The following is a 576716-nucleotide window of genomic DNA, read 5'->3' as shown; positions in this document are numbered from 1 at the left end:
GGGAGTCAACGGTGGGGGAGGAAGTTCAGTGAAGTTTGGATTAAAAGGGTTCAAGAGGTCTAATCTACCTAATTCATTCTCAATTTTATCATCTAGGGTCTGGCTCCTCCTCCCCAAATCTGGGTAGAAGTTTCCTTTGTACCACTAATTTTGTCTCGAGGCTTTTAGCCTCTTTGTTATGCAATCGCATGAAAGATCGTATATATGGGATCTCATCCCATTTACCTGACCTTAGACAAAATGATTCCAGTTGTAAGACAGCACAATAATTTAAGGTTATATTCAACGGCCACTTCTCCTCACACCTCATCACGTATGTAGGCTAAGTGGTATCATGATAACATACCATTCTTTCTTTAGTCATAGGCTTGTAGCTATAAATTGACCATTCAGCCAAAATTCTTCCCAAGGGGCTTTTGGATGGAACACAAATGGAGGCTCCCATGTTAGGACAAAACTCACAAACAATCAAACACAAACAATACAGAGAATTCCCAACACAAGCGATCTAAAATGCCAGGACCTGTCAATCAAGTAGGAATCCAAAAGGGACAAATGCCACCTCAAAGGGTGCCTTGAATGGTACCTCAAATGCCCTGCCACAGGGCTAGAAGGTTCAAAAACCTCCCTAAATGGTGGCCCAGTGCCCCCATTTCCTGGGAACCGCAAATGAGCTCCGAATTCAAACCAGGTTCCCTAGTTCCACTCAACCTTGTGACTTCCACCCCCAAACAGCGCCTCCAAACAAATTACCAACAGGAGGGTCTGAGAACCTCCCACATGGGTGGAATCAGGGTCTCAGCATGTACACTGGAGAGCTCACTGAAATGGCCGAGGCTGTTACTACACTTCCCAAATCTGTTAATCTATTTCTTTCTCCTCAGCAAGTCTCAGGTTGGCCAGAGCTGTGTCCAATTCAGGAAAGGAGAGATGGGAGCTCCCCAGAGTAATACAGGCTCTAGCAGCTGCTGGGAGAATCCCTTTCTCTTACCCAAAAAAGTCAATGCTCATACCCACAGCTTGTCCTGGGGCTGCTCCCTGCTCCCTCCAGCAGTTGCGGGGTGCTGTTCCACCAGGGAGCTGATAAGCCCACCCAGGGATGCCAAATTCTGTTACCAGAAGCTCAGCACTTGTCCCTGAGGCCACATTAGAAGAATGAGGACAAGTGGTTGAGGGAATGGAAAGAGAGATTTATTAATTTGCCAGCAAATAAGGGAAATAGCAGACTTTTGTTTTTAAAGTACCAATTCCTAATCATAAGCAGAAATCCAGAGCTTTTAAAGGGAGGGTTTTCAGCTTCAGGCTATTGCTGAACTACGGTCCACGATTCAGGTCCATCCCATCTCCCGTGCAGACAATCTTGTGACCTCCACCCAGACCTCTGCCCGCTCAGTCTGGGCCTCCAGCTGCACGGTTCTGCCCAGCCATCTCCTCCACCTGCACAGTTCTGCCCAGCCATCTCCTCCACCTGCACAGTTCTGCCCAGCCATCTCCTGCGACACAAAGAACAGAGGTCGTGCCCCTGGCCCTCCCGACCACTGGCCTGAGGCAGGGATCCAGGTTTTAGTTCTCCAAGGGGCGGGGGGACAGTGAGAAAAGTATTAAAGAGACAGAAAATGTTTTTGCCATTTTTTCAGGCCATTCGCTCTGTTACACATTCCCCACTCTCGATTTTACCCTGCCATGTCTATGGGAGGAGGGCGACTAGTCTGTTACAATCATGTAATACCTGAAGTCTTGTTCATACTCTTGGGACTCTGTATTCGCTTTTCCCTATGTCTAGACATTCTTTTCTTCCACCCAACCACCTACTTGGGAGCCTTTTTTTTTTTTCTTTTTTTTTTTAACCATTTGACAAAGCTTCAGCTGTGTGCCAGCCTCTGGGGATATGGTTAACAAGCCAGACGATTCCTGCCTTGCCAAGATTTAGCTGTCACAATATGATCAGACACTTTCCTCTCTGCACCTATTCTACCCTATTGTAATTGCAGGTTTACTCATCTGCCTCTTCCTGGAGATTGAGACTCCTCAAGGAGTTTCTGTATGTTCTACACCTACCACATCTGTTAAAAGAATGAATTTAGTAGGTTAATATTTTTCTTTACTTATCCAAATTTAAAGTTTTGAAGGTGACAATAATAGTCATCCTAAAAGCCACTAGGGAGACAACAGCAGAGAAATATAATGAATATCCAACTACAAAAAGAACACTAAAATATATTTTATAATACATTGTAAGGACAGCAAAACAACAGTAGGTATTAGGTTGGAGAAATGAGTAATCAACTAATTTCAGTTGTACTGGCTTTCAGATTGCTGGAGAAAAATAACCCTGGTTGAAGCTAATTTTGAGCCTTCTCTTCAAAAGCTTGGTGCCAGCCAGAAGCTATGTATTAGGCTAAATCTCTGCTGGCTTCTCTAAATTTGTGTCCAGACAAATTGCAAACATCACACCATCCAGTGGTCACTGGGAGTCTGCTCTTAACAGGCTGATTGATTTTTATAATGTTCCAGGCAATTTCAAGTTGTCAGTAAGAACTAATTCCGCCTCGTTACTGCCTTCACTCTTGGCAGCTCCGTGACCACTTATTGGTTTTTGTCTTCGTGTTCATTTTCTTCTGCTAATTCTGAAGACTTTTTTCCTCTCCCTAGCCCCATTCAAAGGTCTAAAGCTATAATCATAGGGAGCCCCCCAGCACAATTACAGGTAAAAGTATTAGCTCTTTTTATGCGCTCCAAAGTTGAACCCTAAAGCCCCATACCCCATGAAACCTTCTGCCAAACCACAACCCATTAGAGCCTGCGATACTGTATTACTTAATCAATCCAGCAGCTCCATAGTTGAAGTCCTCTCTTGAGTTGATATTAAACCAACTTGTCAATCTGTAATTGTGGAGTTCCAACCTCTTCTCATCTCATGCAGCCTGGGAACAAAAGCTGACTGGTCCTGACTCAACCTCTCCACAAATATCTCCATACAATCTAAAATAAGAATAGTTTATGAGCTACTTTACTCAGAAGCCATATGGCGGGTGAGGCCTCATAGTCATATGAGATCTCAACAAGTGCATTATATAGTGGCAGGATTATTGATTATATTCCTAGCAGGGCTTACAGACTCGGAATCAAATTCTTGCCATTAAGCAGAAACATAAGCAGTTACTCCCATTTATGCCACTCATACTTGTTCAGCAGTGGAAACTTCTGAACTCTTTACTCAATATAAACACTAGTGCACAGCACGCAAGATATGATAAATAAAATACTCTATGGCTTTTCCCTAGTTGATGAGATCTATGTTTTAAGAGGAAACAGCCATGGATCTTTTGAATTACCAACATTGCGTACATGATACTTTACCCCACTTAATTACTGAGAGCCAAGCATTATTCTTTACATAGAATCACTAAGATGAATAAAACATGCTTTTTCCCTTGAGAAACTCAAACATCAACTGAGCCCTAAAATCTGAGACAGTGCCATAGAAGAGGTGTGGACTCTAGGGGCCCTGAGAGGAGGCAGCCATCGATTCTGCCCGAGGTGAATGTCAAGCAGAGTCCCACAGAGAAGGTGAGAAGTGAGCTGCGTCCCTCTGGGGGAAGAGTCTGGAAGGTAATCGGAGAGGAAGGAGCTGCTGAGGAAGGGTAAGGCGGCACCACGCTTTACAGAACTGTTGCGGCACAGCCAAAAGTGGGCCTGAGGGAGTGGAAGGAGGAAAGAGTCGTGGTTATCTTGTACACATCAGAAATTTTAAATAGAAACATGGTATGACTCTCTTTTGGAAATAATCAAGATGGCCTCAACACCCCCTCAGTCTGACTAAACTTTACGCAAGCTTCTTCCTGACCCCAGGCTCCTGACTTTCCTTTTCCTAGAGCATTTTCTGTAGAACACTGGTAACCAGAAATTCTCTCTCTACCTCTCTGAAGTGTATGTAAACAAAGCTATATAAATCTTTTCAGAAGCCTCTTGCTGGTTTTAACAACACGGGGATGTCGCCAGCTCTTTGAAATGCAGTCCTCAAAGGAGGCAGCACCCCTTATCTCCCAGTTCCTGTGGGAGAGTGGGAGCCTCCATTGATTGGGTACCTTGCTTCAAGTCATACAATCACTTCCTGCCATAAAGAGATGAGAAGCTCTCTTTTCCTTTGGGGAAAGCCAATTAGCAAACCCAGATGGTCTATGAATTCCTGCTCACCATAGCCCTTAAAACCCTACCACCTCCTGCTTCAGCAGAGCTGAGTTCAGACTTAGCTCTGACACCTCTTTCATATTGCAATAGCCTTCAATAAAACCTTCCTTCCATATTTAACTTTGTCCAGTAAAACTTTTTTGCTTTGACAAAATATTCTCCCTTCTTGGACCCCACATTTCCCTTCAACAAAATTCCTTCCAAGATTTATAGCAAAATTCCTTCCAAGACTTGTCCTCTCTGCTGCACTCCAACTACTGCCCTCACCTCCAACTAAAACTGCTCTGTCAATCCCATCAGTGATGTCCCCTTGCCAAATGGTCAACCTTTGTCTCCATCCTACTTGGCCGATCAGCAGCATGTGACCCAGGAGATTGCTCCATCCTCCTGGAAACACCTTCTTCAACGTCCAGCGTCACACTTGTCTTACCTCCAGCTGCTCCTTCTCAGGCTCCTACTCATCCCCCAACCTGTGGCTTTGGGGACATCCCAGGACTCAGTCCTCACACCTCTGTCCTCCACCTATACTCACCCCTAGGTGTTCCCACCCAGTCTCACTACATTAAGTGCAACATATCTGCTGACTACCTCCAAATACATATGTATTTAGCCTGTACCTTGTTCCTGAACTGTAGACATACGTTATAACAGATTATATACAACTGATTATGAAACATTTGCACTTCTGTGTCTAACAGGCACCTCAAACTTAATGTGCCCAAGACTGAGCTCCCCACACCCCCTCAGACCTGCTCTTCCCACATTCTTCTCCATCTTAGAAAACGGCAACTCCATCCTTCTTACTGCTTAGTTAGAAACAAAAGCCTGGAGTCATCCTTCATTCTACTCTTCCTCATGTACCTACATCCAATTTGTCATGACATCGGCTCTACTTTCAAAATACACCTGAATCCAATCAGTTCTCACTCCTCCCCTTGTGACCACCCTGGCCCAGGCCCTCACCCCTCGCCCGGATTATGGTGGCAGCCTGCTAAGGGGTCTCCCCTCTCCCCTGCCTGCCCCACCCCACAGTCTATTCCCACCACAGCAAGCAGATGGAGCCTTTTAAAATATGTGTCTGTTACATTAATGGCCTGCTCAAAACCTCCCTCAGGTATCCTGTCTCATTCAAGGCACAGTGACATCCCTGCAGTGGTCTAGGAAGTGTCACATGACTGACCCCCACAACTCTGTGTGAGTGACTCTCATTCAGCCATCCTCACCTCCCTGCGCTTCCTCAAACACGCCGGGCCCTCTCCCATCTCAGAATCGTTATATGTGCTGTCTCTCCTCTCAAAATACTTTCCCCCAAATATCTTCACCCCTCCTCAGGCCTCTACCTAAACATCACCTTTGCAGCAAGGCCTTGCCTGACAACTCTAGTCAAAATTGCACCTCAGCCGAGTACGGTGGCTCAGGCCTGCAATCCTAGCACTTTGAGAGGCCAAGATGGGAGGATTGCTTGAGCTCAGGGGTTCAAGACCAGCCTGAGCAAGAGCAAGACTCCATCTCTACTAAAAATAGAAAAATTAGCCAGGCATCATGGCACATGCCTGTAGTCCCAGCTACTCAGAAGACTGAGGCAAGAGGATGGCTTGAGCCCAGGAGTTTGAGGTTGCAGTGAGTTAGGCTGATACCACTACACTCTAGCCCAGGGTGACAGAGTGAGACTCTGTCTCAAAAACAAAAAAAATTTCACCTCCTCTCCGTTTCTTGATTTTTCACCAAAGCTCTTATTCTGTAATATATTACATATTTTTCTTTGTACAGCTTTACTATATAGCTCTCTTGACTAGAATGTAAGCTTCACAGGGCAGGGGTCTTCTGTTTTGTCTGCTGTCATTTCACCAGCAACTGGAACAGTGCGTGGCTCCTACCATGTGCTCAGTGATGAGTGAATGGAGTGATGAGAAGGATGAATCAAAGAGGACAGGGATAATGGGATGCAGGGACACCTGGAGCAAGGCTATCCACACCAGCAAGAAAGGGGTCCCAAACACAGGCAGTGACAGGCAAAACAGACAGAACTCCAGACACAGAACCTGTTCTTCTGAGAGGGGGACATGGTAGGAGGTCTTAACCTAACTGAACATGGAACCCTTTTGAGTAGAAGTATCTTATAGGCCTGTAATTCAACAGAGCCTACTTTGGGAAACCCAGCGTTAGATATTCTCTAATGGTTCCCACCCCCCACCACCACCACTAAAGCTTGATGAGCCCAAGTCAAAGTCATAGTGATTCAGGACATCTAGGCCATGTGCCCTCTTGGTGGTACAATAGTCCCGATTATATTATAGAAACCCTAGGCCAGGCACGGTGGCTCACACCTGTAATCCTAGCACTCTAAGAGGCCAAGGCAGGCAGATTGTTTGAGCTCAGGAGCTTGAGACCACCCTGAGTAAGAGCGAGACCCCGTCTCTACTAAAAAATAGAAAGGAATTATATGGACAACTAAAAATGTATAGAAAAAATTAGCCGGGCATGGTGGTGCATGCCTGTAGTCCCAGCTATTCAGGAGGCTGAGGCAGGAGGATTGCTTGAGCCCAGGAGTTTGAGGTTGCTGTGAGCTAAGCTGATGCCACGGCACTCTAGCCTGGGCAACAGAGTGAGACTCTGTCTCAAAAAAAACATATATATATATATATAATAGAAATCCATATACCATATGGGCATCCAACCTCAAAGACAAGGGCTAAAGCTGCTCTGTCAGTTAGAATCCATCCAGTCTCCAGTAGCAGAGGGCCAGACTGGTGTGATAAAGACATTTCATTGTCTCATAACAGGAAATACAGGAGCAGGCAGCCTAGTTTTGGTGACAACCAACCAATATCAGGGATCCAAATGGCTCCTAATTTTATTTTCTTTTTCTTAAACTCAGTATTGTAAACAGTACTGCTCTAGACATCGTATCATCACGACAGTGTCCCACACTAGGAGGAAGGGGTGGGCAGAGAAGCTCCTTTTCATAAAGCTCTATCTTTTTATCTGGGAAATATTATTAAAGAAAATCTTCCCTCGAAACTGCCAACAGATTCATCAGCCAGTGTCATGCGGCCACTTAGAACTGCAAGAAAGGCTGGAAAAAGGAAATGGGGCTATTACAACCAGCCTAGACCTTCCTAAGCCATCCCCTAGGGCTGCAGGAGGGACCTCCATTCCCTTGGGTCAAGGGATCTCCACCCCCAGAACAGGGGTCTCCTATTGGGAAGGCAGTGGGGATAACAACAGGCTGCCAGTGATTGTGTTGACAACCCACAATAAATGCCTGAGGCAAAGATCTCAATCAATGGAGGTTTATTAAAGCTAAAGTTTGAGTCTGTGCCCAGGGAAAACACAAACCACAAAAAAATCTGTGTTTTTTCAAAGAGGAATTTGAGAACATCAGTATTTAAGGAAAGGCTTACAAAAAGAGAAAAAGAAAAAGGAAGGCACGGTGAGGTAAAGGGTTGCATTCTTGTGAGGCCCAGGAAATGTACATTCTGCATGCGATAAAGTGAATGTTGGCAGAGAACAAGGGAGTGGAGGAAGCATCACTCGTGTAGGTGTCCCTGGGTAGGTGGAAGAATGTTTGATCTTGTCTCTGTTCTGCATCTGGGAAGAGAAACTTGTAGTCAACACTGATTAGTGTGGTATCAAACAGACTTCAGTTTTAGGAGCTAGACTTGGCCTGCAGACCCAAAGTCACAATTTGCACGTCCTTGTTTATGGGAAGCCAGCAAGGAATTTCCTTTTGAATGATCTGGGGGGACAGTCCTTGTAGATGCCTGAGGCCTTTTGCCTTTCTGTGGGGTGCAGTTGATCACGTTAGTAACAGCTACTCATTTGGAAGGGAGTGTGGCATGACTCAGCCTCTAGTCTTGACCTTCCCTTTTGTATAAGGAGTTAGTGGGGTGGTCCTGAGATTTTTCTTTTCCTTTGAAGTGTTTAGTGGCTTTAACAGCCACCGCAGTGCTTAATGGTCCATGGGATGCATATCACCCACCAACCATGACTGACTGGCAGTGGCATCTGGAAGTGTCATATTGGGAAGTACCTCCAAATGAAGCATTTGTAGGATCCGAGGAAAGAAGTGCGATGGTTTATAGCAATGACGGCAATGCACGTGGCATAGGGGACTGGCAAGCAGCTTGAGTGCCTTGTATGGCCAATCTTTTTTTCCTAGTCTAATGGCAATTCCTATTTTCTTCCTCAACAAAACTAGTCCCCACACCACTGTCTGCTTCTGTTTCCTTGATATCTGAATGTCATCTGCTCATATTGAGGAGGAAAGGATGAAGCCCTGGAGAGGCAGAGGCAGGTGGAATCCCACATTCCTCCTGACATCTGATTGAAGCACAAGGAAAATAAGCCTTATGCTGTCCTCACCAAGTTCTAAATATGATGAACTGTACTATACACACAACCCCTTGAATAAGAACTTGACATAAATCGATTTGGAAACTTTGTATCTGAAAAATTGTCTCAACCTGAGAGCACCAGTATTTCTGCACCATTTTTAGTATCTATTTTTACAAACCATTTTTCAAAGGCACTACTAGCAATAAGTTGAAAGCATTTCATTTCCAAATCTGAGCATTTTTATGCAAACTTTTCATCTTCCCGGGGTACATGAGTACAAGAAAAACATTCCATTTATTAAAAGGTCTGTATTGCAAAGGTTTGCCCTGCTAGAACACAAGCTCCGTGACAGCAGGGACTTTTGCCTGGTTTGTTCATTCAGCATCCCTGTGGTCAAAACTGTAAGGGGTTTTCAGCCTAGGTCCAGTTGCTCGTCACACAAAGATCCAATTATTGAGACGAGGATTGTCAAGGAAGAAAGGAATTTTTAATATGAAAGACGTCTGTCTGGAGAATGGGAGAAGCTGCCTCAAATCCTCCGACTAGACTGATGGAGATCATGGGCCTTTAAAGGCAGGGCCGTGTGCCTGGGGGCAGTCGTGGTGTAACTTACAAGGGACTACCTACACTAGGGAGAGGTTGCCGGGCAAGGTGAATCTCCGTGTCAGGAAGTCTGCCCAGGGGCTTTCAGAATTTCAGCTCCTTTGTCTTGCTGCAGACAATCCACCATTTCTGGGAAATAACTCAAAAGGTCAAGTAGTTAGTTAAGGGAGAGGATTATTTAAAAAAAAAAAAATTATAGGGGTCACTGAAATTTGTTCATAGAGCTGGTTATATCCCCAGTACTTAAACCAGTGCCTCCTCATTAAAATCATTCCATAAATATTTGTTGAATTAATGTCATAGTATGTCCATCCTTCTTGTGTTATATATCCTGCATCACTTTCTCCTCAAAGATTAAGGTCTTGATGGGGCATCCTTTGAAAGCTATATATCCTGCATCACTTTCTCCTCAAGGATTAAGGTCTTGATGGGGCATCCTTTGAGATGAATGGTGGGCCCCAGATGAGAAATAGTGACGTGTAGGAGGAGGGCAGGTTGAGTCAAAGCCATCTATTCAGTGTTAGGAGAAACTCTCAAGACACAGTGGCAAGGGAGCTGGCTGTGGGCTGTAGGAACAGCTCTCCCTGTGAGGAGCTGTGTCATGGTAGGAAGCCACGTGGTCATAGCAAACACTTGCAGAAGTGTCAGGCCCTATTCCAAGCACTTAATTAACATTACCTCACTTACTCCTCACAACCAGCGGTCCCCAACCCTTTTGGCACCAGGGCCTGATTTCATGGAAGACAACTTTTCCATGAACTGGGGGGTGGGAGAGGTGGGGGATGGTTTGGGGATGATTCAAGCGTGTTACATTTATTGTGCAATCAAAGCTCTCTGCTGATGATAATCTGCATTTGCAGCCGCTCCCCAGCACTAGCATTGTTAGGTAGACAGTGAGAGATTCCAGGTCTCCTAGAGACAAAAGTGGGTGCTGTTGCTTTGGTGAAATTGCTCCACCTGGGAAGAAGGCCTCCATCTTGGTCCCGGCCCACCCTAATCTCCTGAGTAACTGCCATCCCTGGAGAGGAGGAAATACCCTATGAATTGGCCAATCATAACTTCATGTGCCAGCTGCAAAAGAATGCAGAGGACTCTAGCCCACAAGCCAAAGAGCATAGGTACCATAGAGTCTAGAAATTGACCTATAACCACCCACATGTGTAGTAATGTAATTCCCAACTGTCCAGTCAAAGTGGTTCCACAGTGACATCTGGGCCACTAGGGAGGTCCCAATCCAGGCACTATAAAACAAGATGCAAGACCATAACCAACCTCTTCTGTGCCCTTCCTTTTGGTCTCCATTTGCTGCGACAATGGTGCTGGTTGTCATCCGTGGTGTATATATCATGCTCTGTAAACCTATATCTTGCTCTTGCCCTATGATCCTATCTTTCTCTCCTTAATAAATCTCAGTTTCATACTTGCCTTGCTTTGCTGTGTCTGGTCATTCTTTGGCCATGAGCGCACTGAGAACATTTCAGACTGAAACCTGCCAGTATCACCACCTCAGCTCCATCTCAGATCATCAGGCCTTAGATTCTCATAAGGAGCACACAATCCAGATCCCTCGAGTGCACAGTTTGCAGTAGGGTTCACACTCCCGTGAGAATCTAATGCTGCCACTGATGTGACGGGAGGCGGAGCTTATACAGTGATGTGAGGATGAGGAGCAGCTGTGAGTATAGATGAAGCTTCCCCTGCTCACCCACTGTTAATCTCCTGCTGTGCAGCCTGGTTCCTAACAGGCCACAAACCAGTACCGGTCCACAGCCAGGAGGTTGGGGACCACGGTTCACAACAAAGCTATAAGGCAGAGACTATTACTATCATGTCCCTACAACAGATAAAACTGAGGCACCAAGTTAAATCAACTGTTCAATGTCTCACACAGCTAGCAGCAGAACCAGAATTTGAACATGGCAGTCGGGGTTAAGTATCTGTGCACATGACATCTCTGCCTGTGGCTTCCCAGAACCTCAGTCTCCTCACATCAGAGCACGGGATGGTGGAGAGGAGAGGATGGTGGAGGGGACGGGATGATGGATCAGTGGCTTTCCAAACCTTCTCAGCTACAGGATTGTTTTGTTCAAAATAAGTCTTACTTGGCTAATCAAATTCATAAGAACAAAGTAGAAAGGTAGTTCCCAGGGGTGGGGGTGGGTCCGAGGCAGAGTTGTTATTCAAAAGGTATAGAGTTTGTTTTGTTAGATGAAGAAGTTCTGGAGACCTGTCTCACAAAATGTGAACATGCTTCACTGAACTGTACGATTAAAAGTGCTTAAGATGGTAATTTTAGGATGTATGTTTTTTTACTACAAGGAAAAAAAAAAAAGAAATTTTACCTGGCAGCTCACTAAGACAGGGGTGGACCTCTCTGATTTAGTGGAATCAGGGACCCAAGATCGCAGCCTCTCCACTTCTTGTCCCAGACCCTACCACCACCTCCACCAGAGCAGCCCCCAAGTGTGTTCCTTGGAGTACACATTAAAACCACTACACGGAACCACTTTTAAATTCTCTTTAGGATGATCCCAAAAGCCTCAGGTCAAATCACACTCTCAAAAACATCTCAATCTCCAAAATCCTCATGGCCTCTCCAAGCACAGACAATCAATCAATTCAAGCTCCCCACTGTGGTCCTTGAGATCTTCCAGGATGTGGCCCCAGTTTAACTGTCCCCCCCACTCCAGCCTCATCTGACTCCTCCTTTCCTTATCAGGTCAGGCACTGGCTCGCCGATGTCATGATGTCCCATTTCCTGCTCCCTCTGCCTGGCAAATCCTACTTCCCTCTGCTGTTCCCCTGTATTCAGAATTAACCACAACTGTCTCTGGAGATTCTATTTGTTGCCTCTCTCATCCTTGTTTGCGAAACAAAGGTAGTGTGCTCAACCAGTACCCCAGCTCGGACGGCTGTTCCTATTTCCACCTTAGTCACAATGAGGCTCTATCTTCATACTCCTACAGGCTGTTCCGAGGGTTCACAAGTATCCGGGACTCTCAGAAGGAAGAGTTGGCGGGGTGCAGTCGGGAAAAGACTCAGGCATGGAGCAGCGTTGATGACACCTCCAGCCGTGGCTCTGACCCTAAGGAAGAGGGCAGGGGTGGGTGCTGGGGAAGACAGCCTCAGCCAGCATCAGCTTGCAGTGGGGAGCCCCGCAGAACCACAAGAAGAAAGTAAATGGGTGTGTTGGCACACACTTTTAACTTTAAAATATAATCCTGACTGAAGGACAGAACAATTGTTATCCTTGCCTAGGAAGCTCTTCGCATCTCTCTTGGGTCCTAAAGAGGCCAACTTGCACCACATGTACATCCCACCAGCACTCACAGCTGCCCCCACTCACCGCAGCACCCCCATCAAACTCTGACCCAGTTCACGTGGAGTTGACGGAGAGGAGGTGCAGAATAGGAAAATAAGGTGTTTGAAAGGAAAATCCAGGCTTCCTGGTTCAGATCTGCATCAACTCCTTTGCCCATTACAGGAAATTACTCGGTGACCCAAACAGAGCAACCCGTCTCTGTTTGGGAACATGGTGATTACACACAGGAGACGGAGCAAATAAGATAAAGGACATAATGCACGCTAGGTTTTTCATTTAGTGAGCAGAATGAAAATCATTTGAACAGATCCCCGTGGAAAAAATAATCAATTTTTCATAGACTTGTTATAGGTTTCATAGAATATATTGCACACGCTTTTAAAAGTGAGAAAATGGCTTTTTAATGATACTTTAAATATATGGCATGGCAAGAATTATTTAAAATGTGTTGGAGGCTTGAAGTTCGGTACTGCCTGCTAAAATAGTTGATTGGGATAAGCTTGTCTTCTTGGGATAAATGTGAGACCTCGCTGATCTTATTATGAAGCTAATATGAAGGAACTTGGTATTCAGGCAGCTCAGTAATCAGTATAAATCCTCAAAGATATTAGATCCCCTAAACTAGCATTTACAAGTTGCCCATTGGTCTGTGTGCATTAAATAACTTCTCCCAACCCACAGGCCTGCAAAACATCGCTTGTAGAAAAAGTCACCCCAGACCAGAGCAAGCGCAGTCATCACCAACAGGAATGTGAACACCACTCATTCAACTGATGCTTTCTGAGCAGTGCAAAAGGGCCAGGAATGTAGAGGTATATGATCAAGGTGGTCTGGCTTCTCAATCCCTCATCCAGGCAGACTAGCGCAGTTTTTATGAGCAACTGGCTCAATTTTCCACAGTGGCTGGCAGGCTTTTCACAGGACCACATCTCCATGGTGAGTGAAAGGCTCTACCCTGTATCCTTCTCCAGCCTCGAATAATCGTTTAGTGTGGGTCTACAGGGCATAGATCAGAACACAGAGGAAAAATTCTGGGGACAAGAATGTAGAGGACAAACACAATGGGGGAAACAGGCTGGTGACTCATACGGGTCCTGTCCACGGAGCACGGGCTGCCCATTTGTCACAGTTCTAGAAAACCAAGGTTTTTTTCTCTCCACTCTCTGCCAAATAGGGACGTGCCTGGCATATAACCAGCACTTCATATATATGAATGAAGGGATAAAAGTGAGTGAGAGACACAATAAAGATTTTTTTTTAAATCTGCCTGAAGCAGATCCAATATATAAAGATCCAGATTTACCAGAAAAATCATTAGGCTTTAATGTTTTTCATTATGCAGCAAGTTAAATACTATTACACTGTTTTGTCTAGCATCTTGCTTTAAGGAGCTATGAAGACATTGAACATCACCGAAATCAGAGAATTTACAGTCTAGCTGCAAAGACAAGTAACAAGCCCAGAACAGAGAACATGTCAAATGTATGACAGCAAAGGTCAAAGGACGAGGAGCTTGCAGAAGGGAAGTTCATTTCAGGCCCAAGTTGGCTGCAAGTACTTCTGGGAGCTTTAAGAAGGGCTTTAAAAAGGATATTGAAATACGGGAGGCTACGGCTTACAAAAGGGGCAGAGGTGGCACTGCAGAGAGGTAGAAAAACAGAAACTGAGATTTAGAAGCAGAAATAAGCATAGTGTTTGCTGATAGCAATGACAGCGCCTGTCCTAATCCAGTGCCGTAGGAAATAGGGCCCCTGCTAGGTTGGGGCCTGGGGATGGAAGAAAGGGTAACAAGCTGCCCGAGAAGCTGGTTCGTTACATGCGGGAGTCATTCTGGGATCCTGAGTAGGAGAGAAGGGAGTCCCTTCAGCATGGTGAGAATTCACCTCAGGATTCCTGTAAAGAGCGTGCTCCCCCTGGCACTGAGTTAATGAGTTCATTTGCACTCAGCTTTTCAATATCCCATCTCAGTGGTTCCCAATTTATGGACCACAGAGTTATGGCAGAGGTCCCTGAAGTCGTATAAGCACTGCCTAGAGAGCAAGGAAGAACTTGCTCCCATACAGTGCCACTGTGTTGTTCTAATATATGCAGATACCGTGTGAGACATAAAATGCAAATTCATTCAAAAGCAACAATAACCTGAGTTGCCCCAGGCACCAGCCTGTGGCTACACATGAAGTCACTTTAACAATAACCCAAATGTCACTGGCTCCAATCTCCCCTGCTGCTCATGCGGGGCTTCAGCCTGCAGTAAAATGCTCCCTGGGGCACATCTGGGAGTTTCCAGAGATGTTGCACGCGTGCCTGCAAACAAGCCCGTCCCCTTCAGTCAGCCACCGGGTGGCGCTGCAACTGCACGGCTCCATCACGCGCTGCCGCCCTCAGAGCCCAGAGCCCGGCAGATCAAAGCAGCAGGATGGTTTACACGGTGTAGCAGGGGGAAACTTCTCCCTCCTCTTCTGAGCTTCTACTCCCCAAACAGTAATATCTGTGCTACAATATATTACCGAGGGTTTTTTTTTTTTTTTTTAGAAAAATAGCTCTTCCAGTTTTTACTTACAGCCCTTTAGCTATAAATGAAAACTGTATGCGAACAGGAAGCCAATGGAGGTTGATCAGGGAAAAAAAACACCAGGCACAGATCCCATTCTATACTTCCAATCGTCCCTCCCTTAATTTGTAGTCAAAATGTGCATCCTCTTTACCCAGCCAACTAAAGTAGGTGTGCAAGGAAACAAAAAGCGTAGAAGGATTTTCCTTGTAGATTATTTGCAAGAGTGAAAAAGGAGAAACAATATAAACATCTACTAGTACAGAAATAGTTAATTATAGAATATAGGCAGATATTAACAACAATGAAGTTGGCTTGTAAGTATTGCTACAGAAGATCTCTAAGATATTAAGTGAAACAAGCTAATAAGAAGACATTAGGTATACAGTGCAGTCCCATGTAAAAAATTGATGAGGGAAATATACACGTCCATACCCAAAACAAAATCTGTTGAAGTACTGGCAACTTCTTTCTTCCCCATCCCTAAAAAGGAGTGGTTTCTTACCACTCAGATCCTTTATGGAACTGATCTGGGAGACAGAAAGAGACAAGTGTTAGAATCCTTGATTGGCCAAATTGTTTTACACAAGATAGGTGAAAGTAAGTAGTAGGTGAAGGACGGCGGCTAGCCAGGAGGTGAAAGAAGAGAGGTCCCTGGCACTTTTAGAAAGAGAGGACAGAAGGAGATACTGGGTAGTTGCCACAAGACAGCCCAGAGGAGAGAAAGCTGGGGAAAGTAGGGTTTCACTATGTTTTGCTGCGTTATGTGCCGTGTGACCCTTCCACAGATCCTGCTCGCAAACCCTTAATGATCTAGAACACCAGTGAAGTTTTTGGGATCAGATTTGTGTTTCTTTTGAGTGTTTCTGGCTGTCCATGAGGTGAGAGCAAGAGGCCTAGTTTAAAGTTGCAAATGCATGAAAAATGCAAGGAAGGAAGCCTAAGAAATTGTCCCAGTGGTTACCTCTGCAAATTAGATTAGGTGCTGGTGAACTTGGTTGTGATGAACATATATTGTATTTTTTATTTTAATAGATATATATTTTACACTGAAGCCCAGCAGTAGGTAGGGTGGGTGAGATAAACTTAAGGAGACACACACTCTCAGGGGCTTGCTCCCTGTGAGGATGCCACCCTGCCTGCTTCACCCTACCTTCTTCTAGTTCCCGACCATAGTTCTGAACCTCATTCAGATTCAATCTGGGATGCTATCTGCCACATACGCTATGTAGAGTACTTGGTCATTTCAAAAGCACTTTCATATACATATTTCCTTAGCTCTTCACAACAGTCTCTGAGAAAGACAAGTATTGCAATTCCCATTCTACAGACAAAAGACCAAGTAAGTGAAGAGACTTGTTTCCAAGGTCACACTTGGGGCAAGTGGCATCAATTCAACCCAGTTCAGTTGACTCCCACGACTCCCTCCCTTACTGTTTCCCTGACATGAGGCACCAAAAAAAATGGTCATTCTCTTGTATCTCCGAAGTGAAACTAACCCAAATATTTATAACTCCCTTCAAATAAGAGCCTGCAACTTCCCTTGCCTCCTCCAAAACTCCAGGAAACAGATGCCCACGGACGACGGAGAGATTCTAGCCATGACGGCTGCCTCGCCAAGGAGAAGCCCCTCTGATTGCTTTGTCAGCCGCAGCTTTTCTCCAGGGCTTACAAGCAGGTCCTTGGCAGCTGGTTGGCAGCAGGTGTGAACCTAGAACTGTGGGAGCTAGGATGGGACATCTGCTCGGGACACATTCGTCCAGGAGAATCTGAGTCAGACAATCCCAGCAGGAATTCATGCAGCTACCAGTGGTCAGAACCTCGGCTTTTCCCCTGTGGTGAGAGGAAAGAAACACTATCGCACTAGTAGTCACTAGCCTGGAGTTCGACCGAGTGGCCTGGGGGGCCGGAAGTTTGCTTAGGGCGTTAGTTCTGTCAGAACCGGAAGTGCCCTGTTCATCCAGCCATGTTTACAGGTAATAGCAAGATCCCAACAGTGCATTTCACAAAAATGAATATCCCTCTCCCTTGCCCTCTGCAGATTTGCTTTTTTCAGTTCTCAGTTGGTGCTTTCGTAAAAAACTGAAAGTAAACAACTAAATTGGCAAAAAGTACTCAATTTCCAAGAGTTTTGTTTTTTTGCAAATCTAAATCCTACCTGGCAGAACTCATCCTGATCTTGTTTACCTGATCCTCTAAAAGGAGTGTGGCTCCCTTTGCCTCTGGGCTGGGGCTCAGGTACGCTATTTAGCCAGGGCTTTGCCTCCCTCTTCTGTTGAGAAGAGGAATAACCTGCCGAAAATACAAATTCTAATTTGAGAAAACGCTAAAAGGGAACTTTATCCCAGGATGTTTACATAAGCTGTGTAAAGTGGCTTTAAAGAGGATCTGGTATTTCAGTACTGTCTGTAGAACACTCAAATTAATACTTCCCAGAAAAAGTAAACTTTAAATCAGATAAGATCGGATCAGGATAAATTGCACACCCACCTGAATAGCTGAAAAAAATCAATGGAGTGATTCTTTGGTCATTGGACTAAGAGATTCAAGATTGATTTTCCCCCCTTTTAGTAAAATATGAAACTCCCTGGTAACTTGAAGTATTATTGGAGTCCTGTATCTTATAAGGATTTATGTGGCAAAGGCATAGCAATTTATCTAAAAAACTTTCTTTCAGCAGCTATACAGATGGCTGAATTTTCATGATCTCATCAGGCAATGATTTTTAAAAGCATTAACCTTAGAAATGGGGGGGAGGAAAGTTTCCTGCTAAGTACCAGGGTTCTCAATCATAAAATTAAATATTCCTTTGCAAACTCAGTTATATCCTAATCAATTATGACCTCTTGCAATATTCAGTGATCTTCAGGGAATTTTGAATTTCTAAAGGTCTTTATGCTGTCCTGAATGTACTCTGTAATGAGATTGCTTTACTGGGAGTTTTTCTTTCTGAAGAAGATATCTGTGCACTATTGTTGTAAAGCCCTGCTGGGCTCGACTGGTCTACGAGTTGCTGCCATAGTCGGGCCATCTGATGTGTATACCGTGCTGCTCCTCTTAACGAGGGTCACCGCTATTGAGCACTCACATGGCATCAGGCACCTTACACATATGTACAGGTTAACAATGAGTTATCATTGTCCCCATTTCTCAAATAAAGAAACTGAGAGTTAGAGGTAACTTACCTGAGATGGTGAGGTCTTGAGAGGCAGAGCTGAGACACAGACCTAGACGGTAGAAACTCAAAAATCTGTGCTCGGGATGGCTACACCTCTTCTAAAGGCTCTTCCCCCAGCTGGAAGGAAGACACACCTGAGACCAGTATCTGCGTGGTACTGAGAATCACCTGGGAAGCTTATTCGACACAGCTTTCCAAACCCCCTACCCTGGAGATTCTGATAGTGGGTCTGGGCTGGACCCAGAAATCATCTTTTTAAAATATGATCCCGGTGATTCTTATCATCAGGGAACTGTGGGAATGGGCTTAGCCCAGGGGCAGCAGGTTAGAGGGCCAGATAGTGTTTTCAGCTTTGTGGGCCACGAGGTCTCCATCCCAATGACTCCATTCTGCCTGTAGTTAGCACAAAAGCAGCCAGAGATGATTTGCAAATAAACGGGCATGGCTGTGGTCCAATACATTATTTACAAAATCAGGAGGCTAGCTGTAGTCTGCTGACCCCCATCTTAGACCATTCATAAGACCCTTAAAAAAAGAGACATTAATGCTTGCTATTTGTCACCTCACTAAGTCGCATCTCAGTCAGTCAATTGATCTACATGAGCATCTTCCAAACACCATGAAACAGCACTCCTGTCAAGGAATAAAGTCAAAGTTGGATGTTCCCTCCCTCTTCAGGGAGCAGCAATTTTAATGTCAGATCAAGGTTTGTGACCTCCTCTGTCTACACAACTGCAGGACGTAGGGGGAGGACATTGGTGGGTCGGGCACAGACAGATAAGCAAAGCTTGCAACTCGTCACATTGGCAAACGTGGTAGGCAGACTTCTACAATGGCTTCCAAGATTGGCATCACCTGGAGTATACACACCTTCTTCCAGTTATCCAATCACGCCGATTTAAGTGCTACTCAGAAGGGATTTTGCAGATGTAATTAAGGACCCAAATCAGTTGACCTTGGAGTAGGGAAATTATCCTCATGGGCCTGATATAATCAATTGAGTGCTTTAAACTTGAGCTAGAGGCAGAGACAGGCAAGTCAGAGAGAATCCCAGTGGAAGGAAGATTCGATGTATGGTTGAGTCTCCATTCCAGGCTTAGGGATGAAAGGGACCGTGAGAGTGCCCCAGCTGACAGCCAGCAAGAAGAAGGGTTCTAGTCCTACAACAGTAAGGAAATGAGTTCTGCCAACAACTAGTGAGTTTGGAAGAGGCCCCGAGCCCCAGATGAGAACCAGAGCTCTGGCCAATACCTTGACATCAGCCCAGTGAGCCCCTGAGCAGAGCAGAGAATCCAGCCTCACCATGCCTGGCCTTCTGACCTCTAGAAACTGTGAGATTATACGCTTTTGTTATGGTAAGCTGCTACGTTTATGGTAATTTTGTATGCAGCAATGGAAAGCTAATACGCAGAGGCCCAGGGCTTTGATGTCTGAATTACTACTGGGGATGATTCAATCCAACAATTTCCGGGTTTAAATGGAGATGGATGTGTCCGCCCCTTAAAGCCATATTCTTTCATTCCACCTGGATTCTCACGTAACTCCAACCAGTGTGCAAGCTGGGAATGTGGATCATCAAGGTGCCTGCTGCCATGAGGTTTATCCAAGACCAACTTGTGAGCTTATTGCAACACACCTGTCACATGCAAAGCCTCCAACCAGATATTGGGGATGAATGGATGAGAGGGGATGAAAAGATAAATAAGGAGTTTACATCTTGGATGAGAGACATATTTGAAAAATTAACTCCTAGGCAAGCATTACAATTGAAGTGGAGGAAGACCATACCCAAGATCAGAAAACAGGGCAGTTAATTCTGAACAACACTTCTGTTATGAGATAATGTTCTAATCAATGTGTCTTTGCCTTTGTATATTTTCTGAGGGCTTTCTCTGCTCCCTTTATTCTAAGGAAAGGTGTATCCCAGTGCTGGATGCACATCATCAAGGAAAATATTCCACCCAACTCCATCCACGGTTTCCCAGTCACACTTATGGACTGGTGGTCAGTCATATGCCATCCGTGGAAGAACTCTGGGGCAGTATTCCAGGGATTCATTGACTTCTTGCCTCCTTTTCTCCATCTCCTTTGGAGAATGGGAAAATTGACCTTTCTAATATGTATATCATCAAGGGGCAGCTCCATCCCCATGGCCATTTAAACATAAGGCATTCTGGAGTCAGAAGGCTAGGACAGATCACTTTGAGCAAGCCCCCATGGTGGTTCTTAGTCCTGCTTCTCTGTGGGTACATGCCTCTTTGTTTAAAAATAAAGTGAATATGGATGTTTTAAAAAAAAAAAAATAACAGTTAATTCTGAACAACAACAAAAGTTGGAGCTGACATGAGAGGACACAGTATAAACAGAGGAATAGAAGCTCACAGTGTTTTAAAGGACTAGAATGAGGTTTCAAGTGAAAAACGTTGGTGGAGATGGTAGAGGGCTTTGACCAGTGCTTTCTATGCAATGAACCGCCAGGGCCCCTGAAACTCTTCCTGCATCCTAGGAATTAGTAGCTGTGACCACCAAGCAATTTGGGGCAACCGATTACTGTACGCTTCTTTCCTCCCTCATGAAGATGGCTGGTGCTCTGTTGAATCCGGAGCCACGTTTGATTTGCCTGGTGGCCTCTGGGGGGGGGCCCTGCTGAACGCATGAAAAGTCACTCAACATCAAAGATCATTCAGCCATGGATGTGAGAGCCACTGTCACCTGACAGTGCTTACAATAGCCAGTGGCCTCTTAAAATTTTTCCCAGAGCAAAATGCAGAGGTGGGGAGGGCTGGAGGGAATGAGTGAACACGGGCTTGATACGGTGGAATTTCTATTGGCACCGGCTCCCAAGCAGCCTTTTAACAGAGATGTTTAATTGATCTTTATTGAGCAGAACCTTCCCTTCTGCTTATAAAAGAAATGTTCACTCTTCCCCCCAGTTCTATCTGAAGAAGTTAATAGCCTCAGTTTTCTCTTACAGCAGCGATAATTAATGACCGGGAGACTACTATAAATAGAGTTTATTGTCCAAAATACAAGCCACGTTCTAATCAGCCTTCACCACTGAGACTGGCGTGTTTGCATCTGTTGCTCTTCGGAGGGGCTTTTCCCAGCTGCCGAGCGCAGTGCATCTGCCACTCAGGGTCTGCCGTCCAATTAACAAGTGCCTTCAGCAGGGTAATCTATAGGCTTTTGCCAAAGACCCTTGAGGATGCTGCAATGTGTATCGATTTGATCCTCTCGTGCAGGGGCTCCCAGACCGGGCCTGAGAGCTGGGCCATAATCGTTTGCACACATTGTGCACAAATATTTTGCAGGTATAAAAAGGGTCATTTCATACTTCCAGGATTCAGTATAAATAGAGCCACTGCTCAGTAGCTATGAAGAGCAGCTGAGAAGAAAAGTAATATTTTCCAAGTTACTTTAGTTCCCTTTTAAAGGGCTCCATTGATATTAGCATTACTTCTTGAAATAATCTTTGAACGCAACAAGCAGATCTTAAAATTTCCATTTTACAGCTAGGGAATTTTGGATTGAATGTTTCTACTAGTCTGTTCTTTGAGGAATAGGTTTGTCAGTAAACTAGAGGCTAATACTTGCTGCTACAGTAGACTATTGTTATCTGGGAACTTGTTCTAGAGCTCTGGATTTTCTCCTGGCTTCTGGCTTTGCCTCCAGTCGCCTGCCACTCTCTAACCCTCCAAGTTGCCATCTGTTTTTTGTTTGTTTGTTTGTTTGTTTGAGACAGAGAATTGTTCTGGCTAGAGTGCAGCAGTATCATCATAGCTCACTGCACCCTCTAGCTCCTGGGCTCAAGCAATCCTCCTGCCTCAGCCTCCTGAGTAGCTGGGACTGTAGGTGCTCACCACCACACCTGGCTAATTTTCTCTATTTTTAGTAGAGATGGGGTCTCGCTCTTGCTCAGGCTGGTCTTGAACTCCTGCCTCAAACAAGTCTCCTGCCTCGGCCTCCCAGAGTGCTAGGATTACAGGGGTGAGCCACCATGCCCGGCCCAAGTTGCCATCTTAAGTGTGGTTGGCACAGTGGCCATAATTTCTAAACCAAATTTGGAAACCTGTTGTATGAAAATTATAAGTCTTCTTAGGCGGACAGCCAGACAAAAACATTTGAAACCATGACTGTCTGGAAAAATCTAAGCTAGATGATCACTCTAATAGTGTGGCTCCAACATTCCCCAAATGGCTAGCAAAGAAGGTGAGGGAAGGGAAGCACCTACTGTTTACTGACACTGGAATTTTAAAGCAGGTGTCAGACCTAGGCCTTGAGGTCTCGCCTTAAACCTTAGGGTGAAGGAGAAGGGAGGAGGTTTTATACCCGAGATTTTGGCTTTCATTTCACTTGGTATCACAGTTAAACACTTAGGACTATGTTGGTATTGTTACCAAGTCCTTGCCAGGTGTTATGGACTAAATTGTGTCCTCCAAAAAAATACATATGTTGAAGCCTTAACCCCTAGTACCTCAGAATAAGACTGTATTTGGAGATAGAACCTTTAAAGAGCTACTTAAATTAAAATGAGGCCTTTAGGGTGGACTCTAACCCGATGTGACTGGTGTCCTTATAAAAGGAGGAAGACACCCCAGGGATGCACAGGGAAAAGGCCACACGAAGACACAGCGCGAAGGTGGCTGTCTGCAAGCCAAGGAGAGAGGCCTTAGGAGAAACCAAATCTGCCAGCACCTTGACCTTGCACTTCCAGCCTCCATAACTGTGAGAAGGCAAATTTCTCTTGGATAAGCCACCCAGCCCCAGGAAACTAATACACCAGGTAAGCGGCCAGAGATTCCAGAGTAGTTAGGAGCGGACAAGAAGGTATTTTTAAAATGGCAAAGGCAGCTTCTCAAGGACCTGCTGGCATCTTCTCTCTGATCAGGCAGTGTCATCCCCACTTGGACGTCTCCATAAGACTTGAAACCCTTTCCGACGGGGACTTGGCTGAGGCTCCTGCACTTGCAAATCTGTCAATATGTGTCAGTTCCTTCCTCTGCCTACTTTAAAGCAATCTGGGTCTCCTGCCTGCTGGCCTCTGTCCATCTACCCAGCCCATTAGGACGGCCCTGCAGTCAGGTTCATACCTGGAGCCAGGCTCTGTGCTAAGTGATTTATGTGTGTTATCTTTTTTAAATTGTCCACAACCCTTCGAGGCAGGGACTATTATCCTAATTACACACAGGAAGAGAGGTTCAGTGTAAGTGTCCAAGCTAATAGAGCAAGCCAGGGTGAAAGTTGTCAGAATTAAAATGGAATCACTTGTGTTTAAAAAAAAAAATGACTAATAGAGCCAGGGAAGGCCTTAAAGGCAGGGTTCTTATGCACAAATGCCTGATAATAAGAACTATCACAAGACTCTGCAAATACCACAACCTAACCCTCATCTTCTTTTACCTCTCTGAATACTCACCTAGTTTACTATGACACATAGATTCCCACTGCAATGCCCTATTCCCAAATAGACACCATTTTATTTAAGGGAGCCTCTCTCTATTATTTAGGTTGACACCAGGAAACAGCAGGGATTCTAACTCCAGTCTCTCTGGCTTGGGATAGGTGTCTACAATAGTCTGACTCCCAAGCCCATGTGCCCATCCCTTTCCTGGCAGACTAGGTCTGACCCATTCTTATATCCTGCCCAGCAATGATTCTCAAACTTCAGCAAGCACCAGAATGGCCTAGACTGCTTCTTAGAACATGATAGGACCCTTCCCCAGTTCTATAGTTTTAGATTCAGGAGGTCAGGGATCTGGCCCGAGAATGTGCATTTCCAATAAGTTTCCAGGTGTTGCAGCTGCTGCTGGTCCAAGGACCACACTTTGAGAACCACAGACACCAGACGGTGTGTTACTCATAGAAGTGTTAATATAGAATTACTCATTTATTTGTGTCTTGCCCTCCCCCAGACTCTACCATCTTTTAAATCAGGCTTGTGTTGTCCCACACTTTCCTACTGTGTGATCCAGGGACTGGAGCATAGTCGAAAGTGCTGTAGGGGTTTGTTATGGGCTGAATTGTGTTTCCCCCAACTCCCCGGCCCCCTGCCAAAATTCATATGTCGAAGACCTAACTCCCAGGACCTCAAAATGTGACTGTATTTGAAGATAAAGTCTTTAAAGAGGTGATGAAGTTAAAATGAGGCCATTAGGGTGGGCCCTAATCGAATTTGACTGCTGTCCTTATATGAAGAGGGAATTTGGACACACAAAGAGACAACAATGTCTTCACACAGCAAGCAGGCAGCCATCTGCAAGCCAAGGAGAGAGTCCTCAGGAGAAACCAACCCTGCCAGCATCTTGCTCTTGGACTTCCAACCTCCAGAACTGTGAAAAGATAAATTTCTCTTGTTTAAGCCACTCTGTCTCCGGTATTCTGTTACGGCAGCCCTAGCTAACTAATAACAGTACCCAAAAAACAAATGTGGAAAGAGGACTGGAATGGCTGATACCTATGTGGTGTGTGCTATATGCTAGAAGCTGCTACGAACACATCACTGTATTAACTCAACCCTCACTGTAACCCTAGGAAGTGGTCATTATTATTATCATCCCCATTTTACAGATGAGACAACTGAGGCACACAGAGATTCGGTGACTTGCCCAAGGCCATGCATCTGGCAGATGGGAAAGCTGGGGTTGGAAGCCAGTCACCAGCCTGAGAATTCTCTGTTCTGTCTCAAAATTACTACCTGTAGTCCCCAGTGGATCTTCCACAAAACCTTCCAAAACTGGTCTTGGAGACAGCGTGGAAGACAAAATGAGGACACTGTATCCCCCTCTTGAGAGTCAAGGAATCACAAGTTGGGAAGCTTAGGAGAGACAAGGAAAGTTAGTGCATCTTGGAGGCTGTGGGGTGAAAGGAAGAGACACCTAATCTTGGTACACTGAGGTCCCAGAGGCAGGAAGTTTTCTCCAGGGTGGCTGCTACCCTGATCCCCAGCCCTGCCAGGAACATGGGTCTGCTGTCAGGTGCCCTCGTGTTCCTCTGGGCATTCTGGGCCCCATGGGCACTTAGGGTATGCTATGGGCTACGGGGGCACAATGTCAGAAATGGCTCACTCCCTCTCCAGCAGTCATTTCTCCAGGACAAACAGAGAAAACATGCCAGACTGAGAGGCTCGCCTTCATTCTCCAGACCAAGCACTAGTGTCATTTTGAGCTGGATAATTCCAGCTCAAATAATTCAGGGGTTACCAAGTACACTGTGAGGTATTTAGTAGCATCCTTGGCCTCTACCCACTAGATGCCAGAAGCACAGCGCCCACTTGTGACAGCCAAAAATGTCTCCAGACATTGCCAAATATCCCCTAGGGGACAAAATTACTCCTGTTGAGAAGCACTTTTCTATCTTATAAGAGAAATAGAAAAAAATACTACTTTAAGATCCTTACTTCCATCTGTCAGGAAGTTGTTATAATATGCTATGCAAATGTTCTGTATCTATCATATGCATTGAGCTGCCTTAGGGCAGGCCACCCTTGTACAGTGCACAACCTATCCAACTGCACATGGTAGTCCTCCTCCACTCCTCTCTCTTCTCAAAGCCTGATGGGAGACTGAGGCTAATCTGCCCTACCTTTGATCATTCCTTTCTATTTCACAAACTTCTACGATGCTAAATGGAACCCAAGAGCTGAGAACACCACAAAATTCAAGTTTCCTGACCTAAGCGTGGGGTTGGGTTTGGGATTGACTTTTCTCCACCCTGAGTTGAAGATTAAGAAAATAAAACCTATGCTGATCCTTCTGATTTTCTAGTCCAGCCATACATGGGTGACAGGCATGAAATGCTAATGACATTTTTTTCTCCCTCATTGCTGAAGCAATAGATAAAACAATTTTATAGCTGTGTTCTGCTATCCCTAAAGCAGGCAGTATTAATTAGGGAATAAAGCAGTGACAGGGTGTGCGTTAATGGGCTATTAATGCCTGCCGCGGGTGCCCAGCACGGCCTGAAGCTAAAGGCCGAGCGATTTCCACCACCCAGCAAGTGCTCTAATAGCCAATTAAAGCCCATCCTGAATTGACTCCTTTCTCCTGGTCAGGAGTTTTTTCAATTTAAAAAGTCATGAAGTTTCCAAGGAAGCCTAGATTTAGTTTTAAAGCACGTTCCTTCTCTCTTCTTGCAATAAAAGGGAAATCCACCCACAGAGGAAAAGAGGGTGAAATCTAAGGAAAGGCCCGGTGTGACAGGGCCTGGCATACCAGCCCTGGAAGCAATCCTTTGACCCTTGCTGGAGACTAGGGGCCCCTGGTGTGGAGCTATTTACTCCTCCCATTTCCTTCCTGTTTGCCCAGCTGCAGGAGGAAAGGAGACTGACACGTTGGTAGGAGTTTTTGTTTTAGAGTATATTTAGTCCTGTTTATACCTTATCTTCTAACAATACCTGTCTCCTAATAAAAATAAGAACTAAGGTAGCTGAGTCCTTCCTTTGTTCTGGTGCTGCTATGGGCACACATCTATTATCTCATTAAATCCCCGTGACAACCTCTTGAGAGAATGACTATTATTATCCCCATGTTGTTGATGGACAAACAGGCACACAGAGGTCAAATAATGTACTCAAGATAATGCAGCTAGAGAGTGGCAGAACCAGTTTATAAACCCAGGCCATCTGTCTACCTCCAATCCCAGCAGCCTGGGGCTGAAGTCAAGGCCAACGGGTCTCTTCTGCTCACCTTGACTTGGCATCACAGGCCACTGCCCCTGAGGGAAGTAGGTTATAGTATTCACATTTTCTCCTCCTGGAGGTAGATGTCTTGCTCTACCAGGAGGCAGTGAGAAAGGGAGGAGCCAGAGATTATGATTCAAAGTATGGTCCCTGATCCAGCAGCATCACCATCACCTGGGAGCTTGTTAGAAATGCAGAATCTCCTGCCCCAGAACTACAGTCTCAGAACCTGCATGTTAACAAGATCTGCAGGGGAGATTCATATGCATGTTAAAGTTTGAGAAGCACCAAGCTGGAGTCCAAAAATTCCATCCCTAGGGTGGTGGTCTTTTCTGCAACTAATTAAAAGGAGGCAAAGACTTGGCACCTACTCTGCCTCAGTCACTTTGATATCACACTAGCTCATTTAATTCTCCCTAGAATCTTCAATAATGCTGAGGCTCAGAAGCACCAGAGTTTCTATAAAAGAACATGACACCAGGGTTTCATTCCAGACCAGAGCCCCTGTCAGGAAGGCCCTTTAGCACACACCCCAGCAGCCCACACTGTAGATCAGATGGCCAGGGTCTCCAAGTAGAGTTCATACCCAATACAGATAGCCCCAGGAGCCACAATATCAAAAAAAAAAAAAAAATCTTTTTTTAAAATTTATTTTTTAATTTCAGAATGTTACAGGAATACAAACACTTTGGTTACATAGTGAAAAACTGACAGCTTTTTCTCTGAAACCAGGAATAAGGTAACCATGCTTTTCTAACTGACATAGTACTGAAAGTCCAAGCCAGAGCAATTAAGCAAGAAAAAAAAATAAAAAGGATCAAAACCAAAAGGAAAAGGTTAAATTGTCTCTGTTCTCAGATGACATGATCTTATAAGACTCTTTATAAGAGTCTAAAGACTCTTTAAGAAAAAAGTTAGAATAGACAAATTCAGCAAAGTTGCAGGATTCAAAATCAACACACAAAAATTAGTTGCATTTCTATACAGTAACAATGAACAATCTGAAAAGGGAAATTAAGAAAACAAACACATTTATAATTACATCAAAAAGAACAAAATACTTATAATTACCCAAGGAGGCAAAAAACTTGTACAATGAAACTATAAAATAATGCTGAAAGAAATTAAAGAAGCCACAAATGGAAAGACATCCCATGTTCATGGATGGGAAGACTTAATATTATTAAATTGTCTATACTACCCAAAGCAATCTATAGATTCAACACAACCCCTATCAAAACCTCAGTGACATTTTTTTTTGCAGAAATAGGAAAAAAAATCCTAAAATTCATATGGAATCCCAAAGGACCTCAAATAACCAAAATCTTAAGAAAGAAAATGACCTAGAGGCCTCACATTTCATAATTTAAAAACTTGTAACAAAGCTATAGTCACTATGGTATTGGCATAAAGATAAACATACAAACCAGTGGAGCAGAATAAAGAGCCCAGAAATAAACCCTTATATATATGGTCAAATGATCTCCAACAAGGGTGCCAAGCTACACAATGGGGAAAGGATAGTTTCTTTAACAAACAGTGTTAGGAAAACTGAATATCCACATGCAAAAAAATAAAGTTGTAACTTTACCTATACCATATACAAAGATTAACCTCAAATCAGTTAAAGACCTAAACATAAGACCTGAAACTATAAAACTTCTAGGAAAAAAAAATAGGGAAAAAGCTTCATGACATTGGATTTGGTTTGGCATGATTTTTTTGGATATAACACTAAAAGCACAGGCAACAAAAGCAAAAATAGATAAATGAGATTCCATCAAAATTAAAAACTTCTCCCCATCAAAGGAAATAATCAACAGAGTGAAAAGAAAACCTACAGAATGCGAGAAAATATTACAAACTATATAATATGAAAAATATCTGGGTTAACACCCAGAACATTTAAAGAACTGCAACTCAACAACTGAAAAACAAATAAACCGATTGTAAAATGGGCAAAAAACTTAAATAGACATTTCTCCAAATAAGATACACCAATGAGCAACAAGCATATGAGGAAAACTTAAATAGACATTTCTCCAAAGAAGATACACCAATGAGCAACAAGCATATGAGAAAATGCTCAACATCACTAATCATCAGAAAATGCAAATCTAAACTACAATGAAATATCACTTCATACAGATTAGGATAACCACTACCGAAAAGAACAGAAAACAACAAGTGTTGGAGAGGATGTGGTAAATATTGGAACCCTTATACACTGGGAATATAAAATGGTGCAGCTGCTGTGGAAAACAGTATGGTAATTCCTCAAAAAACTAATAACAGATTACCATATGATCCACCAATCTCACTGCTGGGTAATATCCAAAAGAATTGAAAGGAGGGTTCTGAAGAGCTATTTGTACACCCATATTCATAGCAGCAAGAAGTGGAAACAACTCAAATGTCCATCTATGGACAAACAGATCAATAAAATGTGGTCTATACATATGATGGAATATTATACAGCCTTAAAAGGGAAGGAAATTCTGTCACATGCTAAAATATGGATGAACCTTGAGGACATCATGCTAAACCAGTCACAGAAAGACAAATACTGCCTGATTCCCCTCACATGAGGCATCTAAAGCAGTCAAACTCTTATTATAGAAACAGAAAGTAGAATGGTGGTTGGCAGGGGCTGCGGGTCAAGGGGGAAAGGGCAGTAGTTTTTCAGTGGGTACAGAGTTTCAATTTAGCAAGATGAAAATGTTCTATAGATCTGTTGTACAACAATGTGCATACAAGCAATACTATTCTACTTGACACTTAAAAATAGTTAAAATGGTAAGTTTTGTTGTGCTTTTTTACCGTGGTTTAAAAATTGACATTAAAAAAAGAGCACAAGGCAAAGGTGAAAAGTTAATTAATAATTGTAGAGTCTCTGAATTTGGAGATTAAAGAAAAAAAAATCCGTTTTTCTGGGCTGGTTAAAACACGGTCCTACCAGAAATAGTAAGGAGTGAACAGAGGGCGTCTCAGGGTCCCTTCTGGACTTAGAATTTAATGCCTATTTATTGAGAACTTCTTGGTGCATTTGCTCAGTACTACATCAAGATGGGGTTGTTCTGTGTGCCCTAAAAGCTTATGATCTAAAAAGGCCAGAGAAATGGGTGAGACATAAAAAATGCCAAGAACAATGCAACAGCCTTCATCAGACTGTCTTTGCTTTTCTTTGCTTATAAGTCACTGGCTTTAAATTTAATATAGTGTCATGTCTTTATTTTTCTTGAAGTTTTCTTAAAAGATCATATAAAGATTTTCTTCCATGGTAAGACTTTTATATTGTATTTTTCTTAAAATGGAGTACAGTACATTTACCTTCATCAGACGATTGCTTATAACTCACCTTGCTTTATTAAGAACGCTGCTAGAGGCTTCTATGCCCCTAGTAATAAAAATGTATTTTCAGGCCCATTCAAACCAATGAAAGTCTGAGTTTTCAGAGCACAAGATAATGAAAATTCTCTAGCTCGGTGTCTTTTAGTACTTTTAATCTGTTAACAGACCCTGAGTGTCTCAGATGAAAGGTACTCTAGCGTGAATTGCTATCGTAATAGCATTCCATCCAGGTAACTCCTGATTATTCCAATTTCTCACAAATTTGGACATTTTTACTACCTCTGTAACATCTCTAGGGGGTGAGGAAGAAAAGAGACCTGTGCAATTTATTACTCAAAATATACACAGAAATATAATTGCACATACATACAGGAAACCTTGTAAATAATGGATAAGTAGAAATGGAATAATAGAACTACTTATATAGAAAGCCAACACTCATCACAAAATGCCCCCTCACCAAAATGGACTGGGAATTTTTAGGTACTGCCAAACCAGGGATGGAGATTTATAGAAACCCGGATGTCTGAAAAGTGACAGTTTTTGACGACCTCCTTGAGTAAGGTAGCAATTGTCTTCCAAAAATGCAAAAATGTCTCCAAGTAGTCTCCTCCTGTATCCTCCCGCTTTGCAAGATGACTTTACAGCTTCTCCCATCAGGAGGTGATGTCTGTTTCCCCACCCAGTGAATCTGGGCCGACTCTGTGACTTGCTCTGGCCAATAAAATGTAGCAGAAATATGGTGGACCATTTGGGAGCCCCAGCCTAGAGAAGCCTTGCAGCTTCTGCAGTCCCACTTGGAGTCCTGCCACGGCCACAAGCACAAGCCACAGATACCTGCTGGAGGATGAGAGACATGGGGAGCAGTCAGCCCCACGAGCAGTGCTGACAGCCAGCACCCAGCTGACCCCACAGATGCAATAGCAATTCCAGCCAGAATCAGCTTGGTGTTGAGAAAGAATTAAGAATATATGACTATGCTGTATAAATGGCTTGGCAATCATAATATATTATTATTTTATTACTTTTTTTAAGAGATGGGATCTTGCTCTATCACCCAGGCTAGAGTGCAGTGGCATGAACATAGCTCACTGCAATCTCAAATGTCTGGACTCAGGTGATCCTCCCGCCTCAGCCTCTCATGTAGCTGGGACTACAGGTGTGCGCCACCGCACCCAGCTAATTTTTTTATATTTTGTAGAGATGGAGTCTTGTTATGTTGCCAGGCTGGTCTCCAACTCCTGGCCTCAAGTGATCTTGCTGCCTCAGCCTCCCAAAGTGCTGGGTTTACAGGCATGAGCCACCATGCCCAGCCAAGATATTATTTTTCAAAAGAATTTTTGTTACTGTGAATCCCTGAGTGAGCATATTGAAAATACCACTCCAATGAATACCACAGACTAAATGATGCAAATTGAAATTGAGAGTAAAATATATCACTAACCCAAACTCACATAATATTGTGTATTTTAGTAGATGATCACCTAAAGAAAAACAGGCTTGGATTTAAAAAAAAAAAAAAAAAAAAGCAGTCCAAGGAATGAGAACAGTGAAGAAACAATTTAACACCAACTAGTACCTCTAGGGTCTAATGGAAAGTATATGTTTGCTTCTTTGTGTGATTTTGATCACAAATGCGTTTATAACGGTTGTACATACGTGGAAGAAAACAAATCATTGGGATTTATTGATAAGGAGGGATGCCAGGAAAGTAGCCCAAGGCTGGAAATGACTGACAGGGCAACCCAAGGAGGTGGCTCTGAAGCCTAAACAGGGCTTGGCAGTAGGAAGTATTTGGGGACTCCCCCTGGGCTGGGACTGATTTCCCCAAGGGACAAAGAGGGAAGAAACCTGAGTGGAGTCAAAAGGGAGAGCAACGCGAGGGAAGGCTGGGCGTATAACGACATGTGGATTCAGGCACGTGTGTCACAGAACCGCTGGGACACGGCAGAGCTGCTATTTCTCCCGTTCTCCTCGATGCCCGTTGATATAAATATCTCGGCGTCGGCTCACTCGGGTTGCCTCGTCGCTTCCACCTGGTCATGGAGGCCACAGGTGCTGGCTCAAAGTGAACGCATCTCCCTGGGCCTTCCAGCCACTGTGGAGGGCTGAGATCACCAGGAGTTGGGGAAAATCGCAATTTGTCAACAACACCCAGATGAGGAGGAGGAAGACTTGCTGGGTGTGACGGGCACATGGGCTGATGACATGGAGCTGAGCTCTGAAGACCCAGAGAGGGCAGAGGTAGGAAAGGAGAAAGGGAAGGGCGACCATGAGCATACAGTTGAGCCCCATCATATGAACATTTAACTTATATGTTTTATAGAAACTCAAGTTTGCTTTCAATAAGAAAGTGATTTAAAAAGTGATCATTGAAGCCGTGTCGGTGATTTTACCTACCATTCCACTCAGAGAGCCCAGAGCCCAGAGTTGGAGGGAGACAGGAGGTGTAATCTCTCGTTGTCTCTGCAAGTCTCTGTCCTCCGGTGCCTCTCGCTGCAGAAGCATCTCACCTGTATCACTTTCCAAGGGAAGGGTGGCAGGACATGCATCCCAAAATCTGCCACTTTGTATAAGAATTATTTTGAGCCAAAGGCACTTTAAAAACAGCAGATGCAAGAAGGACATTCTAATCTCCCCCTTTTCTTCCTGAAAACAGGAGATAAAAACGCCCAGGTGAAAGATGAACCGGAAGAAAAGAAACACTCTTTGCTGGGGAGTCACAGCCAAGAGAATTCTGAACAAACAGACTGTGTTAAAATAATTCGTATCTTCCTTTAGCCTCCCTACATAATCTAGTTACTTTGCCACAATTGCCTCTCTTTGTTTAACCTAATATAAAAGGATTTGGGTTTTGCCACTTCTCTGGGTTTTCACTTCTTTGTGAGGGTTCCTGTGTCACATGAAACTGAAATGCCTTTCTCCTGTTAATCTAGCTTATGTCAATTTAGTCCTCAGCTCCAGCCAAGACCCTACGAGGGCAGAGGTGAAGTTCTGCCTGCTCTACACCAGCTACGTTATTCCTAAGAGCAAGCGACCCCTTCAACTGGTTCTCAAGGAAACAGCAATCTCTCCCAATGCTACGGAAAATACCAGCTTTTTTGGCTTTTTGAGAAATAGTATATAGGTCTCCAACAGGGTATAAACCTAGGGGATTTAAAAAAAATCATTAATGGGATTTTGGTCTGATGTACTGATTCAAGAACCTAACCTTCCCATAGGAGAAAGCGAGAGATAGGGAGAGATTTGTTAAAGGAGACAAAATTACAGCTAGACAGAAGGAATAAGTTCTAGTGTCCTATACCGCAGTAGGATGACTATAGTTAACAATAATATAGAGTGTCAAATAGCTAGAACGTTTCCCACACAAAGAAATGATAAATGTTTGAGATGGTGGATATGCTAATTACCCTGATCTGATCACTATACATACTCCATGAACATGTATGATTATTATTTGACAAGGTAAAAAAAAAACATTTAGAAAAAGAACACAAGTTTCCTATAACATATGACCCAGATGTCCTGAGAGAGAGGAGGGTGCCAACCCCAGGGGTCAAGGGCAACCTCACCCAGTTGTCGCCCCTGCCTTCTCCCCGCCGGCCTGCTGCGGGCTGGCCTCTGCCCCACCACGCTGGAGGAACTGCTCTCCTTGAAGCCCCTGATGATTTCTTTGTTGACAAATCCAAAGGAAAACTTCTCAGGACTTCTCAGTCCTATGTGACCTCCAGGCAGAGTTGACCATCTTAGAAGATGCCGCTAGCTTGAAAGTATCTCTCCTTGGTCTCTGTGCCACAGCCCTCCTGGTGGTTCTCTCCCTCTCACCGTGCCGGCTCAGCCCCCCTGGGCTTCTCCTTCCTTTTGGTGTCCCTTGGGCTCTGGGTTAGGTCCTCTGCTCTTCTTCCTCTCTGCCAGCTCCCGGGAGGATCTCATCCACGCCCCGCTTCGATTACCATCTACATCTGTCTCCATCCACAGCTGCTCCCTGCAGCTTCAGACCTCTATCTGCGACTTCCTGTGAAACATCTCCTTTAAATGTGTCACACAGGCACCTCAAACGCCACTGCCCTGCACTAGTCAATGTCCAGAGAGAACAGCCCACGGTAGGACATTCAATAAAGCACATTTCATCTGGTGATGGAAAAGCCAAAAGGCCAAACGGGAGGGTGAGGCAGCCCAGACAGTTGTAACAGCTGGAAGCCACAGCTACTGCATGGCTGGAGGGGCAGAGGAGGTGGTGTGACCACGCGCCAAGCACCAGGGCGGGGGAGGGAGCTGCCTGGCGAGGGCGGGGACTGCACAGCTGTCCTGTCGCAGCTGCCCAGAGCAGCCTGAGCAGAGAGGGAGGAACAGCCAGGCTCCTCTCTTGCTCCTGCCCTCCAGCCTCCTGCCAATGCTTTCCACTGGCCGAACTTGCCTGGAGAAGAGTTGGCAAGGAGCTCTGGAGGTAGAGTTTGCAGGGTCAGCCCCCGTGACACCGAGCAGAGCAGTGGAAAGCCAGAGAGTGCATCTGAATCAAACAGGCAAATCGTGCACGACGCCCACTTCTTCCTGTGTCCCTTACCGCAATGAGCGAACCATCCTCCACTCATTGTGTAATTCACACTTGACCTTTCTCTCTCCAGCATCTCCTACATCTCATCATCTACCAGCTGAGTAGCTCATCCCTTTCTCTCTCTCCCTCCCAGCCTCCACCACCAAGCACCATTATTACTGCAACAGGCATCATCCTCTGTTCTCCTGTCTCCAGGTGCCCCTCTAATCAGCCACTACACTCCAACCAGGAGCTGTCTCAAATGATTAGCTTCCAGCATTCTGCTGCTTACAATCCCACAATGGCTCCCCGTTGCACTCAGGGCCAAGTCCAGATGCCACGGCAGGACTTTGTAGCCTTTCCATCCTCCCCTCTCAGACACGCTCCTTCATGCTCCATGCTTCAGCCTCCCTCTCTTGCATCTGGGCCTTCACAACTGCTCTTCTCTTCTTGCGTGGGACACTCTCCTATTCCCCTATCCTCCTCCTTCTTGTGACTCACCCCTATTCATGCTGACCTGGATGTCAATTCTTCCAGGAAGCCATCCCCAGTCCTGCTCAGATATATTCCCTTGCACCTGATACTTCCCTGGTGGAGGGTTACCAGATTTAACAATTCAACCACGCAAGTTGAACTGGGCATCCTGTATTTTATCTGGCAATCCTATCGGGGGCGCATTTGTCCCAAAGTATTGCAATTGCAGGTTCCCATTTTAGTTTCGCACTAGGTTCCAAATCCCTTGAGGATAATGATCTTGTCAGTATCATTCCCCAGTTTGCTAAATGAATAAGTATGTGTGTAAGTGATGTGAGTGGCCGGGGATTGATTGTTGATGGGAGTTTTTACTTGAAATCCTACAGGACTGAACTTCAGGGCTAAACAGGAGAGATGCTTCAGAAACTAAAAGGAGAGTCAAGACAGTTAGTCACCCAAGCCGGACAGGGTTAGTTCTGCACCGGGCTTTCGGGCTATGAGAGAGGAATATAATGGAGGAGACTGTAGACTAAGGGGAAATGACAAGAGAGTGTAACTGGAAATGATTATGTAATGCTTTAAACCTGCACGAAGCTATCGTCCTTCACACAGCTGAATGTTTGTTTGCAGAGGTTAAAATGCTGGAAAAGGCCAGAAGGCTGGTCCCAGGGATGATAAAATGTCTTACTCTTTACCTTGGGATGATTTTCTATAGAAAGCGTAAATCTTGCTATTTGCAGACCCAGTACCTAAGGCTCAGGTCGGTAACAAATAGGAGAGAAGTGGGCAGAATAAAGGAAAGACAAATTAGAGCACACTCTGTCTAAAGAGGCAGCCTCTACTGGTTTCAGACAATTGTCGGTCGCTACACTGCAATCCAGGCCCAAATTACCTGCCCCTTCAAGGAAAAACAGGAATCCAGATGTCGATGCTTTACCTCATGATTTTTTAATGGGGCCAATAGTTTCATAATAATAACAAGCATTAGATGGTTCAAACAAAACGCAGCTATGAGTTCATTTGACAATAGAATCAATGTTTATCTCCAAGCTGAGATCCCCCCACCCTGAAAACCTCAAGCAAATGTTGATTCATCTTTTAGAAGCCTCTAGTAGAGCATCAACATCTAACCTTGGAGGGGGATCGAGGAAAGCATTTGCTAATTTGCTCTGGGACAAAATGTTATCAATATCAATCAAGCATGAATATAAGTTATTTTTCCATAGCCATCAATATTCTCACCTATATGTTTAGTCCACATTTATTGACCATCACATACATTAGGCTTGGTGGTCTGTAGACACTGGGAAGAGGTGGAGAAGAACATGGTGCACATAGCTGAAATCCAGCAAGTACAGTCATATGCTGCATTATGATGTTTTTGTCAATGACTGGTGGCATATACCATGGCGGTCCCATAAAATGATAATGGAGCTGAAAAATTCCTATTGCCTAGTGACGTAGCAGTTGGTGACATGGTAGCACAATGCATTATCTTTTCTATGGTTAGATACACAAATACCATTGTGTTACAACTGCCCACAGTATTCAGTACTGTAACATGCTGTACAGTTTTGTAGCCTAGGAACAATAGGCTACACCATATGACCTGGGTATGCAGTAGGCTATACCGTCTAGGTTTGTGCTCATACATTCTATGATGTTCGCCTAAGAACAAGTTTCTCAGAATGTATCCCCCATCATTAAGCATCCATGACTGTACACATCTGTGCTGTACCAGTGGTTTATATATTTGTACGTTTCTATTTTTATTTACACTCCCGCAGGTTGTGACCACCTGCTGCCAGCTAGTGCTTTTCTGCAGGTGCCCTCCTGTGGCCACTTGTAAGAACTACAGCCTCTGCAGGGCACCAATCCTGGTTTTTCAATATTGAGTATCACACACACCAACTCTCCAAAGAGAAAGTCAAATGAAAAGTGTCCCCTCAAAGATGCCCAAATTGCTTTTATTTCTCCTTAATCCCTTTTTAAAACAATTAACTCTTGCTCTACCATTAAGCTCTTAGCTCAAATGTCACCCGACACCTCCCACTCTGAACTGTGCCCCTCTGACATAGGAGTCTCACGGCTGTGTGCCTTAACTTCATATATTGCATTTGTTTATTTGTTTATTGTCTGCTTCCCCAGACAGATGGCCGGGCTGTAGGCTCCATGAGAGCAACAGAAGGCAGAACTTGTTTAGCAAACTACCCAGGCCTCCCTGTGGTTTAGGTGGGCTTTACCCTTGCCAATTAGCACAGCCCTTCCTCATTGGTTCAGGGATGAGAACCTGACCTAAGATGGCCCAATCAGAGCGAGCCTTGACACCCTTGCTGGGAAATCTGAGATAGGGACCAATTTTTGGTCACCTGTGCAACCTAGCATAGAGAGGCAATGTGAGGACCTGTGGCTGCCCTGTGTGAAGTGAAGGAGGGCACAGTTGCAGAGCCCTAGAGAGGTGGACCCTCTGGAGCAAACCAGACCTGGGGCTGGCCTGTGCTGTAGTTTGGATGTGGTCGTCACTGCCAAAACTCATGTTGAAATGTAATTACCAATTTAAGGATATCGAGCCGCGGTGGGACCTCTACAAGGGCAGAAGGGCTTCACGCAGTCTCTCAAGAGTGAGTTCTTGTTCTTGTGCAACTGGATTATTTACTATAAGAGCAGGTTATAGCAACCAATAAATTTCTTTTCTTCTTTTTTTTTTTTTTTGTTTGTTTGTTTGTTTGTTTTTGCTTTAACCAGTTTGGATCGAGTTTTCTATCGATTATGACCACCAAAATCCTAGTTAATACAAAACCTTGGTTGGTTTGCTTGCCCCTGTATTCACAAGAGCCGTGCTCATAGAAGATACTAAACAACTATGTCTGCCGAATAATGTGTTGCTGGGAGACTTAGGGATGGCTTAATGGAGGAGGTGACAGCCAGAGCCTTAATTTGAACCTATTTCCTTAGAAAATGTGTAATATTGCCCTAGATTTAAGTGCATCAGAACTCCAGAAGTATTTCCCCCAGTGTATTTTATAGCAGGATGTTTGCTACCTGACGTTATTAACCTGCTCACCTGTCATTTCCCAGTAACTCCTGAAGATTTCTGCTTCAACCCTGGACTTTCAACCTCAAGAAACTATGGTTTTAAACTGGGGGAAGGGAGCAAAAGGAATGATTCAGCCTCTAGCTGCCTTTTACTTGCTGGATAAGATAATCTCCCCCCACCCCCCAATGACCTGTAACTTCTTACGTTTCAACTTCAAGTTTCATTTCTCAGGCATTTAAGATGCCTTTGGCTTTTTACCTGGCTAGATGGAAGCCAAGATTTTATTATTCTCTTGGGGACCATTCTGCTGAGCTACAGTCATCAGAGGCAACTTTTACTTTAGGTTGTTATATGGCTTCTTTCAAAGTATAATCATGCTGTGTGGTTCACGATCTGGCTATTCGATTAAAGGTATGTGTTGCCAAAGGACTGGACCTTTGTAAATATTGAGAAATGAACAAACTTGACTGGACAGGGAAGGAAAACTCTGTAAGTTGAATTTCCTATATTTTGATCAGGGAATTCTTTCCTTCCTTTCCTTGTTCACCAAAAAGTCCATTTGCCCAGACTATTTTTATTCTCAAAATATGTTTGTTACTTTCAGGGCTCCTAGAATATATATCCCCCAGCTACTGGTTTTTTGCTTCCCCATGTACTTTTTTGCACACCTTTGCTTATATTAATATATTTTAAAGATTTGTATTTTTTTTTGAGGGGAAGGAGGATGGGTTGTAAAAGTACTGGTGGAAAATAAGCAATAAGTCACTTCACCTTCCCCATCAAATAATTCCACTTGTATTATCCTTTTTATGGAACTGATAGACAATTCGTTTGATGAAGACCAGGATATTTACAGTCTCAAAATACCTCTCCATGCTTATTAATTGCAAAGAGACAAGTAATAACTTGGCAATGGAGAAACTTCATAGACACCACTTTAACCAAGACACCAGAGGCAAATCACCAGTAAGGCAAACTGACATCAGGTGCCTCCTGGCAGGATGCATGGAGAAAAATACAGTCTTGCTCCTCTGGTACCCCTGCCAGAAACGCATAACCCAAAATGATCATGAGGAAACAAATTTGGACAAACCTAAATTGAGGGACATTCTACACCACAACTGGCCTGTACTTTTCATCAAACTGTCAATAACATGAAGAATAAAGAAGCTGAAAAACTAATTCATATTTAGACCAAGAGACATGACAGCTAGGTGCAATCAATGCATGACTGTGGACTGGATGCTGGGAAAATATAGCTGCAAAAGGTGTTACTGGGATAAATGGCAAATTTTGAATATGGACTATAGATTAGTTAAATGTATCAATGTTAAATTCCTGATTTAGAAAATTGTGCATTGGTTATATAAGAGAATGTCCTTATTCCTAGGAAATAAACACTATATAGAGATAAAGGGGCACAATACCTCCAACTTATCCTAAACAGTTCAGAAAAAAAAAATGCATATAAAGAGTAAATGCCAAAGCCAATAAAGCTAAATGTTAATAATTGGTGAATCTGGGTGAAGCATATACCAGAGTTCTTTGTACTCACCTTGCACATTTTCTGTAAGTTTGAAATTACACCTATCTTTACATATATTATAATATATAGATATTATAGGCTTTAATAGATACAAATATATAAAATACACACAATTCAAAATAGGTTTATAACCTAGTATGTCAACCTAAAATCCAACCTATTCCTCCGGTATTCTTAGGCAATATGCAAAGAAAAAAAGGTTAGGAAACCCATAGAGATGGGGCCAGTGGATTCATTAGTCAGAGCCCTGTGTATATTCCTATTATTTCTTCACTTAAATAAAACATTTTACACTTCCTTAAACTTAGTGCAGATTACTTACACGTTTAAACACTCAATGTACAAATTCCAGACTTTTCCCCAAGTGGAGTCCAAGGTTGTCAATATTTTTGTGCATACTATCAGGTAAGCAGGGCTTTGTGTATAACCTAACTTCTGCGAATATACCCAGGTCCCTATTTTCTTAGAACATTCAATTTACATCTTCAAATAACACAAGCTCTTATTTCTGTCACGTCAAATGAACAATTTTATTCTTTAACTTCTTAAAATAAATTCAATAAACCTTTGCTCGATGCTAGCTTTTCTCTCTCTCCCCCAATATCTCTTTGATCAAGATTTTCCATCCACTCCGGAATAATCCAGGGGTAATTAGAACTTCTTACCTTCTTTAGCCCAAAAGGAGCCAATTTATCACAAACTGTCATGGATTTGGATTTTAAATTACCAGGAGCCCAATTACTGACAGAGGTGAGGAATCTTCATTCCAATTAAAGTGATTGATTTCTTAGCAGACTCAGTAGCTGAGTCTTTTTAATTATGCTCATTCCCATCAAATATGAGAAAATTCTTTCTCATTTTATTTTCCTTCCAAAGAACATGGTGCAACAAACATTAATCACAGAGTGATACAAGGCCAGACCTGGTAATGCCTTTGGCAGAATTGGACAACATCTAATATATCAATGAGTCTTGTTCATTTTTACGAGTCTTAGTGGCTCCTTCAGCTCTGAAGGAGGGAGGAGGGACTAATCATTTGTTACCTAACATAGTTCACCTAAGAGCATGCCCAGCCTTCCAGCATTGGCTAAACTGTGATGAGACGGCATTAGGTACTTCAATAAACAGAGACTAGCAAGGGATTGAGGAGTTAGGGACAGAACACTGTTTTGTTTCTTGTGCAAAGAACAGAATTGTATTGCTGGAGACAAAGCAGTGTGGAGAGGTAAACAAAAGGGAATCCGGGAACAAATTTGTTTTTTCTCAGTTGGATGGCATTAGAATGATTATCTGTGTTAAAGAATTTTAGAAGAGAAAAATAAAGTTTCAAATTTAGTTTGGGGAGGAAGTACAATTTAGAGGGCCCAAAGGAACATGAGGCAGCCCCTCACACAGCCATGCAAGGCCCCAAAGCCACCTGTGTATCTACCTTGCCTTTCATCTTCAGGGAAGACCAGCCAGTTCTAGACCCCGCAGCCCGCTGCCCCCAAAGCCCACATCCTTATCTCCCCTCCTCCCCTCTCCACACTGTCAGCAGATTGGCATAAGCTCGTTCTCTCGAAGCATACAAAGGTCAAGTTTTTCGCTCTGATAAATACTTTCCAGCAATCTGTGCTCCGGAACCTCCCCATGTGGCCAGACAACAGTGATTACCCCTTGTCTCTAGGCAGCTGTTGACTATTTTCCAAAAGCTTTCAGGTTTATGAAGATGGTTCTGGGGGAACTTCCAAGATTTTAAATTTCCCCATTCAGCGATGGAATTGTAGCTGGCTATTAGTAGAAAGTGAAATCACATTGTTTAATAAGCTTTTGAAAATATTAAAAAGAAAAATCCATGTATGTGAGAGATGATACCTCTCCCCCTTGAGTCCAGGCTCAGTTTGCAATACTCAGGAAGACCCACACGGCCCACGTTAAGAATGTGAATTCAGTCAGCAGACAATTATCGAGCACCTCGTATGGGCAAGGCAGGGTGCGGGTGCCGGAGATGGAGAACCAGGCTCCTTCCACACTGCTTTATAGGGAACGCAGCCATGCAGCCGCCCCAGCACAGCTGAGCCAAAGGGAGATGCTGTGATGGGCTAAAACAAAGAAAAAGAACACTTCCCAATGCAAGAGACACAAACAAGGTCATGCAAAGGCTGGCAGGCGTCATGATGGCCGGTCGTACTGAGAGGGGCAGAACTCCAGGCTCACGATGTAGCGTGGACAAATGTATGCCACACTCCAAAAACCATAAACACGGGAGAGGAGCAAGAGGCCAGGCCAGATGCTATTAATACAAGCTCTGGCTTCAGGGCTCAAAGGACTGGGCTTTTTTATGCATCAACAAGGAGCATGAGGCAAAGTCGTTGTCCAACCAGTTATGGTGGGAAGGAGGGAGGGGCAGAGATGAGGCTGCTGAAATAATCCCTGGAGGACACAGCAGAGCTTATTTCCTGGCAGTGGGAATGGAAATAAGCAGAGGTTCCAGAAGCACGGGGCTGGGTCAGACGACGGGGATGTGCAGCCACACGTGAAGGGTGAGGAAGGAGGGAGGCTGACTGAGCACTATGATAGTGTCAGTTTAAGGGTTGTGGTTATTATTCACATCCTGCATCAAGCCCCTGATTTAAACTCTTTTTTTTTTTTTTTTTTGAGACAGAGTCTCACTCTGTTGCCCGGGCTAGAGTGTCGTGGCGTCAGCCTAGCTCAGAGCAACCTCAAACTCCTGGGCTCAAGCGATCCTCCTGCCTCAGCCTCCCAAGTAGATGGGACTCCAAGCATGCACCACCATGCCTGGCTAATTTTTTCTATATATTTTTAGTTATCCAGATAATTTCTTTCTATTTTTTTAGTAGAGATGGGGGTCTCGCTCCTGCTCAGGATGGTCTCGAACTCCTGACCTCGAGTGATCCACCCACCTCGGCCTCCCAGAGTGCTAGGATTACAGCCATGAGCCACCACGCCAGGCCTGTTTTAAACTCTTGAACATCTTTTTCTGATGACATGGGCTTGAATTTTAAAAAATAAATAAAAATTAAAAAAAAAAAAAAACCTCTTAAGCATCCCTAAGTAAGGGAATTATTTCAATCTTCCTTTTACAGATGAGAGAACAAAGCCTGGGAGGCTGAGACCCAACCAGGGCACCCAACCTATCAGTGCAGAGACGGGATGAGAAAACAGTGGAGTCCTCATTATGCAATCAAGCAAAACAGGAAGATAGCTCAGAACTGTCCTAGTGGCGTGTTTCTGGGGTAAGCGGGACAAAGTCCATAGAACTTTACACCTTGAGCTGGGATGGAAGGTGGTTTGCTGATAATGTGCATTCCAAAAGCAAATGGAAATCTACCATACTGTGCTGAATCATCTTTAAAAAATAAATGCGCAAGACTCCAGTCTTACAGCTTTGGTTGAACCAAATTACCCCAATTAAGCACTATTTTTAGAATCAAGTTTTCCCATCATAAAGTTTAAAAGAGAACCATTTGTCTAAAAAGCAGGTAGAGAAATTCATTAAGAAGGACTGAGATGTTTTAGGACTTTAATGTTCTTCACATATTCAACATAAAATACTGACAACAGATAGACAATAGGGGAAAATACTTTGCAGCAGAGATCTAGAACTCAAAGTATCACTGTTGTCAAACACTACAAAGGAAACAGTTGAGTGAACAAAAGATAAGGCAGTTTAACAGAGATTTTCAGTTTAATAGCATAATTTTTTTTTAAAAAAAGAAGAACAAACCATCCAACCAACCTTCTCTTCTACCTAGGGAAAGAAGAGTAAAAATTAATCAAGAATCTCTAGATCTTACCCATGAAACAGCTTAAATAGGATAGGAGGACCAAGGAGGGGCACATCTGTTGCTAATGCAATGCTACAATGCACAAGGATTTAACAAATTCTAAAAATCTCTACAGGTATTACTGAGAACCATATTATTAGAAATATAAATGCATAGAAATATAAAGTATATGGTATTAAAAAGACCTATATGATCTCATATATAGTCATTTTTATTTCTTTATGAGAAAAATCTGCAGTTTGCCCTTTTACCTGGTACTCCTAAACGCTCACCAAATTATCCATGTCGATCTTAAGCAACAGCTGCCGAAACCAGGAGGCCCCCCACGGCCGCTGTCTAGATTCAGCACCTAGAGGGCCCCACCTACCCTCCATGCTGTGTGTTCCCACAGTTCCCGAAATAATTAATTGCAACTTGCATTATTAAGTCCACAGGTGCATTTGAATACTGAGCTCTAGCTAGAAAAAGCAATAGCAAAGACAAAATAAGCTGGAATTCATTAGAAAAGCAATAGGAAAATTTTAAAAATGCTTCCAGTTCAAGTCAGAATTAAGATGATTAGGTCTCCCTAGCTTTGCAGAGCTGTGGATGTTTTGCTGTTGTTCTCTGAAAAAATAATCTAGAATAAGCATGTTCATTTGAGAAAAATAACCGTATTTGTTAACTTTTGGTAGCTATTCCCAAGATGACTTCAATTTTGCAAGTCATTCAAGGGCAGAGTATATACTGATTAGGATGTTTTCATAGCTGATGCATCTCCAAGAAATTTTTCATGAAGGCGGCCAGCTTCTGAACGTCTTCAGTTGTGACGGCGTTATACAGAGAAGCCCGGATGCCTCCCACGGACCTAGAGTGACCAGAGATCCAACCATTAAGAACAAAAGCATCTAATTTAGTACCAAAACAATTCTTTTTGTAGTCAACAGCTCCTAAGAGTTGCAGTGCTTAAGACCATCGTGTCCAATTTCCCACCTGAAAACCCTCAACACGTGGTAAAGAGCTTCCCACACTTCAGTCATAGGAAAATCCTCCGTTATGCAATGAAGGTTCACCATGGTGACATTAAACTTAGATTCATTCAAACTATTTGCTTTTTCTTTTTTTTTTTGCCAAACTGCCAGCTTATCTTTATTGTGTCAAGACACTTAACAGTATAAAAAAGTTCCTATTTCTTCATTTCAGCTTTTCAAATTAATTCAATAGTAGAAATAGCCAAATGCTGCTACAGCACAGAATAAACTGTCATTTGTGAAAACAGCATGAGTGTGGTTGTCTGTGTCAGCATCCCAGAAACACTGAGCAGCCATGCTTCAGACTGTGGTCTCTTTGCACCATTTCCCAGTAAAAGGAATCACAGCTCCTTAGAGAAATGGCCAATTCCAATGGTCTGATGTGTTTTGAGAAGAAAAATAAAGCTTCTATTTTATATAAAAGAAGAAGAAGAAAAAGGAAAAAGGAAGAAGGAAGGAGGAGGAAAAGGGAAGAAGGAGGAAGAAGGCAAACTATTCACTCTTGACAAAGAAAAGAAACAAGATGGGGGAAGAAAAGACAAGTTGGATGAAGACGGCAGTTCTGCTCACCGAGCCATCACAAGCCTGCCACGCATGACGTGCTGGCAAGATGAGCATCTCGATGCTGCCATTCTCACGTGTGAGGACGTTTATTTTTCATAGAGCATGCAAGATTGACTACTCTATCGGATGTTCAGCTGGAGTGACAGTGATGTTCTAACACCAGAACGGAGTGGTACCAGCCTCATCTGAGATGGGCTGGCCACCTCTGTGCCATACGAGCAGTTTAAGAGGTTTTCAAAGGTAATTGTGACAAAACTCCCATGGAAGATGTAGCTCCACTATACTCCCAGTTGGGGAATTGTGTGAAGCATTCCATAAACAACTGGAGGGAGGCATACCTGTGACAGCTGGCCTTGCCCAACAAGTTACATAACTGCTACTCCAAGCTAAGCAGGCACCTAGATTTGTTTCATCTCACATTTGAAAAATTAAGCCAATGCTCTGATGAGTTTGTGGACTGGAGGTATACTCACCTATGTCCTTTCAAGGAGATCATACTGAGTTCAAGAGCTTTATCAAGAAATCTTTTCTCTAAAGCATCATCTCCTTTGGCACTGCCAATGCGGAATGTAATATTCATCCTGCTTCTATTTGGGGGCTCCACTGGACATCTGAAAAATGTGTTTATTATTTTAGCTACTTTTCTGAAATGTATAGGCTGTCATTAACAAATCAACAGATTATTTTAAACATTTTCTATATGCAAGCAGGAGATTCAAAAACATTCGCCCTAGAACATTCACAATTTATTAGGGAGACCAGACTCTTGCATATGGAACAGTGGGTTAGCATCCTCTTATATGACTTGTACTTAATTTCATAAGCCTCAGTTTCCTCATCTGAATATTGGATGCAATAATACCTTCATCTCAGACTTGCTGTGATAGCTCAGTGGTACAACATACATGAAGTTTCCAACACATGGCAACCACACAGCAAATGTGAATGACGCTTTCTCTGCAAAGCTGCAGAGAAATAATAGGTTGGTCCCGAAAGCGGCTATAAGACAAAAATAATGAGCAGCAACTTTGAAAGGACTTATTACACCCTGTAATGTCCCAAGCTGTGTGACCTTGAGCAAGTTACTTAACCTCTCTGCTGTGCCTCACCTTCCTCATCTAAACAGTGGGAATAATAATGGAACATACCTCAACCTACCTCAAGGTGTTGTGAGAATTAAATAAGTCAGTATTTATAAAGGATTTTTCTGGTCCATTTACAAATTTTAAAAAAGAGGTAGAATCTAGTTCTCCACTTTTCAAATCTAGGCTGGTCTTATGACTTGCTTTGGCCAAGAGATTGGAACAGAAGTGACTCTGTAACTTCCAAGTCTAGCCCTTACAGATTCTCTTTTTGTTCTCTTAAAATACTGCTGCCACTTAAGCAAGCCTGAGCTAGCGTGCTGGAGATAAGTGTCCCAGCCAATGCCAGCACCAACTGCCAGACATGTGAAACCATTTTAGACTATCTGGCTCCAGATGAATAACCAGATGACTTCAGCTAAATGAGGGATTCTGAGACCAGCAGAAGAACCACCTAGCTGAGCTCAGCCCAACCGCCCACCTAAAGATTTATGAGCAAAGAAAATGGTGGTTAAGTCATTAAGTTTTGGGATGTTCTATGATACAATTTAAAACTGACACAATTTAAAACAGTGTGTGGAACATATTAAATGCCACATAAATACCTGTTCAATACAACAAATTTGGTTTTTTTATTCCTAGCACCTGGCATAAGGCACATATAGACTCTCAAAAATGAATGATGAGTGAATTTTTGTCTAGGAAAGGTTAGTATTTGATTTCAGCCTCTGATTTGGAAAATAAGCAGCCAAAATTATTTTCCACTGGCAACCAAAGGAGACAAATCGAAGAAGAGCTGACAGGATACTCCAGAATTTTAAAAAAGTACAACATGTGGTAACCCTCTCTCTTTCCCTTTTCTCAAGTACATCCTATTTTACTCTTACACTTTACAAATGGGATCCATTAAAGTTAAACAGCAAATAAAAGCAGTGTGAGAAGGCCCTTGAAGGCACATCCATAATTCCTGTTCAAGTTAATAGGAGTCAAGTTCATAACTTCAGGCAGAAGAAAGGCAAAAAACGGGACCAACCATCTGGAATAAACTTGGACTCTGAATTCCAGCCCCCCCCTTAGCCACCAGGTGGTAGGTTTCGTGGTGACACTTAAATTAAACATTTTGGCTATCCTCTTTTATATTCTGCTACCTCACGCTCCCAATGTGAGGGTCCAACCACAGACATAGAGCAACAAAAAGCACATTTAATTTAAGAAAAAAATTACAAGAAGGAAGAATTAAGAATCTGTATTTACAATTCACTCCCCCCAAATTTACCCATCCTATCATGGAAGAAGAAGATACCACAAAGCAATAATGTCACAAAAGCTAGAAATGGAAGATTAAATCGCCATGCCACCAGTATGTGCACAGTACCTACAGCAATATGTCTCTGTCGGGGGGCTGAGGGGAAAAAAAAATTAACAGGAATTAACTGCTATTACTCTAGTGAGAGAGGGCTCTGTAGGGAATCGTGGTTTCATCGGAGAACCGCTGTAACAGCAAAGGGCTGCGGAGGCAGAGAGCCGGGAAAGTAATTCTGTGGGAGAAGGTTGACAGGTTTCAGAGGAGGGGACACAGGAAGTTAGGATGGATGAGAAGAAGGAGGGCCATCTGGCAGAGAGCTGTAGCTGCAAAGGCGCAGGGGCCCCCAGCTGACTTAACAGGGGTGTTGGCTTCCCTGGCCAAGGAGGCTGAGCAGAGGGACAGGCCTGGGCGGTGGACGTGCTCTGCTGTGAACTGGAACCTTGAGAGAGGAGCCGTAGGGTTTGCACCACCAAATGAGGTCTGTGTTTTAGAAACATAACTATGGCACGCAGAGGAGAGACTGCAGGGTGAAGAAACTGGGAGGCTAAGAGAACTGCTAGAAAGCTCTTATAAAGAACTTTCTAGGTGAGAAGGAACAGGTCCCTTCACCACTCACATAAAGGAGCAGAACAAGAAGGCTCCACACCAGCTCCCTTTGTTACATTTTCAATATGGAGGACTGTTCTTGACTTCCACAGGGAAAGAGGTCCTCTCTTTTTCTGGAATCACATGGCCCTCCCTGTCAAAGTTTCTTTTACCCATGTTCAGAGACCCATGGATTATGAAGTAAGTAACCTAGATTTTTAAATATCTTCCAGTATCTCAATATTGGCTCAGATTGTGTTGGTAAACACGAGGTGAGCCACATCGAGTGTCACTGTGGACCAGATCTGGCCACGCTCCTCCATTTGCAACCCCTGAAGTTAACACTAAGCCTCAGAGGCAGCAGGATCTCTGCCTGAAGGGTTGAGGTAGGAGAAGGGGCCAAGGCTGACGGCGAGGCTAACTGCGGGCCCCAGTGGGCGCAGAACCTGTTGGGTAACCCCAGGGCTGCAACGATCTAGGAGACAGTGCGGATGGGAGCCAGGGCAAGGGCGGCGCTTCCCAGGTGGAGCCCGGACGTGGAAGGTGGCAACAGGTATCACTGGAAAAGCAGTTTCATGGCCAGAGAAAAAATTAGGAAATGCTACATTAACAGGGCTGAGCAGGTGTCTTTACTCCTGACTTCCTGCAGCCTCTCATGTGCTGGTGTGAATAATGAACCCCTGGTGCACATACAGGAACACAATTTTCCCTGAACGTAAGTGACTGAAAATCTCTTCCCATTGCCGGGAAATGGTGTTCCAGAGAGCCGCCTCTGAGAAACCCCGGGACCTTCCAAGGTATCAGGAGAGGAATGTGAGGGAAGGTACAGCTTCAGCCAGAGACATGCATCTCAGGAAGGCGGCGAGGGTCGGAAGGGCACGTAAGGAAGTCACAGGAAGCAGGCGGGTGATAAGGAGACGTTCATGTCACATCTGTCCCTCTGAAAGGGCATGTCAAGAAACAAAAGGAATGAAAGATAAAAGTGCAGGAGGAAAGAGCCCACCAGATACAAATGCAGGTCTCTTACTGCCTGGTTTTGCTAATAAAAAATTAAATTTGTATACAATTATGAAAATTTAGAGTAAAAATATGCAACTGTACCATCCCCTTCCCACAGAGATGGCTACCATTAACAGTCTGGTATGCATTCTTCAGGATCTTTTTACATATACAAGCATACATGTATGTGTATACATGTGTATATAAGTATGCATACGTAAGTGTTGTGGTTTTTATAAAGATTAATAGGTCTCTTTCTACACTTGCTCTTTTTCCTTTTGGCCTCATGACGTAACATGACACATGACCATCTTCCTACATCTGCTCACAGACCTGTTTCATCCTTCTCAGGGCATATATAACTCCATGCTACCAACAATCCTAATTTCTTTTGTCAGACCCCTACTGACAGGCACGTGGGCTGTCTCCAGATCTTCAGCATCACGTCCTACACCAGACTCGCCAGTGCCTGGTTCTGGGCACACCACCACGCCCAGGCAGAGCACCGGGGGAGGGCACATGCCTAGACATAAAAATCCTTGGTCAAACAGCACGTTGAGTTTTAAATTTTGATAAGTGCTGCAAACTTTGCTCCAAGTTTGTCCAGATTTATACTCCTACCAAAACTGCATTTCCTTGCCAGCACCAGATGTTATCCATCTTTTTGATTTCTAAAGATCAAAGGTAAAAAATACCTTATGGTTTCAATATACATTTCCTAAAGAGCGAATGAAGTTGAGCATCTTTTCATTTGCCTATTAGGCAGGAGTAATTCTTCTGCGTTGTTTGCTCATACCCTCGGCAACCACCCCTGCCCCATTTTTATTCGGTCATCCTTCTCCATGCATTTGTGGGTTCTTGCCTATTATTAAGGATAGTAACCTTTATATATGTTATACACTACAAAATCATTCTCATGTCTGTCATGTGTTTTAGTTTTAATTCTGTTTAAGATATCTTAAACTGTATAAAAACTTCACATTTTCATGTGATTAAATATGTCATCTTTTACTTTATGGCTTCTGGGTTTTACCGCCTCTTTAGGAAGGCCTCCTGCTCTCCTAGACTTGAATGGCACAAGCTCTGGAATGAGCCTCCCACGATGCCCCCCAACACCCCACGTTCACATCCTGGCTGATGCCACTTCCCAGTTGCAACCTAGCCCTGCCTGTGCCTGCCACAGAGGCTCAGTGTCTACTGCACAGCACTGTGATGACAATATGCACACATACGTGGAAAGGCCTAGGGCCCTGCCTGCTTCATTTCATTTCAGGGCCTTCATTAGACCCGTGACATGCCTCCTTCTCTTTCCTAAGGCCTGGGTGATAAAGGTGACCTCAGATCCAGAGATGCAATCTGTCACTTGGACATCGTTATAATAATCAAATTAATATCTACTACATATTAAGCCCTGTGTATCAGGAACATCCTAATTGCTTCACATAATAACCACAAATAATAATATTAAGAGCTAACACACAAAGAATGCCCCCTACGTGCCAAGCACTGTTTCTAGCACTTTATACAAATTAACCAGCATAAGAGCCCATGCTCTCAATGCCTATAATACAAAATTTTTATTCACATGCATTTCCATCTAATCCTCATGACAGTCATAAGAAGCATGTGCCATAATTACATCCATTGTACAGATGAGGAAACTGAGGCTTAGAGCAGTTAGGTCATTTGCCCAAGGTCACATGCTAATAAATGGCATCTGTCCATGGGGGCTCAACTTGGGGTCAGCCAGCGCCATGTGAGTGGTCAGGCTATGGAATAAACTCGGGGGCTTCAGTGGTTGTCTTATCTAGTCTCAGAATTCCCCCCCAAGGTCACTGGCAGGGCTGGTGCAATCCCCAGCAAACTACCCGGACTGTGCTCAGTCAGTCGAGGAGCTGCCTTACGAGTCGGGGGCACGGAAGGCGGGAAGGGGTGCATCTGCTCAGAGACAGAGTGAGGAGCAAACGCAGGGGTGAGCTGCAAATTGTAATTCTAGGTCACTTAGTATTCCTCTTTAAACTGTCCGCTTCCCCTCTGGGGCCATGTTGCTGAACTATTTCCATAGTTCAAAAGAAAAGTGAAGAATTTACTGAAAACCCAAGTACATTCAGGAACTGCTAGTGAGTCTCCAGCTGTAAACAGAAGGAAGAGTCATGAGGTCCCACAGGATGTCGTCAGCCCTGGATGACATTTTCTAGGCAGGCGGCTGAGGGGGTGATGGAAGTTCTCAGAGAGAGGTTTAGGGTCCTGGGTCAAGGCCACTCACAAGACAGGGAGGAGTTCTGGATGCAAAGGGTGACCGGGTTCCCCAGGAGATGACCTGGCTGCCTGCAGGGAAAGGCCAACTGGGTTGGGTGCTTGGAGCTAAAGGACCAGGGGTGGGGCGTGGGGGACCTCAGGAGATTCCCAGGGTTCCTTCTGTTCTTTCTCATTTTGTTTCTATTATAATTCCCTGGATTTTTCCCTGGGAGTATCACCATTCCTTCTGTCCTCCGGTTTCATGCCTAGACATCTCCTGAGAAATCCAGAGAGCCAGGACTTACTCTTCTGGATGCCCCAGGAGCCTGCCCACTCACCCGTCAGGTCCAGGGTGGAAGCCTCCCCGGGACCAGGCCCCCCGCCTGCACTTGCTTCTCTGTTGCCCAGAAGCACAGAGCAGGCAGCAAGGCAGCCCGTGTGCCCCTCCCCCCAGATGGCACCAAGAGAGCAGCCCAAAGGCCGAGGAACCCGGCCAAGCCTCACTCCCCCAGGGCTTGTGGCTGCAGGGCCACCACACGCCAAGGACTCACGGAGCAGGCAGCAAGCGTTTTCAGGGCAGAGGTGGCAGCAGCGTGCTGTCCAAAGAGTACACTCCCACACCCCGGCCCTGGGTGGTTATGGAGCTGTGTTAGCAAGCCCGGGCTAAAAACTGCAATTCTAAGTCAGGACTGAGGCATCTCTCTGTGTGTCTCACGTGGCCACTGAATTCTCAAAGACAGTACAAATTCCCAGGTTACTATCAGGCAGATATTTTTGTTACAACAGACCGAACCCCCAAAAGCAATGACCACTAGGAAGGCGGAGGGGTGTCCCAGCTTTATAAGTGGGTATAAGTGTTTACGTATGTGTATATAAATACACACACATACACATATGCACACATACACGCACAAAGCATGAAGTTGTAGCCACCTTGAGGGAAAGGGCAAAGCAAATGAAGATAATATCTGATTCGCTTCTCCGCGTCCCAGGCACTGCACCGGCTGCTTCCCATCTGGCATTTTGGTGACAGGCCCATGGTAGTGGGCTGAATAGTGGCCCTTGAAAAGCAATGCCCAGGTCCTAACCCCCAGAATCTGTGGCTATGACCTCTATAAAAAAAAAAAAAAAAAAAAGGTCTTTTAAGGATTCCGAGATGCAATCATTCTGGATTACCTGGGCAGGCCCTACATCCAAAGACCTGTCCTTCTGAGAGACAGAAGGGAGGACACACACAGACAGGCAAAGGCCACGTGAAGACAGAGGCAGAGACTAGGGCGATGTAGCCACAGCCAAGGACCACGTGAAGCTGCCAGAAGCCGGAAGAGACAGGAAGGGATTCCTGAGTCTCTGGAAGGAGCCAAACCCTGCTGACACCTTGATTTCAAACTTCTGGCTTCCAGAACTGTGAGAATAAACTTCTATTGTTTTAAGCCCCCGAGTCTGTAGTATTTCATAACGGCAGCCCTGGGGGACTAATACAAGACCCACATGTTTTCTGCAGCCCTCCCAGGTGCTGGTCCAGTGGTCAAGACATGTTCATTAATCATTTGGTCATGAAAATATTTAATTAGGAGTCAACCCATGCCATGGCCAACTCCATTCACAGACTGCAGGCTTGGGACGGGAGCACGTGTCCTGTAAGGGGGGAAGCAGTAAACTCTCCTAACAAGGGAAGTAACCTGGAGGAGGGGCCCGGAGTGGGTCTCTAACAGCAGCCCTTCAGTTGAGACCTTCCAGAAAGTACAAAAGTTTTTTTTTTCCCAAGAGACACACAAGAAGCAAGGAGTAGGAGAAGGGATCTACCCCAGGGAGTGAACTGAGAATCTTCCCCAGGGCGATGTCTTTGGTGGGATAAACTCCACCCCCCACTGGGACACAGGTCCCAAAGCCAGGGAGTCCCAGGGTGGGGTACAGGAAAGAGGAATCCGGCCCCTGCTCATGGGGCCGAGGACCACCCACAGTCACCAGCACTTCAACGTCAGAGAAAGGTGAATGCGTCCATTTTTAAAAGGTACGGAGTATACATACAGTTTTAAACTCACAAGAAGCTAAATGTGAAATAAAACCCATCGACTTACACGTAGAATCCTTGAGAATTATCAATAATCTCGTAAATCATCTGAGATTTGATGGAACTAAGCTTCTCCATGGCTGTGGCACCACCGTTGTTCTTAATCCACTCCAGGACCAAGCCCATGACATAGATGCTAAAATGAAGATTGGAAAAAAAAAAAAAAAGCCATTTAATTCAGCTTTGCAAAAACGCAAAGACATGCAAGCAAATTGTTTAAGTTGCATTAAAACACACTTAAAGACAGCATTAGAAACAGACGAGATGAAAGCAGGGCAAATGTGAACAAGGGCATGTCTTGGAGCAAGAAGGAGGCTCCACCCAATTCTAGACCCCTGAGGGCCACTCAGCAAAAGAGGCTTAATTAGACTCCTCACCAGGCATCACATCCCGTCCCTCCTTGTCCAGGCCAAGCCCCTTGGCAAACTCTTGGTGACACCTGGAATGCACTTCCCTCTCCCCACCACGGGGCGCCATCCCATCCTACCCAGAGTGAGCGCTTCACATCCTGAACTCCAGAGCCCCTCACCCACATTACCTGTGCAGATTTTTACCATTCGCCCCTTTATTTTAGACTTCTGTGTGCCTGTGTTTTGGACTCTGGGGTCTTGGAAGCCTAGAAGTGCACACTGTTCACCTTTCCTACCCACAGCCCCAGCTCGGAGCCTTCCAGCAGCGGAGAGGCAGTGTGGCACCGGGTTAGGATATGGGCTCCTAATTCCAATGCAGCCACTTACTGACCACCCGGGATTAGTCGCCTCGGGAATATTACATCCACAGCCTGTTAGGATGCACAGCAGGTAATTAACAGTGAATTCTTCACTAAGAGTTTATGTTACTTTTATAAATTTTTTAACACCTTGACTGCCACACTAGAAAAAAAAAATTTTTCCCTGGGGTCACAGTGTTTTATTAAAACAAAACGATCTTCTCTAATTGTTATTTTTTGTTTTCTCTGCATGAGTCACGTACAACGCAATCCACATTTTTAGAATTAAATTGTCAATATTAATTGCAACAAGAAGAACATCAACAAGTAAGACTTTTATGAACCAATTGCATGGTTTTGCTTCACAAGGCCCCGGGCTCAAAACTAGTGTGAGTTACATTCCACTCACACAGCAGTCAGTGTATCAAAGCAGTGCAAAATATTCCCTGTGTGGCAGCAGGGCTTAGAAAAGCACACCAGAAACTGCCCCGGAAGACTCTCTGGCTATTCTAAAGATTCTGGCTCTGCAGAGGAGCTTCTGGAGTTGATGTTCTGGCACAACTTTCTCAGGAATAGGTGAGAGTAACCATCACGTTGAGCACTCTTCCCGGAGAAGAGCTTCCAAAGCTGATTCTACTACACACACACACACACACACACACACGTGCGCACACGCACACACACACACGCACACACATGCACAATTCAAGGGCCTCAGGCTTCCCCGACCCCAACCAGGGGAAGGTAGTCCGGGTCCCAGAGAAGACCCTGGGACAGGCCCCCAGGCTTATTCTGTGCCCTCCCATCCTTAACAAAGGTGGCCTGGGTTAACGTTTGTTTGTTTTGTATTTATATTTGTTACATTATGTCATACTGCAGCTAAAACAAATGTAGGTTCAGTTAGTCGTGCTACATAAAAACTACTTTGCGGGGTCAGAAGGAAAATTTAAGCATCTCTTTCTTTATCCACTAACCGGGGTTGGTATGTTCTCCGGAAGGGTTAAAGAGAAGGACAGTGGGTCTTTCATTCCACCCCAGCGCATTGCTCAGGGCTACGGAGCAACTATTTGAGGGCCATTTATCCAGCACAGTTAAATCAAAGTTCCCAGGCCCATGGTCATTAGGCACTGACAAAAACAGAAACAAAAACAAAAAAACATGGCATCTTTTCAAACCTGGGACTCTACCCTACAATGCAAAGTTCTGGGTGCCCACAAGCCTCACGTTCAAGGACTAGGGAGGGTATTTTGTCCCAATCTTTGTGTGTCCCTTTAGAGACTGTTCTCACTGGGTGACCTATAATTTTCTAACCTTGCATGTTTAGGTACTCCAAGTGAACTCTATTTAAAGTCACATTTAAGGTTATTCTTCAATCAATCGTACAGAATTATATAAAACTTTTTTTTTCCTCTTCTTTTGGGGTAAAAGAAAGCAAAGCAACTTCCTGGGGGTATCCTGGAGTCAGAATACATTTAATCCGGTATCTGCCGTCTTTCTCCATTTACAGGATTCTAATCTTGTTATTGTCAATCCTGACTGGCCCCGAGCTGGTCTCAATTACTGCTGTTCTGATTCATCTGGCAAAGGAACTTTGCCCCTTTTCTGCCCTTGTTTGTGGCTCAGCCTCCTCCTCGGGCAGGAAAGATCTGGGAAGAGAGTTCCTGCCCTCTCCCTAGCCCGCGTCCACACCCCCCGTGGACCAGCTCAGCCCACAGTCAAGGCCAGGTCAAGGCCGGCACAGGCGCTGGTGGCGGAGCCCCCGTATGAGAAAGTCACGCTTCTAGGATGACTTTCTTTCCCGTCTCCAGGCCTGATTCCAGCCCTTTTCATCTCCCGATAGACCAACTGGCCTGCTTTCTCACCCTTCTCTTTAAGGGGTTTTCACCCTAACATTAACAAGCAGGTGTTCATTACATTTTTAAAAACGTGCTTCAAGGTAACTCTTGGAGAAGGTGCCCGGGGGTGTGCCACCTGCCCTGCCCGGGCTGTGCCCCACCACTTGCTGGCCTGCAGGCTGGGGGACAGTTCTCCCAAGACACCATTTTTCCCCTCTCGGCTCCCATTTCCTCTCTGCTGAAGCCGGTGACGGCCTCGGCCTCCCTGGAAGCCTCACCTCACTGCGAGGCAGGCCCGGGCTCCGGCCCCCCCTTCTAGCAGGTAAGGATGCGCCTCTCCCTCCTGCTGCCAGCCTGGATCCCCGGCCCCTTCTCCAGCAGCCCGGCCGTTGAGGTCTGCACCTGCACCCTCACCACCGAGCCTGCCCGGTTCTCACGGCGGGCCAGGTCAGCTGGCCCGTGACCACAGGTGTTCACCCGCTGCCTAGAGCCCCAGGGGTAGGACAGGTGAGTGGGAGACCCGATTCAGCCCCGCCCCCACCCCCACATGCATTTCAGGAACACTTTCACTCTGGGTGAAAGAGAGTGGGGTTTGGAAACCAGGGGCGCTCGCCCTGGACCGCCTACTCCCTGAGGAAAGCGGGGAACACAACGCGAGGAGCTGCTCTGTATCCCGTGGCCACACAGAAGCCCAGTGGATAATCTTTCCTATGGTAAATTACATGGAGACTTCTCCCACAGTTGGAACCATCGCCCGCGCTGGCCCGAGCCCTCCTTTTATCCGCTCCTTTAATAGAACTTCCACCCGTCACAGAAGAATCCTGTTGAGTGAAGAGCTGGACTCCAACTGCGATCCATCCTCCTAAGGCAGAACCCCTCACACACACAGATCCGCGCTCACCCTCCTGCTTGTGCGGAGAGAGCACTGAGGTGCAGGGCGCCCGTGCCCAGGACCCAGAGTCAGACTGCCTGGGTTCACATCCCAGCCGTGCCCCTTCCTGACATACGGCCCCGGCTTCCTCACTCGCAAAATGGGAAGAAGAAGAAGAATAGTACCCACTCCTAGAGTGGTTGGGAGGATTAAAGGGGTTATACACATAAAGTATCACTGTTTTACATCATATCCGCCCTGGAAAGATAAATCCAGAAATTCTGGTTCTTCCCCCATGTTTACCCCTTCTGTGACCCTGGGAACTAACAAACACAACAACAATAATAATACAGCAGCCAATATTTATAAATCACCAAGTGCCAGGTACTAAGGGCAAAAATAGCCTGGGCGTGGTGGCTCGTGCCTATAATCCCAGCAATTTTGGGTGGCTGAGGCAGGAGGATTGCCTAAGGCCAGGAGTTCAAGACCAGACTGGGCAATATAGTGAGACCCCATCTCTACAAAAAATAAAGATAAAAATAGAAGAATTAGCCAGGCACAGTGGTGCACATCTGTAGCTCCAGGCACTCAGGAAGCTGAGGCAGGAGGGTTGCTTGAACCCAGGAGTTTGAGGTTGCAGTGAGCTATGACTGTGCCACTGCACTCCAGCCTGGGGGACAGAGGGAGACACTGTCTCTAAAAATCATAGTAATAAAAATAAATTAAAAAATAAAAAAATAAGTCCAAATATAAAAAAAAGTCTGTCTCTACCCATCTATCTATAATCAACTCACTTAAGCCCCGCAGCAACCCAGTGAAGAGGGTCCTATTATTGCTCCAAGACCCTGAGGCAGGGCCACCTTGCTGTCCCTGAAGTGCTGCAATGCAGGCCCCACTCAGCTGACAGGAAGCCAGGCTGACAGGACCCCTGAAGACCGCGTTAAAAAACAGAAAGGTGTTTCCAAGCCAGCAGGCGCGCTGTCAGGCAGGCGGCTTTGTGCAGGCCCAGCAGGGAAAGGACAGCACCCGACCCTTGAAAGTTCTTCTCCAAAGCTGCCCCGGTTGTTTGAGACGCAGGCCACAGCACCTCATGTACAGAGAGAGCTTCTGGGTTAATGGTGAACCACCAGGGCCTGGGCTACCAGGATCAAACAAAAAACACCACCATCCCCCAAAAAGGGCAGGAAGAAAAATTGATCAGACAGTGGACAGACGGTCAAGAGAGAGGGGTGAGCTGGGAGAGAACCCCGGCAGGACCTCTGGGGCTGTCTGGTCCCCGTCCCACGGAAGCACGCTGTGCTTTGACAGGAGATAGCGAGACACGGCAACGCTGCATCCCAGTTACCTGAAACACGGAGGTGTGTTGTACAAGGAGCTGTTTCCGGCCTGCACCTTGTATTCCAGAATCGAGGGGCACTCTTTGAGGGCAAAGCCCAACAGGTCATCGCGGATGATCACCACGGTGACCCCAGCAGAGCCAACATTCTTCTGGGCACCAGCAAAAATCACACCAAACTTAAAAAGAGAAAGACGTGCTGTTTTAGAAGCGTTTGGTCATTTTTTCACACACGTATGCAAACTTCCCAACCTCTACCCAGAGCAGGATTTTCACGAGGCAGTGACTCTATTCCTGTTTAGGGAGCAATCCATGCTCTGAAGGCTTCTCTATCTGGGACAGCAAATCCGTACCCAGAGTTCCAAGGCCTAAAGAAGGTCTGGCCTGGTCCTCGCCTGGAATGGGCCACCCAAGCCCATCACTGCCCAGGCCTCACACGTACTCACGTCCACTCTCCACACCTCCCTTCTCCATCCAAGCCAGCCTTCCACATGCGGCCTCTGACTCTCCTTGGCAACCAAGAGATGAAACGGAATTTTTTATCTTTTTTTATTTGTATAAAGGGGCAGTCAGAAGGTGCTGAGAAAGGGACTGCTGTGACACAGAGAATGGAGGGGACAAGCTGCCTGAGGGAGAAGAAGCTTTAGAAAACAACAGACGTTTAAAGGTACTCCAGGAAATTTGTTGAGCAAGATATAAAACCCCCTCCCATGCCTCTCCATGAAAACTTTAGGAAAATCGAGTGGCAGCAATGGACGCTAAGTATTTTACAGTGACATTAGTTAGACTCGCCAGTGCCTGGTGATAATAAAAAGTGGACTATAAACAAAATGTGGCGTATCCACACAATGGAATGGTACTCAGCCTTCAAAAGGAAGGAAGTTCTGACACACGCTACAGCATAGATGAACCTTGAAGTCATTCTGCTAAGTGAAATAAGCTAGTCACAAAAAAACAAATATTGTACGGCTCCACTTACAAAGGCACCTAGAGTAGTCAAATGCATAGGGACAAGAAGAAGAATGGTGGTTGCCACGGGCTGGGGGGAGTGCAGGCACAGGCAGTTATTGTTTAATTGATAAAGCTTCAGTTTGGGAAGATGAAAACTTTCTGGAGATGGATGGTGGTGATGGTTGCATAATAATGTGAATATACTTAATGCCACTGACCTGTACATTTAAAAATGGCTTAAAATGGCCAGACATGGAGGCCCACACCTGTAATCTCAGCACTTTGAGAGGCTGAGACAGGGGGATCGCTTGAAGCCAGGAGTTTGAAACCAGCCTGAGCAACATAGAGAGACCCTGCCTCTACAAAAAATAGAAAAGTTAGCTGGGCATGATACCACAAGCCTGTAGTCCCAGCTACTTGGGAGGCTGAAGCAGGAGGATCACTTGAGCCCAGGAGTTTGAGGTTGCTGTGAGCTGTGATGACACTACTGCACTCTAATCTAGAGAACAGAGTGAGACCCTGTCTCAAAAACAACAAAAAACCCCCAAAAATATTGGTTTGAATTGGTAAATTTCATATTAAGTATTTTTTTATCACAATTAAAAGGGCAGACTACCACTCAGATGCTTCAACTGTTGTTTATACATTCTTTATAAACATTACTGCCCTTGCTGCATGCACTTGTTGTACTGGCCCCACTGCCCCGCCTTGGTGAGCCACTTGTAAAGTCTATGTGTCCCACTGATGCTTTTAGATTTGAGGTGGTTCCAACACAAAAGTCCCTTGAACTCGATTATGCCCTTGAAGACAACAGGTGACTCCCAATGTGTTGATCAAAAAAGTTCCTATGAGCCACTCTCAAAGGCAGGTACTCCCCAAGGACTTGAGTGTGACCCTGGGAGGCATCATTACCATGAGGCTGAGAATATAGGATGTAAAGCATTTCGACAGCCAGTAATAAGCAACTGTCACCCTGCTCACTGGCAGCTGCCCTGGCTCAGGGCTCTGCTGGCCCAAGACGCCCATGGTTCTTACTGTTCTTGGATATATTAAAATGCCCCTAAAGAAACTGAGTCACTGGGTTCCCCCAACCCAGCCTCTTTTATACTCTACCTTGGAAACATCCACTGGCTTGGACAGGAAGTTTGAGGACATGTCACAAACCAGTACTGCTCCCTTGACATCAGGTATAAAGTCAAACTCCACGCCGTGCACGGTCTCATTTGCACAATAATATACATAGGAGGCATCCGGGTTGAGGTTCCAGGTGCTTGGATCTGGAATTTCTATAACAGAAGACAAGTTTCATACTTCACAATTTTACTCTTCTCTTTTTTTTTATGTAGGTAGGTGGCAGTTGACTGGAAGACTGACACATCTCCGGCAGCGAAAGACTAATTCCAAAGCACTTTGCAAGTGAAAGCGCCCTACCAATCCTCCGTTATCATCACCACCAATATCCTGGAAGGAACTGATCAATCCCACCCTTCGACTGTTGCTGGGTACAAATAATCTTCAAAAATGGCATGGGAAGCCGGGCATGGTGGCACGCGCCTGTAGTCCCAGCTACTCAGGAGGCTGAAGCAGGGGCATCACTTGAGCCTAAGAGTTGGAGGCTGGAGTGGGCTATAATCACGCCTGCAAATGGCCACTGCACTCCAGCCTGAGCAACAGCGAAACCTTGTCTCAAAATAAAATAATTTTTTTAAAAAGGCATGGGGGGATATTGGGGCCTTTTTTCTTGTCACCCAGCATCCATCTATCCTATACCCACTGATGGGTTAGTACTTTGTTCGTGGGAGCCCAGCCCTCACCCATTCTCAGCTCATGTGGTTCCAGTGGAGCCAAGGAAACCCGCAGCCCAGAGGCAGCATGTGACCCAGGCGTGGCCACAGTGACCGACTGAGAACACCGCACAGGAGACAGGACACTGCTCCTGGGAATGCTCCACAAAGGCAATGAGACTTGGGAGAACATAAGGCCGGGAGCAACTGCAGCCACCTTCCAAGAAGGAGGGGACAGCTTCCCCTGACTGTGGAGCCACCATGGAGAGACAGAGAGACACCAGGACCTGAAGACATTGTTGGGGCCCCCAATCAAGCCAAACCAGCCCCTGGGCTTTTCAGCTAAGTGGGCCTATGGATAACTCTTTTTGCAGAAGCTAGTTAGTAGTCTTAACTAGTACAGCCACCAAATGTAAATGGTACGAAATTAACTACTGACAAGGGGAGTTAAGCATTGAAAACTGCAGACGGCCCCGGCAGGGGTCACCCAGCACCAGCATTTCACCATCCAGCTCAGCTTCCAGAACTTACTCGTATAACTCCCAAGTTTAGGGTGGACGACATTCACAGTCCCAAACTTCTTGGCTTCTTCTGCGGCCTTGGCCGACCAAGCTCCTGTCACCACATAGTCGGCACACCTTCCTGCTTTCAGGCCAATCAGGTTTAAGGGGACAGCACTGAACTGGCCACACCCGCCTCCTTGCAGAAAAATCACCTTGTAGTTGTCTGGAACGTCTCTGGGCAGAAGCACAGGTGACAGTAAATATAGTCTCAAGTGGTCAAAGATTGGGGCGAGTCATACTCTACCAAGTACTTTACCTTGGGGAGATTTACAACAAGAAATATGGTCAAGTTCCACTGCTACTTTGGCTTCTCTAATTCAGTCCTTTATCTATTCATTCCCTGGACAACTATTCACTGGGGACTCGCAGAAGCCTGTGGTTACTGTTTGACCAGAAGTTCTTCCTCCTTTGCCTAGTGACAATATCCTGACGTTCCTTTAGGACATCACGCCTCTGCCACTCTCAGTCCACATGGTTCGACTGTGACCAACCCCAGCTGGAGGGAGTGAGCACCTGCCCCAATCTGGCCAATGGAATTTGGTGTGGGGACCTTTGTCCAAACTTCTGGGTAGGAGGAGCTCTTTCTATTGAGGAAAAGAATAAACCTGTAGGAGCTAATCCTGCAACCCCTGGTGGCCATCCGGTGAAGCAAACACAGAAGAAAGCAGAGCCAGGAGACGGGGAAAAAGACTTCCTGGTGTCATCTGAGCTCCTAAATCCTCCAGAACTTTCTGTTAGGTGAGGTAATACATTCCCTTTGAGCCAGTGAGTTGGGATCCAGTCACTTGAAACCAAAAATCCTGGAAGTATTTATGTGTTAAACACCACGCTATGGACCAGATGGACACTGGGGAGGGATTTTTGATGATGCTTTAGGCCTAGTCACATAATCACATACCCAATGTACATCCAGGTAAAGAGCAAAATTCGTTGGCTCCAGGTTGCAAAATGAAGACGATGATTAGAGCGGCCACTGGCAGCAGAATAAAGCCAGCTCCGGAGGGATGAGGCCACGGAAACCGGACCCAACCCTTTGAGTAAGGTCAGGCTTAGGGAACAGGTATGCACAAGGCAGATTACTGACCAGGGGAACAGAGCTCTCAGACACAAAGGCAAAATAATTAAGAGCAGGACAAGGTGGCAAGGTCTTGGGGAACAAGTGGTAGGTATTTAAATATCTTGTTCTGAAAGATGCCTGGTCTCCATTCAATGCTCAGTAGGACAGTGAAGCAGCCAGCCAGGCCTTAGGGACTCTAACCTCAATGTTCTTCCCAGCTGGGAAGACTGGTACCCCGGGGGTCCACATTTATGGTACTCAGAGGCAGGGCAGTTAACAAGGCCAAGAACTGGATGAAAGGAAACCAGACAGAGGCCTAGGTGCAGGGGTACAAGGTAGGAGCCTGGTTAGAAGAGAGGATAGGCCCATAAATTGAACTGGGACGCCGATCAGGAGAGGCTCACAGGCATGTGGTCAAATGCTGCCTCTCCCCAGGCTGAGATCCCAAACATCCCTCCATGAAGGACAGGGGTGTGAAGCCAAGCACATGACTACCGGTTCTGAACATTCACACAGCAACGGGCCTCTACCGCTCCTCCCAGAAATAGCACCAAGCCTGCCCCGCCTGAATCACTTTATCAAGGCAATTTGAAAAGGAAAGTTATGGAAAAACCAGTACAACTCAAACTCTGTTAATGAAATAATGTCCGAGTGGACACTGACATGTTAATGATTATCCCTGACTGGTGGGGCTATAGATAATTCCAGTTTGTGAGTTCTAGTTTTTTTCTAAACTTTCTACCATGAATGTGCATTACTTTTGTGAGCAGAAAAAAAGTACTATATGCATAGTATACAGTATAAGCTTACTATATGCATAGGTGTATATGAGTACCTTTATAGAATATATAAAACCTCTCCTTTAAACAGCAATCTATTTAAGAATAAGGTATCCTCTGGGCAGGAAAGGCAATGAAGATAACCCATGAGGCTTCATTTAAGCAGCAGTTCCTGGAGTTTAGAATACATAAAATCACCCAAAGAGCCCGTTAAAAATAAAGTTTCTCCAGAGATTCTGATTCAGCAGGTCTGGGTGGGGCTCAGCACTTGAATTTTTAAATATCGCCCCTGCCAGGTGACTCTGACAGGTGATCTGACACCCATACTTTAAGAACCCCTGAACTAGTTTATATTCAATTATGCTGACAAAGATGACTATTTCTTTGTCATTTAAATCCCTCCCAAGCCAGTTCAACTGCCACAGGGCAGAAAAGTCTTTCCCAGATACAATGATTCAAATCTTTGGGAAAATCTGCATAAAATAAAAACAAAAGCACTAGCACAGGGTGAGCAACAAATAAAAAGCATTATGTACTCATAGTGAATTGGGGAGAAGCTTAAAAGATTTAGATAGAAAATAATGTAACAGACACCCAAGTTTAGAGAGTATCAAACAAAAGTAATATAATTTGGTCTTTTTTAAACTTACAACAATTCCCGCACAAGATTCTCTGTGTTGTTAATAATCTTGGCGAAATCTGATGATCTGTGACTCATTTCTGTGGAAGGAGACATAAACAACAACAACAAAAAGTTTCAATTCAAAACCAAATGACCAGAAATAATTATAAAATTTGCAAGTATATAATATAGGGAAAGTTCAGTTATTCTGCATTCAAATTGTGGGCCAAGGCTCACTAGTTTAGGGGACAATCTAAATTGATTTTCAAATTGCAAACATTTAAGCCTTATAGTCATGGCATGATGACTTTTCAAGTGGCTTGCTCACTGAACAAGCTATTTATTAACTCAACACTCTGTGATGTTCTCTGTGACTCTTCTTACCATCTGCTTCCCCCAAACAGGAATCCATGTACAATGGCTGCTCTCTCAGACAAAAGCACAAAATTCCCTGCTGTGATCTCACTTCACAGAAATCAAAGTGTATGTCCCAAACCCACAGGAACAAAACTTAATGGAAATAAGCAATACAATTTACCCTATGGACTCTTAACACCATGCAGTCTTTGGAACTACCACCAAAAAAAACTAAATAAAAGAAAGTAAATTTTAAAACACAAAAGCCCTCTTCCCTAACAATGTACAAGCCCTTCATAAAAAGTTTGTGTACTTTTAAACTTTAATGAGGTTATATTTAAGTGTAACAAAAATGTAAATTGAAAGTAAAGCAATACTATAAATATTTGGGGGCACTGTTATGCAAATGCACAAAATCTTCTCATCCCAGATCCTGTGATTAGCAAAAACCAATTATGATAGGGTAAGTAGAGATGTCTGAACCTCTCACTGGCATTTATGCTGTTTTCAAAATTGTTTCTATCAAACATGCAACCCACGTTATGAAAAGTTAAAAATTTATCTACAAAGGCTTGTAGGAAGACCCTGTAGAAATTCTAAGATTGATGCATTTAAATTAGTTCCCTTTGAAACCTGGACATTCACAGTATTCAAAAGTAAATCTTACCAAGAACACTAATGCCAACTCCTTTGTAGTCTAATAATTCTTTTTGTACCTCTAACAACACCTAAAAAAAAAAAGAAAAGAAGCTGATTTCAATATGCTGTGCACAGCTTTCCCTCTGCACATATAAACCTGAGGAGGAGAGGTCTACTCACAGGCCAGTAAGGTCCCCAGGCTTCTGTCCCCACCCACAGCCAGTCCCCTTCCTCCCCATCTGTCTACAAAGCCTGTGATGATGCAACTTACACACAAGTTGAGCATAAGATTAGAGAACATGATTGATGCTAAGATACACTTTTGCCAAAGGTGTGAATTTACCAGTTCCCTAGAAAATGTCCCCTTCACAAATTTCATTCACCACTTTCCTAAACCTAAAAAAAGTACAGAATGCATGAAGTTCTGGGTTCTGGGAACAACAACAAAACAGAAAAACAATTATATCCAAATTATACAGAGAACTCAGTTTTCCGATCTCTTTTGTTCTAAGGTGCTAGGCTGAGACGGGTGGGGTAGGCAGGAAGAAGGAAGAGCCACTGTGAATTAAGATCCGTCCCAGGGTGCTGCAACAAGATTGGCAAAATGTTGATAGAGATGGGTCCTTGGAGGTTCACTGTATTTTGTCTTTGTGTATGTGAGGATTTCCATGATAAAAAATAAAGAGAAAAAAAAAAGCTCTAAAAATGAACACAAAATAAGTGCAAAAGACCCTCAGTAAAAGCAGCCCACAAGAGAAGGTCTACAAATGGGAGATCATTTCTTTAAAAGAGACCATGTAAGGAGAACACCATTAAAACATAGGACTAACCTAACCCGGATTGCACCTTGTCTGAAAAAACAGTACTTTAACAATGAAGAATTAGACAAAAAAAAACAGGTTCAAGAACATATCACTGTTTTTGAAATGTTGGATGCTTGTTAGCACTGGCTGATGAAATAAACTTTAGTGAATCCTTTCCTTTAGGCAACAGAAACATTCACCTGCGAGAGAATCATCCTTGAACTTGTTCTAAGACTGTATTTTTCTTATGGACAGTATTCCTTGAAAAGACATCTATAAAAGTTTATAACCAAAATCATTATAAAGAGTTTTAAAGACTTCTACGTAAAAAGCACACCCCCCTAATTCAGTGGGGTATTTCCCAAACTGCAGAATGCACTTTTGTGAATCACAACTAACTTTTTTAATGAAATAGAACAGATGAGAGCAGAATAGAATAAAAAATAATGTATGTCACAGATAATTAGGCTAAACATCATTTCATAACGCTTTTATTTTTATAACTGTATGTAGGCATTTTGTCATTTTGTTAAAATACATTTTTCATTGTAGGTTACAGTCAAAAAAGTTTGAAAGATTCTCTAATTTTTACAATTCAAGTAAATCAAGAAGACACATAAAAAGCAACATCTGCCCCTCTCCCTGTCCCCCCACCCCAGGTTACAGAGCATCAGAGGGCAAAAATTCTCCCAGGAAAACAATGAAGAAATAATTGCATTACTGATGACAATTGCCATTATGATAAATTCATAAAAAATACACAGGGAACAAATATTTGGAAGACTCCAAAACATTGGGAGCAGGAGGAGACTACAAGAAACATATCCTCAATTGGAGCAAGGAATCTTACCTAAAATGAACTGTAATAGCTAAGGAAAAATAAGCCCCGTTCTCTCAGCTACTGTGAGCGCTGCCCCTAGAAAAGCAAGATGTCCTTTCCCTCTAAAATTGTAAGATTCTCTGTTCTTACCACAACACAGAGGAGGCTCTGTCCCAGGGAGATTTCTACTCTTTTCAACAATTGATAATTGTACAATACTTGGCTATGCCTCTTGCTGTTGCAACATTACTATCACCTTTATCCTGGTTAGAAAAATAAAACTATCAGTGGCGGCAGCTGCCTGTCAATGGGTTCAAGTTACATCAGAGGCTTTGCCTTCTTCACAGCGGGTGGGGCTGGGGAGAGTAAGGGGCTGGGAAGGCAGAGAATGAGTTCCACTTGCACTTGCAAAGTCTAGTCGTAGCCTGGTGGAGAATTCAATCATTCTATTTGCTCCAGAACAAACTGAACAGAACTGAGTTAAGCAGCCCAATGCCTACCAGAGTGTGAATACTCGAATGCTTTTAGGGGATAAGCAGGTTAAAAAATAGAGGGGAGAAAGGCTTTAAGGAAGAGTAGGTTCTCTGGGGGACAAGGAGGGAAAAGCTCTGAAGGATTTCAAATTTACATTTCTGAAAAGCAGTGCTCCCAAGTGCTGAGTAAAGCCAACACTGGGGGGCGGGGTGGGGGAGGGACACGCGGGCCTTCAGTTTGCAATCTCCTTCAGTTAACGTGATCCACTGCCGTGTGCAAAACCTACCATCCATTCATTCATTTATTCCGTGCCATTCAAGCATCCGTTCCCCACTGCCCGTGCTCTCCGCACAGCTGTGCGAGGCGAGCGCAGAGATGCGAGCTTTCTTTTCTGCTGCGCCCCCGCCCCCGGCACAGCCCGGCCCTGGAGAAGGCACTGCTCAGAGTCTACAGGTGCCAGCATCGGCGGGCCAGCATGCACCGGCGGGCCAGCACGCACCCGCGGGACAGCATGCACCGGCAGGCCGAGTCGCGCACGCCTCGCACCGGCAACCGGCAACCGGCGCCAGGTGCGGCTGCACAGGCACGCCTCGCCGAGCTCCCTTCCCCAGCTGCATTCTTCCAGAAGCCGGCTCGCGAGCGCTCGCAAGTGCAAAGCGTCTAGGAGCCTCGCGGCGCGGAGCGGGGATCCCAGTGCAGGGGGCTTGGATGCGAACCCAGCGCGCGTGCTCCCGCCCGGACCGCACTCCCGGAGCGCGCTCGCGGGGACTCACCGAGCGCGGCAGCTTGGCGGGCCCGGGCCCAAAGTTGACAACCTGGCTCGGGGCGTCCATGGTGCGGCGGCAAGGGCAGCGAGTCAGCCAAGTGGGACCGAATGGGCGGACAGCGAGCGTTTCTGGGCCGCGGTGGTGCAAGTCTGCAGCGCGCTGCGAACTCCTGCCTTGCTCCAGCGCCGAGCCGGCGCCCCATTGGTCGGCGCTGTTGCAGGCCCTTCGCTGATTGGCTAGTGCGAAGGAGCGCGCATCCTCATTGGTCGCCCTCTCGGGCTGAGTCCGGGAGCTGTCGCTCCTCCTCGCGTTTATTGTCTCAACCCCCCTTTCGCTCAATGCAAGGCGTGCGGAGATTGCAACAGCCAGCGGCTCGGCTGAGCGCCAGCCCGAGCATCGTGGGCGGCGGGAAGAGGCTGCCCCTGCCAACATACGTTCGCGCCTTTGAGCCTCCATCAGGCCGGTTCCGTTCCTTCCACACTGACCCCAGCTCCTGTCTTTTGCCCGGACGGGGACGTCCACCCACCCGTCCTCCACCAGCCCTGGAGATGGGCTCTGATGCATTTGTTCCAGAACCAGCAGCCATTAATTCCCCAAACTTCTAAGCACCCCCACGGGCGCCAGATACCCCCGTGGAGAGGCAGGACCCTCAAGGATGGAAGGGCAGGGTGAAGGATAGAGTTGGGGGGAGGGGGTGGACAAGCTTCTTTGTACTTGCACATTGGTCCCTAGGTCCTGCAGTATGAAAGAATGGATGCAGCCAAGGACACGGGGAGAGCACTGGCCTGGGATGCCCGGATGCCCCCTAGGAAGTCCCCTAAAGTCGCGAATTCTCCATTTCCTCCTTTGTGAGCTGGAACCTGGCCACGGTGCTCAGGTTGCGCCCACACTGACAAGCTGTGCGTTTAGAAACGTGAGGCGATATTAACTGGACGCGATACCATCGGGAGCTGCAGCCTAAGCCAGAGGAAGGTGGCCCTGAGCCAGGCCAGGCGCAGCGCCAGAGCTGCTGAAAATTTTCCACAGAATTGTTCTCAAAAGAACTCCAGTGGAGACCCACATGGGGTTCTGAAACAGGCAGGCCCCCTTCTCTGCAAGAAAAAAGTTCCTTTGCGGTCTGGAATTTCATCATTTTTTTAAAATGTGCAGTTTGCATTCAACTCAATAATTTAACCTCGTTTCTTTTAATGCAAAAACATTTTCCATGTCTCAGTAAAACCGAATATACACAGTGCAACTACCCCAATTTGAGAAGGTTTGTGATCTCACAGGGTTGGGGCTTTTGTTTGCCTTTGGTCTTGAGTATGTGGGCAGATGCGACTGGGAACAGAGGTCCAGCTCTGGGTCTGGGAGTTGGAGGGCAAAGTTTCTAGAAAAAGCACAAATAAACAAGGACACTTACTTCCTCAGTACCTTCATTAAGAAAATTGCAAGGCCGGGCGTGGTGGCTCACGCCTGTAATCCTAGCACTCTGGGAGGCCGAGGTGGGTGGATCGCTCGAGGTCAGGAGTTCAAGACCAGCCTGACCAAGAGTGAGACCCCGTCTCTACTAAAAACAGAAAGAAATTATCTGCCCAACTAAAAATATATACAGAAAAAATTAGCCGGGCATGGTGGCACATGCCTGTAGTCCCAGCTACTTGGGAGGCTGAGGCAGGAGGATTGCTTAAGCCCAGGAGTTTGAGGTTGCTGTGAGCTAGGCTGATGCCATGGCACTCACTCTAGCCCGGGCAATAGAGCGAGACTCTGTCTCAAAAAAAAAAAAAAAAGAAAAAGAAAATTGCAAAATTGACTAGAGAGTATGACTCAGCCCATAAACTCAGGTATGCAAGAAGTGTCACAAATCCATTATTTTATATAACTCAGTTTAGACCACTAGCAGCTGATCTGTGGGGGAGTAAGAGAATTAGCCTTAATTCTTCCTAGAGTTCCTAACCCCAGGGATTTACACAACCCAATAGAGTGGGTTGGGAGGAGGGATCACACATCCATTTGGTCCTCTGTCCCCAGAAAATATGTCTGAATTGTTTCCACTGTTCAGGTTGACCTGGCTGCTTCAGCTGATCAGCTCTACTACTTCTATGTACTACAAGTGGGGATTTGGAGTAGGCTGAAAGTAGATATTGCCTCCTCTGCTAAGACATGCCATGCAGCCATTCCTCACTTGGCTCTGCGGTTTCCAAGACCATATTTCAATGAGACGGGTCACATGTACCCTTGGCCTCAGGACCCGTTGACCTCTGTCTCTCTCTTTCTGACAGCCCAGCAGAATCTCTTTTTCAGCCTAAGGAAAAATCCATCTCTTTTCATGTTTTTTCCATTCTCTGTCCGTGAACACATTAAACCAGAGCCACAAACTCAAATGGCTCCAGGGGCCACTGAAGGATATGAAACAAGTAGTGGGGACTGTGGCGAGCTGAGTGCACACACCTATTTGTGGCAGAGGTGCATGTGTCCACCACGCATTTGTGGTCCCCCATCCATGGGTTAGAGTTGTCGGCAGGAAGTGGCTTCCCCAGCAGGCTCCCCATTTCCCAGCTCCCTTTGCGTCTACGTGGGCCACATGACTGCGTCCCCCAGGGGAATGTGAGCCAAATGAGTGTGTGTCACTTTCAGGTCAAGGCAGTTGAGAAATGGGTGTGCTTCTCCACTTTCTTTTTCCCATTCCGCAGGCTAAAAACAGAAGACTTGGCCCTCACGGATGGTGGAGACACGCAAGGAAGGAGCCCTGGGTCTCTAAATCACCTGCACTGGACTTGTCATATATAAGTGAGAAATGGACTTCTCTTGTGTTATGCTACTGCTGTCTGAGGGGCTGTTTGTTACAGAGGCTCCCATTGTCCTAATCCTAAATGCGACAGATGAAGTTCAGCTCCAGCTAGTTGTTGTCAAGTGGTTAAACACGGTTGCTGGGGCTGTCTTCACATTTTGAAAGAAAAGCCTGAAACTCAGATTTTTATGTGAAGTTTCCCAACTTTTAAATGTTTAGAAATTTACATTTCAGCAAAACATGGTACAGAGCAATATTGTAAGGGGCAAAGCCCAGGTTATCTGAGGCCTAATGGAGCCTGCAGGTCACAAGCTCTCCTCCCACCTGTTCCATAGTGTTCTGCCCCGAATTGCCCCCAGTTCAACAAGGAACATGCTCAGCTACTGCGTAAATGAAGAAACCGGAAAAGGGAAAATGCTGGGGGAAATATAATCTAATCTCAAAATATTACTCTGTTCACCTTGCCTGTTGTGCAGTGCTGATGTACAAAGACAGCCCAGGGAGCCCCTGCGTTTCGGGAGATCCCCCTCCCCTCTTTAGTAGATTCTCATTTAGCAAGTTAAAAAAGAGCTTCTTTATGAAATATAAATTTTGTAAAAGGGCAAATTCTCAATTTTCACAGGTTGATTTGTTTGTTTTATTAGAGACAAGGTCTCGCTCTGTTGTCCAGGCTAGATTGCAGTGGCACCATCATAGCTCATTGCAACCTTGAACTCCTGGCCTCAAGCAATCCTGCTGCCTCACCCTCCCAAAGCGCTGGGATTACTGTGTGAGCCACTGCGCCTATTTATTGGGTCCTTACTGTATGTGAAAGATGCTGGGCTCTGTTGTGATTTGCTGTCAGATCTGGCTGTCCCGTGTAGAGGGGAGTAGGAAGAAGAGAAGGCCATACAAGCAAGGAAGAAAACCTACTTGGAATGAGACAAGATTATTTCTGCTGCCCTTTTTGTAGTTGGAACTAAAGACCCTTTTCCCTCATCATGATTTCCAGAGACAGTGAGGAAGGAGGAGAAAGAATAATCATAATTTATATAGCAAAAAGAAACAAAAAGTCAAAATCCTATTATATTCTTTATTCTGACCCCAACAGACAGGAAAAGGTATCCATCCTACTCACTTTACTACCTCAGTGTACTTCCTTACCCTACTTTGCTTCACTTTTTTTACTGTGATCAAATATACATAACATAAAATTTACCAGTTTCAAATGTACAGTTAAGTGGCATTAAGTTAGATTCACCTTTCTGTGCAAACTTCACCACTATCCATGTCCAGAATTTTCATCTTCCCACAGTGAAACTTTGTACCCATTAAACAATAACTTCCCCCTTCCCCCAGCCCCAGAATGGTGACCACCATTCTACTTTCTGTCTCTATGAATTTGACTACTCTAAGTATCTCCTGTAAGTGGAATCCCACAGAATGTGTTCTTTTGTGACTGGCTTATTTCACTTAGAGTAATGTCTTCAGGGTTTAACCACTTTGCTTCATTGTTAAATGATGGCTATAGAGAGCTTTCCCCTGCAAGCTTTGCACAAAAAAGTCCCTAAAAGGGTCTTTTAAGAGACATGCTGTCGACGGACTAATGGGCAAAATTAAATAAAATTACACACTGCTCCTATCTCTTAACATCCCCAAAAGATTCCAATATGGGGCTGGGCGTGGTGGCTCACACCTGTAATCCTAGCAGTCTGGGAAGCCGAGGCGGGAGGATCACTCGAGGTCAGGAGTTTGAGACCAGCCTGAGCAAGAGCAAGACCCCATCTCTACTAAAAACAGAAAGAAATGATCTGGACAGCTAAAAATATATATAGAAAAAAAATTAGCCGGGCATGGTGGCACATGCCTGTAGTCCCAGCTACTCAGGAGACTGAGGCAGGAGGATTGCTTGAGCCCGGGAGTTTGAGGTTGCTGTGAGCTAGGCTGATGCCACGGCACTCTAGCCTGGGCAATAGAGCAAGACTCTGTCTCAAAAAAAAAAAAAAAAAGATTCCAATATGGAAAGACCATCAGGACTTTTTAAGTGTGAAAATATACTTATTTTACTTTTTTGTTTTTTAAAGGAAAGGAGCACCGTCTCTGTGACTTGTTTACCCGCTGGTTTTCTCTTTCCCAGCCCTGCCGGCCCTGCTCACGTGCGTGTGCTTTGCTGCAGCAGCACTGCTCACCAGGGCTGCCTCACGGGAGGGCTCCACGTGGAAGCATGAAAATCACCCACAGAGCACTTTTTTAATTACCTGTACAAAGTCTGCATGCATCTGTTATAGACAACCATCCAGTCTCAGTTTTAGAATGACTTTTATAGAGCCAATAATCTGTGAATTGTTTTTTTCTTTCTTTTCTTTATGGAGCCAGAGAAAATACTAAGGCAAAGGAAGGAGACAGAGCAAATCCAGGGATAATGGGGGCAGAAGCTAGTTCAGGGCTTGAAAATTCCTGTTTCTTCCTCCTCTTTTTTCTTATACCCCAAACTAAGTCCCAACTCCAAAGAACCACATACACTGCCTTAGAGGTAAACACGGATTGTTGTTTGACTTTATTGTTTGGCTTATGTTTGGTACAGAAAGGCAGTAAAGACTAATTTAAAAAGAAATAAAAACAAGAACTCAACCCTGCCCGTGGTGAGAGGAATGTTTCTGTCACCATAGAAACAGACTGCGGAAGGGGAGGGGAGCAGAGTCGCTAGAGGGGAGGGGAGGCTGGCTTGCCCTGTGGTGTGTGCAAATGGGGCACTAGCACACTACTGAGCATGGTGTGTGACACAGGAATATGCTCCAGGAGAAGGATCAGAATGAAAATAAAAGCTGCTTCCCATCACCACAGCAGTTAACCCACCTCTGCTTGCACACAGACAGAAATAACAATGGTTCCCCCACTAAAAAAATTTTTTAAGCCCACTTCCTTGGAGTCACAATTCCTACTGAAACTTAGACAACAATTCATAGTCCCAAACCAGAACATTAACAAACGCATTTAGATTCATTCATTGAACATTCATTCATTCAACAAAGACAGGCATGCATTGCTCAACAACGGGGTTACCTTCTAAGAAATGTGTCCTTAGGCAATTTCGTCTTTGTGCAAACATCACAGACTACTTACGAAAATCTAGATGTATAGCCTACTGCACACCTAGGCTATATGATGTGGCTTATTGCTACTGTACTGTAGACAACTGGAACACAATGTATTGTGTAATCTAAATACATTTAAACATAGAAAAGGCACAGTACCAATATGGTATTATAATCTTATGGGACCATCGTAGTATATGAAGTCTGTTGTTGACCAAGACGTCAATATGCGGCAGGTGACTGTACTGCATTCCTACCTTGTATGATGAAGAAAGCAGCCATGGCCCCTGCCCTCCTGGAGCTGGTATTTGGTATGTTTATATAGAATTGTTTCCTATTTACAAATGTCATCCACTCGATGAGGCCTGCCCCGATCCCCTATTTAATACCGCAACCTCCCCCTCCACACCTGGTCCTCTGGATTCCTCTAACCCTGCTAACATTTCTCTTTTTTCCAAAGCGTGAATCACCTTCTAACATGTTATATAATAAGTTCATTTATTACATGTATTGTCCGGTAGAATGCAAGCTCTGTGGTTTTTCCTACTTGGTTTGCTAATATACCAAGAACATTGCCTAGCCCGGGGTAAGCTCACAATGAAGACTTGTTGGATGAAAGAATGAAGTTATACATACTGTACTAATTGTGATAATTTTCCCAAAACAAAGAGTCTGTCCCAAACTTGAAGTCTTTACCTCTAGAGGCAGGAAACTTCTTCCCATTATTAATTAATTCTCCCCTACCCCTTTCAGCAAAGTTTCAAAGGGGCTTTCATCTTTCCTTATTCTCATATCCTGTCTGCTCTACCCCAGAACCTTTCTCTAATCCATCCGTCCTCTCTCCACACCACCTGCATAGTCCAAGGTCCTAAGACCCTTTTCAGACTCCTGGGCCTGGTCTTCTTGCATTGACCACTTGCCCTCCCCCACTTAGAACCCACTTTCCCAACAGCAACCACAGTCATCTTTTTGAAACATGTAAAGTAGTTCTTGGAAGTCCCCTTCTTAAACCCCTCTAATGGCTTCCTGTTGCATTCAGAACAACGACCAAACTCCTAATGGTCCCACAGACCATTCTTGACCTGGTTCTTGGTCCCCTCCTGGCTCAGCCCTTAACTATTTCTCTCGTAAGTTGCCAGTCTCTGCAATACAGCGTATTTATTGTCCATTTCCTCACTAGCACGTAAGTTCTCCACGAAGCTGAGACTGAGTCTGCCTTGGTCACTGCTACTTCCCAACATCAAGCTTATTAGGCGCTTGGTGAATATTTCTGAGTGAAAGTACAGGGCAAGAAGAAGGAAATCAACGAAAATGCTAACAGTCAGTTGCTGGGCTGGTCATTTTAAAAGAGTGGGGTGGAACCCTGAAGATCCTGGGACACTGCTTTGCAGCCTCTGTGAGCCTATGTCTGCTGAGGCCCTCCTCCCACAGGACATTTCTGCAGAGGCTGACGGCCTCATCGAGTACTAACATGTCACCATGCGTTAGAATTCTAGGTTAGTGTTTTCACTGACAAGTGATGCTACACGTGGGAGCTTACCCAATAATCACTTCTTTTCAGCTTGCACTGGATCCAGTCACATTCCTCTGAATTTGCACAACCACTCAAAGTTCATGGTAGACCTTGATGTTTATAGATGGGACATGTTTTGTGGAGGGAGAAGAGGCGGTTGGAGGGCCTGGGCAAGAGGGCAGTGTACATTTATTTCCCAAACTCACAGAGCTGGAAGCAATCTTGGGATGTCATCTAGAATCATCTACCCACACATTCTGAGAGCCAGCCTCTCCCAGCATTGTCCTAAGGCAGTGAGGAGGAAAAGTTATGTTACCTTCTAAGTCAGCACAAAGCTGTTCTGGATGACTGCCCAAGGATTTGGGTGGAGTCTTGCAGAACTAACGAGTGGGATGAAAGAACTTTAAAAATAATAATAATATTTATACTGATTGTATATCTTATCATCCTTTAACTTGCATCACCAAAATGGAACTCTTAGGTAATATAGAATGACTCAATGTCCTCAGAGTAGCCCCATGTGTCTCGAATCTCTAAGTGTGAATAAACTTCCTTGGACAGCTAAAGATGATTAATGAATTCTGGTTAAATATTCTGACCCTGTGGCATTTAGGAGCCCAAAGAAACTCTGCACGCATTTTGAATTCTAAGGTTACAGATAGAAGAAAATCACTAAATGTATTTAATTAAGAATAAAGTCAAAAGCACCCACTCTCTTTCAAACAATATAGGATCATTTTCATGTATCAAAACATAAAGTATTTTCAATGTGTCTTACATATATTTTTTGGTGTTTGTTATTGAATTATTGAATTCAAATCACAAATCTCAGGAATTTGGGGCAACTCCTTTACTTTCTGATGGAGAAAGCAGCCCAAGAGGATAAAAATGATGCTGGAAGGCTGGGCTACTCCTTCCGTCTGGGGCTTCAGAGGTGTATCTCCTGTCCCCTTTTGGTAACATATTTTCCCATTCCATAGATGGACAAGCTGAAACCCACATCAAGGATTTATCCAGGGTCACCAACAGTCTGGTCATTGAACCAAGGAGAAGACACCAAATCACTGCATTTCTATTCTAAAAGATATAACCCTCTGTGTTATGCATGCTTCCCTGTTTTCTTAAAATGATTTAAAGATGTCAGTAAAGTCATTTAAATTCTTCCAGAAGAGAGCAAGCTCAGAATAGTTCTAGCTGAACCTGAGCAATCAGATAAGATCTCAAAGGAAGGGCGTGCAGAGGGAGCCTTTGCACAAGCCGGTGACGTGCCCTGCCTTGCCCCGCTTGCTGCCTTGGAGGGATGCTGCCGTTTCCTACACAAAATGTTGCAGCCCTTCCAAATAGGCGACAAGGGCCTCAAACTGCATTCCTGTGGCTTTTTGCTGGCAATGCCCTCCTATCCTGCCAGCCCCGGATTTGATCCATGGTATCTTAAGCAGCCCTGGTTAAGGTCTTCCACTTTTCTCTGTAGATCTGTGGCTTCTTTTCATCTCAAGCTAATGCTCACCTTTTTTCATCTGTTTAATCATCAAGTTAGCTGTTGCCACTGTTCTACTCTTAAATCTCTCTGCGATTGCTGAGTGCCATAGGGAAATATTTAATTATCCTAAGGGCAGGGCTCAGAGGAGAAGCTATCAGTGTACAATAAAAATTTTGAGATGTGTTTATGTAGAAGACCCAGTGATTCGGAAATTCTCTTTCCTTCCCTACTTTTTGGACTTGACACCTTTACACACTGTTTTAGTCCCTGAAGAAATGTCTGATGCTTGGCCTTTGTTTTCCTAGATCTCCTTACATAGGAAAAATGTTAGTAGCATTTGTTATTCCATAACGGTTTTCTCCCTAAGTTTTCTTGGGGCAAAGGTAACTCATGATCACTTTTAAAAGTTCAAACATTCCAGAAATTCGGATTGTAGACAGAGAGTATCCAACCCTCAAGGACAATTTTGGTTTAAGTATTGAGTTTATTTTCTGAACTGGTAATACGTTCACACGATTGCAAAATCAAACATGTAACAGATGTACACTGAAAAGTCCTTGTCCTCCACCCACCTAGGCCCACCCCACCTCCACTGGTAGCCACTTTTATCATTTCCTTTTGTATCTTTCCACAGTTTTTTCAGCAAACATAAGCAAATACAAATATACAGTATACTGATTCCCTGCCTCCCTTTTACACAAAAGTAGCATAGTAACTTTGCACTACCTTGCACTTCGCTTTTTTTTTACATAGCAGATATCAGATATTAAGCATGTTTTGACTCAGAATGTAAAGAAACCAGAAATAACTGGCCATATGCACATCATGCATGCCCACATGCCCACACATTTTCCTTTTTTGGTATTACTGAGTAGGATAAAGTATTTGAACCAATAATTTTTCAGGCCACGTCTCTGCATGGGCCTTAGGAAAAAATAAACCAGGAGAAGTCCCCATTTCTGACATAACACAGTAGTTTAGATGAGAAGATCCTGTTTGATAGATAGTAGCAGAAGGTGGGGGCAGGTGAGCCCAACTAAGAGCCATACCAGCTCAGGTATGTGTCTTGCTTGTTCAGAAGACACCAGGAGACCCAGTTTCTTTCAGGGACAACCATGATTTGGGGTGCCTCTCCTCTTTGGGCAATTCCATCCTTTAACTTTTTCATCACAAGGAAACAGAAATCACAGCATAACAAACGACAGAAATTTTACTCTCTGTTAAATACAGCGTCTATACAAATAAAAAGAACTCACCATCTGAGAATAAAACTTTTCAACAGTCCAAACCATCCCAGGCTACAGAGATGATGAAGTTTATTCCCCAGCACATGGCCAACCATGAGTTTTGCTGAAAAGTTCAGCTGAGCCTCTGAAAGCACACTTGTCCTGAGAAATCTGACCCATTTTTTTATTTCCCCCAACACAAAAATTAAAAGTTCATGATGTCAACCAATCAAAATCTTCTTTAGCTTATTTTGGACACACACACACACACACACACACACACACACACACACACACACCTTTCCAAGGAACAAGCAAGCATATTTTTCAGAGGGACTCAGTCCTTTCAAAAGACACCACATTATTCTCCTTCCTCACAACATAGACATTTTCTGAAAGGAACACAGAAATCCTGGTATATTTTGCTTATGAGCAATAGTCCCAGTCTGTTGAAAAGATCTTATTTAATACCTGGTTGCATTGGAGGAACTCAGACTTACACAGGGAATTTTTCCAAGGGTCTTCCATAATAGCAGCTCAAATCCCTCTTCAAACAGTAGAACTCGGCTCCTGGCTATATCTCCCTTCTATCTTTGGCCATTCCCCTCTTGTGATAAAATATCAGCCAGTGACAGTATCCAACCTGGGGACCAGAATATGCTGAGGACCATTTGATAGCTCTTTATATTGTCTTCTTTATGCCCTATTGTACCAATAAACAGATATATTTTCCCTATTAAATAGCTGAGTGCTCAATTTAACTGAGGAGATATAGAGTAGGCTATTTTTTCCCTGTCTTTGCTCCTCTAGCCAACTCAGGAAGGACAAAAGTTAAACCCTGTTAAAGGAAGTAGGCCAGGTGCAGTGGCTTACATCTGTAATACTAGCACTTTGGGAGGCTGAGGCAGGAAGATTTCTTGAGACCAGGAGTTGGAGACCAGTCTGAGCAACACAATGAGATCCCGTCTACACACACACACACACACACACCACACACCAAAAAATAGCATGCCTGTAGTCCCAGTCCCAGCTACTCAGAAGGCTGAGGCAGAAGGATCGCTTGAGCCCAGGAGTTTGTGGTTGCTGTGAGCTATGATGATGCCACAGCACTTTAGCCCAGGCAACAGAGCAAGACTCTGTTTCAAACAAAAAAAAAAGAGAGAGAGAGAAAAGAAAAAAAAAAAGTGAGGTAAGCAAGACTTGAGTGAAGAACTGAAAGCAGAGTTGAAGTAAAAACTAAGAGAAGACTCAATAGCATAAATCAAATTGACATGTAAGTATTTGAAAGAATATCAGAACTGAATCTACTCCTCGGATGTTGTTGTCTAACCCCTCATTTTACAAAGGAGTAGAAAGTAACTCACTCAAGATCAACCACACGTTAACGGTGGGAGAGGAAACCAGATCTCTCTCCTTTGCTCTTAGTCTAGCGTTCAAGATGCCTTTTCCCGCTACTCTTTGTTTTCTCATGAAGGGAAGGCAGTAGCCTAATCCTGTCACGACTCCATCTTCAGAGGGACGTCTCCTCCACCCTGTTGGAATGCTGGGTGGCCTGTGCTTAATGTCCTGAGCTGCACCCCTGCATGCTTTTAATTGAAAGTAGAAGAAATCCAGCTCCAACCAGCTTAGAGAGAAATGATTCCATTCGTGGAATCTGGAACCAAACCTCAGGGTAAGTGGACAAGGGTAAGGCTGTACTTTGGGGCCAACCTGAACAAAAACCCCAAATGCTGTGAGGTGTGCATCCGTGTATATCTTTCTTTTCTATCTTTGCTTCTCTAGTCACATTTCATTCATACAAACTGGCTTTCTCCTCAGCCTATAACCTCAGCCAGTGACTGTACCATCTTTGCCGGGAGGGAAGAGATTCTCTTCCCGTGTTCAAAGGTTGAAAATCATCTTGGAAGGACTCCAGTGCCTTTGGGTCATGTGCCTACCCCTGCACCCAGGGGTGCAGAGCAGGAGGATTGGCAGCACCCACTGAACCACAAAGTGAGGTGGAAAAAGCTCAACCCCAAGGGGAATGCTCTTGGAGAAGAAAGGCAGAGGACTGGGAAGGCAAACACGATCCATCCACCTCACCTTCCCTTCTCTTTTACACTGCTCTGTCCAGTGACCTCATCTCGACTTTTGTCAACAGTCAGAATCCCGAGATGTTTGGCTGATATATACCATCTCCTAGACATTCCAGTTCATTGACCACACAGGTAGACTATTTAGAATGAGTTACTAACTAGCACAGCAGAAATCCAAGTTTCAACACAAAATCAGTGATTAATGTTTTATCCCGAACCAAATTGCCAGGTGATATTACAAAAGCAAGAAGTTTTTATTTTAAAATTATTGAATCCTTATTGCTCTGAATTGCACATGACCTTAAATGGCAGAACCCAGAAGACCATACATCACTGAAAAATATTTACCATGCCAGAACATTTTCTCCTAGAGCTGCAGCAAAAAATCTGTCCATCCTGCATTCCTGTCCTGTCATCTCAGATTGAACCTCTGAGATTTATTTGTTTTATTTTTCTGACTCGGTCAGCTCAAAAATAATAGATAGTTCATCCCTTCCTTTTTGTAAGAAGAAAACTACAGAATTGTTTCTTATGCAAAAATCACAATGACTCTTCAGTTCCATTTATGAATTTCATGGTCACAGGTACTTTTTTAGCCACAGGATTCCAGAACTTTCCAACATCTCACTAGCTTCAAATTCCATGAAGGCCAGGAGTAGTGGTCATTCAGTGCTCTTTTCTCCATAAGAGTGGAGGCTTCTATGTTCTGAGCCGACTCTGTCCGTTGGCCACAATTGATTGTTTCAAGATCGATGCCCTGATCCACAGGGTGTTCATCAAAAATCTTCCCCAGGATTTTTTTTAAATTATGGTAATAAACACTTAAAATTTGCCTTCTTAACCATTTTTAAGTGTATTGTTCAGTAGTGTTAAGCACATTTACATTATGGTGCAATCTCTAGAACTTTTTCATCTTGCAAAGCCGAAACTCTATACCCTTTAAACAACTCCCCTTTTCCGCCTTCCCCCGGCTCCTGACTACCACCATTCTACTTTCTGTCTCTATGAATTTGACTACTCTAGGTATCTCCTATAAGTGGAATTATATAATATGCATCTTTTTGTGACTGGCTTATTTCACTTGGCATAAGGTCCTCCAGGTTCATCCATGTTGTAGTATGTATCAGAACATCCTTCCTTTTAAAGGCTGAATAATATCCCATTGTATGTATATATCACATATTGTTTATCCATTCGTGCATCAATGGACACTTGAGTTGCTTCCATATTTTGTCTACTGTGAATAATGATGCTATCAACAAGGGTGTACAAATATCTCTTGGATACCCTGCTTTCAATTCTTTTGGATATATACCCAGAAGTGGTATTGCTAAATCATATGTTAATTCTGTTTTTAAATTTTGAGGAACTCCCATACTGTTTTCCATAGTGGCTGCACCATTTTACATTCTCACCAACAGTACACAAGGATTCCAATTTCTTCATATCTTTGCCCACACCTGTTATTTTCTGTTTTGTTTCATTTTTTTTTATACCCAATATGTGTAAGCTTGTTTCCCCAGGACTTTTAACTGGAACTGAGGAAGTCAGTCTTTCCTGTGACAGAAACTATGCTATGGAGGTGGAACTCTAGAGTTGTTTCTTGACATGTGAAGGACGACAGCTGAGCTTTTAGGGTATTAATTAACCCTACCCTTCTCCTGTCCAAAGTTCTGAACCCAACTGAAACCTATTTACAGAAGCTCAGTAGACTCCAATAGGGAAGGAAATAGCAGCTTCAGTACTTTTCAAAGTGGATTGGACTCTATGACTGGAAGACAATCCAGGCAAATCTTTCCATTCCCTTCCCCAACAAATGGCATTGACTCATGAGGCAATGGCAGGCGTGCTATGCCTCATCTTGCAACAGAGGCAGAAAAGGCCCTGGTGAATTTACTGCAGAAAAAGGATAAGACCAGAGGGAAGACTGCATGCTACCTTGGGACAGGCAAGATCCAAGAGAGAACCAGATAGGGCAGGCCAGCATGTATAATGAACCTTTTGCCAATCTCACCAGCCTGAATGAGCCACTCCTTCAACCTGGGAGGACGAAGGCAGTCTGGAAAGAGGAATGAAAGCTTAGTCCCCTAAACCTTTGAGAAAACAGACACCCCTCTTAATGGACCTTAGGCTGACACCTGAAAGGAGGGGGAGACGTCCCTCTCCCTGCTCCTCAATATCTCTAACGCTTGGCTTTCTTAGCTCAACGGGTGCAGCACGGCCCACGTGGGAAGGGAAGCTGAGGGTAGTGAACAATTCCCCTCAGCCCTGTGAGGCTGCACCCTGACATCATCACGATTCCTTCTGGAACCCCCGAGGTCAGTGACTGGACCCTGAGGGTTCTGAAATGGGCCTGAATAGAACATTGGTTGAATTTACTGGAGACTATATGTGCTCTAGCCTGAAAATTCACTCCCCGGTAGCATTGGTCAAATTTACTGAAGGCTACGTGCCCTAGGCTGAAAATTCACTCCTCGGTCTGTTTTCCAAATTACATTTTCTCAGGTAGGACATTCAATAGAGCTCTGGAGATTATGCAGTGAACTCAAATGAAGGCATAAAATGACTCCAAATAATAAATGCAGCAATATTAAAATGCCCTGGTTTGAACTATATGAAATACTTCACATTATTAAATTCTCAGTGAGGCATTAAAGTCTAAAAAAAAAAAAAATGACCTTTTTCTTGAAAGTTGAGGTCTAAAGAAATTAAAAGTCCAAATTTATTTCCCCTCCAATTTTTTGCGGTTCAGGGTCAGTCAAAGGGGTCTCATGTCCTCTGCAGAAAAATCTTGGCTTCAGGCTCTCCAGGATGTCACTCTCTTGGGCAGTTGCCTGGAGTCCATGACCTGTGAACCTAACTGGAAGAAATCCAGTCTTGTAAGGTCAGTCCTGCCGCCTGTGCAGCCCTCCCCAAACCTGGCAGAAGTCCAAGACTGGCTGAGGCCCCAAGTTGCTGCAGGCGTAGCTCTCCTCTGACGCTGCTTTTTCTCAAAACCATTTAAAGCAAACCCACCTTGAAGAAGCAGCTCTGCCCACTTTGAGGTAAGACTGTCCCAGCTCTAGCAAGCGCCTTGCCTCCTCCACGTGGGACTCTGAAGTCCCTGATGAGATGAAGCTGTTTCACATTTCCCTGCAGTCTCTCCTGATGGAGCCCCAGGGAGAAGCACGGCCAGTGCTTTCCAACCAAAGGCCAAAGGCATGAGGCCTCCCTTCTAGAGACAATGTGTGAGACGCACGAGTCAGATGGAGAAGAATCTTTTTATCGTAGAGAAGAATCATGGGTCTCTAGCAGTTGACCAAACACGAGGAGCCCCTAAATGATTATAATCTTTGTAAATTGTGGAAAGTTTGATTGTGGTCCTCTTTTAAAATGTAATCACTTGGGCCGGGCATGGTGGCTCACGCCTGTAATCCTAGCACTCTGGGAGGCCAAGGCGGGCAGATCGCTTGAGCTCAGGAGTTCGAGACCAGCCTGAGCAAGAATGAGACCCCCCATCTCTACTAAAAATAGAAAGAAATTATACATAAACAGCTAAAAATATATATAGAAAAAATTAGCTGAGCATGGTGGCGCATGCCTGTAGTCCCAGCTACTGGGGAGGTTGAGGCAGGAGGATCACTTGAGCCCAGGAGTTTGAGGTTGCTGTGAGCTAGGCTCATGCCACGGCACTCACTCTAGCCTGGGCAACAGAGTGAGACTCTGTCTTAAAAAAAAAAAAAAAAAAAACGCAATCACTTGAAAGGCTTGGAAAAATCACTGGCAATTGAGGGTCTTAGACCTCAGGATCTATTTTAACTTAAAGCAAAAGGTCTAAAATGTTAACCTCCACTATAAGATTCAGTGTAAATCTACTCCTATTAGTGAGAGAAAACACCAAACTGTATCTTGTCTACTGTATTCAAAATCTACACCCTTCAGACAGATGGGCTGTCTCTACCAAAATTATAACAGACAAAAAAAAATTGTTTTAAAAAATCTAGCCCTTAAAGACTATGGACTTTTCTCTATTTAAGATGAATGATTTCAGCAAAAATTTATTTAAAATATTTAACTTTTTCAAAACAAAAATGAATGGAATGGAAGATTATTCCAAAATGTTTGGAGGCATTAGCCAATTTAAACTTACAGTTATTATATCATCTAAGTTGGGAAAGAGACTAACTTTCCCAACTTAAAGAAAGTGATATAAGCCTCAGTTTCCGTAAAGAACAGAAAGTCAGGAAAAATATGTTTCATAGCCTCACTTGCCATTCTAGCCACACATCACAAAAACAGCCTACAGTTTACTTACCTGTGAGCACCAACACGGACCATGGTATGATTCCCGGCTGCAGCCTCTCTAATGCACAGCTCCATTCTTTTGTTACGGTCAGTGACAATAAATATTTGTGGAATAAATATTTGTGCAGGACAGAATGCAGAAAGCCACACAGTGTGGGAAGAGGACAGGTTTAGAAGTCAACAAATTCTGCTCCTACCTTGTGCTACTTGAAGCCCCCTAACCAAGTTAATCAATACTTCTTGGGCCTCATTTCTTCTTCTCTCAAATAATGATAACACCTTTTACCCCTTATAGGTGTGCAGGACTTGGAATAACCTGTGAAAGTGTCTCCTGTCTGATGTGTAATAAGGCACTCAACTCTCAGGAAAGGTTTAGGTAAAGTTTGGCTTTGGTATAAAGAAATTAGAGCTAGTTAGCAAATTGATTTCAGTGTTTTCAAACCCTACTCAAATTTCATCATTTAAGATATTGAACTAGGATTATCTAGCTTTAAGATGTTGTGGAGTTTTCTTGATTTTTTTAAAGAGATAAAAGACTCCTCCACATTTCAAGGACTTTAAGGACTATCTTTCTAAGACATTAAATAAACCAACTAATCCTCACTGGTCTCTCAGGAACAAAGCTAATGATTCTTTAATCTATAGGCAATGTCCTTCCCTATTCCTAAACTATCTGGTTTTTGGTTTTTGTTGTTTTTAAATGCCCGCTGGTTTAAAATGGACGAACTGTACGGAGAGAACGTGGGCACTCTCTGTGCCTCTGGGAGCAGCCAACCACACCAAGTGAGAACCTTTAGCCACAGGGCAACGTCTTCTTGTCTTTTAACTTTTTGACCAAATTATATTTGGTCAAATATAATTGACCAAATTATAGATGTGTCAATTTGAAAACCCAGGCTTTCAGTGTCACTAAAGGGTTTTGAAAAGGGGAAAATCTAACAACAATTACCGTGAGACCGTTGAGAGTTAGAGAGAGCTCAGGAAAGCTCAGCTTCGGAAGTAACACAAATGTAGGAATGACTTTCAGCCATAAAATAAAGCAAATGTGGGAGTAGCAGCTTTGTCGGGGTACATGAAACGAATGTTTGAAATAAGTGTTTGCAAACAGTAGGGCATGACCCATTAGTGGACTGTGAAACATACTTAGTGGGCTGCAAACTGAATTTTCTTTAAAGGAATGGAATAGAACAGAACATGAGTGAGTCACTAGAATACAGTAAGAGTCTTTTGGTGAAATTTTCCATTCATTGTATGTGCACAAAAGGAAGGTGGGGCCAGAACGATTACCTTTTACTTTGCAGAAAATGTAATTTTTACTGCAGGTTGTGATTAAAAAAATCTGAGTATGCTAGTCGGCTACCCCAACACTTCAGGAGCACAAATCTCCGAGAGGAGGTTCTGTAGTGAAGCACAGTTTCATTCACGTAGATAAGGAAATAGGACAGACACATTTTGAAGGAAAAAAATGGACACAGGGCATAAGGGGTAACAGATTATACATTTTCATTTTCTAAGTTTTCTATGACAAAGAGGAATTTAGAAAATTGCTTGTCACACATAAAACCATACTTATTTTTAAAAAATCAAACAACCTAGAAGTAAATGGAGTAAAATGTGAAAATCCCCCTTTCATTGCTCCTCTTTCAACACTACTGCCTTTGGCAAATGAAACCATGTCAACAGCTTGACACGTATGATTACAGATGATTTTCTAGGGCACACACCAACACACATATATGCTGCATATATATAAACAGGTTTTAACTATACAAAAGTAAACAGGAGTGAGCAATTATGGTGCAGCTTGTTTTTCCCATCACTATGTCTGGGAAGTGTTTTCATGTCCACACTATAGAGCTGCTGTCTTTATCTGCTGCAGAGTATTACACGGTAGGAATCGGGATGTACTCATTCAATTTCTGCATCATGTACAATTATGTTGTTTCTAACTTTTTAGCATTTCAAAAAATGCTTCATCACACAGTCTTGTACCTGACTCTTCAGACACTTGGGTGAATATTTCTTTAGGCTGGATGCCTACAATTAGAGTTGTTAGAACAAAGGCTAGACTAACACTTTACATATTGATATACACTGCCAAATTGTCCACCCAAAAAGCTGTATCAATTTCTTCTTCCTTCAACAATGACTCATATGGAAATAACATTTATTGGAAAGCGAGCAGGTGGCAGGGGAGGGGAGGGGTAAATTCACACCTAACGGGTATAACGCATGCTCTCTGGGGGATGGGCACAATTACAACTTTGACTCAAATGGTACAAAAGCAATTGATGTAACCAAGACATTTGTCCCCCGTGATATTCTGAAATTTAAAAAAGTATGACTGAGAGTACTCATTTTCTCGTATTATCTCCAGTACTATTACCAGTCCTTTAATATTTGCCATTTCAGTGTATTGAAAAACAGTACTTCATTTTAGCTTTAATTTTCCTGATTGCTTATAAAGTTCAATGTTATGTGTTTGCTGTCTCTATTTCTCCTTCTTTACAAAATCTTTTTATATCCTTTGTCAACTTTTGTTTGTAGGTGCTCTTTATATTATTTTAAACCTTTTGTTATATTACACATATTTTCCTAACGTTTTGACTTTTATTTATGATATCTAATTTTGTGTATAGAAGTTTTCTTTTTTTAAAATGTAGTCAAACAATCGTTTTTGTTTTTTTTTTTTTTCCTTCATGGCTACTTGGTTTTGTGTCTTGGTTAGGAATGCCTTTCTCACCCCACATTTACTAAAAATTTTTTCCAATATTTTCTTCTAGTTCTTTTTACATTTGCATGTTTAATTCATCTCAATTTTCCTATCTATGATATGAAATAAGAAAATGTTCTCCAAGTAATCAATCTCTACATCATTTACTGTTCAAACCCTTCCCTACTTATTAGGCCAGTAAATATGAAATGTTCAATTTCAAATCAAAAGTTTAGTTTATTATATCTCAAACCAGAAGCAGTACAATTAATCAAAGTATGTGCCTAAACTATTGACACAATTTTACCATCTTAACGATAGCTTTGTTTATTCCAGCAGCGAAGAAGACTGTAGAGTGAGTGGTGATGAGATCGTGACAGGCCTTTTCCACAGCTTGTTGAGAACTGAATATTTTTCCTTGCAAGAAGTGGTAGTCAGCTGGTGCAAGGTCTGGTGCATAAGGTGGATGACAGAGAGTTTCCAAGTCCAGCTTCTATAGTTTGAGCAGCATTGTTTTTTGTGACATGTGGTCTTGCAAGAGGATCGTCCTGTCTCTATTGACCCATCTTGGCCCTTAATCGCAAGCATCCTCATCATCTCATCCAGTTGGTTGCAGCAGACATCCTCTATAATCGATTGACCAGGTTTCATGAAGCTGTAGTGGATAATACTAACAAACAGACACCATTAGCATTTTTTGATGAATATTCGGTTTTGGACTGCGTTTAGGCACTTCATCTTTATCCAACCATTGTGCCAAATGCTTGCGATTGTCAAAAAGAATCAAGTTTTCATCCATGTAACAATACAGTGTAGAAATGGCTCCCCTTTATGTCATGACAGCAAAGAAAGGCAAGCTTCAAGATGATTTCTCTTCTGATGTTCATTTAATTCACACAGAACCCATCTATCCCTCTTCTTTACCTTGCCCATTTGTTTCAAATGGTCCAATATTGTCAGAATGGTAACATCAAATCTTGCTGCTAATTCACACATACGTTGGGATGGATTTGCTTCCACTACGGCTTTCAGATCATCTTTATCCACCTTGGTCTCAGATCACCCACATGGCTCATTTTCAAGATTAAAATCGGCAGAATGGAATTTCTCAAACCATCGATGTACTGTGTGTTCATTAGCCACATACTTCCCAAATACTTCGTTGATATTTTGAGCTATCTGCACTGCATTGGTTCCACAAAGGAACTCATATTCAAAAATAACATGAATTTTTTATTTATCCATGGTTCACATTGCTCTAAAAAAATCTGAAAGATAATCACAAGCCAAAAACGTTCATTTGAAAGAATGAGGATGTACCTTCAAAAAAAAAAAAGAGTGCCAAAGTGAAATGTCAGAAATATCAACTGTCAGACTTAGTACTTAAGGAAATCGGACATCCCATACTTAGTAACCTAATATTTGTGATGCCATTTTTCAAATATCAAGTTCCCACACACACACTGCTCTGTGCCTGGATTCTGTTTTGTGCTTTTAACTGATTTGATTATTCATATGCCAACAGCACATTTACCCTAGCTCCATGGATTGCTTTGACATCTAATCAGAATTGTTTTGTGCTTTATGTCTTTCAGATAAATGTTATAATCAGGTTGTTACATCCATGTAAAAATTTTTGCTGTGACTGTATGAAATTGCTTGGAATTTATTTAATATAAAGCAATTTGGTAGAATGGACATATTTATTATATTGAGTCTTCTTACACAGAAACATGGCATGCCTATTTTGGGGGTCTTCTTTTTATACGCTTCAGCATAGATTTATTATTTTATTCATATAGGCCTTACATTTCTCTTGTGAATCTTATTTCTAGATAATATTTAGTTCTTGCTGGTATTATGAATGGTGCATAAGGATCTAGTTCCCCATATATATATATATATATATATACACACACACATATATATTTTATATATATATATTTAGAGATGGGATCTTGCTATGTTGCCCAGGCTTCCCACAAACTCCTGGACCCAAGAGATCTTCCTGCCTCAGCCTCCCGAGAAGCTGGGACTACAGGCATACACCACTGTGCCTGGCTCAATCTTTTTTCCCCCCCAGTACATTTCTAATTGCTTATTTCTGGTGTATACAAAAGTTGCACCTGTGCAGGTGTTGTGCACAGCCTGCTTACTAAGCTTTCTCATTAGTTATAATATTAATAGCGTGCCAACAGATCACCATGGGTTTCTTCTTGGTCCAAAAAAAAAAAAAAAAGAAACCACCCCTTATTTATAAACAACGACAGCCTTGTCTCATTTCCCATCATGTATACTTTTTAACACTATATTTTGTCTCAGCAAGAACTTTTCACCAAGTCTGTTTGCTGCAGATTTCTGATAGGTACATTTAATCAAGCCAAGAAGCTAAGCTAAGGAAGTTTCTTTCTATTAATATTTCTAGAGTAAGAGTATCAGAGGATGTTGAATTTACCAGATGCTTTTACAGCTTGTGAAGATGTTTATATAATTCTTTAATCTGTTAATTTAGTGAGTTACACTTACTGTTGACTCAATCTTACATATTTTGGTATAAATCCTACTCAAAAATGATATATCTTTTACTACAATGCTGAATTCAAATTGCTAGGTTTTTTTTTTTTTAATTTTGAACCTACATTAATTGGGTTTGGTTTACAGTTTTCCTTGTGTTTTATTTGTGCAATTTTGGTATAAGAATCATGCCAACCATATGGAATGAATTAGGAAGCTTTACATCTCTTCTATCCTCTGAAATGGTTTACAAATAAATGTGTTCTTTGAAGGCTTTTTAAAAAATAGTATTTGTCTTTTTAAAAGAAGTTCGTGTCCTGTTTTTTCAATTTCTCCTAAGATGTTTGGTTTATTTGCATTTTCAACCTCTTATCACTTTTTAGGGCCGGGCACAGTGGCTCACATATGTAATCCCAGCACTTTGGGAGGCCAAGGTGGGAGGATCACTTGAGACCAGGAGAATGAAGTATGATGTCTTTTTAAAGAATGCAGATTGTAAAAATTTATTTTTAATTCATCTTTTTTTCCTCTTGATTTGTCATCCAGACTGGAGTGCAGTGGCGGTCACTGCAACCTCGAATTCCTGGACGTAAGCCATCCTCCCACCTCAGTCTCCCAAGTAGATAGGACTATAGGCGTGTGCTACTGCATCCAGCTAATGTTTTACTTTTTTTGTAGAGTCAGGGTCTTGCCATGTTGCCCAGGCTGGTCTTGAACTCCTGGCCCTCAAGCGATGCTCTGGTTTCAGCCTCCCAAAGTGTTAGGATTACAGGTGTGAGCAGAGTAGTATTTCACCATATGGATGTAACACTATTTATCCATTCACTTGTTGAAAGATATTTTGGTAATTACGAATAGAGTTACTATGAACATCCATATACAGATTTTGTATGAACATAAATTTTCATCTCTTTAAATACCCAGGAGTGGGATTACTGGGTCATATGGTATGTGTATGTTTAGCATTTAAAGAAACTGCCAAACTGTTTTGAGTGACTGAAGCTTTTTGCATTCTCACCAGCTATGAGAATTCCAGTTGCTCTGCATACTCACCAGCATGGTATTCCATTTTCTTATTTTAGCCATTCTAATGAGTGCATAGTGGTAGATCCACTGATTTTGAAGAGATGTGTTAAAGCTTCTCGTTATAATTGGTGGGTCCATTTTTCCTTGTATTTCTAAATTTTCACTCTATAATTTTGAAATGAAGTTTTTAAATTGCAGATAAATTTTTACAAAATCTCCTGCAACACTGTATTTATCAACCAAAAAGAAATTTTTCTTTGTCCCATTTAATGATTTTCATCTTGGGTTCTTTTATATAGTCTGAAGCTATCACAGCCACTTCTACTTTTGTTAGCATCTGCCTGGTATATTTTTGTCCATCTCTTTATAATCTATGACAAGTGTTCTAGATTTGTCTCTTGCAAATAGCACATAGTGGGATTTTGTGTTTTTACTCAAGCTTAAGGATTCCAGAATTTAACCTATTCACACTTATTATGAGAAAAGTCTTGCTACATTGCGGGTTTTTTTCCCTTTATGTAGCTTGGTTCTTTTTTCTCTTCTGCCTTTTGTTGGATTTTAAAATTCCATTCCCTCTTTCCTGGAGGTTTTGGGAGCTATTACAGTTGTCAACATATTTGGTTCTCTCTCTCCTTCTCATGACATGTGACAAGTTTGCACTTCCCTGCTCTGTGGAACTCAGACATGGCCACGTGATTTCCTTTCATCAAAAAAATATGAGAAGTGACATGTGTTACATCTAGATAGAAGCTTTAAGTCACAGTATACACAGCATTAGACTTTTTCTTTGGGCACTTCAACCAGACTGAGTTTGATATTGAGTAAGGCCTCTAGCCAATCTGCCAAAGGCATATAGCATGGGTATGAATAAACCTATTTAAGTCATTAAAATTTGGGGGCTGTTACTACAGCATCACCAAACCTACCTTACTGATATACCCTTAACTTTGAATATATTTTAATATATTTTTCTATCAACACATAGAATTAAACACTATCTATAGCCTTCCCTTGACTAAGACAAGATCCTGAATGTGCTTTTTTCACTTTCTATATCCTGCCCTGCCTCTATTCATGCTAAAATCCAGAATTTTAGTTGGATTTCATTTCCACATGTGCATTAATATTTAGACTTCTTCTGATTATAGGCACCTCTGGGGATTTGTAGTCCATAAAACCAGGGAAATTTTTCTTGTATCTTCGTTCATCAGTTTCTTTAAAAATCTTCTCTCATGGTTTATTGTTCAGTTTGCTTAGTAACTCTCAGAGAAACATTTCTTCTAAGTAATCTATTGCTGATGAAAAGTTTAATACCAATCTATGTGTCCTCATTAATTCAATATTTGTGCATCTACTGTCAATTAGTGTGTTCTCCTACAATTCTCGTAACTTTCATATTTTGTCCCCTTTGCAGTACATATTAAAGGGATCCCTCAATGAAATTTTCCATTTCATAAACTTAAGCTTCAACTGAATCCATTCTGCTATCTAGTCCATCTTCTGTTTTATCCCTATAATCAAAATTTTAATTTCCAGAAACTCCAAATATTTTTCATAGCCTCCTATTCTTTATGGACACCATATCCTTATGAATTGCTGAAGATCTTCATTGTATTAATTTTAAAATTTCTTCTGTTTCTCCTAGTAACTATTTTCTTAAACAGGTTATTGTTAATAACTTGTTTTAATTTCACGCCTCCTTTTATGTTACTGGTTTTCTTCAAACCTGATGGTTCTTAGCTGTCCATATTTATAGATGAGGCCTAAGAGTAAAGTTTGGAGTTCTTTTCTTCAACCAAATGACAATTCTGGTGCATTTTCCATGATCACAAGTTGTGATTATAGGCACCTTTGGTGATTATAAAGGGGAGTGGCAGGTCAACACAGCCAAAGAGATACAATGTGGGCAGCTTAACTTCAGTTCTTCCTTGTAGTCATTTTGGATAATGCCCTTATTCTCCAATCCCAGTGTTTCCTGAGTCAGTTCTCCCCCTTCAGATAGCCACTTTCTTAGCCTGGTGGCAAATTCCAGAACCAGATGCTCCAAGGATAAGTGGAATGGCTTAGCTCTTCCACTCTTTAACTAATCGGTCCTTCCATAATCTGCTTTTTATCTTCTAGAAATTCCACATTGTTCAATTTCTGGTTTTCCAACTCTGCTATTAATTTATATTTAGTATTTCTCCAGCCATTTCAATGGAATTCTGGAAGAGTAAAAGAATGTGTTCAGTCATCCATGTTAAATCAGAACTTGTAGCATTGTAGTTCATAATCAGAATTTGTCAAAAAAATCATCTCCTATCTTGCTGATCCTCTGAAAATCATTACTATTTTGAGATTAAGAATTTTGTAAATACCCATTTGAAATTAGACTGATTGTTGGATATAATACTGGATAGGCAAGCAAGAGTAATTTCTGACCACTAGTAATTATGTGTGGATTTAAGGAAGGATGACAAGCTCTTTGCCATAGTATCACATCTGACACTGTTTTTTTGTTTGTTTTGTTTTTAAAAGCCTTGTTTGCATATAGATTGTATACGTTCTGGTAAACACTCAGTAAGGGTACATAGTAATTTCTCAGTAAAGGAACTTCCTTGTAACCTTCGTTAGCCCAGAAGAAAATACTGTATTTCAGTTAAGTGATATTACTTCAGGTATACCATTGAAAGTTTAACAATCATTTGAAGGTCTAAAATTGTACATATTAAACAGCAAAATATCCATATTTATAATTCTTAATGGAATAGTCTTAAATGATTGATAAAAACATATGTAAAATATGGAAGAATTTTAAAACTATAATTATGTATAACTTTGAAAAATCTATGGGCAAAGGAAACTGAGCCTATCAGGAATAAACTCATTTAACTTCCAACTCTTCCCACCTTTGTCTCCCTCCACATTTACCAGCATCCTCTAAGATTATATAATAATTTTTATATATTTTGCAGTGTGACCCCATCCCTGATTTTTTTCTTATCCATATTTCTGTTTCCCAGATTCTCTAAGTTACTTTTCTAACCATTTTGCACTGCATGTATGTAGGTAAGCCACCTCAAGTTCATTGAGAAATCTAATAATCTACATTCCCATCTGTTCAGATCTTCCTTCAGTCTTAAGAACATTAATATTCTCATGCTCCCTCCTCATTTGAGATCCTGCGGCATAAATGAACCTCTCCTTCTTTAACTGGTTCCTTCTTTTCACCTTATAAACATTAAGTCTCCCTATTCTAAAAATAAATTTCCCTTTAGCTGTTTCCTCTTCTCATCCAAACTGCTTCAAAGAGTAGCCTATACCCACTACTTTCACTGTCCCCTCAGCTGACTGCAATCTGGCTTTCTCAGCAACCAATTCAGTGAATTGTTCTAAGGTTACCCAGGACCTAACTGTCAAAATCCAACGGACACATTCTCTGCAGCATGACACTGTATTCTGCTTCTTCCTTTTTGAAATGCTATCACTTGTCTCTTTCTCAGAATCCTTCTTTTGCATATCACTTAAACTTTAACAGTCCCCACAATTCTGTGATCTCATCCACTTTCATGATTTTTAACTAGTGCTTATATGTGCTAATGACTTTAAAATTACTTCTTTCCAAGTCTTCACATGATATCCAATCATCTACCACCAGTCATCTCTTCCTGAATTCCACAAGTGCTTTACAATTCAACACGTGCTAAACTCTTCTTTCCAAAGCAGTTCTTTTTTTTTTTTTTTGAGACAGAGTCTCACTTTGTTGCCCGGGCTAGAGTGAGTGCCGTGGCATCAGCCTAGCTCACAGCAACCTCAGATTCCTGGGCTTAAGCGATCCTACTGCCTTAGCCTCCCGAGTAGCTGGGACTACAGGCATGTGCCACTATGCCCGGCTAATTTTTTCTATATATATTTTTAGTTGTCCAGATAATTTATTTCTATTTTTAGTAGAGACGGGTCTCGCTCAGGCTGGTCTCGAACTCCTGACCTCGAGCGATCTACCCGCCTCGGCCTCCCAGAGGGCTAGAATTACAGGCGTGAGCCACCGCGCCCGGCATCCAAAGCAGTTCTTTATCCCGTATTTCCAGCCTCAGTGACACCATAACACAGCCCCAGACTCACTCACACAAATGGGAGTCCACTCTCTGCCTCCTACTTCTTCCTTACTTCTCATAACCAATTACTAAGTCTTGCTTATTTTATTACTTAAATAAAATTCAAACTTTTGTCCTCCCTTCATCTGTACCTTACTTAAGATCCCTTCTCCTCTTGCTATTGCCTAAGTCATAAGTTACCAAATTGGTGTTTAATGGAACCAGTTGGTAGGTACTCCTATTAAAAAAGGATTCACTCAAATATATTTGAGAAGGGCTGCATTTCACATGCCTGTCTTGAGAATTCAGAATTAACATTAGCCTACAGTGGCCCTGAGAAGTCCTACTGTAAAGAAAAATGCTTTATTTTATTTAAGCCAGGGTTTCCCTTATGTTTTTCCACAAAACTCTCTCAGTAAGATAGCAGAAGTATAAGTCCCAATTAAAAATCCCAAACAGGCCAGGCTGGTGGTTCATGCCTGTAATCCCAGCACTTTGGGAGGCCAAGGCGCGAGGATCACTTGAGGCCAGGAGTTTGAGACCAGCCTGGGCAACATAGTGAGACCTCATCTCTTTAAAAAAAAAAAATCAAAAACAAATGTTCCTCAAAGAGTGTGGAAAACTGATTGCAATGCTTCTTTAATCTACCTTCCACACTGAAGCTAATGATCTAAAATTAAAATGCAAACCTGAACATGTCATGTCCATTCTTCATTAGCTCACTATTTCCTGAGGAAGAACCAGCTCCACACAACATAGATTATAAGACCTACTGTCAACTCCTGGCTGCCTACTTGAGCATTGCCCCATGACATTTCAGTAACTCTAAACTACTCATGCTTGTGGTTCCCAAACACACCACACTCACGGCTCTGTACTTCTGCAGATGCTCTTCCTTCTACCCCAAGTATCCTTTCCTTTCATCTCCTCATTTACCAGCTTCTAACTAGTTCTTTATGACTTGGCTTAGGTAGGAAAATGACTTCTCTTCAGATAACCTTTAGAAGACCTTTAGTCTCTTTAGATGACCTTTCTTAGCCTCACAGCTCTCCTTCTCCTTCCCCAAACACTCACTAAACTCCTTCAGTATTCCCATCACAGAACGTAACATATTGTATTAAGACATCTGCTTGTGTGTTGTCCCCTTCTCTCTACTGATTACATCTTGTTCGTTGTTTTATTCCCATAATACTCAATCCATGATTAATGAACTCAATAGTATTATAGTAGCCCTTCTGATAACAATCAGACAGGAAGAAACCTGACACTCCAGCTTTTCTCTGATCTCATCTCTCAAGTCCTAGTCTGGTTGTAGGAAAGGACTTATCCTATGCACGTGTTACCAGGGACGGGTATTTATTCCAGAGATGTGTGTGTATACTCTTATACTCTGCCTTTTAAAAACTCTAGCTGGATAGGGTAGGGGTATGCTTTCTGACAGCCCCTCTCCTTTGTACTTCTAGTGTTCTGGCTTTTCTCTCAGCATCTTCCTTAAGCAGTTCCTCTCTTAACAGTGAAACAGGCAACGGATCAAAAGCATGGGATCTGGTTCAAATCCCTGCCCTACTAGTTATTTACAGCTGTCCAACTTTGGGCAAGTCACATAATCTGTCTCCTCACACTTCTCCCCTATAAAATGGGCATAATCATAGTTCCGCATCTTAAAGGGTTGTTGTAATCCACGAACACCGTTAAGCATCTGGGTCCATGTTTGCTGCTCTGGTTAGGAATTAGGATGCCAATGGTTTCTGGCCATGAGATATATATGTATTCCCACATTTAACCAAATGGCAAAACTATTCCATTTATTCACTCCTATCCCTTCCTATTCACCTTACCCTGCTTTGTTGTTTTCTTTTTTCTCCCTCCACAGAATACTTGTTCCATGAGGGTAAAAGCTTTGTTTTGTTCATTGCTGAAGGCCACAGTACCCACAGTAGTACTGTTCATATTAGGCCCTCAGGAAACACTTGTTGAATGAATTGTGCAAAGTGTCAAAGGAAAAATACACCAAAAGTTTCATTATAATAAAAAGTATAGATAAATCTTCCTTTAATGGCTTCCAATCCTATATTTAAAGACACCATATGCCATAATAAAAACATAGAAAAATTTATTAAAATTTAAAGGCAAAAACATAATTTCAAAAGATTTAGACCTATGTCAGGTGTGATAATGGATGCTTTCTTGAAATTCAAAATCAGATCCAAGAGTATCACTTTCAGAATGTTCTAGTGGATTGGATTTACTTGTATTTGTCTTGGATGAAACAGTCACTATTGTACTTTCTTTCTTGACAGAAATGTATTTTTTCAAAGACTCACTTTTAATTGATTCACTAACCAAAGAACTAGTTTCCCTGATTCCTTTGCTTTTCCGGTTTATAGAAGAGTCAGAGTAGGAATGCGGATCTTTTCCAAGTTGTTTCTTAGCAGAGTGTTTTTTGGTATATTCACCTGTTTTGGTCATTTTCTCTGAAGAAGATTTGCTCTTTCTGGAGAACTCCTCTTCTTTTCTTTGACTTCCAGTTCCAGAAATCACATCTGCTAAAGGAGAACACGTTCTAGCAACGAATCCTTCGAAAGGCTCCTGCTGCTGCTCGGTGGCTGGGACTCCCAGGCTGTCTTTGGACGTTACTAAGGCCTCCTGAGTAGAAACTGGTACAGGCAATGAGTCGACAGACAAGGGAATTCTAGCATCACCTGTAATTTTCTGAAACTAGAGGGAAAACAAAACAAAAATTCAGTGATGAACAAAGCCAATCATTAAAAAGTAGAGTTCAAAACTTTAGTGTTACTCTGTAATCTGACTGAGAAGATTTTAGGGTCATTTTTTTTTTCCCTAATTATATCTTGCCAAGTGATTCCCAACTTAGCTATATCCAAGGCTAGGTCCACCACATTTTCAGATTTTTGTGTTTTGTGTAATTATTGCCCATTTCCCTCTCCCTTATTTAAAAAAAAAAAAAACCCTATTCCCTAAGAAAATTAATTTATTTTCTATCCTTCATGAACATGTAAGCAGTATCCAATTTGTAACTAGCCTGAGTTCTCAACTTGTCAGTTGCTGAGACCAGTCTGAGACCGGCTGAGATGGGAGACGGGGGATCCCAGTAAGGCCCGGGGAAAAGCAGCAGGGATCCTGCAGCAGACAAGTTTTCCCCTCCCATTCCCATAACCAGGTGACTGCCTGTCATATGTGCTGCCTGTTAATTATGTCTGGAATACTTATTTTAAAACATTATCTGTATCAGTACTTGTACCTTCATTAGTGTTCCTTCACTGTAAGCTGACTGCATACAAATAGAAACCTAGATGAAATATGAATAGAATAGACATTTATAAAATTTAAAATATTTTTTCTAATCTTTCATTCTTTCACTGAGGATAGTCTGCTTTAAATTATAAATTTTCAAAAGAACTTCTGGTTTTCTTATGCACAACAATACAGTACCATGAAATAGGCACAAACTTACTAATTCCAGACTTGGAAAGGACCCCAGCGAGGCTTCTGGCCACCAGGCATGTGAAGAGATCATTATTATTTCCCTGACTTAATAATTCCCTTTTTGCTAATCATTCGTAGAATCATTTAGTTCTATGCTGTTCACTTACTTCGATATTTTCAATTTTTCCTAGGGCATTCTGCTTTGGTTCTGGTTTTTCTTCTTCAAGGGCCTTCTTTTCTTCTCTAGGTACACTGCTAACAGTAGAATTCATCTGGGGATGACCTAGTAAGTGAAAGTCTGACTGATCTATACCAGCCATTGTGGCAAGCTGCCCCAGTCTGGTCAAGAGAAGAAAAGGGGGAAAAGGCAAGAGTTACTATAATCACATAAGAACAGCTTAGATTTTCCCAAACCTACAATCATAAACTACTTCTAAAATCTTAAAAGCCAATATCCTACTCTAGACCACAACCTTCATCCCTCTCAGTTTCTCAGATCTTCCCGTATTCTTGCTCTGGGACCACATCAGATCATCTAATCCTTTAAGCATTCTTTCTTCCTCCCAACAATGGATTAAACCACTTGACTTTATTTCCTTACATATTACCTCTCCATTTTGAACTGTCTCACTAGAAGCTTCAACTTTTACCACACACCTAGTGCCTCTCACCTCCATCACACACATCTTTACTACCTCTCCTAGAGTTTCCCAGAATATGTTTGCCCCTTCCTTCCCACACCAACCCATTCACCTAAAAAACATCACTCCATCAATTATCTATTTCAATTCTCTCTTTTGGCATCTTCTTTCAGCAAAATCATTCTCAGTTGACTACCATCGACTACTGATCTATAACTATATCTACCCTGCACATTAATAATAATTTTAATGCCTAGGACAAAAATAATTTTAATTCCAACCTATTTAATAAGAAAAATGAATCAAAGGTAGAAAAATTCTTATATGTTCCTGAATATTTTCAATTAAAACTACATTCACTTTAGTCCTTACCAAAAATTATACCTACCAATTACTCTACCTACAGATTACTTTTTTTTTTTTTTAGAGCTGGGGTCTCCCTATATTGCCCAGACCAGCCTTGAATTCCTCAAGCAGTTCCCCGACCCCAGCCTCCCGAGTAGCTGGGACTACAGGTGCTAGTCACCACGCCTGGCTACAGGTTAACTCTTTTATAATGAGCTCTCTAGCAAGGCAGGTTTGCCATTTTGTTTTCCTTTTAAAAATTAATTCCCCACTGAAAAAAATCAAATGTATTACTTACAATCACACATTAAGTATGACTGAAGGAAGTTGTAAAAATTGTTCAAATTCCTCAACAAACTATCATTAAAGTCACAGAGGGAAGAATGCCAAAAAGAGAAATAAACTAACCCAGCATCTTTAAGGAGATCCAAGAAAGCATGGAACTTCTGAAAAGAATTCTCAATGCTGCCCAAAACACCTTCATCATCCAGGATCATGTTTGTCAATGACTGTGCATGAAGGGCTTCAGACAAAGAGAAATTTATATTTCTTAACTGGGCATTTTCATGTTCCAGCTATAAAAGAAGATTGAAAATGTTTGACATGATCTTCTCTCCTTATCTTCAAAAGAAAATAGTTTTTATGTAACAAAACTGAAACATCCAAAAACACAATAAATTTGTAATTAATCTAACTCTCTACCAGTAAAGTCAGTGACCATATCACATAACAATCAAAACCCAGAGACATTTGACAAAATTTCCTAGGTAACACTCAGGTAGTATATAAATGTTATTTCATTAATGATCTTTCAAAAAGATCACATTTCTAACTGGTTAAATTCATACTGGATCATTCTATGTCACAAAATTAGCTATTTAAGGCTTCTCTTAAATTAGTAAATGAAATATAGAGTCTGATTTGAGCAAAGTATATTACACTTTTGCTAACTGTTAAGGATTAATTTTCATCAGCAAAATATTTAATGTATAGGTTTAAAAGTCCTAAATCATACACAATTTATTACAGTAAAATTAGCAATATTCCTCCCTTGGCTACTTGAAAATATTTACTCTCCTGCACGCTCCTCCCCTTTATCATCTATTTATCTAATACCACACAGAAGCCCAAGTCTAATATTTTTCGGAAAGGTCATTTTGTTCATGATGTACCTTTTGCCTTATATAATCAGGTGCTCAACATTTATCAAATGAGTAAATGTCTTCTAATCCAATACATACACTTTGAAAAATTCCTCCTTAAACTCACTTCGTAATGATAAATTACATTTATATAGAACTTTCTAGCTTATGTCCTGCATTTATGCACATTAGCCTAATTTAATCCTCATGGTATAGATTTTTATCTTTCATTGCGTTCTTAGCAGTTTTCCATTACTCTACACTTATTTAAATTATTCACTTTCCTACTTCACTGTCAGTAGTCTCATCACCATATTTTATGTAATTGGATATATAGTATAAACCTAATGAATGCATTCTTGAATTGAAGCATCATGAACAGAAAATAAGCTCCAGTCAGATAAAAGAACAAAAAAACCCAACAAACTACAATTTTTACATTTTTAAAAACATGCTTTTTGGAATACAGATCACATGATCACTAAATGTAAGTACATACAAAGGTTAACATAGTGCAACCAATTTGCAATACACTATATTTTCTCGCTTTAAAGTTTATAAGAAATATGTATATGTATGGCTTAAAATCAAACCAAAAACCAATACTCTCAAAACATAACAAAACGTTTACTTACCTCACTGACTCGTTTATCTGCCTTAAGCCTTATCACTCTTTCCTCCTTTAACTGCTTTAGGCACTCCTCCAGTTTTTCCTAGTGTGAAATAATAAAGTAAATACTATAACTAATTCACAGTATGATCCCCAAAGCTCTTCAGCTATAGATCTAGGGGTAGAGCTGGAAGTGAACTCAGATATCAGGATTATAGTCTACTATTTGCATAATATATCATACCATGCTAGTGAAATTCATTATTAAAAACATACCAAATTAGCATATTATAGATTTATTTTCAATCCCACTCTTTCAAAAATAGGTTTGTGACAGCTCACCTTAAAAGGCATATACATGTAATTACTGAGCCAGAAATTAAAAATTAAGGCTGTGAAAAGAAAATTCTATTCTTATTTGTGGGTCCCTTATAATAGGAAGCTCTAGTAATATATCTAACACACCTGAATTATGTAATTGCAAGTTAAAATGCAGTTTTAAAAAAGCAAACACTTTTAAAGCACTTTATTATGTCCCAAGGCATTTGTAGGTATTAACTAATTTAGTCATCAAAACCCTACAAGGAAAATATGATTATTAACTCCATGTTATTTTACAGATGAGAAAACTAAGGCAGAGAGAGGTAGAGTAGCAGACCAAGATCACATCATTAGTTAAGTAGTAGAGCCAAGCTTTGAACTCAAGAAGCTGGGTACCATTCCTGGTCATAGAGGTGGTAATCTTCCCATTCACCAAGGTCAGTAAAATGGAATGGGCAGAGTGGAGTGGCCTGCAGTAATAGGAGTATGGACAACGGGACCAGGAGAAATATCAGACATGGGATGGAGAGAGGACAGAGGATCGGAAACACTGAGGGAAGAAACAAGAGCCAGAAAGAATTGTCACCAGCTTCCCCCACACACTGATCATGATCAAGAAGCAGGGTGGAGACATCATGCAGGACCGGCCACACCTTTTCCAAGGTCACCAGACTCCCTGGGCATCTTGTGGTGAAGGAGGATAATCATGAGGAGTTCCAGGGGCTACCTAAGCACACAGAAGCTATGAAGGAAAAACACGAAAGAGGCTGGGGCATTTGGCATCCTCTCACTGGACAACTGGAGCTCCAAAGTTTCCTTGCTCATTCTAGGAAAGGCTCTAAGACTCTGAGGTCCCAAGAGCAATTACAGTTCTAACCCTTCCTTAGGAGGTTAAGAATGCTAACCCCCAGTGGAATGTCAGGGTCTGTGTCTGTCTGGTTTATCACCTGATCTCTGCACTGGCATAAACCGCCTTGATCACGGCCAGGGCTCAACAATTTACTGAATTCACAAATGGCCTCTTTTTCAAAGATCTTTAAAAATGAATTCTATTTCCAACCAGGACGAAGGCCTGGGACAACACATCTATCGAATTAGGATGCCTAAGCAAGGGAAGGAGAGTGAAAACGTTCCTTCTTTTCCCCTTTTTTGAAAGCGAAGTAAACTGTTTTGAAATCCTTTACTGTAAAATCCAGGCAACTAGCCATAAGCAATCTTCCAGTTTTAATAAAACCAGGAATGGACTAAGACTGGGCCATCACCCACTCTGCCTAATTTGCTTGGGGAGCCAGAACCACCATGCAACTTTTCTCACACTCTCCTGGGACCAGCAGATGCTTTTGCCCTGCTCCCAGCTCCTACCCAACGCTCAAGCACTAGCCATCAAAATGAAGGAATCAGGAACATAGGCCTTGCTCTCAGCCACAGTTCAAGGTCTGTGTTAGATCAACTGCCAAAGGCACTGCCCCAGCAGATTAGTGGTGCCCATTAGCCCTGCTGGTCCCCACAATGCTCCCAAAAGGCAGCTGGGGCCCTGGAGACCAGACTCATACCCTCAGCAGACAATGAAGCAGGACTGTGAACTCTGCCCCATGTCCCTTCTGGTTCTTAGAGCTGAGAGTCATCTAATGGAGAATTTATTCATTCAGTAAATACTTTTGAGCATACATATGACCAAAACTGTGCTTAGGCACAGTGGGGGTTAGAGAAGAATTAAAGTGTGGTCTCTGCCCTTCATCCAGGCCTAGGGCCAGGGCTGTGGCAAGCAGAGGATGCCCACAATGGCAACATTCCTGTCCTTTTCCTCCCTCTGCTCCCGGGAGAGAGCAGTTCCACAGCCAACTGGCTGGTTTTTACATTCTGGGTTTGAGCGAAAGTCTTTTATCTCTGAATGTTTTCCCTCAAAATGGTCAAGGGGGATGTCTTGGAGTCAAGGATCATGACGACTAGTTCACAGGAAAAAAAATGGAGGACAGGGGTAAACTCTCATATGATTTTCAAGAACTAAGACTCTAAGGTCCTTCAAAGCAGGGTACACTCCTTGTGGTAAGCAGAAGCCTAAAATGACACCCGAGATTCCCTTCTGCTGGGGCACACCCCTTCCATTAATCAATCAAACACTAATCTAGTACTACTGTGAAGGAATTGTGAAGATGTAACTAAGGTCCCCAAATCAAATGACCTTAAGATAGGGAGATTATCCTGGGAAGACATGGCCTAATCAAGCAGCTATAATAATTAAAAGGGACAGTGCTCTTCCTGAAAAAGACTTAAAGTAAAAAAGAATTAGACACGAGGGAGATTCTGCGTTGCTGGCTTTGAAGAAGTAAAGCACAATGTTGTGGTAAGAAATGCAAGAAGGGAGGCCTCTAGGAGATAAGAGAGTCCCTTGACTGACAGCCAGCAAGGAAATGGGGACCTCAACCCTACAACTGTAGGAACTGAATTATGCCAAACTGAATTAGCTTGGGAGCAGATTCTTTCCCAGACCCTCCAGATAATAATGCAGCCTGGCTGACACTTTGATTTTAGCTTTATGAGACTCTGAGCAGAGAAGCCAGTTATGTCCTGCCCGTATTTCTGACCTACAGAACTGTGAGCTATAAAACGGGTATTGTTTTAAGCCACTAAGTTTGTAGTATAGATGATTAATATATTATTCAACCTCCAGGTTCATGAACAAAATAAATCATTGTTATTGTTTTAAGCTACTGTTTGGAGGTAGTTTCTTATGTAGCAGTAAATAGAACACCTACACTTACTAAAACAGGAAGATATACTCATGTATTTCAAAGGCTTTTCAACACTCACTTAAAGAGTTTCAACTTAGAGTTCAGTTTAACCCTGGTGTGTATATACATGTATTGAGGGGAGGAACTCTATAATATACAGACATCAGGAAATGCAATTGGTACTACTTTCTGGAGTAATCTTTAGTAAACACCACCAATTTTATATCTGGGAATTTAGCCTAAGGTAATCATCAAAGATGTGGGCAAAGATTTATTATCACATGTTGTCGTTTATAACTAAACCCTAGAAGTAAGCTAAAAGCCTCCAAATTGTGATTGCTTTAAATAAAAATAGCATATCCATATGATGGAATGCTCTATGAAGCCACTAAAAAATGGTGTCTCAGGAGTTGTATATTCAAATTTTTTTCTGTACATGTTTCTTGGGAGATGGTCCATAGCTAAAGAAGATTTTCTGATGTGGAAAAGTATTCAGTAACATGACAAAATATTTTTTATACCTTTCTGAGACAAAAAGGCAGATTATAAAACATCCAGGTATTTTTTTTCACTGTTTATTTCACTCAATATATTTTTCACTGTTTTCAAAAAGTTCCTCAATGGGCATGCATTTTTATACTGTTTGAAAAATTAGTAAATGCACTAGTAACTTCAAATTCTTTAATGTTTCATTATTAAAACCAAGCAAGTTTTTATGGGAAAAAAGAAAAAGAAATTGCAGAATTCCTTTATTTATTATTTATATGGTTTTACTATTTGAAACTGATATCTGAGAAATTCTAAACAAACATGCAAACAAACAAAAAAAACCTCATCACAATTGGAGAAAGGAGACTAAAATACCTCATTCTTGACTGGTTCTAAACAGCACATCAAAGTACAATTACATGAAATAGTTTCTCCCTCTAGTGGAGGGAGTTGGAACATAATGTTCCATTTTTATAAAAAAGTATCCTCTCCCCCATTATTCCTTTAAGGAGCATGAATTACTCCTTAAAGGAAACAAGGAACCAAACAAGCAGTAAGTAAAAGCACTCAATATTCCACTACTTAAATAAAACTAACAATAACATTTTAGAGTAATTTTCCTTCCTGACATCTGTTCCGCCTCCTCCTTCTATACACTGGCAAGTTGATTTTTTCTAGAACATAGCTATATATATTCCTATCTATACTGATTCTCTATGTATCAAATTTTATCCTGCACAGTTGGCCCTTGAACAACACAAGCTTGAACTGCAAAGGCCCACTTATATGTGGATTTTTTCAACCAAATGCAGACCAAAAATACAATATTCATGGGGTGCAAAACCTGCATTTATGGAGGGCTGATTTTTCATATAAGTGGGTTCCACAGGGCCAACTGTGGGACTTGAGTACTCGTGGATTTTGGTATGCATGAGAATCCTGGAACCAATCCCCCGTGTGTACTGAGGCATGACTGTGTATGAAATTTTATGTTCAACTTTTTTCCATTTAACATTGAATCAATCATTTTTCAAATGATGAGAGGATTAATAACTTTCACTTTTTCAGTGGGTTACAAAATATTCCACTAAACCTGTTTATTGGTTCACTTAATCATCCCTTTATGGCTAAACATTTAGTTTCAAACTTTTCCATATTATAAGGTAAAATAACCAGATAAAATAACCACTTTTGGCAGGGCATGGTGGCTCATGCTTATAATCCTAGCACTCTGGGAGACTGACACGGGAGGATAGTTTGAGCTCAGGAGTTCGAGACCAGCCTGAGCAAGAGTGAGACCCCGTCTCTACTCAAAATAGAAAGAAATTAGCTAGACAACTAAAAATATATATAGAAAAAATTAGCCGGGCATGGTGGCACATGCCTGTAGTCCTAGCTACTTTGGGAGGCTGAGGCAGTAGGATTGCTTGAACCCAGGAGTTTGAGGTTTCTGTGAGCTAGGATGACGCCACAGCACTCTAGCCTGGGCAACAGAGTGAAACACTGTCTCAAAAAAAAAAAAATAATAATAACCACTTTTATGTATGAAGGTTTTCTTCATCTGTATTTAGAATAATTTTCTTGCAAGAAGTTAATAAAAAAGGAATTTTTAATGTTCTGTGATACCTACATCCAAATGACTTTCTAAAAGATTTCTAAGATTTCTACTGCTATCAGCAATGGAGGAGTCTATCATTTGGATATATCACCTCTACTATAACTGTCGGATTACTTTCCCACTTAAAACACAGATATTGAGGGAAGAGAGTGTATTTTATCCAACCATTAGCTGTAAAACCTTGGCAAGTTCAATGACTTTAGGCCTCAATTTCCTCAGCTGCAAAATGAAGATAAATTCACATATCAGATTTCTTGCGAGGAATAAATGAATTAATACACATAAAACTAAGAAGAGTGCTTGGTATATAGAATACGTTCATTTAATGCAAAATGAATGAACATATAAATGCAATCAGTAGAGAAGAACTTATAATGAAAGTTAATAGTCTCCTCCTTACACAACCAACTCCCTAGAGGCAATCATTTCTTTAAGCAGGTGTTTAAGTGTAAAATATGATATACGTATTGAAAAGCTCATAGAACACAACTGTCAGGGAATACTCATGTAGCCACCGCCCAAGTCTGCAAGTAAAATACCATCTATTGTCTCTGAAATCCCCTATATCCTCTCCCCACGACCAGCTCCTCTCCTCCTCCGAGTTAGACACCATCCTCAATTTCCCGATGATCATTCTTTTATATGCACATATCCCTAACAATATAGTTTAGTTTTGCCTACTTCTAACTTTATGTAAAAGGAATCATAGTGCATACAGTCTTCTGTATCTTATTTCTTTCATTCACCATTGTTCTCAAAATTCATCTGTTGTTGCCTGTAGCTCTAGTTCATTCGATTTTATTGCTTTTATAGTTTTCCCACTGTACAAATACCCACAATTTAATTTTTAATGGACATCTGGGTTATCTTCAGGTTGGGCTATTACAAATAGTGCACATGGAGCCTGCTGCACCAGTTTTTCTAGTGCATGTGCCCTGGGGCACTTGTTGGGCCACCAGGTTTTTATTACTATGTACCTTCAATTGATACAATACTCAATGCTTTCTAACATAGTTATGCTGACTTATACTCCAGTGTAAGCGGGTGAGAGATTCCTATTACACTCCAGGTCTGCAATACCTATTACTATTAGACTTTATTTTTGCCAATCTGATGGGAGTGTAGTGGCATCCTATATTGGCTTTAATTAATTTTTCTCTGATTATCTATACAATTGAAAACTCTCCCATATTTATTGGCAACTTGGACTTCTGTTTTGGTGAGGTTTAAGTTAGCCATTCTTATTTAATTCTTCTCTGTTTCTAAATAACATGGTTATGTGACTACTACATGACTGAATTTTAGACATTATTAACTGACTGCTTTACTAAATAATAGTTCATTCACATACTTTCTTATGCCGACTTCTCTCAATACAGTTGTACTACTATTAGTTTTTCCATTGGTCATGATCCCTTCAACCTCTAACGATATACAACACTTTAAAGATCTAAATTGTTTATGAACTGTACCTCTCTCAGCATCCTGCTTTATAAAATGACAACATACATGCTTTTGTTTTGTTCCTCTTTCCAGCTACTTGTCCACCTTCCAAACTGAGCTTTTACACTGTCAAAGTTAATATTTATATTCTATTCAATGTGCAGAGTTAAGCTGTCTGTTTTTTGAGAGATAGTATTGAGTTCAAGAGAACAGGCAGAAAGCCTGAGCTCAAATCCTGATCCAATCCTAAATGAGGTACAGTTTGGGCAAATTTCTTCCCTGTCTTAACTTTCTTTTCTGAAAAGTAGGAATGATATTAACACCAACCACCTTTGTTCTACTGATTTGGTTTCATATTCTTCCACTTGTCTTCTGTATTTCAAAATATATTGAAACCTCTTCTGTTTTCTTGATTGTTATGGGTTTACATATTTAAAATTTTTTGATATCATCCTTTTATGGGGTTCTCAAAATGGAGAAGAACTGAGAATGTTCTCAGAGTATCATGAATCAGAAATTTCTTAGTTACATTTCCTAACCTTCTTGGTCTTCCCCAGTGGCTATCACCACTTTTAGAAATATGATCTCCTAGTCCCCTGGTGAAAGAAATGAATACAACACATTTAAAATGACAATGAATGCAGATCAAATGATCTAGCATTTTGTTTTTACTCTGCAACTTAGTAATAAACCACTTAGGTGCTATAAACTGTAAACGCTCATTTAGAAGATAAAAAGAGTAATTCTACATGATCTACAGATTCCTGCCTAACATTTTATAATATTGTAAATACTTATCTTAAAATTTCACCATATAAATATCATTAACTTTAATTAAAAAATGAGAATCTGGCTTTCTTTTTTGAAAATCAAATAGTGATATCCACAGTCATATAAAAATAAGCTAACTGCCCTTCCACCATGTGAGGATACAGCAAGAAGGTGCCATCTATGAACCAGAAAGCAGGCCCACACCACACTCCAAATCTGCCAGAAACTTGACCTTAGATTCTCCTGTCTCAGAAACTTTTCAAAAGAAGATAGACTAATGGCTAACAAACATATGAAAAAATGCTCAACATCTCTAATAATCATCAGGGAAATGCAAATCAAAACCACAATGAGATATCACTTATCTCCAGTGAGAATGGCCTTTATCAAAAAGTCCCAAAACAATAAATGTTGGTATGGTTGTGGAGAGACAGGAACACTCATTCACTGCTGGTGGAAGTGCAAACTAGTACAACCTCTGTGGAAAGCAATATGGAGATACCTCAAAGAAATACAAGTAGAACTACCATTTGATCCAGCAATCCCATTACTGGGCATCTACCCAAAAGAACAAAAGACATTCTATAAAAAAGACATCTGCACTAGAATGTTTATAGCAGCACAATTCACAATTGCAAAGATGTGGAAACAACCCAAGTGCCCATCAATACAAGAGTAGATTAATAAAACGTGGTATATGTATACCATGGAGTTCTAGTCAGCCACTAAAAACAATGGTGATCTAGCACCTCTTGTATGATCCTGGATAGAGCTGGAACCCATTCTACTAAGTGAAGTATCCCAAGAAAGGAAAAATAAGCACCACATGTACTCACCATCAAATTGGTTTTAACTGATCAACACTTCAGTGCACATATAACAGTAACATTCATCAGGTGTTAGGCAGATAGGAGGGGGGAGGAGGGGATGGGTATATAGACACCTAATGGGTGTGGTGCGCACCATCTGGGGGATAGACACACTTCAAGCTCTGACTTGGGTGAGGCAAGGGCAATATATGTAACTAAACCTTTGTACCCCCGTAATATGCTGAAATAAAAAAGAAAAAAAAAAAGACTCTCCTGTCTCCAGAACTATGAGAAATAAATTTATGTTCTTTACAAGCCCCCTCACTTAAAAAAAAGAAAGGGGATAACTATTGCTGTATTTGTAAGTTTCACACTAAAAGAAAAATGTATTTTTAAAAATTAAATGTGGATTTTGTAGTACATACAAAAAAGACAAGGCCTCCCAAAATGGTGTTTCCCTTACTACAATTTATCATCTATGCATTAAATTTGAAATAAAATACAGTATTTTTGAGGTACAAAAATTGTTATAAAAATAGATTTTTCTTTTCTGTGCATACATAGAAGGATGGAATGACTTTAGACGTCAGGTTCACAAAGCAATATAATGAAGCTTCTTAAAATTTTTTCTTTTATGAAAGGAGAATATCAATATCAAAACTTTTTTCAACTTTATTTTGATTAAAAATGAAGTTATATCTTCCTCTCATAAAAAGGAATTTAAGCTAGGTGTGATGGTGAGCACCTGAAGTCACAGCTACTTGGGAGGCAGAGGTGGGAGGATTATTAAGCCCAGGAGTTCTAGGCCAGCCTGGGCAACAGCATGACCTCAGACTCGTGTGTGTGTGTGTGTGTGTGTGTGTGTGTGTGTGTGTGTGTGTGTGTGTGAGTGAATGAATATGTGTATATAAAAATAAAAAAAGAGAGTTCAGCTAGAACCATCAATTTCCTGGTCTATAATATAAGAGCCCTCAATGAGATGACTACATTCATTTAGTACTCAATTTCTTTTGAGTGTATCTTACGACAATTAAGGCTTTCCCTAAATCTAATATTTTATGATTCTAAAAATTTGAAAATATACTACTGTTGATATGTTTTGATTTTTATTTCTTAGGATTTAAATGTCCTCCTTTCACCTTGTTCTAAGACAAGGAACCATTCAAGGGGATACACGATAGAAGGGAGGGGAAAACAGAATCCTCACGCAAGCTGTCCAGAGTTGATTCATAATCAAGCCACTGTCAAATACTAAATACAGTTTGAAATAATCCTCTCCATATCTTTACAGTGACAACTTTGTACCTGTAATGCTTCTTGTTTTAAACTGGTTTTCTCAGGCACTTCATGAACACTTTCTGAAGAATCATCAACCTCTTCAATTTCCGAGGATGAAGGACTCTCAACTGTCACAGTCACAGGAAAACCTGGTTGCTTAAAGAGGACAAGATTGTATAAGTAATAATATAAACAAAATACCAAATATTAAAGAAATCTAATTGAAGTGATCTTTCTGAAGTATTAAGTCACTGTCTATAAATGTCTTTCGCTACTCCTTAGCCTAAAACAATCAATAACAAAGTAAAAAGACACTTATTCTTGCTACGTTAATATATAGAATTCTGTCATACATGGTTATGATTAATATTTGTAATTGCTCATGTTATTTTATTAAATTTCTTTCACATAAACCAAGTAAGGAGTGAGGGTAAACAGTTTTTCTCAGATCACCTTTATAATGCAGATGAGAAATTTATTCTCCACCATCAGTATAATTTTTAGGAGGAAAATAAGAATTAGAAGAATAATTAAAAAGTCAATATAGCTAAACTGTGAACAATAAAAACTAGAATTTTTTTAATAAATCGTATGCATATACACACATATAACTAATATTTACACATCAAAAACCTCATCTTTTCTTCACCCTTAAGCCAAAACTAGCGTAATAACAATACAATTCTCCTGTCAAGTTTCACTGCCAATGAAATGTTGTTCAATATGATGTTTCCAAACATTTAAAAATTGATTTGCTCATAATCCCATAAAACGTCTACTGATCAAAAAGAAGAGTGCTGGAATTACATAATTGTACAGAAGATAGTCACTAGGATATAATTTCTACCACAAGCAGCAGGGCATGCAAGGGTCCGCATGGACACACAGGTGCTCCTCTCTAATCTCAGTAGTGCCATCCTTCACAGAGAAATCACAGAGTCTCCCAGGACAACTGGGAAGGAGAACCTGATACTCTGACAGAATCAGCTTGCTCCAACACCGTGAGGCAGTATGACAAGAAATGTGTGTAATCCTGGTGAGGGAGGAAGAAAAGCTCTGAAAAAGCAGAGGCTTTGGGATTGGTTGCTTTGTTTTGGCTTTAGGATCTGGAGTATATACATATATATATATTTTTGTGTGTGTGTGTGTGTATCTCCCCCAAAAAACATTTCTTGAAAATTTTTAAGAACATTCTTGACTATGATAGGTCCATGTGTTGGGTCAGAAATAGCAAATTTGTTTCACTGGGCAACAGCTGATTTGTGGAAGAAATGGCTTCCCTGTCTACAGATGAAACCACAAGGCCCCCATTGTGTGACATACCCACAAAACTAGCATGGTAATGGGAGAGCAACCTGGAAATTTTTAAATGGATTTACTTCAGGGAGGAAAATGTTTTTTATAAGGCTCTATGTAGTTTTAAAAGCACTGAGAATGATCTTCAGCTCTTTCCCATCCCAACCCCCTACATATACATATGATAACTACATACCTGCAACTGATTATGTATATCACGAGTTTTGATTAATGGAAAGCCCCTAAAGAGATATCAACAAATTAAGTTATATTTTGATGTAAACACAACACCAATTAACACTAGGTAATAATGCTTATTAGTATACTATCCATATAGAACTGTGTATGGAAATAAATAACATCAAAATAAGGATCTGGAAGGCTCTGCTATAGAGAAAATTGAACAGAATTTAGCAGAATATCTTTGTGATAACTCTCTGATCTTCCAAGAGACACATTCAGTTCCTACGTTCAGGATGGTTGTGATTTCCAGTCTAACTTCTTTAACTGGTGATATGAATTGTTCTCTAATTTACAACTCCTTGTAACCAGGATAAACTTGAGATTAGTAAGTGTCTCAAGAAGAAGATATGAAACCACAAAGTTATAAAAGAAAAGTGTAAAGATTGGGGCCTCAGCATTACAGTTTATGCAATAATAGTTCACATCACCATTTATGAAAAGTTCAGTGGTCAGCTGCCTAATGAAGATTATATACATTGATTTAATGTGAGCAATTGAACAGATATTTCATATAGTACCTATTTCCCAGTCCTATTTAAAATCAATTCTCTTTGTTTTCATAAGCAATTGTTAATCCCCAATTTCTTAAATACTACCAAGTCATTCATTTGAAAATAATCTACAGTAATCTAATACACTTAAGAAGCCTAAAATTATAATATAACAATTTTAAAAGACTTTTTTGACAAAAATAACTAGGAACAGCCACTCCCTGGGCAAGTAATTGGCTAAAACTAGTAAAATCTAGTTTGATTTCCTAAATATGATTCACTAAAATGAGAATTAGGCCAGCTGACTGAGTTAGATTAAGTCTAATCCATACTTCTCATCCATTTTGCACTAAATTATTTCCTGTGTTTAAAATGCCCCTTTCCCCATTCCTACATTCCAAATTCCTACTTCTATACTGCAGGCTTGGTTTAACTATATATGCTTTAAATGAAACCTTTTCTCACCTGCACAACTGGAGATAATTTCAGTTTCCTCTGGATTCCCACAGGGCTACAACTTGCTATGACACTTAAGAAATAATTTGAAATCCCTAATTATAATTATTTTTTGCTTTTCTTCCTTAAAGGACTCATGAGGCAGAAGCCATGTGTGAGTCATTTTTATTCCCACATTACAGAAGCTCCAAAATAAAGAATTCTGAATGACTAAAAAATACCTGTTCCTTTTTGCACGTTCTGCAGTACGCCACGGCAAGAAACCAGACACACCAGGTGGTAGAGGTGTAGGAGCATAGTGTTCTTTACCAAGGGAGTGTTTGCTTCCACTACATACAGGTTTCTTTGTCGCAAATCCTATGTTTGAGAAAGTGTTAAAAAGAAAGAATAACGATGCACTTAAAGTCCACGGATTAATTATCAGGTGTGCATACTCTTAAAAGAATACAAATGGGCACCTGACAATAATACCAAGGCCATTAAAAACAGGATCAATTTATAAAAATCTTTTAAAATAGGCCAGTAATGTTTTAAAAATATAAGTTCTCTAGAGTTACAAGTTATCATAACTAAAATATAGGTTGAATATATGAGACACGTAGAGCACACAAAAGTAAAAAAAAGACATATCGCAAATTATGAAAGATTAAACATGATACATTTCATTATGAATCATGCAGAAATATTCACTTTATTGAATCTCAGAACATCTTGGCATTTCTGAATCTCAAATACAGATAAACATAGATACACCCATGACCCCTGCCAAACAGAACTTTCTGAATTAGACTAAAATTTCAATTTTAGATTAATTTTACCATATAAAAACTACCAAAGTTATAGGACTGAAGGTTGCTGAGTGATAGGTGAGTCAGTATTACCCTCCCATAAGGCTGTTGACCTTCAGTGCTCATTTAGTTTTATAGAAAACACAAAGGAAACAAATAAAACCTAGTGGTTAAAAGAATGAAATGTAGAGATTTATCCTGTATTTCAATATTAAAAAGTCAAGTATCTTTATAGAAAATATTTGGTAGCAAAAGCTACACATAAATATTAATACTTTATTCAGAACAAATCATATATTAAAATTCATATTTAAATATTTGTCTATAATATTACTGAGGAAAAAATATGGGTTTAGCCCTGGCGCAGTGGCTCACACCTATAATCCTAGCACTCTGGGAGGCCGAGGCGAGCAGATTGTTTGAGCTCAGGAGTTCGAGACCAGTCTGAGCAAGAGCAGGACCCCATCTCTACTAAAAAAATAGAAAGAAATTAGCTGGACAACTAAAAATATATATACAAAAAATTAGCTGGGCATGGTGGCGCATGCCTGTAGCCCCAGCTACTTGGAAGGCTGTGGCAGTAGGATTGCTTGAGCCCAGGAAGAATTTGAGGTTGCTGTGAGCTAGGCTGATGCCACGGCACTCTAGCCTGGGCAACAGAGTGAGACCCTGTCTAAAAAACAAAAAAAATATGAGTTTATTAAAATGGTTATATTTATGCTTCTAACCTATTTTACTATACAAGATCTACTTTAGCACTAGTAGGATGGCATTTAAAATAAAGTGCACATGTTAATACAGGACAAATATTTCATGTAGTATAACTTATTGACAATCATCACATAGTTCTATGCAATTTCTCTGGACAAATGCCTCTTATAATATATACGAGCTCTGTCCATCTTGTGTTATTTCATTTTTGTTTTTCAATTTAATTACCCTCAAAGAATGTTCCTGTGTATTGTTTGTGTGTGTATACCTTCTCCTTCACTTTCGGAAATTAATGCAAATATATTTTTAATTAAAACCCAAAGAATTTATACTTATAGTGTTAGGAGACAAAAAGAAATTCTAATAAAACTTCCTATCTTCTTTCTGCATACATAATTGCAATATGAATGTGACACAATTTACATAAATTATTTAAGTCCTATCTATGTTCACTGAAATCTATACAGCCAGACACTGATTTAGCTTACCTCTATGTCTCCAAATAACTGAGGCAAAAAAAAAAAAACCCCAAGAAATAAAATTATTCTTAAAATAGCTCAGTGAGCTTATAAACTTCAGTCATATTTCCGTTTTCTTTAATCATGCTAAGTATGAAAAAAGTTTTGGTTTTTATTCTTATTGCATGCTGTCTTGTTATATGCCACCAGCTACCAAAATTATATAATTTCTAAGATGTCTTATATATTATGTTATATTACTAAGTTTTATAGCTTAACCATTGTTAATTGTACAGGTCAGTGACACTAAGTCAAACAATAACATTTTCAGGTAGCATCCAAATAAAAGATTATTTGCTGTTAACTGTTTGATGATCTTAATGTATTTGGTACACAAGTTACCACAAACCTTTTGCTTGGAAACTGGCAGATTATAAACTTGAAAAATTTATTTTGTTTCCTCTATATTAATTCTTATGGTTTTACTGTTTCAAAATTCAAAGTTACTTACAAGAAAACGTCAGTTTCACAATAGCTATGGCTTAATTTATTATACTCTGTCATTCATTCTCATCATATAAAAAAGGCTTTTGTGACTAAAGATAATACGTTATAGAAAATAAAAGTTAAGGACTCTTTGGAAACAATACAAAAATATCAGAACTAGATTATACCAAATTTACATATTCAGAGAATGTAAAATTTATGTCATCAGTTGTTAAAGAGTTTTATAATGAAGAATTTTCATTATACTTGGTCATGAAACCATAGACTTAACTTTAACATTCTAGACTATTACTTAGAAGATTAAATATACATTACAGCAAACATTTAGAAAATGCTTTTCTAAAATGTTCCATCTCAGATCAATAAACTTGTCTGCAGTACTGTTTTATAAGCATTATGTATATTCTAAGATTTTTTCATCATTAAAAGAAGGTGTTACCTGATAAAATAACTTTGGATAAGAATTTGCAAGGGAGAAGGAAGGAACAAGGGAAAAAAATGGAACTAGGAAGAAATTTTGTTTCCTATAGCATGAAATGATAATTCTTCATTAAAAAGAAAAAAACACTTGGCCATGTGCAGTGGCTCATACCTGTAATCTTAGCACTTTGGGAGGCTGAGGTAGGAGGATTGCTTGAGGCTAGGAGTTCAAGATTAGCCTGGGCAATATAGAGACCCATATCTATAAAAAATTTTTCAAAAAAATTAGCCAGGAGCAGTGGTATGCACCTGTAGTCCCAGCCACATGGGAGGCTGAGGCAGCAGGATGGCTTGAGCCCGGGAGTTTGAGGTTGCAGTGAGCTATGATGATGCCACTGCACTCTAGCCTGGGCAACAGAGTGAGACCCTGTTTCAAAAAAAAAAAAAAGAAGAAGAAGAAACCACCCAAAGCACTACTAAAACTGTCATTAAAGTGCATCCCAAATTTCAACTGCAAAGTATCAAAAGTAATCATCAACCAGGAAACATATCCAAAATGATGAATATTTTATGAAAAACAAATAATAAAGACAGTTAATTAAAAAAAATGGAAGTACTGGCATCCCTTTCCTAATGATTCATTAATATTTCTACATTCCATAAATTCTCATAATCACTATCAAAACAATTTTAGTCCTCATAATATGCATGTAGTCAATATTGGTTGCTATTATTGATACTACAGAAGGAGAAGAGATTTTAATTTTAGCACACCGGAACACATAAAAAGCCAAGACAGAAAGGGTTACCAATTCTAATAGTAGCTTTTCCTTTTCGACCACTTCCTAGAATTATAGTTTTCTTTTTCTGTCTAGCAGTTTTCAGTGGTTCCTTCACTGATGGAGAAGTTATCCATTGGTACTAGAAGAGAGATAGTAAATATTCCATTTCAGTTACAGGTAATTTATGAGAGTTTGGTCTTAACTAGAAATTATTAACATATCCTGAGTTAATAACAGGTTTGCAATCAGCAGCTCTGGGACCCCAAATTAAAAAATCATACAATATTTTCAAAAACAGAAAAGTCATTTTATTTGCCTGAAAACTTTAAGATGGCAGAAATTAATTTTACTTTATTAAAAACAGAAGAGGAGTCAGGCACAGTGGCATGTGCTTGTAATCCCAGCTACTCTGGAGGCGGAGATAGGAAGATTGCTTGAGCCTAGGAGTTCAAGGCTAGCCTGGGCAATATAGCGAGACCCCCATTTCTTTAAAAAACAAAAAACAAACAAAAACAGAAGAAAAACAAGCAATTAAAAAATTCTTTCTAGAGGAATAAAACATGTTATACCTCTGACTTAGCACTCCTTCCATTCTGGAGAACTTTTTTGATAACTGCTTTCATCATAGAATGATCTAAAGTAAAACGAAAATTGAAATTATAGTAACTGTTTCCCAATGAGTGGCTATTCCCATCTAAAACAAAAAGCCAAGTAATTATTGCTTTTCCCATAAAATTAAATATGAAATATATAATTATATACCTATTTCCCTCTCTGAGTATTCTAACTTTTTCCTCAAAAACATAAGATCAAAGTATGCCACTTCGCATATTGCCCCCAGTGGCTACTACTTTGGCAGCAGCAAAGATCAAATCTAAACACTTTGGAACTAAAGTGACTTTGGATAGAAAAGCAATAGTCTGGACACTTCAGACATTTAGCTACCGAAAAAGCACCTAATGTAACCAAATTAAAGTCATGATACATGTTCAAAGCTGTTCTTTTCCACAGCCTCCTTTTCTTAGTAAATGGTGTTAACCAGGTGTACTACCCTAAATAATCATTTAGGACTTAAAAAATTATTATTTCCTTTATACTCCACATCTAATCTGTCTGCAAGTCTTGTTAGCTATACCTTGCTTCCACCACTTTTCACTGCCTCCAACCTTCCACCCTAAGATAAGCCATAACCACCTCCCTCTTGGACCATTTCATGAAGGTCTCATAACTGGTCTCCTCATTTTCCCTTTTATCTGTTTCCTCGCTCCACAAGTCTATTCTTTACACCAGAGTTATCTAATTGAAACACTACTTGGATCATGCCTTTTTTTACTTCAAAACCCTCCCATCACTTTCAGCTCATTTAGAAAACCTTACAAGATCAGGCCACTGGCTAGCTATCTGACCTCACAGCATACCATGCGCTCCCTCATTCAGTGCTCCAACCATGTTGGCCTCCTTGCTTTTCCTTAAATAATCTACCCACCCTGCCACCTTTTCTACACACTCATTGCCTCCTTGTCCTAGGAGGTACTTTCCCTCTATCTTCCAGGGCTTGTTCCTCTCTTAAATCTCTACTCAAATGTCACTGCTGCAGTGAAGCTGTTCCCAGACAAACCTATCTAATATAGTCCCACCTGCCCCCATGTGTCTTCTTACCTTAAGGTATTTTTGCACTTCCTACTACCTAAATCACATTATCTATTTGTTTACTTGTTTTTATCAGAACTCCCCCACTAGAATGTAAGCTTCATGAGGGCAAGACTTTGCCTAGCTAGTTCACTACTATATGCTTAGTGCCTAAACCCGTGTCTGGCACACGGAAGTCTTTGAAAATTACTTGTCAAGTTAACAAATGAATGAAATAGTCTTTCCAAGAATTCACAGGTTCCACAAGAAGAAAATAATGCTCTTGGTGGAAGCAGATCTATTTTCTAGGTCCACTTCTATATAGAGTAGCAGCCAAAAGCAAGTTACAAGTATAACTCATTTCAATCAGTAAATTTCCTGCTAATAACATAAGGAAGTGCAAGATTAGAAAAGTATAAGATTATGAAAGCAAACACATTAAGTTTTAAAAATTGTCAATACATGAACAAATTCTTTTTTTCTTGCTATTTGTTAAGTCAATAAAAAAAACTGTGGTGACATACCAATGAGTGGATTTTTTCTTATATCCAGAACAACAAGGGTTCTGTTGGTTTCAAGGGCCTCCAGTAAAGCCTTTGCTCCTTCATTGGTGAGGCCGCACTGTTGCAGGTCAAGTGCTTTTGATAAAAGACAAAGGATCACTTGCCAACTCTATACACATTTAACACACAAACACTTCACTTCCTGGTAGGCTTTTAGCATATAATCTCTATTCACACATTCTTTGGATTCATTATTTGTATCCCCTTAGAATTCTTTCTTTGTCATTTTTATTCTGAAACTAACAGTTCTTACATTTCTTCTATTTTCTTTTCCCTTTTTAATGTAAGTTTTTAGTCATTTGAAGTTCAAGATTTTGATCATGAATGCAGTGCACTTCACTTACTCATGTCTGGAAGATTCCTGCCCAAGACTAGTCATGGCAGGTTTTTAATCTTGGGTATTGAAAAAGTAAAAATAGAAAAACATATAGAAAAGCATATGCACACACACAATCCAAATTAAAAAAAAAAAAGCCCTCTTTTTGGATGTGCCATGATTATCCTCCCTTTAGTACCAATAATTTTTTTAATTTCATTTCAGAATACTACGGGGGGGTGCAAACACTTAGGTTACATATATCACCTTTGCACTGCCCAAGTCAGAGATACACGTGTGCCCATCCCCCAGAAAGTGCACACCGCACCCATTAGGTGTGAATTAGTGCCATTAAATTATCCAACATATTTTACTATTACAGAGTTAAAGAGTAACTCTACATAATTTGTGAGAGAAAAACATCACAGAATGAATATCAGTTCATAATTAGCAAGAATGCTAGTGGCAGGATAAATCTCACAGGCAAAAACTAGGTGGAGCTCAGAAATTGCACTGCATTCATGATCAAAATCTTGAACTTCAAATGACTAAAAACTTACATTAAAAAGGGAAAAGAAAATACAAGAAATGTAAACACTGTTAGTTTCAGGATAAAAATGACAAAGAAAGAATTCTAAGGGGATACAAATAATGAATCCAAAGAATGTGTGAATAGAGATTATATGCTAAAAGCCTACCAGGAAAAAATGATGGTCACGAAGAACTCTCTCTCAGTAAAAGCTCAAAGAACTGAACAAATGCTTATGAATAATAGCAGCACTGAGGATGAACGATCTACTCATTTAAATCCAAAAGGATCATCATAAAAGCACAGCTATAAAAAAGATTACATCAGAGGAGAGTATCGTATGAGCCTTTCTTTTAAAGCATCATGGACTATTACATTACAGATTACAAATCTTTCAAAACCCCATGTTATGGATTATAAGTTTGTGTCCCCCCAGTATTAATGTTGAAACCCTAACCCCCAACTGGATGGTATTAGGAAGTGGGGCCTTTGGGAGGTAATCAGGTTTAGATGAGGCCTTGAGAGTGGAGCCCTCACAATGGGATTAGTGCCCTTATTAGAAGAAAAAGATTAGAGTGCTCTCTCCACCATTTGAGGATACAGGAAGACAGCTGTCTACAAGCCAGAACACCCTCACCAGATACTGGATCTAGTGGTGCCGTGATCTTAGATTGGCCACCCTCCAGAACTATGGGAAATACATGTCTTCTGCTTACACCACTCAGTCTATGGCATTCTGTGGTAGAAGACTAAACTGACTTAGGATACTCTACAACACACAGAAATAATAAGTCAGATATATAAATCCTTACAAACTCTTACCACAGAAGAATGAGCATAGGATGTAATTATCCAGCTAGCCAAATTAATAAAAACAGCCAGTAAATCTCACTAGTACTTAATACAAATTAAAACAATGAAATATAATTGTTCTCCTATCAGATTAGGCCAAGATCATATAACAAAAGCCTTTAAAATATGCATACTCTGTTAATACGGTAACTGTTCTTCTAAGGATTTACCAAAAGGAAATAATTAGAGGTATGGACAAGGATGTGTATCAATGTACTATTTGTAACAGTGAAAAATGTATCTAACAAGAATGAATAAGCTATGGTATGTTAACATAATGGAACTCTTAACAGTCACTAAAAATGATGTGATAGATATAAATTTATTGATTTGTTAAGATGCTCATGCTATATTGAGCAAAAAAAGGTATGAAACTTAGAGAACAATTCCACCTGCATTAAAAGAATTGGGGCTGGGGGAAGGGATATTTCTTATTTCTGTAAAGTTTTAAGTTTTAAAACTGACACAATCCAGTGTTTATGAAAGTGCAGGCTTCACATACACTGTTAGTGTAGACTACAAAATGACTAGAATTTTCAGAAGGCAATTTAGCAACATGTATCAAAAATCTTTATAGGTAATATTGGTTTCTTGTTACTCTTTATTTTCTATAAAAAAATATATATAACTTTTATAAAAGCTTAAAAGCAAAATAAAAGTTATTAGAAAAAAAAGCTTTCAAAAAATCTTATAACATTATTATACCAAGAACTGAGCATAATTAATATAAAAAAAATTCAGTATTTTCCATTTTAGAGGTTAACTTACCTCTCAGCCACAAATCCTCACTGAGAGAGTTTGCAAAAGCACTTGCACCTATGTCACCAATGAGCGTGTTGCAATTCAACGTGATACGCCTTAAGCCAGCCATACAGTCAAGATCAGGTCTCCTATAGCGCAGACTCTCAGCCCAGGTTTCTTCATGCCTTCTCATGGTCTGATACTTCAAAGATTTAATAAGATGAAATTAAAACACTTGAATAAGGAAACAGAAACACTAAAAGGAACTAAGTATGGCTGATTACGTCAGAGCTTTATACATACACATCAGGTATGTATGACAGGAAAGTCAACCTGACAGATTGAATAGACAGCAGATTCCAGTTTAGGAGTCTAGTGACCCAGATTCTACTTTGCCGCTGATTAGCTGTGTGACTCCAACCACTGGTGACCTGCTGATTATTTATGTAAACCACCAACTTAACTTCTAAGAATTTTATTTTCCTTATCTGCCAAATCAAGGAATTGGTTCTAATCCTATCATTGCTGATCCTCTAAATTCCATCATGCCAAACACTTGATTGGGCATCCTACAAGTAGACATAGTTTTAACATGTGTCTTATTTATCAATAAATTATACACATGAAGTTCTGTATACCTATTTTATATACATTATAAACTATACAGTAACGACAGATATTTTTTGCTACAAAAAATAAATACATCAGTTCTAATATTTTCTTCTCCTAACCTAAGGGTTCTCACATATATCTTTGGGTAGGTACACCAACTTTAGAGACCTGGAATATGCAAAGCCAGGTTGATAGGCCTTAGGAAATTGGTGGCTTGAATTTTAACCACAGATATTACCTTAAAGACATATAATCAGTTTAGTTTCTCTGTTCATAAAGTAAATTTCAGTAACAGGGAACACTGACTTTAAAAGAGAAAAAAATCTTATTACATTCTTAAACAACAAAAGACTCAAAGCTCCTATGATACTCTCAAAGGAAAATTGTTAGTGTCATTTTTCTATTAATAATAACCGTATAAAAGCAACAAGAGGAAATAACAGCAAACACTTACATAGTGTTTATTATGTGCCAGGCACTATTTTATACACATTAGTTCATTTAATTCTCAAAATGATTGACAAAGGTTTTCTTATTATACATATTTTACAGATGAGGAAACTGAGACACAGAGAGGTTAAGTAATTTGCCCGTGGTCACAAGGCAGGGAGATCTGGGATTTTAACCAAGGCTGTCTGGCTTCAGAATCCACACTCTTGACCATTATCTATCCCAGGGGTCAGTGGGTTTGCTCGGTAAAGGCCCAAAAGCAAGCATTTTCAGCTTTGTAAGTCATACAGTTTCTTTTGCAATTGTTAAACTCTCCAGGAGTAGTGTGAAAGTAGCCACAGTTACTATGAAAACAAATGGGCATAGGTATGTTCCAAAAACTTTATTTACAAAAATAAGCAATGGGCTGGATTTGGTCCACAGGCCATAGCCTGCCTATCCCTGATCTACACCATCAAACTACTAAAAAGGCTTCAGATCAAATTATTAAGTAATTTTAGACCTAAATATAGTAGTTTTAACCAATATAAAGTTGTTAAATCACCTTTAAAATTGTTGTTTTAAAAATCTGTATTTATGTTCCTGGTGGGCCTTATCAGGAAAGGAAAAAATAAATAAATAAATAAATAAAATCAAAAAACCTGTATTTACAAAATGTTAATGTAGTGATTTTATTAGTTTATAAACTACAGTAGTTAACAAATATTTGAGTCATTTAAAGGCTGTAACAGCATAAACTTTCAGTGCCACAATAAACATTTTCAATAACTAAAAGTACGCAAAAGTATTGCTCATAATGTATGGTATTTTAAATCTCTTATTTCTAGGATTAAGTACATGATCTTTACTAAATGGTAGAACCTCAAACTGAAAACTGGTCATGTTCATTCAACAAAACTGTAACCACCACATGCATCAAAAGACAAAAATAATTGCCATCTTGTATCAAAACATTTGTGTGCCTCAATCACATAATATGTTTTCACAAAATTTTGAACATAAAGTCACCTTTAAGATCTTGGCCATGTGATCTGCTCCCTGCCATGTCAGATTACACCCCGTGAAGTTGACTGTCTGAAGAGTGATAGAGCTCTTTATACCTTGACAAATAACTAAAAGGAAAAAAAGATCACATACACAGTAAGATGAAGAGCCTATACAACCTTGATTTATTTGCTTTTCTTGTGTCTATTCTAGTTTATAGCTGTATTCTTAAAATCACCATCTACAATCTTCCCAAGCAACTGATGGATTGGGACATTCTAAAATATGTCAGTTATAAAGTGTTGCTCCAGTTTACACAATAGTTTAACTCTATTTAGATGCTAAAATTGAGTAACCTGAATATTGCAAACTTATTCCAGACCACACAGTAAAGTATTATATACCTTTTGAGATATATGAAATAAAAAGAAAAATCTAAAAAGCCTAAGTCTCTTCCTATTTTCATTTCCAACATCAGAACTCAATCTTGATTATCAATCAACAATTTAGTGTCAACTATAAACCCGGAATTTTATTAGGTGCTATACCAGAGCACCTAATCTACTAGAACAAAAGAACATAGAGGACCTCAAACTCTGTTCCCTCAAATGGACGCAGACTTCTTTACCCCTCCAGACCACTATTCCACACAACAAACACTCACTAATTCTTCAGGACCCCAGTCAACCGTCACCTTCTGTGATGACTTCCATGACTCCCCAACTCCACTGAGTTTTCCAGTCTTTTATATGCTCCCACAGCACTTTGTAAATATTTTCTATTTTGGCACATACCACAATGCATTAAAATTGACAGTATATGGATGCTTTAACTACCTAAAATAATGATGATTTTTCTCTTTACATTTTGCTTCTGTCCTTCCCATAAATATTTCTTAAAGAAAAACTTTAAAAGATGAACAAATGTAAAAAACAGAGAATATCAAACAGTACATATTTGTGTGGTCTGTGGCTTATCACAACCTTAAGTAAAAAGTAGTTCAGAGAGTATTCAGCATGACAAGCTTTCATGGCAGACATGAGACTGCAAGGTTTGAACAGGCACAGGAGGCAGTCCAGACAGAAGCAGCAGTAAGAAAAAGGTACAGACAAGAATTAACATGGCATGTAGGGAACCAGTCTGAGGGGAAGAGAGTTAATTAAGATTTAAACTCACTTTCTAAACCTCCATCTCCAATTGGACAATTTGCAAGAGACAGGTGCACCAAAGAAGCCGATTTATTCAATCCCTTTAATGAGGGGAAAAAGTTAAAAATTTATTGAGTTGTTTTCCTCCAAAAGTAACTATCAAATGTTTTCAGGCCATGTTGCAGAAAGCTTACCTTTGTTAAAACAGTTAAATCTCTCTCTCTCAGAACTAGTCCATTTAGCTCCAGGTTCCTTAGCACACTTGATATACTTAAGCAGCCTTTAAGAGCTTTACATAACTGGAAGGTCACATCTTTGAATCTTATTGCAGGAACACGACTTCTGTAAACTTTATTTATGTCAGAACCTAAAGCAAAGTTATGGTAAAATTAGTGATTTCAACCATAGAGTTTATCATTAAAAAGCTTCTGCTCTGTGTTAAGACACAGTCCTCTTAAGGAGGGATACATGTAAACTCAACCCCCATGAGATATGCACAAACTATATATAGAGAGGTTCTTCTGGAAGCAAAGAAGTTGCACCTAAGGGATGGCTTCAAGATACCCTGAAGTTCAATCTAGAAAGATGAGAATGACTACATGGGAGCAGAGTGGGTGATGCATTAACCATAGAGGGAGCAGCATGTACAACGGTAGCCAAGCCTGACACCTGCAGTGCACTGTAAATACTGCAGGTGGAGATGACTAAAGCCCAGAGGAGTAGCAGGAAAAGAGTCAGAAATTAAAATTGGGAGGGTGAAGCAAGCCTGGGAGAGAGTTGGCTTTTATGCCACAGGTGATGAGGACCAGGGCTACCACTGACACATTAAGGATGCCCCTGGCAGTTTAGAAAACTGTGCCTCACTGCTGCAGGGCCAAATAAAGGGAATGATTAGAAAACACACCCCTTCCTCAGGGCCAACTAACCCATGAGGCTTGACAGTGCACAGCTCGGATATCAGCGGCTCTGTGCAGAGCACAAGTTGTGCAACCAACACACACTGGTCCCAGGTGGGCATGTCACTTTAAGCATATCTTTTCATTTCAGAAAGATCATTTGAACCAAAGTAGGCAAATGAATTGAGAAAAACCTAGTTCAGGGGCAGCAAAACCAGCTAGGAGCTTCTGCAACGGTCCAGGCAAAACAATATCTAAGAGGTTAAACCTACAACCTAGACCTACTGGATGCAAGAGATAAAGAAGGTTCAGTGAAGAGTATCTGAAGAGAAATGGTCTGTAATACATTTTTCTTACATTCAGTGCAAAATACTAGGCAAGATCAAGTACCCTAGCCTTGACTCCAAGGTTCCTCCCATCTTTATTTTGGTTTTTGTCGTGACTTTGGTTAAGTAAAGGCCCTTCAGAAGTACAGAACGGCTCCTACACCTCAATAAGATGCAGAGAATAATCTGACTTCTCTTCAGCAGGGGATGTGCTGAACTGTCCTCACAAAAGAGATAGATGCTGCTAACCCCAGAGCCTAGAAAAGGGCCAGGCACATGACAAGTGGTCAGGTTTTTTTTTTTCCTTCCTTAAATAAATCAACAATTATTTCCTCTCCTAGATCTTCACACCCTCTCTCTCAGATGGCTACTTTCCCTCAGCTTATAAATACATTCAAGACTATCCATTTAAAAAACATCTTTAAGACTTAACAATTTCCTGGATCTTCTTTGTGGGCAACCTAGGTCTCTTCCATGCCTTGAAACACCTGTCCTCCCACAAAGCCCAGATCTGTACATCTTGGGCCCATACCTGCCTAGCAGACACATGTGGATGCCCCATAGGCACCACTTAAAACAATAATCATGAACTATGATCCTCTTCCCACCCCCAATCCTTTCCAGCTCTGTTGGGTCTCATGGAAAGATGCTGCCTTCCCTGGTCTAACTGGGAGAATGGATGGGGTCACCAGGCCTCATCCATTTTCTTAGATGTCTGAAATCCAGCCCTTCCTTTCCATATCTTATTCTGGAGCATTAGATTACAACAATTCATCCTTCTCATTTTAATTTGCTCTCCACATGGAGGTCAGAGTGAGCTCCTGTGGAAAGTCCGTCTCACCATCCTTCAGTGGTTTCCAACCTTCAGGATAAACATCAAACTCCTTGACAAGACAAACAAGGACCTTTCCTATTTGTCCCCCATCAGGTTTCCAGCCTCAACTCTCTCTGCTCTTTCTCAAACCCTAAATTCCAGTCCTGTGCCTCAGCTTGCCATACTCTCTCCTATTCCCAAGACTTTTGCACAAACTGCTCCCTCTGATTATCTGGCTAGCTTCTACAGGGAGGTGTCTCTCTTATGCACAAAATGCTACGCCAAGTGCTAGAAGGAATACCATTATTCTGTCATGTCATGATTTACCTAATATGTTTTCCGAATAATCAGAGGGTTTGGATCCCTAATTATACCACCTTACATCTGTAAATGGCTTATATTTGTGAAGCACCCTACAAAATTCTTACAGACACATGTAAAAAACGAAGACAAAGGCTAGGATGTATTAATTTCCTAACTGCTTAATTCTCTATTAGAAAAAAAAGTTATTCAATAAAATAGGTGACATCTGTCGAATGTTTAATGACGTCCCAAACTGTGCTAAGGGCACCACAAGCATCAGTAACTCGGAGAACCTTTGCAATCACCGTGTAACGCGGGTCCTGTTAGGAAGCCCATGTTAGGGTTGAGAACACTGAGGCCCAGCGACCGTGAGTGACTCACCCAGGGTCCCCCAGCTGGTAAGTGTCCCAAGCCGCATGGCCGGTCTACCACACACATGCCCCGGCACTGGACACCAGTTAGGGCCCCGGCTCCCCCTTGGACCTGTCTAAACACCCACTTGGTCGCGCCGACCGAGAGGCACCGGTAGCGGGAACCACAAACCTGTTTCCCCAAGCCACGGCTGGAAGAAGCTCTTGATAGAGATCAAGGGCAGGTCTTTATTCATCTTGAGGGTGCTGAGCAGGGGCGCCCAGTCCACGGCGCGGAGGCGGTCGGCGTTGAAGTCCAGCACGCCCTCCCGCAGGCAGGCGCGCACGGCGGGCAGCGGCACCGCGTCCTGCAGCGCGCACAGGTACTCGTAGTGCGAGAAGAAGTCCCCCGCGCTGTCGCGGCGCAGCTTCACCGAGTCGATCATGGCCAGAGGGCGGCCTCGGGGGATGCCCGCCGCGGAGACGTCGCCCGCACCAGAGCCCCGGGTCGCCGCCCGGCCGCTCCAGCACCCACAGCCAGGCGGCGGCGGCGGCGGCGGCCCCACACGGTGTGCAGGAGCGGCGGCTCGGCCAGAAGACGCAAGCCACGGGCCCCAGACTAGGCCGCCCCTCAACGTCGCGCTCCCGCGCTGCCTCCCGCCCCGCGGCTCCGGCCGTTGGCGCCCGCCTCACAGTTCTCTGCAGGAGCCGCCGCGGTTCAAGTCGGCGGGCGGGAGCCGGCGGGGCGGTGCGCGCAGACGCCAGCACGCTCGCTGTGCGCCGGCACGCAGGCCCCGCCTCCGGGGGCGGGGCGTGGGCCGGGAGTGTGGGCGGGGCGTGGGCCGGGAGTGTGGGCGGGGCCCAAAGATGGTGGTACGACAGATTTCAGGGTTTGTGAAAGGGTTTACTGATCGATCCGAATAAAAGTGAGATGTGGATGTGACCACGCATTTCTTAAAAAATAGTCTAAATTTCTAAGGAACGTGTCTGTGCTTATAGTGCCCAGGACAGAGACTACACTCAATAAGGGATGTATGAACGACTGAGTGAACTTCCTCTGTCCATGAAATCTTTTATGTCTGTGTTAATTTCTACAAATAACTCTTAGTTTCTGTAGTTTCTACATACCTCGCACAGTTGTTGGCAAATTGTAGAGTGTTGTATAAATTCAGGACTTTATTGTGTTTGCTATGAATCACTTTGTATTGTACTGATGATGATGTTTGCTAACTCCCTGATAACTAGTACTTTGTGTCCTAGGCCTTATTTTCAGCACTGTGAGTATGTATTCATTTCATTTTCTTAACATCTCCACAAGGAATATGCTATTGTATTCCACTTTACAAAAGGGGAAACTGAGGAACAGAGAAGTTAAGTAACATACAGCTAAGTGGAAGAACTCAGAATTGGCCTCAGAACCTGTATTGTATCCAGTGTCTAGAACAATGATAATCCTCTGGTGAAACCTTAGACATTGTCTTTACAGCATTCCTCTTACACCCACTACATTCTGGAATCCTTAACTTGCTACCAACACACACGCTCGCTGTAGCTCCACTAAAATTCCCTAGTTATGGTCAACAATGACTTTTACGTGCAACGTGTGCAAATTATGATAAGCACTCGTACATCCACAAACTAGCTAAAGAAATGAAATCACACCATTTCTGTTGAGGAACCCTGTGTAACCACCCTCCCAATCACACCTGACCTGGAGATAAACTGCTCTTCTGAACTTAGTATTCATCATTGCAATGTATGTCTTTATATTTCTGCTACATATGTAAGTAAACAGCACATAATTCTATTACGTTTTCTTCTTCTGCTACTTTAATTTGTTACCTTTGCTAGGTTCATTCATGTTGACATGCAGAGTTCTAGTTCATTTGTTTTCCCTGTTGTGTAGGATTTCCATGTAGGAATATACAACAATTTGTCTATTTTTCTGTTAATGGAGATTTAAATTGTTTCTAATTTTCAGTACGATTTATTTGTTGCTATATTCATTGTTTTAGTCTCCAGCATCATTTAATGTAGTTGTCCATTACCTTCTTAAAGTTCCTTCCTCCCTGTTTTCCATGAAGCCACCTGATTTTTTTTTTTTTTAACCTCTCTAATTCCTTCTTCTCAGCCTCACTCTTGGCTTCTTTTGCTTACCTATTCCAAATGCTGCATCCTTCAGGTTTCCATCCCCAGCTTCCACCCTTTCAGACATTTCATAATGTCTCTGGGCGATCTTATTTTCTGCTCAGGCTAAACTTCCCCCTCCAGGCAGATGATTCCTAACAAAGATAATTTTCTCCATACATCAAATTGGCTCCTGGAAAGCCAAAGACTTCTTGTTGCCCTCAGGATCAGTTCTGTATTCCTTAGCTTAAAATACAGGCTGCATCATAATTTGACTACCTCTCTTGTCTTATTTCTTGCTACATTCCTCCTTGTATGTCTTCTCTAGGCACATGGAACTGCTTGAAGTTCCTGATGTTCTGTTGTTCCTGCCTGGGCTTTTACACATGCTTTGGAGTACCTTTACTTCATGGGCCAACTTCAATTTTTTTCCCAGCCTTGGTTTGTGAGCACCTTCCCTGGGAGGCCTTTTCCCCCTAATCTTCATCTCTCCTCCACTACTTGTTTAGTGCCTTACTGCTCTATGCTCTGACATCCCTTAGTGCATCCAATTGTAAGCATCTTTTTAGATGGTTTTCCTTCCATAATCTGTAAGCCCTTTGAAGGCAAGGATTATGTCTCATTCATTTATATTCTCTATACCTAGCACAGTATTGGTACAGAGGAAGTGCTGAATAATGGCTACTGGAACATTCTATTCTCCCTACAAATATCACCAGCACCTTGTGGCCACTGTCTATGAATGCAGCTCAGGAAAGACTTCATCATATTAAGTAATAATTTAACAAATTAACTTAACATTTATTTTTCCTGAGCTTACTTATTTTCAGTGTGGCAAGATTTCTTTTAAGCCTTCCCTGATAATCTCTTCTTTGCTTCAGTTAAATTATGGCTTAATAATGGCTTCGGTTCTCCTTTCAGCATCTGGTGGGTTCACCAACATGCTTCTGTGAACACTGTGAATGAAAATTGCCTCTGTAGCACCTCTGGGGTCCTCTGACAAGCCAGGCTCACCCTTGGCCAAGACAAAATGCCTTGGCTTCCTGCAAGTACATGACTTAGGAGGGACATGCTACTGAATAGTATAACAGATGGGACTCCTTCTTCAGGGTGTCCAGTGAGTGACTGTTTGACTAGAATACAGTTAAATAGTATGATTTAACCTCTTATTCACTGTACTTTACTCCCAGTCAATCCAAATAACATTATACCCAGATTTCCTAGCCAACTTACCTTGCCGCTGAACCACAATGCTAATGTTATCTGCTCATCCCTAACATTCATCCTCTCTGTACTTGCTTCCAGAGCAGTGTGTTTCATTGGGTCCAGTCACTGAGCAATGTCAACCTGGTCAACAATATAAGCTATCTTATTTTAACTGAAATTCCCATTCCCCTCCCTATGGCTATTCTTATTGGCTGTTCCAAATCTCCTCCACTCTTCATGTTGCCACTGCACTCTGTTTTATGCCCCTTTCTCTCACCTGAAAAGGACACCTAATTTCACCAGGAAAACAACATTTGGAACACACACATCCTTGTCTTCTTTCTTCTAATTCTAGTTGCCTTCCGATCTGTGCTCCATAATGCAGCCACCACCACCTCTTCTTCAAATCCTTCTGTAACTTCTCATTGCTTTCAGGATAAAGACAAAAGTCACAATGGTGCTCTATTCAGTGTGGAGTCCACAGACTGGCTGCTGGTTGAGAACTTACTGTTCTCATAAGATAAGGAGTTCACTTCAGAATGGCAATCACATCTGCACTAAATGTACTATTTAGATCAGCAGGCATTTTTTTCTGAACAGACTTTTTTTTTTTTTTTAGACAAAGTCTTGCTGTGTCACCCTAGCTAGAGTGCAGTGGCATCATCATAGCTCACTGCAAACTCAAGCTCCTGGGCTCAAGTGATCTTCCTGCCTCAGCCTCCCAAGTAGCTGGGACTACAGGCACACACCACCATGCCTGGCTAATTTTTTCTATTTTTAGTAGATACAGGGTCTTGCTGTTGCTCAGGCTGGTCTTGAACTCCTGAGCTCAAGCGATCCTCCCACCTCAGCCTCCCTGAGTGCTGATTACAGGTGTGAGCCACCACGTCCAGCCTAAACAAGACTTTCTTGATGAAAGAAGCAATGTGGGCCGGGTGCCATGGCTCACACCTATAATCCCAGCTCTTTGGAAGGCTGAGGCACGAAGATTGTTTGAGACCAGGAGTTCAAGACCAGCCTGGGCAACATAGGAAGATCCTGTCTCTACAAAAAAAATTTAAAAAATCAGCCAGATGTGGTGGCACACATCTGTAGTCCCAGCTACTTGGGAGGCTGAGGTGGGAGGATTGATCAAGCCCAGGAATTTGAGGTTGTAGTGAGCTGTGATCAGGCCACTGTACTCCAGCCTGGGAGACAGAGTAAGACCCCATCCCTAAAATAAATAAAGAAAAAAAGAAAGAAGCAATGTGTTGAGTTACATTCTAGCATATGATCCTTCTCTCATTGTGCACTGGCACTTTGAGTTGCACTAGTCTACAGGGTGCTGCATCCCCTGGACAGAGTATGGTCTCTGCAGCCATGTCTTATGCTCCAGCCCCTTTCATTCTTAGCAGTCCAGCCCACAATGGCCTCCTTTCAGGCATGTAGACTTACAGTGGATCACTGTCAATGCTGTCCTGCCTGCATGAAATGTCCTTCCCTTTAATCTGCACCTAATTAACACCTAATCATCCTTCTCATCTCAGTTTATGTGTCACTTTGTCCAGGAAGCATTCCCTTCCTCCCTGACTCATCAAATTTCCCACTGTGAGCTCTCATATAACACCATGTAACTATCGTTCATAGCCTTCATCATAGTTCACATTCATTTTAAGATAAACGTTTACCATGTGGTCTATGAGGAAGGGATCATGTCTGTTTTGCTTACTTATGCATTCCCACCAACCAGTATAATTCCTTAAAATGTTTATTAAATAAATGAATAAATGTATCCAACCAGTTTCCAAGACCTGACAATTTAGCCTTTATAGCAGCAGTCCCCAACGTTTTTGGCAGCAGGGACCAATTTCATGGGAAACAGTTTTTCCATGGACCAGGGAAAGATGCAGCTTTACAATTGAAGTAAGATGTTCACTTGCCACTATAAAGCCTGCCACTAAATAGAGCTTAATTGTCACTTGCCACTCACTGATACGGTTTTGATATGAGTCTGCAAGCAATCAATAATTGATTTATTACGGTCTCTGTGCAATCAAACCTCTCGGCTAATGATAATCTGTATTTGCAGCCTCAGCGCTAGCATCACCACCTCAGCTCCACCTCAGATCATCAGGCATTAGATTTTCATAAGGAGAACGCAACCTAGATCCCTCACATGAGCATGCGCAATTTACAGTAGGGGTCACGCTCCTATGAGAATCTAACGCCCCAGCTGATCTGATAGGAAGCGGAGCTTATTCGATGATGTGATCGATTGGGAGCAGCTGTAAATACAGATGAAGCTTTGCTTGCTCACCCGCTGCTCACCTCCTGCCGTGCGGCCCAGTTCCTCACAGGCCACTGACTGGTACTGCTCTCTGAGGCCCAGGGTTGGGGACCACAGCTTTATAGCATCTCTCATATTCTTTTTCTCCTTCTATTTGCATTGCCATTACTTCAATTTCACCATTTATTCTTTTACACCTGGATTATACTTATTGCTCCAGAAAATAGCATGTCTTCCTATATTCAGATTCTCCCTACAATCCTTATTACCTCACCCAAGGTTCTTTGATTATGCCATTGCTCTGTTCCCAAACTTCCCATGATACCCATTGCCAACAGAATATATCCCAAACTGTTAATATTAACACCAAAAACCCTCCATAATCTGACTTTCCAGCCTTTGTATCTCATAGGTCTAATTGTCTCTACATCTTTGCCCTTCCAACTCTCCCTATTAAAATACTATAAATTCTTCTGGTCACTACCATATGCAGCCTTCTTCGGGAAAACTTCACTGTGAATCCAAGCAAGATGTGGTTCCCTTTTCTTCTCTGAACTTGCTACTGGTTTAATAGGACACATTTGAAACTACCATGAAATGTCTGTATCTTATCTCCTCCTCTGGAATCTACACTCCCTGAGAACTGAGACCTCTATGTTCTGTGCAGCAAGTATTTTATACAGGGTCAATCTAATCAGCAAATATTTGGTGAATGAATGAATGTCTGTGAGAAGGTGTTCTCTGGTTTTCTTTTTCTACTTTCAAGGTTCTGTAGTTTAGAGCTATGTTTAGACAATGTGCTGCTTCATAGCAACACAATGCCCGAGCTCACAGAGAGTTGCAAGTAGCTGTTAGGAGCATCCCTTCCTCATTTTAGGACAGCTTGTTCTCCCTTTCAAGTGGAGAGAGCAAGATCCAATATTTATTGAGTGGCTTTGTTCATTTGGCATTTGGAGGCCCTGGGTGCACCAGGGCTGTACACAGAGTGAAATGCCCATTTTGATTGTAATTTCCGCTTGTGAATAACTGTTATCCACAAAGATGTTCCTTTACAATTTTTCGTTCTCTTAGATTCATAAAAAGCATTTTATACCAGGAGAAATTCAACAGAAATAACTTTGCATGATATTTAATAAAAGTTTAGGAAGATGTTTTAATAGTGCATTACCAAATTTATTTGGGGCAACTTTAACCATTTGAAATGTGTTGGGGAGCTACCAAGAGTTCAAGAATTCTCAAATTTCTGAGTACACAGTTGCTTCACATGTAGGCACAGTGGTAATACCTGTATAATGATTTGGAGGATGTTGTATTTGTTAGTTCTTGCAGCAATAATGCTGTGGAACAAACCACTTCAAAACTCAATGACATAAATGACAAGAATTTTTTTTTTTTTTTATATCTATGGGTTAGATGTAGTGACTCTGTTTTAGACCTCCAGATGGCTGGTTTTGCTCCATACTTTGGGTCCATTTGAGGTCTGTTCTGCACATCTCACTCAGAGTTCAATGTGGGGCATCAGTTCCCAGAGCCCATGGTAGCTGAATCACGTTCATGAAACGCAAGAGGTGAGCCCAACCACACAAGCCCAATTTGCACTCCCTTTACAGAATTTACTGACTCAATTATATAGGGTGTGGTGGATTTTCAACCACAAGTATCACCTACTGCCTCAGAGATTAAACTGGGCATGACATTACAAGTCACACTGTTAAGAAGACTACAGGGCTGGGGAAAGAGAAAGGATTTCAAAGACCTTCTTCCTCCCTCATCAAAGAGAGGTAGGGAATCTGCCCACTGACATAGCTTATCATTCCTACAGTCTACAAACAACTAGCAACTGAGAAAACCACCACACCAAGGATATCTATAAGCAAGGCATCCATCCAGAACCTAGACTCCTTCAAAGTACCCACAAGCAAAGCCAAAGGTTCTCACCCAACATATGCTACAAATACACCCATATGAATGAGGTGAGAGGAAAAAACTCTATTTAAACAAAATAAATCAAAAAATAAGAAGCAACAGCTGCTGCAGATGAGAAGGAATCAGTGAAATAACTCCAGAAGTATGAAGAATCAGAGCAAAAATTCACCCCCAAAAGGGAACACCAGCTCTCTAACAATGGAAACCAACCAAAATTTTGCAAGTGGTGAGAGATATGGATCCTGTTTCAGTCTTCTGCTATCCAATTTTCTCAGCACCATTTATTGAATAGGGATTGTTTTCTCCAGTGTATATTGCTGTCTAATTCTCAAAGATCAGATGGCAATATGTGGATGGTTTTATATCTGGGTTCTCTGTTCTGTTGCATTGGTCTATGTCTCTATTTTTGTGCCACTACCATGCTGATTTGGTTACTATAGCTTTTTAGTGTAGTTTAAAGTCTGGTAAAGTGACGCCTCCAGATTTATTCTTTTGCTTAAGATTGCTTTGGATATTCAGGCTCACAAAAATTAATTCAAGACGGATATTAAACTTAAATCTAAGACATTAAACCATAAGAATTCCAGAAGAAAATGTTGAAAAAAACTCTTCTAGATATTGGCCTAGGCAAAAAATTTATGAAGAAGACCCCAATGGCAATCAAAGTATCAATGAAAATAAATAAATGGGACTAGATTAAATTAAAAAGCTTCTGCACAGCCAAGGAAACAATCAATAGAGCAAATAGACAACCTACAGAATGGGAGAAAATATTTGCATGCTATACATCTAATAAAGGGGTGATAACCAGAATCCGCAAAAAAAAAAAAAAAAAAAACTCGAGCAATTTAGCAAGAAAAAATCATCATACAACCCCATTAAAAAGCAGACAAAGACATGAACAGAAGCTTTTCAAAAGAAGGTAGACTAATGCCCAATAAACATGAAAAAATGCTCAGTGTCAACTAATCATCAGACAAATGCAAATCAAAACCACAATGAGTTATCACCTAACCCAGGTGAGAATGTCTTTTATCAAAAAGACTCAAAACAATAGATACTGGCATGGATGCAGAGATAAAGGAACACTTATACACTGTTGGTGGGAGTGCAAACTAGTGCAACCTCTATGGGATATAGTATGGAGATTCCTCAAAGAACTAAAGGTAGACCTACCTTTTGATCTAGCCATTCCACTACTGCGTATTTACCCAAAGGAAAAAAAAGACATTCTATAAAAAAGACATCTGCACTTGAATGTTTGTAGCAACACAATTCACAATTGCAAAGATGTGGAAACAACAACCCAAGTACCCATCAATATATGAGTAGATTGATAAAATGTGGTATACATATATCATGGAGTACTATTCAGCCATAAAAAATGGTGAACTACCTCTTGTATTATCCTGGATAAAGCTGGACCCCATTCTTCTAAGTGAATTATCACAAGAATGGGGGAAAAAGCACCACATGTACGCATCATTAAATTGGTACTGATTGATCAACACTTAAGCACACCTATGGAAATAACATTCATCAGGTGTCGGGCAGGTGGGAGGGGGAAGGAAGAGATGGCTAAATGTACACCTAATGGGTGCGGTGCATGCTGTCTGGGGGATGGGCATGCTTGTAGCTCTGACTCAGGTGGTGCAAAGGCAGTTTATGTAACCAAAGTGTTTGTACCCCTGTAATATTCTGAAATAAATAAATAGTTCTAAAAATGCAAACAAAATTGCAAAGATGTGGAATCAACTCAAGTGCCCATCAATTCATGAATGGATTCATAAAATGTGGTATATTACACCATGGAGTACTACTCAGCCATAAAAAATGAATTAATACCTTTTGCAATAATCTGGATGCAACTCCAGACCATCCTCCTAAGAGAAGTATCACAAGAATGGAAAAACAAACACTATTAAACTGGAACTAATCAATCAGCACTCATATGCACAGAAAAAAGTAAAACTCAATGGAAATCATGCAGATGGGATAGAGAAGGTGGGGATGGGTGAAATCATACCTAACAGGTACAATATACACTATCTGGGTGATGGGCATGCTTGTAACTTTGGCTCAAGCAGTACAAAAGTAATCCATGTAACCAATACATTTGTGCCCCCATTATATTCTGAAATAAAAAAATAAAATAAAATGAACAATATGAACTAAAACAAATTTGTCAATGAAATATTATTCAATCATAATAGGAAATAAAATATTGATACATGGTACAACATGGATGAACCATGAAAGCATTGTGCAAAATAAAAGAAGCCACTCACAAAAGATCACAAACTGTATGATTCCATTTATACTACATGCCCAGAATAGGCAAGTATGTAGAGACAAAGTAGATTGGTGGTTGCTTATGCTGAGAAGGTTGGGGAGAATGGAGAATGACTACTAATATGTAATGCGTTTCTTTGGTGGGGGATAAAAATCTTCTTAATTTGGATTGTGGTGATGCTTGCACATCTTTGTGAATATACTAAAAACAACTGAATGGCATATATATTAAATAGGTAAAATTATGGTATGTGAATTATAATAAAGCTGTTAAAATTATGATAAATTTTATCAATTTGAAAATCCATCCAAAATTACAAATTCTTAACAAAAATGTAACCTGACCCAAGGAATAAAGGAATATCTAATAATCCTATATTTATTCAAAAAAATTTTTTGAATAATTAAAAACTTTTCCAAAAAATGATATCCAGGGATAACTGCTTTCCTGGTAGATTCTTCCAAATAGTTAGGGAAGAATTTATAGCAATGTTATGTAAAAATCTTCCAAGAAACAGAAATGAAAAAATAATACTGTTCAAATCTTTTTATGAAGCCAGCCTAAGCTTCACCCCAACGCTGAAAAGACTATCTCAAGAATAGGATCACAAGCCAGTCTCTATTCTGAACAGGCATGCAAAAATTCTAAAGTACGAACTATGTCTATGGTATGTGAAAAAATAATACATCACAAACACATTGCTTTTATTTTAGTAATGCAAAGTTGATTTCATGTTCAAACATAAAACAGATCTCAGGGATGAATTAGAATGAGCAAAAAAATCATTTAGAAAAGAAGTCTAAACCAGGAGAAACATATGAGTAAATAAACACAACAGATGATGACTTACAAAAAATAGATAAAGATTATGGAATATTCTAAAATTTTTAAACTAACAAAAAGAGATAGTTAAAAATGATTCAAGAGAAAGTTACAAATATTGGATATTTTTTAAAAATAAAATATGCAAATGATAGGAGTCCCTAAAGAACAAAATCAAAACCAAAAAACAGAATACTGACAGTATAATTCAAGAAACTTTTCCAAAATAACAATAGTAATAATAATAGAAACTGCATATTGAAAGAGTATATCACATAGCTGAGAATATCAAGCCAGAGGAACATCACCAAGATGAAGTCTAGAGAAATTTTTGAACATCATAAAAATGTGAACTGGTAATTTTAATCCCCCTAAACTGGCTTTTAACTGTAAAAGGGACAAGACAGCTGTCATCAACATGCAAGAACTCAGGATATATTGGCCCCATGAACCCTTCTGAAGGAATCTATTGAGGAATAAGCATCACACAACCAAAATTACTAGAGACAATCAAGATAAGCCCTGGTTTGGGGCATTAAATGTATAGTTACTTATAGAATTAGAACCAATGAACATTCAGTTTATTGAATATAATATTAGAATTGCTATTCTGAGTCTGTTTTGTGAATAATGTGGTGTAAGATACACAAGCAATTATGCAATATTCTACTTACAATATCCCCTGTGAATTTGAAGACTAGGTTTATCAGGATGGAAGAAAAGGAACAGAGAGTTATATGGAAAAGGTTACCTAAAAACTCCATAGTTCTGAATTGGAATTGGAATTATAAATCATATGAATTAATAAGGTATTTTAACTGTATATATTTTCTATCTCTGCCTATTGAATAGACCTAGAAATAACCACTAATCCAGGAGCAAAAAGCATCCATAGGGCCAGATCATGGTCTTGAAATGGTTGATTTCAGGTCTGTGGAGCAGCTGTGTGAGACAAACTTGGAAAATCTTGTGAGACCAAAGAGAAAGGAAGTTATCAAAGACTACTAGGATCATTTATTTCAAAAGGACTCAGTACCCAGATGTGGAGAGGCTGTCAGTGGACAATGGGACAGGCTGAGCTTCAATAAGGATACATGCAATGAATTGAACCCCATCAGATACGTTTAAATCCATAGGTTTTCTATGGATACCCAAAAGAGGTCAATTTATGAGGATAATTAGGAACAAATTCATTATAATGAAAACTGGTTTAAAAGGTGAGGGGTGGGGACATGCAAGAACCAAGCTTCTGCCTTGTCTTCCCACTGCAAACTGCAGCACTGTGCAACCAAACTGCAGGTGAGCTGATGGCTGTCTTCATAGAAGTATTGCAGTCAATAAATAAAAAAGAAATGATCAAATTAGAATGTCACAATTTTGCAATCCTTAATAAGTTAATGGATCAATGGTTGTTAACATCACAAAAAGAGAGATAAGCAGACATTGAATGCTTCTTGATGAAATAATATGCCACCGTTCATAGTACTTCCCAAGGATTAATCAAGCCTCTGGATCTAGTTTCTATTTTTCAGGAAATACAGAGGAAAGTGGAACATGTTGAATCACACCATGAATACGTATTTAGCACAATCCCTATTGTGGAAAACCTACAGGCCAAATGGCCTGCATTCTTTGACAGACAAATTAAAGGGCAATAAAGGGATGAAGGCTGATTTATAGAATATGAGAGACTCGAAAGTCATTATTAAAACTGGGCAAAACTAAACCATGCTGTCTATGGAGGCAAACTCAAGTTATAAATTTATAAAGAAATTTAAGGGGTAGTAAATTATATTATAAAAGTCAGGAAAATTACTACTAAGTGAAGGATAGAGGAAGTTATGACTGGATCAGGACACATGAAGGGACTTAAGGCAAAGTTTTACTTCTTAACCTTGGCAGCAACTACAAAGGTGTTTGTCTCATAGTACCATTAAGCTATAAATTTGTCTTTTGTCTGAATCTGTGTTTTATTTTACAATAAAATATTTTTAAGCATGAAATACCTAGGAATAAATACAATGAAAAGTTTATAAAAACTCTACACAGAAAACTCAAAAACTTTATTGAGAGAAATTAAATCCAACTTAAGTAAATGGACAGATGTATCATGGTCATGATTGAATAATTCAATATTGTAAGTTAATCATCTCCAAACTGTTCTATAGATCCAATGCAATAGCAATCAGAATTCCTTTTGTGTGTGTGTGTGTGTGTGTGTGTGTGTGTATGTGTGTGCGTGTCTATAAACTGACAAGCTTCTAGTTTGGAGCTTCTGAGAAATTCATATGGAGATGCTGAGGAAATAGTAAGACATTATGAAAAAGTAGAACAGATCTGGAAGACTTACACTATCAAACAACAAAACTCATTAAAGCTACAATTAAAAGAATGTGATATTGGCACAAGTAAATAGAGCAATGGAACAGAATAGAAGGTTCAGACACAGATCCACACATACACAGTCACTTCATTTATGAAAAAGGTGAAACTACAGTGGAGAAAGGATAGCTTTTTCCATAAATGGTGATGTGTCAATGTTCACATGGAAAAAATTAATGTTGATCCTTATGTCACCCTGTGCACAAAAACAAATTCCAGGTGGGTTGTTGATCAAAATGTGAAAGGTAAAATAATGAAGCTTCTAGAAGAACACACATGAGACTATCTTAATGATATGGGGGTAAGCAAAGGTTTCCCAAACAGAAAATAAGTCCTAACTATAATGGAAAATATACACATATTGAGTGTATGAAAAAGAAGAAATTTTAAAGTGCCACAAAGAGTGAAAAGGCAAACCAAATAATGACAAATTATCTTTTTAATACCTATTTTTGACAAGAACTTGATTCCAGTTTATCTAACAACACAATAGAAAAAAAGACAATCATCTCAACAGAAAAATTGGCTAAGCTTGAATAGGTACTTCACAAAAGACAATATCCAAAATAATCAAAAGATATGAAAAGGTGCTAATTTGCATTTCCATAATGAAAGAAATGGAAATTAAGTTTTTAATGAAAATTAATTAATTAATCAGGGAAATGCAGATTAAAACCATAATATGATATCACTACACACCCACCAAAACAGCTCCAGTGAAGAAGCCAGAGCTGATGGGGATGTGGAACAGCTGGAACTCTCATGTACTGCTGGTGGGAGAGTAAATTAGTATCAGCACTGTGGAAACTGCTGGCAGTAGCACAGCTCATGACCTGGCAATTGTACTTCTAGTAGATAGTCAGGAGCTGTGTGAACATGTGCATCCCCAAAGGCATGCAGAAAAATGTTGAAAGCAGCCCATTCATATAGCCCCAAACTGGGAAAAACCCAAATGTCTGTCAAGAGCAGAATAAATAAATAAATTGTGGCTAATTCATAAAATTGAATACAACGAAAGTGAATGAAACCTTGCTATATTCAAAAACATGGATGAATTTCACAAATTTAATGTTGAATGAAAGAAGTCAAACACAAATGAGTACATATTACAAATTAGTTGTCTATTGCTTTAAAACAAATTACCATAGAACATAGTATCTTAAAACAACAAACATTTATTAACTCAAAGTTTCTGTGGGTCAGAACCACAAGTATAGTGTAGCTGGGTGCCTCTGGCTCAAGATCTTTCACAAGGCTGTAATTAAAGTGTTGGCCAGGGTTGCGGTCTCCTCTGAAGACTCAAAAGAGGAAGGGTCTGCTTCCAAGTATGCACATATGGTTTTTGGTCAGCGATGGACTGCATATACAATGTGGTCCCATAAGATTATAATGGGAATGAAAAATTTCTATTCCCTAGTGACATAGCTGTAACATCACCGTTCAATGCATTCATTACTCATGTGTTTGTGATGATGCTGGTGTGAACAAACCTGTGCTGTCATTTATATAAAAGTCTAGCACCTGTAATTACGTACAGTGCATAATACTCGATGTTGATGATAAATGACTATGTTACAGGTTTATGTATTTACTATACTATGCTTTTTATCATTATTTTAGAGTATACTTCTTCTGTTTATAAAAAAAAGAATTTAACTGTAAAACAGCCTCAGGCAGATGGTTCAGGAGGTATTCCAGAAGGATGTGTTGTTATCACAGGAGATGATAGCTCCACGTGTGTTGTTGCCCCTGAAGACCCTCCAGTGGAACAAGATGTGGAGATGGAAGACAGCGATATTGATGGTCCTGACCCTGTGTAGGCCTTGGCTAATGTGTGTGTTTGTTTTCAACAAAACTTTATCAAAAAGACAAAATTTTAAATAGAAAAAAGCTTGTAAGATAAGGATTCAAAGAAATAAAAACATCTGTACAATTTTTTTGTGTTTTAAGGCAAGTGTTATAAAAAAGAGTCAAAAACGTTAAAAAATTTATAAAGTAAAAAAGTTACAGCAAGCTAAAGTTAACCTGTTATCAAAGAAAGAAAAATTTTTTATCATTCAGTGTAGCCTAAGTGTACAGTGTTTATGAAGTCTACAATAGTGTACAGTAATGCCCTAGGCCTTCACATTCACTCACCACTAACTCTCTGACTCACCCACAGAAACTTCCAGTCCTTCAAGCTTCGTTCATAAGTGTCCTATACAGGTGTGCCATTTTTTAGTTTTTGTACCGTCTTTTTACTGTACCTTTTCTGTTTAGATATAGTTAGATACACAAATATTTACCATTGTGTTCCAATGCCTACAGTATTCAGTACAGGTGCATGCTGTGCAGATTTGTAGCCTAGGTGCAGGTACCGTTTAGATTTGTGTAAGTACACTGTATGATGTTCGCACAGTGATGCAATCGCCTAATGATGAATTTCTCAGAACATATTCCTGCTGGTGAGCATGTATACATGTATACAGTCATATGACTGTATGTACCAGGATGTAGGATTTAGCAAAACAGCTGCCCAAAGGTGTTCAGATGTTATAGATTGGGATTTGTTGCTTGTAGAAGGTTGTATTTTCCAAAAATGACCATAGCCATATTTCTAGTCCTACATTCTCTTCCAGAGCTTTGCCACACTGCACCAAAAGTTGAAGTCTATTTGCCTTTCCCTTAAAGTTGGGTATCTCAAGAATAGAATATAGCAGACCTAACTGTATTAAATTTCCTAGAGCTCCTGTAACAAAGTGCCACAATGTGGGTGGCTTTAAAAAAAAAAAAAAACCAAAAATTCGTTTTCTTACAGTTCTGGAGGCTAGACATCTGAAATCAAAATGTTAGCATGGCTGGTTCCTTCTGGAGGTGCTTAGAACAATTTACTCTCCGGAGTCCAGGAGGCCAGCAGTAGAAATTCAAGGTGTTGGCAGGGCTGGTTCCCTCCCGAGCCTCTGAGGGAGAGTCTTTCCCATGACTCTTTCCCAGCTTCTGCCCGTTGCCAGCAATTCTTGGCATTCCTTGACTTGTAGATCATCATTCCAATCTCTGCCTCTATTGTCACAGGACATTATTCCTTGTGTGTATCCTGTGTCCAAATTTTCCTCTTCTTATAAGGACATCAGCCATTGGATTAAGGCCCACTCTAATCCAGTATGACCTCATCTTAACTTGATTACATCTGCAAAGACTTGATTTCCAAATAAGGTCACCTTCACAGGTACCAGGGGTTAGGACTTGAACATATCTTTTGTAGGACACAGTACAACTCACAACAGTAACAATGGGTGATTTCTGAGGTTAGGTCATAGAAAGCAATCCAACTTCTGCCTGAATCTCTCTCTCTCAAAGGATGCTCACCTTTGGAACCCAGACACCATTTGTGAGGAAGCCTAGGACACAGGGAGAGGCCACATATAAAAGTTCCAGCTGACAGCTTCAGCTAAGGTCCCAGCCTGTGGCTAATCACGTAAGGAAACGGGCTTCCAGGAGATTGCAACCCCAGCCTTTGTGCTGTGCCAGCAGCTGATGTCAAGGAGAGCAGAGGTGAACTGTCCCCACTGATCCCTGCCCAGATGCAGATTCATGAGCAAAATAAATGCAGTTGCTCTTTTAATCTACTAAATTCTAGGGTGGTTTTTTATATGGCATTCAATTACTGGAACACTACCCACTGTCCACTGCCTGACCAGAGACATCTAGAATCTTCCGTGCTAGGATCATCTTTTGCTATGAGAACATGACCCAGGAATCTTGCTGTGGCTTTCTTCTGGGTTCCACCATCCTTCTCTTTGGACACAGTAGGAAGTAGATTGTCTAGATTTGCAGGTGTTACCTGTTTCAGCCTGGCTTAAGTAAAGATGTAGCCAAGTATTGAAAAAATGCAAGTACTTCCTTTGCTAGTGAGGTATCTCTCCCACTCTCTGGAGGGCCAACTAGTGACACAGAAGTATCCCCTGACACTAGTTGTGTGATCTGAGCCAAATTCCTTAAACTCTCTAAGCTTTAGTTTCCATCTGTAAAATGGGCCTAATGATCGTCATCTCAGTTATGTAAGCTCATAGCTCAATGTCTGGCCCTTTATAGGTGCTCAGAAAGTAATAGATGACTGTTTTGATTGAAAGTCAAAATGTTCAAAGATTTTTTTTCTATAAAAGCCATATCATTGATGCAGGCTGTATATATTTGCAAAACATATCCATACTTAGTGACCAACTGTAAGACTATTGCTACTCTGGAATCTCAATTCTTTTGCATCAAATAAGGGACAGTAAATATTTATAACCGCAACATAATCCTTGTTGCCACAGCTCACAAGGGCCTATTTATTAAAATAAGTGGCACTAAGCCAAGAGTGACTATTAAGTTGACAAGTTGAAAAGAATTTTCTTTTTTAAACTAGATGCAGCCCTCTTACAAAGCAACAGAAGACCAAAAAAGAAAAAAGGGCTACATCAAATGCTTGGGAATTTCTAACTGAATAGTCCTATATTAGAAACACACATGTGAGACCATGAGACTTTGAGAATTTTGCTGGGGTGAGTTTGAAGACAAAGAATTAGCTGGACTTACAGAGCACTTAGTTGATCCTGGGATCTCAAGTGGGAGCCAAGTTACATGCTTCTGAATAATACTAGTTTTATATATGAGCTTCTATGCATTATTTACCAGTAAATTTTGTTCTGCCTTGTGCATGCATCAGACACTGAGACATTTTACGAATCGCAAAATAAATACAAATTTCATCCATGCAGCTTTCGGCAGAAAGAAGTTTCATTCAACAAAGTCTATTTAATTTTGCTTGTTTTATTCTCATACTTACCAATGTATACTAAAAGAGAAACCATTCATATTTATATTACTGGCCTTTTGAAAAAATCCTTCCCACTTGCCTCTTACAAACCCAGGCTCTACTGGCAAATGGCTTTTTCTCTCTGCCCTCCAAGAAAAGCTTACAAACTCTGAATGTTAAGTGAAAGGCAACCAAAACCCAAATTTGTAAATCTATGCACTTGAAAACGTGTAGCTCCTTTGTCTGGAGCCTGGGGAAAATACTCGATTCTGTTGCTAGGTGGCAATGTTCCTTTACCAAAAGGATGGTTATGGGCGTTTGCAGGTCCCTTTCTTTGTAAACCAGAAGGGAAAACATTGCCTTCCTGCCTCTTCATTAGCAACTTTTTCAACCAAACTTTTTGGTTTCAGCCCACAAAGAGATACCAGCAATGTCGGAAATTGCAAGACTGGGGTACACAAAACAAAAATTTCTTCCAGGTGGCCACTGTATGCTGCAAAAATGGCTAGTCTACAGTACAAAGCACATGGCTGCTTCCAGTAACTGTAAAAGTCCTCTCTAGTCAGGGTCTAGATTCTCTCCCAGGCCCTCGTAAACTAGTAATATGCTTGTCCAGTGATCGTTGGTGTAGTATTAATTTTATTTATGACAAATAGCTCTAGCATTGAGGTTGTTTTTTTAAAAATGAGTTTCTTCCACCCATTATCAAATACAGTTGCCAGATTTAGCAAATAAAAATACAGGACACCAGTTAAATTTGCATTTCAGATAAACAATGAATAAATTTTTTTAGTATAAATATGACCCATGCATATTACTGAAATTCAGGATTGACTAAAGCCCACTTGGTCCCTGCACCCCAAGTTAAGAGCTAGCTTTAGTAATCTCATGTAGTTTACTGAAAAGCTCAGGGATTCCATGGAAGTGAGAGGAAAACTTCACCTTGAATTCTCTCACCCCTCTGCCTCTTGTTCTTCCCTGCACCACTCTGCTTTGTTGTCTTCCCCTAAATTGATCCCTTGCAACTGTGTGAAATCCCTGTTTAAGTGACGTGCTTTTTCTTTAGCGTCTCCCAGTTAGCTCTGTAAAAGGGTTATTTTAAAATAGGATCTGCCTGAGCAAAGCCTAGATGCTCTAAACCAAATCCATCCTTATCAATGATGCAAGTAACTGATTTTGAGCCAAGCTGAAGAGCAAAGAAGTCACCTTAAATGCCCACCAAACCAGAAAAGGTAGAAAGGCATTGCAATTAGACATTTGTATAAGACAGGGAAGAAATAGTGTATGTAGAATAAAGAATGCAATAGCAGAATCATACACTTGAAGACAGTTATTAAGTGAGAGGCTCTCACCTTAGATCAGTGATTCTCAACCAAGGGCAATTTTTCCCCTTAGCTAGGGGACATGGGGCAATGTCTGGAGACATTTTTGGTTGAGACAAGTGTGTGCACATGCATGTGTGTGTGTATGTGTGTGTGTGTGTTTGTGCTACTGGAATCTAGTGGGTAGAAGTAAGGAGTGCTGTAAACATCTTACCCTACACAGAAGAGTTCCCCTTTCCTCCCTCTGCAACAGCAAATACAAGTGTCCAAAGAGTCCAAAATGTCAGTAGTGCTGCTGTTGACAAGCACTGCCATAGAAAGTAGGAACATATATGTGGAAGCAACCCAAGTGCCCATCAATCCATGAGTGGATTAATAAAATGTGGTGTATGTATACTATGGAGTACTACTCAGCCACAAAAAATGGCAGACATGAACTAATACCTCTTGTATTAACCTGGTTGGGACTGGAGACCATTCTTCTAAGTGAAGTATCCCAAGAATGGAAAAAGAAACACCACATGTACTCACCATCAAATTGGAACTAATCAACCAACACTCATGTGCATATATGGAAATGACATTCTTCAGAAATCAAACAGGTGGGAGGGAAGGAGGAGGGGATGGGTAAATTCACACCTAACAGGTACAACACACACTATCTGGGGGATAGGCACACTTATAACTTTGGCTCAAACAGTACAAAAGCACTTTATGTAACCAAAACGTTTGTACCCCTGTAATATTCTGAAATTTAAAAAAAGAAAATAAGAACATATTAAAGGCCAGCATTTCTCAGTCCTCTGGAGAGTAGCTGGCCCAATTTGTTTTCAGAGAGAAATGCCAGAGCCCCCAAGTCCCAGTCACGGCAGCAGTCAGGAGTCCCAGCACCTCTCCCTCCAAATATCCAAGCCCGTCCTCTTCATGAAGCTGGTGATATCAAGTTTCGCAGATGCCTTGAGAGGGAGGGGTTCCGATGTGGGGCTCTGAGGGCCTGGGCATGCTCACCCTGTGGCATGCACGGCATTGCTCGCTAGCGACTAGCTTTGGGTGGGAAGTGCAGAAGCTGTGGTGAAGCCCTGCACTCCCGGGGCAGCCATGGTGCTGAGGAAGTGTCTTAGAAAGTGTGTTTCCCACTCTGTAAGTTGTGTTCAGGGACAAGGCACCCACCATGCTGGTCCGAGGGCACTTCCAACGTCATCTGGCCACTCCTAAAGCATCTAATGCACCCGGACCCTGAGTAGGGGGATGAGACCTTAGTAATGCTGAGGTATTATTGTCCCTTGGAGCTGAAATAAGGTTTGCAGGGTGAGATGGCACTGGAATTTGGTTGAATCCCTAAGGCAGAAATCCTGAGGCTCTGCAATAAGCATCTTCACCTGAAAGGCTGGGCTCATGAAGGTAAAAACTGCTACCCAGGTAAGGTATCTCTGAAGCTCCTGGATCTCCCTGCTGGTCTGGAGGCTTCCATCACCCCCGCAATTGTTACAAGGGAAGGTGATCCCACTGTATTACACTCTCATGGGCTGGAACAGGCCTGAGCCCAGGGCTTTAGCATTTGCTGACCAGCACTGTGGGTTTACAGCAATAACCAGTTCTCATGATGTACCATGGGTGATTTATTCCAGTCACTCTAGTGGCCAACCTGCTACCGACCCTCAGTCCACCCTCGCAGACCTCTTTAATTCATAAGGGTCAGCTGGCATGGGGAGAGTATTGGTCCATTTTCCTTCTGGAGATAAAAGTCTTAGTCACAAGAGAATGGAGTCATCCTTCCTTCCTTAGCTTTGCTTAATCAAGAAAGCCTCAGAATCATTCTCAAAGCAAGGATGAACATCTCCTATCCCACAAATAAAATGAAACAAATGGGCTGGGCGCAGTGGCTCACGCCTGTAATCCTAACACTCTGGGAGGCCAAGGTGGGTGGATTGCTCGAGGTCAGGAGTTTGAGACCAGCTTCAGCAAGAGCGAGACCTCATCTCTACTAAAAATAGAAAGAAATTATCTGGCCAACTAAAAATATATATATATAGAAAAAAAATTAGCCAGGCATGGTGGCGCATGCCTGTAGTCCCAGCTACTCAGGAGGCTGAGGCAGTAGGATCGCTTAAGCCCAGGAGTTTGAGGTTGCTGTGAGCTAGGCTGATGCCACGGCACTCACTCTAGCCCGGGCAACACAGCGAGACTCTGTCTCAAAAAAAAAAAAAAAGAAAGAAACAAATGAACAAACAAACAAAACTGCACTTGACTACAAAGCTACGGCAGGATATTTTCTCTGTGGTGAAATGCTTGAGTCAAAGAATATGGGCATTTGACAAGCCCTCTTTTGTGTAACCAGTATGTTGAATAAACACAACCCACGTGATCTTATTGCGAAAAGAAAAAATTCTTGTTTCCCAGTGTCCTCTTCACTCTTTTGTCTTCCTCTTTCCTGATTGAAAACTTCCATTGTACCAGGCAATTATCAAAACTTTAATGTTCATTCAAAGATAAGTCTTCTTGCCTTTCCCAACATGGTACTGTTCCAGGACATGGTCAACTTCTCTGTTCTGTACATGGCACTTTCCTGTCATCTCCCCAACAAGGCTGTCTTGGGCACCTCAGGGCTGGGACTAGGAGGTGGGAGAGGAAGTGAAGAGGGCAAGAAAGTTCTTATTGTCAGTGGCTGGCTTGTGCCCGCTGGGGTGTAAAGATGACTTTTTCTCTTACATGAATTTTTTGTGGGTTCTCATGGGAGCTGTCATTATTGGGGATCTTTCTCTTTCCATTTCTTTGATGTGAGCCAATGGCTGTCTCCTCTAGCTGGTCACTTGCAACTTCTCCTGCAACCCCTAAACATCCTGTCATCCACGCTAGCTTCCTTCTGCTGGGGTTCCATTAGTTTTCCCGATAGCCTTTGGGAAGATTCTTGGTGCTGGCAGGCTGGCTGTCTGTCATAAGTGGTACAGATCTGGTCCTCAGGAGACACACTTCCTTTGCCCCCAGCCACCTCGCCTAGGTCATCAATCAGCTTCCAAACACATTGGTTTCTGTGTTTAAATTTTTTCATAGGAACCAGACACTAGTATAGTCAAACTGAATGTGGCACATCTTCAATTCTCTGTGTGGGCTCCTTAAAACCATTACTTCACTTGAGACTGAGGGAGAAACATCTATTCCTCAACCTTGTTCAGGTACTCAGCTCTCCAACATCTCCAAAATCTGTCCCCCAGTTTCTCTTCCAACCTCCATTTGCTTCATTCCTTTTATATTTTCAGCGTGTGTGAGGAGTGAGTTCTGTCATTGGTCTTCAGATATTTCTTTTGAAAATGTGTGTTTTGTTCTGGCACCCCACTTTGAAATGCAATATATGTTGTATCTTGATTCCCCAGTCAAAACTTTCAAGGAGCAGCCAATTACATAAGAAATATTTGCTCTTGTCATGTAATCATAATCCCACATCAGTTACAAACCTGAAGGATTCACCCGTGACACCACTGCAGCTGCCATTCACTAGCCAGCTGCAGTATTCATTTACTCTTTAGCTATTTTTCATGGGTGGCCCCAGGAAAACCATATGCTCATTTTATTACACATTGGGGTGCTCATTGCTAAATCTTTGAAGGTAGCGGCCAGTTCTTCTACCTCTTCAAGTTTCTTGGGCTCATCCACAGAGGTATAAAAATACTGGAAAAACTGGTTGATACGGTCACTGGTTTGCTTACACCCCAAAAAATTAATTAAATACAGCTTATTTATTAAAGTAAAGGTGGATTGATTGTTTATATATCATAAAAGTCATACATAGTTATCATTAAAAGCTCAAATTGCAAAGAAAATTGGGAAGTGGAAAAAAGTAATGCATATTCCCACTACCTAAAGAGGTATAATCATTTTACCTATGTAAATTGTCTTCATTTTTCTTCATAGCTCTGATAATAATGTAATGATTCCTGGATCCCATCCCAAATATTCTGATTTATTTGGTATGGGGTGCATTCTGGACTCAGCATTTTTCCAAAGCTCCTTAGGCGATTGTAATATGTGGCTGACTTTGAGAGCTACTGCTCTAGGTACCTGAAAGTGGTTTATTCTCTGCGCTCTTTCTGTATTCGTGGTTGGTTGGGCCATGTAGAATAGGTCACAGAACCCATCGGGAATCAATCGTAGTCGTTAATGTGCATCAACCTGAGAGAGAAAGTCTTCTAATGACTAGTTCATACTGGAGGGATGTCTACAACTGGCCCTTCATGATGAAGGATAATGATGGATGGGAACCAGTTGATTCCCTTACCCCCATGAGAAGAGCCTCACTGGTCCCACAGTCCCCAACTTACCCAAGACTGGAATAAAAGACTAGTTTGCTTCCCATGGGGGAAGATTTACCACAAGTGAAATCCTACCGTGGTAGTCTGGGTACCAACCCCTCTACTAGTCACAAGTCATAGTTGCAAGAGTTTGTAAATTCAGTGGCAGCTTTTAGGTCGCACTGAACTGTGGGAAAGGGATTGGAAGAGTCTTGGGCTTACCTAATGAGAGGTTTCAAGGAAGCCTTCATGGTTGTACTCATGAAGAACTCCATAATCACAATGACTTGCCCGTCATAGGCTCAGAGACCCTGAAGGCAAGAACTGAAATGGTCAGGGCCCTTCTCAATGCTGCCCTTCTCAGGAGGCCACATGTCAGAAATAGACGTGTTAGTCCTCACACCAATGGTGGGAAAAACATATCAGAAGACTCAGGGTAGAGATTCATGTGTTCTCATCACATACAGGTACTGCAGATAATTTGTAATATAATTTACTATCAAATTATGGTAGTTAGTAGACCAACTGCTAGATCTTGTTATATATTAATAAAACAGCACACGTTATAAACATATTGTTTTAATATTTTGACAATTATATTTCAATATTAGTTGTATCCTTTATAATCCTAAGTATTTTTTATGTACTTGCAAACATGAACAGGATTTTGTTTCATATTATTTTGATTTGTGATGCTTGTCACTTCCATTTGTAGTTTAGAGGTAATTTTGGAATCAGGAGGAGAAAACTAGCAGAGGGAAATAGGAAAATTCATATTGCTATAGCTTACTTTTTAAATTTACACCTTATTTCCTTTGTTTCCAGGATATTTTTTATCTGATATTATGGCCTACTTATGCTAATTTGTTTTCTACGAGACCCACATTTGAATTACCTTTCCCAGTGAGTAATTATTTGCTTCCAGATAGTCGCCTAGGACGATTCCTGCTGGTTCTATTTTGAAATCAATGATAGGGTACCTTAATCAGTCCCAGAATGGCTCCCACAAGACTGTTTTCTTTTCTGTGCTCTATCCCATTGATGTGGCCTCTCCTTTTCACAGTATTAGGAACTGTAATTCAGGCACAATGTTTATTCGCTTATTATCTATGTCTCCGGATCACAGGTGGGGATGTGACTTTTTAAAACATCTCGTGTTCAAAGTTCCAGAATCAATAAATAGTAGGAACAGCCCAGAGAAGGTTGATGTACCACCACCCTCAGATTGATATCTTAGGAGTAAATGTCAAGAATAGAAATGGAAATTATCTATTCCAGGAGGCCTAATCATAAACATTCTCAGGGCTATTTTTATTGGGGAATGTGCTTCTGGACTCTTCTGAGAACGACACAAGCCTGTACAGCATCTCAGAGCCTCCTTCTACCAGCCATAACAGGAAAGGACACTAGTGAAAGTTAATGTTCAAAACAAATAACGGAATGTGTTTGTTTTTGTGCATTTTAGCAATTCCCTATATAATGGAGAAAATTGCATTCTCATCATATGCTTTTGTGAGTCCTATGTAATCCTGGTATGATATAAAGTCAGTCCATTTCATGTCAAACACCTTTGATGAAATATCTAGAGACCAAAGAAGGTGTGCAGGGGTAGCTTCATATATAAGACCAAATAGCTCTTTACCTTACTATTCCCTTCATCTTTTGTTGAGTCTAGGATCTAAGAGGAGACTACAAGGATATCCCTTCCACCATTGGCATTAACCATGAGAAGAGAATTGAGGATGGCTACATGGCCAAGGTGTGGAAGTTCTTACAGAGAGTGCTTCCCTGCTTACTTTTTGAGAGATTATAGTTCTCCTGTTATGTATTTTTCACCCTCCTTTATGGCTATCATAGGTTATTTATTTTCATTGTAGTGATGCATTAGGTTTATATATCCTTAAATTTAAACAATTCCAATTTTAATGGAAAGCGAGTGCTTTCTACAATTTTTTTAAACAAAAAGCATGAAATTTCATTTTCAAACATTTATTAAAATAACTCTTCGCCCAGAGTTCTGCTTCAGCAAATCAATTTCTCTTGGACTTTGACAGGTAATAATGTGAAGAAACATAAACACAATTGCATATGTCAGTGCATATCTCTGCAAAAAGCAATATACTATGAACTGCAGAGTATTCAAGGACGGTCTCTGCCTTCATGACCTTCAAATGTTATAGTGGAGAGGAGATACATGCATAAACAAACACAAAGCAGAAGGAGGTAAATGACATAAGAGAGATACATGTAAAGAACTTTGGGAGTTACAAGGAAGATGAACCTCAAATTCTGAGCCTCGCTCAGAGAAACTCACTTAGAAAGTTTACAATGTGGCCTCAAATCTGTAATAGGCATTTCAGAGTGTCTGATGCAGGTGATCCTCAGACCACACTTTGAGAAACACTGATCTAGTAGTCTTTCAAAAAGGATCGTTTTTTGGGGGGGGTAAGTTTTATTATTCAGTTTCTGAACTCTATATTGCAAGCAAAATTTAACGTATCTAGAACATAGCACTTAGATATTATAAGAGAAAAAGCTCTTTGGCACACCTTCAAAAATTGCTTCTAAGTCCATAATCCCTTACCTGAAATCTTTTTTGGCTAGACATGTGTCAGAATTTGGAATTTTTCTTAGAAAGGTGCCAAACCATCCATCTCTAATTAAAAATGTTAGCTTAAATTCTCAAATCAGCATCAAAACTCTTCAGAATCCATAACGTCTCTCTAATCTTCCCAGTACAGCCCCACCCACTGCACTCAAAATCTTCTAGCACTGCTTCTGGGACCATCCATGGTTTCTGATATAATCTACAAATTTAGATCTAGGTTATCAAATTTTATTTATGTTATGCTTCTTTTTTATTGACATCAAGGCTTAACATTCATGTTACACTTCACAGACTTAGTATCAACACTTTTTTAGGTATAGTGATAGATTTTTGCTTACTATTGCTTCTTTTCATCCGTATATTCCTCCTCCTTGGATTGGTGCTTTATTCTTTCTGGAGCACATTCTTGTTTAATTAACTTCTTTATAAAAGGTTTTTGGATGATAAGTTTTATAGAAAACATTTCTTCTGCCCTGTAATCCTTAAAGACTGCTTTAGACTAATGAAGAACTCTAGGCCAGAATTTCCCACAGAAACTTAAAGACATATTCCTTTCCCCTTTTGTGTCCTGTATTTCAAATGAGTTGGAAGTCAATTTAATTCTTTTTCCATTGTACATTTTTGTTCTGTCTGGGTAGCATAAGATATTCATTTTATACTGGAAATTTTCCTAGGACTTTTGTATATATTTTAGTTATTTTTGTAGCTATTTAAAATTATTTTTCTTGCTCACTATTTGGTAGACAGACCCTTCTAATATGAATGCTCAAGGCTTTTCCTAATGCAGAGAAATTTTTCTCTTCTTTGAGTCTTTCTTCCCTCTGTTCTCCTAAAACTGAGACATGAGAATACAGGGATCTGTCCTCTGAGTGTCTTGTCTTTTCTCTAACACCTTTCTGTTTTTCTATTTTGCATCTTCTGCATGAATAAGGTGAGTTGATACTCCACTTCACTAATTCTATCTTCAGCAGGGTCCATTCTGCTATTCAGCTTCTCTCGGACTATAGTTTTATGATTTAGGAATTATGTTTTTAATTTCCAAAATTCCTAGGTGCCTATTTTATACATCAGCTTTTATTTTCCTTGATAAAATATCCTGTCAAATCTATCTAAAGTTACCAACTATATTATTCTTTTATTTTCTGTATTGACTCTGTTTCTATGAGGATTAGTTCTGTTTGTTGAGTTTAGAGCCTCTTTCATGCAATCAATTTTTTTCCTTGAACGACTCTTCATCTTAACTCCAACTACTTCTGAATTTGGGTGTATTCCAGGGCTCTTCTGACCATATTCACTTTTTTCTTGTGTGAAGTTGAGAGTTGCTCAGCTCTGCTGAGTTTTGCTATCAATCTATTATTCCCTGTGTTTTATATCTTTCAGAAATCCCTGAAGGTTTTCAAAGTATGGTGGTATATCTTCAGGCCTCCACAATAGGTGTAGGTTTATGGTTGTATGTGGTTCTTGCTATTAATAAAGAATTATTTTGTTTTCCATTTGGTTATTGCTTTTTGTGTATGTTTGGTTTGAAATCCCAGAAGGTGAGGTGAGTATAAAGGCAGGAGTTTTTGATACTTGGTGGTAATGCCATCATAATAGTGCATAAAATCCCTCTTTCCAAAAGCCTGTGCATAGTGACTACTGGTGTGGGCTCATGTGGAAATCTACACAAGAACTGGTATTTGGGGCAAAGTACCATGTAGGGAAGACCGAGGTTCTTGGTGCACCTGTGACAGCTGATACTGTAACTTTAGTTAATGTTAGTTTTTAGGAAAAGAGATACTTTTAGGGTCAGGAAATGCTCATCTGAAAACAGATAGAGCTTCTGTATACAAGCATTTTAGGTGTGGTAGGTGGAGTAATGCCTTCTTCTTTTTCACCAGAGCTTGTTTTTCCCTTCATTGTATTACTCAGCCATAACTGTGGGCTGATATTTTAATCTGTAGATGTCATTTGATTCCTGAGGACTAGAGAACACTCATTTGTGTGTGAAACATTTGGAATTTAAATTCTTAGTGCTTGGTATGGGGAGGTGGTACTAGAATGGTAGCTCCAAATCTAGTTTCTCTTTATGCTATTTTGAAGAGGAAAAGAAAATCACTATGTAATTCAGCTTTGGATTCATATGGCTTACTCCTATGTCCTAGAATTCACTCCCTGGACCCTCCGCCAGCACATGGCCTTGTGCTGTTTCCGACTTGTTCATTTCCTGAGCTCCAGTCACAGAGGCGAGTCTTGCCTGTGGGTTCAACTGAGGTGGGATGGGGTTGGGGGTTGGCATGGAGGGTGATCTCATTTTAAACAATGAACATTTAAAGAGAAATGGAAACCCTTACATTAGTGGAGTTGATAGAGAGAAAAAACTCAATTATTAAAATTATTAAAAACTAATTATTAAAATTCCCGGAACTGAAAAGGAAATGTACAAGCCTGTGCCCAAACACTGTGCCTCTAGGATTCAGATTTGTTTCAAACTCTGAAATGGAACGTGGTCATTTCACAAAACAGGTGTTGTTGGTCCTACAGTCAGGACAGGCAGAATATGAAACATGTCTTCTATTTTCTCTCTCTTGTTTTCTTTGTCTAGCCACCTTTCCCAAGAAAACATTGAGTCTCCGCTATGTTCTTTGACTGCCAACAGCAAGGTGGTCTGGATTATACCATCTGCTGAGATCTAGAGAAATAACTTTGCTTGAAAGTAAACTACTGTCACAACTCATTGTCCACTTGTATTTTGTGGGAGTAGACTGATCCCCTGAGGTTCTTACATGTTCTGCTGACCCTTATGAACTTCAAAAACCCAGAGCAGTGAGACAAATGGGTTTAGATTAATCCTATTGTAGAGGTGTTTGAGGGGGCTCCACCCATTGCAGTGGAAGAGGTTCCAGGCCACAGCTTTGGAAAAAGGAATTGAAATGCCCTCTGAGTGAAGCAACTTCAGCTGAGAATGAACAAAATAAGAAATGAGGATGATGAGAATAATGAACTATAATTTCTTTCAGATTTTAAATTCAACCAAGGGAGAAAAATTTTGATTCCAGGCTTTAATTTCTTTTTAATGAATAGATGGGAGAAAATTCATATTTTTTCAAGTTTGGGGCATTCTTTATTGCATTATTGAGGCTGTGGTATAAACTCTGATGAGACAGTCTGAACATCCTAATTATGCACAGGGGACAGAAAATAAAATAGAAGTGAATTCTTACTTTAAGGAACCTGTGGCCTTTAAGTTAACTTAATATACCATTGTGACTCATTTCAGAGACTTTTGGGGGACAATAGCTAAACTAACAGGTTCTAGGAGGATCGTAAGGGATAGAAGACAAAGTGATTATTACTGGGGGAACTTCTCCAAGTCTAATGGAATCCAGCTACTTTAAAACACTGTTGGTCTCTGACAGGTTGGCCAACTTATCCTGATTTGCCTGGGTCCTTTTTGGTTTTAGTGTCCCAGGACCCTCACCCTCTCCCTGTGTGAGCAGAGGGAAGCCCACTGTCATCGGTGGACGCTGATCCCTGCTCGCCATCTCAGGGGGACAAGAGGCGATCAGAATGAAAATGCAGGTGGAGGGGATACTTCGGTTGCCTCTGTCCACCTGCTTCTGTTTCCCTGAGAAGGATAGAGCTGTTAGTCAGCATGGTACGAGCCCCGGACATTCAAGGGGTGTTTTTTTACTTGTGGGTGGGGAGTGCTGCATTTTAAAAGTCTACACCCACAAAGGGTCTACTCTCTTGCCTTCCTGCCTGAGAACAAAGCTGAGTCTACTTCTCACAGACAGGGCAGCTGTTCTGTTCTCCAGCAGCTCCCACCCCGGGGGGATTTTGCTCCCCAGGGGACATTTGTCAATGTCTGGAGATAATTTGGGTCATCACAACCGGGAGGGTGGGTGTGCTACGTCCTAGTGGGTAGAGGCCAGGAGATGCTACTGAACATCTACCACGCACAGGTCAGCACCTCCCGGCCCCTCCTCTCCCCTCAAAGACTTATCCAGTCTAAAATTTCAATAGTGCCAAGACTGTGGAACCCTGCACTTCACTTTCCTCTATTCCAGAAATTACACAGGTAAGTGGACCAGGGCAGGGGCCATCCTCTCTTTCCACTGGTACATCTGAGTGTGTTGCTTACATGTGGAGGAGCAGAGGCCTTACTTAGGTCTCCAGGTCTTAGTCATGTTCTTGAACATAGATTTTTAAGAGAGAGTCTTGCAATGTCTATATTGTCTAATGATTTAAAAAGTAATAATGTGATTTCCTTTTGCTATTAGTCCTCATATTTAATTCCTTCCATTGGGAATTCTATAGGGAATGGTGATCAATATCAAGTCATGGTTTAGGTATGCCTTGATTCTGGACTGTAATGCCATCATAATATCATGACAACTTTACCTCCTTCCATCTGTTGTCCTCTGTCAATGTGTCATCAACTTTTCACTCTATATACACTCTCCTATCAGTGGGAAACATGCTCACATTTCCTCCTATTATTTAACAAATAAATTTTTAAAAAACAATTTAAAAAGCCCTTTTGCTTTATCCTTCATCCTTGTTATCTTTTTCATGTAATAGCGAAGCTTTTTTGAAAGAGTTGAGAAATGGCAAAATTAATGTAGCCACTAAGTGTTCCACTCGTAGGTGATGGTTGCTGAGCTAAGCCCAAGCTCAGACATGGACCAGATACGTGCCTGTAATCAAAGCGTGGGTTATTGCTCTCATGCAGCCTGCCCTTAGGAAATATTGCTAAGGATGAATAAAAAAATTAGACAGTTGACTCACCTTCAAAACTCTTGCTGAAATCTGAACATGAGAACATTAAGAAAGTCAAGAAAATTAGGAAATTTGGGATCTTCCAGGTTAGGAACAGATCACTTCCAACTATGGAAGCCAGATTCTCACTTTCCCTATCTCACTACAGCTGGGACACAAGCCTAGGACCCACAGTTCAGCAATCAGGTGCCCCTGTGTCAGAGTCTGACTCAGTAACTGGTGACACAGGGAATCAGGGACTGTGCATCACCAATCATGAGGATAGTGACATCCTGGGAGAGCTCCCCACACTTTCCAGAGGCAGTAGTGATGTTTCCTTTAGCCAGGTCTGAGGTCCAGAAGGGGTGATGAAAATAGTACAAGAGTTTCTTATCCAGTGGCGAAGGCAGTGTGCACTTTGTGGAATCAGTTTTGTGGACTTTGGATGTTGTTCCTTGTAATGTAGCCTCTAAACCTGGTTCTTCAGCTTTCTTGGATGTGAAGTGAGTGATCCAATATCATTTAATACATTATCGTCTGATTAAATTGTACAGAATTTGTCCCTATTGTTTGTCACCAAGAACCCTGATTGGTACCCAGCTGAGCTTCCTTGGCAAAGTGGCAGTTGAATGTGGTATAAATATGACACTGTCAAGCCCTGTCACAAGAAGGGCAGTCAAACTAATTGCTTGATGGTAATACCATATTTGGTTAATTCTATCCCATTCCTGCTCCAGCCTTCCCTGTTCATTCCCTCCCCATTTGTGGTAGCTGTATTTGTTAAAATAGGAGTGGTACCAAAATTCTTTTTTGAATCTTAGGGTCAAATCCCTTCTCTTCCCTTAAACTATACCTAAGCCTTGGGTACACAAAGATAGATGAATAAAGATAAAAGAAAGAAAAGGTAAAAGTATCACAATTATTATACATCAATAAAATATCAATTGATTTTTAGAAGTAAAGGAGAACTGATAAGAAGTATGGATGTAGACAGTTCAGATTTCAATATTCTATGTCAGAGGTCTGCAAACATTTTCTGTAAAGTGTTAGTAAATATTGTTGGCTTTATAGTCCGTGAGTTTCTGTCACAATGATTCAACTCCACCAGTTGAATAAAAGCATAAAAGCATAAATAATAAACAAATAGGTACAACTGGGTTCCAATAAAACTTTGTTTACAAAAACAGGTGACAGTCTGGATTTGGCTCATTGGTCATAGTTTGCTGACCCCTGCTCAATGACATGCTAGGTGCTAGGGTTTTTTTCTATTTACATTTAAGGTAAATTCTCTTATATGAATTAATTCATTCATTCATTTTGGAATCACTTCCTGAACACCTATCTAGTCCCACAGTCAAAGATTCCTATAATAGAAGCTCACAGTCTAGGGTGGATCTGGTAGGAATAGTGCCATGTGAGTGCCCGGTCCATCTCCCCTCAACCTTAACCCTTCAGTACACACAGACCCAACTTCCTACTGCCAGCACCTGCACTTCTTTGCCTGAGGAATTTATCTGGCCATGAATTTCATAGACTTGAATTCCTCAAAATATCCCAATGCACTCTTTCCCTTGAAACGGGGTGGGCTCTGTGACTGCTTTGACCAATAGAATACACAGAAGCAAGTCTGTCTAATTTCTGGGGTCAGGTCTGAAGAAATTGGTAGCTCATACTTCCCATCCCTTGGAACAATTATTCTTAGAATCTAGCCACCATGGTGTAAGGAAGGGCAAGCAGGCTCACACCTGTAATCCCAGCAGTTTAGGATGCTGGGGTTGGAGGATTACTTGAGCCTAGGAGTTTGAGACCAGCCTGGGCAACATTTCAAGGCTCTGTCTCTACAAGAAATTTTTAAAAATTAGCCAGGCATGATGGTGCATGCCTGTAGTCCCAAGAACTCAGGAGGTTGAGGCAGGAGAGTTGCTTTAGCCCAGAGTTAGAGGATACAGTGAGCTATGATTATGTCACTGCACTCTAGTTTGGGTGACAGAGTGAGGCCCTGTCTCAAAAAATAAAATAAAATAAATTTTTAAAAAAGAAGAAAGCCCAAGCAATCACATGGAGAGACCCATGTGAAAGACCCAAATATCAACATGCTATCTTTGAGAGTGAACCATTTAGGAAGTAGATCCTCAAGCTCTAGTCAAGCTGTACCAACTAATGCTGTGTGGATCAGGGGTGAACTATCCTCACTGAGCCCAGACCGACCTGCAGATTCATGAGCAAAATGCATGCATATAATGTAGTTGTTTTAAGCCTCCAAATTTGGGGAGGCTTTTAATACAGTATTAGATACCCAGGACACTCACCCTACCCTAAAAGTAGTTATTATCATCATCCTTGAACATAAGAAGGATCTGAGGTTTAGAGGAATCAAGCATACCTTACTCAAGGGCTTCACAACAAGTAAATTATACATTAGGATTTCAAATTTAGGTCTGTCAGATTCCAAAGCCCAGACTCTTTAATCTACTTTGCTACTTCTCTAAGTCAGAAGCTAAACCAAAATGAAATTAAATAAAAGAAAAGAAAAGGAGGTAATATTAGTCAAGTCAAGATCACAGGGGACTGCCACGCTAAGGCTGTCCAGTGCACTTTTTTTTGGAAACACTCCAGGATTTGCCACCCAACACTTGGGTTTTGCCTGTGATAACTGTACCCTCTCCCCTGCTCTTTTTGTTTAAACTGCTGTGCTAGCACTTATCACATAGTCTACTTGTCTGTCTCCACACTTGGGTGAAGCTCCTCCAGATATCTGTAATCCATCCCACTGCCTGGCTTAGTGCTTGCCTCACGGCAGATATTCAATAAGTGTTTTTTGGATGGATGAATGAAGTCTGGAATGTATTGTGGATGTACAAAGAACCTAATCAGTTAGACTAGAGATACAACTACTAGACATGTGCTATCTATACCCTGGAGAGCAAAGCAAAGATGTTTAAAAAAGAGTTGATGAATCCTCCCACTCCATCCATCCCCACCCACGGTAATCCACGCTAATAATCTGGTTGCCTCCCTCCACCCCTTTCTTCATAGTCACACAAATTTATACAATCATATTGTGTGGTTTTTCAGATAGTTTGCTATTATTCAAATGTTCTTTTACTGTCTATTTCTCTGCAATTTGTAAGCTGGCACAGGTTTTGGAGTCAAACTGATTAGGCTTAAATCCTGGCTCCTTGCTTACTAACTCTGGTATCTTTGACAATTACTTAACCATCTTTGTATTGAATTTGTTTATCTATAAAGTAAAATGAGAATAGTGGTTCTCATAAGACTGTGAAGTGCACACCACTGCCATCAGTAGAGATCTAACTCATTTAAAAATAGCTGTATAATATTCCCTGGAATATTCCTAAGGATGGCCATTAGTTGTTTCCAGTCTTGTTACCATTATAAACATTGTTTCGGTAAACATTTCTGTACTTCAATCTTAGTGCTTTTGTTTCCATAGAATAGATTACTCAAAGCGGGATTGCTATATCAATTTAATTGAATAAATCTATATCTGGCACAGGAAAAAGTATATCATCCTCCTTGCAACTGAGTCTCAGGGATGACTACAGTCTCAGCCTGTTTGATGGGTGTGGTCAAAGACTGGGCAGCCATTGTCCATGGAAATCATATGACTTGCCACGAGTCACATGCCCAGCTGACTTTTGGTTAGAAGTTCAGATAGGTTCTTTTGGTCTGGAGTTCAAACACGTAGCGGCCGAGAACTTGGTCTTCTTAAAGTAGATTTATCTTAATCCCCATGTAGGTGAGAGTGTTGAAAAATGTTCAGAAATGAAATCACACTGGAGCTACCAGTTTCTTCAACTTAGTAGAGTGCCTGTATAAAACTAAAAACTCAGAAAGAAATAATAGGCCAATCTTCTACGAATGGTGTATACCACATTCTTTTAGGTCTGATGTCCTACGTGACTCAATTCTTAACTGATCTTCCACTTGAGAGCTTATTGGTAATTCAAACTACCACGCATAAAAATGTACACTGCCTAGTACAAGATCTGTGTCCAGCATTTCTCTAGAATAGGCTCTTTTTTTTCTGAATTGAGTTCTTCTCTTTCTCTATTTTTCATTTCCCGTTTCCTTTGTACTTAAATCTCAGCCCCTTGGATGGGCTCACAGTACCACCACTGAGATTTAGAAACAGATCACTTTCAAATTGCCATTTCTTTACAACAAAAGAAGCTTTCCTGATTTCTTGGGCACTGAGCACTTCCAAAGTTCCTAAGACAGAACATGCAATATTTCTTGATATATTCCTGCTTATCACTGATCTTCCCTAAATATTTTTTTAAAAATATTTATTGCTCCTCTTCTGTGGGAAAAAAATGATCTGCTACTTTCTAGTTGGAAATGAATCCCAATAAGCCTCCCAAAACAAACAGGCCTCAGGCACCCATGGACACAAAAAAGCACTCAACCATATAGAGGTATTTGAATCTGTACTCGGCAGCAATTTTTTTGTCAGTGTATAAACAAAACAAAGCGAAGAGGCCAAGTCCATAGACTTACTTCCAGCAGCCCTTTGGCAATCTGAAACTGAAGAACACGGGGCAACAGATATAAGCAGCATGAGGGAAAATAAGTGATTCTAACAAACTGGTTTACTTTGGTATCTTCTATGAGAGGCTTGAAAAGCAACACTATGCAGTTAAATGCTCAACCACTGAGCTATTCCCCCTTGAGCAACAATATGGCTTTTGGAAGCTTTGCACAGCCCTATAATGGACTTTATAGGTATGCAGTTGTCATCTCAAAATTTCTTTTTTTTTTTTTTTGGACTAAACCTCTTCTTCCCTTGACCTCTTTTCTGCTCTTACTCTGACTTTGTCACATTCTACATACATATATTTTTAAAACCTGCTTATTTTCCCATGTGGTTTCTGGCCTCAGAGGCAGAAGGGAGAGTCGTAGGGAGGCTGCTCAGGCCTCTCCCCCCCAGCCTGATGAGCCCCCTCTGAGGACGGCTGTCAAGAAGCTCCTTAGATTAGGTCTCTTTTCAGGATGTCTTTGTCCCAGCCAAATTGTGCCAGCTGTGAATTGACTTAGCAGCCTTTTAGAAATATGGACAAATGAGCCACTCAAAACTTTTCTAATTTCTTGTGAAAAGACAAATTCTTACGTATGGTAAATTATCTCTTCTCATCTTTTTCTAATTTCCCTGCTTTCCCAAGCCAGTTTGTATGGATCTAAAAAGGATGCAGCATTCCACAGACAGGGGGAGTAAAATGTCCATATTAGAAGACAGTGCTTTTCACAAAGGTTTAGAAATACCCCATTAAAAACAAAACAGAGTGTTAAAATAAAAGGAAGAGCAAGTATATTTTAGGTAAAGGCTAACAAAAAAAGAAAGCATGATTATTTAGTTAAACATATCAGAATTAAAAAGTAAAGAATTAAATTAAACTAAGAAGGATCTACTGAGAAAAGGTAGGATCCTCCAGGAAGATAAAAGAGTTATAAATCTTTATGCCCCGAGTAACATAGAATCAAAATACATAAAGGAATAGTGTTAGGAATGCTAACAGAAAATGAAAAAGGCATAACAATTGGGGAAAACTGCAACATAACTATCAGAATTGATGTATCAAGTACTCAAATTTTCAATTAGAGTATAAAACATTACAAATTTTACTATCTAATTGGTAAGAATGATTTAATATGTATATTGTCAACTATATTCCCAATGGACAGAAAATTATGTTTTTTCTAATAGCCTTGAAAAATATACAGCTCTGGACCAAGAATTGGGGCATAAAAAAAAAACCTCAGTAAGTTCTAGAGAAATATACTAGGTTACATTCTTGGACCATAATTAAATAAAATTTAAGAATCAATATTATGAAAGGTAGCTATATGTGTGTGTTTAAGTCACACGTACAACTGGAATTAAGACAGTTTTCTAAGTGAATCTTAGGTTAGAAATTTTAAAAGGCTAAAATTACAAATGAATTAAAAATAAATGATCATGAGAGGCCCATATACTGTCACTAGGATATGGCCAATGATACATAGAAAAATATATTTATTAATAAATAACAATGATTAAAAAATAAAAGCAAAATAAACCAAAGAAAGGAAGTAATCAATAAAGACATAAGAAGAAATCAATGAAATAGAAGGGAAATTAATAGTTCTTATAGAGAAACCAAATGCTGACTCTTTGATTAGTATAATAAAATAAAATAGACAGACTCTGTCAAGATTGATCAAGATAAAAAAAGGGGGAGAGGACACACAAAAAATATTAGGAAGAGAAAGAGAATATAACTATAAATAAGAAGTACATTTAAAAATTAAATGAACAATATGTTAAACTTTATCAAAATTCAGATGAAACAGACATTTATCTAGTAAAATTTTAATCACCAAAACAAAACAAAAGAATAACTACAAATAAAATTTCAAGGTAATCAAAGTTCTACCCTTCTCCTAATAGAAGGCCAGACATAAATAGTATGTTTTCTTTATTTTGTTTTGTTTTGCTTTGTTTTGAGATATGTGTCCTGCCATGTTGCCCAGGTTAGTCTTGAACTCCTGGCCTCAAGCAATCCTCCTGTCTCAGCCTCCCTAGTAGCTAGGATTACAGGCAGGAGCCACTGCACCCAGCCATAAATGGTTTTTATAGCTGAGTACAAACAAACTTTCAGGGACCAGATAATCTCTGTGTATATAAACTCTCTGAGAACATTATTAAAAATGCAAAGTTCCCCCAAATTATTCTGCAAGGCTTGCATAACTCTGCTACGGAAACTGGCAACGACAGGAGAAAGAATTAAAATAAACAAAGAGAAACTGCAGACCAGTATCACTTACGAACATAGAGGCAACAATTCTAAATACATTTCAAGCAAATAGAATACAGCAGAATATTTTTTAAAATAATTCTGATTGAATAAATAAGTTTTACACCACGAATTTAAGAATAGATATCTAGTAATAAAATTCATTACATGTTAGACCAATGGAAGCAAAATTTATGACTATCTCACTAGATACTAAGAAAGCATTTGATACAATTCAGTGCGATTCTTTTTTGTTTGTTTTATAAGCTCTAAACAACATGGAAGAAAAGAAAACTTCGTGCTGGGTTCTCTGAAAGCAGATGCTGAGACAGAGTTCAATGTGCAGGATATTAATATTTATTAGGGATCAGTCCCTGTGGAAGGGAGGAGGCGGCAGGATTTGGCGGAGAGGGAGAAGCTCATCAGTGGTGTCCTGCGTTGGATCGTGACGTCTGGGGTTTATACCCTACTTCCATCAATCAACGGCCCTGGAAGGGTGTGCTCCTGCCTGAGGCAGCTCTGTAGCTGAGACAAACCCTGAAGGAACTGGGAGCTACAACAGCAAGATCTTCCTTGAAAGGGGATTTGGGCGGTGCATCTCCACGCCCATCACAATTTGATTTAAAAAAAATAAAAATAGCGACTTAGAATTATCTCTAGTAAAGTTAGGCATGGTGATTGCTAACAACACTACTATTCATCATAGCAAATCATAGACAATATAATAAAACAGAAAGAAGATACCCGGTATGAAGTACACGTGTTGGAAAGTAAGAGACAAAACTGTTATATGCGGGCAATAGGACTGCAAATAGAGAACATTAATCCCCCCTCAACATATAGAAATGATATTTGTTGGACAAGATACAAAACCACAGACAAAACTTTTTATAGGTGGCCTTTCTAAATATCCACACTCTTAATTATCATCAGAAAAATAAATATTAAGTGGATTAAAATGTGAAGTAAAAAATAAAGTTTTAAAACATTTTGGTAACATGGTAAACTGAACTAGTATAGACCCCTCTCCCTCAACCACCAGTACACTGAACTGCTGGATAAAATGTGAATAAAAAACATTGCTTAACAGAGCTCAACACAAAGAAAGGAAATTCCCCAGAGAGCTCGATGAAATACAGTCTCCAGGTTCTAAAAGCTGGGAATTGAGCACCTACCAGTATAGAGGAGACAAAGTACAATGTGAGCAGCAACCATGAGAACAACTCCCGTGGGAACGGTATTCCCTGGAGATTTGCAACAAAACAGCCTCATTGAGAAGGAAAAGTCCCAGATAAAACCAGGGTTCTGGAAGCGCTGCCACTTCTGGAAGAGAAGAACTGAAAAAAAACTTCCCTGGTCCTGGGAAGTCAACAGACAGCTTGACTTTACTGAGCCTCAGGCAGAAATCAAACATGTCTTCTGTAACAAATTAAAGTCCCACATCTGGACCATGCATAGGGTAGAATAAAAATTTTTCTGTGCATTTAGTATAGCATTCCCCACACTGAAATATTAATATAAAAACAGGTCTCAAGATTAGCAAAAACCCTGAGAATCCTAGCTGGAGTAGACATTTAAACAAACAAACAATAAAACCATAGACCACTTTTACAATTCTGTGTTTATAAAATTCCCACTAGGGAAAACAATTGCTAATAAAGATTTGGTCATTATAGGAAAATTACAAGCCTCATAAGGAAGTGTTCAACTCTGAGACAGTCAACAGATAATGCAGGAGGATTATAACCCTAAGAATGTAAGTAATAAAATAATCTGAACAAATTCTTTAAAGTATTTATGTATTAATATTTACATAGATTTTTCTAAAAGAATAGATACAATGATAGATACTGTTGATTATTTACAAGATAACTATTTCTTCCAATTTCTTGCTTATCACAGATGTTGCTTTTGTATAGATTGTAAGTAGCCATATGCTTCAGGGAAGACTGGGTTCCCGCCCAGCCTGAGGAAGCAAATCATGATTGGTCTAAGTCAGCCATGGTAATTCCATCCCCTGGTACTTTATGCAGGGTGTGGCTCAATTCCAATTAACAAGACGTGGGAAAAGCTTCTGTGAGGTTTTTGGCAAAGTCTTCTTTGTTCACATAAAGGGACATTTGAAGTAACATCCTCCTTTCTGCCACTGGACAACCTATGTGAGGATGAGGTTCTTTGAGCTGCTGCAGCCATTTTGTGACCATGAGGGGAAACGTCTGAGGACAGAAGCCAAATACCAAGTTTGGACAGCAGAAAGATGGAAAGCCCCTGGGTCCTTGAGGACATTATTGATCCACTGAATTTAACTACTCTGGAGCTGTCTTATCTTTGAGTTTTCCATGACATGAGATAAACTTCTTATAGTTTAAATAATTAGTACTTGGTCTTTTGTTACTTACAGCCCAGATCAAACCAACTGATAGATTGTACCAGGAAAAAGAGTATACTATGAAAAAAGAAAAAAGAAAAAGAACAGACATGTTTGAAAAAAAAACGAACAATTTATCTAGAGGTGAAAAATGTATTGAAGTTATAAACTTATTGGATGGGTTAAACAGCAGATTAGAAAGACACAGCTGAACTCACAATTAGTGAAATAGAGGGTAGAACTGAGAAATCATGCAAAATGCAGCCTGAAATAAGAGAACTATGAAATAGAGTAATAGACTGAAAGATAGAATGAAAAGGTCTAATTGACATCTAAATTCTCCAAAAGAAGAAAATAAAGAGAATGATGGGCAAGAGGCAACAGTTACTTATTTAATAAGGGAGAATTTTCACTAATTAATGAAATTTAATGAAACACATCAATTCTCTGACGAGTAAAATAATGAATCCTCAGCAGGGTAAAAATACTTCCTCAATGGATACACCATAGTGAAAGGGATAAAAAAGGCAAAAACCTTAAAAGTAATCAGGGAACAAAATAGGATTATCTATGATGAAAAATGCAATGGCCTCTCACCAACAAATATCTCCCTAACTCCACATACCCCACAGTCCTTCTTGTGAAAGTCTTATTAGAATCTTGGTTTTGTTCGGGTATTGGATGAAGATTTCTTGGCCTCAGGAAAGGGACATCTAATGCGGGAGAGGGATTTTCACCAATAAAATGTCAGTCATTTCCAGCCTTGATGAGGTCATTGGTACCTGACTAATACTCCTGTGGCAAAAAAAATATACACACGTATATATATAAATGTTTTTAGACACTTTCAGTAGATAACCACGAAGAAGACCACATCAAAGCATGTGACAGTCAAATGGCTGAGGACCAATGATAAATTGAAAATCTTAAAGTAAGCATAGAAAATATTTTACTTTTTACTCTTTTTAAAAACATTTTAGTTGGTTTACTTAACAAATAGTAATTTATATATATATTTATGGGTTACAATATGATGTCTTGACATTGGAGTACACTGTGGAATGAGACCATCAAGCTCATTAATACATCCATCATCTCACCTACATATCTTTTTTTTGTGGTGAGAACATTTAAAATTACTCTTTTAGTAGTTTTGAAATATACAGTACGTTATTATTATATGTTCACTGTGCTGTGTAATACATCACTAAAAGTTACTTCCCCTAACTGAAACTTTGTCCTTTTCCACCAACATCTCCACTTTCCCCATCCCCTTCTCCCTCCATCCCCCCAGCCTCTGGTGACCACAATCCTACTTTGTGCTCTTGTGAGTTCAACTTTTTTAGATTCCACGTACAAATGAGAACATGCAGTATTTGTCTTTCTGTGCCTGGCTTATTTCACTTATCATAATGTCCTCTAGGTTCATCCATGTTGGCAAATGACAGAATTTCTTCTTCTTTTTTTTTTTTTTTTTTGGAGACAGAGTCTCGCTTTGTTGCCCGGGCTAGAGTGAGTGCCATGGCATCAGCCTAGCTCACAGCAACCTCAAACTCCTGGGCTTAAGCAATCCTCCTGCCTCAGCCTCCCAGGTAGCTGGGACTACAGGCATGTGCCACCATGCCCGGCTAATTTTTTCTATATAGATTTTTAGTTGGCCAGATAATTTCTTTCTATTTTTAGTAGAGACGGGGTCTCGCTCCTGCTCAGGCTGGTCTCGAATTCCTGACCTCGAGCGATCCACCCGCCTCGGCCTCCCGGAGTGCTAGGATTACAGGCGTGAGCCACCGCGCCCGGCCTAGAATTTCTTCTTTTTAAAGGCTGTATGGTATTCTGTTGTGTCTGTATACCACATTTTCTTTATTCATTCATCTGTGAGGAACACTCAGATTGCTTCCATGACTTGGCTGTTGTGAATAGTGCTGCAAGGAACAAGGAACTGCAGTTCTCTCTTCAACATACTCATTCCAATTCCTTTGAATATGTACTCAGAAGTGGTATTGCTGGATCATATGGTAATTCTATTTTTTAGTTTTTTTGAGAAAGCTCCAAACTGTTTTCCAAACTGGCTGTACTAATTTACATTCTCACCAACAGTGTACCAGGATTCCCTTTTTCCTAAATCCTTGCTGACATATGTTATCTTCTGTCTTTTTTAGAATAGCCATTCGAACAGGTGTGAGGTCTTATCTCATTGCTGTTTTAATTTGCATTTCTGTAATGATTAGTGATGTTCAGGATTTTTTCATATATCTGTTGGCCATTTGTATGTCTTCTTTTGAGAAATGTCTATTCAGGTCTTTTGCCCATTTTTTAAAATTAGGTTATTTGTTTTCTTGCTATTGAATTGCATTCCTTATGTATTTTGTATATTAGTTACTTTTTACTGTTAATAGTGCTTTTGGATAAGCAGAACTCTTAATGTTAATATGATTCAATAATCAATTTTTTTCATTTGTAAATTGTAATCTTTGCCTACCTCAAGCTCATGAGTCTATGTTTTCTTTTAGAAATGTTATTATTAATACTTTATATGATATAGTTCCTGAGTGCTTGATTTTCATTCTCAATATTCCTCACATTCCAAAGACGCTTGCTGGAACTCCAACAATAATGTCCGCATGCCAGATAATTGGAAGAAATGCAATGGAGGGATAAAAGGGTGTACCAAGGCATCTGTCCTTATTTGAAGGATCTGTCCCAGCAGTTTCACCCATCAACATCTACATATAGTCACATGACCATAGCAAGCGGCAAGGAAGTTTTTGTTTTAGTTGAAGCTATTGCTCTCCTAAATAAAATTTGCTTTTATTATTAAAGAAGATGGGAGCAATGGATGTTGGTGGAGACTTCTGGCTTTATTTAAATCCAGTCTTATCTTTTCCTTGGCACATGGCTGCTTAGCTAGCTTTCCTAGCATCTTTTATGGCTATATGGTTTTGTCATTAAGTCAGGGCCATTGGAATGTGAGTAGAAGTGGTGAGTGCAACGTTGGCTTCACTTAGTTAAATGAAAATCTCCTGTCCTGGTTATTTCCTTTTCTCCTTCCTGCGTGAGAGCTCTAATAATGGACAAGCCTGCAATCTAGCTACAAAGATGCAGTGCAGGAAAATCCCTCAGGGCTGGAAAAGAAACAAGATGGAAGAAGGAAAATTGATTTTCTGCATAGAATAAAATAATACCAGGTCCCTACCTCATACCACCTAAAAATATAAATGCCACATAGATCACATCCATAAATGTGATAAAAAAGTTTCAAAGACTGTTAGGAAAGATGTCTTTATGGTCTCTGGATCAGAAGAGATTTTTAAATAAAACACAGAAACAAAAAACATAAAAGATTGAAAATTCTGACAAGGTTAAACTTCAAAACTACTTGATGATGAAAGAAAATATAAACAAATTTAAAAGACAAGATGAGCTTGTGGCTAATCTCTAATATACAAACTCTTTCTACCCATTGATAAGAAAAATTAAACAATGCAATAGAAATATATACAAACATTTGCACAATAAATTTAGAGAAGAGAAAATTCTAAATGGCCAAGGAATAGAAGAAATTAGTTCAGCCTTAAGCAACAAAATATTTTTCCTCATAATGACAAAGATTGTAAAGATTGTAAATATCTAATGCTGTCATAGAATAAGAAAACACAACCTCACTATCAAAAGGGAAATCATTGAGTAGATTGGCAAAGACTTGTGCTATCAAAAATTATGCAGTTATTAAAAGAATGAGGCAACTTTCTGTGTACTTAGAAATATGTTTCAGATATTTTTAAATGCAAAAAGCCGGTTTCAGAATAATTAGCATAGTATGATCTCATCTTTGTAAAAATCAACGTTACCCCTGTAAGCAAGCAGACAAACCCCTATAAATGCATGTAAAAGAAAAACATGGGTTGATATTAAGTGGGTCCATTTGCCAAGGAGATTCCTGCATTACAGTACAGGAGCTTTCAGGATGCTGTGAGCAACACACTTTCTGCTATTATCACTGCTGTGTCATTTACTTGTTTTCCATTATTTATAAAACCTAATACACAAGTTTTGGCTTTTATGGTAATACCATTCCCCAGGGCACACTGAAAAAGTAGATGAGGCCTTAGCAAAGAGATATGCACAGGCTTGGATGTTGTTAGTGCTTCTCCAATATCTATACAAATGTTTCTGAAATCTTGCAGTGGAGTCAGTGGGCAAAAATGTGCTGCCTGGGCACATTCATATCCAAATCTTCACAAGTCGACTCTGCTGAGAATTTTGTTCTCAAAGTCATTTATATCGTATTCTGAGGTTGCAATAAACCATTTCTCAGGAAATTTTTTAAAGGCTATTAATTCTTGAGGCAGAACCTGCCATGTGGCTAAGTCACTTTCAGTTGGTATGTTTGACTCTTGGGTAGAAACATTAACTTGCTCATGCCATCAGGATGCTATTATTTAGTGCACAAGTAATGGGCTAAATGATTTTCTATGTAATGCTTGTTCCCAAGGAGATTCTTAAAGGGAACAGAGTTCATTATGTTCACTGATGCTGTGATATTAAGCATCAAAGAACAGAGCAATCGCAGGGAAATACACAAGTTGTGGAAGGACAAGGACATGGACCATATAAAGCAATAGAAAATACGCTCTGCTGGGTGTGGCTAGAGATCCGTACTGTATACCCAGTTGTGCCACTGGTTGTCTAACTCTCTATGATGTTGTCTCTCCATCCAAGAATGAGGGACTTGTCTTAGATTGTGGCTTTTTTAGCCAATGTTTCTCAAGTTCATGGGCTTCAGGAGGGGTCATAGTGGGAGGGGTAGCACAGAGGACTAACCAAGGTGAGGCTCTTGTCTTCTCAGGCCTGGTGAAACTAGAACGGCTCTGCCCCTCTCTGTTTTATACTCTAGGGTTCTATGTAATATTGGGTTTGAAATACAGTTTAAAAACCTCTACACCATATTATTTCCTTGTTCCCAAGCAGTCCTCAAAATTCTGTGGTTACAAGTAGAGATGGAAGATATTACAATGGACTTTCTTCTTTTCTGAAGCTAAATTTAAACAAAAATTATTGATACATAATAGATGTAGATATTTTGGGGGTACATGTGGTAATTTAATACAGTCATATAATTTTTAAAGATCAGATCAGTGTAATTGGTATATCCACAATCTTAAATATTTCTTTTTCTCATGCTAGAAACATTTGAATTATTCTCTTCTAGCTATTTGGAAATATACAATAGATTATGGTGAACTACAGTCACCCTACTTGTTTCCTCTATCAAACTGTATATTTGTATCAATTAATCAACCTCTCATCAACCCCCTCCCCTCTTCCCTTTCCAGTCCCTGGTGACAAACAGTCTATTCTCTATCTTCATGAAATCCACTTTTTTAGCTCCCACACGTGAGTGAGAACATGCAATGTTTGTCGTTCTGTGCTTGGCTTATTTCACTTAACATAATATCCTCCACTTCTAGCCATGCTGCTGCAAATGACAGGATTTCACTCTTTTTTATGGCTGAATAATATTCCATTGTATATATGTACCACCTTTTCTTTATCCATTCACCCAGTGATGGGTGCTTAGGCCGATTCCATATTTTGGTTATTGTGCATAGTGCTGCAGTAAATGTGAGAGTGCAGATATCTCTTTGATATATTGATTTCCTTTCTTTGGGACATATACCCAGTAGTGGAATTGCTGGGTCATATGTTAGTTCTATTTTTAGGTTTTTGAGGAGCCTCCATACTATTCTCCATAGTGGTTGTACTAATTTATATTCCCACCAACAGTGTACAAGGGAATGGCAGATGCAGGCAAGGGTGAGAAAAAAGGGGAGCAATGGTCTTTCTTTAATTTACAGTCTTTACTTTGACAACAGGAATGTTTCCCAAAGTACATTCTTTGGAACTCTATTTGATATTAATAGAAAAAGCGGATGGGAGTATGATGTGGACAAATATGTTTCATAAAATCTTCACTGCAGGACTTCTCAGAGCCTTTTATATGTTTATGCACAATGTGATAGGATCCAATAAGCATTTTTCCCAGTATTTCTTTGCACTTTATCTTGTGTGACCTGATTCCCACTAAATGCCACCTTCCCACATCTTTCCACTATGTTCCCAGGAAGCTGGGGTTTAGGACCTCAACATATAAATTGGGGGGCAGGGAGACACAATTCAGTACATACCAGGGGTCATTTGTTACTGGGGCATAATCTACTATATCCTAATGCATCATCTGCTTACTTACAGATGCCAGTATTTGCAAAGGCAACTACGTTTAACGATTTCTCTATCACCCTTCACACAGATGTAAATCCTTTTATATTTATCTTTTAAAGCTGTCTATAGAGTAATCATCACCTTCAGTCTTGCTGCCACTAAATTAGCTCAAGCATCCCCAAGGAGCTGCCCTGTGCACTCAATGCGGCTTCCCACAGCTCCAGTCCAATCAGACTCTCCCAGGACATAGCACAGGGTAACAAGGCTGCTAGGTAGTCTCCAGTGAGCACGTGAGGTTGGACGTGATGTGATGGTAAGGAAGCTGTGAGCTGTGTGCATGTGGAACAGAGAAACAGCATCTAGGGAAAGAGAGAGAAAAAGCAGCCACAGTGACAAGGGGAACTGTGTGACCATGAGCGAGTGGGGAGGAGGGGAAGCAGCTGTCTCTGTGACTGGCGGCTTTCCCGTTCTGGATCTCAGTGCCTGGCTGTGTTCCTTTCCTTGCCTCAATGTTTCCGCCCTGAGTTCACTGGGTGACAGTCCTTTTCCTCCTTTCCACTCCTGTCCTGTCAAGCAGTGTCCCGGTGCTGACGGCAGAGGGACTCTTCCTTGAAAATCCTTCAGAATCAGAATTCAGGCCCACCAGAGACATTTCTGGGGCCCATCAAAGAGTACGTACTATCAAGGAATTTTATGAAAATTTTGCAGAGCCATATTCCATTAAAAAAATAGGGATCTCCAAAACTTGCAACCAGCATTTCTTTCTTGCCACTTGTCAAGGATTGCACTGTGCACCTCCCCCCTCCAAAAAAAGATATGTTGAAGTCCTAACCCCCAGGATGTCAGAATGTGACCTTATTTGCCAATAGGGTGGTTGCGGATGTAATTAGTTAAGACGAGGCCATGCTGGAGTGGTGTGGGCCTCTAATCCAATATGACTGGTGTCTTTCTGGCAGTGTGAACACTACCAGACACACAGGGAGAAGACAGTCAAGTGAGGATGGAGGCAAAGATTGGAGCGATGCATCTAAAAGCCAAGGGATGCCAAACACTGATGGCAAACAGCAGAAGCCGGGAGAGGCAAGAAGGTTTCTCCCTTAGTGCTTGCAGAGAGAACACAGCCCTGCCAGCACCTTGAACTCAGACTTGTAGCCTGCAGAGCTGTGAATTAATAAATTTCTGTTGTGTGCAGCCCCCCGGCCCTTGGCACTGTGCTACGGCAGCGCTAGCACACTGACACACCATTATTCTGGAGGTCCGGGTCTGGGGTATGCCAGCCTCTCCTCACTGAGGCCTCCCGGGCCCATCCCCTCTCCGTGTAGAGGCCAAAGCCAGAGAGGGAGGAGCGCGGGCAGGTAGGTGGGGAGAGCAGGCAGCCCCGCACAGGTCCCTCCCACTTGTCAGAAGGAGGTGAGGGGCTTTGGGGTTCCATCCCCACCTCCAGCTCCACCTCACTTCCTCCTCTCCCCTCCCTGGCCCCCCTGGCCCCACTCACTGCCCCAGTCTCCCATGTCTAAGTTTTTGAGAAGGTATCAGCAAGCCAAGGAGAGAGGCCCCAGAAGAAATTAAACCTGCCAACACCTTGATCTTGGACTTCTAGCGTCCAAATTATGAAAAATAAATTTTCATTGTTTAAGCCATTCGGTCTGTGATACTTTGTTATGGCAGCCCTAGCAAACTAATATAATAGATAACTGGAACACCTGCCAAACTCAGAAAAGTCTTTCTGCCCCCATTTCTCCCTGACTCTGCCAAATATACTGAGTAAAACTGCAGTATAACTAAGTGACCTTCATCCTTAGCAGTCACTTTTAAGTGCTTAAAATCTAGGCTCGTGCTCCTGATGAAGGAATGAGATCTTCTCAGACAGAAATTGGTTTTGGGGATGCAGAGAGAACCAGGGAATCTCCCCAATGTGGGCTCAAGGGTAGAAAGACCCAGTCTACGGAGGCAAATTCAGGAAGCAGACACCCAGAAACAAGTAGGTAAAAGAAACTGTGAAAGTTCTCAAAGATTTCCTTTTTTCAATCTAATAGAACATTCTTGAGGGCCAGCTATATTCCATCTATTCTGAGAGATGGCCTAGTGTTCTTATTGTAAACTCTCAGTTTTGGTTGTTAGCTCAAGTTGGTTTCTGACTTGCCACCAAAGGGTTCAAAATAACCCAAGTGCTAGTTTGGGTCCAATAACTGGACCTCCATGGGATGGGGGCCTAGACAGGAGAATGTGGGAGGACCCCTATTCCCGGCTCTCTGAACACACTCAGAGGTAATAGGGAAGACCTTCGGGGAGGCCAGGAGAACTGACCCGAGCAAGTGGGCAAGGTGAGTCAGGAAAATTTGAGTTATTACTGTAAACATGACCTCTCTTATATTCACAGCCTTGAGAGGCCGGGGGAAACTCGAGTTACAGAGAGAGAAATCAACAAGAATTACAGAAACCTGTGACAATAGCGCCACGTGGCCCAAAACCCAGAATGAACTGGGGTTTTAAAAAAGTGCTGAAGAATAAAAAGTCACTTCAGGAAGAGACACAAGACAAATTGAATCGTCTGGCAGTGTACCATGAACTGGCTGGCCAGGAGGAAAAAAATCAATCAGTCAGTCAAAAACAGTTTCTCAAGAAGAAGCTTTGTGGGCCAAAAAGGAAGCTCAGGGAAGGCCTCTGACCCAGATGCTAATAGGAGGGAAACATTCTTAGTTTGGCAAGCTGGACCTAAGCCTAGTGCTATGGCAGGCCCAGAACCCCAATGCATTGGTTCTGTGACGGAAGGAGGAGGAGGAGATTTGCTGAAAAGCCTGGCCTGGGGAGGCACCAGGGGGCCAATGCACTAGCCCACACCTCAGTCCTAGCCAAGGACTCCGAAGCTTCTTGTCCCTGTGCAACGGCACATGCATCCTGCCAGGCAAGCAGGTATATCCTGCTAGGCACTTGTACCCTCACAGTGAGCTACGTATATCCTGAGAGCAACAGCACCTACAGTAAACTTAATTATCATACCTGAAAACTCACACTCTAGGGAAGGTGACACTGGCCATTAGTGTGAGGCCAGTCCATGAGATTTCCTCCAGCCCATGAAGCATAAGCAGAAGTGGCATGTGTCACTTCCAGATGGCTGCTTTCAGACCCAGTGTGTGGTGTGCCATGTCTCCTTTTTCTCAACCGTGAGACTGGTAATGTTCCAGACAGAGGCTGATCCATCCGCTTGTGTCCCAGGGTGAATGGAATATGAGCAGAAATGCGATGACTCGTGATGAACATGAAGTGTAGTGAGAAATAAACCTCTGTTGCGAGTCGTGGTGATTTGGGGGGGCATTTGTTACTGAAGCATAACCTAGCCTCTCCCGACTCTTAGAGCCTGCAAGGTCAAGAACATTAGAGATGAGAATAGGAGCATTTCTGGTCACCAGGAGTGATCTACCGGCTTCAGGGAACGGCAGTGAAAGGATATCATAGGAAGAACTGAGGAAACCCATCAGAAGCTCAGGAGCAAGATGAATGTGAGAATTTGTTCATGAGAGGACAACATAAGACATCTCCTGCAATAGCAGGTATATTATTCATTTTTACCCCAACTGAGAAAACAATGGGCTGATGAGGTCTGATAAAAGAGTGGTGATATTAATGAAAAGAATTTGAGGGGTGTTGAGATTTTTTGTTTGTTTTGTTTTGTTTTTCAGCTAGTTTCTGAGCAAAAAGGAAATAAAGTGAGAGTTAACCTGACTTAATTGAGGAAGAAGATCAAATGGTGATTAATGCACACACACTCCCTGAAGCCACTGTTGGTTTTGCATATAGTTTTTTGGATGTGAAACTCAGGCTATAGCACTCTGAGGGGGTCTAAGCCATATCCCCTTGGAGGTGGCTCCTTTTCACATACTGTTACTGTCTCCATTGTAAAAAACCCAATTCTAACACCCTCTTTATTTCCCTATTCTTCACAGCAGCCCTACTTTGCTTCATGTAGCTCCCTTTCTGAGGACAGGAAATTGCTCCTGAGCCTTTGCTTGGGGGCCCGGGTCCTGTTTCCCCAGGCACACATTGTCCTCCGCTGTCTGCCTGCCTCCTGGATTCTGAATGTCCCACAGCTGACTCCCTTCCAGGTTCACTGCCCACTTGCGAAGACATCAGTACAGTCTTGAAATCTTCTGCCTCCCACCCCTTGCTGGCCCTTTGCCTGGAGTAAAACAGAAATTGTTGGGACCCTCGGTCACCATTCCTCACTTGCCAACCTCAGACTCTGAACTTGCCTCAACATTTAGTGAGTCTCCCTTGTGTTGGTTCTGCCCAGGAGTCACCCCTGTGCCAGCTCTTCTCTCCTGCTACAAAGCTGTGTTCATCACAAATCAGAGTGACTCCTGGTGTAAATTGAAGGGAGACTCAACCTTCAAAATGATCTCAACTAGTTTTCATTAGTAATCTAAACCAACAGGAAAGAATCAACTAGGAAAGTTTTTTTCTTTTCTTTTCTTTTTCCTTTTCCTTTTTCTTTCTTTTTTTTTTCCTTTGAGATGGGATCTCACTATGTTGTCCAGGCTGGCCTTGAACTCCTGGACTCAAAGGATCCTCCCACCTCAGCTTCTTGAGCAGCTGGGACTACAGGAGCATGCCACTGTGCACAGCAACCAGGAAGGTTTTATAGGCACGCTTAAAAGTGGAATGACATGACCCCAAAATGGGGAAGATTCAGCCTGTCCGCTGTTTGTAAGAAATGGGCCTGGGGTATGGTCTGGATAACCACAGGAACCCATTGTGTATTGTAGCTGCTAAAAAACTTTCAAAAGAAAGCAGATGTTCAACTCCCTTTAAATTGCTTTTGCCCATCTATGTCTGGAGGAGGCTGTAGGCTCTTGCTTGTTAAATTGAGGTTGGTCAGGATGGCTGGATTAAAACATTAGCTTGAGCAGTATCATAAAACTCACATGAAGTTGGAAGGACTCATCTAGGTTAAAGAAGACTAAAGAATCAGAAAAGCCAAATGCAATGTGAGATCCTTTATTCAATCCTTAGTTGATTGAAAAAAACAACTAAGAGGCCAGGCGCAGTGGTTCACGCCTGTAATCCTAACACTCTGGGAGGCCAAGGCTGGAGGAGCGCTCGAGGTCAGGAGTTCGAGACCAGCCTGAGCAAGAGTGAGACCCTGTCTCTACTAAAAATAGAAGCAAATTAGCTGGACAACTAAAAATATATACAAAAAATTAGCCGGGCATGGTGGTGCATGTCTGTAGTCCCAGCTACTCGGGAGGCTGAGGCAGAAGGATCGCTTGAGCCCAGGAGTTTGAGGTTGATGTGAGCTAGGCTGACACCACAGCATTCTAGCCTGGGCAACAGAGGGAGACTGTCTCAAAAAAAAAAAAAAAATCTAGGCGATGGGCACTTAAGTGCTCATTGGATTAGTATTCCAAAGTTTAGTAGGTTTGAAATTTTGAAGAAAAAATTTTGTTTTGAGAAACCATTGCAAAAAGAGGTAATTTTGGCTTAAAGAACTGAAGAATGGAGGAGGCCAAGATTGCCATGTTCAGTTATGTGCGGGACTGTCTCGGAGAAAAGGATTTAGCTTGTCTCCAGAGAGCTGAGATAGAATCTAGCATGGGAGAGGCCAGAAAGTAGATTTTGGCTTAAAAGAAAGAAAACTGTGTAATAAGACTCTCATTTCTCAGCTACAGCCAGCTCTAGTAGCAGAAAGGAGACATCATGTTAAAGATGAGACTGTGTTTGTCACTAAATATGATCTTTGGATTTTTATTACCCAGGAATGAACAGAAAAATCATGAGAGCTGCCTGGGATTTAAGGGAAGAATTTCCCCACTGAAGAAAAGTTAAAGAAGTAGTGAAGATTAAAAAAAAAATTCTTGAGTAGATTTTGTTCAAAATACTGAAAGCAACTAAAAGCAACCTACTTAACCTACACAGCACCTGATAATACAACTGTTGGTGTAAAAGATGATTCTACCTGAAGTATAGATGTTGTGTTAAGTAACAACTCTCCTAAGTAAGAAAACTATGCCCCTTTGATTTTCTTTTAACTCTTATCAATAGACAGGATGCAAGCCTCAGTCTTGTGGCTTTATATTTTCAACACTTCCCCCAGAACCTTCAGCAAGGATGTATTGTAATAACTAAGGATGTATTAAAAATGCTTTTGATTTAATGTATATTTATCTTATTTATTTATTTTAATTGTTGCCTTCTTTTAGAGCAACTGTCCAGGATTTCCATCTGTAGTAGTTATATTTATTTTTCCATTTGAAATAGATGTATTAAAGTTTGAAAAATTGAATCAATTAAAAAATTATACTAAGAAGTATATCATAGCAAAAAAATGTACAGAGGATATTTAGATGTTTGCAGTTTGGGTAAACCCCGGAAGAGATTTTCTTTACCTCTTACATAATTGAAGTGCTAGAGGCCATTCACTTCCAAACAAGACTCATCTCTAAGGAGTTCTGTATCCTTTAAGGATGAGCTCCTGAAGTTCTCCAGAGTTGACAGGGGCAGATGGCATCTCTTCATATGGGATAAGTCTATGACACTAATCTGTCTTCATGGTTACCCTTATTCACCCTCGACTCAGACTCTTACGCAACTTCCCTTGAATTCCAGTCCGGACCCCAGCCCTTCAGTTACTTTCTCTTTGATGGTTTCAAAGTCAGCCTTATGCTAAGAACTGAGAAGGCTCAGGGACTCCTAGGGATTGAGGCCCTCTGTTCAATATGCCCAATGCCTTGAGCAATGGCTGAGAAACATCACATATTATGGTAACATCTACTTTAGACTCAGTAGCTTTTATGATGTTCTCCTTAGTATTAAAAATTATTTGCACTGTTGAAATAAAACAATGTGAAACATATATGTTACTTTCTTTGACCTGCTTCAGTTTGTCCTATCATGTATTATTTTATACTTCAGGCAAGGGTTTTCTCTCTTATTTAGTATTCGTAACTTCATGTTGTACAGTTTTCTCCTTTTTATCTGGTTTAAAGCCCATAATGTCATAATTAGTAGTACTAATGGGAATGAAAACAGACCTAAGTAAACCCCTGAAACATCCTGCTTGAGATTCTAGTGCTCTTGGTCACAACAGGATGAAATAATCTGTCCTGTGCAAGCTGATCCCTCCCCACTCCGTGGCTCCCACCACTGATTCAATAATAGGAGTGATTGATTATTCATTTCTCTTGGCATCACAATATAGAGAATATGTGGATTTTCTTTTTAAATCAGAGGATGTTCATAAGTAGAGAAACAGTATTAGTAATATGATTTTCTTAATTTTAAAATTATAAATTGAACGTTTGTATACCTGCAAATGAAAGTATTACCTAACAATGAAAAAGCTTGCCTGGTGTAGCATTAAGCTTTCTCTCATTGGGCAGGACCTTTACAGCTGGCGACTCGCTGACCTAATGTCAGAGTTACATTAGTGAAGTGGGATGGTGTCACCATTTAACTCTTTACCAATGCAATATTATAGGAAGTTTCCGTGGCATAAAAGGATCATTTAAAAACAGTATGTGTGTGGCCGGGTGCGGTGGCTCACGCCTGTAATCCTAGCACTCCAGGAGGCCGAGGCGGGAGGATCGCTTGAGGCCAGAAGTTGGAGACCAGCCTGAGCAAGAGCGAGACCCCGTATCTACTAAAAATAGAAAGAAATGATCTGGCAGCTAAAATATATATATATTTCATAAATATATATAAAATTAGCCAGGCGTGGTGGCACATGCCTATAGTCCCAGCAACTTGGGAGGCTGAGGCAGAAGGATTGCTTAAGCCCAGGAATTTGAGATTGCTGTGAGCTTGACGCCACGGCACTGTAGCCTGGGCAACAGAGCGAGACTCTGTCACAAAAAAAAAAAAAAAAAAAAAAAAAAAAACCACCAGTATGTGTGCTTTACTAGGTCAAACAGCACAGCCAAAGGAAAAAAAAAATATATAAAGATGCTAGTCCTGCTGAAATTTGAATCAGTCAATACATATTCTGAATTGTTATCAGTTTGTATTAGTAAAAGCAAGTTATTAAAATATTATTCTGATGAAATCTATTTCTCACACAGATGTTCTCTGAAACTTCTCTGTAACATAAAGCTAGTGATGCCTCAGAAAAATATGCCCTGTAGCCAAGTAAGTACAATTTCTCAGGTGTGGAGAACCCTCTAAATAAATCAGGATGTACTGCAATTATTATGCCTAGGCATGTCAAATTCAAACTTTGATATGTATTAATAATCCATTTTTTACTTATGGTCACTGTATGAAATTTTATTTTCAAATTTTAAAAAGCATATACAAAACTCAGAGGAGAAATCAGGACACCAGAAATGGAAAGGAACATAAAAATTTCCCTTTAACAATTTGTTTCGCAATTTTCTATGAAAGGTTTGCAATGATATTGTATACAGCATTCCATCATTAGGAAATTTTCACCCAAATGAGTGAATAAAGCAGGAGTGTAAGAGTAAAAAATATTTTTTTCTACTTTTACATTGTCCTGTACTGTCTCCAAACCCAATTTTCCAGGGCTGGGGTTTCAAGGACTCCAGAGTTGCTTCCTACAGGTCATCTCTCCATAGCTTTTCTATAGTCAGGCTGGTCTCTCTGTCACACACTCAACATAATCAATTACAGCTCTTGGATATTTCTCCCTCGCCTGCAGTTATGTTTCCTTTCCCTTCCATCTGGTCACATTTTGGAGGAAAGATCTGTATGGCCCCTCTAATACAATTTCCTCCTTTTTAAATTGAGAACCTGCAGCCTAACAGAACCATTAGAAGACTTGCCCAAATAAAAAAATGTAAGCCACATCTCCACGATGCTTCCTTGCTCACACAGCATTTATCTTCTTACGTGAATTCCCGCAAAAGCAACATCCTTCCAACATCTTTCCCAGAACTTGGTATTGTTAGCCTTTCTGATTTTAGCTTTTCTAGTGTGTGTATAATACTATCTCATTATGGATTTAATTTGCATTTCCTTAGTGATGAATAATATTGAACATCTTTTCATGCGCTTATTTGCTAGTTGTATATCTTTGGTGAAGTGTCTATTCAAATACTTTGTCCTATTTTCTATTGCACTATTTGTCTTATTAGTGAGTTTGCAAAAGTTTTTTACATGTATTTTGGACAAAAGTCCTTCACTAGGTGTGTGTTTTGCATATATTTTTTCCCAGTCTGTGGCTTGTCAGCTCATCTTCTTAATGTTGTCCTTTGAAGAACAAAAGTTTCCAATTTTGATTAACTTCATTTGTCAACTTTTTATTTTTATGAAGTGTGTTTTTGGTATCACATTGAAGCAATTATTGCCTAACCCAAGATCACAAAAATGTTCATCTTCTTCTAGACAGTTTATAGTTTTAGCACGTACATTTAGGTCTATAACCTGTCTTAAGTAAGTTTTGCATAGAGTATGAGGAAAGGAGCTAGGTTTATTCTTTTCACATTTAGATATGCAGTTTTTCCAGCACCATTTGCTAAAAAGATAATTCTTATCCTATTGGATTAACTTGGAATCTATTTAAATATATATAAACCATATATGTATAAGCTTATTTTTGGACTCTGTTGTGTTCCACTGATCTATTTCCTATCATTATGCCAATACCACATTGTCTCGGTTACTAAAGCTTTATAGTAAGTCTTTTTTTTTTTTTTTTTTGTGAGACAGAGTCTCGCTGTGTTGCCCAGGCTAGAGTGAGTGCCATGGCATCAGCCTAGCTCACAGCAACCTCAAACTCCTGGGCTCAAGCGATCCTCCTACCTCAGCCTCCCGAGTAGCTGGGACTACAGGCATGCGCCACCATGCCCGGCTAATGTTTTCTATATATTTTTAGTTGTCTAGATAATTTATTTCTATTTTTAGTAGAGACGAGGTCTCGCTCTTGCTCAGGCTGGTCTCAAACTCCTGAACTCAAACGATGGTCCTGCCTCGGCCTCCCAGACTGCTAGGATTACAGGCATGAGCCATCGCCCCCCGACCTATAGTAAGTCTTAATCAGGTAATGTAAGTCCTCTGACTTTGTTCTTTTTCAAATTGGCTTTGGCTATTCTAGGCCCTTTGCATTTCTCTGTAAATTTTAGGATCTGCTTGCCAATTTCTATTAAAAAGCCTGCTGAGGTTTTTATAAGGATTATTAAATACATTGAATCTATAGGTTAACTTTGAGGGAATTGCCAATTTAACAATATTAAGCCTTTCTGATCACAAACATGAAATACATGTCTATTTATTTAAGTCTTCTTTGTTTTCTCAACAATATTTTATAGTTTTCAGTATACAAGTCCTGAACTTCTTTTGGTACATATATGCCTAAGTATTTTGAACTTTTGATAGTATTGTGAATCGAATTGTTTCCTTAATTTCATTTTTTGGTTGTTCATTGCTAGTTTATAGAAATAAAATTGATTTTTGTATATTGACCTTGTATACTCTGACCTTGCAAACCTAGATTATTATTGTTCTAGTAGGGCTTTTTGAATATTCCTTAGGATCTTCTATATATAAGATCATGTCATCTGCAAATAAAGTTTACTTCTTCCTTTCCAATCTATATGCCTCTATAATTTTTTTATTCCTTTATTGCACTGGGTAGAATCTCCAGTACACTCTTGAATAGAAATAATGAGAATGACAGCCTTTGTCTTGTTCCTGGTATCAGGGGGTGGGAGGTGGGGGTGGGGGGTAGTATTCTAGTCTTTCACCATCAAGTATAATGTTAATTGTGGGATTTTCAGAGATTCTCTTTATCGGGTTGAGAAAGTTTGTTGAGAAGTTTTTATCATGAATAGATGTTGATTTTTTTTCAAATGCTTTTTCTACATCTATTGAGATGGTAATATGGGTTTTTTCATCATTTTATTAATATAGTATTTACATTAACTGATTTTCAAATGTTAAACCAACTTTACATTTTTGAAATAAATGTACTTGATCATAGTGTATAATCACTTTTATATGTTGGTGAGACCCATTTTCTAATATTTTGTTAAGAATTTTTCCACCTATATTTATGAGACATTATCTGTTGTTTTGTTTTCTTGTCTTTATATATGTGTCACTTGTTGAGTTGGAAACAATATTGTATATGTGCACCTTGAAGTCCGGAATACAACAGTGAATAATGTAGACATGGTCCCTACCCTCCAGATATTTACAGTCTCGTTTGGAAAGTCAGAAATAATAAAAGAAAATAAGTGTACGTATTTTTACATATACAATTTCAAGTGTGATAACACTGTAAAAGAAACAAATGACATTATATGATTTTTTAAATAATGGAACCAAGTAGAGAGGGGTAGCGGGACATACTTAAGGGGGTGATAAGGAAGACCTCTCTAAAGGGATGACATTTAAGCTGAAGCCTAAAGAATGAGCCAGCTGGAAAAGAGAGGAGTGTGGTAGTGTTTCAGACACAGGTAACAACAGGTGCAAAGGCCCCAGGCAGAAAAAGCCTTGCTGAATTAGAGCGACTGCAAAAGAGATGTTTAGGGCATATTAAGGGACCATAAGAGTGATAGAGTAGAAAGGAAAGGCAGTTCAGCAAGAACATTCTAGGCCACAAAAAGGACTTTCTACTTTATTCTAAGTGTTACGGGAAGCCATTGGTGGGTTCAGTACAGGAGTGTGGCCGAAAAGTAGGTTTAATTATTTTTGTTTTACAGATTATGTTACTGAGAAAGGTTGATTCATTCAAGATTACTCAGTAAGTGACAGAAAACAAAGATAATTCAACTCCTAATGTAATACTCCTTGGACTCTATTACGTTTTGATTATTGGTCTTAAAGATGACCTCTACCCGATGCTGGGAGCTCAAGCTTGAATTTGTCATATCTGCTCCTTGTGAGTCGTTTCCATAAAAGGCCCAGATAAAAGGGAGGCTGAAATCTGTCACAGTAGGGATTGGCACCATCTGTAGATTTCACTTATCCATTCTGTCCCAATAATAGAGCGCTAAGTATTTTTCAGGAAAAGACATCAATGGGCAAGAGAGACAACATTTATAAAAATTAATACTAAAATACAATTTTCCCTTCAATGGCGAAACCAATTTTGGTATACAACTTACAATTTCATTCTCCAAAATGATGCTCCAGCATCAACGTATGACGACAGACTTTTGTGTGTTGCAGGGGTAACGACATTAAAGACTATGTGAGTTTCTGGGAACTGGTGGGGACAAGACTTTGAAAGATGAGCTATTTTTCAGAACTAAACATAAAAAAGCTCTTTACTCAAGGCACAAGAAGAGAAAATTAGATTTTATACCTAGGAAATTTGGACCTTGTCAAATACCACAAAGGAGCCGCAAGGGACCTGGAAGGCAGGCACTGTTGGTGCCTAAAACAGTGATGACTTGCTTCTCAGGAAGCTGCAGGGGAACTGGACCAAAGGTCAGAAAACCTGGTGTCTAAGGAATGCTTCTACCAACAAAATGTGTCACCTTGGGGGATTTTTCTGGTCTGAGCTTTCTCATTTGTAAGCTAGAGTTTCAAAATAGTTGGTCTCTAAAGTCCATTATTAAAGTCTAATATACTACAATCTAGAGCTTTGAGTTCAGTAATGGTCTATATATTCAAACTATACAGTCAAGTCTAATTCTTCAAACAATAGGAGGAGTTTAGCAATTATCTAGTGATTTCGAGTATAACTAGCTAACCCAAATAAACGGTGGCCAAAATAATTTATTGAATGTTTCAGATTGTCACTAACGCTCAGGTTCTTGCATTATTTTGGCTAAATATTAAGTTTCAGTTAAACTCAACCTCAAACCTTCAATGTACTTTTTCCTTTTCTTGCAGGGTTATCCCAACCTCTGTAACTATTCTATTTGTAGAGAATACAAATAGAACTGTAAACATTTGTGGGAATTAGAAAGTAGAAGTGGTATCTTGGTTTCCTTTATTTCCACATTCTTCAAGACACCTAACATGTATTGCAACCTTTTTCAACACACACACACACACACACACACACACACACACACACACACACACCCCCCAATACCTAGATCTCTTCACACTCAGTAAAGCTTAGCCTATCCAGTGGTCACCACCAAGAAAGAGTATTTAAGAGATTTCAGAGCCAAAAAACATGAACGACTAATGGTTAGCCAGGAGGGGATATTTGACTGAAAGGTTAAAATGCCCTATTTCATATTCTAAATGGTATTGAATTTGGCCCTGAGCAAAATGAAAGTGCTAATTTAAGAAGTCAAAAGGTTGCTTGGATGGAAAGATAATTTCTGATCCCGTCTTCTGGGTCACTTTGACAAACCTTACGGCAACCAACCTGGTCAAATGTGACTTAAGGGATTTTCAAACATCTTATACACCTAAACCCAAGTAAGGGAAGCCTACTCACTACTATTTGCTGGAAGTTCTTGTATAAATAGTTCAGTGTGGCTTTTATTCTTTGATGTTTATAAGGATTTTTCTGGCATTTAAGGAGTTACATACCCACTCATCTGTCAAAACTGAAAGGAAACATTACTCAAGAGAGTGTGCACACGCACATGTCTGAATTAATGCAGTGAAATAAGACAAGTGAAAAACGGCTCAGTCCTAAATATTCTAAGCATTCTGGAAAGCATGTGTACATTTTAAAACTGATTGCTTTTTTAATTCCCTATGTATCGTATTCATGGCTTTTTAAAAAAAAATTTCACTGATTTTCTTGATGAAGAGTTTAGCAAATGCAGAAATTGAATCTTAATTCCCAAATGCTTTGATTGCTTCTAATTGCCTTTAGTTTTTTAGTGTGCCTCAGTTTAATACCACAGAAAGCTTTAGAATCATTAGCTCTGGAAACATGAGCCTGTCACTTAATCGTACAATAAATGAATCACAGGCATCCGGGCCAGCCAGGGAACCTGACCTGGAAGTGTCTTTTCTAAGGCTCAGCTGGGAGATCCATCTGTCTTCAGCTGCTCAAATTACTTCTCAACTTAGTGGAAATTTTCAGAATGGCCTCACAGCAATAAATTTCCAGCCTGGTATGGAAATTCATTGGCCCACCACAACTGAGCATTCTGGGAAGTGGAAGTAGCTTTTAGTGATATTCATTTTATGAACCAAAAGGGACTCCTAAGACTTCATACTGCCTGCCTCCTGTCCTCCCTTCCCCGCAGCCAACAGCTGTAATGGTATAATGCAAAGGCAGCCTGTAAAATGACATGTACCAAAGGTTATGATTCGATCTTAGGTTATGGTTTGGTCTTTGGTTCAGAATTAGACCTGGGTTCAAATCCAGCCTCCCCACTTTTAGTTGTAGACCCTAGGGAAAGTTATTTACTCTCTCTGAACTTCTGTTTCTCCATCTGCATAATGGAGGAAATAATCTCTACCTCCAGTGGTTGTTACAATCAAGCAAAATAATGTATAAAAAGCAGACAGCCAAGTTCTTGGCACACAGTAAGCATTTATTAAATGGTAGCTGTTAATGTTGTTGATGTTGCTGTTGTTGTTTCTAAGTTGTCTACAAGTTGTTCTACACTCCCAACAATCAATGGAAGTCTTTGAATTTTAGTGGGAAGGAGTTTAAAAATCTTGCCACTCAATCCACTTAATTTGCAAATAAATAAGCTCAAATATTTGTGAAATATCTAAAATGCCACACACCTGTCCATGGTCCAATGGAATGACTGGTACAGGATGGCAAAGTCTCTTGATTTACGCTCTAGAGTTTATTCTGCATGCGATGTTCACGTACTTTGTTTATTCTTCAGTGTATGCAGAATTATTTCTCCTGCTTTCATATTTTTCTGATCACTTACAGTTTTAAGTCTAGCTTGCTATCATATGAGCCTTAGGCAAATCAGCATACTTATCTGCAAATATTGAAATCTGCAAAATAATTAAAAGCCAAAAAACCTAATTGGAAGAGAAATATTTTGAAAAAAGTATAAAACAGTGCAAAATAATTGGAATACACATGTAGAAGAATAATGACTTTGTTATGAACGATGATAAATAGTTTTCTTTTTCTTTTTTCTTTTCTTTTTTTTGTTTTTTTTTTTTTGAGACAGGGTCTCCTGTTGCCCGGGCTAGAGTGCAGTGGCATCATCGTAGCTCACTGCTGCAACCTCAAACTCCCAGGCTCAAGCAATCCTCTTGCCTTGGCCTCCCAAAGTGCCAGGATTACAGGTGTGAACCACTGTTCCCAGCCTTCTTTTTCATTTTCTGAAGGAATTTTTCCAGGAAAAATGATGTAGGATACAAAGTCTAATATATACCCTCCATATACGTATGTATGTATATATTACAAAAAAAAAAACTTTTAAGTTTTGTTTTTCTCCCCTTAATCTTTCAGCTAAACAAGAATGAAGGCTTTGGAGAGGGGAAGGAAGAGAGAAAGATATGATGTTGTTTTTCCCCTGTGTCAGGAGGGAGTTCACCAAGAAATAGCAAATAAATGCCTCATTACTGGGTGGTGGTAGCATAGTTTCCATTGCTGGAAGAACTTCCACTGAAGCCCAAAGCAGAAGAGGGAATTAAGTAAGTGATTCTTGCTTAAGCTGAATCTCAATTATCTTTCTGATAACTAGAACATTAAAGTGGGAGTTGAGGAGAAGCTACAACTCCACCTTTTCCTCTCTTGTGCTAGATCAGCACTGGCTGAAATTTGTTCCCTTTGGCCTGCAGCCTCTTGCCCTCAGAGCCACCAACCCACCCCTGCCCTGGGAGGGCATCACAAGGATCTATTTTAGCCTATGGCCTCAGGGAAACTTACTGGACACATGACAACAGTAACAACACTGCTAGGGTTACTTGGATCATACTACATATTCCTTTTGTTTGTATTTATACAGCAAAACATCCTTGTTATAAATAATACAAATAACACGCAACATGTTATATAGAGTAAAAACCAAGTCCCCATTGCCCATAGTTCCTGATTTCTTGCCTTTTTTCACTGGACCATATGTCTTGGAATTCTTTTACATAGTCAACAGAAATCTGGCAAAGGGGTGGAGCAAGATGGCTTAGTAGAAACCTCCACTGATCATCCCTCCCCACGAACACCTAATTCAACAACTGTCCACACAAGGAAGCACCTTCAGAAGAACCAAATATCAGGTGAGCTATCACAGTACCTGGTTTTAACATTATATCAAGGAAAGAGGCACCAAATAAGGCAGAAAAGACAATCTTGCACTGCCTACACCACCACTCCCCCTGCCCCCCACCCCCATCCCAGCAGTGCATTGAAACTCAGGGCCACCCTGGCACAAGGGGACACAGCACAGGGCAGAATTCTGCCAGTGCCCATGAAGGGAACATTTAGACCAACCTGGCCAGAGGCAAATCTTCTACCCTGAAACCTGAGTGTCAGCTAGCCCCACCACCAGCTGACAAAAAGCAGCCTGGGGCCTGGATTAAATTCATAAGGCAGTTGGGCCACAAAGGCTGCAGTCCTTGGGCAATTCCTGCAGCTGTACTGGCTTGGAGCCAGTGGACTTGGGGTACATGTGACCTAGTGAGACACCAACTGTGGCCAAGCCAGTGCCTGTGTCACCTTCCCCAAACTACAGGCAGTGCAGCTCAAGGAGAGTCTTCTTCCACTTAAGGAAAGGGAAGAGCTCAGAGGACTTTGTTTTACAATTTGGGTACCAGCTCGGCCACAGTAAAATAAAGTACCAAGCAGACTCCTGAAGCCCGTGAGTCCAAGACTTAGTTTCTGGATGGCATTTCTGGATCGACTTTGGGACAGAAGGAAACATGCTGCCCTGAAGGGAAGGGCCCAGTCCCGGCAGCATTCACAACCTCTGACTAAAGAGCCCTAGGACTTTGAATAAACATCAGAGGTAAGCCAGGCAACGGTCACCACAGGCTTTGGGTGAGACTGGGCTGGCTTCAGGTGTGATCTGGTACAGTCCTAGCTATGGTGGCCACAAGGGAGTGCCCACATCACTCCTCCCACAACGCCATCAGGCCAAGAAAGAGAGTGAAAGACTGTGCCTGGTACTCCAGGGAATTCTCTTATATCTTATGCAAGTCCACCAAGGTGGTACCATCAGGAGTCTGCAAGAGTCACAGCATTCTTGGGCATTGGGCACCCCCAGTGCTGGTATGGCTGTAGTGACCAAAGACTTAGATCACAACACTCAACTCTCTTTGAATATCTGGAAAGCCTTCTGAAGAAGAACAGGTTTAAACAAGCCTAGATCGTGATGATTAAAATAAATACCTAACTCTTCAATGCTCACACATTGACAAACATCCATAAGCATTAAGAACATCCAGGAAAACATGATCACACCAAACAAACTAAATAAAGTACCAGTGACCAATTCCAGAGTGATAGAGATAGGTTACCTTTTGGACAAAGAATTCAAAATAAATAGCTGTCCTGAAGAAGCTCAATGAACTTTAAGACAATGCAGAGAAAGAATTCATAAGCTTATCAGAGAAATTTAACAAAGAGATTGACATAATAATAATAATTTAAAAAACCAAGCAGAAATTATGGAGCTAAAAAATTTAATTGACAAGCTGAGAAATACATCAGGGTCTCTCACAGCAGAATTGATCAAGCAGAAGAAAAAAATTAGTGAGCTTGAAGACAGGCTATTTGAAAATCCATAATCAGAAGAGAAAAAATGATTAAAAAGAATGAAGCATGCCTACAAGATGTAGAAAACAGCCTCAAAAGAGCTAATCTAAAAGTTATTGGCCTTAAAGAGGAGTTAGAGAGAGAGACTGGGGTAGAAAACTTATTCAAAGAAACAGTAACAAAGAACTTTTCAAACTTAGAGAAAGATATCGATATTCAGGTATAGGAAGGTCACAGAACACCAACCAGATTTAGCACAAACAAGACTACCTCAAGGAATTTAATAATCAAGCTCCCAAAGGGCACAGATAAAGAAAAGGCCCTAAGGGAAACAAAAACAAACAAACAAAAAACATATAAAGGAGCTCCAATGCCCAATACATCTGGTGGCAGACTTCTCAGTGGAAACCTACAGGCCATGAGAGAGTGGCATGACATATTCAAAGTGCTGAAGGAAAAAAACCTTAACCCTAGAATACTATATCCTGTAAAAATACCCTTCAAACATGAAGAAGAAATAAATAATTTTCCAGACAAAAAAAAAGCTGAGGGATTTCATCAACACCAGACCTGTCCTATAAGAAATACTAAAAGGAGTTCTTCAATATAAAAGAATGTTAATGAATAATAAATAATCATCTGAAGGTATACAACTCACTGGTAACAGTAAGTATACAAATACAGAATGCTCTATTTGCTGTAATTGTGGTATATAAACCACTAATATCTTGAGTAGGAAGACTAAAAGACAAATCTATCAAAATAACTGCAACAACTTTTTCAGAGATAGTATAAAAAGATATAGATGAAAACAATAAAAAGTTAAAAAGCTTGGGGGTGGAATAAAGGGTAGAATTTCTGTTAGATTTCTCTTTGCTTGTTTGTTTGTAAGCAGAGTTGTCATATCTTTAAAATAATTGGTTACAAAATGTTTTTTGCAAACCTCATGGTAAACTCAAATCAAAAAAATCTACAACAGATACACAAGAAAATGAAAAACAAGAAATTAAAACACACCACCAGAGAAAAATCACTTAACAAAGGAAGACAGGAAGGAAGGAAAAATCAAAGAGAGTACCACAAGACAACCAGAAATCAAATAACAACACGGGAGTAATCAGTCCTTACCTATCAATAATAACATTGAATGTGAATGGACTAAATTGTCCAATCAAAAAACATAGAGTGGCTGAATAGATTTAAAAAAAAAAAAAAGACCTAACCATATGCTGTCTACAAGAAATCCACTTCTCTATAAAGACACACATAAACTGAAAACAAAGGGCTGAAAAAGATATTCCATGCAAATGGAAACCAAAAAAGAGCAAGGGTAGCTATATTTCTATCAGACAAAATAGATTTCAAGACAAAATCTGTAAAAAGAGACAAAGATGGTCATTATATAATGATAAAAGGGTCGATTAAGCAAGCAGATATAACAATTCTAAATATATATGCACCCAACACTGGAGTACCATATATATGAAGCAAATATTATCAGAGCTAAAGACAGAGATAAACTCCAATACAATAATCATTGGAAACTTCAACACTCCACTTACAGCATTGGCCAGATCATCCAGACAGAAAATCAACAAAGATACATTGGACTTAATCTGCACTATAGACCAAATGGACCTAATAGATATTTACGGAACATTTCATCCAACAGCTGTAGCATACCTGTTCTCCTCAGCTCATGAATCATTCTCAAGGATAGACCATATTTTAGGGCACAAAACAAATCTTAAAAACTTCAGCAAAATTGAAATCACATCAAGTATCTTCTCTGACCACAATGGAATAAAACTAGAAATCAATAACAAGAGGAACATTGGAAACTACACAAACACATGGAAATTAAACAATATCTTCCTGCATGACTAGTGAGTCAATGAAGAGATTAATAAGGAATTAAAAATTTTCTCAAGACAAATAAAAATGAAAACAGAACATATCAAAATCGAAGGGATACAGCAAAAGCAATAATAAGAGGAAAGTTTATAGCAACAAGTGCCTATATCAAAAAAAGTAGAAAATCTTCAAATAAAGAACCTAACAATGCATCTCAAAGAACTAGAAAAACAAGAGCAAAGCAAACCCAAAATTAATAGGAGAAAAGAAATAATAAAAATCAAAGCAGAAATGAATGAAATTGATACCCAAACAATAAAAAAAAATCAACAAAATGAAAAATTGATTTTTTTCTAAAGATAAACAATTTTTTTTGAGACAGAGTCTTATTCTGGCACCCTGGGTAGAATGCAGTGGCATCATCATAGCTCACTGCAGCCTCAAACTCCTGGGCTCAAGTAATCCTCCTGCCTTAGCCTCCTGAGTAGCTGGGACTATAGGTGCATGCCACCACGCCCAGCTAATTTATCTGTTTTTTGTAGAGACTGGGTTTTGCTCTTGCTCAGGCTGGTCTTGAACTCCTGACCTCAAGCAATCCTTTCGCCTCTACCTCCCAGAGTGCTAGGATTACAGGTGTGAGCCGCTGCACCCAGCCAAGTTAAACAAAATTGACACACCTTTAGCCAAACTAAGAAAAAAAGAGAGAAGACCCAAATAAATCAAATCAGAGATAAAAGGGGGACATTAAAACTGATATTGCAGAAATCCAAAGGTTCATTAGAGACTGCTATGAGCAACTATATGTCAACAAATTGGAAAGCCTGCAAGAAATGGATAAATTCCTAGACACATACAACCTACCAAGATTGAACCAGGAAGAAATCCAAGACCTGAATAAACCAATAACAAGTAGTGAGATAAAAGCAGTCATAAAAAGTCTCCCATCTAAGAGAAGCCCAGGATCCTGTGGCTTCACTGCTGAATTCTACCGCATTCAAAGAAGAACTAATACCAATCCTACCTAAACTATTCCAAAAAATTGAGGGGGAGGAATACTCCCAAACTCATTCTACAAGGCCTATATCACACTGACATGAAAACCAGGCAAAAACACAACAAAAAAGTAAACTATAGGCTAATAGCTCTGATGAACATAGATTCAAAAATCCTCAAAAAAAATACTATCAAACCAAATTCAACAACACATTAAAAAGATTATTCATCATGATCAAGCGGGATTCATCTTACGTGAGATGATCTCACTCAGGGATGCAAGATTGGCTCAACATATGCAAATCAATCAATATGGTACATCCTATCAACAGAGCAAAGGACAAACACCATATGATCATTTCAATAGATGTTGAAAAGCATTTGATAAAATTCAGTATCCCTTCATGATAAAAATGCTCATAAAACTGGATATAGAAGGAATTTATCTTAACACGATAAAAGCCATATATGACAGACCCCCAGCTAGTATCATACTGAATGAGGAAAAACTGAGCATCCATATTGGAAAGGAAGAAGTCAAATTATCCTTGTTTGTGAATGATATGATCTTATATCTAAAGAAATGTAAACACTCCACAGAAAAATTATTAGAACTGATGAACAAATTCAGTAAAGTTGCAGGATACAAAATCGACATACAAAGATTGACGACAACAGTAAACAATCTGAAAAAGAAACCAAGAAAGTAATCCCATTTACAATAGCTACAAATAAAATAAAATATCTAGGAATAAACTTAACCAAAGAAGTGAAAGATCTCTATAATGGAAACTGTAAAGCATTGATGAAAGAAATTGAAAAGGACACAACAAAATGGAAAGATATTCCATGCTCATGGACTGGAAGAATCAATGTTCTTAAAATGTCCATACTACTCAAAGCAATCTACAGATTCAATGCAATCCCCATCAAAATACCAATCACATTCTTCACAGAAATAGAAAAAATAATCCTAAAATTTATATGGAACCACAAAAAAACCAGAATAGCCAAAGCAACCCTGAGCAAAAAGATCAAAACCAGAAGAATCACATTATCTGACTTCAGCTTATACTATAGAGCCATAGTAACCAAATCAGCATGATACTGGCATAAAAACAAACACATAGATCAGAGAAATAGAACAGAGAACCCAGAAATAAATCCACACATCTATAGTTAACTTACCTTTGATAAAGTTACCAAGAACATACAGTGAGATAAGGACAGTCTCTTCAATAAATGGTGCTGGGAAAACTGGATATCCATATGCAGAGGAATGAAATTAGACCCATATCTCTTGCTATATACAAAAATCAAATAAAAATGGATTAAAAATTAAATTTAAGACCTAAAACTATGAAATTACTAAAATGAAACATTGGGGAAATGCTCAGGACATTGGTCTGGGCAAAAAATTCTTGAGTAGTATCCCCAAAGCACAAGCAACCAAAGCCAAATTGGACAAATGGGATCACTTCAAGCTAAATACCTTCTGCATAGCAAAGGAAACAATAAAAAAGTGGGGGAAAAAAAGTGAACTGTCTCTACATTTCTTTTGCCTAGTTTTATATTTTATGTCTTGTCATAATAATTTTAGGTGCCTTTAATATATTTTGTATATTATACTTGGTTTTATACATATTACAAAGACTTTCACGGGACCCTTCATTTTGGCGTCTTTCATCAGACAGATCTTTTAACTTTTTTGAATTGAGATCTGTCAGTCTTTTACTAATGGCTCCTGGAATTTGTGTCTTTCTTAGGACAGCTTTCATCAGCCCCCAAAATTATAAAATTTTACTCTAGTTCCTCTCTGATTTGGGATTTTTTAAATCTGATGTTTAGAATTTAATCCATTTGGATTTTGTGCATATGATGTGATACAGGGATCTAAATTAATTGTTTTCAGGATCTACAACTGCCTCAATATCATTTTTGAACAGTCTGTTCTTTTTGTACTGATTTGAAATGCTATTTTTTATATTCTAAATGTCCCTTTATACATAGCTTTGTTCCTGAATTGTCCTTTTAGTACAATAAAGACATTTGTCCATGTCTTTATTCTGAATCGGTATAACATTGTTTAATTAATGTAGACTTAGTATATTTTGATAACTGAAAAGTCAGGTTCTTCCTCATAGTTCTTTTTTTTTTAATTTTGTTGTTTATTCTGCTGCATTTTTTCTTCCATATGAACTCTAAAATCAGCTTTTCAAGTAATATAAATCTCGTGTTAGGATTTTTGTTAGTATTGCATTGAATTTATGGACTAATTTGAAAAGTTGACATCTTTAGAATATTGAGTCTTTCATCCAGAAGCATATATAGCTTTCTATCTCTTGAAGTCTTCTTTTATATCTTCAATAAAATTTTATAGTTTTCTTCATGTGGAACTTGCACAGTTCTTGTTGGTTTACTCATAGGGTTTTTTTTTTTAAGTCTATGTTGCCATTGGGAATAGGATTTTTAGATTTTATTTTTCTATAGAGAAAAAAGTAAGAGAAGAGAAAGAAAGCAAGAGCTGAAAAAATAAGATAAAGAGAAAGAAAATCAAAAAGGGAAGATAAAATGATACAAAAGGAAGAAAATGAGGAAAAATTTTAAAATTTGATTTTTATTGAGTACCTGTGATGTGACATGCCATGTGAGAGGCACTCACAAGCACCATCTCGTGTGTACTTTCAGCCAGGTGGCTCATTTGACAAAACCGAAGTTTAGAAAGATCAGCAAGGGAGTATGGAACAGGAAATGGAAAGAGAACAGGTTTGGAATGAGACCTGGGCACTGATCCCAGATTCTACTCTCACCAGCTGTATAATCTTGCTCCAGTTATCTAACTACACTCCTCATTTGTAAAACTTGGATAACAACCACTCAGGTGATTGGGAGGCTCAATTGAAATAACGTATCTAAAGTGCCTGCGGCATAAGGAGCCCTCTCTCAGTAAATGCCAGTTTCCACTCATCAGTCGTCTCTTCCGACCCCATCACCTTTCTGCCCCTTGCACCAGGCTACCCTGGAAATCCCAGGTGCTGAGGACAACACAAGGCCGTAATATTAATGTGCTATGAGAGCATAACACCCAGGAACACATACCAAAAATTGGGAGTTGGGATTTGAGTCTGAAAAAGTCAAATAAGCCTGAAAAAAATAAATCATTCATTACAAAAGGAGGCATTGTTGAAATGTGGATCCTTATTTGAGCCTAAATCCCCAGTAAGAAACACCGTCTATTTCTACCCAAACAATAGTTTCTTGTCCGGGAGACAATGCTGGCTACATAGCCACAGAAAGCATCGAGTCCCCACGGCAATGGCAATGGCAATGGTCTCTCCTGTGCCACACTGAGACAGTGTCTGGAGGAGCAGCTGAACTACCTGGTCAGGGCCTCACCCTTGAACGGAGCCTCCATTCCAGTCTGAGCTGCAGAAAAACAGAACTGGCCCGACCGTCCCGACTACACCTGGTATTGGCAGCTGGGCTCTCGCCCTCCAGGGAAGTTGTGATTATGAGATGTGAGCATGAAGTAGAGAGAAAGATAAAAATAAGATATAACCGGAATGCCCTAAATGAGTGTTCTCTTCTTGGAAACATGTACGTTTGTTCCTGACACCTCTTGTTCATGAAGAAAATGCGTGAGCCAGCCTGGCTTTAAATCCTCCCCCTCCACAGCTGGGAGCTCTTGAGGAAATTTGTTCACCTCTCTGAACCTCATTTTCTTCATCTGAAAAATGGGGTTCATAACACAAACCTCAGAGAACTGCTGTGAGGATCAAATCACACGAATATAAAAATGTGCTCAATAGAAACCAGAATTATGCTTTCATCATACAGAGAATTGCATTCAGAACCTAGGAATGTCCTCAGTGGTTCTGAGTTTCACTTTTCAAGGGGAAATTTGATTTCTGCAATAGCCAAATGTCATATGATTCTGGAACTAGTAAATAATGTGTGTGATAAAATGCTTTTTATTTTTTTAAAGGGCTGGTCTCTCTTAAATACTGAAACTGGTTTCCAGATGTGACGTGTAAGCTGACCTTGACCCATTGGATCTATATTCAAATTGTAGCCAGAATCCAATCACTTCCCACCACCTCCTTTGCTACCACCTGGTTGAATCCAAGCTGTCATCATCTTTTTCCTGGATTATTGCAAATAACCGCCTAACTGGTTTCCCTACTTCTACTCTTGCCCTAAAAATATTTCAAGCAATGGCAATATCATTGGAATAAATGTATTATCTACCCGGAGGAATGCCTTGGTCATCATTTATAGGACATTCATTCATTTTAACAAATACTTATAAAGCCCCTACCAGATGCCAGCACTGCTCAGGCTCTGAATATAGCAATAAGCACAACAGGCACAATGTGGAGCCTCGTGGAGCGTGTATTCTTGAGGGGTGCAAGAACCAATAAACAGACAAACGAGCAAAGTATAGCCTATGCCAGACGATGACTGGTGACGGGGATGAAAATAGTGCAGAGTTAGTGGGGACAGGGGGACAGGCCCCCAGGGACACAGGCCCACAGGGACTGGGGCAGGAAATGAAGGTTGTTATTTTAAACATCGTGGCTGGAAGAATCCCCCTCTAAAACGCTGTCATTTGAGTAGAGACCAGAAGGGGGGAGGGAGGGAGCCACGTGGTAAGTGGGAAGAGGGAGAGGGGAGGGGGGGTCCAGAAAGGAGGAACAGCAGGTACAGAGGCCCTGAGGCAAAGTGAAGGGGCCAGAGTAGGTCAGGCACAGTGAGTGGAGGGAGAATGGGGAGAGAGGTGCTTACAGACAGGTGGGAACAGGAAAGGGATCGTGGAGGGACCTGTGGGCCATCTCACACTCAGGCTCTTACTGAAATGAGCTGGAAAGCCACTGGAGGGTTTGGAGGGGAGAGATGACTATGATCTGATTTACCTTTTCGAAGGATTATTCTGGCTACTCTGGAGAAAAGCAATTCTCAACCCTGAGCATGCCTCAGAGTCCCCTTGGAGGGCTCATTACAGCACGGATTTCTGGGCCCCATCCCCAGAGTTCCAGTGCAGTACAGGAGAATTTGCATTTCTAGCAAGTTCCCAGATGATGCCGACGCCGCGGCTGTGGCTCTGGTTCCACCCCGTAAAGCCCACTGGCACAGAGAAGAGTTTGCAGGGGTAGCAATCGCAGAAGCAGGGAAACCAGTTAGGGGGCTATTTGCAGTCATCCAGGTGAGAAGTGATTGGAGTCTAGATATAATTTGAATACAGATCCAATGGGATTTGTTGAAGGGTCAAATGTGAGGTACTATGAAAGAAAGATGTGAATTAAGAATTTTAGATTAGGCCAGGCACGGTGGCTCACGCCTGTAATCCTAGCACTCTGGGAGGCCAAGGCGGGTGGATCGCTCGAGGTCAGGAGTTCGAGACCAGCCTGACCAAGAGTGAGACCCCGTCTCTACCAAAAATAGAAAGAAATGATTTGGACAGCTAAAAATCTATATAGAAATAAATTAGCCGGGCATGGTGGCGCATGCCTGTAGTCCCAGCTACTCCGGAGGCTGAGGCAGTAGGATCGCTTAAGCCCAGGAGTTTGAGGTTGCTGTGAGCTAGGCTGACGCCACGGCACTCACTCTAGCCCGGGCAACAAAGCGAGACTCTGTCTCAAAAAAAAAAAAAAAAGAATTTAGATTAAGCAACTACGTGAATGGAGTTGTCATTTGCTGAGATAGGGAAGGAAGATGTGCTGGGCAGGGGTTCGGGAGGAATTCAGGAGCTTGGTTTGGGAAATGTCAACTTTGTTGTGCCTGTTAAAGATGTCCAAATGGCAATGTCAAGTAAGTCTTTCTTTTAGAGGAGTCTGGAATTCAGAGGAGAGTTCTGGACTGGAGATAGAAAGGCAGGCATCTTCAGCATGCTGATGGTGTTGGAAAAACTGGCTGAGTCCATCACTGGAGGAAAGGAAGGTAGAGAAGAGACTCAAGTCTGTGGCCCTCCAGTGGCTGGAATCAGGGTGATAACAGGGACCAGTAATGATGCTGAGAAGTGGCCAGAGGGGTGAGAGGAAAGCTTGGACAGTGTGGTGCCCCGGGTATCAAGGGAAGCAAATAATTCAACAAGTTCATTTGCTACAAACCTACTTTGTCATAACAATTACCACTAAGCATCCACTGTGAAGGAGGAGCTACTGGCTGCCATGGAATATGCCAAATGTTGAAGTGGTTCCTTATGAATAAATAATTCCAACAGAAAAAGGTGGTCACTATGATTGAGGCTTATTTACTTTTTTTTAATGTACTTTTTAGCTGATTTTATTTTTGCAACCAAAAAATACCAGTGTTGACACCATTTAATCACTGACATCAACTAGAATCCTTTTTTTGCCTTCAAGCATTCCATCTAGTTGACGCTTTTCCTTGAAGCAAACTGTCCAACTTTGAAGGATCAAGCTATAAATCTAAGTAGCTGTATGTGTGGTCAGACGGCTGAGCATTTGTAAGGGTAAATTTGATAAATGCCTCAGGCGGTGCAGCTTTTTCCGGCCCCTCTCCTTTTATTTTCTGACAGTGGTTCTTGGAATTCTCTGCTTTTTCAATGGCCAAACCCAGCTCTGAGCAATCTGGTTCTCAGTCTCTTACTTTTTCTGAGTGCAGCAGGTTGGGAGCAGCCCTGGTTGTGATGCCGGAAGGGCTGGGGAACACTAGAGGTGGGGCCAGGGCAGGATTTAGGGTTGGTGACATTGGGGTGGGACAGCAGCATCTGGATTTCCTTCAGAAGCCTGAAGCTTTGGGCAGTAGTCTACCGTCAAGGTTAGGAGATAGGTTCTGCCATGGATGAACTTGGGTGGTCTAACCAAGTAGAGGACATGAAGAACTCATGGCTCAGAGTCCCACACTGCTCATCCGGCTGGGGTACAACTGCACGCATGTCAGCTTTATCCTCCAGACCGAGTCCCCAGTGTTCTCGCTGCAGAGAGCCATCAAGCTTGCATCTCTGTGAGAAATACAACAGCTGGCAACTCAGGATGCAGAGCTATTTACTACGTCTCTTACCAAGGTATGTCTGATGACAAGTCAGCTTTACTCAGCAAAACCCCATTACGGAAAATTCATTTCACATCATTTTATGTGGCTTCTTTTTGTGAGTTAAAACTTCCGGGGACTCACCGTTAAACCCAAAGTTTATGCAAAAATGTACACCACAGAGCAGTGGTGTATGTTTTTAATCACTGACATAGACTAGATGTCAGTGATTTGCTTCTCACTGTAAGGAAAAATACTTCTTGTAATTCAGCATTATTTCCCCCAAGTAAATTAGGCAAAAGAGGCAACACCCAAATCTGTGAGTTGAAATTCTGTGTGTTGCAATTCTGTGGATGGTATTTACGACTTGTAGGGACTCAACGTCACTCCAGAAGAGGTGAGGGAGAACAGACAGCACATCGCTGTGTGCAGTTTCTTTAGGGAGCTCTAGATGCTGGTACTCAGCACTGCTCCTCATAGAGGCTGCCCAAGCACAGACTGTGTGGATCTGCGGTCTGCTTCTCTGCAAGGAGAAAGTAATTGTTTATTACTCAGGTTTACTTCTCAAGTGGGTTATTGAAATACTTAGGGCCAGGTATGTAATCTCTCCATGCCTTGTTCATTCAACAAACATTTCTATTATATATCAGACACTGATCTATGTGTTTGGGATATGTTATAAAAACATATAAAAATACAAACATCCTTGCCTTCTGGAGCTCATATTCTAGTGGGAGGGAGGAAAAATAACTAAAAACATAATAAATTGTTAAATTATATAATATGTTGGAAAGCCATAAAGTGCTGTGGAAAACGTACAGCGTGTTAAAGTTTTCGGGGTGCAGAGACAGGGACAAGCTGCAATTTAAATGGGGGGGCAGAGCAGGCCTCATTGAGAGGGTGAAGTTTGAGTAAAGATTTGCAGGAGATGAAGTCATTGCTTAGTGGATTTTCAGGGAAAAATGCTCCAGGCAGATGCAAGAGCCAGGGCAAAAGCCTTCAGGCAGAAGCAAGCCAGGCGTGTGTTAGGAGTAGCATGGAGACCAGTGTGGCTGGAGTAGGGGCAATGAGGGGAGAATAACAAGAGCTGCCATCAGAGAAGTGATGGGGCCCAGCTCATGGACCGCCTCATTGGCTATTTGAAGGACTTTGGCATTTAGTCGAGGGAAAAGGGAAGACTTGGGAGTATTTTAGGCAAAGGAGTGATATGATCTGAGTTACATTTTAAGAAGATCATTCTGCTTTCTGTGTTGGGAATAGTCTCTTGGAAGACAAGCGTGACAGCAAGGAGACCAAGAAGGAAGCTGTAGGAGAACACTCCAGGCAAGCCATGATGACTCCACCCAGGGTGGGAACTGTGGGGGTGGAGGGAAGTGATGTGAGTGAGAGAATCGACAATGATACCAAGGATTTTGGTATAAGCAATGGAAAGGACGCAGTTTCCATCAGCTGCAGTGGGAAAAACCTCTGACAGGGCAGGTTAGTGGGAGATGAGAACTTCCCTTTTAGACATGTTAAGATTGAGGGGTCTCTGAGGTATCCAAGTGGACGTGTCAAGTAGGCAGCTGCACACAAAAGTCTAGATTCAGGAGAGATGTTGCTTACAAGATAGACATTTGGGATTCATCAGCATATTGATAAAATTGATAAAAGAGTTTATTAAGAAAGCAAGTACAGGGGAAAAAGAAAACCGAGGACTGATTTCCAGGGCACTCCAAAATGAATAGATCTGGGAGAAGAAGGGGGCTAAAATGAAGACCAAGAAGGAATGGCCAAGGAGATACGAGGCAAAAACAAAGAATGTCCTGGAAGCCAAGTAAAGAAAATGTATTGAGGAAAAGGGTGATCAACCACGCCATTGGATTTGCAGGTGAATTTCCTCCTCTGTAAAATGCAGGCAATAATAGTGCCTTCTGGATACCTTAAATCAGATAATTTATGTGAATCTCCTATCCCAATGCCATATGCCAGTAAGGGCTCAAAAACACTGCTTATTTGTATTTCTGTTTGTAACATCCCTGAAAAATCACTGTCCCTTATAAAGCTGCTCACGGGCCAGGCTAACCCCTAGGGGGCGCTCAAGGCCCTCCAGATTCCTTTTTCTTACAAAAAGAGAGAGCCACGGTCCACGTAGGACAAAACGGACTCCAATGGCAACTGAGCCCTTCATAGCAAAGGTTTGAAAACCCAGTGCAGTGGGTGTCAAACCAGTGTGGGTAAGAATTACTTGCGGAGCTTGTGAAAATGCAGGTCCTTAGCAAACCCAACCACCAGAGATTCTAATGAAGTAAATGAGAAGGGACCTGGGGATCTGCACTTTTCTATTCTCAGAGATTCTAATGCGTGTCTTCCCATTATGCTCTAGTGTAGGAGGAATGAAAAATAAGAATAATTGGCCTGGAGCAAATATCCTCTTCCTATTTTCTTCTCGGGACCTTGGAATGATTTTTGCTTCTGTTTTTTGCCTCTCTCCCACGTGGCCGGTGAGGTGCGCCAGCCCTGGGGCTGTCTCAGGACTGGGAGGTCTCAGCAGGACCAGAGCGGTTCTACAGAGAGCTCGCGTGGAAGGGGTGGCCTGGAGCTTTCAGTCCGTCCACATCGGAGGATACAGAGTGGTGCCCCCTGGTCCACATCTGGCCCCCAGATCTGTTTTATTTGGCCTGAACAGAATTGGCCTGTCCAGTGTTTTAATAAAATCTGAATTTGTTTCCTACATTAAAACTCAGGAGATTTCACATGCAAACCCAGATTTCCTGCTTTTTCTGGAACAGTAAGAAGATATGAAACCTGGCCCCATATTCTCACCTAGCAAAGTTGCTTCCTTTAGATGGGCGTGTAATCTGTAATTTGCCACTATCTTCTTCGTTCCTTATTTTTCCCCCAAAAATCAATGTGTCAGTTCCCATTTATCATCATACTTACACTTATGTTTTTCTTAAAGTTGAAGCAAATGAAATGATTCTTTGGAAAATAAAAATATAACAAGAGGGTCTAATGTTTTCAAAAATAAATTTTCTTACATCAGATCCTTTCTTTCATTTATATTACTTGCCTAGCTTCCTAGGCATCGACGTTTGCTATCTCTGGTCTAGCTTTTCATCCAGAATCAAAAGTTACCTTTATATAAAAAAATAATGTAGGCCGGGCATGGTGGCCCTAGCCTATAGTTTCAGCTACTCAGGAGGCTGAGGCAGGAGGATCATTTGAGCCCAGGAGTTCAAGACCGGCCTGGGCCATGTAGCACAACCTCATCTTGAAAAAATGAAAAATGTGGAATACTGCTCAGCAATAAACAAGGAGTGAACTGCTAATGTACAATAAAATGAATGAATTTCAAAAATTAGATTGAGCAAAGGAAGTTAGAACCAAATGTGTAATACGGTATAATTCCATTTATATGAGATTCTAGAAAAGGCAAAAGTAATCTATAGTAACAGAAAGCAGAGTTGCGGTTTCCAGGGGCAGAGATTGGCTGCAAAGGGCATGAGAAAACATTTCTGGAATGATGGAAATGCTATATACTTTAATTGTAGTGGAGCTTATATTACATATAGGGATACACATTTGTTAAAACTCATCAAGCTTGTACATCTTAAATGAGTATATATGCCAATTACACCTAATAAAGTGGATGTTTTTAAGTTACCTAATGGAGTTGCCCAAAGAAAGAGATGCAATAAAGTGGGCCCTTGCCTAGGGTTCTTTTTTGTATATCACTGTCATGAATCTACCATGGTAGGTGGCAAGACAGGATTCAGGATTTCAAGATTCATGAGCATCGTGACCAATATTTCAATCTCCTAGAGATGTAAATAACATTTGGCAGCAGGCGGCAGATCCAGTTGACAGCTGAATTGGTGGAGGAGGTGCAGATGGGGGGCACGAGTTCCCAGGGAACTTTAAACTGCATGGGGACCTGCTCTTCAGGGCCTGGTTCCATATGGAGAGAGCCTCAAGGCTGCCCTGGGAGAGGAGCTAGTAAGCTGCATTGGCAGAAATGTCTAGGCTTTTCTTCTTTTTTCTTCTTGCTCCTTCTCCTCCTTCTCTTGTCCGTCCCCCTCTTCCTACTCTTTCTTCACTAGACTCACTCAGGAACCAAAACCTGCAAATGCATTTTTCCTACTTTGGTAGTCAACCTTCCTTGTGGAGGGTTTGGGCAGCCCCGGGGCCTTCCCCTGCAGAGCCAGAGCAGGCTGTTCTGCAAATGCACGGGGCTTTGGTGTGTAGGCTTCTGGCTTGGTTGTATCTACCATTGATGGCAAACACTCCATTTTCCTTTCTTGTGTCACCTAGTCAGGCTTAAGAAACCCTGACTTCATTGTTGGAAATGTTAGACAATGAAATTTTGTGGTTGGATTGGCTGATTCACAAGAACTTTACAGAACCCCCAATAAATTCTGAACTGAAGTACAGTTACATGGGAGTGGTAACAGATGCTGTGGGAACCCCACCCATGTTCTCTTCCTTTACCACTTCCTCATAAGATGCCTGATTTCAACTGCAGCACTTAACGTTTCTTTGCCTAAGGGTTTTCCAAAGTGGCTGTACCATTGTGCAGTATCTGAGCGTTCCAGGTTCTTTTTATTTTTAAGCTATTCCGATGGGGTATTGTGGTTTTAATATGCATTTTTCTAATGTCTAATGATGTTGAGCACCTTTCGTGTGCTTACTGGCCATCAGTATATCTCCTTTGGTGAAGTATCTGTTCAAACCTTAGCTATTTTTTTTTAATTTGGTCATTCATTTTCTGATTGTTGAGTTTTGATACTTCACATATTCTGCATACAAGTTTGTTGTCAGATAAGTGATTTAAAAATACTTTCTTTCAATCTGTGGCTTGTCTTTTCATGCTTTTAATAGTGTCTTTCACAGAGTAAACATTTTGTATTTTGCTGAGGTCCAATTTATCGATGTTTTTTTCTTTTATGTCTGTGCTTTAGATATCATATCTAGGACTATTTGCCTGACTCAAGCTCACAAATTAGAATGGACACCTAAGTGTTTATGATTCATTTTGAGTTAATTTTTCTCTATGATATGAGAAATGAGTCAAAACTGATTTATTTGCATATGGATGCCTCTTCCAGTTATTTTTTGATTATGTATTTCACATAGTCTTTTCAACCATTACTTCACTTGTTTTTTTCTTTCTTTGCTCCCCAGATGTAGACAATATCAGGATTTTTGTGCATATCCCTCTGATCCAGTTTATACACATTTGGATATAAATGTGTCTTTAAATACATATAATATTATATTTATTTTTATAGTTTTTAAGCATCTTGATACATGTAGATGTAGTTTATTACTTTTGAGTGCCATATAATATTGTATCGTTTGAATATATGACCTCTATCGCTTTATTGAAGGACATTAAGGTAGAATCCATTTTTTTCACTAGTGCAAACATCACTACGGTAACCATCCTTGTGTCCACGTAAGAGTTTCTCCAGGACACATACAGAAATTCAGTTGCTAGGTACTAGGATGTGTCTTTTTACTAAAATGGCTGAACCAATTGACAATCCCACAGCACAGAATGATTTACAATCCCACAACTTCACCAGATTACAAGACTCTGAAATTACTGTCAATATGGTATAAAATAGATTTATAAAAATTTATATTCATCTGATTACTAGTGAGATCAAGAATCCTTTTAAATGTTTATTGTTCATTTCTGAATCGACGTTTTCTGTTTCTTCATATAAGTTTTTAATTTTGATAAAGATATTTATCAATATTTTCTATAGAGCACTTTGTATATCTTGTTTAAGAAATACTTTTCCAGGCCAGGCATGGTGGCTCCTGCCTGTAATCCTAGCTCTTTGGGAGGCTGAGGCAGGCGATTGCTTGAGGTCAGGAGTTCGAGACCAGCCTGAGCAAGAATGAGATGCTGTCTCTATAAAAATGGAAAAATTAGCTGTGTGGTAGCTTGTGCCTATAGTCCCAGCTACTCAGGAGGCTGAGGCAGGAGGATCACTTGACCCCAGGATTTTGAATTTGCAGTGAGCTATGATTATGCCACTGCACTCTAGCCTGGGTGACAGAGTGAGACCCTGTCACAAAAAAACAAACAACAACAAAAAAAACTACTCTGAGTTCATAAAGTTATTTTTCTGTATGTTCTTATAATTTTTCATGTATGATTTTTCAACTGAGTAATTCCCCCAAAAGTTAAGTCTACTGAGATAAATCTTCTCACAGGGAAATGCTCTAATCTTGAATATATAATTGCATGAGTTTTGACAAACATATACTCACGCAATCCATATGTCAGTCAAAATATAGAATGTTTCCATCACCCTAAAATTTCCCTTGTGCCCCTTCCCAGTCAACCCCGTTCCCTGAAGCCATCACTGTTTTGATTTTTTTCCTACCATAGATTATATTTGCCTATCCTAGAAATTCATATGAGTGGAATTATACACTATGTACTATGTATGTGCACAAAATCATACACTTTTTTGTGTGGTCCAGCTTTTTTAACTCAGTGCAACAATTTTGAGATTTGTTCATATTGTTACATGTGTCTGTATTTCATTGATTTTTATTGCTGGGTAGTTCCATTGGATGGATGTATTAGTTTGTCCTACTGAAGGACATCTGAGCGGATGATTCCAGTTTGTGGTTATTATGAATAAATTTGCTATGAACATTCCAATAGAAGGCTTTTTGTGGGCTTGGTTTTTCTCTCCTTCAGATAAATATCTAGGAGTGGAATTCTTTGGTAGCCACCTGAGTTTTAAGATCACAGATGATGGTCACCAGCATAGATTGATTGGTTGCGGATTGATTGATTGCACTTGGTGAATAAAATCCATGAGGCTTTCCTTTTTTTCTCTCTTTAGTTTTCTCTGCCTATTCCTTCCCAGCCTCCCTTTCCTCCAAGGTCAACAGCTGTAATAGCAATGTGATTCTAGATACGAGACATTTATTGGAGTCTTGGAGCACTATTTCAACTTGGAAAACATTCTTTAATAAGGCAACACTTTTCAAAATTTTGCAGAGAAAGTGGAGCCTATTTTTCAAATGAAATCTTCTGAGGAATCACGATATAAAAAAATACCTTTTAAAAATGGGGCTGCTTGACCGGGTGTGGTGGCTCATGCCTGTAATCCTAGCAATTTGGGAGGCTGAGGCAGGAGGATCACTTGAGGCTAGGAGTTCCAGACCAGCCTGAGTAACACAGCAAGACATTCCCCCCTTCACCGTCTCTACAAAAAATGAAAAAATTTAGCCAGGCCAGTGGTTCATGCCTATAGTTCCAGCTAGTTGGAGGCTGAGGCAGGACGATATTAAATAGCTTGAGCCCAGGAGTTTGAGGTTGCAGTGAGCTATTAACATGATGATGCCACTGCACTCTAGCCCAGGCAACAGAATGAGATCTTGTCTTAAAACAACAACAAAAAAAATGGTGCTGCTTCAGTTTGTGGGGACGCCACCCAGCTTGTATCCACTATACTATCTTTGCTAAGCAATTCCTTAATTTCTATAGAACATGTTTTGAAACACTTTGATCTAAGGAAATTGGTACTTAGATTGTGGTCAATCTTGTTGCGTTGTCTAAATTTTATGGGTGTGGGTATAGATATGGGTTGCTAAGGTATTTTATCCATTCAGTTGATACTATGAAATTTTGGAAAAGTGATATACACATGAGAGACTCTACATTGGAATTTTCTAACTCTGGAGATTCTGAAAGATCTACTTGATTCTAATGGAAGCATCCCTGGCTACAGCCGCTAAAAATGAGAATTTGTTGTCTAAATGGGACCCTTCTGGCTCTTTTAGGACTTTGATTTCTCTTTAATAAAAAGATTTAATTGATAACAAGGTCCTGTGTGTGTGTTTTACTGAGCTGTCTTAATACTGTAACATCATATTTATGTATACAGCATATTGTTATTATCTGAGTTTTGCTATAAAATCTAATCAGGTAAGTTTTTTGGGTAACACTTAGTAGACAGGAAAAGACTAGGGGAGCCTTCTTTGTCTAGTGCATAGTGTGGCTTGAAGTGAGGTTCTGCCACATTTTAAAGGATTCTGCAGATACATTAGAGCATCATTTACATATAGACTTGAGGGCTTGAGTTGTCCAAGTCACTGGTCCCAGATAAATAAGAGGAATGATGGCACAGATTAGAAAAGCTGTTTTCCTCTGACATTCTGCTTATATTCCTTTGTGGGAGGGTAGCAACCATGTCAACTCTGGTTGGTCTACAGTGTAGCTGGATTAATCCAGGAAAGACCAACATGGAGGGGAATGTTAGCCTCACATGCAAACCCCTAGGAAGCACTGAAAGCTTTATACCTTCCCTCACCACCTCACTATCCTCCCTAAGGAGGAGACCTCAGATACAGGCCAAGGAGAAAATGGACACCAAGGGTCAATTTAAGTGACTGTCCTAGGGAGCAGAGTTCTGATGAGAGGAAGAAAGGGATTATAAATAAAACAGAAATAAGACCAATATACTCGCACACTCCTTCAGGAATGCTTCATAACCAAACACATAAAGATAGATAGTCCCTGATCTCCTGCTTCTGCTTGACAGGAGGAGCCCCCACCTTTTGAAGACAAAACAGCCATCAGAGTTGGGCCTACAAGCAACTTAAGACTGCTTGTAGGCCAGGAAAAAAGTCTATGATTCATGCAAAGTCCAGCCTGGCCTGCCTAAGAGTCCATACGGACAGAGATGCTGGGAGCTCACTCATGGAGCTGTCACAACAGGCAGCTGGCTTTCCAAGTTCCGCCCATGTTCCCACCTGGTTCCAGCTCAGCCCATCTTTTCGCCCTCGACTTCCCTCTCTCTCTCTTTTTTTATCTTGTTTTTCAATTCTAGTTTGTTCCCCTCTCCCAGACCTCAAATGCTGGCGTGAATGTACCTGGATGGATGCCTCACCTTGGCTGACTCTTCTTGATTTGGACACCAGTGGGGACTTCTAATTCCAGCTGAAGCACATTTTGAAAAATAAGCACTGTCCTTTTCCTTAAAGGATTGTAATAAAATAGAGGAAAAAATAGTTTGAGTATGACATCAGTGAAATGTAAAGCACTCTTATTCTGGGTAAGTCTAAACTGATTCACTAATCCTATGTTATCTGAATTCACTTATTGCCTTGGACTCATAAGATATCTAAAATCACTTAAATATGTAAGTAATAATACGTACATAAATCGGCATTGTGGTAGCATTTGTTAGAAAAAATCTGATATGTAATTCAAACACATTGAAAAGCGTTAAATTAGAGTTGTAGCAGAAAGGATTATTTGAAAACATCTTTCAGAAAAAGGTAATTCTCAAGTTTAGCTTTAAATCAGAAAAGAATGTGTATCGGCATTCAGTTACTTCAATGAAGAGATGAAGATATTATTTGTGATTATCATTATGGAATTGGAAAATTTATCAAATTCATCTAGCCCTTAGATGAATCCCACAGTCCTTACAACCGAACTTGGTGATTACATGACAGACTTTCAAAGTGAGGCTTGACCACGGGTTCCTCTCCTCTCCCCAAGAAGATTAGAGTTACTAATGTGGTCTGTGATGATTATTTACCCAGTTGGGTACAATAAGATGAGAAAAAATATTTGAAACTAAATTTGCTGATTATTTTTAAAACACCATCTAGCAAGTTATAGACATTCCTCCCCTAGCCTTGAGTTTCCTTTAAATTAACATGCATTCTGAATTTTTGATACAGTGCCATCTAATGGTTTTCTGTGGGCCCAACTAAATAATGGCAACTAACTCCTAATATGTTATTTAAGATGCTAGACATTTGCTTCCAGGACTCTACCAGAAGATTGTAGAGTTGAATCACAGCCTTGTATTTAGCTCCTGAAGTTTTTCAGGTAAAAAGAATTCTAGTAATCCATCAACCAAGTTTCAACTGGTTTGTACCAGATTATCTCTGAAAATCCGTCCTCTATTCCATTCTTGCTCAAAAAAGACTCCTAAATAATGGTTCAAGCTCAGTTTGAGGAAGAACATCATGACCATCTGGACCGGTTTTCAGTTCAAATCCTCATTTGATTTCATCTTCTCCATTGGATGCTATAGGGCCTTTATTAGCTCACCAAATAGACCTTAAACTGTAGAGCAAACACAAGGTTTCAAGTGTCATAAGAGATAAATCAAGTGCTTGAAACTAGAGCAATCAATAATTTTTTGCAAACACAGAATAGAAAAAACAATGAACTTGCTTGTTTCTCTTTCCCATGCATTTTTTTCACAAATCAGCTCTTCGGTCTGTTTCACTATTCATAGAAACTTGCTTATCAACTCTAATTCTAGTTAGAACAATTCATCTAATCTTTTTAGATCTGCAGTGTCAACCACCCCTATTTTTCTTACAGTTCAAATAGAACATATAAAAGATACTAGCATGTGTTATCTAATTTCCTGATCTTTCTCATCATGACATCCTGTAATAATTGCAAAATCATAGTTAAATACCAATATGATGATACCATTCATTGCTTTCACTATATTGACTTGGTAGCACAAAAAGCATTTCAAAAAATGTATTTATGTACTGAGTTTAAACAGTCCCAGGATTGCGGAATTTTAAAGTAAGACAAAGCTTTTCAAAGAGCACTGTGTCCAACATCTGCATTTTATAGAGGAGGAAAATGAAGGACGGAAAGTGTGAACAACTAGTGCAAGATCTTTCAACATTCTTCAAAATGTTTTTTATTGTGTCCCAAAAAAAGTTATAGCAGTGTCTAAACCTAGCCCAGCTCACGCCTAAGTTTCAGCTTTCTTCCCTCTCCCCATGTCTAACATTCAATCAACAGGCCTTCCCGATTCCACCTATTGACATCTCCCAAATTTGTCTCTCCTCTCCACGTCCAAGGTCACTGCTGCATTTTAGGTCATCATTGCCTAAGTCCACACTGCTTAGCTGGGTAAGAGCTCTTTACAGGCTTAACCCTGTCCATCTTTCAACCTTGCTGTCTTCTCTTGCCTCTTTCATCCTATACTCCAACAAATGATGAACTACTTGCAGTTCTTTGAATAGGCCATGATCTTTCTCACTTTTAGTTCCTTGTACTTGTTCTTCAACGTACAATTTCTTCTTCTTCTCCCCATGTCCATTTATCTGACTAGGGTCTATTCACCCATTGGATCTTAGCTAAGCTATCCTTACCCCTCCAACCATTCTGATTTGGGACCCCTTTTATGTATTCTTATGGTACCCATATTCCTCAGAGTAACTTTTACCTTCTCACAGTATTCAGGACGCTGTATTGTAATGGGCAGGTAGCTTATCAGGATCCATGTTTAGAATGCAAGTGCCTTGAGGACAGATTGTATCTTGTGAGTTGTTATGTCTTCAGAACCTAACCTAGTGCTCAGCAAAAAAAAGTAAGTATTTAAAAAGAATAACAACACCACCACCAATAATAATAGCTAATGCTTATTATTTATTTCCTGTGTCAGACACTGTGGTCAACTGGCCACCTGCATTATCCATGCCACTTGCATGATGGTTAATTTTATGTGTTGACTTAGCTAAGCCACAGTACCCAAATACTTGATCAAACACATCTGAATGTTGTTGTGAGGATATCCTTTAGATGAGACTAACATTTAAATCAGCAGACTTTGAATAAAGGAGATTACCTTCTACAACGTGGGTGGGCCTCATCTACTGTTGAAGGCCTTAGGAACGGGACTGACCTGTTCCTAGGAGGAAGGAATTCTGCCAACAGACGTCCTTCAGACTCAAGCAGCAACATCAGTTCTCCCACAAGTCTCCAGCCTGCTGTCCTAGCCTTCAGAGCTTGGACTTTCCCAGCCTCCATGATCATGTGAGTCAATTCCTTCATATAAATATCTCTCCATCTCTCTGTCTCTTTCTCTCCCCCCTCCCCATGTGTATGCACTCACATAGACATCCATTAGGATGTATTGGTTCTCTGGAAAAATCTGATTAGTGTGTCTTCCAATAGCCCTATGATGAAAGCAATATTATGATTTTATTATTTTGATTTAGAAATGAGGAATCAGGGCCATAAACAGGTCAATAAGTTAACTGGCCAAGGTCATTTATCTAGTAAGTGGAGAAACCAAGACCTGAATCAAAGTCTATTTGACCATAAAATTAATGATTTTTAACTACAATATGGTAGGAATGAAGGAATGATTAAACAAATGAATCAATGGATAAATGATACTGGCTCATTCTTTATGTAGACATCATAAGTAGTTAAGGGTAATATTTCTGAAAGCTGTAATGATTCACAATTTTCTATCTGAAATACACCTAAAAATCATCCACTCAATCTGTTATTTTACTGATGAGAAGACTGAGGCTCACTGTTGTTATCCAGTTAGTGAATGACTTATGAGCTCTAAAATCCAGGAGTCGTCAGGGTCCATACTGGAATCTTTCTCTTAGGCCAACACAACGTCTTCTACAATAGCATTTGGTTATTGACTCCAATTTTCTATAGAAAATACATTACGTAAGCAAATATCCCTGGAGTTGAATCCTGGGGCCACCACGCTGTCCAACTCTAGGGAGTAACATTCCATCTCTTCTCTCCAAGAACTACAGAGCCAAAGCTCCATTACACGTGAATTCTGAGCCTAGCTAATGCATCCCCCAAACCACAGGATGGTTTAACCATCTGTAGTTACCCCGTTAAAAAAGAGGAAAGAATTTGACAACACAAAGTTAGGCTCACTGAATTCTTCAGCCAGAGTTAGTAGCTTCCTTTGTTCATTTCCCATGGACCTTAGAACAGAACTCCAAAATGTCATCCATCACAAAGGCCTTTAATCTTTTGTTGACCATTACATTAAGGGTGCTTAATGGTGCCTGTGACATTTCCAGTTTTCCCAAAATGTGCACTCAGTGAATATTTGTTGAATGAATGCCTATTCCCGAATGGTGACTAAGCCTATTTGGCTGATGGAGATTTCAAGATGAAATGTAATCTCACCTTAAATTCCCAAGCATATCATTTGTCTCATGGCCACCAACACAAGTGCCTTAAAGCTGCAAGAATATTAACAAGAGCACATGAAGATACGCCAGGAGAGGCATATTCCCGACCTTTTAGGAAAACTCAGTGGGATATTTGCTTTCATTTCTATGGTAGAATAAAATCTCTGGCCTTTGTATTTAAAAGACAATGTAAGTGTGGCAGGAACAACAACAAGATGAAATTAAGAAAAGAGAAAAATTGATAGCAGTTTAAACTCTCTGGGGAGAAAAACAGGAACTAGTTCAGGGAAAACATTTATCTTCTTTTAGAAAGATGCTTCCATGTGTTGGCCAGATGTGGTGACTCACACCTGTAATCCTAGCACTTTGGGAGGCCAGGGTGGGAGGATCACTTGAGGCCATGAGTTTAAGACCAGCCTGGGCAACATAGCAAAATCCCACCTCTACAAAAAATACAAAAATTAGCCAAGCATGGTGATGCATGCCTGTATTCATAGCTACTTGGGAGGCTGAGGCAGGAAGATCACTTAAGTCCAAGAGCTTGAGGCTGCAGTGAGCTATGTATGATGACACCACTGCACTCTAGCCTGGGTGACAGAGTGAAACCTTGTTTCAATAAAAGAAAAAAAAAGATGGTTCCATATGTCTATTGGCTATGAAAGAGAGAACTTAGGCTAGCAGAGATGGAAGATATTGCATAAAAAGGAGGCTCAATTCTTCTGCATGATAAGGTACCAGTGATTTTCAAGTTAGTCCCTGGTACACTGAGGGAAATAATGGGCATAAAAGTCTATGACAGGAATGATAAGTACGACCACATAGCCAACGTAGCAGTTGACAGAGATAATAAAGGGTGGCAGCCTGAAAAACATTATCTGTGACAGAGCAGGGCAAGGATTTTAAGACCAGTGATGTCCACTGTCCATGGTTGGTTGTTTCTTATCCTGAGGTATAATTCGTCTTCCTTATCCCTACCCTTAAGTAAAATCTAAAGCACACGGAGTATTGCAATAGAGGTGCCTTAGGGCATGAACGAGAGAGAGTGAAAGAGCATGGGAAGATATGAGCTGCTCTGATATGGCCAGAACAACAGTTCAGAAGGAAATGTGGGCACATTGCCCTGGGAATCACTCTCCAGAATCATAAAGGTTATTGCATTTTTGTCATTGTTAAGAAGACCTCTGATATAACCAAGTGTTACTTGAGATGCCTGGAGACCTTGAGGACATTCTGTTTAGATGACACAAAGGATCGGTTAAGATGACTATTGTAATTTGAGGCAGATTTCTGGGTAGTTATATGCTTGTCTCATTCCACAGTAAAAAAAAAAAAAAAAAAAGCCTCCCGTGGAGAGAGAGAGGGACAGAGAAGCAGACACACAGAAAGAGACAGGTAGGGAGAGAGAACATTCCCACTTGAGGAGCTAGAGCACATCTCCTGTCACAGGCAAAAGAGGGAGTCTTTTCTATCCATGACCCTTACTCTCTACTTCGTAACCAGAAAACTCTTCTAACCTTGCTCTCCTATAATAAAGGAATAATAATACATACAGTACAAGATTGTTGAAAGATATAGCACTAAAATACCTCTAATAATGTTTGGCACAAATAAGCACTCAATGAATGCCACCTATTGTATTATATAATATCATTTCTAAACAAAATAATAAAAATAGCAATGTAGCCTCCTAAGGGCAAAGAGGCTGAAGGAATAAGAAAAATCTTTCTTTGCTTCTTTCTGGAGGCTCTTTTTGCCCTTTGGGACAGTTAACTAAAATAATAAAAAAAGAAAGAAAGAAAGAAAGAAAGCACTTTTGAGTATCAGGGATAGGGTGTTTAGATTCAGGTTTTCATGAGTCTCTGTGAAATGCTTCTGCCCTGGGTTAGCACTGCCAGCCTCACATTGGCTAGGCCAGATCCTCTTGGTTTACACATGCATTATTCTTTTGTATTTCTGCTCTGCTTCTCTCCTTGTTGGGGGTGTAATGCTGGCCAACATTTTCAATTAGCTTGAACAGCTATTAAGACTCATCCATTAAAATTCACTTCCCCACAGAGCTAAAGAGTAATTTTCTGCATAAACCTCTTAGGGTTGTTATAAGGATCGAATTAAAGAAAGTGTGAAGTCTTGTGCAAGGCTGCTTTGCTGAGAGGGCAGAGAAGTAGATTGGAACATGGCATTTAGAATCAAAACTCTTCTTTATTCAAAGCCTTCTGGTTGCTTTCTTGGTACTCAATGCTTTGCTTTTCTCACTTAAAAATAATAATGGTAACTACCATTGATTGGTTGGCTTCCATCTCGTCAATTAAATTCTGACCATGATACTCTGGTTTCTCTTCAGATCGTATAAATCTTTCGCCTTTTACCGAATTCTGACCATGATGTATTGTTTGTATATGTCATTTGGTGCTCACAATCTCATGGATGATCCTATTTTTTTTATTTCAGCATATTATGGGCGTACAAATGTTTAGGCTACATATATTGCCCTTGCCCCCCTCCTCCCTGAGTCAGAGCTTCAAGTGTGTCCATTCCCCAGACAATGCGCATCGCACTCATTATGTGTGTATATACTCATCCCCTCCTCCCCCCTCCCATCTGCCTGACGCCTGATAAATGTTATCCCTATATGTGCACTTAGGTGTTGATCAGTGAAACCAATTTGATGGTGAGTACATGTGGTGCTTATATCCTATTATTTTTTTGAGCTTCCATGGGAGGAACTGATAGAGAGGTTAAGTAACTCACTTAAAATCACACAGCTATTAAGTGATACAACCAAGAGCCCAACCTAATTCAGCTGGACTTCAAAAATCATGCTACCTACTACATTGTAAAAACCAAGTGAAATAATGTATGTGAAAAATCATTCTAACTATATAGTCTCATGGTATTGTTAGCAATTATTATTCTAGTTTAAAAGGCTTATTGTCAAGTGAAACAAAGAATTCAGAATCAGTCCTACAGAAGAAAGAAAACTTAAAATAAAATGCCTTAAATTAGTTTACGTAGAGCAACATAGGAAAAAGAAGACTCTGATTTGCTCCAACTAGGTAATTTTTTTAAGTCGGAGAATCACTAATATCCCATTTAATGAATATGCACTGTGTTACACACTGTACTAAGCATTGTAGGAAATGGGATCTAATTAGGAGAGAGACCAAGCAAATATGAAAAAATACACAGGAATATGCAAAGTAAAGGAACTTTTTATAGCACAATGCTAAGGCACACACAGTGAAGCCAACTTTGGAGGACTAATCATCAAAGATGTCTTATGGACGATTCCGGAAGATTTTGAATGAAGAAATCTCAGCATGAGTAATGGCGGACAAAGCATCAGGCACACTAAATGTCTGTGTCTCAACACCAGTAAGATGAAGGGAGGGAGGAAGAGAACTCATATATGATGAGCTAAGTATTGTCACATTCACTTCATTTATATTGTCTCATATTCTTCATGACAGCCCATGAGGTAGACATGTATTCATTAATTCATCCATTTTTTCCTAGCAATTATTTGTTAATACCTAGTAAATGTCAGAATTTGTGTGAAGCATCAAAATATATAAGATGAATAAGAAACAAATTCAAGAAACAGAGAACCTAACCTCAGGAGGTTTCTTTTGATGTCTCCATTTTGACAATAAGGAGACTGAGACTCAGAGAGGTAACATAATTTGCCCAGGTTCACCCAATACAGTAAATTATTACCTGAACTGCGTTTGAACTGATGCTCACATCTTTACTTTTTCTGTAGTCATGCACTTACTGTGAGAAAGAATTTACGCTATGGTAAAAGGTAAGATGAATTCTACTTGCTTAATGTGGCAAAATGGGAGGATTAGGTAACAGTTGGTGGTAGTGAAACAAGTATTCCTTCCTTATTCTCAGTAATTGTGCTCTGAAAGTTTTCATAATAATGAATATATTTTTAAAATTCCACTTGCTTTGGCTTGGGTGAGGCAAAGTCATAACATGTAACCAAAATATTTGTACCCCCATAATATCCTGAAATTAAAAAAAAATCCACTTGCTACATTTGGTGTATATTGTTGGTAACCTCAACTACTGCCTGGAATTATTGCCTTAATATCATGGGTCAAGTGAGTTAATAACAACAGAGATCTGGTGTTTAAAATAATGAAAGCTTTCAATTCTCTTCCTGAGCAATGTGATAGGGAACTATATGGCTTTAGATCAACTAGACTCAGTAGTTTCCTGAGGGGAATGAAAAACTTGCAGTCATGGATCCTGTGGTAAAAAGAGTTCCTTTCAATACAAGTGACAGAAACTCATTTCAATCTACATTAAGCAAAGAATAAAAAATTATTTGCACATATACTAGGAGATTAGAGGTAAATCCAAGGATTCAAGTAATGTCCTTGGGGATATTTTTCTCCACTTACTCTAGTTGGCTTTAATTTCTCAATATAATTTTACACGGCAGGATTTCCCTAGATTGGGGAAAATGGCTGACAACATTCCCAGGCTTTCATCATCACGGCTCTGTATCCACATATCAAATCTTATGGAAGAACTGATTGGCCCTGCTAGGATCACATGCTTTCCCTTGGACCAATCATTATCATCCAGGCATTATGATACCATGATTAGTCAGGGCCGGATACATGCCCACCACTGTGGTGATTAGCAGCCTCACCAAAACTTCACAGAGACCTTGTCCCAAAAAGGAAATGGTGGGAAGGATAATGAACCAAAATAATACAAAAACCTATGATAGAACCTCGCTCCAAAATACCATGGCTTTTGAAAGTCTGATTTAGCTAAAAGTGAGGGAAAGACTTTAGTGACTTGAGATTTATTTGTACACATTTTTCATTTTGTAATATTTATAAACTGCAGCAGCAAAACTACTGTACAACTCAGAGGGCACCGTTCACATGACCTACAATGAGTTATGTATTGAATCAAATGTGAATGGTGCCCCTGAAAGTGTGCAATGTGGTGGCCCTGAACTAGAACAAAGTGATTAGAAATGGGTACAGTTGAGGCACAACATTTTATTTAGCTGATTACATAGGCACATAAAGTAAACATACTATTTGTAACTTTCATGCATTTGGTTGCTTTTTGGCAACAGTGTTTACATCTTGAGAGCACATAACAAATTGCTGCGCAAGTTGCTGTGGTGCCTGAGTTTTTCTATTAGTAGAATTTTTTTATTGAGTTTTTTTATTTAAAAAAACCCTACTATTTCCATCCAGTTGTTTGCATGATGAAACATACTTCCAAATAAAAAACAAGCAGAGGAGAATCCCTTTTATTCCACCTAGAAAACACATTGCTCTGCTCATATGTAAACCTGCCCCAAGTGATTTATCCCCAAAGATGATTGCTTAATAATTTTAGAAGAACAATTAGGGTTGCCCTTAGTTTTCAATATTTCAAGTACAATCTTTTAAATAACATCACATTCAAAGCCAATGTAGAAGCCGTCCATTATCTTGAACTTTTTTCTCAATCAATGCTGTTTAAAATGGTTAAAAGAAAAATAAACTTCATTGCACATCAATTAATCCTTAAATCAAATGATGTGCAGGGCACAAAAGACATAGGGCTTTTGTGTATTTAATGATTTCCTGAGATGGGACTATGACTTACTTAGGTAAAAAAGAAATCATAGCCCACAAAGCACTGGGTTTCCATTTATAAGTAAATATTGAATATGTGATGATAGTATCTCACATAAGGAGAATACCATGATTTTGACAGTAAATATTACAATATGAATGACAATTTGTTCAGGAAACTAGTAGTGGAATTGAAAAGGACCTCTGGGGCAATTGAGATTCTCTCCAAAGTTATTGACTGAACAGTTGTCATAATTCTTTAGGGCTTTCTCAGGTAGCTGTCAGATCCAGGTTTGCATATTACTGGTGATGGCTTTTCTTCAACAACAGTGAGCATCAGGCTCCGTTATTTGTAAACCTTTATAAATTTTCTTCCCTTTGGCTTGAAGATGTCTCGCCTTAATTCATAATCTTTCTTGCCTTTGTAGGAAAATTTTAGTCCTCTCTTTTTACACATCAAATTTAATCTGTTCATACCATCTCGTATATCATGTGCTTATTTAGAATGTCATTTTCCCCTTGCAAGTTTTTTGTAAATATTTCAGGGCCAGAGTTTGCCCACAGTTACTTTTATCTGTATCTGATTGATTTAGATAGAGATGCACTATGAATACCTGATCCTGAATGTTGAATCTTTTAAAAATATATTTGCCTTAATTGTTTCCCAATGCACTCACCCTTGTATTCCCTCACACACACTCAGAAATGGGCATACAGTACTTTTTCTATAGACTTGGATAAAGTACCAGTTATAGTCTGCTCCCTGGGGCTGCCTTACTTTGTGAGATAGATGCACATAAAGTTTACAAACAAGAATATTGGAGCTGAAAGTAACCAATGGAAAACTGAGGTCCAGAACTATTACCGCGATGTGCCCCAACTAAGGCTACATCAAATTAAATGTGATGCATCCCATTTTCTAAGTTAGTGCTCTTTTTTCTGCTTCCCTTTGTTTTCTATGTGAATTCGCCCTTGAAAATTAGATATGTAAAGGAAGTTTAAATCAACTCTCCTCTCTAAAATACTCAGAGGTGAATTCAAGGTCACTATGGCTCAGCTCTTATATTCTATCATTTAATGGTCAACATTTCTGTAGGGTAAAAAATTAGGCCTTAATTTATCTTCTTTTTTAAAAAATAAAATTTAGGTTTAGAATAGTTTTAGATTTATGGAATTATTGCATATAATACAGAGGGTTCTCATATATCTCACACCCAATTTTTCCTACTACTAACATCATACAATAGTGTGGTACATTTGTCACTATTAATAAACCAATATTAATACGTTATTATTAATTTTGTCTTCTTTTGTAACATCATAATTTGGATTTGCACTAAGGAAGGTGCTTTATCATTGTTGAAGGGAATACATAAATTTATCAGAGATATTAAATGAAAATTATCCATAAATCATTATTGTTTAAAGTTATTCTTATTTCTGACCTCACATCCTTTTTTCCAATGGGCTAAGCTCTCATCTATTTGTTTAACAAATACTTAATATTGTGTTTACTGTGTGCCAGACACTGTTCTAGGTCCTTTAAAAATGGTAAGTATTTGGCCAGGCGAGGTGGCTCACGCCTGTAATCCTAGCACTCTGGGAGGCCGAGGCAGGAGGATTGTTTGAGCTCAGGAGTTCGAGACCAGCCTGAGCAAGAGCAAGACCCCGTCTCTACTAAAAATAGAAAGAAATTATATGGACAGCTAAAAATATATATAGAAAAAATTAGCTGGGCATGGTGGCACATGCCTATAGTCCCAGCTACTTGGGAGGCTGAGGCAGAAGGATCACTTGAGTCCAGGAGTTTGAGGTTGCTGTGAGCTAGGATGATTAGGATGATGCCACGGCACTCACTCTAGCCTGGGCAACAGAGTGAGACTCTGTCTCAAAAAAAAAAAAAAAATGGTAAGCATTTAATCCTCATAATATCCCTGCATACTAGTATCGTCCTCATTGAAAACTCATACTGAGAGAAGTTAAATAACTTGCTCAAGGTCACACAAGTGCAGTCTATCTCGAGTCATGCTCTTCACAGATATGCTTTTCCTCTAGGGGTAGAATCCTTACCTTGTTTATTTCTATAACCCTCCCCCTGACTTTTGCAGGACAACTTGTAGATGGTATGGTGGGTGGGTCTGCTCAGGCTACCATAAAAGATTACCAGGCACTGGGTAGCTTACACAACAGAAATTTATTTTCTCATAGTTTTGGAGGCTGAAAGCCCAAGATCAAGGTGCCAGCTGGGTTGGTTTCTGGTGAGGCCTCTCTTCCTGGCTTGCAGAGAGCTGTCTTCTCTCTGTGTTCTCATGTGGCTGTTCCTCTGTGTACAATGACTCCTGGTGTCTCTTTCTCTCCTTGTAAAGACACCAATCCTATTAGATTAGGGGTCTACCCTTATGCCCTCATTCATCCCAAATGACCTCTTCAAAAGCTGTCTCCAACACAGTCACCCTGTGGGTTAGGGTTTCCATACATGGATTTGGTATGGGGGTGAAGGAAGGGGAGGAGATACAATTCAGTCCATAACGGTAGGTAATCATGAAATGTCTGCCAAATTGAATTTACATTTTAAAGCAGTGTACCCAATATACAGTCAAGCATGTGGTTTTTGTTGTCGTTTTGGTTTTAATCACCTCAGATGCACATTTATAAGTACAGTTATATAATTATAATATAATTATAATTACAGTTCAATCTCAGGTCTTTTGATCTGTAGCACCATCATCTTCATAGTTTATCTTTTATTCTCCCCAAGTTATTTCCAGGAAACAAGATATTTGCCATTGAAGTTATTGTTACAACCAAGCACTTTTGTCATTTTTTCCCCATAAGCTTTTATAACCACATCATAGAGAGATCAAAGCAGTTAATTTATCATAGCTAAAAAAAATCATGATGCTGTCCATTTAAGCAACTGACTTTTGTATTTTAGACCCCAGCTGATGATTTGTTTACTTATTATCTTTTCTTTATGAATCATCTTTCAATTTCAAAGACAACTAATTGCAAACAATTCAGACAATACAGAAATATGTAAACTATGTCATCCTTCCTCATTGTCTCCACCCTACCCCTACCAAATTCTCTCCCTAAATTAACCACTATCAGCAATTAGGTGGGCATTCTTCCCGATTTTTTTCTATGCATGCTAGATAGATGGATGATAGGTACATACATACATACATACACACATATAGTTTTGTTTTTAATCTTTTTTTAATGATCATACTATACTTGTTGCTCTATAATTTTCTTTTATTGATCAACAATACATCAAAGTGATCACATAAAGATCTGCAGAGCAGATTATCTGAACCAGCCCTAAGCAAATGGCTATAGATTCTACCAACCTACGTATTTCTTTTCCAGACTATGAGACTGTGTGAACAGAACCTGTAAGAAAGAAAAAACTCTCAGAGATTAAACTTCCTGCAAACTTAAAATCAAATTAGTTGCTTTATCTTGTTCCCCAACACCTCTTCCAAATTTGTTTTTTTAATTTGAGACAGGGTTGCTCTGTCACCAGGCTAGAGTACAGTAGTGTCATCATAGCTCACTGCAACCTCAAACTCCTGGGCTTGAGCAAGCCTCCTTTCTCAGCCTCTCATGTAGCTGGGACTACAGGTGCATACCACCACACCCGGCTAACTTTTCTATTTTTTGTATAGACAGACTCTTGCTATTTTGCTCAGGCTGGTCTTGAACTCTTGGCCTGCCAAAGAGCTCATCCAGATTTTTCACGTATTAAAAGCTTTGCTTGCTTCAAAAATAATTTCTGTGACACTTCTCACCTATCACTGGGAGTGAGGTAATGCCACCTTCCAGAGCAATTCCACCTCCTGCATTGTGTACTACCATGAAAGGAAGTGGAATGCAGAGCAATAAGAACCAAAAAGCTTTTAATTATCACAACAATATCCCCCCTAATTTGAATGAAGCAAAGCTGTCAATGAAACTGCCTAGAAAACAGGAAATGAATGTAGATCGAAAGCTGAAAGGCATCAACAGATCACAGCATCTCTTCTCTGCTTAACAACAAGACAATGAGTCGTTAGTAGGAATAACCAATCGGTTTCCTCTCTCCTTCCTCTGCCTGCTTGCTCACAAAAGCTCCTCATCTTGTGGAAATGCAGATGTACAGCAAGTTCACTGAAGAGGAACTGATGAGTAGAAATGAAAGGGCAGCCTCGAAAAAGCAGAATACTGCCAGTCAACTTTGGAGTAGATGTTTATGGATTATTAAACTTTATAAATTATCAGATTATATGAATCTATTCCAAAGTGGTGATATCAGCACACTTGTGAATGGTTCTTCTGCTCTGCCAGGGATGTATTGCCCTCGTAGACATTGTTTTTTCTTTACTTCTACTGCAGCTCCTCTTTCCACATGTGTAAATTTCTGCAAAATTCAACTTTATGCTGAAGTTCATCTACTTCAAGTCCACTCCATCTCATGGAGATCTCTCTCTCTCTCTCTTTTTAAGACAAGGTCTCACTCTTTCACCCAGTCTAGAATGCAGCAGCATGATCATAGCTCACTGCAGCCTCAAACTCTTATTGTCAAGCAATCCTCCTGTCTCAGCCTCCTGAGTAGCTGGGACTACAAGTGTGCACCACCATGCCCAGCGAATTTTTTTTTGGAGAGATGAGATCTTGTATTACACAGGCTGGTCTGAACTCCTGGTTTCAAATAGTCCTCCTGCCTTGGCCTTCCAAAGTGCTAGGATTACAGGTATGAACCACCATGCCCGGCTGACATCTCTCTTTTCTAAACTCATAGCATAAGTTACATACACCAAGCACTTGCCAAATGTTGAAGCACTTTTTGACATATATTGTAACAGGATTTAATTTTCACCAGTTTTACTTCTTGATTTTCTAACTATGATATAATCTCTCTTAAGGCTTTGCACTGTGTGTGTTTTAGAAACTTCTGGCAGTTTTCCAGCAGGCTGCCTCAATGACCAGCTCAAAAAGTATATTTTCTATGAAGTTTTGCCCAAGTAGTGGGGTAAGATTTGTTGCTTCCCATTTCTTCAGTGTGAATTTGTACAGTCCCACTATGATAAAAAAAAAAAAAAAAAATCATAGTGTTTTTCTTAAATGCTTAAAGAAGAAGTGAAAGTTTGAAGTTGACAAAGTAGGATGATTCTTGGGCACGGTCTAAGGCTAACAGCTAGTGAAAGCATGCATTAATAATTAATGACAGATCCTGATTTAATGGGCAGCTAGTCAATGAAACACACAGACCTGCAGAGTTGAAAGTGAAGAGTAAAGACAGAAGGAGTATGTTCCATAGGCACATAGGTGGTGTCCATTAAAAGGACATCCTGCTGTTTATCTCAGGGCGATTTCCATGAACAGCAGCACATTAACAATTAGAGCCGGGCGCGGTGGCTCACGCCTGTAATCCTAGCACTCTGGGAGGCCAAGGCGGGTGGATCGCTCGAGGTCAGGAGTTCGAGACCAGCCTGAGCAAGAGTGAGACCCCGTCTCTACTAAAAATAGAAATAAATTAGCTGGCCAACTAAAATATATATAGAAAAAAATTAGCCGGGCATGGTGGCGCATGCCTATAGTCCCAGCTACTCGGGAGGCTGAGGCAGTGGGATCGCTTAAGCCCAGGAGTTTGAGGTTGCTGTGAGCTAGGCTGACACCACGGCACTCATTCTAGCCCAGGCAACAAAGTGACACTCTGTCTCACAAAAAAAAAAAAAAAAAAAAACCAAAAACAATTAGAAACCGTGATCTAGTTAGGCATGTCTTAGCTAATGCAGTATAGTTTTCTCCAGTTTTGATCCCACTTCCTATTTCTTTATGCTACATAAAATATATGAGCTTAGAAATGCACACACACATGCACACCTATATTCTAAATGGTTATTGTGTTATTTAATCCAATTGAGATGGGGTTTCTATATACATTAGTACCACCTTTCTCCCCTCAAAGCATGTTTGTTCAACTACTAAGACCAGTGAATCATTTTCTTCCACTGTTTGACAATTGACCTGATTTGATTACATAATTTCAATGTTTTTCTTTCATCACTGGAAACAAGAACAATTTTATAGCTTTTCTTTTCTTTTCTTTCTTTCTTTTTTTTTTTTTTTTTGAGACAGAGTGTCGCTCTGTCACCCTGCCTAGAGTGCAATGACATCTTCATAGCTCACCTCAAACTCCTGGGCTCACTCGATCCTCCTACCTCAGCCTCCTGAGAAGCTGGGACTACAGGCACGTGCCACAGTGCCCAGCTAATTTTTTCTATTTTCAGTAGAGAAGGGGGTCTCATACTTTCTCAGGCTGGTCTCAAACTCCTGAACTCAAGCGATTCTCCCACCTCAACCTCTAAGAATGCTAAGATTACAGGTGTGAGCCACTATGCCCGACTTTATAGCTTTTTAATATGTAGCTTTTATGTGGAGTAATTCTGTGTATATGTAGGCACTCTGTTTATATCTTTATTGCATTATAGTTCACAGGATTTAGTAGACCTTTAATATTCAAGAATTTTAATTTTTGTGGTTCTAAATACTTACAAGTGACCCTGAAGATCACAAATCATCAAGAATTGATTTGATCATTGCCAGGTATGATCGTTCGCATTGCTCAGCATGTTGGTATCGGGCAGTGGTGCTCAAACATGGCAGTATGTTAGAACCACTTAGGAAGTTTTATAAAAATCCTGATGCCTAGGCTGTATCCCAGACCAACTAGTCATCATCTCTGGACCCAGGACCCACACATTAGTATTTTTAATGCTTCCCAAGTGATTCCAATATGTTGCCAACATTGATCACTGCTACAGTAGAGATTCTCTCATAACAAGTGGAAAGAAACATAAACACCCTAGATAAAAAGGCAACATCTGGTGTGGTGGAAGAATGCTGAAGTAAGACTCAGAGAGCTTGGATCTAAGCTCCAACTCTACTTATAAGCTGCGCCACATTGGGCAGTGGTCCATCTGCCTGTAATAGCGTAAAAACCACCCCCAAAACTCAGTAGAGTAAAATAACAGCTATTTCACTGCACTCAGAAATCCCACGGCTAGGAAATCAAACAGTGTACAGTGGAATGGCTTGTCTCTGCTCCAGAATATTTGGAGTCTTGCTTGGAAAAACTTGAATGGCTGGGGTTGAAATCATCTGGAGGCTTCTTCACTTACCTGTTTGCTGCCTGGGCTGGGGTGAGTAGGCTCGGCTGGAGCTGTGGACTGATGTGCTTACATGAGGCTCCCTCAAGTGGTTTGGGCTTCCTCACAGCATGGCAGCCTTGGGATAGCTGAACTTTCTACACAGCAGCTCAGGGCTTCAAAAGTGAGTATTTCAAGCAAGGTAGAAGCTGCCTGGCCTTTTACAACTGAGCCTTGGAAGCCTCATTTCCAGGGTACCCCATTGATGAAAGCAATAAAATCCCTGCCCAGATGCAAGTAAAGGGGATGTAGAACTCACCTCTGGATGGCAGGAGTGTCAAAGAATTTGTGGCATGTTTTAAAATTTCCATAGACGTCCTACACTCAGTCTGTTTCCCCTGGTATTAGTCATCTATTGCTGCATAACAAATTGCCACAAACTTACACATTTATTATCTCATAATTTCTGTGGGTCAGGAATCTAGACCTGACTCAGCTGACTTCTGTACTTCAGCCTCTCTCACAAGCTGTAATCAAGGATGTGTCTGTGCTGTGGTCATCTCAAGGTTTCACTGGAGAAGGTGCCACTTGTAAGCTCACATGGTTGTTGGTAGGATTCAGTCCCTTGTCACGTGGGCCTCTCCCAAGTGGCAGCTTGCTTCCCCCAAGAATGCAAGCCGAGAAGCGATACAATAAAAAGGCCAGTATTTTCTAATCTAATCATAAAATCTAATCATTCCATCACCTTTGCTGTATTAGGAGCAAGTCACTAGGTCTAGCCACCATGGAAGGGGAGGGGATTACACAAAGGCACAACCGCCAAGGGGTAGGGATCACTGGCGGAATCTTAGAAGTCAACTTACCAAACTCCTCTATAAAATCCAATATTAACCCTGATCTGCCCAACTCACAGGGTTTTTATAAGAATCCAGTAAGCTGGATGTTTGATCATATGTTTCAAGATGTAAATCACTGTACAAAAGTGAGTAATTTTCAACAGAGAATACACTGTGACCGTCTCAGAACAGCCTTTCGTCAAAGAGGGAGGGGTCTCTCAGTGTGAACTGGGACATTCAAATAGTGGGAAGGGAAGTTAAGTTCTTTTTAATCAGTGACTTTTCTCTGTTTTCCTTTTTACTTAGAGCTACCTCACATTGTTCAAATAGAGAATATGACCTCTTACCCCCAGGAGAAATGGAATTTATTTTTTATTAAAAGCATTTACTAATGCTTAGATCCGTCATATCTTGTACATTTCCAAAGCAAACTGAGCAAAAGGTCAACGTAAATGTTCTTATGAATCAAATTCTAACATGTTCACATCCCAGAAAAGCCAGTCTTTAGATAAAACTGCTGAGAAAATCTTGTTTTAAAAAATGGTGCTTTCTGGTTCTTAAGCCAGAGAGAATTTTTGATGGCCAGAAAATATTGACTAGTTTATATGTATATACCTATTTTTAAAAGGTAAATGAATGTTTCGCTTTTTTTAACCTATAGCTTTACTCGCAAATGTCAAATAATGTTAATAAAATGTTAAATAGTACATAAACTGAAATCTTTAAAAACTAATGATTAAATGAAAAACTTTATACCTAATAAAGTATAAAAACAAAGCTGTAGATTAAGACATATAATATGATTCTAAGTTTTTATAAAAAGCATATATAATTTCTATATACACATCGGCAAGGTAGATGCCGAGATGTTGAAAGTGATTATCTCTAAATAATAAGGTATTAGAATATTTTTATTTTATTCTCTTTGCCTTTTTTGAGTTTTCCACAATAAACATTTTTTACTTTTATAGACACAGAAAAGCTGTAAAAATTAAAATTGAAAAGAACGTAAATGTTTCCATTTTTAAAATAATAAAGGGCCGGCTGTGGAACCCAGCCATTCCTGCCCTCCAGAAGGCCTGAGGACCCCGGCTGTAGCCTTGGGATGCTTCTCAGCACAGTTCAGATCCCTGTCTGAGCAAAAGAGAACTAATAAGAGCAAAAAATACCACCATCACCCCTCTTTTGGTTCTGATTTTGGAAGTAGAATTCTGAAAGCTCTATCATTGAAAGAACTACCCCTTGAGCCATTTCTGGTTAATACTTAAAATTTTGAGTTGCATTCATTTAAAATATCTCTAAAGTTGAAGACAGGTAATGTAAATTTACTCCAGGTATTTGCTGTTTGCTCTCTGGTGCCTATTGGGATAATGTGGTTTGTTTCACATCTGCTCCCAAATCAGCTCACAGCAAAGCCTGGCCTTCTCTTAAGATCACTCCTGGCTACTGTAGCAGAAACTGCCCTGCTGCCTTTGTTTCCCCAAAGCACACTATAGATTTGAGGAGTGGGGTAGCAGAATGTATTTGCACCATAGAGCAACTGTCTCCCAGCACAGATGGGCTTTTCTCTGCCACAGATATTTCTCCCTCGCCACATCTCTCTGCAATGTTAGTCATTCTCCTCTTTCTTCCCAGCCATTCCAACACAACCCCAAACTTTCTACATATTTTGTCACATAAAGCAGTTGGCACCCCAACATCCTACCCCACTAGCAGCACTTCATCCAAATTTGTTTGCAGGCCAGTATTTGCACATTCAAAAACATTTTAGGTTAGGCGCAGTGGCTCATGCCTGTAATCCTAGCACTCTGGGAGGCCAAGGTGGGAGGATCGCTTGAGGTCAGGAGTTCCAGACCAGCCTGAGCAAGAGCGAGACCCCGTCTCTACTAAAAATAGAAAGAAATCAGCTAGACAACTAAAAATACATAGAAAAAATTAGCCAGGCATGGTGGCACATGCCTGTAGTCCCAGCTACTCGGGAGGCTGAGGCAGGAGGATCACTTGAGCCCAGGAGTTTGAGGTTGCTGTGAGCTAGGCTGACGCCACGGCACTCACTCTCTCCTGGGCAACAAAGCGAGACACTGTCTCAAAAAAACAAACAAAAACATTTAAAATAGTAAGAATCTCTTACTCCCTGTCCCCATCCCTAGTCATACAAAGAACCAGCAAGAGCTCTAAAATTAGCAGCATCCTTTTATTTGATTCATTATGGGGTTTTTTGATTTGTTTTAATTTTTGTTTAAGGTTTTTTTTCCCCCTCTAATAATGTATACCTGGGTCAAATTTGCACACAGAGCTCCCATCCTGTCCTGACCAAGAATAAGTCCCAGTAGTGAACATTTTGTACCCTTTCTTGCCACTGCCTGAGGTCTCTCTGAGATATGGCTAATAAGTCAAAATATCTAAATAATCATAATAAAAACTATGTATTGAAAGGTTGCAATATGCTAGAGACTGTGCTCATCCTCAAAACAACCCTACAAGGTAGATATTACTACTTTTGGTTTACAAATGGGAAAAATGAGGACAGAGAAGTCAACAGACTTTCTAAACTGCAGAGATTCAATAAGAGGACTTGAATCCCAAATTGGCTGACTTCAAAGCCATCACTCTTTCTATGACATCAAATTTAATTAAAAAGCAACTATGGGATTGAGAGTCCAAATCAATTCCTTTCTTCCTCCTAGCACCATCTTACTGAGAGCATGTGAACAATGTCCCTAGACCTTTCTATTGCTCAATTAAACCAGTGGAACTCCACTCTTAGTGCATAAAAATCATCCTGTGGGTTCAGCCACTACCAGATACAGCAGGAACTCTATCATATCATCTAATCTCAGTAGGATCATGCTCCACACAACACTGTGGAGTCCTGGAATAAACTCTAAAGCTAGATTCAAGGTATAACACCTTGTGATACTCATTCAACCCCCTTGCACCTTGAGTTCTTCATCTGTAAAGCCAGGTTTCTGCATAATCTCTAAGAATTTTAGTTGTTTTTGATTTTGTGCATATCATTTGCATATAGGTAGTTGTTCATTCTGTTTCCCAAGATTATCATGATGAGAGTTCTAGGTAGGTACCCTTCAGTACATCACAAGGAAAAAAGTATTTTTTAATTTAAAGCCCAATAGGATTATATTGAGTGGGCACAAGAAGATCCCTTCCCATGGGACGGGACAATAAAGAAAACAAGCAGTTCAGGGCACTGTTCACAACAGTGAAAATACTAAATGTATTATGTTGAACCACATGATATTGCTGATATTCAGCCATTTCTTATTCATAAAAATAGCAGTTTCATATAGTTCAATCTGATAGTGAGCTAATAATATCAATAATGATAATCATGATAATAGCTAATATTTGCTAAAGGCTTACCCTGTACTAGGTTTTTTTGCTGTGAGAGTGAATTATAGCAAGCCTAGAATTGACCCAACTTGTTTTACTGAAATAAGAAATGTAGGCTGGGTGCGGTGGCTCACGCCTGTAATCCTAGCACTCTGAGAGGCTGAGGTGGGTGGATTGTTTGAGCTCAGGAGTTCGAGACCAGCCTGAGCAAGAGCAAGACCCTGTCTCTACTAAAAATAGAAGGAAATTATATGGACAACTAAAAATATATACATAAAAAATTAGCCGGCCATGGTGGCGCATGCCTGTAGTCTCAGCTACTTGGGAGGCTGAGGCAGAAGGATCACTTGAGTCCAGGAGTTTGAGGTTGCTGTGAGCTAGGCTGATGCTACAGCACTCGCTCTAGCCCAGGCAAAAGAGTGAGACTCTGTCTCAAAAAAAAAAAAAAAAAAAAATACAGACAAAACTTTTATGGGGAAAAAAGACTATAATATAAAGAGTACAATAAGATGAATGGAGAAGGAAGAAAATTGATTGAAATGAAGAGGATAAAAGAAAAATAATACACAGATGTTTGCTATATATAATAGCTAGAAAGAAAGCAAGAAATAATAATAATATGCTTCAAGTATAGCAACCATCTCCCCCTTTGGCAACTGTGAACTGTGTTCATTCCTGCTGCTGTAACAAAATACCACAGGCTGAGTAATTTATAGACAATATACATTTATTTCTCACAGGTATGGAGGCTGGGAAGTCCACTATCAAGGCACTGGCAGTTCAATGTCCACTGAGCCCTGTTCCATTGACGGCATCTTCTTGAGGCGCCCTCCCCGCGTGGTAGAAGGAGTGGAAGGGCAAAAGGGCCTAGCTAACTCCCTAGAGCCCTTGCATAAGGGCACTAACTTCTGCATGAGGCCAAACCCCTCATGACCTAACACCGCCTAAAGACCCCACCTCCTAATACCATCACCTTGAGGTTTAAGTTCCAATGTATGAATATTGGAAGGACACATACATTCAAACCATAGCAGGAACTGTCATAGACACGTAACACAGAGCCCATATTTATTAACACTTCTCAGCTTCATGCATGTGAACTCATGTCTTCTCATTACAAGCTCCTGTGACTCTTCGCCTGAGGACTTCCTCTGGCTTCAGGAACTTGCTCAGCTCCTTTCTCACCTGCAGGGTAGGCCAAAGTGCCAGGAGTTGATGTCCCCAGAAGCACCCCTCAACCAACAGCAGATAGTGAGCAGGGGAATGAATACCCCCACTCCCTCACCTCTACAGTAGGTATTATACTGTTTCCCAGATTTCCCAGTGGATGGGGGTGGAGAGATTGGAGAGATGTTAGCTGAAGGATACAAAATTTCAATGAGACAGAAGGAATAAATTTAAGAAATCTATTGTACATCATGGTGACTATAGTTAATAACAATGTATTGTATACTTTAAAATTGCTAAGAGAATAGATTTTAAGTGTTCTTACCATAAAAATAATGACAACTATGTGAGATAATGCATATGTTAATTAGCCTGATTTAGCCATTCCACAATACACACATATTTCAAAACATCACATTGTATACCATAAATATATACAATTTTAATTTGTCAATTAAAAAAAAGGAATAGGAATTCCCCTGAAGTGGGCTTATGTAACCAACCTGTTCAATAGTACACTCCTTTTTTTTCTTTCTTTTTCTTTTCTTTTTTTCTTTTTCTTTTTTTTTTTTTTCCTGGCTTCTTTCTCTCTCATTTTCTCATTCTCCTCCTGGTGGGTTCTAGGATCACCTCTCAAAACAGACTACCTGAACTCACATCCTGTGACAGTACTTTTTGGGGGAGACAAAATCTAAAACAAAAAACAAAGAAAATAAAGCACCCCAGCCAAGTGGATGTGGCAAGATATTTCTAAGGAAACTGGAGAAGAGAAGGGTGACTTAGCAAAACTTTGCTTGCAGGGTTGGAAAGTAAACTCAGCACTACACAGATGCTTCCAGAACCAACGTGGCTGCCTATTGCTTGGCCATTGCTGTATGGTTAAATGTTTCTTTTTTAATCAAAAATTGTTACAAAAGACTAACATAGAGACCAGCAAAAGGAAATAAGAAACCGTTATGTGGGGTTTTTTGCAAGAGGAAGAGGGCAAAAGACAAGTCTTTGAAAAGAAGATGCAAAGCATGATTCATATCTCTAACCTAAGTAGATTATGCAGCTCCTGGCAAAAGCCTTCCATTCAGTACATACAACTCAGCAAATGTCTGCTGAGGGAGTGAGTGGATGAGGGGATGCCTGAATTCATAAATAAATGAGTGAAGGTTTGCTCTGCCAAAGAAACCCTCTTGTTGTCCATTCCTGAAGACAAAGAGAGAAGGAAAGAGCATGGTCACCTTCATAATCAAATTACTGTAGGTGGCTTTATGATATAACTCAAGGCAGGGGAGAGTCAGAAGCACTTATCATAAGGCCAGGGTGTATGTTCACAGTGAATCAAGGTTCTAAGACAGACGAACTCATAAACCTGACTGGCATGGGAACAAGTTGGAAGAAACCCTTGAAGAATGAGCTGTGTATGATTTTAGATGTTCTAGAGGAAATTTTATGGACTCCTGAACAGTAAGGAGCTATAGCTGGAGAAATGATCTTTTTGATTCTCTGACACTATCTATTTTAGAGAAGTCTGCCTCACTGGCATTTGCAACAGTCTTTATCCCCCAACCTAAACTATCTCCCTCCTCCATCTCTGTCTCCTTCCCTTCTCCCTTCCTCCCTCCCTCTTTCCTTCCGTCTCCCCTTCCTCATGCCTTCTGTCCCAGTTCTCCTCTTACCATTCTTCCTCCTTTTTATCTTCCTTCCTCCCTTCCTTTTTTCCTTTCTTCCTGTAAATAATTAAATTACAGTTGAGAAAAGTGACAGTTGATTTAAATGAGATGGCAAAAGAGGAAGAAATTGTGTTTTAGAAAGGGGCAGTGAAGCAGGAAAGAGTAACTCGTAGAGATATTATTTGAGGGGGTCATCAAAGAAGAGTTCTAGAAGGCAGGACCGAGGAAAGGAACTGGAGACAGAACGTGCTGAACTGTAAAGGAATGGAGGTGCTGTCTAGGGCACACGCTGCTGCCTGTAGTGATAATAAATGATGTGCATGGGGAGGGGCAGAGGATGGCGTGGGATGGTTGAGAGGGGCCAGATTTCAAAACGGCTGGTGCCTGACACCATCAATAGCTTTTCCCATATGTGAACACACCCCCCCTTCCCACTTCCTTTGTAAGTGTACAAACACGTGGACCAGCACACCCTTGTTTTCAATGTGACTGACACAAATTCATGTACTATTTTGATGTATGAGTGTCCCTGGATTATGCCATCAGTGGTGATTGAGGCTGCAGCCATCAGGGGACCCTGCCCACGTGGCTTAACAAAACCAATGTAATGGTGATCCAAATCAGGCTAACAACAAACCCCAGACTACGACTGGTGCCCCCCGCCCCAGGTCACATGTTTGTATGTGGGGAAGGATGGGCCATGAAATGTCTCTCCACTGGGGATGGGGGTGGCCTTTTGACCCATCTATTGTCTCCTGTAATAATTGACAATGAAATCAAAGATCAGAAGCTCAATCTATGACAGGATTTTATATAAGAATTTGATGTGATTAGATTTGCATTCTAGAAAAAAAAATTAAGACAGTTGGGACAACAGTAACATTAGTTTAATTTACGCTCAGACTTTAGAACTGAATCCCCTTGTAAGATATGACTCCTTCAATCCTTACAGTCACAACAGGGAAGGAAAATTGTTTAGCATGCATAAAGCTATAGAGGCTTAATATTCATGACACTGAGCCAACACTTTGGAATTCCCTACCCATTCACCATTAACACTAGAGAATTGAAAGTCATCTTAAAGATGGCCTGATTTGACCACTCAGACAAACAGACTTTCTTTTTCTTCCTTCTTTTATGTTAGCTCCGTGATTCTCAAGGTTTCATGTTTAGTTAGATTGTATACACAAAACCATACATGCTGCACTGTGTCGGAAATGTTGAAGAATCATTTTGAGTCCATGAGACTGTTTCTCTATGTGCTGTCTCTAGCCTCTAACCTAGGTTTAAGATTCTCATTTGCAGTCTTGTGCAATAGTCCAGGAGAGAGATAAGAACGGCCGGACCCAAGGCAATGGCTGCAGAAGTGTGAACAACATCTATCTAGGGAACAGAAGTTTGCTTCCTAATTCAGCCTCCTGCTCATAATTCTCATTATTCCCACCTCTTGCTTTCCACCCACATTCTCTGTGCCTTCACTCTGCCCATCATTTGCTAGCTGTTGGGTTAGGTGATGAGCCCCCAGAATACTCAGGTGTCTGGGATGGTTACACATTCTCTTTTCTCCCCCTTCTCTGTGTGGAAGCCCGGAGCTCACGGCAAGTTCTTGACCTCAGGAAGTTGACTCATCTCCACCCATATTACACTAAACTGGTATGGATTTCCCACAGTGAGTATAATCTTTGCTAAAAAATCTTTTTCAGTTTTCTTACCAATGAGCTGGGCATAATAAGAATGCTGACCTCATGTTTGTCAGAGGATTAAACTGGACGATGAAGGTGAAGTCTTCGGCGTAGTAACCAGACAGTAAATTATCAATACATGTTAGCTGCTTCTTTCCTAATGTCTAGGACTTTTTACAAAGTAATCCACTGATTATTTTTTTATTTTTAATTTTTATGGAAACATAAAATACTTATACATAATACTTATACCGCATTTATTTTTAAGTTTATGCAGAAGAATAATGTTTTCAGACAACAATTAGGGATGCACTTATGTTGGCTTCTGCCCTGATATTCTGCCAAAGTTTACTTTTTAGCTCTGGTTTCAATCTTTGACTTTAGAAGTCTGAAAAGCGGATTACCCTTTTCACTCTCATTTCTCATATTCTTGAACTTGTCCATAACCAATGATCATATATTCAGGTAGGTCATTATCATACACAATCAGCATAACAACTTTAGTTATGCCAATAAAATCTATCACTCAATTTTTTTGTGACTACCTAAATATTTTCTTTTATTCTACACGTAACTTAAAGCAAAAAGTACCCTATGTACCTTATATACTGAAATTCTATTAGTCAGTTGAAATAAATGCATTATTATTATAGTAAGTTAACATGCTATCAGAATTAAAAGTAATAGTTAAAGCTACTGAAATTCTGTACACAAGCACAAGAGAATTTTAAAGTAATTAGATGAACAGAAAAATAGATTAATACTTAGAAATATTAAGAAAGAGCAGCAGCTTGAGTCATTCAGGAAGAATATTATATACTTTTTGAGCCAACAAATCTTATAAAATCTTAAATAATAAAAGGCAGAATATTCAAGATTCATAATTTTAATATCTGAAAAATTGTTTGATATACTTTCATTTCTAACTTCATACAAAATAACCTTAACTTATTATATTCTTAAATTCTTTTGAAGAATTGTATGTAATCTTATTCATCTCTATCTGGGCCATGAGTACATAAAGAAAGATTCTTATTTATGAATTCGTCTCATCTTAGAGGGGAAACTAAAAGCACAATACTGACTTTACATTTCAACGCTTCACAAAGAAGAATACTTTTAAATTATACACAATAACATCCATGATTAATCAACTGTAATCCAGACATAATAAATAATATAAACAGAAGAAGAAAGCAACGGAGAAAAATGCCTATTTACAGACCCCACATAGTGAATGGCACTACCTAGTGTTGTACAGTGTATAACCTGTGTAACTGTGTACAGTGGCCTTATCTACTCAATATCAGCAATGTGCAGAATAGTGTGACCTTAGTAACAATCTAGGAGCTGGCAGTGCTGATAAATTTTTATTCTTATACTATAATACTAAAAATCTTAATTTGATTACTAATATTTTTTAAAATAAAATTTTTGTAATAATTACTTCTTTTTTTGTTTGTTTGTTTGAGACAGAGTCTTACTGTGTTACTCAGGCTAGAGTGCTGTGGCGTCAGCCTAGCTCACAGCAACCTTAAACTCCTGGGCTCAAGCGATTCTACTGCTTCAACCTCCCGAGTAGCTGGGACTACAGGCATGTGCCACCATGCCTGGCTAATTTTTTCTATATATATTTTTAGTTGTCCAGCTAATTTCTTTCTATTTTTTTTTTTTTAGTAGAGACGGGGTCTCGCTCTTGCTCAGGCTGGTCTCAAACTCCTGAGCTCAAACGATCCGCCTGCTTTGGCCTCCCAGAGAGCTAGGATTACAGGCATGAGCCACCACACCCAGCCCGTAATAATTACTTCTGCGTAAATATTTTCAGATTTATTCTTTTTTTTTCTTTTGTTTTTCTTTCTTTCTTTTTTTTTGAAACAAAGTCTTGCTGTGTTGCCCAAGCTGGAATGCAGTGCCCTTATCATAGTTCACTACAACCTTGAATTCCTGGGCTCAAGCAATCTTCCTGCTTCAGTCTCCTGTGTAGCTAGGACTATAGCAACATGCCATCGTGCCCAGCTAATTTTTCTATTTTTTGTAGAGATGGGGTCTCACTTTTGCTCAGGCTGGTCTTGAGCTCCTGACCTCAAGTGATTCTCCTGCCTCAGCCTCTCAAAGTGCTAGAATTACAGTCAGATTTATTCTTGAAGGCCAAAAGTTATCCTGAAATAAGATTACTGTCCTCAGCAAAACATCCATTTAGTACTGGCCATTTGGTGTTTAGCCAAAGTGTATATTCAGCACAACTCTAAATATGTGAGGATTTGTTTTCTGTATTCTTTTTCTTGTTACCATAATGATAATCACACTTCATATTAATGCAATACTCATGTGGAAAAATTTTTATTCTTTATTCTTCTCTAATCCTATGAACTTCTATTTCTTCTAATACCAGAAAAGATAATCTTGCCAATGCAAAGCAAACTCAACCCCTCCTGAATTAAAATCTCAGTTTGTTTTAGATAAGTAAATCAGTCCAGTTCCAGACTTCTCTCCTCTCTCCTCTCCTTTTCTTCCTAGGAATGATCTGAGATCCAGAGTACCATTCCTATGTCTTGACATAGGGCAGTCACCACTCAGCACTACTCAATGGTCAACATTAGGACTCGGGACTGCCCAGTCATCTCTATGATGAGAGAGGCTGGAGATCCAGAACTTTATATAAAAATCTTGTAATTTGTGAATGCTGACAATTGTTTGCCCCTCCAGATCCACTCTCTATCCTTCTTGGCCCAACTCTGCGCAGGGAAGATGGCTTTTAGGGATGGCATCAATGAACTTCTTTGCCCTCTGGTTTCCTCTTGGGCTCCTAGAGTGGGAGTCACCAGCCAGGTTACTGGGGGAGAGAGAACATTGAGGAAGGAGGGTTACTTTTCCACCTCCCTCTCCGCAAGGATTGGGGTGGGCTGGGCTGGGCTGGCCATAGCTATGATCTTCTACCAGAGACTTCTGTCCAGAAGCCTTTCCAGGCATGGGATTGTACCGGCTCCCTGCAGTTACAAGCACCAGAGTGTTTGCCATGTTGTGCGATCTTCCCTTAACTCTGTTCATACCTTCAAAAAGAGTTTGATTGAGAGTGAGTGCCATCTACTTCCTGCCAAAACCCAGATTGATTCAGAAATGAATTTGAAATTTTCTTTTTTTAACTCTATGAGCTAAACAAAACAAAACAAAACAAAAAATAAGCCAAATAAAACCATGTCTACAGATCAGATATGGCCCATGGGATATAAATATTTTATTTATAGCACCTCCTATGACATATTTTTGCCTTAAAAAGTAATCTAAATTCAATCAAGTATTTCTACATTGCAGTTTAGAGGAAATAAGAGTGATGGAGGAATGAGTTAAGTGACATGATCCAGAATATGGGACATTGCTTCAGAGTAAATGACCCAGTTTCCTTAACAAATCAAAGGCATGGAAAAAGGGGAGCTGGGCGGGGTGAAAACTATAGAGTAAAAGAAACTCAAGTGACAAAATAGCCAGCATCAACATGTGAATCTTGTTTGGGTCCTGATCCAAACCAATGCCTTTGAGGCAACCGTGGAGTTTTAATATAAACTTGGTATGACATAACATTAAACATGATTTTTAAATTTTTAATCTGTCTACTTAAGTCAATTACAAATGCTTCATGAAGTACCCATTAGAGATGCATGATGAAGAATACGCAATGCCTGATGTTTGATGTGGGCTTTAAAATACTCCAGCAAGAGTAACAGATGAAGAAATGGGGAAGGGGTAAATAAATGAAAAGCAGCAAACTTGTGGCAATTGTTGAAGTGAAATGATGGTACATGGGGCTTTATCATTCTCTTCTCTCTGCTATTCGGAGTGTTTGAAATTTTCCAAAATAAAATGTTGTTGGAAATAGGAAGCAAAGATTTGCTTGTTTGTATTCAAGCAAAATTCCAATATAGAACAATGTCATAATCCACCCTGTACCAGCTCTTCCTAAGAAAGGCCCCTGTGGGCTCTGTGTCTCAGGGAAGCTTCCCTCCTTCCATGCAGCTTTCATCCAATGTGGTCACCCAGTTCTGGTGTCCCGGATCCTGCTCTTCTGTCTCCTACCTTGCTTTCACTTCTCTGCCCTGTTCATTAGATCAACCTTGCTCTCTGCCCAGCCTGATTCCTGATTTAGCCCTGAGTGTTGGGTCTCCCCATACCTTGGCCTTTACTGTTTGGGACAGGAGTTGGAAAATAACCTCAGAATTGTAATCTAAGAGACTGCCAAGTTAGCAGGTGGTCACCTTTCTGGGATGATGGAATTCCCATGTAAGACTACCACAGTGACTACTGTGGCAAATTTAATTTCTCCTATGAATGTGCAAAAATCAGTATCATTTCACAATTTGGAAAAGGAAAAACATACAAAAAGTAATAATTAAAAAACTTGACTGAAGGCCAGGCGCGGTGGCTCATGCCTGTAATCCTAGCCCTCTGGGAGGCTGAGGTGGGAGGATTGCTCAAGGTCAGGAGTTCGAGACCAGCCTGAGCGAGACCCCGTCTCTATTAAAAATATAAATAAATTATCTGGACAACTAAAAGTATATATAGAAAAAAAAATTAGCCAGGCATGGTGGCACATGCCTGTAGTCCCAGCTATTGGGGAGGCTGAGGCAGGAGGATCACTTAAGCCCAGGAGTTTGAGGTTGCTGTGAGCTAGGCTGACGCCACAGCACTCACTCTAGCCCAGGCAACAGAGCGAGACTCTGTCTCAAAAAAAAAAAAAAAAAAAAAAAAACTTGATTGAAGAGAGCAAATAATTCTTTGAAAATGTTGGTACTATAATTCAAATTGCTTTAACCACAAGGCATTATTTATAATCTTATAAAAAATCACTAAAAATTCAGATCTCCTTAAGGGCACTTATGAATCAGTAAAGCTACACATTTTTATACACACACACACACACACACACTTACACACACATACCTTTCAGCCTCACTTCTGGTCCAATTACCCTTTTTAAGAATGTATTTCAGCCCGGCACGGTGGCTCATGCCTGTAATCCTAGCACTCTGGGAGGCCGAGGTAGGCAGATTGTTTGAGCTTAGTAGTTCGAGACCAGCCTGAGCAAGAGCGAGACCCCATCTCTACTAAAAATAGAAAGAAATTATATGGATAGCTAAAAAATATATGTAGAAAAAAATTAGCCGGGCATGGCAGCACATGCCTGTAGTCCCAGCTACTTGGGAGGCTGAGGCAGGAGGTTTGCTTGAGCCCAGGAGTTTGAGGTTGCTCTGAGCTAGGCTGACGCCATGGCACTCACTCTAGCCTGAGCAACAGAGTGAGACTCTGTCTCAAATAAAAAAAAATATATATATATTTCTAGTCTTTGAAATATACCATTTTTAAAATTATCTATACATGTCATGTTATCCATGAAATATTATTTCCACAAAGGCAAGCTTAATGATAATTTTAAATACCAAATCACTTAAAATTAAAGATATTATGATTGGGGAATACAATATGTTAATTAACTTTTAAAAATGGAAAGTAAAAAGAGCTAGGTATTCCATCTGAAAGTTCTAAAATATTTCAATCATATGTACTATTCTGGAAACGATTTTGGTTACAGCTAGTTAAAATAGTGAAATTTTTAACCAAAATAAATAAATCCTTATGCACCATGGTTGGAGTGCTAAGAAGAAATAATACTTTCAGATTCTAGTTTGATGATCTTCCCGAGTGGTCAAGGATCATTCTTATTTCTAATTGTTGGGTTTTGCCACATTGCTGTATTTAATAATACTGTACAAAAGTCATGTGACTTTGTTTTGCCAATTAACACACATAGAATAGCACATGCCTATGACATGACCTTGGGCATACCATTTGATATTTTTGTCTCCGTCTCTACATCTATAAAATACCAATGTAATATAATATGTCCAATATTCGGTTAAAAAATGAAAGGTGTTTGGCACATTGGAAACACTATCCTATGTAGCTCTCAGCTGTTATTGTGGATCCGTGAGTGAGTCCCTTAACTTCTTTGAATCTCATTTTTCTTTTTTTTTTTGAGACAGAGTCTGGCTCTGTTGCGCGGTCTAGACTGCCATGGCTTCAGCCTAGCTCACAGCAACCTCAAACTCCTGGGCTCAAGTGATCCTTCTGCCTCAGCCTCCTGAGTAGCTGGGACTGCAGGCATCCACCATCATGTCCAGCTGATTTTTTTTTTTTTTTTTTTGAGACAAAGTCTTGCTTTGTTGCCCAGACTAGAGTGAGTGCCATGGCGTCAGCCTTGCTCACAGCAACCTCAAACTCCTGGGCTTAAGCAATTCTACTGCCTCAGCCTCCCAAGTATCTGGGATGACAGGCATGTGCCACCATGCCCAGCTAATTTTTTCTATATGTATTTTAGTTGGCCAGATAATTTCTTTCTATTTTTAGTAGAGACGGGGTCTTGCTCTTGCTCAGGCTAGTCTCGAACTCCTGACCTCGGGCGATCCACCCACCTCGGCCTCCCAGAATGCTAGGATTACAGGCGTGAGCCACCATGCCCAGCCTAGGCTAATCTTTTCTATATATATTTTTAGTTGTCCAGATAATTTCTTTCTATTTTTAGTAGAGACGGGGTCTTGCTCTTGCTCAGGCTGGTCTCAAACTCCTGACCTTGAGTGATCCTCCCACCTCAGCCTCCCAGAGTGCTAGGATTACAGGCGTGAGCCACCTTGCCAGGCCTGAATCTCATTTTTCATCATAGCAATGAGGACAACACCTCCTTCACTTGTTAAAGACGAAATGAAATAACACACAGGAAAGTACACCATAAACTATATTTGCTCTGAAAATGTGGGGTATCATCTTGATCACATGCCAAGATTCATGCTCAGACTTATCTTTGACAGAGAGATACAGAAATTGAGAAGAAGGATTTTTAACAAGCACTGAAAACACCTTTTGTTAGCCAAGCTTTAAAACTGACCAGACTTAATGTTTCTTAAATGATGTATGCTTTTAAACCAATGGCCTGCTGGAAGATACACACACACACACACACACACACACACACACACGTGAGATAGGAGGCTGGTTTTAGGTAGGCAAGGGGAGAATGGGGAAATAAGGGAAGCCTCAGAGCTTAGTCAAAGAGTTTACAGAGGAAATAAGTGAGCCCATAGATAACATTAACATGTGTTTTTACTAAGTACATTAAACAGGACTCTTTCAATTGCAAGTGGCAAGAACCTAGCTCAAACTGGTTCAGCAAAGGAATTTTTACTGGCTCATGTAACTGAACAAGTCTGGAGTTAGATCATCCTTACGCATGACTAACCAGGCAGAATCAGTTCCCCAAGGAAAATCAGGGATTTGGATACCAGAAGATCAATGAAAGGACACTGTAGAGCCAAAACAATGTATGTCTTTGACAGTAAATATACCAGAAATCGTTTAGAATGAGAAAGGTAGAACTCGTACTCTATCCACATATTTGATGGACAGACACTCTGATACTTAAGTCTTGAAGCTGTATCAAGGTTCTGATGATGACATAGATCCCCTGATGATCTTATTGGGCCAAATTTTATTTTAGAAGACACAAATATTCTCAGGATAATATTAATAAGTACAAATTGCCCAGCATAAAACTTGGCACATCATTATATTATCTTCCTTTCTCACTCCCTTTCATACTCACTTTAAACAGATTTGGTCTACATCAATGAGAATAGTTTTGGCTACAAGCATCAGGAAACCAACATGGCCAAAGATAACTGTGCCACAGCTCCCAAGAGTTCTCATCAGCTCAACTCAAGAGGGGAATTCAGTACTGAGATGGAAATCTCAGCCCCAATTCTCAAGGCTCAGGAAAGGATACTGACTGGCCCACTCTGCCCAGAAGCTACCACCAATCCACCCAATCAGTGATGGCCAGAGAGACACGGTCACATATTGTGAAAATGACACATGTGCCCACTTTTAGGCCCAGTGAATGGAAAAGAAGAAATATTATAATATATATTCAGAGAAGTGCAAATCATCATGGGAGGGGAACACACCTGAGTGTCTATAAGAGAATATTCTTTAGAAACAAATGCAAGACTCCTCTAATGAGGCCCTTTCCCTTTAATATTTTGGAATATCAGTGGGACTCAACACAGGGACTGGCAAGGATACCATCAGCATTTCTCCTCCATTTAGCTAAGGAAATCTTCAGGCTGTGAATTGGCCTGGGAGAGTCAGCAATCTGCCATATGGAGGAAGGCAGCCAATTCACTGGTCAAAGGCAACCGAATGCCAAAGAGCTAGAGAAGCATCGGCAGCACTGGATCCAGGGGACCTGTAAATATTCCATCTGGCTGGGCGTAGGCAGCCTTTTACTGCAGTGACCAATCTTATAAACTAGAAATAGGCAACAAATTAGTATTCTCACCTAGTGGAGGGCAAAAATAATATAAAAACAAATAGGAAACAAAGCTAATCGCCTCTGTTCCTTTCTAAGTCCTTGATTTTTTTTAAATAAACTTTTTGTTTTAGAATAGTTTTAGACTTACAAAAAAGTTGAAAAATAGGTTCAGAATTACTAAAGCATTATTAGGATGAACTGGGATGGTCCTAACAAGGGTAGGTGTAAGGAAGGGCTAAAAGCCTCCTTATACAAGAGATCGTTATAAGGATAGAAACAGATGGGATAGGTGGGAGCTAATTCTATGCACACATTTGGCTATTGCTAGAACACTTCCTAACTTCCTAAACATCTTGGGGGGAATGAGTCTTTCTATGAGTATGAAGTATCCCTGAAGGGGCTTTTAATATCAGGAACCCCAGCCCATCACTGCATACCAGCACCTACAGAGGACCAGCCAAGGCTAGAGGGATTAATGGGGACTTGGGCATTGTGTTCCCACAGTGACACCGTTGAGCAATGAAAAGACCCATTGGTGATCTGGCCAGTTTTCCCTTTCTGCTTTTTGAGGCAATACTAAGCAAGATTGACCGGTTAGACATAGTAAGCACCACACCCCTGGGGTCCTTGGCCTTAGCAGGAGGGACTTTGGGGAGCAAAGACATGCTTGCAATAAACAACAGAGTTTCCTTCTCAGAGATATTATAATGTAAATAATCTAAATTATTTTGCATGCCAAGTACAAAGAAGTAGGTCATATTGATCACATGGAAATAAATGAAACATATTCTTTGCCCTCTAAGATTTTATAGTTTTTATAGGAATACATGTAGAATTAGAGTGCAAGTTTAGGTATTTAGCATCTTTCCCAGATGTACGATTCTACAGTTTTAAGATACAATGGATCTTCTCTTTGTGTAATACTTGTTCAGCAGGACGCATGTGTGATGTAGAGTGCCAAATTTAACAAGCTGTTTCCTGCCAATGTCAGCACTCCGTATAGGATAAAGATGTGAGTTATCTACTGATCTGAAACACCAACCACCTGATTGCAACATCAAACAGCAAGCTGGAAGACTTGCCAACTTATGTGAAAAAGCACCTGACATTTCAAACCGTATAGCTCCAGGCAAGGCTGAATCCTAAAGACTGACATCTAATGGGAATAATTGCTCTCATGACAGTACACAAGTCATTGTTTTACTCTATGGACTAAATATTTTAACATCAGACAAAGAGAGATGTGTAAAAATAAAAGTAGCATTACTGTTAGTGCGCCCCACTTCTTGGAGTTGTTAAGGCCCAGACACCCAAGCCCCATGCAGTCCCTAAGTCATTTGGGAGTGCAACAGTGAGCTCACTACAACTGTTATCCTATCAGCAGTGGGCCCATGAGCTACTGTGTTTGCTTTGCAGAAAGGACTGATTTTTTACTTTGATTACCTAATTCCACGCCAGGTTCTCTGAGGGGACTGGGACCTTCAGCTCAATTCATGCCATTTACCTTGGATCCTTCCAAGGTGTCCAGCTCTGTCCAGCTTCCTTTCCTCAAAAGTTAACACCAACTGTCATACTTCCAGGTGATGAATAACGTTTTGTGGAAACTCAAAAGCCTCATGAGCTTGTGTATCATGGAGTAATAGTACCGCCAGGAGGCCCCTTCTGCTGTGTTCTTCTACCCACCTGAGCAGATCCCTTGGAGAAAGCAAGTCTGAATCAAGACTGATTGGCCATATCACTCTTGACACTGCTGTTCATACCGTTTGGCTCTGTTATTGTGTAGAAGGGTCCACTTCATTCCCAGGGCCACTACTGAAGTTCCAACATGCTTCCAAGCTGACCTATCCAAGTTGGGAAAACTACACCTGCATGTGTATTCACAGAGAATAGTAAATATATTTATGTTAAATGAATACAGCTGGCATCTTATTTTTCCTTTTTCCCAGTGCTGTATTATCATCAGAAATGACAGAACCCTTAAGGTTCTGAGTGTGGGTGTTTTGCCCTCGGTTTCTATTGAAACATTTATTAGAATCTTAAGAAATTAGATCCCCAAATTGCAAATGGATTATTTATTAAGATGGTGAAATTATTTAATCAAAATGTAAAAATGATGGGACATGGAATTCTTACTGAATCAGTGATCAAATTACTGTTACATAATATGAAAATTTTCTGCTTGAAAATTTGTAGAGGTTGCTGTCAGGCACCATAAATGATTATACCATGCAGCATTAAGTAACCAAAGGGTAATTATGGAAATGAATATTTTAAAAGAAGAATTGTGACTGCAAACAATGACCTTTATTTTGGTTAATAAGTATATTTTTCTAGATAAACAATATTTTAATGTAATTTTTTCTTTTTTTTAAGTGAACCAATATAGACACTTACTGATTATTATTAACTAAAGTCCATAGCTTACATTAGGGTTCATTCCTTGTGTTGCACATTCTGTGGGTTTTGACAAATGTATAATGACATATTTCTACCAGTGCAATATCATACAGAATAATTTCATAGCCCTAAAAATCCCCTGTTCTCCACATATTCATCCCTTCCCTCCTCCCCTCCTCCCCCGGAACCCCTGGCAGCCCTGATCTTTTTACTATCTTCATGGTATTGTCTTTTCCAGAATGTCGTATAGTGGGACTTATATAGTATGTAGCTTTTTCAGATTGGCTTCTTTCACCTAACGATATGCATTTAAATTTCCTCCATGTCTTTCATGGCTTGATAGGTCGTTTCTTCTTAGCCCTGAATAATATTCCATTGCCTGGATGTACCACAGTTTGTTTTATCCAGTCACCTACTGAAGGATGTCTTGATTGCTTCTAAGTTCTGGCAATAATGAATAAAGCTGCTATAAACATTCATGTGCAGGTTTTTGTGTGGATGCAACTTTCAACTCATTTGGATAAATATCAAGGAGAGTAATTGCTGGATCATAGAGCAAGACTATTTTTAGTTTTGTAAGAAACTGTCAAACTGCCTTCCAAAGGGGCTGGACCATTTTTCACTCCCACCAGCAATGAATGAGAGTTTCTGTTGCTCCACATCCTTGCCAGCATTTGGTGTTGTCCATGTTTTGGATTTGGGCCATTCTAATAGGTGTATATCATCTATCTCATTGTTGCTTTAATTTGCATGACATATAATGTGGAGCATCTTTTTATATGCTTCATTTGCCATCTATATATCTTCCTTAGTAAGGAAGATCTGTCTGTTCAGATCTTTTGCTCATTTTTTAAATTGAGTTCTCTATTTAGTTATGTTAAATGAATACCATTGGCATCTTATTTTTCCTTTTTCCTAATGCTTAAAAACTCTTAAATCTTAAGAGTTCTTTGGCTGATCCAAAGGTAGTGAGTTATCTCACTTAGATTGTTCACAGTCAGTTACAGATTGAACTCCTTGTTCTACTGCTTTCCCTCCTTCTCACTACTGCACTTGACTAGTCAAAAAAAAAAAAAAGAGTTTTTTATATTTTTTGGATACTAGTCCTTTATTAGACATGTGTTTTGTAAACATTCTCCCAGTCTGTGTTTTGTCTTTTCATTCTCTCAGCAATGTCTTTCTCAGGGAAGAAGTTTTTAATTTTAATGAAGTCCAAATGTTTCTTTTCTGGACTATGCTTTTGGCATTGTATCTAAAAAGTCATTGCCAAACCCAAGGACATCTACATTTTCTAATAGATGTATCTTTTTATTGTGATAAAAATAGACATAACATTGACCATTTTAACCATTTTTAGGTGTACAGTTTAATGGCATTAAGTGCATTCACATTGTTTTACATTGAATAAATGTACTTTAAAAAATTTATTGGTGTATTTTTCAAATTTCAAAAGTAAAATAGGTTCATTTTGAAACTCTACAAATACAAAAGAGCAGAAAATATAAAGTAAAAATCACCCACAATCCCCCTTTCAAAAGATAGAGCTGTTGATATTTTGGTGTACAGCCTTCTAAACACATGCACATACTCTCATTATATAGATATAAAATTATAAAAAGCATAATTAGGATCATTCTCTTCACATTGTTTGATACCTGCTTTTTTATTTAACAAAGTATTTTGTTTGACATTACATTTTCTGCTATAATTAGGTATTTTTATATAGCATGATTATTCATGGTTACTTCAAATTCTATCATATGAATATAGTATAATAAATTTAGCCAATTCTCTAATATTTGACTCGGATTATTTCCATATTATGTGTAATCTATTTTAACTGTGACAAATACCCCATAAATAAATATTTGTTCACATCCTGATCAAATCCTTCAGATAAATTTCTAGAAATGTCATTACTAGGTCAAAGGATAGGTATGTTTTTCAGGCTTTTTTTCCTGTTGCCAAATTTCTCTTCAGAAAAGTGATGTCAATTTATGAGATAAGAGCATGCCCATTTCTTCCCAGTATTGTTAATGCTTGACAATTCATTAAAAAAGAAAAATAAATCTCCACCAAAGAAAATGCACTGATACAGTTTGCAAGATGAGAAAATAAGAGGGGAAGAGTTATATCCAGCAATTTGGAGATCAAAATTAAAATAGTCACCTTTTAAAAGCACCCAAAATGGAAGAAATTAAAAACCTCAGCTGAGAATACAAGAAACAAGAATCATCCCCTTTAAATAATAATATTTTTAAGGAAGGTCTTTATTGCCTTATTCTGGTAAATGTACTGAATTTTGAATGTCTCGGCTACAATTAGCCTGTATTTTAAAATCTCTAATGTTTTAAGCTGTATCTTTTTCAACAAGCTGCTGAGCCATTGAAGTAGAGAGCCTGTGTGAAATGTTATTTTCTGCCTTTTGAACTTATTTTTTTTTTTTTTTAAGACTAGTCAAGTGCAGTAGTGACGATGGGGGAAAGTAGTAGAACAAGGAGTTCAATCTGTAACTGACTGTGAAAAATCAAGTGAGATAACTCACTACCTTCAGACCAGCCTGCCTTTTGAACTTATTGAGGCTCCTAAGTATTATTACATTCTCAATGAATTGGGCATAGAGACATAAAGATATATAAAACAAGATTTTATTGTCTTCAGTTTGCAACAGGTATTATGGGATGGCAGTATCATCATTTTCAATCCCTGCTTGAGTCTGAAATGATAAGAGGGGGCTGGGCATGGTGTCTCACGCCTGTAATCTCAGCACTTCAGGAGGCCGAGGCAGGAGGATCACTTGAGGCCAGGAGTTTGGGAGCAGCCTTGGCAACATAGCGAGACCCCGTCTCTACAAAAAACTTTTTAAAAAATTTTCTTGGCATGGTGGCACATGCCTGTAGTCCCTGCTACTTGGGAGGCTGAGGCAGGAGGATCGCCTGAGCCCAGGTGTTAGAAATTGCAGTGAGCTATGATCGGGCCAGTGCACTCCAGGCTGGGTGACAGAGAGACCATGTCTATAAAAAAAAGAAAGAAAAAAGGAAAAAGAAAAAAATGACAAAAGGCTTATTAATATGAACAATATTTGTCACATGAAGATTGAATAAGTAACCAAAGTAAATTATAAATTATAAGACCTTCCACTTTGGGTCAAATTAATTGAATTGACCATCAACAAGTAGAAGACTGTCTTTAAGGGCATTTTTTTTCCTCTTTCAAAGACTTTCTAAGATTTGCAAGAAATTAACCACAAAAATTTTTCTGGAAATACATTTTTTATTGTTTTAAATTTTCTATAAATGTCAAATATTTTATTTATAATATATACATTTTCTTCTGAAAGGAGAAAATTTATAATGGTTCTTTTCATTGAACAAGAAAGGGAATAAAACATTGTAAAGGTTCGAAGCACATGTCTAGGGATCTTCATTTTCCCACACTTTGTTAAAATATGCAAGCATTTATTCCTTGACTCACAGCCATTTCAATGCTGCCACACAAGGCCGGGCGCGGTGGCTCACGCCTGTAATCCTAACACTCTGGGAGGCCGAGGCGGGTGGATCACTTGAGCTCAGGAGTTCAAGACCAGCATGAGCAAGAGTGAGACCCTGTCTCTACTAAAAATAGAAAGAAATTAGCTGGACAACTAAAAATACATAGAAAAAATTAGCCAGGCATGGTGGCGCATGCCTGTAGTCCCAGCTACTCGGGAGGCTGAGGCAGAAGGATTGCTGGAGCCCAGGAGTTTGAGGTTGCTGTGAGCTAGGCTGACACCATGGCACTCTAACTTAGGCAACAGAGTGAGACTCTGTTTCAAAAAAAAAAAAAAAATGATGCCACACAGACAGAAATTGAACCACATACTAAAGCGAAGCAGTTCTTCAGAAACCGTACAAGAAATAAGCATGCTGTTGACTATAAACCTGTTTTGATAACCTTAACCTTTTGCAAATCAATTAAGAAGCTTGACTTGTAGACTGTATACTGTTAATTAGCAAAAAAAAATATATTCCATGTTGGAGAATGTTTATGGCTCACACTTTCTGTTTGCATTGACATGACATTTGCATGGTGCCGTAGTAAAATGGATGATTTCCACAGAATCTACTTGATTGGTCCCCTGCCCCCTCTTTAGATGGGTTGAACTACATCTAAGTTAGAAATCTCATCATTTAGAAAAGCTTATTATGGAGAGAAAAGCCACACGCTTCTTCCTTGTTAACCTGAATGTGTAATTAGCATTTTTCTGAAGCTTCATAAGATCCTTCAAAATTTGAACTATGTTTGAAATACATGCCTTGGTAAGCGAACACCTACTTTCTCCTGTCATCTTGCTGGCAATGAGGGCACACATGCTGGTCCAGAGCTGCACCATGCACAGTCCCAAGAGCACAGCAGGTGTTCCACAAATGCTTGGAGATTGTAAAAAGCCTGGGAAGCTCCTCCAGAAACTAAGAATAGTCATTTTGTCATTGTCATCAGGATGAGATGATAGGGTGGTATTTTACTTATCTTACCCCAAACAAAATTTCCCAAATGTATCTGAGATAAATGTACCTCATGATGTCAATTCGCTGTTTGACATTTACTACTACATAATTTGAATGCACACAAATGCTTTTTCCCCCAGGAGAGCTAAACTCCCCTCTGCTGGGGGAGTATCAATTTTCTGACAAGTATCTAAAAGTACAAATTTGGAGAACAGGTCAAGTGGCCACTGTGACAGTCTGGCCATTAATGGAATTCGTTCTATTCCGTCATGAGCTCAAGGTGCAGCTACTGTGGAGCTTCTCTAACTAAACCATCACACAGAATCAGCCTCACATGTCTGTGTTTCTCCTTCCCAATCTCTCAGTTGGAACAGGACTCCCAGTCTGCTGAAATCTAAGCCCCATCGCAGTTTTCAGATAAAAGAAGTGTGGACTCCAAACTACAGGTAAGTTAAATGTCTTGAATGTTCTCCCCTTTATAGTATCTCCTCTTTAGAACTTAGCGTTGGTCATCATCTGGTAGCCACTGCCAATGCTCATGGAAAGGTCCAGCTTTCCCCTCCTTCTAGTCACATGGTCCCTTGAAGTTAGACATGGCCACATGACTTGCTTTGGCCAATGAAATGCGAGCAGAGTGAATGCATTCCTTTCAGCCGGAAGCATTTAAGTGCTGATGCCCGACTATTCAGTCCTCTCTTTCCCCACTGCCCCAACTGTAGCTGTTACAGACCATTAACCTGGGATTCCAGAGTGAGGACAGGTTGGAGTCCTCCTGCTGACTTGCAGTGAACATGTAACATGAGGAAGAAATACAATTTTATCTTAAACCAAACCATTTAGATTTAGGGGTTGTTTATTACTGCAGCATAACCTACCCCAATTTAACTGATATATCTTCCCCTAAGTGGGATTTGTGTTCCAGCTCATTTCTTCTTTTATGCGAGCTTCAAGTCAGAACTTTTTCTCATTCCCTAAGTATGGTCCCAGGCCTGGACCTGTTTCCCTGCTTCCTTGTGTAACTCTTGCCACTTCCTGTTCTTTTAGACTGGATCCCTGCTTCTGAATTCTAGCCTCAGCTAACCCAATGGACAGATCATATATACCTCCTGTTTACCTAATCCCTCATTAGCACTCATTCTGGATTCCACATAGCTGGCTCTTTCCATTTGCTAGAGCAATGTTACCTTTATTTGGACTCCAGTTCCCTCCTATGGCCCTCCTGGTCACAGCTGCTGCCATGCTTTGTGAATGCTGAATCTGATGCACAGTTGTGCATTCATGCTCAGTCCTACAGCTGGACCAGCTCTGGCAATGCACACCCAGTGTCCGACAGTGGTCCTAGGTCTGGGCCTTGGCTTCCTGCTCTGTTTGCCTTGTGCTACGAGGTAGCATTCCTTCCCGAGTAAACACCGTGCAAGCAGTAGTGGCCAGGTGGAAGGAAGGAGACATGAAGACTAACACAGCAGGGTCTGGCAGATGGTAAGAACTGGGCTGTTTGTTTAAGATGAAGAAATAGATCCTCTCTTCTCTACGTTTTGGTAAATGTCCAGTTTTGTGACATGTCCATAAATATATTCCATTATGCTTTGAATCCTTGTCCCATTCATTACATTTCTGATTAGAATGTCAATTCAGGGATGCTCAGGAAGACTTAAGCCAAGGATGTTCATGATAGTGCTATTTATAATAATGAGAGAAAAAAGTCAATACCTAAATGTGCACCAATGGGAGAAAGGTGAATATAAATTATTAAATGTTCATACAATGAAATATCATGTTATAAAACATGCACAGATAAGAAAAGCGTAGTAGATTAAATAAAAAGAGGAGGAATTTAAAATTGTATGTACTATCTAATCCTATGTTTAAAAAAATTCATGTTTACTTTGAGTAGAAAAAGACAAGTAATATATAGGAAAATACCACACTGGGCTTCAGTATACTTTATTTTCCTTTTTTTATACTTTTTATATTTCCAAAATTTTCCATAATAGGCATGTGCTATTTTCTAATCAGAAAATAATGTTATGCCATCTGATAAAAAACATGGTATTTACTTTGGATATGGTCTCTATTATTATAGTGAGACTCCTTCTTATCTGTCCTTTCTTTACTATTGAGTATCCTCAGGTTTCATAACAGGCTTGTTCCCTATCTTTCTTTCTTTCTTTTTTTCTGGAGGGGGTCTTGTTCCATTTTTCACAAGAAAATTTAACAAAATTATGACATACTAACAATTACTATACAGAACAAAATATGAAGAGTTCCAAAAATGTTTTTCTGAGAATGCATATTATGTAATCCTGGAAGCAATATTAATACTTTTGAAATGTCATGGTTTTCTAAAAACTAAATAAATAAATAAACAAACTCACTTGTGAGTAAAGCCTTGGAACATTATATTCCTTTGGGTTTGTTTTTTTAAGCCCAGAAAAGTCTGTCTTTTAGGAATAGACAAAAAAATTATAAATGGTTAACTTTGAAGAAATCTAAGGTTTTTTTGGAAACTGGTTTTAAGTTAGTCCAAAACCAGAAATCACTAAACTGACCTTTTTTGGAAAAGGAAGAAAAGAATTGTCAAGTGCAGGCTTCTTTTGCCAGCTTCCTCCACACAGCACATGGGGCCAGTTGGTGCCAAGTGCAGGTATGGCCCTTCTCCAGTTCCCAAAATCAATCCAGGACTTCCCGGCTCTGGCCCTACTTTCTGGGGATCCACATCAGGTCACTCAGTGACAAATCTGCCTCTGAGGCAGTGTGCCGGCTTTGGTCCCTACCCCTGAGTCCTGTTCTGCTAACCTCCTGGAACCTAACCTCCCAGGGGGCTTGGCCTGTCCCAGGAGAAACAAAGCCAGGCTCCAACCTTCTTGTCTTGTGCCCAACTTCCCTGATGCAAGTTTCAGTCTTTCCAGTCATAGTTTCTTTCTCTTTCTGTGTTCTGTCCTCTTATAAACTGGGAGTTGGTGAATAACATGCATGAATAAAAATGACCAAATTAATGAATAGAGTTATTTGAATTATGAGCACACGCATTGTAATCCCTGGACACTGTATAATACTGAACTGCCTTGGACAGAAGCAGGATCTATCTTGTCAGCCCTCAGTGAACAAACAAGCATGATCCTCCTCCCCACTCAACTCTCCCCCTATGACTTTCATACTGTGCCAACCGAGTCCAATCCCAAGACACGTCAAGGGTGGTCCCCATAGTTAGGTGAAAAAGGTGACATAACAAGAGCCTTTGCAAAAATGTCTATTTTACTAAATTGACAAATGTGGCCTGAGAATAAATAACATTAAAACCATTTGAATATGATACTTTTGAGAAGACACAAATTATTTTCCTGCCATTTTACCAATATTCTGCCTTTTAGTTGGGACACCAATACCCCATGGATCAACCTGACATTGACATATTCTTCCTGGAGAAGAGAAGAAAAGAGAAGAGAAGAGAATGATTCTGGAATCCTCAGATAACCTTTCTTTTTCTACTCCTGCCTTGAAGAGGTTTAAAATCTGTAGTCCTGGAATTTCAGTTAGTGGAATTGGCAGCCTTGCACCAATCCCTGCAGAAAGATGTACACTGAAATAAATACCTTTGGCACAATGACATGGCTTAGATGGCATTTCAGAGCTAACAACAGGCATCTGAGCAATCTGCCATCTCATTGACATTCCACCACATGCCTTAAAATTTTTCAGACAGGCCCTTCTAAAAAATCTTACAAGGCATGTACTTCAGGTAAATTCTAACCACAATTTATGTGCATTTAAGTGATTCCAGACCTTTAGATATTAATCACTTGGCAGGACATAGAGTCCAAAAGAAATGATGTGTGATGACTTTAAAAAGATTTAAGCAGTGAATGGTCAGGAAGGGTTCCTGGGAAATTGCTTTACCCTTAATTGATCTGGCTCTTAATTTTTAAAATCAATTCAAATGTACTGTATTTGGAGATTTTGCCTACAAATACTGTAGCAAAAGTGCAGCATGTAACCTGTCGCATGACAAGGTAGATATTAAGTAGGACCCCATATCTTCCTAGGAAGCATTTTTTCCCCTGAGTAATTGGTTACATCTTTCCTTTGATCCTTGCAAAATATCACCATTGAGATCTAATCCTCATGTAGCTGAATGAACTTTCCTTGGATTCCTTGTGAACGAAAGGGAAGGTTTAGCCAGTAGAATTTTTATTTTTATTTTTATTTTAGGGCAAAATAAATACTTTGGGCAAGCTACACCCCTATATACAAAGAGTTAAAACGGTATTTGACATCTGCAGAGTTAAGTTTTGGAAATACATCTAGAACAAGCTCAAGATATACCTAAACTATGGAGTCTAGTGGATTCGTGTTGAAAGAAAGCCTGGGATATTTTGGATTGTGCTATCAAGACTTTTCATTGAATTTATGGGTTTTGTTAGAACTCCCTAAAATAAAATGACTTTCAACTTAAAACCCAGCTTTAGACATATGATTTACTATTCAATTGAAATGGTATTTACAATGATTTTTGCAGATAGACACATAGGTTTATAACAAGTCTCTGAAACTATTAAGGCTTCTAAGTAGTTTACAAAGATGAAGAAAAACTCAAAATTTTAAAAATCACCTGTATTTGTGACCTAAATCAATCCATAATTTTAAAATCATTACTTGTGGTTTTGCAAAGATAGGAGAATGAGTCTCTTTATACATTGCTGGTTGGTATAAATTGCTACCAACTTTCTGGGTAAAAATTTGACACTATATATCAAAAGCCTTAAAAAGTACATGTTCTTTGACCCAATAATTCTACTCCGTGGAATTTATTCTAGGAATATGGAGATGCTCATGCAGATTTATACACAAGGATTGTTTGTTGCAGCATGATTCATAATGAAAAAGGAATTGAAAACAACATAAATGTCTAACAATACAGTATTGTTTGAACAGATTATTATAAATTCAAACAATGGAACAACAAGCAGGCACTAAAATAATTTTTGAAGCATATTTAATAAATGAAAAAAATTCATGGGAAGAGCAAAGAACTAGATACATAAATATTTATTATAAAAGTAGCACAATACTTGAAACAAACATCCATCAATAATGAACTGGTTAAGAAACTGGGGGAAATCTGTAACAGAATACTATGCAGTGTCAAAAAGACTGAGTACCTGATATGGACCCATCTCTGATACGTTGTGAGTAGGAAAAGCACATTACAGAATAGGTAGTATAGTATGCAATCATTTGTGTAACTAAAAGATATATTTATGTCTGTATGTGCACAGAAATTTCTGGAAGTCTGTCAAAGCCTCTAGGGAGGTGAAAGGAGGGTAGGGAATGGAAGCAAGACTTCCTGTGTAAAACTGAAAAAAAAAATTAAGAAAATAATGAAGGGAAAAAGAAAATAAAAGATGTCCAAAGGTCTAACAAGATAGCAGGTGGGGAAAAGGAGCTCGCTTGGTTCTGGTGGGCACTGAGCCTAGTGTCGCCCGGTCCTGACCAGGACGCCCTTACCTCCCTATTGGAGTTGGTGATGATGGCTACATTATTCACCTATTGGCTGAGGCCTGCACATGTAATTAGTTTTATTACTGTAACTCAGTTGGTCTCAATTTTGCTTGCACATTGGAATGCCTGGGGGCATTAAAAAAATACTAAAAATATGCCAAGCCGTACCCCAGACCAATTAAATCCAAAAATCTGGGGTGGAATCCAGCATCCAGTATTGTTTAAAGTCTCCCCACGTGATTCTAACATGCAGCCAGGGGTCAGAACCACTGTTTTAACCTGGGGCTTTGATTTGATTAAAAATGCAAATATTCCTGCAAGGACACTGTGCTTTATTACCAGTAGGTTATGGGTTTCCTGAGAATAGGTAGAAGATTAAGTGAACATTGATCCTTTCAAAAAAGATGAGTACAGATTTTGAGGCCAGGAAAGCTGGAGACCAAATATAACTTCTCCCAGGACTAGTTCAGTTTAAAGCAAGGGGCATTAGGAAAACAAAATTCAGAGTGAGAAAACCCAAGTTCTAGTCCTGCCTCTGCCACTTCTTGGCTGCATAACCTGGATCTTCTAGTAGTGACCCTCTGTAAAACGTGGCAATCGGATTAGCTAAAGGGTTTTGAAAATGGCTTGAGGGAAGAGGAAAAAGTAAGAGGTGTGCCTCTACTCTTTTCTAGACTGGCTTTCTAATAAGCTTTATTTTTAAGAAATGAAATTTTGAATTAAAGAAATTCCTTGGATCACATAGCTTCTTAGGTCCCTTAAGTCTAAGATTTTTGCTTCTTAATGTAAACCAAATAGTGAGTCTAAAAATGTAATGTTTTATGTATTTTTCTCACCATTTTCTTTTGTTTAATTTTTGGGGAGGCTATAGAAGCTTCTACTACTTTCGTTTGTACAATCAATGGCTTTTCAACCCAGTTCTTTTGTTCCAGTTTCACAGGCAGCAATAATATATATTTTTAAGCTGTAAAGAATAGATAACCTCCCTACCCCTGGCTCATTCCTTCCCTAGAGTGACAAGTTCTCCATCTGTATGCCAATTCATGTACAATTTATATGTCACAGTTGGGATAGGGCACTTGCCTTGGGTGAAAAATTTAAAAAAGCATCAAAAAATCTCAACAATCAAGATAAATAATATTTTAATCAATACTTTAAAATTAATGCAAAAATCCATGATGAGCAAATAATGAAAATTTTAAAAATAGTGGCACAATCGCTAAGAGTTCTGTGTCATAATAGAGCCTAAGCCAAAAAAAAAATTTTCTCATGCACCTCAACTTATTCTAGCTCCCATTCCATATTGTCCAAAGTACTCACTCCAGGCCAGGTGTGGTGGCTCACACCTGTAATCCTAGCACTCTGGGAGGCTGAGACAGGAAGGATTGCCTGAGGTCAGGAGTTCAAGACCAGCCTGAACAAGAGTGAGACCCCATTTCAACTAAAACTAGAAAAAAAAAAATTAGCCAAGCAACTAAAAATGGAAGAAATTGGCCAGGTGTGGTGGTGTGCTCCTGTAGTCTCAGCTACTCGGGAGGCTGAGGCAGAAGGATTGCTTAAGCCCAGAAGTTTGAGGTTTCTGTGAGCTAGGCTGATGCCACGGCACTCTAGCCTGGGCTCTGTCTCAAAAAAAAAAAAAAAAAAAAAAAAAGTTCAAAGTACTCACTTCTGAGTACTTCTCAGTACTTCTGAGTCAAATCTGACTCTTAGGAATTTGTATAAGAATGGAAAGATGGAAGTACATTAACAGGTTTTAGAAGAGGACTTTGGAAATTTTGTGGCTCAAATAGATTTTGGTAGGCCTAAGAGATAGGAAAGGACAACAGAGACTACAAAATAAGAGAGAATACTTTTTTATCTAATTTTTTGGTCAAGAGGGGATATTTTATATTTATCTAAAATTGAAAAGCAATTAGCTGTTTTTTATATCTTGATAAAATTCAGAATGCAGGTTGAAAAATTCGCAAGGATAGTAACAAATTGAAAGGTTAATATTAAGACCATTTCAATTATTGAGAAAGCAGAACCATAGGCACTTTAATTACTTACGTGTTTTCCATCAACAGGTGCTGTGTTTCATTAATTTATCACACATTGAGCAATAGAGCAATTAACAACTTTGACTATATATCTTGTTGTGATCTCCAATGTATAATACATGTGTGGCTTGAAATGAACTTGTGACAGGAATATAAACTTTCCTGTAAAGTTGATGTAGGTGGATTTAATATATGTTTCCATCTGAGTTTTGAACAAAGATGTTGCATCCCAGCTTTCTTGACACCCTAGTGATGCCTAATTTTCCTTGGTGAACTCATCTGAGGCAAGATTTTGACGGATAGGGCTGAAGAACATTTTCCAGAGGGAGCCAACTTTGGTGGTTACCATCTTGCTAAGAAAAGAAAAAGAGACAGACTGCTATGTGGCCGAGATGTGTCTTCTTTTATTGGAAGATCTAATTTTCATTCATTCAACAAATGTTTATTAAGCATCTATTATACCCCAGGCACTGTTCTAGGTGCTGGATTCAGGAGTCAAAAAAACAGACAAAGATTTTAGCCTTATTGAGTTTTTATCATAAGAAATTATCAAAGGGAGATGAGTGTGATGGGATAAATAATTATTTGATTTAGAAACATGAAAACAAGCAATGGGAAATAAATCAATTGCCTCAATCAACTTGACATGAGCAATTTTAAAATCCAGTCTTCTTCCTGCTGTTTTAGGTCGGAGGCCCACCTCCAGTGCCCATGGGTGGCATGTTACTAAAAGGGGAGTATAAGTTGGCCCCGGTGATGCAGAAATGGGGAGGAAATCGGGCTGGTCGGAATTGTTACCATCTGTGAATAGAAGAAAAATCCTATACTAGCTAAGTCATCCTTAATCCTTCGGGTTCCAGAAGGATTTGAATCATGGTTTGGGGTGACCTGATATATTACTATCTGATTTTAGTATATATTCCTTCATCCACTCATTCATTCATCAAACATTAGCTTCTCTGGCTGAAACACCAGTATAGTCAGCTTAAAAATAGCTCCCATCTGGCCAGCTTTTTAGGGCCTTCCAATCTAGTGGGACTTAGATGGACTTCAAACTATGAAGTACAATGCTTCCCTTGATGTTGATAACCTTGGATAAGCATAAAATAGATACATTTGATTAGAGTCAGCATCACCTGGGTGAATTTTCTGAGTGTGGTAAAGATGTCACTGAAGTATTCTGCTTCATCTAGAATATCTGTTAGGTGAGTTTGTAATGTGGGTATTTTTTCTTTTAAGAGAAGGTATTGGGTTTCACACCTACTTTTTCATCTTCAACGTGTTGGCCCGGAAACCCCTTCTTTCAATTGGACAGCTCTGCTTAAGTATCATCTTTCTGCTATTATAAAAACCTTCCTCTAGGTGGCGCCATTTGCAGCGCTCAGAGTCTCCGTGGGCCTGCTTCTCTTCCTTCTTCGCAGAGCAAGTCCGCTTTATTCCTTGGCCAGACATCTGCGCCAGCAATGTCTGCACTGAGCACCTCTTTCCTAGGTCTTGTAGGATCTGCAATGCTTCAGGCTTATTTCTAACTGGTCTTTTGGTGACCATCGTGTGCCTACCATACTCCTTCAGCTTGATTTGAATGGTAGCTTGGATAGCTGCTCCTCCTTCCTCAATCCATTGTCTATACTGCAGTTTAGCAGCCAGTGCTTCTCATTTTTTATTGTTTATTCTTTTATGCATGTGGGCTGTCTCCCCAAATAGATTATAAAGGCTTTAAGGCCTTTGCATGCCTCAGGCATCTGGCATAATATGCTGCCTGAGACAGGCAGTCTGCAAGTGTGTTTGTCCATGGTGTAGACGGTGGTATTCTTTTATTTATTCATCACTTACTGAGTGAGTGTCTTAGGCTATCACTCTTTCTGAAAACAGCTATGAAATACAAGGTCCCTGCTCTCAAGCAGCTTCTAATCGAGAGGTGGGGGTCCGGGAGGAGAGAGAAACTAGACAATTACCGTGGTATGGTGCACACTACGAAGTGGCCATGCTAAGTGACTCTGGGAACAAGAGAGGTGCCCTGTATTGTCTGTGTGTCATTTGTTCCTACAAGTTTTTCCAGGAGGTCGTTTTAGAAGAGCACTGCCTTTCCACTCTTTGACTGCAGAATCATTCCTTGAGATTCAACTATGTCTTTCACGGTTTTTCTTTTGTAGCGCCCAAAGGACAGGGTGGTATGATTGTGGGGGTAGGTATCTGTCTCACAATACCACAGAAGAGATGACAGTCTTCCCACTTTTCTCTGGAGTTCAATGCTCCTAGAGTTTTGTGGTTTGCTTTTCAGTTATCTAGTAATTGCCCTTGAATTCTCAAAATGGTTTATTACCTCCTTGTCAGTCTGGGGTGATTTGGAATTACTGATTTACTTTCACATGGCATAGATACATATTTATTGAAAACCTTTTCATTCTTTAACATGCATCCAAATCTCCCTTTCCTGCAAAGTCTTTCTTAGTTCTCACAAACAGAATGAATTATTCCTTCCTCTTTATACCTTTATACTGTTACTTCTACTCCAACTTTAATACAAATTGTTTTCATTTTGTCTTTTATTATAGCTGTTAGGGGCCTCATTATGTCATAAGACTATAAGCCTATTGAGGGCAAGAACTATATTTTATTCATTTTAGTATCTTCCTCTTTCTGTACCTTCACTTCTGTTATTTACACATAGTAGACAATGAATAAATGTTTGTTGATTTAATGAACGGGATTTTGTAACATGATCCATGTTTAGTTGCATATTTTAGAGTATATGATTCTAGAACAAGGTCAACAACATCAGTAGTTTCTGCATGGGTTTTATTTGTTTGAATTAGGTTACAGGAGTATTTGCTTGGCAAATGCTGCCCAGATAATATGAAAAGGTTTTTGGATAGATCTGGGCTTAGACTTGGAATTTTCTTTTCCTGTTTCCTTCTTGACACCCATATATGGCTTTATCACTATAAAGTGTTGATTTTTTTTTTTTTTTTACTTCTTGCTTTCTTCCCAATATTTGAAACATCTTTTTATTGATTTGCTGTATCCATTCAAATGTCTGCTAAGTGCCAGGAGCATCCCTGATGCTGGGGATACAGGGCAGACAAAACAGACTCTGGATCTACAATCTGCTAAAACAGTCTAATTCCTTTCATCAAACAATAGATAAATTCAGTCAAAACATTTTACCTGATAGCTTGATGGCATATTTGAAACACATTTTCAAAAGTCTCAGAAGATCCTTGGCTAGGAAACCAGAGACTTGAGGCTTCCTGAGTGTCATTTGGTTTTCTAGTGATTTATGTCTCTTCCAAAACTCATATATATATGTATGTATATATATATATATATATATATGGATGCAAACTGATAATTTTTTCCCTTAAGCCATTTTAGACTTCTGCATATTGAACTTCAAACTTGAATTTCTTTAGTCACTTAATTTTAAATTTTAATTTCACAGCAAGTCTAGTCGCGCTTTGTATGTATTCACGTAAAAGCGGTGAGGTTTGCCCTCTATGCTGTCCTGGCCATGGTGAAATTTAATCATTTTCTAAGCTGAATATCCTTTTCTTTCTTTCTTTCTTTTCTTTTTTGAGACAGGGTTTTCTGTCACCTGGGCTACAGTGCAGTGGCCTCATCATAGCTCACAGCAGCCTCAAACTCCTGGGCTCAAGAAATCCTCCTGCCTCAGTCTCCCAAGTAGCTGGGACTACAGGCACACCAAGCCCAGGTAATTTTTTCTATTTTTAGTAGAGACAGGTTCTCACTCTTGCTCAGGCTGGTCTCAAACTCCAGAGCTCAAGTCATCCTCCCGCCTCGGCCTCCCAGAGTGCTAGGATTACAGGTGTGAGCCACTGTGCCCAGCCCTGAATATATTTTTAAAAAGAGAACCTAAAATACAGATTTTATGTCTTGATGTAAGTCCTGGCTGAGATGGAGAGAGACAGGGGAAGAGGAGGGGGTAAAAGGGAACTCCTGCCAAATGCAAGAAGGAAGTCACACACCTGTTGTTCAAGGGAACCCTATGTGAATTCTTGATCTGTAGCAATAGCACAGTCACGACCTTACTTTTACACTCTGCATCAGCAGGTTGCCCCAGGGACATCTCAGAGAAAACATAAAATATGGAAAAGCAATTCTCTTCATAAAAGACAATTTTCTTTGAAGATCTCAGGTTCCATTAAGGCAGGAAGCAATATTGAGTTTCTCTTCTTGTAACTATTGGACCAAATAAAACCTGAATGAACAAGATTTTTTTCTTTTTGCTATTTATCAGTAGTATATCACAATGAAATATGCAAACAACATTTTTAAGTAAACTATGGCAATCAGAAATGGAAAACCAAAAAACTAGAATATAATTTTGTTGGGGCGATCTTAGTTTCCCGTTTTTCTATTTTATTCTTTCCTGTCCTTTTATCGCACACTATTTTGCATTTTCCCGGAAGTCATCCATAATTCAGTCTCGTCTAGAGGGGTCAATTCGATTACTTGGCTGTTAAACACCGTGGGCTTCGTTAAAAACAAAAGAACTTGTAAAAAACAAAACCAAAGACAACCTCAATGGCATGAAAAGTTGGAACCTATCAGGAGGCTCTAGGAAACTTGGGCAGCTTCATTTTTCTGCTCAGGATTCAGATTTCTATTTCAAGTTACTCTGCGGATAGTGTCGCCTATTAAACTCCCCTTACTCCCTTCAGGAACCCGAGGCGAACCCTTCTCTTCCCCAGTCGCACCCCACAGTAGACGTATCTTATTTTCTAACGCTGAACTGGGGTCAGAGGTGACGCGAGAGAGTTTCTAACCGAATGGCGTTGCAGAAATAGGAAGGGGAAATACAGAAGTGGCTTAAGGGCGGCCGGGGAGCAGGGGACGCGGGCGCCGGCGCCGCCCACGGAGAGCCGGGCTCGTGGATTCGCGAGGCTGACTCCGGCGACCTCCAGGAGGGGCCGCGGCCGCACCGCGGGGCCGGCGGACGGAGAGGCAGGCGGAGGCCGCCATATTCCCGCCGTACCACGCCCGGGCGGCCGGCCGGCAGCCGCAGGTTGGCGGCGGCCCTGGCACGCAGCAGCGGCGGCCGGCTCGGGCCGCGCGTCGCGGACCGGGCCCCGCCCCGCCCCGGCTGGGGGCGGCTGTGACCGCTGCGCCCGCGGGCTCCGCCGAGGGCGCGGGAGCCGGAGGCGCCCGCAGAGCCCGAGGGGGCCGGCCCAGTCGGGGAGCGGAGCGGGCGAGGCGAGAGCCGCACCGGGAGGCGCGCCGCGGCGGCTGCGAGCCCAGGAAAGCCTTCCAGGAGGGGCCGGGCGGCACCGCCTCCTGCTTCCCCTCCTCCCGCACCCGTTCCCTCCTCCTCCTCCCACTCCTCCTCCTCCTCCTCCCGCCGCCGCCGCCTCCCTCCCGGATCTGTGCTCCAGTTCAGAGAAAGAAGAAAATGTGTGTGTGTGGCGAGGGGGAGGGCGAGCGCTGAGCAGCCGCTCCGCGCCTGGCAATCGGGGCCGGGGGTGGGCGTCTGGCGGAGGCGGAGGCGGAGGAGCGCGCGGCGGCCGGGCGGGCCGGCGAGCAGGGTTTGCGCGCGAGCCGGGCGGGGGGCGCGGGCAGGGCCGAGGGCGCCCGGGAGCCGTGTCAGGCGGCAGCGAGGAGCGGGCGCGCCTGGCGCGGGGAGCCGTCGGCGGCCTCTCGTTGCGGGGACGCCTCGGTGGATGTGCTCTCGCCGCCAGGCGCGCGGCTTAGGGGAGCCTCGGAGGCTGCGGCGGCGGCGGCGCGGGGGGCGAGGCGGGCCGCCCGTTCCCGGGGAAGGAGGCGCGGGCGTCTGAGCGAGGCCGGGCGCGGCGGCTTCCCTTCGCGCGCCCACCGAGCCAGCGCCCGCGGCCGCCTCCCGCGCCCGCCTCGCTGCTCCCGGCGGCTCGGGCCGCCCGATCCCGCCGCGCCCCCGGCCCACCTGGTGGCCCCGGCCCTGGCCGCTGCCCCCGCGGCGGTTCCCCGAGCTCGTCCCGGACGCGCGCCCGGGCAGCGGGGGCTCGGCGGCCACCGCTGCCTCGGGGGAGCGAGGGCGGGAGGGTGTGTGTGCGCGCTGTGAGCAGGGGGTGCCGGCGGGGCTGCAGCAGAGGCACTTTGGAAGAATGACTCTGGAGTCCATCATGGCGTGCTGCCTGAGCGAGGAGGCCAAGGAAGCCCGGCGGATCAACGACGAGATCGAGCGGCAGCTCCGCAGGGACAAGCGGGACGCCCGCCGGGAGCTCAAGCTGCTGCTGCTGGGTGAGTACGGCCCGAGGCCGGCCGCCGCGGGGCCTCCCGCCGGGCCTCTGCGACCCCCGCCCACCGCCCCGGCCCTTCTGGGCAGCTGCCCTGCGCGCCCCCCCCGGCCCGGGGAGCCCGCGGCTCGCCCCTACCCTCCCGGGCGCGCCCCCAGCCACCATCCGCACCCGCGCGCGCTCGCGCGGACACACACACACACACACACACACACACACACACAGTGTCACACGCGCGCGCGCACACACAGCTGAGGGGTCCGGGCTGCCCTGCCCGGTGCCTCAGGGTGCGCCTTTTCGTGTCCCTGAGGGCTGTGCTTTATCTGCTGTGCTTCTGCTAAATGGCAGATCGCTTCGGGGCAGAGGCGCGGGGGTGGAAAGGTGGGCCGAGGGCTTGAACTTCCAGTGCCGTGGCCGTGGCGCCCCGTGGGGTGGTGGAGTGGGGAGCTGTGTGTGTGTGGCCTGGAGGGTGGCAAGCCGAGCCAGGGATGGCGTGCGGTGGGGTGGCTTGTGTGCGTCCATTGTCAGTGCATTCTGGGGTCACGGAGGGAATGGTGGAACGGTGGGCAGACTCAGGACCGGATTCTTCAAGGAGTAATGATGAGGAAGCCGAATGGTTGGCTCTGCAAAGAAAGGGCCTGTGTATTGGGGGCGGGGCGGGAGGGCAAGCCCAAATGTGTCACACAAGTGCTGTTCTTTGGCCATCAGACCATGGAAAGGAGGGAGCCCAGAAGAGTTTCTCGGTCAGTGGATGGTGACAGGCGTCTGTACCATTCCTTCCGGATAAAGATGTGGGCTAGGGGAGCGTTGTGCTGTGTGGTTGTTGACAGCGACGGGTATCTTTTGTTTAACGAGGCAACCCAGATGGAGGCCTGAATGCACAATAGTTACTACTGAAAACCAGTGCAATCTCTCTCAGTTACTCTCATGCAAACAAATAGAAACCTTTTGTTTAAAACAGACAGCATTTTAATATCTTTGAAATCTGGGCTGGAAGGAAAACGGGAAGCGTCTAGCAAAAATTTCCCTCTAATTTCCAAAGAAGCCCCAGCCTTCTGCTTTAACACTAAGTTAGCAAGAAAATGCCATTTCCCAAATAGGAATTCTATTGATTATTATCTCTTGAGAGAATGTTCAGAATCAAGCTATCAGGTACAAGCCAGCATGACATAACTCTGAGCTATTGTGGTAGGAAGAGCAAACAGCTTTGCAGTAATAGGCCTGAAAAATGTCTGCACTTGTGTTCTAGATATTTGCATGTATAATAAATACGTTTCTCAAACATTTCTGTAAGAAAAGAATATTGTACAGTTAGTTGGGGTTTGAGAAACATGCATTTTCTTATCTTGAGCATTCCATTTGCTGGCTCAAGGAACCAATTGCCTTTGGGGACTGAACTGCTTTTGTACTGGATCATTTACAAGCAGGAACAAAATATAATGACACATATAGTTACAAATGGTTAATTCACATGCCATGCTTTATGTCTTCATTTTGAAATCTGATTAGATAAATGTGCACATGTCTACAAAGAACAGAAGGCAAAGAAAGCACTGGATGAAGGAGGTGGGCTTGAAATGAAGCCAGGGGAGGGGAAAACTGCAGTTGGAAATGAGGTCTTTTTTTTTTTTTTTTTTAATTCTAATGGCTGGAAACGTGCAGTTCAGTATTTTCTGAATTCTCAAGATTGAGAAGAAAATAGAGAGGGCAAGAGAAATATATAGTGTTTAAGTGCACGATGAGGGGAAAAGCATGTGTTTTAGAGAGACTTGTTTTAGAACTGGGTTTTCTTCTTATTTTGTCCTGTTTACAGTCTTTGTTTCTGTTTAGCTGTGACCAGGGCTTTTGAGGTCTCTCCAGCCAACCCTATTTGTCTGAAATGTGACAGTTATGGGTTTCCGAGCAGCTATGAGTTAAAGCCTCCAGGGATTTGTCAAAGGGCCTGGATTTGAATGTGTAAGAGGGAAATACACGTATATGGATGCTTTATTGCAAAATGAACTTGGAGATAATTTTCTGAGAAAAAAATTTAAAGTAAATCAGTTTTACTGCTAAAGTGGTAGTAGTGTTGAGAACTCTTCCCCCTCTTATTAGATATTTGAGTAGGGTTTAATACAGCCCCAACCCCTCCCCAAAATAGGGCTTATTAGAAGTGGTAGAAAAATATGACATTAACATAGCCCTTACATTTTTGAGTAACATTCAAAAATTATACAACTGTCTGTCAGAAATATGATCCCTGAACATCATGTAAGAATTGCTGCTGCTTCATGTTCTAGGTATGTTTCTTTTGTAACATAACTATAATATCTGCACTATTTATGTAGTAGTAATATATACTAAATGTAGATTTGTGCTTGCATGTGTATGAGTGTGTGATTTCACGATTTTTTGAATCCAGGAAGGTTTGGCTTGAACAAGGGAAGGTATTGGGGCGGGGTTTCATTTGAGGAATTCCTGATTCGCTGCTTTGACGAGTAGATTGAATTTTCTAGTTCCTTCCTTCACTTAAACAAAACCTATCCAGATGAGGGTACAGAGCATATCCCTGGACAGTTTAAAGATCTACTAATATGTTAACCAGTTGATTTAAATGGAGGAATCAACCTTATATTGAAATAAAATTCAGTAAAAAATTATTTTCAAAGTAGATTTTTGTTCAAGGCATGATGCCATTTTAATGGAAAAGGATTTGTTTGGCAGGCATAAAAATTTAGACCCTTGCATTTGCACGCATAATTATTTACTTTTATATGTATACATTTAATAATATGGGGAAATTAGAAAAGGAAAATAGTGGTTACCTGAGTAGATGAATGTGTGGCAGTAAAATTTGGGTTGTTTTGATTTATATCTGACAATTATGCCAATGTCTTCCAAATCTATTCCACAGTACTTACATAGTTTGATTTTTATTTTTAAAAAATGAATTCTGAAATCTGCCACCATAGAACATTATATTAAATTCTGAATTCTTGTCCTCTTTTAACTTATTCATTCTCTAAATTCATTTATGTTAGTGTTTATTTTCTTTGACACTCAAAGAAAACTTTCTCTTCATATTCTACATAGACATACAAGAACATACTTTATTTTAACTTGATTGATGTTTTTATATGCTTCCTAGGTGTAAAGTACCTAGATTGATGAATCGATTGACATCATGAATATTCACTTTAATTGATTAATATTCATGAACATTCACTAAATATTTCTATTGGTGGCACATACGTCATGTCATTTAATATTAATTTGTCTTTAAGTCTATATAAAAAAAAGTGGCCCTAAATGCTTGCTTCAGGTCACAGATACTCATCCTGATATTTTTTTTCAGTTCTTAGAAGATACATTTTTTTCCTATTAACGTGTTCTTTTTTACATGTTTTGAAATCTTTTTAGATCTTAATCATCAAATAGAAAGATTTAGCAAACACTCTTTATTGATTGGATTCCACCTATTGAAAACAGGCAAAGTTTAGGTCAGTTTTAAATGGAAGAATGAATGTTCTTGGTCTCCTAAACTGAATTATATATATGATTGTAGTTTTTTTTCCTGTCCTACAAAAGCAAGCTTATCAGGGTAGGGATTGTGTCTATTTTGTTCGCTATTAAATCTCAACTTTAAGCACAATATCTAACTTATAGAGTGCTCTCAGTTAATATTTGCTGAATGAATGAGTTTGTTTATGACCCTCCTGCTAGAAACTGGGAGTAGACAATCATGAATAAATTATAGAAACATGGTGATATGTAATGTTTTTATCTGTGGCAGATACAATGATGATCTTCTTAAAAAATTGTATGTAACTCTTTGAACCAAATGAGTATAAATGCATTCCAGGATAGGAATTGATAATGTAAGATGTTGCACCACATATTGAACTAATGTATTATAGTTCTGTGCCAGGTACATTTGGGAATAGCAGTCATGCGTAAGGTATGAACGTTTAAAGAAAAAAAAAAGGAAACCATTCCATATTTTACTACTTGTTATCGTGTAGAGCCTAGTTTAACACTGTCGTCTTTTTGCTATACTTTTTTCTCTGTGATATGCTGATCAGAGTGAATTTTTAATATCCTGTAGAGCACAGGTGAAGGCCAAGTAGGTTTTTGTGATTTACCTATACAAATACATGAGAAAAACCACCATGATTAAATACAGAATTTCAGGAGTTGCAGATAGAACATTTTTAATATGAGGGGTATATGTTTGTATCGAAAACTGTGCAGTTGTAGAGTAAGAAGGGATGTGGAAGGCTGGGAATGCTCTGGCCAGTTTAGATGGTATGGAGAGCTTATTCATGCATATTTGGGTAAAAGCACCCTTCCCACTACCCCTCAGTGGAGTTCCTTGGAGGAAGAGTAGCTATGTTGATTGCTTGAATTAACCTAGTGGCTATCTAGGGTGGAGACTCGAACCATAGAATGAAAGCATTGCTTTAAGTAGTCCTAATAACAGCGTCTTTCTGGAAATATCAAAATGTGGTGTTTATTAGGCTGCTTTAAGGACCAACCGGTTTTATTTTTTGGCTCTCTTTAGCTTCCAAGTGTTGAATATGTTTCTAAATGTCAGAATTTATTTGGATGCATTGCCTCTTTTTTTTTTGGAAACAAAGTACTTATAGTTTATATCTGAAGAGCAAAGTGGGAACATCCTTCATATAAATCAAAACTGTAGCTCTGACTATATTACAAAGCCTTTAGAGGAAGAGTTTTGCATTGAACTATGTAGATAGATTCATTGTCTAGATCTGCCATATAATTGTCCATCCTATACTTATATGTTAATTCTTCATATGGGAATTTTGGCACTAATTAAAAACCTGCTGAAACAGTGAAATTATTCCGTGTTTATCTATTCAAATATTTTTAGGTAAGTTCAAAAAGGAGAACCAGAAGAATAATTTAGTAATTTAATAACTGTTTTGTTTATTATAAATAAATTTGATAGGCTCTTTTTCATTAAAAAGAAAATAATCTGCCCAGCTCTACTTTATAAGACATGGCTTATGTTCACTTTTCAGAAGTGCCTATTAAATATAGTTATGATTTTTATTACAGATGAATTTTTAAGGACCTGAAACAGCTTTTGCAGTTGTGAGGCTGCATGCTATGCTAAACTTAGCAGAAAAAAAGGAACAGATTTTTCTTCATGATCCAGGCAAACTTGAAAAGAAATTAACAAGATTTTCCAAGGATGACTTTGATTTCAGCATTCATATTAATTTTTCTTTAAGGGGAATTATTAGTTCTGTTGATATTGCTAGAAATGTTGATTGGATGTTGGGAAAATAAGGAGCTCAAAGGGTACATCTTGGAAGAAAGAGAAGCCATTTTAAGAAGGTTGGGTTTGCTTTCTTCCTAACAAGGTGGAAGGAATCTGTTTCCTCTAGAGTCAAAGTATTGGGTTGAGGGAAAAACAAGCATTTGTAGCAACAAATTTAAAGTCTAATTTTCTGGTTGAAGGGGGAGGTAGGGACATTTTTCAAGGGGAAACTTTTATAATGGCTTTTAAGTAATGTTAAGGTATCTGCAGAATTAATCCTAGGCAAGTGTGAAATAGCAATAGAAGGTAAAATGTGTGATTGTTGGTAATTAAATCTGTGGCAATAACTGACTGCAGTAAAAAGTGGACGTTTTCTCTTGTTCTGCCGAATGGAGTAATGTTAAAGAAAGAGCTATTCTCAGACCCAAACACTATTTTGTGTGAACAGCTGTTACTAATAAAATTATAGGAAGTTGTTCGACAATCGCCTTTGATTTGTTACATTACTGATATGTAAAAATCTGTCTGATTTCTCATTTAACATGTAGTAAAAAGAAAAAAGGACCTAAACATACTGACAAAATGAGATAATAAATCCTAGGTGGTCATGAATCTGGGCTTTACAAACAAAAATAAACATCCACACCCTGATGCTGAGACCCCCCTCCCCCAACCTGACTTTTCTATTAATATATAGCTCTGTGGTTAACCTTTATACTTAGCCATAATTTCTGAGATCATCACAGTGTTTTGTTAAAATCCTTCATGGTTAATTTTAAAGAACAAAATTAGTATTTAAGAGTAAAATTATGAAGATGTTCAAGTTCATTTATTCAACAAACACTTGTCAGTGATTGGAAAATAACGTTTTCTCCAATTTTTTTTTAACCAGGCATTCCTTAAGAAGAAATAGTTGCATACAGAATGCCGATCAGATGAACAAACATAAGCACTTACTCTGTGCAAAATAATGGGCCATATGAGACACTCCTTGTTTCTTATTTGCCAACAGGAAAGACTAAGAGCACTTTTTCACAATTCTTGTTGAGTAGTTGACACCCTTCTATTGACATGCCCTTTATCCTTTTATTGGCTCTTCATACAAAGAAAAAGACAAAATAACCTGAAAGTGATTGTAAGAACTTTCTGGGGATTACACAGCTGGGGAAAGCAGATGATCTTAAGAATTTGAACTCCTAAATGTATATGTATTATTTCCTTAGAGCATATCATATTTTACCTTTAGCTGTGAAAAACTACTTACAACCACCTGCCCTGTCTTTCTAACTAGATGACAAGCCCTATGAGGGCAAAAATACCAGCTCTTGTTTCTTTATATATCAACATTACGCAATGCCTCCCTCAATTTCCAATGATTCTGTTGTCACTAACTGGGGGTGTGTGGGCATAGGAAGGTGGGGGTTGGGTGGGCAGGTGGATTCCCAAAAGAAAGTGTAATCGGAGGAAGGGAATTTAAACTTCCTGCTTTCTTCTAATGGGCATCATCCATGTGTTCTCCGTTTTCCACCCATCTTTGCTGTTTTGTGGGCCACCTGGGGCACAGTAAAAGGAATTAAGACATGCAATGATCTTCACCTCTTTGCCTGCCTCTCATTCATTCTCTAGGGACAATGTTTCAGTTGATTCTCATATTGTTTTGGGTTGAAAGCTGATAGCAGTTGATCCAGCAATTCCAATGGAAAGCTGTTACTTATACAAATCCTTTAAATTTGAAAATTGCACGCACCTTTATTATAGGATTAATCTTGGATTGTGAACAGTTTGCTTTAGAAACAAAGTAATTGTTTCAAGGAAGTGTGTAATGGATTGTGGTATGGTTGGGAACTAAAATGTTACTAATACCATTATATTCTTGAAACCTCACAGAAGAGAACAATAATTGATCCACAAATTAAAGAAAAAGAAGTAGAGCCAGACTTTTTGGCTCTGTTGTGGGAAGTGGATAGTGATGTTTAGAAACATAGTTGTGTATATTTCTAGGAAATAGCCTTGTGATTTTTTTCCCTTTGGAGAACTGAAATTACGAATTAATTGCCTCTTCCAAGAATTTGACTTTTCGGATTTTTTTGATCAGCATCTCTGCTAAAAAAATCAAAATAGAACTTTTGTTTCTTTTTTATGTTTTAAAACATTTCTTCATCACTTTTAGTGTTTCCTTTCTACATTTTCGTTTGCTATAGGGGCAGCAGGGTGATTGGTGGTACCTTCTACCACCATATATTTCCAGGTAACTGTAGGTCTAATTGTTTCTTTCTTTCTTTTTTTTTTTTTTTTTTTTTGAGACAGAGTCTCACTCTGTTGCCCAGGATAAAGTACTGTGGCATCAGCCTCACTCACAGCAACCTCAAACTCCTGGGCTCAAGCAATCCTTGTGCCTCAGCCTCCCGAGTAACTGGGACTACAGGCATGCGCCACCAGGCCCGGCTAATTTTTTCTATATATTTTTAGTTGTTCAGCTAATTGCTGTCTATTTTTAGTAGAGACAGGGTCTCGCTCTTACTCAGGCTGGTCTTGAACTTCTGAGCTTAAATGATCCTCCCACCTTGGCCTCCCAGAGTGCTAGGATTACAGGCATGAGCCACCTTGCCTGGTTTAGTTGTTTCTAAAGAGGAGTGAGTGCTTCAGTGATTTACTCACCCCTCTTTCAGTCTTCTGGCTATTTGCTGTAGCCCCCTCCCCATCCCTCCCATGTAAATACCACCCACTCATTTACTCTCCCCTCATATCTTCCTGAAACAAATGCTGGTGGTGGTGGGGGTCCCTCAGATTCTCTGGCTTGCACATTTCCTTACGATTTAGAGAACTTCCATGTTGGTACTTAGGTCAGACATCATGTGGCTGTGAGCTGGTGAGAGGGGAAGTTGGGTGCTTTCATACATTAAAAGGAAAGGATTTGTGAATGTGTGTTTAGGAGATGATTAACTTTCTTTTGCAACACTTGCTCTGGTCTGCAAAGCAAAATGCGTTGTTACTGAACAAAATTTAAAATTCTCCTTTCTTTTCCAGAGGGCAGGGACTTGAGATTGGTTCATGATTACCAGCTGAGAGTTAGTGAGCCAGTGCTGAATAACCTATCCTGGGCCACTGGGTTTCAAAATAGGATGCAGTACCTTTGCTGGAAGGGGAGAAGGTGCTGTAGGCTGTAGGTATGTGCTGAGTAACAGCTTATCTTCCTCATTTAATGTTTTGAACGTCCTCCTCTCAGTGACTTGAGAGCCTTAACAACATCTCTTTCTAATTGTATTTCCACATATGTAGTTAAGGAAGGTGGCAGTAGCAGGGGCCTTCGCTTTTGTTACACTCAATCAGCCTGAGTAGACTTTTGGTGGTGGTGGTGGGGGTGTTCAGGATAAAGATGCACAGATATTTTCTTTGCATGTGAATTGATATTTTAGGACCTACACTTTGCAGAACTCCTTCATTATATTATACGTTCTTTCTGCAGATGGCAAATGCAATTTTCCTCTTGTCCTAGAGAGATGACCCATTTCCTGTGACTTGTTCTAATAATACAAGATGACTTTAATTCTTGTTCGTGGTTTGCCCTTAAAAGAATGCCAGGATACATTAAGTGTTTAACTCTCTTGTGTCTCTAACTCTTGTAATATATTTTTGAGGCAATGATTTAAAAACAAATGGCAGACTAGCTTTGTGACAGTTTATTTGGCTAAATAACTAAACACTCCTTATAGCTGTGCATTTTGGGTTAGTTATATCTTTTACAAAACCTGTGACTGAAAGGTGGTCATATATTCCTGCCTTCCTGCCTGATTTTTTTTCTCCCCAAAGACCTAACCTGAGGGTATTTGTTCATTTGCTTTTTCGGTGGAAACCTGTAGAATGAAGAGATAGCACCAAGTGATCTCTAAGGACCCTTTGAACTTTGGAACTTTTTCTGTCCCCTCTGCAGCTTTGGCATCTGACTCCTGGACAAGGGGTCTGAGCTCCCTGCCCTCTCCAGGAGTGAAGGAGGCAGTGCCAAGTCTGGTGGGCTCGTCCTAGGTGGCCTGGCTCTTCCCTCTGGGCCATCTGTAATAGCTCCTAGTGCCCTGCAGGGAGAGCATGGACAGAAGAGCCTGTGAATGCAGCCTTCGAAAGCTCCCCCATGCCGCCTGGCATGCTGCTGATAGTTGCACGGTCTTCACAGGGAATAGTATCAAAAACCTCCTGTCATATCAGCATGAGTTTCTTGCTTCCTGCAGGAAGGGCGATATCCTGGGAGGCACAGAGGTGGAGCCTGAGAGGAGAGGTGCAGCTGCTCTGCTCAGCTGAGCCCGGGTCTTTTCTTCCATTCCCTTAGGCAGCTTCTTTTGACTCATTACTACTTTTTTTGTTTGTTTTTTCTTCATGGAGCTTTAAGCCTTGCTTTTCACTTGCCTACAAATTATCTCCGTTGCCGGAGCCCATCTCTACCCTTTCCAGGGACAGCTTGCTGGCTATGTGCCCCTGGGCACCAGAAGTGCTGTGTGCACCTCAAGGGGACACATTTGGGGGGCTGCTTTGTATTCAGAGCTAGTAGGTCCCTTTTCCAGGGCTTTCCAGGAAAGATTTAGAATTAAAAATTGGATGGATCATTTGTGTTCATTTCTTCTTCCATCACTGTGACCTTAATTTCTTGGGGCTTTCCTTGAGACCAGAAAAACAGATAATGGTGGAAACATCCATAGCATGGATACAGAGGCAAAGAATTTTCTGTCTGAAAATATGTATAATGCTATGGCTTCTGAGCTGTCTTCAGGTGGCATGACCATGATCAGAGAAACCTTAAGAAAGTAGCTTTCTGTGTCCCCCATCTGCATTCTGGGGAAAGGGCTGTGTGGCCAAAGAAGGAGCAGCTGGACTCTCACTAGGTCTGGAGAAACACTAACAAAGGCTTAATTCCAGTGGAGGTGCCAGACAGGTGATTGACATTCCTAGGTCCCTGCTTTCCTCCTGGCCCACAGCCTTCTCATTATCTTATTAGCGCCAGGCTTCCTTAACCTTGATCTCCAATTTGGAGTTGGAAAGGTGCCAGGGAAAAGGAGCACAGCCACAGGGCAAAGCAGAGTAATGGGGAGTCCCGTGGGGCTTGGAAAGCAGAGGGTGTCGTTGCCAGTAGGGGTGGTGCAGTCCTGTCTTCCCTGGGCTCTGGAGGGAAGGAGAGGAGCACAAAGGAGAGGTGCCCTGAGCCTTGACAGGTGTCCTCAGTCAGGAAGAGCTGGTCAGTGCCGCTTCCTCAGAACAGCTCTACCACCCTATCGCGTTTCTTTGTCCTCATTGTCACATCCTCTGTGCCTTCCTCTCCCAGATGGTGGGTTGTGATGGAGATGAGCAAGTGTAGAAGCCCGGGTTGAGTGGGAGGAGTTTGTGTCCCCGGCACCTGTTCCTGTCCTGTTCCCAGAGGTGGTTAGACAGACTAAGCATGCACCTCGTGTGAAGCAGTGTCCTGAGAAAAAACATTCACACATTAAAAAGAAAATTTGCAACATGGGCTCCTTCATGTTTCTTTTTTTTCTTTCATCAGCTGTTTCAGGTGATAGAAATGCATCTATTAATGTCTTGAGGACTTTGCTAATCTGGTGATAGGTTATGAGAATGTCTCTTGAGGCATCTTTGTTCAGGAAATCTTTCACCTGGCTTGCATCTCCTACCATAGAGTGCCTTTCAGTTGCCTAAGGCAGTAAGTAGATAAGCAATATCGTGAGATATTCTTGCCAGGTAGATTCATACTCAAGTGGAGGCATGTAATGTAGAAATAACTTTATAGTTTTTAGGTGAGCTCTGTCAGTTGAGTGTGTTCTGTTGCGTGCCGTTCGCATTCTGGGCCGTCACATCTGGGCTTAGGAGTAGACTTTTTCCTAGGATTTTTTAAATGTCCATGAAGCCTGTTTTTAATTATGACCAACATTCAAAATGGAGCTGCATTTGTCCATGATAGCATTGGCTTAAGATGATTTCTTGACTAAACATGTGGGCAAGTATATTTTAGATAATTTGAATAATTTTTGATAATGTGAAAGAACTAGAGAGTGCTGAAACAAAAGATACTTGAATCAACCTCTATTTTTATCAATCACTTTCTAATGGTCCCAGAACTAATGAATTGCCATATATACTATCTCCTGTTGGAGTCAGGCTTGGCCCTGACTTGGAGTCTGGAAGTAGGACGACCTTGCTGTGTTTAAGGACTAATGAATGGGGTGTCCTTTGAACATTTTAGTTTCTTCTGTTTTGCTTCAGATCACCATCTAAGATGTTACCCAAACCACATTAGAAATGATTGAAAAATTTGGGACATATACCACCTCTTGTAGTGATGAGTCCTTTAAGTATCTCATCTTCTGTGGGAGAAGATACCTGTATGTTGCTTTATCAGTTTCTGAGAAACAATTTGTATTTCCTTATCCAGTAATTCTTGGCAAGAGTTGCATTTTAATGAAGGAAATTATAGGACTTGATTAATATTTCTTTAGGGAAATCTTGACTCCAAATATATTTTCACAAGAATCACCAGCTGTATCTTTTGAGAAACACATTTTCTGTAGGATTTTCCACTCCAGACCATGCTTATTATGGGAACAGAGATTCTTCTCTAGGGTTTTTCTAAACCCCTAGAGTCTGTGAGTTGCTACTCAAATTACAGTGCATCCATCTCAGAATTAACTAATCCATTGTGCATCCCTAGTCCTGAATTATGGGGTCAAACAATGATTTATTTTTTCCTATTAAAAATATTCTTCTTTTATATTATACAGTATATCTTCAAGCAGTATGCTATGGCCTGAATTTTTATTATATTTTATTGTCTTTTTGGAATGAAATAAAGAAGAGCACTTGAGATGTTATCCTCTGGTGGTAGGGTTATTTCTAAAATAGTAAAAAAGTTTACTAATGAGAAAAACTATTATTTTTGTTTGTTTTTTTTTGTGATTTATTTTTGTTTGTTTTTTTTTATATTTGCCAAATAGTTTTGTATTTTAGCTATGAATGTCAGTTACCAGAGCCAAACTTGTTCTTAACAAGTAGAATTTTTTTGTCCATTCAATCAAAGTCTCTTACACCTTTCTGGGCCTATTCATTTGCAGATAGGAAACTGTAACCTGGTTCTTCATATCATACATTCACACGTGACGCCCAGGCTGCATATGCTGTCCAATTTCTTTAAGATAAAAGGAGTCACTTGCAGCAGGGCCACGTAAATGAGGAAGTTCCTTATAAAGGAGATCGTGTCCACATCCTCGTTTGTCTTCCCTTCATTCTCCTCCGGGTCCAGCTTTAGCGTGAGGCCCTCAATCCAGAACATCACGGCTCTGACAACCCAGCTTTCAGCCGTTGTGCTGTGCTCTCCAAAAACTATTGTATTTAATACACAGTCCAAGTTTGAGTCAAGAAGAAATGTTTATTTTCTTCCACTTGTAAGAATTTTCTTACATTCTTAAAAAATACATTATGTTGTTTTGATGTTAGCCTCTGAAAGAATGACAGCCCATTCTGTTATTTAATTACATTATTTTTTTTATGTCTTGTTTTCCGTGATTTTGAAATTTTACAAATAATGCAGTAGTTTTTTACATAAAGTTTGAAAAAAGATTTTAAAAATTTATTCATATAAAATGTACAGTCTAACATAAGCACCGTGATCTTTTTTTGTATATTTCTTCCTAGCCTGTTTTGTTTTTCTCTGTTTCTTACATAGGTGTAATCGTACTGTACAATTTAACATTATGTTGTAAGCATTTTCTATGTGGCTATATAGACTTCATATTAATATTTCATAGGACTGTGTAATATTCTGTTGAGAGGATGTATATTAATGTTTACTCTTTTTTTGCTATATTTAGGTTTTTCCCAATATTTCCATTTTAAAAATAATGCTGTTGAAGTCTTGGTGGAGATAGCTTTTTTAAACACACAAACGCATGCATGCATACACAATTTTGTTAGAATAGATTCATAGAAATGTTACTTCTAGGTCAGAAGATATGAAAAATTTTGTAGCTCTTGATTGCACACTCCCAAAACATATTCTTAAATGATTGTATACGATTTATAGCATCATGAGCAATATTAAGAGAGTATCAATAAGGTAGTAGGCAAAAAATGGCACATAATTCTAAAATTTGCATTTATTTGATCCCTAGTGAGAATGATTATTTTCCCATATGTTTGTTTCTAGTTGGCTTTCTTAATTTGTGAATTGTCTCTTCATTTCCTTTGCCTATTTATGAGCTTAAACATACAAATGAAATTAGCCTTTTGTTAGATTTACTGCAAAAAACTTAACCTCAGTCTGTCGTTTTTTTTTCTTTGTTTTGTATTATTTACTACAGAATTTTTAAATTATTATCAAGCCAAGTCTGTTGATCTTTTGCTATTCTGTTTAAAATAAAAATCTTGATTTGCTTTAGATACTCCCTGAAAGCCAGACTTACTACCATTGTTATGAGCAAAACTAGATTGAATGTAGAGTGTTATATATCACCATTATATGATTCTTTTTCTTTCAAAATGAAAATGAAATACACATATAAGTTCATACTATCACAGTACGAGTATATATACATCATACTATATATATAATTGGATTTTTTTTCATTTAGTAAATGTGATGGATATTGTGCCATGTTAATATAAATCTTTTGGATCATATTTATGGCTTTGTAGTGTTTCAGTGTGTTTGGAATCATACAGTGGTATGATGCAACTAGCTTGTACCTGCTCCTGAAAGGCTGTTTTGCATGTGTCTTCTCAACTCTACATTCATTGATGTCACTTTGGTAGCTTGAAATCAGCCATGATGGGAGTATTTACACGACAGAAATTGGCAAGTACTACAAATCAGGCTTTCCTTATCACCCCTGGAAGAACTAGCTGTTGATTATTTACCAGAACACCACTATTTATACCTGATCCCTATTAATGAATATTTACTTTGATTCCATTAAGAAAATTTTGTAGTCAGCGCTACAGTGAACATTGTAGGGGATGTATCTTTGCGTACTTGTATGACTGTCCCCTTCAGGTAAATTCTTCCAAGTTGGATTGTCAGCCAAATGAAAGACTTATTTTAAATTTTGATACATATCACCACTCTACCTTTCAGAATGGTTTATTGGTTTACTTTCCCTGGTTTAATTTATGTTAATGGCTGTTTTGGCAACTAACATAACGTAACATAGCAAACAGTTTTAGCCATCGTTTGGTTATGTCAGTCTGATGGGCAGAAGGAAAAAAGATCTCGTTGTTACATTTATTTGCATTTTATTGAGTTGATATCTGTTATGCAGCGCTTGTTTTCTCTTCTAAACTACCAACAGTATATGCTAACAAAAATAAGAAAATATACCTACAAAAATAACAAATGTCTCAATTTATTATTCAAATTAGGTTTTCTGTCACTTTTAGCTTCCACTTTATTAACATGTATTTCTAAAAATTTGACCGTTTATTTATGGAAGGGTGGAGTGCCCCAGGACAAATGTCTCCAAGGGGAAAAAAAAATAGAACTAATAAGATTATATTACATGTTTGGCTATGTGCAAAATTGTACTGAAGAACAACAGTTTTTGATTGTGATGAAATAAAAGTTACGTACTTTGTCTCTTGTTGCATATGCTTTTGGTGTCATGTGAGAAACCACTGCAAAATCCAAGGTTACAAAGATTTTACCTCTGTTTTCTACTAAGAGTTTTGAAGTTTTAAGTCTTACCTTTCGAGTTGATATTTGTATGTGGTGTGAGGTAGGGTTCCAGCTTCATTCATTGCATGTGCATATCCAGTTGTCTCCCCACCATTTATTGAAAAGACATGTTGTTTCCCTATTGAATGGTTTTGGCACTCTTGGATTAATTCATTTTTGCCTTTATTTCTTTCTTGCAATTACTCTAGGTTTATTTTGTTGTACTTTTTCTATATTATTGAGTTAAAATTCTTAGATTACTTATTTTAATGTTTTCTTGACTTGGATTAGAAGTGTTTAAAGCTTTGCTTTTTTTTTTTTACATGCCACTCACTATTTAACATTTTATCATCCTTTTACAGATATTCTAAGATTATGATTTTTATTTTTGAATCAGGGCAGAAAATTTAAACTATTTAAGATAGTTTAAATTTTCCAAGTGGTTGTGATTTTTTTCAACCTTTGTTATTTGTTCCTAGTTTTATGTTATTTTGATGGAATGTGATCTGTACTGTTTTTACTTTTTGGAAGTTTTGTTCTATGGGTACATAAAATGTATGTGTATATATGGGTTAAAAACATAAATGTGTATATTATTTAATTTTATTGCTTACATTCTTGGCTGTTCTCCTTATTTATATTGTGTATGAATCTGCCAAGTACTGAGAATTGTGCAGAAATCTATTACTCTGGTGTTTATGGCAATTTCTCCTGTTTCCAGAAGCTTTTGCTTTATATATGTAAATTCAGTCATGCATCACTTAACAAAGGGGCTGTGTTCTTAGAAGTGTGTTGTTAGGTGATTTAGTCATGGTGTGAACATCCTAGAGTATACTTACACAAACCTAGATGGCATAGCCTACTGCATATCTAAGCTATAGCCTATCACTCCTAGGCTACAAACCTGTACAGCATGTTACTGTACTAAGTACTATAGGCAATTGGAACATAATGGTAACTATTTGTGTATTTAAACGTATCTAAACATAGAAAAGGCACAGTAAAAATATGGTATAAAAGATTAAAAAAGGTACATCTGTTATAGGGCACTTACCACGAATGGAGCTTGCAGGACTGAAAGTTGCTTTGGTGAGTCAGTGAATGAGTGGTGAGTGAATGTGAAGGCCTAGGACATTACTGTACACTTTTATACAACTGGCAGCTCAGTAAGTTTGTTTACACCAGCATCACCACAAGCACGTGAGTAATGTTTTGCATTATGACAGCTACGACGTCACCAGGTGATAGGAATTTTTCAGGTCCATTGTGATTTTACAGGAGCACCATCATATATGCTGTATGTCATTGTGTGGCGCATGACTGTACTCTTTTATGAGGGCACATAAAAAATGTCCATGAAAATTAAAATTTCATCATTATAACATTACCTTTTTATGTACATTAATGCTATTATATATTGAATTCAGCTTTGTTGAGCATTAATATTGCTCTTTTGTTTTCATTTCCTTGATGTATTTCTCCCATTTATTTTCTACTATTAATCTCTTTGTTGCTGCTCCCAGTTTTTGTGTTTGTTTTTTAAACCTTAGTCTGAGTGAGAGTCTTTTCCTTAAATAGTTGAGTTTATTCTTCTTATACTTGTTGATATGTAATTGATATGGTTAGTAGGTTTTTGTTTGTATTTTTTTTGCATCTGATTTCTGTTTTCTGATTCATTTTTGATTTCTGACAACCATCATTCCTCCCTTCTTTTTCCCTCCTTTGGTGTTTGATTTATACTGAGTTCTTGTGCTTTAAACTCTGATTTATTTGAAAGGTGTGTACTCTGCTGTTAATTTTTGATAATGGTAGCCTATATAATTTTCAGCAATCATATTGAAGTTATGTTTCTCACTTTATCAGCTTTAGAGATTTAATAATATTTATTGTGTCCCTCTGATGCACAGTAGGGAAATTTTTTCACTGATACCAGGGGTCAGCAAACTTTTTATATAGAGTCAGATAGTAACTATTTGTGGCTTTTTGGGCCATATGATCTCTGATGCAACTACTCAACTCTGCCATAAGCAGTTTGTTAACAAAGGGTGTTCAAATACAATTTTTTTCAAATAAAATTTTATCTACAAAAACAAGACAGCAACCTGTATTTTGCATTCTGAATATAATTTGCCAACCCCTGATTACTCCATTTTCTGCTTTCCTTGGTATTTTATTTGCATGTTATAAACTTTTTTTTTTTTTGGTGAGGGACAGAGTCTTACTCTGTTGCCCAGGCTAGAGTGCCGTGGCGTCAACCTAGCTCCCAGCAACCTCAAACTCGTGGGCTCAAGCAATCCTCCTGCCTCAGCCTCCGAGTAGCTGGGACTACAGGCATGTGCCACCATGCCTGGCTAATTTTTTTTCTATATATATTTTTAGCTGTCCAAATCATTTCTTTCTATTTTTAATAGAGACCGGGTCTCGCTCTTGCTCAGGCTCGTCTCGAACTCCTGCCCTTGAGCGATCCTCCTGCCTTGGCCTCCCAGAGTGCTAGGATTACAGGCATGAGCCACTGCGCCCGGCCTGTAAACTTTTTTGTTCCTGTGTTACATTTTATACATGCATTTTATTTCTTTAACAGATATTTCAGAGGCAACACTGAATGTACCAAATGATAAAACTCTAATAAGAAAACCATAAAATTGTCAGTGACTAAGGGCATCTTTCTGAAGTCTTTTCCTAGGATTTATTTATGGTCATTGAAAGGCTAAACATAGTGAAAACTGAAATTATCTTAGTTTGACTATAAAAAGGATGTTTGTGTCAGATGGAATGAGAAGTGTACAGGGTATTCAAGATCATTTCCATGTTCATGGCTTTAATCCATATTTCCCCTTGATGACGGCTTCCTCTGCTTTCTTACTCCCGCCGTAGTTTGCTCTTTTCTTTTCCACTCATTCTCTCTTTCTTCATTGTCTCCTGTCCATCTTTGCTAGCATCAAATTGACATTGGATCTTCCAGTTTCTGTGATCTTTAATGTTTCAAAAGTGATTCTACGGTTTCTCAAATTTCATATGTAGAGTTCATTTATTTTCACCCTTTTTAAAACTCTTAATCCTTTGATTTCATATTGAATACCTGAGTGATCACAGGGAATCATTATAATTAACCCTAAAGAACCTCATCTAAGTATTTTGCTAGGTATTGCTTATTTATTATTCAGCTTTCTTTCAGAAATTTTAGTATATATTTGTTCCATATGTGTCTGTAGTTAAAACACATATTTAACATTAATTCTGTGTTTAAATAATGCTTATCACCGGATATTTATTCTCTTGATTTCTTTAATTATATGCTTTTCATTTTTATTCACCTATGAGTTGGCTGGATTGTACATTCAGATAGATTTTTTTTTTATGGAGGGTCTATGGATGACATATTTCCTGAATTCTTGTGTATTTGAAAATGCCTTTCTATGGCATTTGCAAATTGACAGCAACTTGCATGGGTTTGGAAGTCTTAGATTGCACCTCTTTTCTACCCATATTGCTTGCCACGTATATGTTGCTCCATTGTCTCCTGACAGATAAATTTGATAAGAAGTCTGCAATCAGTCTGGATATTTTTTCTTTATGATTTGCTTTTTCTATGTGATGATTTGTTTTTTTGTTTCCATAACATAGAAGTTTTAACAGCTTTGGCAGGTTATGCTTCAGTGTTTCATAGTCTCTTATTCATCCTGAAACAACCTGAACCTGTTCCATCTGTATATTTATTCTTTCAAGGATTTCCCCCAATTTATCACTGAATATTTTTTCTATTCTACAGGAATTGTTTTTCTTCTTTGGATGCACCAATCATTTATAATTGGATTTCTGTTTCTCTGTCACAACTGTCAGCTTCCTTGTAATTGCTTCATCTCTCCATTCTTTTCTTAGTGTGGTTTACCCAAAGCTCTTGTGGCAGTGTTTGGCATATAAATGTCAAGTGCCAGTAAATAGGTGTTGAAGGAATGAAGTACCTGCTGTTATCTGTTTGATGCTTGTAATTCATTTTTAAGTTCTGCAATATCATTTTTTCTTTTTATTTCTTAGCTCTAACAGTTTTCATTCCACCTTATTCTATTTTTTAATCTCCTATTTCAACAGTCCACATTTCCTTAAATTTTCTTGATAGAGTACAAAGCAATTATAATCTATTTTTTTCTTCTGTTTCCTAGAGTAAATCATCCAAAGCGTTCTCTTCATTTTCCTTTTGTACGTTCTGTGCCTTGTCTTCATTTTTGCTTAGGAATGTTCCAAATTTTGTCTGGCCTTAGTATTTGTCCAAAAATAGTGTGGGTGGAATCTCATTGACTTCCTTCCCTATTTGTCTTGGGTCTTTTTGTATCTTTCCCTTAGCACTTGAGCTGGAGGGCTGCAAGATGATGGTATATATTCTATTTTTAGCTGTTCAGTTGTCTGAGTGGAGTGGTAGGGAGGGCTCTCTGACAGTGTCCACTTCAGTCTAGGAACTTCGGTGCTGCTTTGTTTTGTTGCATCTCACAACTAATTCTGTTAAATACTTGGTCCTCTCTTTAGGGTGAGCCAGCCACCTTTGATGAGAAATTGTTAAGAATGATGCCTTGCTGTTTTGGAGAATTTTTCTTCTGTGCATCTATTAGGTATTTTTCTCTGCATTCCTAGACCACTTTGCAAAGTGGACTCGTTTTCAGCCTTCAGGTTTTCGGGTTAGCAAGTCAGATCAGAGGGAAAAACTGGGATCTTTTCACTGTGTCATTTCTCTTTAGCCTCTTCATGGCTAGAAAAGTTAGAAATATGAGTTCCAATGAGATGTTACTTGTTCCTCCAAGTTGGGGAAGACCGAAAGGGAGAGTCTTTGAGAACCTTTGCCTCTTGCTTTTCTCAACGCTGCACTGTTTTTTTGAGACAGAGTCTCACTCTGTTGCCATGAGTAGAGTGCTGTGGCATCAGCCTAGCTCACAGCAACCTCAAACTCCTGGGTTCAAGCAATCCTTCTGCCTCAGCCTCCCGAGTAGCTGGGACTACAGGTGCATGCCACAACACCTGACTAATTTTTCTGTTTTTAGTAGAAATGGGGTCTCGCTCTTGCTCAAGCTGGTCTTAAACTCCTGAGTTCAAATGATCCCCCTGCCTCAGCCTCCCATAGTGCTAGGATTACAGGTGTGAGCCCCTGTGCCTGGCCCCCCTGCGCTGTTTTTATAAGCAGAAGAGCTGTGTGTATACTCTTAGCAGGTGCTATTTGGTCCATTTGTATTATTTCTGGATGATAGGTCCTTTGATATTATTAACATAGATGAAGTTTTTTTATCTTTTCTTTTTGTTCATTTTGAGGGGTAGAAAGGAAGTTGTTGTTTTTAGAGCACTGCCATCTTTCCAGGAAGTCTGCTTTATGAGTCTTGATGACTATAATTAACACATGAGAAGTCTTTCATAGAGAGTTGTGATTATAGAATCTCAGTTAAGAATGTGCTTTAAAGTCCAGGCCAGCACCCCATACTACATGGCCTCTGTAACATCCCAATTTGTTGTTGGTCTGTTCCCTTCTACATTCAGTGATGGAAACATCATCCCCCAGTTAATTCTGTCTTTAGCCATCTATGTGTGTTAGTAAACTTTCATAGATTGAGCTAAAATCTGTCCTGTAACTAGCTTCATGTTCCTGGGAGACACTGGGAGACTGGAACCTACTAGAGCACCGGTGTTTCTCCTGATTGTTGAAGTTGGCCTCATAACACTCCTGGGACAGGCTTTATATTCTTTGTATAACCATCTTGAGTTCTTATCATTTCTTATAAAGTAGGAATAAAATATTCTTCCTTAATATCCTAGTTGTTTTCCTGCTGTAAAAAAACTCATAATGGAACCCAATACTTGAGATGTGCTTTGATGAAGTCAGAGTAGATAATATTTCTGCTTTTTCTCCCCGAGATACGTGTGACTCTAGAAATCTTTGTCTTTTGTCTAAGTAAATCATCCCAAGAAGTACAGCAATTTTGAGTGCAAAGGGCTCTTGGTAATTTTCTCTACTGTTACTCTGATTGTTCATGTTCATTTCATTTTTCTCAGTACAGCACTGCATTGCTAGCCTGTTTTTGATCTGTGGTCATCCATGGTCTGCACGCAATACTCTGCATTTTCCCATTTCCCTTTATTATGTATTTGCATGGAAGTTTTTTTTTTTTTTTTAATTCTGAGAGTACTTATTCCTGTTGAATTTTATCTTAATTCTGTGTGAACATCCTTCCAAGGTCAAGTTCGTTTAAACTTTATTCCCAGCTTTTAGCATTTGTAATTCTACCCAGTTCATTCTCAAAGTAGATGAACCTATTACAATATGATTCATCAAGACTTACATCAGGAAAATAAGTATTTTTGTTAATACTGTCAGTAAAAATATGAAAGTTACTAGATTTCAAGACAGATTCTTAAGTCTTTGTTTATTACTTTTTTTTTTTTTTTTTGAGACAGAGTCTCGCTGTGTTGCCCTGGCTAGAGTGAGTGCTGTGGCGTCAGCCTAGCTCCCAGCAACCTCAAACTCCTGGGCTTCAGCGATCCTACTGCCTCAGCCTCCCGAGTAGCTGGGACTATAGGCATGCGCCACCATGCCCGGCTAATTTTTTTTCTATATATATTTTAGTTGGCCAGATAATTTCTTTCTATTTTTAGTAGAGACGGGGTCTCGCTCTTGCTCAGGCTGGTCTCGAACTCCCGACCTCGAGCGATCCACCCTCCTTGGCCTCCCAGAGTGCTAGGATTACAGGCGTGAGCCACCGCGCCGGGCCTGTTTATTACTTTGCTATTTACTTACCTAACAGTTATAAAGCTAAAAATATGCCACCTGAATTTGACCTCAGTCTTTAACACGTGTTTGTATGAAAGGGAATAGAGAAATCAAGAGAGGGAGGGACATCTGCTCTTCCTCAACTGTGGCACAGTCTCATGTGGTAGAACATCAGGTTGGCCTGCTGAAGTGGGCCTCACACGTCACAGCCTCGGAGGTAGGTGGTGGTGTTGTGGGGCAGGTAGCACCCCTAGTGGTGCACATTGTTGGTTAACTGTTTTAGTCCTAACATGCTGAAGTTTAGGTTGCCAACTAGTTTATAATGGCCATTATTGTTAAGTAGGGAGGGAGCATTTTCTTTTTCTTCATCCTCTGTGAATTTTATGTCGAAGAAAATGAATATTTTAGGAAAAGCAAATTTCATTTGGTATCTGTTTGCTTTACAGCCAAATTGATTTTATCTCTATTTCCGCATAAGGAAAGTGGTTCTTAAAGAGAGAAAGCCAACTTACAAATCTGTATTCTTTATTTTATCAGATTTGACAGCGTGCCCACATTTTTCACCGTAACATTAGCTAGTGTAAGTGTTTAAGTTTGTCATTTAGGAAATTGGATAGTTATAAGTGAAAGTTGTATTATTCAATGTATATGTATGTTATTTAATATAAAATAAACTCAGTTTTTGCAGTTAGGTGGAGGTGGTGGCAGGGGAGGAGTTGGTAGTAAATAATTCTGGTTATTTAGTGAAAAAAGGGAGAAGGGAGCTTGCCTTCCCTTGCTTCTATCTCTTATTGAGTCTGGCGCAAGCCCAGGGGTTTGTTGACCACAGGCAGAAGGCCCTTCTTCACAGCGGGTGTATATTGATTCCTGGACAGTGATCAGGCCAGGAAAACAGAAAAGGTGACTGTGAAGATTTGAGTACGTCACCTTTGGAGGAGCAGTCTTCCCCCCTCATGTGTATATGTACAGTGGGTCTTCTGAAAGCTCAAACAACACACCTTAATGTCATCGTTTTAAGTCTCACCTTGTTCTGAGCATTGCTTATAAGCAGTGCTGTCACTAAGTTTATTTCTTTATTAATTTGGTAATTTACCAGAATGTCTTGTAATCTCAATTATTATAGCTAGTTGAAATCCCTGAAGTCATTTTTATTGTCCTCTCTCTCACCCATGAGAATTATTCTGAAAAGAATTTTGGTCTTCACATCAGTATTCAAAAATTGTTCTATACCTGAGTTTACAATAGGGTACATTGTACTAAATCTAGTTATGGTTAACATGATTTTACATACCTTTCTGGAGAGAGAGACTTCACAGTCTTGGAAGCCAAACTTGAGTTTTTAAAATGTGCTGACTACGTGTGGATAAATTATGACCCTGTTCCAAGATGTGTAGGCTCCCACAAGGTGGGGATTAGATGGAGAAGTATCTCTGATTTACCAAAGTGTTGTTCTTGGAGCTGCCTTTGTTGTAAGTGAGCGGCTGTGCAATTTCAACGATCAAAATTTCCTTTGAGAAAAAATGTGGTTGTACCGACGTTTACTTTGAGCAAATGAAGCATAGTTCATATCTGTTGAAATTGAATTTAATAATGCATGGCTATGCAAGTGTTTTTCCAACTCTCTTTGTATGTTCTTACATATAAATTTTTAGAACCTATGGTAAATCAGATGGCACAGAGGCTGTAGAATTTTTTTTTTTTTGGTCTTCCCTGTTTTCCAGTGGGTGGCTTACATGAGCAACGGAGTGCAGTGACTACATTTATCAGCATTAGAATCTGTATTTATAAAATTATTTTATTAAAAATTGAATATTTTAGTCTAAAGGTTTTCGTTTTCAAAAGTGTCCTTTGTTTGCCCAAAAAAAAAAATCTTTCAGATTGCTCTTTACTCTGCTTTCAAGTGTTCTTTTCCAGCTGAAAATGAAAGATAAAGGGATAAGTATTAGTACTCATTCTTTTATTGGCATGTTTTTCCCCTCATGGTTGTTCCTTGCCTTTTAGTACCTGCGTGATGAATAGGTTAGAGACAAACTTCCCCTATCTTGAAACCATAAAGACTCAGTTTCTATACCAGTGCTTTTTTGGTACAAACGCAGTCTAGCCTCTGAAGGTAAAACCCATCATCAGAATAGCCCAGGATTACACAGCAGGAAGAATCTGCATTGGCTAAGCACCCTGGCACAGCTGAACAATTCCAGGTCGCAAAGGGTGCTCGGCTCATCTCTCATTTTCATGAGAAATAACATCGCACACAATGCTCAACCTCAACTGAAATGTACTCCTGGCAGGCTAAGAAATGCATCCAGTAACCTCATGTGATCTTTTATCACATCAAGCCAAGGCCATAACTCTGAGGTTAAGAAAATTGTGCATTACATTGCAAAATCTTCTACTTGTAAGTTAGAAGTCTCAAATCCGGCTTCATTACTTGAGAAGTTTTAAATTAGCACATATATGTAAACATCTCAATTTCCATCGTTACTTTGCAGTCAGATTACAAATTCAGATTTCACGAGACCTTAAGATAAGCATTGTTTCTGAAAGCATGATAAAATGAAGGGAAAGGCAACGGTCCTAGTTTGAATGATGGTTAGGAATGTTTTAGTCCTGGGATTTCAGATGATTTATTTTTTGGCAGTACCAGTTAAACATAAGCTGAGAACAGGGAAAGAAAGCAATAGTAGGTTTACTCCTTATTGGCTGGTAGAGTATTTTTCTCTTAAGTATTTTTTGTGTGTGTTTAAAAGACAAAATTTTTTTGGCTGGTTCTACATCACTGGAAGAAGACAGTCCTGTTGAATTGGGATCTTGTGAGGCAGGGAGCAATATATTTCTTTTTTATTGATATAATTGCAGCTAGATGGAAATATGTAATTATATTTCTTATTATACACACATAATGGATTTGTTTTATAGCCTACTATTCTCTGAAATTAACTGACAGATTAAAACAAATTTATCACAGTAGAACTGGCATATCTGCATCTACCTATATTCTTGTATTTCACGTATCCAAAACTCCCCCAGTTTACCTCTGGTAAGTAGCCAGGGCATTTAAATCAATAGCGTAATTGGAATGGAAGCTCCAAGAATTTGTTTGTGAGCCTGTGCAGGAAAAAGATAACATAGCAAGGCTGCTTGCAAGTTCAGCTCTTGGCTGGAAAGAGTTAACATAGCAAGTCTGCTTGCAAGTTTGGCTCTTGGCTGGTGTTGGAACTTGGATTTGGGGAGTGTTCCCACCACTTCCAGAACTGATTAGAGTAGCCCATGGTGCCTAAACTGTTTGTACAAACAGTATGGTTTATGCTGAACACCCGCTCTCCCTTTGTGAGCCTGGAATGTGGGTAGGGGTTAGGCAGACAGTGTCTCTGTGACTGACCCCTGATAAAAACCCTGGACTCCTAGGCTCAAGCGAACTTCCTTGGTAGACAACATATCAACGTGTGTTGTCACAACTGATGGTTGGGGGCATTTAAGTGTGACTCCACTGGGCAGGAGCCATGGAAGCTCATATCTGGTTTCTTCCAGACTTCTCCCCATGCACCATTTCTCTTTGCTGATTTTGCTTTGTTGTAATAAGTCGTAGCTGTGAGTAGGACTATATGCCGAGTCCTATGAGTCTTCCAAGTGAATCTTTAAACCCGGAGGTGGTCTTCCTCTGGAGTGCTCCAAGTCAGAGTGTTGGAGCTGCAGCCTGACCCAGGCATTGCTGCACCAGGTTTGTTGGGAGGAGCATATGGGACGATATTGGTGAAAGCTCCTTGAAAACACCAAATTGCTATCCAAATGCACAGTGATATTATTATTTTGCTTCTTGCATAATATGTTTTGGTCACTTACATGAATGAGGCATATAGAACACTGTTATTTACCCTTCAGGTACTATTGGGCCTCTTTCTCCACATTGGGCCAAGCAACCCCTCCCCACTTCCCCAGTGGGCTGAGCTTACCAGAGTGTCAGACAGTGGGGGGCAATCTAGACATTACCTCCGCACACTCCCTACATTTTTCACATTGCTCTCAGGTTACTTTTCTTAAGCTATGTTAATTATGCTTGTCACCTGTCCAAACTATTAGTTACTTCCCATTAGTTGCAAAATAAAGGCCAGATATCTTTCTCTGTCCGTCAAGTTGGTCTGATCCTACCCTCCCTTTCCAGCCTCATTTCTGACTGCTTGCCTTTTTGTGTCTGACACTCTGGCTGAACTCGGGCCAGAACCCTTTCTTTCTCTGCCCCATTTTCACATCTTTGTTGCTCTTCTTTCTTCTCCCTCATGCTAGTAGGATGCCTTTTCCTCCACCTCTGCAGATCCTGACCACTCTTCAGAGCCCATCCCAAACACTACCTATTCCTCAGTCTCTTCTCTGATCTCTCTGCTAGTAGAAGTTTCTGTTGACTCCCATGACATTTTATGTTTGTCCCATGTCTGTGTGTTTTGGGTATCTTCAGGAGGCATTGATGGACAAGTGGAGAAGTGAGATAGCTAAAGGAAGGCAGCCAATAAAGGTGTATCATTAAACCAGCTATGGCAGTGGGCAGTTGGAGCTCACACTTTGGGAGACGCTGTGGGAGACAGTGTCAAGCAGGGATTCTCAAACTTCAACGTGCATGGGAATCTCCTGGGGACCTCATTAAAATGTGGGTCCAGACCTTAGATCTATGGTGAGACCTGAGAGTCTGCATTTCTCATAAGTGTCTGGTGATAATGTTGCTGTTGACATAGGTACACAGACCCCATTTTGGAGAACAGTGATGCTGTAAAGTTGTTCCACCTGAAGGGTAAGACAGCTGGAGTATTTATATTCCAACTCTGGATGGTTGGTAGTTGGGGGCTCTTTGGGCTGTGTTAATTCCTGACACCTTTGGCTTATCCAGTGGCCATCCCTGACTTGGAGGAAAAGCCCTTAGGCAGAGAGGTCCAGGTACATGTAGGAGGAGGTCAGTATTGGGTGGCTTGGGCGCAGTCAGCACCATCTTGTAATTGTGGTTATTTATGCTCATCTCTTCCTCCATACCAGACTATCAGATCCCTGAAGGTGGGATCTGTAATTCATCTTCTTCCCTAGTAGCATTTGCCACACATTACACTTTTGTATTTGCTCAGTGAGTCAGTGAAGTGCTGCTGTCCTCCACCTTGGTAAAGTATATCACAAATGCAGTTTATGGTGTGGTCCAGTGACAAACTCCAGGTTGTCATTCTTAATTTCACTGTCTAAGATAAAGATTCTACCACAAAAAGATTGCTTACTTTCTGGTTCTACGTCTCTGAAGGTATCAGTGGCTTGGTCCTTGTGGGCCACAGTTACAGGTACAGAAGAGGAGAATACCATGGAAGAAAGCAAAACTGACTTCTTCAAGGACTTCTGGGTTCTGTTTATTATTATTATGTATTATTTTTACTTTTTTAGTTTTGTTTTTTATTTTGAGACAGAGTCTCACTCTGTTGCCTGGGCTAGAGTGCAGTGGCATCATTGTAGCTCACTGCAGCCTCAAACTCCTGAGCTCAAGTGATCCTCCTGCCTTGGCCTCCCAAAGAACTATGATTACAGGCATGAACCACCATGTCTGACCATGAGTTCTGTTTATTTTTAAGACAAAAATAGAGAAAAGGGCTCAAGAGAGAGAATTCTAATGAGAAATGGTTTGGGATAGCTAGGGCTACCTCATCTAATTTTGAAGGTACTTTTCATTCCTTGAGGGATTTCTATTCTTTTTTTTTTTTAACATGTTGCTTTATATATGGATTTCCTATGTTATGGATAAAAATTTGGTTTTCTAATCATAAAGGCTAAAACAAATTTTTGACCCAGTTGCTAAATTTCCTCTACATTGTCAAAGCCCTTTTATTTTGAATACCCTTTCCCAAATTTCATTTTTTTGACTCATAAAATCTAGCATTTTAAAAACTTCCTATGATACGGAGTTTTTCTTTGGTGTTTTATGTGAAATAACCACTCAGTATTTATGTGAGACCTGCTATATGCTGTGGTTAATTGATAGGACTTTCTTTTGGCCCTGAGAGGATCAGTCATTTAGGTGGGGAGAAAAGTATGAGAGGTAGTCAGTATGAGAATGATAGAAAATCAATTTTAGTGTGAAAGGGTATCTAATGACAATTGGATGTCTTTGTTTTTTCCCATTCAGTACTAATTTCATATATTCCTTCATGTCAGATTGTCTAAGTTGTGGGTTCAGATTCCTGGTTGAAAAAGTACAGTCACTGTCAGATACAGGAATTTATCTAGGGGCAGAATTGTGGGCCAGCGTGGTTAGGGAGCATCACAAAGAATGTACAGTATTCTGGCTCATCCTTGAAAAGTTGGCTGGCTTAGAAAAGGCCGTGTGGAGATCAAGGACCTTGCAGCCATTGTTTGCCTCGGTACCCAAGGACTGGTTAGGTGTCCAGAGAGGCCTGAAGTTGCTGGAAGAGGCCTCTGTCTGCTAGTAAAACCAGCAACCAAATGAGGATTCTTGATTCTTTTTTCAGCAAGTCTTTCTTGTGTTTTTCTCTTTGAGTCTGTAAATATTTTAAATTTCCCTTTCACAATCCGTTGACTTTGGATCCTTTCTGGCCTTTGACAACTGGTATAATCTCTGTGCATAGATTCTGTGAGGTGGTTTAGGGGGAGTAAGTGATAAGGGGGTTATTTCTCAATTAGTGAATTTGGGGATGAGCTGTGTCTTCCTCCGATTCATTCTCATTCCTTAGTGAATAATATCATGTGGAATGGTTGACGGCTTAAGTCAAAGGAATGCAAAGAAAAAAGTGGAAGTCACAGAAAAATGGTATCAGGTTTTTTCATTAGTGGCCTTGTATTGAAGAATCCTTACCTTCTGGGTAAATATACACTTCATGATATCCTTCCACATGTGTGATTTCATTTGAAACATAGAAAATTGTGATGAAATACTAAACCAGTAGTCCCTGTCTTCAGTGGCCTGGAGAGGTTATGTGAGCTTGTGGAACAGAGTCCTCCAATTTTGAGTCTTCGACCTATTACTTACCGGTCTTGGAACATTGGTTAAGTTTAGTCCTCAGACATGGCTTTTTTATTTGTAAACTAAGGAAAACAATACCTTCTTTTATGGGTGGTTGTGAAAAGTAAATAGGACCATGAGGCCAAGCAGGGTGAAGGGGGTCTCAGTAAATGTTTCTTCTCCTCTGGGCTAAGACTCCAATTAATAGAAGTGGGGGCCAGAGGAAAACTAGGTATTTCAACTCAATCCATGGCTTCTTAGGGGAGAAAAAAAGTACAAAGAGGTATGAAAATTCAAAGTTAACATTTATTTTTGTAATTCCCCTGAAAGTAGTTTATGATCATGGATATCAGCTCTGCTAAGGGCATTCTAATAATGGGGGCGATATTTCTTGGTGCTGTAGTCAACACTTAGAGGCAGTGCCTTCTATTTCTCATCAAAACTCAAGACCCTTAGTTTCTTGTTTTATAGAAATAGTTGTCATGACATAAATGCTTTTAATTAATTTCTTTATTTTCTGTATTCTGACAAAGTTGCATGCTTGTCTGATACCCAACTAGTCACAAGGTTACTGCAGGGTTATCATGCTGTTTTTTGATTTTTAACCATGTGTTTATTGTGATTGGTTGGTGCATTTGTTTTGATTGGTTGGTGTGTCGGCTCTGATCGGCAGGTGTATGCTGTTTGGTCATTAAATATTTTGAATCTCACTGGGAATTACATACTTTTAAACATTTTTTTTCTGTAAGGGTTTTAGGTTGCATCTTTTAAGAGAAGAGGTTACTTTAGTAAGTCCTACCAAATTAAAAGATAGTAAGAATTTTCTGGTTTTCTGTTTATGGCTCAGTCTGAGCAAGCATTTATAGTTATTTTCTAAAATAATCTTTAATTAACATTACTGGAACTATGTATTATCATTCCCACATTCGAAGTTTAATTATTGGTACGTAATCATAGCAGAATTATTATGCTTCTTGGTATACTCTCTGTCAGCAAGGTGACACATTGTAATTATGTATTCATTTTCCGCTTACTCTTCTCATCTTCTGCATGTATCATCAAACAAGCTTTCTTTATTGCAATTGTGGTTGTTTTGGTGGCAACCACTTTCACCTAAATTGACAGAAAAACCATCCCTTACCTCTGGGCCACATGGTCTTTCCTGAGACAGAAATGTGGTCTAGCATCTGCTATGTAATTTTTTCTAATGATATGTGTATAGACACCTTAAAGCTCCTTTTGTTTCTGTGTCTGAACTGCTAGGTCGTCCACACACTTGCTAGCAGACTGACATGTTTCTTCAAGTTCTACAGGCAGAAGATTTGGTGCCTATATTTCACGAGTCTATGTTTGATTTTTTTTTTTATAGTTTTCAATTCAGGAAAAAAATTGTTGCTTATTATCCTCTTTTTGCTTCTCTTATTTGTAATTTAAGGTGATATGTTAGATTTTGGTCACTAATAGTTTATGTCCTCTAATATTTGAGCTTTTATTAGGTGGTTTTCTAAAACAAGTAACTTGTTGTACAAGTAAATTTCTCTGTTAATGTGTGCTTTCAGTACTTTTTAAATAGATTGACTTCATATTTTCTTAAGTTGTGATCTAAAACTGATGAGGTATTAATCTGTTTTGGCTCAAGGAAGCCTAGATACTTTTATTAAGTGTTACTTTATGTTAGAGCTTTATTAACATTATTTTTTTTCTCCATTAGGGACTAACCCACTGTTCGAGGAAGTTGTTCTTTCCTCATTTTTATTGACTTTCAGTTTTCCATATTTGGTGATTTTTGGCAGGGTAGTATATGAAATTTGATTTTAGAGTTGGCCTAGAACTTCAGTAAGAAACAAGTCCTTTCTCTGTTATTCCTTTTCATCCAGGCACCCTCAGCTCCTAGCACAGTCCTAGGCCCAGCATAGATGGTCAGTAAATATTTGTTGAAATAAATAGCTCCCCAGAGGCTTGCTTGAATCTTTCCTTTGTCCAGTCACCTGGGAAGAGAATACAGTCTTTACACCAGTTTTGTCTTCAGAGACCTGATTCCTTAGTTCTTGTGCAGATAAGCATTATGTAATCTTTCCACTATTAGAGAATATTTTCTGTGATAGCTGACTCCTGTGGGTGAATGAATTTCCCTATCAGCTGTTAAAGTACTGAGTTTGGGTTTAGAAAAATGCAGAAACATTTGTCCATCAAGCCTAAAGAGTTTGTTTAGTAGAAGAGAGGGGAAGTATTTAAATCAAAAAAATTTGCTTTCTATTTCAGATCCTCCTTAGCGATCCACGCTGGCCGTAACTTTCCGGATGGAGTAAATTCTTTTGTTAGATGATTAGAATTGAATCTTGTAAGCCAAAATTATTTTGCTTGCTGATTCTGTTTGTAATTTAGAAGAGGAGTAATAAACCTTTACAGATATTTTATAGATGTGCTAGGTTGATGACTCTCTATTATAAATTCATGTTTTTCTTCAAGTCTTATTGCAGTGGTTCTTAAATACAGTTGGTAAATACTTTGGTTTTATACAATACAAAATAATGCTAATAATTTTATTCAGCAGTTCTGTGAACCTAATTCATATTTTGGTTCATCTTACATGTTGTGTACTTTTTGTTCATATACACTGATGCAGTAGGAAATAATTTCTAAGGAACTACATTCATCAGAGAATTTGAAGACATTTCTATAAAGGAAGTGGTATATGTGTATTTTCTATAAAGTCAGATTCAACTGTTTGCCGTGACGATCCAGATGTGAAAGTGAAATGGAACTTGGATAAGAACTGGAGCACAGATTTACTAAGAGTCGAGGAGTGCTGTTCAGCGTTCGACAGTGGTTTCTGCAATTCATGTTTTGGGTGTTTCATAGAAGCCAACTTCTCACTTCAAATCTGTTTGTAAAAGTAGGTCCCATTTAAATCATACATAAAAAATGCTGCAGACAAAAAAGGCAGCATGAGAGATGGATGCCAGTGCTGTTTCTCCTCATTTGGTGTGTGCTCTTGCTGGTGAACTGTGAGCGTGTCATTATCGGTTAGTGGGAATGCCTGAGGCAGCCTTCAACAGGAAGCCCAGCGGCTGGACCCTGCCCTTCCTGTGCTGGGGCATTGGAGAGCTTGGTATTCTGCTCCTCGGCCCTACCGTGCCTGTGTGGGAGGGGGAGGGTAAGACGAGGGTGCCGGGCGGGGAGGAATTGGTGGATTGATTCTGCTGGCTGTTGTTAGTGCCTTCAGTTAAGGAAATACAGCAGTCTTTCTTTCAGCTAGTTCCTTGGCCCAGTTCACCTGATGAGGCTTATCTTCTTTCTAAGGAAGTCAGTAACCATATTTGTTAGCAGTATAATGATCATCTACATGAAACTGCAAACTCTCCTCTTCAGATGCTCTTTGAGACTGAGATGCAGTGGTGCCTAGGGACTGCCCTTGCTCGCTAGGTGCCTGCAATTAATGGCTTGGCACGATTACACTGCAAATCTGGGTCTTCAGGGAGGATGTAGGCCAATTCCAGCCTTGAATTGCAGACTGCTCCGTCAGGTTGTGCGTTTATTGATTTGGTAGAGTAGCCTCTTGCATGAAGCCGTTGTACAGGGTCAAGCTGGCGTAGCTCTTGACCACAGGGAGAAGACTAAGCACCCCACCTTACTGTACCTGCACCTGACTTTACCTGCACCTGTACCTTACCTGGTGAGGTCCAGATGCCAAACCATGTTGGGGAAAGAGCACAGCAGGCAGAAGGCGAGAGGCAACCTGGAACCAGAGAATTCAGTGGCAGCAGGAAATTGGAACTGGAGGTCACAGAATAGCAACTAAGCCCTCAAGAATCTCTGGAGGTATGGGTGGGTGGGAGGGCATGCTAGTTGAATGGAGGAGGGGGGCACAAGCCCTTCTAACTTAAATCTCATAGAAAAAGATGACTCTGTAATATGGAGGCCTTGGGGATACTCAGACAGATTACCTCCATGTTGCCATTAAATGCTTGATGAGACAACTGGCAAGCCATGTTTTAGGATGGATGAAGTATAGTGGCTAAAGGTATGGGCTCCCGCATCATGCAGCCTGGGTTTGAATCTTGACTACAGCATTTGTTGTCTGTGTGATAAAAGATAAAAGTCACTCAAAAGATAAAAGATAAAAGTAGGCTCAGCTGCCTTATCTATAACATGGGAGATAATCACAGTGATTGTTGTAAAGAATAAACCAGATATTATGTATTAAATATTTTACACAGGGCCTAGCTGTAAAATTGAGTAAATATTCACTAAAAATTAGCTGTTGTTATCATTACTATGCAGCTGTTGTTGATTTGTTGATCTTTAATACTATGTCTGTCTGAGTGATATCTATACAAGGGAAGAACCATTTAATGATTGTTACAAACACTGCTTATTCACTAATGAGATCAGAATATTGTATAGACTTGAGTCTGGATTCTCTGAAATATAAGGGTGACAAAATTAAATTTTATGTTTGTAATCAAAGAAAAAGTCATCCTAAAATCTTAATTTACATGACCATTGCATATTGCCGATAGCTGGGTATAAATGACTTCAGTAATAATATTTGTGCTTGTCATGTTTGCAGTGAGAATCAGCACATTTTTGTTTATACTATATTCCTATTAAGTTGTAAGCATTAAAAATTAAAATAAAATAAAGCTCTGAGCCACCATAAGTCCTAGTTAATTCAAGAGAAGCAGAAATAGTCCTTGGGAGCAGCAAAGTATTTTTACGTGCATGTTGAAGAGCTCTCATGTCTTGACCATTGTCGGTTCTGCAGCCTCTCAGGCTCTGTGGGCTCTACTCCTTTGAATGGTGCCATTTTGTATGGATTCCTGATTGTGTGGCGGTAGACAGAGGAATTGCGAATAAGGTGACATTGCCCTTATAAATAGGACGTTCTTTACTCTTCTTTCTATGTGCAAATAGAGAGTATGGCAAAGGCTAGCCACATGGATTCCTTAATTTTTAACATCTAGGGAATTAAATTTATCAAACGGTATCTTTTTTTTTTTTTTTTTTTGAGACAGAGTCTCACTTTGTTGCCCGGGCTAGCATGAGTGCTGTGGCATCAGCCTAGCTCACAGCAACCTCAAAATCCTGGGCTTAAGCGATCTTCCTGCCTCAGCCTCCCAAGTAGCTGGGACTACAGGCATGCGCCACCATGCCCGGCTAATTTTTTCTATATATATATTTTTTAGTTGGTCAGATAATTTCTTTCTATTTTTTTTTAGTAGAGACAGGGTCTCACTCTTGCTCAGGCTGGTCTTGAACTCCTGACCTCGAGCGATCCACCCTCCTCGGCCTCCCAGAGTGCTAGGATTACAGGCGTGAGCCACCGTGCCCGGCCTTCAAACGGTATCTTCTAAGTAAAAAACCTGTTGTCATTTTATCAAATTGAAGTCTCTAATGAATTCTAGAAATGAAAATTCTCGGTAGCCAACAAGTTTAGGTCTTCATCTAAGAATATTATGGTAATAATAATGCCACCTTAATTTTATACCTTGAAGATTTCTTGGTGATGCCATTCCCCACCCTTTATCTCCCACCTTTAGTTGTACCATCTTAGTCATATTAATACTCCTTCAGATTATAGAAATTAAGAGAAGTAGTGTAGCACAGTTGTAAGAACCTAGACCCTAGGCTGGGCGTGGTGGCTCATGCCTGTAACCTTAGCACTTGGAGAGGCTGAGGCAGGAGGATTGCTTGAGGTCAAGAGTTTGAGACCAACCTAAGCAAGAGTGAGATCCCATCTCTACTAAAAATATAAAAAATTAGCCGGGCATGGTGAGGGGTGCCTGTAGTCCTAGCTACTCAGGAGGCTAAGGCAGGAGGATCACTTGAGCCCAGGAGTTTGAGGTTGCAGTGAGCTATCATGATGCCCATTGCACTCTGGCTGGGGCAACAGAGTGAGACTGTCTCAAAAGAAAAAAGAACCTGAACCCTAGAGTCACAGAACTAGAGTTTGAATCTAGGTTTGCCATTTAATAGCTATAAAGTCTTGAATAGGCTACAAGGCTTCTCTCTGCCTCAGTTTCTTTATCTATAAATGGAGATATTAATAGTACTATCTCATCCATAGCATCATTGCTGTGAGGATTAAAATATGTGTTCATATATGTGGAGTACTTAGAATTTGTCTGGCACATGGTAAAGACTATGCAACTGTTAACTTCCATTTTACAGCATTGTAATTGGGTAACATGAGCTGCCATAACACATATACCCCATATACCAGTGACTTAATTCGGTAGATTATTTCTCCCTTATGTAAAGTTTCCAATATTCTTGACAGGAGGGGACCTACCAAACCAAGTGGCACTTACTCTACTAGTAAGAATATTCAAATGTTAGAATATCTACCTTGAAAGAAGAGAAGTTTCAGCCAATCCTAGAGTTAGTCACATATAGTCCATATTTAGGCCAAGAACAAAAAGCTGCTAATAAAGCCTTAATTATAATAGGGCAATGCCTTGGATTTTTCAAGTAGAGTTTTAATCTTTATAGGAGGGAAGTTAATGATTTTTTTAAAGGGTGATGGAAATAAATGTAAGCTCAGATGCTGCAAAACATCTAACTCAAGCTAGACAATAAGGGAAAATTGTGGATCATGTTAAACACAGGGAGAAAGAAGAGTGTGGAGTGTTAGTGATTGAGGTGGATCATAAGTGGATATAGAAGTAAAAGCTGGTAAAAATGAAATTAATGTGGGTGCTGGAAACCCATAACACATCATGAAATGGGTGAATATGAGATTATAGTAGCCCAGTAGGAAGGATAGAAAAAATGTTCCACAAAGTTCTGAAGGAATAGCAACAGATTCATAGGTTTCTTATCATAAAAGAAAAAGCAAACAGAATGATAGGGCTTATTAAGTCTGTAAAAAATATTAACATATTCTTGGTGTTCAGAAATAACTATAGATATACCTCATTTAAAACAAACTCAGTATATTTGGGTTTACAGAGCAGCTTCATTAAGGGAAAATTATAAAATGTTTTCTCACTTCATAAGGATTTTGCCATTGATTTTTTTCATACCTCACTAGTTAAAACATGATTTTTATTAACCATTTTAACTATATAAATCGTTTCAAATATTTTAGTTATATGTTCATGTAGCTAGTCTTGAAATATTTATTCTTTTTTCTTTTGAAAGATTTCAAGCAATATTATGAGTACCTTATAATAAATTATAAACTTATCTGTACTTTTATGTACTTATGAGATCAGTACACAGAAATCAACAGTGTGTTTATATTCCATTTATTATGTGCTTTGCTTGCTTACACTGAAGACAAATGCTGAAATATCTGATATAGTCTACATGTATTATATATCAACTGTTAGTATTTCTTGATAGCTTATTAAAAACATTGAATACCAAAGCACATTTCTCCATTAGAGAGAAGACGTACCATAAATTTTGTGGTTTGGGCTTTTAGAACCTATTTAGAGCTAAATTAAATTGACTTGCATTTAACTTAACAAGCTTCTAATCCAAAACAAGGGCACCATGTTTTATATATAATGTTGCCATTAAGATAGCCAGATATTTTAGCTAACAATATTGAAATGTGTTTTGTAGAGAATAGGGAATGTTTTGAAATTAGAATAGAAAAATAATAGAAATTAATTCTGTTAATACCTAAAATCCACATGTTCCCTTTTTTTGTTTCAGATGTGCTACTTTTTGAGAAATTAGACAAAATAATTTCCATACCTTTTGTAGAGGTTACTTGGATCAAGAATTTTCTATATTTTTGAGGAATTTTTTCTTACATTTTTGAGCCTTTGGCCTGATTACTGCGCGTCTGTCACTGAAAAGTCCAAAGGCTTTTAAAAAATTTAAAAATAAGTTTTAATGTTTGTTATTCCTCTGTAGAATAAAAAGCCTGCGTATAAGGCAGTGTAACATTTGGTCACCTTAGTCTTTCCAATCCATGATTAACTTGAGTGTGACATAAATGCCAGAAGCCCAATAGAAAACTTTTCATTTTTATCATGGAAAGTAAGGTAATTGACTACCCAATTTTAAGTGTTTCTTGCATAGTTCTACTTTGTAGAGGGAAATGACAGATAAAAGTGAAGAGAGAGGTAAAACAAGGGAATTCTGAAAGGAGTTGAAAAGGGAATGAGCAGGGCAATGGAGATATGAAGGTAGAATATTGGAAAAGATGATTGCCCTGGTGTTGGTTAGTGTACTGATCCTAATTAAGCATTGTGGTATTTATTGTTGAAATGTGACTTAAGGCCTTTTCTGGTGTTTGTGGCCATATCCATTCCACAATGGTTTCCATCTCTTAATCCATTCTGTTTGCTATGGTGGAAAACGTCACTGAAAGAAAAGGAGTAAAGCAGAAATAGGTCACCTTTGGTGTTGGATCAGTTTAGCTTGAAGTGACCACATAAGCCACCTGAACGTCCAAATTCTATTCAAAACCACTCGCTTTGCTTTGAAGCGTTCTCTGACTGAGCAAGTGATATGTCAAGTGTAAGCGGGAAATATTTTCAAACTAGCACAGAAGCAGTTTTGTCACCAAGATTTATTGTTTCACTTTGTACAGCTTCTGTCGTGGATACTTGAAAGCAATTACTGTAGTTTGAGTAGTAAATTGCCTTGAAATATGAAATTAATAGGACTTTATTAAATACATTTTGAAGGAATTTCATTTGGCATTGAGATAAGTGACTGCAGTAGAGATTTCCTTTTGTACATACGAAAAAGGTCAATGTGGAGTTATGGAAAGAATGCATTCTTAGGTCATGTGTGTCCAAGAAAGCAAGCAAATAAAAATCTTTTCTGTGTGTGCTGGAAGGGAGGAAATGCTGTTTATTGGCATACCATAACTAAACTCAACCTTTATGAAACCATTTGAAAGCATTTTGCAGGAAAGCAATCATCTAGTGAAATGGTTACTCGAAATTTTGGATTCTAACACCCCTTTATACTTAGTCTGTTGTCTCCAAGAACAGAGCTTCTGATAACACTGGATTCACATACATGTGTACTGGTAAATAGGTACATACAAGCACATATACATATTCACACGTGCATATACACATACATCCCACAGGATTCTTGAAATGCTAATGGAGGGTAAAGTGTGAAAAGCCTAGTGCTTTTGGGAAGGACTCAGAAAAAGGCTCAAAAGAGACTAATTTTCACCAAAAATCCTGCAATTACACGAGGCACTGAATACCTACAGAACGAAAGCACAGCTCAGAGGTTGCAATAAATCTTTCCAATCTCTTTATCAGAATACCATGAGTAAATGTAGGCATGGAGCTTTCATTAGCTTTTGTAAATAAATGCCAAACCAGGGTACATGTAAGTTTAATAAAAAATGAAGACACTAAAAAAAATCTCAGACTTCACTCAGTTTATTTATGAAATTTAAGAATTATTTTTAGAGGTCAATATATATTACATTTATGATCAGAAGGAGTAAATAAGAGGAGAGGTCATCTGTTTATTCATTTGTGCAAATGTGATGTCATTTATCAAAAACAAGTTTCCAACTGTAATACTGGATTAAAAAAAATTAGTTGTCATCTATCAAAAAATGCGTTAGTAGGCGCTGGTAGCAGAAACACCCAATTGGCTTTAGCAAGGAGAAATGAATTCTTTGATGTAACAAGCAGCCCAGAGGTGGGAAAGGCTCCAGATGTCTGCTCAGGGCTCTGGCTCAGCCTCTTTGGGATTCCATTGCCTTAGGCGCTTAGCAGGCTGGCCACAGGGCTTCCAGCTCTGCAGCTAGGTGCAGCAAAACTAGGGACAGAAAGTCTCTCTCTCCTGGTGTTGCCTTCTTGAGAGCAAGGAAAACTTCCCCAAAGCCCTTCCAATACATCACTATCACCAGTATCCATATTCGGTCCTTACCTGAGTCTCACAGTCAGAAGTGCCTCATAGGTTCAGCCCAGTCACCGGGGGAATTGGACTGCAGCTGTGGTCCAATTCAGGATTCAAGCCTTGAATTAGGGCAGAGCTGCCATCCCTTGATGCATGTAAGAGAAGGATGGATACCCTAAAGTTTTTGGGGCTTTGCCTGGCAAGGGTTAAGAAGTGGATGTTGGGTATGCAACCAGAGGTATCTGCTTCTATAAAGACAAAGTGATGGATGAAAATGGATTTCTAAAAACCGTTACAAAATATGCCTATCAAACATTTGGCTATTGAAGTTACTTTAAAAAATAATGTACTCCATTTTTGTAAAGAGAATTTTGCTAACAAAGAGAATTTATTTTAAAAAATTTAAAATAGAGCAATTATCTAGGAAATCTTATGTCATTTCTGGCATAGGGTTGGGATTGAACAGCATTTTATCTTCATCACTAAGGATAATGGAGTTCTAAGTCCATAGTTGACATTCATCTTTCATCTTCTTAGGGTAATTACTGCCATCCTTGCTAAATCTCATGAAGTAATACCCTGACAAAACACAAGTATTTAGACTTGCATTAGCTTTCGAAAAAGTTTCTAGTATTGTACTTTGAAGAGAGTGTTTCCCGTGGGTGGTTTGGCAATTGAGATTAGTAAATGAGGAAGATGCTACTATGTCTTCATTGACCTTAATAGCATGTGGATTTTTGACAAAGTATTGGGATATTCAATAATAATAATAATGGTAACAGCCAGCCATCCTTTATTCATCACTTGCACACTCTGCCAGGTCCCTTGACTCATAAATAGTATATTCATCATTTATTTATTATTAAGGGGAAAACATAACTTGTTCCATGCTCCCCATCCTATAAGTGAACCAAGATGTGCCTGGCCTTGAATCCCATTTCTGATGTATCATGCTTGTTCAAAAGAAGAAAGATGTGAAGGCAGCAATTCTGTCCTCCTATTGATGAAAAGATACTGGATCAAATCCTTTGGCAGATTAGTCAATGTGCTACTAGATCCCTTTAGGTTGCAGTGTAGAATAAAAGCTATACTCTTTCCAGCAGAGCAAGTACTAAAGGAAGTTCCGTTGCCTACCTCCTTCCTAGTATTCTTCCCAGGGCAGACAGTTATCTTGTTAAAGCGTGAGGCAGCTATATTACTCCTCTGCTGAGAACCTTCTGGGGGTTTTCTGTCTCACTGAGTTGACGCTAAATCGCAGAGGGCCTACTGGCCCTATGCTTTCTCTGCCACTGTCTCCCTCCATTCTCTGATATCATCTTTCTGCTCTTCTTTTTGTTGACTTTGCTCCTTCCTCCTTGCTGTTCCTTGAACCTACCAGCCTCTCTTTTGTCTCAGTGACTTTGACCTTCCAGTATGTATTCTGGATTGCTTTGCTCCCAAGGAATCAGCATAGCTCATTCCCTCCTCTCTCTTCAGCCTCTGCGTAAGTTGTCTCAACAGGGACTTGCCTGTGTTGCCCAGGCTGGCCTCGAACCCCTGGGATCAAGTGATCCTCCTGCCTCGGCCTCCTGAATAGCTGGGACTAGGGGCATGTGCCACCATGCCCAGCTGGTTTCAGTGTTTTATTTCCTGTACATTTATTTGCCTAATATTTGTCTCCTTCCTATTAGAAGCTCCCTGAGAAGTTCTGTCTGTTTTGTGTACTGCTAGATCCCAAGTACCTAGAACGGGACCTGGCACAGTGTAGAGGCTTAGTAAACATTGACCGGATGAATGAGTGAATGACGCATATATAGATTAGAACTCTGGCTGTGATCAAGCAGGTGGACTGCTGAGAGATATTCACAAGGACATGGTGTTACTTAATTGCAAAACCTTTAGATGCTTCTATTAGATTAATGGTGTCCAGTCCTTTTCTGACCTTAGAAGAGTGAATCAGAGTGTCTGGTTTTATTCAGCATATGTTATTGTGATATTTCTCAAAACATAGGAATTGTATATAATTGTCAGCTGCAAGAATTTTTTTCCAGTCTAACTGACTTCTGGCATTTCAGAGGTCCTTGAAGGCAAGCATCTAGAAGCTTCCATGTGCCAGTGACTCTGCAGACCCAGAGAGACACCCAAGATAATATTGATACTTTTGTAGTCTGTGTGGTGCTGCTTGCAGGTGATAAGCCCAAATGCCATGAAGGCAGAACTTCATATGGAATTAGTATTGTTTTTGCTATCCCAAACAGCATGACGACAGGCCAAGAATAGAAAACTAAGTTGGGGCTGGGAGCGGTGGCTCACGCCTGTAATCCTAGCACTCTGGGAGGCTGAGGTGGGTGGATTGTTTGAGCTCCGGAGTTTGAGACCAGCCTGAGCAAGAGTGAGACCCCATCTCTACTAAAAATAGAAGGAAATTATGTGGACAACTACAAATATATACAGAAAAAATTAGCCAGGCATGGTGGCGCATGCCTGTAGTCCCAGCTACTCAGGAGGCTGAGGCAGGAGGATCGCTTGAGCCCAGGAGTTTGAGGTTGCTGTGAGCTGGGCTGACAGCACGGCACACTAGCCTGGGCAACAGAGCCAGACTCTGTCTCAAACAAAAAAAAAAAAGAAAACTAAGTTGGGCTAGCCAACATGAAGAGCAAGGAAGAACAAGCGGCCCTCAAATTTCAGACCAGACTGAAGAAGCATGATGGTAGTAGCCAGTTTCGAGGGACTTAGAGGTTTGTACCTTTAATATCTTGAATAGTTTCCGTCACTTAAGAACAGTTTATTTACTGTGTACAATGTACCAGGTACTGTGCTAACTGCTATCAGTACAATGATAAATAAAAGAATAAGATCCCTGTCCTCATGGAGCTTCCAAACAAGAAGAGAAAAAAATTACCAGTATACACATAAGTAAATAATTGAAAAACCATGATTAAAACTCTGAAGAAAAGGGAAGAAACAATAATAACAACCCACAGGCAGTGTGAGAAAGAGCAGTGATGGGAGGGGCCGTGTTGACCTCTGTTAGAAACTTACAGTTAGAGTTTGACCTTTGAGTAGGTCTCAGGGTTCCTGTTTTTATAGAGATTATTTTGTAGTTTCATTAGCAACAGTCACAGTTAGCCTTCAACTGTCAAATCCAAATCTCTGTACCAGGGTACACAATAGTGTGAAGTTCAGTAAGATTCAAAGGTTACTTAGAAAGAGGATGGCTATTTCTGCTAGGCTAATAGTGTTGCTTAGAGCAACAGGATTCTGCTGGATGGGGAGTCCGTGTGCAAACAGCAGGTCTGAGCAGGATATCTCCCAGCAGCTATGTGGCAAGGGAAAGGTGGTGGCAGCTATAATCTGTGCGGCTGGAGAATAAGCAAATATTGATGTGGGACTTTAAATATTGATGGCAATGCTAGGAAGTTCTAGGGAGTAGCAGCACCAGTGGAGGTGGATTGTACATTTTGGATAAGGTACCTTTATGACTGCTTCAAATAGTAACGCTGTAAAAAGCCAAAATGTTCATAAAAATTAAAAAAAAAAAAAAAAAAAAGGAAAAGAAAGTCTTCGTGTTTATGTCCAGAAGATCAAAGTTCATTTAAATTTGGATTGGCTGAGGAGGGAGGATCGCTTGAGCCCAGGAGTTCGAGCTGCAGTGAACTGTGTTGGTGCCACTGCACTCCAGCCTGGGCATCAGATCGAGACCTCATCTCTATTAAAAAATAATAAAATGAATTTGGATCGCATGGCAGTTGGTTTTTGGAAAATCATACTTGTACTAATGTAACAACACCCAGTTGATTACTATGTTTTATGCTATGAAGGTTAACACCTTGTACTTTATTAACAGTATGTAATATTTAAATGGCATATAAATATTCTCTACTTGTAGAATATGAGTTTCTGCAAAGATGACTGCTCACAATTAATATCTTCAATCTCTTCCATTATACAGTGTGATGTTGGTTTCCATAAAAGGAAAACCAAAACAAAACTCTACAGACTCTTTTGTAAACCATTTAGGAGGAACCAGTATATATGTCCATGCCGTAGAATTGCCATTTTTTTTGCCATTGCATTGGATTGCTCAAATGGTAGTCCATTTTGATTGTAGTTCTCTGCCTTCTTCCCTCCACTGTTAAATACTTGAATAGATGTTTGAGGATTGCTCCATTATTCAGTCAGGAACTTGGTCCCTTTGTCAATTACAATATTAAGTAAATCACAGAGTTTCTCTCCCTGGCTCTGCTCTGTGCCTCGTAAAGTGGAGTTTCTCAAAGTGTGGAGTGAAGCCCTGCATTAGTGCACCTGCACGGAATCCCCTGCACTGATGCTTCTGTTAAAACTGCAGGTTTCTGGGACCAGGCCCAGAGTTTCTGAATAAGAAACCCCAGGTTCCAGATAGGGATTAGCATTGCAGCTGTATTCCCACAAGTCTCTGGGACTACATAGTTGTCCTGGGAACTACTTCATCCCATGCATTTGAACATTATTTGACACTTCCGTGGTGGCAGAGAGCATCAGAAGCTCAAACAAGTCCACTCTAGGTCTATAGTTGATTCTTGTAAATATCACGTAAAAAGTTACTCAAAGTTGGTTTTTTTTTTTTTTTTTTTTTTTTTTTTTTTCAAATTTTGACCTTATTTATTTTCATAATAGACTTGATAATTTACCTGTCCATTCTCCATGGGCCATATGGTAGAGAGGTGATGTTATATGAAAAGTTTTTTTTCAAGATGTTTAAAAAGATATTTTAAGACAGTAAAGACTTATTTGTTTGTAAAAGAGCTCTATAGAAACTAAAATGAATTTATTCTTTTGGGAATCTTATCTTTTCCAAGGACTTTGTTAATTATTTAATCATCTCTGTAAGGTAGTTCATAATAAACACAGTTAAACAGGTAGTTCAACTGATATTCAAACACTGTCTCCTTGTGCCCTGCCTGGCTAGCTGACCAATTTGATCCAATTGATTTTTTTTTTTTTTCCCTCTAAAATTCTACTTGCATATACAGCAAAAACCCAGGGTGACTTTTGAGGAGAGGGAGATAGTCTTTGGACAAAAGGATAAAATGTTAGATCTTATATTTCAGTATCCCCCAGTGCTGAGCAAAATGCCTGACACGCAGTGGAATCTCAGTAAATCTCAGTGCCTGAGGTATCTTGGAGTGGACTTCTCTAGGATATAGTAAAATACAGTAAGTTCAGACTGTGACTTCAGACCAGGAAGGAGTCCAACCCACTAAGAGAGTGGAATAGAGTGAATGGTTATCTGGATCACTAAATTTTCCTGTTGATGGTGCCAAACCAAGGCTAGACCTTTGAGTGATGCTGATTTTAAGCGCATAGGTCGCTAGTACATTTGCTGTGTTTCCATAGAATGCCAGAAAATGATTATGGAACAGCTGCTCGTAAATCAGCCAAACCCAGTGCCACAAGCAGGGGGACCTTGAGAGAAAGAAGCAAAGGGCATGGCCACTAACTATGAGTGAGGCAGCTAGCTCTTTGGAGAGACCCAAGGCCATACCAGTCCTCTCAGGGTCCATGGGAGAAGGGCCTGGAGCAGTTGTCTCCCAGCAGGGTGAGCACAGAAAGGTTGTAGAGTAGAGGCTACCCATACAGGAATTTGGGAGGCGATAGAGCTACATCCGTACAACCACTTTAGGTTTTTTAGCAGCATGAGCTGCCTACCAATAGGTCAGCCCCCTTATATAAGAACCTTTAAAAATGATGCAGTTGCTTTCTGTGAGAGTATGATGTTGATGTTCAGCACTCCATAGATATATACTATGTCAATGTTCTTACCATACATGAGTTCATAATATTGCATAGAATTAGCTGCTAAGTTAAAACCAAAATGCCAATTTTTATGTAGGCATTACTTGTACAATTTCTTCAATCCTTTCTGAGTGTTGGGTAGTATAAGTATTTGAAGAATTCAAGCATTGGTACATTATATAGGTACCAATTGGAGACCCATTTAAGTATTTTCTCTATGAAGCTTCTTCTAAAACATTTATCTTGTTAATACTTGTATTAGCTCCACCCCACCCCCCCCAAGACAGAGTCTTGCTCTGTTGCCTGGGCTAAAGTGCAGTGGTGTCATCATAACTCACTGCAACCTCAGACTCCTGGGCATAAGAGATCCTCCTTCCTCAGCCTCCTAAGTACCTGGGACTACAGGCACATACCACCATGCCTGGCTAATGTTTTTCCCCTACTGTTTGTAGAGATGTGGTCTCGCTAAGTTGCTCAGGCTGGTCTTGAACTCCTGGCCTCAAGTGATCCTCCTGTCTTGGCCTCCCAAAGATTACAGGTGTGAGCCACCCATTATTATTATTATTTTTTTAAACGCAGAATCAAAAAATTGGATAAAGGTAGAGGATTCATTAATGAGAATGCACTTTTCACTACTGTGCAATGAATATTTGATGGCATTTTTGTTTCCCTGAAACTTTGAGGTGCTGTACTTCAGTAAAAGCTTTCAGTGAGTTCACATTACTTCTTAGAAAAGGCTAATGTTTTTCTGTATAATAATTCCAAGATAAGACTGTGGTTTCCCCCTTCCCCGTGTTACATCTTTCTAGAGAGTCTCCATGTGGAAAATTCCTATGGGTTTTCACTAGCCCATAATGCTATTACTGTAATTGATTGGTTTTTAACTTTCCTGCTCCTTAGGTAAGAAGATTCACTTAAATATTTTTTTTGTTTTGGCAACCTCAGTGGTTAAATGGCTCCCTAATTATGGCTGGGCATGGTGGTTCATGCCTGTAATCCTAGCACTTTGGGAGACCGAGGTGGCATGATCGCTTGAGGCCAGGAGTTCAATACCACCTTGAGCAAGAGTGAAACCCTATCTCTACAAAAAAATAGAAAAATTAGCCAGATGTGGTGGCACACACCTGTAGTCCTAGCTAATTGGGAGGCTGAGGTAGGGAGATCACTTGACCCCAGGAGTTTGAGGATGCAGTGAGCTATGATGATGCCCTTGTACTCTAGCTTGGGTGACAGAGCGAGACCCTGTCTCAAAAAAAAAAAAGAAAAAAAAAAGGTTCCCTAATTTTTTTTTTTTAAAACTGTGTGTCAGAAGTGGAATTTGAACCCACGCTTCCCTATGAAGACCACAATCATTTCCTTTTTATAAAACTCTGAGAATAGTGATACTGCTATTCTAAAAATGCAAGTGAAAAGACTTTCCACAGCACATAGACAAACATGATGAGTGTGTATGACATGCCTACCAGTAATGGTAGTCACACTCTGTAGAGGTTGTGTAATCTTTCTGTAACAGGAGTTAACAATAGGTTGGCTAGTCATTGGCCTGGGATGGGTTAGATGTGACCCAGCTTCCTACCTGGAATCAAATACCAAGAGGCCTTCCTACCTCAAGGAGCATAGCGCTCTCCTCAAACCTACTAAGTCAGTTATTAACAGTTGTTAAATTCATAATTCCACCATTTATAATCACTCTTATGGATGGTTAGGCAGTTAAGTAGCCATATGGAAGTGATGCAGAATCATAATCAAGGTAAAATTGAGCCGGAGAGTAAAAACCCAGCGCTTTCTAGTTTCTGTGATATGGGAAAGAGTTCTGGAGCAGCAGTGAACACCTGGTTAATGAGTTCTTGAGAAGTGCCTAATAGCTTTCCCTTAAGACTAGGGACACGAGAAGTGATCAGAAAATGGGAGGGAAATGAGGTTTAAGATGAGGTTGGCAAAAGGGATGAGTATTTTAAAGCCGCCTCAGCCTACTGTGCTTTTGATTGTGAACAGAACAGAATATACAGCCTGGGAGTGGACAGTCAGCTGTGTACTTACCTGACTCACCGCAGATGGTATTTTTGTGCCTCTGCATTTACACCTGCCTGGCTCTGACTCACCCTGTGGTGTTGTGGCTGTCCACACCTCCTGCATAACTGGACTTTGTCTTCGGTATCTTTGAATAATGCACAGCCTGTAGTGCATAGTCTACTACAAGGGCAGTGCTCAGAAGATACATGATGAAGTGAATTTTCTAAATAGTTGAAAGTATTACAGAAAGGACTGATTTTAGTTTTTCTCTCCCGTTCTCCTTTTGAAGTTTAAAAGAGAGCATTTTAAATACTCATTCTTTTCCCTTTGTCTTGACTGATTCAAGGAAATATTATTACATGGCAGAATATTGGCAGTGGGTAGAAATGCAAAGCAGGTTTATGGAGAAATAGGGAAAGGCCAGTGAAATAAAGGCTCACTTAATATTATATATTAATATAATCAAATATGAAAAATTTTATGTATTTAAATGGTGGTCCAGATCTTAACACCTCACCACTCACTTTCAGATAGAAGCTATTTTTGTAAGAGTGTAGGAGTCTAGTAATATTCTTTTGGCTAGAAATCATTTTAGGTTTAAATCACTGATATAGCATGGATAAAGCAGGTGAAAGCAATGAAAGAAGAGAATGTTTAGATTCCAGAGAACAAAATCCATATAACGGAGAGACGTGGAGCTTGAAATATTGCCACAGTTTTGGGGAAGAAGTTTTAGTGGCACCATGTTTCTGTGCATGATTCTTATTACGTATGTAACAAAGTGTGGGAGTATTCATCTTCTAGAATTCTAGAATTCATGATTTTCTAATCTAGCTTATAGAGTGATTCATACAAAATCTTTCTTTTTTCTTAAACCATAAATTTGGGTAAATTGTGAATTATGGACTTTTTTTAAACTATTAAAACAATGTCTTTTGAAATTGTCTTTTAATTGTCCGTGGTAAGGTATATGTTGCATGTCAAAATATCTTAATATGATAAGGTCTAGTTCAGAATTGTAATCAAGGAAGGGGCTATTTTTAAAAATCTTCCAGAGAGTCTAATTATAAAAGAACTTTGTAATAACATTATCCTTCACCAAATTTTTGTCTAGCTTTGTGTGTCTTGTCTTCACTTTGTACATTTTCTTTAGTTTTATGACTAACTAGACTAATAATGCCTGTCCATGCCCCTTGGTCCCCTCCCGCTATACTTTCCGAGGACCTGAATAAATACTGCAGCTCGTTGCCTGGTCTTCGTTTATTATAGTGATTTTGAGAGACACTTGATCCTGGAAATGCAAGATCTGGTATTTCTCAGCACTGACTATGAGCGTGAAGGACTGTGCTGGTTGCTTAATACACATTATCTCATTGTGCCTTCATAGTACTCTTGCAAAGGAGATGATACTGTGCCTGTTACCTAGGTTAGGAAACAGAGGTTCAGAGAGGCCTGACACCAACTCTCCCAAGGCCTAAGGTCACACTGCAAGGAAAGTAGTTTATCTGGGATTCAGTATTGTCTTATCTCCAAACCATTGCTCTTTCTCTTGCGCAGCGTTGCTTCTCCTGTAACTTTGTCTATTTCATAAGTTATCTCCAGGAACAAGCAACTTGCTCTCTGCTCAATGTTGTGACCTATTTTCTGTTTCATAACATTGGCAACTACATAATTTAAGACTGTGTTTTTCATTGTTTGACTCTATGTTGTAGTTGTTTTTAAACAAAGAGGCATTAACAAAAATCAAGTAGCCAAGATGCTAAATCATGTATCAAACCTGCACATATGGTGAGGAAAAAAAAAAAAAGAAAAACTAGCCATGCTAAGTGAGTCATCTCTTCACCTGGGGTCATCTCCCCGCTTGGGCACACACCTTGGAGCATCTGGGCCTGTGCTTTCCTAGTAACGTGCACTTCTGTACTAGAAAGGGATGAACACCAGATATTGCTGAGTTCATATGAATGTAGTTTTGATTAAACACACACACACACACACACACACACACACACACACACACACACACACACACACACACAAAAGCCTGGACAGGGGGATATTGAAGAGTTGGTTCATTTTTTTTTTAAAGGTGAAAGTAAAAGCAAACTAAACTATAGTATAATTTTGAGCATTTAATGGAGTGTAAGAAAAGAGAACCCATTTAACTCTGAGGTTTAGCCAGGTTCACTGATAAAGAATTATATTTCCTTCTCTGGGAGTTGAGCATTGCTATTGGTTCTGTGGGAAGTAATGTTTACATAATCATAATGCTGTAGATGTAGCTAAATAGTTTATTGGTTAATCCTCATATAAGACAAGAAAGATGTAATTATAACTAGAGAAAAAACAATAACCCAAGGTTTTAAAACCTGGCAGTGTGAAGGGAGTGGAAGAGCAGAGAGAGAAGTCCATGGCTAGAAGGCAGGAGGAAAAAGAGAGGCAGGAAACGGGGATGGGTTGAGATGCTCATTTCCTTCTGTTACATGGTGGGATGTCAAGAAATACTGAGTGATGCTGTTGAAACAGGAATCAGAATTGATTGAAGAACTAAAAATAGCATAATCAAGAAAACTAAAGATGAAATAGAGGTGAAATAAGTGTGAATGAGTTAGATATGGGGGAGGCAGTAAGTCAATAGATACTGTCTGAGGTTGACAAATCGAGATAGAAGCCTATTATTTAGTTAAGCTGATAACCACAGGATAACTGTAAAAGCGATAATAATGGAAGGGAGTGGAAATGGGCAATACCGGCCCAAAGATACTTACTTTCCATTTTTTACCGTGGTTCTGTTTGGGAAAACTTAACTGCACATGTATTACTTTTAAAATAATATAAGGAACAAGGAGAGAGAGTTTCAGCAATTGTGGACTACATTGTTAGGAATAATTTTCCTCAAGTACCATGACATCACTACTAACTATTACTAGAGTGCCAGGGATTGCTGTTGCCACTGGTGGAGGGTTCTAGTTTCCAAAGAATTGGGACAAGAGTTAAGTTGTGGTGGGATGACAAATAACTACACCCACAATCCCATTCAAATATTCAACTAGTTTCATGGTTGATTCTTGATCAAAATATGGCAGAAGTTTTTAGATATAAGAAATGCAAAGAAAAAGCCCATGACCCTTCCTCAAACATGCAAACAAAGTGAAGGGGCTCTTACTACCGGAGGCTGCCAGGGAAGCCCTGCACCCTGGCTAATGTTCTCACATCCTCACGGTCCTGCTTCCTGGTCTGGGATGCTGTAGTCCTTCCGGAGAATGGAAGCCAGCATCGCCTTTGTTTTCTCTGGTCTGAGGAGTGGCTGAGCTTCAGGGCACTGACTTCCTCCCAGGAACTTCCTGAAAGGGGAAATTTCGGCTTTTCTGTATGAACACTCTAAATGCTTGTGGGTTGAAACAATGGCAACTGCAGTTGTTTTTCGAGAAGGGACTTGGTTTTGCTTTGACCTTGGGAAATGTGGATAGTTGTGTTTATGGCGCCTCCAGGTGGGCAGTCAAGGAAGACAGTCTAGGTGGGATAGGAGCCCTTGGAGAGTGATGACTTGATTGTGCCATTTTTGCCTTTAGCCTTGGTCTCTGTTGTCAGGCAGACAGCAGTGCAGAGATGGGGTTAGGGTGGAGAATGGAGTAGGGAGAAGGGCTGGGAAAGCTAGGGAGTTAGTGCTGACAGCTCAAGGAAGCACCATGGATAGCTTAGGAGGTTTTATAAATAGATAGATGCCTTTATCCAGTGGGTCACATTTTGCCTTTCTCTGGCCTAATTTCTGAATAATCCCATTTTTTGATATAAAGGAGGTAAGCAGATTCCCCCAGGAGCTAGAAAATCCTGCCTAATAATTGTAGCTGCAGATTTCTCTACCAGGAATTGATTTGCTGTTGATTTAGTCCAGGGCTTGCAAAGTCAAATGGCTTTGGGATTCAGGTGGGTGGCTTTAAAAGAGTGACACTGTCTGGGTGGAGTTCTGGCCAACTAAAATGTCATGGTTCATCAAAGCTGTTGTTCAGCTTTAAATGTTGCTATGTATGGAGAACAGGTTTTTAGGGTTGTCAGAGCTTCCAGTTTTTCCAGAAAAACAAGGAATCTAGTCTTTATGTGAAATCTCTTGGATTTTAAATGTTGCTAGCTAATGGAAAAAATTTAAAACTACTGTCCAGACTTTAGAAACAAGCCTGGGGTTGGTAAAGTCCCTGGGCTGCCAGTTTTTACTCTGGTTAGGACTCTTCTCCTAACCCTAAATGTTCTTCAGCCTTGATTGTTGAAAATGAGCTGAACATCTACTGGGTGCTTTACTTATATTCTATCTTGTCCCCAAAGCATTTAAAGATGCTTTCATTATATATAAGCTAATGTAAATTAGAAGTGGATGAAAAAGAGTCAGAACAACTGGAAGATAATAAATGGAACCAGAATGAAATGATACATGCACATAATGTCAGTGGACCTCAAATTGAGTACTGAGCTCTCTAGCAACTGCCATAACACAGAAGCCTTATCATCTATACAATTTGTAGTATCCTTGCAACAAACTGCTTAACTGAGGCACTGCTCTTCTTGATGCCAAGATCAGAAGGACACTTCTCAGAAGGGTCTTCAAAAGAACACACTGAGTCATATGCAGGACAAGCCCTTATTGCAGTGTAAGTTCTATAGGATTATTCTTTCTATTGCCCTCCATAAAAAAAGGCTGATAGTGTTAAAAGTGTAGTTTGAGAAATGAGATCACGAGGAGTACTGTAGGTAAAAACCTTCTGGGTGGTCTGACTTATGCTGGTGGGGAAGGGGGCATGGGTAAGGGACAGGGTAGGTAGGGAAACAAGTGGTTAAGACCCCAGACTCTGGAAGCAGAGGTTCCAGGTTTGAATCCTACTACCATCATTTAATAGTGGTGGGACCTTAGATAAGTTGCTCTATTTTTCTGAACCTCAGTTTCCTCATCTGTAAAATGAGGATAATTATATCAAGGGACTACTATCATAGGACTGTTGTGAGGCATAACTGATACAGTTTGAATAAAGCACTCATTGCAGTTCTTGGTACCCAGTAAGCATTCCATAAATGTTGGCTGTGGTGAATTAGAGAAATTACTGGTAGTGGGAACTTAATTGTCTAAATGACTTAAATGTGACTGTCCAAGATTTATTTATAGCACTTAAATGTTTTTGTTTGTGTGCCACAGTAAAAATTTTTATTCCACTTAATCCGTCATCACCAAAAATGTGTTGAGTTTACCTATGTACAAAGGATTTTGCCAGGTTCTATGATGGGATGGCCCCTGCAGGGAACTTGTGTTTTTGCTAACCAGATAAATAAATACACAATACAAGGCAGGGAGCAGCAAGGGCCTTCTGAGCAAGGGAAGGCTGTATCAATTCAGAAAGGGGTTGTCACAGTTAGGTGAAACTGAACTAAGACTTCACAGTCCACTTTATTAATTTCTGGCTAGGTTTTTATAGTTTGAATAATTCCAAACACTGTACAAGAGTATTTTAAGCTGTGCAACAAAGTACAATGAAGATTTACCTATTTTTGTATGCAATTAGCCATGCTTTGCACTTTGTATTAATTAGGTCTTATCACAGGTAGTTTAGGTTGGGCCATCCTATGCATATCTTATTACAGAAAAGTCCGTTTAGCTGGCCGTGGGGTGTAGAGAGAGATGGAGATCTGTGTGAGCAGGCATGGAGCCGGCGCTAGGCAGCCTTGCACCCTGGGTGAAAGCACAGGCCTTGGAGCAGAGGTCCTGAGCTCTGCCATGAGCTGCCCTTCTGGTCTGCAGGATGTTAGGTGACCTCTGTGTGCCTCAGTTTTATCATCTGTAAATTGGGTATGATTGTATTTCATAAGGAGGGCTGTAAAAATTACATGAGTATGTGTCCTTAAAGTCCTTAGAATAGTTTCTGGCACATGATAAGCATGGTGTGTGTTAGTTATTATTGTCAGTTCCTTTTGGAGCAATGGATATTGAAATTTTAAAGACAGCTGTCTGGTCAGGCTTGGGCCTGGGGCCTGTAGTTTCAGAACGGAATGCAGCTGACTTTGTTCCTAGGGGTAGAAGCTCGTAACTTTATGACACTCTGGATCTTATCAGCTCCATGGCTGTGGAAATGAATGGGGATATTGGGAGGACCCCTGTTTCAGACCCAGATAGTGAAAGCTCAGCCCCAGCCTCAGCTGCAGCTCACTTGCTTAGTGACATATGGCAAGTCCTTCCATCTCTTAAAGTTTCATTATCTGTGTCTGTAAAACAGGCTTAACCAAGCTCATGTGTGCTGAATTTTCATCAACTTGAGAAGCACTGGGAGGATGTAGTGATTGGATGAATTATATTCCAAGATTCCATTAAAAATTAAAGGAAATGCAAATGTAACTACTAAATATTACTGATTTCCATGTTCTCTTAGGAATCTAAATATATAGTATTCATCATATGAGAAAATTGAATTTTACCTTATTATCTTATAATAGCCAGATAAAGACTTGCATTAATTGCTCAATGTTTTTGTTTCCTAGAAATCTTTAATATTGAGCATGAAGACCCCGAAAATGAATTCCCTGGCCTCCGCCTTCCATGTTTCCATTAAAGAATTGACTTGAATCTCAGTGTGCTTTTGAACTCATCCTAATGAATTTCTGATCTTTGTGCTGACAGCCATGTCTCACACAGTAGACCTTTTGGGAGGAGTTGCTTCAAAGTGAGTGGTTGACAAAGACAAGGATATACACTGGCTGCATATAAAACATGCCCCGGCCTTTAGAGCTACACCTGCAAAACAGGAAGAGGGGCCTTGGAGTAGAGCCAGGCTCTCAGCCCACTTGTGCCTGAAGATGTGGAGATGAGATCGTGAGTTCTCTTTAGGAGCAAAGCTTCTTGCCCATTCTCACACATTTCTTCTTCACATGAAATTTAGAATCATTTTGTCAACTTCTAAAAAAAAAAAATCCCATTGGTATTTTTAATGCGATTGTGCTAAATATACAGATTAATTTTGGGAAAATTTACACTTTTACAATCCAGGAACGTGGTATGCTTTGCTTATTTTTTCCTTTCTTTTTTGAACGCCTTCTCTTTTTTACCTCAGTAAGTGAAATGTTGTACTTTTATTTATATAGGTCCTACACATTTCCTGTTAAATTTATTTCTAGATATTTTATATGTTGTTTTTGCTTGCTATAGTGAATAAGACTATTCTTAAATTATATCTTGTATCTACTGTTTGCTCATTATAGAAAAGCTGTTGATTTTTTATACGTTTACAAGTGGGTTTATGAAGCCCATTTACTGAATTGCCTGAAAATGGAAACTGATGTTGCCTGCATTTGTTCTATTCGTGAACACAGTAAAAAAAGAGTATGAGAAACTTATATTTTTCTTTTATTCATTATTAGGCTTTAAAGTATATCCCAGGTCCCTCTTTTTATTCACTGTTACATCCCTAGCACCTTTTGTGCATGTTTACCATGGTACATTGCACAATAAATATTTGTGGAATATTTGTTTCTTAATTCTATAATAGTTTTTCAGTTATTTCTTTTTTTAACAAAGTATCATTTTAATTCTTACTGTTTTGGCAAGAACTTCCGGTATAATATTCAATGATTTTCACCACAGCAGACATCCTTATTTCAATCTCCAATTTAATGTTATTATTGCACTAATGATAGTTACTTTTATTCCTGGCTTACTACAGTTATTTTGCATTTAAATCAAGAATAGAGTCAATACTACATATATATTGACATGGTTATTTGGTTTTCCAACTTTGACTTATGTGATAACTTATTTCTCTAAGTATTCTAATTTTTTTTTTTTTTTTTTTTTTTTGAGACAAAGTCTCCCTCTGTTGCCTGGGCTAGAGTGCCATGGTGTCAGCCTAGTTCACAGCAACCTCAAACTCCTGGGCTTAAGCGATCCTCCTGCCTTAGCCTCCTGAGTAGTTGGGACTATATAGTCACGCCCCACCACACCCAGCTAATTTTTTCTATTTTTAGTTCTCTGGATAATTTCTTTCTATTTTTGGTAGAGACAGGGTCTCACTTTTGCTGAGGCTGGTCTCAAACTCCTGAGCTCAAGGGATCCTTCCACCTCGACCTCCCAGAGTGCTAGGATTACAGGCGTGAGCCATCACACCTGGCCTCTACGTATTCTAATATTAAGCATTCTTGAATACTAGAATCCCTGTTATTCTAATAATATATTACTGAATTTTAGTTCCTGTTTTTGTCATGATTTTATGTTTGTATTCATAACATAGATTTTCTTTAATAGCTTTTGTTATGCTAGCCTGACAAAATGAATTTTGAAATTTTCCATTTTTTTCTGTGCTATGGAAGAGTATAAATCCTGTAGGAATTACTTGGTCTTTGAAGGTTTGGCAGAACTTAACTATAAAATCAATACCAGTTGCCGCCTTTTATTTATTCTTCCTTCTTTCTTATTATTTAACATTGTATAAGTATTACAGGGAGAAAATTTAGAATGTGACAGATGATCGGTAAGTAGACAAATTACCTGGATTCCTACTCTCCAGTGAAAAGTACTTTTAACATTATAGTTTATGTCCTTCTAAGCATTTTTCCTGTGAACACATATACACAAGTATATAAAAATTACATAGGTTTTCTTCACTGATGCTATTCTATTCTATGTGTTATTTTGTAACATTTTGAACACCTTTCTGCATCAATTAGAATAAATCGACATCATTTTTATGGGTTGCGTAATATTTCATTATATAAATATATAGTTATTTAGCTAGTTTTCTATTAATTAATATTTGATTGTTTCCAATTTGCTGTACTATTGAAGTTGTTGAATGATCATTCCTATGTAGGCATCTTTGCTTAATTATCTGATTTTCTACCTCTTGTGGCAAAGTGTTTCAAATCTAATTACTGGATCAAAAGGCAATGAATATTTTTAAGTACATGTTTTGTCAAGTTGCCTCCATAAATGTTTAATTTACAAGAAGTGAGGGTACCATTTACCTTTACTGATAGATTTCTAAAAGAAAATTACCTGAGGGTAATTTAGTGTGTCTCCCTGGCTGGCATGGACAGGGGAAATGTGGACCATGGCAGGAGACGAGGTTCACCTTGTTAACAACTAACCACATGGCACCTGGGCAGGTCTCAGAGGCTTATGGACTGGCCACCAGTTTCACACTCCTTTCCCTTTTGCCTGCTCAAGGGCTGATGAACTGACATGTAAATTATGTCTTCCTTGCCAGTATCCCTGCCTTCAGAATACCAGAAGGAAAAGTCAAAACTTTGGAGTAACACTTTTTAAATTACAGGTTGAGTATCCCTTATCCAGAATGCTTGGGACCAGAAGTGTTTTGGATTTCTGATTTTTTTTCAGATTTTGGAATATTTGCATTATGTACATACTGATTGAACATTCCTAATCTGAAAATCCAAACTCTAAAATGTTCCAGTGAGCATTTTCTTTGAACAGCATGTAGGCACTCAGAAAGTTTTGGATTTTGGGGCATTTTGGATTAGGGCTATTAACCCTGTATTTTTCTTCTTCTTTTTTTTTTTAATCAAAGTAAAATTTGTTATATGTGGAAAAAACAATTCAAGGAGTACAAAAGTAAAATAGAGATGGAAAATTTCAGTTTCACTTTCTAGAAAGAAACTACCATTAGCAGTTTATTATTCCAGGCTTTGGTCGGCTGGTCACTTTCTCTTCAGGAGCATCAGCTGGGAAGGTGTCATTTTATCTTCAGACCTGTGTTGCCATTGACAGCAGAGGAACTAACGTGGACTGAAAAGAGGGTTTGCTTACTTTACCATATTTAATTTGATAACATTTCTGCCAGTAACATGCTATTTTACCCTCGGGGAAATGGGAGAGACTTTAAATAGCTTACTCAAGGTCAGCAGGTAGTAAGTGGCAGAGCTGGGACTTGAACCCAGTCTGTTTCCGTGATACTCATTCCCCTGTATCAGGAACTTCAGCTGTCTAAATCTGTGCTAATATGGTAACTAAATACATGTGGATGTTTAAATTTAAATTAACTAAAATAAAAATGAAAAATCCAGTTCCTCAATTGCGTTACATTTCAAATGCCCAATAGGCAGGTGTGGGTAGTCACTGTTAAAGAACACAGATAAAGACCAAATAGATGAAGAACATTTACATGATTGTAGAAAGTTCTGTTTGACAAAGGTGGACTCACTGAAATCTGAAAAATCATGGGTGTAGGGCTTTTTTTTTTTTTTTTTAAACTCTATGCTAGCACATTTAGGAGACATGTCTCAATTTTAAAAGATAGCTCTGAAATACATGCTTGTTCTATAAATGGCCAAACCTTCTAGGTCCAAATTGAAAAATGAGTTATTGATCAACTGTTTTTAGCTCTTCACTAGGACTGGGTTATAATGTTCCAAGGAATGTATTCACTGTAAGACGTGGATAAATGTGAAAGTGGAACACCCAGAAAAAGAATATACCTCCCCTTTTATTATTGTTTCCTGAAAAAAGTGAAGGTGATGTATTTCTTTTCCTACTGTATGTACATGTATATAACCTCTTAGCCAAACTGCAGTCTGCGTTTTTAGAGGCAATATTTCAAGGGTATATTGGCAGAACAGGAGCAGGACTTACCCCTGCCATCACCTAAGTGTTGATTATGGCCTACACTACTGCCTTTGAAAGGCCCTGAGAGCTTCTCTTACGATGTGTGTATTTCGGCCTTTTGGTAACTTCTGATGACAGTGAATCAGATTGGGGAAGAAAACTTGTGTCCAGGGCAGAGGTAATGCAGGTTGGCAGTTTGTAATGGAGCACAGGGCAGAGTAGAGAAGGAGGGGTTTGTGACCGAGTCGCTTTCATAACAAAGTTCAAACCTTTAACTCACAAAGTTGGTCATGAAGAACTTGATGAGTTAGAGAAACAGTTACTGGTTCTATCTATCTACGCAATACATGCCTGAGACTGAGACAACATATCACTCCTTTTGCCTTACCTTTAGTAGGTGCTCAGTACCTGCCTGATGAAAAAATGAATGTGGTGCCTTTATATATTTAAAGACAACTGCCTCAGATTTCCTGGAAAATCTATAGGATAGAACTGTTGATGTGGCTAGAAAGTAAGCCGGGATGTTTTCCAGTGCTGCTGAAACTACTGAAAAACGTTTTGCTGAGATTTAAAACTCTTAGTATATTAGTAAAACTCATATACTAATATATACAATATAAGTATAATCTATTTATATCTGTGTTAGTATACTCTCTCTTCCACCAATTTTCTCCTTTACTGTGAATGAAGGATAGGACTTCTAAGTTTTTTATTGCCTCACATGAACATCTACATTTATGACTTTTCTATTTACCAGTTGGCCTTCATTTTATTTTATCAGGAAATGGTAAATTGGCAGGCACATTGGGCTAATTGTATAGGGAGGCAAGATCTTGGGCAGTAAACAAGCTAATTCCTGAGTTGAAATTGGAAAGTCTGATGGTTGCATTAACTTTCAGTCCAGGAGAAATTCTTAAATTGCTGCTCTAGGGCCCTGGATGGTAATTCGGGTGTGTTAGAAAATTACAGGGAATCACAGGAGTGTGAAATCATTAAGAGAGCCACAGTTGTATTTCCCACCTGCAGGTGACAAAGCCAGCGGGAGCGATTGGAAAGTTGAGCAAGACCCAATGTACTGCTTGGCTGCCTCATGAAGGAGTTACAGTATTTCCCTGAGCTTAGAAATAACAGACCAAGGCCAAGCCTCAAAGAGTAGGTATACTTTGATTTCTTCAGGGAGAAAGTGCAGTCCTACCGTGATTCATCAGAAATATTTTTATTTGGAGTAAGCTCTTGTGCTCTGCAATCACATATCACCGGGGAGAAGAGCACTGTCCATTAAGGGGTTCTCACGTAGCTGCATATGCCGGTGGCATCACTTCCCCCAGGCTTTGTGGGAGTGGAATCAAATTGCCCACACCAGGTGATTTCCCATAAAATCCCCGCACTTAGGGATTACTCACCTAGTGAATGCTGGTCCTGTTGTTCTCCCTGAGTTCTCTTTAAGAGGCCCAGCATATTGGTGTTTCTGCTTTGGCAAACAGCATGGCCTTTCCTGTGGTTTGGTACACTTACGAAGATTAACTTGGAATGAAATGTAATTGAAGGCCAATTACATCTGATGGCCAGATCTATTAGAACAGAGCAGTGTTGTTGATTGGGAAATGGAAAGCATTTGAGACAGTGTCTGGGAAATGCATTAAATACATCGAATGTCACTGCCTTGTCTAACAGTCTAATTTAAATTACTTTTTTTTGCTTTGCTATTGCATTAGGTTGTTCCAGATAGACTTTAGAGTCCAAGAGGAAGGAAACTGTATGGTAAATGAACACTTAGGCATCTTGATACATTTATTTTCATTTGTATAAGAATTAGAAAACACTTGAAATCTTTGGCTTTTTGAATTCTCTAGAGAGAAAAGAGGAATATAATTCACCTTTTGAATTTAGTGGTTCATTTAGCCTGTAGGGACTTAATTTCATCTGAAGTGGCCCTAGAATACTTTATACTAAGCAGACAACATCCTTAATATCTTTGCTTCTGCCTTTCTACAGTTTTAGTTCTTTATTTTTTTTTAGAAAAATTGAGATATAATTTATATAACAAAATTCACCATCTTAAAGTACAATTCAGTGGTTTTATAAGTATACTAACTGCTGAATTATAAAATGTAATTGTAAAGCGTACAATTCAGTAGTTCATATATTCACAGAGTTGTGTAACCATCACCACTATCTAGTTGTAGAATATGCCCATCATCCCAAAGAGAAGCCTGTGCATGTTAATAGTCACCGCTACCTGTCCCTCCTCCTGGCCCCTGATAACCTAGTCTACTTGCTATGCCTATGGATTTGCCTATTCTGGACTTTTCATATAAATGGAATCATACAATATGTTGCTTTTTGTGTCTTGCTTCCTTGACTTACCATGATGTTTTTAAGGGTTATCCATGTTGTAGCATGCTTAAGTGCTTGAATTCCTTTTGTTGATCTAAGAGTGGCTAAGAAGGGGAAACTTTGAGCACAAGAAAAGGATACTTTGAACACAGAGAAGGCTGGAATGAAGCTCTGTCAGCAAGACTAGGACCTAGATTTTGATGGAGAGAGGGGCTGGTTGTAGACACAGCAGATGACGGAAGCCTAAAGTATCAAAAGCTGTATCCTGGGGACAGATGACTTTGATGATGTGGAGTGACCTTGGTTGGATCTGACCTAGGAAACAGAATCTTTCCCTCCACGTGAGAAGCTATTGTCAGACCACCAGGAGTGTCAGTGCACCCAGGATGGGGCAGCGTCCCACTCTGCAACACTGGTATGGCATCTTCTTTCCTGAGCGGCACTTGGGGATTAAAAAAAGGTGGTTCACCTTCACAATTTCTCATGAAGGTAAAAGTCCAGGTTTTGAAAGGCAGAAGGAATTCTTAAAAGAACTGAAAAAGTACAGCCCGTGGGGAGAGTGCTGAAGAATGAGTTTCTGAGAGAGGCTGTAAAAGAGGGGTCCAAGCGGCAGCTGATGTACTGCCCACACCCAGGCCAATAAAGGACTCGGGGCAGGAATCCATGCAGACCATAGCAGAGGCAGTGGGCGTGGCAGGCAGTGCAGTCAGAGGAAAAGGCCTTTGACCTCTGTTGAGAAAGCACTTGGAGCTACTGAGCAAGAACACAGACTAGGAAGATGGGGGGGTCCACAGTCCATCACCAGCACGAAGCATTATTTCATTTCAAGAAGCAGTTTTGTAGTCACAGGCTGCATGTTATTATTTTCTACAAATTCATTATCTCTTTCCCCTCATGGGTATCTTAGCATTGAGTTTCGTGACTTTATGATGAATAAACTTTGCCTTAATGTTTATTAATGCCCTATTTACTTTCCCTCCAGTGAAGTTTTGGCTAGTAATAAGATTCAGTGTTTCTGCTGTAGTGAGGCATTGCTGTAGTAAACCAAGTCTAAGGAAAATGAATTTTATTCCTTTGGGGAATAATTACCTTTAAAAAGTTTAAAGTATGCTTTTCAACTTAGTAAACTCCTATTATAAGCAAAAACATATGTAGCAAAATGTTCCACTTATAGATAATATCCCAGTAAATGATAATTTAGATGGGCCCTTATAGTTTGTTATAATAACACTTCGTAGCAACTTTTTTTTAGATGTAATTGGTATAGAGTAAGCTGCACATATTTAATGTATAGAATTTGATGCTTTGTCACTTATATGCATCCATGAGACCATCACCACCATTAAGATAATGAATATATTCATTAAACCCAAAAGTTCCCTGTGCGTCTTTGTATCCCGCTTCCACCCATCTGTCCACCTCCTCTCTGGGGAAACACTTATCAGATTCCTGTCACCCCAGACTAATTTGCACTTCATAGAGTTTTATACATAAGGCAACTTGCAGTATGTCCACTTTTGCCTGTCTTTTTTCACTCAGTAAAATTATTTTTAGATTTGTCCATATTGTTGCACATATCCATAGTTTGCTCCTTTTTTTGCTGAGACATATCCTATTGTATGGATATACTGCATTTTCTAAATTCATTCACCTATTGGTGGAGACTTAGATTGCCTCCTGTTTTTGGCTACTACAGATGAAGCTGCTGTGAACATTCATGTATAGATTATATGGACATGTGCCTTTTAGTCCTCTTGTGTAAGTACGAAAGCATGGAATGGCTGGAACACATGTTAGATGTATGTTTAAATTTTTATGAAACTGCCAACCTGTTTTCCAAAGTGGTTTTTAAAACTTTATAGTGTGTGAGAGTTTCACATACACATACAGTGCTTATCACAATGTGTGAGAGTCCCATTGCTCCACATCCTTGCCAGCACTTGCTATGGTCAGTCTTTAAAAAAAATTTTGTTATTTTAATAGGTGTAAAGTATTATCTCATTGTGGCTTTCATTTGCATTTCCCTAATGACTAATGTTGTTGAGTAGTCTTCCATGTGCTTATTTGCCATCTGTATAATTTTTTTGTAATGCAAAATCTTTTGCCCATTTTTTTCTTTGGATTACTTGTTTTCTTATTGTTGAGTTTTGAGTGTTCTTAATATTTTCTGGATATAAGTCTAGATGTATGTTTACAAATGTTTTCTCGCTTGTCTTTTTATTCTTTTCACAGTGTCTTTTGACAAGCAGTTTTTAATGTTGATGAAATCTAACTTAGTTTTTTTCTTTTATGGACTTTGCAGTTGGTGCCATAGCCAAGAAATCTTTTGCCTAACCTAAGGTCATGAAGATTTTCTACTTTGTTTTCTTCTAGATATATAGAAAACCTATAACTATAAACATCTGAAAAGAAAACATAGGAGAAAATCTTTTGAGTTAATTTTTATCGATGGTGTGAAATATGGATCAAAGTTTATTTTTTATGTATATGGATATCCTGTGGTTCCAGCACCATTTGTTGAAAAGGCTATCTTTTCTCCCTGTGTTACCTTTGCACTTTGTCCATAATTAATTGTCATTATATATATAAATAAATGTCATTTTTTATATATGTATAAATTGTCATTATATATATATATGTATATATATATAAATATAATTGTATATATCTGGGTCCATTTCTGGCCTCTGTATTCCATGGATCTGTTTATCTCAATGGCAGTACCATAGTCTTGATTAGAGTAGCTTTTTAATAATTGTTACAATCAGATGTTAGCCCTCCAACTTTGTTGGTTTTTATTTAAAAATTCTTTGGGATCTTCTAAGTCCTTGCATTTCCATATGAATTTTATAATCAGCTTGTCCGTTTCTGCAAAAGAGCCTTCTGGGATTTTTGTAGAGATTGAATTAACTTTCTAGATCAAAATAGGGAGAACTGACATCATAACAATTTTTAGCCCTTCAACCCGTGAACGTTGTATTTCTTTAATTTCTCTCAGCAGTGTTTTGTACAGGTCTTGCACATGTGTTACATTTATCCTTAAGTATTTTATAGTTTTGATGCTATTATAGTGGTATTTAAAAAATTTAATATTCAGTTGTTCATTGCCAGTGTATATAAATAGGATTGTCTTTTGAATATTGACCTTAAATTTTTTTTTTTTTTTTTTTTTTTTTTGAGACAGAGTGTCACTTTGTTGCCTGGGCTAGAGTGAGTGCCGTGGCATCAGCCTAGCTCACAGCAACCTCAAACTCCTGGGCTTAAGCGATCCTACTGCCTCAGCCTCCCTAGTAGCTGGGACTACAGGCATGAGCCACCATGCCCGGCTAATTTTTTTGTATATATATTTTTTAGTTGGCCAGATAATTTCTTTCTATTTTTAGTAGAGACGGGGTCTCACTCTTGCTCAGGCTGGTCTCGAACTCCTGACCTCGAGCGATCCACCCGCCTCGGCCTCCCAGAGCTAGGATTACAGGCGTGAGCCACCGCGCCCGGCCTTAAATTTTGTTAAACTCAGTTATTAGTTCTATTAGGTGTTTTTTGTATTTGATTTTTTTCATACAGATGATCATATCATCTGTGAATAAAGTGTTATTTCCAGTCTGGATGCTTTGCATTTCTTTTTCTTTCCTTATTGCATTGTCTAGAACTTCTAGTATGTTATTAGTAAAAATGGTAAGAGAGGACATCTTCATTTTATTCTTGATCTTAGGATGAAAGTGTTCAGTCTTTCCCAGTAAGTGTGATATGAGCTGTAGGTTTTTTGTAGATGCTTTTTATCAGGTTGAGGATGTTCCCTTCTATTCCTGGTTTGATGAGTTTTTATAAGGCATAGATGTGGGATCTTTTCAAATGCTTTTTCTGTTTCTATTGAGATGATGATATATTTTTATCTTTATTAATTGGTGAACTGATTTCTACTCTGATCTTTGTAATTTTTTTCTCTTTTGTATTTTGGGTTTAATTTGCTCCTCTTTTTCTTTTTCTTTTTTTTTTTTAAGTTTTTTAAGGTGGAAACCAAGGGCGTTGATTTGAGACCTTTCTTTTTTCTTTTAATATTGGTGTTTGATGCTACTAATTTTCCTCTAAGTACTTTTTTAGTAGCATCTTGCATCTCACACTTAATATATTGTATTCTCTCACACTTAATATATTGTATTGTATATTGTATTATTATTCAGTTCCTAGTTCTTTCTAATTTCTCTCTTTTTTTTCCTGTTGTGTCATTTAGAAGTGTTTTCTAGTTTGGAAATATTTGGAAATTTTTTTGGATATCTGTCTTTTACTGATATTTAGTTCCATTATAATCAGAGAACATATTTTGTATGAATCCTTTTAAATTTATTGAGACTGGCGTTATAGTCCAGAATATGGTCGATATGATCTTTCTTGATAAATGTTTCTTGTGTACTTGAAAATAATGTTTACTTTGTGGAGGAAATGCTCTATAATATCAATTAGGTTAAATGGGTAATAGTGTTCTTCAGGTCTTCTATATCTTTGATGTTTTTCTGCCTACCACTGCTCTATTAATTATTGAGAAAGGGATATTGAAATCTCTGACTGCAGTTATGGACTGATCTATTTCTCTACAGTTCTGTCATTGTTTGCTTCTTATATTTTGAAACTCTGTTATTGGGTACCTAAACATTTCGGAGTGTTACATACTTTTGATTAGTTGACCCTTTTATTGTTGCCACCTGCTGCCCAAGAGGAAGCCCATATGCTGAGACAGCAGGGTTTACAGCAGAGAGTTTTCTTTTTTTTTGAGACAGAGTCTCACTCTCTTGCCTGGGCTAGAGTGCCATGGCGTCAGCCTAGCACACAGCAACCTCAAACTCTTGGGCTTGAGCAATTCTTCTGCCTCAGCCCCGCAAGTAGCTGGGACTACAGGCATGCACCACCATGCCAAGCTAATTTTTTCTATGTATTTTTGGTTGTCCGGCTAATTTCTTTGTATTATTAGTAGAGGCAGGGTCTTGCTCTTGCTCAGGCTGGTCTCGAACTCCTGACCTCAAGCGATCCTCCTGCTTCAGCCTCCCAGAGTGCTAGGATTACAGGTGTGAGCCACCACGCACGGCCCAGAGAGTTTATTCCGAATAGCACTAAGTGGGGAGATGGGAGAAATTTCTCAAATGCACCTCCCTGGGAATTTGAGAGACAGGATTTTTAAAGACAGTTTGGCATAGGCAATTGAGTCTGTTAATTGACCGTGTTTGGGGCAGAACCATAGGGTTGTAGAAATTGTCTTCTTTGCTGACCAGGTTCTTGGGTTGGGGGGGGCGGTCACAAGACCAGTTGAGTCAGTTCCTCGGTATGGGCCATTGGTCTGGGTAGGTCAGCCATTCCACTGGAACTTGGGACCTGGAAGATATCTCAGAAGCTACCCCTAGGTTTCAAAAAGGGGATGTTATCTATGGAGAAAGATAAGAATCTTTACGACCACCAGGTATGTGGCTCCAGAGTGGCAATTATAGAGAAGCAAACAGGGGACAGTGGCTAATTATTATCATTAATTTTAGCTAAGCCTGTGCCTTATTTTTACTAAGCCCTTACCACAGTTCTCACCTTATACCCCTTTATCAGTTTGTAAAGATGATTTCATTATCATTATGAAATTATCTTCATTTTTAACAATATTATTTGCATTAACAATTGATGGCATCTGATAATAATATGTCTACTATAACTTTTTAACTAATGTTAGCATGGCGTATCTTTTTTCCCATCCTTTCACTTTTAAAAACCATTTTTATGTTTATATTTAAAGTGTTTCTTTTAGGCAGTGAATAGTTGGGTCTCTGCATGTAATGTGTCTTTTTCCTTCTGGTTGTTTTTAGGATTTTCTCTTTAGCACTGGTTTTCAGCACTTTGAACTGCCTTAGGTGATTTTTAAATGTTTCTTTTGCTTGATGTTTATTTAGGTTCTTAGATCAGTGGTATTATAGTTTTCATCAGATTTGGAAGATTTTTAGACATTTCTCAAAATATTTTCTTTTTATGTCTCTACCTTTCTCTTCTCTCCTTTTAGGACTCACATTCCAAGTATGTTAGATAACTTGATATTGTTCTACACATCACAGAGACTGTTTTTTCTAGTCTTTTTTCTCTCTGTTTCATTTTTGATAATTTCTATTGCTCTGTCTTCAGGTTCACAAAAGTTTTCTTTTTAGTTGCATGTGTTCTTATTTCCATCTGTTGTATTTTTTATTTTAGATATTGTATTTTTAAGTGCTAGAAGTTCCATTTGGCTTTTTAAAAATATACATGTGTGTATATATATTCCTTTCTTCATCATGTTCATGTATTCCTCTATGTTCTTGAGCTTGTGGAACCTAATTAGTATAGCTTTTAAGAAAAAAATCCTTGCCTGCTAATTCCAACATTCTTGCCTTTCCTGGGTCTAAGTTTATTTAGTTTTCTCATAGTTATGGGTCATCTTTTCCTGTTTCTTTATTAGCCTACTAGTTTTAGATACGATGCCAGACATTGTGAATCTTACATTGTTGATTGCTGGATTTTTTGGATTCCTTTAAATAGTGGTAGACTTTGTTCTGTCATGCAGCTAATTTACTTGGGATTAGTTCAATAATTTTTAGGTTTGCTTTTAGGCTTTGTTAGAGTAAGTTTAAAGTAGCCTGTATTCTCTAGTTACTTAAACTTCCCAACTCTGGGGATACTCTTCAGAAAACTCAGTAACCGTTTCTGTCCTGGTGGGATCTTGAATCTGTGTGAACTTTGGAAATTGTTCAGACTGCTCTTTCCTGCGTTTCTTTCCCAAGCCTCATGGCGTTTCATGCTGCTCATTCATGGATAATTGTTGAGCTGAAAGTTCAAGGACACCCCTCTGCACTTCTTCAGAGCTCTCTCTCTCTTTCTCTGTGCCGTTCTCTCCTTTCCAGCAATGTGTCAGGTGAAATCTATCCTTCTCAGCCTTCCTGAGTTTTAGATCTCTGTTTTCTCCGCCCAGTGAGAGCTCTGGGTTGTGTTTGGGATCTTCCTTGCTATGTTGTTGTGTAGAAACTGCTTCAGGCGGTTATTTGGGGGCAATTGTAGGATTTACTTTATTTGTATCCTGTGCTGCCTGTTGTCTTAAAACAATTATATTGTGGTCTTAAAACAATTATATTGTATGTTTTATCTGATTTTATAGTTATTTTCCATTGTTGATTTTAAGTGAGTATAAATTCAAATTGCTAATATCAATTAGGTTCTAAAAGCATTTCCTTTTGTTATTTTAATTTTGTATATAAAAATGTTACCAGACATTACATTTAAATAGAAGAGTGATTTAAACTGTTGGAATCTGAACTATGTGTTTCAAATAATAAAATGTATTGAAGATATTTCATGGCTGGGTATGGTGGCTCTGGCCTGTAATCCCTGGCACTTTGGGGAAGCCAAGGTGGGAGGATCGCTTGAGGCCAAGAGTTTGAGAAGAGCCTGGGCAACATAGTGAAATCCTGTCTCTACAAAAAAAAAAAAAATTAGCCAGGCACAGTGGTGCACACCTGTAATTCTAGCTACTTAGGAGGCTGAGGCAGGAGGATCCTTTGAACCCAGGAGTTTGGGACTTGCCATAAGGTATAATCATACCACTACATTATAGCTTGGGTGACAGAGCGAGACCCTGTCTCAAAAAAGTAATCCATTAAATAAATAAATAAATAAATAAAAGCTATTTCATGTAAATATTGTCTCATATCTTTTAAGAAATGGTTGATTTCTATGCTTTCTATGCTCATTAGCATCTCATTTAAAAGACAGACGTGGAAAAATACAGGAAAGGACGTGAACTCTAAAGTTTCTCATTTTTCTACTTATCCTGCTGCCAGTGAAGGGAAAGTTCATGTAATGGCTAAAATGGTACTTTGGCTTGTCTGTGGTCTTAATTTAGATAAGGTTTTTTACAGATGATATTTTATATTAACTATATTTTCTTATTTTCTGTATTCCTAATGATCTGGCATTTGAGACCTTGCTAATCCTGGAGACAGGGCCCCTCCTAACTAACTCCTGGGGTTAACAAGTGACTCCCCTGTGAGTGTGCTTTTCATATGCAAACCAGCCAGTTCAGAGCTGTACCCACCAGCTGCCCCTTTAGCTCTCACAGGTTGCGTCACTATTTCCCCACTGTAATCTCACTCTAAGTAAGGCCAGGTACTACTACATCCCTACACCTTTGAGCCCATTGAAATTATCCAAACTAGACAATCCTAATTCTACCCTGCTTTGCCTGTTTCTTCCTGAGAAAACCACAGTAAAGGCTCTGGCCCATGCTCTCTCCTCACTCCCTCTGCCCCCTCACAGACCTTGGTCCTCCCCCGTGTGGCCCTGCGTGGTGTGGGATGCTGCCGCCTCTTGGGCATCTGTCCTTTCAATGGCTGTCATCTCTGGATCTGTTGGCCTCTCCATTCTTGAATAAAAACAAAATCCCAAGTCTGTTTTAAAGCATTTGAAAATTATATTTAAAAATATTAAAATGAATTTCTTAGAACAGTCAAGCCAAATGTATTAAGTTAAAGTTACGACTTGAAGTAAGAAAAGAAAGGGATGTCTGTCATAACCAACTAATATCAGCCCTTTTGTCAGTCTCTTGATTTTTGAGAGGGTTGGAAGAGAAGGAAATAAAGGGAGTAGTGAAATTAAAGGAAAAGAAAGATTTGAAAAGAAAGAGCAGAAGGATTCCATTGGGCATTTTAAGTGGCATTAAAGCTTCCTTGACCCTAATAATAAAGAAGACTAAAGCTGTACCCATTCTTTTCTAATACCTAAAAGGTTAAGGATAATTCTTACATTCCAACTGACTCAATAAGTTCAATGTTATACCTATGTGAATAGAAAAGGAAATAAGTGGTATTGAATGAAGAGGCAGGGAATCTATTTATTATCTACCTTTGTTCCTCTTTTGGAGGGTGGAGGTGATACAACAGGTACTCACTTAGCTTCCACCATTTACATTTTACAACCCAAGAGGGTGCAGTGTGGGCAAAATACAGAGGATTCCCAGAATTACGGTGCCACCTTTTCTTTGGGTCTGAATCTTGACATCCTTAGTTTCTAAAAATTTCTCTGTAGAAAAACCGATTAGTATAAACAGGTTAAATTTGTTAGCAGTTATTTGGAGAGGAGAAACTCCTGACTTTTTTTAATACTTTCTTTTGAATAATGGTGAAATATTAAATATTGTGAAATATTAAATGGTGAAATATTAAATATTAAATATTGAGTAGAGAGAAAAAAATGATTCTAAGTAATTATAGAAATAAATAATTGAAGGTATAAAGCAGTAAGTGAAGGAAATAGATTGTGCTATAATATTTTGATAAAAATATTAAAAACTGACGAGCTATTTCCTGAAAAACATACTTTTATGCAGATTAAAATTTGCAAATGAAAGTGTAGAGAATTTATCTGTGGAACTATTTTTATAATATCCTAACTTAGAATGGCAATCTGTTTTTATTTAAAGATTTTATTTGTATTTTATGGAGATTTTGAATGTCACACATTTATTTAATACTTACAAATTTCACATTATCTCTAAGTATGAAGGATAAACTAAAACATATAAAAAATAAAAGCTGTATATAGAAAATAAGATAAAACAGATGGCTGCAAACTAATGATTCTTTGGATTAGCATATACCAGAAGAAAAGCAAATGTTTTATCATAGACTGAAAGTTGGGAAACTTAAATGAAGCAAGAGACTTTGGAATGACAGAACAATGACTAGAAGAGAAAAATTTTACAAAGTAACTTAATTATTGGAGGGACAAAAAGGTTCTCTTTAGTGTATGAAGAATCACTTGGGAAACTTATTAAATAATGAACTCTCTGGGACCCTCTCCCTGTGTGATTGTGATGCAGATGTTTATAAACCACACCTTGGAAATATACCACACCTTTGAAAAATAGTGATATCGAGGCTCACATTACATGTACAATAGAGTGCTGATTTCTTTCTTTATTTCTCTTTTCAGTGAACTGTCTTAGTACTTAATACTAAGTATAAGACCAGTTTGGAGTACCTCTGTGTTGGATAAAGGGGGAAATCATCGAAGAACTGAGGAGTTTGTCAGGGGTTGCAAACTGCTACTTTTGGGATTGAAATCAGTCTGCGGGTGCATTTTGTTTTGTGTAGCTCTAGTGGTCTCCTCTCCTCCCTGCTGCATTTGATTGGCCACAGTCTCTACTGCTCCCTCTTGCCCCGCACTGTACCCATGGCTTCTTGCATTTGCCTCACCTACCTAGTTGTTAATGACATTAGATTGTGACTGACCTTAGAGGCCCTAGCAACAGACATCTTGGCCAAGAAGTGATGGCCCAGTTAAAAAAAAAAATCCCTAACCTTAGCGAATAATTTACCCTAAGTTAGTTCCTTAAAAAATATTTTTATCAGTCTTACATATAATCATTCTTACATTTTGTCAGTTCCATAACTTCCAAAGGAAGTCATGCATTTTTCACATTAGTGAATAGGCCAAAGTACTCCACAATATTGTGCAATCTGAAAGTCATTTATTATAATTTTAGCAGTATGTTTTATGGCTTGGGGCTATAGATGTACTTTTCTAGTTATGTTTTATTTTGGTCAGTTGTGAAAACTAATCTCTAGTCTCTTTGTATTGGCAGTAGGATACGATGGAAACAGCCCATAAAGTGATCATTGAAAAGGTAGATCAATACATAGAGTTTTTTTTTGTTTGTGTGTTTTTTTTTTGAGACAGAGTCTCACTCTGTTGCCCGGGCTAGAGTGCCGTGGCGTCAGCCTAGCTCACAGCAACCTCAGACTCCTGCGCTCAAACGATCCTTCTGCCTCAGCCTCCCGAGTAGCTGGGACTACAGGCATGTGCCACTATGCCCGGCTAATTTTTTATATATATATATATTTTTTAGCTGTCCAAATGATTTCTATTTTTAGTAGAGACGGGGTCTCGCTCTTGCTCAGGCTGGTCTCAAGCTCCCGACCTCGAGCGATCCTCCCGCCTCGGCCTCCCAGAGTGCTAGGATTACAGGCGTGAGCCACCGTGTCCGGCCTACATAGAGTTTTAAGTTCTAGTCCTTGAAGGGATTTTGAGAAATAATGCAAAATAAAAAGCAATAGCCAACATTTGCTACAATTTACTACATTCCAGACACCAAGCTAAATACAGTATTTACACTTTTTTAAAAATAAACATGTACCAGTTTATTACAAAGTATATTTTAAAGGATTCAAATAAACAGCCAGATGAAGAGATATATAGGGCAAGCTCTGGAAAGGCCCCGAGTGTAGGAGCTTCTGTCTTTGAGGAGCTGGTGTGTGTGACCCTTCTGGCGTGTGGATAAGTTCTTGTTCACCTTCCTGTCCACCTCCATGTGTCCACCTCTCTGAACCCTGTCCTTTTGGATTTTTATGGAGGCTTCATTACATAAACATGATTGACAATGGTGTAGAAATGTGATTGGACGAAAAGCACATAATCTAAACCCTGCAAGGCTTGTCTGTTCGGATTCTTCCTGGCTTTTCTAGTATTTATGCTTTTTACCCTCCCAACAAATTTATCATTTAATTGCTACTCTATTATTCCTGTTTTACAGGTAAACTGATGCTCAGAAATGTTAAGTGATTTGTCCACATTATAAAGGCAGAATTTGTCTTTTAAGAAATAAATTTATAAAGGTAACATAGACAAATAGTATAGTATTTGATCTTGTAAGAAAATGCCTGCTGTTTAAAATGTGGCTTTCCTTCAAGTTGCCATACTACATAAATTGCCACAAGATGGACATACCACACAAGCAGCATGGCCAGCAGAGACGTTTTGGTGGTGACAAGCACATGGCTAAACATACCCTGCCCTCTCTCCTTCTGATTGGACTTGGCCACTGAGCTCCCCCAGAGCCCTCCCTCTAGCAGGTACAGGACCACACTGTTCCTTCTTCATCCTGTGATGCCAGAGGCCAGCCCGGCACCATGTTAAATAAGATGGGCCCCCTGGTGCCTGTAGCCTCCTCCTTCCTTACCTCTTCAGCTTGCAGATAGCTGACTTTTCTTTCACCCAAGTTACTCATGAAATGCCATCGCCTCTGTGAATCTGACCTATTTGGAAAAGAACAAGCAGATTCCCCTTGCTGTACCCCTACTGTGGAGAGCTTTCACTTCTTATAATTTGCTTCTTGTGCAAAAGTGATTCTGCCCTGTATGTAGTGCAGATAGGTGATGAATGCCTCCAGGGACGGGGACAAGGGCTGTAACTGTTGTTATTATTATTTTGTTTCTACACTGCCAACATTTATTTCTATCACTCTGTCTACAGCTATACTCTCAAATGAGGCTACATCTGTCATCTTATTGTAAATACTGCTTCAGAATGTTATCTTAGATGGTATCAGTGATACTCATGTTATTCCCTTTGCTTGTCCATCGAGGTCACTTGGTCACATTCCTATTTCAAAACCCAAAATAAATGATACCTCCCCAAGTGTGACTTTTTGTATCTGTCATTCTCCTATTTCATTGAATTTCTGTATTACAGTGCAGGTGTTACAGAACTCTCTCACCTTTTGTCTTTAAGGAAAGAAACAGTCCTGGGACCCAGCAGTTCACAGGAAGGGCTCTCATTCATAGTTGAGTACATACTGCATGTGCAGCTCCACACTCCTACTGTTAGTTTACCAAGGTTCTCTTCCTTTGGCTGAGAGTTGGGTGAGAGGGTATTTTCCCTCTTCACCCTTCCTGGGGCTCTGTACTCTTCAAGGGAGGCTGTGAACTAGAATTTAGAATGCTGAGAAGAGACTCAGTAACTGAGCAGTGCTAATCCAAGAGGGTTATAATGTCTGCCCTGGAATTGATCCTCTCATAGGATGTACAACTTTAAAAGTACGAGATTCTTGTACTAAAAGGAAAACATTAATCTTCTGGAGTTTGAAACCATTTTTCTCAGCTCTTCCTGCATTCCAAGAACATGAGAAAGGAAACTGGGCATTTGTAGTGTATAACAGGATCATGACAGGGTCATGGCAAGATGGCTAGGGATGTAAATTTGTACAAGGAATCAAGAATTGTTTTTCTAGTGGTTACCTTCAGATTCTCTTTCTTTGGGGGCTGTACATTTTGCTTCAATTTCCAGGTCTAGTAAGCTTAAGATGGAAAATGGTAGTGGATTTCTATTTAAAACAGTAATATTACCTAATTATAAGGTTGTTGGGAGAGTAAATTAGTTAACATGTATAAAACACTTTAGAACAAGGCCTGGTACATAAAACATGCTCAATATACATATTATTGCTATAACTATTCAGTAATGAAAAAAGACATCTGTTTAAAAAATACCTTAAGAAATAAAAAAAATTTCATATGAAGGATTTTATTTATCATGGATGTGCCCTATTCATGGACCCGCAAAGATAGCTGAGAAATCTCCATGGTAGGAATCACCACAGGAAGGGAAGCATCACCTCTTGGTCTTGAATGGAAGCAAGTGATTCCTGTTATCATTGTGTCAAACAGCTTTATGTGATGATAATTTTGGACAAACTAAAACAAAAAGTCTACTGAATATTGAGGTAGAGTTATAACTAAAGAGCATTTCTCTTAAGTCTTGTAAATCTAAAGGTTTAATGTTCCTGTAAAACTAAATGTTTATAACAGCTAAAAAAACAGTTTAGATTAATCCATAAAATTAACCTGATTTGAAGTAGGCAAATGAAATACCTGTTTTAATCTTTTCATATTTGTACTAGTCAAACTTTGAATGAATTAAGGTAAGCTTTTTGAGAATTATTGAGCAAAATTCTTGGTGTACCCAATTTTGCATCAATAGAACTTAATGTTACTATTACTCAAATTTGTTTTGCATGAGTAGAAACAAAGTATAGCATTATATATAAGAAGAGCTTAAATGCAGTTATGTAACTTTCCTATTTTTCTTTCATGATTTCACTAAGGAGTAAAGATTCTAGAAAGCCTCCCCACTCCCACTTATCTTGGAGCAACTGCTGTGGAGTTTGAACGTTCTCAGCTTTGCTGATGTAAATAAAGTGTGTCATGCCTGCAACTTAAACTATTTCAGGCTTATTATCTGGCCAGTTCTTATTCAGTGGTTATGCAGGAGAGAACTGATTTAACAGAAATGTAATAGTCAAGAACAAATTTAATGAAAATTGAGCATGTTATCCAGAGTGCTAATATGGAATTTTCTTTGGACACCATTATTGCCTTCTGGAAGGCAATATTGTTATTGTGTTGGTGGTTAACACAGGAATGACTGGTGACATTTTGTCAGCTTAATAGCGCTATGGCCAAGATTCAAGAGACCCTGTTGCCAGGCTAGCTCTGTGGATTTAATCTGGTCTCTTAATAGCTCTCTGCCTTAGTTTATGTATATGTCTGTAATAAATGAAGAGTTTGAGGTAGAGGACCTTGAAGGCCTTTTGCAGCTCTGGGATCTTCATTTTTTGTCCTTTGAACTCTAACATTCTTTGAAATATGGCAGGCTTTCTAGAGTGCTGATCTAATTAGGGTTTGATATTAAACTGGCCAGGAAATTCTGAGGCATGGGGGAGGTCACACAGATGCTATGCTCAACGGTGTTGTTTAGCTCCACTCTTGGTATCACTGTCCTGTTGGATCAAGCATCAAGATGCCTCTGAAACACAAGTCTAAAAATTATAGTGCTCTGTCCTTCTGTTTCCTAAGCCCTACTATGGTGGCACTGTGGGTAGCTTGGCAATATATTAGTATGACTTTCTTTGCTTTGACACTGCTGTATGAAAGGAAAATGACTTTCCCTTAACTGGAATTCACTAAACACCATTTGGCATGTGGTTGAGCTGAACAAATTAGGAGGAAAAAAGACAAAATATTCTAGAGAGCGTGGAAATCTAGTTCACGCTACCTCTTTCAATGAAACCCCAGCCGAACCCTGTCTCTGTGATGGTATGACCATTTCTTGGTATCAAATGCAAGCAAAGGATGACACTGGACTTTTCAGGATCACATGATAAACTAAAATGATAGGGAAATGAAACATTTTTCATGATAGAGTTTGAGAGACATCTTAAATCTCTTTTCTGGAAGAGAGCATAATGTTTTTGTGCTACTCAGTTAAGTGGGATATGAAATATTTGTGACCCGATATTTGAATTTGATAGGAATAGAGAATTAAGCAAATATTTCTGACACTGAGGGAAGATAACAACTTAATAGGTTGTTTCTTTAACAGTGAATATATGTTGGGGATGGTAAATTCCAAGGGCCAAATTGTCTGTGCCGGCAGCAGGCTAGAGTTCATGGTGCAGAGTTCATTGTGATTGTCACTTGGTTCTGTCTTATTGCCAGCAGCTGTATTCGATTTACTTCCTTAGTTTTGATAGCCACAGCATTTATTATCTGTTCAAACACCGGCAGATTAAATACCATAGGAAGATTACTTAACAAAGCAGTCACAGATGAATTATCTGTACGTATTTTGTTTTTGCTTTAAGAAAGAGGGCCCGCCGCTGGGTTTGGGTGTGCAATGATTCATTGCATGATAGTGCCCCTTGGAGATCTTTCAATGGCCCTTGAAGCCATTTCTAATTCCAGCTCATCCCTTTCAGATCTGTACACTGCAAGGGCAGCCTTCGTTAGATTTCGTTCTGGGAAAAGCCAAAGGGGAAAACTCACCTCTCCTCCGTGCAGTTTTCTAGTCTAATTTACACTAATTTTTGGTTATTGCCTTAAAGACACTGAACTATTAATATTTTCAAAGCATACAAATAATTTTGTTTATATTATAAACATAGAAACAACATAAACATGCAGAGATGATTTTGTTGAGAGACAGAGGGGAAAATTAGGGGTTCTTGCACTTTGATGCACATTAGAATCATCTCAAGAACTTGTGAGAGTTTACTGGCCCTATATCTCCAGGGATGGGTCTTTCTGAGGGTGCACTCAGGCCGGGGCTAACTCCCAGACTAGCAGGTTAGGAATGTTCTACCTTACCTAACCTCTTGACCTCTGTTTCCTCACCTCCAAATTGTTAGCAGTGATTTCCACCTAGTGGGCTTCTCTAAGATGATGCACTTGGGAACTCAGCATGATATGACTTTTATTAAAATATATTATTTTGCCCACAATCTAACTTGAAAACAAGTTTTTTTATGTTTATTAAAACTTCTATGCAGTGAATTTGAGATTTGCTCATTTTAAATACGGTTCTCAAAAACGTACTTAATATTTCTCTGCCTTCTTTGGAGGTGTTTTTCAGGTTTTCCCAGTCTCATTCTTGTCTTTTGATATGACCCACGAGGATGAAATCTGATATTTTGTTTTCATTTATTATTTATTAATGGGCTTCTTAGATTTTTCCTATGAATTATTAAACAATACAAAGAGTGAAACAAATGTTGTGTTTAGTAGTAGTCAAATGACACATTTCTGATTTAGCATGGTAAACTGAATCTGGAAGATACTAGGTAAATACCTAATGGCTATTTTGTATTGAAATTTGATAAGTAAAGAATAACTTAATGAAAGCTAAAACTTAATTTCTTTTCTGCAATTCTTATTGTTTCTTCATTTTTTAACTGTTTGAAAATGAAATATAATAAACTTAAGAATAAAGTTTGGAATAAAGGCACAGTTGGATACTGCTAATATACTTATTTCCTTTTTTGTGTGTGTGTCATCAATATTTTGTTATAGAATGACTAAAAATTGAGATATAAGATAGCTTATTAAATCTATGTACTTTTTTTATTTTTATTTTGGATTTGACATATGCAGGGAAAGTTTTTTGAAAGTGCAGTTAAAAAGATTTCTTTTCTTCTCTGTTTTGTAGAACTACTAGGTCATATTCTACCCCCGTGTAACTTTTAGAACAATAGCAACAAAAACTTTATCTTAACTGTAAAAACTGAGTATATTTCCTGCTTTGAATCAACCCCATGTAGGTGTATTTTCTCACGTTAAGTGGGATAGAGAAATACAAAATACAGATACTACCTAAACCTCTTAATTTCAGCCTTCCCAGGAGACTTTTTTAAAAAACAGAGAATTGGATATATTTGAGTTTTATCTTTTTGCCCACTCAGGATTATCCTACCGGTCATCAAAATGCCTTGGGGCAGACAGTAGATGGAATGAGGGTGAGGAGCAGACCTTCTTTGTAACATTGAAAGCCTGAGATTAGGCAGAGGAAGCTGTGCACCTCGCCCTGGGCCTGTAGACCTGCTTTGTGTCACGTGGACTGATCCTAGGGGCAGAGTGAATGTTCAAAAAGCTTATGTAGGAAACTTTAAAATGTGAACTTTCTTTGAGATCATTCACATCTTTTGGATCTGATGACTCATTGACATAACCTCGTTAGTGTTCTTCCCCACAAGATTGGGCAGCATAAAGGGCCTTTGAGTTCATCTGTGCAGCCTTTCCTCCTTAAAGGAACCCCTTCCCTGCTATCCTGGTTCAGGAGCTTATTCTAAGCATAGACTGAGAACAAATCAGGCTTTATACAAAGAGGGTGAACACCTGGATGATAACATTTTTAGATAAACAGCTAAGTACATAAACTTAAAGCAAAGAGACTAATTTGTCTTGTAAGCCCACTGTGAAAGTGTTGTGCAAGTTGTTTCATAACCTGCTTTTAATATATTGTAATGTTTTCAATGACAGTATAGTATTTTTAGTGGCTCCCCAGTATTCTGTTTTATGGATGTGCTCTGATTTATTGCACCAAAGCCCTATTTATTGATTGATTTGGGTGTTTCCAGTGTCTACCTGTTCTTTTCTACCCCTACTATTTTTTCTCCCAGCCATGTGAACATCATAACGACTATCTCTATACATACATCTTTTTATACTAGTTAACGGGTTCTTTCATAAACGTATTTATTTAGTGAAAATTAAGTACTGTGCATTCATGTTAAAAAATTTTCAAATAGCACAGAGATACATAAAATGAGAAGTAAAAGCTTCCTTCCGTTTCTCCATTTCCTCCCTAGAGATAACCACTTGTAAACATTTTCTTGTTTATCTGTACTGATGTTTTTGTTTTTAATACATGAGAAGGCAGATATTGGAATTTCAGTAAATAGACAATAGAAATGGGCCTGGGAATGTAGCTATATGCTGAATGGGGAAGGCTTGCTAGAGCAAATGGCTGCTGGCCTGTGTGTATTTCAAGGACGGGGCGAAAATATGTTATAATGGGTTTTCCCCCATCAGATAGAGACAGCCGTCTACTGTGGAGGCACAGAAACGAGTCAGGAGAGAACCAGCACTGAGAAGTGAGCAAGCTTAACCTACTGCAGATAGGGAATGAGGTAGTTCCCCCAAATGGGACATTTCCCTTGTAAGGAGTTGAGAATTTGGTAACGAGTTTGGAGCTGACCAGCACATGAATATGAGCTTAATGGAATCATTTATAATTGCCTACAGAGGAGCAGAGTTTCTAAAGGGAACCTGGTGAGACCATTACAGTATGTAGTTTAACCCAGATATGATGAGGTTTTTTTAATAAGGGAAAAGTCAGGGTAAATAGGAAGGCTCATCTGTAAGAAATAAAGTACAGGAAGAGGCAATGGGTGGGGTGGTTTTATACCAGATGGGGCAAAACTTGGCTGCATGAATCTGGAACCTTTTCTAAGGGTAGCTTCTTTCAAGAGTTCAAGACAAAAACCAGATTGCAGGGGATTTGAGAGGGACTTGGAGAACAGGGTTGTGAACCAAGGTGGAGCTTTCTTTGAGTTTGAATATGATTAAAGACAGAAAATAGGGAAAAGTTTTCCTGCCCGCGAGGGGAGTTTGCAGGCGAGTCTCGTAATATTTTTCTTTAAAAGTATTACTATAACGAAGCTCCTAGCTCCGATGGACCTGTTTTAGCCCCTCGTTCGTTGTTCCTTGTAGATGGAGCAATAGCTTTCCTTTCTCCAGCTCACCTGTGCCAATTTCCCAGAGCTGTAGTGGCCTGGGGTGAGATACTGGTGGCGCCCGCCACAGCTAGTGTCATCCCCTCCTTGCTCCAACAGCAGCATTTAGACTTGAGTGAGTGGCTGACCCATGGTGGGTCTGTACTGGGCATGGGCTCCTGCATAGCTCCCCGAGCTATAGTTCATATCTGCTGGGAATACTCTGCTCAGCCCCAGACCTGGGAGCATGCCTAAGACCTGTTTCAGAATTTAAATTCTTCTTTGGTTCCCACTGTGGAATACTGCTGTGACGATCTGCCTTACTCTCCACTGGCCTCTGAGCCACTGGCCCTCCCATGTTCTTTCTTATTTCTGCCTGTAGGGACAGGGACGGAAGCCCCACCCTGGGACCTCACCTCTGTGCCTGGGCAGAGCTACCTTGGCGTCCAGCCTCATGACTTATGGTTGTTGCTCTATGTTGGGCTTTAGAATCATGCAGTTCTGGGTTCATACACCAGCTTTGTCATTTAGTATTTTTGTGGGTTTGGGCAAATTATTTAACCTCTTGGCATCTGTGTCCTCATTTTCTTTTTCGAGACAGGGTCTTACTCGGTCACCCTTAGCTGGAGTGCAGTGGTGTGATCATAGCTCACTGCAACCCCAAACTCCTGGGCTGTGAAGAAATCTTCCTGCCTCAGCCTCCCTAGTAGCTAGGACTACAAGTGCATGCCACCGTGCCTGGCTAATTTTTAAAAAAATTTTTTTGTAGAGACAGGGTCTTACTATATTGCCCATGTTAGTCTCAAACTCCTGGGCTCAAGCGATTCTCCTGCCTTGGCACTTCTAAAGTGCTGGGATTACAGGCGTGAGCCACTGTGCCTGGCCAGTGTCCTCATTTTCTATTTTTATAGTATGAATTTTCTGTCTGCATGTCTATTATCTCATCACAAGAAGATGGCTGCTTCAATAAACATGGAGGAATTGATTTGAAACACAAGCCTCGAGGTGTATGTAAGATCCGCTTGGGTAGACCCTGGAAGAAGTTACAGTCATGTGGGAGAGGTGTGCCCTTTGTATCAAGACATCATGTGCACAAACTGATTTCCAGGATGAATCCCAAATTGGAAGTGTCAGGGGCAGATGCTGCAGACGGAGCTGCTGATTCTTGATCAGTTATTGCTCAGCCGAGCCCCTCCATGTCCTAAGGTTCCAGGGTCAGTTGCTATTGAGTTATTCATTTAAGGATGGATAATGAGTTTCCTAAACAATTCTAGGGATGCCTCCTAGGCTGCAAAATGGGGAAAATAAAGTTTACCTTGCAGAGTTATTGCAAGGATGAATGGCATAATTTAGGCCTGACGCATAGTGGATGCTCGGTGAATAGCAGTGGTCATCGTTCTTTTTGCTGTGTCCTGCCTGCTTGTTGGGGCCCTGTACTAATTCTTGCATCCATAGGGCCTGAGCCAGCACTGGAGATTGGTATGGCCCTCGGGGTCTCAGCTGGTCTCCTGGCTGGATCCCATAGTCATCTGCTTCCTCTCTGCCTGCCTCCATCCTCACCTCTCTGTAACCCCCTTTCCTGGGTAGCCCCAGGTCAGGCCTCAGTCTTCATTCCCTCGCTGGAAAAGGGCAAAAGGCCATACCTGACCAGTGAGTACCAACAGTTTGTGTCTTGGAGTTGGGATCGTAAGCTGAAGCCAAGTGAGAATTTAGAGAGGTGGAAGATTTGAATGCAATTTTTTTTATCAGTTTTAAATGACTAGTTTTAAGTGTTATCAATTTTTTATTACAGTCCTCTGAGGATTTAATGGAGATTCTATTTTGTTAATTGTTCATACTATCTAATAAACTTGTTAATTTATTCACAAATAATATTATTCAAAAACATTAATTTATGCTTTTTTGAATTGTTCCTGTTATGATAGGTGCAGGAGATATTCAGAAATAAATATTAATTATAATAACACTAGCATCTATCTAGCATTTTCTTATGCCAAGTATTCTTTTAGGCCCGTGGTACATGTTCACTCATTTTATCCTCAATAACTACCCTATGAAGTAGGTACTGATTTCCTCCTTTTTACAGGTGGAGGAAAAGGGAGGCCCAGAGAGCTTAAGTAACTTGCTCCCAGTCACACAGCTATTAAATAGCAGAGCTGGGCTGTGAACACAGGCATCTGGCTCTAGCACCTGCACTCTCTGAGTCCTGGCTACTTCGTGGCCCCACAGTGTGGGCATCGCCTGGCCCCTGGTTGGACATGGCAAATGTCAGGCTCCACCCCTGGACTGAGGAATAAGAATGTGCAGTTTAATTGTATTCCCAGGAGATTGGAATGTACGGTGCTCTAAACTGTCCCACTTACTGTTTCCTTAGCCATTATGAGACCTGCATAGTGTTGGGGAAGTAAGTGAGCATGTAGAGAGTTGTAACCCACACAGTGCATGTATGGGCTGTAGCTGCCCTTCTGACACTTAGGTATAACAGACTAAATACCAGTCGAGTGCTTCCGGCATTACACATTCCTTCCCAAACATCCATCCTCATGTCACACACTTTGTCTCTTGTTTGCTGCGTGTGTGTGTGGGTGCATGCACGTGTATGCATGAACATATACACTCAACACACACGAGTCACATTTGGCCTTGGTGAGGTTTAGTAAATTTAGAGACAACATGGGCTGGTGCTGGCACAGGGCAGGATCATAGCTCATGCTCATGGCTTTTTGAAATCTTGCCCTCTCTTCTTTTTAGGTTGGGGCCCTCCCCAGCCTGTGGCTCTGGGAAGCCCTGCCAGTGGCCCCCTGGCTTGCCTCCTGGTGATGAGGCTGGTCCTCACCCTTCCCCCTCCTTCCAGTAAATAAAGGTCTTTCTCCTTACATAAGTAATTACAATCCAAAGGTAATCACATAATAGACATAGAAGGAGCAGCCAACCAGCGTCAGGGGAGTTGGCCAACATAAAGGGCAAGAATGAGGGAGGTTTTGCCAGGCAGAAAAGGGTATGTGGGGAAAGGGAACCTGCAGGTCTGAAGGAGCATTGAATGGTGGTTCCCTGAGAGAAGTTGGGTGTGGCCTAAGGAGGCAGGTGAGGCTACCTTGTAAATGGCCTTATTTACCGTAATAATAGTTAGAGACTTTTACTTTGCTGTGATCTCTGATCCCTGTGCTGAGGACTCTCTACCTGCCTCTCACTTGCAAACAAACCTTTTGAGATAGAGATAGATGTCCTGTTCCTCATTTTGCAGATGAAGAAAGTGACTGAGAGGTTTCATAGCTTGCCCAAAGCCACACAGCTAATAGTAGTGTCTGAATCTGAGACCACTGTGCTTCCTGTTATAATACCAGTGAGCTGTTTAGCAACCACTTTAAAAGTCATCAGAAATATACTGTTACTGTGTAAAACAACGTAGTTAACAGCAGTACAGAGTAGGGGTTTTTTTTGTTGTTGTTGTTGCTGTTGTTGTTTTATTCTGAGTTGCCTGTTTCAGGAGACTGGTTTTTCAACAGTCCAGTGATGGAGCACATGCTGATGGGTATGTTGCCGCCCAACCAGGTTCATTTGCTCGCTGCCCAAGAGGAAGCCAATACACTGAGACAGCAGGATTTGCAGCAGAGAGTTTATTCCGCATAGCACTAAGTGGGGCAATAGAGAAAGTTCTCAAATCCACCCCCCCCCCAAGAATTTGGAAGACTGGGTTTTTAAAGACAGTTTGGCACAGGCAACTGAGTCTGCCAATTGACTGTTTGGCATGGAACCATAGGGTTGTAGAAATTGTTTTCTTTGCTGACCAGGTTCTTGGGTGCGGGTTACAAGACCAGTTGAGTCAGTTCCTCCGTATGGGCCGCTGGTACGGGTGGCTCCACTGGAATGTGGGACCTGGAGGATATCTCAGAAGCTACCCCTAGGTTTCAAACAGGGGATCTTATCTATGGAGAAAGCTAAGAATCTTTATGACCACCAGCTATGTGGCTCCAGAGTGGCAATTATAGAGAAACAAACAGGGGACAGTCGCTAATTATTATTATTATTTTTACCTAGGCTTTTACCATAGTTCTCACCTTGTACCCTTTTATCAATGTGTAAAGGTGGTTTCAGGTATATACATCCAGGCTTTGTACATGGGTTTCTAGGATTCAGGTGCTCACTAGGGCTACAGCGTGATCTGACTTTGATAGACTTTCCTTTGCCTAGGTATTTTTTTGGCTTCTTGAAATGGGGACCCTTAAGAAGAAAATGCATGATTCACAGAGCTAGGAAAGAAGTTTATTTCGATTACTCTTAATCCTTCACTGACACAGTGGTTACTCTGCTGTTTTGGTGGATCCACTAAGTGGATACTCTCTTAGTTTAAGTGAAAAATTTCTTCTGTCGACAGGTGGATTATGAATAAAAATATTCTATTCACCTTGAAATTCCTAGGAACTGTTTTCCTGGACCCATCAGACTTCATAAAGATTTTCTGTTTTCTTTAGTCTCTTTTGCTTGTCTTCTTACAACACCAACAAGCAGCATGGTGGTTGTGTAGTTAGTTAGTGATGTTACCACCCCCAGCATTTGGTCTTCTCTCCTTTGCATCAGTCAACTTTCCTTTTAATATTTTGCATCAGTTAACTTTCCTTCTAACATTTTGTTCTGTGAACTGCTCCAGAAATGATTCCTAAGCCCTCTTCCTCCACTGACAGCAGCAAGGCATGCTAGCATTTTCTCTTGGGACTGAGAAATGCATGCAATTCAGGAAGTATGTGGCAACCTTATAAGTGGTGGGAAAGTTAGAGGATGTAAACTTGGGTGATTCACTTAACTTCAGTAGACCTCAGTTTCCTCATTTATAAATCAGGAGGTGGGTCTAGAGCCTTCAGATGAGACCTTGTAAGAGTCTGTTGAATGAGGTCCAAAGTTCGTGTTCTTAGGGAATTTCATCACTAGTTCTTGGCTGTCTTTATGTTTAATAGGTCTTAACACAACTGTAAATTTTAACTATATTATCCATTTTTCCCATTTAAAATTTATTAATAGCTTTAATGAATTGTAAATGACAGTTTAATTAGATCATCCGTGTATAATTAGGGCAACCTTTTTTTTTTACCCTAAGAGGATCTATTTTTCATTCCTGAGTATGTAGCTTACCTCTAACCTAGGTAATTAAGCATTTTAAAGCATTTTCTAAAGTAAGAAGGCTTTTTCTGTCTTATAAACATTTTACACTTTCTTGAAAAGCTACATGCATCAAATATGGAGGGCAGCTTTGGCCTAGGTTTTGCGTATAATCACAACCCAGGCAAACATGACCTCAGGCAGTAAATTCAGTTTAGTGGTAACAAAGCAGTGTGGAATTTAAGAAAAATCTGTTTTCTGTTTACTACTTTCTTGCTTTTTGAGTAAAGCAACTGTACAGCCACTTCATATCTGTTTCGAGTACTAAGTTTTCAAAGCTGGCAAGTAGATATTTAATAAAGTGTTCTTATCTCTTTTGTGAAGGTGCCACAATAAACATGTAAAATAAAATCAGCCTTATCTGATGAATGGTCCCCAATAAGTAGCCCAAGAACCATTTTGTATTTGGCCTTGTGGTGTGTTTTTGTAGTTACATTTGAGAATGGGTGTGCCTGATGTTCTCGGAATTTACAATACTTCAAACAAATAAGGAAGTCCCACTGTGAAGACAGACTCAGAAGGAACTGGAAAGCTGACAGACCTTTGTCCTTCCCCACCTGCCTTGCTGCATTCTCCTCTGGGGTGGGCCAAGACCCTTGGCATTCATGGATAGAACTTGTAGCAGAGTGGGTCTCCCTTTTTTCCTTTGCAATCTTTTGATTTATATCCTTTCAGGAAGTAGGTGCTTAATAAAGTATTTAGACTTGGAATACCCGAATTATTCAGGTGTTCTTGTGACTCCAGTCACAAACAGGTGATTATGGAATCACAAATGTTTTAAAGAGGCAGTGTGTCATCTTAATGTTCATTGATTATTCGACTGTGCTTCACACAGTTAATTCTACACTGGGCAAGCTAAGTTGGTGTCAGAATAGCAGGCCAGATTTCTCTTTGCATTACAATGAGTGACTGAGGTTGGAGCAATGCCTCAGAGGAAGAGAAGGTAGTTAGGGAGGGTTATGTGAGCTCCATTTGCTCCCAAACATCTTCCCCATTGGCCTGACCAGAGGGGCCTCAGAGTGTGGGTTGCTGAATGGTAAGTTTGGTGGGGGAGGGAAGAGGAATGGTTTGGTGTCTGGTCTAAAGCGGGTAGCTGGGGTGAGGTAGTTTGATGGTGTGTGGATGACGGGGTGCCTTGGAAGAATGGATTAAGTGAGAACTGCATCTTACATACACAGTTTCATAAAACAGCCTCTGCTGGTGATAATGTCTTCTAAATGATGGAGCCAGATGACCTAGTATGGCTGAAGATTTGTGAGCCCTATTAGAATAATTCTAAAATACTGTTATCAAGGGTTTTGATTATAAAAATAGTTTACTTTCAAATGTACCAAATTTAGAAAATACAGAAAAAATTAAAGAAAAAAACATTACTATCACTACTGGCCAGATATTATATTGTTATGTGTATATTCTGTATGCATCAGTAGATTTTCAACAGATACCATTTGTTTGTATTGCCTGCCTGTTTTCTCCTCTAATATATGATGAATATATTCTCTCACTATTAAATGTTCTTTCTAAAGTATTATTCTGGTAGCTACCTAATGTGATATGGGGCAATTTTTTTTTTTTTTTTTTTTTTTTGAGACAGAGTGTCACTTTGTTGCCCGGGCTAGAGTGAGTGCCGTGGCGTCAGCCTAGCTCACAGCAACCTCAAACTCCTGGGCTTAAGTGATCCTACTGCCTCAGCCTCCCGAGTAGCTGGGACTACAGGCATGTGCCACCATGCCCGGCTAATTTTTTCTATATATATTTTTAGTTGTCCAGATAGTTTATTTCTATTTTTAGTAGAGACGGGGTCTCGCTCAGGCTGGTCTTGAACTCCTGACCTTGAGCGATCCACCCGCCTCGGCCTCCCAGAGGGCTAGGATTACAGGCGTGAGCCACCGCGCCCGGCCGATATGGGGCAATTTTAAAACAAGAAGTTAGTCATTCCCATGATAAAGGTACTTTATGTTTTCTAATTTGCATAGTAGGGGAAATCAAACTTTAAAATAAGGATGGTCTTGTATGAATGTGCATACTAGAAATTTATGTCATTAAAGAGAAGACACTTTTGAGTTTATCCAGTTTGATCCTCTTGTTGTATATATGAGGGAATTATGGTCCATATTATTTCCATGACTGCTCAAACATTTTAATGGCCAAAAAGACAAGCATTTCTAATGTTCTTTGCCGACTATGTCATATCATATTATATGTGAGACAAATCTGATATATAATATTTTTCCCTTTCTCCAGACACATTGAACATGTGATAGCATATACTGTAGTTAGCATCGCTGCGTTTCTTTTGTGGTTTGTAGCTTGGCTTTAAAATGATCTTGAGGCTGAAATTTGGCTCATGAACCAAAACTCTGAGCCCTTTCCTTGGTTCCATGGGTTAGAACAGGCTTCAAATCTATGTTGACATGAGCGCTTTTGAGGTCAGAAATGCGTTCTACAATGCCAAATATCTGGCATTTGAGGTTATTAGCCTTTAGTGCTAACTGCAACTAGTAGAACTTCTACAAATAATGTTTTATTTATAGATATTGTTCCTATCCATTAAAAAGTCATCACTCGTAGAACGTTACGTACTACTGTGCTAGACACTTTCAGTGTCTTTCATCAGCAGTTGGTGTGTTCCAGCCTTTCATTGATAAACCTGAAAAAACTGGAACCCAGATAGGTAAATTGGCTCCTTGACAATCACAGCTGGTTAGTGATTGGGTCCAACTGCAACAGATTTCTGGGATTTGCAAAGATTGCTTAAAGTTTAATTTAATACATGCTCATTAGAAATTTGTAAAATATAAAGAAAAAGATAATATCACCTGTTTTCTCACAACTCAAACACAGCTATTGATCATATTTTAGTAAACTTCTTAATTTATTTTTGAAAATTTTGTATGCATGGGTTTTTTGGGGAGTGGGCAAAATCATTATTGATCAACTTCTTTTCTTTGAGTCTCTACTGTGTTCAAGGTCCTGAGGTCAAGGACTATGCATAGTATATTTAGTGGGGGTGATTGATTTCCTACTTTTTAATGAATTTCCCAGGAAACCAGTTGGAAATGCCCTATTATTTTTTGTGTCCTTGGATTAGAATAGGGCTAATGATGAGAGGGCTATGGTTTTAATCCAGCATGCCAGTTCAGTTTATGTTCTGTCCAACCAACCATCTTGCAAGTGCATCATGGTACTCATAAAGCAGAGTGCAAAATTAATAAGAAAAACAACCCCAAACATATTCTGCTAATTGTAGGCCATCTTACATATGGCTCATGAGTAGAATCAGTCTTTTATATAATATTTTTATATATATTTTTATAATACTTAACCACTCTTTGAAATTTTCTTATATATTTTATCTCATTTTTATCTTCACAAGACTGGGTCTTGGGGAATTCCAAATAGGACTCCAAACCACCTCATCTTTGATGTCTTCTGACTTAAAGACTTTTAGCTTTATTATCTACTCTTAAATCTGTGAGGTAAAGTCCTCTGTAAGGGGGTAAAATGTATCTTTTTCAGTTTCTTTTTAACAACTTTTTTCTTTTTATAAAGTAACACCTCTTCAGTTTGTTAAATTGGAAAAAATATAAATTAGGAATAGCAATCCTACCACCCAGAGATAATCACTTTTAATACTTTATTGTAAATCATTTCACCCTACCTTTTTGTATGTAATATTTTATGTGCACACAGGTGTATGTAAGTGCAAATTTTCAAGAACTGGTGTGATGTTTATGTATGAATTTGTAACCCACTCTTTCTATTTGACAGTATATCATAAACATGCAGGATTTAATTAAATGTATTAAAATATCATTTTTCATGGCTTCATGGTCTCCTATCATATGGATGGCCAATCACTTATTTTACCTGTTCCTTATTGTTGAATGTTTGGGTTTCAATCAACTATGGGATACATATCCTATAACTAATATTTGCAAAATACATGAATATTTCCTTGAGAAAAGTCCCTAGGAGTGAAATCACTGGGGCAGGCATGTATGTGATATTTTAAGATATGGTAGCTATTGCTGAATTTCCCTAAAAAGCTGTGTAGCTACTTGCATTTCCCCCATTGGTGTATGTAGAATGCCAGTTTTCCCCCAGATTTTTGAATCCTGAATATGATCATTTAAAAAAAATTTTGCGAATTTACTAAGTAAAAATTATTATATCATTGCCATTTGAATTTGTCATTTTTAAAATATGAGGGTAAATTATTTTTTAATTGGTTATTAATTTTTTGGTTGCCCTTTTCAGATTTTAAAAAAATACAATTTGCAAATGATTTTTATACATTTACATTTTAAAAATTTCACTATTCACTCTTTGCAGTCTTTTGCAAATATTTTCTTTCAGTGTATTAGGTCCAATTTTTAATGCATGGTTTGTCATGGGGGTTCATACGGTTTTTTAGAATTTCTTCTATGGTATGAGCTGGCATAAAGATAAGTTCATCAGTTCTTCCATTTTTTGTGGGACTATCTTACTTGTTAATACTTTAGTAAGATGGCCTAATCAATTATCCAGTAGGGAATTAGGCTTCTCATTTTCTTCTGTAATCACATAAATAAGATATTACCTAAAAAAAAAAAATGGCACAAACTATTTGATATGAACCCTTTTTCTTACTTTCTTTTTAAGATAATGAAGGTACCAGTCTGAGGTCTTTAAGTAGTGTCACTTCTGGGGGACGTAAGGGGTCAACACCTAGAGCTCTTGACTCTGTAATATCTACCCCAAGGGATATTAGGACTGTGTACTAGTGCTGCTGCTCATTTTTATTCCATGTTCTGTATTCTTCCGCTTTATAGCTTCTCTTTAGCTTTTTTAATGATGTTATAACCTTTCCTTCCATTGATAGTACAACCATATATATGTCCCAGTTTGCCCAGGGCTGTTGTGCTTTACACATATTGTCCTAGACTAAAATTTTTAATAGTACCCCTTTCATTCTCAAAAGTTATCCTTTGGGGATCATAAATTATATGGTCACACTAATCTTTAAGTGTCAGGATATCAGTGAATACATAAGTGTGAGGTAATCTAGTAAGAATCACTTTTTTGATTTGGTTAAAAAGTAGGGGCTGCAGCAATCAGACTTGCTACATAGTCTTCTATTCTTAATATGCAAAGGAGTTCAATGGCCATGTCTCAAAACACCCAACATATTATGATTGTAGAGTATTCTCCTTTTAAGACATTATCTATTTGATTCTGAAAACTTACTAATTCTCATTGGATGGAATAATTACTTACTCTAAAACTAGGTTGAAATTAAAGTTCCAGAATGATTTTTTTTCCCTAATTGATTATGTGTTATGGCTAATGACTTGTGGTTTGGATTTTTCTGTTTTCTTCTTTGCTTTCTGTGTTATTGGTTTCTGGGGATGAGTTGGGAGAAAGAAAGGTAGAGTCTTATTTAGTATTTTGGAAATACTTAATGCTTTATGCTGTCCTAAAGTGGTAAAATTCATAAGACTTTACAATCATCAGTAGTTTGGGACATCATTTCACCTATCCAAAGTCTTAGTTAACTTTAGTAAAAATAAATGAACATTCAGTATGGTGACTGAAATATTCCTAGGGAGGTTTGAAGACATATGTTCAGTTCTTCAAGATGCAGGATCACAATTTTCTGATCAAACGGAAGGCACACAACTCATACCTTGCCATTGCACACATTAACAGAATGTAGAAACTTACTTCTGGCCCAGTGAGGTCCTGAGGTGGAGTTTAATGGCCATTGCCACAGAAGACCATAAATGTGCGCATTTATTGAACATTTTTAGAACTGTTGTCCCCTTCATTCCTTATGTGTAGGAAGGCACAGGGACATAGCTGGTAAAGAACAGTAGGAAAGAGGTAGGTGGCACTGGAAGGCAGGACAGGTTTGATTTGTACCCTTGTCTCTCCCAGGTCCACCTGGGCAGGCCCTCCCACCCGAGACCCCTCAAAGCTGCTCTCTCCTCCTTCACACAGCCATTGGCTGCATTGTGGAAGGACAGTGGGCACTCTCAGTCTCATCTACCTGGTTCCCACTGTTCCTTCCACCACGTCCGAAACCTTGTGTCACCTGACGTCCCTGATGATTTTGTCTCCTGCCTGAATATTCAGTTGTGCATGTCTAGCAATGCTTCCCTTCTGCAGTCCCAGGAGGAGGATTTCCAGAACCATACCTCTACACCCTGGAAATGCATTTGCCAACATGACACACCTATAAGTGGCCCATCGGCTTTACCCTTACACCAGGTTTTCCTTCTGAATCCCTGATGGTGATAAAGGCACTCCTGTTTTCCCAGTCTCCTGGATTCCAGCCCTGCTGCCCTCCACAGACCACAGCCACAACCTGCCTGTTCTGTCTCTTCAATATTGTGTATGTCCTTCTTGTTCATTTTCACTACACAAATTCAGGCTCATACCTCATTCCGTGACCTTTGCACTAGCTTTCTTGGGCCCCATTCCTTTGTTCTGTTTCTCCCCTGCGAAATCGAATTGTCCATTCATGCCATGCATCTGTCATCTTCAGAGATCACACCTGCTCTGAAACTTTCAAGGATATCTCATAGGCTATTGAATCAGATCCAAATTCTGGCATGCGTTACGTGTAAATAGAACAAAGTGACTACACCAGAGCCCACATACAAATATATTTTGTTGGCCTTCTCAATTCTAGGGTTCCACATCTATGGATTCAACTAACCATAGATAGAGAATATTTATAAATAAATAAATAACAATAAAGATAATACAAATAAAAAACAATATAACAACTATTTGCATAGGATTTACATTACATTAGGTATTTTAAGTGATGTAGAGATGATTTAAAATATACAGGAGGAGGTGCATAGTTTATATGCAAATATTAATGCTATGTATAGTATTATATAAGGAACTTGAGCATCTGCAGATTTTGATACCCTTGGGGGGCTCCCGGGAACAAATCCTGAATGCCAGAGGAAGAGTGTATTTTAAAACCAAAAGAAGAGGGAATCCATTTAGCAGCAAGCCTTCTAACTAAGTAGTCTGATGTTTTGACTAAGATGTTGACAACTCTTTAAAAGTTTTATTACCAGATGAATATGTTTAAAAATTGGTTGTGGTTATGGTTGCTCATATCTGTGAATATACTAAAAACGATTGAATTGTACACTTTAGGTTATAAGGTATGTGAATTTTATCAATAAAGCTGTTATTTAAAAAAGTTTGTCACTCGTACTTTGTAAAATTCCTATGTCACCTGTTAAAGTACAATACAAGCAATAAGTAATGACTTAATCACCTCAGCAGTAATATTTATTAAGAATGTATGAACAAAAAGGAATAATACCTGGTCAGGGGAAGTTTCTCCACCTCTATATTCTCAACTCTGGTTTGTGGAAGATCTAGAATACTGCAACAGTTATTCCATTTAATATGTAGTGTATTAACTGGCTTAAAAAAATATTGATGGTGAGTATACTTGGGAAAGCTATAGGTAGACAACAGGATAAGCAAGTCATTGTTCTAGTGTTAGTATTAGGCTAAAGCTTTTGGTTTTTGAAGCTCTGCCCCAACTCTGTATGTGATTTTACAAATGCTTGGAAATTTCACCCCCCTTAGCAAAAGCTAGTGATTCATTACTTCCTTTTTTTATAATTTAACTGTTTTGCATTTAATTGATTTAATTTCTGTTAACTTTTTCATTGGTGCAAGTAAGCAAGCACCATCTATGTGATGCATTGCTTTCATGAGATGCCTTAATTATTTTTCTGTGATATAACATTTCAGGGGAAACAGTTGTTTTTTTTTATTATTTTTTTTTTACTCAAACCACTTTTATTATGTTTCCTCAAATGTATTTCTGTATTGATCAGTTTATGAAAATCACATCTGAGTATAAACTATTATAATTCAAACAACATTTGTTGCATCATGTGTCCTAAACCAAGATCCATTCCTAGAGCTATACATTATCTTGGATTATGATGTTCTTCCCCTTTAACTGTAATTTCTGTTTTTTGGATCAGTTCCATGGGTTGTGGAGCAAGAGGAGAGGCTCCGTTTAAATTAAGAAGCTAATTGGTTTCACTTCCCCTTTTATCAGTCAAATGGTAGGAAGTCATCATATGTGCAAGCCTTACTAAACATTAATAAAATGCACCAATGTTACCAAAAGTTCAGGCACTTGTCCACAAGGGCATATCAGAAGCACGAGAACAAGTGGTTTGAGGACAAGAAAAGAGGAGTTTGTTAATTTGCAGGCAAATGAGGCGGTTGGCAGACTCCTGTCTTAAAGTACCAGTGTCCTGCTTCTGAGCAGAAGTAGAGAGGTTTTAAATGTTCTATCATTACTGTCCTCGTCTACAACAATCTTCTGGCCTCCACCAGGACAATTCCCTTGAGCCGTCTCCTGTAGCACAATGGACACTTCCCTGCCCCTCCCGACCACTGGCCTGATGCAGGGATGTAGGATTTAGTTCTCAACGAAAGGGTAAGGGGGTTTTGAAGACAGAAAACATTTTTACCCTTTTTTCTCAGGCCATTCCCTCTGTAACACCCATGTGCTTTCTTTCATTTTACTTCCTCAAGGAGCAAATCTGTTCATAAGAGTGTCCCTTATTTCCTGCCTGCTGGTTATACATTTCTAGGTGTGATCCTTCTGAGCAAAGAGAAGAGATTCTTCTCTTTGCAGGAAGAAGGTATATTTCCATGTGCAGTTACTTAAGAGTAAGAGAAAAGACACTTATTTATTTTAGGCTCAGGTTGACTATTGCTATTTCTGAAAATATTGAAGGGAAAAAGATGGGAAGGGAGAGCCCTGCTCCAGTACCATTCTGTTGCATGTCTGTTCCCGTCACTGGATTGAACGCTGGAGAAACATATGGCCATCAGGCAAAATAAATTAGAGGATAAAATTTAAATTAATGAAACAAGCCACAGGGCAGCTTTTTAAACTGGCTAGTAAAATTGCCTTGACTTCAAAGCTGGTGGTGCCAGATGTTGCCCCTCTCTTTGGACAGCGTGTGTGAATGCACAAGAAGCATCACTGGTTTGCTTTGCAGTAATTCAAACCTAAAAGAATAGACATTGCATGTACCTGTCTTCTGTGTTCCCTGAGTATTGACTACAGAGGAACTAGTTTGTACCTCCTGTGGTAAATGTTCCAGCTTTTTACAAAAGCTAAATCTTAAAAATTATTTTTGTTTTATGTTTCTGGAGGAAGTGAGAACCCAAATGATTTCCTAATATATCTCTCCATGGGGTAGTTGAATCCTCCCAAATTAGCCATTTGGAAATGATTAGTTTCAAGAATCCTTGCTGGGTGGTATTATTGCCAATAATGAGACCCCCAGCAGGTACTATGGTTTTTGATCAACATCACCCCCCCAGACAGAATTTAAAAATGTTAACAATGCATAGGTTTGGTTTGTGTTTGTAAGTGTGTGTGTGTGTGTGTGTGTGTGTGTGTTTGTGTGTGTTTTAATCATGCTCTTTTTCTTTAAGGAAAGGGAAAACATTTCTTTAAGTTTAGTTTTCATTTTAACTTAATATCGGATGTCACATGAACAGTGGACTTCTGAAATTTCGTAAAGGTCAATAACTACTCAACATGAACAGACTCAGTAACTATTGTATTTTATAACACATTCTATTTTTCAGATCCTTTTGTAGTTGTATCCATACTAGGAAGGCTTGGAGCATACATGTCCTTCTTAGTATTCTGTGTCATTATTTGAAATTATTGGGATGATATTAGCTCAGAAAGCATGCCATGTTCTGCAGTCTGAAAACCTGTGTGTTTTGTGCTACATCCCAGATCACTGCTTCTCTTAATTAGAGCAGTACATGACTCGCTCCCTCTAGCACCTTAATTCCCCTACCTCAAAGGATAATTATTTTTAGAGGGTCCACGTGAAGAGCCACATGAGTAAAAGAAAAAAATCTTGACATATTAACCTTGAAAGAAGACTACTATATAGTTTTTAGTCAACTCATTGGAATTATTATTTGAATATATAGTAAATAATCGGGAAAGTGTTGTTTTCTTTTTTTTGGCCTTGTGAGAAATAAAATCAATGGTTTTTAATGCTGTATGACAACATCCGGAGAAGGAGAATAATCATAAAATCCGAAAGCTGGAGAGAACCCTTGAGATTCTCCAGGCCAGTTTGCCATTTCCAGCTCTCAGAGGCCGAGTGGCCATGTGGGATCGTTCTCCCCAGTGGGGCAGGGCTGGGAGGGCCCCTGACTTGAGCTGAGGCTTTTTCCATGCCCCCCACCTGCCTGTAGGTGACCTGCTGATGAACATGAACTAGAGTGGGAAATGGCATTTCACATCCACCTTGGGCCTTTTCCTCTGCTGTCACTTTAATTTGTTGCTCTCTTTTGGGTAGGGCCACCTGAGCCGTTCTATTCTGAGGAAGTATTTACAGGTTTGACGAGGACTTCAGAGTGCTTTTCAAAAGTGCATCTTGTCATTTTCCATCCGCTGCATTTTAAAAGTATGCAGTTCATGTGTGACGTAACGATCCAGACTGCATGTGTTCACGCTTTTTATTATCTGAAAAAAAAATCAATATTCGGTGGGTGGATATTTAGTGTGAAGGGTTCCCACTTTGTAAAATGTTGTTATTATTACGACTTGATATTTTATGATATCTTCATGCTTTCCAATAAGTTCCAGTTTTCTCAGTGAAGTTCCAGTTTTCTCTAAAGAAGTGTGTATGTAGCAGTGGTGCTACTTTATAAATAAACAAGTGTATGGGTGTGTGAATGTATCTTGAGGCCCAAAATTTTTTTTCTTTAGCTAAAGAGATTTATCTCATAGGAGGTGAAATTATAACCCAGGTTTTGCAGTCTCTTCTGACTTACACATTAGCATAAGCCGCTCAGTCATGGCTGTGTCCTTTCCTTTGTTTGAAGCCCAGAGAATGTAGGACACACATCATATCCTGTATTTCCTGGGTATCCTACTCGTCTTTGCAGTGACCGTTTTAGGTGTACAAAAAGGGCTTTTCCTTGAAATGAACACTCATTTAAAACTCTCTCTGCCAAACCCTTTTCTCTTCAGGCTTCTCTAACTAAGAACATAGTACTTCCATCCACCAGGCCAGAAATCTAGGTGTTTTTCCTATTTCATCTTCTCCCTTTACTACTCAAGTCCAGCATATGTCACTTCTATCACTGTTCCTGCCATCCTCGTCTAAACTACCATGATATTCTGTTTGGTTTACTGGAATACCCTACTAACTCATCCTTACAATCCATTCTTTACTTCCCATACATCAAACCATATCATTTCCCTGGTTAAAACTCTCCAAAGCTGCCCAGTGCACTTAGAATAAAATCCAATTGGTTTCCTAAAATGCAATGCTCCAGGTGACTTGGCTCCTGCTTCTGCAGCCGGTGCTCCTGCCTCACCTCCTGCCTCTTTCCTTGCCACCCAGTACTTCTCGGCTGCACTGACACTCTTGTACCTCCAACATGCCAGCTAAGCGTGCTCCCACCTTGGCCTCCATGTCAGCTGGTCCACCGCCTGGAATGCTGTTTCCTTCTAATTTTCTTGTGGCTGTTTCTTGAATATTCAGATATTAGCTTCAATGTACCTTCTTAGAAAGGCTTCTCCTAGTCTCTCAAATTAAAGCAGCAGCCAGGATAGTATGGATTCATTATCCTTTAATTCTTTAATGCGTAGCATCCATCTCCATCAAGTATTTTATTATTCATCTATCAATCCGTATGTCATTTACTCACACTTACATGTTACCTTTGTGAAAGTAATAACTGTATCTGTCCTATATCCTTGATACCTAGAAGGGTGTATGGCATGCAGCATACACCCAGTAAAATTATGAATAAACAATTCAAGCTAAAAAATCTCCTAACACTATGGATTTGAATATTGGGATACTGGAAGTGGTTATCTCAGTTATTTTGGGGGCTGGAGAATTTTAGTCAGGGCTGAGACTGGAGTAAGGTGAGTGAAGGTACTTGCCACAGGCACAGAATTAAAGGCAGCTTCCCAGGTGTTAATACAGTGCAGCACAACACTGTTAACGATCCTGTCTTTATTTTGTTCTTCGAGAATTTTTTGAAATCCATGAATTTAAAAACACTACATTAACATATTATTTCTCTTGATTGCTGAATTTTTGGTGCGCCCCCCCCCCCAGCTCTGTCTGAGACCGTTCTCTCATTTTTCCACTTGACTTTTCATTGTAAATTATAACTAGTATTTATTGATTATTTATTTTGTGCCAGATACTGTTTTACTTGTATTAACTAATTGAAAACTGGCCATAGAGCTATAAAGTAAGTAGTGGTATTTGGAGATGAGGAAACAGGCTTGGAGAGGACAGGTAACTTATCCAAGGCCACAGAGCTATAAAGAGGAGGAATGGGATTAGGTCCCATGTGCATAACATGTTATGTAGGTAGAAATAGATTTATGAAGTAGAAGAGAGGTTAAGGTCATTAACATCCTAGAATATTTTTTCTACTGTTCTTGAGAGTTTTTAAAGTAAATTGGCAGTGAGCAGAAGTCTAATGTTTAGGGATGGAAATGTTGATTTGCTAGTTGTGTAAGAAGGGGAAGAAGAGGGAACAGAATGAATGTGTCAGATGCTTTAGGAGATTCAATGTTTCCTACATTTTTTGATCACCATTTGGGAGCACATTAGGGGGTATGAAAAAACCCTCTTGTTGGGGTCAAACACTCCATTGTATTTAGAAATACTTCTATGACAACTTGATTTTCAAGTATAGAATGATTTGGGGAAAAAGTTTTTTTAGTTGTAAAAAAAAAATCTCTGCACACCACACATCAAATAAAGTATAGATAGGTTAAGTTTAAAAGGTAAAACCGTAAAAGACAGAGTAAAATATATTATGTTTGAGATAGGAAAATGTATATGAGATATGTATAACTTTCATTTATTTTTGTTAAAAACAGAGAAACCACAAAGGAAAACTTAGATAAATGAACTTGGTACAAATTTTAAATTTATGCAATAAATTTCATCAACAAATGAAAATAAAATGATGAATTGGGGAAATATTTGTAACCAAGCATTAATTTTGTTTTAAAAACTAAATTGTTTAAGAAAACCAGTAAGAAAACCAGCAAGTCTTTAAATTATTAAAATAAAAAAGGCAAATTTGTAGAAGAAATACAAATGGACAAGAAAAGTATGAAGCTTGTTTTTTCCTTCAAGTAAAGGGGTAAATTAAAATAAAATTTTATTTTATCTCTAAAATTGTAGGTATTACAAAAATGTACTTCTTTTAAAAATGGGATAAGAAAAGAGTCTGTGGCTAGGCCAACTGTTACAGCTACAGGACGGCCAGAGCCTTCACAGGACATCTTTGTGCCTAATCACGTTTCTGTGATACTCTCTTAGAAGTAGAGATTCAGGTAAGGATTTTTGTTCAGGGATGTTTATCAGAGCATTTATAAAAGTAAGAAATTAGAAACACTAAAAATGTGTGATGATGGGAATTGTTAAATTATCACAGGTCCTTATGATCTTTCAGGTAATCATTATTAACTATTTCTGAGGAATAATTAATATCATAGAATAATTAACATAATATATTAAGTGAAGAATAACAATACAGGTTTTTTGCAGTTTTATTTTAGAACAAGAACAGAAAAAGCACATTAACCTAGAAAAAAAGGAAAGAAATATACCAAAATGTTCAAATTTCAGAAGAATTTTTAATAAATATTTATAACTTTTGTAAATAGGAAAAATGTTTAGTGTATGAGAACACAATATCAGGAACTCTGGACAGGTAGGAGACCTTGGTATATTCTAGTCTCTCGTCTTCCTAATTAGCCATTGACCCAGCAGAATTCTTGAATGAGTCACTTCCCTCCTTTGTAAGATCAGTGAGTTGGGGGCTTCTCAAATGGCTTCTCCAAAATGCACCCAGAGGCAGAAGAGAGGCACTCTTGTTGGGGAGGGCGGAGGGATGGGAGGGGACGATTGAGCAGGTTGGCTCAAAGTAACCTGAAAAAGTTTTAGCATGATAATGCATGCAGACTTCCTATTCATCTCCAAATTATAATAATGTTAGTTTTTAAAATAAAAAAATTGAGATATAATTCATATACCATAAAATTCACCATTTTGAAATGTATAAATATATGGTTTTTAGTTATATTCAGAAGGTTGTGCAGCTAGTGGATGTTTTTAATACAGAAATGTTTACTGTGGACATGCCAAGAAAATGCTCTTGCACCTTTGAGTAACCTTGGATGATCAGGCAACTTTTCAGGGAAGGTTTTACCACTTTGAGAAGCACAGGACTATATTATCTTCCAATACTTTCAATAAATAAGTGAATATTCAATGCATTTTGCCTGTTTTTTCCTTAAAATCAACTTAGTTGGATTAGTTGTTATTAGTAATTCTGGTTACTACTAATTTACCTATTCGGTTTCCACTTGTAGTTGGTGATGCTACATTCAGTTAATTTCTATGTTAAAAATTTTAAACTGTCTGAGGACCTTCTGCCAGACCACATGCTGGGGACAAATAGTTAAGTGTACCCAATCCTTGCCCTCAAAGAACAGTCTTTTGAAGAGAGGAAATTATGGTGACTTTGGTTTTAGAGCTGTTCAGTTTCAAATGTAGGTTGCAATCCAAGGGAAGGAAAACATTCAGAAAACAGAATACGTGTATTTTAATGTATATGTAACCAGGAGTGTGGAGAACACATGGATTACGTTTTGACTCAGTGTTATTAAATCACTTTTATCTAAGTGCTGTTAATTCTTTGCAGGTGTGGATTGATGATGTACTTGTGGGTAGAAAATTCCTCCTTGAAATTTCTGTTTCTGCTTTATCCAAGTTTATGTGGAAGTAGCCCAAGTTCAGCGTTGGTGGTGTGAGATTCCATATTTCAGACTCTTGGCCTAAATCAGTGGACCTGAAGTACAGTTACTTGCATTATAATTCAGCTCTGTGAGACTTGGGCTTTGTTCTGAGCTGTTGTTTATCTGGGTGGCAGCCAATCAAAAGGACAGGGCAGGGGCATTTGGCCCGAGCCTTCACATTCATTAAGGTCTTCAGATGTAGACTTCTGATGGTTTGACAATATCTCCAAATACAGTCATGAAAGGCCCTGGCAGGATGAAACGAATATATTCATTGTACAACTTTAAATACCACAGTTTCTGTAACTCTGTTTGGTATTTCTTCTTCCTAGGAACCAAAAAAAAAAAAAAAGAATGATATCGGCTTCTCTCAGCCTGTGAGAGGCCCTGCTAAGGGTGTGTTTTCTGCCTTTCTTTCAGAATAAAGGGGATTAACCAGGTGAAGTTCCTGATAAGTGTTTAGTGATTGTTTTCTAGGGCCCTTGTATGTAAATGGAACACCAAAGTTCTTCAGAGCAGTGACAGCAGTAACTGACATTTTTAGTGCATTGAGCAATACTTACACGTGTGGATTGTCCTGTGCCCTCTTTTGATAAGAGAGGAGCCAAGAATCCAGTTAAAGTGTGAGAGAAGGAACCAGTAAGTCCACGATTACTTTCAACACTAAATGCTAATTTATTACCATTAAGAAGGTAACCAATGATTGGATTTAAGCAGTCATTTTTGACAGAACTATTTGCAGATTACATTGTACAAATGGGCAAAATAATCAATGTAAATGTGTAGATACTTTGTGTGAACTGGATAGATAAATATGAGTTGGTGGCAGAACCTGTATGTGGGAATCCCGTTGCGTTCAAAAGGTCTTGGCAAAGAAAGCCTAAAATGGAAGCATCAGAGTGTTTGTGTGTGCGTATGTGTGAGTGTATGTGTGTCTAACGATGCCTTCTGACAGCTTGCAAAGTGATGCACTCTGTCCTAGGATATTAAGTTTGTATTTGATGTTTGTTCTGATGGAAGGAGATGTGAAATGAACTGGGGATTGCTCTCTACACTTTATCCTGATCCGGTGAGTAGGAAAGAAAAACAAATTAGTATCCCTCACAGCCAATTATGCATGCTGGATAAAGTGGCCTTTTTAATAGCATGATTCTTAAATAGTCTCATTTCTGGGTATTTTGAGGAGCTGGGATAAGAAAAGGCAGAGTACTTGCCTGAAGGTACAAATGTATTTCCTGGGGACATTTTTTAGCCATATTTATAGACACCACTGAGGGACAGAGCAGGGATTTTTGTGGCACTCACACCCTTGTGTGTGTTAACTTGCTTGTTAAAGTTATTAAATGACTTGACTGAAGATACATTTAAATTAGGAAAAATGAGAGGCTCCCTGCACCGTGGACATTTTATATAAGGGCTCCTTACTAGATTTTGTTGTAACAGTGATCTCGGAAACAGAGTCGTATTTCTTTAGATTGGTCAGAGTTATTTGTGCTTTTTATTACCCTGTGCCCTGAAAAGGCATTAGTCATCACTGAATTCACGAAGCCGTCCTCACATAGAAAAGTCTGCTTTCTTTCACTCAGGGATAGAGAATTGTGAAGTTTCTTGTACTTTTCATGTGCCCTTAGGAAACAACACTATTTTACATAATTTGGGAACAGCTGGGTTTTTTAAATCGTACCAAAAATTTTTTTTCATACTAATCATGAGTAAATTGTTAAAATGTCCATTTAAAATGCTGATATTGTTGTTTAATTCTGTAAAAATAGAAGAAGAATACATGAAATTTGGCTTACACATTTGTTAAGAACAATTCATTTGTCTCCGTGATAGAACTCTGGAACCAAGAGGCTAAGTCTTGCTCCGTTGATCTTTTAGCCCATATACAGTCCACCCTCCATGTCCGCAGGTTCTGTATCTGCAGTTCAACCAACTGTGGATCAAAAATATTTTTAAAAAACAATAAAAATGATATAAAATAATCAATACAAATAAGATAATATAACAACTGTCTACCTGGCATTTCCATTGTGTTAGGTCTTATAAGTAATCTAGAGATGATTTAAAGCATATGGGAGGATGCATGTAGGTTATATGCAAATACTATGCCATTTATATCAGGGACTTGAGCATCCTTGGATTTTGGTATGGGGGGAGGTCCTGGAACCAATCCCTCATGTATACTGAGGAATGACTGTGTTGCTGCCCAAGAGGAAGCCACTACTCCAAGACAGCAGAGTTTACAGCAGAGAAAGAGTTTATTCTGCATAATGCTAAGCGGGGAGATGGGAGAAATTTCTCAAATCCAGTTCACCAAGAATTGGGGAGACAGAGTTATTAAAGACAGTTTGGCACAGGCAGTTGAGTCTGCTAACTGGCCGGGTTTGGGGCAGAACCATAGGGTTCTAGAAATTGTCTTCTTGGCTGACCAGGTTCTTGGGTGGGGGTCACAAGACCAGTTGAATCAGTTCCTCGGTATGGGCCACTGGTCTGGGTGGGTCAGCCATTCCACTGGAACACGGGACCTGGAGTATATTCCAGAAGCTACCCCTAGGTTTCAAAAAGGCGATGTTATCTGTGGAGAAAGCTAAGAATCTTTATGACCACCAGCTATGTGGCTCCAGAGTGACAATTGTAGAGAAGCAAACAGGGGACAGTGGGTAATTATTATCATTAATTTTAGCTAGGTCTGTGCCTTATTTTTAGCTAGACTCTTACCACAGTTCTTGTACCCCTCTATCAGTTTGTAAAGGTGGTTTCAAATGTACTTTCTTTTGGCTAAATTCAATTTTAGTACCAAGTAATACTTTATATATATATATATATATATATATATATATATATATATATATATATTTTTTTTTTTTTTGAGACAGAGCCTTACTTTGTTGCCTGGGCACGTGCCATGGTGTCATCACAGCTCACTGCAACTCCTGGGCTCAAGTGATCCTCCCGCCTCAGCCTCCCGAGTAGCTGGGACTACAGGCGCACACCACCATGCCCAGCTAATTTTTTTTGTTTGTTTTTGGTAGAGATGGGGTCTCACTCTTGTTCAGGCTGGTCTTGAACTCCTGACCTCAAGTGATACTCCCGCCTGAGCCTCTGAGAGTGCTAGGATTATAGGCATGAGCCACCACACCTGACTAAGTAATACTTTAATTCACTGCTTTTATCATTATATCTATAGCATTTGTATCACATACATTTCTCTCATATGTGAAGCTTTGCCTTCACTTTGAATTTACTGCATTAGTATAATAAAATCAAAGTGTGAGCATTAAGGCCATGAGGGAAGTTTACCTGGAAGGGATGGCTGGTTAATTGGTAAATAGCACCAGGATTCAAAGTGGGTCCCCATTAATTGAAGTAGTATCCAGAAATCCAAAATTAGATTTAATGGATAAATGTTGGGTATAGTCAAAGCTGGGTTGAGTTGTTTGTAGATTGTGGGCAGTAGCAATGAATTATCCTGGGTTTAGGGTAGGTGTGAACCTGTGAAAGTCGTGCTAAGCCTGAGCTGGGCATCTGAAGACTGGGCCTGAGCCCTGGTGCTGCCTGTTCTGGCCATGTCACCTTAGGTGTATTGCCTCAGCTCTCTAAGATCGTTTCTTTTCTCTGGGGTGAGGATAAAGACACCTATCTCACAGATACTCGAGAGGATAAAACAACAGTGTATTGTAAAATGCTTGTAAGGCATAAGGGGTTGAACACAAATTTCTTTCTGTTTCCTTTATGAGAGGGGATATTCAGAAGGTGAAGACCCCTGTGCTCCTTGTCTATCTTGGAGATTAGTCTTAGAGAGAGAGAGACAGACAGACAGAGAATGTGTGTGTGTGTGTTTTGTATGCACACATGCACGTGCTCTGGCAGACAAGTACTGTATTATTAGTACTTTGGGGAAGAGTTAGCAGTTATTAATAGCACCCTGGATTTGGTTTGGTCTCTATCCTTTTTTAACTGGGTGACACCTGTTTCTTCACCGTGATTGACCTCCAGAAGGGAGTCATGAAAATGAGTTACTGAATAGAAAGCACTTTATAAACTGGAGAGTACCTTATAAATAAGATTTATGGAGAAAAGGACAGAGGAAGAAGAGAGGATACCCTCCTTTCCCTTTCCTTCTCTGTCCTTCATCTTACTAATCTTCCCCTGCTTTCCTTTTGGCGTTTGTACTAGTCAGAGTTCCAGCAGGATTATGGCACACTCTTAACAGCGTGACTGAGGAGAGTTTTATAAAATGACTGTTTACAAAGGCACGGACCAGGCATAGGTAGCCTGTAAGGGCTGGTGTAGTAACCTGGGGCCAACAGTAGCTGGGCTAGGGGAGGGAGCGGTTACTGGAACCCAGAGGGGGCCACCCACAGCAGCTGTGGCCTTTTGAAGGGGACATGGCACATTGTACTGCCCTGCAGGGAGGGAGCTGGAGGATCAATGTCCCTTCCTCTTTCTCCTGTTCTCTAGTCTCCTCCTCCTGCCTCCTCTTGGCTAACCCCAGGCACAAGACAGAGCACAAGACAGCTGTTGATGAAATCCCTACCATTGGTCCCCCTGGGGGTACCCAGCAAGATGAGAAGGTAGAGAAAGGATCCCTGGATGTGTTTCTGGCAACAGGAAAATATCTTACTTTTAGAGTTGATATTTTAAAATTATTTTTCTTTTCCTCTTATTTTCCCCCCATTCATTCATCCATCAGTCATATGTTCTCTTCTACCTGGAGTCTGCATTAGTGTGGTGTCCAGCATGTGGAAACGGTGCCCAGGGGCTTGGTGACTAGATTCAAAGCGGTGCCGAGTGGTTGACTGCTCCTGCCTAATGTAATTTCAGTGAAGCACAAGTCAATGTATTAATAGTTTATATTTCATCTTCTACTTTCTTTGCTTTTTTATTTTTGGATTGTAAGTATATAAAAATTTCTCAGATGACCAGGAGGAAGAGGGCCTTACTGCCTGATTCTCTTTTCTTTTGTTCTCATACTGTTAACCTCACAAATTAAGATTTCTGCTGTTCTTACCATGGAAAAAACTGGCCAACATTCTGATTTGATGATTATGTCGACATCTGGGCCCTCAGAGCAAGCCTCTGGCTTTGAGATAGTTATAATAAACAAAGAAGCAACCTGGATTTTTTTCTTACATACTTCTAATGGCTTGAGAGATACTAGTTTCTTTCTATAAATTGTTGATTGATGGTGAGAAACAATTTTGTAGCTTATTTTTACTAGACAGGGTAATTTTTAGATACTTACATGTTTCTCCAGTATTTGTGGTTGGGATTATTAAATATTCATTTTTAACTCTGGGTTAATTCTGTTAAAATGGGCTCATAGCATTTACATTGCAGTTGTTAATTTATATTTCAAGGAATTTCAGATCACATTATTAAAAGTAATAGGAAGATTATAAAGGAAATCGGCTACTGCAGGACTCTGGGGCTGGAAATTGTCTTTCATTATAATTGTGTGAGGGTTGTGTTTACCAAGACATCTGTAGTCATTTAAGAGTACTTCTATGAAAACTGTAATAATTAATTGAAATTTTGCGATTGTTTGTAAAGATAGTAATGAAATCCAACCATCAGAAAAACAAAATGGAGTTAGGACAGATGTTGTATTCCTAGTTCTATTTCTCTCTCCCTCTATTCCTTCTTGTCAGCCTTGTAGTGAGGAAATGGCATTCAGGACCCTGGTCATAATAATGTTTTTCATCCTATTCTTTCATATTCAGTATACAAATTGATACTTTCATTTCCTTCACATTGTTGGGGGAAGGCAGAGACATTTATTGTTTTGGAAATCTCAAGGAAATTTGGAAGGGAGTGAGAAATGACATATGAATGACATGAAAATAGCCACTTACATTTAGAAAAATGAGGTTTTTAGATTCATAGTTTTAGATTTGTTGTAGCAGAAATATAATGTCATTCAGTGAAATGATCTCATTTTTCTCACTTTCTTTCTTCCCATGGACATTTATAGCTCTTTTAGGGATTATCTTCAGGCTTGTGATAACAGAAAAGGAATAGTGAAGATGGGAAAAATGAGAAAGTACAGAAGAAAAAAATCTAATAACAATAAATATCTGTATCATGTTATTAGTCAAGAATGGGCAGAGGGAAGAAGAACCCCTGTGGCTTTCCTGAACTAGGTGATAACTGAGCCAGCCTAACCCTCTAGAAATACATAAAGTGGATACTTGCTGTCTAGAAAAATGATCCTTATTCTTATCTTACCAGGCTACTGTGCTCTCCATATGCCCTATTTTAAAATTAGAGAAAATGTCTAGGAATTTTCAGGCCTTTATTTCCTTATCTCCGAATAGCATTTGTGTAAGTGCATTGTCTTTTCCAGATCCAGATCCTGGCTAATCAGCCCATTGTCTGGAAGCAGTTCAAGTATTCTCTAGGGAGGAGAGCTTTATCAGGGTTTATTATGTTCCAAAGATGCTGTTGTCATTGTTTCTTACAAGATACATAGTTACAAATCACTATCAAAATTCCATGCTGAGTGGCTTCCAAAGAGGTGACAGGTTTTTGTTTTGTTTTGTTGAGCTCATCTGCCATTGAAATGGACTCTCAACTCTCTAATTTGCTAAGTGTTCTCTGTGGGTGCCCTATCCCCTTGTAGTGATGCTTCTCTCTGCAGGCCACTTGGGGATGTCACATCCAAGCTACTGTATCTAGTGTAGTCATCTGGGGGCCTGAGAAGGTGCTGCGGTCTGATGAGCTGCTATTGTCATCTTTCAGGGACGGGAGAGAGTGGCAAGAGTACGTTTATCAAGCAGATGAGAATCATCCACGGGTCTGGATACTCTGATGAAGACAAAAGGGGCTTCACCAAGCTGGTGTATCAGAACATCTTCACAGCCATGCAGGCCATGATCAGAGCCATGGACACACTCAAGATCCCCTACAAGTATGAGCACAATAAGGTAGGTGTGACTCTTCACTGGGGCGGCTGGCAGAGTGATCCACACAATACAGTAGTACAAGTGGCCTCTTATCATGTCTGGAACGCAGAGGGGGTTTTTGAAATGTTTATTTTTCATCTCATCCTAAATGGGATTTTAAGTGGATTAAGTTGTTTATAACTGTGTTTTTCTTAAACCTTTAAAGTTACACCTATAAAAAATTAGAACTATATTCTTAGTGATATCAGTGAAAGACATATTTGGATGTTCAACGATAAAAATACATGGAGGTTTAAGATTTGGGGAGTGTGTTATGTTAAGGAGACAGCTTGTAAGTACCATACAGTTTGACCAAAGTGGGGGAATTCAAAGAGGCGGCAGCCTTGCCTTAGCTTCCCACTCTTTGTGCTTCATTGAAAAAAGAACGAAAACAGCTTAAGACCATCCTATCTGGTTTAATTTTGAATTTCGTGACTTCCTTTCAGTAGTACCACAGGCTTCATTTTATTTCAAAATGGGCCCATCTGTCACACGTTTCCAACATGTTTCCCTGCAATTGTGTTAAAGTAACGGAAACTTCTAAAATCACTTGAGAAAGGATTCAAGAAAAAAAAAATCTAAATTTTCAGCTTTTTAGAAAATAAGCAAACTCTTCCAATATCCTCCAGCATTACCTCTTAGTTGAAATAGAAAACTCTTCCTCCCAACCCTCCTTCCCTCCACTACCCCAGGTGAAAACAATGCTATAATTGTTCACCCTCTAAATATTACGTAGATGTGGTACCAAACAAGATTGGTACATCTGAGAGTGGCCCCGTGTTTGAGTTTATGCTGCAGTTGCCCTTCAGAAAGCTCCTAGGCAGGAACTGGAGCTACACCCAGGGTGTGGCAGCCTCTGCAGAGGCCCCCGGCCTGGGGGAAGGGAAATCTATTTGGAATTTGTGGAAATGTCTTTGTAGCCTGTTGGCTTCCCTTCCCACTAATCAGTATATCCTGCGTGGACTTAGTCTTTGCTCCTTCAGTCTGGTAGGTGCTCATCTTACAGTAAGCCTCACCTTTCGTTGATAAAACACTGCATTTGTGCCTGTAATTGTTTTAGAGCCTTCAATAAGAACTCTCATTCTCTCAGTACTGTTGACAAATCTACTGTGAAGGATATTTCCATTTACCTGGATCAGTAGGTAATAGCAAGAAGTTGGGATACCCATTGTGACTCATAGACTGAGATTTACCTCACAAAGATGGATCTATGGGTAAAATAAGGGAATTCTGTGTACCTTCACCTCTGCTACCATCGAAATATATCTGCTACCATCTAAATATATCAAATCATCTTAAAATCAGGCATTTCTTTTTCCTGGATGTTTTCTTGAAATTAACTGGCGATTTTTTATCTAATAGATAATACTATCACACTTAGTTTTCCATGGGCAACAGGAGTCTCTCCGTAAGTAACAGACCCTTCACAAATAATCCCTCCTGCTTTTACTTTGAAGAGTGAAAAAGAGCTGGACATTTTGTGAGCCCAGGACCATGGTACTTGAACCAGATTAAGCTGCATGGATATATCTAAGTGGTCTAAATTTTAAAGCATTGGGGTTTTTTCCCCACTAAGGAATCTCAGTGTTTGTGAAATAGGTGGTATGCTTGTTTCCTTATAATTGTGAGAAAATTCTGTTGGAGTTTGTTTTGTTTTGTTTTTATAATGCCAGTGATGTTCCCTGTCTGTAGTCACTTGATAATATGATGGGCTGGTGAATTCTGGTTACCATGTGTGTGCTTTATGTATATATGTTTTTACATATATACCACACTGCTTGTTTATCTACCTATACTTTTACCCCAGAAATCTTTTTTCTTAGATGCTCTAGAAGAATCCTTCAGGATCCTGCCCTGTTGGTTGATTTTCATATGAAGATGGTTTATTATACGGGCATGTAGATGTAGAAGATTGGGTGGAATTAATGCCTTAGTCATATAACACAGTGAGGAATATTTAACCCTGTTATTTGAGCTCTTCATGTCAATTCTAATTAAGTATACTTTATTGTGTTGAATACTATTCAGTTATAAGTTGACATCATAAAAAGTTATAATAATATGGGGTTTTCTCAGATACCATAATTATCCTGTAAAGTCTTCCCACGTCTCTTGGATACTTAACAGATAACAGACTGCCTAACATCGTGACATTACTGTGTGTTGACCTCCAAATTGCTATTTTTAATCCCCTTTAATTTGTAATATGAATTACTTTTTCATTTGTTCCATTTTCTCTACATCATGTATATTCTGATGATATATGTATATATCACTCTCCGCTTGCTTTATCCATTAACTTCCTGGCCTTTAAGAAAATAATGTCATCACCTTCCTGTTCAACTCAAATGCCACTTCCTCTGAGAGTTCTCCTCTATTCTTCCCCCTACAATAGTGCTAGGTAACCCTATTCTTCTTTAGCATAACCCATAGTGGAGTATTTATGATTGTCTAGCTTGTATTGAATATGGTGACTTGTGTGTTGATCTTACTTTCCTGACTAGATTCGAAGCTCCTTGAAAGTAAATCTTATGCCAGTTCCATCTTTGTATCCTTCATTGTCCCTAACATTGTATCTTTTGCATTGCAGGTACTCAAAAAATATCTCAAAAAAAAAAAAATTGTTTCATGACTAGGTAAATCATTTGTGAGCATAAACAACCGAAAGTCTCCTCTTCTGCTCCAAAGTTGTTGAGATGGTTCAAATCAACTTTTGAAATCTCTCTCTGTACAAAGGAATAAATGCTCTGTGCTGCCAGAGATGCAGAGAAGTTTAGACAGGGATGGGCAGAAATTTACAATCATGAAGGCATGTCTGAGGGAGGAGCACTTTGGGGAAAAGGAATGGCTAGAGGAAATGTTCAGAAGAAGGAATATGCATACGGTATTGAAATTGGCCAACGTAGCTTGAGCAGAATTCTTATAGAGGAGGACTGGAAAATGGTTTACGATGTGCTTGTGAAAGATTTTGAATCCAGGCTAACTTTGAATTTTATTTTCTTGTGTTTATAATATTTAATAAGAATACTTTATGTTTTGGTTAGAATTTTTCTATAGAAATTTCTGGTTACAAAGCTATATGTGCTTTATTTTATAAATAGTGTAAAGGTTTTGGTGTGTATTTGATTAGTAGTTATTTGGAAGCACCACATTCTGATTTATTTTGTGCCACCAAAGATATAAAATAAATAACCATAAATAGCCATTTTGGCTTTTTTAAAAAAAAGCTTCTCTGCACCTACCATTATATTGGCCATAATCTATAGGTAGTAGCATAAATATAAAAACACTTTCCAATACTGTCCAGCATAACTTTGTATTATACTTGCTTTTGGACTCATGTATTTCATAAAGCAAAACATAGCTTACAAATGAAATGGCCTATTTCTGAACTGGAAAATTATTTGCAGTTTTGTTTGTTATGAAGTTAGTTCTAGCTTTGGGAATGCCACACCAGAGCTCTGGGATTTCGTTTGCTCTTGCTTAAGTCTTGCTACATTGAATTGAGAATCCTGCCTGGTTAGCTGGCCAGAGGGTGCAGTGGTCAAGGGGAGTCCAGGCCCCAACCTGGGGACCAAATGGTGTGGCATTGCATACTCTTTTATAAACCTCACCCTATTTCAGGGATTGCAGATTCAGAAAGGAGCTTGTAATCAATTGTAATAAATTGCAAACTTTTACCAAAATAAAGATTAATTCTTCCCTAGGTATATATTCATAATCCTGTTCTTAGACTTTCTTGGCCAAACAAGTAATGTTTATAGGTGAGTTGCTTGAACTCAGCCCAGGTGAAAGAATATATACATTGTAGGACTTCTGAATACATGGTGAGCTGGAGTTTGTTTATTCCTAAATATTATTTTGTCCCCCCCCAACATAACTGTAGATAGCTAATGATAAAAGGGCTTAAATATTTGTCACTTGATCGAATCAAAAGATACATTTAACCTCCACTGGGTGCAAACCATTTAACCATTAGATTACTCTTCATTTCTTAGTTCCAAAAGAAAGAATTTTATACTGTTATTTTATGACTTCCTGTCTTATACAGACATACTCTTTCGGTGATTCTTTGCTTTGATGCTGAAATCAGCTCTTAATAAAAAGGAAGAGATATAAAGCTTCTGTGTTAATAAGGAACTGTCTTGAAATACAGCTTTGGGAAGTGGATCCTAAGGTTTGGAACCCCTGATTTTTTTTTTTTTTTTTTTGAGACAGAGTCTCACTTTGTTGCCCGGGCTAGAGTGAGTACCGTGGCGTCAGCCTAGCTCACAGCAATCTCAAACTCCTGGGCTTAAGCGATCCTACTGCCTCAGCCTCCCGAGTAGCTGGGACTACAGGCACGCGCCACCATGCCCGGCTAATTTTTTCTGTATATATTTTTAGTTGTCCAGATAATTTATTTCTATTTTTAGTAGAGACGGGGGGTCTCACTCAGGCTGGTCTCGAACTCCTGACCTCAAGCGATCCACCCGCCTTGGCCTCGCAGAGGGCTAGGATTACAGGCGTGAGCCACCGCGCCCAGCCTGGAACCCCTGATTTTTATGTGCCTTAATTGGCTGTACCTGGCAGTTTGTGTTTTTCCTGCATTGCTCTTTGTTAGTTATTTCATATGTGCGTGCCTTATTTTCTCAGTCAGATAGCAAATTACATTTCAGCAAGCAGGCTTCTTGTTTAATAATTGTTTGTTTCCTCCACAACATGCCAGACATGTTATAGGAGCCTTTGTTCATTGAGTGGATTACTCCAGATAGCAGATCCTGGTATCCCTTTATAGTTGGCTTATAATTTTTGTGAACTGTGAAATCGGGTTTTCTTAGGACAATTTCAAAGTTTTGATAGACCTTTGCTCTCTTCAGTCTCAGGAGAAAAGAAAATCTGATTCAATGTTTCTTCATGCAGTGAATTTAAGAGAGTTATTGAAGAGAACCCAGCATCGTGCTAATGTTGCACAGACAATTTCCCTTTTTCTTTGTAAACCAATACCTACTTTTAGACTTGAAAGTCCTGATAACCAGGGCTGATTTAGCACTGAGGCTACAGGTGTTTGACTAGCTAGTCAGGAGTTCTGAGGCCTTATACCTGTTTGCGTTTCACCTGGCGTAGAGGGTCACTGAGGGGATGCATTGCTGCATTACTTTTTGCCTTCCCTGGACAATTATAAGAAAAGACTTGTCACAGGAAAGTACCTTTTTAAACACATTTGATGTTTTGTGAGTTTTCTGTACTTCCTGAAAAATCCAGAGTCCCAGAAGCTAAGTTTCATTTTCTAAAAGATTAACATAGCCAGGATTCTGGAGCACTTGCTAACTTATTCCTGCCTTTGATCAATTGAATTAAAAATTACTACTTTTTTCAACATGAGGGAATTTTTTTAGTTTACAAAATGCCAAGAGGCTGATTTCATTTTAATGTTTCCCACTTGTATAATAAAGGCAGAAGTAATAAATATATATGTTTTATCTATTGCTCTAAAGGGTTGTATCGGTCAAGGGTCTCTGCTTGTAAGCAACAGAAGCCAACACTGGCTAAATTAAGTAGAAAAAGAATTTATGGGAATATGGGAGAGATGAGGAGAAGCTGAAGGACAAGCTCTTGGAAACCAGAGCAGGCCTGGGGAACTCATCTGTGAGATGGATTGAACTCTGGCCATTTTCTGTCTTCTGTCACCCATCCAAGATTCACATTCCTAGGAAAACGTGCCCATTTGGTCTAGCTTGGTTTATGTTCTAGCTCTTTGGATGGAGGAAGTCTGAACAATTTGAATGACAGTCCCTGAGGGAAATCTGGGTACAGTTAGTGGAAGAAGAGGAATGATGCTGGCACAAATCACAAATCTCCACTGCAAAAACACACAGTCAATTTAGAAAATAAAGTGACACATGGCTACTCTATAGACGCAAGCCCTCCAATTTTACTTAGCATTTGCTAAGCCTTTCCTAAAATATAATTTCTTATTCTGGGGTGGGGGAGGAATTAAAGGGGTTAGTGACTTAGTTATGTATGAAGTAGGTGGCTGAGTTTGAGCCAAAGCACTGAATATAGCTGAGTAACCTTGGTTGAGATTGTCCCATTTTTCTCCCCAAGTGTACTATCTTTACTTTCTAAGCCTGACTTGCCACATCTATAGAATGGGGCAAATAATAATAATAGGATTGTTTCAAGGCTTAAATAGATAATGTATGTGAAAATGTCTTGTAAATGATTTTTAAAAGTTTAGAAGTTATTATAAAATGAATTGTCATTATGGAGAGAATACTACTAACCTTCTGTCTTTATTAAGAATAAAACAAACAGGAAATAACTTACACAGCATGACCAGATTTAAGAGGTATATAAGGAAAACTTCAGAGTCACCTCAAAGTGACAGTCATTGAAACGGGATACCTAAGGAGGTGGAGAAATCTCCTTATCTAGATGTGTTCAAAAATAGAGTGTGTTTTTAACATGTGAAATTATTTAAAGCAGTTTTGCTAAAATAAAGTGAGAGAGGGACTAGACAACCTCCGAAATCCTTTTCCAGCACTATTTTTCTTAATGCTGATTCTCCAATTCCAAGACTCTAACAAAGAGATGAAGCTATTGTTAATATTATTTTGTTATAATTTGAAGCTTCTTTCTTGAACTTTTTCCATTGTATTTATAAAAAAAAAGACAATAACAACAAATTTAGACAATAGTCTCTAAGCCAATGGCGAATTTGTTTTCTTTGCCTCCAAATCCCATAAATCATTACAATATTTACATCTATGTAGGATTTCTCTTTAGTGTTCAAAGTTCAATATCAGATGCAGGTTTTTGTGGGTGACAGTGATTTTAATTGGATTGTTGGCTATTGAGCACTAAAGACAACCCGTGCTTTTTCATGGGGAAACTTTCTAATCTTGCTTCTATAAATCTTTGAGTTTTCTCTTCTTTTTAATGTAAGGTGTAAAGGAACCTAGGAACTTTTCATGGCCAACTTGATGAATCAACCAGCTCTTCTTCTGAGATTGGTTTATCACTTTCTCTCTTCCCTCCAGGACTCTTGTTGGGAGTTGTACCCACCACTGCGCCTCTAGTAACTATATAACTTTCAAAATCCCTTTCTATAATTTCTTTTCTCTTTTAATGCCTTGCAAATACTTCCTAGCCACAGTTCTTTATTCATTTTATGCCCATGACAGCCATGTGAAAATAGAAGATGAATATGAGATTTTTTTTTATCCCTTTTTCTTGGCTAAAATTAATCCATAATCCCAAGGCATCCCATATTGCGTATCTAAGATGAATATGAGAGTTCATTTTCATCAAAGGAGGACTCTGAAACAAAGGAAGACTTCAGGAATAGACTGAGGCTGATTTTTTTCGGTAATTTTTATTAAAGTACAAGTTACATATGAAAAAAGTACACACATCAGTTTTGAGTCTGTTGTATTGTTTCATTGTGAACACATTTGCATCAAGATCTCTTGATCTGGATCAGTATGACCAGAACCTCAGAAGCCTCTTCACGTTCCCTTCTATTCAATACTCCCAAGCCCTAAAGAGTTGACCACCATCCTGACTTCTAATAACATAGATTAGTTTTGTTAGTGTTCAAACTTGGTATACATGGAGGCTTATAGTAAACACTCTTTTATATCTGGTTTATTTAGCTCAACATTGTGTTTGTGGAATTCACCCATGTATTTGTACTTGTAATTCATTTTTTCTCATTGCTATGTATTAGCAATGTCCCATAGAACTTTCTGTGATGATGGAAATGCTTTCTATCTGCTCTATCCAATACAGTAGCCACTAGCTACATGTGACTATTGAGTTCCTGAAACATGGCTAGTGTGACTGAGGAACTGGATTTTTACTTTTATTTAATCTTATTAATTTACATTTAAATTGACATGTGACTAGCAGCTACTGTATTGGACAGCATAGTTGTATAACATTTCATTTTATGAAATACACTATAGTTTGTTTATATAGCTATGTTAATGTAAATTTGGGTGTTTCTGGCTAGTACAAATAATGCAAATATAAACATTCCTGTACCTGTCTTTTGGTGAACACAAGCATGCATTTCTTTGGGATATATACGTACCTAGGATTTGGAATTGCTGAGTTAGAAGGAATGCATATAATCAGTTTTAGTACGTAGATACTGCCAAATAGTTTTCCAGAATGATCATACAAATTTACTCCTACCAAGGGTCTTTGAGAATTTTGGTTGCTTCACATCCTTGACAACATTGGGTATTATTAGTCTTTTTATTTTAGATGTTGTGGTGGCTAGTATTATTAGTCTTTTTTGTTTTAGTAGCTATTCTGATGGCTAGATTAGAGGTATCACGTTTTTATTTGCATTTCTTTGAAAACTAAGTGCGTTGAACACCTTTTCATATTTTACTATGTGGTTATCTTCTATAAAATACATTAACTTTTTACCTTTTTTTTCTGTCGAATTGTCTGATTTGTTATTGTTTTGTGTCTTTGTTTGTTGGGTCAACAGTTGTCTGTTCTTGGTTCTTGGTGTGCTCTTGGCTGAAGAATGACCTGACACATCAAAAGCAAGGAAACCATGAAACGAAGTTTATTGAGGAAGGGCAAGATAGGTTTACAGAGCAAGAGCAAGATACATTCACAGACTACAAACTGGCCCTGGTTATGGTCTGGGGTCTTGTTTTGTGGTGTCTGGATTGGGCCCTCCTCGTGGTTCAGACCTCACCACTGAACCACTTTGATGGACAGTTAACTACATGATAATTAGCCTTAGGCTACTCTGTCACTTTCCAAATCCTATTGTGCCTGGGCTTCCTGGGCTTCCTGGCCCTCTGGCTAGGAATTCCCTGCATTCTTTTGCAGATTGGTAGAGGTTCCTCCTTCCCCCAGGTATGGCAATTGCTGGGACAGGATTAAGGTGGGGCAGCACCAACAGGGAGCATCCCCCCTTGTCTTCCTTCCCCAGGTGTGGCAATTGCTCATGGCAGCACCAAGGTGAGGCGCCTGCCTGCCTTTGTCCCAAACATAGCCCGAGTTTTCTCGCTATCTGCCTAACATGTTGAGTAAATGTATTGCCTTGCTTTTTATTTTCTTAATGGTTCTTTCAGTGAAAAAAAGTTATTAATTGTAATATAGTCCAGTTTATCATTTCCCCCTTCTGATTAGTGTTTCTTGTGTCCTTTTAAAGTAATTTTTGCCTGCCTAAGGTCATGTAGATAATCTGCTGGATTTTCCTTTAAGTTCTTTATTGTTTTGCATTTTACATTCAGAACTAAAATTCATTTCAGATGTATTACAGAGTATGACACGAGGTAAAATTTTTATTTTTATACGGGTGTCTAATTAACCCAATTCATTTATTGGAAAGACCCCCTTCTTTGCCCCTGGTGCGGTGGCTGACGCCTATAATGCTTGAGGTCAGGAGTTGGGGACCAGCCTGGGCAGCATGGCAAGATCCTGTCTCCAAAACAAAAAAGAAAAGAAGACCATCCTTTACTCAGGGCAATAGTGTCACCTTTGTCACAAATCAAGTGAATGTATAGGTGTGAATTTGTTTCTTTGGTCTCTGTTCTGATCTGTTGATCTGTTTTGTGTATCTTTATGTCACTACCATTTTCTATTAATGACTAAGCTTTACATCAAGTTTTAATATTGGGCAGTATAAGTCATTCAGCTTTGGTTTTCTTCTGCAGGATTGCACAAGCGCTGAATTTATTCCTTTGCAATTAAAGGGACCTTTAAGGAAAAGCATTTCTTTAACTAGTGAGTAAATTTCCTAGGGTAAATCTAAATAAATTAATTATTCTCTGTAATGTAAATATCTTCCCCTTTCTCCAGGCCTCAGATTATTTTCTTATTCAGCCTGTGTTGGAAGCATAGCTTGCTTAGTATGAGGACTTTTATTTTTCCTAGATTAATAACATGGCATTTTTAAAAAATCAATGACTCCATTTACGAAGGGTGATGTGGCTACTGTGTGGCTTCGTTATTATTCAGTGGGGTCACGTTCTTTCTCGCTTTAGCATGTCCTTTAACAAGAGTGGGAGCTGGACTGTGATCTGGGTGCAGTGGAGTTCTACCACGTTCCCCTTCCACTGATCCCTCTTTGGGCCAACATGGCTCTGCACCACCCAAATTTGGCAGATTTGGCATCAGAAACCCCTCCTATTGCGTATCTTCACTATCTGTAGCATTCAGATTGAATAGGCTTACCTGGATTTTCTTTTTTTGTTTTGTGATCTCTCACTATTGTGAAAATAGACCATTTCACGTAGTTCAGTGTTAGACCTAAAGTTAAGTCAGAAGGTAATAAAAGCTGATTTTGCCCCTTTTGTTAATTATAGTATTTTAATTCTATTATGTGAAATTATTGTTCATTCGTACCTAATGCAGATAATGGAAAGCAACTATTTTGGTGAAGCGGGAGTATTAAGCACAGGCAGAACTGTAAATGTATGTATCTACACATACATACGCACACACTTGTGAATAATCGTGCATTAGCAATGACCTTTGGAGATTGCATTATGTATCGTGTGTGTGTGTGTGTGTGTGTGTGTGTGTGTGTGTGTGTGTGTGTGTGTGTATGGGAGTAAAACTGATGGAAGCTCAGCATCCTCTCTGTGTTGTGCATATATAATGACCGCCTTTGGATAATGTTCCCTCAGCTCATGCTTTGTGGCCTGTCTGCTTTGTTGGCCCATCTCATCCAAAAGTTGCTTTGCTCACCTTTAGCTCATCCACATCTTCTACATCTATAGCTCAGTCCATCTTCGGCTAATCTACATAGTTTAAAATTGGAAGAAAGGAAGAAAATTAACACCTGAGGGCAGAGATTGGGCCTTAATTGTTTAAACTTAGCACAGTGTTTGACATATGGATCTACTCTGTTGAGTGAATGAATGAATGAACAGATGTTCACTGTGATGGGTTTTGTGGACTGTGTGGTATACTACATAAGAACACAATTGTTTGTGAGTCAGACACAACTGGATTTGAAACCCACCTCTACAACAGCATCACTGTGTGAAATCGAGCAAATTGATCTCTCTGAATTCCAGTTTCCTTATCTGTAAAATAGTGGTGATTATAATGCCTATTTTACAGTGTGTTTTGAGAATTAAATTACGTAGTCTGGAAAAATTGAAAGTGTGGTCCATTGTTAAAAGGAGATAATGTTCTTTCATTAAGTTATTCAACACGTGTTTACTGAGTACCTCATATGCTAGTCAACAGAAACCAATTTGGCTGATTTTAAAAAAGTAAATACTGAGCACCCTACGCAACATTACCGATATGTCCAAACACACGAGTGAACTCCGTTGAGCAGCCTCTCTCTAAACTGTTCTCGGCTGCTTAGACTAACCTGAGCAGGATGTCCAGGAACTGACAGCCACCACATAAAACACATGTGGCGTAGTTTCACGCGTTTTAGTAGGCAGCTGTGAAGCTGGTCATTTGGCTGTTCTTGGTTAACTCCTGGCAAGGCATCAAAAGAATACTTTCCTTGTTCTATTAATCCCAGCAATGCATGATTTTCCTTCTTAATTTTAAAACAATGCATCTATTTTCAATTAGGGAGGCAGAAGATATTTGTTTGAACCAAGGAAAGTGAATGCCTCATGAAGATTGAATGGGAGTGTGAGAAATGCTAGCACTTTTCTTCTTTCTCATTTTCACGATGCTGGAGAAGTTATTTCAGTGACACACTTATTTTTTGCTATTGTAGAAATTTAGGTTAGGAATTGTTTAGTATTTGGCAAAGCAACAGTTTTGTTCATCTAAATGAGTATCAAAGCCTAAAATTTTGTTGTTTCTAAGAAACTGTAGTCTTATTCTTTGCTATATTTTTACCCTAGATCATTTACACCCGCTACATAAGTGTGCTTTTTAAATTAGCATGTTGTTAACCAACTCTTGATTTTCGTGAGTACATGTGCATGTATCTAAACATGAATATCAGCAAGGAAATGTACTTTAAAAAATAGCGACATTTTTGTGGTACATCATATTATGATGCATTCCTTTCAAGAGATAAAAACGTGCTTCATCAAAAGCTACAAGTACTAATTTTGGCAGATACAGTGTAAATTTATACTTTGAAAACCTTTATTTTCCTGACTTTGTGTTTCTTAAAGTGAATTTGCTAAGAAGATACCTTTAAGTTGTTGCCACAACTACTTTATAAGATGATTATGCAGTTTTCTTACAGTCTTGTATTATTTGTTCAAAATGAAAAGTGACTGAGAGGAGAAGCATTACTGGCATATGTCAAGAAACTTGATATCACCGCTGAAGCGAACAATAAGTAGTATTAGATTGGTTGATAGGTTATCTGCTGCTTTCAATGTGCAGACTTCCTTTGTGGTAAAAGTATAATGGTTTTGAACTAAAAAGAACGCTACACCGAGTGTCCTAGATATTGGCTTGTCTGGGAGGTGGTAAAAGTTCTTAATTATGGTGATTCTATGGTAAGAGTCCAGCTATTTAGGTGATTGTTTTCCATATGCATTCTTGAAGGTACTAGCCCCCTCTTTGGTCTCTTGACCTTTTTGTTAAAGCCATTTTACTGCCTTATCTATAATATAGACAACAGCCTGCTGATGGAGGGTAATGGCATGAGATTATCAAGCTGTTTAATTATATATAGTACACTGCAGCCAACATATCTCACTGAAGTTGGATATTATCAGATAAAACACTTTTGGATCCAGTTATCCCTCAGTTGACCTTGATTCTTGTAAAAAATGACCAATACCATATACTTTACAAATGGCCTTTGTAGATGTTGTGCAGTTTGTGCCCAGCCATGGGGGAGAATGGTGGACCCAAGGAAGGGGAACCTTTTTCTTTGTACAACACCATTATCTTTTTGTCAAACCCTATATGCAGATGAGGGGAGGGTTACTTTTCTCTGATTTGCACAGAGGGTGGTACCACATAGTCCAATGGCAGTTTTGGGTCATCTTAACTGAGTATGGGGTTGGGAATAGTAATTTTGTATTCTAGAAGAGTGCTTCTCAAACCTTAATGTGTGTACAAATCACGTGAAGATCTCATTAAAATGCATATTTGTATTTCAGTGGATCTGGGGTGGGCCTGAGATTCTGCTTTTTTAGCAAGCTCCCAGGTGATGCCAGAACTGCCCAAAGTAGAGCGATCTCGGAAATAACTGACTGTGCCACCAGAGGCAGTATGAGATCATCAGAGGGCTGACTTTTGGAGAGAAGGTCCAAGAACTTATATTTCAATAGGATTTCGACAATGAGACATTAACCAAGTTACTTAAACTTTCTACACTCTGCCTTCCTCATCCAACAAGTGAGGATAATAATGGTGTTTACTTCATATAGTCTGTGTGAGCATTAATGAGAAAATATAGACACAAAACTTTTAGGATAGTAACGTCAGCATAGTGAGTGTCCACTAAGTGGTTGTTGAATTCTTCCCAGAAAGTACCAGGTGAGGAGAAATGTACAGTCTTTTGGGGAAAATGCAGAATATTTGAGAAGAAATTGCTAATTGTTTAAGGATACAGAAGAGGCAGTGACCCAAGAGTGAGACGTGAGTTCCCATGGTTAGGTGCGGGAGAGGTTTCCTGGGAGCAGTGGCCTGGCCTCTGTTAGGACCGAAGACAACAAGAACGTAGATGAAGGTGGGCCCCTGAAGGGGTTCATGGGTTGTTGTTACTGCTGAGATCAAGGAGCATTGGCTTTTCCCTGATAGTCAAAGTATCTTGTTATCTAGACTCCAGGGTGTTTGTAAGTAAGGCTGGCAGTCCAATAAGGAAAAGGGAAGGCAGAGGGAAGGAAAGGGAGAGAAATTACTTTTGCCAAGCACTTCCAGGCCCAATATGGGGTCTGTTTTTTCATTTAATATGCTCAAAAGTGTGAGGTAGGTAGTACTATTCTCATTTTACAAATGAAAAATGTTTAAAATGTATGCCCCAAGTCACCCAATTTAAAAGTTTATGGGGCTAGATTTTAAAACCAGAGTTAGGTACTAACAGTTCCCAAAAGGCAGCTCATATACTTGACTCCATAAACACCTTTGGTACTAAGGACACACCTATTTAATTTCCTCCTGCAAAAGAGTAAGTGGAGTTACCTGTGGCCACTCTGTCTTTCCACCACTTCAGTCAGCTAAATTTACTGCTATGTCCCCAGGACCTAGCAAAGGTCCTAACCCACAGTCAGGCTCAGTAAATATTGTAGAATGAATGCATCAGACTTTAATCAGAGAGAGCTGATCACGTGATACTACTATTATTATGGGCCTTTTAAACTGTGAGATCTTACAGCCATCCATTTGACCTCTATTTCTTGACTATTCACTCTTTTTATTTTTTTTGTATATTTTTGATTAATCCACACATTTAACATCTAGTTAAATAATTTATAAAAACCCCACTAAGTACTTTTCATTTATTTCTCTTAGGGCCAGAGGAAGTGCAAGCCATGTGCTTTGCGTGTAGGGACTTGCAGTCTCATTGGAGAATCAGGATACTCAACAGATTATTTAATTCTTTAATTTGCAGTCGAGGAAAAGTTTCCTAAATGAAAATGTAGATATTCTTTCTTCCTTTCATCATTTCCCCCTCTTTGTCCTCCTTCCTGCCATTCTGGGTTGGTGCACGTAGTGATACATCTGACAATGTTGGACGTCTGTCATTTTCTGACCATTTGCCAGGGAGTGATCTTTGTTAGGAGCCGGGGAAGGTGTCTGAGCTACTGCTGCAGTCTTGGGTTGATGAAATGGCACAAGTCGGTGAAAAATTTAGTCACAAATCGAGAAAGTTGGAAAGCTTATGCAGCAAAAAAACTACTTGACTGTGAATTATAAAACACATAGCTCTAATATGTGAACATACAATATGTGAAATTAAGAAGCTTGATTGTTTTTATAAATGCTAAGATGTTTTTTCCAAAATGGAAATACATTGATTTTTGTAAGTATAAAGATAAATGTGCCTGTTGTAAAAATTCAGGAAACATAGTAAAGGAGGAAAATAAAAAAATCACTGGAATCTCACTACATGAGAAGGCCACTGTGAATTTTATGATATTTATACATACTGAGATTTAACTATATACATATAAATGTAGGTTCACTATCCCTTATCCAGAACTCTTTGGGACAGTTTGTTTCTGAATTCAAAAAAGCGGTTTTTTTTTTTTAGATTTTAGAAAGATAACATGAGAAATACATAGTATGTTATATATTAAATAAAACCCCCATTGAGGTCTGGGGTAGTGCCCTGTAGTCAAATATGTTAACATTTCAGCAGCAAAATATGTTAATATTTGAAATTAGTGGAATGAATAAAGATTGTAAGTAGCCTTGCAGCAAGACACATTTCCCCATAAATGAATTACAAAAAAACTTTCAGTTCTTAGAAATATTTGAGATTTCAGATTACAGATAAAGGAGTGTAGACCCTTATGTAAATAGTGATTTTTTTAAAATCAGGTATAAACCACAAATACTTTTTTCTGACTGACTTTCTCACTTGTGCCATAATGAATATCCTTGCAGGATAAATTGCTAGAAATGGAATTGCTGGGTCAAGACATATACATGTTTTTAGGGCTTTTAATAAAGATTGTTAAATTGCCATCCAGAAAGATCATACCAGATTACAGTGCAGGGTCTGAACTTGCCTGTTTTTACCACATCCTCGCTAAGTCGTGAGTTTTGTTCATGTTGTAAGTCTTTCCAGTCTAATTGGTGAAAATGATACTTTAATTTACACTTTTGAATACTAATGATGTAGTTCATTTCTTAAGTGGCCATAGAATTTCCTCTAGATTCATTCCAGAGATTTGTGACATTTTCAAATCATTAAACTGGCGCATATTTGTTTTGGGGAATATTAATTCCATGTCAGATATGGTCAAATGCATTGGTTATTTCATTTAAAAAGTAAGTTTTGATGAAGAGAAAATGTCTTTGTAGATGTCAATAGTCCTTAAGGACTCTTTCAAGGATCCCTTTGGACAGAAATTTCCTGAATGGGAAAGGAGCATTTAATGGCATTGATAGCTAAAGGGTTTAGTTTGAATTCTTTGCAAGTGCATCATCAACCTTTAGGTGAGAATAAGCAAGTTTATGCCCAGTGTCCCTGTGCAGTTTACCTCATATGGTTTTCTGCCAGTGTAAAATAGTACAGCCCTGCTGCATGTTCCAAAAGAGGAATTTTGAAGTTTTATCCTTTCTTTTTGTAGGGTCTGAAAAGGTCCCTCAAGCCTGAGGCAGTGGTAAGCTTTAGAATCACCTGCAGGGCTTAATTACCATGCAAACACTGACCCCAGCTACCGGCGACTCTAATCCAGTGGGTTTTAGATTGCCTTTTGAGAAAGGGAGCCCAGCTCTGATTTTAATCAGACTATTAGAACAATAGTAGTAATCACAGAAGCAATTTTATAGTTGTAAATACAGGTATTGTTTTATAATAGTGATGCTGATAATTGTAAAAATTCCCATTAATGGTACTGTGATGAATGCTTTAAATGTATCTGATAACTCACTGTTAGTCAAAGTTTCAAGTTCAATTAATGAAGAACTTTTCGATTAATCATCCTTCATATCTGACCACATATTATTTCTTGGTACTAGAGAATGAGTAACTTGAAATAAGGGGTCATTCTTTACTTTTGAATATAGAGTAAACAAATATGTACAGCACATTTTTATGATAAATCATTTTGGGAGGGAGGAGATTGGTTTTCTTTAGTTGAACAAAAGAATTCTATAGACAAACTAGAAAATTTCCTATAGGCATTGTCACTATTCGATAATGTATTATAGTTGCATTTCAATTCCTTACAGTTTGTGTGTGTGTATGTGTTTCTTTGTGTGTCTTCTTTGAAATGAGCCCGTATCAGATTTAGCTGTTTCTTTGGTGATCCTATTGCAAACATTGTTCTGACCAATTTATGCAAGAAAGAACAACAGCTGCATCATTTTCAAATGTGTTGATGTGGTTCAGCATTCTGGAGTCAAAGAAACTTAAAAGAATGTTAGGCTATGCCAACTTTGAGTCATCCCCAAAGACTTGCTAAGTATTTGACCTAAGCACTAATTATTTTGTGAACCTTGTTCTTAAAACATAAGCAAGTGTGAACTTCCATCGGCTCTATTGCCCAGATCCCTTTATGTACTGGAAATTGATTATTTATGGTCTCCACAGTCAGCTATTTACTAAATTAAAAGCATAAGAGAGACCAGGCTTCCCATCCAGGCAGGAGCAGGATATGTCATTAATCTTCCACAAACTCCCTCCAGCACAGTGCTCAACCTAGCACGCAGAGGGGCTCGCTCAGCTTTATCTTAGATCAGCAAGTCTGATCTGGCTTGCTGAAAAGCCAGATGATCCAAACTGACACAGAAAGTCCAGAAGTAATCCCATCAATGTCCTTGTTAAGGGCCTTTATGGTTTGCTTTTAATTTGAAAATGATTTGACCGGACTTTTTGTGTTTTTGTTTTATTTTAGTGCTTCCCTAAAACATAGAAGGCATTTGTAGCCTGGCTGTTAGGTATGAGAAAACAGAGCCTAAGTAGGAGAGTTACCTTTAGCCCCTGGGCAAAGGCAAGAGAATTATCATTTAAGGAGAGCCTCACTATTACCAGGCTGTTTGTCCCCACTAGGTACCAGATGTCCTAGGAGCTTCCTGTAAGTGTTCCATTTTACTCCTCACACTCCCGCTACTGTCCCTTCCATATATAAGGAAACATAGGCTTTGTGAGATGAAATGTTATTCAGGTTTCAGAATGGGTCTGGGATGGCTCTAGACTCTTAACACCCAGCCTACCTGGCTCTAGGGTGTGTCTTTCATCAGGCAGCCTGGGCAGTCAGGTCCATCCTTGTGGCCCGAGTCCTGTGACCGGGTCCACTTATAGGGAGTGGGACCTGGGTTCCTCAAATCTTATTTTGTGCCTAGTCTGGTTCTTAGCCACAAGTATTGATCCTGCCACCCCGGCTGACCTCTCTCCTTATGACCTCTGATGGACATTGCTCATGATAACTTCCGGCCCCTGTCCTGATTGGCTGAGATACCAGACACTCCTTCCAGGCCTTGCTCATCTGTTCACCCAGCAGACCCTGATGTCTGCTGGGGATTGATGGCAGCTATGAATTTTACTTCCTCCTGTGGGTATCAGCTGTGCATGATACTGAGGCCGGAGTCAAATTGCAAAATTATTAAAGCAGAAACTCCAAGATTGCATGTGGGGTGGTAAGTGAAGTAGTAAGTGAAGTAAAAGAAGGCTGTGAAATAGGTTAACTCAGTCACCGTGGCTTGGGGTCGGGGAAGCTGGGCTGGCTGATTGGGAAGCACTTGTACACTCTCCAGGGCCGTTAAGGAGAAACCTGGGTGGAATTTTGCAGTCTCCATTCAGATTTATTGTTCTGTCCAGACCCAGTTGGCATATTCATTCTTCTATTCTAGTTTAGGTTTTGTAAACCCCTTTCTGAAGTCTGGGATCAGAACTCATCACTGATAACATTTGTGAATTATTGAATGTTTTGAAACCATTTTGATCGTTTTTTCCTTTATTTTATTTTATTTTTTTTTACCATTCTTGCTTTCCTTTTTTATGTTTTACAATTTAAAAGTAAACATTTTAGCTCATGTGCCATGTCAGACCAAGTATTGTAACCCGTTAAGGTACTCCTCCCAACTTTGCACATCAAAGCGTTTATCATGTAAGTCAGCAACAAGAGTGGGGTTTTAGATTAAGGAGGATGCCAAAATAATAGTATTGAAAAGCATTCTTTTGTGTTAAGTAATAGCTTTTGTAAAAGTGATAGTATTTCAAAAGCAACTTTATTATAAGTTGAAACTTAGACATATATAAGTATGAGAAAGTGATATTTTTCATCAGATGAAGCATATTATTTGAAAATAATTGTGTGTGATAGAAAGCAAACACTCCTTAACGACATATTTTCCATATATTTATGTTTGCCTTAGGTGTAAGAAAATCCTAAAAATTTTGTTCTGTGTCATCTAGTGAGTTTTAATAAACTTAATGCTAAGAGGTGTTATTAACCCCATTTACATATAAATAAAAAATTCAGAAAAGTTAACTTGCTATGATTCAAATGTCTGTGTGTCTGCAAAATTCACATGCTGAAATCCTAACCCCCAAGGTGATGCTATTAGGAAGTGAGGCCTTTGGGAGGTGATTATGTCATGAGGGTGGAGCCCTCATGTATGGGATTAGTGCCACTATAAAATAGGCCCAAGGAAGCTCACTCACTCCTTCCACCATGTGAGGACACAGTGAGAAGGCAACTATCCGTGAACCAGGACATAGAGGGCCCTCACCAGACACTGACTCTGCTGGTGTCTTGATCTTGAACTTCCCAGCCTCTAGAACTGTGAGAAATAAATATTTGTTGCTTATAAGCCATCCAGTGCATGCAATTTTTATAGCGGCCCAAAAGGACTAAGAGAACTAGACTGAAATTGTAAAAGTATAGTGTAGATGGGTTCAAAACAGGATTTCTAGGGTAGCCATGTGAGGAATGCAGAGGTGAGTGAGGTATAGTCTCTGCCTCCAAGGAATGTGCCATTGCCTGAGGGACACAGACCTATGCCAGACACTGAGGGAGCCTAGGAGGAAGAGGAGCTCTGCCTGGGGAGGAGGAGGAAGGACAGGTTCTGCCAGGTGATCTTTGCTCTGGTCCTGAGGATGGGAGGGTTTAGACAGATGAATGGGAGTGTGTGAAAATGATGAGCAAAGGTAGAGAATAAGAATACAGGGCAGTTCCCAGGAAAGTTGAGTAGTTTGAGGGACCAAAGACAACATGATGGGGCAGCTTTTGTGGTGGGAGGTGAGGGAATCAGATTGTGAAGAGTCTCAAATTCCACACTGCCGGGGTTGATTCTAACTGCTGTGGGGGCCGCCCAGAGTCTTTGTGCAGGAGAAGGAGGCAGTGGGAGTTTGTGTTTTCAGAATATGGGTGGCACGGGGACACAGCGGGTGTTACTGGCCCAGAGCTTGATCACAAACAAGACTGAGGAGCCGGAGTGAGAGGGGAGGATGGATGTGGAAGGAGAAATGGCAGCCTGAGGAGGAAGCTGCCAGAAGTGGGATTCAAACAAGTGGTTTTATATGGGTTGCTTGTTTGGTTTTTTAACTTAAGGGGAGAGACTTGAGTGTGATTGTAGGTCAGTGGAAGTTGGCTGGTAAAGAGGGAAACTGTTGATAGTATAAGAAGACGTACAAATAAAACAAAGTTCTGGAGAAGCAGGACACCCATTGCTTTGAAACTGCTAGGAGCAAAAAGAGAATTGGTGAAGTTAAAAGTATTGAGAAGAAGGCAGCTTTTAATAGACAGTCGTACTCAATTTTGTCTGAACTGGTAGGCAGGATCTTCTGCCAAGAAAGATGGGAGCAAGTGAATCCTGGGGGTCAGGATTGTGGGAAAAAATGAAGGAAAAGACTGCATGGAGCGAAGGTAATTGGGAATTAGTGGAAGGGATTGAACCTGAGATGAATAAAGAATTGCTGAGCAGGACTGTGCACCCAGTATCTAACCACAGGTAAATAGATACAATCAGCCTGCCCCATTATACTGGGTAGTGAGATTCTGTATAATCATCCCATAGTTTTCCATGATAAGGGAGAACAGGTATAACATGAATAATTAAAATCTCCAGATAGGCCCTAAATCTCATAAACCTCAAATTAGCAATAAGCAATATTATAATAAAATATCTTAGTGTCCCTTGATGGAGTGTCAGAGGATCTTTTTTGACCATGGCGTTTGTGTGGGTAGTTCTATCAGAATGTGAAATAACTCTGGCCTGTAACAGCTCAGCAGCCTTGGACATCTCAGAGACCCCATGATCACTGATTGACTTAGCAATGAACTATGTTGGGCCAAGGAACCCTAATTCAGTTAAGAAAAAGCTTTGAGCATTCTCCTAACCCGGTGAATGAGTGGGTCCTGGAAGAGCTTTACACAGCCCAGAATGGACAGTGCAGTAGCATGTAAAAAATCTAAAGTGTGTATTTTTGAGCTAGCAATTCCACCCTGCAGAATTTGCTCTGCTAGAATGAAAGCTTTGAGACGGAAGGGATCATATCTTTGTTCCTGCTGAATTGGCAGCACCTAGCACAGTTCCATGCATATAATATGTGCTCAGTACATATTTGTAAATGAATGTGTGGCTGAAACACTCAGAAAAGCATTCAGAGAGACCATTGTCCACCGTTGCTCTCTGGGGTCCAGCCAGGTGGTCTTTTGCTCCTGACCTCTGCCATGTTTTCATCTGCACTGCCTTTGCACGTGCTGCCCACCTCCCCGTTCCTCCAGATTCTTTTATGAGATGCTTTCATACGATCATATTTCTTTTTTTCTAGTCATGTATCCCATTTTGTGATTCTATATCTGTAATGTGATTCTTTGAATAATGCCTGTCTCTTTCATCAAGTGCAGGATAGAATCTGCTCACCATTATGTTGCCAGGGTGTAGTACCAGTGCCTGGTAAAAAGCAGGGCGCTCACACACACACACACACACACACACACACACACACACGAATGAGGTTTAGTACAGCATTGTTTATAATAGTAAAAATTTGTAAATGACCCAAATACCTATCAATAAGAAAATAGTTAAATCATTGTACAGCTACTCTTTGGAATTCTGTGTAGCTAAAATAAACAATGAAGTTGAACTATATGTACTAATCTGGAAAGTCATTCATGATGTATTTATTATGTTTTTTAAAAAGCAGGTTGCAAAATGTTATGTATAGTGTAGTCGTATTGTATTAAAAAATATATAAAAGAAACAAACTTCAATGTATATATTGTAAGCGAACAGAGAAAATACCAGATGGTTATATATAATAATAAACTCTTACTAGCAGTTTATTTCTGAGTTGCAGAATCAAGGATCCATTTTTATTTTTGTATATTATTTGTTTGACAAATGTAGCTTTTTTGTGCTACAAATTTCATTCTCTGCCCTCTGCACTTATCCATCCATCCATTCATTCATTCAAGGTATTTAATGAGCACCTCTGAGCCATGAATTGTGCTAAGCAGTACATATTTAACTATGGAATAAATTGCTCTTGAGTGACTAAACTGCTAGCTGGGGGTACAGCCAAGTACATGGGCAATTTATAATGTAGTGTGATAAGTGTGACAGTGGGAAAAACTATAGCATACCCTGGACAGGCAGTAGCCTGGATGGGGCAGGACAGAGAGGCTCCCTAGGTTTTTTCTTTGCTAAAGATACTACTTACTGAGTGCCTGCTGTGTGCAGAGCTTCTGGGCTGATTTAAGCACAGTCCCGGTGCCCCGGGAACCCATAAACTAATGTAAGAAGGATGGTAGTGAGTGTGTAACAGATTGTGTCTTTTATTAGCATTAAATAACAGTACTGCACAGCATGTCACATAATGACTTCAGATTGGACAGAAAGAGGGAGAGTGGCCTGGATTAACAGTGATGGAACAGTTGGCCTCTAGGTAATTAAGAGTGGCTGTATTTTATTACCTCTAAGGATATCATTCTTCCGTAGACTAAGGGTATATGATCATTCTGAATAAATTTTTTCATCCCACCTTCCTGGCCCCTGTTACCATTCACTTTCTTTATTCTAAATGAAGGATATCTTGGATTCCATTTTTTTTTTCCAGACAAAGTCTTTCAAATTGTTCACTAGATTTTTGTTAACGATGGTAAAAAAAACCAAAAACAACAAACAGCTATGGGGGAGCAGGGAGTGGGGCCCCACACCTTCTAGCCTCACACCGTGCACCTGGCCACCTTGGGCCGCGGCTCAGACCCTGAGTGCCCTCACTTCACTCACACATACCTTTTTTGGTGTTTCAGTTCATAGACTATAAACCAGGAGTGTGAAATGGAAACGATCTTAATGAGAACCTCAGGGGAGATAACCCACAGGAATCTTTGCCTGGGGCTGCCGTCCAGGCTCACCCGCCCTGGGCAGGAGCCGGCACAGAAGGGCACCAAAGGGCAAGCGGGGTAGGGCAGACCCTGGAGAAGCTGCATCGCATGGAAGCACAAAGCCATTCCAGAGTCGCACTGCCCCTGGTGGCTTCACTGACTAAGTTGGACTTGCCGTTCAGAATTGGCCACCTCTTACTTTTTTGTCTACAGGCCTGGTAGTCCTTGCTGGTCACAAAAAGCCCTGGCTCCCTGGCCCTGCTCTCAGCAGAGATTTAATAGCTTTGCTCTGCTACAGTAAGGTTTCATGTTACTAAGACTTCATTATTATTACAAAACATGCAATGGAGCTTCATCATAAATAATTAAAAACCCCTGACAAAGAAAATGAGCTAAGCACACTCTGTGATCCAGCAAACTGATTTTCCTCTGCATCACAGTTGTCTGTTAGCCTACTAATTCCCCAGACTCCATAGTTAACAATGGGCAGCTCTGTTCTGCAGAGAATTACCCAGGTCTGGCGCGGGTGCCTCCTTTGTAATGGGGCAGCAGGGTGGCTTGGCTGGGTTCCAACCAGTGTCTCCAATAGGACCTCAGTGTGCTTCCCATTGTAATTAAGTATCATTGTAGTAACATGTCCTTATTAATGTTTAGTCCTTATTAATGTAGATAACTTCTGGAAAACAAAACCCAGCTGCCTGTATGATGTGTCTCATGTTGTCATTTCCCTCTTCCAAGACTGAAAGTAAGGGAACTGAAAAACTTAACTGTGAGTTAGAAGGTATCTGTCAGGTCCACTATGTTCTGATGCACCTAGTAAATAATTGGGGGCATGAAATGAATAAAAATGGTTTATATAATCGAGCTAGTTTCTTCATTGAGTTGATGGCCTGATAAGGGGAAGGGACTATTCTAGATTAAAAACTAGAGGAGACAAGATTCAGTGTGTGTGCCTTGTTTGGATCCTTATTTGAACAACAACAAAAAGTAAAAAAAAAAGAAAAAGATAATTTTTAGATAATCAGTGAAATTTGAATATGGACCAGTCAGCATACCAAGAAATTATTCTTAGTTTTACTAAGCATGACTGTGACATTGTGGTTGTATAAGAAAATGTCTGTATATTTTAGAGGTATGTATTGAAGCACATAGAGGTGAATGACAGCTTTAGGACAAATGAGACTTGCTCTAAAATATTTAGCAAAAAAAAAAATTAAACGATAGAATAAGTGAAGCAGATAGTATGGTATGGTAAAATCTCAATGATTGTTGAAGGGCTTATGGGGGTTCGTTTTATCATTCTCTAAACTTTTTTAAGTATGTTTATAATTTTTCAGTGAGTATTTTTAAGTGACTGAGTTCTGTATTCTTTAGAAGGAAGTAGCTACTGAGATTTGTCAAGTAATTTACAAATGTTCCAATTCAGCTTTGGTTATAAATTTCTACTTTTAAAAATAGAATAATGGATTAACTAGATAAATGCTAATAAATTCCCCTGCCCAAAAATTTGTTTATCAAAGCTGCGAGCAGGTTTCCAACCAGCATGTCTCTTACCACTCTGTAACGAAACGGCACAAATTTAGGTATTTTCTAATTTGAGAATTTTCTGTATTTTCCCTTTTCCAAGTCTTCTTTGTTCCTTGTCATCTCTCACGAGGAGGAAGAGAGGGTATGAAGAGCTGTATTCCTACCAAAAGGCTGTGCTGGACTCTTCTGAGGGCCTGAGACCCTGCAGGCCAAGGGAAGGTTCTCTTGGGAGTGTCTCCCCCTCCCCACTCAGCTCTGAGGCTTCCTTTAGAGCCATCCGTGTGGACACAGTCAGTTCCCTGAATGTCAGGGGTAGTCAGATCCCCATCACCGAGATTTGGGTGTCAACACCACCACTTGCCAGCTGTGGTCTTGGGCAGATCAGTTCCATTCTCTGCGCTTCCCTTTCCTCCTCTGTTGATGGGGAATGATTGAAATAAACAGCTAACTCACAGGGGGAGGATTAAGTGAAATAATAGACGTGAAGAAATAACCAGAGTGCCTTGCACAAAGTAATACTCATAAATGTTGTTACAGTTCTTCTTCATTTTTATTCTTTTTTTTAATTGTATGTTACTTTATTTAAAAAAAACACTTTATTAAGGTATAATTGACATTCTTCTTAAGTTTATTACATAAATAAACATTTCTGGAAACTAATACATGACCAATGAAAACAGCAATTGTTACCTATTCTTGCTATCTTGCTATCTTCCCACAAATAAGCAATCCATTCAAAATTATTCTATTAAATCAATGTATTGTTAGCAATACTGCTTCTTACTATTTGTTTTTAAATGAAACCTTTTAAAATTTAATTATATTTTAAGGGTATAGTAACACCTTATGTGGTACAGCTAACAGAGAAATAGCACGAATGCCATGGCATTCTGGAAGGAACAAGAGCTTAGAAACTAGACACACCTAGATTGGAATGCTAGCTTTGTGACTTATTTGCCATGTAGATCGTTTCTCTAGGCCACATCTTCCTCAGCTCTACAATGGGGGGACAGAATGCCTAGTCTGAAGGGCTTGTTGTGAGGATTAGGAGAATGGTGAAGCCCTCACGCAGTGCCTGGTATGTGGGAGGCATTCCAGAAATGTATCTGAGAAAATATATTTTGAGAGTTTAGCACAGTCCTGAGGTGAGAGTGGGGAGGAGAAGGTGTCAGACAAGACTGGGGCCCCTGCGAGGAGACCAGACTTCACCTCTGATGGATGCTGAGGCTGTGTGATCTAATAGCTCAGTTGCAAGGGCCTGATTTCCTTGAATTCCTCTACAGGTTCCAAATAGACAAGAACCCATACATTTACTTAAAATTTGTGTTTTTAAGTACTTGTGTGACCTACTAGTTCACCTCTTTTCCTCACCCCTGTTGGAGCAGACTGAACTTTCTAAGCCTAGTTGATTATCCATGAAGTGGGCAGTTTACCTTTAGATAATTAGGAAGGGGATAGAACAATAAAATCCTGTGACATCTCAATGAAGTTCTCTTATATACAACATTCAAATATGCATCTATTTCACTCATTTGTCCTTAATTTTACTCCTATTCAAGAGGTTAAGAAAAGCTTCAAAATGTTGTTCCTTTACAAAACATGACATGGAATTTTCTTTCTTTTCAAAATCTGTATTATTAACTGGTTTCCAAAAGGGATCATTCAGTGTTGTTACTCTCCTCATAGATTCTTATCTATGCCCCATAAATGAAGCATTATCTAAGTAAGAGTGACTAGCTTATGTTTGATTTCCACATCAGTAATGCCACAGAGTAAAACTCAGGCCATGTTGATATTCGATAATGCTCTTCAGCTTTGGTTTTTAAGAATACATTGCTTATGACTGTTGTTAAAAATCACTCTTTGCAATGCCAAGGGACTTCATATTTCTGAATGGACTGTGTTTGTGAAATTCACTTTTGTAAGATGGAACATCATATCACTCTGAACGCTGTGCATGGAAATGGGCTTTGACCTGGAAGAAACCCCTGTGGATGTGATAGAACTCAGCATTGAACCTGTGAGAAATCCAAGACGATGTCCTTCTTTCTGTGGATTCTGTATTTGATGATCAGTTGTAGTGGGTGGGGGCAGAGCTGTGAGCCTACTTAATGTATTTCCATGGCACACGGGGTGGTAGAAGCTACCCATGGCAGGTGAAGTGCTGCAGAGGGGTGGGGAGAGAGGAGGGTGGATACTGACCATAGGGCTGGAAGGCCTAACTATAAAATGAGGGGAGAGCAGAGGCCTCAGGTGTGACAGATAACATTTTAGAGAGCTCAGTGGAGTCAAAATCCATTTACAAGGCTGGATTTAAGATTCCCTAGATGCCAAAGAAGGACAAGTGAAATTAGAATCCACTATGTTTTAAAATAATAACATAACTTGGTGCTCAAGACATATTAAGCAAAAAAAATTTAAAAAAAAAGAGGAGGCTTTCTGGTTACAGAATCTTGGCTTCTGAAAAAAGGCAGGATTTTTTGAAATTAGTATTTAAAGGCTTATTTCTCATCTTATTTCATGCCTGGGACGATGACCTGGCTTCAAAGCTCTAGTTCAAAGAGTTTTGTCCCCAAGGATCAGTTGCTCAGAGTTTAAAATGTGCTTGAAGTGGGGGGGGGGGAAGCTGACATGCAAAAGGAAGGGAATTTTGGAATATGCTCGAACCCAATCACAATGGAAGAATGAACAGCAGTGCCCATATTCGCGTGTTCTGTGTTGCTGGTGTGGAGGGCTGTTAGAACTAGTATGCTTTTCAAAGCTCTGACCTCACGTGTCCAATAGGGCAAGCAAAGTGTATTCTTCACATAGTTGAGGGCAGTGAGTGGGCCTCAGAGAAGCGGCAAAGGCAGGGTCCTGAGGCTGGAGTGCTGCTGAAGGTACACAGGTGGCATGCATACAGCGTAATATAGTCATGTTCATAGAGCGATGGCAGCATGTCCTGAGCCTTGCAAAATGAACTTAAACACTCAATTTTCTCCCAAATGTATATGTTGGGGGCAAGGTGAGTAAATTATTATATTTTTAGGATTTAAAATTAAAATAATCATTTCCCTATCACCTACTCCCCCCCCCAAAAAAAACAACCCTATTTTGGATAAGGGAAAGAATTCAACAAAAATATACAAAATCTATTTAAACTTACAGAGAAAAAAACTGCTGCTACAAAAGCTAGTGAGAGGTGGAGAGAGAGAGAACGTGTGATGGGGCTGGCCACTGAGAATAGGCAAGATAAAAATAATTTAGTTGGGAATATGGATGAGGATAAATAAATGGCAAAATGGTTACAGGAAAAAAAAATAAGGAAAACTAAAGCTGCTCATTTTTTCTGATGTGCTCACTTCAGTGCGTTATATCTTTGAATGTTACGTTAATGAATTAGAAAGTTAAAGAAGCTCTGAAAGGATAAATAAAGTAAGAAACAGATTATGGAAATTAAAAGAATTCTCTTATTATACCATGACTTTGGAATGAGATATTCCCATTTGACCAGTCTCTGGGCAAATCATTCTAGTACAAAGATGTCAGCTCTTGTGAAAACTGAGTGAATATCCTGTTCGGTCTCCTCAGTGCATTTTTATTACTAGAGCGATGCTATTTTATGACATGTTTCTAATTCTCATATTTCTCAGTCCCCTCTATTTTCAGGATGAAATAAGAGCTTTTAGGAAATGACTGCTACTACAGCTTTCCTAGGCACAACTTAAGTAATGCCTTATGGCTTGGGCAAATTTATGAAGCCTCTTCCAATCAAAATCTTACATTTCTTATGGGTCTGACAGAGGGACTATGGAGGATTCTAAAAAGGAGTATGATATACCTACCCAAATAACCAATGCAAAGATAGGTGCAAATAGGTAATTACATTGGGAGCAGAATTATTATAGTATACATTAAAATTCAGATAAATTATTTCAAAATTTAAACATTTCAAATACAAATGTTAATAAAAAACTAAAGAATAAAGTAGAAAAACTACAAATAAACCAATCTATATGAAGGATGAGTTTTTATGTGTTTTGTCAACAAGTAGATAAAAGTAACAACTAATTTGTAGTTTTGCTTGTTTTAGTTCAGTGTGTATGATTTGGTGTTTTAAAGAATTTCTGCATGTAAAATTAATACAAATTGACTTTGACTTTGATAGAAACATTTCCAGTTACTGGAAAATTATTCTAAAGATCAAGGCAAAAACTCCAAAATGGGATAAAATGGCAATTTATTAAAATTTCTAGGCCGTGTAACTTAAAGTTTTGGGGGAAAAAACAACAAAAGAACAGGTATTAGAAATAGTAGTTAAATGGATTAGAAATAAACAGTGACTTATTTTGACAAAGAGAAGCAAACTAATTGAATACAGCAAGCAGGACTCATTAGAGACTATGATAATAAAGGGAAGAGAAAAAACCAAAAACATTTCTGTCTAGTATCCAGAGCCTAACATAGACAGCAAATTGGAAATGAACTTGCAGCATCACATGGAAGCTGGAAGGATCGACATTGCCTCAATAAGCACGGGGGTATTGCTCTTTCTTTGAGAATATTCCAAAAATACCTGGAATGCACATTTACAAATAAAGGCAAGATGCTAGAAACAGATCAGAAATAAATAAACACCTCTGTAAGAGATTAGACAGGACTAAGGAATTTTCTGAAATGTTTAATGAAATAGGTATATCATAACTAAAGCGAAAGAATCAAAAGTTGTTTGAAGTGTTTTTAAAAAATGACATATGGTACTTCAAAGGAAACTCTGGACATAAAAGATAACAGAATGACAAAGAGGGGTGCAGACTTACAGGAAGAATGTGAAATTTTTCTGATTTTCTCACTTGATTCTAAACTTCATGCTGAAAATGGAATCTCTTCAGTATACTCCCTCATTCTCCACTCTGAGGGAGCAAATGGGTTTAGTGCTTTGATACCTCAGACACTTAACGGACTCTGCTGGGCTAATTGTTAGTGAATAGTTGAGAGGCCCCCCTTTGCTGCTCTGATTTACAGGAATGATTATCTTCCTCATCTTTCTCAGAAACCCAGCTTTTTTGCAAAAGCTGACATTCTTCTCAACCAGTGTCCCACGTGCAGAATAAACAGATTCAGTACCGATTCAAGACTCAAGTAGTTTTTTTTTTAAAGGCAAGCAGAATCCCAAGCACAGGATAACCCAAAATAAGTATTTTTAAGGTTTAAGTGATAAAGCTGTATATTAGGGTTGTGACATTGAATAGACGTTTAAAATATTTTCACTCTCGCAGCTAACTGCTTTCTCCCTTGCCGCCTTTACCCCATCTCACACAGTAAAGTTGTTTATCTGAGCTATTACTACTCTACTTTCCTAATTAGTTGAAGGCTAAGAGTTCCAGGAGTCACCTGAGAATTAGTAGTCTGAAATCTGTATAGTAGCAGGAGGAATTATTGCCAGTGATCTAGAATGGGGATTCACAAGTCTTTAAATATCAGCACCTCTTTACACTCTTAAAATTATTGTAGATCCCAATTTGTGCTTTTATTTATAGGGTTGATGTCTATTCATATTTACCTTATTAGAATTAAAATTGAGACTCCATCAAAACAAGTATATGCAAACACACATTCCATTACCTTTCAGAACGATGGCATCATCAATGTCACATAGCCTCTGGAAAACACCACTGCACAGTCAGAATGTGAGCTAAAAAGGCACGAGATGCCCTAGTGTTAGGGTGAAAGTAATCAGGCCTCCTGGAGCCTCTTCGAGGATTTCAGCAATCCCCAGGAATGCCCAGATCATACTTTGAGAACTGTTTATCTAGAATGATTGCTAAGAAATGGAATTATTCATGAACTAATACTTGGTGCATAATAAGTCTTTAGTAAATGCTTATTGAGAGGATATGGGTGCAGTGATAAAAGTCAGGAAAAGTACAACAGAAGGCCTGGAAAATAATATTAAGTGTGCATGTGTATATATAAAATATATAGGTTATATATAACATATATATAATAATATATATTAATGATTATATTACTGTAACATCTAATATATATTAAGATTTATTATTGTTAAGAATATATATTATATGAAGAATAATACTATGGACATTCTACTTCAACTAAGAGGAATATTCTCTGAATCTTAAGCTGTGGCTGATAGAAGCCAACTAATAGTGCATTCTAGCAAAATGTCCCCAGTTTATCTGGTGTTCCTTACCTAGGTCATTGGGCACAAAACCACATATAGAGCTGCAAACTTCTTATTGTCTTTGGGCAGTAGAAATTTAAGGAGTAAAGCAAGCAAATAAACAATCTGAGGATTTATTTCAAGCCTAATGGTCTAAGTCTAGGTCCTAAAAACTATTTCTTTATTTTTTTTGATAAAGAAAAGCAAAAAAAAAAAAAAAAGTACCCATCTATTTTGGTTTAAAATTATAGACTGAAAGGATAGGTATATTTGCTTTAAGATCTTTACCTTGAAAGGTAAGAAATGAATCTTCAGTTTTTAGTAGCATTGAGTGTATCTCCCAGTATTTGCTATATCATCAGTCTCAGAGCAAGCTCAGCGCTCTTTCCCAAACATGGGAGACCCCATTCAGCTTTTCTAAGCAACTGCCTCTCCATTTTATTTTATTTTATTTTTTGGATGACTAAAGTACTAAGCTTTATCCTTAGCTTCAGTCAGGGAGAGAGAAGGTTCCAGACTGGTAGCTTTTCTCCACAGCACTTTTTTATTGTTGTGATTTATATAGCCCAAGACAATACTCAGTTCACAGGAAAGTTTGTTTTACATTATTTACTCTTTCATTTATCTTGTAAATGACAGATATTTGGCTGTCCCAACAACCAAAATCTTTCCTGGTAACTTAGCCCCCTTTATTTTAAGCCAACAGAATCCATTTTTAAAAAGAATTCAAAACTTATTCCCTGCGTCTATAGGGCATTCTTTCTGAACTGTAGCAATTCATACTGCTCCCACTTTGTGGGGAGAAGTGGTTAGAATATTAGAGATTAACCACTAACACGCTTTTTCTTGCAGAATTTAGTGACTGCTAAAAAATTCAGTTTAATAAAGTTACATAAATATATTTTCTGACAGTTTTCTCCAGATTTATTTAATTTTACAAATAAAAAATGGCACTGCCTTTCTTTATAAATGTGGGGGACAGTATATTAGAGCATTTTAATAGGTGACTAAGTTATATTAAACTTTTAAACCTTGAGGGGAAGAATTTTATGTTCTTTTAATATCAGCATTTATTGGATTTGAATCTAGTTTCAACAAAAGACATATTGTCAAGATGGTGACACTTTTGGTCCTTTATTCTTTTTCTTTCTCTTCTAGTTGTCTTTCACTCTTTTTAAAATTTTTTTCTTTAAATTTTTTATTTTGTTTATTTTTATTATTTTAAATTTTTAAAATTATTTGCCTTAAATGCCACATGGAAGGATCTTTTCACTCTGATTTTTTAAAAAAATACCAGTTTTAGGAAAATGTAAACTGTCCAAAATGATGAATAATATTAATGAATTTGGAAAGGGGGTTTTCCATTCCTGTTGAGTCAGCCACCTCCAATTTGGGGACTGGTTGTTTTGAAAATCATAAAGGCATAGTATAGATTTTTGGCCTATAAATGTAGAATGCTATAGCTACTGGGAAAGTAAAAAAAAAATCTGATTTATACCTTTTTATGTTTTCTCTCCCTTTCTCAACTCAGTTACTAAAACACAGTTAACTCTTGGGAGAGTTGTGCTAGACAGGGATGATCCTGTTGGTTTTGTTTTTTTGTTTTTCCCTCCTCTAAAAAGTAGAAAGAAAACAGTTCATTAAAAGTTACTGGACCCTTACTTTTCAGCAAAGCTCTGTTAGAATTCCAGTTTGTTCCTACGGTTTTGTTTTCGTCCTCAGCGTTATTTTGCTGTGTGCTTGGCTAGTCTTGCCATTTCCCGACTCCATGAGCATCCTGACCTCTGAGCATGAGCAGAATTTACACCTTTGCCAGGGTACTCATGTGTGAAGGCCCTGGGGAGTTCCGATGAAGACCAAGACTTTGAGTACATCTCTTCATTCCTCTGAGCTCCAGGTTTTTTTTTTTTTTTTTTTTTTTGCTATAAAATAAAGTTGTGGGACAAAAACATCTCTAAACTCCATCTCAACTGTTGTTATTGTCACAGTAATAATCCTTGACTTTGGATAGCTTGGTGTGAGCCAGGAATCTGTGCATTCTTTAGTCTTTAGAAACCCAGTGGGTAGGTACCATTATGGTTTGAGTTTTGAATTGAGAGTGTATTTTTTAGATACAGCTTTGAGAAGGTGGTAGATTTCCCTAAGATCACAAAGCTACAAATGAGAGAATAGTACTTTCTCCTCAAAATCTACCTGTCTGAACCCTGACCCCTGTTAGGGATTGCTAATTTCGGACCATTTTCTTAACTCGGAATGGCCCTGCCCAGGTAAGAGGAGACATTTATGGTTCAGGGAATGCTGACCTAAGCTTAGACTGTAAGTGGGGGACCAGAAATGCCAGCCACACGATAAGAGTAACAGCAATAGCCTGTCCTCCTTAGGTAGGATAAGCTTCCTTAAGCACAGCCACTAACTGATGGCAGGAGGTGTAGGTGGAGTTTTAGCCTCATTTTCCTTGGTGCCGGGAGGAAAGTATCCTCCAGGCATCTCTGGTCTTTGCAGCCAGGATCCCCACTTAGATTCTTAACACCTTATTCACCATTATGGAAAATTTCGCTTTTGTTACAGCTTGCTTCACCATTGTTTCCTTTCACACATTAACATTTTTCCCCACATGAAAATAAGCCCCCTTTTGCTTTCCTAATTTACCTATTCTCTTCCTCTGCAATACAGCAGAGCAGAGAAGTTGGGCAAAATGGCCAGCAGACTGATTGGAGACAGCTGGTGCATCGCGGTCCTAAAAGCAGCTGGCTCTATGGGCAGATTGTATGAGAAAAAGGCTTCACATCCCCACAGGGACTTGCCAGAAGCAAGTGCTGGAGGAATCACCCCATGGAAGGAATCTTTTTTTTTCTCTCCCAGCTCCAACCCTGAGAGTATTTCTGAAGCTTCAGAAATGTTAGTTGCTTTGAGCATGTTAGTGGGCTGGCTGTCTCTTTTTGGCAGTTGTTGCATGATTTGCTTCTCACCTAGAGCAGCTACCCATTCAGAGATTTTATCTGCAGTTAGAGAAGCCTCCCTCTACTTCTGTTTTGAGAGCATATTGTTTGGTCAAAGACATCTTCCTGTCTTCAGTTAAACCCATTTTCCTGAAATACCAAAATCTTGAGAAGAATTTGAGAGCCTATGAAAGGGTTAAACAAATTTGGTAGTTTCTACCTCATGAGTTATCTTAACTACTTTGGTGGGGGGTGGGTAGGGCACAGGGCCTGGACAGTTTGGGGTTGGAGGGATGGAGGCAGCAAAGATGGGGCTGTGGCCGCATAGACTGGAGCCCATTTGCCTCAGACACTGAAAACTCTGTTCATACTCTGGTCCACAGGTGGTCCGGAGACTCAGTACTGAAGCAGGTGTAAAACAAAAGCTTTGAGAAAAAACGGTTGTTCTTTCCCTGTGAGAAGCAACCACTGTTCCTCAGCCCATCTAGAAGAAAAGCACTTGACCCCGATTCTTTGTTTCTTCTCTCTGAACCAGGCAGTGCGAGTGCAGGTGAATGAGGTGTCTGGGTGTTTTCGACGCTGCTGAAACCATGCTGAGACTCCCATATTACAGAGCACAATGTTGCTTCCCCGCTGCTAGCACAGGCTAGGCTAGCTGGGAGCACATCGTGGAGAGAGTCAGGACAAAGGCTGTGTCACTGTAGTGAGAGATGAATAGATGGGGACATTAATTGTATTTCATGTCCCTACTTCTTATATTTCCAGCTACTATGTTTTCCCAATCACTTAAACATCTTAATTTATTTTGCTAATCATCTCTGTTTTCTTATAAGATGGTTTCTTGGGTTAGTAGGATGGGAACTGAAGTGTTTGCATTTTGATTTCAAGAGTTTGCTGCCTTTTTTTCCCCCAGAAGCGTGCTCTGTTAATCATGCCTTTGATAGATGTGTATGGTGAAACAATAGACTTAGTCGTGTGAAAATCATGAATAAGTTAAACACTCAGTTTCATTCTGAATCAATATCGTATTCCTGTGTATCTCATCTGTACAAGGGCACTTTAAAATAGTTTTTATTTATTACAAAAATAATTTTTGAAAATATAGACAAGTAAAAAAGAAAATAATTCATCAAATGTCACTTCCTGGTAGGCTTACAATGAATATTTCTGAAATAGTATCCTTCCAATCTTCTACACTTTTCCTCACTCTCTCTCACCAAAAATTAGATCTCAGCATTTCATTTTTGCGAACCTCCTTGTAACTATCTTTTTATGCCATTTTCCTGTCTTCTCTAGTCCTGTGGTAGTAGCTGTGGACTTTCTCACTGTATGACTGTAAACAGCTTGCGTAATCAACCCAGGTTGTTGGACGTTTCAGTTGTTCCTAGTTGTTCGCTAATGTAAGCAAGGCTGCAGTGAAATTCTTGAAAGCCTTTTTACACTTGCTTGGTTGCAACCTTTAGATAAATTCCTAGAACTATGATTTGCCAGGTCAAAGCTTTTGTCAAACTGCCTCCAGGGTGACTTATTTTTTCAGGATTCTGTGTTCAATTTAGATCATTTAAATATAAAATCTGGAACAGCAATTCTCATCTCCCATTTTGTGTATCATTTTTTTCAACATTTGAGAAAAGAGAAAAGAACCTCATATCAATTCACATCTCAGCAGGGTCTGTTTTTCATAAAATTATGTGCAGAGACATTTCAGGAAACACATAATACCATTTAAAAGAATTCTTGGTAACTGATTCAGTCAGCAGCAGTTTTCAGAGTTTGAATCCTCTGTGCACCTTTGGTTGGTGTCTGTAAAAACTCAGTGGAAGAATTTAATTGGGCAGAACACAGGCTGTGACTAAAAGGGTCAACCAGCCTGTTCCATCTGTTAAAAAATAATCAGCCAAAGGGACACTGTTCATTTATTCACCAAAGAGCTTTGGAGCCCCTGCTACATGCCAGGCAGTGTTTGGGGTGCTCGAGATACATCAGTAAACAAACCAGACAGTGACCCCTTGCCCTTGTGCAGCTGACATCATAGTGTGTATCTGCGTAGCTGTGCATGTATGAGGAGGTGCAGACAATAAATAATAAACACAGTAATTTACACAGTGGGTTAGAAAAAGATCCAAGTTATGGGAATAAAATAGATAGTAGTGTAAGGGGGATGGGGCACGTTGTACAGAATGAAGTAAGATGTCAGCCTTACTGAGATGCTGACATTTGGGCCAAGACCTCCAGCAGGGAAGGAAAGGAGCATGCTGACTCACATCATGCGCCTGGCAGGGACATGCCGTGGTCCAGGACTTCAAGGTGACTTTCCTGGCCTTCAAGCTGTTTTTGCACACCCATAAGCACAAACCCAGAATGTATCAAGCCTCAGTTTCTACCTTGCTCATGGTCCTCTAAAGCGCTGTCTTCAGCCACAAACCTGCCATGTAGGGGCAGACCCTGGGAAGCATGTTTTTCATGCACCAGAAAGTCCAAAACATACTTCATGCACACACCTGTATCAGCAGGGTTAAACTAACAGAAGATGAATTGGTCCAAGAGGGAACACAATGCTCTCCATGATGAATGCCAATTCTTTTTCACACTCAGCTAAATAAAATGTGGGGAACTATGTGAAATTAATGAAGTAGGCTTCCTAAAATGAAAATATGGTCCAGTGGGCTCTAGATTTATTGGTGGTTATCTAAACTGAGAAAAGATATAAATAATTCCATTTGGAGTTCAGTGGAACAATAAAAATTGTTATGCATCCATATATGTTAAAGGTTCAGCTGGGACATCTTTCTGAGCTCTCTGGTGTTTATAGTAGAGGAAACTGAGGCCCAGGCAGTTTGGGGATGTGTCTCCAAGCTGGCATGAACCAACTTTTTGTCACAGCAGGTCTCTCCCGGGACCGTGGTTTCCATCAAGCTTCCCTGTTCATTTGAAGGGCTGATTGATGATTACATTTCTAAATACCATCAATTACGAGATAATTTCCTATCACCTTTCCTTGAAGTGGTAATTGATTTTCTCCTCTGTGATGTGCTGTGTGGCGCACTTGGACACTTAATGAATTACTGAACTTTGTGTTTTCCTTGAAGGAAAATGTAATGCACACAGAATGAAAACCAGACAGGGTCTGTAAAATACAGCTGACTGGGATCTTTTTTCAAGTCCAGCCATTATCAGAACCCAAAAGGTAGACTTTACCTTTAACCTCAATGAACTGGTTAGATGTTGCAGATCTGGTCTGATTTGTTTATAGCCACAGCCTAAATCTTTCTATTGAATCTCATGCTATCATATCTGCCCCTCAAGTAGCTACTTTGCAAGAATACATTTTTTTTCATTAATAAAGTCATTAGGTATAATTTCTAAAATATTTTAGGCCTTATCCACAAATATCTATTAGATATTAAGTAGTTGTTTATCAGGAAAATAATCATCAAAGCTAGAATTTGCCCTTGTAGTAAGCCTGAACAGGTACTACTCATATGTCTAGGAAGAATAATCCATCATCCAATAAGAACAATTTCAGGATAACTTGACACAAAATTTTTTTAAAAATAGTCATTTTTAGAATTTTAGTTAAAACTGTATTTTCAAGATTTTTCAGATGCTCTTAGTTTGTCATTACTTTTCAGGCTTATCATTTTCTTCATCTTAAATTAAAATCTTACCCCCAAATTTTTATAGTCTTTAAAACATCTATCTCAGATATTTAGCTTAATAGCACCAAGATGCATCTTAATTCTTACATTCCCCCTCCTTTTTTCAGGAGTTTTATTATCCTCTTTCTTTAAATCCTTATAATTAGAGGTTGAAAAGTGACTCTGGGAAAGGCAAGGAAACCAACACATGAGGTGCATTTTATGACCCAGAAAGTTGCTGGTGGTTTATATACAGAGCATTTACGTTTCAAAAATCCTATCCAGGAGATGCTACAATCCCCATTTTAGAGATGATGAATCCAGCCCAAGAAGATGAAATTGCCCAAGTCACACAGTGTGTAAGGCACAGAGGTGGCATCCAAACCTCAGCTATTTTAAATTAAAAGCACATAATTTTTCAGTCTTCCCCTTCTCCTCCCCTTTCTGCCATTACCCTGTGCCATTTTCCCTAGATAGAGTTTAAATTTCTAGTTGGATTGTAGGACTTTTGTGTTTGGAAGAGTTTCCACAAAAAAACAAAAAAAAAATTGCTCCACTGCTTTGCATAATTCTTACCAGAGAACCAGAACTCTATCCGTGTGATACTTCTGGGAACTGGCAGTCAAGGTAGAGACTAAACAAAAGCAATCATTTATTCAACAATTATTTGTTGAACATAACACCATGTTCTAAAAACTGTGCTAGGTGCTGGGGTTAAAGGGTGGAATGAGACCTTCCCTGCTCTGTCTTCATGGAACACCCAGGCAAGGGGGAAAGAGGGACAAGATAATTATAAGTGTGGCCAACAGGTAAAAGGGGAAGTAAATAGTATATGGGAGAGAGTTAGAAATTAAACTTTTGTCAGTGGGATGGACTGAAAATTCATTGGACATTCAGGGATGGGAGTAGTTAGGACAAACTTGTGGAGGAAGTAGAACTTGAACTGCTAGGCCATAAATAAAGAATTACAATAACAAGGAGAAATGGGCATTGCAGATGGGGCTCTGTTGTTTGCAATGCAGTTTAAATCCATTTTCTCTTGCCCTTGTCTCAATGAAAATGGGTCATTCCTGTTAACCAAAAAGAGATCATACTAGTCAATCAAATGCTTATGAATTTATTATTTTAAGTATATAATGAAATCATAATAGTTTTATATGAAAATTAGTAACTAAAGCAGGTTATAGTAATTGTTACCACACCCCTCCTTAAATAACAAGTTTCATTTTGGGGGAAGATACACATTTATTACTCACTTATATTTTTTCCCACTTGTTAGAGTCCGCTAATTTGAAAAATAATACAGCAGTCGCTCATCAAATGTGCAGAATCCATGCTTGAAAATATATTAACTTGTTAGCTAGCAATTCAGCTCCAAGTTTCAAGTGTCCCTTGAAAAGAACTGATGGGTTTTTACTTATTCTTCCTGTCACATGGGACGTTGAAGAAGCTATATCTGCTTCTGATACTGTTGTACTTGGTATTTATGATGCTAGAACAAATTCCATGAAAAGCCAGTAATAATAATAACCTTTATAATGACAGTCTTTATGACATGAAATAGGGAATATAAATTAATTATATGACAGTGTAGAATATTTGCCTATTCTTTGGGGAGAAGTGGTCTGGAAGACAAGCATTTAGAAGCACTATTGGGTATAGAAAAATGTTATGGAGTAATTGCAGCTGCCCATTCATTCTCAGGGCACTCTAATCATTGGGAATGTCAGTATTGAAAATGGTTAATCTCAAGTGCTTGCAAATAGGAGTTTTTTGGCTAGTGTGCTGAAAATCAATCTAGCTGAAAGGGTTTATTGCATTTAATTTATGATGTAGTAATACACATGAACATCTATTTTAATTGATTCTTCCTCCGTTACTCTGTGTGGAGAATTTTGGCCTTTTAAGGTTCTATTTTGTGGTTGAGAGATAATGAAAGTCAAGTTGAGGGTATTGCTGTTGTAGATAGCTCCCACTCCTACAGCCATCCACAGTTTTTAATTGCTTTCCCAGAGCCTGGAGTTGAAGCCAGCCTTCTGATTTATTACTAAGTGACCTGGGGCAAATCCCACTTTCTCGTTCTGTAAAATAGGGTTACTAATAATACTTACCATATAGGGTTATTGGGAAGCTCAAAGAGATAAGGATCAAATGAGCACTAATATACAGTGCTTAGCATAATGCCTGGCACCTAGGAGACAAATCCTTTAATAAACATTGGCTGAAAACAATGGGTTTAGGACAATCCTGTAAAGGAGATATGTTTGCTTATCTTCATTTTAGAGTCACAACACCAGCAGCGGCAACAGTTATAATAGGCCCCTTTTATTAAGCAGGTGAAGTGCCATGTGCTCTATGTACATTGCTGTATTTCATTTGCTGTCTACAAGCACCGTAAAACGGAAGTTTGTTGTCATTCTGTGGAACAGAGTGATTAAGCAACTCGCCTAAACTCTCCCAGATGAGGGTGTAGTTGGCGCTAGAAAGTTAACCCAGGCCAGATGGAAAAGCCCTCATTCTCCGTCAGCAGGTCCTATTGCTGCCCACAGGAACAAGAGCTCCATCCTGGCCAGACACCTCCTCCTAGGGGACCCAGAGGAGGTGCCTTCTGTGTCTGAGCTCACTGGAGCCTGTCCTCTTTCTACTTAAGGGGCTGTTTTTTTAAAGATCAAGAGTTATGTTTTATGTTTATGGGGAGGTATATATGGTAAATGATATTTGTTTTTTATTTATAGTCTTGATATAAGGTGTCTTTTAAAATATGAAGTAAATTATAATCCTGGGGGTATACAAATATGGCAGAAAGTTGTGCAGATGATATGTGGCTTTTGGGAAATTCTGCATATCATGCACTTCTCTGTATGTAGGTTTCTCTCTTTATTTTCTCCCTCTTTCAGGTTAACTCTCCCCTCTCCTCCGCCTCCCAAAACTAGCAATGATGAGTTAAACTAGTTAATCTGATCGTGGTGTAGGCAATGGGGGTGGGGTGGGAATTAAGGTTCTTATTTTATTTGACCTCCATGAACCTCTGCTGTCCAGCAAGGCCTTAACTGTTATATATCACTGACTTTGTGAGGTTCCCACTGTGCGCATGATTGAAGTATAAAGGGATGCCTTCAGCATTGTGGTTTCCGTGATTCTCCTTCTCATTACCAGGAAACGGGGGCCAGTTCATGAGCTCAGTTTCTGAAGCTCTTTATTGGCATTAAACTTGGCTCTGATCTATGAAAGTGGACTTTCTCCAAAGCATTTCCCCATTCCTGAGAGCTCCATGGAGATCATATTTGCGGGAAGCAAATCCATAAAGTCATTAGCAGATGAGAAGATGGACCTGCCTGTGGTGAACACCCAAGCTTTCAACCTAATAGCTTGTCGACCTGCCTGGTGGCTCTTGCCAAAGATCTTTGGGGACAGCACAGCAGACTGTTTCTGAGCCTGGTAAAAAGTTAAAATACATTTATGTTTACACTTATTCTAAAGGCAAAGGTGTGGGTTAACATAACTACTTGCCCTTTGACTAAAGAGGTTCACATAGGCTGTATAGAGGATTTAATTTCTGACAAAAATTAAGCTGTTTAATTTCTAACAGCTGGTTACCCTGGAGCCTAATAGTTAGGATGCAGGGTAACCAGCTGACCATTTTCAGATTTGAGGAATGTGAGGGAGGTTAGTTACCTGAAGCAACGATGAAGTCATCTCTTACTCTCTCCCTTGTGTGCTGTTTACTCAAGCCTAACTAGAGAATTTGTTTTTTTGATAATATCAGTGGGTCAAATAAATCACACTGAACCAGATTGGAGAGGTGGAGAGATTCCTCACTATCTCATGCTCCCCCAGTTCCCTTTGGTCATAAGCTTTCCTTCATCTGAGAGGGTTATTTTGAACTTTAAATGAGTTGCTGAGCCCAGCCACCATGAATGTAAGCAGAAGTAGTGGTTACCAAAGTTCAAGGGTTTTTAAGGGACATGGGGAAAGATCCTGGCCCCAAAGGGTCTCTCTAGACTTTTTGAAATGACCAGTTATCTGTCTTTTGAAGTTTCTGGTATTGAATTTTATCTGCATGTTCTAGAGGCTAGTGGGTTAAAATGGAATAGATTGAGAAGAGGTGGGAGATAGGAGGAGGTGGAAGGACGTGGCCCACTGCCCCAAGAGTTTATGCCTAGGTCTGAAATAGGTAGGAGGTTTCAGAGAAGGGAAGCAGGACCAGGAAGAAAGACTCATTTTGCTTTCTTCCTGGACTCACCCGAGCTAACTCAGAGCCTGACATTTGCGTGATGTGCCCCTTGCAGCCTGGCAGTTTTACATACTTAAGAAAAAGGAATAACAGAAGGCTTTAAGTATATTAGGGAGAGCCACCATGATCCGGAAATCTGAACGCAAGTGCAATAGATGTTTTGTTTATGTCCTTAACTTACTGCCTGGGCACAGCGGCTTTTGGATCTCTTTCATCCCTTTGCTGCTTGGCCCAGAAGCAGTGCTGTGGCCAACGTTCACTGTCTTTCCTCCTGACATTATTCCTTCTTCCCCGGCTCCCTTCTCCAAGTCCTTCCCACCCCTTCCTTATTCTTATGTCTCAGGAAATACTACTGAAAAAAAAACACCTGCCAACAAACTCCTAAATACATTATTTGCAGTAACAGAAGAGCAGCTTAGTGCTTGAATTCCTATATATGCTTTGATTTGGGGTAAAATTTTCAACACCTAGGAACACTGAAAATAAATATGAAATAAAGAGGCATCTTTGGCATTATCCCGTTAGAGAATACATAAGCATTTATTTCCCTTGGGGGTAAAGTAAAGCCTCAAAAAGGATAATAGATGTTATAAGATTCATTTCCTTTTTGTGCCCAGCCACCAAGTAGGTATCAGCTGTTACACCTTGTATGAGCAGAGATATTTCCTTGTGCTGGTGAACATCTGCTTACCTCGATTATTGCAATCTTGTTTCTGTTCTTCAACTAGCTTTAGCTAAGTGGGGTGTTTGAGTGTTGTAACATCCTCAGGATTAGACCCCAGGGGATGAATACAAAACCTTATTGTATTGTACTTTCCAGTGCATTCTTCCTTCCAGCAAAGCAAATTTGCTTGCTATTCCCTCCCTCCAGTTCCTTTGTGGGAACATTCTCATGACCTAGAATATCCTCTTACTCTCCTCCAAGCCAGATCTTCCTCCTGCCAGACTCCACCTTGGACTTCCTGTCTTTCCTCATTGGTTCTTGCCCCTGAGAAAGTGCACTATCAGTTTGCAAAGCATTCAGGTATATTGTGCTGGTTTCCATGTATACATAAGCCCCTTTCATTTGTGTGTGCATTGTACCTGTATGGAGGCTGGTATGCCGTTAAAAATACAGAAACAGGAGTCAGAAACCTTGGGAGTCTGTGTGTGTGACCTTGGGCTTTGTCTCCATTTCTCTGGGCTTCAGTGTCCACATCTGTGAGATGGAGGGTAATCTCTTCCGTGCCAATCAGACACATTTGTGGTCAAGAAGTAAACGTGCTGAAATGTGTTAAAATGTGCTTTGTAATGTGCATCTCTTATGAAATACATGTTTGTATTATGAGTTTCCTGAAGTCAGGGACAGTTTCTTATACAGTAGAGCTGTGTCATATGCTCATTTTGCATTTGGTGGTTTTGATTTACACATAGTGTTCCCTCTGAAGCTGAACATTGGCTTCCATTGCTCCAGGGAAGGGAAAGCTACAGCTGAAATGCTAACAGAAACAAAAGAAATGATTGTTTTTTTGGCTTTTAAGTTTCTAAGAACTCAGATCCTAGTAGTTTAAATGGTAATTTGACAGTGATTTTAGGAATTTTCACGTGTAATTTTGACCATATGTAATTTTTAAGTGCTGGCTTTACAACCAAATCACAGTGTGTTTGCATTGCACATCACATAATTCCAATTACTTAGCTCAGGGCTGAATGGATGCTCAAGAAATATTGAGTAGTATACAATATAATATGGTAGGAAGTTATAAGACTTTGACAAACAAGTAATAACATTTCCTATTCAAGAAAATTTGGACACACATGCTCCTTTCGTTTGATTTAGAGAAACTATTAAAACCCATTCCTTATTAGCTTTGGAGTAAAATAAAACTTTGACTTCAGTATACGTGAGATAATAATTTATAGCATAGCAGTGTTTAGTCCAAAGTTTCAGTCTCCATCCTTACCTTCTCACATATGGCCATTTATGGAAATAACCACCCCACCGACACCACAAAATACTGCTCAGATAGTCCAAAAAATCTTAAGTTGTCCCATAGGAGAATTTTTCTCTTATGGCACTGGTCTCTGATGTTAAAGAACCATAGGTTTCGTATTTGTCCACTCAGATAATAAAATTCTGCAATTCTGTTGTAGATCAGAAAATGAGTGATATTTTTCTAGCATACTTGGAACTAGTAACGGGTCCTTATCACTCCATCTGGGAGCTGCTGGCGGAGTCAGAACTTGGGAGCAGAGCGAGGTGAGGGTATTGAGAGAGGAGCCACCAAGAGGCAGTACTTAAATAGCTTGCCTTTGAAGAGGGTATTAGAAGGGATCAGAAAAGCCCACGGCTGCTGAAGACCTCTCTGAGATTTCATAACAGATCTTCCCACCCTCCTACCCCTAAAAATCAAAACACAAACTGTTTGTGTTTTAGAGAAGCAAGGAGAAATTTAAGCCAATCTGGGTGTTTTGAAAATGATTTTTTCTCAGTTCTACATTTAATCCGTCTCACTTGAGCAGACCACTGGGCCGGCTTCTCTCATCCCTGGTAATACTAGTGCTGAGCAGTGATTCTGATCTGGGAAGAGAACAGTGCTGGGTAGAGGACTGTAACTCTCTTCTGGGGGACCCAGAGGACTGTATCTTAAGAAGAGGGAATGGTACCAGAAGAAAAAAGAAACTGAATTGTCTTTTGTCACCTAGTTTTTAGTTCTTTAGCTACCATGTATGACCTATAATATGGTTTATGTTGTAGGCAGTGTCATTAACTAAGCTTTAAAAATTTTTGTTAATTAACTTTATTTGAGGTATGATTTACATTCAATGAAATGTTCCCATTTCCAGCGTCCAGTGTGAGGTGTTACGACAAATGTCCATACAGTGCAACCACCAGTGTTTTAAAAATGGAGATTATTTCTATAATCCTAAAAAGTTCCTGTCATTGCAGTTAGTCTCCCATCCCTAGGCAACTAATTTTCTGCTTTCTGTGACTAGAGATTCATTTTGCCTGTCCTCAGATTCCATAGGAATGGAGTCTTACAGTATGATTGATTTGTCTACACACACAACATAATGTTTTTGAGTTTTTTTAATGTGCTTGTGTGCATCAGTAATTTGTTTTCTTTTTTTCATTGCTTAGTAATATTGAATTCGGGATGTATCACAGTTGATCTATTCACCTCTTGGTGGACATTTGGGTTATTATATTTGTTGTTTTTGACAGAGCAAGTAGTTATCTCAAGGGGAACACGGCTGGGGTAAGGCCTAGCCCTTGGTGGATAAAAAAGCTAGCATCAAAAAAGGCATGAAACTTTCTCGGAGGCTTCAAACTTCTTCCCTAACCTCATTTATATGTAACAAATATGTTTATCGATGTCCCATAAGTAAATTATCCTCAAAGAAAATTACTTAAAAATTTCCCATTAGCTAATAAAGCTCCCATAGCGTCCTTGATGCAGAAGATCATTTTTTATCCTAGTCTTAAAATGCTGTCAGATCAGCATAATAACTTAAAGAGTTATTGAAAAGAATCAAGCAATGGAGGGAAACAGTTATTTGTCCTGTTCTCCTAGGCATGTTTTCTGATTATAGGTGCTTCAGAGACCTCACAGATAAAGTCCCTGCTATGAAAACACTACTTAGAAGAGAATCTATCTCTATACACATGTAGATATGTAAATTATAAATTTTTTATCCACACACGTCTATCACATTAAAAATTCTAAATATTATCTGAGTTCTTTGTAACTTGCATGGCCAGAAAAGACTAGTGGCAAAGGGGACCCTGTGCCAGGCCTTGAGGAATGGGGACGGGAAGGGCATTCCTGGAAGGGCATGGGATTGGGCACAGGCAGGGCAGTGAGGACCATTTAGAGGAGTCTGAATCATGGCCATGTTGAGGGGTAGTGGATCATAAAATTATACAGGTAGGAAGTGGCCAAATTAAGGAGCATTTTATAGGCAGCATTGTGAGGTTTAGATTTTATCCTAGAAGCATTTGAGAGCAGTTATGAATGTTTTAGCAGGGCAGTGATGTCATTAGTGTTTAAGATTTAATCCTTGTCTTCATTTCTACATTAAATGTAGCAAATATGGTCATTTACCAAATTCAGATAACTAAATTATTTCAAGAGGTAATAATTCAAAATTCTCCATAAGCTGATTACATTTATTTAACCTTCTTAACCTAAAGGTTGTTTTCTTATACATCTAGTCTTCTTTTATAAATATTTTATATGTCCCTGAAAATGCTGTGATAAACACAGGAAACTATGACCTGTTAATTTTATCACTCTTCCTCTGGTGTTTTCTCCTTAAGCACTGGGTTTGGGGCTAGTTATTTCCACTGAAATGGAAATGGTTTAACATTGAAGAAGAGTAGAAAATATAATTTTCTTATTTCATTTAATCAGACATGTCTTACAGATTATACAGCTAAATTTCCTCTCCAGAATGTCAGTTCTTTCTATTTTTTTCCTATTGAAATGATGATAGAATGAATAATTACATGATTAGTTTATTTAGAAATAAGATTTTACAGCAATAAATATTGACAAAGACAGTTGAAAATAATGTTCATAATATGAAATATATGGACTGAGTCCATAAACACAGCTTGTCTCCTGGTATTTAGCATTCATATTTCTCAAAGCTAATATTGTATATTTAAAGCTAATTTGGGGAAATGTCATCATTCAAGAAGAAATTTAATAAACTGTTTCCTTATTAAAGGAAAGTCTATTAAACTATGCTACAAATCATGAAGTATCCTCTAATTTATGATTCATAAAGTTTGGTCTGTTTCAATGAGGGCTGACTTTTTGTTTAAAAAACATTATTGTAGATGTGCAAAATGTGACCATCAACATTGAACACCAAGAATGTTTGGTTTGGGCAGAGTAGGTTATTTTGAAAAGTATAACCGTTTGTTGTTATTTCTAAGTATATGTCTGTTGTTTCATGTACACAGAGGAATGGTATATTCATTTATGCAATGATATATATGTATCATTATATCAAGTATATCCTGATATATGTTGATACTTTTTTTTTTTTTTTTTTTTTTTTTTTTTTTTTTTGAGACAGAGTCTCACTTTGTTGCCCGGGCTAGAGTGAGTGCCGTAGTGTCAGCCTAGCTCACAGCAACCTCAAACTCCTGGGCTTAAGCGATCCTCCTGCCTCAGCCTCCCCAGTAGCTGGGACTACAGGCATGCGCCACCATGCCCGGCTAATTTTTTCTATATATATATTTTTAGTTGTCCAGATAATTTCTTTCTATTTTTAGTAGAGACGGGGTCTCACTCAGGCTGGTCTCGAACTCCTGACCTCGAGCGATCCACCCGCCTCAGCCTCCCAGAGGGCTAGGATTACAGGCGTGAGCCACCGCGCCCGGCCGATACTTTTTTTTTTATCATATCTATGAAAAGCGGTCAGCATAGGCAACTATTGACCACCCTTAAGCAAAATTGGCTCTAATGAGGTCTGTCTGAGAGGGCTGTTATCTGTGCTTGGGAGCTGGTAGGCTTGGGTTGATTTACATTGCAAAGCTCAATTATTGGTTAGGGTTGGTAAGTGATTTAAGCCCATAGCCTATTTGAGTTCTTCTAGGGGGGCTTAATGATGATGGGACCTTTGAAAAGTTTTATTATTGCATGTCCTTTTAGACCTGTCTCTAGTCCTCTTCCATAATACTGTGGTTAGAAATAATCCAGATTGGATGAGCCAGTGCATAGGGATGACTACAGTTCAGAGTCAGAATTGTTTTCCTGCCTGTGTGCACCTGCATGTGATGTTTCCACACCTAGCTATTGTTGCTCTTCCTCCCCTTCACAAAGGAAGATTGCCTTTGCCCTCCTGAGGGCCAGCTGGAGACAGATTCACACCATGGATTTGAGCCCATGCCCTCCTTCTTCTTGACTTTGCTTCATTTGCACACTTCGGGTTTGTTTCAGGTGAATATATAATCTTAATAAGTTACGATTTGACTGTAACATTTTAATTCAATCATTTAATTAATAATGTTTTATTAAGATCCTACCTGTGTCTGGGGCACAGCTCTGGTCCTTATTGGTGATCTTTGTTTCTCTGTTTGTACTCAGCCTTGATCTAAAAGGGATTTTAAATGTTTTACAAGGAACAAAACAATGTAAGTTCGAAGTAGTTTAGAAAAGGGAAAAACTGTACTTGAAATACGAGGAAGTTTGGAATCTGGTGCAGGCCTCTGTGGAATTTTCCATTTAGTTGAGGGAATACAAACAAATAGTTAAACCACCAGAAAAAGTCCTTCTGTGTTGATTGACACTGTGAGTGTTCTCTGAGTGTGTAGGAGAGTTCCTGGGGGGCTGGGATGCTCAAGCAAAGTCATACAGAAGTGGTGGAGTTTGAGCGAGGTCTTGAAGTGAGGGGTGGCGAGGGTGATAAAAGGTTGATGTTTGCACAGGTGAGAGTTATAGGAAGGATGTTCAGAACATATTCTGTTTTACTAAAGGAGCTCTGTTTTCAACTGGTACATTCTTCAAGCTCAGTAACTGTGTGTTTTAAAATTCATTATGGAGAACATCTTTTAATTCTCAGTTTAAGATGCAAAGCATGAATATATTTCTTTAAATATAGTGCATTAACTAACTCTAGAAAATAATAAACTCCTGGGCATGGTGGCTTATGCCTGTAATCTTAGCAGTTTGGGAAGCCGAAGTGGGAGGATATCTTGAGGCCACAAGTTTGAGACCAGCCTGGGCAATGTAGGGAGACCCCATCTCTACAAAAAATAAAAAATTATCTGGGCTTGGTGGCTTGCGCCTGTAGTCCTAGCTACTTGGGAGGCTGAGGCAGGATGATCACTTGAGACTAGGGGTTTGAAGCTGCAGTGAGCTATGATCTCACCACTGCACTCCAAAAAGGAAAGAAAGAAAAAGAAAAGTAGGACCCTGTGTCCAAAAAAAGAAAGAAAGAAAAAGAAAAGAATAAACTCTAGATGACTATTATTATCTTTCAATAAAAAACACAACTTTATATGCCTCTGTTTTAATTTAGACAAAATATTGACTAAATGTTACATCAGCTAATTTCTAAGCTTACATTCATTTTCAACCCAATACAGTGATGTTTAATTTACATTTTAAGAACTACTCAGTCTTTATTTTTATATTCTTTTTATAACTCATTGCTGTATGCATCTATGAAGTTACTGTGTGAAATTTCTAGAGAAGTGCTCCTGATTGGGTTATTTTGTCCATCAATATGATTAGTATATACAACTGATAATTTGACAATTTGCTCAATCTGTAAAAACTGACAAGATATCACAAATAACCTTCTTGGCTGTGATGATGTGGTTTAATTTTTATTTTTTAAATCACTGCCCAGCTTGGTTTTATCAGCTAGTGATAAATAATAATTATTATGAAGCAGAATTTATCAAGTATGGTTATTCCTTCCCCTTCTAAGAATGTTAGAATCAAACACAATTGTCTGTATCCCCACTGAACCTCATGTAAACTTCTAATGTAATAACTTTCACAGTTTAATATATATATTCCTCTTCTAAACAGTAAGCCCTTCAAGGGTAGGGATAGATAATCATCATTTTTTTCACAGCACCTGAAATAGTACCTGACACACAATAAATCTTCAGTAACCATTGACTGAATAAATGAATTAATGTGCATTGCTAAGACTAATTATAGTCAACTTCACCCAAGTCTTTATTATCATTTTGTAGCACTTTTGAACTCAGCATTTCATAGACTCACAGAACACGAGAGCTGGAACAAGTGTTAGAGGTGATCTAATTTCCTTTTTACGGATGGAAGAAAGCTGAGATCCAGAGAAAGAATTGTCTTGCCAGGGGACACAGAGTCAGTGTCTGGCAGAGTTGGGCCTAGAACTCTGGGCGCCTTGTGGTCAGGCCTCGTTCCCATGACACTCCTAGCCACGGCCCATTGACCACTCAGTCATCTCTCCCCAGCAGTTAAATGTGTCATGTGGTTGGTAATGCTGCTTCTTACATGTAGAGCTCCAGGGGCTTTCTTTGCTCCTTGGTATTTACAGTGTCTAACTGGGCTATCCTGAAATAGCATCTTTCTAACCAAGGCTGATATCTGATATAGCCAGAAAGTTCCTAAAGTTTCAGGGTACAGATTATATGATGAAAATAGCTTCCTTACTGTATAAGTTCAGTAATTTCACAGAAATGCATAGGTAAGGATGAAAAAAATGACCCTTTTATTCCCATGATATAAATTACATGGACTGACTTCGTACTGACTCTCGACTTGATGGTTGGCCTCTGTGGCCTTCCAGGTAGGAAAAGAAGTGTGGAATGGTAAAGTGAGCTGCTTGTTCAGCTTAAAAAATAAAAAGATAGATTACTGACAAGTGTAGAGGCATCCTAGGTTTTGATAAATTTGGCTCTGTTTGCAGCTTAGAGTGAAAGGGGTTAATTTTCTCTTAGCAGGAACAAGCCAATGATAAGTTGGAGGGGGCCTGTGATTCAGAATTTCAGAAAGAGCACACTCAACATGCCCTAGAGCAGGGTTTGTTTGTAAAGTGAGTGTCTGCAAAGGTAGAGGTATAGGAACCACCATGGAGATTCGGTGATCTGGTAGCAGACAGTCCGTTCCTTCCCCTGGGCCTGAAAGGGAGAACAGTTACAAGGACCAGAAAAGAGTGTATTTGTTTCCTATTGCTGCTATGACAAATTACCACAAATTTAATGGATTAAAACAACACAAGACTTTTGGAGGTCAGAAGTCCGAACTGGGTCTCAGGGGCCAAAATCAAGGTGTCAGTACAGCTGCGTTCCTTTCTGGAGGCTCTAAGGGAGGATCAATTTTCTTGCTTTCTCTGGCTTTGAGAGGCTACCTGTGTTCCTTGGCTGTGGCCTCTTACTCTGTGCTCACAGCTAGCAGCAGGGGCTGAGTCCTTCTCATATCACATCGCTCTAACCTCTTCTGCCTCCTGCTTTCACCTTAAGGACCCTTGTGATTACATTGGCCCACCCAGATAATCCAGGATAATATCCCTACTTCAAAGTCAGCTGATTAGCAATCTTGATTTCATCTGCAACCTTAATTTCCCTTTGCCATGTAAAGTAATGTATTCACAAGTTCTGGGGAGTAGGATGTGGATTTCTTTGCAGGGCCAGCATTCTGCCTGCCACAGAGCGTGAGAGATGAGTAGAGTTTGTTGCCTTAAGCGGAGCCATGAACTTCACTGGGGGATGCATCTAGCCTGAGGCAACCTCGAGTGGAAGGAGCCAAGGGAATAAATGTTCTGCCTTCCAGTCTCCTGCCAGGGCGCCCCAGTGGCTGAACCCAGCTGAAAGCCCGAGGCCACAGGGGCACTGTTGATGCCCATGTAGTCCAAACCGGGAGCAGGGCAGAAGGGGGAATGGGAGGGGCAGACTGAAGCCGTCCCACGCAGGAACTGTAGGTGTTCTAGGTCTTAATTCCCAGAACACCACCTGTCTCATCAGTGTGGTTTCCTGAGCAGTCCGTGTGAACGAGAAGCCCAACATCAAGGCTGGAAGCCAGGATAGGAAAAGCCGTATTGTTTAGTTTTACGTTTTAGTCTGTTTGTCTAATTTTGCTATCCTCAAGTGTTTAGTAAAGTCTTCTTTAAATGATTCCACCTTTTGTTATTACATGCTGTTGATGAAGAAGAAGTTCATGTATGTTCACATAGACCCTCATGTTACTGGAAGTTCCCTGCTGCCCTATGCCACCCCAGCCTGTTGATGACATTAGTTGGCAAAGCCTGCAGAGGCCTCTCATGGTGGTTTCTCTCCCTCTATGGACACACTCCAGGAGTATCGTGGCATAGTGTTGTTTGATAGGGACACTGTTGCATTTGGGGCAGGACAATTCTTCCTTGAGTGGGGACTGTTCACTGTGTTACAGAACATTTAAAATTCCTGGTCCCCATCCACTCAGTCCCTGTAGCATTCTACAATCATTGTAGCAACCAAAATACCCACCCCCTGAGGGGTGACAGTCAGTGTCCTTCAAGAGCCACTGGTAGCGAGATGGGTAGTCTTTAGGGTCCAACCAACTTCCCCAATCTTATGCAAATTACTAAATTACTTAACTTTCTCCCAGACTTGGTTTCCTCATTAATAAATCGAGGGTAACAATATCTGCTTCTCTAGGTCGCTGGCAGCATTTAGCGAAAATGTATGTGCGGTGCCTCCCTAGAGCATTGTCTGGCAGGGAAACCAGTCAGAAAGGTGGGCTGTCCGAGCCCCAGGACCAAGAGAACACACGGAAGCCAAACCCTAGCAGAGCTGCCTTTGCTACCTACCCCAGCTGTTAGCCCCCAGCTGACCCTCCCTGAGCCAGCCTGCAGATTTCCAGGTGCCTGTGGGCTGTGCTACTGAGAAATATTGATTCTGCTCTAGGGGAGCCTTGATATGAAATCTCAGCCTAGGAATATTTTATGGCTTCTGTTAAATGGGGAAGAATATAAAGTTAAACTCCTTTGAAAAAGTTTGTATGAAACTATACTTAATCATTCCTTTTCTTTCCTTCCTGATATAACAGATAAATTATAGACATCTGTGCATTTACTTAGGGGGTTTTTTCTTTGCTCATGAAGTTAAATGTTTTTGCCACTACATTTTTTTTACTAAATCCAGCACAAAAAGTTATAATTTTGCTAGCTCACAAGTGGCTTGCTGAGGCAGTGAGAGCTTCACCTTTTTTTTGAGACCCAGAATATAGCTGCAAGGTAGGTTCATGCAATTATTTTTCATCCTACATAGCAGGTCTCATACTTTACGGCATTCTATTTGGCTGGAGCTAGCCTAAAGGTAATTTAAAATACCATTTTAAAAATCTTGGCTTCCATTGAAAAAGTGCTATTGTGCATTCTATCCAATTCTGAAAACAAACGAACATCTTGAATGGAGCTAATTTTTGTAAGCTTTAGATCTTCTTATAAATCTGGATTTTATGGTTACCAGGATTTAGGGTCGATGTCTTTAAGGCGAAAGGTAACTATTGTTTCTTTACTTTTAAAGCAAAAATTCCAAATTATACAAATGGAGGTGATTCTCTTTAAATCATATTTTCAGGTTTCAAATAGCTTATTAAACTCGATACACTTTTTGTTAGACACAGTGTAGCCAAACAGATAAATGGATCTAAGTGTGGGATTGATGTGATGTGATTATTAAATTTGTCATTAGTAGTCAAAGCAAAGCAAACAAATCCATTAAGGGAATGAATAGGATAACTCTTCTAAGTGTACTGTAAGGATATGCCTTCATTAGGTCTTCATTTCTGGGTTTCATTTCGTAATTTATCAGCAATGGGTAAAGTGTCACAATTATAGAATAGTGATGGTGAGAAGAAAAGCCTCGTGTTCAAAGGGGGCTTGGAGAAAACTTTTAGGAGTTAGCACTTAGAGCAGGTATTGGACCTCCCACAGGTGATGTGAAATCAGGGGTGTCAACATGGGAAGATCATTTTAGGTAGGAACAGACAGGACTCTGGTGCTGTGGTTGATGTGTTGGGCAGAGGAACAAAACAGTCCAAGAGTCTGAGATTTATAGCTTGTGTGATGGGGCCGAAATAGATGGAAAGACAGTAACAGAAACGGAGAAAGTCAAGAGACGGCCAAGGGAAGGAGTGACTTGAGTTAAGGTGCTCCCAAGCTCAGGAGCTTTGACGAGGGTGTGGGCTGGGGAAGAGAGACTTGGGTGTCACCTGCACACAGGTGATAGCTGCAGCTCAGAGTATGGCCAAGATGGTAATGAGGCTGGTGTGGAGAATAGTGGGCTGGTCATGGGATTCTGGGGGCTGCTTGCCCATAGGCATCAGTAAAAGGAAAGAAGGCAGCCAAGGGGAGAGAGGAGGCATGTCTAGAGAGGTTGGTGGAGAACTATGCAGTGTTTCCAAGAAGGAAGAGGTGACCAGTGGTGTCAGGCACTACAGAGGAAGGTGAAGATTGAGGAAAGGCTCCAAGTAGGCCTTTGGAGACCTCCGAAAGAGACATTTCAGTGGTGCACTGAGAGCAGAAGATTGACTGAGAGAGGGTGATTAAGGGAATAGTGAGAAGTGAAGATACCAACCCATGGTCTGGTGGTGAGATGAAGGTAGTGGTGATTGCTCTAAATGGCTGAGGGGGCTCAGTTGGGGCAACAGAAAACCCTAGCTTCTCTGATTCACTCATTCTTGTGGATTTAGAGCAATGGTCCTCAACTGGGTCAGGCTAGGTATTATATTAAAAAGCTTTCCCAGGTTACATGGTCAAAGTCCTATCTCTGGGTTGAGAATCCGAGTGTTGGAGAGTGAAACACAGAATCCACACTGCTGTGAGGTCTGGAGATGCAATCCCATGATCGGGCTGGAGCTGAGAACAATCCCTTCCCCTGAAATCGTAGATCTTCCCAGTGGGACATTTGCCAATGTTGGGGTGAGCAGAGGGTGGGTTTCCTGTGGCCGCTTTGAAAAGCAGGGAAGGGTAGGAAAAGCGGGTTTGTAAATGGAAATGCTGCAGTAACTTTCCTACTTGATACTTGCTCTCTCATCCATGGGCTCTTTGTAAATCAGGGACTGGAACAAACATAGCTGACAGCTCTGTTTAAAAAAGCTTTTGGGGAGTTTGTAAGGAAATAAAAATAAAAGCCTAATGCTATGTGAAACATGTAACCTCAGTTCAAAACTGAGGGGGGAAAACCCTTTATTGCCTTCTCAACACATTTTACCTATAAATTGTTTTTTCATTAAGTTAAACAGGGGAAAAGAAAATGGCCTTTTAAAAAGAGTATAAAGGTCTTTTTTTTGTTACTAACAGACATTAACATTCAGGGTAGGAACTTAGGCAGAATACTTCTTCCTTCCTCCCTTTCTTCTTTCCTCTCCCCCTTCTCTACCCTCCCTCCCTGTGCATTTAGATTGGAATACCGTGCGTACTGGGATGGTCTGGATCTCTGCAGGTTAAACAAAGAGCTAGATAACAAGTGTAATGTTAAAAATGGTATTTCAGAAAGCTGTATACCACTGATCTTACAAAGCTAGGAGGTGTAGGTTGAGTTATAGATGCCTGTTGAAAGTGATTGAATTTCACAACAGAGTATTCCATGTTTGGTAAAGAAAAGGGCTTGCAGTAGCAAGATGCCGATGCCGACACTGATGGAGACAGTCCAGCCAATTCCATGTTTGGGTTTTTCATCCACTTGAGCCTTGATGGGTCTGAATTTCACTCCCCTGCCTTGCCTAGTGTGCTCCACTTAACTTCTCAGCTTTTCCTGTAGTTTCAGAGGTGGTGGCGATCATACTACTAAGGTCAGCTCTTGGTTTTCCCTGGTGAGGGAGGTGAGGGCGTGGGGGACAGAAGGTATTTGGAAGAGATGTGGATTCGGATGGTACTAACACCTCTTGGTTCCACAGACTATTTCCAGCCTCTTCACAAATTTCCTGTTCAATTAAACAAACAAATATTTAAAAGAACTGCTGGTATGAGGTCATGTTTAAATAGTTCTCTTATTTATTTCATAATATTGCTTTACAAGGTTAAACAATGAAAAAGTTACAAAGGCTTAATTGATACACAGCCTGACTAATTATTCCTGGAGTAATTTTTAATTGCCTGCTGAGCAGACCCATTTAGAAAGTACTCAGAGTGTATATCATAAAAATAATTTTAAAGTAATTACATAAAGAAGTCTCCTTAAATCTGGTAGATGGTCCTTCTTTGTCCTTTCTCTTCTGCCATAGTCATGTTGAAAGAGTTTATGTTTCTAAAATTTGGGGTAAGGCCCAGCCTCCTTAAGAAGTTCTCCATCAAAAAATACTCATTCAGATGTTACATGCTGCCAATTGTAAGTGATTATATATGAAATACTGATATTGTTCACTTACTTTAGAAGAAAATCCTAGTTTCCCCAGTTTATTTTAAGGTCAAGCTAATCTACTTAATTACTTATTAGTTTATATGCACACATCTTCCTTCCCATAGATATCTGTATATTTCTATCTCCTCTAATTCTTTCTATGCGCTGCACATCAATCATTTGCATATAAAATGTTCCTCTCCCCTGCTCTGGGCTATTGCACTTGGATTTCCTAGAGACGAGCTAAGTCTGAAGTCACAGGACCAAGAACCTAGACACCTCTTCAGTTCCTCCAGAGTTGGAGGATCACTGTAGCAGCAGTCACCAACCTTTTTGACACCAGGGATCAGTTTCATGAAAGACAGTTTTTCCATGGATGTTGGGGTTGGGGAGGGGGAGGTAGGTTTTGGGATGATTCAAGCACATTACATTTATTGTGCAGTCAAATCTCTCTGCTAATGATAATCTGTATTTGCAGCTGCTCCCCAGCACTAGCATCACTGCCTCAGCTCCACCTCAGATCATCAGGCATTAGATTCTCCTAAGGAGCGTGCAACCTAGATCCCGCCCATGTGCAGTTTACAGTAGGGTTAGTGCTCCTATGAGAATCTAATGCGCTGCTGATCTGACAGGAGGCAGAGTTTATACAGTGATGTGAGTGATGGGGAGCAGCTGTAAATACAGATGAAGCTTCAATTGCTTGCCTGCCTGTCCTCCTGCAGCTCACCTCCTGTTGTGTGGCCAGGTTCCTAACAGGTGGGTGAGAGGGAGGCTGCAGCACTATAGGATAAACCATATCTGTAAATGACAGCCTCTGCCCACACCAAAGAATGAAGGTACTTGTGTAGGCCCAGGAATGCCTTTAATTGAAAAGCTGGCACTACCGATGCTAAAATATAAAGCAAATATAAATGATGTTTAGATTATTAATTCATTCAAGGAATATTTGGTAAGCAAAATCTATGAGCCAAGTACTGTACCAGCAATTTAGCTATAGCCAGTGTTGTTTTTCTTATTTTTTTGACTGGAAGGTTGAGATATAGATATAGATATGGATATCTCAACCAAAGTTTGTATAAAATATAAGAGCTGAATTAAAATATTTTTCTGTGTTTAATGAAATCATAAGATATCGGTAGAGTCTTCTGATTGATTCATTCCTGTTTAGTTCTCTTATTACAGCTTGCCATGACATTTATAGCAAATGGCAGAAGACTTTTCTCTAGAATTCAGTTTATTGCATTTTTATTGGGAGATAATGAAACTGACTTCCCTAGGAAATAAAAACTCAGCATCTTTGCCCTGAAATGACTTCATGGGCTAACATTACCAATGATGGCATTTGTTTTCTTGCCGTGGGTAATCATGTTTGTTTTTGCATGTTTAGTTATAATAAACATGTTCTGTGTTTTCATATAAAGTCCACTTTATTTCAAAGAGGTCAAAGCGGGGAGAAATGAGATAATCAGCTAGTTTTATAGGTATACCAAGCAAAATCAAAGTATAATCCTACAAAGTCATTCTTGGGGGGACTATGATTTTAAACATGGCTTATATCTCTAGCCGAGAAACCACAGATGCTTCAGTTTGCTTTTATTGATTTTTATTGTTTATGAATGGGACTTTTTATTAAAAAAACTGTCCACTGGTCTTTAACTAGTTCTCTATATTTCTTCTAATTTATTTGTATCTGCTGTAATTACCTTTGCTATCTTAATCCTAATTTTTCTTGATTCCATTCCATTACACCAATTTTCATGTCTCCTCTTGTTTTCTTGCTGAATTTTTATGTTTTCAGAAAAATTTCTTCATTAGGATGCCATCTGACCATTCTTGTAACACAAGTTGGTGTGATGTAAGCTTGAAACAAAGGCACAATGGCACTTTCATATGATATCACTGAAGTCATTTCTGGGAGAAGAGACAGTAACCAATAAACTATCTGCAGAGCTTTATTGAATGTTCTCTTTTCCTATTTTTGAAATGTCCATTTACTGGAAAGACTGGTTATTTGTCCTGTGAAAATGTAGGGTTTTTTCAATTAAACTAAACTTTTTCATTCCACACAAGACTGTGAATTTCTAGGTTAGCAAATCTTACATGTTGTAATTATACTCTCTTAATAGAAAAGAAGGATCTATACCATTATCCTGCATACCATGCCAACCTATAAATTATACTGTCTGCCCCCCAAGTCCCTTTAGATTGCATTAGGTACACTGCTCTAGCAGAGTTCAAACTTTATGATTGCATAGGTTTTAGTACATAGAGAGAGGAAATATGCTTACCTTGGCCTTATCTCTTTAAAAGGTGTTCATGAATGAGTAGGGCACCCAGGGCAAAGAAAATAGGACATTTGTGCATCTTGCTGATTTTTTTCTGGCTTCAGGAGCCATTTAAAGAGAAAGAGTAAACACGAACAAACCAAACCTGAAGCAATTAATGAACAGATAATTCCCCAAGCATGCATATCACTGTCACTTAACCTGTGTTTAATCTCACCCCATGACAGATCTTCACTGTTTTCGTTTTTTAACATATCCTGATAATTCCCATAGCACATGTTTTCATAAATTTGATTTTGAAATTGATGAGACTTATAGTTCCTAAGAAATAAGTGGAGGGGTATCAATTGCATTAGGTCTAACCTTGAAGTTGATTAATTCTTAATTCTCATGAGACAGTGTTCTTTACCCATTGCATCTTTAATAGTCTTTTAAACATATTTATCTCTGGACTAAAAGTGATTTTTAAAAAAATGACACAAACAAGTACTTTTCCAGAAGCAAACTCCACAGTCCTCCATACTATGTACTTACGGGTCTACATGTTAGCGCTATAAAAATATACAGGATATAACGGGACATGTGATCCATATGAAATAATAACTCTATATTTGGGCTGCAGAATAAAAATCAGAGATTCTTCTAATTTAGGTTCAAAAATAGTTTGAACCCCTAACTCATATTTACCTATAGCGATGGCTTGTCGTTATCATATCAACAGATTTCAGCAAGTTCTGTCCTTTTGCCTGGAGGCATTCCAGAATTCATTTAGGTGGTTTATGTAATAGTGGAAAAATTCTTAGAAATGGGACAGGGTGGATATAAGGTAATTGCTTTTTTTTTCCTGATGAAATAGTGCCTGTGGGTCTTTTTTTTTTTTTTTTTTTTGGTAGTAATTTCACAAAGATCCTAAATTGAAATTTAGTGGAATAATAGGACACACAGGAGTAGCCACTGTTCTGAATTATATACAGCATGACTGTATGTATGACCTATAGTTGTGAGTTTCATAGGTTTATTTTTCAAACTGCCAATTGATTAAGATTTCTTAGGGTTTGACACAAAAATCTGGAATCACTGTGACTCTGCTGACTGAGCCATTTGTATTGTCAGGAAGACTGTCGAGTTCTTAGTCAAGAAAGTGGCTTCCACGGTTCGCTTTCATAGTAAATGGTTTTGGAAATAAAATTTTATGCTCACACTTACTGAAGTCAGCATCTAAAAATTTATCCAATACTATAAATAATAATCATAATAATATGCCACAAAGTATATTAACCATTTGCCTTGTGCTAGGTCCTGTTAATACTATTTATGTACATCATTTCATGTAACCCCCACAATATCCCTTTGAAATAACTACTCTTATATCCTCATTTTCAGATGAGGAACTAAGAAGTTAGAAAGAGACCTGGAGAGCCACATGGTAGGATAACTCCATCTCAGACAGATCTGACTCTTGACTGCTGCTGACAAATTCCCTTTGTTCTTCTGGGTGGAAAACCCCATGAAACAGGAAAGTGGCTTATAGTATACTCTAAAATTTTCTTCCTATTGACATAGTCTGGTTGATAACAATTCTTGCCCACATTTGTCTCTCTTCTCTTCCTTTTCTAAAATACCATCAATTTTTATAGAAAGAGAAAAGGGAAAATAGATGGTCTTTCCTCCACCTGTACATGCTGGAAGGGGTATGGTGAAAGAGCCACTATTTTGTGGCGTGCCTTACCACTGATGGCCCAGGTGTTAAATTCTTCAGCCTTATTTTGTCTGTTTCCCACTGGTGACATGAAGTTGCCTATGCCCTGCTATCAAAGTACTAATGAAGGATTGATGTCAGTTTCTTTCAGCTCTAATTGTAAATACTTGACCAGGAATATTATTGTAAAAATAAAACTGTGAGATTTCCTCATCAGTTACTGAGATATCTGAGCAGGCTGAAAAAGGTGCTTGCTGTGTTTCAAGGGACGGAGGAGAAGAGTAGCAGGAGAAAGGACACTGAGCTGGGAGTCATGATATATCCCCAGAGTTGAGCGGGGATGCTCCAAGAGACATGTACGCACCTGGAAAGAGGGTGTAAATTCACGTTGCTGTGAAGGGCTGGAAGAGCCAACACTTTAAATCCCACTGGTGGGGAAGGGTCGTGAATGTGCCTTCAGGGTATGAAAGCCAGGAGCAGCACACCCTATTTAGCAGACATGTGGCTCCAGGGCCTTGGCAGGCAGAACAGGTTGGGTATGCGTTGCCATGGTTATTCAGACACTGCACAATTAATTACACTCCAGCCCCTTTCCTCATCCCTCTGCTAAAGCACTTGTGCCTCTGAGCTCTGAGAAGGGACTGTCGTAAGGGGGTGAAGTGGTCAGGCAGCACAGTGGTCACTGGGAATCTGTTAAAATAAGGGTGGGGCAGAATGGAGTGTTTCTTTCTCTGTGTGAACAAACAGAGCATTTTTCCAGCGTGAAGAGGACACCCCAATCAGTTACATGAAAATGTGAACCTTGCCTGACCACATGGGTACAGGCAACCTAATCCTGCCTACCCTCTACCCTCTGTTTTGAAATTTTGGCTCTTTCCGCTTTCATGTTCTTTTTCTTCAAGTGTGAAGCCCTGATTCCATGTCAGCAGTTGATCCCCATTACAAATAATCTTCAGCAAAATATCATTTTACATAGCCTATTGACTTTGGCACCTGCTCTGTTTACTTAAGCACTCAGTTGATAAGAACAGGAATCTCTGCTGATTTTTACCCAGCGCTGGAAGAGAAAACCTTTTAAGCCAAAAAAAATAACCTTCCTTTGAAACAATATGTTGAAGGAAAAGTGCCAGCTCAGTTGGTATTGGGTGTGCGTTGCATGAGGTTGGAAAATGATGGAGTGGGGAGAAAGGGGGTCTTTGCAGCAAGCAGAAGTAAAGTAAGGACAATTAAAGTAGGCAGAGCAAACCTCCAAGGACATGCTGCTACCAGTATTTTAATAACCCCAGATGGGACCATACTGGGAGGGTATTAGCAACTGGGAAACTGGTGGGAGGGTCCAGGCAAGGACAGTTACTAGAGCAGAAGTACATAGTGAAGGCTTGGAGATGGAAACAAAAGCAGAGCAATTAGAATGGTGATGTTAGGACTGACAGTGATATTTCCCTGTCCCAGTGAATTTGGGTCCTTTTCAGTTCCCTTTATGAGGGTAAGAATGACCTCAGAGGATAAGTTGAGTTCTACTTTCTAGGGAACCACAGATCTTGGCTTTCCACAAAAAACTACACAGAACACCCAGGAATGACACACAGAATACTATCATTGAACATTTCAAATTCCATGGTAGGGGGAGGAGGAATGACCCATACAATAGGCATCCTGTTTTGAGGGAAGTTTGTTACAAAAATTTTTTGTTGATCATTGAGAAAAAACAGGTCTTTTATCTGAAAACCTGGGTCTCTCAATTATTTCCTCTCAGATTTTAGGCACGCCATGTAACTTAGCTGGGTTCTCTTTCTCCATCTTAGAAATGACCTTGTTGAGTAAAATAAACTTTTAAGTGTAAATTCATAAATGCAGGTTTGGATAGAAAGAGGGAATATGAAGTTACACATACCTGTGGAGATCTAGGAAAGGGTGACATCTATTGTTTTTTTGTTTTTTGTTTTTTTTTTCCCAGTAAACATTTATTGAGCCCTTATGAGGTGCCAAGCACTTTAGTAGGGGCTGAGGACGGGAGAAAAGAAAAATGGTGGTCCTTGTTTTCAAGGAACTCATGGACCCTATGTGGGACAGACATGGCGGGGGAGATGCACAGTGGACTATGGCAGTGAGGAGATAGGAGTGACCGTGCCTAGGAAAACCTGCAGAGAAAAGGAGGCATTTGAGTTGGTCTTGAAGGACATGTAGCAGTTTTTACAGGTAGACAAAGTCATACAAGGCAAAAAGAAGGTCAAAGAGAGAAAGCATGGATGTCTGCATGGGCTTGCCAATATTGGGGAACGGCTTGCCAAGAGGAGGTTCGTGTGGCTAAGATTAAAGGCACAGAGTAGGAAGTGAGGAGGTTAGGAGGGTCCATGGGGTCCAAATAAGAAACGTTTTGTCCTGTAGATCAATGGGATCTGTGGGAGCGCTTTAAGCAGGTGAGTGATGTGATCGGGTCTGTGTTCACCAGAGATCATCCCATCACAGTGGGGGGAGTGGATTTGAAAGAGATCTTCCTGGGTGCGAGAAGATGAGTATAGAAGCTGTTGTTGTGGGCCAAGCCGGAGAGCATGAGGTCCAGATCCAAGGCATTGGAAGTAGAGGTGGAGAGGAGGAAAGCAATGTGAGATGAGCATGAAGGTGACTGAAGAACACTTAGAGACTAATTGGAAGTGGTAGATGTGGGAGGCCGGGAGGAGCCGAGATTGTCCAGTGTTTCTGACAGAGGTGACTCAGTGAGTGAGGGCACCCTGGGCTGTGACAGATAAAAGAGGAAGAAGACCAACTTTGGGGGCGGGGAGGCAGGTGGGGGAATGTTGGGATAGAAGTACCTATAGTTGTCAGGTGGCGCGTGGAGCAGACATTTGGAAGTACTGGCCTGGGGCATAGGTGAAAAGCCTGGATGGAAGGATAAGGTGCCCCTGGAATCGTAGAGCAAGGAGAAAGTAGTACCAGAAAATCACAAAAGAACGCAGTTTTAGACAGAGTGGTCAGTACAGTATTATCAATTGCTACAAAGAAGGCAAGTAAGGGAAGAACTGAACAGGGCCCGTTGGATTTGCTCATCTTCAGCCAGCTCTTGCCCTGTGGAGCCGCAGTGGAGGTGGCGCGGATGTCACAGCAGGCTGGGGGCTGAGGGGTGGGAAAGGGGCCGAAAAGCCAGTACAGATGACCACTTTCATTGCACTTGGCTCGGAGAGGATTTAGAACGACTGGCAGGTGAGGGATCTGTGGACTTAGGTTTAAACTGAGGTTTTATTTATAGTCTCCACGTGACTGCTCATCAAACTCCCCACCCCACCTCAATAACAAGGTTTCATCTGTGGCTTAGGGGAGATGGTACCCTATGAGGTATATAAAATCTTTGGTAAAAGACTGTTGCATTATTTCTATTTTTTGAGTAGTTTTCGGATGCTTGAGAGTCATGTTTTAATTCACCCATCGCTGCAGTGAGATATTATGTTCCTTTCTGGAAAGGCCCTGGGAGTCATCAGTCATCCTCTTCTACAGTTAAGTAAGAGATGTCCTTCGCTGCTGGCTAGAGCTGGGAGGGGGTGCTATCCTGTGACTCACGCGTTCTCATTCACAGCATGTTGAGCCATGCACTTGGTACTAGTGCCTAATAAAGCATGCTGAGGATGTTGTCACTGAGCTCGAATTTTCCTCAATGGGGCTGGATTTCTGTCACCACACATTTTTCTTCATGCCACACTCTGAGACACTTCTCAATGAAACATTTGTCCTTTTTTCCCTTTATCATGTCTAGAACAGTGTCTTCTCTAATGTATCGTTGCATTTTGCTGCCGAATATTTGTCTCTGGTTGTGAGTTGCATTTTTAATGTTGCTAGTGTTCGTTCCTTTTTCCTTTTCCCCAACAAAGAACGCCTTGGAAAGCCTTTCATCCCCGCCCCCCTCCAGACTGCCTTAAGGGAGGCAGAAGCCGTCCACAGGGCAACTCATGATGCAGACGTTGGCTCTGATGAGAGGCCAATGCCACAGCCCTCAGAAGGGCAAAGGCTCGGTCCCTGGATAGACCGCTCCTTGTTCGCACCACACTAATTAATTGTCATCTCAGAAGGGAATGAGACCAATTGTTCCGGCACTGCCCTGGCCAAGCCGACTCTGGAAGAGGTAGTGAGCTGCCAGCTTTTCTGCATTTGGCCAGGAATCTGTATCCCGGCAGTCTGTCGGGGGAAACAAGCCAATTTGGGGTTTGAAATGCTGCCTCAGAGATGCCAGCAGTGAGGTTGTTTGTTAAGAGAGCTATACCCTAAGACTCTAGTGAAATGCCTTGAAGACCTGTGAGGGTGGTTTGAATTCAGACTCATGAAAGTGTGTGCTTTGCTTGGGAAGTGGAAGTTGCCCTCTTCAGGTGAGCCTGTGAGTCCTTTGCCACCTAGCTTGTCACTGAATTTATAATCTTTATTCTTTTATTTTATTTATTTTTATTTCTTGGAGACAAGGTCTCACTATTTTGCTCAGGCTGGGCTCAAACTCGTGATCCTGCCACCTCAGCCTACGGAGTAGCTGGTACAACAGGTATGCACCACTGCACCGGCTTCTTTCTTCTTTCAACTTAAATGAGGAGGAAGAATGTGCTGTTCATAGATGTTAAAGCTCTGTAGAAGACGTTACTGGACACGTTGGAGAAAGAACTGTGATTATTAGACTCTTGGCAATGGCTTCACAGTGGGTCTAAGGTCCTCTGTGGCTGGCTCAAATTCCAGGCATCCAACACAACTATGTCTCCTGACACCTAAAATGACATGATCTTGAAGGGACAGAAACTGAAACGGAGAAACCTTTACCTAAGCTCAGGGCTGCTGCTAACACTTAGAGTGCCTTTGTACAAATGAAAAAAGGCATCCCCAGACCCTCGGGCAGGCATATTACACAAAGGGGCTTCCTCCTGACTAACCAAGGCACATGGCTTGGTCAGCAGCATGCCGGCTGGATTCCAGGCCCCAGTTCGATCCCCACCAGGTGCCTCTTTGTGCAAGGTACAAAATGCACACATGGAGGACCTACACAGGCATTTGCCTTGACAACAGACTAGTTCGTAGGTATTTGCAACCACTTGAGCAAATCCTCAAATCCTCCTTATTTTACCTACCCACTCTTCACTCCCAAGCTAAGGAAACAAAAAAAAAAAGTTCATCCATTAAAGAACTAATTGTAAGTGCCCCACCTTAACAGTGTTCTTAAGGAACTCTGTTTTTTAAAACCATTTTTCTCTCCCTACAAATTATACTACCCACCCTTCCTTTTTGATATCTGCTATAGCAAATCATAAGGCAACATTCTGCCCACAGGACATGGTCTTTAAAGGAGTCATTTCCTTTTCCATCTCCTCCGGGCCATTCCCATCGTGTTTTTCGTGGCACTGGCAACAGGAATGCACATTGAATAGCAGCACTGAAAAGGCACTTTGTTGTTTATGTTATTACTGTGGGTTTGTCTCTGCCTAATAATTAGTGTTTCCGGCTTTCTGAATTTATTTGCCAAAATATTTTGTAGGACTTTCGTGAACAAATAAGGGATGTTTCTAGACGTAACTGACCACTGCCTTGCAGGCTGAGCAAACAGACTCCTGACTATCTGAGCTTTTTGGGATCGATTTGCTCAGGGCAAGATTATCCTAGTAAGGAAAAACCTTCAAAATCACTAGTTTAGTGTTGGTATGTCAGTGACCGCAGTTGCAGGAAGGGTGAAGTAGTCCAGTGTTTTCAGGACAGGATGGATCATTGTTCAGGGGTGCCAAGTTTGTGGGTTGTACTGACAAAAGCCTGGTCCAGTCTGAATTCCATCCCAGCAAAGTTCCTGAGCTGCTTCCTCTTCTATAACATGAGATAGTAACAATAGCCCATAGAATTGTGGCCGAGGGTTAAATGAAAGAAAATGTATGTAGAAATGCTTTGCTAACTCTCAAACATTACAAAATGTTATTTATGTTAGACACTAAGGATGCTGTTCTCCACAGGAAGATTAACCAAGGCGAGATCCTTATTCACTGTAGTTAGATTAAAAGGGACATGTGCTTTGCTCTCTGCTGCATTCGAGGAGAAAATAAGGTGGTAAACAGTTCAGTCATCTCTCTGTCCCGTTCATGACATACCTTGCCCTTCTAACCAGTTCTTTCTCTCTGCCTTATTCTTTTGAAGAGGTCTTCTAGGCCCACCCAGGATTGCCCAAGCCTTTCTGGACTCGTTGCACACCCACAAGGATCTCCCCCTTCAATCATCTTTTTTTCTATCGTAATCAACCAGCTTGTTCTAGCTGGGTGAGAACAACTCAGATCCCTGCAAGTGTGCAGGTGAATGGAGCAGGCAGGGTGAGAGGGATTGATGGGATCACTGTAGGCTTGAAAGCCTCTGTCCCTCCAAAGGGAGCAGCTGCAGCTCTGCTTCAGCCAGCTGTTGCTTTGTGGAATCGCCAACCCTGACTTGCTACCTGATTTTTCAAGAGAAGGCAGAAATCAGGTTTTTTATGGGAAATTCTCCCCACCCGTGTTTCTTTTAAAGACAGGGTCTTACTGTGTTGCCAGGCTGGTCTCAAACTCCTGGCCTCATGCGATCCTACCAAACTGCTGGGATTATAGGCATGAGCCACCACACCCAGCATTCCCCATTTTTAATGTTGGAAGCTATCTCAATAGTTTTAAAATTAGATTATGCGAACCAACAAAGTGTGGCCAAACAACACACTTGTGAGCTATGTTTCGCCAGCAGAGGCTGGTTTGTGACCTTCTTCAGATCTTTGAGCACATTGTCATGTGTGTGTGCCTCATTTCCTCAAGGTAACACATACTGACAGTGCTCACCTGGAGCACCCACCTCCTCTCCTGCCTCTGACTCTCTGTAGTTTCACTTAGCCACGTTTCTCTTTGATCTGCTGTAAGGTGGCTCCCACTCTGAGCAACAGCTCTTTCTTTATTTGACAGTGACGTTTTTAAGACCTGCTTATCTATACCAGCTTAGACCTTTCTGTTTTCAGGCCTCTTATGCTAGACCCTCCAAGATGCCACTGTTTCTTCAAGCAAGGTGATGACTTCTCATACCGGTCACTCTCCATCCACTGCAAATTATTTATATCTTGTAAAATTTTGTAGTAAGTGTCTTTACTTCTTTGAGTATTTCTGGATGAGGAGGTCATATTTCTAATTATTAATAAAGAGATGGCTATGAGACTGTGAGGGAAGGATGGATACATGCCCTGTGGTTATGCAATGAACTTAAAATTATGTACCTTAAAGTAACTTTAGGGGTTCATATGAGGATATAAGCCTGCTCACATGAAACTACTGGGTTTTTTAAATTTTGTTTTTGTTTGTTTATTTTTAGAGACGGGGTCTGGCTCTGTCACCCAGGCTGGAGTGCAATGGCCCGATCATAGCTCATTGTAACGTTGAATTCCTGGACTTAGTCTTTCTTCCTACCTCAGCCTCCTGAATAGCTGGGACTACAGGTGGACACCACCACGCCCAGCTAATTTTTTAGATTTTTTTGTAGAGCCGGAGGTCTTGCTGTGTTGCTCAGGCTGCAAAACTACTTTTAAAAATAATATCCACAAAAGAACTGGTTAGATTTTCTAATGTGTTCAGCAGGTACTTACCAATTTAACCTATATTTCTTCGTGATGCCAGATGGATAGTAAGGAATTTCCATTATTCCATCTCAAGTTTCTGATGAAATAATACACTGAAAGAATTTGCCATCAAGAAGTTTATTTAAAAAAGGAAGTCCCAGCTCTAACTTAGGTTCAACACTTGATTCTGACACTGGTTCATTACAAAAAACAAACAATACACATTACCAGTGAAGAGAGAAATGCAATACCATGTTAGATTTTCTGACAAAAAGTGGAGCCCAGAACGCCTCCAAAAATGGCTTATTTTAAAATCTCTAGTTCTGTGAGTTATATTTCCAACCAGTCACAGTCTTGACATGCTAAAAATAAAAAAGTAATTTCATGTTAGGGTAGCACTTTGCAATTTAGAAACACTTTCATATATAGTATCTCATTTAATCCCCATAGTCTCATAATGAGGTAGATGAAATAGTTTTTAAAAAGATTACTAATTTTATTTTATACATTAAAAATAGGGATGTTATTAATAAATAATTTGCCCAAGGGCATACAGATAGCAGATAGTATATTGAGATTCTAATTCACATCTTCCATTTTTAATTTCTTCCAATAATTTGTGATTTTCAGAATATTAGGAATCCGTCCTATACTCAACAGCTGATTGAAGCCAGGAATTTCCTGATTAAAATTTATCCTGATGATTCATTTTATTCCTATGCATTTGTCTGTGGTTAAAACACGTATGTCACTGGAGAAAATAATATAATGACCCAATCAGTTGAATGGATCTTTCTTTTTCTTAGACATCATTTTAATGGGGGAAAAGTCCAGAGTGGTTCGGGTGGTTGAGGAGGTGAAAAAGGAACCCCTTCTTACCTCTTTCATTTGGCCTTGGTCTTGTCCTCTTGCCCCAGGGTGGGATCATTGCTTTAGAGGTGAAGCCCCTGGAACTTCCCCTTGTTTCTACCAGGTGAGGGCTTACAGTGGCCATTAGTGCACCATAACTTTCTGGGGAACAGGCTGTCTGATGACCTGAGGTTGGTATTCTTTTTTATGTCTTAGGAACCCAAAAACGTAGAATCTTTGTGAGTCCCCCTAAAAGGAATCAAGCCCAGACCTGGGAGTTGTGTTCCTTACTGTCTCCTTGATAGATTGCAGGAGAATAATTTGGCACCAGTCGGATTCTGCCAGGATGGTGGGGTGTGGTCAGTACAAAAATTTTCTGAGTTACAAGGAGATCCTGGTATGATAACAAAAGCACACGCACCCTGAGCCACATATTCGTCCAGGCTCTCAATTAAGGGCCCTGAGAGGGAGCTGCAAATGGAAGCTAGGGTATTAGGTGGCTCGGTCTGATGAGAAAGTCATGGCATGATCCCATGCAGAAAACATGCCCAGAAATGGCTGCTTAAATTGTGCCCCAAAATTACATAGTTGCCTGGAAATTCATCCCCATACTTGTATGTTCATTACATTTCCAAACAAACCTTTAGGTTCCCCACAGACTTCCTTTTCCTAGAAAACCAATTTCAGAATAAATGGTTTACTTGAGGTCAATTTCCACTGACTTCATAGGGCAAATGTGCCACACTACCGTACCCTAGAGGTCAGCATGCTTCCCACTCATGCTTCTGCTCAAAGCCCCTTTGCTAATTCTCATCTGGGGCAGGACTGACAGCTGGTGCCTTCTACAGACAGCAAAATCATCACCCACTTATCTGGGAATGATTTTGGTGGGCTCTGTGAGAAGAATAAAGAAATTATTTTACTAGTCCTTGACCTCCCCAGTGAAACCAGGCCAGCTCTGCAAGGGCCTGCATCTCTCACCTTAACCCTCTCCCACTCGCTCAGCCCCAGCCTCCACAGCTGTCTCTGGAACAGGGCCTTTCTCCCACCTAATGCTGTGTCAGTCTGCCTGGACCTGTCTTCCCCCAGATACCTCCATGGCTTACTCCCCCACCTCCTTGACAGGGAGGAAATCAGGCCAGCAGGAGGAGCAGGGAGATGATCGCATGTTTTGTTTCAGTGCCATAGTAATGACCAAGGATGGTTTAGATTGATTTTAGGTAATGCTATCTAACCTTCTTAAGATCCGGTTTTTAAGTCTTTCCAATTGTATTATTAAAAAGGCAGTAATGCATTAAACAAAAACATAATTAAATTATACATCCCTTAATCTATGTGTGCTTTTATTTCTGTTTATTTCTGTTTGCAGGTATTCATAATAAAATCTTTGAGCCCAGACTTCATAGTCTGTCATTTGAGCCCATTCAGTAGGGATGGAGGGACTGGGATTGGGGGGTATGGGGATCTAGTTAGGCAGCTTTTTTACTGGCATTGCTGTGGGTCAGTGTGGTGCTCTAATAAGGGATATCTTTGCGCTGAGATTGTATCTGGAGTTCCAGGAGCCTGGCAAAAGGTACACATACTCATCAGAGCCTTGCAAAAGATGCATATACTTATCACAGTATCCCAGGATTCCAAAAGCCATCTCAGCTTGTGTTGGGCCACACACCTGGGGGTCTCAATGTCACCGAGGGGCTGTCCTGCCAAAGCTGAGAGAATCCCAAGGTCCAGGAGTCAGCAGCATGGAGATCCAGGGGAACGTCTCAGCCTCCCCAGCCTTGGAAAGTGTGCTGTGAACATGATGGCCTCTATTTCCTGACTTCTCTGTTTCTCTAGACAGTCTTCAACAAAGCATCTCTAAGACACAGCAAATAGAAATCAGAATTAAGAAAAATCTTTTTTCTCTAAAACAGAGTTGTTTTCCATCCCCAAATATTAATTGGGGTTCTTTCTACATTCCACCCAATAGCATGTCTAAACTGGTTTTGATGAAAACCGGATTCATTTTCTTAGCCAAGGAATGTTGTTTGTTAAGTCTGTGCCCTGTTGTTCACACTGTACTGTCGGGATTGACCCAGCCATAAAGAGGGAACTCATCTGATGGTTTCAGTTCAACTGTTCTTGCTATATGATTAGAGCCCTCAAGTCCAGGTTGTAGCTCCATCCCAGGACAAGGCTAGCAGAAGATACTACCGCCCTTCCCTAAGAATAGCTAGGGTTAGAATTGAAGAAAGCCAGAATGGGGACTGAGGGTGTTGCAGCTCTGATGATAGCTCTCTGTAAGGGGAAAGACGGTCAAAGAGTTCAATTTAATATAATTTCTCATGGCAGAGAACTCCCCCTAGAGGGATTTGATTTATTGAAAATTAAACTTACAGGCCACATAGTTATTAAATGATTTCTAAGCTGTACACCTGCAGATGAGTTAAAAAGACTATTCTTATTTTTATTAATTTGGCATATGTCATGCAAAGCTTCCTGGTAACCAAAACTGAAGCCATGTTTTTGGGCAGTAGAGGGCACTCCCAACTTGAAAACAGACTAGAAGAGCTTTACCTTGCCAAGAAACCACTGAGCATTCCTGCTAAGAACTTATTTATGACTCAGTTTCTCCTTGTTCTTAAAAAGAAAACTTAAGGTTGGTGCCTAGTCACTCCTATATAATGAAGGTCATATGTCGGAAGACTTTCAGCAGTGCCAAACTGTGTCTTTTGAAAAGATGGCATAATTTACATATTATTTGTTTCACTTACTCATTTTATTTATGTGTTTAATTACTCATAATATTTGGGCACGACTCTTGAGAAATCTAAAACAAATCATAAATGATTATTATAGATTCCTTATATATAAAAATTCTAGGATGCAACTAAGTCGGAGGTAAAGAGGGAAAAAGAACATTAGAATAAAATATAATGCCTACTCTGAGAAATATACCTGAAAGGAACGTTTATACCAAATTGCAGTGATTTTGTCCAATTTATTATGTGAAAATTGCAGAATGATGATTGTTCCACTGCCAGTCATTTCCCTGTGGCCATGCTGTTTTAAATATACACTGAGAGCTTTGGGCTTTTTTCCTCCCATTTGCCCTTGTAGGAAATTTCAGCTCAAAATTTGACTCCAGTGTGAGATGCTGGATAATTTTTTACTTAAATGCTTCCAGTGTCTATTTTTAATGCCAGCCTCTCGCCACAAAGCAGTTAAGAAAGGTTTTGTTTTGTGTATAGAGCTTTTTTTTTCCCTCTTATAGGTCAGCATAAACTCCCATAGGGGGCAGAAAATATTATTGAAAATTCTTTGTGTGTGTGTGTGTGTGCACACATGTGCTTCAGTCCAATTTGGTTGGACTGAGTTTTTTTAAAACATGAATACATGAGGCATAATGTCTGGGGTCCACATGTAACAGCATGAGCTCAGCAGCCACTGGTAGAAGGAGTGCTGTTCCTTCCCCCACGTGTCTCTCCCCAAAGTACAGTTAATACTCCTTGTATGGTACTCAGGAGTGGCCTGTCTGGCCTGCTTTTCTTCCTGCCTCCTTTTCATCTCTCTCCACTGCTCTCCCTGAAGGGGAAGAAAGAGCATGAATTGTGACTCTGGGCTCAAAGAATAAAGGAACTACCCCTGCTAACTCAAGGTCTGTGCCCAAATCATCTCCCTCTTACCCCTCCCCTTGAGACTAGCACATTGTCATGACCTAAAATATAAAACTAGTAATGGAAGGCTGATAATTCACCCATTCATTTATTTGTTTGTTTCAAAATATTTGATTCAGATATAAGACTAAAGATAACATATGTAAGTTATAAAACAATCAAATGCACACATCTGCACCAAATACCCAATTTAAGAATAAGAACAGAGATAATAACTTGCACCTATTACATGCTAATCCATTCATTGTTTTTTGACGGAGGTAATATTCCATTTAGAAGTACATGAATTCTTTCATATCATCAGACTATGTCTTTTAAAAAAATCATTATCCAGTCAACCATTTACTAAGTATACCATGCATCCAAAATGGCAGAGGAACTGTAACATTTTCTTAAAAAATGAAACATGTACTTGAGCATTTTGCAGAAAAAATGTCTGGGTTTCCAGAGAGGAAAAATGAATTAAAGATGAATCACTGAGTCATTTGGAAAGGTTATACTATCCAGTTGGCTGTGAAGAAAATAAAACAGACAGTCAAAAGTTGAACTTGGCCCTCTCAGAAATCTCGTAAGTATTAAAAAACAAAGTTCTCTGTCATTGTACCTGAATGCTAAAATATTAGGGGAGGCACTTTTGGGTTAATGTTCTAATTAAATAAATAGTTCTTATGTATTTTTTCAGCACTTAACCCACTTAAAAGCTTTTAGCCCACTATAGAGGAAGGTAGTTATTTTTAAGTAGAAAATTTTCAGCACACCCAAATCTAATCAGATGTTTTCTTCAAGCAAAGTGGAGCGAACCCTAGCTATCAAAACTGTACCCCCTTCTGGTTCTCTCCAGTTCATGGGTCCCCATTCAAGTTACAGCACAAGTGATGCTTCAGGGCAGGCATTACATGAGTGTGCTGCCATATCCACAGCAGTCCCAGTAGGATTTCAGTACCACAAGGCATCACGTGTTAGAAAGTGAAAACACGACCTTTTTGGGGAAACCTGTATTCAAAATAAAATCAAATGGGGAATTCAAAGCAGAGTTTGGCCTGAGTATGAAGGCCGTAATTTGGAAGTGTCACATTCCTTGCCCTTCTCTTTCCAGTATACTCTCAGCCCAGGACTTTGGGTACCTGGTAGCTCATAGTCTCTGGGTAAAGTTGAGAGGCATAATGATTTACAGAGAGCAGCAGTTATCATATCAACTCTAATTATCTTAGTCTCAAACAAGCTAATGAAAGATTGTCTGAAATAAAGCAATATTTGAATGGCCACCCCATTTTACTATAAAAATTGAGACTCTTGATGAGGTCTTACAGGTCTTAATTAGTCAAGTCAGACTTCTAGTTTTGGTTAACGTATGGTTCAGAAGGAAATTATTCACCAGCTGCTGTAGCAGCTGAGCATATACTGCTGTTCAGCACAAGGCTTGTGGGGAAAGGAAAGATGGAGTCTGAGAACTAGAAATGGAAGCTCTAGAGCAACAGGGAAAGGGAAGGGGCAGTCTCCCACCCAGCTAGTATGTACCCCAAGGAAGGTGATCATGAAGAGGGCACTGTGTGCGTTCAGTCCATGCATCCCTTAATGAAGTCTGCGCTCAGAAATTAAAGTTTGCTTTTACAGTAGAATTTTTTTTTCCTCATCAGAGCCACAAGTGCTATCTACAAATCATCTTCTCTATAGAATTCCTGTTAAAAATATTAGCTACACTACAGTGAAAATTGTTGGTGTTTTCTTTTTAATGTATACATTTATTTCTATTAAATTGCATGAGTAATGCAGCTCTTTGTGGACAAATCAGAAAATGCCAGTAAAGATCAATTGAAAAATTAAAATCATCCAATATCCTGCTAGGTATAATCACTTAATATTTTGCTATATTTCTTTTGGGATTTTAATTTATGCATATAGATTTTTAAAAGTGGTATTTTACAATCTACTTTACAATATTATATTTTTAGCATTTTTTGTGTCAGCCAATAGATTTAGAAATCATTTTGATGCTTTTTTTTTTTTTTTTTTTTTTTTTGAGAGACAGGGTCTCGCTCTGTTGCCCAGGCTAGAGTACAGTGGCATCATCATAGGTCACTGCCATCTCAAACTCCTGGCTTAAGCAATCCTCTCCCAAGTAGTTGGGACGACAGGCGAGTGCCACCATGCCCAGCTAATTTTTATATTTTTTGTAGAGAGAGTCTTGCCGTGTTGTTGAGGCTAGTCTTGAACTCTTGTCCCCAAGCAATCCTCCTGCCTCAGCCTTCCAAATTATGGGATTATAGTCATGGGGCACTTTGCCTGGCTTCATTTCAATGTTTTTTTTAAGAATAATGATTTTATTACTTTTTCTGGAAAATGCTACACTATTGTTTTTTAAAAGTCAATCATATGAAGAAACAACTTTGAACAGTCACTCATAATCCCATGCCTGAGAAACAGCTGTCGTCAGCGTTTGGTGAACACCATTCCAGATGGATAGAAAGACTGATTAACTTATTATATCTTTCCATATAAATATTTTACGTATATATAATTGTTCGACTTAATTTTACTGGAACTAAGAAGTAGTAGAAAGAAATTAAGAAGACCCTGAGGAAAAATCACTAAATTTCAGATATCCATTTCTTCTCACACGAAATTAGTTCCTAAAAGGTCCTCCTACAACTGAAGGTAAAAGACACAGAAAACATCATAGTTTTGAAATTTAAATTGTACATTTCAGCCAGATGCAGTAGCCAGAGGCTGTAGTCCCAGCTATTTGGGAGGCTGAGGTGGGAGGATTGCTTGAGTCCAGGAGTTCGAGGCTGCAGTGAGCTATGATTGTACCACTACACTCCCGACTGGGCAACAGAGAGAGACCCCATCTCTAAAAATAAAAATTTAAACAAATTGTACATTTCAATTTAGGGCTCATCTATTTACTCACTGCCTTGAAAGATAGAAAATTAGAAAACTTTTATGTCCTCTTTCACCTACCTTTCAGCATATGGTTATATTATCAAGATGAATAGTGTTAACAGTGTGTTTTATAAACATAATTTCCTCAACTTTAGTTGTATAGATACAGGTTTTACTACTAGCTTAAATAGATAGAGCTTAATAGTAATAGTTAGATAAAAACTATATATGATAGTTATAGTTTAAATAGATACTACTAGATTTAATAAATACAGGATTTACTACTACTGTTTTACTAGTTTGATAGTATAATAGTTTATATATAAACTGTGATACTTAATGTTTCAATATGTACTACTAGATTTAACACATTAACTGCCATGGAAGTTGTATTTAATTCATGCTAGTTCTTTTTTTTTTTTTTTTTTGACAGAGTCTCACTCTGTTGCCCGGGCTAGAGTGCTATGGCATCAGGCCAGCTCACAGCAACCTCAAACTCCTGGGCTCAAGCAGTTCTCCTGCCTCAGCCTTCCAAGTAGCTGGGACTACAGACACGTGCCAGCATGCCCAGCTAATTTTTTCTATTTTTAATAGAGACGGAGGTTCACTCTTGCTCAGGCTGGCCTTGAACTACTGACCTCAAGCAATCCTCCTGCCTTGGCCTCCCAGAGTGCTAGGATTACAGGCATGAGCCATGGCACCTGGCTTAATTCATGCTAGTTTTGAGCCCAGGGCCTCGTGAAGCAAAACCTGGGCAAAACCCTATGGTTGGTTCGTGAAAATCTTACTTGTTCACATTCTTATTGTTACAATTAATATTGACAAGTTAATTCTAAGAAGGTGGATTAAATGAATAGAAGTCAGTAAGTTTTGTTTTTAATTAAATTTTCTTTAAATTAGAAAGGATCATTTTGTTTTCAAAGTTTTTATTCTATTTTCATAATAAAACACTGTGGCCCCAAGAAAAAAATTGTTTTTTCTAGTGTGGCAGTCAATATGTTAATAGATACAGGATTTACTACTAGTTGTTTTCTCAATTTGACTGAATTTAAATATCTTGTAGTTTTGTTTTTATTATTTTAAGAATGGCTGATACCTTCTTGCCTGTTGAGATTTTTGTTGAGTTCCCTCCTTACTTTATAGACATTATTCTATTATCTTCTGGCATTGATAATTAAAAGACTGAAGCCAATAAGACATTTTTTCCCCCTGGAACCTGGCTTGCTTTTTCTGCCTAAAGGTTTAGTGTAAAATTTAAAAAAAGAAATTAAACATTATTTCAAACAGAATAACATTGCCTAAAGAATAGTGTTTTCTCTGCTGTGAAGAATCTGTTTCAAACATGGCCACATTTCAGATATGAAAGTTCACTGTTAGAAAAGAAATCCTACTATGTTCTTATTCTCCCTAACTTCAAGAATTTGACTAAATAATACCATCAGAGAATATCTGAAAGGATATCAGATTTTCTTGGAATTGTAGGAGAGAGCTTTGATAGATCCAGGGGGATCAGGAAATAAGAGTATTTAGAGGTAAAATGTAGGAAAAGGTTTGCAGGCCTAATTTACTACACTTTATTTCCATCCAATCCATAATTTTCAACCATATTCCCCAAATATACCTGTTTAGATTGGTTATTTTGGCCATAAATTGACAATAGTGAATGTTCAAATCTTAGATTTTTTTTCTTTTTTCTTCTCCATACCTTAAAATCATCTTACCAGGAAGCTTATTTTGCATTCACTTTTGGAAACAGTCCCACTATATCAATAACCTAGAATTACCATCTTCAGCCTCTTTATCTAAAATGTATACACAAATAACTTTTTCTTGTGTCTCCATTGTTCATGTATCATTATGATGCAGGCACTCTGGATTGAATGAATATTGGCTTTGCCATTTATGAGCTGAGTCACCTTGGGCTGGTTATTTAACAGTTTTTCCCCTCTCCCCTTCAGTTTTCTGAGCTGTGAATGGGGCTAATAGTAGTATCTATCTTATGGTTGTTGTATGGATTAAATGCATACTCTATGTAAAGTGCTTAGAACATTGCCTGTCTGATACATGGTCCATGTTCAATCAAAAATAGCTATTTTTTCTGTCTTTACTATATAGGGTTATACATATATAATGTTATGCTGTATAAAATATTTCTCTACTTTGGTTCAGAATGGCACTCTAAAAGTGATATTCCCATCCCAGTATTGTTAAATCATTAGATTTAAAGTATTAGATTTCCTCTCCTCACTAGTCATTTGTAGTCTGAAGAGTTAGTAACAACTGCATAAATATACAGTTGCTATCTGTTTTTGGTTTTGGTGGAAGTGTAATCATCACTTTAATTTTACAAAGGGACGACATCGCCCAGTGCAGTAGTTCCCTGTATCTGCAGTTTCGCTTTCCATGGTTTTAGTTACCTGTGGTCATCTGTGGTCTGAAAATATTAAATAGGAAAATGCAGAAATGAAACAGTTTATAAGTTTTAAATTACATGCTATTCTGAATATGGTCATAAAAATCTCACGCTGCCCTGCTCTATCCTGCCTGGGATGTGAATCATCCCTTTGTCAAGCATATCCACCCTGTACAGTATTATGCATAGGAAAAAAACATAGTATTTATAGGGTTTGGTATAATATTATACATGATTTCTGGCATCCACTGGGGTCTTGGAATGTATCCTCCTCATTTCCCCCTCATTTTCTATTTAAATGGTTTTCTATTTAAATTGAAGAGGACTACTGTAATGTGTTGTGTTTATCTGAAGTTGAAAAATCAACCAATATGAGGACAAAATTTGCCTATGTAGTTCTCTTAAAACTTAATCAGCATGAGAACCTAAGAGTAGATCTTCACTATTCTCATTTCCCTAGTCAGGTTGTTTTTGTTTTTTTCTGTTTTTTGTTTTTTGGTTTTTAAGGCAGATTGGGGGTGGGGCACCGGTTTTTGTTCATTCTGAGGACTGTTTGCACTACCAGGTACACTGGAAGAAAGTTCTTGATAACCTTGTGGAAAGGTCAGAAGTCACTACCTTTCCTGCACCCGGCATCTAGGCCAGGACGCAGACCACCTCAGGGCATTTTAAACAATTTGTGGACCTAGGCTTTGTCCTCAAAGTAAGGTTTGCAATTCCTTCTAAAGTAAACTAGTGTTACAGAATGTGGTGCATTAGCTTTGGCTAATTATGTGGAACTCTGCAGTATTCTGTTTTAAAAAAAATAGAGTCATAGAGTATTTGAAGGAACAGTCCCCAATTTTAAAAATTATGTACCAAAAACCATCCAAACCATAGAAACTCAGTTGAAGTTGACGTAAAGATATCTGCTGAGAATCACAAAACTTAAATAAATTTTTTAAAATGCCACTTTTATTTAACAGTTCGTATTGTGTGTCATAATTAATCTCTCAATAGCTAGTGTTTCTTTTGAACGGTTGTAAACTACAGGAGAGCAAAGATGAGAAAGTACAATATATTATAACTGAACTCTCTTCATCAAAGCTCACCTGCTGTGCATTTAAGGGCCAAGAGTAAAAATCTTAAACTACTCTATTTCAGCAGGTACAAATGAATAGTTGTAGTGTGATGCTAAGTCATTATTGCGTAATGATTACTACTTATTTATTTTCTATTTTAACACTATGAGAAATTTTGACATTCAATTTCAAAAACTGATACTATTTATTGGTACCCAATACCCAAGTTCTAAATGTATTATTACATATTTTAAAATATTTTTCTCTATGTTAAAAAAAAAAACAAAAACCTCAACACCATTTTCCGTGTGGTTTTAATTTTATCAGACTGTAGGAATTTTGGAAACTGTCTTTGCCTAGATGTTGGAAGAAGATATTTTTTCCAGAACAGCCAAGTCTTCTCATACTTTAACTATTGGATCAGCTTCTTCTTCTATGGAGTGTATTTGTGCAAAAGACAGGGTGGCAGTTGCATAAAACATTTGCAGTTTGCCTTATTGAGCAAATTGCCTGCCTAGCAATAGAATGCAGGATTAAAAGTAGGGGTGTGTCTGACCAGACTCCCTCCCCAAAGAGGAAATGGGCCTTGCTTGCTGCTTTACTCTCCAAAGTCCTTGCTATGTCGTATGAAAGATATTTGACAGGAAAACCTCTCAATTCCTAATTTATCTTCAGCTTGAGCCTCTGAGGAGGTGGAAACTAAACTTTAAGCCTAGGATGTAATATATGTTTTATCTCTTCAAGAATAGTCCCATGTCTGTACATGGCCAAAGGCAGAGATATGAACCAGATAACCCTAGAAAGCAATGAGAAGTTTTTCCCACACACCCTGGGGATTTGTTATTAACCTAAAGTGGCTGAGTGCCAACCCACCAATTTCTCGCTTTGTGCTTCTGAGCCAGACAGGTGCCTGGAACATAGGCATTCAGAAGCAACTAAGGGAGTCCCCTTCGGGAGTTGAACTGCCCAAGGGACAGAAATGCTACTACCCTTTAGGCAAAATCTAGCTAGGAGATGATATTTTAAAAATATAAAGCAAGAACAGCACAAGACAGTATATAATTAGCTGCTCAGTTGTGTAGCACATGCCACAAATACTACTTGGAGTCAGAGAAGAGACATCTCCATGACACCTTCCCTGTAGGCCTATGCTTAGTCTGGGCAGTGCCTTCGTGTGAGATAGGAAAGGCTTTCCTGGGAGTGGACACAGTTCACGTGTGCCTGGCCAGCAGCTTGCAGCCAGGGGTGCAGTTTCAACTTTCCCTTTGGCTTAGGGCCTCACGCAGTAAATAACCTGACAACCATACGAGGTGACTGTGCTTACCTAGCCTCCTCCTCTGAGGCATCGAGGATTTAAGGGACATGTGAATAGCTCCCAAAAGAATTTACATATATCCCTGGTATGTACATTCTGGGGGTACCTTTTAATCGAACCCTTCTTTGTCCATGTTCTTTTCCAGGTTCCTTCCTTTTGTTATTTTTTTTCATAATTGTCTTTCTAACCATTTGTATCTTGGTACCTCCTAACGTGCCTATTACAGTGCTTTGCACAAAGGTAGGTACTTAGATAGATATTCCCCATAAATGATGTCGAATAATGTTAAAGTTAGAATAGTCTATAAGGCTAGGAAGTACACATTCAGTTAACCTTAACAAGAAGGGGGACAGATGATATCTACTTGTTATAGACTTAAGTACTCCCTAGATGATGTTTTTAGGGGTTTCTTTGGTGCTTTTCTAAATACACATTTTTTTTTTCTTTTTGAGAAAGGGTCTTGCTCTGTTGCCCAGGCTAGAGTGCAGTGGCATCATCATAGCTCACTGTAACCTTAAATTCTTGGGCTCAAGTGATCCTCCTACCTCAGCCTCCTGAGTAGCTGGAACTACAGGTGTGTGTCACCACGCCCTGCTAATTTTTTTATATTTTGTAGGGATGAGGTCTCACAGTATTGTTCAGGCTGGTCTTGAACTCCTGGCCTCAAGTTGATCTTCCCACTTCAACCTCCCAAAGTGCTAGGATTGCAGGTATGAGCCACCATGCCTGGCGTGAATACACATTTTAATATTAACTTCAGGGATGCTGTGGTTTCTCACCCAGATATCAGTAAAATATTATGTTCCTGTGTCCTTTGACTCCAAGCATCTCTTGCCTGCATCCTCCTCCAGGTACACCACATCAATTTCTTCCCACCTGGTAGTATAATACCTCAGCATAATACCTGTAGCTCTGCCGAGCCTAACTGTCTAGTCTGTATCATAACTTTCAAATCAAATCACTTTGTGAATAATAGAAGCAAGAGCTTTATTACTGGACACCTGGATCTAAGGAACAATAAAGTGTAAGGGTAGGTGAAGCTTAGTCTAGATTCACGTTGTTCGTTTTCCAACTCCGTTATGAATCAGCAAGCAGGGAGCAAAAGATACTTCCAGTACAATGAGTAGGACAGTTGTATGTGATGGGTATAGCATGGAGAACATGAAGAGGCGTAAGAGTCTTACTTTTAATTTTCTGGCTGAATTTTCAATGAGATTTTTGTGCCCCATATTGAAAAATAGAAAAGCATTGGAAGAGCCAAAGAGAAAAAAAAGTGCTCTAAAGGCCGCCTGCGGTGTGGGATCAGTTTAAATCTCTCCAAAGGACGTCTTTGACCTACATGTGCTATATCCTCAGAGTTACCCGGAGCAGGGGTGCCTCAGGCGAGAAGAGCACGTGACACTGAGCCAGTGGTTCTTCTGCTAGTTAATGCATTCTGAGAGGGAGCTAGCAAGGGCAATTACATATAACTAGTTTAGGTCACATGAGACCCTGACACTCTTAGGAAATGGAAGGGAAGGTATATAGATACATAAAAGTGTTCATGAATACTTATTGCCTCCAGCTCTTCCATTTCCTTGAAGATTTGCTTTTAAGGGTAAGAATTCACAAAAGTAGGAACAGTATTTCTGTGATCAGATAAGATGTAATCTCTATATACCAGTTTTCATTGTATCACATGGGCATTTTTACAGGCATAATAATATTAGGATCAAGATGTTTAATGATTCTAGCAACAAAACCAAATATTAATATATAGAGTATGAAACAGATAATTCTAACACATTGAAAGTGGGTGTCTTCTGGTACTCAGAATGCTGTCTAGTAGTTTTCCACTGTACTATATTTAACAGAGGCTTTTTATAATACAGTGATACCAATTAATAATTTTTCCACTTCCTGGTGGCTGGCCATCATAGATATTATATCAGAATACATTATCAATGATATGAATGGTGATTTTATGTTGCATTAGTGGAAATGGATCCTCCTAATATAGTGCTGATATGGTATAGGTTTTTCACCAAAAAACAGTTGGCTTCTGTCAACAGCATCTGTTGAGCACTCACCATGTAAAAAAACCATAGTATGAGAGAAAAACATTAGGAGAAAAAAAATATATGAATCAAAATGTTTCTCCAGGTTCTTTGAGTTGGTGAAGTGTATACCTGACTACTAAAATAATTAAACCTTTGCACTTGATCTTTAAACAAATCTGCAGCAGAGTTCCAGACAATTCTTTATAGCTCACGTTCTAGGACAAAGAATTTCTAATTTTTTTCAGCTACCTCATCTATACCACCAACCCAGCTGGTAATCACTGTCTACAATATGCAGTGCAAACTTCCTCTCTCCTCACTACAGATTCCAATTTTGGAGTGGCATACTATTGAATACCCAGGGTAGACTGTTAAACTGAGTATGGTCCAAAACTCTTTTTTAACATGCACCCCATCAATAAAAATTATTTTTGGCTTTTATTAAAATTGTGCTTGATAAAATTGAGTTCTTTGTGATATAAAACATTGTAATTTTTTAATTGATTAATTTTTTGTAACAGCAATTCAGTGGCCTCGTTATAAGTTCAGTTTAAGTTAATGCTTATTTTTAACATTTCATAAATAAAAAGACATCACACAAGATAAGTAGTTATAAATGGAAGGAACTACATCATTGGCTGTGCTTGCTAAATTGTGGTACCCATTTTCAGTCCCATTCACCAATTATGCAAAGGTTTTCATTGAAATTTTGCTAGTAAATTTCCATCTTCACTGATGTCAGTCAGTTATTCTTTCAAACTAATTGAAAGTTTTTGAGCTATTCATGTTTAACAAATGGGTTAAAAACCCCACTGAAATTCTTTCAAGAGATTTTTTTCCTCAAGTTTTTAAAGTTTACGCATAGGTCAGTTTTTTTCACAGTATAACACCTTAACAGTGGTTTTGACAGCAAAATCACATCACAATGGAAACATTTCCCAATATTCATTTCAAAAGGCTCTTTCTGTAGCACAAGTTTCCTAGCAATTGCTTTCTCACTCATTGTTAAAATGCTCTTTGGCCTTGAAGGGAGAGATTAAATATGTTTATTTTTACAGAAATCTCTGCCAGATAGGCTGCTCCTTCAGCCCTTTGTCATGGAAAAGAAAAAAGTATATTTGGAACACACGCAGTTTTGTAAAAGGAAAATGTGTTCTTTAAGATATCTTTAAGTTATTCAATTCTTGTAAGTAGTTTGCAGCACGTATCTAAGAAACCTCTGGTGGCTCAAAATGTTTTTATGATTATTCCCCCTCTCATAATAAACTGTTGTCAAGATTCTACTATTTAAGATTACAGCGTCTGTAAATTCCGTAGCTGGGGAGACATTAGCAGAGATACTTAGCAGTAAGGACTCTTTGGGAACCTCCTGCCTTTCCCTCAGGACTCCTAGGCGCCACACGTGGCCTTCAGACAGGCCAGGGTGCTGTTGTTATTCTGTGCATTAAATGTGGCAAAACTTGCTATCTTACTCATTTTCACATAAAACACATGGGTTTCACTAGTCTCTTCCTGCACCGCATGGATGGTTATCTGCCCCTTACTTCAGAGACCAAGGTCCCATCAGTGTAGACCACCTGAGGAGCATTAAAAAATCTTGGCCAAGTCCCAGGCCAGTTGAATCATAGTCTCCATGGGTGGGGCCTAAATGTCAGTCTTTTTTAAAGCTCCCCAGGTGATGCTAATGTTCAACCAACTTTGAAGAGCCCTGATTAGTGCTTTTTGAACTTTAATGTGCACACCGATTACCTGGGGATCCTGTTAGCGTGGAGATCCCCATTCAGTGGATCTGCCTGCTGGGGGCCTAAACATCTGCCCTCCCGAGCCATTCCCTGATTTATTCTTTTGGGCTCGCTCCCAAGGCTGGTGGTGGGCCACGGAGCCGCAGCTGTGTCGAGAGAAGGTTCAGGCTCCCGTTATTCCTGCTTCATGTCATAGGGAATTTTACTGTGAACAAAAAATAACACTTTTCTCATCTGTGAAACCAAGATGTAGTTAGATATGTTCTTGGCCTTTCTGCTTTATTTATTGAGGAAAGCAGGGAACAGAGTATGGTTTGGGCTCCTTATTGCAAGGTGAACTAATGCTATTGCGGAGAAGCCAGGAATTACAGACTGGCTACCTCAAAAAATGTCGTTGTAAGGATGGGAAGGAACGGAATCAAAAAGATACATTATTGATAGCATTGGTGGAAATTTCTGTTTTCTTTTTGTTTTCAGCTCTGCAAGCATTTGTGACCTTCAGATAAGAATAATAACTTTTGAATAAAATTAACACATTTATGACTCTAAGGTATTACTGATATGCTGGGTTAGTATTCAGCCCCTACCACTGATCATACCAGTGTCAAAATATTTTCTAAAAAATTATAATATTACATCTGCTGCCCCAAGTTCCTTGAGTGATCCTAGCAGCTCTGGTCCTACCGCAGGACATGTCGGCCTCTTTGTGATCCAGAACCTCTATAAAGTTGATATGAGACATGACAAGGAGAGTTCAGGGCCAGTATCCATGTCATACCCCTGGTTAAATATTTTAATTTTACCCCAGCTTACGTTTGCATGTGTAATCAGAAGGGCAAGGCACCTCAGCCATCATCTAATCCAATACTCCAGTTATAGCAGTCAACCCTTAATATAGAAAGGTTAAGAGACTAGTCCTGGATCATACCAGAGGCCCAGCCAGGCCTCCCAGCTTCCTGGGCAGGACAGTTTCCTCTGCCCGGTACTAGTCATATGTGATCTTCTCTTCAGTCTTATTGGATCACATTTCTGGGCAAATGTGTAAGAAGGGAGACAACTCAGTTCCAGTGCAGAAATATTTATTCATCTAGCACTAACTTTGTGGTAGGCTACAAGAAAATATTAGTCCCTGACCTAAAGTAACTTGCTGCATTGTTGGAAATTCTCTATGTATAAACATGAAGCAGTTAACTAGCAGTACCAGGCAATGTGTAGCTTGGTCCCCAACAAGTGTGTTATGAAGACTGTAAATGGCCTGAGAAGATAAGAATAATTGAGAAAGTCTTAAACAGGAGGATGGATAGGATCTTGGGAAGTCTGAGACCCCACTACACATTCTTTCTTTACTAGGTCTATTGTTAGCACTACGGTGCTATGTTTACTGGCTATATATTCAGATTGTTTCTGCTTGCAAATTTTTTTTTTTTTTTTTTTTTTTTTGAGACAGAGTCTTGCTCTATTGCCCAGGCTAGAGTGCCATGGCGTCAGCCTAGCTCACAGCAACCTCAAACTCCTGTGCTCAAGCAATCCTCCTGCCTCAGCCTCCTGAGTAGCTGGGACTACAGGCATGTGCCACCATGCCAGGCTATCTGCTTGCAATTTTTAATATGTTGCTTTATGTTTTCCCTTTATACCAAAAAGCTTTCATATCTCTATATAATTTATCCATGTTAAATCTGTTATTAATGAATGGAAAATAAAAGAGATGAGCATTTTTATAGAATGGTAATTAACCCAGGTGTAAAGAATTCAGAAATTTCTGTCTACACACATGCAATTATCTTTAACCTCTTACCACCACACCAACTCTCTTCACTGCCCTTTCTTTTTGTTTTCTCTCCCCTCAGTCTCCTGCCTTAGGTTAAAAGAGATGAATTTCTTCCTTTAATATTGTCTTAGTAAGAGATTGGTTTAATAAAAAATGTTGATGCTCTAGAAAGATTGATAATTCCTACTACCAAGTAAGTAAAGGTAATTTTAATGTACTTAAAATGTGTATTAAGTGGTGCCCAGAGAAACTAGAGAAGGGAAGGAAGTGGTTGCCTTGTGCACGCCTCGTTTGCAAACGCAGAAGAGGTTAGTGAGAGGTTATCTTCCTTCTGAGAGGCAGTTTCTGTATAGGTTCCTTGGAATGAAGATCAGAATGTTATCAGATGCTGACTGGAGCTCAGATGACACAGTCAAAAGGAAGTAGGAGCTAAATTTAGAAATTATATGAAAGCTTTTCAAAAATAGATATATAGCTAAGAACACATAAAAGAGGCAACATGCATTTTTATCTTCCTAAAAATGCAGTGCAAGTTGCTAAGGCCTTTTGAGTTATTTAAGGATGGATTTGGTTTGATTTCATGACCAATGCCACATCACCAATTGTTTTGGCTTTTCATGGGAAACTCATCAGAATTCAAGGGGAAGAGCACATGTGGATTTGGTGTCTTAGACGAGGTTTTGATCTGGCTGTGGTCTTTGTAAGCTTTGAAAACTCAACATTGAGATGAATGCAGTATAATAAAATCAGGGATTTTCTGTAGAGAAACAACCTTTTATATGTCACTTAAACTCAACATTGCTTCTAGCTGAAAAACAATTAGGACTGTAAAGTTATAGTAACCAGTGGTCACTATAATTATATATATATAATCCATAACTTGAGGATTTAAAACAGCATTTCCTTAAGATATAACACAGATAGTGATACAGCACATTGGTAGGAACCATAGAAATTATTGCATAATTTTTGGAACATATCCCCAAAAGATGATACCCCCAAAGAGGGTATACAAAAAAGGGCTGGGTGAGGATATTTGATCATCATCCCATAGGTCATACCTGAGGTACAAACTAAGGATTGCTGCTATTTATTGACCCATTGGTGTGTGCTTGTTACTATGCTGTTTTATGTATATTATTACCTTTAGTCTTTGCAACAATGCTGTAACATAGTTATCATTACCTCACTTGAGGGATAAGGAAATTGAAGCTTGGAGGGACCCCAAAGCAAGTAAATGGGAATGTGGTTTGACTCTAAAGCCACAGCCCTTATCCACTGTGCATATGACCACCCCAAATAGCCCAGATCATGTTGTACCATTTGGTATCTAATGCATGCCGCGGTTCCCTTGGTTAGACTGGTGTGTATTGGAACTCATAACACAAGCATCTAGGGCATAAATTAAAGGTGAAGGGAAAACATTAGGAGATCCCAGGTGTGCATTTTTTAATGGATCCTAGCCAAGAAGCTGAGGAAATGCCCACCAGTGGGGATCAGAGTCAACATAATTCTCAGTTCTTAGGGAGAGTATGCAAGGCTCCTTATCACAAAGAACACAAGAATTAACAAAGAACACAAGAATTAAAACCAGCCTTGCAGGGAGTTGGGTGTGGGGGAGGGGTGCAAGCTCAAATTATTTCAGGGTCAGGCAGGTAATTAAAAGCTGGCCAGGTTCTGTTCATTGACATGGCATAGTTTTTGCATTATAGGATGTAGAATGTTTTCACTTTCATAAAAAAATATGTACTTTTCCATTATTCTTGACAATAGTGAGGAGCAGTTGGTAGCCTACTACAGCCTCTTGTCCTCTTGGAAGATGGATGCAGTGTTGCTGGGTCTTCCAATTTATCAAGAAAAGTAGGACGTCTGTTTGAGGGGGCCTGTTTTTTGGATTTTGGGGGTTTTTTTGTTTGCTTTGGTTGTGTTTAATTCAAAAACTCTCAATTGTAGTTTTCGACCCCTTAAACAATTGTGCTATACCAAGTAGGTGTGTAGACAGTCACCTCACTTCCAGGCCTCTTGATTCCCCCAGCTCAAGTCTCCCCAGGCACAGGTTGATCATAAGTCCCAGTTTGCCTGAGATACTTGCATTATACACCTGTTGTCCCAGCATCCCACCAGTTTAGCATTTGTCCCAGTTTTTCAGTTTTTAATGAAGCATTCTTATTAATAGCTTCATTAAAATAAACCAGGATGGATTTGATAGACCTTCAGTTTGTACTTCCAGATTCTGCCTGTACAGTTAAACAGATTTCTCCCTTTAACACTTGGTTAAATCAAAAACATGTTCCAACTCTTTTCCACATCCTTCCCAGATGCAAGGTAACTGCACCTCTCTTTCAAAGACAGCACATGGCCATTCCTACTAATGTGGAGTAAATTCGGACAAGAGTGGCTAGGGCCAGCCAGCCACCTCCAGTCTCAGAGGTGGTAGAGAAGCATGTGGTGTTGCTGCCTTTACTGTCTACTTGCATCAACCAGTCATGCTGTGGGTGTGGTCTGGCCTGTAGGCTGCCAGGTCCACTAAGGCCAAACCATTAGTGAGCAGGGTCAGTGAGAAGATATGTTAGGCATATATGAAGTGTGTGTGGAAAATCAAGGCTGATTTAGTCTTACCGTGACGGTATGCAGGCATTTGCTTCAGCAGTTTTAACATTTATAATCGTTTGGTGTAAATCTGTTTGTTTTATTGTTTGATAATGCTTTTATTTTGCAACAAATCCTTTCAACCATAACACGTTTTTTAAAAAAAGCCTGACAATGCATGTTTAATAAAAAATTAGATACTGATTTTTTTTGTTTTTTCCTAAAGAGATAGTGTCTCACTGTATCACCCAGGCTGGAGTGCAGTGGTGTCATCATAGCTCACTGCAGCCTCAAACTCCTAGGCTCAAGCAATCCTTCTGCCTCAGCCTCCTTAGTAGCTGGGACTAAAGTGCACACCACCATGCTCAGCTAATTCTTTTTATTTTTTGTAGAGATGGGGGTCTCACTATGTTGCCCAGGCTGGTCTTAAACTTCTGGCCTCAAGCGACCCTTCTGGTTCAGCCTTCCAAAGTGCTGGGATTACAGGCATGGGCCACCACACCTGGCCCTGAATTTTTGTTTTTCAAGAATGTCAATGATAATGTGTAATCTGTACAAAATTATTTATCTATACTTAACATCCACCATTGTAGCCATAGTGATATCATAAACCACACAAAATTCAGAAGACTGTGCCCAAAGATGACATTTAGCGTGTGTGGCTGCAGAAAAACGCATTTTTGTATTACTCCGTGAAGCATGACTTTTCATTTAGAGCAAGTGACTTTCCTTCCAAGTTAATTTAGCTCATTTTTTAATTCTAAGTTTTCTTGGGCAAAAAAAATGAAGCACTAACAATCTATTAACTCCCTTAGCAGAATAAAAACTTTGCAAATAATTGATGGTTTGTTTTTTTTCCCCCATTAATTCATAGACTCGAGATGAAGCTCTTGGTAGTTTATGCTGATAATGTGAAATATCTAACATGGTTTTGTGTGTTATAGCAAATGTATTTGCTTCTTTTTAAAGTTTCAAAAGTCAATATTCAAAATAAAAGTATTTTGTAGTAATAATGTGAATATAGTTTGTGGTAGAGCATAGATAGTGTCATGTTAAAACATGTATGTATTAAATTAATAAGCCTGTGGACCAGAAATGTACTTAGAATTAGTTATGGCTCATATATAAGTCACAATTGTGTCCAAACAAGTTGTAGTAATCTACCAAATCATGAGTTTTATCTCCTAAAAATATTTGCGAAAGGATAATATTCTGATACAGAAAGATAGTTCCTATGAAAATATTTGAACTGAAATAGTTACATATTTCCGTTTGAAAAACATAATAGAATAAGATTACCATCCATTTAGCACAATTTTTTATGAGCTTACCAAGTACCTCAGCCTCCAAAGGGAGAATATTTCTGAATTAAAAATATTAAGGTCTACAGAGACGGGCCCAATTGAAAATGCTAACAATTTCAAATTTATTAGCCTAAAATGGTTAATGTAATTTTTAAGAATATTGCAGGCAATTTTATGAAATAGTTAAATATGTAGTATGTCTATATTGAAAAAAATATAGTCCACTGGAAAATGTTAGGAACATGATATTAGAAACAAATACAGCTAAGAACCTGACTAAAATACATGAAGATACCAAGAAAAATATTCTGCTCATCTTCTTTCCTTTAATCCATGTTAATATATAAATGTTTTATGTTTTAGGAAGAATTTTATATTTGAAAATAATATTTTTAAAAATACACACGTTTCCTTGCATAAGACCAATGTAATAAAATTGATTTGTTGGTCAATACATATTTTAAAGATAATATAACTATTTTAGTAGCCTTTTTCATACTTACCAGTTTCTTATCTGTAATATTCCTGAAATATGGGTCCTTATTTAAAGTGACAAATTATATAACTTACCATAGATATTTACAAAAAACATATGCCTGGTAGGATGTCAGTTCTCTTGTCCCTTCCCTTTTTCCTACTCAGATTCTAAATGTTTCATTACTCTTTTTCACAGGACAAAGAGGTATCATTGCTGTGTTTCTTTTTATATTTTTATTGATGGAACAGTTTCTTGCTCTCTGAGTTATAGGGTCATTTAAACAAGGTATTCTACAGGCTCCTTTCGTTTCCCAAGATTCTGAGAAAGTAAGCCTTTCACTTTTAGTTTTTCCGAACAGAATTTCTTGAATGCCTGAAGCTGCAGTGGTCAGATTTCATGTGGGATGTTCTAGAAAGGTGATATCCCCTCTGCAGGACTCTGGAATTCTCAGGAGCATTTGGGCCTCCCTTGGTTAGAGAGCTCATTCTTTTTATTTTTTTGGCTTTGTCTGAAAATCTACCAAGCTGAGCAGGAGAATCTTCTTTATCATCTGTTTTTCCTGTTGTCAAACAAAATAAAATTCCAAACTAGCAGCAACATATACTTCTCTGGTTAATAAGATTACAGGAGTATACACGTCACAGAGGACTAAAATGATTAGGTTTTGTCTGAGATGTAATATGAGGAAATGAACCACATACAGTATGTGATCTCATAAATGAAGATGATGTAAATCCATAAACCAGGCATTTACCTATTATGCCAGAGTGGGGGAGAATCAATGAGTTATACTGTTTATGTAAAATCAACCCCCAGTTTTGTTGTTGGGGGTCTCAGTCACTAATCAGTCTTTTCAAAGTGTGATCCACTAGAACACCAGTCCCATCAACAGATCTGGAGGAAAAAAAGCTTCCATGGTCAAACAAGTTTGGAAAATTCAATTACATCTCCAACCTTAAGCTCATGGATTCCCAGCACCATTACCTAGCAAAATTTCTGAGTTCTGCAGTACAGACATTTGATGTTTTATAACCATCATTCTCAACATTTATCTTATTTTGACTTAAGAACTCATTTGTTAAATGATTATTAAAGTTACAATTAACTAATTTTCTTCAAATATTCTTTGAAAGGAGCCATAAAGACAATTCTTTTGAATTTTAATGAATATGCTTGTCTTTAAATGTATCTCTCCTGCTAATTTTTTCTTTCTCATGGTGACTTTGTATAAACTCTCTGAAAATAAACTGGTTTTTTGGTAGTATTCATAATGTAAGTGTACATTCATAATGTACATACACATATACTATGATGTTATCATCATAATCATGAATGTATTAAGTAGCACTTCAAAGTATAAAAAAATTTTATATTGTACCCTGAGATTTTACAGATGTGAGGGCAAGATTTTTTGTAATGGAATCATGCAGTTACATCAATCAGTACACTTCGGAACATGTTATGCTATGCCATATCAAGCATTTGACCTCGGATGTCATTGATACTGATAATTATGACATGACAGACAAACAAGAAAAATGGAAATGACAAGCAAAGAACTAAATAGAAGAATATTTACATGGAAAATTGTAGTGCTAGGTCTAAGAAAGAGATTGAGTTCTTTGAAAAGAATACAAATATTTTAACCAATTAAGAAGGAGTATTTCCTCCACCCAAAAAGGAATCTACTTGGTGTTAGAACAAGCAGATACAGCCTGTAGGGAAACCAAACAAAAAGGAGAAATGTATTTCCAGCAAATGTTTTTTGGGAAAGGCAGTATGCCTTATAGTCATTGATTGTTTTGGTGAAGACCATAGTGGAGATCAAAAACAAAAATCTAACGTTAAAAGAGCAAATTTAACAATGGGTTAATAAATCAGTTGGAAAAGTCTTAATAAAAGAATATATGGCAGTTTAATAAGCTTTCTTATCTAATATTTTGTTATCTAGAACATTTTATTTAACATAATTTCTCTACTTTATCAATGTCTCATGTATTACCTAACACATGGGAGATAAAAATTCGTGAAATAGGCTGGGTGAGGTGGCTCACACCTATAGTCCTAGCACGGTGGGAGGATCACTTGAGCCCAGGAGTTCAAGACCAGTCTGAGCAAGAGCAAGATCCTGTCTCTACAAAAAATAGAAAAATTAGCTGAGCGTGGTGGCGCCTGTAGTCCCAGCTACTCCAGAGGCTGAGACAGGAAGATCACCTGAGCCCAGGAGTTTGAGGTCGCAGTGATCTATGATGATGCACTGCACTCTAGCTGAGGTGGTAGAGTGAGATTCTGTCTCAAAAAAAAAAAAAAAATTGTTGAAATAATTATTAGTGATAATTTTGAGACACCACAAGATTTCATAGTAATTATACTTGTACTAGGCATTTTACTAAGATCTCTTTTAATTTTCCTAACAGCCGTACAAGGAACAGTTATCCCCATCTCATAGATGGGAAAACTGAGGTTCAGGAAAGTTGAGTGACCTGCCTAAAGACATGAGCTACGATAAAAGCCTGGTTTGGTCTCAGGTTATTGTGCAAATTCTTCCTCTTCACTGCTGTGGTTCCCAGAATTATTAGTGAGAGATTTAGTAGTCTCTATCTGATACCAAGGTTAAGAGGGAAATGAGAGTTTAGCAAAGACGAATCTATAGATGCTTACCACTGGAGAGTTCTATACATGAGATCTATAATCTTCATGAGGGACTTCAAAAGGCTGTGTCATGTAGTAATTTGTAATTTTGCTGAGCCACGAGTTGAATCATAAGTGTGGAGAGCCTGTTCTGTAGGAATGAGTCACTCACAACGTGAACCCAGCCAGCAGCAGCCCAGTGTGACTTTGCTGTTCTTTGTCATGTATGCAGTAATGCTCATAAAAAGATACAGCAACAACTGTTGCTCTGCACATAATGCACCTGCGAGAAGATCAGGTGTTCAGATTGTGATAAGGTCAGAAAAGGTGAAGCAGTCTGATAAATACAGTTTGTATCCAAGTTTTCTGCAGGAAATTTTATGCTAAGAGGTGTTTGCAAATTTGAGGACTCAGAGACCCCAGTCAGGGCCTCCAGAATGTTATTTCACATATGAGCAAATTAAGGCTTGGGTGATTTGGCCAAGATCACAGAACCTAGTAGGTGTTTGTACTATGGTTTATGTCTTCTGTCCTATTTTTTCTTTGCCTTTAAAAAGCAAATAACTAGTAGCTTCAGGTGTCAGGCTCTGCCTTTTAAGTATTTTATATGCATTCTGTAATTTAACCCTCTAAAATAGGTGCCATTATCACCCCCATTTAACAGATCAGGAGAGTAAGGTAATTAGGAAGCAGGGGTTTAGGATGCTAAGTAGCTTGTACAAGGTCACACTCTGCTGCTACTGGGTGGAGGTGGGATTACAACACAAGCAGTCTGGTCTCAGTGGCCATCATTTTACTCTGTACTCCCTCTGAGCTGAAGAAAACAAAAAAGGCTGGGATTTTTTTTTCTCAGTTTATTTAGGAGTTTGTAGTTTTTTATTTAGAGCCAAATGTCAAAATGGAAGTAAACACCAAGAAAAAAAATAGGAGTATCTGAGGCTCGGTTCAGAATTGAAATGAGCTCTGACAGTGGTTTGCACTTTTTCTGATTTGGAGGTCCTCTGTTTTTGTTGGGCATCCCTTCAAACAGAGCAGGCAGAAGGAGCTGAGTGTTTGTGTCTAAGAACTTCAGCAAATGTGGAAGTTACCATTTGGTTTTCTACTTCTGTAGGATAGGAACCAGAATAGGTGTGACATTCCTGTCTAAAGCCATCTCCAGTTGTTAATGGGATTTTGAAAATCCTTCCAAAGTGACTGAGATCTTTTTCATTTCATCTGAAGCTTTGGCTTTCTGAGGGCAGGGTAAGACCCACTGTGGTGGGACCCCAGTTCATCCTTCCCTTTGCAGAAGCAACCATGGAAATATCAACACATCTAAGACTTAACCCGAATTTTATGACCATGGAGTCACAAAAACAAGACATTACCACATTGGCACATCTTGTGGTTTCCATGTGGTCTTTCCCTAGAATTCTGCCAGAGTTCCTGAGAGTAGCTACTTAGTTCTCACAATGTTCCCTCTAAGGCTTGCCACCAGCTTGCTAAGAATTCTGAAAGCTAGCATTCATCATTAAATATTTCCACCCAGTATGCTCAACTCTAACATAAAATGAAATAGAATTTTATTTTATATTTTACTTATATGATTCATTAACTCATACCTGTTTTGCTTTTCTGTGCACAATGTTCAAAGTAAACAGGTAGTCAATGGTAGTTGACTTGTTATTTATAATATTGGGTGGGAGTGACTTTTCATCGTAGTCTTTTTCATTAATAATTGTTGAATTTAGCATAATTACTTGTAGTTTTTTACTACTATTTGACATTTGGACAAATAGAAGAAAGCATCTAATTTAACTTCCTACTCTAACTTACTAAAAAATATTCTTTCCACATACAGAACATTTTTTAGAAAAAAACTTGAGAGGACTGTGCTTTCATTGGGGACATTTATATCGACAGTTTTAAAACTCTGTGCATATTTTGTAAAATGCCGTCATACTTTTAAATAACTTAAGAGAACCTCAGATGAAAGCTCTTACATAAATGCAAATTATGGTTGATTATATATGAATGTCATTTTCCAAAACAGCAAGGATGGAATTAAACAACGAAGCTTAGGAGGCAGTAAAAGTGATTTAGAAATTCTGACCTGGGTGAAGGCAACAAAGTGATTGGTATGTTTTTGAGGGCGATATTGTTTCTTAGATGATGGAGAAGTCTTGACTTCCAAGTTATGGGTTCATCGTGGAGAAAAGTGTTAAAGCTTTCACTGTAGAAGTTAATTTGAATTAAGTTAAGAGTCAACATGAAACTTCCTCACAAGACTGTTTTCACAGTTAAAAGAAAATGCCATGTTTATTTTATCCACTGAGGCTCAGAGGTGTCACACATCTTCATCTTCACCTGTCAGCTAAATCCTGTCTTTTCTCTGACACCTCATTTGACCTCCTCAGTCCGTATACTGAGCTGTACTTGCTCCATCCCATGTAGCATTGCCCACGTACTTACTGACCTGTGTTTTGCCCTGTATTGTCAGGTATGGTTTGAAATAGTAAGGTCTTGTCTTTCTGAATGATACCATATGCTCCTAGAGGGACAGTGTCATAACTCCTTGGTGCCCTATACATTGTGGATGTATTTATTAAACATTTACGATCATACAGTTTATGGTTATATGAGCCCTTAGGTGATTTGGTTCAATTGCTTTATCTTATGGGGAGGAAAAATTAAGTTATAAAGAGGTAAAGTAGTTTCTCCTAACAGTTATGACTAGTATTATGGGTAAACCTGAACTAGAAATTAGATGTCCTGATTTCTGTTCTAGTTCAATCCCCTCCCTCCCTGCCTGCCTCCGTCCTTCCCTCCCTCCCTCCCTCCCTCCCTCCCTCCCTTCCTTCCTTCCTTCCTTCCTTCCTTCCTTCCTTCCTTCCTTCCTTCCTTCCTTCCTTCCTTCTGGGTGTCAGGCATTCCACTAGGCCCTGAGCATGTCTTGGCACTCATACTGTGATTAGGGAGGCAGGTACTAATAAATATTACACAAATACACGCATACTAACTACTAAACTAAGTGTTGTTAAGGATTGTGTAATCCTATGAGAGTAGTAATGGATGGGAGATTTTCTTGAGAAACTGTCTTTGACTAGTTTTAGCATCATATCTTTGTGTACTTTTTCAATGCAATTAAATTGAACAAGTATTTGTTATATGCTTGCTTGGGCCCCAAAAGAAATTAGAGCTTGTCAGCCACAGCCCTTTGCTCCATCAATATACAGTTGGTTAGAAGAGAGATAAATTAAGACATAAACTATTAACATAAAGCAAAACGTAGAATTTCTGTGGTTAGAATTTCCGTGGTTCAAAGGACACAAAGATCACATTTTTTTTTTTTTTGGAGAGGAGAAAAGTCAGGAAGAACTTCCTGTAAGAGATGGAGTGTGATACAGCCTCTGAACAAAAGCTCTTTAAAGAAGGTACAAAAAGGAAGAGGGAAGGCATCATTCTACCTGCAAGAAAAAGCAAGCAGAGGTAGACCAAGATAGGAAATTACGGACATTTGCGGGCAATAGAAAAGAGTTTTATTTTATAGAAGTAGGCTCTTTGTGGGAAGTTACAACTTTATACATCATTGAGAAGATTGTCTTTATTTAAATGCCCTTAGAGTCAACTGGAATTAAGGATGGAAATGCAGATATTCCCTCTTGTTCCTACACCCAGGGCACATAATCCTATGCTTTGGTTGGTTGCCATCTATAGGAACTGTTACACACATACACATACACACACGGACAGGAGCTAATTCCCTTATTCTTATATTGCTAGCATCTCACTGGGGTCTGGTAAACATTTGATCATAATAGTGAGAAAAGTGTCTTGGTATGTTGAAATTTTTCTCCTGCAGAAGACAACTGACTGCTCTAGAAGCGGAAGCAGAACTCCTTCCAAATGACATTGCTGGCCTAGTGTAGTGAGTATCAAAAACGTTTTAGAAATACTACCTACAGTAACCTATGTCACCAGCTTTGACCCAATTCAGAGAGGGGTCTCATCCATTTCTCCCAAACACAGTAGAATTAGTTTGTCTAGACATCATTGTAGTAAAATGCTGGAAAATTATTCATTCGTGTGTGTTAACCTGCACCCACGTACTGTTTTCCAGATTTTATGTAGGAACATAATGTTATTGGTGAAGCTTATGAAGGGAGCAAAGGGAGAAGAATCTTTTAGAACAAATGTTGCAAATGAGTGGCCCCCAGTTCAACTCAGGCATGGTTATACTTTATCTTTTATAGGGTTGCCAAGATATAAAATTAGGGATATTTCAAAGAAAAATCTAGATTTTTGGCTTCCCTTGAAAAAATTGGAGAATTTGATCACAATGCGCCTGCATTCCCAATGTCAGTAATTGTTTGGAGCTGAATTGCAGCTGCCCTCTTTAATTAGGGCATGTGTCTCTCGGTGTGCCACAGTCTCCGGTCCTCCCTCCTGTTTGTATCTAGCCTGTTGTACTCATGTCTGTGGCTTCCTGGCCCTTACGAACATGTGTTAAGGCCCCTGCTTGCAAATGACTGTTGCCTCTATGGGCCTCTTCTCTTTAGTCTCCAGTGGCAATTTTGTGGCCAAGTGGGCTATTAATTATGATCACAGCTTGTATCTGTGTGGTGCTTTACAGTTTGCAGTGGTTCTCAAACTTTCACACACGTTGGAATCATCCACATTGTGATCCAGCAGGTCTGAGGTGGGGTCAGTGCATTTGTAGTTCTAACAAATTCCCAGGTGTCACTGATGCTGCTGGTTTGTGGACCACCTCTTGAGAACTGCTGACAAACTGTATTGTAACTGATTGGCACAAAGTCACATGTGGCTGAGGGTGGTAGGGAGCAGTATTGTTCCCCACCAGAAATAACTTTTGGAAAGATTAAACAGCTTACCTGGGGTTGCAAGAAGCAGAGTCAGATGTAAAACCGTGACTCTAGACTAAATCCAGCAGGAAACCACCCTGCATATATCCCCACTTCTGCTGCCCCAGCCCCACCCAAGATTCACAGCATCCTCAAGAAAACCTTATAATAGAGATGTGGCCATGGGGAATTGAATTTAGGATCATGTCAAGGATGATCATTGTCATATCTCGGGACATGACAAAAGGACTTGTTCATATTCAGTGAGCAAGGGCCAAAAGAGAGAGGTTGAAGCTGGACTTAAAACACACCTGCTGAGGTTGGGCAGAGTGGAGAAAGCCCCATCTGTTTGAAGAAGGTCCAGTTCAGGGCAGACCAGATGGGTCCAGTACAGTCCCTGGGAATCCAGGAGGTTCAACATGGAGTAACAAGTGCTGCTGAACAGAGCCTAGCACTGGGGATTCTTTGAAGAGCCAGTGATGTTCTGTTTTCAGAGAGTGAGTATCAGAGGGAATGACGATTGAGGTGGGCCCCAGCTGAAGTGGGGTTCAGGAGCAGGACTCTGGGTGGGCAGGATCACTGGTGGGATATAGCAGGGCACATTGTCTAGGCAGGGACTCAGTACAGAAAGCAACTGCGGGATCCATTTCCAAGGTCAGGGTACGGAGTAGAGGTAGGGCTTCTTAGTCACTAGAGCTGATTGTTACTGTCGGAGCAGAACTAGTAAGAAAGGTGATTTCTTCAGTCTCTCTGTGTTAAGCTTCTTAAAACCTTAGGTCAAGATTAGTCTATTGACATGAGGCCCTTTCCCACTTATGGGAAGAGAAGGGAGGTAAAGAATGAGAACAGACAGGGTCTGGCGTGGATTAAATTTATTAAAATTCTATCTGCTTAATACTCTATGAAATTAATAATTTGGCCATGATGTCATCATGGTAGCCATTCACTAACCTTGTTAAAAAATTTGTATTTCTGTACAAAATCAGGACTGTTACAATAATTGTCAGCCATCTGTCTCCAATTTCTAAGGTAGTTATTTATTATTAGTTTATTTACATATTTATATGTATGTGTAATTTGTGTATAACGTTCCATGAAACCTAGTTTGACTGGGATTGTTAATCAGTGGTATATTCTGGCTAATTTGAGGGTTGACTATAAAACATTTTTATTTTAGTCTTGTTGAAAAAAATTTTAAATCTCTTTATCTCTTTCCTGCTAAATGTAGTACAATGGAGATAACAAAGATCTTTTTCATTGTTAAAAAATTGAATAGGATCCTCAATCTGATAATGTAGATAAGGCAGATATAAAATAAATATTTTAGAATTTGGGAATTTATGTGGGAGTGGAGGGGTACTTGTTATTGTTGTCCAAATTAAATTGATAATATTAAATGTTCTTCTGGTGGTTTTATACTTTATCCTAAGAGTAAACTATAGAAACTAATCCTGATTAGTTGAGGATTCTGATTTAGTTTCTGCTGAGACACATAATACCCATGGGCTAGGTATACTATGTGTTTGATTGTAATAAACTCTAAACATGCAGGAGATAATTATTCTGCCTTTTTTCCTTTAATAATATTGTTTTAGGGCCGGGTGCGGTGGCTCACGCCTGTAATCCTAGCACTCTGGGAGGCCAAGGCGGGTGGATTGCTCGAGGTCAGGAGTTCGAGACCAGCCTGAGCGAGACCCCATCTCTACTAAAAATAGAAAGAAATTATCTGGCCAACTAAAAATATATATAGCAAAAAAAATTAGCCGGGCATGGTGGCACATGCCTGTAGTCCCAGCTACTCGGGAGGCTGAGGCAGTAGGATCGCTTAAGCCCAGGAGTGTGAGGTTGCTGTGAGCTAGGCTGACGCCACGGCACTCACTCTAGCCTGGGCAACAAAGTGAGACTCTGTCTCAAAAAAAAAAAAATAATAATATTGTTTTAGGATTATGATAATTACCTAAAAACAGTGGCATATGTAGAATGACACTCTAATTGTTCTGATGGGAGAGCTGACCATGCTGCCGTTCTCTAATCAACTTTAGCCTCAAGTTTTGCTCTAGAGGAAAAGATTTGGGACTGTGTTCTCTCTAACAAAAACAAAAAATATGAATCATTACTATGTTATAAACCAGTTTGGAAACCATTATACGAAGGAAGATGTCACCTGAATTGTGTCGGTGTAATGTGCAAACCAAAGACAATTTGGAAAGTAATGGAAAGGATATTAAAACTGCTGCTTTTTTTTTTTTAAACAGGCTCATGCACAATTAGTTCGAGAAGTTGATGTGGAGAAGGTGTCTGCTTTTGAGAATCCATACGTAGATGCAATAAAGAGTTTATGGAATGATCCTGGAATCCAGGAATGCTATGATAGAAGACGAGAATATCAGTTATCTGACTCTACCAAATAGTGAGTATCATCCAGGAGACCCTTTGGTCTTTCTCTTTGCTTTCCTGTGAAGGTGCTCTGCAGTTACCGTAACTCTCTGATGTCTGTGCTGTGTATATAGTATCCGATTCAAAGTTCACAGTTAGGAAATATAGATATTAGACTTGTGCCAACCTCATAAATCTAGATAGATTAAAAGGGACTTGTATCATGAATCAGGGAGACTATTTCTTTTACTGTTTTCTGTTTGAAAAACAGACTGAAGACTCTGGGAATCTGATTTCACCAACCTGTCTCCTCTCCCAAATTGCAAACCAATGATTCTCAAACACATGCACCAGTGTGATTTGAAATCTTATAATAATAATTTTTGGTACAAATTCTCATCTTATTCATGTACTAGAAAACACCTACACATATTAGAAACTGCCAACAAAAATGTTTAATTATGGCTTCCTAAAACATCAGGCCTCCTACTTTCCAGTTTTCAGACCCAGAACCTTGACTGCTTTCTGAGAGCCACTATTATGTTGATGGATAGGGTTTCCTTTGCATGAAAATTGCGTGTGAGTCTAATTTTGCATGCATTCCGGAATAATTTTGTGAGCTGTCAGTCAAACTCATGTGTCCTGGGAAAGATTTGCATCCTAGGGAGATATGTTAATTCTGTAGATTAAATCCCACCCAACAGAAAGTAAAGAAAAGATTTGGCAATCATTGGGTTAATGTAATCAATGTAGTCAGCAATCTAGATAATCAGGCGCCTGAATAATGGGGGTTGTTTTTGTAGTATTTAGCCAGATTTCTGTCTACGTTAATTATCTCAATCCAGCATTTGCCTCTTGTTTTGGTTCTGGGCAACAGAAGAATGGGTGGAAAGAATTCAGCAGCCTTAGGCCAGTTCATATGATAAAGTGACCCACTGGATGAGAGCAGGCCCTTGGGGAAAATAAGGAGCCTGACAGGCTGATTGGCATCACTCGGCAGTGCGTGGAAGATCCAAGAGCTATGCGACTGTTTTTCCAATAAAGTTATAATGCTTTTATGCTACTTCTAGGCATTTGTATAAGGTATAACTCACATCAGCCACAGAAATGTTGCCTGGTCAAAATATTTCTTGAATTCTTATGGTAAATTTGAATTACACAATTCTGTAATGTGACATAGAATGCTCATGAGCACCAAGCCCATCATATTTTAACTAACATTAACCCCCTTGTGTGCCTCCAAAATGTGTGCTTTCTGCATGCCTTCTTTTCTTCTTCCTTCTTCCACACCTTCACTTCGCTCTCCAGGTTGTTCTGCCCACCTTCCTCCACTGCTTCCACCCATTCTCCCTCCTTCTCTCCTTCCTCCCTTTGTTCCTTTCTCCTGGGCTCCCACTAAGTTTCACTGAGTACAGAGATGGAAAAGATGCATTCAGCTCTTGTCTGTTCCAAATTCTGCCCCCTCAACCTCTGACCAGCTGTCTTTCTTTTACTCCCTGCGCCCTCTTGTCCTTCTATTTCCTTTGCCATTTCAAATGTCCCCTATCTCCCCATGTTGCTGCTGTGTCTTAACCATCGTCCCCTGCTCCCGCTCATTGTGCTCTCTCCTGTCTGCTTGTTACCCGTCCGCCCTCATCTTAGATTCTCTTTGGCTCTTTTTTAGCTCTGTTCTACTTCTCCCTTTGCTACCGTGATGCCGTGCCCTGGCCTTTGCCAACTGATGCTCCATTATAAGGTTATATTTTACTAATAAATTTTTCACCTCTCATCATTTTCCTTGTAATTCCTATGGTTTCACTTTTATTTTCACTCTTATCTCATCCCTTCCCTATCTGTTCTGTTCTCTACCTGTCACCTGTGACTCTTCTCCCTACAGAGAGACCTGCTACTGGGCAGTCAGAGCACCAGTATCTAGTAACTATGTGCTTGCCAAGGTTAGGTCTCCCCCTTAGGGTTTGCCTCCTGCTCCTGGGACAGAACCTCAGAAAGACTCTTCTTTGCACCGAGGACACCTGTATTGGCTGCTGTGGATGCATTCTTGAGACAGAGCTTCATCACATCTTTGAGGACATTCCCTCAGTCTAGATTTGTGGATTTCTAGTCATGTTCCCATTAGTTAGTATGGGAACTGGTTGCTGCCATATCTACTTGCTTTCAATCCTAGACAGTTTCTCCAGGCCCCTGTCAGTGCTGTGATCCTGGGGAAACCATCGCCTTAGCATTCTGTCAGTACAGGCTGAGTCTACCCTGGAAACAAGCCCCTGCTCTGTGGGCACGTCCCTTATGATAGAGCCAGATCAAACTGGGGGGGCACTGGCACAGGCTGATCCAAACCCCTGTAGATAATTTTTCTTTAAGCAGTTCTATTTTCCCCTAGCGGGGATGAGGAGAAATTGATTTTCTAAATTATAAATATGTGGGTATATGTATATGTACATATGCCTAAATTCTTTTTAAACCGTATTTTGTGCTGAAGTAATAAAGTGAATTATAACATGTCGTTACACACTTTGACATCTTAGTATATGTCTCTTTAAAAAAAAAGGACATTTTTCTACGTAGGAAATAATACAGTAGTATACCTGAAATTAATAATCAGTCCTTTTTATCATTCTATACCCAGCTCATATTCAAATTTCCCAAATTCTTCCAAAATGTCCTTTAGAGGTGGTTAATTCTAGGACTACACATTGCATCTGGTTGTTATGTCCCTTAAGGCTCTTCTAATCTAGTAGAGACCCATTTTGCATTTCACTGGCATCTTCAAGGCATTGGCCTAGATTTGCCTGATTGCTTCTCATAGTATGATTTCGCTTGTTCCCATATCTCATGGATTTACTGTAAACTGGAAGTTACATTTAAAGTCTTTTTTAGATTCAAGTTAAATGTTGTGACTAGAATGCATTATAAGTGATGTTACATACTGGCTTACCCATAGTTGTTGAAGTTAAGATATACAACAGTATTAGGGTAGCGGCACCGTCCCTTGTAAAGTTATATTTTTCTTCTTGCCATGTTACTTTGTCACTGAGTGATCTCCAGTTCCCCATCATTTCTTCACCTAATGCATTTAATTCCAACTAATAATTATGGCCTGGTTTAATAATTCCATTAGGATTTGTAAAAGAATGATTTGCTACTTTAATTAATTGGTCTATATTGGCATTCTTCTGTAGTTTTTTTTTTTTTTTTTTTTTACTGGTGCTATTTGGTTTCCTATTGGAAAGGTATATGTTTTAATCTTTTGTTTAAAGTCAGCAATTTGTTGCATGGACTAAATAGATGCTAACCTTATAATTTATCATTCAAACCAGGACACATTGAAAAGGAAGGGATTACTAATGATAATTTCACTGAAATAGCAGGCTTAAACTGGGAATCTCTAGGATAAGCAGAGACATTTGGTCAGTGTCACTAACTGAAACCTAGGGAGGTTTGTTTGTTTGTTTCCTTCATTTTCTCTAGAATACTCTGTTTACTTCCAGGGAAGTAGAACCAGCTTAGTCCTGCCAGTTATGTAAGGGGCTGTTGGTAGAAACCAGAGTTAAGTGGCCCCATGTTTCTGGTCTCTTCCAGGCATGTTTTAGCACTCTGTAGATCAGTGCCCATGCAGCCTGGCTGGTGTGCCTCAATCCCACTGTGCCAGGAGGCCTGAGTATGAGAGTCACCGTATTCTTCCTGATCTTAGTACTGGGCACTGCTTCTTTAGCCATGTAAACCCTCTCAACTTAGAGATAGGACCTGTGGCATGTTGGAGTCATTCATTTATTGCTGTGTTCCAGAGATTTCTCCAGTGTAGTTATAGCATGATGTTCCATCAACTGCAGAGATAGCACTGGCAAATATGTAGGTCCCATATAGTGAACATCACTAATTCCCAATATTGAACTCATTTTCACATAATAATTCCTTTCTCTGTGTTTGAGATAGCTGTTACCCCTTTTCCTTTCTGACTTTTTTTGGGTACCTTCCCCTGGTGTATCTTCAGTGTTTTATCTTGCCTCCTTTTCTTCATATGGGGTTTCCACGTTGTTGTTTCTGTCTTTAAAATAAAACATACATCATTAATATTCTGAACCTAATTTCTTACTCATATATCACTACCTTACAAAAAAAATCTTTCTGAACTTAGGACCAACTTCTCTGAGTGCTGTCTCTGCTGGCAGGTCTTCGGTTTAAACTTACGGGACACATACCTACTCTCTAGAGTGTGAGAATCAGGGCCTGCCACAGACGTCTGCTTAAAGGTTGTGACATAGTCGCTGTTACCTCCAGAACCCCGCTGGTTGTGAGATTCAGTGCAAACCACTTACCAAGCACGCTGAGAGCAGAGGCCAAGCACGAATCCTTCTTCTTTGCTATCTAATTATCTCCTATTCATCCTTTAGGACCCAACTCAGGAGTCGCCCTCTCTGAAAACCTTGCCCAACACCGATGACATAAGTCACTGCCATCTATCTTAACACTTTGTACATATCTTTCATATCTGTTATCACGTTTACCAAAGTATCTCACTCCTCCACCCTCAGTGTCTAACAGTGACTGCTCATGTTTGACCTTCACAAGTGATTTTTTAAATGAAATAATAGACGGATAATTTCCACTATTTTAGTGACCGTGGTGTAGGCACTATCTCTCTTTGATATCATCTCATGGACGAACGATGACGTTTCAGAGCTGAAGGCATTCAAATCTTTTTTCCTGCCTTTGTTGAAGGCCTGGGATCTGAAAAGCTCTATTATGAAAAACAATAATAGCTGCTGTTTACTGAACTTTTAGTATATGCTAGATTCTGTGCTTTGTTATTTACATGCATTATTTCATTTAATCCTCAAAGCCACCCACAGTAGTAGATATTTCTTAGTATTTTCATCTAACAGAAAAGGAAACTAGGTCTCAGATTGAGCAATTTGTTCAAGGTCACACGATAGTAAGTGATAGAAGTAGAAGTTGAATTCACATTTGTTTATTCTACAGCCTAAGCTTTTAACCACTGAAATACAGCCTCACAGAGGATGGATGAATGGATGAAAGACAGATGGATGACTGATAGTCATTAAATAGATATATAGATGATAGATGAATTGATACGTAAATATCTATGATTAGGTTTATCTTATAAGTTACCGTGAAAGGTATAAATTATTAATTTTTATCAATGTTTTCTACAGGTAGTTTCATATTTATAAGGTCAGGAGGGAAAATTATATAGAATTTATTGGAAAACAAACCCAGCAGGTTTTTTTGTCATCATCAAGAAAACTTAGCTATGTTTAGGCAAGCGTCAGTTAGCCATATTAACATGGAAGATGTTCTAAGTCACAGATAATTCAGAAATGTTATTTCTTTATTTTAACCTACAGTCTTTATCTACCACATCACCCCCCTACACACACACACACACACACACACACACACACACACACACACTCCACCAAATCACTTTTTACTGGAACCAATAAGGAGGATTACAATAAAATGATTTGAGCTTCCCTTTTTCTACTTTGATTAGCCACCTTAACTGTCATAATAAGCGATCAGATGACTCAAAGGACAGGCAGTGATGGTAGAAACAGGGAGATGGGAAATACGAGATAATGGATCAAAAGTTTGGAATAAGTTTGCAATTGGCTTTAATTTGGTGAATTCTTCCAACTCTATTTAATGAAAGAATAAAAAGCATTCTAAGATCCTGGAGAATTCTGTAGATTCCTTTATTAATTTCTCCATTATTGATAAAAAGCCTGGGGGCTCTGAATATGTTTAGATAAAGAGCACAATAAACAGATGGCTGTAGGTTTACTTTTTTTCCCGTAGGGTTCACCACCTGCTTTAATATACTGAGACATCAGGTCAAATGAGTTCATTGTGTACAGTACCAAAAGCTCCCCGACATTAGCCAGAGAACACAAATCTCAATCATGTTGGCACATAGTGAGAAAAGTCCTCACACTGCAGGCTTTGGCTAAAGACTGCTCTGTGTTCATCTTAAGGGACCAAATAATTTCTGATTTCTCCCCAGAAAGTTTCTTCTCCAGAGAGTTTGGTAGATGAGACACCTTCTTGAGATTTCCACATGATCCAGAGCCCGTAAGGCCAAAGTGCATGAATCAATTGGTTTTTTGGCATAAGGCAGTATTAGAGTTTCCTTCTAAACTCATGCTTAAATTTTTAATTGAATCTGATTATGATCCTGCACCAATATTATGTACCACGTTGAATTTAAAATGCAAAAGGTAAAACAGCAACTCAAAGTAAAAAAAAAAAAAAAAAAGGCACAGAAGTAGATTAGCAGATCCACCTGACTGAGGGCCAAATCCTTCTTGAGGAAGTACCTTGTAAAAGTCGCTGAGGATGAGTCAAACACTTGAAGCTCAGGTTATATTGGTTTGGCTCTTGTAGCCATTCAGACCTTTCTCTTTATCTAATGATTTTAAAAAAAGTTTAAGCCTGCTCCAAGCTTTTGAAGGCAGATAAGACCATTGTATGATGGGAATATTAGGTCATACATAGTCCAGCTGTCTAAGTAAGCCTCACTTTTCTTCAGATGTGACATGTGATATGTAATCTTTAAATTCTCCTAAATTCTGAAGTCCTTTGATTCTGTTACCATAGATTTTTGCCTTTATCTGAGAAGTCATTATCCTATGCAGTCAAGTGGAAAGCTGACATCCCCCAAATTTACCTGGAAATGGAATGAACAGAGAAATTATTCCTGACATGTTTAAATTACTGAAAAATGCTATCTTTATCTCAGAAGACAGCATTGATTTTGTATGTGTTTCCTCTTTCTTAAAGAATGCCAATAATAACATGGGGTGTCATTCCTTTCACTTGAGTGACATATTTACTTGTTTTGTTATCTAGTGGGCCACATTTCCTAATAACCTTTTGCAGGAGTAATACAAACAAATAAGAAAAAAAAAAGAAAGAAAAAGTAAAACCTGCTTTTGTTGTCCACAGTAAACTGTGATGATTCTAAGATGTAGTCTTTATTATTCCCTTTTCAGAGTACTTTTAGGGATGAAAAGATAAGGCGTAGATGTGTTTAACTGCGCTCTAACCTTCAACACAGAGAAGGGTCAGGAAAAGGACTGGGATTGGCCTGTTTGCCAATCATTCGCTCTGCACGAAGGGCAAAGTGGGTGTGGAAGACAGGCTCATTCTGTCAGTTTGCTGTTTGCTCATGTTTTAGCAGGACCTTTGCAAAGAGGAGTTTGGCTTCTTTACAGGGCTTTCCAGCCTCTTTATTCAGGATTTTGTTGTGCCTAGCTAAAGCCAGGGATGCTATTATTATAAAACAGGGATTGGCACATTTGGCCTGCTGCCTATTTTTTATAAATAAAGTTTTATTGGAACACAGCTACGCTTATTCATTTATGTATTGTCTATAGCTGCCTTGTATCCAAAGAGAAAGTCACACACACACACAAGCAAATTTCGAACTCCTCCTAGAGAAGAATGAATATTGAAAGGCAGCTAGCACTCTGCTTCCACCCTTTAGATAGAACCTCGCTTAAGACTCTTATTTCTTAATGCAGAGGTAAGTTTCAGAGTCCTGAGAGAGTGGATGGCCTTCATTCCTTCATCAATTTTCTAAAAATATTGCTTTGCACAACAAAACTTTTGGTAGGAAGTGAGCAGCAGAGAGCTCTAGATTGTATTCCCTGGAAGTACCTATAAATGCCACACAAAGAGTGTCTAGCATTAAAGATGGCATAAATAACCAGAAATGTTCATTGCGTTGATTTGGCCTCTGAGTGCAAGGATTATGTCTTGTGTGTCTTGGCTTTTGCCCCCCTCATAGTACCTGGTGCTGTGTTACAGCAGGTTAAGGAGACTGGAATCGGACTTAATCAATTGAAGCAAAGGTAGGACTGATGGGCTTTTGTAAGGGGCCTAATATATGAATAACATGCACCTGACTAGAAGGCAACCCCACCTCCAGTCACAGGTGAGCCGAGGAACCTTGCTATCTTCAGGTAACCCTTAAGGTAGCATGACGATGCTTCTTTTTTAACTCCCTGTCTGCCAAGCCAGCCACCTGAGGACACTAATTGGCTAATTCTGATGTTCTTGTTCATTATCACTGTGTCTTTTCAATTGAAAGTAATAAATTGAATTTTGACCTATAATTAGTTCATGTTAAGTCAAGTTAGCGTGACCAGCTTCCCAGACCTGATCATCCTTGTCAAAATGAAGGTTCTGATCCTACAGAACCAATATCCAAGTTAAGGTAGCATGACCACAGGACACCTGCTTAAATCGGTGGCCTTTTGCTCAAGGATGACTCTTGGCTACAATCACTGGAACCTCTCTTATGACCCACGTCACATCTGCATGGTAGTATAGTTATTTATAGCACATTTATCTTCATTGCCAGACTACAAGCTCCTTGAGGACAGGATTTGTGTCCTTTTTCCTTTGTGGTTCACTCTCACTACTAAGCATAGTGCCTAGCTTATTGTAGGCTTTCTGTAAAAGTTGTTGAATGACTGAGTAATAAAAGGATAAGGTAATTCTGTGCCTTTCCTAATTCTTCTCATCTCTCTTTTCTCTTCTGCCTGTTCAAATCCCATTCTGTCTGCACAATGTAACTCATCCCTCACCTCTTTTGTACACTATTCTCTGGTGACTACAGTTCATAATCATCTCTCCCTTCTTATTGCATTCATAGTTAGCAGCTCACAATTTGGCACTTAATTGTTTCTTAATTGATTCATCTGTGCTCTCTTTGCTTCTCAGGTAGGCTGACGTCCCTAAGGGTAAAGAATATATTTTAATGTATTTTGTGCCAGCTCCCTGTGCCAACCCCCCTCTATCCTACACACTGCATTAGAATTTAACATATAACAGATTCCCAATAAATATGTGTAAATTAACTGAATTAAGCACTGCCATCACATTTCAAGACAGGCAGACTAGAATAAAAAGTAGTCTTCAGATATTTCTTCATGTTTTAGAATTGTACTAAAGTTAGTTAATAGCTTTGAAAGTTATTAGTATTATACATAAAAGATTAATAAATTAACAAAGCCAAATAGACAAATTGAAAAAGGCCTCCTTCCTTCCTTTCCTTTCTGCCTCTATCTTTCTCATTGTTGTTGTTTTGGTTTTATTTTTAATTACAAGGTCAGTTTATTTGTTTGAGCACCACTCCTGAGAATCTATTGCTGTGAACCAAGTCCTGACCCTGACCCTGACCCTGACCCTGGTGTCTGCATGACAGAGACATAGTTGCCCAACCCGTTTCCCATTTGGTATTCTCATTCCCATTCGGAATAACCCTCCATATATAACATTTATAAGATCCTGAAACTATCATATTTATCAAATGCAGTGATAGGATCTTTTGAGGAGATATTTAATTTAATTTAGTTTTTGAAATCTGATTTTCTGGTTTGGGTTAGTTCTTTGGTAAAGGGAAATTAAAATACATAATCCTGAAGATGTCTCTTTTATCCTACAAAATGGTCTTCCTGGAACAGTTTTCATAAACAGTAGGATTGTAACCCACCTGCTACCACTGAGTGATCTTTGTTTTAAACAAATTTGGTATGAAAAACAAATAACTTCTTATGAACAAAATACCTATATTAATTGCTGCACCTCCTTGAACTCTAATCATGGTATGCCAGGTATTGAAAAGGAAAGAGGAAAGTTGATTTGCCCTCCACAAAATGAGCTCTTTAGGAGATGAAGTGTTTGTGTAATGAGTAATCCCGTGTAGCTAACCAGCCTAACCAGATTACCGGCCTACCGGCAGAGCTCATATCAGCAACAGGGTTTGTAAGATGAGGGAGGGACTTGAGTGGGTCATGGCACCAAAACCTCCACTTGACTCTCCCCTCAGGATAGCAGTTTGGCAGAACTGTTACTTCCCCATTTTTTTAAGGTCACTGTATAATTTTTTCACTTTTTTCCTTTGGACCTTTGTGGTCATAGAGCCACTTTACAATAACCGTGTGTGTCTCTGATTTCTCCTTAGCTTCTGCTGCCTTTGACACTGTCAGATACTATCTCCTGGCATGATCTAGCTTTCAACTCCCCAGAGACTATTTTCTCTCACAATGAGGTCTTAATTTTTTTTTAATGAAGTCGACCTAGTTTGTCTAACCTTCTTTTCAATAATTAAAAATGTGAAAACTTACCCAGAATCATTTTCTGTGCCATAACTTCATCTTAATATATTTGACTTAAACTGCAAATGTGTTGAAAATGCAGCCTTTCCATGGGAGGCCTTTACAGGGGTTAAAGAACCCCCCAACACACACCCCATAGCATGCTGTGTTGAATACCCCGAGATGCTCTTTTCATTTATCTTATTATGTCTGGTTGGATCTGCACCAAATGTCAAATGTCAGAGTTTTTTTTTTTTTTTTTTTTTTTTTAGAGACAAGGTCTCACTATGTTGCCCAGGCTGGAGTGCAGTGGCTATTCACAGACATGATCATAGCACACTATAGCCTTGAACTCCTGCCTCAGCCTCCCAAGTAGCTGGAGCTATAGGTGCATGCCACCATGCCCAGCTTATAACATTTTTCTAACCCCGGCTGTAATGTGATATATTTGACTTGCCAAATCATATCTCTAAATTTTATTCTGTCTTCCCTTCATTACAAAAAACAATAGCACTTGAATTTTTAATTTCTATACTGTTCTTGGTTTAGATTTCAATTACCCTTCCAGTCAGAGGTGATGAGGTTTTTTTTCCTTTTAATTTTAAAAAGATTTTTAAAAATAAGTTTTCATTACGGGTCAAATTAGAGCATAAATTAAATTTGAAGATCAACTCAAAACTGTTATTGACAAACTATTGTAAAAATTAAGGAGTGTTTGAAATCTCTGTTTAAAACATATTCAAGAGAGAAAATGGCATATTTAATATGATTTGGGCATATTATTTTAGTAGAGTTTAAGCTTCTTTCATATATTTTTAATCATTTAGAGTAGTAGATTATATCCTATTTCTGAATTTATTTTTCTGCAGCCAGAGATGATCGTGAGTTAAACATCTAAATAATTTAGCTCTTACAAGGTGTAAACTAATAGATATGATTTCATTAAGTCTTTCATACAGTTCATTCATACTACAGAAGGATGATTTGTGGATTATCACCAGGGATTAGAGACTATTCCAACAGGTTCCCAGAAAATGACTATATATAAATGTTCATCCCATTCCTAACAAATCCCACCATTTTTCATTTTTATATAACCCTTTTCTTCCCACAAGTTGATAAACTTGCAGGTGGGGGTCACATCCAATGAAACTTCATATTTGGAGCATCTACCATAACGTCATGGTCAAAATGTGTTGCTGAATTCCAGATGACTCTGCACTGTGCTCATGGCAGGAAAGGAATCGTTGAAATATCACTATACGGGTCTCCTTGTCCCCTCACTTTTCACTGGAAACCATCAATAAGCTGTTTCTCCCATTAAAGAGATCGTGGTATAAATGTCTTGTTGATAAGGTCCCACCTCCTCAGCACTGAATTAGACAGAATCCTAAGGCCCGAAAGCTTGAAACTTATAGGCATAAAATGGACATACAAATTATATCATTCTATGGCCAGGACCTAAAGAATAGCAGGAAGTACATCTACTAATGAAGTTAAAAAATGCCTTTCCTTTTCATGTTGTCTTTAAATATCAGAGGCATTTTAATTCAGAATTTAGTTATTACATAATTCAGGCCAGTAAAATAGCTCAAAGAGGTAATTATGTAAAGATGGGTAGCTAACAACCTCCCTACCGCTGTATATTTTCCTAAAAGCTGTAACCTGCCTTTCTAACCACTACAGCCTTTTCCATAAAGTAGTTTAATTTGGGTCACGTGTTGAGCATCTGCTGTGTCCCAGGCCCTTGGCGAAGTGTTGGTGATACAGTCGTGAACCAGGGTAGTCCTGGACCCCAACTGCCAAGTGTGAAGGCCATAGCTAACTGGGCAAACGTGGAAGAATGTTGAGTTTTTTTGAATCAAACTATTAATTAAATGTCTCAACACAATGGAAAGTCATTATTAAATCCCATGGGTGGATTAGAATAAGTTGAGTTTAAGCAGTTAAACCTTCCCCTTTTCTATAATACACTCTTGAACATGGTTGAATAGTCTCCTAGGACCTAGGTACTTAATAAGTCCCGGGTATACCATGGGCGCTTTCTGTCCCTGACATCAGCAGAGAGCTACTGCCAGACACTTGTTACACATACATTGCCTTGGAAATGTACCTGTGCCTGTCACCATAGCAACACCCTTGAGAATGACCTCAGCAGCCACTCAGAATCATTCCTACAAAACAAATTATGGCTATAATTAACTCTCTGAATTTACTCTGCCATATAAATTTGTTTAGACTGCAATGTTTCTTTTTAAAAGGTTGAATGAATGGAATAATCCAACATGAACCTGTCCCCCACAGTCCACCAAAGATTTTCTTCAGAATATGAAATGCTTTAATGGAAAGTAGAATTCATATAAGAGATTCTATTACTTTTTCTCAAAATATGACAAGGATCAACAAATGAGGATCCACTAGTTCTATGAGGATGCTAGGCCTCCATTTCTAAGGGAATAGAGTGGCTTTTTTCCCTAAGCAAACATGAAATGCAGGTAGTGCTGTGAGCGCAGAGTGAGGGGGTGGTGAGGAGTGTACAGGCAGAAGAAGCTCTTCACACTGGCCTCTCCTTGGCAGTAACAAAATGCAGTTCTTGGTTGTCTACATGTTTCACTTGCTTCACAAATTGTCTGCAGCATGTCTTCAATCCTGGGTAGCTTCGGAGGCACCCGGATTTTCCTCTAGGAAAAAATAGTTTATCTTTTGGTTGGGGGGTTTATTGTTGGGTTGTTTCCATTTGCCTTGTTTTGGAGTTTTTGGTTTATTTTGGTTCTAGTTGATGTGTGTTGCAACTAGCAGAGCTGGATGGAGTTCCCTTCAGCCTTTTTCTTTTGTTAAATTAGATTAACTTTTTTACTACCCTAAGTGAAGTGAGCCTTTCTCTCCACCATCTAACGGAGGCAAAGCAAAAAGAATGTCAAGCAAGAACTGTAGTTTACTTTTTTTTTCTTTTGAGACAGAGTCTCACTTTGTTGCCTACGCTAGAGTGAGTGCCGTAGTGTCAGCCTAGCTCACAGCAACCTCAAACTCCTGGGCTTAAGCGATCCTCCTGCCTCAGCCTCCCGAGTAGCTGGGACTATAGGCATGCGCCACCATGCCTGGCTAATTTTTTCTCTATATATTTTTAGTTGGCCAGATAATTTCTTTCTATTTTTAGTAGAGACGGGGGTCTCACTCTTGCTCAGGCTGGTCTCGAACTCCTGACCTCGAGCGATCCACCCACCTTGGCCTCCCAGAGTGCTAGGATTATAAGTGTGAGCCACCGCGCCTGGCCTGTAGTTTACTTTAAAGTTAATCAGAAATGTATGGAACATCTTTCATGGCTGTTTGTTTGCCATGAAACATGTTCATACCCAGGCAATGAACAGACAGAGCCTGGCAAGCACCAAGTGCTCAGTGTATGTTAGTTGTTGTTATGCTGTTTTTAAAATTCTCTATGAACTACACTGCCATGGAAAAGGAGCAAAAGAAGATAAGGAGAGAAAACTATTCTTGCAAGTAAGGATATTTTAGATATTCAGCTAATGTCAGTACCCTGGATTTATGGGCAGATACCACTGACAATTTTACAGTAGCCTCTAAGCCCTTGTAAGTGGTTTTTCAATTGCAGGTGTGTACCATCTTACCCAAGCATGTTTTCCAGGAAGCTCAGTTCATCCTTCTAAATTGGAGATAAAGTATCAAAGTTCCTACTCAGCAATGTGACAGGTAATTTCCCACTTCATGTGCTGGTTCTTTAAATACTCCTGTGCAAACTACACATCTGTATTTTAAAATGGAGTGGCAGCAAGTAATCTGTTGGTTGATCTTCAGGAAACAGAAAGCCACAATTTTCCTCTACCGTAGGACACGATAGCACCTTATATATAAGTATTAGCAACCCTCTGTTCTGACTTCTGTGTATGGCATTAAGGGAGCAGAAATGGTTTATTGGGCAACATATTTCTGAGCAAACTGGCCAGTGTAAATTTAAAGTTCTTTGTTTCCTCTGAAATAAGTTCTTACATACAGTAGTTACATAAATGGTGATCTTGTGGATTTCAAAATATGTGCCCAAGCTTTTCAAATCAAGGAGCTGATAAATTAGAAAACTACATCTACACAGAGTAGCTAGTTGATTTTGTATATATGATGTGTAAGCTAGTTTTATCTGTAGAGTAAGGTACAAATCAACTCCCAGAACATGAACATGTTAACTCTATCAGAGGACTCCAAGGCCATGCCATGATATTTACTAAAATTTTGGGTCCAGTCCATTTTTGCATTTTCTTTCTGCCTTTCACACCAATATTCTCCCAGCCTCCCTCTCTTTGTCCTCTAGCCAGTTTTGTAATAATTAAAGATATCAGACTGGCTCTTATTAATAGAGAGCTAATTTCCAGCTAAAGAATCACTGATGTGTCTGGGATAAGGTCCCTAAAATACAAATTAGTTGATTTGCAGTAGGAATTTCTGGGCTGCTACTTTTTTGTTTTAAAGAATTGATACCTCCAAAGAGGCAGTTATTTTCTTTGTTAAAGTCAGATTTAGCCCTCCTATTTTATAATTCCATGAGTCTTATAGACTTAACATAATATTTCTTTTTAACACTCAGTTTCAAATTTAATGATATGATTCATATAGGCACACTACTGGTAAAACTGCTGTTTAAGTAATGCTAAAACTGTATCTCAGGCATAGGAAGTCCATCTATCCAACAAATATTCATTACCTCAAAACTTACTGTCTTTTGTTTCTGGGCATAAAAGAGTCAAAGATCTAGCTCCTTCCAATTCTCTTACTATTTCCACTTTTTCTTAACCTTGTTCACAAGTGAGGTACTTTGTGTATACACTTTGTAGCTGTGTGTTTGAAACCATGTCTGTGTTCCATCTTCCCTAGGACAAAGAAGAGAACAGTGCTCTGTGAAATCATGAAGATACTGCTCAGAACAGTCATTTTCACCTGGTTGTCCTCAAATCATGTCATTCTTAACATTCTAAATTATTTTTTGTACTTTGAGAGAATGGAACGTGAATGGAATAAAAGATTTTTGATGTGGCAAAATTGCAGTGATGGAGAACATGAGTATGAGTGGCTGCCAGGGGTTAGGGCTGGCAGGGGTAACACAGGCAGTTTCTTTGTGGTGATCGAACAGTTCTGTGTCCTGACTGTGGTGGTGTTACATGAATATCTATATATGATAAAATTTCACAGAACTAGATGCCCTTCCCCTGCTTACACAGTTGGCCCTCCATATCTGTGGGTTCCAAATTCATGAGTTCAACCAACTACGGATTGAAAATATTCAGGAAAAAAAATGCATCTATACTGAACATGTACAGACTTGCTTCTTATCATTCCCTAAGCACTACAGTATAACAACTACTTACATAGCATTTACATTGTACTAGGTATCATAAGTAATCCAGAGATGATTTAAAATGTACGAGGATGAGCATAGATTATATGCAAATACCCACCCCACTTTATATTGAGGACTTGAGCATCCATGGATTTTAGTATCTGTGAGAGGTCCTGGAACCAGTCCCCACACACACTGAGGAACGACTATATACATACATACATACATATATACAAGAGCTGTCCAGAAAGTATCCAGCCATGTAACTGTTCTGGTTATATTAACAATGGCTGGATACTTTCTGGACAGCCTCGTACATACACACACACACACACAGTATATGGGTACACGTAACAATCCAAATGAGGTCTGTAGTTTCGTTAATAGTATTGCATCAATGTCAATTTCCTGGTTTTGATAATGTACTGTGGTTACATAAGACATTATCATTGGGGGACGCTGGGTGAAGGGTAATATTTTTGCAACTTCTTGTGAGTCTAAAATTATTTCAAAATAAAAAAAATTTTAAGGGAATGGAAACATATCACATAACTAGATAAATTTAAAGTTAAGGTGTGATGACTAAACATTGGGACTATCTGACCTTAGACATTATTACTGCAGTAACTAGAAATCTGATGATTTCCCATTAATCATGAATGACTTAGGCTCTGGACAGAATTTAGGACATGGTATCCTGTTGTCTTCTCTTAGGGGAATAAGGAAATTCATTCCAGGAAAAGACTCTGATGTTCTGCAAACTAGCCAAAAAAAAAAAAAGAGAGAGAGAAAGAGCATTCTGATCTTATGTGCAACTCTGTTATCTCGAAAACTATTTGTTTTAATCTCCTGCTTTACCAACCAGAACTGCTAAACAAGTAGAGGGGAGGAGACTAATTTGAATTTCTTTTCCTTCCTACCCCTGCCTTGGAGAGCGTGGGTTCTAACTGATAGTAAGAGTAGAAATAAGAAATTTGGTGTATAGGTGATCCATAGATGAATAACTTTCCTCTGAGTGATGGAAGGCTGACTTTATCTGTCTTTTCCCCGAACTTCTTTAGCACTTTCTGATATTTTTCTTTCTCTTTTTCACTTCTCTTTTAGGACTCATTTTTGCCCTTCCCTTTCCATAGACAGATTTGGTGATGGTCACTGACGTTCTCGTTGTGTCTTCCTTCCTCTAGCTATCTTAATGACTTGGACCGCGTAGCTGACCCTGCCTACCTGCCTACGCAACAAGATGTGCTTAGAGTTCGAGTCCCCACCACAGGGATCATCGAATATCCCTTTGACTTACAAAGTGTCATTTTCAGGTAGTAACTGAGTTCATAAAACCTACTTCCCAGCTTTTATGCCTTAGGTACAGTTGGTAAACTCTATAAATATTGAAATCACGCGTACACTTTAAAACAATATAGCCTTTATACTAATTATTATCGTTATTTACAAAAATGAAATAAGGTACCCCTGAAAGAGGAAGCAGCAGAAGGTTGTACTGGAGAGTTTCTCATTTCAACTGAAATCACCAAGCAATCAGTAAAATCTTAGTTTGCTGGTGGTTGAACAAAATCAGTACCTCAATCATTGATCCTAATAACTATAATTATTTTTGGAATCTCTTTAACTGTGAAGACAATGAATATATTTTTAGAATTATGTAAGATATGAATGATCTTATGACCATATCAATAATAGAAATTATATGTTGTTGGAAACTTTCATATTGATACTTCCTTCAAGTCCTCTGGAACCAATGCAAAATTTTTCAATAGTATAGCAATATATGATGTTTTGTACTCATAAAATAAGTTCCTTGAAAATTTTCAAAATATGTGATATTGAAAATGGGTTAATTAACCTAGTCTATATTTATATAGCAAAATAGAATGAAAATGTATTACCTCCTCTCCCTGCTGCTGGTTTTGTCTGGATAATTCTTCAACAGAAGCATTCCATTATTTTTAAGATGAGAAAAAAAATAAACAATACCAATGTACTTTCATTTACTCTCTTATTATGCAATCACTCAGTTGTGCTTTTAGTTAGAGTACAAATACATGGTGTTTTGAGAAATGAAGCATGTGAATATTGAGTGTAGATAGTTGAGTTTCTCAGGAGAGCCCATCCCATTGAAGATGAATGTGTCAGTATCAGGTTATGAAGTAGTTGTGTAACTCCTACGGCATGACTCTGCCATGTGGTTCTCATTAGTGGGCCCTCCTCATTTCCTTGCCAGAGAACTGTATTTTATTCTAACCAATCTCTGCACCTGTGGGCAAATCTGGCTGCCATACTTTGCTGTAATAGACATGACCATAATGTGAGTGGCATTTGGGAAAAATTTCTGAGCCGCAGTTCTTTTATCTATAAAATGGTTGCATTAGATGATCTCCTAGTGTTCCTTGTAACTCCAGCATTCAGTATTACTCAAGTTTTGAGTTCATAACATTTTGAGAATCTGTAATTTGAGACATCCAAATGTCCTTCCTCTTATAATCATAATACAGAATATTTTCTGAAAACATAAAGCAGTCTGTGGGGATTTTCATCCCATTGCTCCACAATTAGTAGATTCTGATACTTGATTACTATTACATCTTGTTTTTTCCACATTTTGTGCACTAGCTTTTAAAGAACACTTTTTGTCTCTATGATAAGAGGTAGTGACTTAGGAGTATAATTTCCTATCATCATCAAAAACATCTTATGGGGCCCAGTGTGGCAGGATTTTATGGAATGAAGATTTCATATAAATGAGGAGCATATTATTCACATGCTGGCATAAGGGAAAAGCCAGCTTTTTATTATAATATTTCCAAAGACCTAACAATTCCAGGTTTGATGGCCATAGTTCGTAGGTCTCCCTGGATACACTGTTTTGCACCATAGGTCTCTCTCCTGTGCCTTTGAAGACTTAGAAGCAGTCACTGGAAGTCCCTTGAGTTCTTAGTTTAGATTTAATGCTGGGTGACGGTGGGACAATACCAGGAAAAAGTGCAGTTTTCAGCAAATGCTTAAAGAGCCCCACTTTCAGAGTTTTGTACCTAAGCCTCTCATTCTCTGAGAATATGTTTCCCTGTGAGCATTGTGTACATTTCAGTCAAGATACAGATTTAACAATTTGAAGAAACTTTGATTCCATACCAAGCACTGCTAGATATTTTCGTACACACCTTATTACTCAAATTGACGGTGTGGTTTCTGAGCAGTAAATCAGCACAGAATTGATGTTTTAAAAGCAAACCCTTGATGTGGTTCACATGATGGCCTCTGTGTGGCACCTTGTAACATCTTGATGTTGTATACAACACTTTATTCCAGCTGGTTAGCAAGTCAGTTTGGACCATGTTGCCTGACATGGCTGGACCTGTCCCAAATTATTATCAATACTGGGAGGGAAAAATAGCCCAAAATGCTTACCCTGCTGGTAAAGGATCGGTGCAGGCTGTGTTTGCAGTTAGTCAAAGCATCATACTATCCATATTGAGATATATAGCATCTCATATCTTTGAAATGTATTTATAGTCATTTCTAACCTCCTCAAGAAATACATGAGGATCTTTGTTCTGATTGTAATGGAAAAGAAACTGAAGTTTAGTATTTGCTTGTAGGACTTAACACAAATAAAACTCTTTTGTTTCTCACTCTTTAGTGCTAATTTAAATAAATACCATTTTGCTCAGCACAGATAAGGATTTTTTTTTTACAAAGTTAAAATGTTCATACACATCTGGTAACTTTCTAATAAGCACAGTGATTTATTACCCAGAATGTCTTGACTTTGACTATTAGGTAACGGAAAATTAGCAGGTATTCAATAAGTATTAATTGAATTGACTTGGATGACCATTGTCTTTCAAGAGAATATTGTTTGTAAGTAGTGCTACATTTATATTTATATTGATTTTTTAAAATATTTCTTTATATGTTATTAATATGAGTATTGTTAACCTTGCAGAATGGTCGATGTAGGGGGCCAAAGGTCAGAGAGAAGAAAATGGATACACTGCTTTGAAAATGTCACCTCTATCATGTTTCTAGTAGCGCTTAGTGAATATGATCAAGTTCTCGTGGAGTCAGACAATGAGGTAAGTGTTCTTTGACAGCCAATGAATTATCGTTTGATTACCCAGTACAAATAAATGATAGGAATTAGGATGTGGGGGATGGGGTGAACTAGCTTCATGGCTTTCTTGACTGTTGATTTTAGGATTTTTAAAATAACCAGAAATAACCCTGTGGAACCACATGGTACGCTCAGAGTGGTAAGCTCCCCTGTCAGATGTATGAGCAAGTTTGTGTGTTCAGATTGATTTAGATGCTATCTATACTTTAAACACTATGCAGAGGTTCTGAAAATGAAAATAACATGGAAATCCCTAGGCTAATCATCAGATCATTTTATAGCCTTTTTCCTACAGGATAAAATCAGAAGTGTTGGGCTGAGTCATCCTGTTTTATTTTCATTTTGTTTAAATCACTGTTTGTGTGATGGGCGGGTCCCAAAGAGTACTCAGAACCTCTCTTGGCAAATGTGAATGACTTTGCAGCTGGGCTCTAAATTGATTCATTGTGGAGCCATGAAGTGTGTTGGTGATGCGGCCTTTCTGCTCTTACAGAATCCTGTAGGCTGTTGCGTAGTTTTGTTTCTACGAAGCAGTGAGTGATTGATGAAGTGTCCCTAATATGCCTGCCTGGAGAACTGATTCAGTATTGTGATCTCCTCCCCAAGACAGGGAAACGTAACAGGTGTAAATGTGGATTTTGAGGATGATAAAGGCTTGATGATGAGTCAGAGTTGATTATGGAGGATAATTAAGGGGTGTAAAAAACGGTGCCTCTGAGCCGGAGTTCAGCGTGCATATGCGTGTGTGTGTGTTTTAGGGGAATGGAGAAGATGCCATTGATACCCTGTTAGAGGCAGAGATTGCAGACTGAATACCAATAATAAGTATTATATATCCTTCTTTATTTATTTAATTTTTTTTTTTTGAGACAGAGTCTCACTCTGTCACCCCAGGTAGAGTGCAGTGGCGTCATCATAGCTCACCACAACCTCAAACTGCTGGGCTCAAGTGATTCTCCTGCCTCAGCCTCCCAAGTAGCTGGGACTACAGGTGCATGCCACAACACATGGTTAGGTTTTCTATTTTTAGAAGAGATAGGGTCTCACTCTTGCTCAGGCTGGCCTCAAACTCCTGAGTTCAAGCAGTCCTCCTGCCTCAGCATCCCAGAGTGCTAGGATTACAGGCATAAGCCACTGTGCCTAGCCATAGATATCTTTCTAATAGAGTAGAAAATGAAGAGAAGGAAGTGAGATATCCCCAGTAGCTGACTAAAATAAGATCTAGCATATTAAAATCTGCTGTTAACATTGTACATCTTTGGAATTCCTGGCTTCTTGGTTCTTGTAAGTGTTTCCTTTTATTTTTCTATAGATATTAATATTTCCATTAAAATGCATACCCAGTCCTCTGTAGCATTTCTTTTGTGTATAGGGTTGATAAAGTTTCCATGAACTAGTATCTCATTTAGAGCTGAGAGTTACCTGGTCATGCATTTCAGAATCTTTCCTGGGTTGCAAGTATATGGGCTTTTGAGTCAACCAAAGAACTCTGTTTAAGAATGAATTTTGTTTATCAGCCAGTTACCCCATACCTGTAAAAGTACCTAAAAGAATGTTAAAATATATGACAAGTCAGTTATCAAAACATAATTTAGGCAGTTGCTGTCAGAATTTTAATTATGTATCTCTATCTTTATCTGTGCTCATTTGTTCCATAATGCTTGGATGTAGTATTTTAAACATACTACATATTTTGGAAGCAGATCTGTTAATTATAACATTTCTGATTTCTTTGAATGTTGGATCAAGACAAAAAGTACTTTGATAGCTTGCTACTATGTGCTGGGTACCAGGGTACCTAAAGAAATGCAAAAATGAAAAAAAAAATCAACTTTGCCCTAAAGATCTTATAAAAGAGATATGCTTTTGGTGAGAAGAAGGCATATGGAGGAAGAAAAACTTTTGTTGTGCAGGTCACCATTTCTCTGTAGTTTGCTGTCCAGTAAAATAAAAATTACATTTATCAACTACACAGAAAATGTAGGGGCATGTATGATTTTATTTCTGGTGTTTACATTATAGCTAGAAGATAAGTGTTTATCAATATACATTTTATATGAGATGAATGCATTATATATAGAAAGAAATATATGTCATAATTTCATTCTAATCAATTTACCACTTTAAAATTATCAAAATAGAAAAGAAAGTAGATTCCTTTGACAGCTCATCAGCTAATTCTAGCACATAAATCTGGTTCTTCAATTATCTGGACGTTACAGATCATTTATTCCTTTTTTACCTCATATAGCTAACAGAGGTCAGATTTTTATATAAAAGTATATTATATTGATTAGAAGAAAATGGCCCAATGTTGATTATCAGATGTCATAATTAAAATTTCCATAGTAACTTGCTCTTCAGTATATAGGTATTAATAACATCTAACAATATTGTCCTGGTTCCTTTGATTCCTGTGGTGATGTATTACGCTACTTTTGAATAATTACAGACTAAAATAATAAAGCTATCATTTTTTTATTAGGACTCCCTCATAATTTGTGACTATTTTGAAAGTCTAGGTTGTAGTCCTACTAAGATAAAAAGCAAGTGTGGTGTTCTTTTCGCAGACCTCAAGTCACGCCTGAGTGTAGTATTGGAGGTGATGTTAAACATAGAGAGAAAACGCAGCTCCTTAGTTCCTGCTCCATGTTAGCCACAGCTGTCAGTGGTGCTAATCAGGAAACACTGTCAAAAATATTTTTTAACGTTGGAATGTAGCCGCATTATCCTTTTTTTTCAGTTGTACTAATATATGAGAATGTCATTGCCTCTCCAACTTTTTAAATCATTAAAGAAGTTCAGAACTACAGAATTCTGGTTTCCCCAGTTTTTCTGGTTTTGGTGAGACACAACTGAAATAAATTCCTGAAACATTTTGTTCTTGGTTTTGAAATCTGATGTCCATAACTTTAATCCAAAGCAGACCTTGTTGTGCCTCCCTCCCTTGGTATATATTTGTGAAAAAACCCTAGCAATGGATTCTGACAGCCTTTCTTTCTATCTGGGGGAACTGTGGAAAATGCATTGCAGACCACAGACAAAAGCAGCAGAGGGAAGCATTTTAGATTACTCCTTTTGCTTTTGCTTTTAATATTTCTAAAACTTTATGTATTCCTCTTCACACTTTTACATCGGTCTGCTTTTGTCTATCTGGATTCTCAGCTTTGCTATTGTTTGGGGAATGAATTTCTTTCTTTTTTCCACCAGAGAAACAACTATGTTATCAAACAGTGGCTAGAATACCCAGGGTTATAGAGCTGTGTTGATTTGATATATTCCCTTTGGTCTTCTTATTTTCTCTGTGATAATATACCAGCATGAAGCCAACTCTTCTGTAATCCTTTCATGAGTACATTATTTCAGTGCCCCTGAAAGCTCAGAGCAATCAGTAAGATATCCACATAACATATTTCAGTTCATCAATGTTATCCAAACATTGCCTTTTAGTCTTTATTTTTCTGGTTTTCTTTCTCGTGAGTATCTGAGTGCTAATGCAGAGATGCTTTCTCACACATTGCCTCAGTAACTGTCTTCTAGACTAAGCTCTTTGTAGAATCTCTAAGACTGAGACCTTTTTCTCCTCCACTTCCTTTTTGAATGTGAGCTTCTAACTTATTAATACTCTTGAAATGGTCATGGGGAATTATGTTATAGTCTTATTAAAATTCCAAGATATTTCTTCCTACCCCAAGCCCTCCTTTGACCAACATTGGTTCCTATAAACATTTATCCTTCAAAACTGATTTTAGGAGTTGCTCAATTGACAAAGTATTAATAAAAGTAGAGAGTATACAGTTGTAATACTTTAGCACTTTGCGCCTGTCCAAAACTTGGTAAAATCATTACTCTTTTGAATCTACCAACTGACCTCCCTGTGAAGGAGGCAGATCAGGTTTGCCTGGTATGCATTATAATGATGCGGGTACAAGAATGGAGAGATTAGGGCACATGGCCAACGTCACCCGAGGCCAGATCCCCTGCCCTTCCAGACCAGCTTTCCTTCTCCTCTTTCACAGTGTCTTCTAGAAGTTAGAGACAAACTCAGAAAAAGTCAGAGGAGCTATAAGGCAGCCAAGAACATGGAAGTAGAATGAAAATCTTGCCCTTTCCATAAGGAAGTGAAATAACTCTAAGCCCTTATTATATTTGTAGGTGACAGTAGACCAGCCAGAGATCCTTTACCAGTAATTCCAAGTTCCTGTATTACTCATTTGATTTGGAACTATGTTAAAACAAATAGTCTAAAATATGCATTTCCTTTGGATACTTCTCCTAGATTTTAAAATGAAGCCATTTTGAAGTTATTCAACTGCAACCAAAGTCTGAACATTTTCTTTAAAAGTGCGAAACATGTACTTTGTTCTGCTCTAAAAACTCTGAGTGAGCTTTTGGGAATTTTCTTCAGATAACATTAAGCTTCGGGGGAAAAACTGACTAATAACCGAGGAGAAAACATTCAAACTCCAAAGGAAAGATCTAAAGGAAACTTATAAGTAGTTAAAAGTAAGAGCTTAAGTTAAGATATCTGGTCATACTGATCATTAATTGAATTGACTCAGACCCTCTTTTATTGACTCTTGATCAAATTATGCCTTTGGTACACTTGGCTCAGATTCATGACCTCATTAACAAAGATATTCCTGAAAGATGCCCAACTTTTTTATATTTAACCTCTTTCCCAGTTCCTCGTTACTGCGTTCATTTTCAGCCGCTTGTCCCTTTTTAAAACTCCTCCCACACTTTCATTCCTTGGCTTCTGTGTTTCCTCATTGCTATACTCCTGCCTGTCTTCGTCCTCCTTGCTTTTCTTGTGCTAGAAGGAAGTTTTCTGATCACCATTTATGTGTTTGAACTAGACACCTGGTAAGGGTATAGTGAAGCAGGCACACATGAACACGTTTTGTGGGAATGTAAATTGGAAATCTTTTAAAGAATTTATATTGAACCCATACATTGGAATCTGTGCTATAATTTTTTTTAAGATGAATTATGTCATATGAAAAATGCAGATTGTGGAATAGTATATTTAGTATAATCCAATATTTGTAATCACAATTCATTATACATATAAAATTATTATAAGGAAGAGTTATTATAAAGGTTATTCATCCTCCCTCCCAAAAAATAATTTAGAAATTTTCTACCAAGGTGAAGGTATAAACAGTGATTGTCATTCTCAGTAGGTGATAGCATTATAAATAATAACTAAATAATACTTTTTAAAAGGTAAAGTAATACTTCAAATTGAGAGCTAAAATTTAGCTCTGTCATTTACCAACTTTGTCCATTTTCTCTTTGGGTTATCCATGTTTTTCTTACTGATTTATAGGAGTCCCTTATGTTCTTTGGATGTGAGCCTTTTGTCACATGTATTGCAAATCTCTTCTTCCACCTTGTAGCTTACCCTTTATTCTTTTCATGATATCCTTTGATGAACAGAAGTTGTAAGTATTAATTCAATCAAATTTATCAAAATTTATTTTATAGTTATAAACACACACTGTATGTGACTACATACAGGCATATACAGGAGGATAAAATAAGTCTGGATGAAAAATCTAGATGAGAGAGCAGTAAGGATTGAGGGAGAGATTGAAAATTGAAATATAAATCACACGATTGTGTATCTTTCCTAGAGGTCACCCACAAATTTAGTCAAGTATCTCTTAGCAACCAGTGAAAGGAGATAATCCTGGTTCATTTCAAGATTCGCTTTGTCTTTACTGCCAGGCCCACCTCCTGCATCAGGCCCCACACTGTGTCCTTAACATAAAGACAAATAGTTACTCAAATTACCTTCTCCAGGTCCTGAGCCCCAAGTGACTTCTCCTGCAGCTTCAGAAGGTGATGCCATGGGAGGAAGTAAATCAGGCCCATGCTGATATCCCGCAAGGGAACCAAATGTTAGAATTCTTAAGGACTCTTTCTTTAACTTCCCTCAGTGTAAGCTGATGCCATAACATGAAAGTTTGTGATGGGCCAACACCATGTAGTCTAAATCCATGGTCCCCAACCCCTGGGTCACAGCCTGGTACTGGTTTGTAGCCTGTTAGGGAACGGGCCATGCATCATCGCCTGAGATCCGCATGACACACCCACTCAGTGTTTGTAAATATTCCACATGTGCTTGATATTGTGATTCCACTGCTAGGAATTTTATGCTAATTGTTTTAATAGTTACACGTCCCAAAGACAACATTGTTTATAGTTATTAATAATGAAAACAACTAAATTATATAATAGTAGGAGATTAATTTAAAACTTCAGAGTATACCTAAAAAAGAAAATACTATGTAGATGCTAAAATGATAATATAGATTTGTAATTAATATAAGACAGAAAGTTGTTCATGATATATTGATACAAAGAAATTATTTCAAATAGCATGTACAGTATGCATCTGATTTTTAAAGATATGTTATACAGATATTTATTATCAATGCCTACATAAATGCCTGGAAAATTAAATTGAAACTGTTAGCAGAGATTATCTCTGAATAGTTGCAATTGGGGTAAGGGTAATTTTGGTTTTATGCTTTATTCATTTTACCTGCATTTTCTAGTTTTTACATGAGCAAATATACTGTATGGATTAAAGAATGATAGATATTTTAAGTTTTAAAATAAGAAATCTTAATGTATTAAAATCTAGTTAAATACAAATGAGCTTTTTAGTCTACTTTCTCTTTTCCTAATTGCTTTCAGAAGTATAAGATGGAGATATAAGTGAATGGAGAAATAAGTACAAATGTCTAGTCAAAGAAGCTTAGCAATATTAGAAAACATCCATTTTCTGTCAATTTTCTGAAAATGTCTTCAAAACTGAGACATCCTTTAGAAATAATATGAATTAAGGAGTTTATTGAAATAAGGGAGACAGTTTTATGAGACCAGGATTTATCTCAACACTTAGTTGTTCATTCTAGATGGAGCAAATGCAGAGAGTTTGAAGCTCAAAATAAAAGCTCAACATTGTAGACGATCGAATGAAAATTCTGTGGGCCCAAAGCCAAAGGAATCTGGACCACTTTGGTAGCCAAATTTAACCAGCTGGGGTCTTTCTTGAGTACCATCTGATTCTCCTTTAAAAAAAAGAAAGAAGAATTTGTCTTTTAGTAGGGAATCTACATTTTATAAGGCTTAAAATCATTATCTGTGGCTTTGTTTTTCTCCAGAAAAATAGCACATTGGCTCAGCATTTAGTAGGAGGTCTGGGTTGCATGAAATGTTCCTCAGCCTGGATTACGGTCCAGGGGCAGGGATGGTATATCTGCCATTCTCCAGGTATCTGTTACTGCCTTGGTTAAATCTGCCATAGTAACAGAACGTGTTTTCACACATGAACCTATGAAGAAAAACAGTATTGTTTTGAATTGCCAATTAATAATGTGAATTGTCACTTTAAAAAAAGAGTAAGAAAATAGGGCGATGTCTTTTATGGGACATTGGGCAACTGTGATGGACCACTCCGCACAGCCCCTGAAGAGGCAACAGGGAAGTAGAAATTAGGAGGAGCCAGACTGTCTTGGGTTGAATGGCAGTACCATGCATTTCAGGCTGGGTAATCTTGAATAAGTTTATATCTCTGTACCTCCTTTTTAATATAAAAAATGAGAATATTATTTGTCTTAAAGTGTCATGAGAATTATTAAAATAGATAACATGTAAGCTTCCTGGAACACATAGACATTTAGTAAATGATAGTTTATATTATCAAAAATTTTAATGGTGCTGTTATTACTTTCATTTCTAAACATCATCCATGGCTAATTCAGCCTTAAGATAACTCTTTGATTTGACATTTATGTCTTACAGCCAGTCATAGACTTAATTGTTATTTGTTAAATAAGGTAAAAATATGGGGAAAATTGTTATTTCTGTAAATGCTGAAAAAACAAGGAAGCTTTTTTTTCATAATAGAAGGAAAGGTTTAAAAATGCAAAAAAAGGGACTGAAAGCAATATGGTTTTTAAGGTAAAGCTACTCATATCTATAACATATGTTTGTTATCTCTTTACATGTTTTGTTCACCGTGGTGTTTGTTGTGACTTTGTGGTTGCAAAAAAGACAAAAATCCTCACAGACTAGCTGAAGCTCTTAATGGCTCACATAACCAGGAAGAACCAGAGTGAAGCTGCTTTATTGGTACCTGAACCAGGAGTTTGGTTGGGAATCTCTTTCTTTGCTTCAAACAGTCCTGAATCACGTTTTCTCAGTTTAGCAGTCCGAGAAAAAATGGCATTTCCACTCCACTCCAAAATGAAAAATCTCAGGGGGTGCAGGGAGGGTGTAGTAATGCTGAGATTGTTTCAGTGTAAGTTAACATTGACCCAGTAGTGAGAGCAGAATGTATTTCCAGAAGACTGGGGGGCAGGGAGAAGAGCACACCTGGCAGAGAAAAACAATAGCCACTGTAACAGTGTTTCTCAACAGTGTTTCTCAACACATGAATGAGTTGGAACCATTACTGGGTTGTGAATTCCATATGGTGGGTCACGAGCGGCATCTTTAAAAGTGAAATAAAATAAATTTAAATGAAATTGAATAGAAAATGTCAAAGGGTATCGCAGGAGAATTACTGTTTCATAACACTTTTGTTTCCATTTATTTACCTATGTATATGTGTGTATGTGTGTGTGTGTATGTGTGTGTGTGTACGTGTACTAGGTACAATATAAAATGTATTTTGTTAATGTGGGTCCCTATTTTAAAAGTTTGCAAGTCTGTACAGTGCTCTGATAAGCTGCTGTCGTCAATGGGAAGGTGCAATGTAGGCACTGCGAGGGAGAGTGAGTCGGGAGTGACACACACGCAGCAGCAGGTGGGAAATCAGTAGCTCCTCAGCCTTCCCAGTTTTTTATTTGTTTTTGGTTTGGGAGTCTAGGGGGGCATTGGGGTTTTTCCCCCCTTTTTGTGACTCAGTTGAAGTTTAAAAGTGATTTTCAAAAACATCTGCAGCATAAATTCAGCTTCATGTGTATGTTTTAACATACAGCATCTCTTCCACTAACGGGGCCAGCTTCACCGCGTGTAGCCACGTGCAACGCTGTGGAGGGGCCCTGCATTTGGTCTAATACTGTGCTGCTGCCACCTTAATACTTTTTGAACAAGGGCCCCACATTTTCATTTTGGATTGGACCCTCCAGATTATGTGGCCAGTCCTGTCCTCTGAACACTTAGCTGGGAGATTAGAAGTCGGAATTATTTTTTCCCACAACCAGAGAGCTACGGGCATCTTTAGTTCTCACCTGTGTTCATGGGGCGTGTGGCGCTTACGAGAGGAATATATTGTTCATTCTCTGTTAAACTTAGTTTCATTGATGTGTCTTAGTTTTAATTCTCTTAGAAAATGACACTAAACGTGCTCTTCCTGATTAATTTGCAGCATGTTAATACATACTGTAATTAGCAGCTGATTTCCTGCCTCACTTCCCCAATGGTACTATGCTGCTGTGCCCAATGAGGATGTTCAAAACTGATCATTGAAGATGTGGCAGCCTAAACTTGCAGTTTAATGTATACCCCATTTCCCCCGTCCTCTCGCTGCCCACGCAACCCTGAAATAGGCTGTCAACTTACTGAAAGAGAAGAGACAGCATAGAATTTAAAAAGGGCTTGCACTCAGGTTATGTGTTCATTAAACTGAGTTTCTAACGAATTTGTTCATGATCCCAGTGCTTCCTCAGAATTCTTCTCATCTTAGAGTTGCCCATTGAACTGGGATAATTGATAGACACATTTATTTTCCCCCCACCCCCAAAACCCACTATTTAAAAACTTTGCAAAAACTGAGTGAAATGTTTTATTTTTTATGACCTGAAAGATAAAAATCTTAAACAGTTTTATCTTTGCTTTGTGATTATATTTCCAAATTGCCCAATGCTCAGTAAGAGTCCCTTTGGCACAGATACAAATCATGTATAATATTTTTATTTTGTTTTGTTTAATTCCACAGTCACTAAAATGACCAGAGGTCCATGCTGTTTAATTCCTCTACCACTAAGTAGTGAGGTCTTGCCCGAGTTCTTGCTCTGGGACTTGTCAAGCCAAGAGGAAAAACTCCTAAAATGTCGGAGCAGCAGTTGGGGCAGTCTGAGCCATCTGACTAAACGGTTCACAGGTTGGAGCTTCAGGTGCCAGTTCACATAGAAGTGGAGCTGCTTCCAAAGAGAAAGACAGTAATGAACAAGCACCAGGGAGAGGAGGATCTTTTCTGACAAAGGCCTATTGTTGACACTAATAATAAGCTCCCTGTTTTTTGTTATTGTTGTTGTTTTTTAGTCTGGCAGGCACTGGTTTCTGGTTTCAATTGAGATTGTGTTTTTTGGGCCTTGAGATGGGAAGTGAAGCCTTTACCTGTCTTTCCACAAATCCTCCAGGCATTGGGCACATGATAAATGAACCAGCATTTAATCAGATAAAAATCATTAGACAATGGATTTTCATCACTACATGGTATCATCTTCTTTCTCCTTTTATTCACAGAGGATGCCTTTAAAAAAAAACTAAAGATAAACTTTAAACCGAATTTTGTTGAAATATAAATATATGTATCACTTTAAACCCTGAAATTAATTTACAATTATTAATATTTTAGGCCATATGCTAAATTCTAAAAATAACCTGAAATTTCTCAAGTTGTACCAATCATTTCACTAATTATTTAGTCCCATTTGCCAGGGTGCATCTTTATGAGGAAAAACTGCTCCTTGTTGCTATTTCATTTTCCAAATACACAGTCCCCCTTACGATTCTGTTTGTCTTCTGTGCTAAAGAAAAGGGTAATTCTTGTCAAAATTATTACATTGTGGATTTTTTCCCAAGCGAGTAGCATAGTCTCAGGACATCAGAAGCGCACGCATTCTTATCCAACCCGCTTCCCGCCTGTGTACAGAGTATGTGAATGTTGAGTGGAGTTTGCGATTCCTGTTTCTTTTCTCCAGCAGCTGTGCCCATCACAGAAAATAAAGTTTAGCAGATTTGTTCTTAAAACAGTTTCTTAACTGTTTAACATAAGGTGCTACTCCAGTAGGGCACGAGGAGCAAGGGCCCGCTTTGCCTTCTGTCTTCCCAGGCAGCATGGTCCTGATTTTATCAGTGTCCACACGTCACTGGCAGGAATAAGGGATTCTCTGGGTTCTCCATCTCATTCTGCTTTGTTATCATCAGAGTGAGTTTATTCAGAATTTACTCTCTAATCAGAAACTCCACTCAGAGCATTATTAGACCTATAAAGAATGTTACAGAAGTCTTTGTGATGCCAGTACCAAGGGTTTCAGAGTGACTTGGACTATCTTCAGTAGCCCAGTCCAAGACTACTGCTAACTGAAGTCTCCTTAGGCCTCAAACCACCAGTTTGGTTTATGACTCCTGGAGAGGTTTAGCAATGTTGAAGCAGAACCTGTAGAAGAGCTAGTTCGTTAAACAGAAGTCCAGAGACAGATTTCTTTAGAAAACACTTCTCAAAACAGAGAGATGCCTCAAAGAAAAAGCGTATACTCCTTCTTTACTTGTGGTTAAGATTAGCAGTCCGTTGCCTTACGGTGAAACTGAAGATGAGATGCATCTTGTGGCAGGGAGGAGAAAGCATCTGAACCCATGTCTTCAAGTCCCAATCCCAGGGTTTGTTCCACAGCATCTCGCTTGCAACGTCAAACTTATGTGCGGACATTCTTGTCTCTGAGTTGAATACTGCATGGCAGAAAATTCCAGAGCTAAATAGTTATTGGGCATTTATCATGATCTAGGCACAGGAAGGGTCTTTACAAGTCACCTAATTCAATCATCTTTTGCAAATGAGGGAATTGAAGTCTAAAGAGATGAGAGTATCCAGAGTTATTCAAGGTTAACTTCACATTAGCAATTTTAGCAAAAAAAGTGCCTAGAATTCTAAAGAGGCAGTTAAAGAGTGGTTAAGAGCTCAGACTGTGCAGCCAGACTGCATGGATTCAAATCCCAGACCTGCCACTGTCCAGCTGTTTGACCTTGGGACTGTCAGGTTCTCAGTTTATTCACCTGTGTTTGAGTTGTTGTAAGGCTTCAATAACTTAATATGTGTCCCTGACACATAGTAAATGTTCCATTAGGTGATTATTATAATAATCCAGGAATCTAAAAATATTCTCCGTTGGAAATTTTTTACTAATTTGAGGCTCAGAGCATAAAAGCTACATCCTTAAAACATTATAACCCAATAAATTCCTTACATTTGGAGGATCACCTTTACAAAAGTGTGGGCACCATGACTTCAAGACTTAACAGTCTTGATTAAGTGTCAGGATGGGCTGGGAGAAATCATATGAAAAGAGACCAAGTTGAGATCTAAATTGATCCTTCTCCTATAAGCAGCTTTGTCTTCTTAAAAAAAAAAAAAGTGCTTAAAAAGAGAGACTTCTCTTTAGGTATCAGTAGTCTCATTCCATTTTATCAAATTGCACTGGGAGCTTCTTGTAGAAATCTAAAAAGTCACTCTCATAGTTTGCACTTTCAATCACTTCATTTTATATCCTGGCTTGTACTACTTTCTGATAATTTCAGTGTAGATCTGAATTTTTTGGTGAGATTATAAGCTCCTTGGGCAAGAACAGCTAGTAATGCCTGTTGGCAGAGCAGCTGACCACCTACCTATGTGGTATTTTTAGAGCAGTGCTTCCCAGCGGGGTAAGAGGAGCGTATTTTGTCCCCACGCCCACGCATCGATGTCTGGAGACATTTGGGGTTCTTATAATTAGAGGGGTGCTACTGGCATCTAGCAGGAGAGGCCAGGGATGCTGCTAAACACCCTACAATGCACAGGACAGGCAGCAGCCCCACAAACAAAAAATTACCCAGCCCCAAAGAAACCCTGCTTTAGGGGAACCCAGAGGGCCCCCCTCTCTTCCCCCAGTCCTTCCCCTTGCCAACTCATCAAAGCTGAGGATTCTGAAGTTAGAGTTTCATTTCTTTTGTTGCGTTTGTCAGACCCTTTAAAAATAACAGTGCACACTAAGCCTCCCCTGACACTTATGTATTAGAGTAATTTAGTTTGTCCAATATTCTTTCCAAAGGTAGATTTTGTAGAGATAGATTAAGTACGGGAGAGCAGAGGGTATTTCAGAAGGGAAAGGCACAGGAAAGGTCTTGTCTTAATTAATTTTTGCTAAGGACAGCCATTCCTTTTGTAGCCTCCCCAGAGAGGCCCCATGTAGCCATCTGATTTAAAACAAGAGCAAAGGGCATTCGCACAGACCCAGTCATTCTTTTATAGATGCCCTTCCCCTCCGGCAAAGGCAGCTCCAGCTGTCACTAGTTTAACACCACACTTGGGCTGCAGACTGTGGCAGCAAAACTGTGCCTAGCGGCACTCCAGGCATCTGAACACTATTGTGACATCCACATCCCCCACCCTGGCACTGAGCCCAGCTTGGAACAGAGCAAACATTTTCACATTAAATAAGTACATTTCTATCTTCTGAATCAAACTCAAAGAAAATTAGAGACACCCAGAAGTCTCATCAAATGTGCATTATTTATTAGTCAAAAATCACAAGGGACGAAAGTGTTTATTTTCTCTCTCTTGGATTCTTAAAAATGCACATTTCCCTTTGAAGGTATTTCAATAGTTATCAAGAACAATTCACTTTTTCCAATATGTGTTTTATAAGCTAATGTTATAAATGAACTATAAACCCCTGAAAAAGAACAAGGAAGTGTTGAAACAGAATTTTTAGGAAACAAAGAAGAGCTTTTCTTCTCTACAAACAGACTTAGTTTTACATTTCACACTGCTATGTATTTTTTATTGTAAAATATATATAAAACATGAAATTTACTATTTCAACGATTTTTAAGAGTTGTGTCCTGTTCAGTGGTATTAAAAACATTCACATTGTTGTGCAACCATCACCACTATCCATCTTCAAAACTTTCTCATCTTCCCAAACTGAAACACCATACCCATTACACAATAATTCTGCCCATCCCCCACAGCCACCATTCTTTCTAGCTCTATGAATTTGACCACTATGTGTGTCTCAGATAAGTGGAATCAGATAGTATTTCTCCTTTTGTGACTAGCTTATTTTACTTAGCATGTCTTCAAGGTTCATTCACGTTGTAGCCATGTGTCAAAATTTCATTCTGTTTTAAGGCTGAATAATAATTCTGTTACATGTATATACCACATTTTGTTTATCCATTCATCCATCAATGGACGCTTGGATTGCTTCCACCTTTTGGCTGTTGTGAATAATGGCTGCTGTGAACATGAGTGTACAAATATCTCTTCAAGTTCTGGCTTTCATTTCTTTTGGGTGTATACCCAGAATCAGATTTGCTGGATCATATGGTAATTCTGTTTTTTATTTTTTTGAGGAACTGCCATACTGGTTTTCATCGCAGCTATGCCATTTTATGTTCCCACCAGCAATATATTGATACAGGGATCCCAGTTTCTCTGTATCGTTGTCAACACTTACTATTTTCTTTTTTTTTTTTATTTTTTAAGTAATAGCCATCTAATTAATGACTGTGGTTCCTCATTGTGGTTTGATTTCTCTAATGGTTATGTTGAGCAGCTTTTTAGGTGTTTGTTGGCTATTTGTGTTCTTTGGGGAAATGTCTATTCAAGTCCTTTGCCCATTTTTGAATCAGGGAGTTGTAGGAGTTCTTAATGTATTCTGGATATTAAGCCTTATCAGATATATAATTTACTAATATTTTCTCCCATTCCATAGGTGATATCAGTTTTTTAAGTCATTATTTTTCTAGTTTACCAAAGGATGGCACTCAGTTTCGTTCAGTAATAAGACAAATTCTCATATGTTGATGATTTGGCCCTTCCTCAAGTAAGACAGCATAGCCTTTGAATTTTCTTCTAGCTCTTTGATTTTTTTTTTTTTTTTTTGAGACAGGGTCTCACTCTGTTGCCCAGGCTAGAGTGCCATGGCGTCAGCCTAGCTCACAGCAACCTCACACTCCTGGGCTTAAGCGATCCTTCTGCCTCAGCCTCCCGAGTAGCTGGGACTACAGGCATGAGCCACCATGCCCGGCTAATTTTTTCTATATATATTTTTAGTTGTCCAGATAATTTATTTCCATTTTTAGTAGAGATGGGGTCTTGCTCAGGCTGGTCTCAAATTCCTGACCTCGAGCGATCCACCCGCCTCCGCCTCCCAGAGTGCTAGGATTACAGGCATGAGCCACCGAGCCCGGCCTGATTTTTTTTTTTTATATGTTTTAATAAACAGTTCTTTGTAGCACTTCCGTAAACTGAATTTTTCACTACTCTTGGCTGTTCATGTTAGCCAAATGTCCACTAGGTGGTACCCTCACTACAGCATGAAGTATTAATATTTACATAAAGCTAAAGGTAAATTCCCAAATTGTCCTCATAGACTTTTGCCTCATAAAAATATGGTATTTGTGTTAATTTGGACAAACTAATCACACTTATAGAATGGTAGCACTGAAGATTAGAGTCTGTTTCAACCTTTTCCTTGTAAAATGAAAAAACTGAGATCCAATGAGGTCAAATGACTTGCCCAAGGTCATATCACTATTTCCTGATGAAGCCAGCCTTCAATATAGAGCTTTTATTCCCAATCTGGTACTTAATCCAATTCCCCATGTTGCCACCACTTATTGACAAGTCTTCCCAGGGAAGCATAGAGTATGCTAGAGCCCAGATTAGTATAGCTTTGTCCATGATAAAGGAAACTACAGATGTGGACAAAATACTATTATATATTGTTCTTGTGAAAGATCCTTGGATTACAAATGAGGAAAACAAAATTCCACTAACTTACCAGTTGACCTTGGGGAAATTATTTAATATCCATGTCTTGGTATCCTTATGTTTAAATTAAGAGATTGTATTAAAGGCAAACAGATGATCCCTAAATTCTGTAGTATCATGTAAAAATTCAGTCCTTCAACTCTGAGACTGAAAGCTTGAAATTTCCCTGATTCAGTCTTACTTTCTTGTTTTGGGCATAGCCTTGGATTTCTTTTTTGATCATAAAATGGATGGAAATTCCTTCTTACCATTTTTCATGGCATGGGATAAAATTCTACGTACCAGCTCACGATTTTTAAACTTTTTGCAACTTTCACTTTCACTAGTATTGGCATAAACATTCCCCGAAATCCATAAGCCTTCAATGAAAACAAAACAACTCACAAAATGCAACTGTTTTATAGCAATGCATTGCAGAAAGTACAAAAATAGCACTTCTGGGGGATATTTATATGGGCTTCCCAGAGCAGTTTGCCATGCTAATCATTTACAGACTTTCACACACTGTTTCTCACCTGTCTTGTCCCTAAGTAAATTGCCTCTGCATTGCCAATGTACTTTGCTTCGTACTCCATGGCTATTTACAAAATCATCCCACCAGACGGGACACTTTTGACTTTGTGTTTGTATAGCTCAGTAGTGTTAGGGTAACAGTTTTTATTTACCCTTGTAATGAATGCAAATGATATTTCTTCACATTTGATCACAATACAATAATCCCTCCCCAAATTTAGAGTTACCTTCCTGAAAAGTACACCAGTTAGCAAAATCACAAATGGCAAGTGCATTGTCTCACAGAAAATAGGGACAAGAGAGGGGAGATTTAAATGACTTTACACATGTAATATTATCATCACAGCACATAATACTTCTAGAAGGCAAAGTGCTGCTAAAACCCTCCTCTCTTTTCGTGGGTTACCTTATTCAATACACACATTGCAATCTTGAGGTTTGTTTTACAGAGCATATCCTTTTAAAGTTTTCTAACCAGCTCCTGTGCCTCTTGCACTAACCTTTTCCTTTGTTTCATTTGTCTAGATATCAACAAAATAACTGTGTTCTTGTCTGGCCTTTTCACAATTTATGTGGGATTCAGGGCATGATTTCCTAGGTTACATATTGAATGGGGCATGGGGCATAAGTCAGTCCAATCTCTACACTATTCCATAGACCTGCCACAGGGCCTATGCTAGAGAGAACAGAAAAGTGTAGTCACATGCTGCAGTTGTTCATTAAGGGAACTGAACGAAACATGGGTTTTTAAATAGAAAAACATATTATCTCAGAACTCTGACTGGCAAAGTGTTATCCCATTTTTGTTTTCTGAAAGAAAATGCCTTTTTGATATGATTGAATTTAGCAAAAATATTTTAAAAGACTTTGGATTTGTCATGTTCATTAACCATCCAACTGTTTTCTAATTCTTAACTGAAAGGCAAAAGGTAATAGTTTACTAAAATGTTTAAGGATATTAGAGAGCTATAAAATTATTTTGCATTAGGTAGTATTATAACAGTATTAGGCTCAAATCAGTATGGATAGTTACAATCGGCCAGTATTTTTTGAAATGCCATGTTTACATTGCTATCATTGATCTATGAAATCAGAAATATTTCTTTTCACATGAGTCTACAGAATTCTGCCAAGAAAGTATGTGTTTAGAGGCTTGTACATACTCAAATTGTTTCCTATCCTAAGGACACTCTGTTGAGTCTGTTTATTTATTTTTACCCGTATGTTTATTTTAATGGGCTGTTTTTAATTTTTACAAACAGGATGATTTGTTTTTTAAATTAAACATAAAACAGTCTCTTGAGAACAATTTTGGATTATCTTTCAAAATTTTAAATATAAATGTTATTTGTCTTTGAATTTGTCCTTATTTGTGCATATGTGTACAAAAACTTACATGCAGAGATGGAAAAGACTAGAAAAAGATCAAGATCAAGATGACTGATTCAGAAAATTATTCAAGCTCTTTCAAAATATATGAGCTAGATTCACATGTGCTGATATAGAACAGTCTCAAAAGCATATTATTAAATGAAAAAAGCCAAGTATAGGCAATAGTTATAGTATATTTCCATTTATCTAGAAATTATATATAAATATATATAATATATGTCTGTATATACATTACATTGTTCAAAATGGTACAGGAGAATATGGGAATGTAATGGGATCTGGGGTAGAAGGAATTCTACTTTTCTTTGTATGTTTTTTGATGTTGAAATTTTCTACCGTATACATGCATTTTTCATTTTTAAAGCTAGCGAGTAATTTAGTTTAAAAATTAATAACCACTAAAACACAAATATGTTGTACATATCATTTGTGCCATCTAAATATCCAGCTGTGTTTTATTATTTATATTGCTTCAGGGTATTCTTTGACATTGCATTTTAGAAGATTTGTGATGTTGTCTAGGGCTTTTAATTTAGTTGTTGCTTTAACCCTTACATGTTGATGCTTGTGTTGTAACCTTAAGGAAAATCATGTCAAAAACACATGTAGCCTATATTAGAGGAAAGGCTAATTTGAGGAAAGGCTAATTTGAAAATCGGTAAAAATAAAACTGAAAGCAAATGTAGGACAAATGTCCTTGCGTGGCACAGCACACAGAGAATTAAAGATGGCCCCACTGCCGGAGGAAATAATCCTTCGTACTTGAAGTTTCCAGATAATCTTTTCTCTGATTTTGACTTAAATTTATTTAATAATTTTAGACTAAGTATTTAATCAAGAAATATCACAGTTGGGATGATTGATGTTTTACCTTTTAGAATTTTGCTTTTAGCTTTTAGGGGGCATATTTGGATTTAGCAGGCTTAAAAAGTTTCAAAGCAGTTAAAATGTGCATGGTATTCATATGCTGGAAAGAAGTTAAAGTCTCTTGATAAGGAAAACTAAAGAAGGGCTTTCAGTGTTACTAGAGCTAGATATTGGACTGTGAGAAGTTGATATGTCAGTGGGGGGTTTATGTGCAGTGAGTGAAACTGCAGAACACTTATGTTGTTAATGGACTCACACAGCTGGTAGAAGCCAAAAATGCAGTTATGGTAGATGTAGTTCTTATAAAGTTGATGTCCAAGGCATAGTGGGAGTGCTGTGATGATAGCTGATGGCTTGGGAATACTAGTAGAAAACATTATAGTGGGTAATTTTTATGCTGGGTAAGAGTTAGAGACCTGAGCCATGTAAAAGCAGACACTAGGCTCTAAGAGATACAGATGTAAATGATACATTGCCAGTTTTCTTCCTAATAGGAAGCATTTATGAGTTAAGGGGAGAGGGAAGAAAAAGAGAGAGAAAATGACTTAGTGTATGTGGGAATAATGGTGGAAATACAGGAAGAAATATTTAAAGTGGTAGAAAGTTAATGATTATTTGCAGAACTGGTTAACCAGTCCTTTGCTGGTTTACAAAAGAAAAAAGAAAGAAAACAAACAAGTTGGGTCCTTGTTTGTAGCACTTGTGAGGACAGATTCTCATATAACAAATTTTCAGCATGTTTATGTTTTAATGCAAGCAGGGCTTAACTCAAAGGTTCCGTTTCACTGGAATAATTTCATGGGAAGTCTTTGCCTTTCCAGAATCTCGTCAACTCAGGTTGGTACCTGAACTTTCGAATAAGAACTCAATCCTTTAATTTAAGGCTTTGATCCCCAGTAAATGGCAAAAGCTCCAGGTAGAGATAACAAGCTGTTATCAGTGTAAATGAGAGCTTTGGAGCAGGCTTTGAGAAGGCACAGTGAAAGCAAACTTGAAGGAACAGAGTATTTACTGAGGTGGGATTGGATAGGTCTCACGGTAACAATAGTAACGATGAATCATAGAATTTTAGAGCCAGAAAGGGTTTTAGTTACCCTCCTCATTTTACAGATAAGGAAACCTGAAGTTCAGGAACATGAAGGAGAAATGAGGCTACCATATCCTCCTAAGTACAATTTTTCCTTAGAGAATGTATTAGTTAGGAGAAAGCTCAGCTGCTATAACAGAGAATCCTAAAAATATAGTCACTTAACTCATACAGGTGTTCGGTTCTGGTTTAAGGAAGCAATCCAGTTAAGCAGGTTCTGTCTAGTGGTTGAGCCACCGCTGCCTAGGGCATGGTTATCACTTTGCTCATGTTCCACCTGTAAGAACTTAGTCTCCTGTCCACGTATAACTTCAAAGAATGCTTCCACACGGAGTCTAGCTGGGAAGTCATTTCTCTGGTGACAGTTCTATTATAGGACAAGGGGAGAAACATTTGGGTAGACACTGAATAGTCTCTGCCATCGGGGCAGACCAGACTTTCGGTCAGGTTGCTGCCTGCAGTTCTGAAATCCATAACCATACCACGTGGTTTCCATCCAAGTCGTGATGTGACCTTGAAGTAAGTCTCGTAATTTGACATACTTGGCAGATATTGAAACCATCTTTCCTATTAATGTCTCTTACTGATCCCCGAATCCTGTGCAGGACACTTACATAGCAAAGAGCATCATTTACATGGTCTTGACATACCCACTGCCCAGGGCCACATTGAAGTTCTGTTAATATACCCAGGGCTGGGAGTGTCATTTTGACAGAACAAGGGAATCTGCAGCTCAGTAATGCTTTTTTGCTCTTTTTCCTGGGATCGTTTAAAGAAAATAGCTGTTACAATTGGGGAACTTATTATGAGTGTTAAATGAGGTAATACACATAAAACACCCATTATTTTGTCGAGAAGTATGTGTGGAGTGTCCTAGGAACTGTGCTCGATGCCTGAAATGCTCTAGTGAACAAGATAGTGCCCCTGTTTGTTTAAGAAGCTCCCAGCCCACTCAAGGAGACAAGAAGTGAGTGGGTGGTTAGAATCAGTGTAGCAGTAAGTATGGGTGCTATGGTGACAGAGACAAAAGACACCCAGCCTGTCTTGGGAGAGAGCCAGTCCCAAGGAAGGCATGTCTATGTGACTCCTAGCAATAGATAGGGGTTTGCCAGCAAAGTGACTCCAGGGTACTACCCGTGCTGAGGCTAATTCACAGGGACTTTGAGTACCCTTTTTAAATGTGGTCTCACCACACTCTTCCAGCGTCGTTTCTCAGTATTCCACTCATCAGGGCATATCGGGAAAAGACTGAGATTTTGCTTTCAAGAGAAGTTTTTTTCCTTGACTTTGACATATAAAGTTTACCCCAACACACAAAGAAGAGAAAATGATTGTAAAGAGACCATGCTGACAGGAGAGCTCTGGGAGATTTTGCTTTTGCTGTTTCAAATCAGGAAATTGTTGCTGCATTTAGTAAGTACACAGGATAATTTAACATTGTTAAATATCCCACTGTCCCGTGGACTTTTTAATTCAAATATATTGGTTTGTCAAGGAAGACTATCCAGTGCCTTTTCTATTGTTCGTATTGTGCAGTAACAGTTTTAGGAAGCATGCTAGGGAATAATAATCATATCATCAGTTAGATACCAAATGGATATTTCTAGACCTCTCTAGGGGAAAAAGTCATTTTTACCCACATCATGAGTATTATTTAAATTATCATACTATACTTCCTCTGTCACCCCCAGTCATATGGACACATTCCTGAGGTTTCTTAGGAACATACTTAAATTAGTTTCTGTCTGATCTCAGGCATCTTTCACTCTAGGAAAGCCAACTTGCTCTCTAATTAAAAAGAAGCTCTTAGGCTTAGCACTCATCATTCTGAAGGCAGTGCTGTCTATAGAGCCATCCACAGGCAAGCAAGCATGACAGACTTATATTTCACAAAGGGACTGTTTATCATCTTAAAGCTAAGAAAACATGTTAGACCCTGATAGAAGGAAATGCTAAGAAGTGCCTTCTGTAGCTATTCCATATCTTACCCTGATCCTTTTCTTCAAGGGAATGTATGTCTGTCTGTCTGTCTGGACAAGTATATCACCTCCCAGTGATCATGCTGAAGAATGTGTGCCTCAGTATGTGTCTGAGCAATGTGACTTAAGAATTGGACTTAATATTCCCAGCTACCCATTTATGAAAAAAATTCTTAGGGAAGACAACTGAATCTTCATCTAAAAGAATCCTGATTTTGAAATTGCCCAAAATTTTAAATTGCTTGGGAAGAAATAAGGCAAAATTCATAGGAAGAATTACTTCTATAGAAACCCATGACTTTTCACAAATATTTCAGGGTTAAGAGGTTTAACGACAGACATAGAACGTTCTAACTCACAAAACAAGGTAACAGAGAGCCCTGGACTGAGGACTGAAAAAATTGAGTTCTAGTCTTGACTTTACGAGACACACTTTGTGGGTTTGGGAGTAAGTTCTGTAAGCTCTGCAGGTTGCAGTTGGATCGGTCGTAAACAGCGGAGATTAGATCTGGATGAATTCCACATTCTCTTCCAGCTTCATTCCTTAATCCTTGAGTGGGAACGTAAAGCACTTAAGTACCTACCTGCCCACTGCAAATTGTTGCAGCACATGAATGAGACACTTTTTAGTTGTTACAGACTCAAATAGTCACCTCTGAATAAGGGTCTAAATGAAACATTGGAACTCATCTTAATCTTTTCAGATTTTCAAGTTTTTCAAATTTCCATAGTTCTTTGGAATGCTTCTGCCATTTTTACTAAGGTACATTAAGTGTAGCTTTGCCTAGAGACCTCTTTACACTGTGTTTATTTTGTTTTATTGTCTGTTTGACAATTCAACTGCAAACAGAAACACTTGTCAGAGTGATTAACTTACTAGTGACTAACAGTGTAAAAAAAATGAAGTTTTCCTTCCCACTGTGTGCATGCTAAGTCTTAGAGAAAGTCATTTTGTCATCCAATTCCACGGGAAGCATTTACAAGCACTCTTTGATAGATGAGTCTATCACACAGCCTGAACATGAGCACTGCGTACCTGCAGCCATCATTTTTCAGGACAATGGCATCTCATTTTAGATTCATTTTTACATTTCCCTTGGCAGAGCCACAGTTCCTGAGTTCCTATTAGAAGTTTGAATTAATATAATAACTTCACTTCAGTGACCTGTTTTCTCTTTTTTCTTCTCCTTTTCTTCTTTTTTTTTTTTTTTTTGGAGGTCTCTCTGTTCCTTGCCTCATTTCCTAGTTGTCCTGGCAACAGCCATCAAATTGAAATTACAGGAAGTGAAAGGTCTTCCTTGTTTATTACTAAGGAGAAGGAAGAGCTGTTGATACAGATACAGAGTCTAATTCGTAGTATCCACAGGGGGGCAGCATTGCTTTGAGTGAGGTCACAGCTCTCCTACCACCCCCGCCTCCTCCCGGCCCACCTACCCCCCGCATTATGAAATTTCTACTTAATTCTAGGCTAATCCCAGTTATTCATGTCTTTTCTTTACTAGGCTTTATGGAATACATTCAACTATCTTAAAAGATAATTCCTTCAGCTGTGTATAGTTGCATGTAAGTTGTTGAAGTGAAGATGACAGCATCTGCTTGTTCATTTTACTGCTTACATGCCAGACACATGTAGAGTTGGTTTTGATACAGGGTTATTTCGGGCCCACATTAGGGAGGCCATTCAACCCACTCTAGAGTATTTCTATTCTTTTGGCAATGCCTATAGAGAAAATGTGAAATTATTACAGATCTTAGCAAGGCAAGACCAAAGAAAGCTGGGCATAATCTTTTAAAAATCAAGGTATTAGGCAGTGGTTTGTGAAAAAAGGTAGGATATTACTGATTTCCCATGCCTGGAATAATATTGAAAGCAGACGCCTACTAGCTCCTTTAATCGCCTTTAACTGCTAAATGGGATTCCACTGACTCTACATGATGGATGCTATTTAGACTATAAAGGGGGGAAAACTTGTAAAGGAATGCACCAAAGGGAAAACTTGAAAAGGCAAAGCAGTGCTGGGTCTCCACTTAGTAGACTCATGAGTTGATAAGTATTTAAATCACTATCCAGTAGCATCACCACCATTGGTTTAGATATATGCTCATTATCACTCTTGTCCAAAATGTTCATTCGCCCAACAAAAATCTATTGATCGCCTGCCACAGCAAAGTGATATGTGGGTGCTGGAAGAGAACATAGAAATAAGACACAACCTTGACCCTCCAAGAAGCTCACAGTCTAGCAGTGTTGTTAATAATGTTTACATGAACAATTATGATGAAAGGCCAAGGGAGTTTAATGTCACAAGTACCGTTAACAAACCGTATGTGATTTCAGAGGAAGAAGAGATTTTTTCCAGCTTGATGACTAGGAAGGCTTCAAGAAAGAGTTAGAAATGAAGGCAATAAAACAAATAATATAGAAAGAGGGGGGCATTTTCAGGGAAGGTTGAGCTACTCCGTTTGGCTGGAGAAGAGGGATTAAGAGGTCATCCTCTGTATACCATCTTGGAAATCACCTTGGCTGACTCATAATATTTCTTTTTGTAAATTATGTAATCATGATAGCCTGGTTATTACTAGTGGGATTATATTATCACAAAAACCTCTTTACATTTAAGATGTTCTTATTAAGGCCCCATCTATATTTGCTAATTAAGTAAAACTGCATTAGGATTAACACTACAGGGAAGAGGCAGACTGCTTTATTTGCTTGCTTGCTCTTCATATCTTATATTTAAGAAAGATCAAGTGTCAAAAACATCTGTTTCTGATAATCCTGTAAAAAATACAAAGGTCAATGTACTTGAAGTTGTTAGTCCATGCATTAAGAATCTTGCCATATTGATGGAAAGGAATGATAAGATTACTTCTTCTTCTTCTCCTTTTTTTTTTTTTTTAGACAGAATCTTGTTCTGTTGCCCCAGCTATAGTACAGTAGCATCATCATAGCTCCTTGCAGCTTCAAACTCCTGGGCTCAGGCAATTATTCTGTCTCAGCCTCCCAAGTAGCTGGGACTACAGGCATGTACCTCCACACCCAGCTAATTTTTCCTATTTTTAGTAGAGATGGGGTCTCACTCTTGCTCGGGCTGGTCTCAAACTCCTAAGCTCAAGCAATCCTCCCACCTCATTCTCCAGAGTAAGATTTCTTCTTTAATATAATGTTAATTTGGCATTTATAAAAGAAAATAGGTTTGCAGCTGATTTTCAATGGAGTTAATTTTTAAAGATGTAGCAGATAATGGCTAATAAAAATATTCCTTGCCAATCAGCACATCTACCACCAGATTTCAAAACTGTGTATCCACTTAGCCACAGAGACTTTTTAACCCACTCTGGCAAAATATTTGCTATTGTAGTATAATTGAGGAGAAGACAGTCTAAATTAGTGAGGAAATACAGAATATCCACAATATTTTTCTTCATCACATCAAGACCAGTTTACTGGGTCATAAAATCAATGTAATGGTTCTTGTTAGCCTATTTTTTAATGCAAATGGCTGGGATAGCATAGGGAAGATGGAAAGAATGGAGTTGAGTAGAATGGAGGTTAATTTCATCTGTGTGTATATGCATATGTTTATATGTGTGAATATACAGGGTTGCTGTGTAAACTATTTCTTATGGTGGATTGTGATCGATAGTTTGAAAAACATTATTTTAGAGAAATGACAATTTATTTCTTTCAACTTTGTATAGTAAGTGAAATTAAACCAACAGCTTTTGGCCTGGAAGACCCATCCAAGTCCCAGTATTAACGACTAGTGAAACATGATATGCACTTAGCATATCATTATATAAATAAATGTTTCTGAAATGCCTCAGTTCTCAGCAGAAACTTATTCCCATGCATAGACATTCCCAGGAAACCTAAACAAAGAAAAGAGGAAGGATGAGAAGGATCTCCTAATATATTTAAAGCCTTCTGCCCTTTTTCTGTTACAAATGTTCTGTTACCTGGGTAAGGGAGTTTGTAACAGGGAGTATTCACTGGGGTGGAATGCCCAACATCCCTCACTTTGTGAAGGTCTAATTGTCATCAGCTCAATGCTTCTCTACTGTTGAGCCTCTTTCCCCAGAAGGTACTGGTTTTTACTGAATGGATGTTCTGACTGGGCTCCCAGCAGGAAGGGTGCCTGGAGAAAAATGTCAAAACCATAGAAAGGATTGAGAACCTGGGAACAAAGTGGATAGTATTTTAGATTTTCAGTACCTTGAAATGACAGCTTTGGATACTACTTGGAGTGCAGTGAGATGTAGATTTAAAAGAAAAGGTGAAAATTGAAGTGATTCATTTTAAAATGATAGCTGAAAATATCTATTCTATTAGTATGTCTTTGATTGGATTTTATTTTATCTTAAAATGTTAGGTGGATGGGCCTCTGGCTCAGGAACCTGGAGCGCCAGAGAGGTGAAAGGACTTCCCAAGGAGTGGCCTTGGGGGCAGGCTGAGAACTCAGCTCTCCTAACTGCCCCTTCTCTACACCACCTTGTCCTGCTAGATCTAAACATGAGGAATATTCACCAACATCTTAAACATGTTGCTTATCTTGAATGATAATACTTTCTTAAAAATTCCTCCCCAATTCATAAGCATCCAGCATGGCTCAGTAGAAAAATCATTGACTCTGTAGCGGGGGAAATTCAGGTGTGAGCCTTTATCTCACAAGGTTGTGTGAATTGATTAACACGTGAGCCACCTAGCACAGAGCAGATGTTCAAGAATTGAGTTCACACACAGGAATTATGGCCTGTAAACATATCCCTAGAGTCAGAGAGGTTTGTCTCTGATTCCTTCTCCCTTGCCCTTCCCGTTGTCTAGTGGCTGCTATGGATGGGTGTTTGGGGCCTTCACATTGCCTTAAGAATCCCTAAGGATTTCCCAACACAGTCGGTGTGTCGGACTTCCTTTCATGCATCATCCCATTCGCTACCTGTTTTATGTTAAAATTAAGGGTCCTTGGACCATTGCCAGCTGGCCTTGCTAATCTTATAAACCAATGTTAATGAAAATGGTAATAACTAAGACTAGATTGATATATTGCCTTAAAATGTCAAGTCTCCAGCTGAAGAGACTCGATCTCATTTAGAGCAATTAGAGTGTCCTCTTGCAGTCTCCTCACCAGTCTTACTTTCTTCTTACTGATCTTCTCTTTGCCTTTTTCAATATGAAAAGTTTTCTCCTTGACAGCGTTCAGGATCAAAGTAGGAGTTAAAAGGTTCTGGTTTTTTTGTGTGACATTTATCAGCTCTGTACCTTGAGTCACACCAAAGAATGAGCTTATCTGCTGCCTGGTTGTCTAGACCTTTGATTTTTATATTATGTTTTTAATATAAGGTAAATATATTATTAATTTCTTAAAATATATTAATCAAGTTGTGTTTATCATTTTAATAGTTAAGGTAATACATGTTCATTGTTGAAAATTCTAAATATATAGAAGGCTGCAAAAGAGAGTAAAAACTCTTTCATGTTCCCACTCTACCTTCCCCATTCTCAAATTTGGGTAATTACTACCAGCAGTTTCGTACCCAGAACTGTATTTTACATATGAAACCAGTATATCTTTTTTTTTTTTTAAGTTTAAAAATTAATGTGTAATTTTTTAAATAAAATAATGGTTTACAAAACCAAATAACTGAAAGATGTATCATTTTAAAAACAGCCACCCTACAACAGTCCTGACAGCCAGAGACACAGTGCTCAACTCTTAACTCTTAGTTTCTGTCATCTTTTTGTATCTCTAAACAGTGTGTTTAAACAGTTATTTCTTGGTTTGTCAAGTGTATTGTCCTGTATTACCATGGGTAAAAATCATGCTGTCTTAACACTCCCACCTCCTTTCTTTTTCTCTCATTTTTTCAATATAGTTGTATCACAATTTTTTTATAATCTAGTATTTACACTATATCACAATATAAATGTTGTTCATGGATGAGCTGAGTAGTAAATTGTGATTTCATTCATTTTTTGGTCAACTTTTTTCCACTGGAGTTGATAATTGCCTCACATTTTTATTTTCTTTGTCTTTTTGTGTATCTCTAGCTGATTCTTTTCTAATTCACCAGCAGTTGTATGAAATCTTTAAAAATACGATCAACATATCAGATGATATATGTTCTTTTTTCTATTCTATTTTTTTCTTCTTCTTTTTTTTTTTTTAAATTGGAGCTCTCCATTCTGGAACACTTTGTCTTCCTTTTCTTATCAGAACTGGTTGTTCTCTTGTGTCTTACACAGTTGTCATCCTTGCTTTGCCATCATCTCGGGAGTTCATTATTAGTGACTTCTTTCCTGTGTTGAGTTTCCTGTTTCTGGATCCTATATTGTCTTCTTTCTTGGTTTATTTCCTTATTTTATTGGGGCATATCCTCTGGTAGCTTTCTCAGGGAGGATCCAAGGGATCCTTAGAATAATTTTAAAATTCTACCCGTGTCTAAAAATGTCCCTATCCTGCCCTCAAATTTGATTGATATTTGGACTGAGCACAGAAGCTCAGATATTATATAAACCATCCTGAAAACATGATTTCATTGTATGCCAATGATCCCTTTCAAAAATCCCTGCTTCCTCATTATGGAGCCTGTTTTCTATGAAAAGTTTTGGAATCTTTTATTTATTTTAGATGTTCTAAAATTTAAGAGAGGATCTGTTTTGGTATAGGTCTTCCTCCTCCTGCCCAGCTCTTCTGGGACCCTTTAACCTAGAGATTTAATTATAAGAAATTTTTGGCTGGGCGCGGTGGCTCACGCCTGTAATCCTAACACTCTGGGAGGCCGAGGCGGGTGGTTTGCTTGAGGTCAGGAGTTCATGACCAGACTGAGCAAGAGCGAGACCCCGTCTCTACTAAAAAATAGAAAGAAATTAACCAAACAACTGAAAATATATAGAAAAAATTAGCCAGGGATGGTGGTGCATGCCTGTAGTCCCAGCTACCCGGGAGGCTGAGGCAGTAGGATCGCTTAAGCCCAGGAGTCTGAGGTTGCTGTGAGCTAGGCTGATGCCACGGCACTCTAGCCCGGGCAACAGAGTGAGACTCTGCCTCAAAAAAAAAAAAAAAAAAAAGAAAGAAAGAAATTTTTATTTAGTATTCATTTGAAACTTTCCTCCTCTCCATTTTCTTTGTTTTCTCTTACTATAGTTTTTTTTAGCTGAGGTAGGAACTACTCTGATATATTATTTTTGTCATTTTTCTGAGCTTTTCTTTCCAATTTTCTATTTCTTTTTTACTTCTTGACAAATTTTCCAAAGTTATCTTCTAAACCACCTTTTTGTTTGTTTTTTTGGCCTTCGTATAGATTTTTTTTTTTTAATTCTAAGAGCACTCTTTGTTCCGCAAATGTTCCTTTTTTTAAGTCAGTCTCCTGTTTTTCTGGGAGATGTCTTTCTGAGGATTATTTCCATTTTAAAGTATTTTCAGTTTTTTGCATTGATCTCTTTCCACTGATTGCCTCTTACTTTTCTCCTCTCTGCCCCCCACCCCTGCATTTGTTTGCTTAGGTCTCTGTTTTTCCTGCTGAAGGTATTTTTCAAAAGTTTGCTATTCCTAGGTGTTTAACAGCAGTGAGGCACTAAGCAGCTTTTTTCTCCCTTCCTCCTGTCCAGGCAGCTGTCTGGGTTAGGGGTCTGGGTGTGGGAGAATGTGGAGAAGGCAGAGCCCGGCTGTTCGTCCCCTCAGTCCTGCGTCCTGGTTCAGAGCTGAGTTATGGGACCAGGCATACATTGGCTCTTCCTTGTCTCTGCCAGGACCAGTCACTCCCCGATTCCTCTGTGTTCTCAGTGAAAAATTACCACTGAGTGTCTCTAGACTATCATTTACTCACACAAATCTCAGCTCGTTTGAAATATGAAAAGGTGATTTATAGTTTCAGCAGCCTGTCTGGGTTCTATGCAGATAGCACATATTTGGCAGGTATTCTTCCACATCTATGGTTTGAGTTACTTCCCAGTTTCTTCATTAGGTTTTGTTGTTATTGTTACATTTTGTTGGGGTCTCAGAGAACAGAACTCCTTTTCCTGGAAGTTCCTGAAAATTTTGTTAAAATTCCAGGTTGCACTGGGCATTTTTCAGAAGTGTTGAGTAATTTCCAGTTCTTACCTTCATTTCTTTAACCGTGTTTGAGCCCCTGCTAAGCACGGGGCATGGTGGTAACTCTTACAAGTTATTACAATTACCTAGTTAGCCTTGATTATGTGATTTTCTCCACAGTCCCCTTACCCCCATTTTGTCCTGTTAAAAGCTCAGATCACTGGAAAGCTTCCTTTGCAGCCGTGGTGATTCTGGAAGTTCCCTCTCACCTTCGTCAGAATGCATTGGATTAAGCAGGCCAAATCATCGCTTTGAGATGGCTGCTGTCACTTTCAGAGACATGCTGTGCAATGGAATTGCACAGTAGTGGCACATCAGAAGTGAACTTAAGAAAATGTTAAAAAGAGGAAAGGATGATGAGAGAATAATATGCCAAGGTCTAGGCTGCTTTTCACCAAGTGAAAGGATGTATGTAGTCAACTAATTTGCCAGAGAAATGGGACCCGCCGTTCCCACAGTCAGTCTTGTTCCTGCACGCCTCGCATGGTGTGAGCAGCTCTCAGTCGAGTGTGAGCCTGGCATTCAGTGGTACTGACATACTAACTATTTAACAAGTGTGGCACAGCTATCAATCAGTCAGAAAAAACGATCGCCAGTGGACATTAGCCATAAGCTGAATGTCAGCTTCTAACACACCGTCACCCTCAGTAGCTAAACTGTTACTGCCTCCCTGCACCTCTGTGGCAGGGCTGAGGTCTGCAGTGCTTGCTTCCCCTCGGCTAGTCTGTTGCGACAGTAGACTTCGCTCTGATCCCTTCTCCTTTACCCTTCTTCAGATACTCTAGTTTTCAGTACATTAGTACTTGTAACTTCAAAAGTTTTCCTGCCTATTTCTGTTATCTGGATAACCCAAGAGTTATTTCACCCAAAGGTTTTAAATCTCGTACACTCTTCCCTGGCTCTGTGCCAACCATGAGCTCTCTCCCGCTGAATCTGCATAGAAGCACCTCATACAGTCTGTCATTGTGCCTTGGTGACTACAGGCGCAGTTTTTCTTATCTCTCATCTAATTATTTTCTTATATGAATCACTGGTGCTTGCTCATGTTCTATCTAGGCCTTTCCGCAGGTTTTCCAAAGTTGTCTGCTTTTGTCATGAAACCTGAACAACTCCACTGGAGAAGGAGCTGATTTTGTGTGATTTTTATGTTTCTGTTAATTATATTTAAAGGTTTTTTGTGGGTGTTGGGCATATCACCCACCTCACTTTGTTATTAGCTTCCGGAAGAGAGCTTTTAACTTCCTACCACCCAGAGTACAATTTTTTTACCTAATTGAATATTGATACCTTTTTTCTTTTTTGTCAGACTGCTCAGCTTAGTAATAAGGTCATGTTGCAAATATTTTAGAAAAAACACTTTATTTAAAATGTTGAAAAATCATTCAGCAAACTTTTCTCAGTATACAGAGTAAAGGAGAAGAAGAAAACTCTTCTATAGGGAAAAATATTGAAACTTTCAAACTTCACACTTCACAACCAGTTCTCAGTTTTTAATGGCTATAATTAATGCTTTTTTGCCAAAAAATAATGCTTGTTTTTTTATAAATTTTATAATACCCCTTCTACCTTTTATAGTAATTATTGTCATTTGGATATTATATGGAATGCTGGGGTTTTTAAAAAAGGTAATTGAGCACTTTATAATTTTCAGAGTGGAGTCTTTTGAGTCAACTTGCATGTATTTGGGTGAATTTGTTTTACAAATAAGTCAAAGTGATGACACCATTTTTTTAAAGCAGACAGTAAACATTGCTTTTAAAGGTGCCAAGACCTTGCTCTGTGTGCACTGTCAAAAGCACTGGTAATTGAACAGAGATAAAATAAATCACTGAAGCGTACAGATAATACATATGATACATAACAGAATTTTAGCCAAGAGTTTACCCAAAAAAATCTTGTAATCATACCCTGTAATAGATACACAAACCAAAGCTGAGTGGTTTGAGTTTTTCATGTTTATTTTCCCTGCCCTTCCTTCACTTTGTCAGTCGTCTGGAGGGACAGAGAGGAACAGCAGGGCTGGAGTAAATCCACACCTTGAGGATTAATAGAATCTCTTTAACTAAGAATGTTAGTAGAATTATTTTTTAAAAGCTACTTAAAGTAGCTTGAAAAATATATCTGCATCTTCAAATGAGAAATGTTTCACAGTAAATTGGTTTAAAATGCTAGAAGTATGGTATTAAAACACCTGGGAAGATTTTTTTTTTTTTTTTTTGAAAAAGGGTCTTGCTCTGTTGCCCAGGTTAAAGTGCAGCAGCACAATCATAGCTCACTGCAGCTTCTAACTCCTGGGCTCAAATGATCCTCCCATCCAGCCTCCCAAGTAGCTGGGACTATAGGCATGCACCACCACGCCTAGCTAAGTTTTCTATTTTTTGTAGAGACAAGGTCTCATTGTGTTGCTCAGGCTGGTGGAAAGGCATTTTTTTAATATGTGTCCAACGTTTGTATAAATATATAGCCCTGGCACTAAAAAACAAATTAATTAAAACATTGATTCTTTTACCTGTGTTTCATCCTCCATGCTATGGGAAGAAGGAAAATGGATAGTTTTTCCTAAAAGGAGTGGGGAGTAAATTTAGAAATTCAATATCTAACTAAGAATTATGAAAAAAAAAAAAGACAACGAGAAAATTAAGGCTCAAAGATTTTATGACAAATTTATATGAAAGGCATTATTTTTGCTTTTTTTCCACATATATGTCCTTCGTCATACATTGTAAATTTTCTGAACATAATAAATTATAAGTAAATATGCTCAAACTCTTAAATACATATCTGTGATAATTACTTGCCTACCTACCACCTGTGTTATTTAACTTGCTTTTTATCAGTCTCCTCACATAGGAAATAGGAATTATAACTTGGAGTTAGTATGAGAATTCAATGCTGTTATACACCAAGGGTCAGCAAACTCTGTGCCCCACAGGCCAATCCAGCCTATTATTGTACACTTTGCAAGCCAAGATTGGTTTTTATATTTTTAAACAGTTGAAAAATCAAAGTAAGAATAATACTTCATGACGTGTGAAAATTATATGAAGTTCAAGTTTCAGCGTCCAGAACAAATGTTACTGGAACCCAGCCACACTCATTTACGTATTGTCTATGAATGCTTTCCTGCTACATTGGCAGAGTTGAGTAGTTACAACAGAGACAGTATGGCCTGCAAACTAAAATATTTACTGTCTGATTCTATGCAGACACATTTACCAATGCCTTAACACACTGAAGTGCTCTGAACAATGTCTGGTATGTATTAGCACCAAAGAAATGTTAGTTATTATTGTTAATATTATCAAACTTTATAAAAGTAAATAATATTCATATAGCCAAAAATGCACATGTCAGAGTCTAAAAAGTTTCACTATATATTGTTCCTGAAAATGAGAAGACTAAAAGGAAAAAGCTATTAATTATATGATAAATCATTATTGTTTAAAAATGTCCTTAAGAAGTGAGAGCGAGACCCCGTCTCTACTAAAAATAGAAAGAAATTATCTGGCCAACTAAAATATATATAGAAAAAATTAGCCAGGCACGGTGGTGCATGCCTGTAGTCCTAGCTACTCGGGAGGCTGAGGCAGTAGGATCGCTTAAGCCCAGGAGTTTGAGGTTGCTGTGAGCTAGGCTGACACCACGGCACTCACTCTAGCCCGGGCAACAAAGCGAGACTCTGTCTCAAAAAAAAAAAAAAAAAATGTCCTTAAGAATAGCCAGGCTCATTTTAAAAGGACTTATAGTCAGAATATCTTATGAATTCCTTATGAAAAAAACTTTTAAGCCAACAGGTTATACCTGTTTTCTTGTCATCTGATCAATTTATCTGCTTATTTCTGTCCTTCAGTTCCAAACTTTCTCTTAATTTTATTTCTCCATTTTTACCTACTGTCTGGTCCTTCTTAATGAAAATTCTAGCCCTATAACTGCAGTCTTTGGAGGACAGAAGAAAGGGAGAAAAAAGACTTAGAAACCAAGAGTTAAAGAAAAGAGAGCTTCAGTGTGTTCATGGTCATGGATGCATCAGGCAAAGTGGTACCCACTGAGCAGGGCTCAATGTTATCCATACAAGTCCTTTGAGCTTATCTCTTTGGACACAAGGCAAACCAAATTCTTTTCCCACTGCTGTCACCCTATCATGTTGGCCAAAGAATTAGGCAACCACATGTTTCTGGGCCAAACTGACCCATCTATAAAAATATTTTGAGGCAATAAAGGAAATATTTTACTGAATTGTTTTAGGTTATTTTATTTCATCCCTATTTTCCCCAGACTTAAACTTTCCTAGCACAACACAATAGGAATTTGTTTAGTTTTAGTCTGTAACACTGATGTGTATGTGATTTGTTTATATAGGTATATCAAATCTTCCTGGGACCTTATCAAGGTACTTGGGGTTTCCTAGCTCAATTGTTATCATCCAAACCTGTTTTCTTTTCAATCACTTACCTCTACATCCTCACAGTGTGTTTCTGTTTCTTTTTATCCAAAGTCTCCAGCAGTTTGGCCAAGTCACTAGTCATTAACTATAAAATCAGAAAGTGGAAAATTGAAACAAAGGAAGCTGACATCCAAACAGTTTGCTCCTTGTTAACAGCTCTAGTATAGTTTGCAAAATGCTTTTTCAGGTTGAGCTATGATTTGCATTCACCAAGCTAGCTAGTAACAGAAACTGTGCTGGCTTTAAGGAAAATACCCATCGGGAAACTGAAATTTGATTTTTGTAAATAAAGTAGAAGCATTTCTAAGTTAGCAAAGGCCTAACTTAACAAATATTGAAGCTATTTTAATCTTATTTCAAACATTCTCCAGATAACTTCATTGAAACACCCAAAATTCAAAATGACAAGTTAGTAAGAAAAAATAAAATAGTGGTTAATGACTTAGTATATAAAGAATGCATTCAAAGCCATAACAAAGCATTAAGAGCAAAAAACATTAGCAGACAATTTTCATGGACAAAAGACATGAGCAGACAATTCTCAAGTAGAGAAGATATTCAGGTTAGTAAATCTATTGGAAAAATCTTCAACTTCACTGCTATTCAAAGAAATTCAAACCAAGACAGTGAGCTAACATTTTTTTCATCTTATATGTCATTTGATGTGTCATTTCATACCACCTGTAATTTGACATGAAAAATATTTTGAAAGGGTAGATCTTGCTCTTGAGAGGGAACAGTAAAATGAGCAAATTCACATATCAATACAAGGTGTATAAGTTAGTGCACCCCTTATAGAAAGCTGTTTGGTAGTCTGCAGTCAAAAGCCTTAAAATTTGCAATGTGGTATTATATAGAAAATTTCAATTATGAAAATCTTTATAAACAAAGTTATAAATTATAGTGTTATTTATAATAGTGCCCCCCAAAATCTAAGTCTTTTGCAATAGAAATATAGTCAAGTTGGCTGCTTTACAAGGCAATTCCAACATTGATGAATTTTAAAACAGAAAAATGCTTAGAATATAATGTGCAAAATATAGGATGTAAAATTTTATATATGGGGTCACAATCCTTTACAACTGCACTATCTAATATAGCAACTGTAGCCCCATGTAACTGTTTAAATTTTAATTGTAGTTGAAATTGCAATTTAAAAATCATTTATTCAGTTGCATTAGCCACATTTTAAGTGCTCAGTAGTCACATATAACTAGTGGCTTCTGAGTTAGCACAGGCACAAAAATGGTTTTCTCTTATCTCAGAAAGTTCATTTAGATATACCACCCATGTAAAATACCCCCAAAACTGCATAATTCAAAGACTGGAAGAAAGTAAAAATAAACAAAAAATAGTAGTTTTATGTGGGCAGTTCAACAATGGGAATTTTTTCTTCTCTTATTTTTTATATTTTATATCATGGCCATATATTAATTTTATAATAGAAAAATATTATTGAACTTTACATAATTTTTTAATGTAGAAATACAAGCATAACTTGAGGAAAGACAATTAAAATTTACTCTCTGCAGTTGAGTTTGGATTTTTGTTTTGTTTTGTTTTGCTGCTGTTAACTTTCATGTTGGATCAGAATTTCAGAAACTCAGGTTCTTAGGGAATGGAGCACCATTGAACTGGTGCTCACTCTTGGAAGAGTCTGCACACAACCATGTATACATGCAAATATGTTCTACATGTTATAAATTTAATGAAAACTGACTATAGTGTATTTACTTTACATTTAAAATAAGGACACCACCATTTCCTCTGTTTACCATTCTTCACAATTCCAAACAGATGGGTTACAAATGGAGTCTTTTGGCCCCAACTTGTGCCCTGGAGCCAACATTAAATGTTCAACTGTGGCTCAGCAGTGATGCTCAAGGAAAAGAAGAATCACTGATGTCTATGGGAATAATCTGTATTTCCCTCTTTGTTTTAAGTTCATTTGTTTCTGGTTCTGGCTAAACCTAGCAAAGGGATACTAAGTGGGCCTCAGCAAAAAACTATTTCTACAAGCAGATGACCTAGGACACAATGGGAACAGATACTTACTCAGCCAAGTTGTGCTTTTGGCCTCTTGGCCCAGAGCTAATGGGTCCATTGAGGTGCAAAATTAGGATCTACCCATTCAAGTAGCCACATACTGTTGGTCTGTCTCCTTGTTTCTTTGGCTCTTTTGATGGCTGGCTTAGCGCAACATTCTCAAAGCCACTCAGTTGCTGAAATGTTATTGTTTTATATGAATGGGGATATAACCCAAAGAGTTAGAATAGGTTGGAATGCTGAATAAGTTATTGTAAAGGCTGAAGGTAAATCTGTATCTTAATTATGCAAAAATGTATGTCTTTTCCCATAGCTCATGTGGTACAAATTATAGCCATGAACTTAGACAAGTTTGAAAATGGGAAGCACTAGTCATCATGAGATTCAGGCTGGTGGAAGGAATGCCCACTGCACCAACCTAGGGCAGCCGCCTCACTCCCAGATGCTTAGTGGAGGGAGAAGAGTTACAATGACAGTGACAGCACATAGGACCTGAGTTTGCAGTGTGATAGAACAATTTTAAAAGACAGTGAAGGCAGTGGCTTTGGCCATCAGTTATTGCATCAGAGAGCAAGGAGGTGGTGTTCTCCTTTGAGCTACTAATGACGATGATGGCACAGAATAAGGAGTGTGGATGGAGGAAGGAGGAGGTTCAGTGAATTGAAGTGAAATGAAGAATCAGTGTCATGAATACACAACATTAAACATTTGGCTTCCAGCTCAATAAGTGAGGAGTGTTAAGAGATAAGGGAGGAATTTATGTATATAGGTTAAGGATAGACTTTGGATCGCTGGCATGTATGCATAAAGTAAGTAGGACATGGTGCACAGAGTAATTGCTAAATGGAAAGATCAGTGTACCATGCAGTAGACTTTGAAAGGAGGCTGTGTCAGTCTCTTGACTGACTGAAATACTAGAAAATATCAATCCCTTCATCTCTATGAGTCCTGTCTCTGTAAGTTCTAAGACTGTGGGTTTCCACATCAGAAAGGGTTACATATTTGTGCTGTTTCCTCTCAGGTTCTGGCTCTCGGCTTTCGTTCGTCTCCCTGACCAGTCTGCAGAGTGTGTGTGTGTGTGTGTGTGTGTGTGTGTGTGTGTGTCTTTTTTTTAAGACAGAGTCTCACTCTCTTACCCAGCTTAGAGTGCAATGGCATCATAGCTCATAGCAACCTCAAACTTCTGGGCTCAAACAATCCTCTCACCTCAGCCTCCCAAGTTAGCTGGGACTACAGACAGGTGCCACCATGGCCAGTTAGTTTTTCTATTTCTTGTGGAGACAGAATCTCGCTATATTGCCCAGGTTGGTCTCCAACTCCTGCCCTCAAATGATCCTCCTGACTCAGCCTTCCAAGTAGCTGGGACTACAGGCACACACCACCATTCCCAGCTAATTTTTCTATTTTTATTAATAGTAAAGACAGAGTCTCACTCTTGCTCAGGTTGGTCTCGAACTCATGGCCTCAAGCAATCCTCCCACCTGGGCCTCCCAAAGTGCTAGGATTACAGGCATGCGCCACCGCGCCCAGCCTCTAGTCTCTCTTTTGTTTTCCTCTCTCTTTCCTCCACTTTTCTCCTGCAACACAGGCTGGTTTGCACCAGTTCACTTTACAAGGGCCTCAACTGTGACCTCATCTCATTACCTAGAAGCCTCAGACCTGGAGGTAACAGGCAAATATGTTCTGTTTCTTTTCTTCTCTAAACATCCTGTGCAGGTAGAATACATTGATGCATATGCAGAATCTATAACATTAAAACCTTTAGGAGCTGTCTTCAAGCCAAGAGAGTATGCCAAATTTGATCTCAAATAATTGCTTGCAAACATTTGCAAAGACTAAGAAAATTATCAGGGAAATAATATCTGTCCAGCTGAGTTTGGCATCCTTATCATTTCCATGCCTGCTGTCTGATTTGGATAGCAGAAGTAGATGGCTAGGAAGCTGTTGTTATTTCTCACTCTACGTGTTCCACTTATATATTGTATCTGTTGTTTTCTTGGTTTACTCTGAGGTTGAGAGTATTGAGCATTTTTAGAGATTTTGAAGGTAACTGCCCTTTAACATATGGAGAATCTTAGGAAGAAATGTTTTCAGTGGGAGGGAAATCAGCAGAAACCCGGATGATTTTCCAATTTCTTATAAATCAAATGTGTCTGGATTTGATAACATGGATAAATTAACTATGTGTAATTCCAGGGAATGGAAAGCTTTCACTGGATTTGCAGTTTGGCCAGAGATTTGAAGGAAGCAGCAAATTACCTCACCAGAAGGTTTTTTTTGTTTGTTTTTTTAAATCAACTGAATTTAAGATTCAGCCAGGAGATTCTTAGCATAGCAGTTTTGCCATCAGTGATAGAGGCTTCTCTGTGCTCGGGCCACAGCTAGGTGCATGCATTGCCTCATTCTGTCCTCATAAACCCCAGGAGATAGATGAAGAGACTAAGGCTCAGAGAGGTTTAGCCACTTGCCCAAGGTCACAGAGAGTATTTGAAACATAGCCACGTTTCCAATCAAGGTCCTTGGCTCACAGCCCTGGCCTTCACCACGGGCCACGCTGCCATGTCAGCACACTCTCCTTGCCAGATCGTCTGCGGCACATTTTCAGACAACAGATTCATGTGAATTCCTGGACTTTTTTCCTCTTTGCTTCCCCCCTCCCCATCAACAGGATTTGGCACAGAATGCATTTTGAATTCTCACAGTGCTGACATCAGATGGGACACATAACCGTGTGATCCTGCTGGAGATCCAAAGTCAAACCCAACAAGCTTTTCCCTAAATAATTGAGGGAAGAAAGAAAAATGCAGAAGACCAGGCTTTGTAGATTTTTTTTTCATACAGCTTTAGAGTTGTCTTTTGAGGTGATGCTGCATTTATTTACCGACTAGACATACATAAATAAATACCTAAGAAAGTGTGTTCAAATTTTTCAAATTATTCAATGTCTGATAAGCTACAAATAATAATTTTGATTCAAATCTTACATTATCATGAGTCACATTAATAGGAAGTAAATCAACTTCTCTTGCTTTCTTTAAATAGTAATGACCTTTAATAAAGTAATCTATAAGGTGTTTTTTAGAGATTTATGTCTGAGAAGAAATAGTGAAGCTGTTGTAGCAATTAAAAGTGAAGGGTGCTATTTAAAACGGTCTTGTATGAATTCTTGAAGCATAAAATCGCTGTATCCTTGACAGTCTCCTTTTCTTGTCAATTTCATAAGCAGAAATGGTGCCAATAAAAATGGTACCTGGCAGAGGCATTTTTCTTCCTGTGCAGTGTATGGAAGGAAGCCCTGTGAGCAGCTACTGGGCATTAAAATTGAGAGTAAGTGTGTGGCTGGCTAATGTTGTCGTAACTCTGAAGATCCAGGTTGAAAAATACTGTAAGGCATTGGAAACTGTGTATCTTTCCCTTCTACTGAGCAACTGACTTCGCGGACATGTTCATGTATTCATTCTCTGTCTGTGTTTCTGGACCACGCTCATTTAAGGAGCTCTAGCCTTCCTTTCTGGCAGAAAGCTTAGGGAATACAGAGTCACAGCCACCTGACTGGCTTCTGGTATCGCTTAGTGAGTTTGTGGGTAACTCACAACCCTCTGCATCTCTTCGAGACTAAAGAGCATCTTTGCGCTGGAAAGCTTCATCCCAGATCCTCTGGGGCCCGTCCTACCTCAGGTCAGCTGAGAACAGCTGACAGATGACTGTCAGGCCCGCAGTGATGAGGTGACGTGACACTGCACATGCATGTTTCTTAAGTGTCTAGTTTTGCATTTAAGGGCCACATTTTAGGTCTTACGGGAAATATAATTCACTGTTGTTTATCAAGGTTATTGATGGGAGAACAATGTACCACCAGGGAGAGACAGGCAGGTGGGTGACTTGTATCAGGTAAAAGAATTAAGGGTCTTAGTCTAAATTTTTCTTTGCTAAGAAAATAAGTCAGTTTTGTGAGAAGAACATGGACTTACTGGCAAGGTAATGGGGACTTGCAAAACTTATTAAAATTGATGTTCAGATCTCTAGTTTAATGCTGACTTTTGACGGAGGGAAGCACCAACTTGGCAGAGATAAGAAAACAGTTTACTGAGCAAACAAACTTTGGCTCTCGATGGCAGCAGGGATACAAAGTGTATAGACATGAAATATTGTCCCTTTAGGCTGTTCGGTAATTTTCTATGCAGAGATTTATGCCAGACAATCGCCTGAAGGAAGCCAGCTTCCAACTGGGGTCTTGGGCTGTGTCCCCTGGACCCGGCCTTTCCCTTGGTCGGAGGGGTGTTTACACATAAGCCAGACGAGGTCAGTGGCCTCTCACCTCCAGGCAAGGAGTTGCATCTCCACGTGCCCACTTGAGTGGTGGATTCTCCGGCCTCCCAGCATTGGAGACATGCAGGCACCGCAGACCCAGCAGGACATTGTAGGAGTGACAGAGGGTGGACATGTGAGTTCTTTGTGAAACTTAGCATTTGTGCCATCCCTGACCCCACCATAAGATGGAAATGAGGAAACGTTTCACATTCTCAGCACAGAGAATTTTCTTTCTTAGTACATGCGTTACAGAGATCAGAAGCCTTGGCAGAACATTTTATTCAGAATTTTCAGAGATCCCTTCAAAGGGTCATGAGTTTAAATTCTCCTTTCCATTGCTTCTCTTTCCTTTTCTCCGTGAAATCTCTCATTCCTTGATCAAGATTCCATTTGAAACTTCATTTGCTTTTAAGCCTTCCTCGATCAAACCTTTCCTTCCTATATGACCCCAGCCTCCTCTGTCTACCACTGCTGTGGGCCACCATGTGGGCTGTGCATGCTGGTCCCCGTCAGTCTCCCAGGACAGGGGTCGTGTCTGCAGCCTGCTCACGCCCAGCATCTCCCGGCTCTCAATATGTGTCCACTGAGCAGTGGGCAAACTAGGGATAGGACGGCGTGTGCTGGGGTGGGAGGAAGGAGCAAGCCCAGGCGGGGCTCAGGGCAGGAGTGCTGGGGAAGTCAGGTTGAGCTGGATCTTGAAGGATTAGGAGTGGAGGCGACATTGCGGGCCACAGGTCACGAAAGTGCGGTCATACTTGTGTGACAGCAGAGACATGGAATCTGTTCCTCTGGGGGAGAGAGCATTTGTGTGTGGGCTCGATTAAAGACAGTTCCAAGCTGTGAATGCCAGGCTGGAATTTGGGGCTTCACCTGGTAGGCAGCCTGATTCATGTGTTAGCAGGGGATTGCATTAAAAAGTAGTATTTTCTGGAAATTAGAGCACTTGAGATCAGAGATGTTGAAGATTAGAGGTGTCAGACCCCTCACCAAATGCTCAAACAGGGCTTTCTCCAATGCCCATGCAAGTGAGGAAGCTTTAGGGTCACACTGTCCTGCTTGCAGTCACAAAGTGAGGAACAGGTACCTGTCCTTCCTCTACCCTCAGGGGGCCGGGGTTCAAGATAAATGCTTCCCAGTTTAGTGTTCCGCCCTTCACTGGTTCCAGCCCATAGAGGAATGACTTACTTATCAGTGTGGCCTGGGCCAGTCTGACATTTCTGTGGCCACATGTACTGGAGGCAGGTAACTGCACTGAAGCCAACCAGGCCACTGTGGCCACTCACTCCTAGCCTGTCCTCAGGCTCTGTGGCCCCTCTGGACCCCCCTTCTCCATGAGGGGCAGAGGCCAGGCAGGACCTATTTCTGACAGCCCACCCTGTCCCTGCTCTCCCTCTTCCAGCTTTCGCACCTGCATCAGGGCCGCCCCTCACGGAAAAGACAGTAGCTCCAGTCGGAGAGAAGCGGTGGGTGGGATGACTAGGAGTTGGAGGCTTCCCGGGCCTCCAGCACAGGCCAGGCCCAACCTGTTAACAAGAGACAGTAAAACCTTTACTAGTGTCCTCTTTGTACATTTCCCAACTAGCTAAAACCCCAAGAAAAGGAGGGTGTGATCAGCACCACCCCCAGACTGCCTTTCCACCTGTCTTCAGAGTAGACAAAGCCTCCTTGTTTTCCATCATGGGTCATACATGAGTCTCATACACTGATCCTGCTTGAAACCTCATGCCCTAGCAAATTACTGAAGAGCAAGTGCCACGAAGTCTCCTGGGACACGCTGTTCCCTCCTAGATTTCAGTTTCTACTGAACAAAGTGGCTTATGCCTTGCACTGTACACGTTTCACTACCTGTGAGTCATCGTGAAAATCTCACTTAGTCCATTTAGGATTTAGTCCAGGGCTTGACACAGATCCCGTCAGATTGTAGCTGTTCTCCCATGAGGGGGGAAAAAAGCAGGGAGCATAAGGAATTTTCACGATGGAGTGAAAAATAAATCATATAGCATAAAGTAAAAATCTTATTTGGGAAAAAGAAAAAGAATGAAGCATACACAGGTAGATTTTTATTGCAACAATCACACACTCAGCTGTATGTGTCAACTTGCGCTTCTTATCACAAAAAGAGATAGAGCATCACCTTCATCTTTGTTGTTCCTGGCTCAGCAAGCTTTCTGCACCTTCCAGCGGACTCAAAGTGGGTCTGGGAATTGCAGCATCAGCCCTGCCTGGGAGCTTGTTCAAAACGCAAACCCTGGGGCTCCACCCATGCTGAAGCCGAAGTCTTGTTCAACAAGACCCCTCGGTGACTCATAATGACAGTAACGTTGGGAAGCCTGACTTCAGCACAGTGCTTCACAAAGTTGAGTGTGCATCGGGACCCCTGGAGGGCTTAAGATGCAGCTTCCCCAGCCCCACCTCAGAGACTCAATTTGGTTGGTCTGGTTGCAGGCCCAGTGGTGGTCAGCTGCCCACCTCTGCTCTCTAGCTTTCTTCTGAACTGTAAGATCAGGCTCCCGTCCACACAGCACATGGTGAACAGGGGACTACCCTAGAGCAGCCCCAAACTGCGTACGCAGGTGAAGCATCGTCAGGACCTGCTTCCAGCGTGGCCCTGAGTGCAGCAGGCTGGGCAGGTCTCTCTAGAGCACAGTGCTGGGCTCAGTCCTTGTCCTGGCCTCTATCCTGCGGGCCGGCACGAGCCCCCCTCCCAGCAGACTTCATCCAGAGCCTGGGGGCTCCAGTCCATTCTTGAAACTCTTTATCAGAGAGACCTGACACACCCTCTTCTGTGTTAACCACAACGTCAGGCCCACTCTCCCTGGCTCCGCCCAGGGTCTAGCCACTTCCCCTTGAAGGACTCCAACTAGGAAAGGCCCAACTAGAGCCCCTTTGGAAGAATACTAAATATAATAAGTCTTTCTAATGGAGAGTCACCAATTGATGCTAAGGGATACGTACCCGCCCTTTAGACAGGGCTTCTGCAAAGACCACAGTATGAGTTTCTAGAATTTATCTAGCTGTAAGTAAGAGGGAAAAATATGTTAACTCTCCCGTCAGAGATGTCACTATCTAATTAACCTCTGAATTTTTGAAATATTCTTTCAGTTCTTATTAGGGCCTTTATTTTTTCTTCAGTCCTGAAATTCTCATCCTATAAAATCTTAAATTACAAGATATCATTTCTCAGTATTATTTCCAGGACTTAAAATCTAAACATTGGCTGTGATAACCAGTAAAAGGCATGTAGATAGTAAAAATATTTTTAAAGGCTGTGCATGTCATTTATATAGAAGAGAAATAAACACTGTCCCCTGAGCCATGCAGTAATCTTTCACTATATCAGTCCATGTGTTCCTTTCTTTATGACCAAAAAAATATTTTATTTTTTTTTATTTTATTTCAGAATTTTATGGGGGTACAAATGTTTTGGTTACATAAATTGCTTTTGTACCATTTGAGTCAAAGTTATAAGTGTGTCCATCACCCAGATAGTGTGCATTGTACATGCTGGGTGTGAATTTACCCATCCCGTCCTCACCCCTCCTACCTGCCTGATTTCCAATGAGTGTTATTTCCATATATGCACATAAGTATTGAACAATTAGTTCCAATTTAATGGTGAGTACATGTAGTGTTTGTTTTTCTATTCTTGTGATAATTTACTTACAAGAATGGGCTCTAGTTCCATCCAGGTTAATACAAGAGGTATTGGTCCACCATTCTTTTTTTATGACTGAGTAGTACTCCATGGTGTACATATACCACATTTTATTAATCCCCTCATGAATTGATGGTCACTTGGTTTGTTTCTACATCTTTGCAGTTGTGAATTGTGCTGCTGTAAACATTCAAGTGCAAGGGTCTTTTTTATAAAAAGTCTTTTTTTCCTTTGGGTAAATACCCAGTAGTGGAATTGCTGGATCAAATGGTAGGTCTACTTTTAGTTCTTTGAGGTATCTCCATACTACTTTCCATAAAGGTTATACTAGTTTGCAGTCCCACACAGTGAATGAGTGTTCCTATTTCTTCACATCCACACCAACATTTTGTTGTTTTGGGACTTTTTGATAAGAGCCATTCTCACTGGTTTAAGTAATATCTCATTGTGGTTTTGATTTGCATTTCCCTGATGATTAGACATGTTAAGCATTTTTTCATATGTTTGTTGGCCATTAGTGTATCTTCTTTTGAAAAGTTTCTGTTCATATTTTTTGCTCACTTTTTAATGGGGTTGTTTGATTTTTTTTCTTGCTGATTTTCCTGAGTTCTTTGTAGATTGTAGTTATCAGCCCTTTATTGGATGTATAGCATGTAATATTTTCTCCCATTCTGTAAGCTGTCTGTTCACTCTAATGATAGTTTCCTTGGCTGTGCAGAAGCTTTTTAATTTGATTAGGTCCCATTTACTTATTTTTGTTGCTGTGATTGCTTTTGGGGTCTTCTTCATAAATTCTTTGCCTAGGTCAATGTCTAAGAGTTTTTTCCAACATATTCTTCTAGAATTCTTATAGTTTCATGGCTTAGGTTTAAGTGTGTTATCCATCATGAGTTAATTTTTGTGAGTGGTGAGAGGTGCGGATCCTGTTTCATTCTTCTACATGTGGCTATCCAATTTTCCCAGCACCATTTATTGAATAGGGATGTTTGTATGTTTTGTCTGCTTTGTCAAAGATTAGATGACTATATGAGGATGGTTTTATATCTGGGTTCTCCATTCTAGCCCATGTGTTCCATCAGCATTAATTATCTAAGCAGTTATAGGCACAAAATTACCAGGTTGAAGAGAATGGAGACAATGGGCTTTACCTGATTCAGCAAAGATCTGCATGATTTGATTTGGTACACTTTACAGAAGAAAACAACACGACATATTCAGGATCTGACCCATTGTACTTGGGGAGCTGAATATCCTGGAGGTTTGCGTGAAGGTTGTGTGGCCTTTGCAACCCTGCACTGTGAAACGTGGGGCATTCTACAGCAGGAGGGCAAAATCTGAGCAGAAGGTGTTCACAGCTGCAGCCCCCGGTCTTAGTGGTCATCCCTCAGGTATCATTCCCTTCCTTTTATAAGCTTAGAGGGGGATATATCCAGGTATATCAGCTGGAAGTATATGGTAGAATAAAAAACAGAAAAACATAGCTCAGACTTGCTTAAAAAGTAAACGGTACTATGGACTGATATTACTGAAAAATCCAAAGGAATGAGCAGGTTCAGCAGGTTTGAACAAGCAGGTAAACCCAGGTGAGCAGGACCTTGGTTTTGAGATGGCTGCAGAAGCTCCTGAGGCTCCACGAAATCAAGGTTCTCTGTTCCAGAGTTCCCAGCAAGAGTCCTGGGCTTAACTGGCCCAGTTGAGGTGCTTGGCTAAACTGATTACCATAAACAAGGGGAGAGGGAGCGCTAAGTGACTTGGGCCTGGATCAGAGCCCAGCCCTGAGCCGCCTGGCAGGGAACTACGATGCTCTGGCTTAAACCACTGAGCCACCCCTCAACACCTAGGTGGGCTCAATTAGATCCCAGCAGGCTTTTCCATCGCCCAAAACTCAGTCGTAACACAGAACTAAGTAAGGAGGTTGGAAGTGTGTCCCAGATGAAGTGGCTTTTATATCCCCAGGAAAAGGAGAATTCCCTCCCCACCCCCGTCAATCTGCTGTGTTTCTCTGACCCGAGGGTGGGAGTGATTTAGAGAGGTGAGCCTGTCTGTGAGAGAAAGAACTGGTGAGGAGATACTGAAGAAGCTACGAGGCTCTTAGCTCCTGGCTGATGATTACTTTTTTTTTAAGGGGAGTGATTTGACTCAGGAATAGCCTCAAGTAGCATCTTCATTTATAAGAGCAAGATGACTAATTTCCTTGAGAATTCACTTAGGGTCTCTGTTACCAAGGTGGGCTTGAAAGTCTAGCTTCTGCAGGTGAGAACACTTACAAATGCTGAAGGTGAGAAATATTATTAATACATTTGTATCTCCAGGTAATTACTATGTGTATCTCCACAGTTGTGTATAAAAATTATAGTGAAACATAGGGAGAAGGTATGCATTGATGAATAGGAAATGTATGATCTTAAAATATTTTTTTCATTAGTTTATCAAGGGATATATATATAAATTGGGGAGATATATATATATAAAATAGTAATAATTCTAGAAATAAAGATGTGCTTTGGGCAAAGAATTAAGTAACTTCATTTTAATTGTTTAAAATAGAGTTAATTGTGAGGCCCCCAAATAAATACAGTTTAGGAAATGCAAAATGAAACCTACTATTTAGTTCTTAATTCAGATCTTAAGTATTTGGTCATGAGTGAATAATTTTTGGTGGAAATTTATGACAGTGTGCCAGATGCAGCATGGTTCTCTAGGCTTTGATTATTTTCTCTTTCAACCATAAGAATTATTTCAGCAGATATTTATTATTATTATTATTTTCTGCTTGTCAACCAGAGAATTTGCATAATGAAAACAGCCAATGTGTGTCATGAATCATTTGCATATAAAACTGGATCCATACAAAAGATGGGTTGAACTTCTGAAATAAACACAGTTCACAGATTGAATAATCATAAAATTCACTCCTTGTTTTTCTGATGATTGTTTTTTTCAGAACCGAATGGAGGAAAGCAAAGCACTCTTTAGAACAATTATCACATATCCTTGGTTCCAGAACTCCTCGGTTATTCTGTTCTTAAACAAGAAGGATCTTCTAGAGGAGAAAATTATGTATTCCCATCTAGTTGACTACTTCCCAGAATATGACGGTAAGTCAGCACTCAGACAGCCCAGTAGCGGGGGCAGGTTTTGCTCCCAATACCATGGCAGAGCTAACCTACTGTGTGGTGCACTGTTACTGTCCTTGGCCTGCAAACCGTGTGTGTTGAGATTGATGAGGTATGAATTGTTATTTGCCCTGTCTTTTAATGACACAAAATATTTCATTCCTTAGTAAAGCTAAAGTCATAGACAAAGAAAACAACTTGTTGATTAGTAACGAAATGCATCCCCATCCAGCCACTCTAAACAAGTTTTGAAAGAGTGAGAGCTACTGCCCTAGAAGAGCTTATGTGGCAGGATAAACACATTATCTCCCCCTACCCTATACAAACTTGCGTCTAGATTAGGAGGGGCAAACTATGGGCTGCACCTGTTTTTGTAAGTAAAATTTTATTGAGACAGCCACCCCCATTTATTTATGCATTGTTGACGTCTGCTTTCACGATACAACAGCAGAATTGGATAGTGGTGACCGAGATAGAATGGTTTACAAGCCTAAGATCATTACTCTCTGCCCTCTACAGAGAACTTTTGCCAAGCCTGGGTCTAGATAGTATTTAAGAGCACAAACTACGAATGTCTCAAAGTTCCAGCTCTGCCAATCACTGGCTGTGTTGCCTTGGACGGATTTCTTTAACTGCTCAGTGTTTTCCTGAGTAAAAAAAGAATTGAATGGAGTCATGTATAGATCATTTAGCACAGAGAAGAGCACAAACTCAAAATTACCTATTATAGACGTATATGTCACAGCAAGAGAATAGACCATTTTAAAAATTACATTGTCAACATACGATATCCAGGATGGGTATCAGCTGAACAATGTTTTTGCACTTCTAAAAGCTCCCTCAGAAAGGTAATTACTTTAAAAACGAAGATTAAATTCCACTTCGTAGCTCTCTGACACAGACACATCAGGGATGGAGGTTTAGTCATCTTTCCATCCCACATGCAGATGGTGCGGCGCTGGCTTGCGGAAGGAAACGTTACATGTTTAATGAGCTGAAGTTCCCTTCTCAAATGCAGGTGCTGAAGGTTGAATTGAAACTACAAACGTTTGGGGATGTTATCAGATATTAGAGATAGTACCCTTTTTTGTTAGCAGTGTGTTCACATCCTCTCTCCAAGTGCATTTGCGTTTGTGCTTTGCTGTTCCTTTGAAAACAAATTGTTTCTTAGCCTAAATAAACAGTGTTTTCCCTTTCACTCCTTTTCATTTGCCACTAGCCTAGAAACAAGTCATAAATGCCTAAGACAGTGTTCCTGAGGAAACTGTGGAAGGAAGTGACTGCGTGTAGTTAACCTGCTTTCTCACAGCAGGCTCGTTCTTTAGACGTAAGACACGGGCATGCAGCGTCTGGCTTAGACCTAAACACACTTGCTTGCCTCACACTTGCAGGAGAGACTCTTCTTAATTTTTCTGAGAGTTTGATGAGAGTCGTCAGATGGGAAATGGCCACAAATAGGAAATATACAGCACGCTGCTTTGTAGGTCACCACATCTTCGTGATGTGCTTGCAAAGGGGGGACACGGGACAGGTAGAGCACAGCGCCCACAGGGCTGAACCCCGCAAGGGACCAACTCAAGCTACTCGGCTGCAGCAGACCCAGCCACACCACGTAGTGGTTGATTTGCTGCAGTGAAAGACTGATTTCTATGATGGGTGTTTGCACTGCTGTTTTCTGCAATAGCTTCCTAATCTCTTTGCATCTCTCCTTTCTCCAGTAATTTCCCCAGATTCCTGAACACTACAAGCATTTTTCCTTCCAACATGTGTCCATTTTGAACATTTTGAAATTTGAAGGCTTTTCTGCTGTTAATTTCCCCCAGTCTACACATAATGCACATAGGAAACTTGGCCATGGAAAAGAAAAAAGACGCTGATTGTGTTATTCACAAAGCCAGCACAGCTGTCATTTCGTGAGACTCCAAGCCCTTGTAAGATGAGCAAAGACCAAAAAAAAAATCCAGGCCCACTCTACAGTAATGTTTTTATAATAAGCATGTTTATAGTATTATAAATTTCACACTTCCAGATTTCTGTACTTACAAGGTCTTAATCATAATGAATGCCATTCTGTATTTCTCTTCAGGAAGGGAAATTACCATTTCCACATGGACTTGAATTGCAAAATTGTTCATAGAGACGGTGGAATTGTGCCCCTGCTATGATGGCTATAATGATTTCTTTGTAGTTTATGTTTATTCAAATAACATAATTTATACTTAAAAACGTTAACACCCTTCAAGTGCACTTCAGTGAACTTGAATCTAGATCTAATATGCCTTAGGGTAAATAAAAAAGAAAAAAAGGTGTAGTCCCTTCTTTTCCAAATGGGGTAAGTACAAAATCATATAGAAGTTCATTCACAAGCCAGAAATACAGTGTTCTTTTACAAAAATTAGAGGCTTCTTCAGCTCTAACAATCTATTAATTTCCAGATTTAAATATTTTTTTATTATTGCTCTGGAATTAGTAAGTTAACAATAGTACATTGAAAAAGATAGGACATTAAATAATTATGTAGATACATACATAAATATATTTTACATATTATTTTTAATTGTGTCGCTTTTTACGTAATATGATGCCGGCCTCCTTAGTCATGGACAAAAATTTCAGTTCTGGGTAACTAAGTAAACAATTCAAATATTACTGTTTTTAACTGTACCATGAGAATAATCTATTCGTTTTCCTAACTCTTTCCTCCTAACTTCTGGTAGTGTTGAATATAAGCTCATAGGAATAACACCCAATTTATAAAAATGTTGGTTTGAAAAGTTTTCAAGGTTTCTGAAACTCAGAATGCGTTTTGTTAGAAATGGTGATCAGGCTCTCAGTAGAGTTCTCAAAGATTTCCTTATCCCAACCAGTAGATAACAATCTATCAATACTAATGTTGGTAGAAAAATACCTAAGTTGTGAATTCTGGGAGACTGTTACCCAAAGGAAGGAAGAGGAAGGGGGAAAAGTTATAGCGTGACTTTCTTCTTTCTTAGTATAGAACTAACTTGAAAAATGGGAGGAAATGCAGATATATAGTGGCAGAAGGACAAATATATGACAGGTGCTCAATACTTAAAAGGTGATGGTGTTTGATATTGTTACTAATTTACAATAAGTTTGAAATTAATGTATTTATCAGTATATATTAAATAAGTTTTTAAAATGGCTTTAAGATATGATTCATATATCATATAATTCAACCTTTTAAAGTATACAAAATAATGGTTTTTTATGTTACATTATTCATTTTTTAAATTAAGATATATATAAAATTTGCCATCTTAACCATTTTTAAGTGTGCAGTTCGGTGGCATTAATTACATTCACAATACTGTGCAGCCATCATCAGTATTTCCGAAGTGTTTTCATCACCCCAGTTAAGCAACAATGCCTCATTTCCCCCTTAGTCCCTGGTACCCTTAACGTACTTTCTGTCTCTACAAATTTGCCTACTCTAGGTACTTGATATAAGTAGAATCATATAATATTTGTTCTCTTATGTTGGGCTTATATTATTTAGTATGTTTTTAAGGTTCATATATATTACAGCATCTGTCAGAACTTCATTCTTTTTTATAGTGGAATAACATTCTGTTGTATGGATACGCCACATTTTGTTAATCAATTCATCTGTTAATGGATACCTGGGTTGTTTCTGCCTTTGGGCTATCGTGAATAATGCTACTATAAAAATTGGTCTACAAGTATCTGTTAGAGCCCCTGCTCTCAATTCCTGTGGACAGATACCTAGGAACAAAGTTGCGGGGTCATATGGTAATTCTGTGTTTAGCTTTTGGAGGAATAACCTGTTTTCCACAGCAACTGCACCGTTGTACATTCCCACCAGCAGTACACAAGGGTTCAGATTTCTCCACATCCTCCCCAACTCTTGTTGTTTCCACTTTTTTTAATAGCCATTCTAGTAGATGTGAAGTGGTATTTCATTGTGGTTTTGATTTGTATTTCCCTAAGTGATTAATAATGTTGAGCATCTGTTCATGTTTATTGGCCATTTGTATATCTTCTTTAGAGAAATGTCTGTTCAAGTCCTTTGCCCATTTTTTAATTGGATGGTTTGTCTTTTTGTTGTTGAGTTGTAGGAACTCTTTATATATTCTGGATACTAACCCCTTATCAGATATATGGTTAGCAAATATTTTCTCCAATTCTATCAGTTGTCTTTTCATCTTCTTAATAATGTCCTTTGATGTACAAAAGTTTTTAATTTTGATAAAGTCCAATTTATCTCATTTTTTCTTTTGTGGAAAAATATGACCTGTGCTTTGGTGTATAATTATTAAATAGGTTTTTAGTTTATCTTGATAAATACATCACAATCCTTTTTCAAAGCATCTAGGACAATGCTTGGTACATAAGAGACCCCAATCAATGTAAGAAAATATGAACCAATTTTTATCAGCACACGGTGAAGTTAATACTATGTAAATATAGTGTGTTCAGAAGTCTATGGAAATGAGACTGCCAAGGACCATTGTAAATGGACCTGACCTTAAAGAACGGATCTATTCTGAGAGATATTTTAGGCTGGAGAATTTCAAATAATCCTTAATGTCATGTCAGGTTTTTGGGGGACAGACTGACAAGAGATCCTGAGGCAGCTTTGTCTGTATGCATGCTTATACAGCCGAAACCAGCATAGTTAACTCAGTTGAACAGAAATAAGCTATCACTCTCCTGCTGAAGAGTCTGTGCTGGCTCCCTGTCACTCAAGGACTCAAATCTTCAAGTCATCTGTTTTCACTTATCCACATTTTGTGAATGGATGGATGGGCAGGCGGATGAATAGGCGGGTGGATGGACGGACATAGTAGTGTTGGGGAAAATGATTATAACAGATCAAATCTGCAATGCAGATGTAATCTTCCCGGGTAAGGACACAAGTGTTTATTGAATGAATGAACAAATGCATTAACAGATCAGCTAACAGGCTGTCCCTCTCATCCCTTGACCAACAGGACCCCAGAGAGATGCCCAGGCAGCTCGAGAATTCATCCTGAAGATGTTCGTGGACCTGAACCCAGACAGTGACAAAATTATCTACTCCCACTTCACGTGCGCCACAGACACCGAGAATATCCGCTTTGTCTTTGCTGCCGTCAAGGACACCATCCTCCAGTTGAATCTGAAGGAGTACAATCTGGTCTAATTGTGCCTCCTAGCCACCCACCCTTCCCTTCCCTGGTGGGCTATTGAAGATACACAAGAGGGACTGTATTTCTGTGGAAAACAATTTGCATAATACTAATTTATTGCCGTCCTGGACTCTGTGTGAGTGTGTCCACAGAGTTTGTAGTAAATATTATGATTTTATTTAAACTATTCAGAGGAAAAACAGAGGATGCTGAAGTACAGTCCCAGCACATTTCCTCTCTACCTTTTTTTTAGGCAAAACCTTGTGACTCAATGTATTTTAAATTCTCAGTCATGCACTCACAAAGATAGGAATTGTTTCTCTCTCTCTCTCTCTCTCTCTCTCTCTCTCTCTCTCTCTCTCTCTCACTCCCTCTGTTTTTCTTTTCTATTGAGCAAAACAAAGCTGATTTCCCTTTTTCCTACTCCACACCTGCTCCTGATTTTTCCCGGGTTGCAATGGCCTTTATCCTAGTTCCATTCTTGGTCAAGTTTTTCTCTCGAATGATACAGTCAGGACAATGTCATTCGATTTAAGCCATCCTACATCAGCTTAATTTAAGTTTGTAGTTTTTGCTGAAGGATTGTATTGCTCTGGATACACATATAGAGTTTCTTTTTTAATAGATACATTGTCTTGTCTCACTTTGGACTGGGACAGTGGATGCCCATCGAACGGTTAAGTGTCATTTCTTTTGGATATTTGCCTTCAGCCGTAGCTTGATTGCTCCGAGAAGTGCACAGAAGTCAGCAAGGCAAGGGCAATGACACACAGGAGTCCTTTCTTTTGAAATGCCATGTGCCATTGTCTTTCCTCCCTTCTTTGCTTCTTTTTCTTTTTTTCACCCTCTCTTTAAATTGCAGATGCCAAAAAATACGCCAACAGACACTACATTATCCCAATGGCTGCTACCCAGACCTTTTCATAGGTTGTTCTTAATTTTTTTTTTTTTTTTTTTTTTTTTGGTTCAAACTTTTTCTCTCTTTTTTTTCTTAGTGTTTGGGCCACAATTTTTAGATGACTTTTATTATGGGTATGTGTTGCCAAAGCTGGCTTTTGTGAAATGAAATTAATAAGAACTTAAAAAATAAAAGCTGGTATCTTAAAATATAAGAGAGTAAGACTGTGAAGCCTCACATGACTGGCCGAGAATGAACTAGAAATACCAGTTGCCAAACAATTGGTAACTGTAAATTTGATTTTTCATGGTCCATTCTTTTCTTTACCCTTAAGATCACATTGTTTAGTGTTCACGTCCCGTGGTGAGTGTCCAAATTGGCAGTGTAGACAAGTGTCCTGTGTGGTTTGACGTGAAATCTGCATATGTCTCTTTATTTGAAGCCAGTTTTACTCTCTTTATGTTCTTTAAGTCCAAGTAAGTCTGCCAGGAACATTGGTTGGTAGTGTTATTCTGCCACCTTTAATTTTACAAAATCTGAAGTTACTGCTAGTTTACCACCTTCAGGATCTTCTTGAACTGGTGACTGGTTAGGTTGAACTTAAGGAAATTTTGTGGACTTAAAAGTAACCTCTCAGTGTTCTAGAGAACATGTATTTATGTAACTGAACCTAGTAGGAGAGACGTTGGGAATTGTGTATGTGCAATTTTTCAACAAATGCAAAAAATACAGCACATGTATTGATGAGCTTCTGTCAAGCAGTTTGAGTTGAAATGTGATTTAAGAAAATAAATCGTGATTGTTTAAAGCTGCTGGGAAGTTAGAATTAGGCCATGATGCTGGTCTCATTTTAACTATAATGGTATATTTGGCACTAAACTTCCATAGAAGTCACTCATTTGGAACAACAAAGGGGAGGGAGAAAATTAACAGCTTATTAGATGAGTACCAAAGTTACTACACAGTAATGAAACGTTCTCATTCCTCACTCTCCCAGCCTCAGACAACACAGGTTACTTTTTTTAATCCTTGCTCAGAAAGCACCTGTAATTTACTTAACGGACTGCCTGTAGGTATAGTGCAATTACGAATGCTCTAATCATTGTACATACATCTCTCTTGATATTGCAGCATCCATACTGGCTTTGTAATCATTAATTTTTTGGCAGATTGAATGTGCTGTATTGATATGTATCTATGTAATTGTATTGTATGTCTTATAGCTAATTCACATTTTGAATAATGTTATTTTATTTACTTTTTTAAGAGAGGAGAATGTAAATTTGTCAGTTTATTTCTGACTAGGGATATTTTTTTTCCATTTAGAAAAGAAGAAAAAAAAAAACCTTACTATCGTACAGAGCGGTACTAGCATCGTGCTGTATAAAATCATTTGCACATTCCTGACTAGAGGTGTACTGATTATAAGACCCAAAGGTAATTTCATAGCAAAATACATAAAATCAGTCGGAGCTTTTATACAAACATGGAAACCAACTTTGTAGAACTTTTGCCATTTGATCTAGGATTGGAATATGAGCTTTTATACAATTCATATTCTTATTTGGCAAATGCACAGTTTAGTATTACCTCTCTGATGGCCTTTACTAGAAAGGCAGTTTTAGAAGCTATTGTGATCCACTAAGGAAATGTTTTAACAGCTAGAGACCACTGCTTGCCTGAAAGGGCAATCTTAAATTTGGTGCAGCAAAAAAAAAAAAAAAAAAAAAAGTAAATGACAATATTTGAAGGCCTACAGTGTGTATAGAGTAAACCTCATCACCAGATCATAAGTGTTACAGTTTTAGGGAATCAAGATATTCTATTTAATAGAGCTATAGTAGATGTAATCAATTAAACCTGATCTCAAAGCTCAAAGAAGCTGAGCAACAACAGGGAAAGATTGTTATATTTGTCTTTATGAAATTGGGATGGAATTTGCTATGCAGAATTGAGGTTTGTGGCTTCACTGTTCATCCTAGGGTGCATGACAAGATCCCTTCTCTTGAGAAAGGAAAAAATTGATCACCCTAGCTACAGTGATGCCTAGAAACCTACTTGTATCCACACTAGTCAATCGAAGCTAAAGGATTTTCTTTTTTGTTTCTTTGTTTGGGGTTTTATTGAAGGGGCTAGGGGCGGGAAGGGATTCTTTTCAGTTTTGTATAAAAACAAAGTTTACTCATGCTTTATATTATATCGTGATTGCAAGCGTTACAAGCGTGTGCCACTGGACTCCTATTGTTGATGCTCTAGGTAACGGAGGCCTGTGGCGAGTTTTATGGTGACTTGGGCATGTCTTATTCAAAAACAAAACACAAAACACAGAAACCTTTCTTCAGCATACCAAGGCAAGCAGCCATTTCATGACTCACTTAACACATCGCAGTGTACCAGTTTACAGATGATTTTTCCCGTTTTACGTGACACGGCAGTTCCAACCCCCAGAGAATTCCTCATTTGTAAATTGGAGGTTTCTACTATGCCTTACAGAGCTTGAATTCAGAAGTTTGTGCCTCATATCTGAAACAAAGGGAAATAACACACCCATTCAAAAGTAAATAAATCCCTTAGAAGTTTTTTTTTTTTTTTTTAACATTTCCATATGAAGAGCTCTGTTGAATGTCATGAATAGACTGGGAAAAAAATCTTAGGAACCTGCATATGTTGTTTACTAGCAGATGACATTTACAAAAGGAATTTGAATGGAACACCTGAAACTTGTATTGTTGGTTGTATTTTTTTTTTATGATAGATTAACTAGCAGGCCTAATGTTTTAAAAAGGTAATTCAGCTAAAGGGCAATTTACTTTTTGTACTTCAGACTATCTTGATTGTCAAAGTGTACGAACTGTAATTTTAAAATTTATACTGCCACATGATTGTAAATTTTAGTTGTCTTAAGTTAGGAATTGGTGAAAAGCTATTTATGCTGGATTTGGGTCAAAATGACTATTATTTGCAAAAAAAATAATGGGAAGAAAGGGCTGCATAATAAGATACTGCAAGACTCAGATATTGGTTGGAAATTACCCTCAAATTACCTTCTGATTACCCTCGATTTCCCTTTGTTTTCAGTTTCTCAAAAAGAACGAATGAAATGAAATATAGCAGAATGTTAACCCATATAAAAATAAAGTGTACCCAAATATTGTAATGTATATTGCTGCTCTTCTTAAAAATTAAATAAGGGTTTAAAACCACTTACTTAATTGGTAATTAACAACAAACATCTCAATTGATACAAATAAGGTGTGCTTGGTATACATTAATATTTTCTTCCAAAGATGTATCTTTGGTTAGAAACACACAGAAAATTAAAACTAGTAATATTATATGTTTATCTATCTCTACATATTTCCAGCATATGTAGCGTTAATAGATCTGTCCTGGTAACTGTGTCTTTGGGATTTCATTTTGGTTCCATCACTAGGAAAAGAAATGGCTTAGTTGTATATGATTAGCTAGAGATTTTTGGAGCCAGACACCTGCTGTTTAGTAGATAATTTAGTACAGAGTCTAGACTTGTCATTTGTTTTTCTCACAGACTAACCATTTCCTGCTGTCTTCCCCACTACCACTGCCCTTTCAATAACACTCTTGCCTCTAGAATTATATGTTCAGAGTATGCGTATACACCCAGCACATAGTAGGTGCTCAAATATTAATTTCCTCTTTACCTTCCTTATCTACCATGTACCATCCATTTCCTCCCATATGATTCCAACCCAATAGTAAATGACATTTACGTGTTATGGAAACATCTGTTGCATAAAATTGGATCTTACTTGGATAAAGGAATTTGACTTTTATGTAAGATTTCGGTAGGCAGGAAAAAATAACAGGGAGGAAGGTATTCTTCGGTAGAATATTTTTATGTTTAGGAAAGAAAGGTGGAAAATTACTATGTAACTTTGTCCAGGTTACTTTGACTGAAACACATGTTTTTGGTGGATTTCTTTTCCTCAAAGAACTCTCTAAATGCAACTCTTGCTGGACTCCTCACCCATCATCATGTTGGAAATCCTTACTAGACCTATGTATTTAGGGAGTTTTGTCAGAAAACATTTTTAACTTGCAGTATTTAAAAGAATCATATTTACTGTTCTTAAAATGTCATTCAAATGCATGTATTGTCTATTGTTTGGGGGTGGGAACTAGTTTTGCAAAAAAACACCTAATGTTGTATAATAATGCCCCAATGATCTTGCTGGTTAAAAATACAGTATTTTTGGCCATAATTTTGTACTACAGTATTCTTCATTCTTGAGTTTTGCTTCCCTTGAAGTTGCCTAAGCCCTTCTCAGAATGTTTTTTATTATAAGGAGTATTGAAATACATCTTTTCATCCTAAAACATTTTATAGTGCACATGCATTTTCCAAAGTAAACAGATTTATTGGTTTCTAAAAACACACCCAAAACCTTTTCCTGTCTGTGTATGATGAGGAATAACAGGCTCCTTTGGTGGAAATATACATATTGGTAGCATTTATCAAATTTGCTCTTTAAAAAAATTTGCCCTAATTAAAAGAAAAAAAAACCTTGCCCTAATTTAGATTATAGTTAACTATTTAAAAATGTAAACAGCTGCCCAATAAAGAAAGAGCCACCTACCTTCAACCTAAGGCAATCTTGTAATCAGTGAAAAGAACCCACATGGTCTCCCCCTGCCCCTTGCCAGGCAGCACATAGGCGGATGCCCGGCTTAGGACTTTTCCCCATTTGAGCGCTGGTAGTGAGTGGGGTCAACTCCACGTGGAAAAAAAGGCCTGGCATAGGGGTCCTTTATGTCTGTGACGTTTATAAACACACATTGAGGCTTTTGAGGTCAGCTAAAAAATAGCTTTTCTTCTTCTAAGAATTTTATGAAGTTGGGGTACTCATAGCAAGTGTTTTTTGGTAGGACGTGGGTGTTTAGGTGGGGACATAATGCCACAGCAAAAGCAGAACCTATTCCTGCTATTGTGATGAAGTCATTCCAACCGGCAGCCCAGCCCTTGCTTATGGAATTTTGTTTTTCAGAATCCTGTTCCTTCTAAATACTTTAGGGATGAGAGTGTCATTTTTGCTTAAAGCCTTTGGTTTAAGGCTCTCCTTGCACGTTCTGGAGACCACTTCCTGTGTCCCCTCTGTGTCCTACTGGCAAGGAAATGGTGTGCCCGGGGACTGACCTGTTCAGGACAGTCCTGGAGTGATCGTTCCCATGGCCTGTCTCTGCTGAGGAGCCGGGGGGCTGAGCTACACACCACACTCCCCTCTCTGTGGCCTTGTGAGCCAGGCTTGGCCACTCTAGGGCCAAGGTCTGTCTGTGTCATCATCTTGAAGACCCTCCACCCAGAGGAAAAAACACAAACTCACCGAGCATTATTTGGGTCAAGTATTTCAACTTGACCTTTTGACTCAGAGCAAGCCTACGTGCTGTCAGTTTTGTTTTTTTTTTTCCTTCTGTCCTATCTTTCTGGAAGCAATAAAAAAGTAGTTGGCCCAAGAGCTTCTCAGCCTTGCTCTCCATCTTCCCTGCCTGCTCCCTTAATTCTCTTCGGCTGTGATTCCCTGAGTGCTGCCAAAGGTGGGGGTGGAATGTGATGCTCAGGAACAACCATCTATGCCGGATAATGTGTGCAGAGCAATTTCTGAGAGTAAATTAGCCAGTTTCTTGCTTTTTTATTGTCTAATTTTGAGTCATTACCGTACTCATCAGTTTCTCCATATTTAAAGCCTTTATTGAAATTTGATCAGGGTTGGAGAGTGGAAGGCTGTGGTTAAGGGTGGGTTTCTGGCTGATTTGTTTTAAATTATCTATGCATTATCATTTCTTTGTTTCATTGCCATGGCTAATGAAAACACGGGCCCAGCTATTACAAGGAACTGAACACAGTCCATTTTAAGGGAGCCACACGGGTTCCTGCAAAAACAAGGCCATGGTTATAAAATGTAGGTCTCTAAATTCTAAGATGCATAGAGAGCACCACAAAGACTAGTTCCTTTGAATTCTTATGCCTCGAGACTACTGAAATTTGATCTGTAATGATTTTCTCCTTCCTGTTTTCCTTAAGAATGCAAAAGCCAGAGTATTTTTCTGTCTTATGCATAAGCCTGTGGATAAAATAAGGCAACTTACCCTCTTTAATTATGAGAGTAATTGCACCGAACGCTGTTAACAAAGCAAACGATGTTAACAAAGCACTGGAAGGCAGGACCCCTGGGTGCATGCTTTCCGCAGCCCTTGGGGAGGCGTTTTTACAGCTCAGGGGACTGGGTTTGTCCCATAGTGATGGACTGCCTAAAGGGCCCTTGGGACTTTCAGTCTGTTTCCAGTTTGCTCAATATACTTTTATGTTGGGTCTTTAAAGAATTTTTAGAAATGAAAGGATCAGGAAAAACCAAGATCTGCAAACGGGGATTCCACACTGTGTACCAGCTGCCGGGAAGCTAACAGAGCTGCCGACAAGACTATGTGTCTGCTCTGGGCGGCCCCAACCTGAGAGGGCATGGCTGCTAGAAACCTCAGCACCGCCTGCCAGCATACCGTCCAGCCGAGGCACCAGCCCAGCCAGGCCTGAGGTACAGGTCCCATGTCAGGGATTGCAGCATCAATTACTATATTCCAGCAGGCAAAGCAGCCTTAGCAAAAGGGACCTGCTTTCTTTCCGTTGGTTACAAAGGGCCCATTGCAGTAGTGTCCTGGTAAATGGTTAACAAAGAGAGGTGAGGCTGGGGGGTTACAGGGTTGTGATATTGATCTGCAGTGTGTGCCAGTTTCTATGGTGTGAATAGTCCCACTGTGCCCAATTTTAAGCTACCAACGTGACGTCACTGAACTCGGAGTTCAGAAAAGATGCTTCTCAGCTGTTCTCTCAAGCCGCTCCAAGCTGCTCCTGCGTGTCACCCTCAGGCCCTTTAGACAGGGCCTTTCTGTAAACCTGGGGAACGTTAGCAGGAAAGGCCCACCCAGCCTGTTGCACCAGGACGGTATGCATTCCCTCCCCTGTGACTCGGAGCCATGGACCAAAAAGCAAACTGGCACCCTGCTCATGATGGCTGAGACAAGTGGTGGCTCTGCCAGAAATGCAAAATATTTAAACTCTCAAAGGGAGTGGCAAGAGTGGCTCGCCAGCTACTTCAAGCTGGGAAGTAAGAATGCAAAACTCAGTTTGGACATCAGATTTACCTGTGTGTGTGTGTGTGTGTGTGTGTGTGTGTGTGTGTGTGTGTGTGTGAGTGAGAAAGAGAGATGTCTCAACATCTCCAAGCAACTCAATCTTTGCTACACAAAGAGAAAAAGCCCATACAAATGTTCATGTCAGGAAGGTAAAGATTAATCCTAATCTTTGTAAAAGCAAACATATGTGGGTATACATGTATTAACAGAATCTAAACACGGTTTGATCCTGTTGATGTGGACGCAGATGTTGTGTACACATGTGCAAACACACATGAGCGTACACAGACTTATCCCTAAGGTTATAAGCATTTTGACTCACAAAAAATAATGCATCATATTGACATAATTAAGACAGAAAGGATCATAAAATCCACTAACATTTTCTTTTTTAAAAAAATGTTTCTCTCACCAGTCTGTAGGTGCCATCTTTTCAAAGCTCTGCCTTCATCTAGGAAAGAACACCTAATCACTGCAAAGTTAAGTCTTTTTAAAAGGGCAGCTGAACTTAGGGTGAGACTTCCATGTCTCCGAGCGATAAAGGGGTGTGTTTCCAGCAGAGACAGGGCGGAAGGGTCTCATAGCAGGTAAGGATGAAATCTCTAATTGCACGAGCCAGGCCTGCACATTTTTAAGCACACAATTCCTATATATGTTATCATTTGCTTTCCTGAGTTAAGTCTTCTCTGTGTAGATTGCTTACTTCCCACTAAGGATGATACATTTCCAGAACGCCGGGCATACACCACACAAATGCCTCCACAGAACCACAAACAGAGACAAACACAGAGTTTTTGGACTGAGCTCTTCTGTCATTATTCTCAAAACTCCTGAGGGTGCGTCCCCAAGCCTTCCATGTCCGTGGGTCCACACTGGGGGCTGCCGTAGGCAGTCCTCTTTCAGGGCAGAAGCTGCCTGTACCCTTCAAGCATTCTCTGGCCATAGGCCAGAAACCAGGAGTCCACACCCCAGGAGTGCCTCCCAAGCAGCAAGCGATGGGAGCTAGTGGCTACACACTCCAGCCTGGTGGCCCTCAGTGGGCAAACCTGAGGCTCCTTCTCCACCGTCTCTCAGAGCGTCCCCAGGGGCACTGAGCCCACTTCGTGTCCGTGGAACCTGCTCATTAACGTACCATTTATTGGCTTTTCTCTCTCCCAGCTCACTTTCACACTCTCTCTCTCACTGTGCTTTCTGACATCACTTCTCAAATAAACTCCTTGCACCCAAATCCTTTGCACAGGGTCTGCTCTGATGGAAAATTCAACTAAGTAAAGATCAACGGACGGCTCTCATGTGTGGGGGGAAGCAGCCACAGAGACCTGTCAGGGACAACGAGAGCATGAACAAGTCACAACCAAAACTGATAAACACTTTGCCTTGAATGGACTCCCAACTGTAGCTGATGGTTGAGGTTCAAGATCAGCACCTAAAACTCTAGCATGACGTGAATTTGCTACAGAGGCTCCCCGTGGGAGATTTTGTAGATACACACACACACACACACACACACACACACACACACACACTCTACAATTATAGAATATATACACATCTATATAATATTTATGAAAAAAAATTCCATGTTTCCTAGAAGCTACCACTGGAGGATTTTTTAAAGATAAGTAAATAATCATTTTTAATTGTTGAAGAAGAGTGGTCTAGACACTAGACATTTTCACCTTTTCGTTCTGTTTAGAGGGCTCCTCTACTCCCTTCCTCCACCGGCCCAGCACTGGCCGTTGGCTCCAGGCTGAGCCCCACACCAGCCCTGACTGATCCGCTCCAGATGTGTCGGGTCAGCTGCCTCCCTGGGGACACCAGTGCACTTTTGTCTTACTCCTCGGGCCAGAGGATGGTGCTGACACAGAGGCAGAGAGGAAAGAGGAAAGAATATTCCGTCAGAGAACTGGCACACATATGGTGACATTTAATGGTTGAGAGAAAATCAGAGAAGAGAGAACACGTATTTAAAACTATTACAAAAGTAAAGGAACATTATCTAGGCCATGTTCTGAGAGAGAATATCTGCCTTCTTTAAAAAAGAAGGGGTTTCTCTAATTTTTGGTGGTTGGGAAGGGTAGGTCCTTAGGGAAAAGAAGGAAACTATGTTAAAATCTTGACGAAGCAGGAATTTGGAAACAGAGTGAGAGGCTCTCTGCCAATGCAAAAAACTATGATGCCATTATTTTGTTAATATTAATATCTGAATATATTGTTCTGAAATATGTTGGAATGTACTGAAATTGTATTTAACTAATTACTTTATTGACTAAATTCTTGGACTAGATTGTGAAGGAATGAGTTTTTGAATGGAGGTTACATGCCTGTGTATTTTAAGATGGTCCAATGCTAAATAAAGTTGTATTCAAAATAATAATGCTATTATTTTTTAGAAGGCACTTTCAGGATTTCAAATTACTTCATAAAACTGGATTTCTTTTACCCAAACACTTTTGCTGGGTATAATTCTATAGAGAATGAGAAGATATTTCCAAAAAGAAAGAAACAGCAACAAAATCCAGTGATGGTATAATATATTTAAGGGAAAAAATGTTTAAAGATATCCATATAAAAATATTATGTGCCCCTGTGTCTGGAACTTGGGATAAAATTCAGGTAAACTCAAGGGAGACACTTAGGGTAAAGTAAATTGACTGTTTTTGTGTAATTAGGCACCAAGAAACTAATTTAGTGGTTCGTATTAGGAGTGATACAGGAAAATCTCTAATAATATTGACTTCTCCCATTCCAATTAGCCACCCGCCTCTATGTTACACTTTCTTATCCTTTTACTCCATCTTTTTTTAATTTTTAAAATATGCCCCCATCTCAATATTCAGATGATAATTTGAGATGTCTTCCTAGCTTCTTACCCTTTGGTTTTATTGTTACTTGTCAGCCTGTCTCTAAGATAAACACAGACACCTTCCAGATCACCTGGTCTTGGGACACCCACTGAACCACTGAAAAATGAAAAGATTGTTTCTTTTTTTGACACTGTTTTAGAGATAAGTTTATTACCTTAAATGGAACATTTCTCAATAAACTCACTTGTGAATGTGCGTGTATTAAATACTAGCATTAGGGATAAATTAGATTGCTGAGTGAGCACTATAGATTATATTATACACAATCCACAAAATGCAGGCTACCATCCGTGGAGTGGAACAAAGAGAAAGTGATCAGTTCCTATTATTTTAATCCTGGGCATTGGTGACCTGAAATCTGTACTCTTGCTCGGTTTGGGGAGGTCAAGGTGTTAAACAGTGTAGGGTGGACTGAGAGGCACACTTGGCCATCAGAAGAAGCCAACTCATTACTAAGACCTTGTATCTCTGAACTTATAGCTGCTATTCACCTTGTATATTAGGAAATTTTTTTTAGACAAAAGTCTGCTAAACTGTCTCAAATTTCTGCACACAGCTCATTGGCCAGATCTGTATCATATGGCTAACTCTAGAAAGAAGCCAACTGAAGAGGAGGTTGGGGATGAGAGTTGGGTCAAACAGCAAGGTCTTACATCATGATTCCAGATTTTAAAAATCATTAAAATATATATACTAAATATGTATAGGTCTTTTGGCAAAGGAGCATGAGCCACATCAGATGATGTAATTAGTAATATGTAAGGGAATGGAGGGATTTATAAAGGCTTTGCAAAAATTTGATCCATGACCTGGACAATAAATGTGCCTACTTCCCTCCTTGTTGCTATCATCCACCAACCAACCTCCTCTGACATGCTGGGTGGCTTCTGAATCTATGTGGACAACCCATTTGACAGCCTGAACTCTGGCTCCTCTACATTTTCATCTCTAGTGACAAATTCCTCTTCATTACTTGAAGTAATGAGGAAATAGCTGGGCATAGTGGCTCATGCCTGTAATTCCAGCATTTTGGGAGACTGAGGGGAGAGGATCATTTGGGGCCGGGAGTTCAAGACCAGCACAGTCAACATGGTGAGACCCCATCTCTGCAAAAAATTTTAAAAAATAAGCCAGTCATGGTGGCACATGCCTATGGTCCTAGCTACTCAGGTGACTGAGGCAGGAGGATTGCTTGAGCCCAGGAGTTCGAGGCTGCAGCAGCAGAGTGAGACTCTGTCTCAACAACAAAAAAATGTAATAAGGAAAGAAAAGGAAAACATAAAGAAGAATCAAATGAAACTACTAGAAATGAAAAATACAACACCTGAAATGAAGAAATCACGAATTACCAATAGATTCATATAACTGTATTCCCAGAATGGGGGCAGGGGGAGAAAGGGAGGGAGGGAGAAAGTGAGAAGAGAGAAAGCAGAAAAAATATCCAAAGAAATAATAGAAAAAAAATCAAATTTTATAAATACTATAAAACCACTGACTCAAAAATTCAGCAAACACCAAAAATGATAAACACAAAGAAAAGCATGCTGAGAACTATTATAATTAAGTTGCTGGAAACCAGTGATAAAAGGGTGGGGCAGGAAGGGAGAAAGCCAGGAAAAAAATACACACACAGAGGACCCAAGATAAAAATTAACAGAAACCTCTTATCTGAAACTGTGACAATGGAATGCTATGTTTAAAGTGCTGAGGGGAAAAAGCTTAGATATCCATATCCAGTGAGCGTGTGGTGGGGGGGGGGGGGCAGGAATCCTTCAAAAATTAAACATACATACTTTTTCAGAGGAAAAAAGTGCTGACAGAATGTGCTCCCAGTTGATGTGCACTATAATCAATGTTAAAGAAATGTCTTCAGACAGAAGGAATATACCATATGAATACTTGGATCTTTCTCACACAAAGAAATGAAGAAAAATAGAAGTGAAGAATATGTGAGTAAACATAAAATGTTTTTCTCTGGTTTTTTTTTTTGTTGTTGTTTATTTTTTTTGAGACAGAGTCTCACTCTGTTGCCTTGCCTGGAGTGCCGTGGTGTCAGCCTAGCTCACAGCAACCTCAAACTCCTGGGCTTATGTGATCCTTCTCTCTCAGCCTCCTGAGTAGCTGGGACTACAGACATGCGCCACCATGCCTGGCTAATTTTTTCTATATATATTTTCAGTTGTCCAGCTAATTTCTTTCTATTTTTAGTAGAGATGGGATCTCGCTCTTGTTCAGGCTGGTCTCGAACTCCTGACCTCAAGCCATCCACCCGCCTCGGCCTCCCAAAGTGCTAGGATTACAGGCATGAGCCACCTCTCCCAGGCTGTTTTTGTTTCTTAAAAGATAATAATTAACTGTTGAAAGCAAAAATAATAACAATATGTTGTGGAGTTTATAACACGTAGAAGTAAAAGGTATGACAGCAACAGCAAAAGGATTGGAGAGGGAAAAGGAAGCATATTGTTTTAAGCTTCTTACATGTGAAGTAGTTTAATAGTACTTGAAGGTAGACTATAAGTTAAAGATGCATACTGTAAACCCTATAGCAACCACTACAAAATAAAACAAAGAGGTATAGCTAATAAGCCAATAATAAAGATAAAATGAAATCATAAAATTAAATACTGCATTAAGCCAAAAGAAGGCCAAAAAAAGAGGAAAAGAAACAAGAGATAGGCCCAATAGAAAACAAAGAGTATAAGATGGTAAATTTAAACCTAACCATATCAATAATTACATTAAATGTAAATGATATAAACATTCAAAGGCAGAGATTGTCAGACTGGGTAAAAAGTAATACTCAATATATGCTGTTGACAAGAAACACTATACCTATAAATACACAGATACATTAAAAGTAAAAGGAGACATGGTTTCTGGTGTGACATGTAAGAAGCTTGGAAATTACCACTCTGTCCTAAAATAAGTAAAAAGCTGAACAAATGGAAAAATCAACAATTCCTCTTAGATCTGTCTGAAAAATGAGACCACAGGGAACACTGCTGTCCCCCAAAACTGGAGAAACAGGCAAGCAACAAGAGATAAGACAGACAAGAGAATCACAACTTATCAGAGCAGAAACCCATGGGCAGAAACCTCCATAGGGACAAGTACCAGGGTTGAAAAACCTGAAACATATTTGATGAATTGCTAGAAGATTAGTGTGGACAGTCTGCGAGTTAAAAACTCAGAGGGGGTGCCCACATTTTTTTGAGTTTTATCTCCTGGAGCTCTACCAGATTCTCACAGTGGAGATCAGAGAAAAATCTCCTCTGGCTTTGGGTGGGAGGAAAGGAAAAGTAACCGTTTTTTATATACACCAAAACATTTTGCACTTCTTAACAAGGACTACCCTCAAGAGAAACTATTTTCCTATATCCTAATCTATTGGGATTTTATCAGAGCCTCACCAACCTATGGCAAAGGAAATAACCAACTCCAGCCTGCTCTAGCCTCCCACATGGGGGAGGGAAATACCAAACTCCAGCCATTCTGTCCCATCTAATGCAGGGAAAAACTGAGAGGCATTTGTGAAGTTCACAGCCCAGGAACACAGCTCATTAAAAGACTGAGACCTAATCACAAGACCATAGAATACTTTCCCTCCCCCAAACCTTACTACCAATTACTAAAGGCCTATTTGCCAGATTTCCTTCCACCCAGTACATCATGTCTGGCTTCCAACAAAAGAAATTACAAGTCTTGCTAAATGGCAAAAAAATCACAGTTTAATGAGACAGAGCAAGTGTCAGAACCAGAGTCAGATACAGTTGGGATGTCAGAATTAACACAGCAGGAATTTAAGCCAACCATGATTAATATGCTAAAGGCTCCAATGGGAAAAGTAGACAACATACAAAAATGGGTGGTCAATGTAAACATAGAAATGGAAATTCTAAGCAAAAATTTAAAAAATGCTAGAGATGAAAAACATTGCAACAGAAACAAAGAACGCCTATGATGGTCTCATTAGTGGACAAGGCATGTCTGAGGAAAGAATCTCTGAGCCTGAGGACATGTCAATAGAAATTTCCAAAACTGAAAAGCAGAGAGAAAAAAGATTAAAAAAACAAAACCATTTCATTTTGGGGTGATAAAAATGCCCTAAAATTAGATAGCAGTGACTTCCACTTTCTGTTCTGACATGTAAGGAGCTTGGAAGTCACCACTGTATCCCAACAAAAGGTAAAAAGATGAACAAACTGAAAGATCAACAACTCTTCTTAGATCCATCGGAGAAATGTAGTCAGAGGGCAAAACGCTGTTCCAAATTGAAGAGTCAGGCAAATACAGAAATATCTACTTACTGGAGCAGAAACCCATGAGTAAAAATCTCTGCAGAAACCAGTGGTGGAATATAAAATCCTAAGCCGTAATTGACAAATTTCTGGAGCCTCAGTGAGTACAATTCAGAAAGTTAAAAACTCCAGGGGACCCAGTCTTGGGTGGCAAGTTTTAACTTCAGGAGCTCAGCCAGGTTCTCACAATGAATACAGGGAAAATCCCTTCATGCTTCTGGTAGAGGGAGGAGAAAAGGAAACCATTCTGAAATACACCAGAGCATTGTGTTTGTCTTAACAAGGCCCGCCCTCAAGAGAAACTATTTTACCAGAGTCTAAACTATTGTGGTTTTATCAGAGCACACATTGGCCATCCTGTCCCACCTAAGGAGGGAGGGACAATGAGAAGCACTTGTAAAGTTCAGAGTCCAGAGGTACAGGCTCACTATAAGACTGACCCTTAATCATAGGACTACAGAAAGCTTCCTCCTCCCCCAACCTTACCACCATATTCCTAAGGGCTCCTTTCACTCAGTATATCATGAACAGATAGCAAGAAAAAAATTATAAGACATACTCAAAGGCAAAAAACACAGTTTCAAGAGCCAGAGAGAGCATCAGAACCAGATTCAAATATGACAGAGATGTTGGAATTACCAGAGTGGGAATTTAAAACAACTATGATTAATATGCTTCAATGGATACAGTAGTGAACATACAAGAACAGATAGGAAATGTAAACAGAGAAAAATTCCAAGAAAGGGGCTGTACATGGTGGCTCATGCCTGTAATCCTAGCACTTTGGGAGGCCAAGACAGGAGGATCTCTTGGGTCCCAGAGTTCAAGACTAGCCTGAGCAACATAGCAAAATGCTGCATCTACAAAAAAAAAAAAAAGAGAGAGAGAGAGAGAAAGAAAAGAAAAAGAAAAATTAGCCAGGCATGGTGGCATTCACCTGTAGTCTGAGTTACTTGGGAAGATGAGGCAGGAGGATCATTTGAGCCCAGGAGTTTGAGAGTTCAGTGAGCTATGATGACACCACTGCACTCCAGCACTCTAACCTGGGCAACAGAGTGAGACCCTGTCTCAGAAAAAAAAAAAGAAGAAGAAGAAGAAAAGAAAGAATGAAAAGTAAATGATAGAGATTTTAAAAAACCACTGTAAAAAAATGAATATCTTTGATTAGTAGACTGGGCATAGTTAAGGAAAGAATTGCTGAGTTTGAGAATATCTCAATAGATACTTCCAAAACTGAAAAACAGCTTTAAAAAAAAGAATAGAATATTCAAGAACTGTGAGGAAAATACAAAAGGTGTAACATAGGTTTAATGGGAATACCAGAAGGAGAATAAAGAGAGAAAGAAATAGAAGAAATATTTGAAGTAATAACGACTGAAAATTTCCCCAAATTAATGTTAGACACCAAACCACAGATCCAACAAGCTCAGAGAACACCAAGCAAGATAAATACCAAATATATATATATTTTTTTCCTTAGGCATATGATATTGAAACTGCAGAAGATCAAAAATAAAGAAAAAATCTTAAAAGAATCCATAGGAAGAAAATACCTTACCTACACAGTAGCAAGAATTGTGCCTTAGCCTGAATCTTTTGCAGACGGAGATGTGATTGGTAAACAGCTTAAGACTTTCCAAAAGCCAAAGATGGAAGTCATGAATTCTCCAAGAGATAAATGTGTTTTGAGAAAATAAAGTGATGTGCACGGCAAACTATGCGAAGCACATTCTTTGAGCATCAGTGCGTCAGAGCGATGATGAAACGCCGAACGGACTCAGTGTTCACTCGTTTCTACTTACTGGCTCTCTGCCCCCACCATGACACAGGCCTTGCTCGCAACTAAACCTGCAAACTGCTCTTGTAACCCTTTCCTTCCTGATGTCAGTGAGTTAATAAAATAGAACTCAAGCAGATAAAAAATTAATACCTTCCTTTCTTGAGCATGTTGTTTCTACCCTGTGTTACCTTTTGAAATCAGTCATCCTAAATACAAATATTAAATATTTGTTCCCCAATCATTTCCCTAGCTGACACAGCCTACAGTCTAACTCTTTGGGAGGGAAATCTTAGCCCAATCAACCAACTCTTTCCAGATTTCTCCATTTCCCACTGAGCAGAAAGTTATACTTTCATTATTGCAAATTTTGCACTGAACATGTGTTCAACATATGCAACACAAATATCAATTTTCCAAACCAGGCTCAGTCTAGGGGACATATGAAGATTAAGACAAAGGTTAAAGAAGGAGTCAGGGACATACTCATGGTGATGGCAAGGGGTCACTTTTCCTCCTAGCTCCTCTCTTTTCTAATGGAAGTCAGCCACTGTGGACAGAGAGCACATGGCCTTGGGGATTTTTAGAGCAGAAAGCACAAAGACCAATAGGGAATCTTTTCAGATGTCCACAGAACATATACCAAGATAGATCATATCCTGGGCAATAAGACAAATCCGAACAAATTTGAAAGAACTGAAATCATGTGGAGTGTATTCTCTGACTGCAATAAAATCAAACCAGAAGTCAATGGCAGAAAGATAACAGGAAAATCTCCAAGCACTTGGAAATTAATCAGCATACTTCTAAATAATTCATGGGTCAAAGAGGAAGCCTCAAGTAAAATTTCAAACTACATTGAATTGAATGAAAATGGAAATACAACCTATCAAAATGCACGGGTGCCGAGAACAAAATTCACAGTACTAAATGCATACATTGGAAAACAGGAAGGCTGGGCACTGGTGGCTCACGCCTGTAATCCTAGCATTCTGGGAGGCCAAGGCAGGAGGATTGCTTGAGCTCAGGAGTTTGAAACCAGCCTGAGCAAGAGTGAAACTCCCGTCTCTACTAAAAATAGAAAAATTAGCCAGGCATGGTAGCACATGCCTGTAGTCCCAGCTACTCAGGAGGCTGAGAGAGGAGGATCGCATAAGCCCAGGAGTTTGAGGTTGCTGTGAGCTAAGCTGTTGCCACTGCACTCTAGCCTGGGTGACAGAGCAAGACTCTGTCTCAAAAAAAAAAAAAAAAAAAACAAAGAAAAAAACAGGAAAAGTCTCAAATCAACAATTTAAGCTTCTACCTTAAGTACTGAGGGGGGAAAAAGAGCAAAAGAAACCTAAATCAAGCAGAAGGAAGGAAATAATAATGATGAAAAGCAGAAATAAATTAAATTGAAAACAGAAAAACAATAGAGAAAATCAATGAAACAAAGCTAGTTCTTTGAAATGATTAATAAAATCAACAAACCCCTATCAAGACTGAAAGAGGAAAAGAGAGAGAGAACATACAGATCACAAATATCAGGATAAAATAGAGGCTATCACTGTAGACATAAAATATAATAAGGCAATACTGTAAATGCTACACACATAAATTTGTCATCTTAGATGGAACAGATCACTTCCTCAAAAACCACAGACTACCACAACTCACCCAATACAAAATAAATAATTTGAATAGTTCTATAACTAGTAAGGAAATGGAATTCATAATTTACAAACTCTCTTAGAATAACCTAGGCCCAGATTGTTTCACTGGACAATTCTCTATATGTTTAAGGAAGAATTAACCCAATTCTACACAATCTTTTCCAGAAAATATAAGAGCACTACCCAATTCAGTGTATAAAACTAGTATTACTTTAAGACTAAAATCAGACAAAGATAGCACAAAAAAGACAAATACAGATCAATATCTTTCATGAATATAGATTCAAAAATCCTTAATAAAATACTGGCAAATAGAACTCAGTAATACATTTAAAAAATTATGCATCAAGACCCGGGGAACTTATTCCAGGAATACAAAGTAGATTAATATTTAGAAATCACACATAGATTGATGGAACAGAATTCTGGAAAAGAATCCAGAAATAGATCAGCACAAACATGCATGACTAATTTTTGACAAAGGTGCAAAAGCAATTCAATGGAGGAAAGATAGCCTTTTCAACGAATGGTGCTGGAGCAATTGGATATCCACAGTCAAAAAAAATAAATCTTCCAAGTTTCATGTTTATGCAAAAATTAATTCAAAATGGATCATGGACTTAAATGTAAAACTATAAAATTATAAAATCTTTAAAAAAACACACAGGAGAAAATCTATAAGATCTAGACAAAGATTTCATAGGCTTGACACCAAAAGCATGACCCATAGAAGAAAAAAATAGATAAATTAGACTCTATCAAAATTAAAAACTTTCACTTTCAGAAAGATCTTGTTAAGAGGATGAAAAGACTGGGAGAAAATATTTGCAAACCACATATCTGAAAAAGGGCTAATATCTAGAATATATAAAGAACTCAGAACTCAATGGTAAAAAAGGCAAACAATCTTATTACAAAATGGGCAAAAGACACGAAGAGATATTTCACAAAAGAAGACTTACAAATTCAAAATAAACACACGAAAAGATGCTCAATATCATTAGCCATTAGGGAAATGCAAATTAAAACCACAATAAGGTATCACTCTACGACTATCAGAATGGCTACAATAAAAAATAGTACCAACACCAAAGGCTGGGAAGAATGTGGGAGAACTGGATCACCCCTGTGTTGCTGGTGGGAATGTAAAATGGTACAGCCACTCTGGAAGACAGTTTGGCACTTTCTTAAAAAAACTAAACCCAGAAATTGCATTCCTGTACATTTATCTTAAAGAAATAAAAACTTAGGTTTGCACAAAAATGTGTTGATAGAGGATTTATAGAATGCTTTATAGAATGTTTATATGATGCTTTATAGGATGTTTATTACAGCTTTATTTATCATAGCCCCAAACTGGAAACAACCTAGATGTCTTTTCTCATGAATGGTCAAACAAACTGTGATATATCTATACCGTGGAATACTACTCTGCAATAAGAAGGGATGAGCTGTTGATAGATGCAGCTGGATTAATCCCCAGAGAATTATGCTGAGTGAAAAAAGCCAGTCTCAAAAGGTTGCATATGGTATGGTTCCATTTATATAACCGTCTAGAAATAACAAATTTATACAAATGGAGAACACTGTTGTGGTTGGCAGGGGTTACCAAGAGAGTAGGGGCAGCTGAGTAGTGGGTGTAACTACAGAAAGACAGTATGAGGCACCTTTGTAGTGATGGATGCATTCTGTATCTTGACTGTATCAATGTCAATATCCAGGTTGTGATATTATTTTACAAATTTGCAAGAAGTTACTCTTGGGGAAAACTGCCAAAAGGGTTTAAGGGATCTTTTTGAATTATTTCTGACAACTACATGAGATCCTATAATTATTCCAAAATAAAAAATTTAATTTAAAATGTTGATTTAATTTTGGGGGAAACTTTCTTATACAAAGGCAGCGCCATCCAGTACAAATAGAAAGCAAGTCACTAATGTCAGCCTTTAGATTTTCTAGTTAGCAAGTAAAGTTTTTAGGAAACTAAAAAAGATGAAATTATTATATAATTATATACTTCACCTAACCTGATATATCCAAAATATTATCTCAACATGAAATCAACATAAAAATTATTAGTGAAATATTTTACATTCTGTCTTAGCTCAGGCTGCTATATAAAAAAAATACCCATAGACTGAGTGACTTAAACGGCAAATACCTATTTCTCAATTCTTGAGGCTGGGAAGTCCAAGATCAAGGCACCAGGAGACCCAGTGTCTGGTAAGGGTGTTCTACCTATCTTGCACAAGGCAGGCTTATTGTATCCTCAATGCTGGGGAAAAAGAGCTCTAGCCTCTTTCTCTTCTTACAAGGCCACTAATCCTATCATGGGGGCCCCACCCTCATAATCTCATCTAAACCTGTTCATAATTACCTCCAAAAGCCCCACTTCCTTTGGGAGGTATTATGGTTATTATGGGATGGTATTCAACATATGAATTTTGAGGGGACACAGCCATTCAGTCTATAACAACTTTTTTTCTTACAAAATCTTTGAAATCTGCCGTGTGTGTACTCTGTACTTATTGCACTCTACTCGGACTGGCCAAATTTGAAGAGTGCAATAGCCACGAGGGGTTCGTGGCTACTGTGTTGGACAGTGAAGCTTAAAGGGCTATATTTGTGTTATGGGGAATATTCATTTCTGCAAATCCTCTCTTTCTTCCAGGATGACAGAAGAACAAGCTATTACAGAACCGGGAGAAGCCCTGGAAATGTCTCTCCTTGCCATGGCGATATGAGTTGGGAAAGAGGAAAGAAAAAATTGACTCTCCGCTCTCCCCGAGGGACGACATGCATCCTGAATGTGAATTTTCTCCTCAGAATTTCCAGCAGTGCCTGGGCGGCAGGGAGCCAGGGGGTTGTCATGTTATTACTCAACTTATAAACTAAGCACATCATCCAAGGACAAACATGCATTTCTTCACCTGAGACAGTTAGGCCTAAATCTAGTGGGTCTTTATTACTGGAAATTTTTAATTCCCTCACAGGGCAAGAGAATTCAAAAGCCACTATTTTGATACCTCTGAGAGGAGAGGGCCAGGATCTCCTTTTGTTTTACCAGCCTCCCCAGAGGCTGTGTTTCAGCAACCACAGTTGTGAATTTGTTTAAATGTCTTTTCTGGGCAGGGAGTGCTGCTGTCAGGCTCAGGGTGGGGTGCCCAGGGGAGCCGCCCCTGACTCCCTGACTCCCGGGGGCCCAGTTGTAGCAGCGTGACATTGTCCACGAGGCCAGGGGCAGAGGTGGCTCCTGCACAAACCTGACCATTTTGAGCCAGTGGAACGTCAGGCTCTAGCTTCAGCTGACAAAGCGCATAAAAGAGCTGCCGCCTTTGGTCACAGTCCTTCTGAGTCTCAGGGATGGATTCCTGATGCGTCAGTCACGTTTTGAACAGGCTGACCCTCGGGGTAAAGTGCTTCCTCTAATGTCTTTTCATCATAGTGTAAGCAACTCTGTGGAGTGCGAATGCATTATTTTGAAGACTGCTGAAAAGGAACTCCTTTGGGGGAATTTTAGGAGGCAGCATGACAAAGTGGGTAAGGACACAAAGGGACTTTGGAGCCTGACTGCCTCGGTTTGATTCCAGGCTATGTGACCTTAGGTAAGTTATTTAATGTGTCTCTGTGCCTCAGAATCTTCACCTGGACAGTGGGGATACTAATAGCACCTGCCTCCTAAGATTGTTCTCAGTAGGAAATGAGCTAATACGTTAAAGTACTTGGAGTGGTGCATGGCACATAGTGAAGACCACATATGCTAAGCTATCGTCACATACCCAGAGTAGGGCAGGAGAGGCAATGTCACCCTGCGCTTCCTAATCCCCTGCCTCACCCAACAGCCGTTGCTTAGAGGCCATTTCTGTCATTATCTCTGAAAAAAAAATCGAGTCCAGAAAATATCGGCTCTCTCTTACTGCATGCAAGTCAGAGTGGGACATCTCAGGAGCTGGGGGACAGACATAGGGAGGCATCATCTGGGGGGTGGATTTGTGGGGCTGATCCAAGAGGCACATCTTAAGACAAAGTCAAATTCAGTTGTGGTTGTTTAATCTGAATGTCTACTCACTGTAAAGGGCTGGCCAGAGAGGGAGATTTTGCCATGAATTATTAAGACAGACACCGGAATGGTCTGATGAGAGAAAAAGAGAAAAGCCAGAGAATCCCTGCACCAGTGAGCTGCTACCTGCTCCACCTTTCCTTTGTGTGCCCTGGACCTTGGGTGGTGTGAGGACATACTCTAAGGTGACCCCGGTAGGGCAGGCTGTGAAGAATCCCTTCGCCTTGAGTGCTGATAAAACCCATGACTTGTGTCTAACCAACAGGATGTGGCCAAGGTGATGGACTGTCACTCCCATGACTACCTTTCTGCCCTGGTGGCTTTGAAGAAGTAAAGTGGCAAATTGTGGGCCATGTGGCAAGGAGCTATGGGCAGCTTCTCTTAATAGACACTGTGATCGGACTCTCGCCAACAGGCAGGCAGCGCAAAGCCTGGGCCTTCAGTGGTATGGCTTCAAGGAAATGAATTTTGCCAACAATTTGGATGAGCTCGGAAGCAGAGTCTTTCCCAATTGAGCCTCCAGATGAGAACTCAGACCTGCTGACACCCTCGATTTGCAGCTTTGTAAGACCCGAGCTAATCCCTGACCCCCAGAAACTGTGAGATAACATGCGTTATCTTCAACCACTAATGTGTGGTAATTGTTGCACAGCAATAGAAAAACAAATACAGATGGAGATGGAATTAAGAGAAGGCCAAACCCTGAATCCACATGGATGGTTCCAAGGGCCACAGCCTCTCATGTTCCAAGTTTCAAGTCCAATGGAGAAGGTAATGGTCTTGTCTCCCCAGAGCCTCAGTAAAAGTGTCATTCTTCTCACTGGTTTTGATTGGGTCCCCTACCCATCCATAAACCAGGGGTATTGGCTAGTGTACTGAGATGCCTGATTGGCAAGGTCTGAATCACAGGCCCACCACAGAGCTGGAAACAGAATCAACTCCACCCAAAACACAAGGGCTGAGAGTGAGGGAGGAGGCATTCCCAGGGGGAAACTGTAACAGATTGTTTCCAAAGATGGAGAGAAAATTCTTCTCATGCTCCTCTTTAATGTGATTTTGCTGCTACTCCCATCAAGAGGTAGAGTTTATTTCCCCTCCCATTTTATCTGGGCTGATCTTGTAACTTGCTGGGTTAATCCAGGTCCTCTAAGAAGCAGATGCTAAGGCAAGACTAAATGTACAAGGATTTTATTAGAGAGCAAGCCTGTGTGAAAGAAATTAGGGGGATGAAGTTGGGACAGCCATCGGACCATGATGCAAGTCTGAGCCTGAGTGAAGGAGAGAGGGAAAGTTGGTTGGGTAGAGGTGTCTAAGAGAGGTTCAGTGAAGCCATTGGGGAATCCTTGAGCCAAAGGTGGCTGAAAAAGGCGTCCCATGTCTCCCAGGGAAAGATCTGCCTTAGTATCCAGGCTGTGGCCTCTACACAAGCTCAGCAATGAATTTCAAAGTGCTATAGCTGAGGCCCTCAGTCAACTACATTTCCTGCAGTGGGAGGCCTGTGAGATGCATTCTATTGGCCACCATACTTGTTTTGACCAGTAAAATGCAGCAGAAGTGAAGTTATATGATTTCCAAGGCTTGGCCTTAAGAGAATATTCATTCTTTTGGAACGTTCACCCAAACTGCCATGCACAATGCCATGGTGTAGCTCCTGGAGATGAAAGGCCATATGCAAGAGGATTGAGGTGACCCAGCCAACAGCAAGCACCAACTGTAGACATGTGAGTGGGGCTGTCTTACGTCTTTCAGCCCAGCCTAATGCAACCGTGTGAGTCAACCCATATAACGTCAGCAGAGGAGTCACCCAGCCAACTCACAGAATCGTGAGACATAATAGTCATTGTTGTTTTAATCTACTAAGTTTTGAGGCACTTTCTTATGTAGCCAATAGTTAATTGAATCAAAAATAGAAGTAGGCAATACTTAGGTGACCCAAACTCAGCACACGTCCAACATGGCCCTGCTGTATATAACCACTAACGGAGAATCAGCAGTGGAAGCACAGACAGGCCTTATTCTTGACCGCAGCACTAAGGAACTTTGGAGAGAAAAGCAGAGTGTTGGCATTAAGAATTTAGGAATAGGCTACATCTATCATCCCTTTAATGGGACTATACTAGGTTTATCTGGAGCCATGGTTCTTAACTTTGCATATGCAAAGCACTCTATCTTTCCCTAATTCCACAGTTTCCTATATTTATCTCCTGGTCTTTTTTGTTTGGTACTTGTTTTGGTTTCTGTGCTAGAAAAGAAAACGGCAATATTAAAATACCAAGTTTGCTGGCTTTATGGGATTAGCAGAAAACCAAAAGTCACTTTCATCAAAATGTTATATCGATATTAAACATATTACTGGTTGGATTTGTTGTCAACCTCAGTGAACAACTGGCAACTGAAAATGTTTGCCCAGTGCCCAGGGAAGACGTATGGGGAAGCAATCATGTGGGAAGTCCGTGTGACAACGCTCCATTCTCAGAAGTCCTCCACTGTCAATTTGCAAATGATTTCACTCCCCTGAACAGCAATGGGTCTATGTTCTTATGTCTATTTATCTACATCAAAAACAGCTTCCATTTAACTCTTTGAAACATGCAATCCAAGGGGATGAACAGCATGGTGCTGTTAAGTAGCCACAGAGTTTTTAAGAAGTCGCACTCTGTGGCAATATCCAAAGAATAAGGGATAGAGTACAAGCATGAATGGTCTCTCTGGAAAGATTCATTACACAAAATAGATGCTGATTGTCAGTAAGTGAGGGAGAGAGCTGCTATTCAATGATATCAAACTATTCCAACCCTCTCCCTGCTGCCCTGCTACACACACACATACACAGCCCTCTCCTCAAATCTTTAGCTGAGCAACCACTGCTGGAATGAGCTTTCCCTATTCTGCAGCCACTGGGTGACTTGCACCTGAAAACTTCCCCCATTGGTAGACACTGGCTGGATCGCTCTCCCCTTTTCTGGTCACTAATGTGCACTCTTTTCTTTATTCAAAACAAGCTCCTGAATTTCTAAGGTCAAGCCCATTTTTCTCCTCTGGCTCAGTGAGCGTGCACTCTCTCTCTCTCTCTCTGAGAAGCTAGGGTTGCTGGCCTTGGTGAGGCAGGGAAAGAGTCAAGGCCTTCACAGGAAACAAGGAGCCTTCAAACAACCCAAATGTCTGAAAACCTATGATTAGGGGAATGGAAATGCTGGTGCTGAAAGGGTCAAGTGGTGTTTCTAAATCCTGGCGAAGAATTACAGTTTAAGAGTTTCTGGTGCATTTTGGCAGTTGGTTTCACTCCTTGAATGTGTTTGGTGGTTGAAGTTCAAGGAAGAATGGTTGAAACATAGTCCAAATCATCATTGTTTATATAACAGGAAAAAATGACCAGCTGAAACCCATCTATGTATGAAGTGCAATTGGAACTCTGCAGAGAGAGAGAGAGAGAGAGAGAGAGAGAGAGAGAGAGAGAGTCGTATTGCTAAATATGGGGAGATTTAAGACAGTTTTTACATCCTGTTAAACAGTACCTCTTACATTCTGTAAATACAAGTCTCAATTTTGAAGCAAGGAACCAACACGTTGTTTAAATGTGCACTATAGGGAGACTCCTGCAGTGATTTCCAATTCGGCTAGTCTTTGAAAAACAAGGGAAAATCTCAAGGGTCTTCAATGTAGGCAGAAGCTGGAAAAAGTATCCAACTCAAAAAGACCTTGTGAGCACAATTTTATCTAAACCGAGTGCCCAGAGCCGTGAGCTCAGGTGACCTGTAAGTCTGCAGTCTGGCTTTCAGATAAAAACCCTAGACAGTTGAACTGAATGTTTTTAAAAAATTGGTTGGAAGTAGAGGGGGGCGCGGTTGTATCATTTTACGCCCTTAGTCTCTAGTTACCCACAAGGATAGCTTTTGATAAATGAATTGTAAGAGACACAATCAATAACTGCTTCATCAAAACATGTATTTCAGGATATTTCAGAAACCAAGACATTTGTGCCTATTTTCAGTAAACATTCCTTACCGTGTATACAATAATAACAATCACACAAATAATCAAAGAATAAACCACACTTTTAAACCCAAGGCTTTGGGAATCAGATAGATCTGGACTGGATCCACAGCTGTACAACCTTCTAGGTAACTGTGTAATGCTGAGCAAGAAATATAACCTCCTAGAGCCTCAGTTTTTTCATCTGTACAATGGGATAATTAATAACATTTACCTGACAGTATTGTTTGGAGAATTAAACACAGTACTCCTTCAGTATCCTCAGGGGTTTTGTTCCAGGACCCTCCATTCTCCGCAGATACCAAAATCCATGGATGCTCATGTCCCTGACATAAAATGGTGTAGTATTTGCTTATAACCTGTTCACATCTTCTCATATACTTTTGAATCATCTCTAAGTTATTTATACCTAATGCAATGTAAATACTCTGTAAATAGTTGTATTGTTTCTTTTTATTTGTGTCATTTTTATTGTTGTATCGTTATTTTTATTTATTTATTTTTTTGCATATTTTCAATTCACAGTTGGTTGAACTCACCGACGTGGCACCTGTGGATACGGAAGGCCGACTGGGATACAAGGCATGCACAGATGTTATTAATAGTATAGTGACTAGCACATTGTCAATTAAATAGAACTTATTTGTGTTTCCAATTAACATTAGAAGGTAAAGTTGTAAAATAGAGAACAGTAATGGTCCTTAAGTTGTTCTTTTTCGAACAGTTTTAGTGAGTGATAATTAACATAGCATAAAATTCACCTGCTTAAAGTGTGTAATTCAGTGGTTTTTAGTATTTACAGCATTTAGCATTGATAGAGCTGTACAACCATCACTATCGTCTAATTTTAGAGCATTTTATGGCCCCCAAAAGAAAGCCATGCCTATTAGATGTCGTTTCTCATTCACCCCGCCTCCGACTCTAGCAAGCACTAATCTACTTTTTGCCTGTCTGGATTTGCCCATTCTGGACATTTCATATAAACGGAATCATACACTGTGAAGTCTTTTGGGACTGATATTATATTATAGCTTGTTCTCGATTTATTTTTACATAAACAGTAGCAAATGGAAATCAAAAGGATTCTCTGTAGAGTCTATCATAGATTGAATTTAAAAGGATCCACACAAGATTTGAGAAGGACATAGTTAAATGCCATATTCTTTTTCAGCAGCCATTAGGAAAATAAATCCCGCAGTTTGATCACATTAATTCATCACAGCCTTTCCTTGTTCGTTTATTTTCTCTGGATCCTGTCCTCAGCATTTGGCTCCATCACGAATAGACTTCTTCCAGCTCTGAGAACGTCCTTGACTCTGGCCAAGGCCTGACGACGTTTGTTCCCACAGCAAAGCTCATGGCTGCACAGAGTGGGTTCCGCCATGAGGTCGCGCGCCTAGTAGGAACACAGGAGATCTGGGTCCAGCCCTCGCTCCGCCTCCAGCCTCGGATGTTGTAAGAATCAAAGCAGATCATGAACCTGGCAGTGCTTTGGAAAGTGCACATATCAGTTAGGACTCGGGTCAAATGGGACAGAAGCACAATTGTCTCACTCAGGGTTCTGATGGGAAACAGATGGCACTCAAATGGATTAACCAAGGAGAATGTAATAAAGGGATTATTTTTAAAAGTAGGGGAAATCAGAACCACCTTTACACTATGCCCATGGCCTGGGTCCTCGCCAAGAGCGAGTAGTCCATGGGGTCAAGGGGATGAGGACCATGCTTCAGACACCTCTGCCTTACACTTCCTGTCCACCCTGGGGTTCGTTCCCCAGTTCCTGAAGGTGGAAGTCACGCCAGTGTGTGGCCCCCAAGGGCAGGGGATGGACAAGGGATGCTGTTTGTGCAGGATGTGCAGACTGTGAGCCACATGGTGCAGGATGGAGCTGAGACGGGAGGAGTAGGTCAGTGGGCCAAGGGCCAAGGGCCAAGGCCTCCGTTTATACTCCTGCTCTGGGCCCACCAACGTTAGGGGTGGGCCTGCATGAAGCAAAGGGAATCTAAAAGGCGATTAGGCAGTACCCTCAGCTAGCAACACAAGCAGCAGTTATCAACCCTAGGCCTGAAGGGCAGAGGGAAGGGGGCAGCTTCCAGAACCCAGAAGCTATAGGAGAAGGCCACCAACAGATGCGCCAGTCTTTGGTTTGGGAGCAGAGCCAACCCCAGGGAATCCACGGGGATGGAGCCAGATTTATTCAGACCTACTTCATTTTCCTCTGGCTCATTGAAATCTGGACAGGGCTTCTTTCCTTTGGCCAATCCTAACCAGAACCATGAGGGCAAAGGAATACATTAACGCATTTCACAAAGGTCAACTGCCACAAAGCAAAGGGAAGGAGTAGAGCTTAGATCCGGAGCACTAAATGGAAAGCACCAGGCACTCCACTTAAAAAAGAGAATTTATTATATGAATTCAGGAGCCAGGTTGTCATTTTGCCAAGAGCAAAAATGTAATCTCAGCACTGAAAAAACCATGGGTGCCCACTGTCTCTGAACGTTTAGTTTCATGCTATCTTTGTCTCTCTCTCCTCCCCTTCCTCCTAAGTTTCTGTCCTTGACCAAACTCAGACTGCCCTGAACTCTCTTCTCAATGAGGTCTTGGTTTTGGGGCTTCTGTGTTCATCTCTGCATTGTCCAATGTTAGCAAGAATCCTGTTAAATCAGTTTAACCAGAATCCCACACCCTCCTTGTCTGGTCTGGTTCCTCATCCCCCTCCGCCCCCCAGGTGAAGTGAGCTCACCCTGGCCTGTCTTCAGCAAGAATCCTGTTAGGTCACTTTAGCCAGGATCTCCCCTCACTGCTGATGTTTCCTCTTAGTAATTTTCCATCCACTGATTCCCACCTCCCACCCTGCTCCTTGGCTATAAATCCCCACTATTCCTTGTCGAATCTACAGTTGAGCCCAATTTCTCTCCCCTACTGCAAAACCCCATTGCAGTGGTCCCCACACCTATGGACATGGTCCTGGATAAAGTCTGCCTTACAGTTTAACAGTTGTCATTTTTTTCTTTAATGCTCCTTCCCCAGGTCAGATTTTCCCAGTTCTTATGTCCAGTGGTAAAATGCATCCTCCTCTCAGCTTCTAAATTGACATACTGCAGTTCTAGATTCCTCCAGGGACTAACATTGTTTGCTTGGTCCCAACTCCAAATTCTTAGAAGAAGGGACCTGGGGTCTATGCCTAACATAGTCACCTCTGGTCGGGAATGTGTGGTCTCCCAGTCCACATAGGGTGTCACATGGATCCTGTGGTGTCTCCAATCTCACCATCCTGCTTTCATCTCCGTTCACTAAAGAAGAAGTATGAATGACCTATAAACATACGGAAGGAGTTACAACCTTAAATATAATCAAATCATGTAAATTCAAAGAACTGGATATCACTTTCCACCAAGCAGGTTGGTAAAGATGAAAAGGTCTGAGAGTGATCATGGCGGTGTGTGGGTGGGGAAGATCGTGCATGGCTCAAGGAGTGAAACTGGTTCAGCCTTTCAGGAGGATGACCTGGCAACATTGTTCAAAAATTTAAGTGTATATATGATCTCACTTAACAATTCAGCTTCCAGAAATATACCTAGAGGAAACAATCAGCCACGTATATAAAAATATATGTATAGGTTTCACTAATAGTTTCCATGTTTATTTTGGAAACTATCAATATTGGATGTTATTTAAAATTATGGTACATTTATAGGGAAATAATATGCAGATGTTAAAAATGATTAAGTTAACCTGTACTTAATATAGAAAGACATCTATAACATGTCATTGAGAAAATCTAATTTAAAACGTTATTGAATAAATCCTCATTTTTCCTTCCTTTTTAAATATTTTTTATTGTGGTAATATATATATAAAAGATAAGATTTTCCATTTTTAACCACTGTTTTATTGTACAAGTCCATGGAATTAATTATATTCATAATGTTGTACAACTATCACCATTACCTATTTCCAAAACTTTTTCATCACCTTAAACAGAAACTCTGTACTTCCTAAATAGCTCCCCATTCTTCTCTTCCCCCAAACCCAGCCCATGATAACCTCTAATCTACTTTTTGTCTCTATGAATTTGCCTAGTCTAGATATTTCATATATGTGAAATTATACAATATTTGTCCTTTTGTGTCTGGCTTATTTCATTTAGAATAATGTTTTCAGGGTTTACCCATGTTGTAGCATGTATCAGTCAGGGTTCCCCACATGGGCAGAACCAACAGGGATAAACAGACAGACAGAGATACATGAGAGGGTATTTTTTTAGGGGAATTGGCTCACTTAATTAGGGAAGTTGAGAAGTCCCACCATAAGCTGTCTGCACGCTGGGGAACCAGAGAAGCCGGACTTGGGCATGACTTGGCCCAAGTCTGAAGCCAAAGGAGCCACTGGTGCAAGTCGCAGAGTCCAAAGGCTGGAGAATCTGGAGTTCTGATGTCCAAGGGCAGGAGAGGAAGGGTGTCCCAGCCCCACAAGAGAGAGAAAGTGAATGTGTCCTTCCTCTGCCTTTTTGTTCTGTCCAGGTTCTCAACTGATCAATGGTTGAGTGTCCACACTGGGGATGAATCTTCCTTACTTAGTCCACTGATTCATATAGTGATCTCTTCCGGAAGCACACTCACACATGTACCCACAAATAATGTTTTACCAGCTATCTGAGTATCCCTTCCTACAGTCAACTCGACACCTAAAATTAGCCATCACATAACATGTATCAAAACTTCATTTCTTTTTATGGCTGGATAATATTCCATTGTATGTATATACCACATTTTGTTTATATATTCATTTCTTGGTAGTCACTTAGGTTGTTTCCACCTTTTGTCTATTGTGAATAATGCTGCTGCAATGAACATTGGTGTACAAGTTATCTGTTTGAGTCCCTGTTTTCAATTTTTTGGGGTATATACCTAGGAGTAGAATGGCTAGAGCATGTGGCTAGTCCATGTTTAACTTTTTGAGGAACTGCCAAATTGTTTTCCACAGCAATTGCACGATTTTACATTCCTATCAGCAATATAGGAGGGTTCCAATTTCTCCACATGCTCACCAACACTTGTTATTTTCTTGTGTTGTTTTTATTTTTTGTTATAGCCATCTTAGTAGATGTTAAGTGGTATCTCAGTGTGGTTTTGATTTGCATTTCCCTAGTGATTAATAATGGTGAGTACTTTTTCCTGTGCTTATTGGGCATATATACATCTTCTTTGGAGAAATGTCTATTCAAGTCCTTTGTCAATTTTGAAATTTTAATTGGGTTGTCTTTTTTGTTGTTGAATTGTAGGAGTGCTTTATTTTATTCTGGATAATTAACTCTTATCAGATATATGATTTACAATATTTTCTCCCATTCTGTAGGTTGCCTTTCAGTTTAATATTATCCTTTAATGCACAAAAGTTTTCAGTTTTGATAAAGTCCAATTTATCCATGTTTGCTTTTGGTGTCATATCTAAGAGACCATTGCCTAATCCAAGGTCAAAAATCCATAGATTTGCACCTATGTTTTCTTCTAGAGTTTTGTAGTTTTAGCCCTTATATTTGTCTTTGATTCATTTTGAGTTAATTTTTGTATATGGTTGTGAAGTAAGGGTATTTTTTACATTTTTAAATGGTTACATTCTAAATGTTATATAAGTGCCTACGTAATATACCCAGTTTTGCTTCTTGACACATAAAGCCTAACATATTTGCTATCTGGCCCTTTACAGAAAAAGTTTGCTAATCCCCGTGGCCAGGTGCAGTCCTTGCAAATAGAGTGCTTAATAAATGTTTAACAGGTAGCGTCATTCAACAAATATTTATGAAACTTCTACTGAATACAAGGCCCTTACCAATGTATTATGGAGAGACGGAGGGGTTTCAAAGATAAATGAGAACTCGTTAAGGTCTTTACTGAACTTATTACTGCTAAGCAGGAATTAATTATACCTAGCTGAGAAGCTGGGGATTAAAAATTCTTCTGTGCAAAGGTCAGTCTTGAATAGTGACAAAAGCTGAAACATAAAAACTATCTCAACTTATTTTTGGAGCAAGATGTCTAAATTTATTATAATTTGGAAAGATACATGCCATAATGTGCACACATGCCTGTGCACACACACACATTTTCTTTTCTTTGGTAAATTCTAAAGAAATTAACAGAGATGATGAGCCACTAAAGGCAACTGTCATAGAAGGAAAAACATTTGCAACATAGGACAAGTCTTTGTTCACCCTTTTTTGTAAGTAGGAGATGGTCTTGCATAGGCAGCAAAAAGTGCACACTATTGCCGACCCGGCAGATCCAAAAATTTAAGTTAAAATGCTCCTGCAGCAGGAGTCTGTCTCCTTGTTGACAGCCCTCTGGAAGAGACCCAGTAGTCCCTGTTTACAAGTGGGGAAGGAATACATTTTACATTTCATTCTCCCTTAATGGACAAAATTATAAACAAGGCAAAAAAAAAAAAAAAAAGAAAAGAAAAGAAAAAGAATCTACCTCCCTTTATATTTGGGGCCCTATCTCAGTGCTTCCCCAAAATCTCTACTAGAAATCCTTTGAATAGTGTCTCATTTAGGGATTGAGTTTAACTATGACTAACAGAAAACTCAATTAAACAGTGATTTAAACTAGAGGCGTGAATGAGGTCCGAAGGAAGGCAGTGCGGAGCTCTTTGGGACTCCTTCCACGCAGCCATCCTCAGCATGTTTGATGCCTCAGGGTCACACATAGCTCCTCCACCTCCATATTTGTATCCATGTACCAGGAAGAATGCAGGGGAAGGCGAAAATGTGTGTGCTGGGTGATTTGTGTTCTTTTCTAGAATCTTCCTCCAGTGACCTTCATTTCCATCTTATTAGCCAAAACTGTGTCACATGGCAACTTCTAATTCAAGAGATTGAAAATGTAGCTTTGTAGCTAGGTACAAATTGGGGACTTGTTAGCCAGCAAAAGGAGGAAATGGATATTGTGTCCTAAGTGTGTGTGCCACAAATAACCCTTTGATTTGGAAAACCCAGTGCCAGACACACATCCTGTAGTTAGAATCTTAAATTGGTACTTATCAAACTTTAGTGTGCACATGAATCACTTGAGAATCTTGTTAAAACGCAAATTTTGATTCTATAGAGCTAGGAAGGAGTCTGCAATTTTGTATTTCTAAGAAGGTCCGCTGACCACACTTTGAATGCCACTGGGTCTTCTAATCAATTGGAAAGTAAATCAACAGATTTCTTGTTTTTATTTATTTTAATGTGTGATTTAAAAATTTAACTGTATTCACTAAGTGCCTACTAATGTGATGAAATAAGAACAACCCAAATGAACTGTAGTATTCTTGCATATATCTTTTACTAGAATCAAATAATGAAGAAACCATCAAATAAATAGAAATTGTGGGACATTGTACAAGTGACCTCTACTTGTCAAAAAAATCAATGGCATGACAGACAGCAAAAGGCAGGAGGACTGTTCTAGAATTAAGAGATTAAGAAGATAACCAAATGCAGTGCATAAACCTTGATTATATCTTGGATTAAAAAAATAAACAGCTTTAAAGATATTTTTGAGACAACTGGGCAAATTTGAAATAGGCTGTATATTAAATTATGGAATTTTAAATTTCTTAGGTATAATAATCATATCAGGTTTTTGTAAGAGAATGTCCTTGTTTTAGGCAGTGTTGGTTGAATTATTTAGGAAAGAAGAGTCAAGATATCTGCAACTTACTTTCAAGCAGTTCAGGAAATGCATATTTTGAGAGTGTGAAAGAAGATAAAGCAAACATGGGGGAAAAGTTAACAATTGGTGAATGTAGGTAAAGAGTTTACAAGTGTTCATTGTATGATTTTTTTCAAATCTTCTACATGTTTGAAAAATCTCCCAATAAAAAGTAGAAAAAAATTTGGTCAGAGAGTTATGGCACATAGAGCTGAGGAACTGATTTTTAATTTTATTTAGAAGTATTTCAAAAAATGACCATTTCCAAGGAAGAGGGTTATACCACTAGAATACTCACTAAGCAAATGTATCTAATAGAGAAAATATTCTTTGTCCCAAAGAGCTTCCTTTCTCCATGATCCCAGAGCACTTTTAGGGTGTGTCATATACAAATTTATCAACACACCTGTTTCTCTGATAGGACTGGAAGTTCCATCGGGAAAGAGGTCAAGTGTTACCCATTTCTATGACCCCAGCTGTAGATCCTAATAAACATTTGTGAAGGAAGAGAAAAAGGTATGACTGACTGACAGCATTGGTTGGGGTAGTTTGCAAGACAGCCTTGAAGCCAAACTCAGGATTTGCAATTAGAAATGACCCTGGACTTGGTTGCAAGCTACTGGAGGACAGCCATGCCTGGCCCTCTCAGCTCTCATGGGCTCTGTGGGGTCACTACACCCGTGAGGCTTGTTTGCACTGGCAAGCAGGTTATTTGGAGCCAGTTCCTCGTAAGGAACTTAGCGACTTCAGGGTCCCATGCAACAGTATCACACACAATGAACAAAGAGCCAAAGAAAATAAAGACAGTGCCAGAGGGAAACCAAGTCACTCTTTTAAATAATCCTCTGAACAGAAACACAAAAATACTCAGACTGAAGGGAAGTCTTTTAGTTTGGTTATGTAATCATTCACCAGGATCTCTCTGCTCTCCAGATTCTACCAAGCAAGTGCTAGAATGTTCGAACCTATTAGCAGTACCCTTATTTCTTCTATTTTTTTCAGATTCGACTAAGTGGTCTTGACACAGGCACAGGTCTTTCTGCCAAGTTGGTTCTTAATAAGCAACTGATGCCATGTGAAAGAGTGATAGCTTGTAATAACAACCAGTTCAGGAGAAGTTTAACACAAAGATTCTGCTGCATATTCAGAAAATTTTATAAATTTGCTGCACTTAAATCATTTACTAATGCATGCATTTTTTAAAAAAACCTATCTGACCACTTACATAGTAAGTGAAGACACAATTAGGATCATCTGGGAAGAAGCGCTGGCAGAAAGACCAAAACACAACCTCCATGCCAATGCTCAGAAGACCCATTTATATTGAGCAAAACTACTTCCTGATCATGTTCAGCTTATTTTTGTGACCAAGTAGGAAGAATCTGATGGCCATTTATGATTAGTCTGTCTTATAGAATTTAACAAAGTAGGCATTAAAATATCAGGGCATTGTAAAATAATCATAAATAAACCCCAGGGTATTCAATTTTTTCCACTCACAGACACCCACCTTTTCATTTCTCATCGATCGGGTCCATTAGTAATGATTCTTTTGGTTGCAAGTGATAGAAACCCAATCTACACTGACTGAAACAAACAAAAATCTTATTTGCTCAAGTAACTGGAAGTACAGAGTTCAAATCAGGGAACCAAACCAGGAGATGAGGAGTCTCTTTCTCTCTCTCTTATGGCTTATCTATGTCGGTGTCATATTCAGGTGACACTGTTCCATAAATTTGCAAAGATGATCACCAGCTGCCCCAAGTTAGTTCACATTTCAATCTAGACATCCTAAAGAAAGGGGAATGCATGCTTTCAGACGGCTCCAGGAAGTTTCAGGACGGATTCTGTTTAGCTGGCTCCTGAACCAATCTCTGTGTTGAAGAGATGGAATTTTCTGATAATCCCGTCCTGGGTCATGTGCCTATCTATCCAGCCAGAGGCAGTGACAGTCCCCTGTGCACCACATAGACGGGACTGGATTTTCCTAGAATGGGAGATGGATATCTCTCAAAGGGATGTTGAGCAGACAAACATGTCTTTCAGTCAGAACTATCTCCTCCTACTTTTTCTTGGACTGCAAATTGCTGTAGTGATTAATCAGTGTTCAGTGCAGATTTAAAGTTATAATTAAACAGCCAACATTATTCCCAGGAAGATGATGTCAAATACTCTCCACACAAACCAGCTGAGGCACACGGACTCCAGTGAAAAAGTGAACTATTTCCTGAATGAATGGTAATGATACCTGCATCCAGATTTATTTACATATTCATTTATTCATGCAGGCAGCGTAGCGTATTGGGGAAGAGTGTGGGCTCTGATATAAGAATAAAGTTAGAGTCCCATTTCTATCACCTTCCAGTTCTCTGAATACGACATATAACGTTTTCGTACTTTAGTTTCCTCATCCGTAAAATGGAGAATTAACAGCACCTACCACGCAGATCTGTTGTGAGGATCACACGAGTTAAACTCTGTAGAGTGTTTGGCACAGTTCCTGGTACCCGGTAAGTACTCACTCAAGGTTAGCTGTGTTCATTCAACAAATCTATTTATTACCTTCCCTATGTTTGGTGCCGTGGATCCCCACAGTAATGGGAAATATGTGAAAATGTGATTGCTGCCCTCAGGGAAAGGTGAAGTATTTTGTCAGAAAAAAAAAAAAAACACCCAAACACATCACATTGCAGGGTGACGTGTTACCAGGATTGCTAGAGTCCAGAAGGG

The 576716-nt window shown here is 39.6% G+C and overlaps 4 protein-coding genes across 6 annotated transcripts; 1 reads left to right on the top strand and 3 right to left on the bottom strand.

Moving 5' to 3' along the window:
- Positions 1-43308: 43308 nt before the first annotated feature.
- On the bottom strand, positions 43309-68013 carry PSAT1 (phosphoserine aminotransferase 1). The gene is made up of 9 exons (XM_045563836.1): positions 67822-68013; positions 64980-65040; positions 63984-64053; positions 61466-61671; positions 60264-60436; positions 58209-58378; positions 53456-53584; positions 45638-45775; positions 43309-44437 (listed from the first exon to the last, which is right to left on the bottom strand). Exons 1-9 carry the CDS (start codon positions 67879-67881, stop codon positions 44332-44334), a joined length of 1113 nt encoding a protein of 370 aa, XP_045419792.1. The 5' UTR covers positions 67882-68013; the 3' UTR covers positions 43309-44331.
- A 23795-nt stretch (positions 68014-91808) lies between these two features.
- Positions 91809-127597, bottom strand: CEP78 (centrosomal protein 78). 3 transcript variants are annotated; one of them, XM_045562702.1, is made up of 17 exons: positions 127068-127547; positions 124380-124552; positions 124214-124286; positions 123062-123165; positions 121019-121193; positions 118515-118628; positions 116931-116995; positions 116389-116500; positions 112917-113052; positions 111702-111747; positions 110237-110365; positions 100774-100851; positions 99405-99571; positions 98178-98349; positions 97826-97873; positions 97020-97281; positions 91809-92694 (listed from the first exon to the last, which is right to left on the bottom strand). In XM_045562702.1, the coding sequence occupies exons 1-17, from the start codon at positions 127318-127320 to the stop codon at positions 92684-92686; spliced, it is 2118 nt and encodes a 705-aa protein (XP_045418658.1). In that variant the 5' UTR covers positions 127321-127547; the 3' UTR covers positions 91809-92683. The 3 variants fall into 3 exon arrangements, with proteins under 3 accessions (XP_045418658.1, XP_045418655.1, XP_045418656.1); XM_045562699.1 differs by lacking the exon at positions 91809-92694 and having other exon boundaries at positions 96660-97281; positions 127068-127597; XM_045562700.1 differs by lacking the exons at positions 91809-92694; positions 97826-97873 and having other exon boundaries at positions 96660-97281; positions 127068-127597.
- A 135915-nt stretch (positions 127598-263512) lies between these two features.
- GNAQ (G protein subunit alpha q) lies at positions 263513-539931 on the top strand. The gene is made up of 7 exons (XM_045563139.1): positions 263513-263794; positions 368630-368814; positions 467435-467589; positions 484205-484333; positions 486979-487108; positions 534256-534409; positions 539404-539931. The coding sequence occupies exons 1-7, from the start codon at positions 263659-263661 to the stop codon at positions 539592-539594; spliced, it is 1080 nt and encodes a 359-aa protein (XP_045419095.1). The 5' UTR covers positions 263513-263658; the 3' UTR covers positions 539595-539931.
- Positions 276165-276359, bottom strand: LOC123646330 (mitochondrial import receptor subunit TOM5 homolog). The gene has a single exon (XM_045563151.1). It carries the CDS (start codon positions 276357-276359, stop codon positions 276165-276167), a length of 195 nt encoding a protein of 64 aa, XP_045419107.1.
- Positions 539932-576716: the final 36785 nt, after the last annotated feature.

This window comes from Lemur catta, chromosome 10 (genome assembly GCF_020740605.2).
Source record: "Lemur catta isolate mLemCat1 chromosome 10, mLemCat1.pri, whole genome shotgun sequence".
Classification (NCBI taxonomy): Eukaryota; Metazoa; Chordata; class Mammalia; order Primates; family Lemuridae; genus Lemur; species Lemur catta.
Note: the sequence above shows the minus strand (reverse complement) of the source record. Positions and strands in the feature narration are given on the sequence as shown.

What these genes read in the sequence shown, in the direction of transcription:
- PSAT1 (XM_045563836.1), bottom strand. Translation starts at nt 67,881, where the DNA reads ATGGACGCCCCGAGCCAGGTTGTCAACTTTGGGCCCGGGCCCGCCAAG. An exon ending in CCGCCAAGCTGCCGCGCTCG is followed by an intron (nt 65,041 to 67,821) that starts GTGAGTCCCCGC and finishes TTTTTTTTTTAG; the next exon opens with GTGTTGTTAGAGGTACAAAA. An exon ending in ATCTCCTTGAAAGGACATAG is followed by an intron (nt 44,438 to 45,637) that starts GTGAGTATACCT and finishes TGGTCACTCTAG; the next exon opens with GTCCGTGGGAGGCATCCGGG.
- CEP78 (XM_045562699.1), bottom strand. Translation starts at nt 127,320, where the DNA reads ATGATCGACTCGGTGAAGCTGCGCCGCGACAGCGCGGGGGACTTCTTC. An exon ending in AAAAGCTACTATTAGAATTG is followed by an intron (nt 113,053 to 116,388) that starts GTAACCCTTTCT and finishes TCTCAAACATAG; the next exon opens with GATTTGCGACAAAGAAACCT. An exon ending in CAGATAAACGAGTCAGTGAG is followed by an intron (nt 99,572 to 100,773) that starts GTAAGTAAACGT and finishes CTTCTTTTATAG; the next exon opens with CTGGAACATGAAAATGCCCA.
- GNAQ (XM_045563139.1), top strand. Translation starts at nt 263,659, where the DNA reads ATGACTCTGGAGTCCATCATGGCGTGCTGCCTGAGCGAGGAGGCCAAG. An exon ending in ACAAGTATGAGCACAATAAG is followed by an intron (nt 368,815 to 467,434) that starts GTAGGTGTGACT and finishes TTTTTTAAACAG; the next exon opens with GCTCATGCACAATTAGTTCG. An exon ending in TTACAAAGTGTCATTTTCAG is followed by an intron (nt 484,334 to 486,978) that starts GTAGTAACTGAG and finishes TTAACCTTGCAG; the next exon opens with AATGGTCGATGTAGGGGGCC.
- LOC123646330 (XM_045563151.1), bottom strand. Translation starts at nt 276,359, where the DNA reads ATGTTCTGGATTGAGGGCCTCACGCTAAAGCTGGACCCGGAGGAGAAT.